Source organism: Eschrichtius robustus, chromosome 3 (genome assembly GCF_028021215.1).
Source record: "Eschrichtius robustus isolate mEscRob2 chromosome 3, mEscRob2.pri, whole genome shotgun sequence".
NCBI lineage: Eukaryota > Metazoa > Chordata > Mammalia > Artiodactyla > Eschrichtiidae > Eschrichtius > Eschrichtius robustus.
Genome location: NC_090826.1, coordinates 177,839,259 through 178,415,974, shown reverse-complemented (window position 1 = coordinate 178,415,974; position 576,716 = coordinate 177,839,259). Strand labels below are relative to the sequence as shown.

Below are 576,716 nucleotides of genomic sequence, written 5' to 3'. Positions count from 1 at the left end.
TTAGTTAAAATTTGTAAAACCAGATTTTCCTTAAATGATTCTTTATTTCTAAAATCTTGCCTCTTAAAAAGTTTGCAGAAAAGATTTGCATCTTTGCAGAAAAGATAATGTTCAGGTGAGTTGTCTAGAAGAGGGAGAAAACAGAACCCTAACTCTGAGAACACAAAATTAAATCTAGAATAAGAAGCCAGAAGAGTAAGAGATGGTGGATGAATCTCATGAAATCCAGGCCAGTCTGAAGCCTTGTCCCAGTCTGGGTACAAAAACTCATGAAACTTGATGGGTCTTTCCCTGGCCTCTTGGCTTTAGCACATGCATCTGCTTTCAGTGGTGCTTGACCAACGGGGCACAATCTCTGCTAGTGTTTAGTTCAGTAAAAGGCCCAATCCTAGGAAAGAAAAGAATTCCTTCCCTCACTCTTTTAGAGCTAATGAATTTAGACATTACCGTCAAGATGTCAACATTCATCTTATTTTTTGGTTGAAAAAAAAATCAAAGAAAACTCCATTGCTTACTCCCCCATTTTCTCTTGCCCCAGATTGGGCAGGTTATGTTTATGGAATACATTTCTCTCCTCATTGTCATGTATTAATAACATTTGTACCTGATTCCCTAGAACAAGACCTGGCTGTATTGTACCCTATCTGATCACCTATCTTGGAGAGTTACGAAGCTCTAAAGAGAGTCATGAACCTCTTCCAAAATGAGTAGAATGCACCTTCTGTTAAGAAACAAAATTCAACTGAGCAAATTTTAAGGATCTTATTGGCTTTATTCAATGATTCATGAATAGGGCATCATCCCAAATAGCAGATAGAGAGGAGCTCTGAAGAGCTATACAAAACGAAAGACTTTTATAGGCAGAAGGGGGCAGGACAAGAAGTTACTAGCAAAGAGTGGATTGCTTCAGGCAAGCTCACTTTCCTTTGGTAGATGGCAGGTGTTTATCAGGCAGATTACCTTACTAGTGCTGACCAGGTAACTTCAGATGGACAGGTTTAAGATTCTACTCCTGGAAGAGGTTGAAACTGTAATTAAGTTAGGTATTAACAGTGGTTTGGTCATTTGGGCTTAGGATAAGTGACTCCATCTGGGGCCTGTTGTCTTTTTTTTTTTTTTTTAACACTTCTTTCTGACCTAATACTTCAGTATATCTTTGTTCACTTTTTATGCTCGGCGGTCTGTAAGATTCATGTCATGCATAGATAACAGAGACTCCTATGATATGATGAAAAATTTTCTTCTGCTCTTACTAGGGAAAGTGATTCACTGCTTTATATTGACTGAAATTTCTGCATTTATTTTCAAAAAATTATATTAATTTTTAATAGTTTAAAAAACTATTTTTCTGTTCTGGCTTCTCAGAAATAAAGAGCTAGAAAGAGTATTGCTCTCCCACTTACAGTGAAAATAAGCCAGACTAAAGTTGGAAAAAATTCCATGAAATGTCTATTATGGTGCAGAACTGGAGGAAAGGAGTAGAAACCATGTGAGAGAGTCTAGAATCTCCACCTGAATCCTACTGAACAAAAACCTTAATCTGGGAGGTTGGGGAAAACAACAAACCTCCAGCCCAATGTAATTTACCGTTTTAACAAACTAAAGAAGAAAAGCAATATAATTATGCTAATAGGTATAGAATAAGCATTTGACAAAATTCAGCAAATATTCATGATAAATACTGAGAAAAATAGGAATAAAAGAGAACTTTCTTAACCTGATAAACAAAAGCTACCTAAAAACTACAGCTAATATTACAACAGGTGAAAAAACTGAGTGCTTTCCACATACAAACAAGAACGAGGCAAAGATATCCACTCTCATTACTCCTATTTAGCACAGTATTGGAAGTTCTAGCCAGTGCAACAAGGCAAAATAAGAAGAGGAATATATATTGGAAAAGAAGAAATGAAAGTGTGTCTATTCATAGATGGCATAATTGTTTACATAGAAAATTCTGAAGAGTCTACAAGAAGGTTCCTAGAACTAATAAATGGGTTTAGCAGGAATGCAGGATGCAGTCAACATACAAAATCAGTTGTATTTCCATATATTAGCAAAGAATAATTTGCATTCAAAATTTAAAAAGTAATAGCATTTATAATAACACCAAAATTGAAAATTTTAGTTGTAGATCTATGAATGTATTTTCTCTTACCTTTTTTTCCCTTTCTGTCTGGAAAGCATGAAGTCCCATGTTTGATTAACTATATTTCCATAGTTTGCTTGGTGTAGCACCTTGTTTAGTTAACCCTATATAAACATTTAGTTGTTAGTATTGAAAATACGAATGTACATGTCAGTTTGTTTTAAGAGAGCTGTACTTCATTTTATAACATATTTTATATGGTGACAACTAAAAACCACTGACTAAATAGAGAAGGCAATTTCATAGGAACTCAATAGACTGCAAGTCAGTTTTTCTTGCTCTCTTTGCAAATATAAGTTCTTATGTATTTTGTCAGACTTGTTTCTTTCCCATGGACAAAGTAAAAATAGCATGGTAATTTTTAGATGATATTTGTAAAGCACAAACGTTTAAGATCTGCTGGGGAAAGAAAAAGCCATCTAAGTAGGCAGAGTTCAGTTCTTATGAGCAACTCTTCAATTTGACCAATATCTGCTGTCAGCTTTTTATTGTCTTTCTCTTCTCACATATTTCTTCTCAATGTTTTCAAGCTGAAAACAATGCTTTTCTCTGGCATTCCAGTTAGACTTCCATTGAGAACAATGAAAAGGTTGATATCTTTAGCTAGAAGAAGAAATAGAGGAAAAATGTTAGCAACGGGCCAAAAATGTGAATTGCATTTTCTATATCTGGTAAAAAGGAAAGAAGGCAGATAAAGATAGATATAAATATCAGAGAAGAATTATCCAACAAGCTCCTGTGCATATAAATAGGCATATTGTGGTGACATTTAGCAATAAGGAATTTCAAGGTGAGAGGGCAAAATGTGTACATTACCCAAATGGAAATAGGATAATAAAAGAAGTGCATTTTGCATAAAATGCTACTTTAAACATTTGACTTAAACCAGGAGAATTCTTGACTTCACAAGAAAACACATCCAAAGAGAACAGTTAAGACAGAAAAAGCAATAGAGGCAGAATTGTATAGAAATAAATATAATAAGCAAAAAGGAAAATAAGGAATTAAATGGAGAAAATTTAAAAAAGAAAAGGAGAAATTCAAACTAAAGGGACAAGGAGCATTTCAAAATGTAGACAAAAGTAATCAATCTATATAAATAATAATTTCAGCAAATAATGTGTTAAGAAAACGATGGCATGTCTTTGGAAAAATATTCCTTTTTAATGTCACATAGCACTTTATTCATGAAAGAATTATAATTTATAATGATCTTAAATATATCTATAAATAAGAAGTATAAGAATGCTGAAAAAAAGAGCATATATGAACAACAAATCTAAACTGTAATACTACATCATTAGTATCAAGGTAAAAAAATAATTCATGACTAAATAAATGGAAATGAACTCAGAGGATCTCTTGATCATGAACACTAAGCAAATATTGCGAAAAACAGTAGATAGCATATTTTTTCTTCACTTCCATTTTTCCTCAAAATGGGGCAAAGACTCATCTGCTTAACCTGGGGTGTGTGGTGGGGTTTGAGGACAATTAGTTAAGGCTAGTTTTCTCCTGCCATGTCCCTTCTTTTCCCCCTGCCAGTTTAGAAGTGGGTGGCGTAGACATTCAAGTTTTGTGGCATCTGAAGATTATGTAATTTCGAGGATTCTTTTTAAGAAACATTACACAGGGAATTCCCTGGTGGTCCAGTGGTTACGACTCAGTGCTTTCACTGCCAATGATGCAGGTTCAATCCCTGGTCGGGGAATTAACATCCCACAAGCCTTGTGGCCAAAACAAAACAAAACAAAAAAAAGCAACCTCCCCCCCCAAATTTAGTATAAAACATTAGATATAATAGTACTTCTTAGAATCAGGAAAAGTACAACAGCAAAATCATAAAAGTTGATAAATACCACAATCACAAAACCCAGTAAAGCAACATAATTTTATTAATTAAATGTCTGACATGCCTTTATCATACATCCCCCCCACATTCATAAAGTTTGGATGTAAATCCCTTAGATACATCTCACGATAATGATTTTATAAGGAAAGAATAGAAACTTGCTCCAGTCTGTCCTGGTATTGTGAATCATAATTTGTCTTTATCTTTATAGTTCAGAAAATTTTCTTGCGGTATAACTACACTGCATTGATAACATAAATTTTAAGGCTATTGTCAATTTGGAAAAAGTTTGATAAATTTTTTTCCATGGGAGCTATCTTAGACATCCTAATATTTTATAGTACTGTTCTAGGTTTGTGCCCTGAAAATGAAATTTTTTGATAAATTATATTTCATGTGATTCCTGTATTAGCTCTGAGAAGGAGATGCCAAGATAATATAAATGTGCAAGAAATTTCTGAGGGCAATGCCTGTGAGAAGAAAGAAGGAGGCAGTCAGTATCAGACAATGATGCAAGTCTGATTCCAGGTGAGGGAGAGAAAGAGAGCAGAAAGGAAGGCAGGATAGAAGCCTCCTAGACTGCATTGTAGTTCGAAGGAAAGTTCCACGAGGCTGCTGGGGAGTCATCAAGGCAAAGTCGCTTGTCAGAGGAGTCCTGCATCTCCCAGGAATGTACTTGCCTTTGCACCCTGCCACCCTCAGTCAAGGGTTGGGAGAAGCCTGGGGAAAATGAGGCCTCAGTTCAAACCGTGGGATGGATTTAAAATGCAACTGTCAACTTCTGGACTAGAATTTCAAAGGCCTTGGAGCTACCACAATAAACCACAAATAAGCATGACTTAGCATTTTCAGTTCACAGAGCTTTGATGTAATTCAGAGAGGAGGTCTTCTTTTCTTTTCTTTTTTAAATTTTTAATTTTTTGGCCTTACCTCGCGGCATGTGGGATCTTAGTTCCCCGACCAGTGGATGGAACCCACGCACCCTGTATTGGAAGCGCAGAGTCTTAACCACTGGACCACCAGGGAAGTCCCTTCTTTTCTTATTATTTCACATTTATTCTACTTTAATAGAAATGGTAGGTTATAGCTCATTCTTAATACCTTTATTTGGTGCTACCTCTACCTGGCCCTGTGATCCTCTCTTGGTACAATTCCTAGAGTAGCGAAGATGCTTAATTAATGTTTGCAAAACATGAGTCCCCTTTTTCTACACCATGAAGGACAGTGTGGTGGTTTTAAAGATATGTTCTCAAATTCTTTGATACTCCTCCCCTAAAGAGATGACTGTTTCTCCTCCCCTTGTGTGTGGGCTGGACCATGACTCACTTCTATAAAAGAGAATTTAAAAAACTTTTTTAATAAAAAATAAAGTAAAATGAAACTGCTGAGTCCTTCAATCAATTGTGCTCCCTGCTATGGGAGATCAGAGAGGCATGTTCTCATGGACACCAAAATTCCCGTTGGAAAAAAGAAGGGAAACAGATGTATGGTTCATTTGTAATTGTTCTTTGTGCTCTATCTATCTGCCTATCCCTGAAATGAAAGAACTTCTATTTTTATTATGCATCAATAAGAACCAAATCATGGGCAACAGAAATAGTCCCAGAAGCAGATTCTATACGAAGACAAGTAGCAACTTAACTGCACGTGTAAAAGAGACTGAAAAACACAGACATGAATATATGCCACTCATCCAAATTAAATGTAGACTCAAATTTCTATTGGCAACTTCTCCCAAATTCTCAAGGCCAATCCAATGCCACCCAATAAGAAAGAAATTTTGACTGAAGGGAAATCAAAGTAGAAAGGGATAATGAATCAAGATGAAAATGTATCACTTTTGTAAAGTTTATAAAAACGTATGACCTCGACATATATACACTACTGAATGTAAAATAGCTAGCTAGTGGGAAGCAGCAGCATAGCACAGGGAGATCAGCTCAGTGCTTTGCGATGGAATAGGGAGGGTGGGAGGAAGGCTTAAGAGGGAGGGGATATGGGGACTTATGTATGCATATGGCTGATTTGCTTTGGTGTACAACAGAAACTAACACAGTATTGTGAAGCAATTATACTCCAATAAAGATCTATTAAAAAAATGAAATAAATGGTATATTGTGGTTACCTAAAAAAAAACAAAACAAAAAGTATGACCATGTGAACACATTGTTAGGGCAGGGTCATGGAAGGGAGCCTTGCAAATTAGGAGGCCTGAAGATTAAGCTTCATTAGATTCATAGTTAATTTATCCCTTGAGCATGGTAAGTGTCTAACTGAATTCTATTTTAAATTGAATTTTTAGGGGGAGTAAAATATAAGAAGTTATGGTACTCAGAAAAGTGCAGACAACCACTAGGACATTTCTATTGGAAAAACGACTTGAGAGTATGTATCTGTTGTCCAGCTCCAGATTTAAGGAAAGGAACAGAATAAGATGCAATAATGAGAGAATTGTTGGAAGATGAAAAGGTCGAGTATAACAGCTAATGTGATTAGTAAGGGGGTAAGTAAACATACAATGGGTGGTAATTGTGTGTGTGTGTGTTTATGTATAGTGGAAACTATAAGTTGTTTTAAAGCTCCTGAAATAGCAACATAAAAGTTTAATTGTATGCATTTAAATTTCTACTTTGTAACCTTAGTATTTGAATTCCTGGGTACTTTTCCAAAACTTTCCTTAGTGAGTATGTTTGTTACCTGAAATATTTTGACCTCATCTGCTACTACATTCTACCTATATGACAAAACTAAAGAAATAGGAAAGCTATGGTGAGATGACAAAGACTCAAAGAATAGAAAGCAAATATTAAAGCAAAAACAAAGTGTTTTTAATTAATAAAGTTATTTTCTGATTATATAAATATTTTAAAATAATCATTATAAAAGCAAAAGCTATGAAATAATGGATCAAGAGAAATTACAGTGAACAAAATTTGATAAATTAATAGGATTGTGTTAGAATGGAATTTAGCAATAATCTAAACCAAACTCTCACTTCATACAGCAATGTCCACTATTCTCTTTCAAACTGACACAAACTCTTCCTGAGCTCAGAATAACTTTCTGAGTACAGGGGTTACCAGTCTCGGCAGTAGTTTTCTTTAGGAGAATGTAGAATAAACTCTCAATATTAACCTTTAAGGTGATATGAAACCATCTTCCTGTGAAAGTTTAAATAAAGTCTCTCTCAGAGACAGAGAAATAAGGTGGCTGAAAGAAGGAAGGAAGGAAGGAAGGAAGAGAAAGAAAGAGAAAAAGATAAGAAAGTTAATTACTTTCTTATCTTAATATCTAAAGCAAAACATTTTCAATTCACAAATCTTTCAGCTTAAAGTAAATATTTATTTTGTAAGCATACCTGGTAGATGGTAGCTATTCTTTCTGTTTTAATATCTTCACAATATCCACTAAAATAATTAAGGAATAGAGATGGTGTAGAGATAGTGACATATCATTGGTAGAGTAACTAAATTCTCCAAGAAAGTGAAATAGGTATACACAAAGCTAGACGTGTGTATGTAGAATCTACAAATTTTAATAATAGCATAAGTCTAAAATTAGAATTTTACCTATAGATTCATATCCAAAATTAAATCTGATTGGGCATGGCCTTTAAAAGAGTAACTGGGACATAGTAAGCATTCAATAAATGTTAACAGTTTTTGATGTTGTTATGTCAATTTTGAAATCTTGGTTTTTCTAATATTCAATCTATTTTGAAAGAACACTGCTTTGTGGAATAAATAATTTCATATATCTAAACCTATTACAATTTATTCATTTAAGCCAAAACACATCATTCATGTCATTATTTATTCATTCTTCCTTTGTTAATTTCTTCTTTCTTTCAAAGTGATATTGATCTCTTACTTCATGAAAGGCAATTTTTCTTATGTTATAAGAATAAAAATATAAATATGACTTTCCAGCTTTACATCAAGCAATCTACAGTTTGAACATGGAAATATAGAAAAAGCAGCACAAAGATATTGTTATAGAATATGAGAAAATTTATTAGCAATGCCTTATTTGTTCAAATTTTCCTCACAATAATAAACAACCTTTCTTTTTATAATGGGAAGTCCTTTATCTTCAAATTCCTCATTTTTCTGTATTTTGCAAGCACACATTCATACAACTGAAACAGATATGAAAATAGTAGATTTCTCATTAGGTAGCATCATATGTTAGGTGTGCTGCATGACATGTTAATTGTTTCTAGTTTGATAAATAATCACCAGGGCTCTGTTTCTTTTTCTTCCAATGCTTTATGAAACTAATTCCAAATAAAGCATCCTTTCAAATTAATTAGCAGAAAGTAGGATCAGCTTGTCAAGAGGCAGCAGCAAAATAGAAATAAGAACATAGTTGGAAACCATCATTCATTAATTATTAACTTTCTAGTCCTGGACAGTTTCTAATAGTAGTTTGCTCTCAACTACCTGGTTATTCTCATCACTTAAACCCACATTATGTACTAGAGTAGTCTCTTTATTATGAAATACATGTATGACAGTGGTCTTTGTTTAATAACTGATAATTGAACTTCATGTATTAATCATTCCATATACAATTATACCACAGGATCAATAGAATTTAATGAACTCTATCCAGTCAGTGAAAGAGCTATAAATTATTCATGTCTGAAAATGAACTGTATTAAGTTAATCAAGCCATTAGGATCATTTTCTAAAGTAAATTATGAGACAAAGGCAATACATCTTTTAAAAAATGAGCAATCTCTGCAATAAGATCTGGCACTTATATGTAGTAAGGGCATTAGATCAAATAGAAAATTTTCAAATACGTTTTTTAAGTGCTTTAGTTCAAATCTATCACACAAATTATTTACTAAATACTTTATGAAACCTGTTGAGTATTTCTATTTCAGTTTCACAATTTTTCACAGTGAGTTTGTAGAAGACACAAATTATTTTTCAAATTTATACTCTATATGCCTTTTTAAAAGCATCTAGAAAGTGTTAATATTTGCTGAAAGAATGAAATTTACTTAAAAATTATATTAATTCAAATAATAATGTCATAATATATCCCTCAATATTCTATTTTCTATTTTTCCACTTCTCTCTGTGGCAAATCCTCTAAATCTGTCTTCAGATCTATTATTAATTACTAGTTATACTTCAACTAATTATCTTTTCAATTAGGTCTCTACTATGTAACTCTTCTGTTTAACCCGTCCCTTACATTTTTATTTTTTTAGATGACATTTTTAAATAAATCTTTTTTAGAATAGTATTCAGTTTACAGAAAAGTTGCAAAAATACTAAAGAGTTTCCATATATTATCTTATTATTAACATCATAAAATAGTATGGTGCATATTTTACAAATTAACCAATATTGATAAATTATTCCTAGCAAAAATTCATATTTTACTTAGATTTTCTTAGTTTTTACCTAATGTTACTTCTTTTGTTCTAGGATTCTATTCAGGATATCACATTACATTTAGTTGTCATGTCTCCTGAAGCATGTCTTGGGTGTAGTGATTTGTTCATTGAAGTTTAAATTTTAGTAAGTATATCTTTTATGTTTTAAAATTTTATATGATTTTTTCAAAAAAGTCTACTCTATGTGTGCTTTATTAACAGATGATCTATAAACTCCAATCTGGATTCAAAATTCAAAGTCTTCAAAAACCTAATAAGTTATTAAGTATGGAGATTGGATAATCACAGGACTATAGTTTTATTAATATGAAAAATGCTAATTTCACATCATATTACCATTTCATCAATCGCATTTTAGTTAGATTATAAAATTAGTTGTATCACATTCTGTTCATATAAGTGTGGTAATTTCATGAATAATTCTATGAAATATTCAGAACATTGGAATCTGAATATCATATCACGCATTCATTTTTATGAGTTAGATTACCAATATTCAGGAGAACACAGACTCTAAAAACTGTTTAAACACTCATATTTTATGCTGAAATTTTTTGGAATAGTAGTGATTTTAGGTACAGTTGTTTTCAAAAATTTGATCCCATTATTTGTAATAAAATAGTAGTTTTAAAAACCAATTTTGTACCAATAGAGTTTTTACTTCTGCAGAAAATCCAAAAATATATTACTAAATCAGTGTTTATTATTATTCTTTATTACAACAACAAATATATTTTCTAAGCCCCAAAACATTGTATAATATTACTTTTTATTTTAATGAATTTGACTATATAGCTAATTTATACCTCCTCATTACAAAATAAATTTGAAGACATTTTAAGATACAGTTTCTTTCCTCTGAAAAAATAACCACTACCATCATTATTAGAAAAACTAAAATGCATGGTTGTAGATAACTGGTCATAATTTAAAATGGATTTAATCAATATCATAATTACAATTTAAGAAATAATGTGCAAAAATATATGAAAAAATAGTACTATTCTTCCTCAATTCTGATCTTGTATTTCTTTATAAAATCTGTTGCTACTTCCTGAGAAAAATCACCAAAACATCCATGTGAATAGATCAAGCTAGATATTTAGACTGACTGAAAGAGAGAATATGTTTCCACAAAAGAAAAAAAAAAGCATAACCTTGAATTAATTGAAATTATTGAAGAACAATTAAAGTGTTTTGAAAAGATATAGTTGGGGTTTTTTTCCCCTTCTTTTCAGTGAGTCTCTTTTCAAATCCCTTTCCCAATGAAAATTACTTCTTTTTCTCAAAATTTCTATTGGACATGTTTTAATTTTTACTCTTGAGATTCATTTCACATTTTATATATTTAACTGTTTTCTCCAAATTTCATTTATTTTAGTCTTATTTTTCAACTTATATATTTCTTTACATCATTTTTCCATATGATTTTCATATTAGTTTTTTTATTTCTGATTACTCACGTACTTATTAAATAATCTTTATATACTCTCAAATATGTTTGTAGAACTGTAAACTCTAATTATATAATGTACATAAATGGAAAAAATCTATGTCCTCATGAATTTAAAATCAGGTTAATTACCATGTAAAATGAAGTTTATTTTTTATTACTAATTTATTGGCTGGCAAAATGCATAAATGAATTTGATATTAGAAATGTATATATTTTCTCCTTAACTGATCATTTATTTGATCACTTAGAGTCTTCTCAATGTTATCAAAGAATCTCAGAACATGACATTTTGGTACATTTGATAGACCATGAAGTGCTTTCAGCATCACATGGCCATTTTGGCAATCAATGCAGGATATGTTTCATTACTCACAGATAATAGAGCCCCACACTAAATCCAAAGCCAAGATCAGTCAGTCTAATTACTTTCAAACAGTGGCCTCTGATTGTGTTTCATCATGTTCTGTACAATTTGAGAAGGAAGCAGAGCTGGTGTGGATACTGCAGTGCCACCAACCATTCTAAATCTGCTTTTATTATTTATATTAATAGAATCAATATTCTCAAGTGTTCTAGACTTTTGGGGTGAGTCTTGTACTAAATATTCATGTAAACCAGGACCCTGTGACACATCCTTGTAGCTGTATTACCATAGGCCCTCTCTTACACTATGTTGGGTTTCACTCTTAATTCTTTTCTGCCCCAAGCTCTTGGCCTTCAACCCCAAAACTCATCTCAGTGGCATCCAGAAGCAGAATGGACTGAAGTTCCTATCATCTTATTTCTCTAATAGATTTATTTTATATCCTTTGTCTCTTACCTGTAAACTATCCCTAGACTTTTTCTTTCTTATCTAAAATGCCTAGTATACATTGTTCTAGCAAAAGCATAATTATGCCTTTAAGATAAAAATTCACCAGTCAATGACAGTACAGATATAGATGCAATAAGTAGTTTCTTTTTTTCCTGCTTAAGTTCACCTCTTTTTCCCGTCTTGCTTTCTTCTTTTCCTAGTAAAATTTTTGCAGCCTTAGCAAATGGGATGATGAATAAATTATTTCCTAAAATGGGTGTAGGGAAGTAGGTTTAAAAAACATATTTCTTTGTAAATTTGATTATATTCCCCACATTTGTCCCTCACAGATAGTGGTTTCCACACCAGCATAAACAATAACATACATGAACAATGTTCTTTCTGGCATCCCGAGAGTTAAACAGGTAGCTCTGTATATGGGGCCAATTCCCTCACCCTCCCATTCTTGGTAATAGCTCCTCTTTTGGTATCTTTCACTCCAGCTTTAAAATGTTCAGTGTCCGGAACATTGTTCTTCATGGGTCCCCTGGAGTTATGGAAAATCTTCAGAAATTCTTAAGTGACTAAAGAAAGAATTGCTTCCTTTGACTCACAGTAACTGCCTCAGAAATTAAAGTCTCGGCTAAGGGAAAGTGACCTATAGCTTTCACTTGCCACAAATCTTTTTCATTTAAGTGTCTAAGTCCAAATTCAAATCTCAAACTGGATGCAAATGTGTATGGCTCCTCCCTTCTTTGGAGAATGTTCCTTTCCATTTGCTTGATTTTGATCATTACTGTGGCGTTCAGAGTATGGGTATTGGAATTTCACCAGTTACTCAGGAAATGCAAGGTGAGTTTGGGAGCTGTGCCGTATCACTTCATATGTAGATCTTCCAGACCTCTCTAAGTGAGAAGGTATTCACGCACAATTATTCTAGTCATGGGAACAAGCAGATCATCATCCAGTCACCACCCCTTTTCTCAATCCCACCCAGGCAGGTCTTGAACTAATTAAATTGGGCTTCTTATCAGACCAAGAAAATTGACTACTTATTATCATTTTTGTTTCACTAAGTATCAGAGTTCTGCTCACAAGTACCTTCTATTTGTAGCTGAATAGTATCCCTTCTTTGGTAGTTCCTTCGAAGTTTGGAACCTTTGGAACACTGCTGCAAGTTGCTGCTGTTCAAAGCAATATATGCACATGCATACATATTCAAAGCAATATATGCACATACATACATAATATGTACATAATATATACACATATATTCAGATTTGCTTTATTTTATTTTTTATTTTAAATTGCAACTTTTGATATGACTTTTGCAATAGTATTTCTCTCAACACAAAGTGGAAAATTTTACCCTATTCACCAAACTTCAATTTAAATACCACTGTGGAATCAATCACAGACACTAATCCATTTGGAAATTTGAGGCCATGGATAATCTCTATTATGTCATGGTTTCAGATCTTATCAGGTAATAATCAAAATTTCAGATATTTTCTATCAATCTCCTTTACTTATCAGCTTCAAAAATGTGTTAGTCTTATAACATCTCAATGGCATATCCAAAGCACCATACAAAATACACCTCTCCAATTCTTGGCATTATACTTCTTTAGACTCTGCCTAGTATTTGGTAGAACATGACCTCCTTAATGGGCTCCATCACTCAACGCCTTGTTTGTTACAGTGTATGGATGCAATTTCAGGGGATTTTCAACTCACAGAAGAGGAATGTAATTTTAATAATTCAATGTTTTCTAATTTCCAGACTCTAGCTCTTTCAGAATTTCAATTTCTATGAATGCTGTGCATAAACATTAATCTTTGTAGTCTTCCTTTGCTCATTACTTTCCCCAAGATGTAGAAGTTTAACCTTTCTTGAAATACACGTTTCAAGTTTTATTTCTGGTATATTCAATCTTGAACAGCTTGTTGCTTCCTAACAGTATTGAATTAAGAGTTTGGCGTCTTAATTTGAAGTAACAGAAACCAATTCTAAATTAATCAAGAAAGAAAAGAATTTATTACAAGTATATAGATGTTTAAACATAATGTAAGTCAAGGATATGGAGAGGCTATAGTGGACACTATAATAGTGATAGAAAATTTTTTTTAAAGAATTACTTGTTCTCTATTTCTTACCTACACTTCTTTCTGTATCTGTTTTTTTTTTTTTTCTTGCTTGCTCTAAATTGATCCCTCTAATCCAAAACACATGCTGAAAAGTGATCATGAATATCTTACAAATTTATATCACTTCCATTCAAGAGACCATCTAATCTGAGGGTAAACTCTCACATTTTAGAATACAAATTCCACGCAGAGAGCCCTACTTGGCCCAGCATCTAGAGGCTGGTCCTTGCACCTGGTGGGCCTAACTCAAGGCTAACTTACATTGTGCTACCTAGGCTTCCAAGAGCTGTTACTATAGTGTGTACATCTGCAAATGTGGAGACAGCCACAGGAAAAGTGGACTTCAGAAAGATCTGCAGACACCATCCACTAGTTATATACTACAACTAAGTAACTTCAGTACCTAAGTAGCTTCAAAAACTTTATCTCTCACTTTGGGGTATTTTTCAAAAAAGATCTACCAAGCTCAGACTGCGCTTGGTAGATCTTTATTCTTGGTAGATTTTTATTCTATCTCATCTATAGCTTAGTTGCCATGATTTGTGTGAATTCTTGGTGCAATGAGAAGTCCAACAGTTAGATGGGTATTTCACCAGAAATCAGAAATTTCTCAGAGAACACTCATTATAAGTAAACAACCTGCGTCTCTTTCCTTAAAAATTCAGATAAAATGCATAAAGCCTATATTCCAAAATATTTTGTAATCCAGATATTTTTCTACCATATAACCATTAGTTTTGGAAAATATTTTTAGAAAGAAGTCAAATACTAAAAAAATTAAAAAATAATTTCTCCAGCAGTTTAGTACAGGAAAAATAGACGATGAAGAATAGAATTCTGAAAACAACTTGTTCTCCTCTATTAAAAAGAGAAAAAAGGTTACATATAGGTTTAGGTAAGATCATGGGCACTGGAGCTGGACTTTCTAAGTTCAAATCCCAGTCCAACACCTTTTAGCTGTGTGATTTTAAGGAACTGGCAAAATTTTTGTCTCAATTTTTTCAACGGGAAAATTGAGATAACAATAATATCTGTCCTATAGGATTGTGGTGAACATTAAAATAGTTAATAAAGGTAAAGAGATGTGAATGGTGTCTGGAATATGGAAGATGTTCAATAAATGTTAATAATTGCATTATGTTACTGTGATGAGTCACAAACACATACAACCACCACTGATTATTTACTTAAGGTTCATTTCCATAGGTGTCCTTTTTCTATTTCCAAATAATCCTCAAAACTGAATATAGTTTCTTTGTCTTCCTGTCTCAAGCAACCTGTTTTCCTCAACAGCACCAACATTGTTTGTCAGTACATTTCAAACATCAGAGTCATATTCTCATATCTCTCTTTTCCTTTTTCCTCGATCACCAAGTCATATGAATTCACTGATGATCACAGTGATCTTACATAGTACATGACATTTTTCAGGTAATCAGGAAATGTTTACTGAATGCATTGAGAAAAATAAAAATTATTGTCCTCATTGCATCTTAATGCCAGTTTCCTTATGTATATCTTAACACTGACCCCAAATTAATTAGTGACATAAAGAGCAAGTTGGCCCCATTTTCAATCAGTATGTAAAATACAAAGGCATTTTTCAGAAATTCAATTTTGGGAAGAGTTAATCAAGATCTAATTGTGGGAAAACAAAAGAGTGATAAATTCTCTTTCCATCCTTTGCTCCGGGAACTGCCTGGTTTTCCACACAGATGACAAAAGAGTGGTCACTGTACAGAGTTTTGTGGTGATTACTTTACAGAGTCAAATGAATAACAGACAGATGGGGCAGTGAGAGCTTTGTAATGAGGGTATTCAGGTGACCGGCAGTCAAGCAGAGCCATGAGCACTCACAGGAACTGAGTGCCACAAGGGAAGATTTGTCAGAATGGACAGGACATTTTTTTTTTCTTTACCACTTTAAGTAATTATAAACCTCTACTGTTTCTCATGACATTTTTTTAAGAATTTTTAAAAAAGAGGGTTCATCACTTTTGTTAACCGAAAGTTGAGAAACAAGACCTGATTAAAATAAAGAGGCATTTATTTGAGGTTTGTTCGGATTACAGCCCCAGGAGACAGATTCAAGAAGCAGTTGAATTGTGTTCCGCCCGACTATAAAACGGGGAGGCTTTTATAAAGGCAGAAACCACAAGGTTACAGTTAGGTCCATGAATAGTTGTATTAGGGATTATAATTGGAGCTGGCAAGAAGGGTGCTTGTTAAGTAAGGATTGATTGGGGTCTGAAATGGTTGAATAGTTACAAAGGTAACAACCTTGAGACAAGGTTGCAGCTAGCAGATGTTTTTAAAATGGCTGGTGTCCTTGGGTTATGTATAGTTCATAGAAAGTTCAAGTTCTTCTCAGTGGTGCAGGTATGTGACCAAGATCAGGTCTTCAGTGGCCACCCAACTCCATTTTTGTATGTCTGAACTCTTCATTATAAATTCATCAAAAGATATATCATGTATAATTATGTATTTAGTAAATATGTATGTACATTTAAGGAAAATATAATTAATTAGACTGGAACTTTGTGTCTATTATTCTGACATTACTCGATACTTATTTAATTATAATGAGCTTAACTATTACAAAAATTAAATCATTGACCTGCATAATTTTATAAGTGGTCCTAGGAGGATCAAAAAAAATTGTAGGGGTAAGAAAGAGAGACATTCTCAATCTTTCAGAACGTCTTTCTGTGAGCAGTTTGTGTCTGGGGGAGAAGATTACAGCTAGAGGATTTTGTTTTTATTTTAGGAAACCGAAGACTAAACATTCTGTGTTCCACACATAAAAATGGTAAGATTTTTTTTAAAGGCATGATCCAGTTGTTTCATACATTTTAATAACTCTAATCAAGTTATCAGGTCTATAAATGGCCCTAGACCGAATGTATTTGTAATTCCTAAGCTAAAAAATATTCTCATTAAGAAATTTAAGGAAGAATTGGAAATAAATTGCTTTTTTAAATTTTAAATAAATTGTAATGAAAATGTTAAGGAGGAGCATTTTCTTGTGCTGTACAACACCTTATACGTGACCTTAGGGAAAGAACTTTATGGGTGTATAAATCTAAGCTCCATGGTGGTAGCTGGTAGCAATTTACAATACCACAAAGACACATAAGTAATGTTAAACTTTTAGCTGATTCTAAAATATTGCGAGGGCCAAATGATTCGTTTGTTTTTTTCCGTAAGATGGCTCTAGTAGCACATTGTTTTCTTTAACTTCATTCGAAACAATTTTGTTAGATTGTATGTGACAGCTATCATATCAGCGTGCATTTAAAAAAAGACTTATCAAAATTGGTGAATTTTTGTGTAGCCATTTTAATATTGAAGATGGAAGAAAAAAAGCAACATTTTTGGCATATTATGCTTTATTATTTCAAGAAAGATAAAAACGCAACTGAAACGCACAAAAAGATTTGTGCCATGTATGGAGAAGGTGCTGTGATTGATTAAACGTGTCAAAAGTGGTTTGCAAAATTTCGTGCTGGAGATTTCTCGCTGGACAATGCTCCACGGTCTGGTAGACCAGCTGAAGTTGATAGCTATCAAATCGAAACAATAATTGAAAACAATCAACATTATACCACGCGGGAGATAGCTGACATACTCAAAATACCCAAAGCAAGCGTTGAAAATCATTTGCACCAGCTTGGTTATGTTCATCGCTCTGATGTTTGGGTTCCACGTAAGTTAAGCGAAATAAACCTTCTTGGCCATCATTCTGCATGTGATTCTCTACTGAAACATAATGAAAACGTTCCGTTTTTAAAACAAATTGTGACGGGTGATGAAAAGCGGATACTGTACAACAATGTGGAATGGAAGAGATCGTGGGGCAAGCGAAATGAACCACCACCAACCACACCAAAGTCCGGTCTTCATCCGAAGAAGGGGATGTTGTGTATATGGTGGGATTGGAAGAGAGTCCTCTATTATGAGCTCCTTCCAGAAAACCAAATGATTAATTCCAACAACTACTGCTCCCAGTTAGAACAACCGAAAGCGGCACCAACGAAAAGCATCCAGATTTAGCCAACAGAAAACGCATAATCTTCCATCAGGATAACGCAAGACCGCCTGTTTCTTTGATGACCAGGCAAAAACTTTCACAGCTTGGCTGGGGAGTTCTGATTCGTCCGCCGTATTCACCAGACATCACACCTTCGGATTTCCATTTATTTTGGTCATTACAAAATCCTCTTAATGGAAAAAATTTCAATTCCCTGGAAGACTGTAAAAGGCACCTGGAACAGTTCTTTGCTCAAAAAGACAAAAAGTTTGGGGAAGATGGAATTATGAAGTTGCCTGAAAAATGGCAGAAAGTAGTGAAACAAAATGGTGAATACGTTGTTCAATCAAGTTCTTGGTGAAAATGAAAAACGTGTCTTTTATTTTCACTTAAAAAACCGAAGGCACTTTTTGGCCCACCCAATATATGGTACTTAATACAGGATAATTATCTGAACTATAACTATTATACTCTAAGGACGAAAAATTATGTGAAATGGGTCCAAATAGACAAGAAATTAGACATGAGTTTAAAATATAGTTCGGTGGCAAAAATGAAATGTTTCAAGAAGCTTATCAACTACCATAGTAACTTTTTAAAGGATTTGCTACTTTAAATAAAATAGCCACACAAGGAAATAGACTTAGCACACTCCTAACTTCTTTTTATCTTTATTTCCAAAAGGTATTTCTTTCTTTAAAGGGAACAAAGAACCAAACAAACACAGTCTTCTTCAGATCCTTCAAATTTGAATCTCTTCACAACTTCGATAATACAAGTTTTGAAATGAGTCCACACATTTAAATTCCTTCTGAAATGCACTGTACAGGAGTTAATCTGCCCTAAAAAAGCAATCGTCAATTTTATTCCTCTTTCTGTTTATGTACTATAGACAACATAGAAAAAATGTAAAAATGGAGATTCATGTCTCACTCTCTAAAACTGAAATCAACATGTTAGATTCTCACTCCAATGAAGGAGTTGCCAACATTTTTACAAAGTTGAAAAGTTCAAAACATTTATATGAATGTTGGAAATAATTTAATTAAGCATATCCCATAGTGAACAGAGACAATAACTTCAATAAATAATTTCACTTGGCTTAGACATAGATTACCCGATTATCCAGCTAAATAAAAGTACAGTATATTCTCATAGCATTTATAATTTTGGATACATGCCATTGTGACAAAGGTAAACTGTGACATGGATGCCAGTAAAACAATAGGCTAATCAAAAAGTTTAACAAGTTGTAATTGATATAGCATGAGATTTCATGTCGACTTTATAATTTTCTTTTCTGAAACTAATATTTGGAAGTAAAAAACAGTTTTAATTTAATATAATATATACCTGATGCTTCTAACATCCTTTGTAATGAGAAATGGTTCAGAAAAACAATAAGCCTTACTTTCTATGAAAAGAACAGTATACTAATGAGAAATTTGTTGACCACATGAGTATCTAATTTCCTAATAGCAGAAAAGAGAAAGATGATTTGGTGATAATAATATATCATGAAATAGATACTCCATCTTAGTGTATTTTTTTCTTGATAACTTAACATTTATTTTTGCATCAGAATATAAACAATGTGACTTATAACAGTGGTTTACAAAAAAATTATTAGCTATTTTCAATACAGCTTTGTTTAAATTAAATTTAGAAGAGGAGCTATAAGCTTCAGTAGCAAGAAACTTTAGAGCATGAGAGTGTACTCCTGAATTCAAAGTTCTAAATTAAAATCAAACTTGTTTATATAGATAAGAAAAAAGATTAGCAAATATTTATACACCAGTCATCATTATATGTGAGTCTAAACTTTCTCTGTTTCTTATCATCATAAAACAGGGTTTTTGTTTTTCAGTTGCCTAAGTCTATTCTTATGATATTGGAAGATAACTTTTAATAATTCCAAAGTCTATTGTCTCACACCTTTGAGATAATAAATGTTATTTTAATAAGAATGTTCTATTGAATACATGTGGTATGAACATGTTGTAATTTAGCCATGTTTGCGATGGATAGCTGGGGATAGTTGAGCTCATTACTGACCTCAGAGTGATTAACTGTTGTGTGGTATGCAACAGTCATAGATTAGAGCACCTAGTGTGTGCCAAGTACTCTTTTAGGCTATGGTGACACAGTAGATACAAAATATATAAGCATGGAACAGACATTCTAGTAATTCAAGCAAAAGCTAAATAAGCATATAACATACCAGTGGTGAAAATGCTGTAAAGAAAAAAATAAATCAGTGCAAGGGAGAGAAAATTAGAGGGAAAGGACATTATCTTATACAGCAAGGGTTCCCAACCCCCGGACCACGGACGGGTACTGGTCCATGGCCTGTTAGGAACCGGGCCGCGCAGCAGGAGGTGAGCGGCAGGTGAGCGAGGGAAGTTTCATCTGTATTTACAGCTGCTCCCCATGGCTCGTATTACCGCCTGAGCTCTGCCTCCTGTCAGCATCATGGTGAGTTGTATAATTATTTCATTATATATTACAATGTATGATGATAGAAATAGGGGACTTCCCTGGTGGCACAGTGGTTAAGAATCTGCCTGCCAAAGCAGGGGACACAGGTTTGATCCCTGGTCCGGGAGGATCCCACATGCTGCGGAGCAACTAAGCCCATGTGCCACAACTACTGAGCCCATGTGCCACAACTACTGAAGCCCACGTGCCTGGAGTCTGTGCTCCACAACAAGAGAAGCCACCACAATGAGAAGCCTGCACACCGCAACGAAGAGTAGCCCCCGCCCACCACAACTAGAGAAAACCCACACACAGCAACGAAAACCCAAAACAGCCAAAAATAAATAAATAAAATAGAAATAAAGTGTACAATAAATGTAATGCACTTGAATCATCCTGAAACCTCCCCCCCACCCCCCATCCATGGAAAAATTGTCTTCCACAAAACCGGTTCCTGGTGCCCAAAAGGTTTGGGGACTGTTGTTATATAGGATAGTCAAAGAAGGCATCTCAGAAGGGGCAACATTTTAACAGAGACCTGTGGCAGGTAAAGGAGGGCATTGCAAGCAGAGATAGAGCAAATGCAAAGGCCCTGCCAAGAAGTGTGCTTGATATGTTTGGAGGAAAAACCAGCAGGAGAGAGAGTTTGGACCAGTGAAAGCTGTTAGCTCTTTGGACTTTGTTGGTAGCCGTGGAAGGGGAGATGATCCCTAAATTATAGAAGACCATAGCCTCACAGAGAAAAATTCAGCATGAGAAACCACACCGAATAACTCAATGCCAACTCTCCCACAAGAGTTTACAATTATGTCTTCATATAGAAACCAATTTGGGCCAAATCATAAGAAACACTTTCAAACTTACATCATTTTAAGTATTTAGAATTTTTTAAAGGAAAATGCATGTAAAGCCAAACTCTACTTCTCTGCTTTTTTAAAAACTCACACACATGACTCAGTCAGTTAATTTATCCAACTCAGGCTTCCATCCTTAAATCTGGAAGTGTATATTCAAATGTCTACTAGATATCTTATGCACTTGGCATTGATTTACTCCACAAGTCAACTTGTTCCCTGGAATTTTATATCTCTGAATCTGGTAGTATCCTTGAGCTAGCTGATCAGGCCCCAAACTTGGAAACATTGTTGACTCATGTCTTTCTCACATACTCAACAAGTCGCCTAACCCATCAGCATATAATCATAATCACCTGTCTTAATTCTAACTGGTTCTCACCACATCCACTGCCATCCTTCTGTGAATCCAGGCCACCTCCACTGCAGCAAAAGCTTCCTTACTGACTTCCCTGCTGCTGCCTCATCCCCCCAACCCCATCCCCCAACCCAACCCCACACCTACCAATCTGTTCTCCAAGTTAGAATTTTTTACCCCCTGCTTCAAATCTTTATGGCTTCTCTTCTCACTGGGAATATGGAAATTACCAGTCATGGCCTTTAAGACCCTACATGACCCTGCCTAACCCTGCTCACCTCTCTGACCTCAAACCCTACTGCTCTCACCGTATCTCAGCAACACCAGCCTCCTTTCTGTTGCTCTGACATGACCAGCATGCTCACGTATTGGTGAGGAACCCTCCTCCTGCAGATGTTACAGCACTTGGCAGCCTAACCACATTCAGGCCAATGCTCAAGTGCTGTCCCTAGGAGAGGCCCTTCCTGGTAATCCTTTCTATAACAACACTCCTGTTATCTCCTTTCCCTTCATCCAAATGAATTTTCCCCCATGGGATTGTCATTGTCTGCTGTCACATTGCTTTATTTATCTATTTGTTTATTGCTGCACCACTCTCTGCACTCTCAATTAAAACATAAACTCCCAAAGGAAAAGGACATTGTCTTGTCTCCCTATAATTACTGAGATATGGTGGCTTAGGAGGTGTTATGGGTTGAATTGTGTTCACTAAAAATTCATACATTGAAATCCTAACCCCCGCGCCTCAGAATGTGATCTCGTTTGGAAATAGGGTTGTTGCAGATGTAACTGGTTAAGATGAGGTCATACAACAGTACAGTGGACCCCAATCCAATGTGACTAGTGTCCTTATAAAAAGAGAAATTTGGACACAGACACATACACAGGGGAGAATGCTACGTTCAGATGAAGGCAGAGGTTGGAATGATGCTTCTACAAGCCAAGAAATGCCAAATAGTGTCAGCAAACCACCAGAAGCTAAGAAAGAGGCATGGAACAGTTTTTTCCTTACAGCCCTCAAAAGAAGCTAATCCTGTGGATACCCTGGACTTCTAGCCACCAGAACTGTGAGACCATAAATTTCTCCTGTTTAAGCCACTTCATTTGTGTTACTTTGTTATAGCAGCAAACTAATACTAATACTAAAACTAATATATAATAGTGACCTCAATTTTGAGTTTAAATCCATCATGACCCCTTTTCCATTGGCACTCCATGGACATATTATAAGGGAAGCTAAGTGACAAGTGGAGGAAAATGTTAAACACCTAATAAGATACAAGACATTCCAATTTGGAGTGAACTAATAGCTAATATTTTTCAGAGGAAACTCATAAATCATTTTGTTTGTGTCCTTTAAAGGAGATCGTGTTTACCCTCAGGGATGTTATGCAGGAGGAACACGGCTCTCCTCCACTTTGAATAACATAGCTTTATCAGGAAGAACAGGAAATATTTTTGCCTTTAGGCAAGAGGAAGGTTAGATTTTGGTGCTTTTTCAGAGCAGTAGGACATTCTAAAATATATGTTATATCTTCAATTCCCTACAGTCAAAATGAGAAATAAATAAGACCAATATATTGTTTAAATGCCAACATCAACGTAAGACAATTACTCTTTGGTTACGAATTTTGCATAACATAAAAAAGAAAATCAATTATCTTTTAAAGCATAAAAGAAACTCATAACCATTTTGGAAAATCTAGAAAAGAATAGTATACAAATACTGTAAAATATAATAATAAATGTAATCTCATTGCTCATAGACAATGTGATAATAATTAGATAAACATAATATTTAATGGTTTTATATCTGTCTTATGATGTCTCTTATAATGTATCTTTTAAATGTACACAATTTCTTTAAAAATATGCCTGAGTTTACATTACAATTATTTGAATTTTCCATAATGTAGATAAAGTGTAATATCAGTGCACTAAAATAATTAAAAATATATGTGAATTATTTTGCATCTGTCCTGGAACTGCATAATCATTAGATAAAAAAAATAGGCAAAAGAAAAGAAAACTGACCCAACCTTGAAGGTTAATATTTTTAAATCACTATTTTTACATAATACAGAAATAGTTCACTACAAAAGCCTTGATTAATTTCTTTGTTTCAGAGCAATAAGAAACAGGGGGAAAATCACTCTTTAAAAGACAGTACCATATCACTGTAAACAACTATTTCAGTACATCACTACAATATGAATGAAAAAAAATTAAAAAAATTTAGATAGAAAAAAACACTAACTTAGGAGCACAACACATTATAGTGTACCAAACAATTATGACTGCTCCCTTATTTGGAAATATATGAGATTACACATTTTGAATTGAGAATAATTTATATATTGGCAGGTAATAGAGGTCATCATTTAGAATCTTCCACGAACTGTCTGAAATATTACTTTCATCAGTTTTCTCATTTTTATTAGTTTGAGTTAAATGCTTATTGATGAATTTTTCAAAATTAAGTTAACTATGATTCTATTGTATGTTGTTTCTACTGGACATTAGCATAGTCAAACATATTAGATATTCCTCAAAATTTAATCTAACTCCAATTTTTATTAAAGTCAAATTAAACATCCCAATGAAACACTAAAGCAAATTCACATAGCAATGATTTACTTAGGGATGTATATTCAATATACATTTAAACAGCAGCAAGTTTTCTTAGAGATAAAACTATTTCAGTAAATGTTTAAATTTTAATTTTTTATTTTATGCCTTATTTATTTGTTCTGGTCTTAGAGAGAAGCTCTCAAAAAGAGGCACACACAAACACATACATATACACATACCTACAACCAGAACATAGCACTTTGTATAATTTGTTTGCATTTAATGTTTCTTTCAAGAATAATAATAAAAAAAATGCTTGAAGCACTGTCTTTGAAAATTTAATGACTGGTAAAGTCACAAGATTTTTTTCTCATTTATTTCAGTGCATATATATATATATTTTTAATTTTTATTTTACATTGGAGGATAGCTGATTAAAATGTTGTGTTACTTTCAAGAGTACAGCAAAGTGATTCTGTTGTACATATACATGTATCTATTCTTTTTCAAATTCTTTTCCCATTTAAGTTGTTACATAATACTGAATAGAGTTCCCTGTACTATACAGTAGGTCCTTGTTGGTTATCCAGTTTAAATACAGCAGTGTGTATATGTCAATCTCAAACTCCCTAACTATCCCTTCCCCCCATCCTTCCCCTTGGTAACCATAAGTTCATTCTCTAAGTCTGTGAGTCTGTTTTTGTTTTGTAAATAAGTTCATTTGTATCAAGTTTTTTTTTTAGATTCCTCATATAAGCAATATCACATGATACTTGTCTTTCTCTGTTTTACATTCTTCACTTAGTGTGTTAATCTCCAGGTCCATCCACGTTGCATATATTTTGACTTGTGATATTTATTGATGAGATTTACATATTGATAGAATCAAAGTAGAAGATGTGATAATTTTATATGCATATGTCAAATAATAAATGCCAACTAAAATATCGCTACATTATTTGTATTATTTAAACTATATATTTTGCGATTTTTTTCATGTGTAGTTAAAATAAAGCTGTATTATGTGATAAAAATAGATTTTTTGAATAATAAATTTATGTCTGCTTATTAATTTGATAATATTGGCTAAATGAGTTATATTTTATTAATTTGTTTTTATCTGTAAAACTAAGTTAAATTGAGGATTATAGCAAGAATAGTATAAATAGTTATTATTGGTGGTAGTTTTATTAATATTAACTTATCTAATCCATAATATTTTGGTGTAATTCAGATAAAATAATATCTAAGAATGCATTTTCTAAACTGCAAAGCATTTTAGAAATATGAAGCACAGGAATCAGTATGGATTGATTTATAGAATCAAAATGGTCTATATGACTTTGGTCATTAATCATCACACCTTAGCAGAGACTGGATGTACTGATGTTCTCCTTGGGTATGACAGCATATTTAGGATGTGGTCCTCCCAATATTTAAATGCTTCTGTAACACATATGCAAGATTATTGTTTTGTTGAGAAAATTCCTACTTTCACAGTGTTTGCATATGCCTTATATTTACAGGGTAGACTTAGATTATTAGAACTTTTTCACAAGTAATATCTTATTTCATGCTCATAGAATATTTCCAAGTTAGGTAGGAAAAAGCATGATGTGACAGTGAAAGGAAGGTTATAGCAAATTGCTCCCATATATTTCCAAAGGCTGAGCTATCTGTAGAACTAATCCATGTGAAAGAGGCCAGAGAACTTGGAAATTCTCCAGGTTGGCAAGAATTCTTCTTTTCATATTGAATATGAGGGAAAACATTTTGGTATAGTCAGTTCAGTGAATTCATACCTGTAAAACTAAGATGTTACCAGAAGCCAAAATTATGCTAGAAAAGGGAAGTGATTTTTCCATGTTTTTCCCATGATTGAAGTAAAAAAATAAAGATACTGAAGAAGTTAATCTGGATATGCTGGTTACTAAACTGTTGATTCCATATGACAGTCATCCAAAAGCATTTTCAGAGCATCGATGACATACCTTTAATTCTATCCATCTATCTGTCTGTCTCTTTATCATCTATCTATGTCTCTATCCATCCATTTGCTTCAAATATCTTATTTCTTGAACAAGTTGCTGATTAATTATTCACTTCATAGATTCCTTTAAATTATACAATCCATCATTGTAAAGGATGATTTCTTTAACTTCTTCTAGATATTTGCTAAATTTGAAATGTACTCACAAAATCAAATTTGGGGACCTGAAATCTCAGGGATATTCTCTATGTAATTTTTATACATACAGATCTCGCCAAGCTGCATATCGTACCTGCACTGCCACCCTGCAGGTCTGTGACAGATCTATTTTATTTAAAATTGCAGAGCTAGTATCTAAACCTCAGGTCCTATGCCTTTTCTTTTGCATCATATTGACTTCCATAAATTTTACTGTGTTTATCAGCTGTTTTACCCACATTGAAGTTTCTTTTAACCTGTACTTGTGGCACATGACTACATATTGGAATGCTGCTTGCTGCACCTGAAATATATGAGAGTGATACTAGAGATGCAAAGTGCCTTCAAATAAATGCATGCTTTCTGTGCATGTCTTTTTATAAATGGTGTTTCACGTTTACTATAAACCTTCTGTGTGCTCCCTACCTAACTCTTTTCTTAACTCTAGTGTAGTTTAGGTTTTTATAAGTGTTTTACCACCCCCCCTTGTATCATTCAAAATGAAAGGTCTGAATGAGGCTGCCCACTTTCCTCTTTTAAAGCTTTCTTTAAAAAAAAAAAAAAAAATTAAACCAAAGGCTTAATAGTACTATTCCTATATCTACTGTTCCTGGTGTTCCCAAAGACTTAATCTGTTAATGCTACTATGATTTATTTTGACATCTTGTAAGTAAAATAACCCTTTTACATTTTAGCAGCTATTTTGCTAAATTTGCTTATTTAAAATTTTTAAGGGGGTGGTTCCATTGTTAGGGCATTTTAACCCAAAGATCCAGATTATATCCATAGATACTAAGAGAAACAATAATCTTTACAGGAACAGATTGACTAAACATCATTAAATAATATTCTATGTAAAGAAAATTACAAGTGAGTGCAGTTTAAAGAAGCTTCCCCCAAAACAGATTTTTCCCCACTAAGAGATAATGATCAATTAATTTGCATAATGGATTGTCATATACCGTTTTAAAACTCACCCTGAATTGACCTTTAGAACTCAAATTCCTCCCTATAATGTGTGTAAGATTTTTAATCTTATATGAATTTAGGAATAAAAACTCAGGCAGACTATTCTGCTATGATGTTATCTACAGCACTAGGAAGTTCTCACTTAACTATAACTTTATCTATGAAAGTGTCTTTGCAGTCAATTTTTCTGACTTTTTTTCTTTTAAAGATCTTATATTTCTTTCACATAAAATGATTTTCTGTAAATACTTAACTGAGTATGCTTATAGTAGTTAGACCTGTTAAAAAACTGCTTTGAAATAGATGTCTTTGAATAGTGTTTTTCAATCCATATTTTATTAATATTTCAAAATTAAATGTAAATACTTTGTATTTTAAATAACACACCAAGAAGAACATTGACAAGGGAAGGAAGAGAATATTGCTAATTCAAAGGAAAATAAAATGAAAAAAATTAGGGTACTGCAATTCCAAGGAGCTAGAGCATAGAGCGTTGATTCACAGTAGGACTCAACAGGCTATCATGTTAGATTCTTAGCTACTTTCACTGCAATAGTAAGACAGTTCCCAATTCAGCATTTCTTTCTCTCTTTTTCCTCTTTTCTACACAACTAACTCATGGTTGTAATTTCACTGAAAAATGACCCAGGCAGTATTTCAATATATGGAATGAAATCTGAAGTTCACATTTACCTCTCACCGTAGACCTACTTGCTTCTCTGAGTATAATCATTTAATAATTTGGAATATGTCATTCTGCTTGTTTATTTTATAGTGGACACATACATGAAGAATAGAAATATATTTATTTATGTGTAACTATTATTTACTTTTGTCACATAGTTTTGTTTGAGTGTGCTTATTTTTTTCTTTTCATAATCCACAGTGCTTAGAATTAAATTAATAGTACCAGTACTATAGTAGGTGTTCAATAAAACTTGTTGCTTGAATTAATATTGTCTATTGAGTTAGATTTTTTTAACTTGATAATATATCTTAGATATCTTCAAATACAAGTATCTGTAAATGTACATAATGTCTTATGAACTGCTTTGGGATTTCATTTTTATAAACAATAATTTATATTATTCTTTCCACTATTATTTATTGAGCTCCATACCATAATCCCGACATCATATAGGCATTGGAGACACGGGTGCAAACACAGACATGTTCTGTTTCATCATCACATCATATTCTGGGGGGTGAAATAGATATTAAGCAATTAAACAAATAGAAAAATAAACTCACAATGGATAAGTGCTTAGAAATAAGCATATTTATCTTATACAGAGTAACAGGAGGTGAAGTAATTACTTTGGAATGAGTAGTTAGGGAAGGGCTCTTCTGGAACGTTGATGTTTTAGTTCAGACATATAAAATGAGAGAAGCCAGTCAGCAAAGGAATTAAGGAAAGGGGAAAAAAAAAAAAAAGTGCAAAGAGCTTGAATTGGGAAAAACATTTTTTCCACAGTAGAAGTGATTGGAGTGGTAAGAGAAAGTACTAGAGAGTTAGTTAAGAGCTCACACTTGCAGAGCTTCATAAACAATGTCATAAGACGATTTTATGCCAATTCAATGGAAAATTCAAAATCACTGACACGGAGATTATCTGATTTATGTGTTTTAAAAGTCATTCTGTTCCTATGTGGTATGAATTGTCGGAGGACCAGAATGAGGGGGAGAAAGTTACTAATAATAGTGGTCATTTTAAAACTACCAGATGGGGGCTTCCCTGGTGGCGCAGTGGTTAAGAATCCACCTGGCAACGCAGAGGACACAGGTTCTAAGCCCTGGTCCAGGAAGATGCCACATGCTGCAGAGCAACCAAGCCTGTGCACCACAAATACTGAGCCTGTGCTCTAGATCCCGCAAGCCACAAGCACTGAACCCCGCGTGCCTAGAGCCCGTGCTCCACAACAAGAGAAGCCACCGCAATGAGAAGCCCGCGCACCACAACAAGGAGTAGCCCCCACTCTCAGCAACTAGAGAAAGCCTGCATGAACTAGAGAAAACCAGCAACGAAGACCCAGTGCAGCCAAAAATTAAATAAATGAATAAACAAATAAATTTATTAAAAAAAAAAACTACCAGATGGCTACTTTGTTTCTAAATGTAACTAGTTAAGTGATGGTGCACTGGACATCCCGGCGCATGTACTTTTGTGAAAATAATTTGGTATTTCTTCAGGACAGATTCATAGATTCTTGGATTATGGGCCTGTGTTTTTTGAATTTAAAACACTTCTCTTAAAACCATTTCTCTTTTGTTATTATTATTATATAATACTATAAATATTACATTAATGATAATATAATAAGAAAATGATAAAAATCCTCCCTTCTAATCTTTTAAACTTATTTTTGCTGCTTTAGTTAAATGCTTGCTTTGACAAAGTGCTTATATATCCTGTAGAAAAAAACTCTGCTATAAACAGAAAACAAAATCATTTTTAAAAATAAATTTTAACGTTCAAACATATTGCAATCATTGATATTCTTTTTCATAAGTTTAAATGTAATATGTGTCCTAGCTTATCAATTTTATCATTAAGAAAAATAAAGTTAATGAACTGAATTAAATAGTAAGTCATGAACAGAGTCATAACGCAGGATATTCAGGCAACAGTTTCTCTGAAGCAAGTAATCTAATGACTTCTGATATATGCGAAGTACAATCAAAAGAACAAAACTTGCCTTTAATCTTCTTTACTGTGTAAACAACAGTATGAAATTAGCACACTGGGAACTCAGACCTCACTAATATAACCTTCAAACAACTATAAACATTTGACAGAGTTGGAATTTTATTCTAATTACTTTTTCAATGAGCAATATCATTAGAAAAACATATGCATTAATATTGCACCTTGAAGATCACAGCAGAAATTGTATTCACGTAACAGTTTCCCATAAGTGTTTGTATTTACACAACATCCGTTATTTTCTTTCTGAATAAGCAGATTTACTGCTACTAGCATGCTCTAGCCATAAATAAATTTCAATAGGGTATATAGAAACAGGAAATAAGATTCCTGGAACTTGGCCATTGTTTGATTTGGTCTCTTGTTAGAAGTAACATTAATTTGAAAGAATAGGTTCATTGCTGACCTGTGGAAAATATTGTAGAGAGAAAAGTGGGCAGTAATGCAGCATCAAACTCTGCTGAATATTCACCAAAAATGAAAATGTATATGCAAACGTGTAAAATTAATTACAGCAATTTTGATCAATTCCTATCCTGCTTTCAAATTATGTAAAGTTAATTATATATGCTGTAAAATGAACAATAGTTTAAGCAAGTAATTGAATATATGCCTAAGCTAAATTCCACCTCACATTCTCTCACTGTAACATTTTGTAGGTAATAGAGTATCTACTACATTGCATATATGCCAGTAAATAAAATGTTCTCAGAAAGGAATCTGAGACTTTTAGGGGGTTTTCTAAAAATATGAATTTCACTGTATTGTAATTGTTAAATTGGAACATTTGTAAACTAATATCTTTTAAAAAGCAATTTATTTCCATGTCCTGGCTATTGTAAATAGTGCTGCAAGGAACATTGGGGTGCATGTGTCTTTTTGAATTATGGTCTTCTCTAGATACATGCCCAGGAGTGGGATTGCTGCATCATATGGTAGCTCTATTTTTAATTTTTTGTTTTGTTTTTCTTTTTTTTTTGTTTGTTTTTTGGCCATGCCACATGGCATGTGGGATCTTAGTTCCCCTACCAGGGATCGAACTGGATCTCCCTGCAGTGGAAGTGCAGAGTGTAAACCACTGGACTGCCAGGGAAGTCCTATTTTTAGTTTTTTAAGGGACCACCATACTGTTCTCTATACAACATATTCTTTAATGCTTTTATTATTTTTCATTTAGTCTATCTGTATGCAGCTATTTTTTCTCTCTATCATCTCCCTATTCACCACTTTTAGTTATTCACTCAATAACTACTTATTCAGTGGTCACTGAGTGCCAGACATACTTCCAGCCACTGGGGCTACAGCAGTAAACAGGATGGCCAAAAAAAATCATTGCTTACCTCAAAAAGAAGTTTACATTTTACTGGAGATAAACAAGAACAAGTATGCAAACTATATGGCAAGTTAGATTGTGTTAGAAATGTAAGCAAGGTAAGAAGAATGAGTTATTGAGGTGGGTAGACAAGCCGCAACTACCCATGTTAACCAGTGAAGGCCTTGGTTAGAAAGTACAATATGAGTATTACCACCAAACTTCGTGGCTTAAAACAGCAATCATTTTATGATGTCTCATAGTTTCTGCAAGTAAGGAGTTTGGGAAGGACCCAGCAGGGCATTTCTGAGGTGAAGTCCCTCATGCAGTGGCAATCAGACTGGAGCTGGAACATGTCACTCACTTCCTGTCACCTCAGGACTATCTCTGAGGTCCCTCTGCATCAGCTATTTGGGGCTTTTTCACAACATGGTGGCCTCAGGACAGCTTACATGGTGGCTCAAGCCACCAAAGAAAGTATGCAAAATTTTTATGACCTTACCTTGGAAGTCATATAGAATCATTTCTGTCATAGCTACAAACCCACCCTGATTTAAGGGGAGTGAACACATTCCTTGGCTCTTAAGGTGAGGAGAGTGAAAGTTGCATTGTAAAAGAGCACGTGTTATGCTGTATCTGTTGTCACCATTTTAAAATACACTGTCAGCCACAGCATAGTGATGTACCTTCCCTCTTTCAAAATGCTGGGACTTGTATCCCTAGCGTCTTAAAAAGTCATTTTAAATTTGTGTTTTAGTTTCCTCATGTGGAAAATTGGAGTAACACTATTTCAACTTCATAGACTCCATGTGAGGGCTGGTACATGTATCCACTTAATCAATAATGACCATTTTATGTATGTTTACTATGCAGTGGGAGTTATAAATCAACATAACGTGATTATCTTATGTTATATATTTTATATTTACTCGTATATTTACTCTCTACACATTATATTTATTATATTTTTATCTGCTTGGTGGAATGTATACCGAGATTAACCTGTTGTATAGAGAACTCATTAAGTAACATTTGCTCATTTGTTCAAGAAATAGTTACTGAGCATATAAGTTTCATCTTGTGTAGTTTTTTTGTTTCTACAAAAGTTGTCTCAGAAAGAGAGAAACAGCTTCTACCCTATAGTATGGTGGAGTCTGCATGATAATAAGTTAGAGATATTTAATTCACTGAGATAAGTAACTACTGAAAATTTTAATAATTTTCATTCACATTTAGAAAATTTTATTTCTCTCTCAAGTTTCAGAGGTTCTGAGATGAATACTTGATTGACATATCTCTTGATCTATCTATGAAGCCACTCTACCTAAACAAACCACAATGAATTTCAGTCCAGAATGATACTGCATTGGTGAACTTCAGTTCCTGTTGATTGTAGAAGACAGTCAGTTGTCTCCTAATATCAGGGTTTTTTTTCTTCCATTAGAATAGATTTTTTAACTATAAATATGCTAGATGTATGTTTCCTGGCAAGACTAATTTTCCTAGCCATAATCACAGAGGGATGTAGCTACATTACCAGCTCTGGCCAAAGAGATTTGAGAAGAAATTTTCCTGAAAGCAATTTTTTATGCACGTCCCCACTATTTCCCTTATTTCTACTGGTGGAGAGATGACATGGAAGAAGAGCTCTCAGGACCCACAGGTGGAAGCCACTTGTTGAAGATGGAAGAGACACTTGCCAGTCACATAGTGCCTAAATCTAGATTGTTACACCCGAAGTAATCCTTTATCTTTGCCACCATATTGTAGGGTCCCTTTGTTAGAGCAATAAAGCCATTCAGTTAATACAAGGTGAACACAAGGTGGAAAGTTTCCTTTATTCCTCTCAAATCTCCCAGGTCTAAGCCTCCCAAAGTGGGATATCTGCTGGAGAATTCAGCAATATAAACAACAAAATAAATAATGATGTTATTGGGTTCTACCCCATAGAATAAAATAAGTATCCACAAGTCCATCTGATAAAGATAAACGAAGAAAGAAAAACAGAAGACATTGAGGGAAGAGGAATATTCTTTCTTACAGCATAATTTTAATTTATAAATGTTGGGAGGAAATTAAATAAAAAGTCACTATTAGCAAATGTCACAGTCATAATTGTTGCAGGCAAAAACCATCAATGGTTGCTAAAATTAGTGGGCAAAATATGATAAGAGAAAGGATATTTGCATAGTTTCAAAATATATCCTCAGAAGATACTAACTTGTTATAAAGGGAAAAATAGTAATTACAGTGAAGAAAACTGGCAGACACCACCTTAATCAAGTGATCAAGGTATCAGCACCAGTAATAAGATATATTGACATCAGGCACACCCTGATGCGCTGAGAGGGGAAAAACATAATTTCAGTGACACCCTTGGCCAAACTGTATAACCCCAATCTAATCATGTGCAAACATAAGACAAACCCAAATTGAGAGACAGTTTGCCAAAAAAGCCTGATTAGGTGACTTCAAAAGTGTCAAGGTCATCAAAGACACTCACACAAATACTGCAAGTTGTCACAGAATGAAAGAGAATAAGGAGATATGACAACTAAATGGGATCTTGGGCCAATAAAAAAGATGTTAGTGGCACAACTGGTGAAATTCAAATATGTTTTGTAACATAGTTAATAGTATTGCAGCAATGTTACTTTCCTAGTTTCTGCAATTATACTGTGATTATGTAAGAAGATAACAGTAGAATTTGGGAAAGAACTATGGGAACTGTCTGTGCTACTTACGCAATTTTTGGGGGGAGGTTGGGTTAAGCCTAAAGTTATTTCAAATTAAAAGTTAACAACAACAACAAAAGACTGCAACAGTGGATATCAAGTATTGACCAAGACAGGCTTAACATTTCCCTGAACTTGACTACATTTTAAACAGGCTTCTTCCTGACTCTATGCCCTAACCTCCCTTTTTAAAAACATTTACTTTAGAAAAATTTGATTGTAAATTCTTGCTCTGCCCCTTTGAGATGTAAACTTTCTCTCAGCCTCTTGCCAGTTTTATAACCTATTGACCTAAAGCAAATAGACTGCCAGTTATTTCTCCAGCAAAGATGGGTTTATTTGGGATCAGAAGAAAATTGCAATTCGGGGTCTGCAACCATGGTGAGCCCCTGTGCAAGTTCCCACACAGCAAAGGAAGGAGAATGCCTTTATAGGGAAAAAAAGGAAGTTGGGAAGGCTGTAGTAAACAAAGAGTCATGGCTTTTCATTGGCTGAATCCCTTTTGGAAAAGAAGAGGAGTCCTACTTTTTCCTGTTGGGCTCTGCTTTTGTAGCAGGGCATGAGAGCTCCCCAGTCTGGCCTCTCAAATCTATTTCATCGAGGTTTCTGCCTATTAATTTTTTACAAAACTAAGAATGTGTGCCTCAAAGACCTGGGAGACATCCCTTTGAAATGTAGCCATCAAAGAAGAGAGCTCCCCTATCTCCTAGCCACTGTGGGAGGTCAGTAACCTAACTTTCATAAGGAACAGTTAACAAACACAGAATGCCTCACTATACTTTCCCACCTCCTGCTAAGGTCTTCCTGTACTTTTCCACCAGCTCATTCCAATGCTTTAAAACTCTCTCGTTTTTTGTTCCATAGGAGTTGAGTTCAATCTCTCTCTCCTCTTGTACTAGTTTTGGATAAAGCCTTTCTTGCCTATTTAACTTGTCAGGTACATTTACTCTTTGACATTATTCAAGGTTGCCATTGAGTCTCATTTTATAGAACTATGATTTTATATAATTTATGATTTTAAGATACAATGTTATTTAATTGATCTGGTAAATAAATAATGTCTTATTTTACAATTAAAATCTGAGGGGATAGGACATGTGAATTTAATTTATTCTGTTTTTATTTTAGGATAACTTTAGTGGAAATGATAGAAAAACAGGCTCCTAGGTACTTCAGGATACTTCACGATTCACAACCAGCACCCTCTATGTGAGGATTTTCTCCTAACAAAAATGCCCTAAACATCACATCCCCAGTACTTGTTTATCTTATAACTGGAAGTTTTTCTCTTTTGACCACCTTCATCCAATTCCCCCACCCACGCCTCTGGTAACCACAAACCTGATCTCTTTTTCTGTAAGTCTGTTTGTTTGTTTTTGAAGTATAATTTACCCATAACACTATGCTAGTTCCTGATACACAACATAGTGATTCGATATTTCTATACATTTCAAAATGATCATCACGATGTCTAGTTATTGTCTGTCACCATATGAAGAGATTACATAATTATTGACTATCTTCTCCACACTGTACATTTTGCCTCCACCGTCATCATTATTAACTGAGGAGTGTCATTTAATATTTCCAACCCGTTTTCTTCATTTGTAAGAGGGAATCATAATGCCTATATTGCAATATCACTTGAGAATTAAATTATACAAATACAATCAACACTATACCAATTATATATTACACATTTCAATGTGATGCTACCCTTTCTTGAACTAGTAGAGAAAATTCAAGACACATAGTAAGTAGCCCTTTGAGAATTGCTATTCCTACTGAAGTAATTATTTTTTCTGTTTTTAAACCGGTGACATTAGGTTGGAGCTTAATTAAGTAGAAAATTTGGGGGAAAATCAGTAAATACACTATAGCATTGCCATGGAAAGAAATCTGGTAAAGACCATTTATTAATCAATATTAAAGAAAAATAAATTTAATAATTAAACTTTTAGGAATAATAAGACAGTAGTAAAACAAACAATAGCTGCTTAATGTACAAATATTTGTTTCCATAATTACTTATTCTTAAACAAGTGCTTCTTTAAGAACTTCCATAATTATGCTATATTCCTATAGTCCTATTAAACACTCTCCAAGGTGGTCCTAGTATTAACAACTTGTGAGATAAATATGTGATTTATTTTGAAGTACCTGGTACTTCAATAACATGACTTCAAGGGCGAAAGTACATTATTTAGAGCTTATTGGTTCCCTCAGATGCTTATGGTTGTTAGAAATAGAAACTATGCTATTAAGTCAAATTAATATGAGAAATAATAGAAATGTGCTTCTGTGTGGATTAAAGACATTGCTTTCTATTTCTAAGATACCATCATAGATATCCTCCTTCAATTTAAATTTATTTAATTATTTTCTTATAGAATTTGTGTCTAATCGGATAATAGTTGCATACAAAGAAAGTCACAGGGAAAATAAATCATCTTACTTCTCAAAATGAGTTTCCTTTATGAAATAAAGCACATAAAACCTGCAAATTTCAGTACTGGAAGAAATATTTCCCTGTGTGTGCACAGCAACACCCATGGGTGTGGGGGGCAGGGTATTTTAATTCTTGGGCTTTGGTAAACTTCAACATTGGAAGTCTCAAGTCTGAAAAATGTCCAGATTTTTATACCCTTGGTGCAGCTGTACGAGTCAGGAGTTTGAAAATTTTTTCCAACAAAACTGGAATGAAAGTTGAATACAAAGAATGTAAGTAAGAAAGTGGCTCTGATCGAGCCAGAGAATAATGGCTTCCAAAGCTTTCTGGCACATTCTACACGAGATCCCATGAAGACAAGAAATATATATATGTATATAGCTCTGTGGTGATTCTTCACTTCCCAGTTTTCATCCTAGCTCCTGGTAGTGAACACCAGTTTTATTCCAGGATATTATTTATCTCTTGATCTGTCCATTGTTTAAATGATGAAAAAATATCTTATCCCGTCAACTTATAGCTTTAATCCCCTTCCTCTCAACTCCATTTTTTGCACGTAAGCCCTCATCTATTTGTGGATAAATGGCCACAGAAATGGTAAAGCCTCACCTTTATGAGTGGCACAGTAATATGCTAAAACAACAATAAAAGCTTGCGATACTCTTATAACAAGATTTGTGTGCCTAGAACAGTATTTGGAGAAGCAGGAATTCCTGCCCATTGTTTCTACCACATAACTAGTAAAAAAACATTCTGTCCTTTTACATTTATTATTGATAATATTGCATTTATGGATTTCATAAAATATCATCTTTGTGTATTATTATCCATGAAAATAAATTTTAATAATTTCTAGCCTTTTATTGGAGGATTAACATTTGCCCAGTAAAGTGATGAACATTTAAATGCATTGTCAGCTTAGAGATCTACCAGTGGTGTCCAATAAAACTATCTGCAATGATGGAAAAGTTTTATATCTGCAGTGTCCAATCTGGAGCCACTACCCACGTGTAGCTACAAAGTACTTAAAATTTGGACAGTGTAACGGAAGACCTGAATTTTTTAAAAATTAAATTTAAACAGCCACATATGGCTAGGTATGATAATATTATACAGCATAGACAAGATCATTTTATGGGGTTCTCTTATAATTCCTAATCTTGGAAACCCTGTCATAGTTTTACATTTATTTTTTTTAATTTAGGGCAAAATAGTCTGTATCCTAACTGTGAAACAAAATAACTTGTCTTTAGAATTTTGACTTTCATATAAACAACTAAGAAAATAACTATAAGTTAACAGTCAGAGCAATTTCCCTTTTATCCCTATGAGGATACAAAATAAATTTTACATCTTAGGTTATCTGATTTATTAAAAGAAAGAGTAAGTAACCTACTTTTTTATTAGCATGTTGAGAGGAAAATCTACTGGATGATTCTACCATTACCAGCACTTTTTACCTGGTAGTTAATAACATAAATATTGAGTCTTAATTTGTTACTAATTTGAATTGCTCCAATTTTATCCCATTGAGAAGTAACTTGAAATCTCTGGCTGAACAGTTATTTTTATTATGATCAATAGCTCAATAGCTAAGCTCAATAGCTTAGACTTATAAACATCTAAGTTATAAATATATGCTCCATTATTTTACTGGTTACTGAAAAAGAAAACAAATTTTAAAGACGCAGAAATAACAAAAATCATCCTGAATAAGATAACATGTTCTATATGTTTAATATCCTGCTTGTACTCAAATACTGATAGAAGAATGTAAAAAATATAGGAATTGTTTCTAAATTTATGTTACTTAAATGAAATTTCTACTTAAGGGCACTGTTTCCAAAATCTTCACCTCAAGACCTAAACAGAAAAGTAGAATGATATCAGTCATTGTCATCCAGAAACATACTAAAAAATATAATTTTCCCCAGAAAACAAAGAAAAATGATTCATTCCTTACAACTTTCTCTGAAATGTTTATATTTCTAAGGCAGAAAACAAAAATGAAAGGTAAAAGTCCTCTCTGCCTGGCCCAAAGTACTTCCCAGTTAATAGTTTGTGTGACCTTTTTGAACTTTCTTCTTTGTTTAATTAATTATATATTTATAAATCTCAATCCAAGAAACATAACTTGTATTATTTCCACAACTGGATAATACCTGTTGCAAACCCTCCTTCTGCTGGGCTAGTGGAAGCTTAGTTTTAGTCATTTCCTTGTTCTGGTTTGAGTCTAAGCTCCTGGGTTTTACTCTGAGTCAAAGTTCTGGCAAGATTCCACCACTGAACCAGCCTGTTTTCATTTCCAGTAAGTCTGTCCTGCCATGGCTCTTCCTGCAATCTGATGACACCACTGGCTGCATGGATGCCACTCTGTCACCCCATGCCATGCTTTGCTGTGACATCTGTGCTGTCCAGTACAGGAGCCACTCATCACATGTGACTATGGAGCACTTGAAATGTGTCCAGTTGGATTTGAGCTGTGTGGTAAATATAAAATACATACCAGAATTTGAAGACAATATGGAAAAAAAGTAAAATATCTCATCAAAGATTTTTAGATTGACTCCTTGGTGCTTGGTGCAATGATTACATTTGGTTATATTAGGTTCAATAAAATATATTATTAAAATTAATTTCACTTATTTCTTTTTACCTTTTTAAGTATGGTCACCAAAAAAATTTTAAATTGCAAATATGGTACCATTAGACGTTGCTGCCTTAGATGCTGTCAGTCTAAATATACCACACAGATAGTTCCCAGGATCTTGCCACTTCCATAGAAAGCAGATCTTAAGTCTACTCTGTTCTCAGATTTCAACATCTTTCTGAGCATTCTGCTGTGTATTCCTGGAAAAATCAGAATTTGGGGACTGGATAGGGGTGGAGATTAACTATATCAACAAAAAACCAGCTTCTCTTTACAATCTGTTTATGATTTGGTGAGGTTGGATGAGAGCTGTGAGAACTTTCTGTGTTACTCTTTGTGTGTTCTCTCAGATATTTTCTTTGTATCAGATTCCTTTCCATGGCCAAAATAGCCTAGACTTTCACAAACAAACAGATAAATAAATAGCATTTTTTTCTTCTACATTTTGCTTTATGTCCCTTCTCCTGGACTGAGAATGATCATACTGAATGAATGGGAGAAGGTGTAAGGGGAGAGAGAAAAAATATACCAAGAAAATAAAATAGTTAATTTTTAAAAACTAGTAAGCACATTAACATAAACAAAATGAACATATAGTGAGGGAAGCCAACTAATATGTTTATAATCAAACATCACCTGGGTAAACCAACAATAACAAAATGAAAAACTATAAAACTCTGTAAATATTTATATACATATTTTTCTTTTTTTTCCCCAAATGCTATTATTTCATATACCTTGGTATGCAATTAATTTCCTTTCATTTAATCATATGCTGTTGACATCCTTTTGAAGTCAATATTTATAGATTAACTCACTCTTTTTAACTACTATTTTTATTCTATAATTCATAAGTAAACAACTTGTATGTTGGCATTTTGGGGGATACACATTGTTTCCATTTAATTACAATCAATGTATAAATTTATTGTACAAATAGTGTCACACACATATTTGAAGAGACAAAAAAACATTTTAACAGGTTACATTGAACAATGTGAATTTGGATATAATGGGATTGGAAAATGAATTACAACACTTTGCATTCTTGAACTGCGCTATGTTCCCAGTACTCCACTGGTCCAAATATTTTGTCTGGAATGGGTTGTTGTGTGTTGTGTGTTGCCTAGCTGTGAAATTCCTGCAATTACTGCCACTCTTTGAAAATCTTAGCCAACCACAAGTCTCAGAAATTTCTCCAACAATATTTAAGCCAGAATTGACAATTACAATCAGATGGTACATGCCAGATCACAGCTAGGACTCAGATGGATTTGGATTGGGCTGCTGGACTACAGGAGTTATTGGCCAACTAGCTGGACATGTTTATCCTGCCATTTCATAAGCCACTCCCTGTCACTGACTTTTTTGGATACCACTTTTGTGTTAGAATGGAGTTTCACTATGTTTCTAGAAGACAGTTGTAAAAATGAGACTGTAGGAGAAATGGTGCACACTATTAAATTTTGATGGATGAAAAACTATTCTCTAAATATGTCTACAAATATTATTTTGCTCACCAGACTTTCCTACTCCACCTCTTCAGGTGGTCATACACTGATTGGATTTTGTATAAATAAAAAACAAACTTTATTAAACTACAGAGATGTTGAAGTTGTTCTAGAAGTTAGCCTTCTGAAGCAACAGAATGAATTGTCCACAACATTTCATTGGCCTTCCCCATACCATGTGAAGATAATCCGCCTAGACATTTAGCTAGGATAAACAGTATCTGATCATTTTAGCCTCCTTAGGGGAGATAGTACTGCTGTGCCCCCCAACAAAACTTATAAAGAGGGTTTAGCTGTATATCTAGAAATAGAGAGAAATGGAGAAAAAAACCCTCCACTTTCTAAATGTTCTCAACATGCCTATTTTTCTGCACATACTTGACAGTATTGTATAATACCTATTAAAAAGCAGTTTTGACACACTGATCAGATTTTTTTTTAATGTTTCAATTGGAAGATGTCTTTTTACTACCAAGTCTGAGTATTCTTTCATATATTATTTAATGTTTTTCTAGCAGATTATTTTTATTAATATGTAGGATTTATTAGGTTTCATTCATTTGTTCAACTAAAATGTATGAAGCGTGCAATATGTTCCAAATACTTTGCTAGCTGCTGGAGATGGAAGATCAACAAGTATAGACATGTTTCCTATTCACATGGCGTTTACTGTCAAATGAGGAAGCAGAAAGAAGGGCTCAACAACTGCATTTCCTTAGTAAATATTTACTTTGCACTAACACATGCTAAACATTGTTCTTTGTGCTGGAGACATGTGGTAGAAAGAAGATGAACAAGTAAGCAAGTAAGTGATACGATTATTTCAGAAAGTGATAATTCTTAGGAAGAAAATAAAAGCAAATAACATAATAGAACACGATAGCTGGGGCGCATGTTACCAAAAGAGTGATCAAGGCAGACTATTTTGAGTATGTGGCATTTAATCTGAGACTTTAAGGCCAGAGGCAAAGACTTTACCAAGGTCCAAAGATAGAGTCTTTTGGAAACAATAGGCAGTAAGCACAAAAGCTTTAAGGTAATACAAACTTAGAAGTTTAGGAATTAAGAGACCACCAACTTAAATAGAAACTCATAAATAAAGGAGAGACTAGCCGGACTTGCCATCAGAAAATTAGGGAGAAGACAAATCATGTGAGGACATAAAAGCCAAGAGAAGGATACTGGACTTTATTGTCGCTTTCCTTTCCTATTTTCAATATTTTATTTGTTCATAAGTAAGTCCTACATACATTTTTTCTACTTTAGGACAGGTAAGCTTTATTAGAATATTTTATGAGGTTTATGAAATTAAATCTAATTTGGTAGTTCACATCAGGTGCTCCAAATTTCTCTAAAAAGCTAACTTCAAAAAGTTTTATATTTACTTATATTACATATAAATAAAAAGTCAAGTATATAACATATGTATATATATATAATATATAAAACCTTTGTATAACATATAAAAGACACATGTAAATAGATCATATCTGAGAAGGGCCTGGCAATATTTGACTCTAAAACATTTTAGATCCCACCACACCTTTCATTCACATACAATACACACACACACACATTATAGATGTGTATATTTATATTATATACACAAACTCATTGGAAACAAATGTAACATTCAAATAAAGATAGAAATGTCTGTGGATTTTATTACCTAGCCATCTTCTACTGAATGTACATTATTAGTTCTATTTGGGATAAAACCTGCTTGAAGAGCTGAACTATACCATTGCCATGCGAAAAACCTTAGATATCAGGCCTGTAGATAGGAATGATGAAGTGTGTTGTAAAAAGGATTTAGTAAGTTTCTGGGCGAAAGGATGACTGGCCATACAATTCACTGATATCTTCGACCAACTCCTATCCAAATGTACTGAGAGAAACTTATCACCCACAATACTGACAGGTGCTATAAAACTAAGGTGCCCTTTACCAGTGAATAAAAATAATCCAGACTGAAGAATAGAAAGTGAATTTAAAGGAGTAAAGTATTTTAGAGAAGGTCTATGAAATCTCTACCTGTTTAACAGGTAAAATTACAAAGAATGTAATCTATGTTAAATTCATAGGGAGGAAGATTTTAATAGGACAAATACTTAAAACAATTTTGTTGTTGTATTTACTGGTGATATTCTTCTATAATTCTTCTCTGAGAAACACCCAAAATACATTTATATATCACAAAAGTTTTGTATATTGGATTGATAAGTATAAGCCACTTAGCACTTAGTTTCTCTACACTAAAGCCTGTGTCTATGGGATTCCAAGCATCTATGTTTGAAATGGTTCATATTTATTGTTTTGAATAGGAGTTTGGCAATATATGTTTACAATGTTTACCTTCTCAAAGGGATTTTAATTTTAGCTTACAATTTCACAATTATATGAGCATTATATTGGGGGGTAGGTGCATGTTAAATGTTGAATTTCCTAGAAATGCTTATGGAAGAGGAGAGTGGTGAAATAATGAGGAAGAGATTAGGGTTAAGAATCTCAGTCTTCATGTGTTTCACAGTGCCTAAAGAGGGTTTGAAATACCCTTCACCTCTAAAACAGAAGCATAAAATTGTTTCTAAATAGTTTATTAAAATGAAGCCAAGTTTTCTTTCCTTCAGAGTCAGTACTCTCTAGAAAAGCAATGGATGTTGATAATTATAATATTCATGCAATAACTATGGTAAAATCACACAAAATAAGAGTAATAAAAATATAAACCTAGACAAAAAAAGTATTCAAAATAAATATAGGCCAGGGGAAGCACAATCTGTGAGAGTGTAAAGATTCATAGATAATTGGGTAGAAAGTAAGAGATATGTAAGTTTCAAGACTTGACATTTACACTGTCAGTCCCAATGCTCAGTCCAGAAGACACCATTTAGAAGGGAAGGACACCGAGACCATTGCAGTGATCACTCTTTTACAGCATTTTGAACTTGTGGAATGTCTAGAAAATTCTTAAACAGATCACTATTATCTTGTTTTAGGGAAGTATTTATAAATATATTGCTCAATTATTAAGTATGGAACATAATTCAATGCGGGAAACAAAAAAGATTAGATTAATTTCAAGCTCATTTTACTAGTAGATCATGGTTCTCAGAGATTAGGGAGTTAGGCTGATGACACCAGAAAATGCTAATGTCACTGGCAAAAAAATGGTGATATAAAAAGTGCTCTTTAATTTTAATTTTAGAATTTAACCGTTAACATGAAACTGTATCAAGAATATTGTTTTATATTCAAAAATCAGAAGAGCACAAATTAGCTATTAAACTAAAATTTTAAGGAGAATTTCTTAATTGAAAACTCATTCCTTTGACATGAAACAAGATAAAGGTGCTTTTTTACCATTATATAGTAGCTTATACTCATTTTTTAAAATGCAGTAAAGATGTTCTAATAATATGCACACTTACAGAAAGAGAACTGTAACACCTTTCCATGGGAAGCACACAGTTTCAAAGTCTTTATCCTAGAATCAGTAGTTTTGATTTGTGAGTCCCAGAGTCTAGAGGCTTAGCCAAGAGACAGTTGGATCAACCTGTCTCCCTGAACTATGTCAAAAAGAGAATGGTTAATCGTGTTTACTATAAATGGGGAAGGAAGACACCAATAGCATATCTCAAACTGATGCATATGGGCTTCCCTGGTGGCGCAGTGGTTGAGAATCTGCCTGCCAATGCAGGGGACACGGGTTCGAGCCCTGGTCTGGGAAGATCCCGCATGCTGCGGAGCGACTAGGCCCGTGAGCCACAATTGCTGAGCCTGCGCGTCTGGAGCCTGTGCTTTGCAACGAGAGGTTGCGATAGTGAGAGGCCCGCGCACCGCGATGAAGCGTGGCCCCCGCCTGCCGCAACTGGAGAAAGCCCTCGTACAGAAACGAAGACCCAACACAGCCATAAATAAATAAATTAAATAAATAAATAAATAAATAATTTAAAAAAAAACAAAACTGATGCATATGAAATCTCTACAAGAACATGGAGAGAAAGGATATCTTTTCATATATTATTTTTAATGAAAGTGCCCTAGTACAGTAGTTCAATACTCTTCAAAAACAAAGAGTAAGTATGATTTCAGTTTTATGTGTTTATTTGAATTAACCGAATATAAAATTGTTCTATGTATGCAGATACTGTGAATGTTGTCCAATTTAAGAGAAGTTCCTTTTTCTCAAAACCCTAAGAGAATGTGTTTTTCTAAAAAAATTTTTCAATTAAATCATTGAAAGGGACACCTGCAATTATAAATAAAATGTTTAATATAAAACAATGTAACATTTTCTTCTTAGTTGGCAATAAGTATCACATAATGCATAATGCTTAAATTAAGTAGTTCTTATTCAAAACCCTAGTGGCTCTCTAAGAATATCATTTTACGGAAGCAAGTGAAGCAATTAATTGCTTTTTATTTATTAATCCACTTCAGATGTAATGAAAACATAACAGCAAACAAAATGTATTTCCTCTTTAATCTGTAAGTGATGGTGATATTACTGTTGTATTCAAAGTTGTCTCATATTTCTAACAAATGTATGCAAATATGTAATAATTATTTAGATAAAAGTCCAGATTAAATCACCAGAGACTTAAATATATGTAGCAAATTACTTTTATTCATTTATTCAATCAAAATATATTTATTGACCTCATACTGTACTTCAGACCCTGGAATAAATTTGGAATAAAATGTCTGTGAAGATAGCTAATGTCCTAGCACTCTGAAAATTTTATTGTGGCAATTTTTAAATAATTTCATATCTATATGCTCAATCTATGGTCATATTATTTTCAGAATGGATTCTGAATATAATATTACAGGCTTTGTTTTGTTTCAACATTTTCAATGAATGTCAGGAAATCTTTAGTGTTGTCATTGTTCTTTTCTCTCAGCAATTTGTTTGCTTCAGAGAATATTCTTATTTATAATCAAAGGGCTATTTTTCTCTTTTTAAAATAACTTTATTGTGGCAAAATTTATTCATTTTTGCACAAATTTTATTCATTTTACTTGTTCATTTCAATGAGTTTTAATAAGTTTTTTACAAATTATTCAGCTAATCACCACAATCCAGTTTTATATCATTCCCTTCACTCCAAAATGATCCCTCACCTCCCCAGCTCCAGGGTACCACCCAGCTAATTTTTATGATTTTGCCTTCTAAAGAAATTTCATTTACTTGAAATCATTTGATATGTACTCTTATGTGTCTGCCTCTATATGTTTTTTCACGTTGTTGCATGTATAAATAGTCGTTCTTTTTTATTGAGAAGTAGGGTTCCATTTTATTTCAACAATGTTTTATAGTTTTCAGTGTATAGGAATTGTTTTTATTTTGTTAAAATTTCATTAAATGTGTTAAATTATTCGTAAGTATTTTATTCATCTTGATGTTATTATGAAAGGAATTTTTTAAATTTCACTTTTGGAAACTGTAAATAGTAGATAGAATTACAATAGATATGTGTATAATGATCATGTATCTCATGACCCTGTTAAACTTGCTTATTGGCTGTAGGAGGGTGATATATAAATATTTCCTAACCTTAGAAATCTCTACATACAAGATTATGTCATCATTGAATAAGGACAGTTTTACTTCATCCTTCCCATCTGTTGGTCTTTTATTTCTGTTCTGTGCCTTACTGCATTGGCTAGAACTTCCAGTAAAATATTGATCAGAAGTGGCAAGAGTGAACATCCTTAACCCTTTTCCCAATCTTAAGGGGAAAGCATTCAGACCTTTACCTTTAAGTATGATGTTGGCTGTATGTTTTTCATAGATGCTCTGTGTTAGGTTAATAAAACCCCTTCTACCCCTAGCTTGTCAATATTTTTTTTAAAATCATGAATGGATGATTTTTATGAAATGATTTTTCTACATCTACTGAGATGACCTTATGGGTTTTGTCTTTTATTCTTTGAATATCAAAACAACCTTGTATTTCTGGGATAAATACCATTGTTCATGATATAGGACAATTTCTATATTTTGCTGGATTGCTAATATTTAATGAAGGACTTTTGTATTCATGTTCACAACATATACTGGTATGTAGTTTCCTTCTCTTGTTTTGTCTTTATCTGGTTGGATATGAGGGTAACACAGACCTTATAAAATGAGTAGGGAAGCACTTCTGGAAATACTTTTCTGGACTAAATCAATTTCTTTCCCTGATGTAGGTTCATAAGTCTTTCTTCTACCTCATAAACCTATATTTGTGTGTTTCTAGGACATTTTCTTTTTCATTGTATTTACTGACGTAAGGTAATTTGTAAAAGTAGCACCTCATCCTTTTAATTGCTCTGGGCTCTGTATTGATGAACTGTCATTCTTGATTTTGATAATCTGTGTCTGTCTGTCTGTCTCTCTCTTTTTCGCTTCTCTCCCTATAATTCACCCTATTTTCTATTTTATCCCATCGATTTTTAATCTGATATTTCCCCCCTTCTTTTTAGTTGTGTTGAATTTGAGTTCTTTATTTTCTAGATTCATAAGGTAGAAGCTTAAATTAATAATTTTGGGTCTTCCTTTTTAATGGAGGTGTTTAAAGCTGCAAATTTTTCTCTAAGCACTACTTTCGCTGTATTCCATTATATCCATGTATTATCATCTTTCATTTTCATTCGAATCAAAATATTTTCTGAATTTTTTTGTGACTTCCCCTGGGTTAATTAGTGTTGAGTTATTTAATTTTTAGGTACTTGGAGATTTCTCAGATTATTTTCTACTACTGATTTCTGATTTAAATCAGTGTATGGGAGAATGTACTTTGCAAAATTTTTATAATTTTAAATGCAATAGATTTGTTTTGTGGTTTACCATTTGGTTTATCCTGGAGAATGTGCCATATGCACTAGATAAGAAAGGGTATCCTGCTGCAACTGGTTAGCGTTCTTGGTTGAGAAATTTTCTTTGATAGATTTTTTTTTTTCCTTTTGGCAATTTAAATGTCATTCCACTGCCTTCCTTTTTTTCCCCTGAGAATGCAGTTGTTTTCAATCACATTGTTATTCTTTGTACATTGGTAGCTATAGTCTGCTTTCAGCTCTTTAACTGTTATGTGTCAATGTCATTTTTGTGTTTGCTGAGTTTATTATGTCAGTAGATTTATGTTTTACATCAAATTCTGGAAGTTTGAAACCATTATTTTATCAAATAATTTTTCTACCATTTTTAATATCTCTTTTCCTTCTGGGACTCTCATTAAACTTATGTTGGAATGCTTGATTGTGTTTCACAGGTCAGCAAACCTCTTTTAATTTTTCTTTAAACATTTTTCCTCTCTTTGTTGAATTGGATATTTTCCACTAATCTATTTTCAAGCTTATTTTTCCTTTCTTATGCCATTTCAAATCTGCAATTAAGTATATCTAGTGAATTTTTCATTTAAATCACTATATTTTTGATCTGCAGAATTCCATTTTGTTCTTTTTTACAGTTTGTTTTTTCTGAGTCTCTCTCTATATTGTATCATAATTAACACAGTTTACTTTATGAACATATTTATTATAAGTGCTTTGAAGTCTTTGTTTGCTAAATCAAACTCCTGGAATGTTTCATGGTCAGTTTCTTTTGACTCTTTTGTATCTAAGTATTACTCTTTCCTGTGTCTTTGCATGTCCAGTAACTTATGTTGAAAACTGAATATTTTAGATAATATACTTAGCAAGTCTGGATTTTTAAAAATCTTTTTTCTGAAGGTTGCTCTTTTTTTTTTTTTAAAGTAACTTGCCCGTACTTAAACTTCAGAATCTGTCTCTCCCATTGTGTTTAGGCATTAACTTAACTACTTAGGTTTTTTAAGCTTACTGTGATTTTTTTTTTTAGCCTATCTACCTAAAGGTTGCCACTGTATCTGCACAGCTAATAGGTCAGCCAATGAGTTGGACAGGGGTTGTGTTCAAACACCTTCAGCACAGAAGTCCTCTACCCTCTCCTAATCAGACTGTGGGCAAGGCAACACAGTCAAAGTTGCTGCCAGCTCACAAGGCTTCCTTGGCTTTCACTTTTCACTGTCTTCTCTGGAGTCTCCTCTGCTCATGGATAGTTTTCTCATCAGCCAGGAGTGTACAGAGAGCTTTGCTGAGGGCTTCTATAGCTTTCTCTTTTCTAGGATCTCTCTTTAAAGGTTCTGCCTAGTCCATTGATTGCCGCAAACCCGGACTGAAAATTTTGGCTAGCAAATCTCCAGGGGTATCCCTTCTTTTTCCAACTGACTCTCCTGCTTTTAGCTGGAAAAGCCATGGGCTTCCCTCCCTCAGCCCAAATGAAGTCTGCTTGCCTCTGAAAAGAAAGCTCCTTATTTGCACGATCATCCTCATGCTGCAAAGGAAGAGTTCTTACCAAAGAGCTAGATGGAGCCAGAAGCTTCCCCAAAGCTCTAATAATTTTTCAAGAAGAAAATGTTTCTCTATTTTCCGTCTGCCTTAAAAATTTGTCCATCCATGCTCAGTACCCCCAAATAGTTATTTTTTAAAATGTTGTCCTGTTTTAGACTTAATTTTTCCAGAAGAAAGTCACTAACCTTCTCATGCCACCATTATTGGAAGTCCTTAGAGCTTTCTGCTTTGGGGCCTTTTCACTGTTAGAAGTTTTATAAGAGTAAAAAGGCCTTAAAAGCCTTTTTACTAAAGGCTAAATACATCTAGATGTGCTAAATACATCTATTTTGTTTTTTCTTAAAACTTTTGATAAAAATCCTTGTGAAGACTTTTTAAAACTATTGCATTGATTGATCAATCATCTATAGGTTCTTTCCTTCTGACTTCAAAAATCAAACAAGTAGCTATTTGTAAACATATCTAAATAGGTATCAGGTGTATGGTTTGTTATCTATGGATTGATTGTCTACATAGTGTCACATTACTAATCAAAATTAGGTTAGCCGTATATATTTGAATACAGGCGCAAGGCCATCTACAGTTAAAATGAGTCATTTTTATTGAATATCTGTAATCCCAAGAAAATTACTTCTTCTTGAAAAAGAAAAAAAAAACTGTTGAGGAGTAAACTCTGGATAGATATAAATAGATCTGTATCTTATGTGTATTTATCTGTGTTTTGGTCATGAAAAATAAATTAGAAACTTTAATAGGTTAAAAAAAAAACAGATTAGTGATCAATTTTACTCACAATGTATTACATCAAGTGGTGGATAAACAGAAACTCCAGAAAAAGGAGAGTGTATTCAAAGAGGAGAATCAAAGTAAATGTGAGCTGCCAAGTTCCCAAGTAGCCAAAAAAAGGTCACTACATCAAAGATTTTTTTAAAGTTGTCACATTTGTGAGAATTATGACAAAAAAGGATTCACATTTAATTGGAAGAAGATGCTGAGCAGAGGTGACTAGGAGGCTACAGCTTTACTCAAGTGAAGGAAGAACAGCTCCTTTTAATAGTCTTAATTAAATGAAGAACAAAACTGTGATTCTGATGAGCTAGAATTCAACCAAACTGTGATAACAACAGGGAAAGAAGAAACAGGGACATACGTGTAAGGCAGAGAAATGTTCACAAAAAGTCCTTATTGTATGTCACCAACATACCCCTAAGAGAGAGATCAATGCAGGAGGAATTCAGTCACACCTATTTTCAACAGACATCCATATGTCTTTTCTTATTTTAAAAATCACATTCTAGACTCTATATATTACTGAAGAATTAATTAGGAGTGTTTTAAAAGTTACCTTTTGCCTCTAAAATTCCAGCTTTTCTGGAATTTTATAAATAACTTTTAAAAAAGCAATTGTTTTTTAGTTTGTACTGCCATATATGTAACAGCTTCAAGTAGCAGCAACTCAAGTCAAAATTAAAGAGAGTCTAATAACTCATTAGAAAAAAAGAAAAAAGAAGCACAGTTTTAATTCAGCTTAAACAATAAAATGTCAGGTCATAACCAAGTGATAAAAAAAGATATGTCACTTGGTGCAAATATCCAACTAAATCACCCATTTTAGGCCCCTCCTGGGAGAAAATAAAAAATAATATAAAATGATAAGAATAATTCTAAAACATCAGCAATCACTTACAATTAAGAGTAAAATGTCAGAGTGTTAACAGTAGTAATTAAGATAGTGGAATTTTGAGGGGGATGTGCAGGCTTAGAAACACACAGTAGACAACACAGAAACAGAAACGTGTATGTGAAGACTTGAGAGTGATGGCTGGCAGATCCCTAAGGATGGGAAAGACTTAAAATAAATGATGCTGGTACAACTAGATAACCCTATAGAGAGAAATTACAAGAGATACCTTCCTCACAGGAATTATATATCAATCTCACATAAGGGAATACTCAAATGTGAAAAGCAACATTATAGTACTTGTTAAAATAACTATAGAAGGCAGTCTTATGACCTTGAGATAGACAAAGATTTCTCAGATACATCAGAAAACTACATACTAGAAGAAACAGACATAAATAGAACTACAGTAAAATTAAGAACTTTTCTTAATGCAAAAATATCATAAACAGAATAAAACAGTCAAGAAAATTTGCACAAGGTATCTGCAACATATATAAGAGACAAAGATTGATCTTGGGGAATATGACTCTTAACTACTAAAAATCAATGAGGAAAAGGCAAAAAACCTAGTAGAAAATTTGGCAAAGGATATGAACAGGTATTTCACAGAAGGAGAAGCAAGATGAAAACATACTTAACCACAACAGTAATCAGGGAAATATCATTCATTCACCTGCAGGTGTGTGTGTATAAAAACATATACCTACACATACATACACACACATATTGATATATATATATATATATACACACACACACATAATATGTATATATGTTTACCCCACATCCTGAAAATGCCAATGTATGCCATAGAGAAACTTTTACATATGTGCACAGAGTTGTATGTATGAGAAAGTTCACAGCAACTTGCTTTATAAGAGTATAACACTGAAATAATCCAAATGTTCAACGGTAATAGAACTGACAAATAAATGTGGTACAATTGGCCCTCACATCCATGGGTTTTGGGTCCACAGATTCAATCAATTGCGGATCAAAAATATTTTTTAAAAAAATCCAGAAAATTCCGAAAAGCAAAACTTGAATTTGCTGCTTTCAGGCAATTATTTACGTAGCACTTACATGGTAATAGGTACCATATGTAATCTAGAGGTGATTTAAAGTATACGGGAGGGCGTGCATATGCTATATGCAAATACTATGCATTTTATATAAGGGACTTGAACATCCATGGATTTTGGTATCCCCGGGGTCCTGGAACAAAAGCACTTGATTGTGTATTTCAGTCTGAAAAACTGGCCACTATGTTTCCTTTTCACCTTCAGCATCCCTCATCTCCCAGACAAGCCTGGGCTCTCATTCTCGTACCTTTAGGCTGGGGCTCTGGCTGTGCTGACTACACCTCGGGACTACCTGCACGTTTGGTACTCTTTCTCACCACACTGTCTGGCAAAGCCTCCGACTTTCATTGGATGTCTTTGTATGCCTTGATTTCTTGCTTATTTCTCAGTCTCCTATACTGATCTTTTGCTAAGTTTAGGCTTCTCCCCTTCTGGAACCCTTCTTTGGCAAGGTGCTATATATAATTTCATGAGATATTATTTCACATAGTAGCAAGGGGTGACTCTGACTTTGAATGATTCCTCTTGCATTTAATTTATGTTGAATCAAACTGTTTTCGCATTGATTAAAGTATTCGTTGCGTTTTTCAAAATGCACCATAAGTTCCTCGAGGACGGAGACATCCATTTTTTGTAATAATCCCTTACGACTACCTACCACCTCAGTACCTAACACTGAACTAGATTGTCTTGCTCAAATTAAAAAATAATTGTCTGCAGTAAATTCCTATAGCAAGAACACATGGATATGTAATAGATTCCTCACGTGTATCAAATTCCAATTTCTTTGGCTTTTACGCTTTTTCCCTCAATAAAATTTTGGACTTTGGAACCAGTTTTGTGAATTTCAGAGATCAAGACATGGTCTCCAAACATTCATTCTCTTTTTAGTGTGTTTGTGTTACACTAACTTTATATCAAGGAAACACTATGAATTAACTAGAACTTTCTAAGAAGCCAAGACTCTCAGTAAGTTGTACTTTCTCTGAAGTATGAAACCAATAAATATCTACCCATCACTGCCATCTAGTACCATTGTCCCTGCTTATTTCTCACTAAGGAAAGATTCTGTTTTTCAGGATCCTCTCGGATAAATAGCATTTTGACAGTGATGCTTTACAGCTGCTGCTTACCCATGGGTTGTCTCCACATGCAAAAGGTGAAAGGAAGTACACACTGAGGTTACACCCCCTAATTATAATTAGATACAAACATAACAGCAATAATAATTTTGCTTCCAATTCCTAATAGGCTTTAAAGTAAAGGTCATCCAAATTTTAGTAATCACTCTCTAAAAAATTTACATAGTATAGTTCAGAATGTATTCAGACAGATAATATGCCTTGTAAAGCCCAATTATTAAGGAAAGATGCTTTCCTGAATTAACCCTCTCTTGAAGATCATTATCCATATGTAACCGACAATCTGTATTTCACAATACTTTGGGGTTCTCAGGACCCCAAACCCAGAACTCAGAACGATGTGAAAATGATAATAGAATTTCCTGAAAACCATTAACCTTACAATGTGGAAAAATTGTTTCTGCATTTTTATTGTCAACAATAGAATTCAGCATAACATGGATACTGTTATTATCAGCTACATGAACAGCTAGCTATAAATGATGCAACAGACATGGTTCGTGCTTCACCTAGATCTTCTCGAACCCTCTTTACATTAGGGGCACCTCTTCCTCTGCTTGGATGTGCTTTTCCTTCCATTGGCTGATATCTGAGTACCTTCAGAGGTCTGCTCTTGGGCTCCAAAGCACCTGGGAATTTCAGTTTTCTTGGGGCAGTTTTTAACAAATGACTTTCTAACATTTCAGAAGTCCTCGGCCAGGTAAGGGGACTGGCTTGAAATCAGACACTTGCGTGGTTGTGGCTTCTTCCTCTTTCTTGCCCAGCCTTCCCTACACCTTTATCAGTTTTCCCAGGAGCACTGCTTTGTAAGTTATAGGCACAGTCTGCTTCTTCAAGTTTTCTTTTTGGGACCTTGGCAATGATATATAATCATTTATAATGTATATGCACTGTGTGCTACGTAAACTCCAATTCATCCTCGCCTAGAGTCTGTGGATCACCTGCAACTAAGCACTTCGAGGGCAAAAACTTCACCTTTTCCTGTAAACTTGACTTCGCCTGTGTTCACAAGTTGGGTGTCTGCTTCTCCCTTCAGGTACCTTTCTTACTTAATCATAAAGAGTCTTGGATCTTGGCTTATCTACTTGTTCCCAGTATTGTCTTTGAGTACGTTTCCTCCGTTGGTTTTTGGCAAGGATTTTTTCTTCCACTATGTTTCACCAAGTGTCTTCTGTCTGCTTGTGAGTTGCAGATGACTACCATATCACATTTCTTCAATTCTCTAACTAAAACATTCCAAGTCTCTACTTTTTTTGCCTACATACCTCTTCACAGCCCTTAGTTTGCCTTCTGCTTATCAGTGTAGAGGAGCCGTAAATCTCTTTTTTGAGTAAAATTATTTCTGTATTTAGGCCCAGCAGAAAAGGGATTCCCCCAATGTTTTTGAGCCATTATCACTTCTCTTTAAACATCTTCCTGGCAAGCCTCCTTTTATGAACATTCACTGCTGAAGTCCATCACATTCAATATTTGAGGTAACAATGCTTTTATACTCTCAGACCATCACAGAGTTGTTGAAAACCTTTCTTCTCATTATCACCAAAGTTAATTTTACTAGTGTGCAACCTTAAATATTTTTTGGAACAAAGTCTGTATAGTTGGTATAAGAAAGTGATTATAGTCACGTGTTTGCCTTACAAATTTGGATGCCCATTTGTTCCACCAATTTCCATTTCATATCCTTGAGATACCTGTGTGAAATTCTACTCCCTCAAATTTGGTTTTTGACTCTGAGATCTTGTTGTTGAAGTTCTGAATCAACTGTTTCCACAAGACGTTTTTCAATCTGGCTTCTCATCTACCTCTCTTCTTTGTCTTCTTATTCTGTTTGTCACTTATTGTTTCATGACTATGACCTTGTCTTCAACTAAATCCATAGTGCGTGGCAAAGATTATAAAAGAGTATCAGAAAAATGAAGATTTAGATTGGTATATCTTACCAAATCTAAGATGATCACAAATCAAAATATGTCTTCATTTTCACTACGTATAGTTCAGTCAGGAACAGACTGAGGTTGAGGTATTTGAGGCTTTATCACAGGTGTAGGATTGCCTCAAATATATAATTTAAGAGAAAAGGGATTCTGGAGATAAGATGCTGAAATAAAAAATCTAGAATAAAAATTTATAAGACAAAGTTCAGAAATTAGACATATATATTTAAAGATTTCTTTAGTTCTTTCTGCTAGAAAAGAGATGTAAATCTCACTGAGTTTTCAGTGACTTATTAACATGTATACTTATGTTTATTATACCAAGCAATTAAAAATGTACTTGAGGTGACGTACAAAATTATAAAAATATATTACCATTAAAATAATTATAAAATAACTGTTCATGAAATAATCATGGATATGAATGTATCAGAAACAAGATACATTAGCTAATGTTTCCAACATTAGAGTGATGTGATTTTTTACTTAGAAATCTATTTAGAATTCAGATATTTTTAATTAAAAATTTTAGAATTATGAAGATAATTTTTTTTCTGATTGTCTAGATAGATTACATCTGAAGATTGCTTTTATATGGCAAATAATGGGATTTTTACATAGACTTCAACAAAGTTGATTAAAGAGAGTTAAACATTAGACTGTAGGAGAAAAATGGATCACATTTTGAAATTCTCCAGTGACCCCTTCTTCTATCCACCACACACACACACACACACACACACACACACACACATCACGGTTGAAATATATTCCTTAATTTTTATGTCTAACTAGTAAGAGCTTTAAAAGTAGAGTACATTGGAAAATTATAAGAGAAATCAATTTATAGTTTGAAAAGCTTCTAAAAAGTAAATAAGAGCGAAAAATCTGACTTTCATCTTTAGCTAAGTTGCCAAACAGACTAGAAGAAAAGGAATCAATTTGAAGTAATTCTTGAACTGTACGGACTATATAGTATACTGTCAATGAGAAGTGTGGAAATTCCATTTTTGGCATTTCTTTCCTATTTCTTTCCATTCATTGTAAACAGACACATGATGTATTTTTGAATAAATGTCTTTAGTGTGAAAATGAAAATTACATATCCTGGAGACTCTTACACTGATAAAATCATTTAAATACCCTAAATGGAATTAAAACTGAAACCCACAAAAGAAGTTTCAGTTCCACAGAGCAGGCGATGTTAAAGTTTGATATTTATGGTGCTCCCACAATGGCTTAGGTGTTAAAATACTATTAATATTAATACTATTAATACTATTAATACTATTAATTATTGTGGAGAGGCTTTTCTTATTTGAGTTTCTTTTACTTATTTACTAGAAACCTGCATTAGAAGATGTCTTGTATTTTCATAGTATGAATAATTCCCTAAAATGGAACTAAAGCAGTACTTTACCAAATATTTCCTGATTATTTACTCAGTGAAAGACCCTAAGGTAGACAATATGATAAATAAAACCCCTATCCTGAAAGAGTTATAAGACAAATAGGCAGATTCACATATCAGTGAGATTTATGAAAAAGAGCTAACTTCCTAATCATGCAAAAGTATTAATGTTGTTTTTTAAGGAAGAAATTTTTTAAGTGTCATTGGTATTTTTGGTGGAAGAACTTTTAGGTTGAGGCTAAAGTAAATTTCATATATTTCTCTGACAACATTCAACATCACAGATTTGAAAGAGAAAAATTTTGTGGTAGTATAGTTAAATATTAATGAAGAAATGATTATAAAGACATATAATAGATTTGGAGAATACAGAAGGGTCAAAAAAATGATCATGCAAAAGTCTGCTGGAGGAAGTGAACGAGAGCTGTAGAAGTGAATAGATTTTGGTCAATGAGTACTAAGAGTTTGCTACACTGGGTGATAGATCAGTCAAAGATACAGTTATTCTAGTCCATGGCTGAAATAAAGTTGTCCACGAAAATTCAATTAACCATCAAGTTAAGAAGAAAAAAAGGGGATTTTATTTGAGCCAAATTGAGGATTATAACCCAGGAGACATACTCTCAGAAAGTTCTGAGAATTGTTCTGCCTGTTAGAAGTGGATGGCACAGTCATGTTTTCGAGACAAAGAATCAGACATCAAAATGATATACTGATATTTTGCATAAAGTTTACCAAGGATACATAGTCCAGGTAAGCACATACAAAGCAATCAGCCAGTCACCATGACCCCCTACAGAGCTGAGAAAGAATGCTATTCTTTTCAGAAGACAGGGAAAAAAGTAGATCTTTAGGGTCAAGCAGGCACTGCCATCTTTGAGAAGCTGTGGTTAGTATGTAATGCAGATGCACACGGCCCATTAGGAAGGGAGGAAGGAGGCCCAAATGGACACAGAGAGAGAATTTTGTTTAATTTCTTGCCCTGCCTTAAAATACAAATTTTATTTCATCAAAGTGAAGACTTAAGCAAACTTACTAGAGGAAATATAGCAATATAACACAATTTATCGCAATAAATGTGGTATTTATAAAGGATATAGAGAATAATTATGAAATTGTGTTAAAATCACTGAGGAAGTTCATACAAAGTCACAGAGCTCAGTTGATATAAACATCACTTACGGAAGAGCTCTTGAGTGAACAAAATCCTTCACGGAGCACATTTTGGAAATCTAATTTAAAAATACGTTAGATATTTTTAAATATCTAGACCGTGATTTGTATAAATTCTCTGTTCATATCCATTGTTATACTTTCACATTTGATTCAATATTATGGGACATTTTTATAGCAAAGACAGTTTTAAAAACTACTACTAGAAATAGTGATGTATCAGTGAACTGATATACCTTTTTAAACTCTGGAAAATATGTACCTATTACTTTTCTTTGAAATACTGAGATTTATTAGGCATTTTAATATATATTTATTACATTAGTTGTATCCTAACTTTCAAAGTGAACACAAATCTTTCACTGAAGTTTCTCCAATGTCTAGAAGTAAATTTAATTTGTACTGTTAATGTAATCATCTGTAGTCATTCTTCAGATGGTTATAACATTATTTTAGACTAATAACTCATAAAAGTTTTAAGCTTATTATAAAAAGAAATGTTAAGATATTATTCTATAAAGCTCATTTTCTTCAAACAAGACTATGTCTAAATTACTATAATGTTTAATTTCAATATAAGAAAACAAACTAAAAATATGTTTAGAATAAAAGTTAGCATTAATTATGTAGAAAATAAACAAAAAAAATCAAAGGTGAATAATCCAAAAGCTGATTCTTTTTGAAGAGAGCAATGAATTAGCTAAAACTCTTATAATATTAAAAACAGAGAGTGACAATCATAAAGGAAAAAAATAGGAGTGAGAAATAAGACATAAACATCTATAGAGAAGAGATTAAAATAAGAATACACTGCTTGCAAATTTATGAGAACAAATGTGTAAGTACTGAGGAAATGAATGTCTCCTTAGTAAACATATTTATTGACAAGAATAAATATAAAACTTTAAGACCAATGCAGGAGAGAGACACTTAGGATGGAAATTAAAAATCTATGTTAAAAGACCCTGAATATAGGTAGCCTTCCCACTGTGGTCCATCTATACTCTAAATAATAGAATCACTTGGGAATGGGAGGACCAGTCTCTCCTTTATCACCAGCTTATAGCTGGGCCAACCGGTTGTATGCCTGGGATTACGGTTCATCAGCTACTGAACCCCACACTGCAAGGCATAGATGGATGATCCCAAATAGCTGCTGAAAGGCTGGTTATGACAACCAGAGAAGATGGAGGAATTAATCACTTGTGGAATAAACCTTTTTTTCCCACTTTATGGATTACATTAAGAAAAAGTTTCTCTTTGAACCTCTTTGGAAGTCCTTAGCATCCAGTAAAATCTTTTGGAGGAGTCTATTTTTTTTTTTTCCTGGACTTGCTTTAAATCAGTAACTAACATGGCAATGCATCCCTTCCCATTGCCTCTCATCTTTCCTTACTCCTATTTTTTCTTTCCATTCTTATTGCCATATATTTGCACTTCCTATATAAAGTATCCATCCTTTGATTCTTTGTCGCAGGCTCAGTTATGCAGAGGACTCAGGCTAAGTCACCAGGGATTTAGGGGAAAAAAAAGTTTAAAACTTGATAAAGATAATTGAATGCATTTAAACTCATAATCCCAAACTTTTCATTTAACAATATAGACAATTTAATATCCAAGAATAGTCAATAAATCTCTGAAAAGAGACTTGCACGGCCTGATATCAAACTATAATATAAACAACTGAAATCAAATCACCATTATAATGTTTTAGTACAGATATAAGAAATATTATTAATAATGTAGGAATATATATACATATATCAGTATATTTAAATGTGTGACAAAGGTGGAATTTCATTAAGTGAAATAAAAAAGGTGTTTCAGTTAATAAATGTGATGGTATTGCTGAGTGCCAATTAAAAAGAAGATAAAAGACTCCCATGTTACAGTACAATTTGAAATAAATCCCAAAATGACCTAAGGAATTAATTTTTTAAAAAAACTTACAAGATAGGGAACTACATATACACTATGGGGGTAAGGAACACCTCTCTATCTCATAGGCAACAAAAGAAAAAATAGGTATATTTTGCCATATTAAAAATTAACTTCTATGACAAAAAATAAGAAAAATCCAACTCAGATTATAGACAAAAGTTTCATATTTAGGAAACAGAAGTCTTAAACTAAAACATTTTGAAAATTTGACAGACTATAAAAATTTGCAGAAAAAAACATCAGCAATACATGTATGAAAATAACCTCCAATTTATTAGTGGTCAATGAAATGCAAAGTTTGCAAAAATATCTACACTTATTAATTGGTTGATATTAACAGGATGATGGTTAGAGATAATAAATCAACAAATATTATCTATCAGTTTTTGGTAAGTGCAAAGAGGAGGAGTAAGTCACAGTAAGGAGTGAGAAGAGAGATTTGTTTTGTTTTGTTTTTAGATAAGGTAGTCAGAAAGAGCCTCTCCAAATAGGAAGGGAATGGGGTAGTGGCAGTGACACCCTGCAAAGTGGGGTTCTGGCCACTCATGACGACCCACTAAGAAGACAGAAATAAACCCGAGGACTCGGCCATCTTTGTTAAAAATGAGATTAGCTACTGAAAAGTTTCAGTGTGTTTAAACAGCACTCCTTCAGGAAAAGGTCAAATGAGTTACTTTTGCCAAGAAAGAGGTGTGATTACTTGTTTTTCTGGAGGCCAAATGCATCATCATTATAATTTAAGTTGTTAAACAATAATGGGGACTTCCCTGGTGGCTCAGCGGTTAAGAATCCACCTGTCAATGCACCGGACAAGGGTTCAAGCCCTGGTACAGGAAGATCCCACATGCCACGGAGCAGTTAAGCCCGTGTGCCACAACTACTGAGCCTGTGCTCTAGAGCCCGCGAGCCACAACTACTGAGCCCGCGCGCTGCAACTACTGAAGCCCTAGCACCTAGAGCCCGTGCTCTGCAACAAGAGAAGCCACCACAATGAGAAGCCCGTGCACCCCATCTAAGATTAACCCCCTCTCGCCACAACTAGAGAAAGACCACGCGCAGCAACGAAGACCCAACACAGCCAAAAATAGATAAATTAAATAAATTAATTAATTAAATAAATTAAAAATAATAATAATAAGGCAAGTAGTTACCTGAGAGAGGTGTAAATATAAAAATTGAAGGCCCTGAGGTGGCAGCAAGCTTGACGATTTCCAAGACTAGTGTGACCAGAACAGATCATGCAGCTGAGAAAGATGTGAGAACTGAGATCAGAGGAGACAGAGGCAGACTCACATTGGCCTTGGAGAACATGGAAAGGACTTAACATTGAAGCCCTTGGAGGATTTGGAGGGAAGTAATGGCAAGGTGGGCTTAGCTTTACGGTTAAGTGAAAAAAGCAAGTGACAAAGCAAAGGGTAAAATATCTTACTACTTTTTTATAAAAATGTACAAGAAAATAAATGGAATCCCTCCAAATGTTTGTGTGTGGTTGGTATGACCTTCCAGACTTTTGGTCTTGCTGCCACAGGTCTATGTCATTTGTTACAGTGAGATTGTATTCTCTGTGTAATTTTAAAATCATCCAAAAATGATGAGGATGAAGAAAGTTTAATATTATCAACCATAATTATAGTTGAACAAGAAGTATAGTAAAGCACAAAATATTAAAAGGATAATTAATTCAGAATCTTGGCCGTAATTTGAAAGGATAATATAGTGAAATGGCCTTTACAGTTAAAATAAACAATTATATTTTTATGTTAAGTATTTATATAATGCTAACTACAGTGTACCACCTTTCAGGAATCATATACTTAATCTCTAAAAATCAACTTAAATCATCTATAGAGCCTCGAATTTGCAATTAGTTTAAAAGTCCTGAGTTTCTGAGATTAGTGGTACAAAATCAACATTTTATGCTCTCTGACTTAGCATTTGCACATCGTATTCTTTGTTCTACCATCAGTAAAATGAGAATGATATTCATCTGTCTCATGGGATTGATGTATGGATTAATTAGATAATGTTTATAAAATGTTTTGAAGATTAAAAGTGCTAAGTATTATTATGCTTATTACTTCACCACTGACTCATCTGTGTTCCTAAAGGACTTAATCTATTACTTGGCTGGCAATCAACATTTCAAATCATCCAACCACTGAAAATAGCTTCATTTCTTAGCAGACTGAGCCTAATATCATTTCCTTTGAAATCGTTTCACTAAATAACAAGTCCTTTTACCCAGTTTAATACCATCGCCTTAGAATACTATTTACTCAGATTTCAAGTACCCTAAATTATTTCTCCAGTGATTAATTTATTTTGTCTAATAAATATTACTTTAGCATAATGTCTATGGAAGCATAATCAGAAAATTTCAAAGCATTTTCAAGGAAACCTGTGTATTTTAAAGCTATCTTTTAATAAAATACTGCATTTATTCATTATCTTATTATGGAGATGTTTACAAGTAATTTCTTCAAATTTTAATTTAGATAGAAATCCTGTCTTCATTCCCAAAGATAACCATGTCACCAGCAAACCTCCCCCATTTATTCCTAAACTCATTCAAATATATATATATATATATATCTTGAATTAAGATATATATCTTAATTCTATCCCAGGCATTTTTAGGTGGGCTTTAGACAATATTTTAGAGTCTACATTAATGGCAAGAAACTGCACAAAATTTGGAAAGAATATTACAAAAACTGTAAAAATAATGATATAGACAATATTCAGTAGTCTCTCATGTTATACAAGAAAATGGGGTCAAATTTATGATGCATTTATAACAGCTGAAAGTAACACTGTATGAATGTCAAAAATAAATCCAGATTGAAGATACTTTGGGATTTTTTCCCCTAAAATGAAAAAGATTTAATATAAGTCCACATTAGTTAAAATCCACAACATTTCTGCCATCCCCTTAACATAGCATCCATTTTTAGAGCATCCATATTCATTTTAATTGATATATGTATAATTTATTATTTCTGTTTGAGTTTCCAAGGTTTACAATTTGAAAGTATTATTGAAGAAGAAACATAGATACTGATTATCTCTTCAGTATTACCATCTATTAAACAACTTTTTTGTACATTTAACTTAAAGTTATACTGCAGTTGTAAGAGTAACCGGCAGCATGTTATCTGTTAAAGGAATATGTGCTCATCAGCAAACTCTGTTTCAGATGTGTTTAGCAAAGTGTATAAAACTACTATTAACACATTTGGGATACAATATACTTTACTATGACAGTGTGCAGTAAATAAATATACAGCCTGTTATTTACAAAGACAATATCTGTTAATAGACTCTAGGTCCACAATGGCACATAAAGTAAAAAACAAGAATTCACATCTATTTTTAGGTTAATTGAAAGTTTTATGGATATTGATTGTTAAATTTCTGTAATGGAAAGCAAAAGTGACTAGCATGTAAGATTAGAAGATAATCACTATTAAGACGTACATTACAAAGACTTGAAAACAAAATAGGACATGTTATTTAGGGTATTGTTGTAATAGGCTTTTATAGATTTTAATAAGCTCTCCAGTTATATTTTAAATGAGGTTACAGCATTAGAAAACCACGGGAATATTGTCAAGATGGTTGAATGTTCAGGGAATGGTAGTAGTCTATAAAGATTCAATTAAAGATTCACTTAGAATACACATATAATAAAGGACAGAGTTTGGAAAACATTAACCTTTAAGGGAAAAGAATAGTAGAGAAACTAATTAAGGAGAATGAGAAATAATGGCCACGAAAATGGTGTTGAATTAGTTACCACAAAGTTGCAAGACAGGAAGGTAATTTGAGGAAGTGGGTAGTGGTTAACAGTGTCTAATGGTCCAGAAAAAGCCAGTCATATAATCTATACACAGATTTTTAAATGAAACATAATTGGTGACTTTGCAGTAAACATTCAGTTTTGAAGTGAGGAGGGAAAGGGAAAATAGGCTGCTCACGGCATAGGAATGGGAAGAGAATAAAATGGACAAGAGAATGTATTAGAGGTGAGGAAGTAGAGGCAATAAGCATAGACCACTTTCCAAAATATGTCAGTGCACAAGAGAGTTAAGATAGTGTGGTCACGGCTATGAAGGACTGAGTGTAATGCTTAATTCTATGTGTCAACTTGACTGCTCCAGGATGCCCAGATATCTTGCTAAACATGATTTCTGGGTGTGTATGTGAGGGTGTTTGTGGAAGAAATTAGCAACTGAATTGGCAAACTGAGTAAAACAGGTGCCCTCCCCAAACTGTATCACTGTCCGTCCTGGGTTTCCAGCTTGCAGATGGTAGAACATGGGATTTAGCCTCCATAATTGGATAAGCCAATACCTTGACAGATAATAAAACTATTATAAGGTACTGGTTCTCTTCTTTGGAGAACCCTGACTAAATATAGATTTTGATATTGAGAGTAGTTCCAGAGGAACAGAATTTTAAAGATGAGTTTTCCAAATTGATTTTCTGGAATTGGCCCTCTAACCTGATGTAAAGACACAAGTGACTTTATTTATAGCAATAAAGAGAACTCTGATAGTCCATAACATTCATGGTGGGATTTGGCAGTAGAGGTATGCAAATACCTGCATTATTACTCCTAATCAGCCACTTGTAAGAAGCAAGAAGCTGGGTGAAAGTATATATGATATTTTTAAACATTTTTCGAAAACTAATAAATATAGTAAGTTTGGATGGTTCACACCAAATGTCACTGGACAAAATAATGAGAGGAAAGGATAAACTCAGGGATTAAAATTCTCAGCTCAAGTACTGTGTAAATTACCTGAGGACTTCTATGTAGCCCTGAAGTAGACTTTCTTTTAGATGCAAACCTGAAATTGCTGAAAATCACACACAGCTCAGCTCTCCAGAACTATGTCATAATTTAGTTCATAGGGACTTTGATTGTCATTCTCTTCCACAAGATACCACACTAGTCCATTACATTGATAATGTTTTGCTGATTGGAACTAGTGAGCAAGAAGTAGCAACTACTTTAGACTTATCAGTAAGACACTTGTGTGTCATGAGATGGGCAATAAATCCAACTACAATCTAAGAGCCTTTTACCTCAGTGAGATTTCTAGGGGTCCAGTGGTGTGAGGCAGGTCAAGATATCCCTTCCAAGCTGAAGAATAAGTTGGTGTACCTGCCACTCCTACAACCAAAAAGTATGCACAATACTTACAGACAAGTTTGGATTTGGAAAGCAATGTATTCCCCATTTGGATATTAACTCCAGCCCAATACTGAGTGACCTGTGAAGTTGCTAGTTTTGAGTGGGGTCCAGAAGAGAGGCAAGCTCTGCATTAGATATGTTCTACTGTGAAGGCTGCTCTGGCACTTGGGCCATAATATCGAGCAGACTTAATGGTGCTTAAAGTGTCCATGGCAGACAGGAATGCTGTTTGGAGCTTTGGTAAGCCCCTATAATAAATTTCAGTGCAGGCCCTTAGGATGTGAGGGAAAGATATGCCATCCTCTGTGGGTCACTAGTCTCCTTTTGAGAAACAGGTCTTGGCTTGCTACTGGGCTTTAGTAGACAGTGAACACTTAGCCATGGGCCATCAAGTTACCATGTGACCTGAGCTGCCCATCGTGACCTGGGTGTTATCTGAGAAATCAAGCCATACATTTTGTCATGAACTGTCATACTCAAATGGAAGCACGATTGGGTCTGAGCAGGACATTAAGGCACCAGTAAGTTCCATGAAGTAGCGCAAATGCCCATGGTCCCCATCCTTGCTACCCTGCCTTTCTCTCTCCCAATCTGTACCTATGGCCTCGTGGGATGTTCCCTACTATTAATTGACAAGAAAACAAAGACTCAGGCCTGGTTTATACATAGTTCTGTGCCATATGCAGTCACTACCTGAAAGTGACAGCTGCTGCCTTACAGCCCCTTTCTAGAACACCACAGAAAGGGAACGGTGAAGGGCAGTCCTCCTAGTGGGCAGAACTTTGAGCAGTACACATGGTGGTTCCTTTTACTTGGAAGGAGAAATGACTAGACATGCAATTGTTAGCTGATTCATGGGCTGTGGCCAACGTTTGGCTGGGTGGTCAGGGTCATGAAAGAAATATTTTTGGAAAATTAGTGCCAAGGATATTTGGAAAAGACTTTTGAGTATAGACCTCTCTGCATGGTCAAAACGCATGAAGATACTTGTATCCCATGTGAATATTTACCAAAGGGTGGCATCAACAGAGGAGGATTTTAACAATCAAGTGGATAATATGACCCATTCTATGGATACCAATTAACCTCTTTCTCAGCCACCTCTGTCATTACCTAATGGGCTCATGAACAAAATGGCCATGGTGGCAGGGATGGAGGTTATGCTTAGGCTCAGCAACATGGACTTCTACTCCCAAGGCTGATGGAGCTATGGTCACTACTGAATGCTCAATCTTCCAGCAGCTGAAACCAACACTGATTCCCTGATATGACACAAATCACTGGGGTGATCATCCAGCTGCCTAGTAGCAGGTTGATTACAATGGACCACTTCCATCATGGAAAGGGAAGCATTTTGTTCTTACTGGAATATTTTTTCTGGATTTGAATTTGCCGTTCCTGCACACAAGGCCTCTGCGAGAACTACAATCTGTGGACTTACATAGTGCCTTATCCACCATCATGGTATTACGCACAGCATTGATTCTGATCAAGGAATTCATTTCACAGCACATGAGGTGCAGAAACGGACTCATTCTCATGGAATTCATTGGTTGTACCATGTTTCCCACCAACCTGAAGCAGGTGGTTTAACAGAATGATAGAATGGCCTTTTCAAGACTCAGTTACAGTGGCAGTTAGGTGCAGTCACTTGCAGGGCTGGAGCAAGGGCCTACAGAAGGCTTTTAATGCTATAAATCAGTTTCCAATATTTGGTACTGTTTCTCCCATAGTCAGGATTCACAGGCCCAGAAATAGCAGAATGGAAATGAGAGTGCCATCACTCACTATTACTCGCGGTGACCTACTAGCAAAATGTTTATTTTATGTTTCCAGGATTGTATAATCTGCCAGCCTAGAGCACTTAGCTCCAAGAGACACAACAACGATCCCACTGAACTGGAAATTAAGACTGTCACCCAGTCATTTTGGGCTCCCCATGCCTCTGAATCAACAAGCAAAGAAGGAAGGTAAGGTGACGGCTGTGGTGAGTGATCCTGACTACCAAAGGGAAATTGGACGACTACTCCACAATGTAAGGAAGGCACAGGAGGTACCTGTGTACCTCCACAGGTAAGGAAGAGTATGTCTAGGATACAGGAGATCACTTAGGGTGTCTCTTAGTATTACCGTGCCCTGTGATTAAGGTCAGTGGGAAACTACAACAATCCAACCCAGGCAGGGCTAATAATGACCCAGACTCTTCAGGAATGAAGGTATGTGTCAGTCCACCAGGAAAGAACTGTGATTAGCTGAGGTGCTTGTTGAAGGCAAAGGGTAATTAGAGTGGGTAGTAGAAAAATGTAGCTATAAACACCAGCTATGTCCACATGGTTAGTTACAGAAACAAGGACTCTAATTGTCACAAGTATTTCCTTCTGTACCTTGTTATGGAAACATTTGGGTGTGTGTGTGTGTGTATTCAATTGTTGTACAAGTATACTATATATGTGTGTGTGTAAATGCTTTTGTTTCATTTTTGCCTCCTATTCCTTTACCATGTAACATAAGATCTTTTGACTTTATATCACAGTATTTAAGTATTGTTAACTTTACATAATAGTTTCTAGGTTATGGGATATCAAGGAAACGACACACAAGAACTTTACTTCTTTGTCTAGGGAAGTGATCAGTGTGTTTTCAGTTGTACACAGGACATTTATATCATGTTATGACCCTGATAATGTGTCTTTTTGGAGATTAAGTATGGTTTAAGGAAATACATATCAGTGGCTATTTGACAAGGGTGGGAATTGTGATGGTTAATTTTATGTTTCAACGTGACTGGACTACGGGATGCCCAGATATATCATTAAATGTTATTTCTGGGTTTGTCTGTGAGGGTGTTTCTGAAAGAGATTTACATATAAATTGGTGACCAAATTAAAGCAGATGTCTCTTCCCAATGTGGGTGGGTTAATCCAATCCATTGAGGGCCTGAACAGAACAAAAAGGTAGAGGAAGGGAGAATTCCCTCTCTCTGCTTGACTGATTGAGCTGGAACATTGATCTTCTGTGCTAGGAAGTCCTGGGTCTCAGGCCATCAAACTACACCACTGACTTTCTCGGGTCTCCAGCTTGCAGATGACACATCATATGATCTCTCAGCCCCATAATCACATGATTATAAAACAATGGCTCTATTCTCTGGCAAGAATTATTTCAGTATTGAGAGTGGTTCTAGAAAAGGAGAATTTTAAGGATGAGTTTTCCAAATTGGGTCTGGGGTTTCTGGAATTGTTTCTTTAATATGTCTCCTATTGGCTCTGTTTTTCTGTAGAACCCTGACTGTTACACTGAAAGGTAGTGGTCAGGTAAGCTACTGAATCTGGGGAGACCAGTGCTTTGCCCCACAGGAGCCAAAAGAAAGACATATATAGAGAAGGTGCAGAAGCAAAGAAGGGAAAGTATTGATTAGCTAAAGCTTAAAGCTTAGTTGATTGTGATTAGTTGTCCTTAGTGGTCTGATTTTGTAAACTTGAGGCATTTACAAGCTTAGATTTTCATTTGCTTATGTAGGCTTTCATGACATTAGAGGCACTGCGGTCTGATGGCTTCCTTGTTTAGTTAATATAACAAGGGGCAGAGCAAGTCTCCACCTACAACTCTGGGTCAAAGGAGGATACGAGACGACAGTCCACTCCACAGTGTCCAACAGATAAAGTGGCAAAGTTGGCAGAGAGGAAGCTGGTAGACCTGTGGCAATGTTTGCAGCTGGGACAGCTGTCCACACAGCAAAAGATATCACATGAACTATCCTGCTGGGTTTGAAGAAAACAAGGCTGCATTCTAGAATATTGCAGTAAAGACAGGAAAAATGCCCAAGCATCAGATAGAAATGATTATATCTGAAATGCTGTTAATATAGCATCAAGAAAAATCAATAAAGAGTCTTCTCTTTTCCCCTCCCCACAAATATGAGTGGTATTTTTGTAAGCCACTAGATGCTTAGCATGAAATTAAGAAGGGCAGAAAGTGGAAAATGGAAATATTACTGAACACAATTGGAGTGATAATCTGACATGACTGTGAAATAACTGAAAATAACACAACTTAACTGGAAATGACCAAGTTTCTGTGTCATTGTGCAGCAGAGAGAATCAGGTGTATAAGATATAAAATGAATTCAATTATGGAAAAATAACGTTACACTTTTTAAGGCATCTGAGTTTCTCATTGCAAATCCTTTATTTTACAATTCCACCAAAATTCCTTTTCAGAAAACTTCATAAAATTGGTAAAAAACTGGAAGGGTCAATTTGATCCAGAAATGGCAAAACAGCCCTATTTCAGAACTTAAAATAAAGAAAATCACCCTGGAATTTTAACCTTGGTCACAGATAATCTCAATTCATGCACAAATTTATTTACGTTTTGTCATAGCTAATCCTGGTAAAAGAAAGAATCAGATTCAGAAATGACCTGATGGAGAACAGAGGTTGTGACAGAGCAACACCAAGGCAGAGCTACACTTAGCAATTCAGTCGAAGTTCACAGTAATACATGAACAGATTCTTTTAGCTTTTCCCTTTCCTCTGAGTGTTTACTGCTTGAGCACAAAGGGTAAGCCTTCCTGTTTTACTGCAGCCAGTCATTTTACAAGTGCTGACTACATTTCCCTGGGTTCCTTGCTTTTGTGTATTTTGTTCTGCTCTATGTTATACGGTTCACAGTTGTCATCATTTCCCATCTCCCTGTTATTTAAAATATAATCTGATGGTTGCATTTTACTCTAATAAAGACCTACTTATATTAATCTAAACTCACTTATACTTTCAATTGCCTATGATATCCCTAGTTGTGTGCTATGATCAAATATGTATTACTATACAATTTAAGCCCCTACCAGGCACAGAAGTACTGCTACGACCTTTGCAATAATCCATTTGTTTACTCTCTGGTTTCTTAAGTATCAAAATAACCCTATGATTTATGAGTAAAGGAAATCAGTTTGGGTTATTTTCCCTTATTTTTCCCAGAGGAATGAAAAACTAACCACTTAGAAACAGGATGTGAGGTAGCTTATCATATAGCTCACAATTGGTGCAATTTTTTTTAAACACTGTTTCAAACCCTCATTATTTCCATAGATTTCAAACTGTAAGTGACCAAAATCACCAGGTCAGGTAGGTTTTTTTGAATGGCCCTTAACCAGACAGTCATGCAGATTATCAAAGAAGATTGGGAAGTCGGAAAAGTCACTGAATTTTGACAGACTAGTCCGTACTTTAAGAATTCATGTTTGAAACTCTAGTCTGAATCAAATCCCTGTACCTGTTTGTCTGTTCAAACATTCATCATACTTCAGAGAGCAGAGCAAAAAGGGTTGGTTTTTGTCTGTGCTTCTATCTTTTTTTTTTTTTTAAACGATGCCAGGAATCCCTACCGTTCTGTATTTAAATGACTTGAAGAAAGTGCTGAGAAGCAAGGAGCTTCTCTTGTGCTTGGGGTGAGCAAATTTCCAGAAAACCTCAACTAACGCATTAAGCACCTGGGGGTGCCAAAGTCTAAAAGCTTTGACAGTGCAAACACAGGCAATGGCCAAAAAAAAGGGGGTGTACGGGATGGAATCTATGAATTCTAACAACTCTCTGCCTCAGTCACATGTCGAAAAGCCAGCAAATGGGTGGTTAGAGACCAGCGTTTTCACAACCAGCTCTTATTGCTGCTGCCACTGGGCTGAAAACAGTGGCTGTGGTCCAAGTTTAATAGCCATTAATACATGACAGCTATATCATGGATCTGAAAGATATCATTTAAAATATATTTGTTGAAACTAAGCTACAAATGCTGTATTTTATAACAAAATGTGTGCATGTGCTTTATTTTGTAAGTATGTGTAGGTGGTATTAAGATCCTGAATTTTTCTTTTCTTTTTTTTCTGGTAGAAGGGGTCCAAACAGCAAAGACCAATGTAAGAACTTAATTTTATTCCTGTAGTGACAGGAACCTACTTGTTTTTTAAATATAATATAAAGTAAAATGTATGTCCCATCACAGTGTTATGAGGGAACCATCCCTGAAAATTACATGGGAAAAGAGGAGGCAAAATGATTTAGGAATCCACAAATTCTATTGTCAGCTCTGTTCAAAAACGAGCCCTCAGCAGTTGAAAATGGTTTGAATTTGGACTTGCAATTTGATAATTTGGATTAGGAAGCAATTAATCAAATTCAAATCTGAATGATTTGCAAACTGTGGAGAGTTCCCTATGCCCTCAAAGACACACATATATGTGGAAACTAGAAAAATGGTACAGATGAACCTATTTGCAGGGCAGGAATAGAGATGCAGGTGTAGAGAACAGATGTGTGGATGTGGCCTGGGGGGGTAGGGTGGAAGGAACTGAGAGATTGGGATTGACATATATACACTACCATGTGTAAAACAGATAGCTAGTGGGAACATGCTATATAGCACAGGGATCTCAGCTCAGTGCTCTGTGGTAACCTAGATGGGTGGGATGGTGAGGGGGGAAGGTGGGAGGGAGGTCCAAGAGGGAGGGGGATATATGTATGCATATAGCTGATTTACCTTGTTGTACAGCAGAAACTAACACAACATTGTAAAGCAACTATATCTCAATTAAAAAAAAAAAGACACGTTTTTGCTTTGAGACTTTTCCTCTTTCAATCTTCTGACCTCTCAAACCATGTGGGTATACACTGCATCCTCTTGGTGACCTACCATTTACACAATGATTTATGCAGCCCTGATTCACCTGCCAAGGCTTCACACTAAAGCTCCCCTCAACATACCCCTTACCTGCTCTCCACCCCAATGAGCTCTATCTCCGTTGATTTTTTTTTTGAATTTTATTTATTTTTATACAGCAGGTTCTTATTAGTTATCTATTTTATACATATTAGTGTATCTATGTCAATCCCAATCTCCCAGTTCATCCCACCACCACCTGCCCCCCCCCCACTTCCCCCCCTTGGTGTCCATACCTTTGTTCTCTACATCTGAGTTTCTATTTCTGCCTTGCAAACCGCTTCATCTGTACCATTTTTCTAGATTCCACATATATGCATTAATATACGATATTTGGGGACTTCCCTGGTGGCACAGTGGTTAAGAATCTGCCTGTCAATGCAGGGGACACAGGTTTGATCCCTGGTCTGGGAAGATCCCACATGCCGTGGAGCAACTAAGCCCATGCGCCACAACTGCTGAGCCTGTGTGCCACAACTACTGGAGCCCTCGAGCCTAGAGCCTGTGCTCCACAACAAGAGAAGCCACTGCAATGAGAAGTCCGCGCACTGCAACGAAGAGTAGCCCCTGCTCGCCGCAACTAGAGAAAGCCCAAGCACAGCAACACAGACCCAATGGCAGCCAAAAATAAAATAAATAAAATAAGTAAATTTAAAAAAAAGAATATACAATATTTGTTTTTCTGTTTCTGACTTACTTCACTATGTATGACTGTCTCTAGGTCCATCCACGTCTCTACAAATAACCCAATTTCATTCTTTTTTGTGGCTGAGTAATATTCCATTGTATATATGTACCACATCTTCTGTATCCATTTGTCCGTCGATGGGCATTTAGGTTGCTTCCATGACCTGGCTATTGTAAATAGTGCTGCAATGAACTTTGGGGTGCATGTGTCTTTTTGAATTATGGTTTTCTCAGGGTATATGACCAGTAGTGGGATTGCTGGGTCATAGGGTAGTTCTATTTTTAGTTTTTTAAGGAACCTCCATACTGTTCTCCATAGTGGCTGTATCAATTTGCATTCCCACCAACAGTGCAAGAGGGTTCCCTTTGCTCCACACCCTCTCCAGCATTTGTTGTTTGTAGATTTTCTGATGATGGCCATTCTGGCCAGTGAGAGGTGATACCTCATTGTGGTTTTGATTTGCATTTATCTAGTAATTAGTGATGTTGAGCAGCTTTTCATGTGCCTCTTGGCCATCTGTATGTCTTCTTTGGAGAAATGTCTATTTAGGTCTTCTGCCCATTTTTGGATTGGGTTGTTTGTTTTTTTAATATGGAGCCGCATGAGCTGTTTATATATTTTGGAGATTAATCCTTTGACTGTTGATTTGTTTGCAAATATTTTCTCCCATTCTGAGGGTTGTCTTTTCATCTTGTTTATAGTTTCCTTTGCTGTGCAAAAGCTTTTAAGTTTCATTAGGTCCCATTTGTTTATTTTTGTTTTTATTTCCATTTCTCTAGGAGGTGGATCAAAAAGGATCTTGCTGTGATTTATGTCATAGAGTGTTCTTCCTATGTTTTCCTCTAAGAGTTTTATAGTGTCTGGGCTTACATTTAGGTCTCTAATCCATTTTGAGTTTATTTTTATGTATGATGTTAGGGAGTGTTCTAATTTCATTATTTTAAATGTAGCTGTCCAGTTTTCCCAGCACCACTTATTGAAGAGACTGTCTTTTCTCCATTGTATCTCTGTTGATTCTTGATCTTGCTATAGATTTTGATAAGAAATGACAAAATTGTTCCACACAACTATATTTTTTCCAAATCGTTCTAAGTGTTCATTCTTGTAGGAAAACTTATAGTATATTAGGAAAATAAATATTTAATGTTTTTAAAAGAATTCTGCTTTCCTCTAGGTACCATTGAACACTACAGAAAAACACCAGGATCTACGTACTTTGTAAAACTTTTTTTTTTAATTAATTAATTAATGACTGTGTTGGGTCTTCGTTTCTGTGCGAGAGCTTTCTCTAGTTGCGGCAAGTGGGGGCCACTCTTCATCGCGGTGTGCGGGCCTCTCACTATCGTGGCCTCTCTTGTTGCGGAGCACAGGCTCCAGACGCACAGGCTCAGCAATTGTGGCTCACGGGCCTAGTCGCTCCACGGCATGTGGGATCTTCCCAGACCAGGGCTCGAACCCGTGTCCTCTGCATTGGCAGGCAGATTCTCAACCACTGCGCCACCAGGGAAGCCCCTGTAAAACTTTTAGAGCCTCTCATAGTACAGTACTGCCCAAATGGTTACAGAATTTCCATACCCAAAATACTATGAAAAACAAACTATTAAATAGAATTCAAAATTGTTTGCCATTACACTTTTTCTTTCCACTGAGAACAGAGAATCAAAGTGTTGGGTTCAAATTTACTTGGATTAGCCATTCATTTTTTTATATTTTTTATTTTGAAATAATTATAGATTCTCAGGAAGTTGCAAGGATAGTACACAGATTCTTGTATGCTCTTCACACAGCTTCTCCCCAAAGTCCCATCTTACATAACCAGAAAAGTCACACTGGTGCAGCACTATTAACCAGACAACAGGCTTTATTCAGATTTCATTGGTTTTTACATGCATTCATTTTACACATTTACTTTTAACACAATGGCAATCTGACATCTATCCTTACACTCAATTAATTCCTCCAGAGAAGGTCATCTCTACCTTTGCTGGGTAGGGACAGATGAAATGGACGGTTACTTTTCAATCCATGTTGAATTGATGTTTATGTGATGTTTGATACTCTTGCCATCATTTTGATCCTGTCTTTCTTTTGTTTCTGAGACACTGCCTCTCTTTTTCCGTGTCTCTTCCTCAGTCTTTTTCTAAGCTTCTCTTCCTTAACCCCTTGAATGTCAGGATTTCTTCAGTTTGCATCTTTATTCTTTTTTTTTTTCTCTCTTTACACAATTGATACAGAATAGAAACAGTACATGATTACTGAATAAATGAGTTGAAGAATTTGCTTTTAAGAAACATTATTTTGGCATATTTACAGTTATAGTTTAAGTGTTTTAATAGATGTTTCAAACACCAGCAACTAACTATCCTAATATTAAAATTCAGTTCTCAAAATTAGAGATAATGGGATGAATGTACACTGGAAGAGACTTTTTTTCATACAATACTTCCTCTAATTTTGAGCTTTGTTCATAGAAACTTGATTATACAGCCATCTGAAATGGTTTGAATTCTCTCAATGTCACTGTATTATTAAGGTTTCTGTTATTATGGTTAAATAAAGCCATTGGTTTCCAAGCATCATCTATCTGGATTCTGTCTTTTTTCACTTATAGTACAATGGAAAAGAGACTGAATGACCAATAAAAGCAAAGTGAAGAGCTAGGAATTGAAAAAAGAGAGAGACCAGAAGCCATCTCTGTGATTAGTTCAGAGTTAGAATCATTTTATAATCTGAAAATTAACAATTCTCTCTTGAAATATGTGGTAAACTATGTGATAATGCAAGTACTTAGAGCAGGTACCATGTATACTCTTATCTACTTCATCTAAAAATATCATTACATCTTAAATATTAGAATGTTATTTATATAATTTTTTAAAATATAAATTATCTATTACTGATTTGAAATAAACTATTCATGCTGATTTACTAGAATGATGGAATTAGGTCCTGTAGTGCTTATAGAATATTATATTTTTAATAAAATAGTTGATTTAGTAAAGCACATATTTCACTACACAAATATAAAAAGAAACCATTTCATATAGTCATTCAAGAGGAAATCAAATCTAATGTCAAAAATAATGTATTTATTTCTTCCACATAATGGAAAACAATGGAATATGAGTTAGAATACCCACCTATATAGCTCTGCACAAGTGAAGAAAAGGTATTAATTAATTGTAATTCCTTATTAATTATAGGGTTAAAAAAGTGAACATTGAAAGGAGGCATATGAAACAATATAAACAAACATTCATTTTGATTATCTTAAAAATGAAAATATGTTAGAAAGAGGCTTAAGTAACTTAATATGAGGGTTTATTAGCTCAAAATGTCCAAACACAAGGAGTTTGTAAAATCATACAAAAAGAGAAAACAAATTTTGATAAAGCTTTACTGTGGAAATGGAATGGTTGACAGGCATTCTGTTCTGTAACATATTTGTCTTTCAATATGAATTGGTTTATATATGTTGGATAAATGAGAAAATGATATCAGCAAGTACATGCTCATTTATATCCAATTTTTTCCAGCTAACGTTTTGAAGCAATCCTGAAAAATACTGAAAATCCCACAGAAGCCCCTTCCTTTGGTGTAAGAAGTAGATAGTTGACAGGCATTGAACTGCTGAACTCTCAAATGTATATTAGGAATGTTCATAAGTAGAAGAGAAGCTTAAGGGCATATCGCCCTTTATTTTAAAATAATGATTAATAAAAATGGCTTCTCCTGAACTTTATTTATTAACTTTGATGAAACTCTTCCCTGTATGGTGAAAAAAACAGTTTTCTGGAATTCTCATTTTCCAGGAAGCACAAGTCTCATGTTTAAAGCTACGAAAGATTATCATTCCCGGTGCAAATTCCAGTAGAGATTTAATTATACTAATATTTGTATTGGGATTGTTATTGCTTTTATTAAGGCTCTGATCACAGGGTACTGAGTTTTGAGTTATTGGCACCAACTTTATTATTCTCATAGCCCTATTATTTTTAGTGAATGATTCTTGGACAAGAAGGTTTTCAGGAATACATATATAGTAGAAAATTCTTAGCCATCTTATGATTTTCATATGTCTTAAGCTACTAATAGGTGAAGATAAGGAGTCAAAAAATATCTACAGTCGTCAAAACATAAGTATTCCAAGAAACATGTTAAACAAAATTAAAAAGTTTAATAACGAGTAGATAATAGCAGAAATTGTCATGAACTTCTTGAACTTAGACAAAATTGAAAAGTTGTTCCTTCTTTAAGCTGTAGTGTTCTAGCCTGTTAAATCAATTATAAATTCTTCAACGGCAGCAACCATAAGTTTTCTTTCTTTCCTATCCCTGGATATTTTTCTCTTATTCTATACACTAATTACTCAATCGGTGCTTGTTGATATTCAATCAAGTTTCAGTTTACTTATGAAAGAATATATTACCTCTTTTGGAAAGTTAACCATAATAAGAATCATATTTATGCTCAGTATATAACCCAATGATCCTGTTATTATGGATTTACTTATGAAAAAAAAAATCACCAGAAGAAAAAGTTTTACATAAAATATATTAATCAAAACATTATTTGTAAATATATTCAAATAAGCAATAATAATAAAAATGTTTAGCAAGTTACTAAATGTCAAATTAACAAAATGCTTGTTCAAATGATTAATATACCAAAATATTAAATATTTTCAGAAATTGTATCAAGGGGCAGTACACTGAATGGTATTATGATGATAAATAATGTTGTTATGAATTTAGAAAAAAATGCAAAGGCAGTATGTAAAAAATTAAAATGGTTTCAAAAATTAAATGAATGTTTGACCTGCAGAGACACCTGGAGTGTCTCTGACAGTCATCTTGAAATTGGTCATGTGGTGGTCTGATCAGCATCATCTTGGCTGTTTTAAATACAGTTAGTCTTCAGTTCCAGGGTCGGTTTGTTCCCATTTCTTTGAGGCCAGGTCTCAGAATTGTGACAACTTATGTCATGAGTACAGTCTGGTCATAATTAGTTAACTTCTTCCACCTGATGAGGGTTTCAGTATCTACAAAACAGCTCACAGGATATGGGTCAGAATATTATCTATAGTCTTTGAGGAAGAACTAAAAGTACGTGACTTTGCTTAATGACTAAACTATTATTGTTTTGTCCTGTTTGACTGCTTTCTTTTGCTTCCGTATTTTCTCACTTCTGTGATTAAACTTATTCTTTAGCTGAAGTTTTTCTATAGACAAAAGGCAGGTGGAGGACCATAGGGTCCTGCTCCATTTCATACACACACACACACACACACACACACACATACACATCCACAGTTCATCTCTTAACACTGAGCTCATAGTTACATGTTTGGGAATAGGTCACAGGAATATGGAAGAACTGTTTTTCAAACCTGATTCTTCTGATGCTTATATTCTTTCCTTTCTGCTTCATAAATGCTGTGCTTCCAAAAATAATTTTCACATATTAAAGTTCTTCAAATATAATCTCTAAAAATAAGCTCTACTGGAGAGGTCAATAAACTCAATGCCTTAGGATTGCTGATTGAATTGATAAGGAAAGTAACCAAACAAAAATGAAGAAATTTCAATATCACCCCATTTCATTCTTTAAAGACTTTGCAACCTTTGTAAACCTAAATATCTCAAGGAGCTTGATTGATTAAAAAATTATATCCATTGTTAACATTTGAATCACTTAATAGACTTAAATTGTCTAGGCAAACTCCAAGAAATTGGATGAACAAACTGAACGAGTCATGTTGGTGCCCATAGCATATTTCAGTTGAAAGGCCAACTTGCAAATTTATTAAAGAAGAAAATATGTAATGTCTGATAATTGACTTTTTTTCTAGTCCAGCATGCTTTGATACTCTCTGAGTGCAATTTTTTTACACCCATCCTAAGGATATGATAATGTATTGCCTTGTAATATATGAGATCAATGTACTTATTTTATTAAATTGACTAATATCTGACATGTATTTATTCTAAAATCTTTGTCAATTGAAGGAAAGTCTAGTCTTTTTCTCTTAGAATATAGAAACCACTGTCTACTTCAGGACCAAAAATCCAGAATTCTGAACATGGAATATTTATGAAGAAATACATCATGATCAAGTGACACATTCTTTCTTTATCTAATGCTCCCTGAGCACCTATCACTATTAAGTCCTGTATAGACTGTGAGTTCAGGAGACACTGCAGCGATTGAAGAGCCCCATGGTGCTTCAACCAATCCTTGCCATTAATTATACACTCTAAGTGGCATATTAGGAATCCTAGGAAGTGTCTTTACTACACAGGCAAAAAAAGGATGATTGGAAAGATAAGATGCAAGATGAGAAGTCACTGCTACCCTGTGAAGTCAGGTGACAAGAACATTGTAATTGACTGTGTGCAAGACACTGTTAAATTGAGCAGAATCAAGACTCAGAGAAAACTCTGGGGTTGGCAATCAGTAAGTCACATTTTGTTACATGCACAAGCATCAGAATTTATTTTATGAAACATATAGTAAAACAATAATGAAAAAATTGACAGACACTGTGGGAAGGAAAGAAAAATATTTTAAAAGTATTTTGAAATTAGGCTTCCTATACATTTGAGAAGATACATGGCAAATGTATTAATGCCAATAACAGAAAAGATTTTATGATTGTAACCAAAATAAGGGTCAGTATCCTCAGATAACATTCTATGAGGTACAGAAATAAATATGAATCTTCAACTCAGTTTTTGAATAATGAAATCACCAACAGATTTTTAAAATATAATTAATAATCATGATTTTTTAAAAGTGACAAAAAAGTGGAGTAAAAGCAATAAAAATTCACAAGTACATCTTTAAAAATATTGTGCCCCAAAATAGGCATATAAAAAATTTCCAGATGTGGAAGCCTATAGTTTGTAATAACAGAAAATTATTTTAGACTCCGAAATCTCTACAGAAACCTTTTTGTTTCAAGAAGCATTTCATAAATATACGGATCAAGTAAATTTAATGTATCATTTTACATTTATGTGAAGTAGAGAAATAATTTATATTAGAATCATTTAATGTCCTGAAGCCATATTAATGTGATTTCCATATTTCTCTGCCAGACAAATTATGGTATTCCTTAAAATTAAAACTCTCCTTAGTAATTTTTTGACTCACATGAACTTAAATTATCTTTCCACTCCCCAAAAACTAGCATCTTCAAGTCATTTATTTATTAATTTATTCATTTTGAACTAATACCATCTTCTTGTTCTGCTGCATATACAACAGTGCTTAGGCTCTGTTCCATTCTCTCAAGGATATCAAATTCTAGTGAATGAGAGAGGAACACAAATAGTCAACTGGACACCACTAAAGATTGATTAATGATAAGAAAAAATACATGCCTGTGGGTAACCTAGCCTATAGGGATTTAGAAGTCTCTATTTTTTTTGTATTTATATATATTATATACTTTATTATATTTATTTATTTTTAACATCTTTATTGGAATATAATTGCTTTACAATGGTGTGTTATTTTCTGCTGTATAACAAAGTGAATCAGCTATATGTATACATATATCCCCATGTCTCCTCCCTCTTGGGTCTCCCTCTCACCCTCCCTATCCCACCCCTCTAGGTGGTCACAAAGCACAGAGCTGATCTCCCTGTGCTATGTGTCTGCTTCCCACTAGCTATCTATTTTAGATTGGTAGTATATATAAGTCCATGCCACTCTCTCACTTTGTCCCAGCTTACACTTCCCAATCCCTGTGTCCTGAAGTCCATTCTCTAGGTCTGCGTCTTTATTCCTGTCCTGCCCCTAGGTTCTTCATAACTTTTTTTTTTTAGATTCCATATATATGTGTTAGCATACGGTATTTGTTTTTCTCTTTCTGACTTACTTCACTCTGTATGACAGCCTCTAAGTCTATCCACCTCACTACAAATAACTCAGTTTTGTTTCCTTTTATGGCTGAGTAATATTCCATTGTACATATGTGCGACATCTTCTATATCCATTAACCTGTCGATGGACATTTAGGTTGCTTCCATGTCCTGGCTATTGTAAATAGAGTTGCAATGAACATTGAGGTACATGACTCTTTTTGAAGTATGATTTTCTCAGGGTATATGCCCAGTAGTGGGATTGCTAGGTTATATGGTAGTTCTATTTTTAGTTTTCTAAGGAACTTCCATACTGTTCTCCATAGTGGCTGTATCAATTTACATTTCCACCAACAGTGCAAGAGGATTCCCTTTTCTCCACACCCTCTCCAGCATTTATTGTTCATAGATTTTTTTATGATGGCCATTCTGACTGGTGTGAGGTGATACCTCATTGTAGTTTTGATTTGCATTTCTCTATTGATTAGTGATGTTGAGCATTCTTTCATGTGTTTGTTGGCAATCTGTATATCTTCTTTAGAGAAATGTCTATTTAGATCTTCGGGTCATTTTTGGATTGGGTTGTTTGTTTTTTTGATATTGAGCTGCATGAGCTGCTTGTAAATTTTGGAGATTAATTCTTTGTCAGTTGCTTCATTTGCAAATATTTTCTCCCATTCTGAGAGTTGTCTTTTCGTCTTGTTTATGGTTTCCTCTGCTGTGCAAAAGCTTTTAAGTTTCATTAGGTCCCATTTGTTTAATTTTGTTTTTATTTCCATTTCTCTAGAAGATGGATCAAAAAGGATCTTGCTGTGATTTCTGCCATAGAGTGTTTTGCCTATGTTTTCCTCTAAGAGTTTTATAGTGTCTGGCCTTACATTTAGGTCTTTAATCCATTTTGAGTTTATTTTTGTGTATGGTGTTAGGGAGTATTCTAATTTCATTCTTTGACATGTAGCTGTCCATTTTTCCCAGAAGCACTTATTGAAGAGGCTCTCTGTGCTCCATTGTATATTCTTGCCTCCTTTATCAAAAATAAGATGACCATATGTATGTGGGTTTATCTCTGGCCTTTCTATCCTGTTCCGTTGATCTATATTTCTGTTTTTGTGCCACTACCATACATGTGCCACTACTGTTTTTGTGCCACTACCATACATGTATCAAGACATACATGTCTTGATTACTGTAACTTCATAGTATAGTTGGAAGTCTGGGAGCCTTATTCCTCCAGCTCCGTTTTTCTTTCTCAAGGTTGCTTTGGCTCTTCGGGGTGTTTTGTGTTTCCATACAAATTGTGAAATATTTTGTTCTAGTTCTGTGAAAAATGCCATTGGTAGTTTGATAGGGATGGCATTGAATCTGTAGATTGCTTTGGGGATATAGTCATTTTCACAATGTTGATTCTTCCAATCCAAGAACATGGTATATCTCTCCAACTGTTTGTATCATCTTTAATTTCTTTCATCAGTGTCTTATAGTTTTCTGCATACAGGTCTTTTGTCTCCTTAGGTAGTTTTATACCTAGGTATTTTATTCTTTGTGTTGCAGTGGTAAATGAGAGTGTTTCCTTAATTTCTCTTTCAGATTTTTCATCATTAGTGTATAGGAATGCAAGAGATTTCTGTTCATTAATTTTGTATCCTGCTGCTTTACAAATTCATTGACTAGCTCTAGTAGTTTTCTGGTAGAGACTTTAGGATTCTCTATGCATACTATCCTGTCATCTGCAAACAGTGACAATTTTACTTCTTCTTTTCTGATTTGGATTCCTTTTATTTCTTTTTCTTCTCTGATTGCTGTGGCTAAAACTTCCAAAACTATGTTGAATAATAGTGGTTAGAGTGGGTAAACTTGTCTTCTTCCTGATCTTAGTGGAAATTGTTTCAGTTTTTCACCATTGGGAATGATGTTGGCTGTGGGTTTGTCATACATGGCCTTTATTATGTTGAGCAAAGTTTTCCCTCTATACCTACTTTCTGCAGGGTTTTTATCATAAATTGGTGTTGAATTTTGTCAAAAGCTTTTTCTGCATCTATTGAGATGATCATTTGGTTTTCTCCTTCAATTTGTTAATATGGTGTATCACATTGATTGATTTGTGTATATTGAAGAATCCTTGCATTCCTGAGATAAACCCCACTTGATCATGGTGTATGATCCTTTTAATGTGCTGTTGGATTCTGTTTGCTAGTATTTTGTTGAGGATTTTTGCATCTATGTTCATCAGCAATATTGGCCTGTAGTTTTCTTTCTTTGTGACATCTTTGTCTGGTTTTGGTATCACGGTGATGGTGGCCTCGTAGAATGAGTTTGAGAGTGTTCTTCCCTCTGCTATATTTTGGAAGAGTTTGAGAAGGAGAGGTGTTAGCTCTTCTCTAAATGTTTGGTAGAATTCATCTGTTAAGCCACCTGGTCCTGGGCTTTTGTTTATTGGAAGATTTTTAATCACAGTCTCAATTTCAGTGCTTGTGATTGGTCTGTTTATATTGTCTATTTCTTCCTGGTTCAGTCTCGGAAGGTTGTGCTTTTGTAAGAATTTGTCCATATCTTCCAGATTGTCCATTTTATTGGCATATACTTGCTTGTAGTAATCTCTCATGATCTTTTTTATTTCTGCAGTGTCAGTTCTTACTTCTTTTTCATTTCTAAATCTATTGATTTGAGTCTTCTCCCTTTTTTTCTTGATGAGTCTGGCTAATGGTTTATCAATTTTGTTTACCTTCTCAAAGAACCAGCTTTTAGTTTTATTGATCTATGCTACTGTTTCCTTCATTTCTTTTTCATTTATTTCTGAACTGATCTTTATGATGTCTTTCCTTATGCTAACTTTGGGGTTTTCTTGTTCTTCTTTCTCGAATTGCTTTAGGTGTAAGTTTAAGTTTTTTATTTGAGATGTTTCTTGTTTCCTGAGGTAGGATTGTATTGCTATAAACATCCCTCTTAGAACTGCTTTTGCTGCATCCCATGGGTTTTGGGTCATTGTGTTTTCATCTTCATTTGTTTCTAGGTATTTTTTGATTTCTTCAGTGATGTCCTGGTTATTTAGTAGTGTATTGTTTAGTCTCCATGTGTTTGTATTTTTAACAGATTTTTTCCTCTAATTGATATGTAGTCTCATAGAGTTGTGTTCAGAAAAGATACTTGTTATGATTTCAATTTTCTTATATTTACCAAGGCTTGATATGTGACCCAAGATATGATCTATCCTGGAGAATGTTCCATGAGCACTTGAGAAGAAAGTGTATTCTGTTGTATTTGGGTGGAAGGTCCTATAAATATCAATTAAGTCGATCTTGTTTAATGTGTCATTTAAAGCTTGTGTTTTCTTATTTATTTTCATTTTGGATGAACTGTCCATTGGCGAAAGTGGAGTGTTAAAGTCCCCTACTATTATTGTGTTATTGTTGATTTCCCCTTGTATGGCTGTTAACATTGCCTTATGTATTGAGGTGCTCCTATGTTGGGTGCATAAATATTTACAATTCTTATATCTTCTTCTTGGATTGATCTCTTGATCATTATGTAGTGTCCTTCTTTGTCTCTTGTAATAGTCTTTATTTTAAAGTCTATTTTGTGGAATATGAGAATTGCTACTCCAGCTTTCTTTTGATTTTCATTTGCATGGGATATCTTTTTCCATCCCATCACTTTCAATCTGTATGTGTCCCTAGGTCTGAAGTGGGTCTCTTGTAGACAACATATATACAGGTCTTGTTTTTGTATCCATTCAGCCAGTCTATGTCTTTTGGTTGGAGCATTTAATCCATTTACATTTAAGGTAATTATCTATATGTATGTTCCTATTACCATTTTCTTAGTTGTTTTGGGTTTGTTATTGTAGCTTTTGTCCTTCTCTTGTGTCTCCTGACTAGAGAAGTTCCTTTAGCATTTGTTGTAAAGCTGGCTTGGTGATGCTGAATTCTCTTAGCTTTTGCTTGTCTGTAACGATTTTAATTTCTCCATTGAATCTGAATGAGATCCTTGCTGGGCAGAGTAATCTTGGTTATAGGTTTTTCCCTTTCGTCACTTTAAATATGTCCTGCCACTCCCTTATGGCTTGCAGAGTTTCTGCCTAAAGATCAGCTGTTAACCTTATGGGAATTGCCTGGTATGTTATTTGTCATTTTTCCCTTGCTGCTTTTAATATATTTTCTTTGTATTTAATTTTTGATAGTTTGATTAATATGTATCTGGGCGTATTTCTCGTTGGATTTATCCTGTATGGACTCTGTGCTTCCTGGATGTGATTAACTATTTCCTTTCGCATATTAGGGAAGTTATATCAACTATAATCTCTTCAAATAATTTCTCAGTCCCTTTCCTTTTCTCTTCTTCTCCTGAGACCCCTGTAATTAGAATGTTGGTCCTTCTAATGTTGTCCCAGAGGTCTCTGAGACTGTCCTCAATTCTTTTCAATCTTTTTTCTTTATTCTCCTCTGTGGTAGTTATTTCCACTATTTTATCTTCCAGGTCACTTATCCGTTCTTCTGCCTCAGTTATTCTGCTATTGATTCCTTCCAGAGAATTTATATTTTCATTTATTGTGTTGTTCATCATTGTTTTTTTGCTCTTCAGTTCTTCTAGGTCCTTGTTAAACGTTTCTTGTATTTTCTCCATTCTATTTCCAAGATTTTGGATCATCTTTACTGTCATTACTCTGAATTCTTTTTCAGGTAGACTGCCTATTTCCTCTTCATTTTTTTTGGTCTGGTAGGTTTTTACCTTGCTCCTTCATCTGCTGTGTGTTTCTGTTTTCTCATTTTGCTTAACTTACTGTGTTTGGGGTCTCCCTTTTGCAGGATGCAGGTTCGTAGATCCCGTTGTTTTTGGTTTCTGCCCCCAGTGGCTAAGGTTGGTACAGTGGGTTGGGTAGGCTTCCTGGTGGAGGGGACTAGTGCCTGTGTTCTGGTGGATGAGGCAGGTTCTTGTCTTTCTGGTGGGTAGGACTGCCTCTGTTTGTGTGTTTTGGGGTGTCTGTGACCCTATTATGATTTTAGGCAGCCTCTGTGCTAATGGGTCGTGTTGTGTTCCTGTCTTGCTAGTTGTTTGGCATAGGGTGTCCAGCACTGTAGCTTGCTGTTCTTTGAGAGGAGCTAGGTCTTAGCGTTGAGATGGAGATCTCTGGGAGAGTTTTCACCATTTGATATTACGTGGAGCTGGGCGGTCTCTGGTGGACTAATGTCCTGAACTCGGCTCTCCCACCGCAGAGGCTCAGGCTTGTCAACGGGCTGGAGCACCAAGACCCTGTCGGCCACATGGCTCAGAAGAAAAGGGGAAACAAAATAGAAAGAAAGAAAGAAAAAACTAAAATAAGGCTATTAAAATTAAAAATAATTATTAAACATAAAAAGAATGAAAAAGTGATAAAAAAAGGAAAAAAAAAAAAGTAAGAAGAGAGCAACCAAACCCAAAAACAAATCCACCAATGATAACAAGCGCTAAAAACTATCCTAAAAAAAAAAAAACCAGACAGAACCGTATGACAAATGGTAAAAGCAAAGCTATACAGACAAAATCACACAAAGAAGCATACACATACACACTCAGAAAAAGAGAAAAAGGAAAAATATATATATCTCATTGCTCCCAAAGTCTGCTGCCTCAATTTTGGGATGATTCATTGTCTATTCAGGTATGCCAGAGATGCAGGGTACATCAAGTTGATTGTGAAGATTTAATCCACTGCTCCTGAGGCTGCTTGGAGAGATTTCCCTTTCTCTTCTTTGTTCGCACAGCTCCTGGGGTTAAGATCTGGATTTGGCCCAGCTTCTGCGTTTAAATCGCCTGAGGGCATCTGTTCCCACCGAGACGGGTCGGGGTAAAGGAGCAGCTGATTCGGGGGCTCTGGCTCACTCAGGCCGGGAGGAGGGAGGGGTACAGATGCGGGGCGAGCCTGCGGCGGCAGAGGCCGGCGTGACGTTGCAACAGCCTGAGGCGCGCTGAGCGTTCTCCCGGGGAAGCTGTCCCTGGATTATGGGACCCTGGCGGTGGTGGGCTGCACAGGCTCCCGGGAGGGGCAGTGTGGATAGTGACCTGTGCTTGCTCACAGGCTTCTTGGTGGCGGCAGCAGCCTTAGCGTCTCATGCCTGTCTCTGTTGTCCGCGCTGATAGCCACAGCTCGCACCAGTCTCTGGAGCTCGTTTAGGCGGTGCTCTGAATCCCTTCTCATCGCGCACCTCAAAACCGTGGTCTCTTGCCTCTTAGGCAGGTCCACACTTTTTCCCGGACTCCCTCCCGGCTAGCCATGGCGCACTAGCCCCTTCAGGCTGTGTTCACGCAGCCAACCCCAGTCCTCTCCCTGGGATCCGACCTCTGAAGCCCGAGCCTCAGCTCCCAGCCCCCGCCCTCCCCGGCGGGTGAGCAGACAAGCCTCTCGGGCTGGTGAGTGCCGGTCGGCACCGATCCTCCGTGCGGGAATCTCTCCGCTTTGCCCTCCGCACCGCTGTGGCTGCGCTCTCCTCCGTGGCTCTGAAGCTCCCCGCCTCTGCCACCCCTGTCTCTGCCAGTGAAGGGGCTTCCTAGTGTGTAGAAACCTTTCCTCCTTCCCAGCTCCCTCCCACTGGTGCAGGTCCCATCCCTATTCTTTTGCCTCTGTTTATTCTTTTTTCTTTTGCCCTACCCAGGTACGTGGGGACTTTCTTGCCTTTTGGGAAGTCTGAGGTCTTCTGCCAGCGTTCAGTAGGTGTTCTGTAGGAGTTGTTCCACATGTAGATGTATTTCTGATGTATTTGTGGGGAGTAAGGTGATCTCCACGTCTTACTCTTCCACCATCTTGAAGGTCTCTAGAAGTCTTAAACAATGTAGAAGTCAGCCATGGGAACATAAGTGAGACTTTCAGCAAAAAGAATACCATGAGATAAGGAACAGAAATTAGAAACAGAATATAATGATCAGGGGACCACAGGAATTTCCTTTTAGTGGAATGCAAAGTACTGAAGAGTACATAGCCAAACCAGATGGCATTACCCTGACACTAAGAGAACTGCAGACTAATATCCTTTGTAAATATAGATGCAAAACCACCAACAGATTTTTAGCAATCTAAATCCAACAATACATAAAATTGATCATGAACCATCTATTAAGGCTTATGTGTGGAATGCAAGGTTAGTTTAATATTTTAAAATCAATCAATGTAAATCACCATATAAACAGAATAAAGGAGAAAACTGTATAAACATATGAATAGATGCAGCAAAACACTTGAACAAATTCAACATCCATTCATGATATAATTTCCTAGTTCTCTAGGAATAGAATAAAATATCTTCATTTTGATCTATGTCATTGTGAAAAACCTAGAGCTACATCTAATAATATTTTCTTCCCAGACTGATAACAAGCCAAGGACATCTGAACTCACCATTTTAATGTAACTTAGTACTGTAAGTCCTAACTAGTACAATATGACAAGAAAAAATATATAAAATGTATACAGATAACAAAGGAAGAAGTAAAACTCTGTTCAGAAATGACATGATTGTACATATAGAAAATCCTGATAATTCTACAAAAAAAGATATTAAAACTAATAGTTCAGTAAAATCACAGGATATAAGATCAAAGTACAAAAATCAATTGTAAATCTGTTAAAAAACAATGAACAATGGAGAAATTTTTAAAAACTTAATGCCATTTAAAGTGGCATCAAAACCATGAAATATTTGGGCATAAATTTAACAACAGACTAATATAAAGCTAGAGAATTCAAGACAAGTTTGTATAGGTATAAGGACAGGCATGTAGAGGAAGGGAATAGAATAGAGTCCAGAAATAGAACTGCACATATATGGTCAAATTGATTTTCAGTAAATATACCACCATCACTGAATCAGCATTACATTTACAGTGTAATCCTTTCAACAAATGGTACTGAAAAAATTAGATATTCATATTAAAAAAGTGAACCTTAACTCTTACCTTATAACATATACACAAATTAAATGGAAATGGATCATAGACCAAAATATAAGAGCTGAATTTATGAAACTATTAGAGACAACATAGAGGAAATTTTGGGGACTCAATTATACAAAAACTTCTTAGATAAGATACAGAAAGCACAAATTTTAAAAGAAAAAATGATAAATTTGACTTTATCATAATTAAATTTCCTCTTTGAAAACTATCATGTGTGTGTGCTTGTGTGTGTGTATGTGTGTATATGACAAAAATTTGTGTTGAGAATTCTGAAAAAAAAATTACAATTGAATAATGAAAACAACAAAGATGAATAAGAAAGAATTTAAAATGGATAAGTTATTTGAAAGTACACTCCAGAAAACAAGATAGGCAAATAGCTAATTCATGCCTGATAAGGTGTTTGTTATTATTCTTCTAGGAAATGAAAAATAATCCACAATGAAATAGCCATTAGAAGAGCTAAAATTAAAAAGACTGATAATACCATGTGTGGCTGAGGATATAGATCAATTTAGACACTCATCCTGCTGGGAATAAAAATTAATATAAACACTGTGGAAAACAACTTGACAGATTATAAAGTTAAACCTACTTCTATCCTGTGCTCTTGCAATGTAACTTTCAGAAATTCACAAAGTAGAACTAAAAACATTTGCTTACCCTAAGATGTGTACATGATTGTTTACAGCAGCTTTACTTTTAAGAGTAGAAAATTGGAAACAACCTGAATCAACAGAATGAACATAGTGTGATATAGTCATTCACTGTAATGTTACTTAAATATAAGAAGCAAAGAACTACTGATATCCACAACAACACAAATAAATATCAAAAACATGCTGAGCAAAGATGTTAGACAGTAGAATTCCATTTACAGGAAAATTTAGAAAAGACAGGTCTAACCTATAATGACCCAAAGAAGATCAGTTTTTTCCTAAAGCCCAGATAAGGTGGGGAAGTAGGAGTGTTTGTATGGGAACTTCTGAGGTGATAGAAATATTGTATAATTTGAATGCAGTGGTGGTTACACAGGTCCATTAATTTGTTAAAACTTTTTGAAATACATTTTGAGTAGATGTGTTTTAATATTTGCAAATGATATTTAAATAAAGTAGGTTTTAAAAAATAAACCAATGAAATTCTATGCTGCCATAAGAAGTTAAGTATTACAAAGACTATTTTAAAGCATGAGAGGACACTCTTACATAAAATAAGCAGGATAAAATGTTAGATCAAACACTTTAAAATCCACTTAGTATGAGAAAGAGGGAGAGAGAAGGAAACAAAATGTAAAAGAGTCAAATGCATTAATTCAACAAGTTATTTATTCTGATGTAGTCCCATTTGTTTCATTTTGCTTTTGTTTTCCTTGCCTGAGGAGACATATCCAAAAAAATATTACTAAGACCTATGTCAAAGAGCTTACTGCCTATGTTTTATTTTAGAAGGTTTAGGGTTTCAGGTCTTCCATTTAAGTCTTAATCCATTTTGAATTCATTTTTGTGTTTGGTGTGAGAGAGTAGTCCAATTTGGTTCTTTTGCATGCAGCTGTCCATTTACTGAAGACTTTCTTTCTGCATGGCATTCTTGCCCCTTTTGTCATAGATTAATTGTCCTGCAAACTTGCTAAACCAGTTTATTAGTTCCAATAGGTCTTTGGTGGATTTCTTAAGGTTTTTTTATACACATGATTCTGGCCATCTGTGAAGAGAGATAATTTGTCTCTTTCTTTCCATTCTAAATATCTTGTAACTCTCTTTCTTGTTGAATTTCCCTGGCTGGATCCTGTAGCACAATACTGAATTGAAGTGGCAAGAGCAGGCATCTTTTTTTTTTTTATTGGAGTATAATTGCTTTATAATGTTGTGATAGTTTCTGCTGTACAACGAGGTGAATCAGCTATATGTATACACTACCCCTGCCTCTTGGACCTCCCTCTCACCCCACCATCCCACCCATCTAGGTCCTCACAGAGCACCGAGCTGAGCTCCCTGTGCTATATGCAGCAGGTTCCCACCAACTGTCTATGTTACACATGGTAGTGTATATACATCAATCCTAATCTCCCAATTCGTCCTACCCTCCTCTTGCCCCTTCCCATGTCCACATGTAAGAGCAGGCATCCTTTATATGCTGCTAATCATAGTTGGAAAGTACCTAGTCTTTTACCTTTAAGTATGATGTTAGCCGTGGATTTTTCATAGCCAAACTTTACCAAGTTGAGGAAGATCCTTTTTATTCCTAGCTTATTGAGTGATTTTGTTATGATAAAGTGCTAGATTGTTTATATGCTGATTCTGCATATATTGAGATGACCAAATGGCATTTTTTCCTTAACGTAATAATATCTATTAATATGGTATGTAATATTGGTTGATTTTGCATGGTAAATCAACCTGGCTTTTCAGAAGTAAGTCCTAACCAGTCATTTTATATATCCTTTTGTTAGGTTGCTAAATTCAGCTGACTAGTATCTTCTTGAGGATTTCCACATCTATCCACATAAAGGATAGTTTTCCTGTGATGTCTATGTCTTTTTGTTATCAGTGCAATACTGGCCCCATAAGATTGAGTTGGGGAGTTTGATGGTTAATTTTGTGTATGAACTTGACTGGTCATGAAGTGCCCAGATTAAGCATTATACTCGGAGTGTCTGTGAGAGCATTTCTGCATGGGATTAGCATTTGAATCTGTGGCGTCAATAAGGGAGTTTGACCTTCCTGATCCACTGAGGGATGGAAAAGAACAAAAAATGGAGAAAGGAGGAATCCATCCCTTTTTCTGTGTATCACTGTTTGACCAGGGACAGTTGATCTCATCTTCTCTGGCCCTCAGACTGGGATTTACATCGTTGACTCCTCTGGTTTTCAGGCCCTTGGACTCAGACTGAATTATACACATTCTCCTGGGTCTCCAGCTTATAGAAGGCAGCTTGTGGGACATCCAAGCCTCCATAATTGGGTGAGTCAATTCCTTCTAATAAATTTCTCTCTCTCTTTCTCTCTCTCTCTCTGTGTGTGTGTATATATATATATATATATATATATATATATATATATATATACACATACACACACACACACACACACGTATATACACATATATAATATTGATTCTGTTCCTCTGGAGAAATATGACTAGTATAGAAAGTGTTCCTTCCTTTTCTATTTTTGAGAGTTGTGAAGAATAGGGATAAATTCTTCTTGAAATGTTGAGAATTCTCCAGTGAAGCCATCTGGGCCTGGAGTGAGGTTTTCTTCTGGGGGAGTTTTTGAATTACTAATTCTATCTGTTTACTTATTATAAGTCCATTCAAATTTTTTTTCCTTTTTCTGAGTCAGACTTGGTAATTTGTGCCTTTCCAGGAATGTTCCATTTCATCAAGATTATTTAATATATGTTAGCATAATACTATGTTAGCATACAGTTGCTCATGGTATTCCCTTATAAATATTTTTGTATCTGTAAATTCAATGGTATAATCTCCTTTTTCATTTGTGATTTTAATAATTTGATTTATTTTTTCTTTGTCAATATACCTAAAAGTTTTTCAATTTTGTCAGTACTTTCAAAGAACCAAATAGGATATTATTGATTTTCTCTATGTGTTTATCTTCTATTTCATTGATTTTCATTCTAATCCTTATTATTTTCTCCTTAATGCTTGATTTCAATCCAGATGGCTCTTTTTTTTTCTTTTTCTAGTTTCTCAAGATGTAAGTTTACATTACTGATTTGAGATCTTTTCTCTCTCTTTTTTTAAAAATAGGCACTTATAGCCATTAATTTCTTTCTAAAAACTACTTTAACTGCATTCATCTCAGAGTATTTTCTAGTTTCCCTTGTTGTTTCTTCTTTATCTTATTTATTATTTAGGAATATGTTAATTTTCATATACTTGTGACTATCCTACATTTTCTCCTGTAATTTACAAAAATTTAATTACACTGGATTGGAGAACATTCTTTGTATGCTTTTGTATGATTTCAGTTCTTTCATCAAGGCTTGTTTTGTGGCCTAATACATATGGTCTACACTGGAGAATGTTCCCTGGGTTCTCAAGAATGTGTCACTCTGCTCTTATTAGGTGCCTCTTTTGTAGAAGTCTAGTTGTTTTATAGTGTTTTTCTATTTGCTTGTTGATCTTATGCCTAATTTTTCTCTCTGGCTTTGAAAGTTTGATATTGACATCTCCAGTTACTACTGTTAAATACAATCTCCAGTGTAGACCTTATACATTAGGCCAGCAAACAAGCCTTGTCCTTGCAATTATGTAATTAAAAAAATATAACTTTGAATGTTTATTTTAGGTAGAGACATAATTGTCATGTTTTCCTGATAAATTGAGCATTTTCTTGTAACAAAATGAACTTGTTTTTCTCCATTGACAGTTTTGTCTTAAAGACTGTTTTGTCTGATCTTACTATAGCCATCCAGATCTGTTGGTTGTTTCTTTTGTGATAAATCATTGAAATCTCAGATTTTCATTCCTTCTCATTGTACTCCAAATATAGTGTCCTGATATATGGGGGAGTTTACTGTGGCCTTGTGGTAGGAAGGGAGACAGTTATAGATTTATGTAGTATCATCTGAATCCACATGAGCCTCAATGACAATAATGTCCCTGTCTGGCTGTTCAATCCATATTTTGTGGGCTTCCATTGTGCAGCTACAGAACTCAAGACGTTTTCTGTTTCAATTTGCTCTTGGGGTGGTCTCTTCTTTGCTGATGGACTCCCATCTAAGTCTCATTGTTATTTCCCTTTGAGGACTGCCTGTGACTCTTACTCAATTCTTCACCTGGTGATTCAGCCCTTTGGTCGTTTTCTACAAGTGTGCTTTTCTCCATTACAGTGAACCATCGGATGCATTCACTAACTGGTTTCTGTAGCTTTGTAACCTGTCACTTCAAATGGCACACTGGAACCATGGGACACCTCGTGTCTTGGAAACCATGCTCGAACACCAATTTTGTTCTGATGTCCTACAGTGTTAGTGATGATGCATCTTGAAAGCCAGCCTCTTCTCTGAGTCTGAAATGTGAAAAAAAGAAAAAAGAAAAAGAAAAAAAGGAAAAAAGAAGGGGATATATAAAGAGAGAAAGAGAGAGGGAGGAAGGAAAGAAAGGAAGGAAGGAAGGGAAGGAGGGAAGGAGGAGGGGAGGAAGGAGAAAGAAAAGTCAATTTATTCTCAACTTCCTCAGGTTTCCCTGCTCAGGTACTTTGCCTCAGGATCAGGAGGTCTTAAATAACCATATGTCTTACTGACTGTTTTATCTACTTTGATCATTTTCTTATTCCAAAGTTGGGGCTCTTTCCTCTTTCTTAAGTGTTCAAAAGCTTCAATATGTCATATTCTCCTTCATCTCGGGCATTATCCACCACCCCTTCCTTGGGACAATACAGGAATAGTTTTTGGAACTAATGATTGATGGAGGGTAATAATAAAACACACGGAGTTTCAGGCATTACTGACACTCTTTAATAAATTAGATCACACATTAGCCCTGCAGATTTTGACTGTATGTCTTCTACCGGTACTATTGAAATTCTTTTGGTTTTTCATTAAAATTTGTCCAAAATGTCAGGGTCACACTGAAGTATTTAAATAAATAAGCAATATAAATTTACATACCAAATAACTTGATATCCATAAAATTAATAGATAAATGACATATTCATTTGAAACAATTTTTGTATTTTTTTTAATGTTCAGGCAAACTGACAGTTATTAAGATGATGTTTATTCAGATTTTAATCATACATGTATGGTCTCTATCTTCTTTGTTTTCATATTTTTTTTTATTGTTCAACCTATGGTGAAGCACACTGTTAATTCTCTATAAAGAATTACAAAAAGTAATTTTCAATTTGGTAAAAATATTATATATAGTGTCTTATATGGTTATATATTATTATATACAATATCTTATCTCTATATATATTTATAGATAACATTTATATACAATATAGTGTTTTCAGTTTATGTAGCATTTCCAACTTTCTATTATGAAATACATTATTCTTGATTATTAAGAGATTGTGTTCACAATATGGGAAGGATTTGACATTTTCATTTTTTCTCACTTAAAATTTTTAAAGATAATCTACTCAGAATCTGTACCCAAAAATGACTTTTATTTTGTTTCCTTCTCAGTTTAAAATTATAGTTAGTTTCTAATAAAAATTTGAACAGTAATAATAATAATAATAATAATAATAATAGAAAATATGAATTCAAAGTTTAAAACCATGATGGAAATCTTTAATTAATATTGCTCCCAAATTTAATCATGTACCATTTAAAATTTTAAGTTTTTATGGTATTTTCTACTTGTGATTTAGTAAGAATATAGTATTATGCACCAAAAGGTTGAGATTTATGCATTTAAGTATTGTAACTCCAGGTATAATACTGAAAGAAAAATGTAAATAATACATTATTGAAAAAAATATACTATATATAAATATCTACAACTGGAGTAAGAATTTACTTTTTAAAGTTTAGAGCATTAATAAAAATCAAGATCTTTATATATTTCAAAAATCTTGAAGTCCAGAGGGAAATGTACATATTTCTTTAGACAAATGATAAGGAAACCGTCACATTCCCAGGGCAGATGTGAAGAAGCACCATTGATATATCCAAAATGTCTAATTCTGAAGAAAACAAATAAGGTTAAAGTCCCTTTGAAAAATAGAGAATTTAAACTGAATTCTACCTCAGATCTTTTTACAAGGATGTATAATAGGAAAGGAAATATGGGAAGATACTAGGATGGTGGAGAAGGAAATACAAGCAGCCTGAGATAAAAATCTTACTACATCAGGTCTATCAAATTATAAATAGCATTGGAAATATGAATTAGTATGGTAATTAGAATTACTTCAAACTTTATTTTAATTATTTCAGTGAAAAGTTAGTGTTTACTTGACCAAAACTGATCTCCAAGAAGCTGACCTCCCAGAAAAGGAGTTGGCTCAGGCAGAGTCCTAAAGAAAGCAGTCACAGTCTAGTGCTCAAGCAATCACTTCTGGTCCAGGGCTAGACTTGGACTGAGATTCCTGATCCTGCCAATGAGAGGTCTGTGCTTTTCCATTCAAAAATACTGGACGGGCAGGATAAGACTGGAGCCAAGATTCTGTCCTGTCATATTGCTATTGTCTTGATCCCAATCCCACAAAGAGGGGGCACTTTACTGTAATAGGAAAGAATATTTTGTATTCTATTACAAGTTAATCACTAAAGAGATGTTGCCTATAAGCTTAAATTATACATAATGACCCATCTCTGGCAACCCTGCTTCCCAGGTAATGAGCATTAAGCTAAAATACCTTTGTTTAGCTCACAGGAAACATCCTGACCAGACCCACCTGTGAATGACTGCAGGAGGAAGAAATGAACACATCCCCTCTGGAGGCTGACGGGAACCAGTAAGTGTTTGGCTTTACTCCCTCCCTTTTAGTATAAAAGAGGCCTGAATTCTAACTCAGGCAACATGGTTCTTTGGGGGCACGAGCCCACCATCGTCCCATTTTGCTGGCTTTCTCAATAAAGTCTTTCTTTCTTTCCCCGGCAACTCACCTCTCGATTATTGGCCTCTCATGCAGCGAGCAGTATGAGCTTAGACTCGGTAACATTACCACTCTTGCCACTTAAAGGATCTGTGGCCGAAGGATCAGTATCCCTCTCCTGGAGTGTGACGTCATGCCTTGCTAGCCCTCTAGATGTGTACTAGGTGATCAGGGACCTACACACCTGCTACTGCTTCTATCCCTGTGAGTTTTCCAATGAACACTCTTTCAACAGGCCTGGCATTTGAGCACTTGACCATTTGCTTTTCTTTTTCAGAAAGTCAGCTCCACAGTTAAGAATAAGCAATATCTTATTCTTTGAGAAAACAAGAGTTTTTTGTTTGTTTGTTTGTTTGTTTAGGTCATTGCTGTTCCTTTCTTCTCAATATTTATATGTATTTGAAGGGCATTTAATTCTTATTTTATAACATGCTATTTTTATTAAAAATAAGAAAAGCTGCAAAGTTTACCTGATATAATCCTTTACCATGGCAAACTGGCCTTTAATATTCTAGTATCAATGTCTAAGGGCAGCTAACTCAATTATAGGTTTACACTGAGTTGAAAAACAAATTCATTTTCTTGTATAATGATTATTGGTTGTTATATGCAGTATGACCACATACCTACAAATGTTAGGCCTATAGTAAAGATTTTATTTTGTCAGAGATGTCACAGGCCCACCAGAAAACATCATCTGACCTGTGATATGACAACAGAGTAGAAATCAAGCAAGTTTAGATGAAAAGGGATCTTATTCCAGGCAGACAAATAGCAAGTATAAAAGACGTGAAGCATGTGGGAGCATGGCAGACAGAAGAGAATGAATTAAAGCAGTGTCTTGATTAACGAAGATAAAGAAGAGTTTTGTACAACCTGAAGCTGGAGAATTTTATTGGGGTCAGGTCATGTGGCTTATAAGCCAAACTGGGAAACTGTATTGGTCCTAACAGTGGAAACCATTCTAATGGGCAAATAATTATAATTGGGGGGATGACACAGTTTATATGACATTTGAAAACATGTCACTGACTAGGTTGTAGAGAATTCGGATTAGGTGCAATTAGGAGTTGCTTTCAGTCGTCCAAACGACAAACAATAATAGCTTGGGCAAGGGTTATAACGACACAGTGAGAACTGATCAGAATAGGGTTATTTATGGTGTTGTATGCACTTCCTGATGATTCAATTTGGGGGAAGAGTAAGAAAGTAATTCAGGAATGACTTACACAGTTGGATGGATAGTGGGAGCACTCACTGAGATTAGGGATACTGGAAAAGGAGTAGGATTGAGGAAAAAGAAGATGAGTTCAGTTTTGAGTTTATTGATTTGGAGTATTTCGTGACATTCTTCTAATAGGAGATATTGCATGGTCAGTTGTACGTGTCCATCAGGAGCACAGAAGAGGAGTCTGGACTGGTAGTACACCAGTTACAGTTACTTGCAAATAGGTTTCCTGTAAATAAGCAATAGAAACAACTGTGGATCACTTAAGCAGAAGTGTGGCTTTACTGGAAGGATTTTTATTGACTCAGGTATTCTCAAATATGTCCACAGAACCAGGCTCAGAAAACAAGCAAGGGCAAAGAATGCAAGGTAGTCAACTCAAAGCCAAAATCATACCCCGGAGCCCTTCTAGTGAGAATGTTCATACCTCCCACCTCATTCACCTCCGACCCCTCTGTGCCACAGGATATTGGATGCTGCTAAAGGTGTTGCCAGCACCGCTCCTGCAGTGCTGCAAAGAGCAGTGCAGCAGTGCAGGAGCAGTGCTGTGCCCGAGCCGCAGCTGTGCCTGAGGCTACCATGAAAATGAACCGCTAACTGTGTGAGATGATTTGTTTCCTAGCTGGAGATTTAAACTCTGCTAGGCATGTGCATCTGATTATCCAACCTAGAACATATGCTTGAGCTGGAAAAGTGCATCTTTGTAACTTCTCTGGGTCCAAACTAGTCTCATGCAGTGGAGAATTCCTCACTCATAGGAATGGGTTTCAGACAATGAGCAACTCGTATTATGACAAGTGTCCAGTCCAATCCAGCCATTATACTAACCATATAATAGATTTAAAGAAATCTCTTAGGGAGAGAGTGCAGATTGAGAAAATGAAAATGCTTCTATTCAGAAGTTAATCTATTTAATTATCCCCATATGGCAGAAAAAAATGTCTCAGAAAGTTCAGTTGTGAATCTCCCTAGTTTTTGCCCCTATACATTCTTGTGGTGTTTGTTTGATTAACTTAATATCCTGGGTCTTCCCATTAATGATTGTTCTCTTGCTGGAGTTTAGTAAGAAATTATGCATAACTCACAGTTTACCTCATGAGCACTCTTTTTGGAGGATACTCTGCATAGAAGCATTACCATCTCTGGTAAAACAGAAAGTGGTGAACTACTCCTGGTCTAGACTGATGGTTAAAAAAACCATCAGGTAAATTAAAAGTAAAGGTAAATTATTTTTGAGGTGAATTATCATTTTTGGCGTAGTCTATCTGCTATGGATTGAATTGGGTCACCTCAAATTCAGATATGGAAACACTAACCCCCCACCCCATGTGACTGCATTGGACATAGGGCCTTTGAGGAGGTGATTAAAGCTAAATGAGGTCCTAAAGGCAGTGTCTGATCCAGTAGAACTGATGCCCTTATAAGAAGAGGAAGAGACACCAAAGCTTTCTCTCTACCATGTGAGAACACAGTGAGAAGGTAGCCATCTACAAGCCAGGAAGAGAGCTCTCAACAGAAACCAACCATGCGGACACCTTGATCTTTGACTTCACAGCCTCCAGAACTGTGAGAAATAAATTTCTGTTGTTTAACAGGCCCAGTCTATAGTATTTTCTTATGGCAGCTTGAGCAGACTAATACACTACCTGCCTTTTACTGATTTTGTTCAATCCACAGTTTTAGGAAGACATGAGAAGACTGGCGTATATTCCAACTCTGAGTGCAGAAAGGAGAGTTACCAAGATCATGCTACCAAGTTTTTCATTAGTGTTGTGATGATGTTTGAAGAATTTTCTGTGAATGCATAGAATAAAAATGACCTGTATTAAACAAAAGAAGGACACTTTTACTTATAATAGATATATAAATAAGTATATATTTTTTCTGAATTCTAATGCAACAATGAATTTTATACACTGTTAGGAATAAATCAACTATTTACATATTAGGCAGAATTTATTACTGAGAATATTTAGTAAGAACTTGGTTATATAAGTATATGTTAATGGCAAAATGATTAAAATGTATGTAAACCTGCTAGTATCCATGTGTGGGACATATAGCATGATGAATATACTGAGTTTACATTATTTTATATTTTATATATATTAATTTGCAAATATATATTTGCCCTTTGAAAACTTACACATTTTCTTATACTTGTTCAAGACTGGTGACTTTTAAAAATCTGCTGTTAATTACTCATGCTTAACAACAAATACTGTCTTATTTTCTATGAGCAAATAAAATTTTTTTATGGGATTCTCAAAGCAAATTAAGATCTTATCAAAGAAATGTAGCAATAATTGCTAAAAGAAATTTTATTTTACTAGAAATAGTTGGTTATATTATCTGTGACCAAAATTTCTACCCTTCCGTCCCAATGTCTTTTCTGCTTTTAATTGATAATATTGCTTTTCCCTCTATGGCATATAATTAAACATAATTAAATCTAGAAAACTTGAGTGTATGTATTATTGTATTTAACAAAGAAGTCTTTAGGGCCCCTAATGTTGTCTATATAAACAATATTTACTTTAAAATACTTTGTGTCTTGCCTCTAAGGATTATCAATTGATTCATGAGAGAATGGCAAATAAACTGAGGATTCTATAGCACATATGTACGAATTTTTAGTAAACATAGTATTTAAAATATTATTAATTACATTTATAATATTTAAGAAAATTAATCCTCTTTATAATTGTCAATAATTATTTCCTTTTACGTCCTAGATTAAAAGTGTTTTTCCAATAATTAATAATCTCAAATGTTTATATGTATTAATATGTATTAGGCAATGATATGGGTAAAAGCATGAATTGTTACATTAGTTCAATTACAACTTTTCCTAGAACTCAATTAGAATTTATTAAAAAGGAATAATTGTACTGGACAATGTTCATAGCTTTTCATATACTGGATATTTGGTTTGCAAGTTGAAGAAAAGCTGCTGGAAAGATAACATTTGCATGGAAAAAAAGTAAGATGAGTACATTTCAAATCTCTTTCAAATATATTTGCATGGTAATTTTAATCAATCAATAATATTCTATGATTCTATAAGAAATTTACAATAATCTGTCAATTAAAATTTAATTTTAGATAGTCACTATTTTGCTTTAACATCCTCATACTGACTGTGAAGGTCATTACCTTTTAACTGTAGAAGCTATATACAAATTAGTAGATATTTGCAATGTATTGTAACTTCCTTGCACGTTCTTTACACACTTTTAGACAATTTGAGTCTCAAACTTATTTTCCTCTTTTGCCTTTTTTTTGTAGCCCAAGCATATGACCTAGACCCCACAATTCAGACCTAATTTGAGATTTGATTTTTAAAATAATAAATTAAAGAAGCAGATACTTGATAGAATCAATATTCTGACAAGAATAGGAGTGATGGCATCTGGCTTTTGAGGGCAGGAATTTTTCTGAGTCAAATATTCAGCATCTACTAGGATGTATTAGATAGCACACTAGAAAGTGTCATAGAGAAGAACACAAAGGAATATTTGCCCTGAAATAAAAGCACATTCTTGCATGTAGATAGATTCAAACTCATCAATTCATGTTTCTCTTTCTTGTAAAAGTTTTACATAAGCCCATTTTTGCTCTAATGCAATGGGGTAGAATTTGAATATTTTAACTCAGCAGTTGTTTGCTCTTTCCTCCCCTAAGGGAAAAACAATGTCAATTAATGTCCTGAATGTGTTTCTTTAGTCTCAACTGGTTATATGGTATGAAACCAAAGCGCTTTTTGTTTATAAGAGCTAAACCTTGAAGAAACTAAGTTTTAAAAACTTCCCTTTGAGAGCCATATCTCAGTGGATTCACATCAGAATCTTATTATTCTGGCAGAGAATTTTTAATCTAGAGAATTTTTACTTTAATGTTTAGAACATTAGACATAAGGACAGTTTTCTTACTTATAGAAAGTGAACTAAAGTCCACTTGGCCACGGGAAAAAAGGAGAGGAAGCGAAGAGCAAGGTGAAGACTGGGTGTGAATAGAGATAATAAGATGTCATAGAGGAGAGAAATTTCTGCTCCACTTTTCTCCTGGAATTTTGGAAAGGAACAACTTTCAAGGGTGCTGTTGACAATACAGGAAAGGTTGCACTGTGGCATTTTGGAAAGAAAAGGGGCCTGAAGAAGTATCACTTTGTTTCTCATGAACTATGTATGTTATGGAGACTATCCAGCTTTTCCAGAGGGAGATCATACTGAACAGCTGCTTTGGGACCCAATGAGCCCTGGAATTAGGATCAGACAAGTATAAAATGGGACTTCTTATCAATATGATGGCCTAAGGAAGGAGCATGACTTGCAATTTCTGTAAAGAAGCCAAGGTGGCTGGAAGAGAGTGACTAAGGATACAGTACTCACAGACTAGGGGATAAAGAAAGATGAAACGTTTTAGGATCTTGGGATCCATGGTGATGATTTTGGTGTTTGTTCTAGATAAACAAGAACTCATTGTATATTTTTAGCAGAGTTACATGGTCAATTTTCATTTTAACAGGATTATAGTATTTGTTGCTACGGTTAGAAAGAAATGGTAATGGGGGAGGCAGAGCAAAGAAGATACTCTTGCAATAAATCAGGTTAGAGATAATTGGTGGCTTGGGTTAGAATGTTAGCAATGAAAGGGATCAGAAGTAGTAAAATGCTGGATGTATTTTCTAGGTAGGGTTAAGATGACTTGATTCTTTGGGTATGAGCTCTGTGAAAAAGAGAGAAGTCAAAGATCTCTCTCTCTCTCTCTCTTTTTTTTTTCTTATCTGCAAAGATGGATTGTCGCTAATTGAGTTGGCAAAGAACATATGTAGAACTGGTTTGAGGAAGGGTTGGGGTCCAACAGCTGAATTTTGGACATGTTAAAGTTAGGATGATTACTGTACTTCCAAGTGAAATTGTTCAATAGGAATTTGTATAGATTCTGGAACGTCTAGGAGAAAGGATCAGCCTGAAAATATAAACTTGGGAGTAATCAGTAGACAAATGGTGTTGGATGCCATGGAAATGAATGAGTTCTTCAAGAGATTTAGCATAGATGTAAATGTGAAAAATTTCAAGGACTGGGTCTTAGGGAATTCCAACTTTAAAAGTTCAAGATGATGAGAATATAGTAGAAAAAGTAACTCAAAGGGAGCAATCAAAGATGTAGAAAGAAGATCAATTATTGTTTTGTCCTGAAAGTATTGACCATTGGTTTGAGATAGACATCCCCTGTGTCCTATTTATTCATCCCATTCTTCCCTACCACCCTCACCAATAAAACCCAACCACTGATCAATCACTAATTGTTTTACTGTCTCTGTATTTTTTTTTTTTTCCAAAATGTCACATAGTTCAAATCACACAGTGCATAGCCTTTTCAGATTGGCTTTTTTCACTAAGCAATATGATTTTAAGGTTCCTCCATGTCTTTTTGTGGCTTAGTAGTACACTTCTTTTAATCACTGGATAATATTGTACTGTACAGATGTACCACAGTTTGTTTATCCATTTTCCTTTTGAGGGATGACTTGGTTGCTTCCAGTTTGGGGCAGTTAAGAATAAAACTGCAGGTATTTCTGTGAACATAATTTTTCAACTCATTTGGGTAAATAACAAGGAATGCTGTTGATGAATCATATAATACGACATTTAGCTTTATAAGAACCTGCCAAAACTTTCTTCCAAAATGGCTGTACCATTTTGCATTCCCACCAGCAATAAATAAGAATTCCTGTTGCTCCATATCCTCTGACCATTTGCTATTATTAGTTTTTTGGATTTTGGTCATTCTAGTAGGTGTGCAGTGCCACTTCATGGTTCTTTTTGAAGTGAAGTATGGTTGATTTACAATATTGTGTTAGTTCTTTTAATTTGCAGAGTTCTAATGACACGATGTTGGGTATCTTTTCATATGCTTATTTGCTATCTGCAAACCTTTAGTGAGATCACTGTTCAGACCTTTTGCCCGTGTTTAATTTTTGTTCTTATTTTGAGTTTTAAGGGTTCTTTGTATATTTTGCATACCAATCCTTTATCAGGTATGTGTTTTGCAAATATTTTCTCCTAGTCTGTGGCATGTCTTTTCATTCTCATAGTAGTGTTTTTGCAGAGCAAAAGTTGTTAATTTTAATGAAGTCCAACTTATCAATGTTTTTCTTTCATGAATTGTGCTTTTGGTGTTGTACCTAAAACATCATTTTCAAAGTCAAGGTCACCTAGATTTCTCTTATATTATTTTCTAGGAGTTTTCTAGTTTTGCATTTCACATTTAGGTCTGTGATCTATTTTGAGTTCATTTTTGTAAAAAGGATAATTCTGTGTTTAGATTCACTTTTGTGTGTGTGGATATACAGTTGAATGCCAAATTTGGGCACAGGGGTATTTTATGGGAACCCCCAAGGCCATAGGTATTCATTCATTAACAAACATTTATTAAGCACCAACCATGTGCAGAGCCCATTCTAGATGCCGACAAGGACTGGAATTCCCCCTGTTACCTAACAATGCACCACCCATAAAACTCTATCTAATTCCTTCCCACAGCAAAGTTGAAGTCTCTGCCCTGCACTGAACGTATGGTTTGATTCTTTAGTCACATAACAGAATGCTGTGGTTTGAGAGTATCGATGCAGCAGATTGCTATCCACGGTCTCTTCTTCTTCCTAGACACAAAGCTTGACTTCCTTTTACAGCTTCCTTTGCAGTTAGATGTGGTCATAAGAATTGTTCTGGTCAATGGAGTGTGAATGGAGGTGATATGAGCCACTTCTAGATCTGGCCCACAAAATCTCCTAAGTGATCCTCCACAATTTCTCTTTACCACATTTACCGAATGAATAGAGAATATCTAAGGACTTAGAGGAACACTGGGTCATGAGATGGAAGGCATCTGGGTCCCTGAATCACTGTGTATCAGATCACCGCACTCATCCCGCTGACTCAACTGAATGGTGCATCAGGACAAATTTCAAATTTTACTTGAACAACAGGATACTGGAATTGTTAATTGTCACTTTAAAATTATAGTGTAAAAACCATCCATCCTCCTGAACTCTTAAACTCTAAGCAAACTCTTCCTCCCAACAAGTGCAGGCAATAGGTAACAAACTTACATGCTTCCAGAAGCTATTAAATAATGTAAATAAACGAAGCATGTATTGCTCAAGGGATCTTATGCCTAGGCTAAAGATACCAGCAATTATTCAACTCTAGGTTTGTTATTTTTTTTGTTGGTGCTGCTGTGTCAATATTTGTAAGATACTTGGGGTCTATGACTTTGGTCATCTTATTCAGTACATTATCCTCAGAAGTGTTGGCCTTTAGATGACAATCAATATTTTTTTGTCTTTTAATAAAAGGATGATTGATTATGTGAATAGAGTGTAGGATGGAGTCAAAAAGAACTTTATATTTATCGGTTTACTCCCCTTATCCTCCTCCTAGGACATAAAACTGTAGCTTATTTATTTTTATATCCTTATAACATTTAGAACCTTGCTGCTTATATATAATACCATCAATAAACGATTGTTGAATACATGCTCAATAAATATTTGTTGAATTGACTTTTAGGCTTGGTTTCCTTCCATAAATACAAAATGAATTCATTTTATATGGTCTTTTAAAATTGTTTTTGTCTGTAAATTCATATTTTCTCCTCAGAGGCAAAACTCTGTGATCAATCTGAGGGATTGCTTTTCATCCCCCTACAAGGTATGTATTTTTTCAGAATAGGAAGTATGAGTGTTAGAGAGATTTACAGATACCAAGAGAATTGGCAATCATGTAGCTTAGTTTCTTTTTATTTTCGTTAAAGGGGTGATAGGCCTTAGGAGTTCATGAGACACTAAAATTAATGATGCATCCTAATTAAGTAAATGTTCAGTTTCTTTTCTTGATTGCAATACTGTACAAAATAAAAGGAGAAAACAATCAAATTGCTTCATGTCAATCTTTTCATGAAAATAAAAATCCTCCCACTCCCTGTCAGTCATTCTCTAGTGGTCTCATTTTAGATCTCAAATTTCTTTTAATATTTTGCTAATTTCCCTTGGCTTCTGCACTTAATCTTATTGTGCTTTTTCTTCATACCATATATTTTTCATATAATCTTCAAATGTAAAGATCTTTATTCACTCTCTTATACCTATATCTATATTTTTAAAAACCAAGTCAGTATGGATTGAATGATAATATGTGTAAAAGTATACTAAGTAGTACATTCTAAATGAACAAAACTATGTAATGTTATAAGCTTTAAAATTGTTAGTTTATTTATGGAAAGTAGTGCTTTGTCCAGTTCCTCACACCCTGGTTTCTATCCATTCCTTATACAACCAAGTTGGAAGAATCAACTTGGCTCTTGATGAAATATTTCAGTACCTGGAGGAATGCAATGGCCATGAAGCAAGAGTTTGCTGTTAAATCATAAAGTTACTTGAGAGGAAACAGCATACTAGCTATTTTTGAACTCTTTGCTGACTGACTCAGTTTCCTATTGCTGCTATTATAAATTACCACAAATACATAGTGTCTTAAAACAACACAAATTTATTCTTACAGTCTTGAGGTCGGAAGTCTAAAATGGGTCAGCAAGGCTTCATTCCCTCTGGAAGGTCTAGGGAAGAATCTGTGTCCTTCCCTTTCCCAGCTTCTAGAGGGTGCCCTGCCTGCATTCCTTGGCTATGGTGGTCCCTATCACTCCATCTGCTTCTGCCATCACATCTCTTTCTCTGACTCTGTCCTTCTGCCTTTCTCTTGTAAAAGTGCTTGTGATTACATTAGGCAAACACAGCTCATGTAGGCTTCTATCTGTTTCTCAAGGTCCTTAACCTTATGAAATTGGCAAAGTTCCTTTGGCCATATAAAGGAGCCTAGTCACACGTTCTGGGAATTAGAATGTGGACATTTTGGGGGCTAGTATTCTTTCTACCAAACTGATTAACTATTGAAATCCAGATACAAGGATGGATTATAAGAAAGTTGTATCTGATCATTTCTTTGAATGTTTCCAAGCCTGTCATTTTTGTAAGTTACTTCAAAAATTGTGCAAGTTTATACATGTCAATTGATATTCCATCAATCCATAGAACCACTATGCCAATGAACATACTTTGCTCACTATACTCATGAATACATTTTGATAGTACAATTTAGAAAATAATCATTTTTGTTAATGTCAAAAATTTAATTCTGAGAATTCTGAATAGCAAAATATTATATAACCTTATAGCTTTATAGGACAACTCATAATATTAAAAACATTTCACTCTTCTATAAATATAATTTACTTGCAAAAGTTGACACATAAACAATTTACACTTGCATAAATAATTTATTAATAAAATTAACAAATAACTTGATATTTTCATTACATTTCTTCTTCTGTCCAACAAATTAGGAACTGAAAGATGACTAAAAAATAGCTCAATTATTTCTTTTAGTAATGAAAAATGATGCTTCAATTTCCTCAAACCTCATTTTTCTCATTTTCAAATAAACAAAATGCTTTAATTCACAGCATGGTGAGAGGATTAAATTAGTATGGTGGCTAGTAAGGTATCTATAAAAGCATAAACTCCCATGTAACAGCCAAGGGTCATCATCGTTAACATGGTTTACTAGGCCTGATATATGTCAAATATTCTGAAAATATTTTGAAGAATGCTATCATTTAGTAACAATATTTCTAAATGTTGGATAAAAATTATATATAATAAGCCTTTATAAGAATGTTAAAGAGGGAAAGTTTGGTGAGGTACTTAATTTCATCTATTAAATAAATATGAATTCAGCTCCTTTTCTATGTAGTATCCTGTACTCATCAGTGGAGATACAAGTGAGTGAGTTAAGAATAAATATTGAAAAAATACAATAACGGTTCCTTCTTCATGGAACTGATAGTAGGCAGCTTGTGTTTGAAATATTATAGGTTAGGCTCTGAATCCCATTATGTACATGTGAAGACATTATCAATCACACAAAAACACATATAGCAATACAAATGCTGCTTAACAAATCTTCCCAGAGTGCTTCTATATCCCAGTATTTTATATGTGATAGAATGGTACAATGGAAATCCACTGAAACTATGACATCATAAAAACTGACTTCCAATTCTTTTTTTTTTTTTTTTTTTGAAGTAGAAAAGAATAGCTTTGTTGCTTTGGCAGGCAAAGGGGGCCACAGTGGGCTAATGCCCTCAAAATTGTGTGTTCCCTGACTTCCAATTCTGATTCTTCTACTTGGTTTGGCAAATTAATTAAGCTCTTTGAGACAGTTACATCATATATGAAATGTTCATAACAAAATTGCACAATTTGATATTGAGATTATTTAAAGAAACAGGTCCATAGAAGGCTTTTAAAAGAATTCTATGAACTTACTTATCTTTCCCTTTAACAATTAGATATTTTTATTTATCAACAAGTAGGTTTTGATTAGTGTGGATTTTTTTCAAGACTTGAAACATAAAATAACCAATATAAATTCTTCTTCATATGTGTTTCATCTTTTGCAATATTCTAGATTAGTGTAAAAATTTAATTTTATATTAAAGAGTACATTCTAATGTTTAAATCTGATTCTATTCTTGTCTTGTTTAATCCTGGAATGATACCCCTTCTGAGGTAATAATAACTCCCAATAGATTTTAGTGTTTATGTTTGTCTTTTAGGTTTGCTATTTCCAAAACTTATGACTTGAATGTAATACTCAAATATTGATGTATATGAAAGAATGAAGACTGATATGGCTTCAGCCACTGCAGAAAATTGAACACCCCCTAAATGGCTAAAGTCTTGCAGCTTTTCTCCTAATAAGGATAGCCCTTTTTTAATGGAACATGGATTTTTTTTTTTTTTTGCATGATGTTTTCTTAACAATGCACTGTCTTAGTCTCTGCATTTATTTCATATTGTGTGTGTGTGTGAGTTTGTCATTTCTGATGTAAGTCAGGGTCTAATTAAACAGCTTATTTTGAGATGATGGGGTTCCTCTTGATACAATCCTATTCCTATATTGGTAGGAAATTTAAAAAGTAGAACACAGAGGTGACATGATGGAGTATGGTCTTCAGGTGGTTGGAATTATCTACAGTTTAAGGTTGTATTGTGTGGTTGAAAATAGTCTAGGGAACAACCCAATGCACAAACAAAAAGAACACTGAGAATCTTTCCTGAGGAAGTAAAATTACATAATGAAATGTTCTCCAGTCATTGAGGGCAGGGGTGGAGGGAGGAGGGGAGGATAAAACACAGCAGGGGAAGAAAAGTTTTCTACAATGAAGAGTATTATCAACAAAATTAACTCAGAAAAGACTGCAATTTATTCATCTTTGCACTGCTCTCTCTCTTCTTCATTTATTACTTAGCTCAATCTCAGAAGCACTACTTGTTTTAGCAAGTAGTAATAGAATTTAATTGATTTAGAATGAATACTAGCTAAGAAGCTAGGAAAGCTACATTTAAAGTTCTTTGGGTTACTAGTTAGTGTATGATTACACTAATCACTTAATCTCTCTGGTTCTCAATCTCTCGATCATAATGAAGGAGTTAGACTAAACTATCTTTAATGTCCCTTCAAGTTCCACCACACTTTTTTGAGATTTGAATATGCTGGTCAGTTTATTTAGCAGCATATTGATCTTGTTGCTGAAATTCGGCCTCTGTACACCTGTGCTGGATTAAATCTCTGCGACAGAGTTTTGGGTGAAGTAGAAAGAAACAGCTTTCTTGCCTTGGCTAATGCCCTCAAGACTGTGTGTCCCACCCGGGAGACGGTAGTGAGGAGTCTTATAGTATTCAAGGAGCAGGGCGTGATCAGCTTGTGGACATTCTTCTGATTGGTTGGTGGTGAGGTCATCAGGAGTCAACATCATCACCCTTCTGGTTCTAAGTGGTCTGGGGTCTCCGTGCTTGTGGGCAGCAGACAGTTAACTCCTCCCACTGGCGGGGGTTTCAGTATCTGCAAAACAGCTCAAAGGATATGGCTCAGAATATTATCTACAGTCCTTGATTAAGAACTAAAAGTCCTTGACTTTGTTTAAAGGCTAAAGTATTATTATTTTATCTTGCTTGACTGTTTTCCTTTCTTTCTGCATTTTCTGACTTCTCTGATTAAATTTATTCTTTGACTAAAGTTTTTCTACAGACAAAACACAGGCGCAGGACATGGGTGTGTATCTATTCTGGGAAGGCCTTGTAGGGTCCTGTTTGGTTACAATCTCATGAAGTGAGACGTGAAGATCTTTGCACACTTAAGTATTTAAGAAGTTTTAGACACTTTCAAAGAGAAAACTCTAAAACCAAAATAATCACATAACAAAGAGACTAAAAGGAATAAATGTAAATATTCTAATGAGGGCAATTATATATGCATAAATGTGCGTGTTATGTATGACTTTTTTGTATATGAGGAACAGTTTGAATGTACTTATTATAACCCATTTTTGTTATAAATTTGATTTCAGCTTAAAATAATCTGAATCATATTGACATTTCTCTTCACAAGCAATTTGCTTCACTAATTCACTTTCTCTAATTCAACATATCTTGGATGTTGCTTTTAGATTAGAAATTTTAGTGGATTAATAGGTAAGAAATACATTAGGTGGTACTTGTATATTTCAAAAGAAGAAGGAGCCAGAATAACAGACAAAAACATTACCTGTAATACAAAACTTGCTAAAATACCAACTGCAGCTGTGCCTGGAGATTATCCAGGAAAAGACATGCTCAACATAAAATTAAAATGCATAACTTATGAGTACATAAGTTTGAAATCTAAGTCCAAACCTGATTTGTACTTAAGGTAAAAACCAGCTAGGAGATATAAAGCCTATGGCTCTATTTGGGGGTTGATCAAATATAATCATATGATTTAATATAATGTTAAAATACATTGTTTATTAAAGTGCTATAAACTATTTTAAAGTTAAGGAACAATGGGTCACAAAATTAATATTTTTTATCCTGTCCTGTTTTTCTCCAAATATTTAAAAGAACATCAACCTCACATTTATTTCACGTATATGCTAAAAATGCTAATGTTACATTTTCTAATTTAAGTTGGGTCCTCAACAAATTATTCTATTTCCTTGAATAACAAATTAGGTAAGTAGGTTTAGGCAGCATATTGAAATTTTTATATGAAAAGTATGCTCTCTTTCTACCACAAATGTTAGGTTTGTGTTTGTAATGAATGTAATTCAGGATATTCATCCTCCTTGTGTGGACCTCAGATCCCCCCTAGCAACATATGTCTAAAACACAGGGACATACACAGAAATCATCCTTTTGGTAAAATGAGATGACTGAAGAAAACCTTCTGTTCTAGGACATCATTAGGAATGGAATACAGCCTGAGGAGAGAAAGGAAAAAAAAAGTTATACAAACATATCCTTAGTGAAATTTTTTCCCTTGCCAATTTTGATAGTAATGTCGACTACAGATTTGCACACCTGCACGGTGCGCCTTACTATTGTAATATCCCACTTGGCTATCTCTCTTCTAGGATTTTATATCAGTGCTTTCTAGAAAATTGATTATCTGAAATAAAGTCTATTCTTACCATCTTATCAATGGAATTTTAAGATCAGATATTTCAGATGAGGCTGAGGGCATCCTGTTTTTATCATGAATACATTTTATGACAATTAGCTCACCGTTATCATTAAAATTTGGGGATAAGGAATTGACAGTGGAAAGAATGACAACGGAGGAAAAAAATGAATATGAATAGTTCACTAGTAAAATATATTCTATAACTCAAAATTGCAGTGGTTTCTCTTAGAGGAAGTCTCTTTTAATTGTTCACATCCAAAACGGTCGGCTTACACTTGAAAAACCAAGTTCACACAATTTGCAATCTTTGTTATTCTGTGCACCTAGTGACATAGGACGTCAGCACAATCAAGAGCCCTTTAGCTCCTTCCCACTCCTACACCTACCCATTCTCCACAGAATGAGCGTGTGCAGCCTGGGGGTGCTGTAGACTCACGGAAGCCAGAGGGCGTGATGAATTCATAGGTATCACCACGACATGCAAATACGTACTTCGGTCGCCATGAATTTGTTTCTGGTGCAAGAATTGGACAGAGGGTGTACACACTAGTAAGACGTTTCTATGACTTGAACTTTCCTGGCCAAAAATGTGAAAAACACACGTTCTCATATCTGAAACTGAAAAAAATATATATTTTAGAACATGGTGAAGGGGCACAGACACGGGGCTACAACCCCAAACTATTTTCTTTATTTTCAGAAAGGAAAGAGAGTTAAGAAATAAGGGAGATATTTAACTACCCATTTAGCAAGCAAGCAGGCATCAGCTTTATCTGTGTCTAGATTGTGAACGTAGGAAATTTAGGACCTTAAAGCCTTCACGTTGCCTGCTTAAAGCCCCTTTCTTCAAATTCACCCTTAGAAGCTACTGCTCTCCTAGGAAGGAGGAAAAGAAAATTTCTGCTGACCCAGCTCGTGATTTCCATACAGGGAGCAAATAAATGAATGGAGAGGGGGATGGGACAGTGAGAAGCAATGTGTTTCCTTTTCAACCGCAGAAAATAAGATTACTTACCAAGAACATTTTTATCCGGGGGAAATGTTTATTCCCTCTATCATTCGGCGCCTCAGTCTCTGCAAGAAATCAATTTCCACTCTACCTTTTCCTCCTATTTCTAAAAGAAAGAGAGAGAGAGCGAGAGAGGCGGATAATGCTTAAGCTTCAGGGTCCAGAGGAAGATACAGAGGGCAAAAGACTCCCACAGCACTCTTTACCCAGATCCCAGGGCTGAGAGTGAACCCCTGGGGGGAGGAAGGGAGATTCTCTAAGGAGGGTGCGGTGGGGTGGCGACGGGGGGATTCATTTCACTGTCAAAATATAAATCATCCGCAAAGAGAAGAGCCAGCCCCTCTGTCACACAAGCAATTCCCTAGGGGAAGTAGGTTTCAAAGAGAAAAGGGAAGTTCCTGAATTGAATGAGAGAGAGAGAGAAAGAGAGAGAGAGAGAGATTGGGATTTGGGTTTGGGATTTGGGCTTGGAGAAGGGACGGGGCCGTAGAGGAAAGGGGGAGAAGGAATAAATCTAGTCTTACCCGATCGATCAGGCGATCGTTTGCGGTATCGGGCTATGAAAAAGGCAAGATAATGCATTCGGCAGCAAAGCCATTTCTGGCACACTCTCCCTCCGCAATTGTTTAGGAATAAGAGGTGACGCGGGAGTCTCACAGCCTGCCACCTGCTCCCCCAGGGACGGTCCTCAGAACCTCCAAAGCTCTAGCTTCTAAAGCGAGGCGTTTAGAGCTGAGGTTTCGAAGGGAAGTCGATTGCCTGGAGTCCCGGGGAAGCAGGATTCGCCGAGGAAGCAGGACCTGGGAGGGCTCCTGCCGCCGCCGCTGCCGCTTCCACCCGCCGTTCCCTGGCCCCCTGCCTAAGCCTCCCGGCACAGCGCCCCCGAAAGCGCCAGGCGACCCGGCCTCCTCTGCGTCTTCAGCCCCCAGTGCAAATCGCTGATGATCTGGTCATCCTAAAGCGACCACAGTGGTTATTGGGGGGCTTGGTTGTGTTGGGCTTCCTCACTACGCCTCCCTCGGTTGCTGCGAGGGAGAGGGTTCAAGGGAAATCCTAGTGAAATGCACTGATGGAATACTATTAATCCTAATGATCATGTTCCCAACGCAGGTAACTCTTAAAGAACTGAGAGTGGGAAGATCAGAGCAGGATTTCCGAAGCGGTGCCCTCTTGAATTCTCATTGGATCCTTCCCAGCAGCCTAAATCACTCTTGCTGCTATATCTATCAGGATGACTACAGCCTCGCTCCCTAGTTCTCTCTTTATCCCGCTGTCTTCAACACATCCTTTTACTTCTCTTTGCAGATTTATCAGTAGTCCACCTCCTGGTCTCTGGGGTTACACAGCTTCTATTTTTCCCCACTGTATGGGGCTGTACAGTCCGTAAAATTTCACTTTGTCTGCCTAAGGCTCACCACAAATAAGCCCCCTCCCACTCCCCCTAAAATAAAAGGCACCTCTTTCACACTTTGCTTCCCTCCCTTGGGGCTTCCTGGCTCTGCGTGTAACTTGTTTTTACTTGGTATGCCACCAGGAACTGCTGATTATTTCAAAGTTCCACCACCCTGAAGCTCATCACTTTACCTTGGTTTGGAAGATCATGGAATATCTGTTGGCATCTTGGATGTATTTTTCTCATAGTCATCTTGCTTCCTGAAATTTCCTCTGGTAAGTTCTTCTCTTTATATGTTATGAGAAACTTAGTGCTAGTGTTATTTTTAATAAGCTTGTTTGTTTAAAAAATGTCTCATTTCTTATATTTTTGTCACTTTCAGAACTCAAAGATCTATGTGAATGTGTTGATTAATTAGTATGTTAGTTGCAGTTGTGCTGATGTAGCCCATGTAATGAATTACCCCATCACCTTTTACATTATTTATTTCTGCCCTCATTTATATTTCAGGTTATAGGAAACATTAACCATCCTCCCCCTCCACCCCCCAGTAATGCTTCTTGGCACACATTCTTGAGCCATTTGAAAGGTCAAATTTTATGTTTATCTAAGAGTGAGCTTAACACAGACCTTCTGACAATTGCAGGGTCTGGCAAAGTTCACTCTTTCCTGATCTTCAGAAGGTTGTTCAGGTCACTATTTGTTCATTGTAAGCAATTACATGACTAGGGAGGACTTTTGTAAAGTGTATTTTATGAGTTCAGCAGGATACTAAGCACTAAAAACCACTGTATGGTAACATGAGGAGTGTGAGTTTTGGGTGCAGCATTTTTTTTTTTTTTTTTTTTTTTACAACATCCCAAATCACACATGAACACATTATTTTGGGTGCTGTTCAGGCATCATATTTGGGAGTAGGTTTCCGATTTTGTGAATTTAGCGGGTGCTCATTTCAGAGGAAGAGAGCTATCAGAAGAAAGCACTGATTATCTTGGGACTAATCACTGAAATTCAGGGACAGACTTTATATGAAAAATTTAATTGCCTCACTCTTCACACTTGTTCAACCCCCAGACTCAGTTTTAATAAGTATGTTAATATGTCAGTGTTTTTTTTCTTTTATGAGCATTTTTATGAGATTAACTGACAGTTATGATTATCACTTCCCCTTTAAGTATAGGTGTGCTTAGAAACATTTAAATCTTAGCTTTTACTTCACACATTGACAAGGACACAGTATTTATTAAATGCCAAACCCGAATGTATCAGTCGTCTCTGATGCATGCTGAGGTTTGGGGTTTATCTCTGTGAAGCCCCCCCCCCCCAACCTCTCCCCATAAGAACAAGTTGCTGCTTTCTACATTTCTGGTTATTGGGATGGATGGAGGTGAATATCTATTGTTCAAGATTTTCTTTCCTTCTTTCTTTTCTTTCTTCCTCCCCCCCCCCCTTTTTTTAATTTCTCGGAAAGAACTATTTCTGTCGTCATTGATGGCTTACTCGACACCCTAAGTCATGCTTTTTTAAATTCAAAAGCCCTTTTAGCTTCCAGACAGAAAAGTACTCCAGCTGCGGCATCATCCATCCCCCAGTCTCGGGATTCAAGGGCTTTTCCCCCTTGGCTTCCACCGAGGGAACGGGGCTGCCTGTGGTCCGCACCACTTGGCTCCCCGCACCCGTCACTAGTTTCTACCTGGTCTCCTTCCCAGCCTGGTCGTCCTGCCTGACAAGTGCCATCAGCGCCCGAGACTTCAGCTGAAGAAACGAGGGGCTTACCATAATTCACCCATTCAAACATCCTCTTTGGAGGACTGCTGCTGTTGCGCAGGAGTGGAGGGAGGGAAGCAAAAAAAACCCCAAAAAAACCCAACTTTCCGTGTAGTCAGATCTTTGCTTCTTAACCTAGTCTACTCCAGTAAGGCACAGACGTCAGGTACTTAGGTAAGTGCGTTTTTTTTCCCTGTATCATAACCTGAAACTCAGGTTGGTGGAGGGGAGACGTGCATTGCACCGTCAAGGACGCTTTAACCGGGAGGGCGAGCAACAGGCGACTCTGCCTGGAGATTCGTCCGCAGCTCGTGGCAACGCCTAAGCCACCTGGGCGCCGGGAGCACGGAGGACAAGGTGCGCGGAGGACAAGGTGCCCTGTAGACCGGGCGGCCCGGGCTTGGCGCCGGGAATGGGGATGACCCTCACGGGTGGGGACCGTGCCCCGCGCCCCGCCCGCCCCGCCGGCGCAGGCTCGGCTCTAGGCCCCTGCGGCGAACGGGCGCCCGGCGTGGGCATTCGCAGCCCCGGAGCCGGGCGCGCGCCAGGGGGTTCATCCTTGCTTCACGCTCCATTTCCAGTCTTCCTCCCGCCGACTTTGAGCAAAACCTCTTTTCTGTGCTAGAGGCCAGATTTGGGAGCTCTAGAATCCCTCAGCAGCGCCCATCTGCGTTTGTATTTATTAGTTATTATTATTATTTTTAACGAGCTGTACCTAGGACTAAGAAATGACGGCTCTCCAGCATGCCTGCTTCATAAAAAATGAGTCTCCATCCATCCGTTTAGTTGGGCTTAGAATAGCTGACTTCTCAGGCTCTGTGTGAAAGTGTTGCTGGCCGTCACACCCTCCCTTCCTTCACCAACTCGCGGGAATCCGGAGGGTGGAGCGGTGAGGGGAAAGAAAGAGTTGGATTTGAACTTGGAGCCAGAGGTTGGAGTATAAGTGAAAAGCAAAGAGTAAGGGTTGTGAGTCTTTCAGCTTCTGTTATACCCACTTGCAAGTTAGGCTTTTCGGTTTCCGTCCCCCTTTCCTGGAGGCGGGGCGGGAGGTAGGAGGATCCAGGCTGGGAGCGCTCCCCTCCGGCGTCCACCCGAGAGGGGGTGGTGCTTCTTGGCTGCTGGTAATGCTCGTTCTGCAGCCGAGCAGTGGCAGAGAGTTTAAGACTCCGACGGCTGTTCTACTAGTCTCCAAGAGTTGAGCCACAGTCCCTTTTACTTTGCACCAGGTCAGAAACGTAATCAGCCCTTTAGAGCAGGGACCACCTTCTGATGGGAATCCGACTGGGAAACGCTGGGGAGGCTCTACCCTCGAAGATAAGATGCATGTTTCCAGCTGTGTGAGATACCAACCCGAGGCTTGAAACGAGGAAGAGGTGACTGGGTTTGCTAAATAACCCTCCTATTGCTTACAAATAGTCTAGCCGGTCAAATAGATGTAAGCAAAGAAGAAAGCACCAGGGTATAAACTGTCACAGCAGCTTCGAAGACAGATGATTCAGATTTGGGGTACTTTTTCTTTTGCGAGCTGTTTAGATTTGTCATCATGCAGTTAAGCAGGTAAGGACTGAATGTCTCTATTTTATTGACAATGATATAACCTGTGTTTGACCCCTCCCGTGATAGTTTTTCCCTGTTTGAAGCGATGGAATACATGTATTTTCAAAGGGGTCTGCTATGATGCATAACTTCTTGATATTTGCATTCAAGAACCATTTAAATCCACTTAAATGTTTAACATGCATTCACTTGTATGTTCAAGGTACATTTATTTAAATGTTTAACAATGTTACCAAAATCATAAACTGGGCCAAGGTGAGAGGAAGAAATGGGGAGGGTAGAAGTTGGAGGAAGGAATGTAGAACCCTAATGAAGGATGTAAGCTAGTAGTTGCAGAAATGCCTTAAAACTGCTTCTTGTTAAGGTCATAGACCTGAATATATAAAGGAGAATTGGAGAACTATTAAGGGCATCTTCAACTAGCAATTTAATTCTGACTCCTTGAGAGAAATGTTTTGTGGGTATTTTCATGTAATTTTCTCAATTTCAAAAAAAAAGTAGTCCTTGGGGTAAAGGTGGGTTGGGTTGTCAAATAGGATGAGAAAAGAGCTTGCCCTAAAGCAGTGTTATGTATGACCCCAGTATAGAAATCTTTGGGCTTAGGAAACCAGTTGGAAACTGAAAAATAAAATATAAACACATTTTTTAAATTATGGAAAATCTCTCATAAATAAAGCTTTTTAAAATTCCAGGTTTTGAAGATGTATAATGTTACCGGCCAATAGATTTCTTCCACTGTCAGACGTAACAACAACCCCTAAAAATCTCAATTAAAATGAAAAACACAATTTGAATAAGTTATGTTATTATTATTGATATTGTTTTGTTATGTTTTGCTTACATGTTGAAGGAGTCTGGAGTCCCCACACAGTGAAGCAAAAAAATTTGATAAGATATAATCCTAAAACGATTTCATTTATTTCTAGCAGTTTTTCTTCTCTAAGAAATTGTATTCTTTAAGATTTTTCTCTGGAAATAATTTTAGTACTTACATTTATTGACGTAGATCCCTGATCAATAATTTTTCTGCTTGTAAGGCTCACTGATAACATGTTGAAGAAATATGAAAGATAATCGTGACTTTGGGTCATAAAATTGCAAAGTTATGGTGTTTTTCTTAGTTTGATGCAAGAGGTAGTTTTTACTCCACTGGAAAAAGTAATTTGTCAATGAATTCCAATTCCTCAATTCTTTTGCATTTTACCCTCTGGAGTTCTATTGCAGTGAATATACCATTATTATACATTGTATTACATATGTATGCCCACTTTTGGGTGAGTGAAGAAGGTATTTATTTTAAATTACATTGCTTTAATAGTGTTTTTAAATGAAGTAGACATGATACCATATGATTGACTTCATTTATCATTTAATCAGATAATATGTCATTCCAGCTTCTCATGAGATATTTTCTCTTGATAAACTCAACATTGTAATGGAAATGTACATTTTTTATAAAATACAGTACATTTTGATTTTCTTCATGCAGAATGATTGATATATGATAATCAAGTAAATCAAACCTAAGTAGGAAGAAACCATTGGGACTCTAAGAGTGTGTGTGTGCATGTGTGTGTGTATCATATACATACATGCATATATGAAATTAGCCTTACTCCCAGATTTGTGTGTTTTTTAAATAAAGATGGAATTTCTTTTCAGAATAGTGCCTTTGCGTGTTTCTCTCTACAAGTGCAAAGAACTCAACTGATAGGACTTCAAAACTTTGATGCTCTGTTATCAGCCTATACTTCAGTTTCCTATATTACCTGTTATTTTGATTTTTTTCATATTATCTCCAGAAAGAGTAGTTACTGACTAGAGTGTCTAAATTTTTAATAATTTAGAAAATTAGATATTAGTATTAGAAGTTCAAAGTTCAGACGCAAAGACAAATGTAACGCCCATCCTTGGCAAGTTTAGCACAAATCTTTTATTAAAAAATATCCCAAAGTTGTTTGTATGTTATGATTATGACTTATGATTAATGAGGTCCTCTTCTAAGATTCTTAACAGTTTTCATTTTACCTCCCAGTATTGGGTTATTGTGAAAAGTAGAGAGAGATGGATCTAAGAATCCTTCCTCAATTTTATTTCTAGTTCCACCTCACTAATGCGATCCTAGTAAGGTTTTGTGACTACTCCTTCCAACTCTCATCTCTCACATGGTTGAAAACACCATCTACTTCATAGTGTTTTTGCAGAAAAAATGACAGAAGAGATGAGGATGCTTTAAAAAGACAAACGTTATGAAAACAAAATGTATTTTGAAAAAGATACCATGTATGTTTGATTTTTTTGTTTGGTTTCTGGATAAAATTCTTTTTCCATGCAAGAAGTAATGTTGACTCAGCTGAAAAAAAATTAGTACCAAATATTCTTGGTCTATGTTTTTATGGTGTCTAATGAGTTTACATAGTATCTCTTTTGTTTTGATATTGTGTAGCTAAAAAACAAAAAACAAAAAACACAAGCTTAAAGAGTACACTCCTTAAGGCACATTAGTTCTTATTTACATTGTATTTACCTTGGCTTTAATGAAGTTCTCGGAGAAGAGTCACTTTTACAAAAACAGTTGCTCTTGATTGACTTTTCAGCGTCATTTAGTGAAAGTCTGATTTCTTAGCAGATTTATATTAACTTGTTGATCTCTGTCAGTTTAATTGAAAACAAGATCGAAATATTCTCATATAACAACTTGCATAATGAAGAAACTCGAGAAAAGCCAGACTTGTAACTTCTGACGTTATCAACTCATATTCAGCTTACCAGGATTAATTAGGTGACATCTAGCATTGTTGGTGTTTTAATTTAGCAGCTACATGGATAATTTCATTTACACATTTAGTAGTGTAACTCTGACCAGTTTTTCCATGCACTGCTATTTGGTTTTATGATTTTAATGTTTACAATTCATGAGTTCTAAAGGAGAGCAAAAGAAAAAAAATTGTGTTTAATATTATTGATTGCTAATGGATGATCTTGATTCTTAAAAGAAGGAAATAGTATTAAGACGTTTATTCTATTCTATAAAAGAGTAAAAGATTCTCTGAAGATGAAATTTAATCATGAACACTAATGGCCCTTTTGCTGAAAATATATCTAGAAGTCCTGGCCTAGCTCCCCTTTTTTTTTTCTTTTTAGCGATATCAAATAGCCACTCAAACCATTTTACACTGGTCATCAAATATCCTCATCAATAACATTTTAAGGCTTTTATTGCTATCATTTCAAGGCATATTTGATGGGTTATTAAGAATATTTATATCCAATTAGTTATTTGCAGACCTATCCAGTTACAAAGTCTCCATAGATAATTATTTCATAAGCTATGAATTAGCTTTTCTATACTTAAGGTTTGAAATAAAGTATTCATGCAAACAGTTCTGGGATATTTCTCAATTTCATATTCAAAGTAACAAATCATGTATAACTAATAGATGCTCTAATTGAAGTAAACAGTTATTTTCTAACCAGTTTCTTTCCCCCCAAGATTAAAAGATATAACTAATATACTTTTAATGAGCTGATTGAATTACTACATATTTTATCATGACATAAATAGTTGTGTTAATTTTGTAACTGTTTATTTTTAACCAGGAAAGCATAAATTCAGATGTGGAAAAATGACATGCAATATAATAAATTAGGAAATCTTAAAGAGTCTTATTCTTCTATATTCATTGTTATTTCTTACAATTCATAATTTCTCAATTTTTTTATTTTTTAAGTTTAGAGTTAAAAATGGTGTTTATCCTCAGTGTAAACTATTTTTATTTATAATTTTTCTTTTAGGAGCATTTGTATTAATGCATAAACCCTAATTTACTCAAATGTGGATGCCTCTAAAAGCACCCAAGGCATAACAAATTTCTTTTAATAGCTGATAAAGGAGCTACCATGTTATAGTTTCAGCAAATTAAATCTATAAAATACACATTTATTGATGAAATTAATAAATATGTTAACATTACATGCGAACGTATTGTAGCTCTCTGCTATATGAGAATTATTGTCTCATAATGGTGTGTTTCCTTTAAATTCCATTATAGATTTATTGTGAAAGAATACTTACAGATAGACTTATTCTTCCTGATTTCTGCAGATATCAGCCAACCTCATCCGGATTGGATTGAGCTGTTTTTTATGAACTTTTCTGGAGTTCTGCATTTTGTTAATTTTAAAAGCTATCTCTAGAATATTACACTATTAAAAAGCAATCTAGCCTTGGGAAGACCAGAATTGAGTAAGCATGCATTTTAGCTTTTCAGTGTCAAACAGTGGTTGTATATAAATACACTACTACTTTACAGATTCATTTAACACTCTCACAACTGAAAACTATAATCTTTAAAACATTTCATATGATGTCCACAAATATCAGGCAGTTTGGGAAAGTGATTAAGTCAAATCAAGGAGTAAATTTAGCATGGGTTCACTCAAGTATCATAATACAAAATCACATATGTTTATGCAAGTTGCTAATCATGTGTCCTTTGTAATTTGTAATATCTTTGATATGCACGCACTTTTAAGATGCAAGTATTTGTAACAGTTTTAATACTGTGTACAGAAGCTCCTTCTGTTTAGCTAAAGTAAATATAGAACAAAAGTTAATTCAATCGTGAAATTCTTAGGGTAGACAATACAGTTGTGGCTTTCCTGTCTTTAGTGTGGCAATATTTCTGATGGTTTGAAAAATCAGCCCCATAAATGTATGTACAGAGATGGTGGAACAGTCTTTTTCAGACGTGAACACCTCAAATAGTAATGAACAAAATCTAAATATTTAGAAGAAAATCATTAAAGGTTGAATAAATCACACGATAAAGTTAACAAATGCTCCTTTAAGATAATTAATCCATACTTTTCTCAAAATGTTCTTATATAACAGCAAATATATTAATATACAGACCAAGTCTAGCTTACTCAAAACATTTCAATTGAGTGGCTTTACTTGAATTTACAATGAGAATTTCTGATTATTCATTCAGACCTGTCACCAATATACAAAGTTTCAATACATTATATACATGTGAAAAGTAATATTTTCAAGATTATACTATCAAATAATGTGGAAGAAGACTAAAGTTTCCAAAATTGAATAATCTAGAAAAAAAATGAATTACCAGTGATCAATGAACAACAGCAACAAACTAGAAATTATATTTTCTGTTCCTTATTACTAATTTCACTCCAAATGAAGTTTTTAAACAACTTGTTAATTTGAATTCAAAACCTGTCTTGAGTAAGGGACTATGATAGCATGTGAGTTTTTTGGATTTGTAAGAGATACTCTTTCCTACTTGCTGAAAGTTTCACAATCACTTAAAAATAGCACTTTCATTTTTTGAAATGTGAACTAAGAAAAATGAATCCAGTCTTCCCTGTGAATTGAAACTTAAAGTTCATAGCTAAGAAAAAGGCAATCCCAAGCAATTTCTTAAGAAGCACAAAATTATTCTTGAACCTTTTTTTTTTGACTAAAGTACTTGTTTTCAGCATCTTCTCACCTTTGAGTGGTGACAGAGATTCTAGACTTACACCCCTCCTCCCCAACACACACACATTTTTGTAACACTTCTCTCCTTATTTGAGAACTTGTAGATCAAGGACATATTATTGACATTTTAAATGTATAACTATCTTTATATCTCAGCTAAAAAGGTAACGCTAATTATGTTTGAACTGTGTGGAGAAAAATAACTTGGAGCATCCATGTTTCCTCTTAGAGTGAACTCTAGCAGGTTTTCATGTGTCTCTTCCATCCATCCATGAAATGTGGACATTTTAACACATCTCTTATTTAACCAATCTAAAAGATGAAACAACAAATTACAATCATATGAAGACAGGCCAGAATGAATATGAAAGATCACTCATGTCATTATAACTTTGTAAATCTATCCTTAACAGCTTCTCTTTAAGGAGATCAATTCGGATTTAGAGTAAGACCCAACAACTCCAATATAAACTGCTGTGATTAACTATTAAAAATATTTCTTTCTCATCAATAATATTGAATCAGTAAGGTAAACAAAAGTTTAATCTAACTTCACATGATTCTTTCATGACAAAAGTGATAACAATTTGATATGCTTTACTGTCTTTTAGATGTAGAATTGCAAAGTTCTAAGCTGAAGATAATTTATTTGCTCAGCATTTGAAATTGGACAATTATTAACCATTTATTAAAAGTTTATCTATTACCAAATTTTGGTCTCAGGTAAGTCCTGCAAATATTGATTTCTATGATTATTATTTAGAAGGTATTCCCTGACCAGTTCAGACAATATGATTTTAAAAATTACCACTAGTACACTAGTATGTAATTGATATGCTGGGTACTAGCTAATACTCAACAGTTTCTATGTGTCAGATATAGTAATGCCCCATTTATTTTTCCCTATAATATCCTTCAAAATCTGGCTGGCTCTTTTTATACAAAAACTCTCTTCAAGAATATAGATTTTTTAAAAAATAGGTTTACTTTACTTTACTTTTGAAACTTAGTATCTTAAATTCTTTATATCTCCCTGAATTTGGAGACAGTTTGAGCTATTTTAGAAGTTAAAGTAATATATTGACAAGAGTGGTCCTTGAAGATACCAAATGCTTTCAAAATTCTACGTTGGGGAATAATGGGGAAAGCAGGTGTTCATTGTTAGAAAAAAGTTTAGTTACACAAGGTAGAATATATTGCCAATACCAGGCACTGTAAGGGTAGCTACCATATGCAAATATGGGCCATCCCAGCATCTTTGGCAACTGGGTAAGCTGTGCAAAAGTCCATTGCTGAAGACTCATTCTATAGTTAGAAACACCCAGAGTTCTGACACTCTTTGTTAGCTGGTGGTTCAGAAGAAATTGGAAAACAGCAGACAGAGATTTAACTACTTGCTGCTATATTGGTTTGCTTGTTGTAGATCATGTCTTTTTGTTACTTTTGGTTCTTTTTCAAGAAATGTTTATTGGATGTCTGATCAATGGTGTGCGCTAGGGTAAAGCTTGGGAATATAACAATGAAAAGATACAATTGCACTTAAGAGGCTTATGGGTTTTTTGCTATTTGAAGTACACTTTGATTTAATTAATCCACTCAGGCAAATTTAATGCTTGGTCAGTCATTTTATTTTCACACATGTCCAATTTTGATATTGTACATATAATTCTCTTTAAGAGAAGAGGAGGGCTGTCAAATTCCTCAGTATATAGATAGGTCAGTAAAAAAATATTTTCTATCTAGAGAGTTAAAGGAAGACTATTAAGAGAAATGGAGGAACCAGGACAGTTCTGTTAATAAAGTCATAATAATTCTCAGAGTGATGATTTAGTTGACATCTGATTGTGTGGTGATTTTGTTTGTTTGTTTCAATGTTAGCTTTTTTTAATGGAAACATTTTTAATGGGTTATGCCTTTTGATTTTTAGGAATTAAAATTAATAAAAAATCATATTAACATTACAAAAATGCACTTTATAAATTTAATTTTCTTATTCCATCATGTATTTATTGAGGGCCTTCCCTGTACCAGGTACTTTTGTTGGTGGTACAGGTGCATTAGTGAATCAAACAACACAAATCCTTGCCTCATGTTGCTTATACTGGAATTCATTATTACATTATTACAGGAATTTCAGGAATTATTGCATTATTACAGGAATTATTATTCTGTAAGTTGAATGATCCCTGTAACCAGAATTAGAAGATAGGTTAGGAGTCCACTGACAATGTTTATAACCCACACTCCTAGGTTGAAAAGTTTGAATATTTTCATTTCCTTGCAAATGGATAAAAAGAAACTGAAGATTATTATTTTGAAATTTTAAAAGTTTTCCCTATGACCTAAATAATCAGGATCTTTAAAAAATACTTTTTAATAATTTTACTAAACTTTCTTTGAAACTTTCTTAAATGTACTTCTGTGTGTGTGTGTGTGTGTGTGTGTGTGTGTGTGTGACTTCAGAAGATACACTTCCATTTGTGTTTCTCTGTATAGTAATTTCTAATTAAAAAGCTCATTTCCTTCTAGGCCTGGTTAACTCCAAAACAAGTTTTAGTCCCCTTATAGATCAAGAGATTGATTTATTGTCCATTTGGACACCAAACTCCAAGATTTCTGAACTTTATCCCAGTATTATGTCTTAGTCTTAGAATATATTAGTGAGCCTTTATTTACAGTAGTTCAGATGCCTTTGCTGAGCAACAAGTTAGTATTGTACTTTCAATTTTTACTCAGGATCACTATAAATATTTTTTTAAAAAGCATTTCTAAAGCTTTGCAAAACTGTAACTGCAGACGTTGTCCATAGAGGCAGGGGCAAAAAGTTTATTATCTTTGTATTTGCATGGATTTGCACATAGTATGTTTTTTCAATTAACTTTTTCCTCAAATTCCCTTTAAATTTGCATTTATGTGACAGACTTCTTTTTACTGACAAGAGATATTTTATTCTCCTCACAAACTAGAATGCTTTTTATTATTGGATCATGCCAGAAAAAGCAGAATCATATTGCCAGTTATAGTAACCATATTAAATCCAGATGTCTGTTACCATTATTTCCACTCCACTCCTGTACATTGATTATTTTAATCTTTATTTTAGGCTGTCTTCTGTTCCTCTGTTTTGGTAGTCAAAGATACTAGTTATAGTAAGGTTTCTGAAGCATTCCTCATATTTTGCTTTAAAATTAGATTTTATAATCTAAATATACTATTCTAAACATCCTGCATCCAAACTTTGTTCTTTAGTCTGTGGTCATTTTCCTTTTGAATTAAAATTGAGTACAATCTGAATCTTACCAAGATTTTTTTAATATAATCACTTATGTTGAAACACCAAGATATTTTATATTTAAAATGTAAAGATAACCCAGGTTACTCTTGAACTTTGGGCTTTTAAGAATAATTTCTCCTATGTTCTGGACAGAATAAAAGAATGGAACTCACTTTCTCTTCATTTTTTCTAATCAGTTCTACCATTAGGTAGTAGCATTTAACTTCCTCTTTATTGGTAGGACAAGATTGTATTGACAGGATCAAGAAGGAGATTAGTTCCCTCTGCAGTATAACCTCCTCAGAGGAATACAAACCCTCATTAAGATGGAAAACACTTAAAGCTGTAATTCAGAGGCACTGTATTGCCTGATCAGCTAAATAAAATAAATAATGACAAGGACCCTCTGGAATACAGGTTTAGCAGGGTTAAATGACTAAAAAGATTCACTTCTAAGGCCAGTCTTACAATGTGATTTAAAACAAGGAAGCCCAATTTTTTTTTTTAAGAATAAGAAAAGTGAAAAAGTACAATAATAATGCATTACTAGCATACTAAATAATGAAAATCTCTTATAAGCAGACTTAATGAAGCAGCTCATAAGGTTAAAAAATAAAATAAAATAAAAAGGAATTCAAGTCAGTGCATGTTCCAAAACCTTACAATGTGCATGACAGAGTTTTAAGCATTACAGGCCAAAGGGATTACTATGCCAGCCGACCTTTCATCATCTGGTCATAAACAAAGGTGTTTAAGAGGATAATAGTAGTATATTGTAAAATTTAGAAGACTAATGAATGGAAATCCATCCAGTCTGCAGTTATTTTAATAATTTTCAAACCACCATATTGAAAAGAATTGAAGGTAGTTGTTAACCCACCCAAAAGTTTGTCTTTCAAATTCAAAAAGAATTGCTAATTCAGATGAGTGCATTCCATTCTTTCTGTAGTCTCTGAGTGGGTAACCTCAGGTTTCTGTGATGCCTGGAGTTGAAAGGGATTTTTTTTTTTTTTTTTTTTTTTTTTGCTTTAGGGATTAGCATTACTTTTAGCTTTTTATAAATTAGTTTTACTTTCTTAAGGGAAAAATGAAAGAATTACAATTCATAAGGAAAAGAAAAACTTAGTTTTTGGTTTAATTCCTAGATAGACTTAGTGATAAATTGCATAGCCAAAAGTCAGAATGATTTTATTCCCATTTCAACATATTACTGTTTATTTGAACAGATGCACAGACGAAGGTAAAGCAATCACTTCTCTATACCCCTGGTGAGATATAGAAAAGAGAGTGGCAAAATCCTACCTATTTATATGGAATATGGTACACATTATGTAAAACATGCAAAATTTTATAACGATGAACTTCTTGACATCTTTACATAATAAAATGCCAAATTCTACTCCATTAGGCTATTTAAAAATTCAATACCTTTAAATAAACAATGTCTAGATTATGGAAGAGCAATTTTAGCTCATTTGAAATCTAAAATTACAGATCATAACTAGAATTTAATTAAAGCCATAAATTAATACATCATTACTAAAGTGAGGATGTAAATCACTGAATAATGGAACTCTCATTCTTTTATTAAATTTGACTATATACTATATGTAGGTCATGAACATTCAAAGATGAAAATCCATATGCACGTGCATATAAGAAGATAATGCATTATATTATCCATATGTGTTTGAATAAGCTCTTCAAATTGAATACTTGAGTTTAACTGGTGTTCTTGAAAAGCTATACCTTTAGAATTATTTTTGCTATATCCAGGGATCTTCCTTGCCAAAAGTTACTATAAAATATAACATATATGTATATTTTTAGCAGTAGTCCTGAGTTTTCACACTATTGTTCCTTAAAATAATCTTATTAGAAATGATCCTCATATTCTTGTCATTATTTGGCATGTTTGGGAACATAAGAAAACTGACCTTATATAAAGATTTATCATTACATTTCAACAGAATATTAAAGTCATCTCATTCCACTGAAATGTTATTATTTCTCCCATTGTAAGATACCAATTCTGTTTTATGTATGATGGATAGTATTTTTTTCTTTTAGTAAAACTATAAAGCAATTTATAACAAGATTGAGTAATCAAGCCTATTGGATTAATCTTACAGTATCTCTGAACAGCAGATAGGTAAATTAAATCAGTCTGATCGTGAGTATATTTTTTAGCCCAATAAATAACACACACAAGCTGAAAACCTTAGTTTTCTGATTTTTTTAGTTTATAGTACATGTCTCAAAAGATATTAAACTGAATCACATTTAGTTGATTAAAATATAATCTTTATTGAAAACATTAAATTATATGGAGCAGATATGCTTTGAAAACCCATAATATGAAAACCTATATGATGAAAACTCATAATATGTAGTTACTCAGATCCCTTGCTTATAATAGCCTGAGATAAAATTATCCCATTTTATTATTTTATTTTATTTTTTTATAAGAGCTTTTTTTCTAATTTTTATTTTTTTTTAGTTAGTTAGTTAGTTTGTTTGTTTATTTATTTATTTATTTATTTATTTATTTATTTATTTATTTATTTATTTATGGCTGCGTCGGGTCTTCGTTTCTGTGCGAGGGCTTTCTCTAGTTGCGGCGAGCAGGGGCCACTCTTCATTGCGGTGCGCGGGCCTCTCACTGTCGCGGCCTCTCTTGTTGCCGAGCAGGGGCTCCAGACGCGCAGGCTCAGTAGTTGTGACGCACGGGCCTAGGTTGCTCCACGGCATGTGGGATCTTCTCTGACCAGGGCTCGAACCCGTGTCCCCTGCATTGGCAGGCAGATTCTCAACCACTGCGCCACCAGGGAAACCCTCCCATTTTAATTTTAATTTTATTTTCTATTTTTATTATTTATATTGTCCATTTTAAAATTTTATTTTGTTCAAAAGCATTTCAGTAAGTGGCAACAAAAATCCTAATGAATACTCTTCAATATGCAATTAGTTCTAATTAGGCTGTAGTGTGGTGTAACACAGAGAGCTTGGTTTTCAGTTTTACTTCAAGAGAAATACCATTGAAAGCTTGCTCTGCTGCATGTTTATTCACCTTGAACCTCAGTCATCTAAATAAGCAAATGGTGATAATAATATATACCACACTGTGTAGCTTGGAGGTAAAATAAGGAAATATTGGTAAAATGCTTGGCATATCAAACGAACTCAATAAATGTTTATTTTGTTGTGAAGGAAATAAGTATAGCATGTCATTTTCATCATCACTGTCTTCCCCCCACCCCTCCACCTCCACCCTATAGGGTTTGGAGGGGCTTCAGATAAAGTTATCCCTAGAATATGACCTTCCAAAGGGGGAGGGGCAAGCCATTCAACTGTTGTTTCTATATTATTATACTTTAAATTCAACAGTTGCAATAGTATGTATCACACTGTACTTGTTAATGAGAAGAGGATTTGTGTTTGAGTTTCGCCGTGAACTCTCATTCATTTTGTCTATCTTTTGAAACCATGAATAATGGAACATAAATGAAAAGATTCCTAGTTTTCCACAATTGTGTGTGAGATCATGATAATACCTTATATTTTTACCTAAAGCTAGTACAGTAATTAATAATGATGCTTTCATATCCTTGTTCTTAACAATTTTTGAAGGTTAAAAAAGCAAAGTCCTTTGCTTTGATACTACTTGAACATGTCATTTATGATTATGATTTGGACAAAGAAACCATGCCCTCAGAACTCCATTTCTCTCTTTTCTCAGCTATCAAAACCTTTGCCATCCTGAAGCATAGCTCAGATGCAAACTCCTTTGTAAAACATTCGTTTTTATTTCCACATCGAAGAAGTTTTCTTAATCTTGCCATCCATATCACATTAATTACAACTCAATTTAGTACTTAATTAATCATCATTTATTCATTCACTCAAACAATACTTATTAAGCAACTTTATTTCAGGCACTTTGCTAATTGTACTCAGCTGTCATTAAAATAGGAATGATTATTGTCCTCCTAAAACAAAGTTTATTTGGAGGCAGGGGAGATATGCAGGTAAATAGATAAAATATACAGATAAATATGCAGTGTAAATGTGCTATAATAGAAGAAGTAATGGCTTCATAAACTATGACCAGTCAACCTGGAAGGGACACAGAGGCTTTGTGGAGGAAGTCACAACCTAGGCTCAAGTTCAAAGATAGGGTAGGGTTAGGCAGGTGAAGGGATCCAAGTAGAAATCATGGTTCAGGTGCAGTAAACTGCATAAGCAAAGATGCAGAGGATAGGGAGAAAGTGAGGTAAATTTGTGGAATACAGCTATGACTGAAACAGAGTTGATGTTTAGTTGATAATGGTGCTGGCATACACACGGCGGGGGATATGGATGAAGAGTTAAGCAAGGGAAGACAATTTTATAAATTTTCTTAGAGTTTGGATGTTATCCAGAGGGCAAAAGCATAATTATATAAGTGGGGTAAAACTGCTGTACGTTCACATTTATCTTTTTTAGTAAGTTAACTTTTGCAGTTAAAAGAACAGATTGGAGGGAGTCACAGGGGTGATAGGATGACCAATTATGAAACTATTGTAGGAATTCAGTGAAGAGGCAACCGTGCGAGTGCTGGGGGTACAGAATGACCCAGTCAAGTAAAGTGGTTATGGAAGAAAGTGATAGATTTGATTCATAGTGTTACGTGAAGGGGGGGACCCCCTCCAGGGCCCAAGAGTGGGCTCTTGTCTAACACTCGGAAATGAATTCTCCGAGGAGGCACACATGCTGACAAAGCAAGAGACCTGATTGGGAAGGGGCGTCCTAGCAGACAGCAGGAGGGTGAGAGAACCCAGAAAGACTGCTCTGCCACGTGGCTCGCAGTCTCGGGTTTTATGGTGGTGGGGTTAGTTTCCGGGTTGTCTCTGGCCAATCATTCTGACTCAGGGTCCTTCTGGGTGGCGCGCGCATCTCTCAGCCTAGAGGGATTCCAGCGCAAAGGATTCTGGGAGCTTGGAAGAACACATCGTCTCCTCCCTCCTTTTAGGCCCTCCAGAGAATTCTTCCAGGTTAGTTTTATCTGACATACTATGGGCTGGCGTCTCCTCCCTCCTTTCAGTCCCTCCTGAATTCTCCCAGTTAGTTTTCAGCGGCGCATTGGGACCTCCTGTTGCAAGACAGCTCAGGCCAGCGGTTACCAGTGTGCTTGGCGGAGGCTGGCGGTTTCGGTCAGTGGTTCCCTCACAACAGGAGGAAGAACGCCTAGAACTTGGGACTTGGAAGGCAGAGGAAAGTAGGATTTGGGTTTAAAGATTTGAGTGAATGGAAGTATCATTTTTTTAAAATATAAATTTATTTATTTATGGCTGTGTTGGGTCTTCGTTTCTGCGCGAGGGCTTTCTCCAGTTGCGGCGAGCGGGGACCACTCTTCATCGCGGTGCGCGGGCCTCTCCCTGTCGCGGCCTCTCCCGTTGCGGAGCACAGGCTCCAGACGCGCAGGCGCAGTAGTTGTGGCTCGCGGGCTTAGTCGCTCCGCGGCATGTGGGATCCTCCCAGACCAGGGCTCGAACCCGTGTCCCCTGCATTGGCGGGCAGATTCCTAACCACTGCGCCACCAAGGAAGCTCGGAAGTATCATTTTTAAGATAAGGGACCAGAAAAAGAAACAAATGGAAGAATGTTGATTTTCAGTTGACAGAGGTATTGGTTTTTGACAGAGGGGACCATAGGCAGTGTGTCCCACCTTACACACGGCCTTCCTCAGTTAATTCTAAATTTCTGAGGACAGAAGTGGTATTTTTAGTGATACCTGTGGTTTACCTCCATCTCAAAACATATCAGAGTATTTTGCACATTGTAGAAATCAATAAGATTTACTCTTTTATGCTTGTTTTCTATATTAAATAGGAATATAAACAATGAATAACTGTGGAAAAGCTATTAAAAATTTACAGTTAAAATATATTTTAACTTTTCCATCATTCCTTTACTTATACAATGTTATATTTAACAATTATTTACCTCAGAGCTAGCATTTATTTCAATATATAATAAAATAATTACCATCTATTATGTAATATATGATAATATAATATGTTATATATTTGAATAGAACTTGGGACCATTTTATACAATATACTTATTTTATAATAATAAAATGATTCTAATATTTATACTTAATAGAATAATATATTACATTTAATTATTTGGAAGAATGTGGCTTTTAAATGAATACAATCACTTTGGGAATTGGAGGCTTTATTTTGATGATTCAAAGTTTTATATTTACAAATTTTAATATTAGTGATTATGAATGTTAAGGAGCTATTTTATAGAGCAGTGCAGTAGTTGCTGAAATCGAGAAATTTAGAGAATGGGTATATGACCTTGGCAAATCAGTCAGTTTTCCTTAGATTTTGTTCTAAGGAACTGAGAGATAGAGAGAGAGAGAGAAAGAGAGATACTGACTAGAATATGTGGTAACATATAAACAATTGGAGAATCTAGTTGAAGGATATATGTGTGTACTGTACTAGTCTCTTAGCTCTTCTGTGGGTTTTACATTTTTCAAAATAAAAAAAAGAAATATATTTGACACAATTACTTATGAAACTTCTTTGCATTTGCAAGGTCCCAAGTGGATTTTATTCCCTAAGAAAATACTTTAGACATGTTAGCAATAAAAATCAGTCCAAATGCAGACATAAAAGAAGAAATCATACAGCATGCAATGTTAATTATTTAACAAAAAGGAATCATTAGCATTGAAATACCAACTAGATATTGGATAATGAAATAATGTGGTCTAAATGATGAGCCTCTGTGATGTGACACACAATTCTAAAGGATAGTAAGTCTATATCAGTGATTCATAGTCTTCTTTTTACCTTTATGGTTTCAGGTATACTAGAAATTCAGTTTCAATATGATAGGACATATTTTATTTTATAAATTTCAGTAGTTTATGAATTTCAAATACACATGGTATGTCAGTATTTTAGATAAAAGTAGTGCACTACCAGCCTGGAATAGGATTACAGAGAGCTAGTGAGGAAGAAAATTATATACTAGAATATATATGTATTATAATATTATGTGTATTTATGATGTATTTTGTGTATTAGTGTATATTACTATATATGTAACATTTTCTTGGTGTGTTTTCTTCTGTACAGATTCTCAAGGCCATTGGGTATTTGCAAGTAATAATGTTGTATGAGTTGATAATGTTCTCAATAAATTTTATTTTATGAGAAAAAATTTGTTATGAGTAGGCCATATACTAAATATGTATTTTTAAACAGTAAGATAATTCACTATTTTTACTTCCTTTTAGTTTATGAAAAGAAAAACTTGATCAATACCACTTTTTAACATGAACTCAAGTTTTTTAACGTTTTGTTGTTTTTTGATCTTCAATCTCTTTTATTCTTCATAAAATACACCCTTACATGTTCTGGAAAATATTGTGCATTGACATTGTTATTTCCTTAGTTGTTCACTTAGGCACTTATCCAAGAATAGTAAATTCAAGATCATTGTGCATTATCCCTGCACTCCAGGGAGTGGAATTGATGAATTCACTTACTTAATCATTTTCACTTTCTTTCATTGTACCTCATGATTTCTTTTCCTAGCAGTACTTCTGAGTTTAGCTGTTTACTTCAGTAGTGATCTCCAAATGTCCTCAAAGGAATTCTACTCATTACTTTTGTCATTGGTAATCTATATCATAAAGTTATCATATTATAAAGGCCATTCAGTAATAATTTTAAAATTCATTCTCATATACAAAGGTGATTCAAATGTGCATTTACTTGCTTTTGTGACAAACTAGGCTAATGAAGTCCTTTTGTTCCTGAATATTGAGCCTAATGGCCACTTGTCCTAAGGATCTTTGGAAGCCTAAATACATAAATATGTTAATGTATTTTAACACTACATTTCTTCCTGTTTTGTACCTCTTCAAAGTTATTTCTCAAAGAAGGCTTCGGTAGAACTGTTGGGTATCATAGTTTGGTTTATTGTACATCCCTTTAAAAAGACCTTATAATATAATGATTTCAATAGATCCCCCAAATTAATTTAAACTTGAACAGGATTGTTATTCCCATGTGCTAATAAACTGTTCTTTCAGAAAAACTCATTTCTGAACATAAGTGGGAACATGTATCCATATCAGAAGTTGAAGAAACAGAAATAATTAAAACCTAACACTAACATTTTTAGGTAGTTCCCCTGTACACAATTTAGGAAAATCTTTCCATTTTCTTATATGTTAATATTAGGGAATATGAGGACCATGAAACATCTTCAACATATTTGGTAAAGAAAATAATAAAAGCATTTGTTCTGGGTAATTATATATTGAAAAATTACAGAATTTTAAAATAGGACCTTCAGTGTCATCTAGGTCAATCATATCCTACTTTCACAACATGCTGTGCCTTAACAAAGTCATGTACTTCACCACAAAGAGTAGGGTTTAATTTGATGGTATATAATTACATGATTTCCTATAAGTATGAAATATGCTTTGAAACACTCCTAATGTCCTTACATGCTATAGGTGCTATTCTACATGCTTTACGTAAGTATAACTTTTTGGTAACAATGATTAAATTGCTAGCTTGAATATATTTGATCAGCAGAATAAAAATGTGTGTTTCACAAAGATAAGAAATATTTATTAGCCATTGGGGGATTATACCATACCATCACACATAATAATAATTCTTAGTTTATGAATGAAAATGAAATATACTGTTTTTAAGGTAAATGGTATTGCTTCCACATAAGAAAAACAATATGTAAAAAAATCTATTTTCTTCATCGGAACTGGAAGTTATGATCTGAGTCATTTGACAGTGCTATATTTATACAAATAATTGTTGGGGATACAGGATCTTTTAACTCGTACTCCAAAGTATTTTTATTATATGATATTGTCCTTTCTTATGATAAATCATTGTTAAAACATCTTCACTTGTAAGATGTCCTATGTTGCTTACAGGCGAGGGCATATTTTAATCATCACATTTTAAAATCACCACGTAAACAACTCATATGATTGGGGCAAATCAGATCGTATGTGGGTATTGAACCTTTTAATTTTGTAGAGGGTAAGACTGAATCTAATGACCTAGGTCAGCCATATTGTATCACTGTTTTGAGATAGTTTTTAGTGGCAAAATTGCTGTATACCTCTCATATTGAAATAGTTCAGGATTAAATTGTGAATTATAGGGTTATAACTAACAGCAAATTAAAATTATCAATCGCCATAACCAAACACCAGAGACAAATGGCAACTGTCATAGTTAAAATATTTTACTTAATACTGTGCATTTTGATGGCTTCCTAAAGAGATTTTGCTGACCCAAAATGCTCACAACCAAACTTTCTTGCTAGTCAGAATTTATATAATGCATGGTTCTATGTGTTATAAATAATAATTTTGAAAAAGTTTGGTGAGATGGAAAGTAAAATTGAAATTCAAATATTTGTAGAGTATTTTGCATAGCATATAAACTGCATCAGTTGCTTTGTGTAAGGTCATTTATACTATACCACATTGGGATGACACCTCTTTGTTACTTTGGTTTTGAATGCCTATAAAATTAATGTATGTGTTTTCATAGTTTATGTATAATCTATATTGTTTTAGTTTGTGTACGTATATGAATTTTGTAGGTATGCCTATTTATCTTATGAATAAGACACAGATGTCCATTTAAATCTTTTAAATGTCCTAGAAATAATTTAATTATGGTTCTGTTTAAATAATCAAGGAAGTTTGTCCCTAATATAGGGACAAATAGAATAATGAAAAAATAGAATAGAATAATGGAAATAGAACAGAATAATGGAAAAAATAACTGAGAAAAAATGCATACCTCCACTCCCACCCACCCCCACATCCATCCATCCACCCATCTAAATATATTGCTAGAAACAGATAAATGATAGAGGCATAGGTACACACACACACACACACACACACTTATTTATTTATTTGTTTATGTATTCTTAGACCCACAGTTTCATTCCATCTTAGTTTATCTATATTATGGAAATAACTACCTGAGTAATTTTAATCCATTTTAAAGCCTTTTTCTAATAAGTAAAGTAAACAATAAAATACATGTATTAAAATTTATAACACAATTTATTAAGTAAACATATTCAATACTTCTTTTGAAAGTGTCCAGTGTTATAAAACATTTAAGCTGAAAAAATAATTATGAGTCGACACTTCTGATAGTTGTTGCTCAGTGGGCTTTAATGATCCACTGTATGATGCTGTCCTGACAAAGCTTGCTGTAACTCAGTGACTTATTTTCCAATAAATACAAAAAGAACCAAAGTATGAAAGATACACAGCTCTGACAAAAAGAAATCATTTCAGTTTACTTATTAATCATTTTGCTATTATCTGATTTAAAACACTGATATTAGATTTTTAAAAAAGGATTTGCCACTTCAGTACCTTAATTGCTAGAAAAGAATCTTCCAGGGGCTAACTAATTGCCTGTGTGTTTTGTCTAGGTGTTGAGGGAAAGCTAAGAGAATGAAGGCTCTAAGTCCCCAGTGGAAGCATGATATGGCGGAGCAGAGCTGGTGCTGAATTGTTCTCTCTGATGGCTCTATGGGAGTGGATAGCACTGAGTCTTCATTGCTGGGTTTTAGCAGTTGCTGCTGTTTCGGATCAGCATGCCACAAGCCCCTTCGACTGGCTCCTCTCTGATAAGGGACCCTTCCATCGTTCACAGGAATACACAGATTTTGTGGACAGAAGCCAGCAGGGATTTAGCACAAGATACAAGATATACAGGTATGAAGCAAAGGGAAAGCAATTACAGAGATATCTTCCTTGAAGGTGGTGGATAACTAAGTTGCTCTAAGGGAAGTTTCAGGTGGGAAAGGGTTATTATCAGAAGGGTTATTATTGACCGTTCACATGGTAATGTTTTCTGGTTATTTAAAAGTATTTCTTGTAGATGTAACTTCTTATGGAAAAACTGGATAATGGTGACCACAAGTGCAGAACTCCCAAATTCTTGACTGCTAAACTGCCGTAAAGCAAGTTTCAGTTAACTCTGAGGCTGAGTTTATCATTTTAAATACTCAAAATTTTAAAAGGAAATTTCTTGAATGGCCTTTCCTTTCTACCTTGTATCAGGGTTTGTTACCTTTTTTTAGCTTAAATGGAAATGGTGTCTTCTACTAGTCACTGAGAAGTTGAGTCACCTCATCCTTTTTTACCTACAAGGTAATTGCACATTCAGAAGCTGGAGGAAATGGCCAGGGAATACAAAGGAAATGCAGATAAATAGGGGATGCGGTAGCAAAGGCCAAGAAAAAGGAGGAGGCTGAGATATATGGCCTTTAACTTCTACGGTTATTCTGTTTGAATCTAAATAAGTTACAGAAAAGGAGTCATACTCCACCCAAGCCTAGTGAATCCATTAAATAGAGGGGTATACAAATGGTTGCCTGAATGGATTAGATTGCCTTGATCTATGCCATAAAGAATGTTTTATGAAGGTTTTCATTTTGGTTTGTTTCTTCATGATAGAAATGTACAATTCCCAGTGATTGGTTTAGATGTATGCAGAAGCAAAACTTAGTTTTGTATTTGTGCCTGTATCTATGTAGATCCTGTTATATAAATATTTTGTTTTATATGTGCACCAGAGGGCACTGTGCTTCTGGTCTGTATGCCGTCTTTTATAAAGCATTGTGAGAAATGTATAAATCCTATCAGCCATGCATATTTACGGAAGAGACTGAGGGATACTGAACACGTTCCATAAAGCGTCACACAATTACTGCTCTGTGTGTGTGTGTGTGTGTGTGTGTGTTTAAATAAGAAATCCTTTAGTCCAGGTAGTCAGAGCCTGGTCACAAGTCTACAAAAAAGACATTCTACTTTTTTAAATGAAATGACAAATACTAAAGATTTCTTTCTGACATGCAGCAGGAAACAGTCAATATATTATGATTCCAGCTGTATTCAGTTTTACATGTGTTTGTGGGTTTAGCCAGCTTTCTTTGACAAATTGAGTGAAGCTACTTGAATTTCAGACTGTGCGAATGTCTTCTATTCCAGCATTCTTCAAGAGGATTTTTAACAGTCTGTCAAACAGGCTGATGCCAGAGCATGTCTCCATGATCTATGGGCATCTCTGTTGGGAGGTCTGAGATGTTGTCTTGTGTGTGATTGTTGTGGTTCGGCTTATCGGTTGATCAGCTGTGAGTTGCAGACATGGCTTGACATGTGTTTAGAGGTTCTAAGCTGAATGAAAGAGGCATTTTTTGGATCACCACAGTGGAAGGTAATGAAAAATAATGCCTTGGGATTTGTTTGCAAGGCTCATGCATTCCCTGTAGTTTTCATGGGACTCTATTCTTAAACATCTTCTGTAACCCTCTACTCCTCATCCTTCCTATGTCTTTACCTTTGTGGCTTGAATAAACGTGGATGGAAATTGTTTATTAATAAACAATGGAGTAAGATGTCCCTGTCCTCCTGCCTGGACCAGACTACAACTTATATAACCTTTGAAACATTGGCTAATGATGCTATGATCACTGATGGTTGCTATAAAATGGGCAATATAATATACTCATGAGGACTCTTTTGCCTTGGCACTGTGAGATATTTCATCTGTCCCACTAGTATTTCTCCAAATTTCAGAGAATGCTATCCACTTATCCATTTGATATAATGGATCTGAGTTCTTCCTGGTGATGTTGACCTTATTTTTGAGATATTAGAACATCCCAAATCCAAGGATTAGAATAGCTTCCTGGTTTTTGGCTTTATTTTTTTACTTTTGTTTTTAATATTTGTCTTAAAAATAATTATTAGAAACTTTATGTTTCACAAATGTTTACTCTAGTTATATAATTGGTGAATATCTAAGACATATAGATGAAAAATTAGTATTTTTCCATATTAAGCACTAGATTTATTATTTTAAAAGACCACATAATTTTGAAAAGTGATCAGCCAAATTCTACTAGCGCTTATTATTACTGTCATAAGCTGCTTTATGCTAGGTATTGCGTTGACATAATTTCTGAAATTCTTTAGTTACGAATGTAGAACATATTAAGCCTGTTAAAATAATTAGGTCAAATTTCTTTCAGTTGTCTGTTTTCATTTTATCTTCTTCTTCAGTAACATATTTTTCTTTTCACTTCAAATACAGAACAGCAAGATCATAACAACTGAACATTACTAGAATCATAGTCAGGGCTTAAAGAAAAAAAGTACCACTTTTTCTTGATAGGCTGCATTTTTGTCAACTGTCAAAGCTTATGTTTTAAATTGAAGTGTGTTATAAAGTATTTTTAGGTTTTATTCTGAAGCTACATTATGACATAAGAGGTGATTATTTTATGAGCAGATCATTGAATTGAAGGCCTAGAATGAGCTTGCTAACACTTAAATTTTTATTTGGTTAAATACTAAAAGTTGGATTTTCTGCTATCTTTTAACTAAAGATTGATAATGGAACTTAGGGTAGGCATTTTAAGTAAGGGTTCTCACTCTTAGAAAGTGGGCTATGCCTAGCGAAATTGTGCCCCATTTGAAGCATAGAATAGGAGCACACTTGGCCCCTTAATAAGCTGGAGCCTTGTGACTACAGTTATTATGTTCTCGAAACACCCTCAGACAGTATGCCTACCAGCAAATGCATAATTTTTGCCAGGCCGCAGAAATCCTCATTCTTTTAATAAGTTCTGGAGTTCTGGATGAGGGACACCCTTTTAGTAATCCAGACACCACTATCTTGAACCACAGATATGAATTCTAAGGTCAGATGGGTGGTGATTTTTATTCCCATAAAAGAGACATTTCACATATGTAAATCTTCAGATACGTTGCTAGAAAATAAAAGTCTTTTTTTTTTTTTTGGCCTAACTTCTACCATTCTTTGCCTAACCACATGTGCAAGTGAATTATGGGGGAAATGATGATGCTTTTCTTACAACTTTTTAAAATAATATTAAGATATGTCATATTACTACCACTTAGCTTGCTTCTTCAGAGCAATTTTTCAAAGCAAAATTTGAGTGAGAATAGGAAAAAATTGAAATAAACACGATGCCTCATGGGTCTTCCTGGTAATGTTCCCTGAGAAAAATTTTATTTAAAGAAAGACTTGGAAAGGATAAGTCAACCTAGAAAAAAATAAGTGTATGGACACTTCATGACAGGGGTTTAATGAAATAGTGTGTGGGGAAGAGGCGGGAGCTTTTGAGTAAATGGTTCTGGAATTTGGGTAGCCATATGAGAAAAACAGAAGTGAGATCTCTTTCCAGTACCATATACACAAATCTGCTTTATATGGAATAAGGATCTAAATAAGAAAGGCAAAAATATTAAGTTTCTAGAAGAAAACAGAGGAAAACACTTTCAGATATGTAAGGATTTCTTAGAATACAAGGTAGTAAACAACCAAAAAAACCTGATCAGTTCAGGTATGTTAACATTAACGGGAGTGCAGCCACCAGCAGTATCCTGGATAAATCTCCCAAGCAGAATGTAAAGTGAAAGAAGCACAACAGGAAAACTTTGCACATAGTATGATTCTATTATATGAGGTTCACAAAACAGATACAACTAATTTACACTGTTTAGATATGCATAACTGAAGACGGTTGGTAAAACCTTAAAAAACAAAAAAGCAAGGAAATGACTATAATAAAAATCATGATAGCAGTTATCTCCAAGAGGAAAGGAGAAGGATGGGATTTTTAGGGGAGAACATGAGGGATTTCTAAAATAATGACAATACTCAATTTCTTAAACTGGATAGTTGTTACACGGGTATTAATTAGACCCTAAATATTTTAGACAATTGTTCGTATGGATTTTATATTTCATAAAATAAAATATTTAAAAAGTAAATGAATATTGTGTCAGCTTTGAATTGAAAAACTGGAGTCCTCAAATTAAGTATATTAATTAATCCCTTTGAATTATTCCCCAGTTCAATATTTACTATTAAAGTTTATGAAGCCCTTTTATACTCCATAGAAATGTTCAATACATGAGTAAGATATGCCCCAATACAAAATTATATTTTGGTATATATACATACATTCTTATACAAAAGTAAAATTTTTGCTTGTTGTTGTTTACAAAGACCTTCCATTTTTTCATATGTGATTTTAACTCTAGTCTTTTATTGATGGTATTATTATATCAATTTCAAAAAGTTAACATTCAGAGATTTTAAATAGCATGTCTATAAACAGCAAATGTTAAAAAATAATTAAAACCCATATTTTAAAATTTAAATTCAATAATCATCTTACCACAATTAAAAGAAACAAAAACAAAAGCCCCTTAAAAAAAACAAACAACAACAAAAAAAAAAACAAAAAAAAACAAAAGCCCCCATAGATAACTGACTACATCTTTGGAATTAAATCTTCTGATATATAAAAACAAATCTATTGGACAGCTCGTGTTTCTTTCTATGTTCACATATATTAATCAGTTTTGCTTAGTAAATATATCCTTGATCTAATCTACATCCTTTGTTGTTGACAGAGATCTAATAAAACTGTGTTAGATTGTTACAGTCAAGGCTCCTGGTGAATCAGACCTCTCTATCTCAGCAACCTTGTGTATTCCCTCCATTATTGGCTTTGGGCTTGGCCTTCCCTTGTCAATGTGACATCAGCAAATATGATGCAAGTAGAAGCTTATAAAAGTGCTTGTGCACTGGGTTTGCCCTAAATCTGATCTGAAACCACCCTGTGAAGTTCAGTCTGGACCAGTAGAGCAGGAGAGGCCACATGGAGCAGAGAGGAACTAGGCCAGTTGATGTCCTTTGCACCTGATAGCCACCAGACAGAAACAATCACCGGATGAGTAAGTGAGGCCATCTTATGATAGTCAACCCAGCTGAACTGGTAGAAAATAGAAACCACATTAGTGACCCTAGGCATACTGGAAGAACCAAACAGCTGAGCCTAGTACTGCTCATTCATTCACAGAATCATTAAACAGACACAAAATCTTGCTCTAAGCCTCTAAGTTTTGGGAAGGTTTTCTGTGTACTGCATATAATTGATACAAGTATTTTTCGTCAGGAATATAAATTGGGCAGGTATTTATTAATGATATAAATAATGTGAAATGGTAATTATATCATTTATGAAGAGCTTTATTTAAGAATGTATACAATTTTTTCTAAACTTACAGTGCTGTGTATGCATTGTATCTGAATAAAACTGGAAGAAAAAAAAAAGAACATGGAAATAAAACTACAGAGAAGATTAAAAAAAAAGAATGTATACAATTTTTTTAAATAAAAAAAGAAGGGGATTCTGGTTTAAAATGTCTTCTAAATAGCAATTCCTTACAGAATCACTTCAAATTTCCTACTAAAATAGTATGACTCCATGGCGGTAAGGGGGACTAAAAACTCACAACAACACAATCACTATGGTTGGTATTCAACTTTCTGCCAGAATATGAGAGGCATTTCAGTGGTTATAAGAATCAATGATTAGTAAACATATTTTAATGCTTAAGATAGAGCAAGCCTAATAGTCTTGACAAAGGTGACACTTACCTTAAATACAGGTGGGAACTACATCATTCCCATCAGCTACCTACTCGAAACCCAGAGTTGTCACCTAATAGAAACTATGCAGCCCTCTCTCTACTGCTTTGTGATGTAACCAGAGTATAAATAATCATCTTTCTTTCCCACTACATATGGTGATGGCAGTTCCCAAGAATAGCGTGGTAGGTAGAGATTTTGCCAGATAAATATGTCCTATGCAATATTTGGGACATACTTATACTAAAAAATAAAAATTAAATTCTAATAAATAAGAATTTTAAAAATTTAAATTCTAATTTAACTGGTTGCCATATATTTTATTTGCAAAATCTGGCCACTCTAGGAGGAAATAAGTGATTACTGACATTGATGATTATGTATCAGTGACAAGGACTCTCAGAAGTAAATTTGGAACAGGAAAGGAAAGAGCCCAGAATGCAGTAAATAGAGTTTCTCATGCACTTTTTTGTTTAGACTGTCAGAGAAATTAATGTCCCTGTAAATCCTGCCTTAGATGAAGACAGCCACACATTGACATTTAAGCCCCAACCTCTACACTTCAGTGCACTTTCCAGCAAACCAAAGAGTGAGTGAGAAAAAGTGACACACACACTCTGTCTCTTAGCAGATCTTGGTATTGATAATCTCTCTATTCCACATGATATAAATAAAATATAATACAGTAATAGCACCTTTGGGCTTGCAGTGCATAACTGTGTGTCCATCACACTGTAGGGAGGTTATCCTCACTGAAGGAAGAAAGAAACAAATAAAAAAGGGCAGAACAAAAGAAATAAAGATTTATCATAAAGATTCGGTGGAAGAGATCGCCACTTTATGCTCCTTCCCCGCCATTACACACATACACAAGCATATACACACATGCATGCTTGGTCTTATCAATAGGTTGTAAGAAACTATGACATCTACAAAACAGAAAAGATGGTAAGGAAAGAATACTTTGAAAATAAAAAGGAATTGTGTAGTGTAAGGTAATACTGCAAATAAATTAAATTTAGCAACAGGAATAAAATCCACATTAAAAACCATGACACACAGAGTTAAGTGTAAAAACTACAAATATGGTTATGAAGTTGCATGGAAATGTTAAAATACAATTCTTGGAAGAGACAGTATTTAACATGAAAGATAGTGATTAAGTTTAAATCATTTGGGTTTATAAGCTCAGACGATATAAATAAATATCTAGAAGAAGGGCCATGTTAAAGATTGAGTATAATCTTTGAAACATTTAAGTGGAGAGTTAAAATTTATATTTATTTAAATCCTGAAAATAGGAACTGGAAAAAATAAGTTTAAATGTTATTGCAAACCTTAAGGATAAAAACAGGTAGATATGAAAAGCAGCATTATATCTTAAATTTCCCTGCTACATATGAAAACAAACATACAAAAATTTAAAGATTAAATAAAGATTATTTATTAAAGATTAAATAAGATTAAATAAAAATGATAAACATAACTTAAAACAAGGTGACTGCAGAAAAGTATATGTTAATGTTAATAATATGTTAATAAGTTAATGTAATGATTGTAAATATTTCAAGCTCTGAAAATAACTATTGTAATTGGATTAAAACATTTACTTAAATATGCTACTTATAACAAAGTCACCTAAAACAAAATTACACCTAGGAGAAAAGGCCATAAAATGTAAAAAGATGATCAATTATCTTAAAATCCATATAATACTACCTAATGAATAGTATATTATACTAGATCTTCTAAAAGCAATTGAAAAAAATATAACTGTAACATGAGATTTTAATTTACCATTCTTATTCTGCATGGATAAAATAGACCACAAAAAAAGTAGTGTAGGGGTGGGGAAAGGCAGATAATTTGAGTATTGAATTTAGTACAATTGTACCAAATTTTGTACTAAACATGTATACTTCTTAAGAACATACATGGGATACTTATAAAAAAACTTTAAACACAATATATCCCTACATTTTAGGGGTGTTGAAATGTAACCACATAGCCTTAAAATGAATTATTCAGAATGTAAATTTAAACCAATTCAACTATTGGCTCATAAAATTGCAAATTCAAAAATATTTAATGTCATTAAATATGATTTATTTTCAAAGATATTGAATATTATGAAAACTTCTTTCCTATTCTTTCAATTACAAAGTTAAATAAAACATACAAAAACCCCAAAAGTTAAAAACAGAAAGTAGGGTTCATGATTTTTCCCATGATCTTATTTTTTTAGTGTATAAACATGCAGGATATAAAGATTACAAGTAAATGTTTCCAATGTATCACTGGTTGGAAAGTTTTATAGATTTTTCCTTACATTTTCTATAATGAGTATGTGGAATTCATATGATCAGGCAAAATACTAAATGTCATTAAAATATTAAGATGAGACATACGTTACTTGAAAAACCACTTCCAAATAATTAACAGTAAAATTATGAGAATTTACCAGGATTATTTAAATAAAAGTTTTTAAAGATGAAGTATATTCTCTCTTTGAGCGTTAACACCTAGTTTAAAAATAATTGTAATAAAACAGCTTTATATCACAAGTAAGAACTATAAAATGAGTCAGTAGTGTTCTATGGAACATATATATAGTGTAGACTAAGAAAAGGGTAAAGATGGAACTAAATACTGTGCTTTCATTATGTGATTGTGCTTTCACGTGTCGTTTAATTTTCCAGACAACCCTCATATAAAAATTCCCAATTTACAGATTAACAAAATAAAAACATAAACCTGTTGCCCTTTTGTTTACCCCTCCTATCCCTGAATATCTGTCCTTAAACTTATGATATTGCTCTAAAATCACCTGTTGACTCCTCTGAACTATGAATGCCTTGGAGGCAGGACCTTTCTGCTTCCTATTTTATATATAAATTTTATATACCTTATTTTATTTCTATATTTTTATTTGTCATTATATTCCTAGAGAGAGCAGTTGCTCAGTCATCAAAAGCGTCGGCTTTAGATTTGGGCTGCTTGGTTTCAAAGCCAGCGCTCATCCCATTGAAAATATCCTCTCTTGAATGTAAGCAGGGAGACACGAATTGTTTCTGTCTTTGTCACTAACCAACTCAGATTTAGAAATTAATTTCTCAGACCTCAGTATCCTCTTTTGTAAAATTAAGGGTGCTCTAGATCTCTAAAGATCTTTTGTATTATAAACTTCAAAGCTTGTAAACCCAAAAGCAAAATGGAAAATATCAGAACAAATACATGGCATGAAAACAAAAATCAACTCTTGTTAATTCTTCTATCTGCATTCTTCTGTCTTTTGTAAAAGTTACTTATAAATGCTTTTAAAAAATAATATCTAAGAATGTCTCATATTACTGTGTTCACTTGTACTTAAACATAAATTTTGTAATAATTTCCCTTTTCTTCATCACTCCAGTTCTTTTCTATTTTGTATATGTTATATTGAAGAGGCTATACAGAGAATAAAGCTATTTTTCCTAGTTGGTTGATTTTCCATAAATCCTTCCATTAGTCTGTTAGCACACTTTACAGTCAGTGATAAATTAAGGAGAGTATTCTAGGTAGTGATTTTATTAATAAATAACCTAAATTAATTGAATACATCTATTAAACAACTCTATTTACATCTCTAATTTTGAGATTAAACCATAAAATAAATTTAAATTTTTGTTACTTAATTCTAATTCATAATCAAATATGCATATGAATTCATACTTTATTCTTTAGTTGACGTTGGAAAAATTTCAGTCAGGAATAAAATAGAAATATTAATTCAAGGCTTTAGGAATTATCGAATTTCAGGAAAGCTAGTTCTTAATGAGGACTGTATTATAATCTCATGATCATAAATAAAATACATGCTTTGTAACAATTAATAGAATTTATAAATAATAATATTTAGTCTAATAGTGCATTCATGTTTGTTTCTAATAAAATGAAAAAATGAACAGAACTCCTAGTTCACACAATTATTTACAAAAGAGGAAATAACAATTATGATTTTTTGGCATTCAGACAAATAAATTATTTGATTAATTCTCTCTCTAGTTTCATCTTACCAAGCATTCTGATACTTCACAGCCTTTATCTCTGTGGTCTTCTTACAAATTTAATTGCCAAAATTATCAGTGTTGTTTTCTTTTGCTATCATTGTTCTGAAGCATTTGAATTGCTAACATGCATTTTTTTTTTTTTTTTATTGAGCACTATTCCAAAAATGCAAAATTTTAAACTAGAGAAAAAAGCTGAGTAATATTAGTTTTTTTAGGGGTTTCCTTGGCTTTTTCCTTGAGTGTGTGTGTATTGTGTGTATTTAAAAGGACTGTTATGAAAAAAAAGTCATTTGCATTATATTTCTCATTGTAAGTAAGAAAAGGTCCTAAAAAGGCATTTATTATGTCTTCTCTGCTTTAATATAAAATAAAGTAATTGCTATTTAATTGCAATATTTTAAAAAAATTTCCAACTTTTAAAATATTAGTCGTAAAATTAAGATTAGGTTATTATCTCTTTTATTTTAACAAGCATGTAATATGAATTACAGTAAAAGATTACTCACCTTCATATTATACCTTCCAAAGTTAAAGCTGAAATTTATACTGAATATTTATAGTTTTTAATAGAGTTTATTTATTCAATATCTATAATTAAATCATTCTTTTATGGAAGTAACAAGTTTTATTTTTTTGAAATTGCTTTTTCTATAAATTGCTTATTTTCCCCATTATTTTTGACTGGAATCATAATTCCATAATCTGCCTTAAGTTGTAAAAGTTATCCAGTGAAATTCATTTGGCCTAGAGAAGAGTTTTACATCAATTAATTAGTAATATTTATTAATGGAATTTGCCTCAGACTGAAGTGATATATGAAATACATAGATATTCAGCAAATGTTGGTTGAAAAAAATTACTCAGAGTGTTCATATAGTCTTAATTTCCGTTTCATCTATTTCTCTAAATATTCCAGTAAAAAAAGGCAATGTAAAAAATGTACTATTTATTATATCAAAAAAACTTAATATTTATTAATAAACCATTTTAGTTTAAGTGTAAAAGCTTGTAACCTTGATTATAGGCACAGGAGACATTTTCATGCTCTTTGCTTACTATTAAACAATTATTAAAGCTTTTCTGAATGTTTTACCCATAGTCAAGAAACAGAGATTCCACAATATTTGGAAGTAGTTCACTTATGTAAAAGTTTACTGTGAAGCATCAGTACCTCAAAACCTCACTGTGTATGTTCCACAGACATATGATTACTTTTGTGTCTGTCTCTACTTTTTTTTAGTAATCTTCCTTTTCCACAGAGGTGCAGGCTCCATGTTCTCTTCCTTTTTGACACAGTTGAAAAGAGGCAGAGAGAATGGCCTTGCCATTCATTTGCAAGTCCTTTTTCTAACAGACATTTCCTTGGCTGCTCACTTAAATAGATATTAGCAGCTCACTAATTAAACTACCTCCCTGTCAGCCTGAAATTAGCAAAGGCTTTGTTTGTCTGTGGCCTTGTGTGCTGTCCTATCTTAAAGACACTACTATTATCCCAAAGCAGAATAGAACATTAGATTTAAATAAACACACCCATTTAAAGTTATAAAGTATTTCCTCACAAAATGTAATCTTTCAAGGATTATCCATTGTATAAAAAGTGTTTTTTATAGTCATCACTAAATTCATTACACATAAGAATACTTTTTCACATTTATTATAAAAAACAAAGGGATAATAACTTTCTTTGCATTTATCTTTTCAGAAGATAGACTGATTTAAACATAAAATCAAAGATTCGAACAATTAAAAATGCTCTTAATATTCATCTATTCAAGTTAATGATATTTAGCTCATGCTGTATAATCTCCATCTATAATATTACTGTCAAGTGGTCATCAACCCTTTCTTTAAATGTTTCCAATGATTGAGAACTCACTCCATCCCAAGACAACTGAATCAGTGGATGAACACTTATGACTCTTGGGAATGCCTTCCTGGTGAAGAGCCAGAATTTGTGAGCTTGCATCTTCTAACTACTGTACCAAATCTACCTCTTCATCGTTTATTTACATCATAGTACCCAGGTGTGCTATTAATCTTTAGTTTTGCAGAAATCATACTGCTCTGTGTATGGCACAGTTTGACTCTCCTACAACTGAGAGGACTGCGTGTGTGTCCACATGTCATTGAATGTAATATAAAAACATTTTGGCCCCATTTGACAGATCTATCAAGAATGTTCTGTTCTTGAACATTGTAATCCAACATCCGCTTGTATTTCAAATCTGCACATTTGAAAAGAATGTCTCATATATATTCATTTGCATTAGTGATAAAAAATTATAGATGAATAAGAGTGAAAACAGAGCTCTCAGCCACATCATGAGAAACCCTCCAACTCGATAAATTTCGGTTTTTGTAATGCTCAAAGCCCTTTATCAACAATTTCAAAATCCCAAAGTTCTGAAGATGAGCCTTTTTTCTCTTAGCACATTTGGTTTCAAAACCTGCCCTGCCCTGGACAGACGTGAGGCTATAGTTTTTATTTTTGTACTTAATGCAAATATTCATATGTTGCATTTTAGGGACAAAATGGGTTGATGGTTTATGGGTTGATGGTTTAGACTCCACTGAGGATATAACATAAGGTATATATACCTTATGCTATATATACCTCATTTTCCCTCTAAAGTCTGAAAAACTCTGAACTCAGATGCATTTGACCTCAAGGACTTCAGATAAAGCCCTGTGGCTCTGTATTAACTTCCAGGCTTTTCTCCAGCTTCCCTATTAGGATATTACTTTTGACCCTGTTAAAACACTAACAAGGCACAGTTGGATCCCACAGGGTGTGCTTTGTGGCCTCAGATGTGCTGGGCAGGGAAGGAGTAAGTGCGAGTCTAGATGGAGGGGCTGGGAGAGGGTGATCTGGGATGTGCTGAGTGTCTGGGGAGGCTCAGAGGACGGGGAATGGAGCCTGAGGTGCTGTTGCTGGCACCTCTCTTCCCAGAGGGAGCCTGATCTTGTGGGATATCAGGAGTTATACCGGGCAGCAGAGGATTCCTGGGATGAGAACCACTTGGGTACCCCGGGTGCCAGAGGCCCCTGGTCCCAGACTCATCTGTAAGGAGCCTGGTTCACACCACTTATCAAACAAACCCCAATCCTCCTCCACACCTCCCCTATAACCCACAGATATTTTACAGAATACTGACTTATTTGTTGATCTATTAGGTTAAAAATGCCATCTATGGAGGAAATTAAACAGATTTTCCTATTCTTCATTTTCTAACTTTTCAAACATGTATGAAATGCAATCTAGGACACTCCTTTTCCATTTTAAACATTGAAATTATATTTGCAAATCCTTATTTTTAGGTTGTGACCTTGTAATCCTTATACTCTATTGAAAAGTTTTTAAATCTGTTTTTTTCATTTGACCTTTAACTTAGAGTTAAACTACTTATTTTTGGGCATTATATTGATTTAATCCTGCTCATAGAATAGAGAGATAAAAGGAACGAAGAGTAGGATAGAAAATGAATTGGCATTATAGAACTAAGGTTTCAGGCCTGTATCTGTCATTTAGTTTTTGTGTAAACATAAAATTGTATCACCCCTCCTTGTCTGTGAGTCCTCATCTAGTAAATGAGGATGACAGGAAATTCTGTAAGCTTATTTCTCACCATGAGATTCCATTGAAGCAAAGTCCTTGCTGGTGTCTTTTTGACAGAAGCTATTTCATAAATGTTAATGATCATGAAGGATTTTATCACTGCATATAGAAATTAAATGTTTGTAAATATGTCGTAGAACTGACTGCATAGTTTTTCTTTAGGATCAATATTTGAATTTGTTTTGAGCATAGTTTTGTGATTTAAAGACTTTTACTTAGTGAACATCGTGTCTGAACATAAAGATCTCAGATTTTTCTAGAATTTCTAAAGTTCATGTGTAATTTTTCAAGATAAATAATCTTAGTTGCTTCTAAAAGGAGAATGATATTGAAATAATCTAAGATACATGAATTAAAAACTTAAATCTGTTGGAAGGTAAAGAAATTTCCATTGTTGACCCTGCCATGATAATTTAGTTACTATGTAGTTTTAGCAAATCATGTGAGATATTTTTTTTTATTTTATAAAGAATCCAAATAGTTGCTTCCTGTAATCAAACTCTAAACATTCAATGAATGCATTTTACATTATATTTTAGCTTTCAAAAATGCTTTTTGGTATCTGCTTAAGGAATTGTAGTCTACTAAGATTCTTAAATGTTATGTTATATTGGCATATTTCAGATTAAAGCAGTTTGATTCAAAGTATTTTTCTGAAAAAACTAAGGCATTGTGAGTATTCCTTTCATTTCACCAATGGAAAAAAAATTCAAATGAGAGTAAAAACATTGGCTCGTGACACGGGAACTTAATACCTTGAGTCCTGTTTTTGTCCCTATTTATGGACTCAGGTGTCTTATTAGAGGAAACAGGACTTATTGTTGATATGATATGAGGTTAGTATTATATTTCATAAGACAGATTCTCTACTTCTATTTCTGGTATCTTAACCATCAAAATTGGGCTCATGCTTTAGCCCTTCCTTGGCACTCTTCACATTTTGAGTTTTACTGTTCAGGCCTTACATTCAGGTTATCTTCTTTCTGCTTCTGGCCTCAGTAATACTCATAAATTAGATCATCAAACAGTTAAACATCTTTCTACCATTAATTCATTCAGAATACACACACACTCACACATGCACATATACACACACATCTTATTATAGAAAATAGTAATGAACTGGTACTTCTGTCTTAGAAGAAACTTTTTTTTTTTTAACTGAGGCATAATCGATATATATATATACAATTGATTATATATATGCTTGATTATATTAGTTTCAGATGTACAACATTATTATTTGATATTTGTACACATTGCGAAATGGACGCTATGATAATTCTAGTCAACAGTCATCACAATACGTAGTGACAAAATTTTTTTTCTTGTGATAAGGGCTCTTAAGATCCACCTTCTCAGCAACCTCCAAACAAGAAATACAGTATTATTAACTATAGTCACCATGCTGTACATTAATCTTGATCTGGATTTTGACATATCCCTTATATTTGGTTAAATATAAAGGAGTCTTATGCCATGCTTTTGTTATTTTAAACTTCAAAATAAATTAAAACTGGAAACTAAAACCACATTAGGGTACTGGAATTATATAAAAACACTTTATATTAATATAACCAATTTCAGCTGAAATAGTCTTCATTTCTTCTTTATTGGAATATTCATATGAACATCATGCCTACTTATGAGCAAAACATTTTTCTTTCCTTGGAAGAGTAAAAGGTAAAGTGTACGGGAAGTCACTTTCACCTTTACGTCTGCTGCCCTGAATTATTTCAGACTCAAAAGGAAAGAAACATACTCACTTCCAAGCCTCTCTCATTCTGTGTCTTCACACACACACACACACACACACACACACACACACACACACACACCCTCTGAATATGGTACCATTAAACAAAGTAGATAGAAGGTATGACTTCAAATCAGAAAAGACTTGGCCACTTCCTACTTTGCCATAGGCAACCAGGGCAAAAATGAATATAGGTAAATCTCAAAAGTCTAGTGAAATTGGTCTCTGGAATCTGAGATTGGTGGATCCTGTAAAGAACAAGGAACTCCTACAACAGGGCTGGCGTTAACCTGTCTTTTACTCCTGTGTCACTTAGATTGCATTGATAGCTAAGAGTGCGTCACTGTTAACCTTTCTTGGGAGGAAACGTCTATTCTTGGTGAGTGCCCTGCTCCTCAGTGGCAGGGGTAATGACCTGTTTGTATCTGTGCTGGACCAGCACGTATCTCAGACAAAACTGCTGTTCACAATTCATTTAAGGAGTTGGATTTAGTATATACCAGCATTTTCTAAATGTGGATGGAATCTTTGTGAAAATCATCCCAGTAGTTTTAAACATGAAGGTACATAAGGGATTTCATGTAAAAAGGCCTCAATCTCAGCATAGGCTACCAGTTTAATCTAACAACGGAGTTCTACCGGTAAAATGTAAGTTTCCCCAAAGTAAGGACATATGTCTTTTTGACAAAGTAATTCTGAAAATATTGTTAATAAACACTTCTGTGGCCTTGATTTTAGTACAGTTTACGTACAGAGAGGGGTGATAAGACAGAGCAAGAGAAGAAGAGAAATAGAGACTCGTTATAGGGTCATCTAGTGTCTAAAATGAATATATGGCTTAAAATTATATTTAGGGTTCATTTCTATGTTGTTTTATAACAAAATAACAATCTTTTGGTTACTTTTGTAATTTTTGTTGAAACATCTAAAGGTTGTACTTAATATTATACAAGGATCAAAAAGTGATTCTAAAATAACTCTTGGACTTTGAAGAGATCTTAGGGATTATTAATTTGGAATCTCCTCATCTTACAGTTTTGATTTTATTATAGTATCTTGAGGAGTGAAGCATATACTTTCACAAAATACCTCTATATAAGTGTGGCCCCCTAAATTTGTTTTAGCATGACTTCTGTAGTTGCACTATATATCTTACAAGGAAAAAAATTATAATAAAATCCTGTGGAGCATTATGTTTTTAAATATTTACTTCTCCTCAATGTATTTTATTGTCCACAGTTTATTAATGGAAAATTAAATGGATTAGTTATATTTTGATATAATTTTAAATAAATCATATACTAAGAAATCATTAAACATTTTCAAATATAACCACAAAAATTACCTAAACAAATAATAAAATTGTTGAATGCTGGCTTCCAAAAGTATTATCAAAATAACCCTTTGATACAACAAAGCTGATTTTATTCCTACCATCATAAATGAGTGTTTCTATAATAGAGATTAAATAGTGTCTCAGAGAAGAGAAGGTAGAGTTGGAATATTTCCACTTTCATTTAAGTGGATCTTTCAATGTGGGTAGTGAGAGGCTTGGATTGGATAAGAACTGGATAGAATTGGATAAGGATCCTGGCTATACTAGTTTAGGACTAATGGACAGAGCAAAGGGAGGATTTTGAAAACAGGTGTTCAGAGTATTGGTAATAAACTATTGTTTGATGCTTTCAGTTGAGGAGTATATAAGTCTGTCAGGAAGATCCTGCAATGGACAGTACGGTTATTTGTAACTTACTTTCCTGGGTAAGAATTTTCTGGAATAATAAGGTTATATTGATGAAGATGTTAGTGTTTGCACAGAGGTGGTTCTGTCTCAGAACTCTGTTGTTTATTGGAGACGGACAAAAAGTATCTCAGAAAGGTAAAATAAATTACCTATTGTCTTATACTGTATCTCTTTGGTGAGCAAAAGACTAGAGCCCAAGTATTTTCATATATGATGGGCCGTCTTGGCATTTTGCTGAAGAAACCAAGTCCAAGAAACTTTCTCTAGCAGATTTCACCTGCAGTTCCTAGCCTAGCAAGTGAGGTCATCTAAATTTTTAATAAAAATTTAATAATATGAAAAACACTATAAAAGCAAGCAGCCACTTTAAACAATACTGGTTATACAGAACTCGTTGAGCAGTTCTCAGTTAGGTGAAGATTTGTCTTCATTAAAAGGATAGAATTTATATATCTTATATTACAATAAGATATATTATATCTTACATATATATGTATATATACACACATGTACACATACATACATATCTACACACATATGTACATATATACACATATGTACATACAATACATGCATACATATACGCATATAATATATATATATTATATATGTGTATTATATATTACAATATATCTTATATTGTAATTGTTTATCTTACAGAATTATCTGAGACTGTCAGCTTCCTGAGAGCAAATATAATATCCTGTTTATCGTAGTTCCAGTATGTAGCACAGTCTTGCACATAATATATGCTCAATAAATACAATAAATGCTTCCACCAGATGGCACTGAGCGCCTGTAGTTCACATCAAGTCATTTGCTTGTTTGCAGCCACAGACAACTGAGCCCACTAAGTCTCATGATTCTGTTTGCTTAATAGGATTTTCAGTCAAACATATTGCTCTATATTTATTATATTGCACAGGACAAATTATTCAGATAATTTTTTTAGGAACAGACAATTTTATTTAAGAACAGAATTTTAAAAAATGAATTATTAAGCACTATTATTTGTCTCACATATTTGCCATTTATAATTCAAAGATGTTAGATGCAAATTTGGATCTCCTTTTTGCTCTTCTTTTGGGAATGATAATTTAGTCTGGGTAAATTTATCCTGTAAGGTACTGGTACCATTTATCTAAGAAAGTCATGGAATTATTGGCCTTCTAGGAAAGATTATTGGCCATATAAATTTCAGGATCTTTAGCTCTAGAATTGTCCACCCAAAAATTGATGTAAGTACACCAGGACAAAGACAAAACGAAATTTCATGCTTCTTCTGATTCGAAAATACTTTAATTCCCATTTATCTATATCTAACTAAGGTAAATTATTTCCCCAATCCATGCATGTGTTAGAAGATTATTTTATAAACAGGGTATGACTTTCATAGACATATATGATAAACGCATGCAAAAATTTTATTTAACTCGCTAATTAATGGGGAACTAGTAAGAACTTATAACTGGTTCAAAGAAGAATTCAATCAGGAATATAGAAATGAATTTACAAATAGTAAATAGTAAGTAGTAACTAGTAACTAGTTTATTCCATGGTGGAGAGGGTAATTAATTGTCTACCTTACAAAAGCTATTTGCATGTCTATGAACAAGAGTCATTTGCATTGCTTTCAGTTATCTAAAACTTGCAGAGTTGTGAAAAGCTCAAAGGCTATGGAAAGTGCAGAGTCCTCATAGAATAAAATAACCCTAAAAGGTGTGCTTGGGCAATGCCACATTTTCCACTGAAGACACCCAGTAATATTTCTGGTGTATTTCAAAATCATTTGTATTTTGTTCCTACACTCTCCCCTTACTCCCTCTGTGATCATAAAAATCTAAATGTGAGATTCTTGATTGCAAAAAGGTCTGCATTTTTTGGTTTGGCCTGACTATTTATACAGGTGCAGCATGGATGTTAATTTTCTAAAGAGGCCTTGAATTTGCTTGCAATACTAGAGGTATACAATATTGAGCAATCATTAAGGCCACAAATTTAATTTCTGTCTGGCTTTTAAAAGCCTTTTTCTATCCCAATACTTGGACGCCAAGTCCAAGAAACTTTCTCTAGCAGATTTCACCTGCAATTCTTTGCCTGGCAAGGAGAAACCTTCCTTACCACTTACAAGCCTTGAACCTTGGAAGCCAAGTATTAGGCTAATTTTCTTGGAAAGGCTTTGTGAGACTTGGTCCCATAAGGACAGCCACCATTTGTTTCTTTTTTTTTTTTTTCTTTGTGGTTATGAAAGTGATCTATAGTGTTTAATATTGGAAATGTAACAGTGAACAATAACGGGTTAATTTAAGTAAACATTCCATGGCACCATTTGTTTCTTAAGTAAGAAACCTTGTTATTCCACTAATATGACACTTCAATAAGGCTTTGATTATAAAATTGAGTTGCTGAATTAAATCCTGGTAAGAAAGAGGGAAGATTTTTACTGACCAATGCGAATAAATATATTGTTTTGAAAAGAAGACAGCAAGAGAGATTCTGAATTCTGAAGGGTCAGTGAGAATCAGATGTCATTTAAAAAACTTTCATTTTAGTTTGCGAAAGCATAGATTATAATACTGTTGTGGGTTAGGTAGCTCAAGAAGATAGACTTCCTTCTATATCTAGAAGGCTGAGCATTAAAATAAAATAACAAATAAGCAACTATAAAACAATTTTTCTCATCTCTTCACTTATTCCTATGTAATTATTTTTTGGTCTGCTGGATCTTGGGTTAGCAGTCTCAGGAAGCTATATGCTTCTCAACTAAAGAAGTGTTCTGAAAATCCTGACACAGTCCACTGACAAGATCTGAAAGTTGTCCAAGTGATGTCTATTCAGAACCCTTACCCAATTTTTTTTTTTTTTTTTTTTTCTTCATTGCTGCACAGAGGCTCTCTCAAGTTGTGGCGAGCGGGGGCTACTCTTCATTGCGATGCACAGGCTTCTCATTGTGGTGGTTTCTCTTGTTGTGGAGCATGGGCCCTGAGCGTGTGGGCTTCAGTAGCTGTGGCACGTGGGCTCAGTAGTTGTGGCTCGTGGGCTGTAGAGTGCAGGCTCAGTAGTTGTGGCGCACAGGCTTAGTTGCTCCGCGGCATGTGGGATCTTCCCGGACCAGGGATCGAACCCATGTCCCCTGCATTGGTAGGTGAATTCTTAACCACTGTGCCACCAGGGAAGTCCTGTTTATTTTTTAAAGTGTCAAAAGTTTGAAGTGTCTGGTTCATAACTGTTCTACAAGTCTCTGAGTCTGTCGCTTTTTGTTAAAGATACAAATTCTGGCTTGTAGTTAATAGTCCTTTCTTCAGACCAGCATCAGAGTAAAACAAAATCTATCTGTAGATGATAGAGTTTTAAAACGGCTCCTGTTAGTTCACTACTAGTAACTTTGAAATGGCAAGGAAATTTATTTATGTGGCATGCAAACAGTAAAGCCACTCCAAAAAAAAAAATAAATATTGTCCTTACTATTTTCTTCATCTAAAATAATCAAGGGTGTAACAAAGTCATTATTCCATAAACTAAGAAAGGAGGCTCATTGAACTGAACAAATTCTTCAAACGTTTAACACATTTCATAGCTTTCCAGGCTTGGGTGTTATAAAACAAGACAAATAAAATTCACTTTCCAAGTTTTGTCCTTCATTATGCGTGTTCATATTCTGGATCTGACATTTTCCTTTAAGACAAATCTCAGGTCTTCTGGAGGTCAAAGCTAATTACATAAAAATGCTAAGACATTATTTACATTAATGTAAAATGCATTCATCTTTCTATATTTAGATGAATCAATCAATATATAATTAAATATTTCTCAAGTTTTAATCTCTAGTATAGGAATTACCAATCATTATAACTCACATGGACAAAAACTCTTTAGGATTCTCAATAAGTCTTATGAGTGGAAAGGAGTGCCATGCCAAAACAAACACACACACACACACACACACACGCACACAGCCAACAACCACTGCTTTAGGGCAAAACTAATTTTTCCTTGAAAAACAAAAACACATACACAATTATATTTCTCTGCCACTCTTGCTCCTAGTGTGGTCTCTACCACTTATATAAATTATAACTTTTAACCAAAGTAACTAACTTCTATTTCACTGAAATCTGGAATATGGATGATTGAGAATTTCCTGTCATATACAAACTATTTGGACAGACTAGCAAAGCACATGACTATACATAATTCTGCTTCTTATAGTACATACATCCCTTTTTCACTTTTTTTAAAGCGGCAAGAATTAACATTTCCATTAACATGACCAAAAGATATAGCCTTTATATTGTAAATATAAATAAGGAGCACAAGTACATAACGGGGCAATTACAAGAATGATGTCTAGCTACTCACTAGATAATCGGAGGTCAGAAGACAATGGAATGGGGTAGATTGACAGATAGGATAAAATGTTATCAGATTGTGACCCTTGCTGTAAGGGAAAGAAATGGGGAGAACTGAGAGGGGAAAGCTGGGGAGGGAGGTATTAACAATGATGATAGTAAGGAGTGATAGTTCTAAAATGTGATACTTGAACTGAGATCTGACAAGTGAGCATGCACCATAGAAAAGCTACAAGGAGAAAGAATATCCCAGGCAGAGGAATTGCAGTCATTCATCAGAGAAAGGGCTTGGAAGACCTTGGAAAATCAGGTTCGTGGTGTTAGATGAGGTTAGAGAGACCTAGAAGCTCGATCTTGCGGCTTTTGAATGCCAGAGTTGACTTCAGGTGTATATTCTAAACACAAGGAGAGAATGTTGATAGCTTGTAACCAGAGGATAGTGGTTAATCTGATTTACTTTTTTGTTTTGTTTTGTTTTTTTTGATTTACTTTTTAAAAGATTATTTGGCACCATGAAGATAATGGATTAGGGAGCAAATATCAGTAGAAACAAGGATAGCAGCTGTGAGACTTACAGTAGTATAATGAAGAATAGATAAAGATGTGGATCCAGGGTAGTAATAGAATACATGTAAATTTCTCCACTTCTTTAGTTCTAATTTGGAACAATATTCCTAACTTCTCAATCCATTAGGGGTGATCCTGTTAACAAAACAGCATATTCTAAAATGTTTGTTAGTCTGTATCTCTTCCTTTTAATAAATTTGATTGATTTATTCATGTTTATTCAATGGGTCATATAAAGTATGTGTTTTTCAGAAAAATTAAAAGCAAACATTGTAAACTATGTTCATAAATTAACACAAACAAGTCATCTTTTGCTGCTGTCCCAAATACCGGATGTGACCAATATCTGTGAGTTGTTGGTAAGTTTCAACATCTGGAAGGTTAATGCTGCAGGTCTATTCCTAATTCTCATAGCAAATGCAAGAATTTCCTCAGATGGATTAAAGTAGATTTCATCTGGGAAGTATGAAAACAGCTTTATGCCTCTATTTAGTCCTGTGGAGGCAAAACCTTTAACAACCACTTGCCACCTCTTGTAACAGGCAGTAGAATTGCCAGCAAAAGCAGATAGTTCTTATCTTATTTAAGAAGTGTTCTGCCCTGAAGCCCCATGCTTCTTCATTGTACTGTTGACTTTAAAATTAATGGCAGTTGTCATTAGGCAAAGGATAAGTTTATTCGAGGTAACAGAGGAATTGCAAACTATGGTGCACCACGAGCAAGTCCAAGGAGAGAAAAGGGAGGCTAGTTTTTATTACGTAGGTTCTTGGAAGAAGTTGTTTTGAACAAAAGTTCATTGGAGGAGAAGGAGAGTTCAGGGTTGTGGCAGTTTCACATTGGTTGCAAGTAATGAGCAGTTTGCTCTGAGGAGTGAGGTAGTCTTTCTTCCTTTGGCTATGTGAGTTGAGACCAGGGGTGCTGTGGGAAAACTCTCCTTCCCAGCTTCCCAGCTCCATTTTAAACCAGATTTCCATTATCCATTTTCACAATCCTAAAACACTCGTAGAGCCCTGGAAGATGGAAGTTTCAGATGGTCAAAGTATAACAAATAAAAATCATGCTTTTCACCATTCTGTGTGTGATATAGATTCTTAATATCACCAATCTTGAGTGGCCCAGAAAGGTGAGATGTTTGCTCCAAATTCATAAATTGTCAGCTGCATATTATGGTTCTTAAAGTATCTTATTTTGGAAATAGAAGAACTATATGGCAGCTGGGCATTCCATTGTTTCCATTGCAGTAGAATTCCATGACTTTAACGTTCTGTTTAAGACCTGTGATATCTGTACTTTAAGTATGAAGGCTGTGTTTAATGGAACATAATTTGACTTCTGTGTGAATGAGAGCAGTACTAGGGTGTGGATAGAAGGGTTCTGTTTTATAGAAAACTACTGGGATTTACATATTTTGATTTGCAGTTTTGATTATTTCCAGTGTATCTCTCTTCCCATTTGTGTATTTGTGTATGGGTGAGCATGCTTTGTTACTGTATTCTATTACCTTCAGTCCATCCTTTTTAATGGCATTATTTGGTTCATATTTTATACTAAAAATGAATGCCTATTAGGTCTCGTGGGTTTATGTGCAACTTAATTTTTGTTTTTGTTTTTTCAATTCTTTCAACAATACAGGTAAGTGCTTGAATGGCATTTCAGAAGAAAATACATTATATTGTAGGTTAATACTCATATAATTTGCATTAACTGACAGAAAAAGAACTATAATTATGCAGTAGGAAATTCTTGAAAGAAACCATGGTTTCCTTGCAAAGTTTATGAGTGCATTCATTATCCCGTGAGATAGTTTTTATTGAAAATGAAATACTAATCAATTTTAGTTTAATATTTTGTTAAAATAGTTATTTTTAAGTAAGGAGTAATACAATTTACAAAGTAAAATTTCTGTAAGAGATATCTTTTAAACTTGCATATAAATATTTGAGTATGACCTGTGTAACATAGAACATCAAATGCATTTAAAAGTGAATTAATTAAGCAATAGCCATGCTTATTTTATTATTTAGATAAAATATCCATTAAAATTCCAGAACTATTTTATTTAAGAATAATAATGTTATGAGAATTCAGGAATTTACCATACTTTTAGACATGGCCACTCAAAGTAACATTCTAGTGAGAGGGATAATACATAATATGTCATAAATTATGTATTTCCTGAGATCTCTCAGTAATTAATATATTATCCTGTAGTTCTATCAGACATACTACTCAAGAATAAGTTTTCTGAGAAAAAAATACTTGTAAGATTATCATTTGAACAGGATAAACAGATTTAAGTAATTTATAGCACCATTAATTTGACTTATAAATTATACAGTGGGGTTGAAGAGTTTCATTTTATAGATTGGCTTCAACAGCAAGAGCCACAACAGTTGAATTCCTTGCTTCATAAAGCTAAATTATGGGTTTTTGTCAATACTTCAGCATTCCACACCAAGAAGAAAATGTGGTATCACCACTGCTTTTGTATCTGATGATCTTTAAATGTCATTGAGAATCGGAAATTATCCCTTATAATGGATGAAGTTGCAAAGTTTAGATATGAGAAACACATATAATACTAAAATACATTTTAATTATACAATTGAGCTTAAAGGTTCTAACCTATTCCCTATGCCTGCTATTCCTTCTTTCCCCCCAAATTGGAACGCTTTGACTTTTATCCTTTGGCTAAGCATATTCAGCCCTTCTATGCATCTTAGCTCAATGGAAAGAAATGTGGATGGTGGCTATAGACCTACACTGTAGGACTGAGCCTTTCCCCCTGTATTTTTCTAGTGCAACTTGAATTACATATACTCAGTTCTGCTAACTGGGATTCCATCTTGTTTCTAGGAGTCAGTAACAACTTGTACGGTTGTAGTGGCACTTAGCTTACTGCTGTGGGTTTTTGTTTTAGTCACAGCGTTGATATTTCTCTCTGTCTCATTTTTAAAATCCTACTGCTGGCAAGTTGGCAAATGAGGACCAAAACTGACTGACTTCAGATGTTCGAAAATCTTATCTTTCTGTGATTCACCTAACCTCTGATAAAAGTCGAATTTGAAGTAAACGTCTGTATTTGGTGATCAACTGTTACAAGGAAAAGCAGGAGAGATCAGGCTAAAGTGAAGTAAAGTTTTGTTAGTAATGTCCCTAAACCTTCCAAAGTATAGGAAAGTACCTGTAGACATAAAAGATCTAGAATCTTATGTTATGCTGTAGTTGTTATGTTCATTAGGTATATCCTTAAGATTATGAAAATATACACTACTCACATAGCCCTTTCAAAAACAGGTAGACAAAATTAATTATAAGATCTTTAGATAGTTATAGTTAAAATATACATACAAGAAGAAATGAACATATTTAGTATGAATCAAATATTGCAAATGGATATATGATGAAATATAAGTCTCCATCCCACTTTTGACTCTCAGTACACTGGTTCTCAATTTTTTATTAGAGGCAACCACAGTTTCAGTGTATATAAGCCTACCATTTTTTTTTTGTAGTGGTTGCATAGTTTTCACTACATGTAAAAACACAACTTATTACACCATTCCTCTAGTGTTGACATTCAAATTCTTTGAAAGTCCATATTGAAATGAAATATATCTTTGCATATATATCTTTGTCCACATGCATCAATATAGCTGTAAAATAAATGTTTATAAGTGGCATTGTTGATGAAAAATGATATACCTTTAAAATTTTGATATGGCTTCCAATGACCTTATAGGTTAAAGTGATACCTGGGTGTTTAAATGTGTTTGTCTTTATTATGAGTGAGCTTACAAATCTTATATTTTCGTTTGCTAAAAACCATCTTTTCATGACTTTTGACTCTTTTTATTATCTTTGAGCAACTTCCATGTTTAAAAAAGTGAAGGTGATGTTATGAAACTGAAGGTAATGTTTCAAAAAAATGGATAAACGCATAGATTAATGTATAAGATGAGAATGTGAAAAGAAGTATTTTAGCGAAAATGCCAAGAGAGGAAAATAGATTTGGTGTATTATCCTGTCACTCTTGACACAATCTAGTGTCTTTAATTCAAAAGTGGTCGTCTAATTACCAAATCCAGTGACTTCTTCTCAATTTTGTGACAGTGGGGGAGTAGCTAAATAGCATAATAATTAAAAAGCATGGCCTAGGTTTGAATTATGGTCTGGCCACTTCAATATCTCGGAACCTTGAACAAGTCACTTAAACTCTCTAGTTATCTGTATTATTGTCTATAAAGTGACGATAATGATAGTATTTACCTTACATATTTTATGTGATAATTCAACTAAATGAGGTGTCAAGAAAGCACTTGGTGTAGTGGTTGACACAAAGGAAGCGAAGTTGCTATCAGTATGAATATTATTGGCATCTTGTCAACGTATCATAAGCTGCTCTTGACCACACCTTAAGGTCCACACTCATTTTTCCTTTTAGTGTATACTTATAGGTACTTGGCTCTTCTCCTACTTCTCTGATAACTCTTGCAGTTTCTTTCTTGATCCTCTTTCATCTGTTTAATGAATATTTCTATTTTTGGAGGCTATCATATTAGATATGAGATGAATGTTTCCTAGTCACAGTTCTGACCATGTTATCACTCTGATTAAAACTTCAGTAGGTCTTAATTACCAGTAAACTTATTTTTTGTTTTTGTTTTTTGTTTTTTGGCTGTGCCACGCAGCTTGTGGGATCTTAGTGCCCTGACCAGGGATCGAACCTGGGCCCTTTGCAGTGAAAGCACAGAGTCCTAATTACTGGACCGCCAGGGAATTCCCTGATTTTTTAAACTCTTCTGTGAGCTATCCCAGAGTTAAAATCCAGGGATATATTGTGCAGAAAGAACACCAAATTTAGAACTGAGAAATGTGGGTTTGAATTATGGCAATCAAAATATGTATGAATTTGTTACACACTAGTTTATCTCTGTAGAAAGCAGTTTTCTGAAGAAGCTGTAACAGATCAAGGTGTATCAACTAGAACTCTACAAATGTATTATAGGGGTCATCTAAACTTCTAGGATGTTTTGCTTTTCTATGGTCATTTTGATGATGATTTGAACAAATCCATAACACATACTTATCTAAATTATTCCTTGTAACTGTGTGCTCATATTGACAACTATTTTGACATGTAATTTGATTAACAACTTTTTGATGACTGATAAAATTAATAACAGATTTGATAATATATAGAGAAAATAAAACAAAAAGATGAAAAGAAATGAAATAGGAGATACGGTATTTTAAAATTATGAGAAAATTGATGAGTTCAGGATGCCTATTATCAACAAATCCAGTCTGTTCTACTATTTTTCACTATCTCTATCTGTGTGGTGATTAAACACCTGCATTGTCTCAATGACATCTTACTTGTTTCTGTTTCAACTCTTGCCCTTTTTCAGTGTATCTTGACTTAGCATCCAGAAAGATTCCATTAACATAGAAGGGAAATTAAGTAATTCATTGACTCCAATATCTCCCAAATTTTCCCATCTCACTCAAAATAGAAATTAAAACTGGTTCATTGATATATGAGTATTAAGTGAACTGGTCATGGATCACTTTTCCTACTGTTCCTCTCTTACTGGACTCCAGTTCTCTTTGCCTTCTTGCTTTTCCTAGGACCATACCAAGCACACTACCTCAGGGCCTTTGCATATTCTCTTCCTTTCCTGGAATACTCTTTGACCAGATACTCATATGGCTCATTTTTTTACCTTCTCCTGTGAAGTCTTTTCACTGAAGTATTTTTGCCTTTTCAGTAAAGTCTTCCTGATCAGTTTACTTAAATTTGGTACCATTTCAAACCTCTACACCATCCTTCCCTGACTCATTTTTCTCAATAGCTTATTACTTGTCTGTGTCTGCCTTTCCCATTGTAATACAAAGTCCCCCATTTGAATGAAATCTCTGTGAATGGCAAGGATTCTTTTCTAGTTTTTCACTGCTATAATATGTGAAAAACTTAGTGTACTATGTGCCATGTGCTAGGCTCTTAATGTATTCTGATCGAATGAATATATGGAAACTAGCTAAAGAAGTGTTTAACACACAGCAAGCAAGTAGTCAGTGTGTTTTCTCTTATTATTTTTAGGATAAGGTTAAAAAGTTGATTTTGAACAGATTTTGTGATCTTGAATCTAAGGTCTATGAGTTTTTATTTTAACAAATATTTATTGGGGAACCCAATGGAATGCTTTAAGCTGTGCTTCCAAAAGTTTTATTTGGAAAAGATTGATCTTTAGAAGGGAGTGCATATACTTAGGGAGAACAAAATGTTATCACAGTATATGGGAAAATATTAAGATCTGCAGCTTTAAGGTAGTGGCGAAAATAAAGGAAATATATCAGGGATGATATCTTTCAGAGGTAGAATTGATATCTTATATTTTGGGAGTAAGGAAAGGAAGCAGTAGACAACTTAGCCAAAATGATTATGATGATAATGATGTAATTAAAAGAAATAGAGAATGAAAATGGAAAGTATATTTAATACCTTGAATAATTTGATATTTGGTATAACAAATTTAATATAAAAAGACATCCGGTGGACTCCTGGCTAGTATTAAAACAACAGGTAAGTATTGGGGAGGGTGTAGAGAAATCAGAACCCTTGTACACTGTTGGTGGGAATGTAAAATGGTACAGCAGCTTTGAAAAACTGTACGGACATTCCTCAAAAAATTAAAAATAGAACTGATCCAGCAATCCCACTTGTGGGTATATATCCAGAAGAATCAAAATCACGATCTCTAAGAGATATCTACGTGCCCATGTTCATTGCAGCATTATTCCCAATAACGAAGCTAGAGAAACAACCCAAATGCCCATTGACAAATGAATGAATAAAGAAATGCACAAAATGGAATATGATTTGGCCTTAAAAAAGAAGAAAATCCTACCACTTTTGACAACATGGAAGAAATTATGCTAAGTAAAATAAGTCAGTTACGGACGGATAAATACCACATGATTTCACTTACATGAGGCATCTAAAATAGTCAAACTCATAGAAGCAGAGAATACAGTAGTGGTTGCCAAGGGCTGGGGGTAGGGAAAATGAGGACTTGTGATTCAGTGGGTATGAAGTTTTGATTATGCAAGATGATTCTAGAGATTTGCCAAACAACATTGTGTCTACAGGTAAGAATACAGTGACGGCATTTTAAACTTTATTAAGAAGGCTGATTTCATGTTAAGTGTTCTTACCACAAAAGGCAGAAACAAAAACAAGAACAGAAACCAAAACCAAAACCAAAGGACACAATGGACTCTGGGAGGTGTTGGATATGTCTGTAACCTTGATTGTGGAGATGGTATCAGGGGTGTATGTGTGATGTTCAAACTCATCAAATTGTAAAGATTAACTATGTGCAGTTCTTTGTATATCAAACATACCTCAAAAAAACCTGTTTAAAAAAAATGAATGAACAAAAGACATACTTCAGACAACATTTTCAAGAAGCACTGCAGAGTCAAGAAGAAAAGAGAAAGTGAGACAAGGTTAACAGAAACTTTTTTTAGCAGGAGGAAGCATGAGTATGGTTTTTTTTGTTATGTGGTATTAACAATGGAGAGGAAGTGATAGAGCCAGAAAGCATCCTTTTCCTGAATTAGAACCACAAAAATTCCCATTCATAATATATTTTACTATTAATAGACACATTGGCTTTCTATTGCTGCTGTGACAAATTACCACAAACTCAGTGGCTGAAAAGAACACAATTTATTTTACAGTTCCGGAGTCAGACATCTAAAATGTGTTAGAAGGCTGCATTCCTTCTTAAGGCTCTAAGGGAGAATGTATTTCCTTACGGTTTTTTTTTATAATGATATGCAGATATTTTGCACACTCAGTAATTTGAGAATGATTATTAGCTTTCACAAAGTAATTCCCCAAGTGGACTTTTTTAAAAAGCAAACTTCCCTTACATTCAAAGGTAATGAAATTATTTTATAAATGCAATTTAAATTCAACTAGTTCATGTAGTATATCATAGCGAGTGATTCTTTTTTTTTTTTATATCTTTATTGGAGTATAATTGCTTTACAATGTTGTGTTAGTGTCTGTTGTACAACAAAGTGAATCAGCTATATGCATGCATATATCACTACATCCCCTCTCTCTTGAGCCTCCCTCCCACCCCTCTAGGTGGTCGCAAAGCACCGAGCTGATCTCCCTGTGCTATGGGGCTGCTTCCCACTAGCCTTCCATTTTACATTTGGTAGTGGAGATATGTCAGTGCTGCTCTCTTACTTCGTCCCAGCTTCCCCTTTCCCCACTGTGTCCTCAAGTCCGTTCTCTACGTCTGCGTCTTTATTCCTCCCCTGCCACCTATATTCATCAGTACCGTTTTTTGAGATTCCATATATGTGTGTTAGCATCCAGTATTTGCTTCTCTCTTTCTGACTTACTTCACTCTATGACAGACTCTAGGTCCATCCACCTCATTACAAATAACTCACTTTCATTCCTTTTTACGGCTGAGTAATATTCCATTGTATATATGTGCCACATCTTCTTTATCCATTGATCTGTCAACAGACATTTAGGTTGCTTCCATGTCTTGGCTATTGTAAATAGTGCTGCAATGAACATTGTAGTACATGTATCTTTTGGAATTATGGTTTTCTCAGGGTATATGCCCAGTAGTGGGATTGCTGGGTCATATGATAGTTCTATTTCTAGTTTTTTAAGGAACTTGCATACTGTTCTCCATAGTGGCTGTATCAATTTACATCCCCACCAACAGGGCAGGAGGGTTCCCTTTTCATAGGGAGTGACTCTTGTTGAAAGGAGGCCTCCAAATTAATTTTGCTTGTATGATTTATTTCTTCACGTGTACATGTAATCCTTCAATAGTCTTATTTTTAGTATGTTGTATTAATACAAAATGGCTGCATACAAACAGACAGCATTTTAAATAGTTTGAAATTTAGGGGACTTTGTTATTTTTATAAGCAGATGTAACTACTTGTCTTTTTTTTCCATATAAAGCACACTGTCCCAATAGTAGAGAACACATTACTTGGGCTGACACTATTTAAAAGTGTGTCTTGGTCGCCACACCCATAGTTGAAAGGTACAGAAGTGTTCTCTAAGCTCATCTGAAAATGTATTCTATAATAAGCAAAGTCTTTGATTTTAAGAGTCTGACATTTTAAAGCTAGAAAAAAGAGTAAACAAATACCTAGATCAAATGTAAAGACAAGAGAACCCATTGGCAGGAAATTGGCCATTTACATAGTATTCTCTTAGGTTCCAGGAAGTATAGTGGATATTTTATATTGTCTCTTTTAATTCTCACACTAATCCCTGAAATAACATTTTTTTAGACTTCCCTCCCCAAAATGGGTATTAGACAAAGTTAAGTAACCTGTTTACAACATAACGCTCTAAATATTAATCCAAAATTCAACATTATATAGCCCTTAGGACAAGTTTCTATTTTTCGATTAGTAAATTAATTAGTATTATGTGGATAATTGCAAACTAATGAAAACTATAAAGAAAGCAGAGTGATTTGACTGTCTGAAACAAGGCTAGGTATAAGTATTTAAATTGTAATACTTCTATAAGCCTACCACTGAGAGACAAATAAATTTAACTTTTGGTGTTTTCCATCCATCTAGTATTTTTACTGGGCATATACTACACAATTGAGATTATGTGTTTTTAAAAAATCTTACTTTTTTCTAAATTTTATATTATAAACACTTCTGTTATTATTATGTTCTTTATAGTAATTGTATTTAATAAATGCATTCAGTTTAATTAGGTCACATGCCCTCTCATAAGGAATAAGAAAGTAAAATGATAGAAACTATGCTACATGAAATAAAATTATGCATAGATTATATTATACATTAATGTTGCCATACATAGCAACACTTCTATTTTATTATTATAATTTTATGATGGGCATGGTGTTAAGATGAGACAGAATATTTTAGTTCCCTCAGAAATAATCCTGAAAATTATCCTCTGGATTTAGATAAATATTTCTCTTACATAATTTCAGACAAAAGGATACAAATAGACTTTTACAATCTTCAGATTAGGTTGTAATAGTGAAGGCAAGTGTGCTTCTTCATTTCTGAAACTTCACGTTATACATATCAATATATAACTGCAGAACTTTTTTGCAGTACTGACATTGCATATGCCAATGCATTAAAATTTTTGCTGATTAAAAATAAAATGCTGGGCTTTTCATTATTTATTGGCTTTTCATGAAAGTCAGATTTATTGGCTTCCTGTTGAAATGAATACTGTTAGAGAGGAAGATTTTATTGCAATAATTTTGTTTGAGCCATTTAGCTTTCAGAAAGGCACAAATCAACATTGTTTGGGGCTAATGGTTATTGATTTGGAAATAATTCTAACAAGTATGGTTCTTTAAGGTCAAGCAAAGGTTTTGCCTACTTAGCTCTTGTACAACGTTGCACATTGCCTGAGCCTCTTTTCATAGATCAACTTTATTTGGTTTGCAGTTCATATTTCCAGTACACGTGGTGAAATGTTAGTCTTTTTCATAATATGCACTATTGCCTTGTTAAGTATGTTGTTGCCGACTCATGATAGAAGAAATTGCCATTATTTGCAAGTTAAAGATACAAACTTCTTTGAAACAAGTGATTTTTGGCCCTCACTTTCTTAGTTGTAGCACACTGTCAGATTTCTTCATTGTTTAAATAAATTGGTCACTGGAGATTGATTGAAGATGTAAAAGCATTGTTCATTTATTTTTAGGAGATATGCTATGCTTATTTTGAGATAATATCTATGTATTTGCTAGCATCTGTTAAATGTTTAAGTTATTTGTATTGCCTTGATATTGTTAAATCATTGCAGTCCACAAGCATTCATTTTTTTTAATCTCATTAAGACTTTTTGCCATCTAAGGTTTTCATTATTTTCCATGCGTGGAAATTGTTCTACAGCACATCTAATTCATAGGTTTCATATTCTTTTCCTGACCTTCAGACTATCACCTTGCTTCTCCTTATTTTAAACTTTTTTCTTTTCCTTTCCATTCTAAGATATCTTTCTCAGTATTTTCCTCCACGTCCTGCTACAGTTATTTGAACTGTCGGTTCTGTTTGTATTTGCCTTCCATTTGATTTTTATTTTATTACTGCAATTCTAGTTCCCTTGAAGTCCTCCCTTCTCTCATCCATCTTCCCTTAATCACATCTGTTTTCTCTCTCTGGCTTCTTCACCTCCCTGGTGTGCTCTTTTAAAGAGGCCGTGTCAAAATAAAAAAAAAAAAAAGAGGCCGTGTCATTTTACATATGTCTCTGCATATTACTGGCACGGTACTGAAATTTCCTTCTGTTGTTAGACAGAAGCATCCTTTCTAAAGACGACTTTCTAAAGCTAACATCCTTGATCTTCCAGATTTAATTTTCCTTGATCTGTGGTATTTTATAGAGCTCCTCTATCATTTTCACATGATCTAATCTTTAAGTTCTAAAAAGACTGAACGTTTACAGATATTTCTACTGTACATGCTGTTGCCATTCCTTTCTCATATGTATAGCAAGAAGGTAGTCTGTCGTGCAGTTTCTAGACCAAACTTTCTATCAGCCAGTTCTTAATGGTGCAGAGTTGGAATGTTATCATAAGCCATTGCATGGTTCCTTGACAATCTGAATTAAAAATATGTATGACTCTCTAAAGTCCCTATAATAATATATTTTTGCTGAGGTATAATTAACATATAACGTTATATTAACTTCAGGTATACAACAGCATGATGTGGCATCTGTATACTTTGCAAAATGATCACCATGATAAATCCGGTAAACACCCATCACCATAGATGTTACAAAAATTTTTCTCTTTTTTTCTTGTGTTGAGGACTTTTAAGGTGTACTCTCTTAGCAACTTTCAAATATGCAATACAGTAGTCTTAATTATAGTCACCATGTTGTGCATTATATCATCCTGTCTTATTTATTTTACAACTGGAAGTTTGTACCTTCTGACCTCCTCCTCTCATTTTTCCCCCACCATCCACCCCTCTAAAACTATCAATTTATTTCTTTATCTGTAAGCTTGGTTTTGTTTGTTTGTTTTGTTTTTTAGATTCCACATATAAGTGGGATCATACGATATTTGTCTTTCTCTGCCTTCAAAGTTCATCCATGTTATTGCAAATAGCAATATTTTATTATTTTTTATGGGTAAATAGAATTCCATTGCATATATATATATATCTCTCACATCTTTATCCATTCATCCATCGATGGATACTTAGAACAATGGGGAAAGGCCAGTGTCTTCAATAAATGTTGTTGGGAAAATTGGATAGCTACATACAAAAGAAAGGCACAATATACATAAAAATTAACTCAAAATGGAGTAAAGACTTGAATGTAAGTCCTATAATAACATATTTCTAACAATATCAATCTCCTCCTCTCCCTGACTGTATTGTTCTTCATACAAAGACTCTGCCTCCCATTTTAAAATGCCTGTCTGCCAACATCAGGTTGTTTTCTGAGCCTTGATGTCTCTGAATAGATATAGAAAGATGAGGAAGAAGCAGTACTTATGATTTTGAGTGACTAGAAAATAATAACCATTAATGTACTTTATGTTGGCCTCAATACTTTGGCTGTGTAATAGCACGTTCCAGAATACAGTGAAGTAATATTTACAGCACAATTTAGGGTAAAGTTTAAGACTCAAGAATTTTATGCATATGTAAGTTATCTTTCATGGAAAAAGGCAGGAGACATATTTTAAAATCTGTAATAAGTCAGATTTATTTATTTGGATTTATAATACAAAAAATAGATCTCACATATACCTACTTAAAAAAGGAAAATCCTGTGTATGGAACTCTCACCAACTAAGAAGTTAAAATAACTTAATAACCAGGATGCAAAGTCTATAAAAGAACAGGTTGTGAGCAACACGGAAACTAGGTTAACACAAACTGACTTCACATTGTTCAAAATTGGGTGGCAGTGATATAAAATTATAAAATCCCTTTGAGAGACAGGAAAAAGCTGCTATAATAATAATAAAAGAAAATAAAACTTATGTCTGACACAAGTGGCAGGAGGTGTGTGTGCATATGCTCTGTTTCTGGGTTGGAGGAGTAGAGGGTAATGTGTGAAGTCAAAAGTTTGCCAGATTCATTTGTGAATAGGAAAATATCAAAAGACAATATTTCATTATCTTGTAATTTAATCTTCAAAATGTTTTAAGTTATGCTATATTGGATGCATAAATGTAAAGTATAAGTAAACCTAAGTTAAAAGGATTGACAATATTTTTCTTGTCAAATCGCCAGATATGTAAAGGTACAATAATTTTTTGCACAGTAAAAGTAATTGATCTATCTGATGCCAGTTCTTAATATTTATGGAGGGAAAATTTTACACTATCATATGGATAGATTTAAATATTTATAATGTTTGGTCAATACCCTGTCTCTGATTTTAGGCTAAACAAATAGAGAACTCAAGTCAATGTAGAGGATTCAGCTGCCTTAGAAAGACTCTGGTCCACCCCAACCTACAGAAATGTGGGATAATTTGTTGTTGTTGTTGATGATGAATTGAAACATACAGCTGTGAAAGGGAAATGTTCAGCTTTCAGAAATGAAGTGGTCAACCCCCATACAAGTGTATGAAACAATATTTAAGCCTTCATGACTAGATTTGGTGCTCTAAGGGCACCCCATCCAGGGAAATATATCCTCAGACACTACCCTCCAGGGAGCTGGAACTGACCAAAGCATAAAGAGCTGCTCATCTAAAAAAAACAGTATGAAGAAGGGTCAGGGGTCTAGAAAAATTCCTCCCCTCTTTTCAGATGAGAAAGATCAATGGAAATTTGCTGCCTGCCTGGGCCACAGATGAAAATTGGTCACCTTTCCAAAGCCAGATTAAAAACTCTTAATATTTCAATGATTGTTTCACTATACAAAGTAATACGTTGAAACAGGGTAATACCCTAGTGTTTTAAGTTTTTCTGTAAAAGTTACTAGTTTTTACAAATGAGATATGTCGAAAAAGATTTTTTAATATGGAAAGCTGTTTCAATTGTCAAAAATTGCAAACCTAAAATACATGCTTAACTAAAAATACTCAACATGCTCTTTAGTTTTTGAAAGAGATTCAAAATTTTAAATTCACTCTTTCCCGCATCCCACTCCCCCAAAACTGGACTTCAACTCTTATTTCTGGAAACTAGGCTTAGAATATGTGATATTTATGGGAGGAATCAATCACTTACAAATTCCAGAAATCCTACAGCTGCTCTGGTTTCCACTACGTTTCTAGTTACCTATCATGGTGGGGAATGTTTATAATGAATTTGCAGCATATGTTCTGAATGTGTCATTTCTCATGTTGACTCCTCTACAGCAGGTGTCATTTTTCAGTGACAGTTTTGTGGTTTCTGAAGGTTTAAATAATTTAATAATATAGGATCTAATTTTCTGGTGTCTTTTCTGAGTTTCATAGAGAATCTGAGCAATATGATCTTCCCAGTTCTAGATTAGTTCATATATTCAAAATATATCCATCTCTATACTGACAATCACTTGTCAACTTGATTCTAAGAAGAGCAAAAGCACACATTCACTTATATCATCACACTGGTCACAGTTAAGGGTTACAGGCCTAGTTCTAAATGCTTCACACATTGTCTTAGTTAACTCTCAAATTACACCGTGAGTTAAGTACCACTATGATTTTCACTGTAAAGATTAGAAGGCTGAGATGTAAAAATGTTAAGTAACTCACCCCAGGCCACAGGACTATCAGGTGGCAGGGTTGGGACGTAAATTCAGTCATCTAATGAGATGTCAGGACTACCTTGAGAAACGTGGACAGGAAAAGGCTCTTTCTACAAATGGGTGCCAGATAGATAATTCATTGAGTAGCCAGAAAGAGATAAAGGCTAAAATGGTTTTAAAAATAGTGAAGAATAAGAAAATAATGTAGAAAACATCCATGAAAGAAACACAAATGAGTAATAAAAGTAAGGACTGGGAATTTGACATTGTGGACATTATGTCAAACACTACATACTCGTGACCATTTTTTACTCTTTCACAAACTGTACCTAATACATTTTTCAGAGGAGGAAACTGAAGCTCAGGGAAGTTGAACCATTTGTTCGAGGACACAGAACAAGTGGACAGTATTGCCTGGATTAAACCTACATACCGCGTTAGTCACAATATGACTATAAAATGTTCTCAGACAATTATAAATTTTTTAAAAAGTGTGTAACAACAGTTGTTTGCAATAGGGAGTAACATATCTTGTAGTTAACTCTTACTTTTTAAAAACTTCACTACTTTGGACTCAGAATTGGTGCTTATAATTGGAGTAGTTTTTTCTCTTGAAACTAATTCCGTGTTTGTTTGACAATTCAGTTTAATTACAGTCTTGTGGAATTTTGGATTAATCTGGGACTTTATGCACAGAAATGACACTAAATGTTAAAGTTTTAGAAACAACTTAAAAATTATTAAATCATTTGTCTTTTAAAGAACCAGTTTTTTTTCCCTAAATGACTCTGGCATTTGCCATGTGATAGAAGTCCATATTTTATTACATTTAAGCAAATTAGACACATCTATAATGTGGTTATATTATACTCATTTTAATTATTGGAAAACTGAACTTTTTCTGTTACTGTAAATCTTGTAGTATTTGACACACTAAAGCAGACATTACTTAAAAACAAACGAACAAAATATCCCCCAAAACTCCCAGTTCAGCATATTTATATTAGCACCTTAAGAGGTTTTACTCTCTTCAGTCCTTTACATGGTTCAAACCTGAAAGTCAAGATAACATTGAATAAATGAGAAAACTAAATGTTTATGTTGTCTGTCTCCAATTATGAATCTGAAATTATCTGTATTATTTTGAACATAAAAGCCAAAAGGAGACAAATTAGGCATATATTCCGAAAATTTATGTTCACCAAATTCACACACACCATACACACACACACAAACTTGTATTCTGGGTCTTCATACGTTATTTTTTTTTTTTTAACATCTTTATTGAAGTATAATTGCTTTACAATCGTGTGTTAGTTTCTGCTTTATAACAAAGTGAATCAGCTATACATATACATATATCCCCATATCCCCTCCCTCTTGCGTCTCCCTCCCATCCTCCCTATCCCACCCTTCTAGGTGGTCACAAAGCACCGAGCTGATCTCCCTGTGCTATGTGGCTGCTTCCCACTAGCTATTTATTTTACATTTGGCTTTATACGTTATTAAATCATATAGGCAAGGACAGAGAAACTTACAACATTTTAGACAAATGCTATCACAGGCAATATATATTTTCCTTAAATGCAGTAATGTGCATATTCTGTGATTTAAATGAAGAACAGGTTGTTTTTAAGGCAGTATACTAGAAGACATGATAAAGATGTGTACGTTTTGAAAAAATAAGTCTTAGAATCATTATATTATTATTCAGAAGTTTTATGTGAATATTCTAATAAGTATTACCTTTGATAGATAAGTGTGTAAAATGGTAAGCAAATTACACAGTAAGAAATTTCTTGTTGAAGCAGTTTTTTAAAATAATTTTCATGCTTAAAAAGTATTTTCATGACACTTACCATGAATTCCCATTATTCCTAATATTTTCCAAATCTAGTATTTAAATACATATTATTTAAGGTGCCAATATTCACGCAATCACATTGCCATACTTCCTTCTTAACTTTTTAATAACAAACAATAAAATAGATAAAATTTATAGACAGCTATAAATAAGTACATATGTATATTGGAAGCCTCTTTATTTACCCTTATTATGAAATCTATATTTACAGTGCCACTTACCATGGTCCCCCAGTTATGATTGCAGGGCCCTATCTCTGCCCTTTATAGAAATAACTATAGTCTGTTCTTTCATTGTTTGATGTTTGATGTCGGCCCCTTTTCTTAAGAAAACATGTTCCATGTGTGCAAGGCCCAGAGGTTTCTGTTCAGTTTTATAACCTCAGCAGAGTGTCTGACACATAGAAGGAGTTCAAAAAATATTTTCCAGAACATTGACTGAAGGAGTAACTTTAAGAAACTTTGAAAACCTTGAAAGTTACCAACAATAAAAACAAATCACATTTGATGAATAATGTAAAGAATATGATTAAATAGAAATGCTTAGTTTTTAGTCATCTTTGATATGCTAATGATAAAATATTAAAGAAAAATAACTACAATAATACTGTCAGTGCTGTTGGATTGCAACCATAGCTTCAAAGATTATTTTTAAAACCTGAATAGATAGATTCATGCACCAAAATGTTGAGTGGTTCATTTTAATCAGTGGGGAAACATGGGATTATTTTTCTGTTTATTAATACTTTTGCACTTTCCAATAGTATTAACATTATTATTACTCATCAGGAGAAAAAAGAGTGTAAATACTAAATTTTATTTTTCATTTTCAATTAATTAAAATAGAATATCTTTTTTCTCAGAGTTCAAGTTAATTCAATGTAAATAAGGAGTTTTACAATGGTACACATACATACTCAGAGAGTTAAAAATCCCTCTGATTATAAACTTTGACATTCCTGAATGTAATTATACATTACTTTAGATTCATTTGGGACACAGTTATTACAAATTCTTTTATAATATAGCGTTTGAATATTTCTATCTTAAATCAATCATTAATTCATGCATGTAGTTACTTGTCTATTATTTACTGTGTTTTACCATGAGCTAGAAGAAATTCTGGTTTCTGGTATTACCACAGTGGGAAAAAACAAAGATAAAAATGTTTTCCCTTATGGAACCTCCATTCTAATTAAGGGCATATAGTAAAAAATGGGTAAATGGGTATATTCATATTGCGTTGTATGGTGATAGGTATTACAGAGGAAAAACATGACAGGTCAAGTGGAAGGGTATGTATGTAAATGTCTACTGAAAGCAGGGCCTGAAAAGAACTCTTTGAGAAAGTCGTATAGAAACTGAAGAAGTTTTGTATCATACCTCCAATTTTTTCTTCTTAGCAATCCCACGGTGAACTTACTGAAAATCAGGTTTGTTAATCCAGCCACACATAATAGTCTATCCAAAGTAAAAAACAAAAATGCTTAAATATAAATTTATACAGTGATGCATGCCAATTATTTCTCAATAAAAATGGAGAAAAAAGTGGAGAGAGGTTTGGGATCTATATCAGTTGATTATTATTTTCCAGATATAAATCTTTGAATTCATCCACATAATTTGAAGCTAGAAGTGTTGTGTGGGATTGGGTGTTTTTGGAAAAACATGTGTTCTTCCAAATATGGCATTAGAATTCAGTGTGTCATCAAGAAAAGTAAAGATGAATTCTTACATCGAAACCCTACATAGTTTTGCCTTGTTACTCCTCCAAGTATGTTTCTGATGTAGGCCATCTTTTGGGTCCAGCCAAGCTTGACTCTCAAATGTCTTACGCTCATTCTGAATATCAAGGTTCTACTCAGAAATTTCTTTGTGACCCATTATTTTCTTTTTTTTTTTTTAATTTTTAAATTTTATTTTATTTATTTTTTTATACAGCAGGTTCTTATTAGTTATCTATTTTATACATATTAGTGTATATATGTCAATCCCAATCTCCCAATGCATCCTACCACCATCCCCACCCCCCCGCCACTTTCCCCCCTTGGTGTCCATACGTTTTTTCTCTACATCTGTGTCTCTATTTCTGCCCTGCAAACCGGTTCATCTGTGCCATTTTTCTAGGTTCCACATATATGCCTTAATATACGATATTTGTTTTTCTCTTTCTGACTTACTTCATTCTGTATGACAGTCTCTAGATCCATCCACGTCTCTACAAATGACCCAATTTCGTTCCTTTTTATGGCTGAGTGATATTCCATTGTATATATGTACCACATCTTCTTTATCCATTCATCTGTCGATGGGCATTTAGGTTGCTTCTGTGACCTGGCTATTGTAAATAGTGCAGCAGTGAACATTTGGGTGCATGTGTCTTTTTGAATTATGGTTTTCTCTGGGTATATGCCCAGTAGTGGGATTGCTGGGTAATATGGTAATTCTAGTTTTAGTTTTTTAAGGAACCTCCATACTGTTCTCCATAGTGGCTGTATCAATTTACATTCCCACCAACAGTGCAAGAGGGTTCCCTTTTCTCCACACCCTCTCCAGCATTTGTTGTTTGTAGATTTTCTGATGATGCCCATTCTAGTCGGTGTGAGGTGATATCTCATTGTAGTTTTGATTTGCATTTCTCTAATAATTAGTGATGTTGAGCAGCTTTTCATGTGCTTCTTGGCCATCTGTAAGTCTTCTTTGCAGAAATGTCCATTTAGGTCTTCTGCCCATTTTTGGTTTGGGTTGTTTGTCTTTTTAATATTGAGCTGCATGAGCTGTTTATATGTTTTGGAGATTAATCCTTTGTCCGTTGATTTGTTTGCAAATATTTTCTCCCATTCTGAGGGTTGTCTTTTTGTCTTGCTTGTAGTTTCCTTTGCTTTGCAAAAGCTTTTAAGTTTCATTAGGTCCCATTTGTTTATTTTTGTTTTTATTTCCATTACTGTAGGAGGTGGATTGACCCATTATTTTCATATGAACAGCAACATCAAGGAAACATTAAAATTCTAGTCATTTCTCATAAGAATTTTGAAATAAAATATTAGAAATTTTGGAGATAAAAATACAAAGACTACAGAATATGGGCATAGTGATTTCAGGACTCATGAAATCTTAATAATTAGAACATGCCCTTTATGTTGTGTGGTTTCTAAACAGAACAAATGATATTTATTTATGTAATCACATATGTAACCAATTTCAAGAAATAGAGGTAAAATTTATATCATAGAGAATCAATTGTTTTTCATAAAATATCTTTTGTTACTACACATTGTTATGGTCATAGAATCTCCTTTAGTCTGACATGTATATAATGATATATTTCTACACAAGGTTGAATAAAATCAAGTATAGATTCATTTTCAGTGTCATTTAAAAAAATACATCTTCAACAGTTCATCGATCATAGATGGACTAAGGAATCTGCCGAAAGCCAGGGTTTCCCTAAAAGCCCAGATGCCATTTATACCACTTCAAATAGCAGTAAGAAAAAAAATTCTTGTTCGAGTACCCTTTACTATTTTTCGTAGATAGGCTGCTCATTATTTTAACATTTCCATTGCATCCCGTCCACAAAATAAGACATTCGCGATTTAAAAATTTACAGTTGTTGGGAATACATACGAAAAAAATCTAGTGATTAACAGTTTATTGGATTACAGTATGAATAATTTAATTTCTAATTACAATTAGCATTAGGTGAAAGGTTTGTGCCATTGTCAGTAGAATAGCTAGTACCAAGATCATATTTGTGTCATTCTTTTCATATTAAGTGAGAATCATGCACCTATTATATTGCTAACGTCATAAGGGCAGGACACTAACCCCTTTTCACTAAAGAGGTTTCACCGAACAAGCTTGTTCTGACATCTTTCAGGTAACTAAAATAGAAACCTTTAGATGGTGGAAGGACTGAAATCCCTCTGGAAGCACATCTTTTGCTAACATCCTCCTTCCGGCTCGGCAGTCTATAAAATCTCAACTATCTTTGCTGGACTTTTGAATGAGGTAGCTGCTGTTAACTGAATAAGTGACAGGATTTATGATCTTTCACTTTGAAGGAATAAAAAGATTTTTTGCCAAGGATGATGGTTTGACAATATTTTCTACAATTGGGGGGCCAAAGTGGCCATTTTTCTAAACAGTAATTTGTCAAAACCTAACACTTCACTGAAATCATGTGGGTAATTCGTATGTTAATTAGAAATAATCCAGTGCTGAGACTGTGACTCTATCTATAAAATGTGAAAAATTTTTTGAGATAAAAAAATTTGGTTAATATAGGGTTACAAATGGATAAAACCGTTTGATTTTAGCCTGCTTTCACGTGGAAGGTGAGAAGTCTGATCTAACTGCATTTACTAATAAAGGTTTTCTTTTTCCCTTTGGGCAGTTACTGCATCCTTCCAAGCTCTGACAATCTCCAACCTTTTCCCATATGTCTTATACACCTGTTCAGGATGTACATTCAGGGCTGGTAACACAAAGACTGTTGAGTGAGTGTGACATGTTTAGACAATTGAAAACATAATGGTGTCCAAATGATTGCCAGAAGAGGTCAACTCCATGGACTGGAGAATTCTTAGAGCTGCTGTGTGTGTCCATCATTACTTCAAGACACTAACACATGCTTCTTCTTGAAAAGCTTTAGTTGTTAAGACATTACCACCTGCAAAGCCATCTGTGTGCTTATTGAAACTTATTTAAGATTCATATATAGATTGATTATAAAAATCAACTTTGGCCCCCAAATTTGGTTTGCTTGCAAACACATTACACCGACATGGCTGATATTTTTAAAACCTCTCAAGAGAATCAGATTATTTCAAAAGTCAGAATGCTTTCAAATGACATTTGCATATTGACCTGGAAATATTTTTTTCTAAATAAAGAATTTGTTTTCTTGTAGCTAGCATTGGCCTATACACCAGCATTTTGCATTAACTTTGTTTCTTGTGACCACTGTTCTCTTTCTAGTTTCTTAGGAACCTAAAATGTGTGTATGTGTGTGTGTGTATATATATATGTATGTATGCATATACTCTAAGACTAGGAACCATACAGAGAAAACATACAAAAAACTCGTGTGTGTGTGTGTGTGTGTGTGTGTGTGTGTAGGGTTTGCCATCTTTGTTCACTTAGCATCAGATATCAAAATTTGGTATAAGCTACTTCTGCATATAGTTGTTTTTTTTTTTTACCTTTTGGGTTTGTTTGTTTGTTTGTTTGTTTATTTATTTATTTATTTATTTATTTATTTATGGCTGTGTTGGGTCTTTGTTTCTGTGCGAGGGCTTTCTCTAGTTGCGGCAAGTGGGAGCCACTCTTCGTCGTGGTGCGCGGGCCTCTCATTATCACGGCCTCTCTTGTTGCGGAGCACAGGCTCCAGACGCGCAGGCTCAGTAACTGTGGCTCACGGGACTAGTTGCTCCGCGGCATGTGGGATCTTCCCAGACCAGGGCTCGAACCCGTGTCCCCTGCATTGGCAGGCAGATTCTCAACCACTGTGCCACCAGGGAAGCCCCTGCATATAGTTTTATTTCAAATATCCATTCATTATGATAAAATATTTTTAAAGCTAAGTTTAGATGGAACTGTCATAGGATAGGTACCTGTATTATTCATCTTTAAACTCAATTATAAATAATACTAAACAGATTTTTTATAAGTATGAAGGATGATTTAAACTTAAAATTCATATAAACTTTTATTTTGTTCCTTTGGAACAAAAGTAACCAAAAGTAACGTACTGGATTTAGTTTTCTTAACTCTATTAATTCAGTAAGAAATTGGTGAGTATGCAATGACTGAATTTTTATTTTTGAAAATTGGTTTCAGAGTTATGAGATTAATTTTAACTTTTCTAAATGTAATGCTGTCAAAACATTCAGTTTTGTTCATTTTCCCTTTTGATCATAAAGGAACTTAAGTAATTAGAGTTTTGTATTATTTGAAGTTTAAAGGATGGATATTGATTTTAAGATTTGCTTTCTTTCTTAGACAAGCTAAACAATCTATAGCTTACAAATGGGTACTTACATGGAAATTGCAGAATAATTCTAATTTTCCATGAAAATTCTGTAATAGCAGGGTCTCAGATATTTTACAAAGAATGATTCGTATTTCAAAAAATTTCATATGATTCAGTTTTTCATAGAAAAAGTAAACTCTCAGAGGTAAATTTTGAATAAAGATCCATCATGCCTTGGTTTGGGTTTGACAGGGAAATAATGAGTATATTAAAGGCACCATTTTTTTCTTTTTTAAATCATAGCTGGGTTGTGAAACCACAGGATGTGGAGGATCACAAAGAGGCTGATTTTGTATTAGGTTTGAAGCCCCAAGTTAAAGCAGCACAAGTCTTGGTTGGCAGGTAGAAGGCGGATGAGAGCCTCATAGGGGCTTACGCTAGGTTTTGATTATTCTTTCCAGTGTCTATTCAGTTAGTCTCTGAATACGGTTCATCCCACGCGTTCCACAGTCCCCCTCAAACTGATGCCAGACAAAGCATTCAGGTTGTGAAATTCTGTAACCAATAAACAAGCTAAGGGTTTTTTTGATATATATATTTTTTATTTTGCAGATTTCGGGTGAAAAAAATCAGAGATCTATTTAATTTTAGGATAAGTTGCACCTAAAAGGATTTATTTTTCAAAGTTTTAAAAGTGACTAGTTTCTTTCAAAGAGGTGTATGAAAAGATGCTCAACATCATTATCAGGGAAATGCAATTCCAAACTACAATGAGATATCACCTGACATCTGTTAGGATGACTCATCAAAAGAAAAAGATAACAAATGTTGGTGAGGATATGGAGAAATCGGAAGAATTGTATGCTGTTAGTGGACATGAAAATTAAGCAGCAGTTAGAGGAAACAGTATGAAGATTCCTCAGAAAAATTAAAAGTATAACTGCCACTGGATCCAGCAATACCACTTTAGGTATACATACCCAAAGAAAATGAAATCAGGATTTCAAGGAGGTATCCGCACTCCCATGTTCATTGTAGCATTATTCACAGTTGCCAAGATATCAAAACAATTCAAGTGTCCATCGACAGATGAATGGATAAAGAAAATGTGGTATATTCATACAATGGAATATTATTCAACCTTAAAAAACAAGAAGATCCTGCCATCTGGACAACATGGATGAAACTGGAGGACATTATGCTATGTGAAATAAACCAGTCACAGAAGGACAAATACTGCATTTCTGGGTTGTTTTTGTCATGAAGAACAGAGCAGAATATTTAAGAAGTATTTAGATAAATGTGCAAGGAGACTCCGCACTCCCACTGCAGGGGGCCTGGGTTTGATCCCTGGTCAGGGAATGAGATCCCACATGCCGCAACTAAGAGTCTGCATGCCACAACTAAAGGTCCCACGTGCTGCAACTAAGACGCGGCACAGCCAAATAAATAAATAAATATTTTAAAAAGTGTAAGGAGAAGGAAGATAAAAATTCATTTAAGAAAGAGGAGCAAATTGTAAAAATATAAGATACGGAAAAGAGAATTTTAAGTAGGGAAGTTATACTAGAAACTTCTTCTGATTTTACACTGTGTATTTTATCCAGCTATCTTTCAATGGGTCAGGACCAAGCTGAATAATAGCTATCATCTTGCATTCTAAAAGGAGACAGTTATTTTTGTGAGTTTTTATAAAGAATGATCCACCCATAGTTTTCAATATTTCTCCCACCTTGCATCATCTTCATATTATCAAATATGTCATATTTTTTTACAGTCTAGGAATGTAAGATTCCTTATCTCGTATTGAAATAACTTTTGCGTTTATAATGAGAACAAGTTCTTTTTTGAATATTCTGTATTTTTATATTGCTTGCTACTCAAATCCTTCTGCTTTAACTTTAGAAAAAGGCCAATTTACAAAGCACTAAAAAAGAAAACCAAAAGACAAACAAACAAAAAAACAGGTTACTTGAGGGGCCAAATATGCTTTTATAAAAAATAATTAAGACATCTAAAATTTTGACAGATAACTTTCTGGGAAGTACTACAATAACAACACAAATATTGTACAGGTAATAAGTAGCATTAATAGTTAAATATCTATATGTTGCTGAATAGGGTTTTCAAATAAATGTTAGTAGACAATTAGGCATATTGTGTTGATCAAGTTTACTTAGATCTCAAAGAGTTCTGCCAAAGTCCTTAATACATAGAGTAAAACAAATGCACAAAATATGGAATTCTATATGCAATTTTTTAAAGGAAATGAAATTCAAAGATGTAGTTTTGCCTTACTGCCTCATTTCATAGCAAATTATCTTCTTAAAAAGTCAATAAATAGGTATATCTAATATTAGAAAAACCACCTTTCAAGTGAGTTTTGTTTACTTTAACTTGTGATTCCATTTTAATAGATTTTTCACTGTATTTCAGAAAATCGTTTCTGTTCACTTGAATTTAGCGGCATTTTACACAACTCTGAAGTGTCAGTTTCTTAGCAACAAGAAAAAATGGGGATTATCATGAAACTAATTTTAGTTTCTGAAATAAGTATATCAATAAACCTTCTATTTAATCTCCTACATATACTTTCCTCTGGTTTAGGTACAACTATGAATCTAGAGATAAAGATAATCCAAAATGGTTTTGCTCTGGAAGAAAATCCTACAGGTGTCTCTACTCAGTAAGGTTTTTCACGTTCACAAATACAGGTCGTTAACCTGTGGCTAAAGCCTTCAGGTCTGGAGTAAGACTGTCAACAGCTGTAAAATCTCAGACAAAACAAATTGATACTCTCTAAGCTTTAGCTTCCTTATTGGTAAATGATGGATAATAATAATGTTTGGATTACATGGGATAATGAGCATAAGGTACATCACAACGACTGGAGTATATTTAGTGCTGAATTAATGTTTGCATCATTATGACCTATCTCAAATTCATATTAGAGACATCCAACAGGCCATGGTGGTCAGGAACATCCATGGACACCTGCTCCACTACAAAAGTTTTTCAAGTATTATGCTCATGTGTCTATGTTCTATTTCTGTGTTTGAAACTTAGTTCAGATGAACTCCAGGTTATTTCTTAAGCACACACAATGTGCCAGCAGCAGTTATGCTTGGAACAAATCTTACAAGGGCAGCAGTTATGCTTGGAATAAATCAAAAAGTTCCTTTTCTCGTGGTGCTCCTGGGCAAGGGGCGGCTAGGAGCATATAAGCAGGATTAGCATCCAGTGGACGTTTAATAATTAGATAACAGATTGAAAACTGGGCAACTTAAAAATAGGGAGAAAGCAATTTGTGCATTTTCACAGCAGAGCTAAGAAATATGTTTTAGCTTTATATATTTATACAAATATTTCCCTGTTGCAGATGTGGAGGAAATATAAGCAAACACCCACACGCGTATATACATGCAGAGAGCGAATAAATCTTTGAAGAGGTTCTTAGTTCTCGAGACCACCTAACAGATTTGTGTATTGAGTTGATCATTCTTTAATCAAGATTTTATTTGGTTTGCTATAAAAGTTAATTTCAAAGACATTCAACGGGGACCAAAATTGGGTTTAACTTCAGGAACATACTGAATGTGACTGAGACACAGTAGGATAAAACATGTAAAATAAACATAGAAATATACAAAAGGGAACATTGTTTGAAGATCTTTTTTTTTGATACTGAATTATATTTAGATTCTCTTTGATATTATACTGATATTAATTTGTTGAGTAATCTTTTAATTTAAAAGAGTAACAATTACATTTATATAAAAATGTTCACTAGTGTGCTTATTTGATATTCATTTATACTTTGTTTTGTTTCATTTTGCTTTATTTTCTATCAATGATTCACTAGAATTGAAGCAATTAATATTAACCATTAATTTATATAATCTAAAAATTGAAGATTTACAAGTCTTACTTATTTAGGTGAAACAAATGGAATGCTTTCTGAACCAAGCACTTAACATAGTAACTTAGTCTATTTACAGTCTATAGTGGGCAAGCAAGAGTAAGAGACATTGTCTTTAGTCTTAAGGCAGAACAGTCTTAGCATCTAGTTGTTCTTTCTAGAGTGATATGACTGGCAACAAATATCACAGCAGTGATTCTTCTTGCATCTTGATTTGAATACTTCTCAGTGACATTTTTAGTTGTTGGTTCCATGGGTATGGGAGACACTGCCAGCTGTCAAGCCAATATCCATTCTCCCTTCTGCCATAGTAATTGTGCCAGTCAATAAGACTACACTTTGCTGCCTCACTGCAAAATGGGATGGTCAATCAGATATGAGTGGATATTAGTAGGTATGGCTCCTAAAAGAGCAGAGGTTCAGCTGGAAGTGTCTTCTTCTTTGCCCCTTTCCATTCTCCTAAAATGTTGGTCCAGCACATATCTTGTGACAACCGAATGCCCTTGGGAGGGAAGACGTGCACTAAGAACGGAAGAATAAAAAGACAGAAGACACGTGTGCCCCTGGTGACTTCTAGAGCTGCTACACCAGCTCTCACTATCCTATCTTCAGATTAATTTCACATGAGAGGAAATAAACCTGTAATACACTGAAGTCAGTGAACTAATAAGGTCTCTGATATTAGCAGCAAAATGTAATTCCTAACTGATACACAGGAAAAATACAGAGATTCATTCAGCCTCAAATCATTACTGATAACATGTGTAACAAAACTTCATCGGGTAGCCATGCCACTTCACAGGGCTCCATACCCTCAGGTACGGAAAACTGCAGCTATGTCACTTTAGCCTACTTGGTTAGACATGGGGATATTTTGCAGTATGTACACATAAACACATATCATTAGTTTTTGTTTAAAAATGAAAATAACCTTTTTACCAGAAAAATAATACATGGTCATTGTAAAAATTCAAAAACTTAAAAAACTTACAAACCACCGATAATATTCATGTGTAAGTCCTGTCAGTATATTTTCTAGGCATTTTTCATGTAGTTTTGGATATGTATTATTCATGAACTGACAATCTTAATTAAAATATAACATAGACATTTTCCTTGTTGATGAATATAGGTAGCATATTTGCCTCCTATGGCTTCTGTAACATATTATCATAATCTTGATGGTTTAAAAAATAAAAATCTATTCTCTCATAGTGCTGGATGCCAGACCTCCAAAATTTAATATCACTAGACTGAAATCAAAGTATTGGCAGAGTTGTGCTACTTCTGGAGGCTTGGGGGGTATATGTTCCTGCTTCTTCTAGCATCTGGTGGCTGCCAGCATCTCTTGAATTGTAGCCACATTACTCCAATCTCTGCCTTGGTGGGAACATTGCCTTCTCTTCTTTCATCTGCCTCTCTCTTAGGATAGCCTACCGGGATAATTCAGCAAAGTCTGTTCGTGTCAAGATTCTTAATTATATGCACAAAGACATCTTTTCCTTATAAATTAACATTTACGGGTTTCAGAGATTAGCGTCCGATATCTTTGAGCAGCCTCTTGTAAGTGGCATCCTCCTTTTTAAGTATTTGCATGATATTGCATGTGTATATATTTGATGCCTAATTTTATCAATTCCCTAGGATAAGCATTTAAGTCACTTTGATTTTTGAGTTAATGTAAACAAAAACAAAAACAACACACACACAAACACACATACAAACACATATTTCCTTTTTTTTTCTAAATCAAAGGATCTGAACATACCTTATCAAAGGATTTGAACATTGAAATGCCAAAGCACATTATCAAAAAGCCCTTCAAAAAGTTATTACTACACATGCAGCAGTGGGTAGGATTAAACTTCAGTTTTAATCTGCTGAAGCAAAATACCCCATTAACGGTTTTTTTTTAATCGGCAGTAAAGGTCAGTGTAGTTCTTACTTTATTTAAATGGTTTATATACATTCTTTGCTCATTTCACTGTGGAGTTGTTCAACTTCCTTTAACTTAATTGCAAGACCACTTGTGACAGGAGGTATAACCCTCTCTTGGTTATATATATATCATAAACATCTTGTCCAAGTTTGTTGTTTAACATTATTAATTGTGTTTTTATTTACAGTAGATTATTTTTTCATCTTCTTTACCACAAGATTATATAAATAATCATCTATATTTCACATGGCAACTAATACCTATTACATAGTTAGGTGTTAATTACCAAGTAATGTGACCAACAGACCTCTTCCCACCCTTCAGTTCTTCCCCGATCCTTGTGAACTTTTTCTTTTTCTTGGTTTGTTGCTTTTTCCTTGAATTCTGCTGTTTCGGGTATCATACAGACAGGAACTTTGTGAGTGCTTTTCCCAAGAATCAATGTCAGATTTCCTGGACAGAATAGGGGCAGAAGGGGAGTATGCAGGGCATGGGGGTAGGGAGGTGGTGAGCTGGGGCTGTGTGGTAGGGTAAGAAAGCGTCTGAGGTGTAAACAGACTTGTAACTGTATACTTTCTTCCAGCTCCATTTCCCACATTCCTGGTGATTCTGTGAGCAAACTGATTTGCTTTCTCTGCATTTATCCCTTCAAGCACGTAGGTTATAGCTTCCTCTTACTTCTAAACTGCTTTCCAAATTCCAAAATGTGTTTTAATATCTGGTCTGCTCTTATTTTACTCTGTCTTTGCTTTTCCATCTTGTAAATTTATACCATTTAAACAGGCTAACTGTCATTTTAGCAATATTTCAGTAGGGAGAAAAATAGACACTCACTCAATAGACCAGATTTCCAGAAGTCTCCATTTTTGTAACCACTCCAATCAGACTTTTGCCCCAGGCACTTCACTGAAATAACTCTTGTTAAATCATCAGAAAACTGTCTCTCACTACGTCCAGTTGTCGATTCTCTGTCCTCTCCTTATTTGACCCTCAACAGCATTAGACTCTGTTATCAGACGCTCTTTCTTGAACCATTGCTTCACTTGTCTTTAAGGACAACATTTCCTATTGGTTTCCCTTCTGAAACTGGCTGATCCTCTCATTCTCCTTTTCTGAAGCCATGTTGTCTTCTTGACCTCTGAGTTTTCTAATGCTTTAGCCTCTGCTCTATTTCTTTTTCTCTTTTATAGCTTTATATTCTCTACTGGTGATTTCACTTAATTTAATTCTATCTGCATGCTCCTATGTGCTCATGCCATCAAATTTATAATCCAGATTTTAACTTTCCCATGAGTCCCGAATATTTTCTTATATCTCTATTTATATGTGTAATGGACATCCTAAACTTAACACGTTCAAAACAGAAGGCTTAGTTCTTTCCCACCAAAACAAGCAAGCAAGTAAAAACTGCTCAAACAAAACTTGCTCCTTGGTCTCCATTTCTTAATGACAACCAATACCATGTATCCAATTGTTTAAGCCAAAAAATTTGGAGGCATAACACTTCCTTGACCCTCATATCTGATTTGCTAGCAGATCTCATGTGGTTAACCTTTATACTATATCCACTTTTTTTCCCATTCCCAACACCACTAACCTAGTCCAGGTCATCACCATTTCTCATGTTTTCAGCCTATACTCTTCTAAACAGCTAGTGAAATCTAAAAGGAAAGATGAAAGAAGGAAGAAAGGAAGGAAGGAAGAGAGGGAGGGAGGGAGGAGAAAAGAAAAGAAAAGAAAAAAAGAAAAGAAAAAAGAAAAGAAGTAAAGCCAATTCTTGTCATTTTCCTTCATAAAATATTCTACTGGTTTCCATTACATGGCCCTCCATGCTTTATGTGATTTTTGCTCCTGTCTCTGCATCTCTGGATTCATTTTCTGTCATTCCCTCTCACTTATTACTCTCCATCCCTAAAAGGCTAGATTTCTTTTTCCCTTGGATAAGTCCCGTTTACTCTACCTTGGCCTTTTATAGAAACATTTCCCTTTTTGTTTCTTTAGTTCTACATGTGGTCTCCTCCTTCCCGTCATGCTGGCATGCAGCAGGTGCTCAGGAAATATGTGCTGCATGAATGATATTCAGTGTAATTCTCAGTTTCTATTTTCCAAAGTGAGATATTCACATCAATTTTTTTTTTAGAAAATGCTTAAAGAGAAATTATTTGAAACTTCTGCCAAAGAATGATCAGTTTATAAAACAGAATGGCAGTTTAACTTAAATTTTTTTTTTTTTTTACTCTAAGGCTTTTTTTTATAATGTGTAAGATATGCAAAATATCTTTACAAGATTAAGAGAAAAGATGCTGAGATATTAGACTGCAGTTTTGAAGGGTGATAAAGATCTAGAAATTAAAAGACTGAGTTTCTTGCTTTTTTCCTGAAATATGTTATGGTCATCATAAGGTTATTTAATACATAGGCATTTATATTTCTCTTATAAGAGAGTAGACTAAAGACAGGAAGGTTTTTTCCACCTAGTACAGGGCTTCTCAACCTCAGAACTGCACTGTTGACGTTTTGGGTCGGGTAATTCTTTGTCCTGGGTGGCTGTCCTGTGCATTGTCAGATGCTTAGCAGCACTGCAGGCCTCTACCTATCAGAGGCCAGTAGCAACTCCCCCACACCAAGTTGTTACAACTAAAAATGTCTTCACACACTGCCAAATCTCCCCGGAAGTGAAATCCCCCCCACTTCCCACAACCACTCGTTTAATATAAATAATTTCTTCAGGCCTCCTTCAGAAAGGATGTTTTACCCTACCTACTCATATGGCTGACCCTCAGAGCTTGATAGCTTAAAACAATGGTCCCCAACCTTTTTGGTACCAGGGACCAGTTTTGTGGAAGACAGTTTTTCCACGGACGGGGTAAGGGATGGTTTTGGGACGATTCAAGCGCATTACATTTATTGTGCATTTTATTCCTATTATTATTACACTGTAATATATAAAGAAATAATTATACAAATCACCATAATGCAGAGTCAGTGGGAGCCCCGAGTTTGTTTTCACTTGCCACTCACTGATAGGGTTTTGGTGAGCCTGCAAGCAAGTGATTTATTATGGTCGCTGTGCAGTCAAACCTCTCCGCTAATGATAACCTGTGTTTGCAGCCACTCCCCAGCACTAGCATCACCGCCTCAGCTCCACCTCAGATCATCAGGCATTAGATTCTCATAAGGAGCACGCAACCTAGATCCCTTGCATGCACAGTTCATAGTAGGGTTCGCGCTCCTATGAGAATCTAATGCCACCACTTATTTAACGCGAGGTGGAGCTCAGGCGGTAATGCAAGTGATGGGGAGCAGCTGTAAATACAGATGAAGCTTTGCTGGCTCGCCCGCCGCTCGCCTCCTGTTGTGCAGCCAGCTTCCTAACAGGCCACCGACCGGTACTGGTCTGTGGCCTGGGGGTTGGGGACCCCTGGTTTAAAAAGACTACTCAATGCTCAACAACTAAGTATCTCCAGACACTGACAGATATCCCCTGGAGGGCAAAAGCATCTCAGTTGAGAACCAATGATCTACTATATGAGATAGTAAGTTTCAGTATATTGCTCTTACAAATAAAATGAAAAGGTACTAGTAAATAAACTTCACTGAGCCATGTGCTTGGAATTAATCAGTAACATCAGTCTTTTCTACTAATAAATATTTTCAGATCTTTAAATCAGAGCTTTGTAGAGCTGAAAGGGACCCTAAGAAGTGTGTAGTTCAAACATTCATTTTATAGGTTAAGAAATTGAAACAACAATAATAAAATGTATGGACTTTATCCAAGATCACATAAAAAACTTTTTAAAAATAATTTATAACCAATATAATTGAAAGAAGAGAACTGTATCTATAAAAATAGCAAAAATGTAAAAAAAATAAACATAGAACAGACATTCTAGTGAGGAGGAATGGAAATATATCAAGGGCTAACATAATTGATTAAATTTTTAATTTGGTTTAGAAATTCCTCTCAGTTAAAGGAGTAAATTCTCATCTAATAAAAGAACGTTAGGGCTTCCGTGGTGGCACAGTGGTTAAGAATCCATCTGCCAATGCAGGGGACACGGATTTGAGCCCTGGTCCGGGAAGATCCCACATGCCGCAGAGCAACTAAGCCTGTGAGCCACAACTACTGAGCCTGCACTCTAGAGCCCATGAGCCACAACTACTGAGCCCATGTGCCACAACCACTGAAGCCCGTGTGCCTAGAGCCCGTGCTCCGCAACAAGAAAAGCCACGGCAATGAGAAGCCTGCGCACTGCAACGAAGAGTAGCCCCCGCTTGCCACCCGCGCACAGCAACAAAGACCCAATGCAGCCAAAAATAAATAAATAAATTTATAAAAGAAAAAAAATTGGCTGTTCAAGTGATACCAAATTTTTGGTTTTTATTAACCAATTTTAAGAGAAATTTGCTACATGTATAAAATATTTTTTTCGTTTTATTATGTACATTTGTTCTGAATAAAAACCAAAGGCATAATAACATTTAAAATATTACCTGTTTTGTTAAAAAGTTAAATTAACAATGAAAATAATGTTCTTATTTCCATGTACCAAACCATGTATAAATTAGAGGTTACATGCTTTGAATGAATACACTGCATGGCACATAAATCTCTTTTCTTGAATATCACTTCTTTTTGCCAGGATTTACCAAAGAACTGGATAACAGCAGTGCCTTCAGATTAAAGCTATCTGTAAAGAACTTGATGTGTCAATATCATTTATTGATTATAGAGGGATTTAAATATTTTAGATTCCAGTTATAGTGTAAGGTTATATGTAAGGTGGTAAACCAGTTATATGTAAGGTGGTAAACCAGAACTGTGTTGATCTCCAATTGGAAGGACACCTATCTTCTGTGGGCATGGCCCTCAAAGTTGCTGGCAAAATTCAAGCAATTTGTATTTTTTTCCTCAATAAATTGCTTTGCTGCTGCGACAAAACTTGTTCTATAATGATCAAAGGGATTCTGATCAAGGAAGATGGATAATATCTCAGACTAAAATATTTTAAGATCGGTTGTAATCTGGCATCTAATTTGACAAAAGAAGAGCTTCAGTGATGTCCATGTGAAACCTTTGTACTGATCTCTCCTTTCACTTTCAATGCTTTAATTAAAGTGAATTAGCTATAAAAGGTAACTAAATTAATTACTAGATGGAACTGTTTTGTAGTTTTCACTTGAACTTCAGAAAACACCTGCCAGAGTCAATTATTTTAGTTTTGGTTGAGTTTTCATGGAACAAATTTTTTTTTTTCCTAACAGAAATCAGAAATTAGATAAGAGAACCTAAACCTTTTTTTTTTTTTTTTTTTTGAGGAAACTCCTGTTTCGTGATGATAAAACTGTTTTGAGTGTACAGGATGCTTGCCTATTTTAAATTAACTGTATATCACAGCACAACAGCATTATCCCAGTTCATCTCAAAGCTGTATCAAGTTCTTGAAAAATAAGTGAGGGAAAAGCCAAACTAAAATGCATTCTTTTTATATCACTTGAGATTGAAATCTGATCTGTCCAGAAACTCATCCGGATAGTTCTGACTCATGCAGTCGTGTGAGCATACAGGCTGAGCAGAAACAGTAGCATAATGTGATTTGTGTTAAGCTTATAAAACATGGTCTATAGCATACTAAAAGATGGTGATGGATAGATGATTACTATGAAAACTTTTATATTATTCTTGTTGACTTCTTAGTAAGAGGAAATAAAGTAGCCAGTGGAGCAGTTGTGTCTAAGAACTGGTAGCACAAAGAATTAGAGGTGGAGCTGAGTTCAGTACCAATAGCCTGTAACCATTTGTACATTTTTACTTCTGCAACTGTACCTAGTATTAACAACTAACAATTTTAAAGTACTTAACAGTTTATACTTTACAAAATCCTGGTGAGATCTAATAGGGTTAGCCTGAAGAAATTGTTGCCCCTTTCTAAAGCAGACAATAACTTGAAAGTCAAATATACAATGTGCAAATCTAGAAATGGGCAAACGCAGGCTGCCTAAACACCACAAGTCATCAGGTATTGTTCAATGTTACTAGGCATCCTGTACCACCTAAATAACAAGATGAAAAGGAAACATTGATCTGGCTGACTAGTCTTTGGTCTTATTACTTGAACATATTTGGATTAATTTTGTTACTTGTCTGTCCTTGTATAGTTACTGCAACATATCCGCATGGTAAAGGATGATTGCAAAATGAAATCTTCAAATCCACCTTCAGAATTCAGAAAGCTTAAACTGAACAGTAAAACAGTATTATTGCACGTTTTTACTTTATTTCGGTATACGGCAATTCCTTTCCTTCAGTTTGAATTCATTTCTCTGATAGTGCCTTGCTTGCTAATGTGATACTGCACTAATTTATATGGTAAGCCTCCAAGCTGCATTCTCTGTGATCGTGCAGCATAATTAGAGCTCAAACCTTCTCATCATTATTCATGCTGAAAATGATGCGACATGTCACTGATTCCTTGAAAATATTTTCTATTACTACAAACTAAGAAAATGAGGTATTATTAATCCTAAAATTCAGGAACTGTTGATGCAGTGCGTGGATGTCCTTTTTAACTACTTTGATAAAGTGAAGAACAATTGCTTCCATTTTGGTTCATTTGTTTACATATTTGGTTTTCTGCATTAGAAATATACTAATTTCTGTGTACGATTTTTGAAAGCCTTTATGGGGCTTTATGGTTGTTATTTCATGGCAGTCATTCAGTTCTAATTTTTAGGTTAAAACCGTTTTGAAAACTGGGAAAACATTTGTAAAACTTTATCCCAAATAGTAAAATCATTGTTGTTGAAAGAGAGACACCAGAAAATCTAGAAAGAAACTTGACTCTAATAATATATAAATGGCACCATAAAAACTAGGTGTATTATTATGTAATCTTTCTGAGCCTTAATTATCTCACCCATAAAATTGGGTTAATAATTTATCTTTCCTTGCAGTCTCACAGGGCTTTTGAAGGGCTACATGATATAACGTGTATGAAAGAGACTTGAAAACTATAAAGTGCTTTATAAATTTAAGGTAACATTATGAACTTGTTTTTTGCTAAAGATTATGTTTTCTTCATTGGCTAACGATATTCTGTCTGTGTTGCTATGCAAATATCAAAACATTTTTAGTAATTATCATTCTTCTCTAAGCAAAAGAAGTAAGTATGTTAAGTAACAACATGCTCTATGAAGTTGTGAGCATCTGTAACTTTATTAAGAAAAAACAAACATCTTTTTAGCATGGTTCCATTTTTCCGTTTAACAAAATTCTTCTGAAAGTAAAATATATCTTTTTATTGAATTTCAGCCCTGGACTATAGTACTTCTTTAGTGGATTCGTTTTCCTTCCTTCAGTAGTAACTTTCAAAATATGTCAGATTGTTCTATTGCATGATACTGCTATTAATTTTAGTATGCTATGGACTGAAATTTTATCCATTAAAATTATTATTTGCAAATAAAAACACCATAGAGAGACTGCAGAATAACCAGTAATTTGATTTAAAGAGTGTGGATTATGAGGTGAGAGTTAAGGGTTCAATTATAATTTGTATACTCTTTTTTTCTGAGCAGATTTGGCCATTTGTAAAATTACATGGAGTAATTATCACTATCTCTTAGGGCTTTTTGGAGGATTAAATGAGATGAGGTAAGTTCACTGGCATATTGCAGATTCCAAATGAATTCAGATCCATTTCATGCATTCTCTTAAGAAGCTCTGCTTAAAATACACATTGCTCTCTGAACCAAGGACTTCTCCGCTCAATTTTCACTTTGGTGTGGACATATTTATCAAATAACCTATGGAGATGGAAACATTGATTCAAAATCAGTATATGCAGTGATAAAAGGTTTACATTAAAGAGAATTAGATTAGCTCCAAAATGTGGAGGAAGCTCAATACTTTTTAGTTTACTTACAGAATCGCCCTTTAGTTCTCAGTTTCCTTTAGAAAGTACATTTCTTATTCATATTCTGATTCATTAACACGTTGATTCGTTCGTCATGCAGTCATTAAATCATATACTCAGGTGATATTCAGTGAAAGTCCCTACAAGCCTTGTTCTATGCTAGGCAGTGAAGATAGGATGAAATCATTTGGCTCCTCCGTCTGTATTTTAACTAACATAACGTGATGTTGGCATCTCTTCTCTCCATGCACGGTTTTATCAGGGATTTTGGTTGCATTCATTCTGTTTTCACCTTGTTAGAAAAATTGGAACCAGACCTGGGATATGCAGCTGCTAAGATTTTGCCTTTTGAATTCAAGTGATTCACTCAGCAGAACTTAATGGGTTAACTGAGTATAAATCTAATAAATCTTTCCTATTTAGCCAGAGTATCACAATTTGACACATATCAAGTTAGATTATAGGCTATTCACTTCTTCATGCTCATATTTCCCTAGACCAATTCAACACTGAATAAGCTTTTAATAATTTAAATGTATAATTTGTTAGTTCAGGAAATTATGTTTTCAGAACATTATGAAAAATAATTTTAATGATAAAAAATCTAATCTTTTAAAGCAATTAAATGTAAGCACACTTTTAAAGAAGTCATGGCAGAAAAATTCAATGTATTACTTTGTGTGTATAGTACCTTTTTTCTTTTTGGTAGAGGTTTCAAATTTTATCATTCAGCTTGTTTTTTATATAGAATAGTCAAACCTGAGCATTAAATTCTAAATATGTTCTGATGAGTATAAAGCTTGATTCTAATTTTCTAACAAGTTCAGCATCAGTATGTAAACTTAGGGCTTTTTCATCTGTTCTGTGAATAGACTGGGTGATTTTAATGGCAAAGTATTCTCCTCTGGAGACACCTTCAAAGATATTTTAACATAGAGTTTAAAAGGATTTTTTTTTGAAGTAAATTGGATTTCTAAAATTGATAGTTGCTGTTAAGTATAAAGATGATGTAACTAATTTTAATTTACAGTAAGAAGGAGCTATTATAGACTGTTAACATTTGAATGCTCATGTGTCTAAAAGTCTTCCAGTTGAAGAATATATGAATATATTAGTTTCATATATTTATATAATTTTAAATGGCCTATAATTTCACAAATGAAATTATAATCAACTATGTAATTTTTTAAATACAGAAATGTATTACTTCAATTTCTTTAAGTGAAACTCCCTTTTGAGGAATAAGAATATACCATAAAAATGAAGCTTTAACTGTCATACATACAAATATACATACCTACATGACATGATGTCAGTTTCCATTTAAGAATGTTTCATGTGGATTTATTCTCAAAACTGTTATTCTTCTAAGGATGATTTTGTACTAACTACTAGATTTAAATGGTGCATATTAGACTAGTAATAAATAAACCTGCCTACTAAAAGTAGGCTATTGGTCCTCTTTGCTCACACCACAACACTTGTGACACCAAATATGTAGGTTTCTTTCCCATACCAACCAATTCTCTAACTTTCCAGACACCAACTGGGGTCCTGCAATTCAATTATGACACTGACTACCTGGGGTTAGTGCAGATCCCATAGGTTAAAGGCTCAGTCCCACAAGACTGTCCCATTTTGGATGCCAGTCACAGGTAGTGGATCCCCAGGTTACCCACACTTGGGTAGAAGTGGCTGAAAATGGGGATTCCTACAGTTGCTTCCTCAGGTTGGATACCTTGCTATAATGGTCCTCAGAACTCAGGGAAATAGTTACTTACGTTTAGCAGGTTATTATAAAGGATGTGGTAAAGAATACAGGTAAACAGCCAGAACAGGGCAAAGTCTAGAAGGGTCCCAAGCCCAGGAGTTTCTGTCCTTGTGGAGTCAGGGTGCACATCCTCCACACATATGGGTATGTTCACCAACACAGAAGCTCTCTGAACCTCCCAGTTTATGGATTTTTAGGGAGGCTTCGTCATGTAGCCTTGATTAATTATTAACTCCCCTTCCTGGAGGTTAGGGACGGGGCTAAAAGTTACAAGTTTCTAATCATGGCTTGATATTTCTGACCAGCCCCCTCCAGGAACACACCCAGTTACTTCATTAGGACAAAAGATGCTCCTATCACTCAGGAAATTCCAAGGGATTTAGGAGCTCTGTGCCAGGAATTGGAGTCAAAGACCAAATATTGGGTTGGCCAAAAAGTTCGTTCGGGTTTTTCTGTTAAGGTCGCATGGGAAAACTGAACGAACTTTTTGGCCAACCCAACATTAGAACAAAAAAATACTCTTAGCACCCCTATCACTCAGGAGATTACAAGGATTTTAGGAGCTCTGTGTTAAGTAATAGGGGCAGATACATATATATGTGTGTGTGTGTGTATATATACACATATATATAAAATAGTAGATAATATATATATATACACACATATATATATTATATTTCTTTTTGTTCAGTGAAGAAAATGAATTTCTATGAATTAAAAATAGGTATGAATAATATAACTTCAAATTGCAATTTTAAAGAGGTTTGCATTAAATTTAATGAACATTTGTAAAAGTTAAATTTTATTTTAAAAATATAGTATTATTTTGGCAACTCTGTATGTGTAAGTGGCACACTTGGTTTGATAGAAATGCTTGGTCTTTTTTATTACTCTGGGTACATTTGACTATAAGTAATAGAAATCTTGACTCAAAAGTAGTTCACATTCATGCCTCTCAAACTTTGGTGCACCTGAGAATGTCACAGAGGCCTCATTCAGCCCAGGCACATCCATAGGCAACACTCCAAGTTTCTGATTTACTTGGTCTAGGATGGAGCCTAGAATTTACACTTGTATCCATCCCCCCAGTGATGCTGATCTTCCAAACCCATGCACCACGCTCACAAAAACTGGCTTAAGCAAAAAGACACATTAAACAGTCTGAAGGTTGGACACACTCCAAGACACAGTTGAGCCCCAGGTTGGCTGGGTTGTTTCTTTCCTTGTGTTTCTCTGCTCCGTGCTCCACCAACACCTGCCGGATTTGTCCTCATGCAGGCTTCCCTCAGGGCCATGATATGAGTGAAGGCAACATCTGAGACAGAAAGCTTCCTTGTTCACATTCAGCAAAAGAGAATGAAAACTTTCCCTGAATCATGAAATCTAAGGTCTTTTGTAAGACCCAATGGGACCAACATGGATCACGCACCTAACTGTGAGCAAATAATATTTGCCAGGGGATTGCATGATCAGCTTGGCTTAAGCTGGTGTTCCTGCAGCGGTGTCACTGGCAAGGACGTTAGGATTACCTTGGCTGGTTTATACAAATCAGGAGTAATTTATAGAGCTATGGTTAGGATCTGCTTTTCAGAGTCACGTGGGCTGCACCGAATGGGATGAAAATTGAACAAGATCAATGTTCTGTTATGATGGCAGAAGGAAGTTGATGGCACTGGCAAATACTACTATTGCTTTCAAATACTGACCAAGGTGTATTTTCACACAAAGTGATCCATAAAAAATGGAGGAAAAGAGTTGTGACCTATCACATCTAAGTGCTTGGTAAAATAGCCCTTTCACTAGATGTACTGGGGAGTTTTTTAAAAATCTAGAGAGTTTCATTGGATTAAACTCTCTCTTTTGTTCACAGTTGTTGTTTAATGCACAGTACTTATTAAAATTTTAAAAAAATTTACTAATCAGAAGAATTGATTTTGCCTAACTCCCAACCATTTTTGAAAACCTAAAATATTTTGAGGTTGTCCTGTGTTCTTTCAAAATTGAATTATATGACTTATCTATATTCCTATTTTTAAGTTGAGGTATAATGGACTTATAATATTAGTTACAGGTGTACAATGTAATGAATTAATATTTGTATATATTGTAAAATGATTACTACAATAAGCCTAGTTAACATCCATCACCATACATAGTTACAAATTATTTTTCCTTATGATGAGAACTTTAAAGATCTACTCTCTTAGCAACTTTCAAATATGCAATACAGTATTATTAACTATAGTCACCATGCTGTACATTACGTCCTCAGCATTTATTTATTTTATAACTGGAAGTTTGTACCTTTTGACTCCCTTCACCCATTTCCCCCACCCTCTCTACGCCCCCCCCCCTCTGGCAACCACCAATCTGTTCTCTGTATCTATCTTGTTTTTCTATTTGTTTGTTTTTTGTTCTCAGATTCTACATGTAAGTGAAATTATACAGTATTTGTCTTTGACTTATTGTGTTTAGCATAATGCCCTCAAGTTCCATCTATGTTGTTCCAAATGGCAAGATTTTTTTAAAACATAACTTTATTTTAGTGATTTTTTTTTTTTTTTTATTTTTAAGAAAGGTTTATTGGAGTATAGTTGATTTACAATGTTGTATTAGTTTCAGGTATATAGCAAAGTGAATCAGTTATACATACACATACATCCATTCTTTTTTTTTTTTAGTTTCTTTTCCCATAAGGGCCATTACAGAGTATCGAATAGAGTTCCTTGCGCTATACAGCAGGTTCTTATTAGTTAGCTGTTTTACATACAGTAGTGTGTACATGTCAATCCCAATCTCCCAATTTATCCCTCCCTGCCTTTACCTCCTGGTAACCGTAAGTTTGTCTTCTACATCAGTGACTCTACTTCTGTTTTGTAAATAAGTTCATTTGTATATTTTTTTTTAGATTCCACATATAAGCGATATCGTATGATATTTGTCTTTCTGTGTGTGACTTACTTCACTCAGTATGAGTGTCTCTAGGTCCAGTCATGTTGCTGTGAATGGCATTATTTTGTTCTTTTTATGGCTGAGTAATAGTCCATTGTATATATGTACCACATATTCTTTATCCATTCCTCTGTTGTTGGACATTTAAGTTGCTTCCATATACAAACAGTAAATGCTGGAGAGGGTGTGGAGAAAAGGGAACCCTCCTACGTTGTTGGTGGGAATGTAAATTGATACAGCCACTATGGAGAACAGTATGGAGGTTCCTTAAAAAACTAAAAATAGAACTACCATATGACCCAGCAATCCCACTCCTGGCATATACCCGGAAAAACCATAATTTGAAAAGATACATGCACCTCAGTGTTCATTGCAGCACTATTTACAATGGCAAGATTTTTTTATCCGTTCATCCATCATGGACACTTAGGTTGTTTCCATGTCTTGGCTATTGTAAATAGTTCTGCATGAACATGGAGGTGCATATAACTTTTAAGTTAGTATTTTCATTTTCTTCCGACAAATACTCAGAAGTGAAATTGCTGGATCATTAGTTAGTTCTATTTTTATTTATTTGAGAAACCTCATACTGTTTTCCATATTGTTTGCACCAATTTATAGTCCTACCAACAGTGCACAAGGGTTCCCTTTTCTCCACATCCTCACTCATATTTGTTATTTCTTGTCTTTTTGATTAGTCATTCTAACTGGTATGAGGTGATAGATCTCGTTGTGGTTTTGATTCACATTTCCCTGATGATTAGTGATATTGAGCATCTTTTCATATACCTGTTGGCCATCTGTGTGTCTTCTTTGGAAAAACTGTCTATTCAGATCCTCTACCCATTTTTTAACTGGATTTTTTTTTTTTTTGGTTTGTTTGTTTGTTATTGGGTTGTATGAGTTCCTTATATATTTTGTATTTTAGCCTCTTATCAGATATATGATTTGCAAATATTTTCTCCTATTCCATAAGTTTCCTTTTCATTTTATTGATAGCTTCCTTTGCTGCACAGGTGTAGTTTGCTGTAGTTCCACTTGCTTATTTTTACTTTTGTTGCCTTTGCTTTTTGTGTCAAATCCAAAAACCTCTCCAAGCCCAATGTCAAGGAAATTACTGCTTATGTTTTCTTCTAGGAGTTTTATGATTTCAGGTCTTACATTTGTGTCTTTAATCTCTTTTGAGTTAATTTTTATGTATTGTGTAAGACAGTGGTCCAGTTTCATTCTTTTGCCTGTGGCTGTCCAGCTTTCCCAACACCGTTTGTTGCAGAGATTGTCCTTTCCCATTGTATATTCTTGGCTCCTTTGTCTTAAATTAATGGACTATATTTGGATAGGTTTATTTCTGAGCTCTCTCTTCTGTTCCATTGATCTGTGTGTCTATTTTTATGCCAATATCATACTGTTTTGATTAGTATAACTTTGTAATATAGTTTGAAATCAGGGTGTGTGATGTCTCCAGCTTTGTTCTTTTTTCTCAAGATGACTTCGGCTATTTGGGGTCTTTTGTGTCCCCCCAAAATTTTAAGATTATTTATTCTATTTCTGTGAAGAATTCCATTGGAATTTTGATAGTGATTGTGTTGAATCTGTAGATTGTTTTGAGTAGCATGGGATACAATACATGAGCATGGAATATCTTTCCAATTATTTTGTGTCTTCTTCAGTTTCTTTCATCAATATCTTATAGTTTTCAGTGTACAGGTCTTTCACCTCCTTGGTTAAATTTATCCCTAGGTATTTTATTCTTTGTGATGCAATTGTAAATGGGATTGTTTTCTTTTAGTTTGTTATTAATGTATAGTTTGTTATTTCTCTTCTGATAGTTTGTTATTAATATATAGAAGTGCAATAGATTTTTGTATATTGATTTTGAATCCTGCAACTTTACCAAATTTATTTATTGGGTCTAAGAGTTTTTGAAGATGGGTGGTGGTATTTTGAGGTTGTTCTGTGTTCTTTCAAAATTAAATTATGTGACTTATTTACATGTCTAACCTACGTGAGTTATAATTATTCAGTCTCTGTGATAATCTTTAAGACTCTTTTCAGATCTGAAATTCTGGAAATCTCCAATGCCTAATAAATTGGAGGTCTTTTATAAATTCAGAATGACAAAATATTCTTTTGAGTTTTCTCTTCTATGCCATACTAGATGTTTTTAGCCAAACCCTTCCATGGATTTGAGATGTCTTCACTCAGTTTTATTATACATCTCACTCTTTCAGGATTTAGATGTCAACAGAGCTGGGAAGTCAGTAAATGCTTATTATCTGAGTCAGTGACTAGAGAGTGAAGAAGGATGGAGAGAAAAAGAGTGATGTGGTATAAGGAGCAACGAATTGAAAGTGATCAGACCACTCTGATCATTAGGCCATTAGGAAGCATGTATCAATGTTCTATACTTAAAAAAATTAGAGACTCAATATATTCATCTGTAAGACAGGGAGCAGCTGAATACAGACGACCTCAGACATGCTTTACAGTGCTAAAAGTGAATGGCTTACTTGTGACTTTTGTTCTTGATTCCAGAGAATCTAATATTGTGAATTTCAGATTAGATAGATCAGGAGGGGAATTTTTTGTTTTTGTTTTGTTTTTTCTGTTTTTTGTTTTTTACAGTCGGAGGGTCTTTAATTATCTTATACCTCCGTGGAAGACAGTCTCTATGCTAGTTTCAGTACATGATATTCAACATAGGGAAATACCATGTGACATGTGCTTCTTTTTCTGTTTCACTTGTACCTATACATACCCAGAGACTGGTTATGAACAACAGAGTACTACATACCTATTTAAATTTTTCTATCTATAAAACCCCTGGGAAATTCTAAATGAAAACTGTTTATTATACTTTATAAAGATACACTTCAATTTCATACTCAAGTAGTGTTACTTTCATTTTTATCTTGAAGCCATTGTAACTTGATGAAGAGACACATAGGGTCACAAATTAGCTCCCCTGGGAAGATTTTCTATTTTTAGTCAGGGACTTTAGTAACTAAAAGAAAAAAAAAAAACTGTCATAAGTTTTTGGAACTACTTTCTATCTTTGTTTTCTAAGGGCACTACTGGTGTTTTTTGTTTATTGTTTGCTTGTTTGGAGGAATGGATATTTGTTTTTCATGTAAGTGTGTGTATTTAATTAAAAATTTTAAGTGAGCCATCTTGATTCACATATATCTAGTATGTCTTAAGAATGTTTCAGAATTTAGCTTATAGATGAAGTGTCCCCTCTGTTCGGCTCAAAAGGCACCAACAACATAAATTGAGACAAATTCCTTTCCACAAAGAATTTGTAGTTGCTGGAGGGAACAGACATAAAAGCAGACATTAACACTGCAACCTGCCCAGTGATGGCGTATGACTACTCTTTATAAGAGACATACCTGAGGAGAAGCACTGGGCACAGGTGGATCATGAAGCCTTCTTAGGAGAATTTAGTTTTGAAGCAGCTACGTTTTTAGCTAAGTGAGAACGGGGGAGGCTTTGGCAGCAAGGGCACACCAGGAAGGAGACAGCATTCTATTTATGTGATCATCTTAATTTCCTCACCTATTACAATATAAATAATACCTACCTCATAACTGTTGTGAAATTAAAATGAAATATAAACATAAAACACTGTACTTAGCCTGTAGTAGGTGCTCAATAAATGTGAACTATTTTTCTATTTGTACTTAATTATATGTCAGGAAATTAATGGAGGAAATGCTCTTTTAAATAAAACTATGCTGCTTATGTAGCCTCTCTGTTAACATAAATTGGATAGCTCTCTCTCTCCCCATACATTCATACATATATATATATATATATATGTATATGTATATATATATATATTATATATCAAAAGAGTTAAATCCTTGTAAACCAAAAGAGTTACATCCTTAACTCAAGGAATTGATGAACCAACCACTAAGTTAATTCTCTCGTGTAAAAATGTTTATATGAGATACAAATGAACTTATTTACAAAACAAAAATAGACCCACAGACATAGAAAACAAACCTATGGTTACTAAAGGGGAAAGGGATAAATTAGGACTTTGGGAGTAGCAGATAGAAACTACTATATAAAAAAGACAAACAACAAGGACCTACTGTATAGCACAGGGAACCATACCCAATAGTTTGTAATAACCTATAAGGAAAAAGAATCTGAAAAAGAATATATATATTCAGTTATATACGTATAACTGAATCACTTTGCTGTATACCTGAAACTAACACAATATTATAAATCAACTATACTACAATAGAAAGAAAGTTTATATGAGAAAGAAATTCTCAGACTCCAGTTTGCATATGACTTGCTTGTGTTTATGATAATGAAGATTCCTGGACCCTGTGGAGTCTGATTTTGCAGGCCTAGTCCACAACCTGGAAATGTGGATTTTTATTAAGTACTTCAGGGGATTCTGGTGCAGATGTTCAGTGAGCAATACTTAGAGAAATACTTACACTGAATGGATTTTGTCTCATTTTTAGCCCAAAGTACTGCATCAGTCTGAAAAGTGAAACATTATATGTCTAGCATAGAGTGTTTTATGGATGACATTAAATACAGTAAGCTAGAAACTAGACTCTCTAGGTTCATTTGATCAGATTTGCAGAATGTGCATTTATAATTTTTTCAGCATCATATTTAATATATGAGATATAGTCACCTGTAAGGAGAAAACTTCCTGTAAAATTAGGTTATCTTTTCTGCCATCCTTAACTTTGTGTTACCACTTCTATTAATTCAAATGTTCAAAGTAGAGTGTACTTAAACTATCTACCCCTTATTAATCAGATGTGGATAATCAATGAAGGTTTTAAAACTTATAGTTTATCACCTTTATAAACATACATATGAATCTTCATCCTCTTCATCTCTAAAGGAATTGCACAGCCTCTCTGTACTCAAGGACATGAGCTAATGTTAATGTTAACTTAAGTGGAATATTAATTATAAGAAATTTGTCTGTATTCTAAAATTGTATTGTGTATCACAGAGAAAAAACACATGACTTTTGAGTTGTTTTGAATTTATGTGATATTTTAAAAACTACAGTTTGATTTATTGGGATATTTCAAAATTAACTCAACTTCTATTTTTTATAGCTTAAAAAATATGTTCCAGGTAAATTTATTTCATAAAAACAAAATCCACACTGAACTGGATACTAATCTAATAGTATAGTATCATTTCAGCAAAATATGACAGATTCATCTTCTTTTCTTGGATAAAGATTGTAGAAATCATCTCATACATAAAGATACTGATTCAGAAAATATAGTCAATTATTTATGTATTATTATTTAAATATTAAGATATTATTTACCTCTTCTTTTTCATGAGATAGTTTTCTTAGTATATTATAGAGAGAATTTTAATAATTAAATTCACTTAATTAAATTATCCACAAAGATAATTAATTATAGCCTTAATTCAATCCCTATATTCAAACTCCAAAAGGGTATTCATTTCTGTTCCAAACTTGCTGACTCAGGGAATACCAAATTTAGATTATAATTAGATCAGAGAGTTTCACTGTATTCTCAGTGAAGAAAGAATTGGCATATGGCATGAGGGAAGCAAAAAGTCCAAGACTTATTTTTTCCAACCTAGGAAGTGGAGGATAATTAAGGGTGAGGTGGGTAAAATAAGTCAAATGCCTGAGTCCAAATGTATGAGAGGGTGGGGAGAGAGAGGGCTGGAAATATCGAGAGAGTTATGGAAGTTTCGAGACCAGCAACCATAGTGATGTACTTCACTGGTTATTGGCGGAGGCTGCAAGCCTGTCAAAGAACACTATACATGAACAATTTCAACATGACGTGGGTGGCCTGGTGATAGTAGAATATGCTTAGGCAGATGAAACTGGGACATGGTTCTTGGTTCTCCATGGCTTGCAAGTGGCATACAAGGAGCCATAAGTACTACTTGTTATACTAAGGGGCTGCAGAAGGATGAGAAGTATACTGGCAGAAGCTCAGAAAATGAAAAGGCAAAAATGGATCTAAGCATTGAGTCTAGAGGTAGAAGGTTAAGCGCCACATTCTCCAATGAAAAGTCACAAGACCAACTGAACTTCAGTCCATAGTGGCAAAGACAACAGCCTCAACATATTGGACCCATGTCCATCCTCTATCTCCCCGTGGTTAAGAAAGTCACACATCTCCTTTGTCTTAAAGAGGGTTTAAGAAAAGAAATGTGAAAGCTTTATGCCTGCAGAGTCAGGACATACACCTAAAGGGAAATGTTTAAATATTAAATGACTGTGTTTACCTGACTACACCATTTTAGTTGTTATCTTTCTTCCTACTCATACCCCCTCCCCATATCCAGCTTGGCAGATGGGGCATTTAAGAACACATGCTCAGTTAGAAATTAATGTAGACATTAGTCTCTCTCTCTCCTTCCACACACACACACACACACGCACGCACACACACACACAAACACACACACACATTTATACTTATATAACAAATATACAGTTAACCCTTGAACATGGAGGTTAGGGGCACTGAAACTCTCTGCACAGTTAGAAATCTGTGTAAAACTTACAGTTGGCCCTCCATATATAATACGTGGTTCCTCCATATCTGAGGTTCTGCATCCATAGTTTCAACCAACCTGGGATGGTGTAGTACTGTAATATCTACTATTAAAGAAAATTCATGTGTAAGTGGACCCACTCAGTTCAAACCCACGTTGTTCAAGGGTCAAAGGTGTATGTATGTACATGTGTATATATATATATATATATATATATATATATATATATATATATATACACACATACATATATATTTATCTACTCCTGTGTTTGCTACTCTTCTTTAAGCGTTCTAAAAGTTATATTCTAGTATTTTTGAAATTATAACCTAAAAAAGAATGGAACTCATCTAGAAAAATTCATTAGAATTAGTTCGAGGGTTTCTATAATTGACTGGTAAGGTCAGTATTTTTCAGTAAATAAATAGATACGTAGTCTTTGAAGACTTAGTAAGAAGGAGGTGTTCAAACCTAAACTGGTGTCCAGGTTTGATAAATGGAATAGGATAAGGAACTATGCCAGGAGCTACATCCTTGACCACTGTGGTTGAAGGTGACAATGTTTTGCTTTGTGCAGTATACATAATATTGTAAATTGTATAACTTTTTAGTTAAAATATTACTATTTAATTTAAAAATAGTTAAAGCTGGTAATGATTACTTGGTGGAGACATTACTTTCTTTAGATGTAAGGTTGACTGTAAGTTTCAAACCTAGCATTGCTCATTTACTAGTTTTGTGACATTGAGCAGTTCATTTAAATTTATCATCTTCTGGGTTCTTCCTCTATAAAATGGCAATATTACTTGCCTCCTAAGTTAGTTAGGAGGATGATGATATGAATATTAAGAACCCTGCATCTTACCTGGTACATTAGCAGCACTCCAAACGCCCTTTTATTTTTACCATTTCTCATGTATTGAAATGAAAGAGAATCTGTAAAGATTTTACAAGAGATATCCCGTGGCTTTGAAAAAGCATTAGGAAGGAAAACAAATGATATTCCTTTCATTATTACCAATAACCCAAAGAGAGTCAATCGACTCTTCAGTGTTTCTAGAGAGGAATTTCCCACAACTGAATAAAGTTTATGTAAGAACCATTTATGACAAACTGACTTGAAGGGTCCAGGCAGCATCTTCCTTTAGAGGCAAAGGTTGAATTTGAATGAAAGTAGGTTTTGTAACCAAATATTCAGTTATCAATAATGGTGGTGAGGTATAATTAAATATGATAATTTATATTTCTTAATATAATTATATATTATATTACATATGACTTAACTGCATAGTATAAAATAATGCATTTTTTTTTATACTTAACTTTTTCCACTTAGTAGTATATCTTCTTTTTTAAACTTTTTTTTTAATATTGGTGTATAGCCGACTAACAATGTTGTGATAGTTTCAGGTGCACAGCAAAGCGACTCAGCCATATATATATTACAGGTATCCATTCTCCCCCAAACTCTCCTCCCATCCAGGCTGCCACATAACATTGAGCAGAGTTCCCTGTTCTATATAGTAGGTCCTTGTTGGTTATCCATTTTAAATATAGCAGTGTGTACATGGATACATATTTCTTAAGTCTTAATTTAATACTTGTTAAATGCTTACTAGGTGCACAGACTAAGAACGGAGCATGAAAGCAATGGTATATTTACTTGCAATATACCACAAAAACTGGATAAGCTGTTTAATAGTTTTAATAAAAAATTGAATTGTGCCAAAAACATAGTTAAATGAAAGATATTTTTTCTTCTATTAAAATTGTGATTTCTCCTGTTAGCCATGCTTATGAACTTTGTTATGCAACTGGATTTAGAAAAAATTACACAGAGGTATGGTCACATCTCCTCTTACTCTATTCTCAGTTATTGCCTAGTAAAACCATGTATTTAGAGGAGGAATTCAAAATATAATTTTGATCCATTTTTACTCACGGTAACATGTAAGAATTTTTGGCAAAATGATAGGAAAAATAAATAAGTGCCTGAACGTAAGCCCTTGATATACAAGATAACCACAAACATCGTAATATGCTTTGATTTTACAAGATCTTGTCCATTCAAAAGAATTACATACAAGAATTCCTTAGTGGTTTTACTAAATCTCCACTTTAAAAATAACACATTCTAAACATGCTACAAAGCCATCTCTTTGAAATGGTGCAATTCTGCATATATTCAGGAGTCTTTCCCTTTCCAGAAGGCAAAAGATTTTTCAGAGCTAGGTAATGTATTACCTTGTCCACTTAATCCTATGATATAAGTGAATGTCTATAGAGTATATTTTCTGAGTGTGCAAGCCTTTGTATAAAAGAAATACTTAAATAAACATAGTTCGTATGGAAACATTAATAGTGAACACAGTATACAATACTTGAAAAAAGAACTATGGATAGCAAAATACAGTTTATTCTTACCTCTAATTAAATTGTGTTTTTTAATCTTCTATGCTATGTTTTAGTTTTAATATCTAAGACTTATGGTATTTTAGCTGCCTAACTTAAGAGAAGAATAGAGCCCCTGAAAGAGAAACCAGCATAGTTCGCAATGATATAAATGTAGAGATTTTGCTATTTTGGGCATATGCACATGCATATTCTCTATAGAAAGGAGAATTCGTCATTAGAAAAAGAGTACAAGGAACCCATTGACAGCTGAAATCAGTGTTATTGGAAATAATGACAATTTAATTGTACTACTCTGTTTAATAATTCCATTTTTATTAAAAGGGGAAATTATATTTTGTTCTGAGAACTCATTAAATACTCCATAATATTAAGACTGAATAATCATAAGTAAAGAGTGAGAGAAATGTTACAGCAGTGAAAGACTTGACACTTTTTAAAATCATGTACGTGTTCTCTGGTTTAATTTGTTTCTTTGAATTGAGCTCAAAACTAATTATGATGAGCAATTTACCTACACTACTTCACTTACCTAACTGATAAGAAATTCAAAATACAACAGAATTGCTGTTAAATATTTTGTATGGATTAAAATTGAGTTTAAAAGAATGAAAGACTTGCTGTTTAGTAATTTCTCAAGCAATATATTAGTTTTAATGCAGAGGGAAATTTTAAAATAAAATACTTAAACTATGTTTCATCTACTTATTCCCTTTTCCCTTGCCTTAGCTTTAGGGAATGCGGATACATTAAAACGTTTCTTAAAAATGAAGTTCTGCAGTGAGTGCGCAAAAGTAGCCATAACATCCATTTTAGCATAATCAAATGCAAATCTTAGCAACCATTCACAGGGTAATACATGCACTCAATGTTTTTCAACATGCTTTTAGATTTAATAGTTCTGAGATGTGAGCTATATATAAGAAAATTAATCTAAAGTATATTTTGAATTCCTCCTTTAAGTATATGATTTTACTATATAATTAGAAGGGAGTGCAGAAAGATGTGATTTTATAAGTCTAAAGTTTTCTAATGTCGATTGCCATATTAAAAAAAATATGTATATTAAGAAACTGCTGCTTTCCTTGCATTGTTGTTATTGCAGAAATGGATTCCATATATACTTTATATCATAGGTTTTATTCAGGTATATGATGAAAAGCACATTGATATATCAGCAAGGTTTTGTGTGGAAGTCTAAAAGAATACCAACGTTATGCTTATTAATATGTGCTAGTATGTTCCCTCCCCTCCCCTCACCATGGAGGACTTTCTTTACTATCAGAGATGGTCTAACCTTACTGTCCCTCTTAGAATTGCACCCAAATCAGAAAGCCATTATCAATCAATAAAATAAGTTGGCATAAGTAATACTTGATTGCTATCCTGATCTTAAGAGAATTTTGTAATCATCCTAGTCAAACTTACTGGTCCGTTGGCAAACACACACACACACTGTGTGTGTGTGTGTGTGTGTCTGTGAGTGTGTGTGTGTATACACACACACACACACAAATGCATGCACATATATGCATACATATAAATACGTTTAACATATTTAAATGATATATAATGTTTTCCAGAGTCCCACAGTTAATGTTCAAGTACATGTTAACAACAACAACAAAAAATTGGAATCATGTACTAGATATAAAATTCTCCTAATACTATAATTAAAGAGTTTTCAGGTGTTGAAAAGGCTTCTTAGGTCCTTGACAAAACACTATTCATGTGGATAGCTTTTAATTCAGACATGATTTGTTCCTATCCTTGTGATTTCAGCCTGATCATAACTATAAAGAAAATACAGTAAATTAGAATTTAGCAAGAAACTCAAAGTAATTAAATCTAACACAAGCATTTCATTGCATTAATAGCATTTCTAAGAATATACAAACAATAATTCATAAAGTTTAGGTTAAAGGAAGTCTTAAATTCTTTTTTTCCTGATCCCCAAATTACTTTCCTTTTATTTTATTTTGTTTGCATTGAGAATTGTGATTTATTTTCCTACAATGTACCCAGGTATTTATAGTATGGCACTGGAACCAGGTATGGCTCTATTGGGAATGAAGGTTTTAATTTTTCACTCTTACTCTTATTGAAAAAATATAGAAAATTTGAAAATGGAAAGGAAATGTGAACTATATGGGTTAGGGTTATCTTACTTTTCTTACTGAAAAAATATAGAAAACGTGAAAATGGAAAGGAAATGTGAACTATGTAGGTTAGGGGTATCTTACTTTTCCTTTCGAGAAACTTATATATTGGGAAGGATCAAAAGTGACCTTTTCAGAAAATCCTTTTTAACTTGTGCCACCCGTATCAACACAGGAGTACAGTGTATCATGGGCAAGAAAGGCAGATTGCTTGGGAGTTCCAATTACACCACATTTGAGCTGGATAACCTTAGTCAAGTTACATCACTTTTCTTATCCTCAGTTTTTTTTCCCGTCAATAAATCAGGAATAATAGTATCTACCTTACAGATTTGTTACAAGAATTAAATGACGTGAACTCTGTATATACCACCTAGTTTCTAGCTCATAGTAAAGGAACTGAACATTTTAGATGATATTATTATATTTATCTTTATTATTGCCATTATTAGGGCTGTAGTAGTACAGTTTCGCAAGATTTATTAAGATTTTTTTTTACTTTAATCTCATATTTATATTATGAAATAGAGTATGCAGATACAATATAATTTTAAAGCCCATTTTAAGAGGAGTATTAGTCATCTGGCACCAAAACGTTTTTGAAGTTAATCTCCAGAAGAGTCTTTTTAATTACAAAGTTTAGGGTGTTTGACCAATCTAATCCCTTGTTCCATTTTTAACTTTATACCGTATGCTGTGCTAACCAAGTAAAATTGCAATGCATCCAAGATTAACGTTATGCACACATTACCATTCCCTGTAAAATATTGCAGAACTGAAGAGAATGGCTTCTGAAAACTAATTAGTACTGTCTGTCTTCCTTCAGGTATTGACTGTAAAGCAATAAAATTAACTGTCTTCAATGCTTAAAGAAGTGGTGAAGACGGGCATGTGTGGTCTCTCTCATTGACCCTAATAATCTGGCAAAATAGATTCAATTTAACTTACAGTGTGGCTACAACTCAATCTTTTCCTACCTGTAGATCACCATGGGAAGCCTTAATTCCTGGAGAAAAAGTGACTGAAAAGAACATTTCTATACCCTACAATCCCTAAGAAACCTATAAGGTTTTAAAAATGTCAGTTTGATCTTTTCAAGTTTCTATTTAAAAAGAGCTACTTTAAAATCTGTTGTTCTCTATGAAATATAATTTTTGTTTTCTAATAGTTAATCGAAGACTAGACACCTATCATGATAACAAGTTGCTATCATAGTACTGTTGACATAATATAAATGCTCTTTATAATTCAAATTCAAATGCTAATCATGCTGAGCATAGACTAGCAATTATATATCAACAAATGGAATCCAACATATTTTTTTAGGTATCTACTATGAAGCACTACAGTGAGGCACTGGGAAGTTCTAGAGATGAGTAATCCATGTCCTCTTCCTTCCAAAAGCTGTTTCAGGAAGTTTCATTTCATCTCTACAGGAACATTTTCATCAGCATATGAACATGCTATTACTGCTTCTATCAATTAACAATAAGAACTGCAAAAGACTCTTTTGACCCACAACTGCACATTTCTCTGCACTCGGGGACAATAAAACTCATCAAAAGAAATTTATATACATTTTATTTCCATTTCTTCTCCTTCCATTTTTTCTTGTGTGAACCCCAATTAGGGTTTGGCTCAAAATACTAACACCATTGTTCATATCAAGATTGCCAAGAATTCTCATGTTCCTAAAATCAATGGTCACCTGGTTCATTTCAGTTCTGATAATATCTATTTTCATTTATTGAGGCCTTATTAATGCTTCAAAGAAAAGGATATGATCAAATGTGCCAAATGATATGACTTAAGCTAATGATTTTATTTTCCCAGAAAAGCAGAATATAGCTCTCTCAATTCATGAAATAGAGTCCTTTATGTCAGTATGATTGGGCCAAGTTAGGTCCTATGTAACTGCCTTTGATAATAGTCATTTGGACCCTTTGTCCACCAGTTAGCTGAAGCCTTGGTTCCTAAACCAGTTATTTGCAAAGGAAAATAATGGTGTCAGCTTATCAAAATCTATTTTTGGAAATAGGAAAAGAGTCTTTTTATTTTTTTAGATTCTTGAGCCATGTGTTATATGGTTATGTAGTTGATCAAAAATAGGATTCTGTTAGGAAGAAGAAATGGGGAACTAGAGGGAATGGTCACCACACAGTTTTAGATGCCTTTTCCCTTTTTTGGTGAGGGTTTTATCCCATACAAGCATGTCAAATCTTGGCCATTCATCCAAATGTATAGCTAATAAAAATAGATGAGATATTTATTACAGTGCTTGTATTTGTATTAGTTCATTTTTTTCATCTTTATTCTTTGCTAAACAAAATATTGCTGACTACATGGTGTTCCTTCTGTCTAGGATACTATTCTGGCCTCAGTTTGCCTTATTTCTACTCCAGACATTAAATCAGTAATTTATCTTTTGTTCAAGCAATCATTAAGCATCGACTTCTGTACCCAGTACACTGCTAGGCTCAATAAGGAAGCTAGAACTTGCCCAGTGCCTCACTTCAGGAGCGTTTTTCCTGCTGTCTCTGCTAAATAATCTCATAGCACCCTGTATATATTCGTAACATAGTTGCATGCTGGTGATTATTCATCTTTGATGGCTTTTCCCACTGGTAGCCAAGCATAGTGACTATGACTTTACCACTCTATAATTAGTACCTACTGGTATTAGTTTCCTAGGGCTATTGTAACAAATTATCACAAACTGGGTGACATAAAGCAATAGAAATTTGTTGACTCACATTTCTGGAGGCTAGAAGTCTAAAATCAAGGTGTCAGTAGGGCCATGCCCTCTCTGAAGGCTATAGGGGGGAACACTTAATTATCTCCTTATAGCTTCTGGTGATTACTCGCAATCCTTGGTGTTCCTTGACTTGTAGATGAATTATTCCAATCACATGGCATTTTCCTTGTATGTCTTTTTATCCAAATTTCTGTCTTCTTATAGGGAAACCAATCACTGGAATCATACTAATCCAGTATGATCTCATTTCCAAAAACTATTTTTCAAAATAAGGTCACATTCATGGGTACCAGAGGTTAAGACTTGGCCATATATTTTTAGGGGACATGATTCAACCTAGCACCCTATAGTGTCTGGAACATAGTAGGAGCTCCGAAAATCATATTGAGTGACAGACTGAGTGATTTTTCCTCCTATGGATACTGAAATATATTCCACATAACCTGAAATAATTTAATAAATGAATATAATGTGCTATACATTTTTAATAGCAACTTAGAGAAGGAATTCCTTCAGGATTTATGATGTTTATTCTGCCTCTATTTGCACATTTATAATGAAGGAGCATTTGTTGCTTTGGGAATTTTTTTTTACTAGTTGGTCAGCTCTTAATAATTATATAGGTAATTTTATATATGTGTGCATATAATTAAGGTACATGCATACATATGTAAGCAGACTTTTTTTAAAAGTACTACTCTGACCATTGTATTAAGAATTGACTAGAGTGAAGCAAAGGCCAAAGCAAGGACTCCAGTCTGTTGCTATTATCCAGGTGAGAGTTGGTGATTTGGACCAAAGTAATAGTCTTGAAGTTGGTGAGAATGGAACAGTTCATGCACACAATGGAAGATGTTGATGAATTGTAGGTAAAGTGAGAAAGAGAGAATTGTCAAGGATGACACTGGATGCTTTGTTTAAGTAACAGCAATGATGAAGTCATTTATTTAGAAGAGGAGGAATTAGAATAATTATGTTTGGGGGGAGAAAATCAAGAATTTAATTTTGGATTTATTGAGTTTAAGATTTATTAGACTTCCAAGTAGAGATATCCAGAAGATAGTTAGGTATTGCAGCATAAAGTCCAGCAAGGAAATCCAAGCTGAAGATACAAACTTGTAAGTCATCATTGTAAAGATTGCATTTTAAACCCATGAAGCTGGATGAGGTCATCAAAAAGGTTAATGTCAACAGAGCAAAAAAGAGGTCAAGACTAAGCCTTGAAGCACTCCAATGCTTAGAGACAGTGAGATGAGGATAAGCAAACAAACAACACTGAGAAAAAACAGCCAGTAAAATAAAATAACAAATAGAGTGTGGTGTCCTGCAACTCAAGTTCATTCTAAACATGCATAGTCTCTTCAAGAATTCTCATACAGTTTGCTAATATTTTTTGAGGACTTTTGCAACTCTATTCAGTCTGTAATTTTCTTTCTTTCTTTTTTTTTGAGGTGTCTTTGTCTGGTCTTGGTATCAAGTTAATGGTGGCCTTGTAGAATAATTTTGGGAGTGTTCATTCCTCTTCAACTTTTTGGAATAGTTTGAGAAGAATAGGTATTAGCTCTTCCTTATATGTTTGATAGAATTCCTCTGTGAAGCTGTCCAGCCCTGGACTTTTGTTTGCTGGAAGTATAATAAATAAAAATATCGAATCAATATGTTGTACACTTGAAACTAATATAATATTGTAGATCAACTATACTTTAATAAAAAAAAGAATTCTCATACATATCAAATTACAGACCTGTCCTCATCTTTAACAAAGAATGATAGTCTCTTGTTTTTATTGCCTTTCCTAAGTTTTAGTATCCAGAATTAAATAGTGTTCCAAATTCATTTTGACAGTGCAGAGTATAGTGGGCTTATCAATTCCCATGATAAGCACACTATAACTCTATTAATGCTGCCTAGGATTAAATTAGCTTCAGCTAGCTTGTCATATTATTTGCTTTGATTAACTGAAAATCCCCAGATCTTTAGCACATGAACTGTTTTCAAGCCAAGGTTCCTCTATTCTTTAACTTTTACTATTGATTTTTAGAAATTATATCCAGAAATTTGCATCTATCCTTATTAAATATCATTTAGCTTTAGCTGATTTTGCCTTTCAAATTATTTCTCACTCTTCTTTCAGCAATCAAATAAAATAGTTATAGTTTAACTAGATGTCATATCCAAATTTGCTAACCATATATTATTTGCCTTCTCCAACTCATTGACAACAATGATCAGAAGAGATGAGGTCTGTGGCTCTTAGAAACCTTGATACAGAATAATACTGATTCCTCACGCCATTGTTAAGAGATGATATTTCTTGATGATGGTATTGGGGTTTGCAAAACATTTACAAAATCAAAATGATAAGTCCTGATTTTATTTTTTCTTTAAAAAATACTGTTTATTATTGGATGATTAGAGCATAAAGACATTATAAAATCATTTTCTCCCTATAGTATAGTTAAGAAATGGCTAGCCAATATTGACTGATAGAAGTTGTATATTCCTTACTTGGATAGTCATTTAATCCATAGTGAAACTCTAGGCTAGATACTACTAACATCTTCATTTTACAGAAAAGGAAGCTGAGGTTTAAGGAAGTCAGCAGAGTAACCCTTCAGCTGGTAATCAACACTCAAAAGACGGAGTTGATGTATCTGCCCAGGCACTCAACTCCAGAGCTCCTGCACTAATCCAATAGGCCGTTTTGCATCCGTACAAATCAGTCTTTCTAAGGAGATCAGTGTAAAATTAAAACCATAAGGAATCTCTCCACCAGATATAATTACTGTAGATATATTCAACTGTAGATTTTTCACATTTTTGAGTATAGATCTTTACTTAGACATTAAAAAGGAAAACAATTCTTGCTGTAGAATTGATTTTAAAATCTGACTTTTTTTTCTTTACTAGAAAACATACCTTGAACACATTCCCATGTCAAAGAGTATAGAACTACAACATTTGTTGTAGTAGCCGCATAACTTATACTGAAAGGATGTCCTTATTTTATCAATGTCGTATCACCTAACTTTGTTTCTAAATATCTTTTATATTTTAAACAAAGATGATAAAAATGTCCATTACAAAATTGTAGCCATTATGATATAGCAGTTTGGAATCACATTGCTTAAATTTTAATCCAGGGTGCTCCATGAATTACTTAGATTCTATTAAGCTTCAGGTCGCTTATGATGAAAAAATATAGTAACAGTATCAGCTTCATAGAGTTGAGGTATGGATAAAGTAAGAGAGTACCAGAAAAAGCTTAGAGTAGTGCTTGGATGACTAAGAGCTATTATTTTTACATTTATATATGTGCAACCTGTCTCATTATTTTTGTAGACTAACTCCCTGAAAGTGAAATTTGGGGAACATAAAATACAATATGTATAGTTTTCTTCATTTTGGTATATACATGAAATTTCTCTCCAGAAATATTTTACTAGAACCCATTAAAACTTTACAATGGGGAAACACATTTAATTTCATTGATATAGATCAGAGGTTTCAGTTTTCATTACTTAAAATAAGAAATGGCCTTTTGTGTTCAATTTTCCTAGAACAGGTATGTAATGCATTTGTCCCTGTGTTTCCTTTTGCAAAAATGAAGTTTTCTTCTTATTATTTCATATAAAACTTAAAGCAATAGTCTTCTTTTTTTTAAAGATCCAATTGTGATGGCTACTTTTACATGACCCTATTCTGACAAAATACTCAAAAATGAAAGTTCAAGAAAAAAAAGTCATGGTAAAGCAATGTAAAAGGAATTTGAGGCCAAGACTATTCCATCAGTAAAGTAATGTGGAATGATATGATATTATATGTTTTCACAAACTAATGAGGTAACTATTTTAGAGGTAACTATTTTAGAGCTGAAGTGGCTACATGGGTTTCAAGAGAGTCTCTGACCCCTTTATTCCCATAAACTGGTTAAGGATGCTAATACTTCTGGGCCCTTCCACAAGGAAAATTCTAAGATTGAGTGTGTGAGAACCAAGAGTTTAATTTACCAGAAGGTTAGAGGCCATCAAAACAGTAATGATTCACAATGTATCAGTTTAACTGGAAGAGCAGGTATTATGTTGCCCACAAACTAATATTCCACTATTAACCTAAAGGAAATTTATGCACTTGTAAATGTATGCTTAACTCAATCATCTTTGCCCACATATGGAAGAGTAGCTATATACAAATATATTTCATTTTCTGGGGGTTATATATTTATCAAAAATGACAAAAGAGAAATATTCACATTGATGTTCCCCGATGATGTCAGTGATTTACGTTGTGTATATTTATATTGTGATGCTCCCCAGTGATGTCGATGATTTATATTGTGCTTTCTTCTCTGTCATAAACCTCCCTCTGAACATTGTTTAATGTTCAGTACACAAATATTTTAAACATTTGCTATGTGGAATGTATACTTTTTACTCCAAACATCACAACCATACTTTAAAAAAATGAATTTCTTTATCCTTATAGTAACAATGATTCTATGTTGAAACTCCAATTATAATTGCAATACTTCCTGGAGCCTTGGAGTTACTAAGTAACAGAGGGCCTCAGTCTTAGGTTTCATTTTATTTTTACCTTACAAAATATAGAAGAGAAGCAATGTAAATAAAATTTTCATTTTAGGAAATGTAATTTTGCAAATTAATGTAAAATGGAAAGGCATTAAAGGGTAATGACTAACTTAAATCAAAGTCTCTGGATGTAGGTAGCCTGAGATTTGAGACTCAGCCCCATTATTTACTAGATGTGTGATGTTACTTAACTGTTCTGTGCTGCAATTTCCTCATTTGTAAAATTGGGATAATTATAACTACCTCATGAGCTTATTGTAATGACTGAATGAGTTCATACGTGTAAAGTATTGATACTTATAACAACAAGTAGCACCTAGTAATCAATTAATAATCCATAGCATATATTATTGTAGAAGTCTATAAAATTTGGGAGAGTACAGTGATTACCTATAAGAACCGATAATAGTTAATATCTGTTTATTACTTAATAATTTAAGAAGTGCCTTTTCACAAATATTAGATGTCACATAACCCTTTGAACTCAGTGTTCTTATTTTCATTATACAGAGGTCAAGAAACATAAAGTTTGAAAGTTGTGAGTAATTTTTCCATGTTAAATAGATGGTATAATGGTAGAGCTAGGACTTACACCCAGGGCTGTATGATTTAAATTTATTTCATTATCCATGCTTTATTTTGCTCACTAACAAAAAGATGATTTACTCTCTAACGCTATAAAATATATACTAAATGTACTAACAGATATGAATCTCACATAATTGATACATAGTTCATTATTTTCTAGAAATCTTTAGGGAGTCAGGGAAAACTATTAGAACTTAGACAAGAATTTTTGCTAAGAGGAATATAGGCCACAGATTACTATGATTTTACAAAGAAAATATAATTTTGGAATTTAATCATGATGCTTTCTTCATTCTGAGTGTGCCCATAATTACAAATGCCATATTATTGCAATCCTAAGCTAGCAAATAATGCCTTCAATTAATCAGAAGTCAGGCTTTATTGTAATTTTAATACTAGAACAAGAAATTGAGGCTCTCCTGAATTTAATGGTCCACTAAAAATATTTTTAAAAAACAAGGGAATTACTTTTTGTATGACCTCATACAAAGCACCCAGTTAGATATTTTCCTGGTCAAAATGAGATGAATAGAGAGGAAAAAATGCATCCAGGAATGGATGCCTGCCAGTTTACTAATTTCAAGAGCCTCCTTTCATTTCCCTGTTCCACCTGCACCTCTGAGAAGACAGAAATCAATACTGTATCTATTCTGAGTTGTCAATTTGCCAAACCCAAGTGGTGAAAGCACTTGAGAAAATTCGGAATGAGGCTAGGACTGCATGACTGCAGTGAATTGGAATGGCTGCAGCATTCGCTCTGCCCGGATTGGGTTGGTGTGCCTCATTGACACAGCTTGAACCTCAAGGTCCATAACGAGGCACATGCTTTTGGATTTCACAACCTGGACAGACCTGTTGTAACTGTGCTGTGGGCAAGTCAGTGGCTGCTAATTTTGTCAAAGGAAATATATAATGATAGGACACTTTTAATATGTGAAAGCTGGTGAAATTCATTAGAAGGACATTTGAATTGTCAGATAAAGGGCAACTTTGAAGGGCATGTTTTGAAAGGACAAAAAGTTGAATAAGCATGTACTTGGCTTTAGCATTTGCCAGAGGTAGGCTGTCCTTTTCTCAGGAAGAAAAAAAATTAGTGCCACACTCTCCTCTTCTACTGGCTCACTGTGATCTTTTGCAGAAATTTGTAGTTTCTTTGTTTTTTTAAAACTTATTGCGCTACTAAGCTGAAGTATGAGTTTGTTAGGACTTGTTAAGCAAGTACACATTTCTAATTTTGTCAGCAGTTGAATATGCACTGGGAACCGAAAACAATATTTTCACTGGTGATGGTGTATTAGGAGGCAGCATGTAAATCCCAGTTTTGTAGACAAGGAAAGATGTGACAGGATTTCTAAGTATGGAGTAATTAGGAAAATTTGGGAGGATTGAAAAATTTAAAAACAACACCAACAACTCAAGGTTCTTTAGAAGTATGTACATGCATCTTTATTTTTTTTCTTTCTGATTTTATGTTTATGTCAATGAAAAGGGCAAATGGATCTGGAAGGTTCGTTGTAATGCAAATTTTTAGACTTCCTGAAGTAGAGAAATATTATATTTTAAAACAGAACAGTTAATATTAAAAGAGAAAATGTATTGTCACATATATTCCTTGCAAGGTATAAATGGTTTTAGGCAATTCGTGTACCTGTGTTTTGTATGTGTACATATAATTTTCTGCCACTACTGATTATTTGTGCCTTTGTACTTTCAAATTCATACATCATAAGCTTTACCCAGAGGATTTAAGCTTAATATAAAACTTTCTAACATGGAAATTGCCACATAAAATCTGAGGAAGTTAATTTCCACAAATTATCTGTATGAAAAGAAAAAGAATATTGAAATAGTCTTGGAAATAAGTACTGATCCATATGCCTAGGACCTACAAGATATCAGTGTGTGTTGAATGAAATTAGGTTGGAAGATGAATGAGAATTCGCTGATGGATTTAATGAAAAATGTGGTATTCATTGCCATTCATTTACATTATTATTATTTGATATTTAATGAATCTCTGATAGAAGGTTATGAATATTTTCGTATGATTTAGGCTAAAAGGAAAGGTGGCAGAAAAAGAAAACTCAAGGTCATTGGTATACATGCATATGAAGATCCAGTAAAGTTAGAGATATCAATGTATAAAAATAGAAATAAGACATAAATACATGCTTATGGTTTTTCACCCTTATTTCACTTTAAAATTAGTAAATGAGAGTTGTGTCCTATAATAAAAATAATATGAGTACTGCTCCTGAAGCTCAGGGCTGGCTCAGCACGAAATTGTAAGTAGCGATGCCAGTGGTTTGTGGATCTTGAAATAGTGTGCTGACACAGATGCTGAGAAGGTTGTGTGTGTCACCGATGTGTTTTTGGTGGAGGAAAAAGTCAAGGAAGCAAAGTATTGCCAAAAGGAGAAACTAGGACCAACACACAAAGTTTTTAAAATAATACAGTTAAGAAAACAGATACGTAGAGAATGGACTTGAGGATACGGGGAGGGGGAAGAGTAAGCTGGGACGAAGTGAGAGAGTGGCATTGACATATATACACTACCAAACGTAAAACAGATAGCTAGTGGGAAGCAGCTGCATAGCACAGGGAGATCAGCTCGGTGCTTTGTGACCACCTAGAAGGGTGGGATAGGGAGGGTGGAAGGGAGACACAAGAGGGAGGAGATATGGGGATATATGTGTACATATAGCTGATTCACTTTGTTATACAGCAGAAAATAACACACCATTGTAAAGCAATTATATTCCAATACAGATGTTAAAAAAAAAGTAAGAAAACAGATAATGGGAGAAATGTAAGGTTTTTTTTGTAATGGAGGCATGGCTAGACAGGCAACCTGATTTAGACAGGACTTGAGACTTGAACTCCAGCCATGACTCTACCACTTACCAGTGGGACCCTGAACAGATCATCACATATTTTTGAAGCTCATACTTCTCGTTGATTAAAAAAATGGGGATAACTGGATTTACCATCCTAATTTCATAGGTTTAGAATATCATAATGAGGAACATTAAATATATATATTGTTTATGAGAGATAGAGTGGTGTGAGAGAAATGAGTCTAAACTTTAATGCCTTGCTCCTTTATTTACTAATTACGTAAACTTGACCAAGTTTTTTTTTTTTTTCTATGATGATAAGTTTTGTTATCTGTAAAGTAGGTAAACATAAATAACAGCTCCCTCTAGGGGTTGTCAGTATCATTGAAATGGTGACCCCACAAACTCTGAAGCCCATCCTACCTCTAGATTTACTTGTATGTTACTTGATAAGTTTCCTTCCTAACTCATGTTCAGTTGGAGAAGTTTTATGGATCATAATTGATCTAATGCTCCTCATTTAGATGTTTTCTTGCCTCGAATCTCTGTCCTGGTACATCTTTTCCTCTGAAACTGAAATATCTTTCTAAGAAATCTTATCCACCCATAGTGTTAAATACAAGTATTACTCCTATAGACATCAAATGTGTTTCTTCCATTCAGATCTCTCTTCAGAAGGCCATCCTGATTCTAATAATCATCTACTTTTTTTGACATCTTCTTTTAGATATTAAATGACTGTCTCAAAATTAATATGTTGAAAATGGAGCTCTTGATATTCTTCCAAAAATTCTACCTCCTTTCATTCTTTTATCATCACTCAGCTGGTTGCTCAGTTTTAAAACCTATGGATTATTCCCAATACCCTCTTTCCCCTCATTAACCATATTCAATACATTAATAAACACTTTTAGATCTCTAATTCATCCATTTTGATCCATCCCATACCTCAGCCTTAGTCTAGATATCACATTATTTGACCTGGACTATTGTTTACAGGCATCCAAAAGGGCTGAATAAATGTACCTTGGAGAAGCCAGAGTGACTTCTCAGGAATGTGTATTAGATCACATCAATTCTTGTTGCTCTTGGAACAAATTCTAAATCCCTCTGCACAACCCACACAGTTCTTCTCTCTATCTCTCTAAGCTTTACTGTCATTCTTCCCCTCCTTGTCATCTAACTAGCTTGGTCTCCAGACACCCTTTCCCAGTCTTTTCTTTTGTGTGTCTCATCCAAAATAGGCTTCCCTGGCTTTTCTCATGGCTGTCTCATTCTCACCTTTCAAGTCAGCACCAAAACGCCACTTTCTCAGAAAAGCATTTCTTGGCTGCTCTGTCCAATTTGGATTTCTCAGTTACTTTTTATTTTTCAGTTATTTTGCTGTTTTTTTTCCCTTCATAACACTAATCTCAAGCTGTACTTATTTTCTCATTGTATTTCTCCACTTATTTATTATTTTTACCTTGCCTCTCTCACTAGGATGTAAGTTCTGCCAAGAAAATATCTCAGCCTGCCTCTCATATAGCTATATTCCCATTGCCAAGGACAGTGGCTAGCACAGAGTAGGTTCTCAACAAGTATTTGTTTAATGAAGAAATGAGTGGGACTACAAAAATATAATGCAGGAAAAATCCTAAAGCAAGACAAAATGTGATGGAGGAGAGAGGCATGTATACAAGTTACAATGTGACACAAACAGGATGAAGACATTGGTAAGTGTAAAATAGCATAGGGAAATAAGAGAAAGGGCAGATAATTCTGACTCAGAGTGATTTGAGAAAACAAAGACATTAAGTTTATTAGAGAGAACTTCTCCAGGAAAGCAAAGTGGAATAAAAACATCAGAGCAATAGAAAGCAGAGCTTTCATATTTATAAAGGTGGGCAAACATCTGGTGTGTGTGGAACCTCCATGAAGTCCTTTGTGGCTAGCATCACAGGACGTGGTGAGAAGATAAGGAGGTTGCTTCTTGAGAACCAAAAATATTCTCAGGCAAAACAACCTCTTTAGATATATCTACAACCAACGTATTTAACCAGCATTTTTAAAAAAAATAGTTTTACTGATTGCTCAGGGCTGGCATGGTACATAATTGTAAGCAGCCATGCTAACAGTGTGTGGCATTGAACCAAAATTATAATAGATTTTATAAGAGTTGAGCCTGAACTATAGCAGATTTTACAGGAGGTATGAGAAGGCTAAATAAAAAGAACATCTCTTCAAATAGGTATTCCAACCTATTCTTCTTGGTACTCAGATCAGCAAATGATGACATTGTTTTTTCATGTATATGAGTGACTATCATACATTTTCTTCATATTTTTAGATAGAATGTGTTCATCAGATGAATATATGAATAGCAGTATGTGTGTGTGTGTGTTTGTGTGTTTTAATCATGTAATGTGTCTGGAGGTAGGTATTCCAGGTTAGGTACAGTGGTTCAATAGGAAGTTCCTATCTTTTGCTCTAGTATTTTTCAGAAAGCTGGCTTTTGTACTTAAACTTGTCTTTGTGAGAAGCTGTAAACGGTCTGAGACTTTACCCTGCTTGCAAAATAAGTAGTTAACCTGCCACAGTTTCATAAACGCTGGCAGAAGACAGGAAACTTCTGGGTCACAGACAGAGGACTTTATTACTCATGGCGGAGTAAGAAGCATGAGCTTCACGTTCATATTGGTTCTCATTACCCTGGAAACCTCTCAGGGCCCCTTTGGAGCTGCACACACACTCACGCAGGAGGAACACTGAGGAACCCCAAGGTGGGAAATCCCAGATCTTTCAAGGGGACAGCTAGCAAACTTGCCCAACCTTTGCACTGGAGGGAGGAGTTATCTTTATCATCCTAGTCAGAAAACAAATATGCCCTTTTTCCCAAGGGAAATACTATTTCTAGATTTAAAGACTGTTCACCATGCAAACACCCTTAAAAAGATAATCTAAAACAAAAGCTGTCATGATAGGAATAGAAACAACATGGAGAATTACCTCCTAACAGTCTGGTGATGCAAGAGGGCTGCTGTAGCTCCAAAATCATGTCTTCACATAATTCTGTTCAAGACAAAAATAACAGAGCGATGTAAAAACAGGCACTTTTTTCCCCTGCAACATTGTTTTTTTCAATTAGTGATGAGAGTCTTTCCTGGAGAGATGCCAGGAGACTTTCTATTAGGAATTCTTGGCCAGAACTTGATCACATATTTACCTCTAGATCAAAGACAGTCAAGCAGGAAGGGGATTCCCATGTCTGATTTAGCTCAGTTGAGATCACTTCTTTAAAACTGAAGATACGGCCTTACCCCACTGAGAAGGTTGCTGCCTGCTGAGTACATCAGCTATCTTCTCGTGGTAAGGAAGGAGCAGGAAGTAGGAGGAAGAAGTAAGATAATTCTTTAATAATAATAATAGTAAATGGAACATACTCAGTAACGTTTGCCATGAGCCAGATATTAGTTTAAGGACATAACTATATTCATTAATTTACTAATGTCCTACCCATAACATGTTACACTATACCATAATAATCTTATAAGGCAATTTTTATTATTATTTTTTATTATTTTCTTTCTACATTTGAGGAAATTGAGACATAGTAACTTTCTTTTTTTTTTTTTTTTTTTGACTTGAACAACAGACTTTATTTCTCACAGTTTGGGAGACTGGAAGTCCAAGGTCAGAGTGCTGGCATAATCAGGTTTTGGTGAAGGCTCTCTTCCTGGTAAACAGACAGCCATCTTCTCAATGAGTCTTCAAACGTGGGAGAGAGTGAGACATAGTAACTTTCAAAGTCATGGGTCCAGTATGTGATGAGGCTTGGGTTTAAACCCTAATAATCTGGCTCCAGAATTGATGGTTTTACCTATGATGCCATGCAACTCCCTTCTCAACAGCAAGAAAATTGAATTTATAGAGAAAGCCAACACCTGTACATTGAATAAATATACTCTAGGCTTTGTTGACAGAAAAAATCTGATGTAAAGGTCCTAATGTGGAAAAAAGCTTAATATGTTCAAGAAACAGGTAAAAGACCATTTTGTGGCTTCACATTAGAGAAGTAGACAAGAGCCAAAATACATAGAGGCTTGAAAGCCTAGATGTGGAATTCTGATTTTATTTTTTAAACGATGATCATCTATTGGAGGACTTTTGGGTGATAGAATGATATGATTCGAGAGTTTCTTTTAAATATGCCTTGGAGTTTTATTGTTACTCTACCCCTTTTTAAATTGTGGTAAAATATATATGCATAACAAAATTTGCCATTTTAACAATGTTTAAGTATAAAATTCAGTGGTATTAATTAAATTCACAGTGCTGTGCAACCATCACCACTACTACCTGTTTTGAAAAATTTTTATCAACCCAAACAGAAACTCTGTAGCCATTAACTAATAACTCCCAATTCCACCCCCCTCCCAGGCCATGGTAACCTCTAATATACTTTCTGTCTCTATAAATTTGCCTAGTTTAGATATTTCATATAAATATTTTTATATGAATCATACAAGTATTTTTCTTTTTGTGTCTAGCTTATTTCACTCAGCATACTGTTTTTAAGGTTTATTCATGTTGTAGCATGTACCAGAACTTCATTCCTTTGTAAGGCTGAAAAATAGCCATTACATGTATATACCACATTTTGTTTATCTATTCATCTGTTGATGGATACTTGAATTATTTCTATCTTTTGGCTACTGTGAATAATGCTGCAGTAAACATTGATGAATAGTCATCTATATGAGTTCCTGTTTCCAGTATTTTAGGTACCTAGGAGTTGAATTGCTGGGTCATATGGTAAATCTATGTATACAGTTTTGAGGAACTGCAAAGCTCTTTTCTATAGCAGCTGCAACATTTTACATTCCCACCAGCAATGTACAAGGGTTCCAGTTTCTTCACATCCTGGCCAACACTTGTTATTTCCTCCCTTCCTTCCTTCCTTCCTTCCTTCCTTCCTTCCTTCCTTCCTTCCTTCCCCTCCCTTCCTCCCTCCCTCTCTCTCCATTTTGTTCTCTCTCTTTTTGCGTTATAACCATCCTGGTATTGATTTGTGCTTTGATTTGCATTTCCCAAATGAGTAATACTGTTGAGCATCTTTTAGTGTGCTTTATTGGCCATTTTGTAAATCTTCTTTGGAGAAATGTCTATTCATGTCCTTGGCCCATTTAAAAAATTGAGTTGTTTCTCTTTTTGTTGTTGAGTTGTAAACTTTAAAAATATTTTTAATATTAAACCCTCTTCAGAAATATAATTTGCAAATACATTTTCCTATTCTGTGTTTTTTCACTTTCTTGATAGCATTCTTTGATCCATACATGTCTTTAGTTCTGATGAAGTCCAATATATCTCTTTCTTGTTGTTTCTGCTGTGCTTTTGGAGTCATATTTAAGAAACCATTGCCAAGTCCAAGATGATAAAGACTTGCCCCTATGTTTTCTTCCAAGAGTTTTATAGTGTTAGCTCTACTATTTATATCTTTGATCCATTTTGAGTTAATTTATGTATCTGGTGTAAGGTAAAGTTCCAACCTCACTCTTTTGCATGTGGATATACAATTTTCTCAGCATTGTTTGTGAAGATACTGTTCTTTTCCATTGAATGGTCTCGGTATCCATGTCGAAAATTAGTTGACCGTAGTTGTGAGATTTTATCTCTAGGCTCTAAATGTTATTCCACGGGTCTCTACATCTATTCCATGTACTGTAATATTTTAATTATTGTGGATTTGTGGTATATTTTGAAATCAGGAAGTATGAGTCTTCGAACCTTGTTATTCATTTTTTATGATTGCTTTGCCTATTCAGCTCCCCTGAGATTTCACATGAATTTAAAAATGGATTTTTACATTTCTTCAAAACTGCCGTTGATATTTTTATAGGGATGCATTGAATCTCTAAATTGCTCTGTGTAATGTTGTCATCTTTACAATATTAATTCTTCCAATCCATGAATATGGGATGTCTTTCTGTTTATTAGGTCTTCTTTAATTTCTTTAGAAATGCTTTTTACTTTTCAGTATACAGGTCTTGTACCTCCTTGGCTGAATTTATTTCTAAGTAATTTTATTCTTTTTAATATTATTGTAAATAAGATTGTTCTTTTAATACAGTTTCTGGCTTATTCATTGCTAGTGTATAGATATACAACAAATTTTTCTGTGTTGATTTTGAGTCCTGTACTTTACTGAATTTGTTTACTAGCTTTAACAGTGTGTGTGTGTGTATTCATTAGGCTTTTCTCTTTAAAAGATCATTTTATCTGCAAATGGAGATAGTTTTACTTCTTCCTTTCCAGTTTGAATGCCATTTATTTCTTTTTCAACACCAAGTGCTCTGGCTAGAAATTCTAGTACTGTGTTAAATAGAAGTGGTGAATGTGGGCATCCTTGTCTTGTGCCTGATTTTAGGGGAAAAGCTCTCAATCTTTCACCGTTAAGTATTATGTTAATTTGTTTTTTTTAGAAGATTTAGTTTTATTGCTGTCTGGAGAATGGACTGCAGGGAGTAGAACAGGTGTACTAACTTGAAAGAAATTGTACCCTTTGTTGCTATCGTGGTTTGAAAGATGAAAAAAAAAGTGGGCATATTAGAGACATATTTGGATGTAGGTTGACAGGAGGTCTACCATGTACGGGGTGGTAGTTTGGCATAAACTTTAGAGGTGCACTGTCCAATACATCATCCATTGGTCGTATATGGCTATTGAAAATTAAAATTAAAAATTCAGTTCTTCACTTATATTAGTTTCTTTTAAAAAGTCAAAACAATAAAATAACATTTAACACATTCTTCCAGGTTTACTGAGATATGATTGATAAATAATATTTTATAAGCTTAATGTTTACAACTTGATGATTTAGTGAAATGACTACCAAAATAAGGTTAGTTAACACATCCATCACTTCACATAGTTAGTTAGCTTGTGTCTGTGTCTGAGTGTGTGTGTGTGTGTGTGTGTGTGTGGTGAGAACATTTAAGATCTATTCTCTTAGCAACTTTCAAGTATACAGTACCTTATAGTTAGTCACCATGCTGTACATTACTATAGCCACCATGCTGTACATTACTTCCTCAGAACTTATTTTTATAAGTGGAGGTTTACACTCTTTGACCACCTTCACCCATTCTTCCCATGTGGCTAGTGGCTATCATATCAGAGAGTGGAGATAAAGAACAATTCCGTAATTATAGAAAATTCTATTGGACAGCACTGCCCTAAATCCTGTGTACTGAGCTCTGCCTTCTTTCCTTTCTCATGGCTCAGAAAGATAAAATGAGTTTAAAAGAAAAACAAACGTAAGCATTAACCTTTAAATAGATAAAATTATTTTACTAATGTAACATACTTATATCAATTAATATCCATGCAAGGTAGTTGCATTTGCTTATATCAAAAGTTCAACAAAGTACATTCATTATAGATGAATATCCATGACAGTATTTTTAAGGAGACAATATTATCTGCTGTTTAAGAAATTATGCTATGATGTCAGACTTCTTATTTTTATTCCATATCAAAACAGATATGAATACTTACAATCCTCTGTTTTTTCATGGATATTATGGGGATGATATTTTTGACTAGTTGCATTGTTATGAGAATAAAAAAATAAAGCTTATAGCACAATTTCTAGCACATTTAAAATGCTTACTGAAACACAAAATTAAAAATATCTATAAAAACATCTATGAAAACAAGTTATAAATAGATGGGCAGATAGATAATAACGTGATTTCATTAAACAGCTCTGATTTAGTTATGCCTGCTTCAAATTCTGAGGAAAGTTCACAGATTTAATATGAGATTTAATAATGTGCATTCCTTTGAGTATACTGAACATTCTAGATTTCGTGCTACTTCTGTATATCATTTAATCAAAACAATGACCGAATGAAAAACCCCAGAACACCCAAAGGTAAACAGTTACTTAAGTTGTTTAGGTCTTTTTTCTCAGTGAACTGCTACTATATTAAAATAAAATAATGTTCATGAATTATTATGCGTATTAAACACTACAGAGATAGAATTTGCTGTCTTCTTTTTCTTCATTGATACAATGGGGATATGATATTTTTGACTACTTGGATTGTTACGAGAATGGAAAAAATAGTGTGGTTACACTTATTTGTGGCTTGGAAAATTGTGTGTCCCTTAATATTTAAAGATGTCCACAATCATCAGAAGGGTGCTTTTCTGATTAAATTACTAAGATATTTTTGTCATCAGAAAAGAATATGATAGATAGTGTGCCTGATGAAACTTTTGTTTTTATTATGATGAATAGTATATTTTATTAAAAATTAAGAATGTCATGAAAGGAGGATTAAAAATTCTCATTAATTAAAATGTAAAAACAAAATCACTAACATTGTTTATTCTATGTCCTTAAAATGGTAATGTTTTCAGAAGTCAAATAGTTCAGAGTGCCTTTTTGAAATTATTCTCCGATCATTGTGGAAATGAAAGTTGACATGCTTTTAAAGTGAACTTTCTGTACCTGTATATAAACAAATGATATTAAGTTAGCATCAAAGACTATTTCTTCAGGATCCAGCTATATGAGGTGATGAACTTATTACTCAGTGTATGCAATTGTCTATTCATATGTTTTACCAATTTTCTATTGAATTTATCTTTTTCTTTTAATATATAGAGCTTTTTATGTTAGGTATGTTAGACTTTTTATCTGTACTATGAATCTAATTTTTTCAGTTTGTTATACCTTTTGCCTTTGATTATTGTGATGGGGGTTAGCTAGGCATAGATTCTTAATTATATAAAGTAGATATAAATATTTTTTATGACTTCTAGATTTTGAAGCATAGTTAGAATAGCCTTTTCCACTCCATGATCATAAATAAATTAACCATGTCTTCTACACTGCTGCTGGAGATAAATATAAAAATTATATGCATGTATGTATGTATGTATATGTCTTTGATCAATTTTGATCCATTTTAGTGTGTGATGAGGTATTAACTCCATTATTTCACAAATAACTACCGAATTTATCACAATACCATTGATTTAAAATTCCAATCCTACCTGAAATACTTCCTTTATGATATAGTAAATTTCTATATGTATGTGAGTCCATTTCTGAAACTTTAGCTTAATTTGTTGGTCTGTTAATCTAGAAGTCAATAACTCAATTTGTAATTTTATGTTTGTTTTCTGGTAGGCTTAATCTCCCCTTGTCACTCCTTTTTTCCAAAGTTTTTCTGGATATTTATGCCAATTTATTTTTCCGTATATCCTGCACATGACAACTTCATGAGGCTGAGTCTTTCTGTGGTATATATTTCCACTTGTTTCGTTCTACTTTTGTAATTGTTAAGAGTGTTTAAAATTTTTTCTCAAGTAGACTTTTCCCATTTTTCATTGTTTTTTCCTATGCTTTTGATTTTACTTTTGTTGCTAATATAAATAAGGTCTTCTTTTACCTTATATCTTCAATTGGTCATGTGTGTATACATGAAGGCAATTGATTTCTGTATTTTAATTTCACACCCCACTACCTGAAAGAATTATTTATTGTTTGTAGAAGTTTTTCAGTTGAGTCTAGTGGAATTTCAGGTTTAAATCATATCATCTGCAAATATTAATGTTTTAGTGCTCCCTTTTGAGTGTTTATACTTCTAATTTTTCTCTTTTCACTAATTACATTGGTGAGAACATCTAATACTGTGCTAGATAGTAAAGCAGATTATAGGATTTCCATGTGCTTGACTTAGCAATAAAGCCTCCAGTATTAGCCTGTGTACACCATACTTACTTTTCAGACATATGTGATACACACATGTACATATAAGATACACATATATAGTGTACATATATACACATATATGTATGTATTATATATATTATGTATGTATTTTATATATATATGTATGTAATATATATCTACACACTCGGTTCTCATTCTTCATGGTAGTTATGTTCTATAAAATCACCACAAACTCTGAATTAGCAAGTACAGACATACCTTGGCAATGCCGCGAGTTCAGTTCCAGACCATTGCAATAAAGTGAGTTATTTGAAATTTTCAGTTTCCCAGTGCATATATAAGTTATGTTTACATCATACTGTAATCTATTAACTGTGCAATAGCATTATGTCTAAAAATATATACATACCTTAATTTAAAAAAAATACTTTATTGCTGAAAAATGCTAACCATCATCTGAGCCTTCAGTGAGTTGTAATCTTTTTGCAGTTAGTAACATCGAAGATCACTCTGTGTGTGTATGCATGTGTGTGTATATATATATCACATTTTTAAAAAAAATTTTTTGGCCTCATGGCGTGTGGGATCTTAGTTCCCTGACCAGGGATGGAACCCAAGTCCCCTGTATTGGAAGCGTGGAGTCTTAACCACTGGACCACTAGGGAAGTCCCATATATCACATTTTTTAATCCATTCTTCTGGCAGCGGACACATGTTGTTTCCATGTCTTGGCTTGTTTCTTTATATTTACATATAGTTTCTTGCTTTTATTTTTTAGTCCAGTTTGACATATTCTTGCTTTTTAATCAGGATTTCAACGATTTACATGTGACATTATTATTAAATATAGTTATTTTAATATCTGCCATCTTGTTATTTGTCTTCTGTTTTTCCCAATCTTCTTTGTTCTATTTTCCTCTTTTTTTTTTCTGTTTTCTTTTGGTTTGAGTATATTTTACTACTCAATTTTTCATCTCCTTTGCTGGTTTATTCACTATAACTGTTTGTTTTGTTACTATAGTAGTTAATTTAGGATTTGTAGCCTGTGTCTCTAATTTATCACAGTCTATAATCACATTATGTTACACCACTTTACATAAAGTGAAAGAACCATAAACCAACTTTCTTTTAAATGTATTTAAATGATAATAAAATATGTATACCGTAACTCCCTTAAAAAAAAGATTGCTGCTCACAAATCACCATGACAAATATAATAAAAATGAAAATGTTTGAACTATTGTGAGTTACCAAAATAATTCACACCAAAACAGAAAATGCACAAATGCTGTTGTAAAAATGGCACTGATAGACTTGCTTGACTCAGGGTGGCCACAAACCTTCAATCTGTAAAACAATGCAATATCTGTGAAGCACATTAAAGCAAAGTGCAACAAAACGAGGTATGCTTGTACCGAACCACTGCTCCTAGGGGTAATATGTATGTATGTGTGTATTTTATGTGGGGGTATAGACATACCTCACATAGCTTACAATCTTGTGTCCTCAAACAACTCATTCTGATATTTGCTTTCTGTACAAAAGAGGAAACAAGATTCAGCAGGGTTCAATGACTTACCTGAGACTGCCCCACTAATGGTGGTGGAGTTGGCACGCCAATCCTGAACAACTGGCTGCAGAGCCGGGTTCTTGGACCACACTGCGCTGCCCCCTGCTGTCTCCATCCCGTGACCGGCTCTGTAGTTCAGCTGAAACAAGAAGGTAGAGCAGTGCCACTGGACCTCAGCAAGGAAAGTGCAAGTTTGGACAACACCAGTTTTTCACTGCCCTGTGCATGTATGTGTCCCAGAATGGCTGCAACAAAGCCCCAGGTATTGATTTTAGGGTAACAAATAAACTTCAGCCAGTAGGCAGATCACAGATACAGAATCAGCAAATAATGAAGATGATTGGTAATTGCATTTGTAAGTCATATTAGGGAATTACCCATCAATTTCTATTTTATTCAGTGTTTTTGTTTTTGTTTGTTTTACAAATAATTACTGTTGAGTTTGACAAATCCCTTTTCAGTGTCCAAGAAGGAGATAATTTGAATTTTCTTCTCAGATATAGTAATATTGTGGGTTTTATTAATAAACTTCCTAATATTCTATGTACCTTCCTGGCTTCTTAGAATATCCCTCTTACTTATAATATTCTTTAAATGGAGTCCTAGAATTTCTTTTCTAATATTTTGTCTAGATTTTTAATTATATAACAGTAGAGCTTGGTCTGTGAAATATTTGTGCAATATTTGTTGTTTTATTTTTCTATTGATTTGCTTCATCAAAAGATTATTTGGGCGGAAATCTATGCTCTGGAGTAGTTTATAAATTTATTTATTTATTTTATTTTTGGCTGCGTTGGGCCTTTGCTGCGCGCAAGCTTCCTTTAGTTGCAGCGGAGACTACTCTTTCTTGCGGTGCGCGGGCTTCTCATTGCGGTGGCTTCTCTTGTTGTAGGACATGGGCTCTAGGCCTGCGGGCTTCAGTAGTTGTGGCACGCAGGCTCAGCAGTTGTGGCTCGCGGGCTCTAGAGCGCAGGCTCTGTAGTTGTGGTGCATGGGCTTAGTTGCTCCGCGGCATGTGGGATCTTCCTGGACCAGGGCTTGTACCCGTGTCCCCTGCCTTGGCAGGCAGATTCTTAATCACTGCGCCACTAGGGAAGCCCACTCTGGAGTAGTTAAAATGGCATGCAGAATTATCTGCTCTTTCCAACGGTCTGTTTTAGTGTAATTCATGTTTTAGAAACTAAAAGTACCTCATAAACAATGAGTAAATAAAGGGGTTATGACAGCATAATGCCGTAGTCACACTGGTTCATGCATACTCTTTTTGTGCATCTTGGGTAACAACACTAAATAACAACAGCTGAAGGATAAGTTCATTGACACAGATGCCTGCATTCACCTCTTGTTCCAGGGGCACTTTCTTGTTTGCCTTCCAGCTGGTACAGCCCTTGATCCTGTGACAGCCAGAATCCTTCCAGAACTATATGGGGCTGCGGCTTGGACATCACACAGCTGCCCTTTCTGTCTAAGCAGCCAGCAGATGTGTATTATCCCAGACCTGGAGCACCCTGGGGAAGAAACACAGGACTTTCTGACAGGGAGGTTTATTGCAGGTCCCTGACATGGAATATTGGGCATGCACAGCTCTTATTCCAAGGTGATCGTGCCTGAGCTCACATGGCTCTCTGGAAGGCTTCAGGAGCTTGTCCCCGATGCCTGATTCCCTGGGCCTGACTGTTGCTCTCAAGGTCAGTGTAGCTGTGTAGGTCAGCGGTGATCCAGCTCTGTGCCAGGGCACGAAGGCCTCACCACTTAGGGCTCTGTCCTGCCTCTGCCAGGCCAGCCTCTCCCATTGCCCCCAAGCATCCACTCCTCTAAACTATTTCCCCATAAGCCTAGTTATTTCTAAACATTATTTTGTTTTGTGAGGGCTTTCTAAAAATGCAAATATACAAAGATTTGTATCTGATAGTAATACCCTCTGAATCCACTATTGTGTGTTTTCTCAGAGTACTTTTATTTTCTTCAAAATTTTTCTGCTATCTCTATAACTTGTTTAGAATTTTGTCACCCTCTAGGTTCACTTTTGGTAAATTTCTAGAAATTTTTCTTTTATTTTTCTAGAAATGATCAATTTTTATCTAGGTTTTCAAATTTATTGGCGTAGAGTTGTGTGAAGCCGTTTCCTATAATTAATTAAATTTATATATTTAATGTCTATTGTTATTTCCTTCTTGCTTATGCTTCCTCCCTTTTTTTCTTGAGTAGATTAACTGATGTTTTATCGAATTTATTTATTTTCAAAGAATCAGCTTAGGAGAGTAAGCGTGTGTGTGCATGAATATATTCAACTCTTGTGAAAATGTTAAGGGTATGAGAATGGCTTGGAATCATTCTTGCAGTATCTTCCTTTTTCCCATCCCCCTGCCTTCTATACTTCTCTATTCTCTTCACTAAGATGGTCCAGGGGATGTTGTGCATGTTGGCAGGGTGAGGAGTGTGACACTGGAAACGCATTAAGCCGAGAAATCCTTGGCAACAGTCTCCAGGATGAGTTAAAAAGCATAATTCAGATTACTCACAAAGGTACAAATGTATGTCTACTCAGGTCCTTTTTTGTGATGATAAATGACTCAATTATTAGTTCACACATTGTCATAAAACATCACATATTTATTAATATGAAGCATTACATTGAAATTCAGACCTAAAAATTTACAAATATTCTAGTCAGTAAGCTCATAGTTCATGTAAAGCTTGTCTTGGACTCAACATTTTTCAAGCAAGCTAGTTATAGAAATTATATAAATGGCTTTTAAAACCACAGCACATACTTGGATGGACCTAGAGGTTATTATGCTAAGTGAAATAAGGCAGACAGAGAATGACAAATACTGTATGACTTCACTTATATGTGGAATCACAAATCAAATGAACAAACACAACAAAACAGAAAGAGCCATAGATACAGAGAACAAACAAGTGGTTCTGAGAGAAAAGAGGAGTGGATTGATGAGAGAAATAGGTGAGAGAGATGAAGAGGTGTAAACTTCCAGTTACCAAATAAATGTACAGTGTGGAGAATATAGTCAACTATTATGTAATATCTTTGTATGCTGACAGATCCTAACTAGACTTATCCTAGTAATCATTTGAGACTTGGGACAAAGCATCAACCAACAGAAAATTTCCAAATATTTTATCTGGTCCTTTCCCATCTGACTCACAGCTTCTCTGGACAAGCTACTTTTATGCGTAGGTGTTGAAAGATACACTGCCTATGATACTTCATGCTTCATTCATTGGAAAGCCTTTATCCCACCTTTTCTAGTTATTTTCCTTCTGTTCTTCACCATCAACCCAATTTCTTCAAAGAAGTTTTCCTTCATCTCTTAAAATTTGATAATAGTATATATATATATATATATATATATACTCTCACTTTCTCTCTCTCTCTGTCTCTCTGATAGTTCTCTTGTGTCATTTTTGATATTTTACTAGAAATATTAATCTTATAATATTTGTTTAACAGTCACCTTCCCTGAAAAAATGTTAGCTTCACGAGGGCAGGGATTCTGTCTGGCTTTTCCATCATTGCATCCTTAGCACCTGGCAAAGTAAAAGCATAGAAGGCAATCGAATTAACGTGTACATGAGTGGACATGTGAATGAATGAATGGATGGATGAGCACAAAGCCTTTTTCAGACAATCACCAACACCTCATACAGAGTAGTCACTGCTAATTTCATGGCGGGGGAGGGCAGCCTCGGCTTCTATTGTGCGGCTAACTTCATTCTCAGGAATCAGGCAGAATCTGGTTTGCTTGAGACTTTCTTAATAAATTAATATTCACTGACTTGATAACTAACACAATCAGAAATGGTTAGTTCTGATTGTGTTAGTTATCACAGTGGATTTTAAATTTAGGATCTTTTAGTGATTTAATGTCTCACGGGGCAGCTTTGATTTTTGGTGAAATAAACAACCCATTCTCCCATGTCACCTTTGACTTTCATTGAGGTGAAAGAGCTGGTGGCCAACTGACTCCAGGCCAGATTTGATTCTTATCAGTTCATGGAGTCTTCAGCCAGCTCTTTTATTTTTATTTATTTATTTTTAATTTATTTATTTTTGGCTGTGTTGGGTCTTTGTTGCTGCGTGCGGGCTTTTCTCTCTAGTTGCGGCGAGTGGGGGCTATTCTTTGTTGCGGTGCGTGGGCTCCTCACTGCGGTGGCTTCTCTTGTTGCGGAGCACGGGCTCCAGGCACGCGGGCTTCAGTAGTTTTGGCACTTGGGCTCAGTAGTTGTGGCTCATGGGCTCTAGAGCGCAGGCTCAGTAGTTGTGGTGCACGGGCTTAGTTGCTCCACGGTATGTGGGATCTTCCTGGATCAGGGCTTGAACACGTGTCCCCTGCACTGGCAGGCGGACCCCCAACCACTGCGCCACCAGGGAAGACCCCAGCCAGCTCTTTTAGGGCAGTTGTATCTGCAGGAAAATTAATGGTCTAGACAGTCTCTTTGTCACTCAGTCATTCCTTCCTCTCACTTTCCTTTAAATTTGTTTGTTTCCCTAGATTCAGTGGGTTGGTAGCCATATTTAAGTTTTTAAGCTTTACTATAAAAGATATTTGCAAAGGCAGTTTTGCAAGTATTATAACATGTTAAGTATTTAATATATGTTAGAATTTACCATTACAACAAAACATAATAGTTACATTTTGATCCATATTTTCACAGAGCAAGACTATTCTCTATTCCCCTAGTTCTTAGCTTTTTGATTGTCACACTTCTGTCTCCTTCCTGGGCTCCAGTATCTCCCTCTTGTAGCCTGATAGGTTCCATGATATAACTAACTTCTTACCAGGCAGATCCATTTGTACTTTCTAAAATTAAATGTTCAGAATATTTAGATAGGAGCTTACATTCAAGTATTATTTCAAAGTTAATACAAGGGCAGATTTCTGAAATAGGCCAGTTCAGATTTATGCTTGCTAGAGACATCTATAGGAAAAGAAGAGTCATAATACATCCTTAACAAACTTAAAACAGAAAAAAAAAAAAAAAACTTAGATCATTAGACTCTTGATTGACAGCTGAGTGGGAGGGAGATTCGTTTCCCAGAATCAGTCTGAATACCACGAAAAGTTTATCTTATAGTTGATTGAATATTTTATCGGAAGTGCTCATTTCTTCCCAGAAGGAGGTTGTGAATTACATTCACACAAAAACATACAACAGATTTGGGACATTATTTTTCCTTCACATTCTGTTCTGTAGACACCCAAATACTGTATTTCCAACGTTGAATTCATTATTTCTTCCCATCTGCCAAGCCAAATCTGCACCTTCCCTTGTGCTCCAATTAAAGATTGTAGCCCACCATTCACTTGGACATCCATGGTAGAATTCTGGGAGTCATTCCAGACAATTTTCTTCCTTCATCCACCGCATTCAAAAATCTCCATGTCTGTCCTCTTACCTCTTAATCTTGTTTAATGCATTCACTTTATTCTCACTACTACTGCTCTAGGCAAGCTCTCCTGTCTATCTGCCAGGGGATCAGAGCAGCCTCGTACATGGTCAGTAGTAATGCCCTCATATCTATCCTCTATACTGCAGCCAGGGCAACCTTGCACAGAGTAAATCTGACTTGTGCCCCTGCTTATAGTCACTCAGAGGGTCTTCATAATCCACACAGTGAAGTCCAAGCTCCTTAAAAGCCTCCAGAAGATTAACGAAAATCCTACCTGTCTCTCCTATATCTTGCCTCTGCTGGTTTCTTATTTTAAGGTATCTAATAATGTATTAGGTTTCTATTTCTGCCTAACTAGTTACCATCAAGTTACTCACTTATAACAGCACTGACTTACTATTTCTGTGGGTCAGGAATTTGGACTTCGGTGAGCTGGGTCCCTCTGCTCATTGTGAAAATGAAGGCATTGGTTGGGCTGTGCATTCCTTTCTGGAGCTCGGGGTCATCATTCAAACTCACACAGTTGCTGACAGTATTCAGGTTTTTGCCGTTGTAGGACTGAGGTCTCTATTCTTTGCTGGCTGTAGGCCCAGGGTTACTCTCAGCCACTTCAGGCCCCTCGTAGTTCACCTTCATGTGCCTTGTCCACATGCCCTCTCACACCTCAGTATCTCTTTCTTCATAAAAGCTCCAAATCCTGGTAAGGGCTTCTTTGGTTAGCTCAGGTATACCCAGATCATCGCCCTTTTGCTGAACTCAAAGCTGGCAGATTAATAACCTAATCACAGCAGTGATATCCCATCATGTTCACAGTTCTTTCTGGAATCAAGAGAAGAAAGAGCAAATCTTAGAGTCTTTCTTAGAATTCTGCTTTTCACGAGTACCAACCAGTTTGGATTTTCTGAGAATAGTCATGTTTTTGCTTATGCTATTTCTTCTAATGATAAATCCCTTGATAACTTTTTGCTCCTGGTTAATTCTTACTTGTCCTTTGAGATTTTTGCTTAAGCATAATATCTTTCAGAAAATAAGATTTCCCTGAATTCCCAGGATCAGCTAAGGCTCCCTCTGATATGCTGTTATATTATGCTATATATATGCATATCCCATAGCATGAGTCTTATTTTTTTTTTTAACATCTTTATTGGAGTATAATTGCTTTACAGTGGTGTGCTAGTTTCTGCTTTATAACAAAGTGAATCAGTTATACATATACAATATGTTCCCATATCTCTTCCCTCTTGCATCTCCCTCCCTCCCACCCTCCCTATCCCACCCCTCTAGGTGGTCACAAAGCACTGAGCTGATCTCCCTGTGCTATGCGGTTGCTTCCCACTAGCTAGCTATTTTATGTTTGGTAGTGTATATATGTCCATGCCACTCTCTCACTTTGTCACATCTTACCCTTCCCCCTCCCCATATCCTCAAGTCCATTCTCTAGTAGGTCTGTGTCTTTATTCCCGTCTTACCACTAGGTTCTTCATGACCTTTTTTTTTTTTTTCCTTTAGATTCCATATATATGTGTTAGCATACTGTATTTGTTTTCCTCTTTCTGACTTACTTCACTCTGTATGACAGACTTTAACTCCATCTACCTCACTACAAATAACTCCATTTCGTTTCTTTTTATGGCTGAGTAATATTCCATTGTATATATCTGCCACATCTTCTTTATCCATTCATCCGATGATGGACATTTAGGTTGCTTCCATGTCCTGGCTATTGTAAATAGAGCTGCAATGAACATTTTGGTACATGTCTCTTTTTGAATTATGGTTTTCTCAGGGTATATGCCCAGTTGTGGGATTGCTGGGTCATATGGTCTTATTAACTTAAGGCTGTGTTTACTACTTTATATTCCAAGGGTAGAATATTAGTCAGCTCATGCCCTCATAACAAAATACCATAGACTGTGTAGTTTATGTCCTCACAGTTCTGGAAGCTGGAAGTCTGAGATCTGGGTGCCAAAATGGACAGTTTCTGATGAGGTCTCTCTTCCTGGCTTGTAAGATACCTCTGTCTTGCTGTGTGCTCACATGACTTCTTCTTTGTGCTGGAAAGAAGAGAGAGCAAGCTCTTTGCTGCTTCTTCTTATAAGGGCACTAATCCCACTATGTGAGCCCCACCCTCAGACCTCATCTAATCCTAATTACTTCCATAAAGAACCTATCTTCAAGTCACATTAGAGGTTAGGGCTTCAACATATGAATTTGGGGGACGCAAACACTTAGTCCATAACAGGTAGGGATGGGGACTTCTTCCTTTTTGTCATGTTAATGCCTAGTAGCCTTTGACACATAGTAGCCTCTGGGCATTATATGTAACTGAACTAGCCTTGCAGGCCAAAACTCATCATAGTTGATGTCTTTCCCTTCTAGCCTCTATTATCCAATCAGTTACCACTTCTTATTGTTCTATCTTAATGTTATTTTTTTGTCGTATTCTCCAAATTTGTCACCCTTTCTCCAGTCTTTATGCTCTAATATTGCTTTATACCCTTCTAAGTAATTTAATTCATCAGCTTTAACCTTGATTATGTCACTTCATTACCTTATTATTGTATTACAAAAAAGTCTATATTCCCTAAACTGATCTAGCTCCAGAGGTCCAGAGAGATAGAGAAATGCTGAGATAAATGTCTTTCTTTAACTGAAACATTATAGAGCAACATACAAAATAGAAAGAAATAAATGTTCTGTTATAGGGGATTGGTCATACTAATTATATATTTACAATGGAAACTAATGTATCCCTTGAAATTATATTGTAGAAAATAATAACTGCATAAAAGTTATGCTGGAATAAGTTAAAAATCGATCTGAAGAAATGATATATTTTTACTGTATCATTTATTTTCCTATCTAATTTCCCACCCCCCCCCACCCCCCCCACCCCCCCGCCACACACACACACTGTGATCCTTGAGGAGAGCGCCTGTGTTTTATTCATCTTTATGTCCTTGGAACCTAACAGATTGTTGACAGACTGCAAACACTGAAAAATGTTTTGGCTGAAACTCAATGGGAGAGATATAAAACATGAAAATATTTTTAGTAACACAAAGATACACATACATATTGCCATATATTAGAGTGTAATCATAAATGTCAAATATCTTACATAAGTTTTAAAAGAAGATTAAAGCTATCAGTGGAATTATAAAAAGAAATCCACTTTCAGAAATGGAAGTAATTCAACTATTTCTTGCGCTCCTTCTAAGTACAAGCACTTTTCTCATTTCAGAATATTTTTCTACCTGTGTGGTTATGATATTATTCCAATTTTGTCAAAAGGGCCAAAATTATTGCCTTTTAAGTTTCTTTGATCATTTTTGTTACTCATGATTTATATAGATTTTATAGAACATAAATGTATTCTGATAGACTACTATACACATCTGCAGGGGAAAATCCTTTAAAAACCTGCAGCTCTAACAGTCAGAAGTAGCTAGAGAAACAGTTCAGTTAGTAAGAATGAACTATTACTGTCCTGAGATTGTTTTTTAGTTGTGGATTGTATCACCTATATGTTTTTTTTCTTTTTCCCAACTAAAGAGGCTACTTGTTTTGTTGCTGTGGGCCCCGTGGATTTATTTAAACCACTATCTTTTGACTTGTAGAGTAACCTCTTACTTAAATTATCTCAGCAGAACCTGCAACAAGAACAGAAATAATAAGTTATTATATGTGAATTCACTTATTTTTCCCAAGGTTAAATGTGTCCATGTGCAATTATATATGTGTATGTATACTTGTATTTTCTAGACAATAATAATTCTTATAAGGTGAACAAACACAGGCATAGCACTTTATTTTGAGATCAAAATAGAACAGCCATGCATAAATAGTCATTTATCCATTTAAAAAATATTTGTTGAGTGCCATGTAGATCATATTGTGCTAGACAGCGAGTTTAAAATGGTAAGCAAGAAAGACATATATTCTGTTCTCCAAGGCTTATTCGTGTGTGTGTGTGTGTGTGTGTGTTTTGGGGAGGAAGGTGGAAAGTGAAAACTCAAAGAACTCACTGAAAGCTATTATACTCACTTATATTTAATTAAAGGGAAAAAGTATAGATTAAAATCAGCCACAAGAGAACTGCATGGGGTGAAACCTGAAGACGTATCAAATGTGGAGCTTCTCTTGTCTTCTCCCTGTGGAGTTGGTTTGTGCTGCTTTCCTAACTTCAACATGTGATAATACTCATGAGGTATTGCCAAGCTCACACACGCATGGTGTTCAGAGTTTTTATTGGTGCACCATCATGTAGACGTGATTGATTGCTTGCCCACATGGTTCTCAGTCTCCATGTATACTGATACTGCATGACCAAAAGCCTCCACCCTAAATCACACTGTTAGTCTTTTAGTTTTTAAAAGTGACCTGTCTTCACGCTGAATCGCATTATGAATATATGGCTATCCCAAGGAAAACAAAGGTAACCTCCCAGGGGCTAAGGGTAAAGGCTAGACTTCTTTTGGAACAGGGTTAAATTCTTTACTAAACAGCGCTCTTGCATTTTGATGTTCTTAAAAGACGCTACACTAAATACAGATTCAGGAGTACACCAAGGCCTTAGATTCAGCATCCCAACTGTGGAAATTTTAAGCTAAAATGACCCCAAATTCTGTATTAAACATAGAGTGTTGAAGTGAAATGCTAGTGAAATAATACTACAATCAAAGTTACTGTGGAAATTACATTAAAAATCTCATTTATTTAAAAATAAAATCTTTAAAAACACAGGCATTAGTCAAATAAAAATCTAGGTTAAGTAGTTGACTCAATGAGGTCAGTTTCAAAATGTCTTAAAAAAAGATGTGCAGGACTTTTTTTTTGGCGACTAACATAGTTCTGTAAAACTTATAATTACCTTTATCTGTGTTAACCATTTGAATATAAAATAAAAATTTGATTATTAAAGTAAATTATGATTCTTGGGCGGGGAGAGTCTCTATTAACACTAATAAACACTATTAGAAGTGGTGCTGGCCATTCCCAAAGCCCCTTCCTTTCCTCCATGAAAGCATTTATCACTCTCATTCTATATGGTAACTGTTAACCTAGTTTTCTCGCCTATCATCCTTCTCCTTCCAACACCTTAAGGGAATCTTGCCTAGTGCAGTTCCTTGAGTGAACTGCATATTTGTTAAATGAGTGAATAAGTGAATGGAGTAATTACTTTCCATTCAAATAGGAGAACTGGATTATTTGATGTGGTAGTGAGGATAATGGCTCACCCCTAATCCGCTAAACTGCTACACCTGGGAATATGTTACTTAAATGGCAAGAGGGACATTGCAGATGTCATCAAGTTAAGGACCTTATAATGAAGAGATGGTCCTGGATTATCCGAAGGGACCCAATCTAATTATAAGTATCTTTATAAGAAAGGTAGGAGGGTCAGATTCAGAGAACGAAATGTTAGCATAGCATTAAAGGCAAGAGAAGAAGGGAGATTTGAAGATGCTTACCCTCCTGGCTCTGAAGACAGAGGAAGGAGCCATGAGCCAAGGGATGCAGTCAGCCTCTAGAAGCTAGAAAAGGCAAGGAATTTAAAAGATTGTTCACAGTGAGCCCCCAGAAGGAACGCGACCATGCTGATCCATTTTAGACTTTGGACCTCCAGCATACTAAGATAACACATTTGTGTTGTTTTAAGCCACTAGGTTTCTAGGAATTTGTTACAGAATTGTTACAGGCAACTAATACACTTGGGATCTGCTGCTGTCCTTTCAAATACCTTCCACTGAGCCTTAAATGGAAGAATTGTTATTTGAAGTCTGATAAACCCTGAACTCTTTATCAGGCCGTAGGCCTCGAAAGACAATATTAGACAAATATCATATGATATTGCTTATATGTGGAATCTAAAAAACTTATACAAATGAACTTTTATACAAAACAAATAGACCCACAGACATAGAAAGCAAAGTTATGGTTACCAAAGGGGAAAGAGGGGAGAGGGATAAATTAGGAGTTTGGGATTAACATACACACACCAATGTATATAAAGTAAATGACCAACAGGGACCTACTATATTGCACAGGGAACTGTACTCAATGTTTTGGCATAACCTGTAAGGGAAAAGAATCTGAAAAAGAATATATATATTCATATATATATATATATATAAATCACTTTGCTGTACACCTAAAACTAACCCAACATCGTAAAATCAACTATACTTCAATAAAAAAGACAATATTAGATTTTTCTCTCTCTTGTGATTAAAGCCAGATCACAGAAGAGGATGAATAGGCGTTCACCATTCATTCATTTAAGAAATGCTTATACGCTACCCTCCCAAATTCCAGGAATTCTGCTCAAACCTAAAGATAGAATTAAACAAAATAATCATGGTGTGTTCCCCTCATGAAGTACACATCATTTTAGTTAACATTGCGAGTGGTTCCAAAAAAAAAAAAATAGAACAGGTTTTTGTTTATGGAAATCAAAGCTTGAATGGGTGTGATTCTTTCCGGCTAATATGTTGAATGGCTGTCACCTATTAAACAGGTATTGAATGCGTAAACACCTAAGTAAATACAATATATACCTTTATAGTTTGATGAGACACATATAGATGATAGAGATAGATAAGTAGATAGATAGGTAGATAGATGATAGATAGATAAATAAGTAGATATATAGATAGATAAATCGGTAGATAGATAAATAGATAGATAGGTAGATAGAAAGAAAGAAATGATTAGGACTAGAGACTGACTTAGAAAGGCAGTCCTACATGCCCTCATTCAAGAAAGGACATTCCACCTTTGACCTGAAGAATGAATCAGATGAGCCCCATGAAGATTGAAGGGCAAGGCATTCCAGGCAGAGGGAGCAGCACATGAAAAACCCCAAACTGTGAGAACAACTTAGTGACCATGACTTGTGGAGGAATAATTGCGTAGCTTAGTTTCCAAAAATGGGAATTTCTTCCTTACATTTCTTAGCAAATTTAAATGTTTTTCTGAATCTTAGTCCTGAGAACAATCAGTTGGGAAATCAGAAAAGTAAGAAAAATTCATACAAATAAGCAGGAAATGCCAACATAGAGCGGAAGGTTAAGGCCAACATTTTGGGGAACCAGGACAGTAGCAGGTAGAAAAGATGTGGTCACAGTCTACTGTCATTCCTGGTTGGAACTATTCCCACATTATACTGTATGTTTGTGGCTTTGTCTATGGCTAAAGGTCAGTTGTTCTTACAAATAAAATACATATTAAGAAGTTAATGCACTTACTGTATACAAAGCCTATAAGTGCTCCAAGAAATGTCAAGTTTTGGAGGCAAAATAAATCCCTAATTTGGCAATTTTCCAAGTCATTCTGTGTGTTGCTCTTACCTTACTAAGTGATCTGAATGATATGTTATTCAAATGCCACCTAGTACTTTCGCTGGAGTTTTCCAGTGTTTGAATATTTACTATAGACTACAGTTCTTTGTAAATAATACTAAACTTACTGTTTCCTTTTTAGTGAGTAAACATTTTACGCTTTTGTAATAATGACTGGAGATATTAAGAATACTAGATAGTTATTTATGATTTGAGGGATGCCTGAGTATTCCAAGAAATTGCAATTTCTTGTTCACAGAATGTGAAGAATTGGAAAGACTAACATTGATGCAGCTGAATTAGATAAGGCAGAAATAAGGAGAAACAGAATATGTGCGGTCTTCACTATCTAATTAGGGTATCATTATTATTATTATTATCTTAAGTGAAATGGAAAAAAAAAACTTCCACATGCTAAGCAGAGGAGTAATATAATTAATATTATTTTTTTTTTCAGATGATCACTGGCTTCTGTATAAAATGGATGGAAGGGTTACTTAAACAGAAAAACACACTTAGAAGATTATTTAGAATAAGAAATAGCTATGACCTGAAGGACGATGGTGGCAGTGGAGGAGAGAGGAATGGGCATATTTGAAATATATTTTAGACATAGAACAAAAAATATTTGATGGGATATTAGAAATGTGTGAAGGTGGGCAGGGTATCTAAGCCAAGGAAATATCGTGTGCTTAGGAACAGACGAGGGAACAAATTATGAAAATTAATTTTTAAACCTTAACCAGTCTATATCAGTATTTAATTTTTATAGCACAAAGACCATATATCTTTATGTACATTCATTTAGTATGAATTTATGAAAGCCCCTTTAAGAGTCAGGCCCTCTGTGAGGTGCTAAGGATTTCAACATAAAGGACGTTATTTTTGCCCTGAAGCAGGCTTTCTCAACGCCTTCAGGTGACATTTTGGGCTGGATAATTCTTTGTTGTGGGGGGCTGAATGTGCACTGTAGGAGGTTTAGCAGCACCTCTGGTCTCTACCCATAGAAGCCAGTGGCACCCCATTCCAGTTATAATAATCAAATATTAGATGTTGCTAAACATCTTCTACAGAAATGAGACTGGATCAGTAGGTCAGCACCAAGCCTTTAAGTGACTTGTATGTTAAGAATTTGGATTGGCATATATACATTACTATGTATAAAACAGATAACTAATGAGAACCTACTGTGTGTATAGCACAGGGAACTCTACTCAGCGCTCTGTGGTGACCTACATGGGAAGGAAATCCAAAAAAGAGTGTATATATGTACACATATACTTTGCTGTACAGCAGAAACTAACACAACAAAGTAAAAATTAATAATAAAAAAAAAGAATTTGGATTTGGTTTGAAGGCAGTGAGGAGCCATTGAAGGAAGGACTGATATTGTTAGATTTGTGTTCTAGAAAACACAACTAAGAACAAAAAGGTAAACATAAATACACTGAAGGCTAGATTACTTAGAGGACGTTCAAGTGGAAAGATTTGAAACAGGTAGTGTCAGTAGTGATGGAGAAATGGGGACAGATTTGAGAGATAGTCATATGGGGTGGAATACAGAGAATGTGGGAACAAATTAGACACGGTGGGGAACTGAGAAAAAGTTGAGGTTTCTGAATAGAATGATAAAGTGGTTGGGGGCTTGTCATTCACTTTCTTTCTAAAGATAGGGAAATGTATTAATTATGTGCAGCTACACACATACATATAAGTACATAAGCATCAAACAAGGAGAATAAAACTTTTTTGATTTTCATTTGCATTATTTTTGTAATAGCCATGTTTCAGTTATAACTGCTTAACATCAGAGCTTAATTTTGCATAAGTCACCATGACCATTCTCTATACCAGAATCATCAAGTTTTAATCGAACCAAATTGTATCCTTCAATGTGAAGTGATGGTGCGGACACACTTCCAGGATCATCTCACTTTCAAACACCGTAGTTTTACTTAGCCACTAGTCAGGTGGCATTCCTTATGAATTTTTTGGCTTACAATACTATTATGGCCACGTGTTACATTATGCTGAAGAATACTAAAATATAGTAACCATTTGCTTCTTCACTTTGTGAATTTTGTATTACTAATTAGAGGCAATTTTGATTCTTGCATTGTTGTACTTCTTTTCTAGCCTGATAAGCAACGTACCTTATTATAAAAAGCCCAGCAATATGTAAAATATGGAATAGATTTAAAACAAAACATGTTCTCTGGTGAGAGCCTGCATATATCATTTTAGTTAAAATGTTTAGTAAATGAAGATTTTTTTTAGTGTGGTTGTTCATAGGAAGCAAAGATAATGCATCTTTCTTGAGTAACAACAACACACGTGTCTGCTCTAAGTCCTGGGTGTCCTGGAAAATGTTCTATATGTAGAGTCCTCACTTGCCTAGTTTCAAATTGCAATAGAAAGAGAAAGAGAGAGAAACAGAGAGGGGGAGCAAAGGAAAGAGATTAGAATGTCTGTTACAGTGTAATTACCCTTGAGAAAAAAATCATGATAATATTTATGCCTTAGCGTAAATGTAATGAAGGAATGGGTTTTGTTGCTGGGTGGTACAGACAGATTTTGGAATAAGGATAAAAGAATGGTGTGTTAAATGGGGCAAAGAGTACAAATTAGGTTAAGAAGCTTTGAGACGTTGCATAAAAACATATTTTGACATTTAAAAAAATGTCTGGACTACCTTTCCTTCCAGTAGTAGAAGGGCAGATTTAGTGGATTCTCTTCTGAGTAAAAGCACCTATCTATTGATATATATATCAATATATATATAAATTATAATAATATATATATAAATTATACATATAAATTTATATATATATATATATATAAATCATTGAATTTAACCATTCCCATTATGTATAACACCTAGATCAATCACTGTTTTCTCAGGAGGCACATCATTGTGGATATTTCACAAGACAACATTTCTTTTGAGATACTGTCCCTCTCATTGTAGAATATTTAGCATCCACAGACCTCTAGTATTCATTCTTCCACGTTAGACACTTTAAAAAAATGCTCCCAGAAATTCCAAACCTTCTCCCAGTGGAACAGAATCACCCAAACAGATTAAAGTTCACGGAATCCTGAGAATGGTGTTTAACTATGTTTTTGAAGGTCTAAATCAGATTTTCTTTAGCCAAAATGCTCTAGGAAACATATTATGTAAATGCACCGATCATCTAAACTTTTATGTTTTCTACAGGGGATACTTTTTTCTACATACATATTTGCTTTCAATTTTTCAGTTAGTCTGATAAACCATCCCCGAAATTTGGAGCGAGGTGCAATGATTTTTATTACTGAGCATATATTATTGGTTGATTGCAAAAAAAGTAAAGATCTGTATTTAACATGTAAAAAGAAAGGAATTTTCCTATGAAAAATGTAAATGTTCAGAAACCTTTATATCAAGCTGATTCAAAGTATATTCAAATCACTCTTTCTAGAGAACTTTCAACCGTATTAACATATTAAAGATAATTAAGTTTCATTTTTTACCAAATAATTCACTTACACTGATATGTTCATCTGAGAAATGGTGAAAGTTAGATCAGTGTAATAAGTGCACGTTTCAAAGAGTATTTTTGTTAAGTTCTTATCCATATCAGAAGAAACTACTGATCCATCTTCAAACTCTTAAAGCTATCTGAATCTATGCTATCCCACAATTAGCTAGAAATTAATAGAGGACTTATTTCTGTGATTTTTCTTTTGGAAAACATGCTTATTAACAAGTTGAAAAGCCTGAAATGACTTGGCTGTATTCAACAAGGCAAAAGGCATATTTTTCTTCAAAATTGCATGCTTTTACAGTCAGACGATACCATATCTTACTAGTGTTCAATATGTGTATATTTTGCAAATGCCACAAAGGATCTTTACATTATAAAGCTACTTCTCTTCCAAATATTGTTTTGTCAGAATTTCATTCTTAATGAATCTATGAATATTCATAAACTATTGATAATATCAATTTGTAAAATAAAGTATTGCAGAAATGATAAGTATTTACAAAATAACTATAGTAATGGTTTGTCATATATTGGCAATGTTTCCGGTGTAAATTGCTCTGCCTCGTGTGTCCAATTGCTTGGACTTAAAATCTGAAATATGTTGAGAAGTAGAAACTTTCTCTCTGTCTTTCATTCCCTCGCTCTCTCTATTTCCCAAAAGAAAAGGTTTTATTCTCTAAGTAGCATTCTTTGTGTGCTTTGGAGCTATAGTGCAAACTGAAATATCAAAAGAGGCAGGCCTAAAACTGGATAGATTTTGCCTAGCGAAGCCCTTTCAGAGGTGGTGGGGAACAGGATAAATGCTAGCTGGTGCTCACCAGGTGTCTGCCCACCATGTCATTTGGATATGGGCCCAAACATTGTCACATCTTCTAAAGTGTCAAGAGAGACCAGTAATTCATTTAGATTAGGCATAGCTGCGTTAAAAGAGAACCTAACTTCACAGTGGTTTGAAAAGCTGGAGGTTCATTTTTCTCTCTTAATAAAGCCAGCAATCCAGGGATATACATAGTCATTACTAGTTTGGTTCCTTTCATCTTTTGGCTCTACCTTTCTAGTACATGATGTCCATTTTACAAGGTCATTTTATTGTCCTTTGTGCCACTGGAGCACTGGCTGCTATAATATTATTCCAGCCATCAGGAAGAAGGAAGTGAGGAGGACAAAAGGGGCATTGCCACCACTCTGTCCATTTTAGGGGCCTTTCTGGAAATCCAACTCACTAACAGTCCATTAATGACTTAGTAAGAAACGGACATTAGTCTCTATGGGGCTAGGGTCTCTGTATCTCCTAAATGACGCCAATAGAAATTACATTCTCAGCCAGGGCAGAAATAGGTTGATATCCTTAAATCTAACCCTTTCTCTCTCTTGAGCTCTCCTTCTATCATGTGGGTTTCGAGTTCTTCACCTAAAGACATTCCAGAAAATTATCTTTCTTTTTTAAAAAACTTTTTTAATAGAGGTATAATTTATGTATAGTGAAATGCTCAAATCTTTTCTTTTTTAAATTTATTTTATTTATTTTTGGCTGCGTTGGGTCTTCATTGCTGCGCATGGGCTTTCTCTAGTTGCGGTGCGGGGGCTACTCTTCGTTGCAGTGTGCGGGCTTCTCGCTGCGGTGGCTTCTCTTGTTGCGGAGCACAGGCTCTAGGCGTGCAGACTTCAGTAGTTGTGGCACGCAGGCTCAGTAGTTATGGCTCACAGGCTCTAGAGCTCAGGCTCAGTAGTTGTGGCGCATGGGCTTAGTTGCTCCGTGGCATGTGGGACCTTCCCAGACCAGGGCTCGAACCCGTGTCCCCTGCCTTGGCAGGTGGATTCTTAATCACTGCACCACCAGGGAAGCCCAGAAAATTATCTTTCTCAATCCTCTTGTTTCCCCTTCCTCACTTGCCTGCTGACCCACACCCTACTCTTATCGCATCTACAATCTCTGCAAACTATTCTACAATTAAGCAATTACAAAATAGGTGACATGAAATGGCTCATGAGACTAATAAGGGAAAATCCTATTTGGGTTTGCTTTTTAAAAATGGAGAAATTTAAACCAGCTCGAAACCTAGACTAAGATTGCGATCATTTTCTGGAATCAATTGGCCGTCAGCTACCAAGCCTATCTCTTAATACATAGTTTGAGGTGTTAAATTTATGATTATTCTTGCACTGGAGTATCAGCATTTCACTTCATGGAAAAATTGTACCTACATAAGCCTAGCTATTACATTTTATAGACTGAATCTATAAGTTCCTCATTATTTGTTTAATGTGCCTTACCATATAATAGGAATTAACAAAAAATAATAATATTGTAATGCCATATTTCTTGAAAAACAAACCGTAATGTATTTTAAATAAATGTCTGTCTTCTTCTCAAGTGTGTGGGGATGCGGGGGCGAATGCACACTGAGCCTGGATTGAAGCATGTTTCATCCTAAGTAGCTGTTAGATAAACTGAAAATGAACTCCAGAGGGGTGTGTCTCCTATTCTTGACTATGCATAAATAGCCTAAACCTGGAGGATTTAAAGGTAGAAGCTAAACATGGACCAAAACTCTGCTAGTACACCTGTGTGTGCAGGTCAAAATGGTGGACCCTTTGGGAGATATATAACTGCTTAGTGTATTGGCAGGGTCATTTAGGTCATAAAATATGGAGCAATAAGTGAGATACTGCTCACAGAACAATGATCTGTGGACAAATTAGGAAGGTCAAATCCTAGGAAGCTCCCAGGATTCTTTATACAACCATTAAGAATGTGTCAGGAGAATTTTAGACCTACAGTCATTGACACAGATAGCCTGGAAGTAAAGACTGGTGAGATTTTATTTACTTCATGTAAAGGATTCTGACCACAGAGCTGAATTATTTGCAGATGACTGCCTTTCTCTGCAGTTTTCCTAGGTCCTAGCAGAATGTTTTGAGATGGATCAAATAGTATTTACTGAGTGAAGTCACATAGAGCACTCTTCTCAATTTACAGAGCTGGAGACATGTGACCCAAGCGTTTATAAGGTCTTGAGGTCAAAAGAACTAAGGCAATCATGTCTCAATTCAAAGTAAAAATCCTGAATTTTCTTCCATTTCCTAAATTCTAGGTCTAGCAAGAGGCCATTTCCTTCCTCTATGAGTTCAGTCTTTCTGAATGGCTATTTGTACTTTATCTGTTGTATCTATTTACAGTAAGCTTGTCTTCCCTATTTGAATTTTATTGAAAGTTGTGTAAAAAGCAGAGTGACAGCAGTAATATTCTGGATGTGCTCCCTAGGTTAAATTTCCAATTTGGTCCATTCCATTCTTTTTTTATTAAAATATTACTGTTTCAACTCATCCTCCTCCTCATGATTGCATTCCTTATTTTCTGTAAAAAGTCTTAAATTCATGACCTCATTCTTTGCTTTGTTTGTGATCTAGCTACTTGGCCACATAGTGTAAAAGGTAAAGGGAACATTTTTCCTCATAAATGTAGTTCCTGCATTGTAACTGAAAAGTTCTAAGCAGAAGAAAAGAAATGAAGCAAGCTCTACTTCAGGCATCCAGGGCTTACCTTACGGGTATTAAACACAAGCCTTCAATGATCCTAAGGTTACCAGGGAAAAACATAAGAATAACCTTTCTGTCATTGTCAAGTAGAATGAGAAATTCACCTTTCTTTGTGCCAGTTTCTGGAAATTGTTAATTTAGGGGAAAATAAGTATGTGGTCAGTTACTTTTCAGCAAATATGTATTGAGTGCCTATGGTGTGCCAAAACATGGCAACTTGAAATGAAAGTGGTGTAAGCCATGATTCTTTCTTTCCTGAAATTTGTGGGCTAGTAGGAGATACAGACATGAATATGTTTTATTCTTATCACTAATGGCAAGTTATCAACCAGTCTTTTCTTGAGGCATTTTCCGTATTCTGTCTTCTAAAAACTATTTTGTTCATTTTGATTGGTTCCCTCATTATTGGCTGGGTTGAATTTGAAGTTAGACACATAGATTCACAGACACACACACACACACACACATGCCTTAAAATTGTATAGCACAGGCTTAAATTGACTAAATGGAAAGTGGTCCTTCTTTTTGTTAATTATATTTTAACTGAAATATTTGCTAATGCAATAAAAAGGATGCTGATTTAATATAGTTCTATATGCAGATTCCCATGCTTTTCAAAATACTGAATTTAAACCTTGGCTTTCATTAGAATTTTTTCAAGGAGCTGGAAGAATTTCTAACAAATATATGAATTAAGAAAACTCAAATTGGGGGAGGGTCAGACAAATTGTTAAATTGTTCTCTATTTTTGGGAAGCTATTGCACTGTATATCATTTCTTCTTTTTTTTTAAATATAGCATTCATTCCAGCTACCTCAAAATTATGGTATAGATGCTTTCAATGTTGGCCTCCATTTCCGCTACATGCCATCTCTCCACCCTTGTTTGTATATTCGCCCTTTCCATGCTTGCATGGCATGGGAAAACATCATTTTAATACATGTTGTATACCCATAATGGGTATTCAATCTTTACTTTTAAATAAATGAACAAATGGAAGTACTGAGTACATAGGAAGCCAAAGAACTATAACATAATGACTACAGGTGGAATCAGGCAGCCAGATTCAAGATCCTGGACCAATTACTTAATCCCTTAAAGCCTCAGTCTCCTCAGATATAAAATTCTGACTTTCGTGATGGGTGTGACAATTAAAAACTATAGTGTCTATAAAGCTTTGACATAGAGCAAACTCTCAGAGATAGCTATTATGATGATAATTATTACTGCCTTTGTGTGTGTAGAGGGTTGGTGGCTTGCAGATAGTGTTTTTCTGCCTCCCATATATTTTTATTACTGGTTAATTGTAAAAATCCTTCAGTGAATCATATTTATTTATCGATAACCCTCTGTGTGCTTGTTACTGAGAATACAACAATAAAATTATAAGACAGTTTCTGTAGTTTCACAAAAACTTGTTGACTTGTTGAGATTAGACCTTAATCTATGGTTTCATCCATGGATGCTCTTTTGGAGAGCACATTTCTTTGTTGAAAGTTATCCATATATGGCATCCTATGGTGTGTCAATATATTATATTATATTGTTTCTACTAATTCTTCCTTAAAGAAAAAGGGTAGGGTAAGGAGAGTTCCACAGTTGTTTTTGCATTCTGGCCTTATCTGTAAATAGTTTCCTTTGTCTCTTGGAATCATGTGCACTTTCTAATATGTGTGCCCTTCCTCTTGTATTTCCACCCAGGACACTTTTTTTCTCTTTCCCTCACTTTTTTTTTTTTTTAAATAAATTTATTTATTTATTTATTTTATTTTTGGCTGTGTTGGGTCTTCGTTGCTCTGCACGGGCTTTCTCTCGTTGCAGCGAGCTGTGGCTTCTCTTATTGCAGAGCACGGTCTCTAGGCGTGCGGGCTTCAGTAGTTGTGGCACGTGGGCTCAGTAGTTGTGGCTTCCGGGCCCTAGAGCACAGGCTCAGTCATTGTGGCGCACGGGCTTAGTTGCTCCGCGGCATGTGGGATCTTCCCAGACCAGGGCTTGAACCCGTGTCCCCTGCAATAGCAGGTGGATTCTTAACCACTGTGCCACTGGGGAAGTCCCTCCCTCACCTTTTAATATCATCTCTTCTTTAAAACAAGCTTGAGGCTCGCTAAACCCAGGAGCTTTCCCTGATTAATCTTAGGAGGACATTATCACGCCCAGTTTAAATGCAATACCTGTAAACACGCTCACGTAAATGTTTTCTTTTAGTTTCAGGCGTGTTGGTTTTATCTTCCAGGAGAGTAGAACCAGAGCAGCGAAGCATGGAGTGAATAATGGGGATATACTTAACCAAAAGTACGCAGACATTATTCCTGACGACCAGTAGAATGTAGGCTCTATGAAGGCAGGGATCTTTGTTTTGTTCGCTGATGATCTAGAGTTCCTGGAACATAATAGGTGCTCAATAAATATTGGTTGACTAAATGAAAAAAAATATAAGACGGTTTCTATCCCAGGCTATTTATGTTCTTCTGGGGAAGATATTCAAGTCAATAATAATACTGTGTGATATAAGCTATGATAAGGGCTAAGGCAGTTTGCACAAAGTTTGAGGTTAACCATGGAGAGATAATAAACTAGTCTTTGGCATTTCAGAGATTGCTGCTAGGGACAGGCAACCCTCAACTGAGTTAACAATGACGAGGAGTTTTTCAGGCAGAACATGGGAAAAAATTTAACAGGGGCCTTCTAGGGAGAGGAAGCAGCCTATAAAAGTGTCCAGATTCAGTGAGATTGGCTAGGACTTTCAGATTCAAACCCATCAATTATTTTAGATAGAAATTGACAAGTAATGAGTCTTCTTTGGTCGCGATTAAGTATAGGAACATCACCAACCTAAGGCTTTCAAACAGTAAAAAGTTATTGGGGGATCATAGACAATAGTACAAAGATATCAAAGACGAAAAGTAATATGTTATTATCTAAAGAGAAAAAATGTTTCAGGATTTGTTGCATGTAACGAACTACACCTTAGAGCCCCTGACATCAATTAGATTAGCATTCTATAGCTATTGCTTTGAGGTGCTCCCCAATATTTTCTTATAGCAGTTATATTATACATATGGATAAATAGGCAAATTTTTCTCATTATATATTTTGGGAATATTCTCCTACGTCAGTTGAAATACCACCTTTGCAGTTTTTTCCTAGGATATTCCCTTGAGTGGCCTATACAAAAATTGTTTTATGCCTGATCGTTTCAGTACAGTTGATGGTTATCCTCACCATTGTGTGAATATCTGTTCTTGCCTTTAAAGGTTTATTAAGATGATTGAGCTGCCAGAAAGGCCACATTTTCTTAACTATTTTATTGTTCTAATGTCTGATACTCTGAAATATTATCATTTTCCATTTTATCTAATCTTTCTCTTATGTAGGTCATGGTTATTACAATGTATATAAATATGGACCTTCTTTAAAATAAACTGGATATTTCTGCTATTATTGATGTTGATCATTTCTGGAGAAGATACATATTTCCATATTTAGGATTAATTTTAGAACTGGAAGATACTTGGAAATGATTTTCAGTGAATGTTTTAAAGAAAAAAATGTTACTTCATTTAAATTAGTAGATTATCCTTTCATTTTTTTAACTGTTTTGAGGGAACAGATGATAAACTGTGCCATATATTTTAAAGGTTATTGTTTTTCTGAGGATAAATGGATATTCTGTGCTTGACTTAGTAACTTAATTCATTTCATGGCAGATTTTCCAAGTTAGGTTACCTTGTTTTATCAATAATCTTCTGAATTTGCAAAATTTGCATAATTTTTCATGTTTTCCAATTCTAAATTAACACTGTCTATTTTAATCCCTATACAGTATAATGAAAACAAGCTACATATAAGTAACTAACACAAGTAATAATATTGTATCTCAAAACAAAAATGGATTAAAAGACTGAAAACGAAGGAAGGGAGGAGGGAGGAAGAAATAATTTAAGATTTCCTAAATCGGTCTTCCTGACTCCAATTCTTGGTTTTACTCCCATTCTAGGATGTAAACTATTGCTTTGTTTCGTGGGTGAATTGGCATTTTTTGAATTTTTAAAGTTTAAATAATTTGGTCTTGGAATTCTTTTTTTTTTTAATTCTTATTGGTGTATAGTTGCCTTACAATACTGTGTTAGTTTATACAGCACAGCAAAGTGAATCAGCTATACGTATACATATATCCCCTCTTTTCTGGATTTCCTTCTCATTTAGGTCACCACAGAGCATTGGGTAGAGTTCCCTGTGCTATATAGTGGGTTCTCACTAGTCATCTGTTTTATACATAGTATCAGTAGTGTATATGTGTCAATCCCAATCTCCCAGTTCATCCCAGCACCTCCCCCTCCCCCTTGTTAGCCATACATTTGCTCTCTACGTCTGTGTCTCTATTTCTCTTCTCCAGAGAAGATCTAAGTGTCTTTTTCTGGAATGATTGAAGTACACAACTAGTCAGTGAGTGGAGGTGAGACAAGCAAACTTATCAAGGGTGCTTCCAGATCTGTGAGTCCAAATGTTTACAATTTTCAAAGTGAATACGACATTGAATATTCATAAAAAGGAACAAAGATCATGACTAAAATACTTTGTGGGTTAATGGACTTAATAAAATAATCTGAAACTCATACCATGATTTAGAGAATCAATCATTTGTGAGAATATTTATGACCGTGTGTGTAATGTATATTCAATACAGTTATATCAAAGCCGATTATATATCTCACATAGTGCTCACTGCTTCTACTTAAATGTTCTTTATCACCCTGTCATAACAGTCTCTTTTGAATTTTTACTCCCATAAGGTCACTGATGGCATACAGGTTAAAACAATGCTAAATTGTTCAAATATTTGAACTTTATCCTATGACTAGTAATAATTTAATACTATGCCTATTACTATCGTTATTGAGCTAGGTTATTTATTATGCTAAACTTTTCAACTACTTCATAGCCAAGAGGTTCATATATGATTGATCATGAGTGAACATTTGATTTTATACACATTCTTTCCTTTGCGGACTTGTTCCCATTACATTTTTCAAGATGAACGGGAGAGGAAATTGAGACTATCAGAAAAAGCATTCTCTAAGAATGTCATGATGTTGGAATTCATTTTTTAAGATTTTATTTTTTAGAAAAGTTTTAGGTTTACAACAAAATTGTGAGGGAGGTACAGAGATTTTCCATAAACCCTCTGCCCCCAGATATGCATAGCCTCCCCATTATCAACCTCACTCACCAGAATGGCGAATTTTTTTTCCAAGGATGAACCTACACTGATACATCATAATCTCCCGAAGTCCATAGTTTTCATTAGGGTTCACTATTGATGTAGTACATTCTGTTGGTTTGGAGAAATGTATAATAATATATATCCACCATTATAATACCACACAGAGTATTTTTACTGTTCTAAAATTCCCTGTGCTCTGCCTATTGGTCTCTTCCCACCCCTACTCCTGGCAACTTCTGATCTTTTTATTGTCTCCATAGTTTGCTTTTGCCATAATGTCCTATAGTTGGAATCATAGATTATGAAGTCTTTACAGACTGGCTTCTTTCACTTAGTAATATGCATTTAGGTTTCCTCCATACCTTTTTATGGCTTGATAGCTCATTTCTTTTTAGTGCTGAATAACATCCCATTGTCTGGATATACCACAGTTTATTTATCCATTTATCCACTGCAGGATACCCTGGTTGCTTTCAAGTTTTGACAATTATGAATAAAGGTGCTATAAACATCTGCGTGCAGGTTTTTGTGTGGACATATATTTTCAACTCTTTTGGGTAAATAACAAGGAGTGTGATTGCTGATTTCATTTTTTTACAAATGAGTGAAAAAAACTACTGAGTAAAACACGTGAACTGAAGATAGCAGTTTTCTTAGTCTGCTCAGGCTGCTATAATGAAATACTACAGATTGAGTGGGTTACAAACAACAGAAATTTACTTCTAGCAGTTCTAGAGGCTGGAAGTCTGAGATCAGGGTGCCAGCATGGTAGGGTGAGAGCCCTCTTCCAGGCTGCAGACTTCTCCTTGTCTGCCACATTGCAGAAGGGCCTCTTTTATAAGCACATTTATCTCATTCATGAAAGATAAGCCGTCATGACCTGATCACCTCCCAGTATAATCACACTGGGCATTAGGTTTCAACATATGAATTTTGGGAGAGACACAAATATTCATACCATAGCAGCAGTGGACAATCATATCTTTGCTGCTTATATTTGCACTCAAAACTTTTGAGATGGTACTGTTGGTGGTCAATTTAACAATAGTAGTTGAGGTATCCCCTTTTTAGTGTCACGCTGCCTGGGTAATAGTCAGGTTTAATACCTTCTAACTATGTGATATCAGAGTATTTGCCCATCTTCTCTGTACCCCAGTTTACTCAGCTAAAATTGGGAATATTAAGGTGACAAACTCATAGGAGAAATAAATTAATGCACATTAAACAATTGGTATAATGCCTATCAGAGAATTCTCGAATAAAATAGTCTCCAGTTATGTTTTCAAAAAGTGTTCTCTTTTTATTCAGTAATGGCTGAAGGTTCTTCACAATTGAGATTGAAGGACACCATATCTGACCTTGGTGAACACAGTGTGTTTTACCATGTATCTGGTACACACTTCTCCATTCATATTTATTTTCTGTATATTTGCTCATGAGCCCAAGATCTACTCGTAACATGGTATACCATGCTACAGTATACTTTGTCCTCATGCTGTGATTAAATTATTGCAGTAAAATGCTTAGGAAGATAATCTCATAGCCAATATAGATTTATGAGCAAGTCTCGGGGTGGGGGGGAAGCTTTTGCCTTTGGATATTTATAAGGAGAAATCTGCTCTCTAATATGATATCTGAATATTATTCTTCCCATTTCATTTTGAGTAGAAATAATTTCGTTATTTTATCCTTTGGCTGCATAAAGGGAATTAAAGAACACATAGAGGCAGTTTATTGATTGATAGTGAAAACTCTCTCCCTTGGCAATTTCATCCATTTCCTTAACTTTATCACCTCTAACAAACTGAGTACCAACTGTAACAAAAATAATGATAATGATAATAATAATAATGAATCTTCTTCTCCTTCTTCCCCTCCTCTTCTTCCTCCTCTTCCTATTCCTCCTCCTCCTTCTTCTCATTGTAATGATAACAAAAATCATCATTGAAAAAATATTATAGACTAGACATTTAAATAATCACTTTACTTACATTATAGGTCATACTTCACAGTACTTATGCAAAGTGCGTATTATTTTCCCACTTGGTAGTGGAATAAACTCAGACTTGGAGAGGTTAAGTGACTTCCCTAAGATGCCACAGTAAGTAGCAGAATTCATACTCAAAATCAGTTTAATCTGGTTTAGAAAAACCATTTTGTTTTGACTTTACTGTGTAGAGTTTCTGCTTTCATTCATCTCCATCCTTATCTTCTCTCAAATTTTGTCCTAAATGCTCAACTTCTTTCTATCAATATGTGCCACAGACATCGAAATATATGCCTCCCTGAATCCAAGTTGTCTTATTTTTCTGTCAACATCTTTATTCACTCTGACTCCTCTGCTCCTGAAATCTAACCCTGGTGGTTCGTTCTCATTATGCATCCACCAGTTTCTTCTCTTAGTTCAGACAATGATTGACACATCTACCTGTTTATCTTAACTTAAGCCATCCTTTGATTGATGATAGATGTTTTTCCTTAAAATATAAAGAACACAGTTCTGATCAGAGATGTACAATGGCTCTCCAATCTTTACTGAATAAAGTCCACAATCCTTATACTCATATTCAAATCTTTTCATCATTTGGTCCTAACATAATTTTGTTTTCAGCCCATATTAGAATTCTATATTCTATGCACCTGCTAAATACAAATATTTTTCATTCTGGGCATTCTTTTTTTTTTTTTTTTTTTTTTTAAATATTTTTTTATTCTACTGATTTTTTTTTTTTAATTTTATTTATTTATGGCTGTGTTGGGTCTTCGTTTCTGTGCGAGGGCTTTCTCCAGTTGTGGTGAGCGGGGGCCACTCTTCATCGCAGTGCACGGGCCTCTCACCATCGCGGTCTCTCTTGTTGTGGAGCACAGGCTCCGGACGTGCAGGCTCAGTAATTGTGGCTCACGGGCCCAGTTGCTCCGCTGCATGTGGGATCTTCCCAGACCAGGTCTCGAACCCGTGTCCCCTGCATTGGCAGGCAGACTCTCAACCACTGCGCCACCAGGGAAGCCCCTGGGCATTCTTTATAAGCTTTTCGTATCTATATTTATTTATTCTTGAATAAACATAAGTTCATTCATTGAAAACAAACTAATTTCTGGAGATCAGAGTTACTATTTCTTATAGCAATAATCACATTTATCCCTTTACCTCAACCACTGGGGTGATGCCATAAGGGAGAAGTGAGATGCACATACAGGGTTCTGTACTGCAGGACAAGGGCCTCAAAATCATGAATCTAGAAGTTTGTATAGGTTACCTGGTTTCCAGTTGCTACTTCTACCCCTCCTGAGAGAAGGAGAGAAAGCTTACTTCCCTAATATAAACAAATCCTTTGGAATGTAAAAAACACAAACAGTAAAAACAAAATAAAAATACCCCACAGACTTCTCAGGAAGAGAAAGCGGAAGGACTGCCTCCTGAAATACAAACATTTGACATCAGGGATAAAGTTTTAATACCCTTTGAGTGGGAGCAGATGGCTCCAGGTTTTATATCCTTGGAATGCAAGGAGCAAATGATAGAAACAAATGAGGGAAATCAGAGGAATGGCGGATTGGAAAGGGCTCAGCCCATCCTTGTTGACTTTGAAGGTACAGGAATGGGGCCACAAGCCAATAAATGTGGGCTGCCTCTAGAAACTGCAAAAGACACAGAAATGGACCCTCCAGTATGACTTCCAGGAAGAAAGCAGCCTTGCTAACAATTTGAGTTTATTCAGTAAGACCCATTTTAGACTTCTGACTGAGAAAACTTAAAGAAAACAAATTTATGTTGTTTTAAGCCACTAAGTTTGTGGTAATTTGTTATAGTAGAAATAGCAAATTAATACAATGCAGAAAAATGAAAATGTTAATATTACTTCCTGACCATGGCCCACATAAATGTTTGTAGATGTATATTTACATATGTATTTGTGGGTATTTTTTTTTTTCCAACTCTGTACTTCTGCTGTCTGCCTCTTTTTTCCCATCTCCATCACCATCTCAAAATAATGTTATCTTGTAAGACCAGGTCAAAAGACACTTCTTTGAAGTCCAGAGTGTTAATTCCTTTCTGTGAATATATGTGTGCTCTTTTTTCATAGATTAGTTTTTTGCTGTTGTTGCCACCAGCGGTATTATATGTGTTTATGAACTGGGCAGGATTAACTATACATTAGAGATCACATTGTGTTTTGTCATGTTTTATACCAGGGAATATGCAGAAAAAAGTATTTTAAGTATCTTGTACAAATGAAACATGATGGATATATAAAGTGTGTTAAACATCATAGACTATCATGTGTAATAAAGGTATTAGAGATTTTATAATTAAAAAGGATACATTATCTCTTCTACTAAGTTTTAGTTTGTGTGTAGGTTGTCTGCATTAGGTTATGCAGTGTCTGCCATGAGTTAACATGAAAAAGGATGGGATGTTTGCTAAATGTACCAAAGTGAAGAATAAAAATAACTAATCAGGGGTTGATTGCTTCCCCGTGGGCTGTGACGGCATTTGGTCTTCTAAGTTCCAGATGCCTGGACCACAGATTGTACTTTCCACTGCTGGAGCCCATCACTTGGCCTAAGCAAATGAAAGTGCTAACATGTCCCTCTGTCCCTAACATCATAAATGTTAATTTTTTCTCAATAGAGTGTAAACTGCATGAGAGCAGGGAGTTTTGTCTTTCCTGGTAACTAGTATATCTCCTAGAGCTAGACACATCAAAGATAATTTTTGGATTAACAAGTGAGTATCAGAAACATACATTGTCAGGATCTTCTCACTTTGAGTTTCTAAGTCAGAACACAGTCTACTCAGCCTTCTTTTAGAGAATAACTTTAGGAAATGAACTGAAGATCAAGTATCTGGCATTGAGAGGAGCGTCTGGCATTGGGAGGAGCGTCTGCCATTGTATCCCACATTAATATTTTTGAGAGGACTCAAAAGATTTGGTTATCTCATGCACAAGGAGGGTTCTATTCTAATATCCATGTGTGAAAAATGGAATAAGACCTTGCATTATGATATCCAGTATAAACACTGAATCTCAACCTTCTATTTTTGGAACATGAGTGTCAGGAAAACTTAGTCTTGACTGGCCAACTGATATGTTAGAAAGGTTGGTATAAATTGTTTATACTTCAAGGCTCTTAGGCTATTGTGCATTGAGCTCCAGGGATGACTAGTAAATCCACGGAGAGATAACCCAGTCAACATAAAAGCAGAGCACAAAGCAGTGTTTTGAGCTAAAACAGAAAACGATGTCCTCAAAGATTTTATTTAGTGGCAGAATCCTCAAATACTTGACTGTGGAATGGAGAACCTTGGCTCTTGGGTGGACAGCACAGAGAAACACTCCCTAACACCTCATGTGGTTGGGCATATGTCTCCTGAGGAATGTCCTCCACTTTCCCAATCCTTTATTAATAAGCTTTTCAAGCCAGTAAGTCCTCTCCCTGTCTGCTATCAGAATACATGCAACTTAACTCAGAGGTCAGCCGGGACTTCCATAATAAGTTGAACTGAAACCTTTTCTTATCTAAAGATTTTATTTATCTTTGATTTTCTCACAGTATACAGAATTGATGTATAAAATAATACGAGTCACTTTTAAATGTGATTATAAAGATAGCCATTTCTACTTCTCTTTTTTTGATACTCAGTAATGACTACTAAGTCCAGCCAGTCAAATTTCACTAGATTTTTGTCATTAGACACTCATCTAATAAGTTGGACCAATGGACATAGAAGTCTAGTTTGAAAGATGTACCTTTCCACAGAAGAATAACTCGATGTCTTTTGCTATCCTAAGTTATAATTCTCTCTCTCTCTCTCTCTCTCGCACACACACACACACACACACACACAAAATATCCAGGTAGTGTATTTTAAGTATTGCTCTAAAATGTACCTCAGCGAAGTAAAAAATTAGAAATGAAGAAATCAAAGTGCATCTATGAGCTGATGAACAAAGGCCTAACTGAATTATATTATTAGAGAAAGGATTTGGTTGATTTTCATATTTTTTCTAAAGTATAGGGAGGACTTTGGTAGATAGGCAGTCAGACAGGATCAACATGAATATCTCACACTGGATGAACAGCTCTGAAAGAAATCATCACACAAGAAATATTTCCATCATTTCTGCTGTCGGGGTGGAGGAAGAGGAGCCTCTCCTCACAGATTTGCATTTTATTCCTTTCACAGTATCCATTTCTTTTTCTGACTCTCTGTTACACTTTAGAGTAGATTCCCCAGCTACCTTCTTATTTTCTCCAAGGTCACGAGCACAATGAATCGAGCTGTGATTCTAGTGCAAGTTGTACAAATATTATTGAAAGTTATGTAAGAGTCCTCCATGTTACCGGGGTTCTACCAGATAGAAAAGGAAAGAATTCAATTTTGGTTTCTTTTTTTTTTCAGTCTAGGATTACAATCGTTTTCCAGAGATACTTTCCATTTTAATGACACTGTAGGGCTATCTGCAGTGCAGCTGTCCTTCACAAAGTGCTCTGTGAAGCTTTGAGAGCAACAGGGACAAAGCAGATTAACCATTTTTGTGAAGTATTTGAAAGGCCACTGTCCTAAGGAGGGTGAGACAAATTGGTTTGTTGCTGAGCATTCTTTCAAGATTATAGGCATGCTGCTTAGTTTAAATACTGAAGGCTGAAGAATAAGCTTCATTTTTCTTTTCATTCAGGATCACCTATACTCTGCCTCATAGGATGAAAATAGATGGGAAAAAATTGGCATGCCTCCTTAATGTGTGCTTGCTTTAATCAACTATCACACTTTGAAACTATACACAGGAACCATTCCCTTTTATAGGCCAGAATATATTGCCAACTATCCTTTAGCCTTTGTGAAATGGAGGTTGCTCTACAAAGCCCTTCTTAGTTAAAGCTCCTCACTAACTGTTTCTAAGTCTAAATTACATTATATTGCATTAAAAATTGAGGAACTGTTATTATTTCCACAGAGTTCTTGGATAATATCTATAAGATAGTAGAGGTAAGACACAGCTCCCCAAGAAAAGATACCACTACTGCAATGTACTGCAGACTGATAGATAAAAACAAGTAAGTGTTTACAGTTTGCTCAGCTTATTTCAATTACACATCTCTTATGTTTTGCTATGCATCTTTTGTTTTTTCCATATATTCTAGTTCTGAAAATATGTTAATAAGATACATGTGCACAGTGTCGCAACCAGTAGCAGTGCTGGTATCAGTACCTTACTCCCTCTTCTGGAATTTGAAAGCTGAAAGGACAAGTCAGCCTTAACGTTCCATGTACTTCAAGTTTGCCTCCTCAGTTGTGCAGTCAGCATACAGAAAATTTACATTTCTCTCAATATCCAAGATATAAAATCCTTAACTTCTTCTAGTAATCTTTTTTTAATTAAAAAAAAAAAGTTTTCTGGAAGTATAGTTGATTTACAATACTGTGTTAGTTTCAAGTGTACAGCAAAGTGATTCAGTTCTTTTTTTCTGATCATATTCCTTTATAGGTTATTACAAGATATTGAATATAGTTCCCTGTACTATACAGTAAATTGTCTTGCTTCTCTGTTTTATGTAGAGTAGTTCATATCTGTTAATTCCACACTGCTAATTTGTCCCTCCCTCCTTCCTTCTTCCCTTTGGTAACCATAAATTTGTTTTCTATGTCTGTGAGTCTGTTTCTGTTTTGTATAGAGATTCATTATTTTTAAATTCCACATAGAAGTGATATCATATACTATTTGTCTTTCTTTGTCTCACTTACTTCACTAAGTATAATATTCTCTAGGTCCATCCATGTTGCTGCATTCCCTCTAGTAATCTTTAACTCTTGAAAACTAAACAAAACAACACATTACCTCTAGAGCTAGCCTTAGACATTCTATTCTTTCTCGTTTTTGACTCACCTCAGATACCACAGCAGAAGCAGAGAAGTTGCTCCTACTATTTTGTAAAGTTTTTTGGCTTCTTGGATGCTGCCTCAATTGCTCAAATCACTAATATTGCAAACTTAAATTTAAAATAGTTTCCCCTAGACGTCAGACCGAGTTTCTCAGAGTTTGTTACCTTCGAATTCTTGGATTTGGAGGCTTATTATATGGACAAAACGGAGTGATTCCACTTAGAATAATCAATGCAGAACTGAAGAAATGAAGTCAAAATTAGGCAAAAAAATTTATTTTCATGTGGCAGAATCTATTTCATGTGGAATTATGACCAGAAGTAGATACTATCATAATTAAAAACACATAATAAAACAAGTTTGAGCATGGCCTTTGATAGGGTCCAAGTCTGTGTCCAAATCCAAAGTCAAAAGAAGGCTACAAAAACTAGCAAGTTGACAGGCATAGGGAATTGGAGGGTACTACTCAGTTTAGTTCAATTCTTTTTTCTAGAATAAGAGTGGGCATGGGCAACAGAGGGACTCTTAGCTTCTTTTGATTATCTAGAAATCTACCCATAGGCATAGCATCTTCAGCATTAAACATATGGCCCCCAGAGGCTGACTTCTCACTTAGATCTTTCTCTCCTTCAAAGATGCCTGCTGTTATTATTAGTATAATTTAATATTATATGTAACTCCTGCTTTTTTCTGACATTCATGAAGTTCTGTTATTTCATCAAATATTCATCATGCTCTTCATGAATATTTTTCTAGGTAAAAACATTTACAAAAAAATGAAAGATTGAGGTAAGGAGTGAGAGAGAGAAAGAAAGAAAAAGAAAGGAAGAAAGGAAAGAATGAAGGGAGGGAGGAATGGAGGGAGGGAAAGAAAGGAGAATATTTTTCAATTTAGTGGAATATTATTTATTATTCACTTTGTGAATGTGCTGTAGAAAAAGCACATTTTGTTAGAGCTTGTTACGTGATTTTGTCTACACCAGCTTTAATTTACACTCATATTTTCAGGAACCCATCTTTCTACAAAGTAAGTTCCCTTTGTAAATAACATACACAGTAATATTTATCTTAACATTCTCATTAAACACACATAGGCCTTGATAAGATTTACATTTTCTTGAGTGGAGAATAGTCACTTTCATGACAATGTAGTAGCTTTAGCTTTAGAATTTTCCTTCTGATATTTTAATTCCCTTGATGTTGATGTTGATCTATGTGGTTTTCTTCCAGTATCTATGCAAGTATCCAACCCATAACATAGTTTATAATAAATGAGTAAACAAAAACAGGGTAACTATTCTAAGTTTATTGCTTAAAGAAGGTAGATGTGTAATCCTTGCTTGAAGCCCCTTCATAGCATCAAAAGGATCTCAGTATAACATAGATGGACCTACCAAGTAACCCATGGCTATAACTGCAGATAGAGTGTTCACTAAAACTCCTACTCATTTGTGTACAACTGAAGTTGCAGAAGTTTCAATTCAAAGAACAAGGGAAAATAATCATGGAATCAGTGAATACTGTAGCTTGATAGAATCTCAATGGTCGCCATTGTGTGTTTATGTTGGGAAGCAGAAATTAAGCCACTTGCCTTAATATATATCACACAGCTGGATTATAAAATGCCAGACTTCCCACAGGGATGGGCTTACTTCGTTATTATATAGTCCTGGGTCTCCTGGGGATCACGAAGTAGTTCTGTGACTCACCAGATATCACATCTGAGAGGAAAGGAAGGTTTCCACTCCCACTATTCCTGGAGTTTGCTACTGAAATACCAAAGGGGAAAACCTTTAGTTGTCAAAGAACATGATACGGACGAACTAGACAAGTTTAGACTCTCTGGCTCCAGAAGGATTTTTAAATATTGTTTATAAAGAAGATTCCCCAGTGATATTATATTTTTTATCTGTTGAAATTATTTTCCTGAGAATACCTTGAGTTTAGTTTGAAAATACTTGGTAATTTCAATTCAGATTTATACTAAAGTGTAAATGAGTCACATATTCTTTGGAAGTTCCTAACATTTTGGGGGGGTAAGATTTTATGCAAGCTTCAGAACACACGAAGCACATTTATATTATCTCATGCTAAATATCCATCCAACCTGAAATGTCTTCTTTAGCAATCTGTGGTTCAAACCACTCAATATATAAACATTTATATATTACTTAAAAACTAACATGTTAAGTAATTTTTAATTAATTAATTACGTTTTAGTATATAATAAATGCCTTATAAGGTAAAGATACTAGCCTATATTTGTAACTTGGGGACCTAAAAGTCCTCTTTTTTCTGGAATTACTCATCCTTTGAGGGAAATAGTAAAGCACAGTAACTTTAGCCTCCATCTTTTATGTGATTGATGAAATGTCCTAAGGTGTGTGTTTAGTGGTGTTGGTTGTGGATGTTCAGCCCATTCTGTTAATTTCTCCCTTTGCTTCTCTTCTTTGCTTCTCTTCTAGAAGGTCTTATCATGACCTTCTAATCTTGATCCAGGTCTTTCTGCTCCACTTTGCCCAAATCTTTCACTCCATTGTCCCTTCTTTCCCTAATACTAAATGATACCTATAGTTAACTAAGTTTTCCTGGAGACTCTACAGAGTCAAAAGAAGAAGTCTTAGGGAGGAATTAGAATATAAAAGAGGAAACATCTTCGAACTGTTTTATCAGTAAAATCTCAAAATTCATCAAGCCCATGGGCCATACCTAACATAGGAAGTCTCTTCCAAGAGGCATTTCTCTTTTGTTTCTGATGCTTCCTTCTTTCTACAGAGACTGCTATTTCTTCTTTTTCACACATTCCTACATTAAGAAATTTCCAGTCTGAACCTACCCATATGAGATCAAGTATCACTTCATATTTAAGGGCTACTAGTGTCTGCATTTTAACATTATTATTCAAAACTCATTGCAATTTGGAGACCTTTGTTTCATACCCCCATTTTAGACTTGCTTTGGGACCCTAATTATATGTCATTTAAAGACCCAGAAAAATCACCACCTAAATGAAATACAGTTTACCTTAGAGATCAATTTTGCTCAAACATAAAATGCAGAAAGGACCATGATCAATTTTCAGAGCATTTTCCTTTCTATAATACATGTAGTGGGTAGAATCTGACCTTATTCAAGGGTAGAAGAGTCATGCATCTCCAGTAAATAAGAGGAAATACACTCTGGCTCTATTTAAAAAAAAAACCCATATATAAAATACAATAAACTAACAAACTATAATGGAATTAGAAACTTTCACAGTGGCATCTCTTTTCAAAAAGACTTGAAAAGATACAGATTTTCTCTCAACTGTGATAGAGGAAACCAAAAAAAAAATGTTTTATATATTTTTGACTATGGGTTTAAATGGAGATGCATCCAACTCTTAAAAACAACTCGGCCAGGAGACTTTGAAAACAAGAAATTTGAAGGAAAAGTGAAACCAGAGGACAGAATCAAGTTACTTAATAGCTACTCCACCCTATTTGTAGAGTGACCTTATATGGACCTAACCTGAAGTTTCTAGAATTTAAATTGTTTTAATTTCCATTTTTATTATTCGTTTAGTTAAAGACCTTAGTGTTCTTATGTGTACACATGTGGGGGGGGGGGAGGAAAGGTGTTCCCTTATAATATTGTGCTTATTATAATGCAATGTATCTAAACTAAGGAGTTACTCTGGAAGAGAGAAACTCATTGGGATCATTATGGAGATCTATAAGTATTTGAAGGCTGTCAAGTAGAATCTGTAAGTAAATTAATTATGTGTTCCTCAGAGGACAGAACTGGGATCAATGAGTTGAAGTTAGAAAGAAGTGGGATAGATTTCAGAAAGATCACACTGTATAGATCGGGTTCCGTTATGAGGAATTGATCTCCTTTTCCGAGGAAACGTTTTAAATAGACATTGATGCTCAGTTGCTATGGATGTGATTAAGGTAATTCCTACATTAGAAAATAATCTTAAAGGTATAACTTTAAATTCATTTTCAACACTACAAGCATTTCATAAACAGAGGAGTAAATATTAAAAAAAAATTTTGCCTCAAAATGCAATGCTATAATTTGATCATTAGAAATGAATATTTGGTTCAACTCTACTAAAATGTGCATATGCTACATTCATCCTATTAACTTTATCTTTATTTTGACTCTGTCACTCTTTTGATAGCTTAAAAATTGAAGATTTGACCACCTGCTGCACAGCTGTCCATTAAGCTTAGGGTCATTAACAAATTGGATCACCGTACCTGTATTGACCATGCATTTACTTTAGGAGAAAGGCTTCAGAAAATGACATGTTCTTGAATCATAGGTTCACCACATAATAGCCTGTGTATTTAGCGTTAGTTTTAACTTTTTTTGTACTTTGGTTTTCTCATCGAAATATCATAGGGAAAGAAAATCTACCTTAGCTATTGTAAGAGTTAAATGAGATCCTTTATGCAAATCAGTTAGCATGGCATCAGGCTCATAATAAGCATCCAGAAATGTTGGCAATAACATTTGGTAACAACTATTGTTTGGTAATAATTGATATTATAATTATCAATAAATATACTCAAAATATGTTAAGGATAAGAACAGATTTTTTCATCTTTGCATCCAAAATTTTTACACAGTTTTATGTGCAAAAAAGGTCTGAAGTAGATTTTGTTTAACATAGTGAATGTGTAGGTATATGGATGGATGAACAGGAAAAGTGGAGCAAATCACTGAAGAACCCCTCACAATGAAACACATACAGATTGACAAGAGCCTTAATTAAATGTCTTGATAAATTAAGAAGCATATATTCTATTGTGTTTTTCTTATGTTTTTTTCAGAGAAAGTGTATTAAAAAGGAATCATCTGGTTCATTGTTATGAACTGCCCGTGGAGAAATCATAGTAGACTAACTAAATCACTGTGAAAGCATGTCTTGTCTTTGATGCATGTAGAAATGTGACTTTATTTCCAGTCATTCAGGGATTGCCAAAAAGGAAATGTGAAAGATGTAAACAGGGCACAAAAATAGAAAGGGTCTATTGTTTCCAGAAGGTCTGTCTTTCTGGTGGCATTCTACCAGAAGACATTACTGAATTCTGATAGCTACAAGTTCAAGCTTGGCTACTCTTTCCACTGATGAGAACAAGCTGGTAAAGGAGAGCAGGTAGATTTAAATTCACATTTTGAGCACACTGGGGGAGGTGGTCAGAATGGACAGATGCAGTGATCAATATGAAATAAGAATAATTAGTAGTCGGTTAACATACAGTATGCCAGTTCAGCCAAATATGAGTTCTTTGGCGATGACCTTCAAGTTTTCTTGATGATGGACCCTTTAGTTAGGGCAATTTTCCCTTTGGCACTCATCTATCATACTTATTCCCACCTTCCTGTGGTGAAAGAACTAAGAGATAAAGAACAGATGGCACTGTGCAATTTCACACAGACACATACACATATACACATTCATATATTTCTTCTTTGAAATATATACTCATTTTATCAATATTTAATATGAAAACAGAAATGTGTATATATACTTTTAAATCTGGTTATTGGAATAGTTCAAAATAGGGTTGATGTAGGTATGTTTTATTATGAATGATCAAGTTAACCAAACAAAATATTGATAATTAGAAGAAATTTGTTATCAAAAAGAACAGACAACTAATAATCACAACCAAATCAAGAAAATACTAGTGATGCTCTGATAACAAAAGAATTTTCCTTAGAATTATGGGAATTTAAGTTATCAACATGTCTACATAATGGAAGCAACTTGGTGATATTGCTAAATTTTGTGTTGGTAAGCTCACTACTGCAACAAATAGATACAAGAGTTCATGATTCAAATATAAATGGATTTATTTCTTGTTCTTATAATAGAATTGGGTAATCTGCTCTTTAATATGTGGTTTCTGTGTTTGCCCTAGGGGTTAACCCCATTTTAATTAGCTGGAAGAGGAAAAGAGCATGTTGAAGTTCAGATGGTGGATTTTCATAGACCAGACCTGAAAGAAACCACATATCATATCTGCTTGCAATAGATGGCAGAAATCAGTCACATGGTCACCTCTGGATGTCTGTGGGTGTGTCCAGGAGTAACAGAACATTTTTGTGTGTGTGTGTGAGTGTTTAACAGACTTCACCATACACTGAATAAATATTAGACTTCTTAAAAGCATGATGAACAGTCCTCAGGAAACTATTGTCCTAACACACTCACTTTAGCTCATAAATCTAGATAAATTAAGTTTCATAGCTAAATTAAGATGGTTTCAAGTGGTTGCAATGTATAGGTAAAAAAAAAAAGTCCATGAAATTGTACATCATTCAATCAAAAACTCATTTCTTTTTTCATTTTTCATTGAGATATAATTGACATATAACTTTGTGTAAATTTAAGGTTAATTATGTGTTGGTTTGATACATTTATATTTTGCAACATGATAACTACAATAGCATTAGTTAACACTTTTTTAATGTCATATAGTTGTCATTTATTTTGTGTTGAGAACAATTAAGATTAAATCTCTTAGCAATTTTGAAGTTTATAATATAACATTGTTGACTATACTCACTATGTTGTGCATTAGATCTCCAGAACTTATTTATCTACTAGTTGTAAGTTTGTACTCTTAAACAACATCTCCCCAATTCCCCTTCAGCCTCTAGCCCCAATAACATTCTGCTCACTGTTTTTACAAGTTAAGATTTTTTAGATTCCACGTGTAAGTGACATCATGCAGTATTTGTCTTTCTCTGTCTGACTTATCTCAATTAACAAAATGATTTCAAGATTGGGTTCATGTTGTCATAATGACAGGATTTCCTTCTTTCTCGTAGCCGAATTGCATTGTATATATATATACCATTACTTCTTTATCCATTCATCTGTTGACAGATACTTAGGTTGTTTCCATGTCTTGGCTATTGTGAATAATGGCCCAACAAACATGGGAATGCAGATGTCACTTTGAGATACTGATTTCAATTCCTTCAGAGATGTAGCCAGGAGTGGGGTTGCTGAATCATGTGTATGGTAGTCCAATTTTCAATTTTTTGAGGAACCACCAAACTGTTTTCCATAGTGGCTGCACCAATTTACTTTCCCACCAACAGTGTATAAGGGGTCCTTTTTCTCTCCATCCTCACCAAAATTTGTTATCTCTTGTCTTTTTGATAAAAGCTATCCTAGCAAGTGTGAGGTGATATCTCATTGTGGTTTTGATTTGTATTTCCCTGATGGTTAGTGAAGTTGAAGAAGAGTTCATTATTTTTAATGAGTTGACCTCAGAGAACTCAAACAGGGTTGAGTTTTTATAAAATAGTTTAGTTTATATATTTTTTAAAATTTTGTAATAATAGGATCAATTTTAATAGTACAAATGAGATACAATAAAAATATTTTTGGACATGGGCAGGACAAGTAATAAACACAATAACAAAGGGACTCAGCAAAGGGACTAACATTTTTGGGTCTGTGGTTACACAGGCATGTTATGAAACTGACTTCTGAATAGATGCTTACCTAGTTACTTGAGTATTATCAGATAACTGAGGATAACTTTCTTGAGTGGCCTAGTCTATATGTCAGCACCTAAGGAATGCTCCTTTCTTACACCCAAACTATTAGTTTACAATTCTGATTAAATGTTTGCATGGACTTGATATCAAAATCTGCAGCATGAAGTTTAAATATCTACTTCATACCACTTCCCTAACCTTTAAAAGTCAGTGTAAGTTTCTTCTTAACCCTTTTTGGTACATTATTTCTCAATGTTTGCTGATTGTAGTTTTATCATTCTGTCAGCCCATTTATCAGCAGTGAGGGCAGTAATATTCCAGATCTGGAGTTTAAAGTAGCTAAATCCTTGCTCACCATAATTTTCCTTTTGTAAACTTTATTCCCTCTAAAACCAACAAATACTTCATTTCAATATTATTTTTCAAGGATGTTGGGAGCAAATGAAGAATTTTGCTGTCTAAAGCAATATCTATCTCTTTATTACTCAAAATGACTTTAAAATTTCTTTTTATTCCCTTCAGTATTTGACATAAGCTTCTCTCTGGGTATCAGTATTTCACATGAACATGCTAGTTGTTTATGACTTTCTTGTATTAGTTCTGCTGATACTCCTTTTATTTAATTTTTAATCTTCTTATTTTAAAATTCAAGCACATTGAAAAAAGAAATGTATTAATGTTATCACTTTTTGTTTTCATCTTCTAAAAACAGTTCGTTATCAGATTTTTGTTTATTAAGGTCCCCATGTTTTTGAATCTTATTCCCTCTGGCTAACCTAATGCTTGCAAGATACTGAAGTTTTTAAAAAGCCATCAATATCGCTATTTTTTTATGCTCCCTTGCATCTCTTCTAGTTCAGTTAGAGGTAATTTATCACTAAACTTACAACAACAAATATCATCAAGATAATAATTGCTTTGTGGTTACAAAGTATTTTTGTATAGCTAATTATATAAACATTGATATCTATTTTTAAAATATAAATGATATTTTAGAAATATTTGATAATTAGCAACAGTAAAAATTATTGATGAAACAATTTAAACAAGTTGTTTTTTCCCCAAAATTAATCAAAAGGAACACTTATCAAACTTTGACAAATGTTTCAAGAGCAATATTTGTCATCATATTCTGGAAACAGAATGAAATACTATAGTTTTCAGTGATTTATCAAAGCTAAGATTTTCCCCAGAACAGCTTCTTGTTTATTACTGATAACATTCAACTATTTATGAGGGAAAATGTTTATGTTCAGTGGCTTGTGGTGAAGTTATTGGCTCTGGAATATAGCTTCATTATGTATTGGAGACAGGTGTGTGTGATCTCAATCTCCAAAAATTAGAATAGAACATAATTTTGGAAACTGCCATATTACTTTTCACCCTACTCATTTTCACCCCTCTTTTTAAGTTTTCTTTCTCTTTCTACCTCCTAGTTTTGAGACATCACTCAAATTTTATAACTATAGAACATAGAAAATGATCTTTTTTCCTTGCTGCTTACCAAACCAAGTTAGTAGCTTGGATTATAATAAAAAACACGGTTTGACTACATCTAGCATTTTTTCCACATGTTCCTTCCACTTTTTGCATTGTGAAACAAGCTGAAAACAATTTCAGTTGCTCTTAACCTACGAATGGTCATGAAACAGTCATTTGTATATATTTATTTTCAAGAGTTCCTATCTTTAATGCCAGAAGCATGCTCTTCCAATGGTATATTTGCCTTCCTTTAAGCATGCTTTATTCATTTATTTATTTAGAGTTCAGGTTGTAAAACTGTCGATATTTTTTCCAAAAAGCCTAAGAATTTATCATTCACTACTTTTATGCACTCAAGCTGTGAAGCTGCAGAGGGATTTTCTCTTAAAATTTCTTACATGTAACTGAAGGCTTTCATTTGCAGTAATTATGCAGCTGTCTCATGATTCTGCCATGCTTGTCATGTTTGTCTTGCTTTTTTGTGTAATCTCAGTGACATGAGCTATAATATTCAACCACAAAGAACAGTTAAATAACTAGTTATAATGCAGATTAGAAAAAAATTCTTGTGTAAACTTTCCATATTCTTTTAAGCATTTCTCTGAAGTACATGCAATTTTGTTATCTGTTAAATATTAAATCATTTATTATTATCTTATTCGCTCAGTTGGGCAAATCTCATCAGATTAAAAGAAAATTAAACTACTACAACACGCTGCATTCCTCAAGAGAAGACTGCAAAAGTTAGAAGTGGTTTTTTTTCTCCTTTTGTAAATGTTATGGTTCTTAATGTGCATCTCCATTGCTCCCATTTGATCACTAAACATGTCAACTACATTTTAAAATCAAGTCATCATTTTGATACTCAACATTCTTTGAGACTGTGAAAACAAAGGGACTTAATATCCTTTCTATTTTCTATCCAGTTTTTTTGCTAAACAGAAAAATGATGGTAGTGACAATAATGAAAAAATCCAACTTTAGGTAAAAATTTGTGATGGAAAAAGTTTTTCTCATCATTAAATTCTCACTGACTAGGACTGATATATAAAAGAGATGTCTTTATCATATGGCAGTCTATCTATGTATCTAAGTACTTCTATAGGTAGCTGATGTAAATACCTAGAACTAATTATTACAATCCTAGTAAAGATCTTGGATCCTTAAAGTATGATTTGGCCAAGTTACTTAATTCTGATCTTCGTATACATAAAAAGATGTGAGTTACGTCACCTACTCTTTAAAGGAGTTCATCAGATTAAATGAGATGATTAATGTGAAGCAATTTATTACTGCTTGAAACAAGATGAGCACTCCGGACATGGTGATGATGATAATGATGATTATACAGCTAACAATCACACAATTGCAGAAGTAAGAGGAATGTAACTTTATTTTTATCAGAAGATTTACATTTCAATATGAGTTTTCATTTGTCGGGATAGCAGAAATTTAAACTTGATCAATCCAGGGTTCCTCTTTCCTTTCTTTGAAATTGGTTGGGAAGATTGACATAGCACCTGGTGGTAGATGATGGGGAGGACTATTTCTGGTTATTGGAATCATCATTTATTCACCCTGACATCCACTGAAATATCTTTACCACCACCCTTAGTTGATAAAATTCACTTTATGATATTCCCCTTTCTCAGCCATTAGAAAGCCACTTCTCTTTCTTCAGATCTGTCTGCTTACTTAGTCACATCCATGTTGTTCTAGCATGAATGAGAAACAGGTGCTCTCTATCTCTAATCCCTATGGATCACTCTTAGGTGTATCTACTTAAACATTGGGTACCGACTAGTATTTTGTTCCCAGGCAAAGCTGGGAGCAAAGAGGCTGGACCTTGCCATTTTTCATGGACTATATTTAGGGACAGAGGACTGATTTTCTTCTCAAGTGCCCAACCTTTCAGGACTTTCTCTCACCGCCATCATCCCCAGAACTGGGTAAGGTACAGGGCAAATTTTCAGGATCAACTACTGTATTTGCTTGAAATTTCAAATTCTTCAGTTTCTAGATGTATTATATGAAATCTATTGGTATATTTGATTTAAAGAGTATTTGATTTATATATATATATATATATATATATATATACACATACATATATATATACATACATATATATAGTTAGTTTTTAAAAACATCCTTTTACTAATTTCCGAAAATATCCACCTAATCATTGTAAGCCTTATATTTTTTCTGCATGTAACATGATAAACAACATACGTTTTAAAAACAAAATCTACTAAATGCTATGGCAAGCAACAATTTTTCCAAATGGTATGAAGTTTTCGTATCAGCATGGAAATCAACTGTGTTTAAATATTTATAGTTCTATCAACTTCAGGTGAAAATATGCGGCATAATTATTTTCAAATAAAAATGAATTAAGGACATTTTTTGACATCATAACGTTTCCGAAGATAATGAAAAAACAATTCATGAAAAATGATGATGAGCAAATGATATCCTAATTCGTTTCATCCGTTAAAATGTAAAACCAGTGGAACTGAAAACATTTTATTGTTTCTTAATTGAGACCCTTTGTCTAATTTTAACATTTAAGACACCATTCTTTACACAAACTTGATTCTACCATTTTGTAAGACTTTCAAATATACAGAAGTCTAATTTTTATTTAGATATATCAGATTCTTGAGATTTATACTTTATTTTTTTCAAATATTTCTCCCTTGGAATTTTGTTTTATATATGATTTATAAATAGTTAATTGAAGAGTGTTGAGAATATAAGCGAAAGGTATTTTAAAAGGTATTTTTTTTCAGCTTAACTCAAAACATAGTTGTTTTGTTCAAGTTGAGGGTAATAAATATAAAGGTAATCACTTCCTTCCACCTCTGATACTTGTCATTGTTTATTGAGTTTATGGTGGAGATTAGCTTTGATTTATTCTGTGTCTGCTGACCTAACCCTATTCTTCAATATTTTGACCCAAAGGATGGTAGGGTCATGTTGTCTAACTAAGAAGTCTAGCCTTGGTCCCAATTAATCATGGAAAAACTAAGATAGTTCATTATTTTTCTAAACATTTATCTTTTATCTTAAAGGATAATTTGTTATAAACTCAACTTTAATTTGGCAATAAAGACATAAATACACAGGAATAGCACAAAGAGCAAGATTTCAACAATGATCTATGGGATTTCTATTATTTATTCTATTTTCTAAACATCTTTACTTTTTCAGTTATTAATTAATTTTCAGGGCATCTTCTAAGTGGTAGGTCCAGTGCCAGGTATCAGTATACAAAGAGAAATATAATACAGTGTTTATCAAAGATGTACTTAATTCTCTGGTAGGGGAAGGAGAGAAGTTTAAAAAAAAAAAGAAAAAGCAATCTTGGGATAGGAATTGTGACAGTGGAATGTATAGGATGATGTAGTATTAAAACCCATGATGAGGACAGTGGAGGGAAAAAGATGTGCCAGAGAAAGACAGAACCATGAAGAGAGGAAAAAAAGAGTAAGGGAATCTGTGGTGCTCCTTGCTTCAGGAAGAGGGTGTGAAGCCAGATGGATGGGTGTAGGTCTTAAAGGGTGGATTTAGATGGAGGTGTCATATTTGAGCCAGCCACAGGCAAGGAATGTCCTAAAGTTCTGATTGCAATTATCCAGCCAGAAAAAGTAAGGGCAAGAAGAGAGCCATAAAAAGAAAGCACATTAATAATCATTTTATTATTATTATTATATGCTCACCAAAAGAATGTTCTATTTCTTCCTGTTATTAAGCTTTCACTCATTCAATGAGATAAATTAATGAAAACTGTTCACCTAATCAAATGAGTGAAAGATACAAGGAAACATAAGACTCTATGTCTGATGTAATCATTTTAGGGAAGAGGAACCAGTCAGAACGTGGTCCAGTTTCATAATTCAAGGGTCAATTTGGGTGAAGCATATCTGCAAAAGATTTAATCCTGATATATTCTTTATCTTTATTCTTTTACACAGGAGAATAAAGATGAAAGGAGGAGATCATAATAATTAAAATTATTTTCTCTACTCCCACATTTATCACAAGACACAAGGAGAATCTTCAGTCCATGGGTGCATTACCTTGAGAAGCAGGTTGGAAGATTGGGTTGCATGGATAGTTGGTGACAATATATAAGCACTTATTTTTTAAAAACCTTGATGGGATAAAAAAGACCTGAAATAGTAAATTGTTTTCTTTCCAGCCTCATTCCTCTAAGCAAGTGAAGGGCAGATTGGAACAAATCAAAATATTGAGCTTAAGGTGAGGTCTTTATAGAAATGAAACAATCAAACCATGGAGTTAACATTCTCATTATGTATCCAAAAGTACTGAAAACATTAGATAAAGGTAAATAGAATTAGAATGGGAATGAGAGCTCAGCTAAAAATGAAGAAAGATTCTTAGGAAGAGATGCAGAGACAGGTATTCCTATATTGATTTTATCATCCAACAAGTCTAGCTTTAAGGTCCAACTTAAGAGAGTCAGTTTGAGTAAACCTTCCCTTGTCCAGTTTTTTTCTACCAATATAAAGAAAGAAGAAAAGCATATTTTCTTTGCTTTCTTTCTTTGAATAGTGTTTTCATTCACTGTGGCAAATATATATTGAGCATTTAAATGCTGGTCTTTGTGCTCAGGACTGATTATGCTTACACATGAACTCTGCCTTCAGTCTAGGAGGGAGACCAACATGTAACAGATAAACTATTTTATAACACAAGTAACATAAATAGAGATATCAATCAATTGTACCCAGAATGTAACAGGGCTGAATGATTCTGTCCACTGAAACTGGTATGGATTTTACTGAGAAGGAGAAGTAAAGGTCAAAATATTACAGGAAGAATGTGATTTAAACAGGCAAAGGTAAGGAAGAGGGCTGTCAGGCAGGGGAATGAGATGGGGAAAGGCATATGGATATATGAAGAAATATGCACTATATTTGGAAAATGACAATAGTTCAATGTGATTTTTTTTCAAAGTGACTTTCTAAAGAACTGGGAAACTAATGAATGGCAGAGAAAGCACGATTGAAAATGCAAGATAAAGGGAGTCATTGATGGAACAAAGGACTTGAAGATGGGACAGGGAGTTAAAGTAGAAGGACATCACTACCTTCCCTGAGGTAGGGGGGCAGAAGGGGCGCATGGGAGCTTTGGCAGACAACTCAAGAAATGGAGATAAGGAATATAAAGGATTTTCTCCCTGATGACCTCAATTTCTACTATAAAGTTGGAGGCAAGACCGTTTATGGACAACATGGGAGCTCTGTGGAGGTTTGAGACAAGAGAGAAAAACTTGGAATAGCTGCCCCTGGAGATGTTTGACGCTGGGATAGGCTAATGCCAGCCTCATCCATTTTTAAGCCTAAAACTTAGCAACAATTACTATGTGTCTTGCTTTTTCTAAAGATCCTTAGATAGGCTGCTGCTGAGAACAACTGCTTTTTGAAAGGCAAGCTATTTTAGAGACATTTTAGCGTAATGAAAACCATTACAAAAATTAACAATTTTTCTATACTGACCCTTTTATTTGCTTATGTTGAATACAAAAGAATGCTAAATTAGTGAATTTAAAATGTATTTAGCACAAGCCCAGAAGTTCTTTCAGAACTTTTATTCAGGGTGAATATTATCATTGATGTTTTTGCCTAGAAATACAATTGTATTCAGATTTTAGAGGTCTCAAGGGTATCTGCAATTCTTAAGCTTTATAATGCTGAGTTTGTCAGGATCTATGAAAATGATCCATCTTAGGTGAGCGATTCAGTAAAATAGTTTATATTCACTATCTTTTATCTTCTGTACACAATCACACCTTATCCTCACGACTACTCTAAAATAATTCTTTCCAGGATCATCAGTGCTTATTCTTGTTCAATCTCAAACACTTTTTGTCATACAGTAACACCTGTAAGACATGTTAAGAGAAGGGCATCTGTAGCCAAACTTCCTGGGTTCAAATCTGACTCTGCTACATACTAATTAGTGTAAACTTGGGCAAGTCGCCTGACTTCTCAGGGTCTCCATTTTCTTATATCTAAAATGAAGTTAATGAATCTACCTAACAGAGTTGTAAGAATGTCTGGGTTGAGGTTCCATTAGCAACTGTCACAAACAAACTCCCAAGTTTCAGTGACTAAACCATTTTCGGCACTCACAGAACACTCCGATGTTCGTATTCCTGGTCTGCAGAGGTAAGAGTGCTGGGGCTTTTTTTCTTTTTTCTTTTTTTTTTCCTTTAGAGCATTTATTCTTACCTGAAATTATTTTGTTTAGGGACCTTGTCTATTTTTTTCTCACCTGTGCCCACACTGCTTAGAATATTTCCTGAAACTTAAATGTTCAAGAAAAGATTAAACTGACTGCGAATGTGAATATCCTTGGGGATTGGTCTGTTACATAATTGTTCTAGTGATTTGTATGTTTTTGTTCTTTGCCTTGAGTTCGGGAGGATGGCTCAAGTTGGCTTTTCACTAATTCCTTTTTTCATCCTGTTGGTAGAAGTCATTCAGGGCCCCCTGTTGCTGGCAGCTCTACCATCTTCCACTGCATTGGTGTGCAGTTGCTGGTTGGGATGGATCATGGAGGACCTATCATGAGATGTTTTCACGCACCAAGCTTAGAAATGAGTTTCTTCATTTCCATGTGCCTTCTTTTTGCTAGAACTCAATCATGTGGCTACTTCTACCAATATGGGAGACAATATGGGAGGCTAGAAAATGTGGTTTGGCTTTGTGTTGAGGAAGAACTGAGAGTGGCGATCAGCTAGCAATCTCTGTAAAATTCCACCCTTCTGGACATCAGATATCTATTCAACCTTCTTTTTTATATATAGAATACACTTACACCCCAAGGAAGAAAGATCAAAGTTTTATCAAGTCATTGTACCCAAGATCTCTGGGTGCAGCAGAGTTCTTTCAACTAATGAACTAAAAAGACTTATTCTATGGACTGGAGACTGGACAACCATAATACAATCTCTCCGAAGAGAGAGATTCTCTCTTCTTCTCCGAAGAAGAATAGAAGACATACAGTAATTATTGACCAATAGGTGGTATGCAACCCTGCTGGTAGACATGCTGAAGACTTCCTACCCTAGGAATACGTAGATTGATTAGACTTCGGCTCTGCTCTCTGTGAGAAAATTAGTTGTCTGTGTTCTCTGTGGTCCTGAACTCTTCCTTCTTGAAGATTCTTCCTTATCCGTTGCTCTTCATGGCCATATCTGCAATGGGCATTAGGTGGAGTTTCCTCCTTGGGGCCACCACTGCTTCTGCAGCCCACTTGCCTATTCTAGGGTGGACACATAGAGCTGTTTTAAGGCTCAAACAGTTAAAAGTTTTCAAGGTTTAAACAGATAAACGTTTTCTCATTGTTTCATTTGATCTGGGTTTTATGGTTTCTTTGTCAATATTGGGTCCATAAAACCCTAGTTAGTGTTCTTTTTGAATTTATTTGCTTCCAATGTTATGTAATCCCACTCAAAGTCTTTATGGAGTCATAGTTTTCAAGATCTCCTGTATTTATTTGGCTTCTTGCCCCATGCCTTTTTCTCTCTCAACTTAATAGAGCTTTCTTAAGGCTGCCTTTACTAAAATAAATAGGAAAAGCACATAGTGAATTGTGTTGGCGGTTTGGTTGGCCAGGAATGGATGTGGTAGACATCACTTTCGCTCCTATTCTAGTAGCTAGATCTCAATTACAGAGCCACATCCTCTGCAAAGGGGAAGGAAGCATGGTGCCCACCTGTGTGCTCAAGAAAAAAGGGAATGGTTTTGGTGATCAATTAATACTCACTGCTACACTTGGAACAACATGTGAAACAAAGTGCTTAATTAACATTTCCAATGATTTTTCGGCTACTTTGTATATATGACCACAGTTAATACTTACCTTCCAAAGTCTATATCATTTCTAGTTCTCTTCTGAACTCCCAGAACGTTTCATGGCTTTCTGTTCTGTCCTTTTACTCTGTCCATAATTTAAATGATAATTTCTCTTAGTGTTTTGTTCTTAGTCATATTTTTCTTCTTAAACTTCTTTCTCTATAGGTGATCATATATTTAACATAGCTTTAACTATAGTTGTGTGTTGATGATTTTGGAGAGTGTAGATTAATCCTACTCCCCTAATTGCTGAATTCCAGAACAAAATTTCAGATGATTTGGTAGGTACCTCCTCTGGGATGTCCCTACTACCTCAGGCTTAGTATTTGAGAAAATGAACACGCTGTATTCCAAAACTCACTCCTTATTGTGTATGTCCCTATATTAGCATCATCAGCCTTCTAATTTCTTAGAATAGCAACATCAGACTTTTCTCCTTCACCTTTCCCTTTCATACTTTTAGGTTATGGTGGCTAAGTCTTATAGATTCAAATATGGAATGATTCTCTTATTTCTTTATTTATTCCTTCTGTGACTTTATTTTACTTATTATTTTTTATTTGGTCTATTAAAATAAGCCCTAGCAAGTTTTCCATCCTATGATTTCTAGACTCTGCATTCATTCTTCATATGGTCATCATGGCCTAGTGTTGCCAGACATAAGCTGCTCATTACAGCTGTCCCTTGGTATCCACGGGGGACTGGTTCCAGGACCCCCGTGGATACCAAAATCTGTGGATGCTCAAGTTCCTTATATAAACTGGCATAGTATTTGCATATAGCCTATGCACATCCTCTTGTATACTTTATATCATCTCTAGGTTACTTATAATACCTAATACAATGTAAATGTTTCTAAATACAATATAAATGCTCTGAAAATAGTTGCTGGGTGCAGAGCAAATTCAGGGTTTGCTTTTTGGATCTTTCTGGAATTTTTTTCAAAAATTTTTAATCTGTGGTTGATTGAATCCACCAATGCAGAACCCCTGGATACAGAGTGCCGACGGTTTATGTCCTCTGCTAGTCTCTCAGATGTTAGTGTGCTACGTTTCTCCTGAAGCAACTTCCCTTTAATCTGACCCCTACCTGGCATTTTCCCCATGCTTTCTGGAACATCTGATTTCACAGTAAATAAACATCCCACGTAGTAAGCTTCTTTACCTCGTAGTGGTATAATTGACACCTAGCTCTCCACTGAAGCTATTTTCCCTGCAGCCAAATCAAGGAGGAGAAGCTTATTCTCACTCACCCTTCCTTACCTGAAATTAACTTCCTTACACCACTACCATATTATTACTCCCTGTCAGTATCTCTTCTGCCATTGAATAAAATCATCGGCTGTTTTAAAGCTTAAACTGTCAGACCATTTTCCCCCTTCCCTCTCCTCATCCTGTAAAATATTGATCGATAGGTCATTTCATGACATTTTCTGGAGACTGTATCTCCAGGCTCTATACACTCCTCTTTTTTTTTTTTTTTAACATCTTTATTGGAGTATAATTGCTTTACAATGGAGTGTTAGTTTCTGCTTAATAACAAAGTGTATACACTCCTCTTAAACCAAGTCTTGACTAATATCTGGGGCTAATTTAAACATCCATTTGGGCCACACACACATCATATGCCAGTCTTTTAGTTCCTCTACATTTTCATGTTTAGCTCCTTTCACCTTCGGTTTACTTGGACAACTATTTTCTTGGTCACATTCTTAACTTTGTCATGACCTAGAGCTGTTTTACACTGGAAATATTAACTTTAGTCACCTAAAGTTATTATTTGTCAACATATCAATCTTGTATTAAGCCACACACCCATGCTCTTCTCTACTAGAGATTATTTCTTCTTCCCTTTTACATTTCTCCTAAAGAAGCTTGACTCATCTTACTCTCTTACAGCTCAAACATCACTTTTTCTCAGGACCTTCCTTACAATCTTTCTGGCATTTTGCCTTAAGTTCAAGTCTCCCTCTGGATTTTGCATGGTGGTGCTCCTTCAAATTTTGTTATAATTATATGTGATTGTTTTAGCATGAGAATACCTATTGGTCTGGAGGCAGGGACCCTGTTTTTTATTTCATCACAATCTTTAGCACCTTTCTGTCAACTTACCATTAATACTTGTCTTCCGTCTTGATTACCCTCTCCTTTAACTCTCATCTCCTACATCTTTAACACTTGTGCTATTTTCTTAAATACAAACTTTTTGCTACTTCCCTGCTTATGAATTTTAAATGATTCATCATAGAGATGCCATGATTCTTACTAGTACATTGAAGGCCTCAGAGTAGGAATCTGTATTAATTTTCTATTGCTGCTATAACAAATTACCACAAACTTGATAGCTTACCACAACACACATTTATTATCTTTTAGTTCTGGGGGCCAGAAGTCCAACATGGGTCTCATACTAAAAAGAAAATGTCAGTAGTGCTGTACTTATTTTAAAGGCTCTAGAACCAAATGAATGCTTTTGCCTTTTTTTCTTTCTAGAGGTCACCAGCATCACTTGGTCTATGGCCATGTCAAGCCAGCATAGTCAAGCCAAGTCTTTCTTATGCTGCCATCTCTGATTCTCTCTATTGATTCTCTCATCCATTTTTTAACAATCCCTTTGTTTACATTGTGCCCACCTGGTTAATCCAGGATAATCTCCCTATTTTAAAGTTAGCTGGTTAGCAAACTTCTTTCTCCTTTGTCACATACCTAAGATATTCACAGGTTCCTTGGAGTAGAATGTGGGCATTTGGAAGTGGGGGCATTATTCTGCCTACCGCAGTATTTTTTTTTTTTTAATTAAAAATGACATTTATTTTCTTTTGGATATGTTTCATTGTTTACGGTAATCAGAGTCTCTATATATTAGGAACTTAACAAATACTTGCAGAATAACTATCTGAAAATTTAAAATGTCATTGTGTCTTTTTTTATTCCATTCCTGTGAACTCCAAACCAGTTTTAGTTTAGTTTTTTTTTTTGAATTTTATTTTATTTATTTTTTATACAGCAGGTTCTTATTAGTTATCTATTTTATACATATTAGTGTATATATGTCAATCCCAATCTCCCAATTCATCCTGCCTACCCCAGAATTTGTTTCTCCAGGAAACCTTCCCTTATTCCCCTGTCTAGATGATTATTCCTCATTTGTGTTCCTGAAGTTCTACTTCTAAAATTTAAATATCACTTATTATACTATAGGTCACAACCTAAATATTTTTGTCTCTACTGCTAGGTTGTAAACTGCATGATGGCAGGGGCTGCGTCTGTATTAATCACTATTATAATACTCATACACACAGTAGTTCCTCCAGAAATAAACCAAATGAATGAATGAATACATTGTGCAGAAAGCTTAGATTTGAAGTTAGAGGACTAGGTTAAGTCTTGGCTCTACCACTTACAAGCTAATGATATGGAAATCATTTAATGTTTCAAGTCTCCATTTCTTTATCTACAAAGTACACAAAATATTATGTGTCCTACTTTTGAAAGTTATCAAATTAATAATATGAACTAAAACACATAACGTGTGTTGTTAATTGATAAGCCTATTAATATATATATAAAGTGATATGTTATTAAAACATAAATTGAATCTTTTTACTTCCTTTCTCAAAGACCTAGCCATGAGAATTAGTCCAGAAATAAATTTTCAATTTCGATGGATTTTATTAAGATCCTCCATTATCTGGCCTAAATTTATTTTTCTAAAACTGTGTCAAATAATATCCCATAGTCATATCTCTTTTTTCCAGTCAGTTTTTATTATACTCTATTCCTAAGTCATATCATATTTGATCATTCTCTGTAAAATGACCTATTATTAATTTCATTGTAAAATGTATTTTCCAAGAATACTCGTGGCAACTGCCCACTCTATTCTCTAACTATAACAACAGCATTGGTGGTAGTGGTAACATTTACATTATTTCAAATATTACATGAGCTTTGTATCCATTAACTTTCTCGATCATCACTATACTTTTCTGAGTTTTATTCCCATTAAACAAGGGAGAAAAACTGGTGAAATGGTATTTCCAGTGTCTATACTGTTCCCTCCTTCCCAGAATAAATCTTTTCTCATTTTTTCATTTATTGAAATATTAATAATCCTTTAATACCTTCAAGTGTAACCTACTTTCTTAAGATTTAATTTCCTTGGTTACCATTAATTATACCCTTCTCTCCATTTCCACAGCATATTATTTGTGTGTGCATTTCTCAGATATTTTATTCTCCATTAAAAAGTCTATTTTTGATGCAGTTTGATCCCGGCTGGAGATCAAAGTTTTAAAATATTCTTTTTAAATATCAAAATGTCTAGCCCAATCTCTATGTATACAAGTCACCTATTATAGGTTGAAAATAAATCAGATCACTTAGCAAAAAAAAAAAAAAAAAACAAGGCCCATAAGTGCACTAGGTGGCTCTTAAAGTCTCCTCCAGCTGTATTTTATTTTATAAAATCGCATCTGACAGAAGAAAGTGCAGCCCAGACATTCAAGTACTTAGCCACTGTTTTTCTGAATTTGATAACATGACTTGAAAAGTGTTTTAATATTTAGTTCACAAAGTATCTGCATAATAGAGGCATAAAACTCAAACAGTAAGAGGCCGTCAAGGTCAGATGAATCTGAACTAGAATTCCACTTTTCTTAGTGTGTATCTGTACAATTTACTTACATCCTTAAACCTCAGTTTTCTAATTTGTTGTGTAGGGAGAGTCCAAGTAGCTACCTCAAGGGTTGTTATGAGGATTAAATAAGATACAACTTAGAAAGCACTTATCAAAATGCCTGGAGCATATTTTTAGTGATGTTATTATATGAATGAAAATGTTGCACAAGTAAAAATGGGTAGATATACTTTACATTAAATGTGTTTACTGTTCCAATATATATCACATAGTTTGTAGAGTTCTCCTTTGTAGTTCTCTCTGTTTAGATAGCCTTCCCTACTTAACAAAATGTGTTCAGTTCCCATTATTGTTTTGGTGCATATTATTTTACCCCTTTTGTCCCTTTCATTTTGCCCTCCTCACCTCTCCCCCCCCCGACTTCTGCTTTTTTTCATGCTCCTGCTTCATATATGCTACCTATTTCTTCTACTTTCATTTTACTTATTGGCTTGATATAAATGCATCAGAATAAGATACTACCAAATTTTGTTGGACTGATTTACTAAGCATAGTACCAACTTCTCTTGAGATAGTCTCAAAAAACCCTGGAAGTACTAATCCCCTGTACTTCATTAACTAGACAACCAATTTTTCCCATTATATTTAATTACACTCAAATAGGTACAGCCAATTATACTTTTAATTCTTTTCTATTTTCAATTTATTGTAAATCTTTTGTAATCTCTGGTCCCCATCTTAACATGACAATATATATGTTAAAAGTTATTTGTAAATTAAAGATCATTATGCAATGTAAAGTTTGTAATTGATCACAATATTAGTTATTGCAAGAATACATTGGTGAATTTGAAATGAATGTTTTAGACTCAAATTGAATAGAATGACAATTTTGCTTAAGCAGTAAGCCACATATTCCCAGAATAGGTTATTATATCCACAAGTTGGCAAAGATTTCCAATTAAATGTTAGAGACCATGAAAGAAATAGCCCTTCACATATGATGTGACATTTCCCCCAAATATCACCCATATCCTTAGCTATCTGTTATTATCTGATGATACAAAATGAGATTTAATTTAAGATTTGGGGTCAGTATTTTAGAGCTTTAATTTAAGAAATTTTATCTTACTCTGCTTTCAAAACCTTTGTACCTCTCACATTTGTAATCTCTCAGTAATTTTGGGAAGAATCTTTTCAGAAGAAAACCTGAGAATATTGAAAATACTCCTTAAGGTCTATTTCATTTCCTATTTAGAGACACAGAGACAACTTAGATATAACCAGATCTACAACTAAGGTATTTTGAACTTAGGAAAAGCTGCTTTATATATTTCAACACTCTAGGGTAGGGTAGATAAATTTAGACGATCACTGAGATGCATAATTTTTTTTTCAAATGCCTCTGGGGAGCATATAAATGTATTGTTAGAAATTCTCTATTTTGACTTGCCTCCATGCTTTGATACCATTCCAAGATTTATTTAGTTCTTTGAAATGCATGTATATTCCCTTTTATAATATCTCTAATTTATAGCTCATTTTCAACTATGTAGGAACTCTTTGGACTGTTATTATGTTCAGCTTTTCAAGAACACAATTTATAAATGACCATCATTTTCTATTAAGTCTTGACAGTATTTCAAATGTGGTTAGTTACTTAAACATAAAAAAGCTTCTATTATTAAGTGTTTTCATCTACAAGGTGACCTTAGAAATAGTTATCGTGACTGGAGTTTTCTGGACAGTCTTGATTTTAAATATTCTGTGCAATTAAAAGACCATATGCTTTGAATTTATATTCAGAAAATGTGATCAACATGCTTCCAGGCATGTGAGTGTTCATTCTACTGGCACCATCCTTATAAGTTTTGATGTTTCAGTCTTTATAAACTCATTTTGATCTGTGGCAATAGACTTTACATTTGTTTTATCCCTCTACTCTCTTTAGTTCCAGTTTCTCTCTCTCTCTCTCATCTATTCAGTGTCACCAGTTTTTTTGTATTTTTATTTTACCTAAAAGATCAAATAAACTTCTTTTTATACAAGGAAAGCTTTTTGATCCTTTTTTAAAAAATAAAACTATGATGATTTAAGCTTTCTCACAGAATAAAGCAATCTTTATTCTATATATACTCAAGATAACAGTAAAATTAATAGTGACATTTGGTTAATACTGTTTTCCAGATTCTGTGATTAACTCATTAACATTCCTCTTTGAATCCTCAAAACAAGCATCATTATTAGTTCTATTTTATTCCTATTCTTTTTGGTTTCAAACCTCAAACTCTTAATCATTATACTCTGTTGCCAACCACCATGTTTGTGGTTTTTTCCCAAATTTTATTATTTACCTCCTTACAGTAACCTGGGATTAATCTCTGTTCCATCAATATTCAGTGCACTTTTTATTATCTATGCCTGTGGATACAGTCTTTCCTTTAACCTTGAATGCTTTACTCACATTCTCGTATATGAACATTCTTGTCAGTTTTCAAGGCAAAGTTTAAATCCTGTGTCTTTTATGAAGCCTTCCTTGATAATCAAGATTAAAATAAATGGCCTACCTTTTCAAACCACAAAAATGGATGATACTAAATACTAACATGTGAGACTTGGGGCTTACTGTTTTAGTTCCCTGGCGCTCTTACTAGACTCCTGACTCCTAGAATCAAGGAGAAAATACAGGATAACAGAAAATGCTTGGGTTTGGAAATGAAAGATACAAGGGTTTTAGACCAGGCTCTGGATGAAGAACTGATTTACCAAGTGGCTAAGAAGATGTGAGGGAAATGGAGAGTCCTTAGTTCCTTCCTTAAACTATGGAATCCAGCCCATGGTTAAGGAATTACTTACATTAGCAGGTGTTCATTCAATGTTTATTGGCTTGAATTATGCACTTTGCGTTGAAAATTAAATAGCCATTTTGTAATGCATCATGGGCTAATCAATTAATTTAATTTATTCTCACCTTGTGTATTTTGAATGACCTGGAGAGGGAAAAGTATAGAATAAGTAATGTTGATGATGGTTGAGGATGAGCAGTAAGAAGCCTTGGGTTAGAAGGTGGAGGCTTCAGGTATTTTCGAAGAGGGCTGTTCTGGGATTATATAATTAATGAGGTAGAGAAACTGGGGGAGGGGAAGAAGGCTGAGGAAACAGTAACAAAGGGAAAAAGTTATGAGGATTCAATATGAGAAACTCATGATATAGATTTTAAATGGCCATAATGATGATGGTCTTAGCTTTTAGCAGTGCTCCTTTAGTAAATAATTAAATGCCAGGCATTGTGCTAGGCATTTTACATATCCTATCTTATTTCTTCCGAAATTTTTTTGGTTGATAAAACATGTCAGAATGGTATTGAAATTATTGTAAGCATATATAAAAATATATTAGTATTGAAAACACTACAAAAATGTATTTTCATTTCATCTTAGTGAACTGGCACTTGAATCGCTATCTGAATGACAAGTTAATGGCCTCAGAAAGCCTATATGCTTTTGTAAACGTGAGTAAGAACTGTCAAAGTTTTTCTTGGTAAACCAAAAGTCACGAGACAGTAAAAAATTTCCATACAATCAACTGTAAATTCTTCGGGTTCAATATATCATCTTCTTCCTTATTAACCCTTCCTATTGTGGGCTTTTTGCTTTGTGTTATTTTAAATAGTAGTCACTTAGAACAACAGTTTTCTTAAGAAAACAAAAAAAGTGAGCACCAATATTCTAAAAACTAAAAGTAACAAAGAGGAGAGAATATACAGACAAGTAGAGATTGGCTCTATTGCCCACTCCATGTCTTACAGCTGCAGTCCCTGAAGAGAGTTCTGTAAAACTGGGCAAAATTTCTAAACTACTACACTAGAAGATTAAAATAAAATGCATGAGATTAATTTCAGGAGTATATTTCATTTTTATTCTGAAGACTAATTTTGAGATTTAAAGTTTATTTTCATAAGGATTAAGTAACAATAATGTTTTCAGATTAGTAAATTATAAATTGGAGTAAAATATCCTATAATAGGTATAGTTATTTTTTAAGGAACATGGGGTAGCTCCCTTTATAGAAGCAATCTAGAAATTGCTAAGGGACTGGAAAATAAAAGTGATTTCCTTTCAAATAATTCTTTGGCAACAAGATCCCATTTAAAAAATTTCCTATCTCATATATACAATCCTATGGTACAATATAGAGTAAAACACAGGATAAAATTTGTAAAATAAAATTCTTAAACAATGAATTTAATGCCAGTCATACCATTCATTTGAACCTTTCTCCTCAAATTATTTTTTGTTGTAACTATACGAAATATATATTCCACATCTCTGAAAATATGTGTCTGGATCATACTTTTTAAAAAGAAATTTATTTTTTTCTAAGTAGTTGCCAAATACACATGACATAAAATTTACCATCTTGACCATTTTTAAGTGTGCAGTTCAGTGGTATTAAATATGTTCATATTGTTGTGCAACCATCACCACCATCCAGCTCTAGAAATCTTTTCACCTTGTGAAAACTGGAACTCTGTACCCATTACATAATAACTCTCCATTGCTCCTTCCCCAGCCCTGGCAAACACCTTTCTACTTTCTATGACTATTCTACCTAGCTCAAATAAGTAGAATCATACAGTATTTGTCTTTTGTGACTGGCTTATTTGATATAGCAAAATGTCATGGTTCACCCATGTTGTAGAATGTATTAAGGCTGAATAATACTCCATTGCATGTTTATACCACATTATCCACTCATCTGTCTATGGGCATTTGGGTTGCTTCTACCTTTTAGCTATTGCTGCTGTGAACATGAGTATACAAATATTTCTTTGAGATCCAGCTTTCAACTTTGGGGGTGGTGTATATCCAGAAGTAAAATAGCTGCATCACATGGTAATTCTATTTTTAATTTTTAAAGGTACCGCTTTATTGTTTTCCACAGTGGCTGCTGGCTGCACATTCCCGCCAACGGTGCACAAAGGTCAAAAGTTCTGTTTTTTCACATCCTTGCCAACACCATTACTTATTTCCTTCCTTCCTTCCTTCCTTCCTTCCTTCCTTCCTTCCTTCCTTCCTTCCTTCCTTCCTTCCTTCCTTCCTTCCTTCCTTTCCTTCCTTCCTTCCCTCCTTCCGGTCTTCTCTCTTTCATAGTAGCCATCTTAATAGGTATGAGGTGATATCTCATTGTGGTTTTGATTTTCATTTCCCTAGTGATTAGTGATGTCAAGCATCTTTTCATATGCTCCTTGGCCATGTGTATATCTTCTTAGGAGAAATGTCTATTTAAGTCCCTTGCCCATTTTATAACTCGGTTGTTGGTTCTTTTTGTTTTTGTTGAGCTAAAGGAGTTCTTTACATATGCTGGATATTAACCCCTTACAAGTTACATGATTTAAAAATATTATCTCCCATTCTGTAGGTTGCCTTTTCACTTTGTTGATTGTATCCTTTGAAGAAAAAAGTTTTAATTTTCATGTAGTCCAATTTATCTATTGGACTATCTATCAATCTGTCTATCATCTATCTATCATCTATCTATCATTGCCTATGTCAGCAATACAACTTTTGTCTTTTATTGATTCTCCATGTTGTATTTTTCTGTTAACTTTGTTCTCTGTTTTTTTCTCCTTCTTTCTTCTTCTTGCTGTGATTTTTTATTCCTGTTACAGGTGTACATCTAACTACTTTTCAGTATTTCGGGGGTTCCTAATGTAAGCATTTGAGATTATAAATGTCATGCTTAGAACTACTTTAGCTGTGTCCAATAGTTGTTGACTTATAGCATTGTTCAGTTTTAAACTGTTTCTTATTTCTGTGTTTTTGCTTTTTCAGATTTTTGCTTCTGAAGAATTCTAATTTTATTCTCAGTTCAACAATTTTAAAAGACTCAGTCTAGCATATTTAATTACTTTCATGGTAGAGGCAGTCTACCATTTTCCTGTAAATGGAAACTTTGTTCATTATTTTTAATTGTCTTTTTGTTACTATTTCAAAGCACATATGTAAGGCAAAGGAAAAAAGGAAACTGTTTCTAAATACAGAAACCTTTTTGTTTTTTTGTGTGTTTTTGGTAGACATGAGCCTTGCTTAGCATTATTGATGACTAAAATCTACCCTTGAAACTATTTTAATTACAAAGAGAGAAATTAGACTTTGAATTTCAGGAGTAAATACCATCATACTATGGTAATAACTAGTTTAAATTAATATATGATATTTCTCTTTATCCACTAACATAGTAAGTGAATCTTTGTATAATGCTATTTAAATATACAGAGGGAGATGGGAGCATAACATACTCACTTTGGGACAGCCCAGACTTCTCTGAAATTTGACTAATAATATTATTCTCATTTTTAGGAATGATTTAAAGGTGTGTTTAATATGAGGTTCAGTTCATCACAGTGCATTCAATTTATAAAAAAACTAAAAATGTTTTAGTACCAATTATGTTTTAATTTTTAATTCATGTTCTTAACTATTACTACTTGACCTTAGCAATGCCATTTAGCCAAGCCTAATTAGGACTTGGTTTCCAACTCTGTAAAGTGACAAATGCATTAAACAAGACACAGAGTATTTTGCACTCTGTGCTCCTCAGTACCATACAATTTTCATTGTTTGGGAAATTAGTACAGCCAATTGTAATTTTTACTGTTAAGCAAGGCTATAAAATTTGAACAATATAAAGATCAAGGTAATATTATCTGAGTACTTTTTATTTAGATAGCCTAATAGTATTTTATGAATTTTACACATAGAAATTATCCCATCTACCTTTGAGATACAATATTTATGTAAACCATTTTTCCTGACCTGGTCTCTTTACCTCATTCTTGTGTCTACTGTAACTATTGTACAAGGAATCTTGATATCTGTGCTAAGTGATCTCTAGCACAGAAAATAAACAACTGATTTACCCAGTTGGACTACAGAGATGAGATGTTTGTTATATTGCAAATTGATCAACTAAATCCAGGTCATAGCCATTTTCTCTAAAATAGTGCACGCTCCTCCATTGCCAGCGTTGGCTTTAATCCGAAAAGAATTCTATCATCCTGAAGAGGTAATTTATGTTTTTCGCTAGGTCATATTGCAAATAGATAATAAAAACATATCTTTCTGTTTCCTTTCAAACTCTTCCTTTTCTTTGCATTCCTGTCATTATGATTCTTGGCCTCACTTTTCTCACAACCAGAATGTTTCAGTGGCCTCCAAAATGGCTTATTTAAATTTAGATATCCCTTGGACTTGGAGGGCATTATGCTAAGTGAAGTAAGTCAGACATAGAAAGACAAAAACTGTATGATATCACTTATATGTGGAATCTAAAAAATATAACAAACTGATGAATATAACAAAAGAAGAAGCAGACTCAGAGATACAGAGAACAAACTAGTGGTTACCAGCGGGGTGGGGAGGGGCAATAAAGGGGTGGGGGAGATGAGAGGCATAAACTTATTGGGTGTAAGATAGGCTTAAGGATGCATTGTACAACACAGGGAATATAGCCAATATTTTGTAGTAACTGTAAATAGAAAGTAACCTTTAAAATTATATAAAAATTTAAAAAATTAAAAAAGAAATAAGACATAATGATAATGTAAAAACACTACTAACAACAAAAAATTCAGATACCCTTTTCTAGCCTGAGGGTCACCACAACACCCTTCTCTTCACTTGCCTTTTGATTATGTCACCCTCCTGCTCAGATGATCAATAGCATTTGTGGGTCACAAAATATTTCTATTGGGCAGTACTGACTTAAACACTGTTTCAGGTAGGTCAAGTACTTTAACTTAACTATGCCTTATTTTCATCATCTATAAATAATGAAAACAAAATAAATACATATGCCTTATAGGGTTATTGTGAGTCTTCAGTGAGAAAACACAAAGTTATCTATATCTTTGATTGTAATTATCATTGTTTTCATAGAGTATTAGTTGAATATTGCCCAAAAAACAGAAAACAAAAAAGCACAAGTGAACAAGCAACATTTTGTTGTTAAAGTATATACATATGATATGATGGTACAATATAAAATAATTTTCAGTATATAAGTCCTTATAAAATAATATGAAACACATGCTAGCTATCAACAGATGTGCTTAATCTTGAGAAGTTTAGTTGTTTAAATTTTCTTCTACAGAATTGTATAAATTTAAAGCAGGAAATCAGAAATATGAAAAAAGGACAAGGATTTTTTTAAGTGCATGTGCTTGATTTTATAGCATAGAAAATTAAGAATCTGAGTGATAACGTGATTTACTCAAGGTCATAAAACAAACAATGTAGTGCAAAAATGTATGAATATAGAATTCTTCCTCTGTGCAGGTTTCCATTTCTTAAATTTTTTTCTTCATCAATTTATTCAATACAGAGTTTACTTCTCCATTAGGTGACTACTTGTTACCTTTTATGTGAATGGTTACTTGTGTTACTAACTTGTGGGAAAAAATAAATTACCTGTGATTTTCTTTTGATCATTAATTTTTTTAAAAAATATTATAGAGTCAGTTGCTTTTAAAAATACCTAGGGGGGAAGAGAAGACACTTATTGTGACTAAGTCTGTAATTAGGAGAACTGAGTCATCTCCCACTGACGGAGCAGATCACTGGCAATTTTCCAATTTGCCAGATTTTCACATATATCACATGAATAATTGAATAATGAGAATCAGCCAAATCCAGGAGAGTTAATTTTAGTTGGGTGAATTCAATGCCATCTGGACTTCTGGCTTTACTAACTTTTAATTGACCTAGTTCTTTCAGGAGAGTCGTAATACCTAATTTATAAAATAGTTATTCAAGCTCAGCCCAGAATGAGGAAGGTCACTTGTTCAAATACTTAATCGCAATTTTATTCTAAACTTTATACATGAAATAAGTGTCTGATTTTTGGCATTAAAAATTCATTTCTTTTCATTGTCAGCTTAATAATTATATAACAATTTAGCCTGATGTCTGAATATTTAACTTGTATTTTCTTACCACCTCCCTTTTCAGCCTTTATTTACTATTATTTTTGTGTTACCTAATTGCTGTCTTTGATTAGAATATATCAGCTTTACCAAAAACATGGTCACCTTCAACCTCACAGTCACCTTAGCCACCTGAATTCTTTCCTTCCTAAGAAACATTTTCATTAAATTATCATCAGAAGAGTCATCACACAATTTAACTAAGGTTTCAATGGACCTCAAAATATTAATTTTTCTACAAAACTCAATTTTAATTATTCTCTGGGGATCCTCTTGGCATGATCTTCCTGTTAAAGTTAACAAAAACTTAATTTCCATCTGCTGCTAATGCTTAAACTTCATAAATTAAAATATGTTATCTAATATTAGCGTTATCATTAAGTCCTCGCCCAGTACAAAAAATAAAAAATGCCTTGGAATCCCCCCACCCCATTTTGATGTAATAAGACAGTTATTTTAGATGTTAAAATTAAATTTACATTTCTCTGAAGTTTGTCCACTGAAGAAAAAACACTATTAAAAGTCTACACATTTAAAAAATATTTTATGGTCATCATTAATTTTTCTTTCTAATAAGCACTTAAAATAATATTCAGCAGATAGAAGCTGAATGTTTTCTGCATTCTAAAATCATATTTGCATTATATTTGAGTATGTACAGCATTTAACTATTAAAAATATTCTTATTTAGAGGAACTCTGTAGTCCTGAGATTCTTGCCTATTTTTCACATTTATGGCCTGAGTAACCAACAAGAGGAATTCTGTCTCTGGGAGGCATGGGGAATAATTAAAGTGTGAGAAGTTAGTAACTAAGGCATATATTATATGTTATTACTAAGTCACATATTAGACAATTTTTTTTGTTGTTCTTGTTCTTGCTATTGTAACTAGTATTAGATTCTTTTTGTTATTGACTTTATTGTTTTTATTCAGTGTGAGATTTTTTTTTCTTACGGAGTGTGTTTGATAATTGTTACAACTTTCGATTATAAAAAAACAAAACTTGAGCCTATCAAATTTGGCACCAAAAACACGTTCAACATACGAATCTAGGGAAATATAAATATACAAACCATTCCTATACATACATAGAGAAATGTGGTTTTACATCAATATTATACATAATTAAATTATACATTTTATTGGAAAATGCTTGGTTTTGTGCTCCCATCTTACTTATTATTTATTTTTTATTGAAGTATAGTTGATTTACAATGTTAATTTCTGGTGTACAGCAAAGTGATTCAGATATATACACATATTCTTGTTCATATCCTTTTCCATTATGGTTTATTACAAAGCATTGAATATAGTTCCCTGTGCTATACAGTAGGTGCTTGTTCTTTATCTATTTTATATATAGTAGCTTGTATCTGCTGATCCCAAACTTCTAATTTATCCCCTCCCCACCCCCCTTTCCCCTTTGGTAACCATAACTTTGTTTTCTATGTCTATGAGTCTGTTTCTGTTTTGTAAATAAGTTCATTTGTGTCATATTTTAGATTCCACATATAAGTGATGTCGTATGGTATTTGTCTTTTTCTTTCTGACTTACTTCACTTAGTATGATAATCTCTAGGTCCATCCCTGTTGCTGCAAATGGAATTATTTCATTCTTTTTAATGGCTGAGTAATATTCCATTGTATATATGTACCACATCTTCTTTATCCATTCTTCTGTCAATGGACATTTAGATTGCTTCCATGTCTTGGCTATTGTAAATAGTGCTGCAATGAACATTGCAGTGCATGTGTCCTTTTGAACCATGTTTTTCTCCAGATATAGGCCCAGGAGTGGGATTGCTGGATCATATGGTAGCTCTATTTTTAGTTTTTTGAGGAACCTCCATACTGTTTTCCATAGTGGCTGCACCAATTTACATTCCCACCAACAGTGTAGGAGGGTTCCTTTTTCTCCACACCCTCTCCAACATTTATTATTTGTAGACTTTTTAATAATGGCCATTCTGACCAGTGTGAGGTGATGCCTCATTGTAGTTTTGATTTGCTTTTATCTAATAATTAGCGATGTTGAACATCTTTTCGTGTGCCTATTGGCCATTTGTATGTCTTCTCTGGATAAATGTCTATTTAGGTCTTCTGCCCATTTTTTGATCGAGTTGTTTGGTTTTTTGTTATTGAGTTGTATGAGCTGTTTGTATATTTTGGAATTAAGCCCTTGTCAGTTGCATCATTTGCAAATATTTTCTTTTAGTCTGTATGTTGTCTTTTGTTTTGTTTATGATTTCCTTTGCTGTGCAAAAGCTTGTAAGTTTGATTAGGTAACATTGCTCACATTTTAATCTTAACAAATAGCATTTTTTATACAGTCATGTGACTTTTCTATAGATTATTACAAAAACCCTATGATTAAATGAACACATAACTCTCCCTCAGATTACTCCAATTATACTTTTACTAAATTAAATTGTCTATTTAATTACAAATGGATGGTTTTTCCATCTGACTTTGTTTCCTAATTTACCACTTTTATATTTTTATATATTCCAAAAACTCTAAAAGATCTTTAAATATACTATACATTTTTCTCTTTGTTTTATTTCCACGAATCTTCAGAAAAGTGTGTAAACTTGGTAGAAAGGATTTTTCACTCACCATTTTTCACAGACACCTGTGTTAAAAGTTTAGTAACTCCTCCTTAGCATTTAAAAAGATTATTAGCCTCTTCGCAGTGTTTTGTATTTAATAATGGAATTACATTTTAATACCCATTATAAAATAAATGAAAAGTAATTTAAAAATATTAACATTGTTATAGAAGTCCTGCTTCAAGGAAAAATGTAGGTGTAGTTTTCTTGATTTCTCCCACTAAGCCCAGCTAAAACAACCTGGATATTGAATATAAAACAAAACTGAGGAGCCTTTAAAAGTTATAGGGATGCAGGCGGGCTGGCTAAGGATGTTGAAATCCAAGCACTGACAGTTGATGAGTTCCTAGATTTGCTTTTTGCCTCATATGTCCCAGACTTGGTGTGAAAATGCCAGTAAGCCAGAAACGCCATTGAATGTAGACCAAAAAAAAAAGCCTCAGTAAAAGCCTGCTCTCTAGCTAAACAACCAGGAAAGGAGCTAGCTAGCAAAGACAGATAAAAATTAGATGGTAATGTCTCTACCCCAGCCAAACACTTACAGAAAACCACTCTGTCTTTACTGCTCCCATGCCAGCAAAGACCAAATGGGTCCTAGACGTCTACCCTTGCCATGCTGTAATAAGGGAGCCAACCCCCAGATCGAGGGTTGTGCCAGGGAAGTCCAGGTGAGTGGAAGCCTGAATTTTTCATCCCTGCTGGGTGGTAACAAGACCCCTCCCTCACAGTGTCAGTGGAATCTACATGTGGAGCACGCATGTTAACCCCCACCAAGCATTAACCAGACTTGCCTTCCTCTCTCCACTGGTGTGGTGTCAGCGGAGGCCAAATAGATAAGAAGACTTTTACCACACTCAGCAGAAATGAAGCAAGTCCCGCCCCAACCGTGGTGTCAGTAGGAGCCAGGTGGGGAGCAGTAGCACTGCTAGTAGTACTGGTAGTATTAGTAGCTTTATGACTAATACTACTACTTCCAACAGCAAGGGTGGACTTAGCAAAAGTCTAGCTCAGAGCTGGCACTCTCATCCCCCACCCCCCCCAGGAACCATTTCTTCTACTGGGTGCCAAAGAGGCTGAGTAGGGAAATTGGATGTCTACTTGCACCTGGCAACAATGCAGCAGTGCTCCCCCTTTCCACTATATAAGGTATCAGGGGATGCCAGCTATAAGAGATGATTTAAATAAGACCCAGTGTCTTATAACACAATATATAAAATATCTAGGTTTTCAGTAAAAATTGATTGTCATACCAAAAACCAGGAAAATCTCAATTGGAATAAAAAATATGAATAGATGAAAGCATTGAGATGTCAGATGCATTAGAACTATTTGAGAACTACTTGAAAACATCCATAATAAAATTGTGTCATTGAACAATTATGAACAAGCTTAAACAGTAGGAAAAAAAAAAAAGAAACCCTCAGTAAAGCAATAGAAAGTCTCAACTTATTTCAACTATTTTTCTTTTTTTTTAAGCAGCAGCAGTGTTTATTCAAGACACAATGGTGAGGGAATCTGATCATCTTCATTTCTCCCCAGAGAGGGTACATCTTGAAGAGTGATAGAGTGGAAATCTTTGAAGCTCTAAGTTAAATTCATTAAAACCCCTCCCTTCTTCTCCTTGCCAGGTCATCACTCCCTGATGGGCTAGTTTGGGTGCCCTCTGGTGACAGTGTGGAAAACTACAGTCTGAGGCCATCCTGGATCTTGGAAACCTATGGGCTGGGGCCTCAGAACTGTCCATGCCATTTGGCCTTTTGCCTTGTGATGTTGTCTCTTAACACATGGCCCAATTACTCTTGAAAAAGTTTATATAAAAGAATAACATTATTTAAAAAGAACCAAATGGAAATTTCAGAATGGAAAAATACAAAAATTGATTTAAGAAACTCAGTGGAAGACTTTAACATCCTTCTATCAGAAATGGACAGATCCAGCAGGCAGAAAATCACACAAGAAAAAACAGACAGTCTGAGTAGGCCTATATCTATTAAATAAATTGAAACAATCCTTAATAACCTTTGAAAACAGAAAGCACAAAGTCCAGATGGATTCATTGGTGAATTATACGAAACATTTGAGAAAGAAATTGTATCAATTCTCCATGATCTCATTCAGAGAATAGAAGCAGAAGGAATACTTCCTAATTCATTCTAAGAAGCCAACATTACTCTAATACCAAAACCAGACAAAGATATTACGAGTAAAGATAATTGTAGAACAATATCTCGCATGAACATAGATGCAAAAATCCTCAACAAAATATTAACGAATTTAACCCAACAAAGTATAAAAAAGAATTACACACCATGATCAAGTGGGAATTAACCCAGGCATGCAAGCTTGGTTCAACATTTGAAAATTAATTAATGTAATCCATCACATAGCAGTCTAGAAAAGAAAAATCTTATGATCATTTCAATAGATGCAGAAAGGCATTTGACAAAATCCAACACCCATTCATAAAACTCTCAGTAAATTAGGAATAGTGGGGAACTCCTCAACTTGATAAAGAATATGTACACAAAGCCTACAGTTAACATCACATTTAATGGTGAGAAGCTAGAAGTTTTTTACCTAAGGCAAGGATGTCCCTTATCATCACTCCTTTTCAAGATTGTGTATGAAGTCCTAGTTAATGCAATAAGACAAGAAAAAGAAAAGTTACACAAATTAAGAAGGAAACGGTAAAACTGTCTTTGTTCTTGGATAACATGAAAATCTATGTCAAAAAAAAAAAAAAAATCTGAAAGAATCAACAAGAAAACTCCCTAAACTCATGTGATTACAGTGAGGTTTCAGGATACAAGGTTAATACACAGTCCATTGCTTTCCTATATACTGTCAATGAAAAAGCAGAATTTGTATTTAAAGGCACAATACAAAAAATAATTACTTATGTATAAATATAATAAAATATGTGCAAGATCTATATGAGTAAAACTACAAAACTCTGATGCATGAAACCAAAGAAGAACTAAATAAATGGAGAGATATTCCATTAATGGAGAGAAAGATACAATAATCTCAAGATGTCAGTTCTTTTCAGTTTGGTCTGTAGAGTCAATGACTTCTCAATTAAATTCCCAAGAAGTTGTTTTATGGATATTGTCAAACTGACTCTAAAGGGAGAGGCAAAAACCCCAGAATAACTAACACAATAATGAGGAAAAAAGTTGGAGGACTAACACTAACAACTTCAAGATTTACTATAAAGAAGTAGTTTCAAGAGAGTGGGGTATTGGCAAAAGAATAGATAAATAGATCAGTGGAACAGAATAGATAACCTAGAAAAAGACCCACATACATATGTTCAACTAATCTTTGACAAAGAAGCAAAGGCAATAAAATGAGGTAAAGATAGTCTTTCCAACAAATGGTGCTGGAATAACTAGATATCCACCTGCAAAATAAAAAAAAAATCTAGACAGAGACTTAACACTCTTCACAAAAGCTAATTTCAAATGGATCTCAGACTTAAATGTAAATGCAAAAGTATAAACCTTCTAGAAGATAACATAGGAGAAAAAACCTAGCTGTTCCTCGGTTTGGCAATGACTTTTAGATACAACACCAAAAGCATGATTCATGAAAGCAATAATTCATAAGGTGAACTTCCTTAAAATTAAAAACCTCTGCTATGCAAAAGACAATGTCAAGAGAATGAGGAGACAAGACCCAGAGTGGAAAAAAAAATTTGCAGAAGACACATCTGATAAAGGACTCTGATCTGAAATATGCAAAGAACTCAAAATTCAACAATAAGAAAGCAACCTAATTAATAAATGGGCCAAAGTTCTTAACAACCATCTTACCAAAGAAGATATACAGATGGCAAATAAGCATATGAAAAGATGCTCCACATCACGTGTCATCAGAGAAATGCAAATTAAAACAACAATGATACCCCTACACATCTATTAGAATAGCCAAAATCCAGAACAATGGCAACATTATATGATGGCAAGGATGTAAGACAATGGGAACTCTTATACATTGCTTGTGGGAATGCAAAATGGTTCAGGCACTCTGGAAGTCAGTTTTGCAATTCCTTTAGAAAACTAAACCTACTCTTACCATATGATCTAGCAATTGTACTAGGTATTTACCCAAAGGATTTCAAAAGTTATATCCACAGAAAAACCTGTACCCAAATGTTTATAGCAGCTTTATTCATAATTGCCAAAACTTGGAAGCAACTAAGATGCCCTTTGGTAGGTATGAACATCCAGACAATGGAATGATTTTCAGTGCTAAAAATAAATGAGCTATCAAACCATGAAAAGATATGGAGGAAACTTAAATGCGTATTACTAAGGGAAAGAAGCCGATCTATAAAGGCTGCATCCTATATGTTTTCAAAGCTACGGCACTCTGGAAAACACAAAAGATCTACGGCTGCCAGGTGTTGTTGCGAACAGGGGTGAATGTGCAAATCTCTGAGTATTTTCAAGACAGTGAAAATACTATAGTGGTGAATACATATCATTATACATTTGTCCAAACACAAAGAATGTACACCCAAAGTGAACCTTATATGAACTATGGACTTTGGGTGATTATAATGTATCAATGTAGGTTAATCAGTTGTAACAAATGTACCTCTCTGGTGAGTGATGTTGATAATGGAGGGGGGCTATGCATGTGTGGAGCTAGGGAATACATAGAAAATCTCTGTACCTTTCCCCAATTTTGCTGTGAACCTAAAACTGCCCTAAAATATGATAAATTCTTTAGCAAAATCTCAATGGATTGGGTAGCAGTAAATGATAGGGAAAGAGAAAAAAGAATTGTGAACTTAAAGACAGAACAAAAGACATTGTCTTATCTGAATAACTATATATAGTTATATATTGCTTCCCCCAAACAAAAACAAATAAATTCAACATAAATAGTAACAAAACACAATGAACAGAGCCTCAGAGATCCATGGGACTATAACAAAATATCTAACATTTATGTCACTGAAATCCCAGAAGGTAGATGGCAAGGAGGAAAAAGAACTCAAACAAAGAACACCTTTTCAAGTTTGTCAAAAAACATAATCCCTCTGATTCAAGAAACTGAAAAATCCTGAATAGGGAAATGTAGAGAAATACCTACTAAGCCACATCATGTCAAACTTCTGAAGGCAAAAGAGAAAGAAAAAATCTTCAAAGCAACAAGAGAATAATAACACCATACTAGGGGAAATTCAGTTTAAATTCAGATTTCTCATTAGAAAAAATGGAAGCTGGAAAGAAGTGGCAGAACATTTTTTTCAAGTGCTGGAAGAAAAGAACTGTCAACCCAGAATTCAATATCTACTCAAAATCTATTCAATTGTTAGGAATAAAAGGAAAATCAAGACATTCTCAGATTAAGGAAAATGAAGAGATTTTATTGCCATAAAATGTAACCTAAAAGAGAGTTCTCCAAATAGGAATAAAATGATAAAAGAAGGAACCTTGAAACATTAAGAAGGGGAAAAAATAAGAGTAAAAATGGGTAAGCACAAAACATTTTCCTTCCCATTTTTTTATATTAGTTTTGAATTGTGAAATAAAAATAACACTGTCTTATATGGTTCAAAATAAATTTGAACGAACATTTAAGACAATTTTATTATAAATGGGGAAGAGAAAAGGAAGTAGATAGATGTATGGTGTCTATGCTTGAATGAAGTGGTAAAATGTTGATTAACCCCAGTAGACCATTGTTAGTTACGTATTTAAAATGTAATATGATAAAACTCACAAACAAACAAACATGATTTAAAAATGGGCAAGGGACTTGAATAGAAATTTCTCCAAGAAGATACAGAAATGACCAATAAGCATATAAAAAGATGCTCGACATCACCAATCTTTAGCTAAATGCAAATCAAAACCACAAGATATCACCTCATTCCCGTTAATATAGCTATTATTTAAAAAAATCACAGAATAGCAAGTGTTAAGTGAGGATGTGGAAAAATTAATAAAACCCTTGTGCACCGTTGGGAGAACTGTAAACTGCTGTAGCTGCTGTGGGGAAAAAAAATGGTAGTTTCTCAAAAATTTAAATATAGAATTGCCATATGATCCAGTAATTACCCTTGTGGATACCAAATGAATTGAAAGTAGGTAGGGTCTTGAAGAGATAGTTGTACACTATGCTCATAGCAGCATTATTCACAATAGCCAACCATGGAAGCAACCTAAGTGTCCATCAGTGAATGAATGGATAAATAAAATATGCTGTATACAAACAATAAAATATGAATCAGCCTTACAGAGGGAAGACATTGACACAGGCTATAACATGAATGAGTCTTAAGGTAATTGTTCTAAGTAAAATGCTGGTCACAAAAAGACAAATACTGTATGATTCCATTTATACGAGCTATCTAGAGTATTCAAACTCATAGAAACAGAAAGTGGAATTGTGGTGCCCAGGGTATAATGTTTAGTGAGAAATGAGTTTCAGTCTTGCAACCACTTAACACTACTAAACTGTGTACTCTAAAATGGTTATGATGGTAAATTTCATTTTGCCACAACTTAAAAGAAAAAATATTTTCCAGTGTCATTTTCAGAAATATATTTTTATCCTCATGGTTCATTAAAAATGTTTGTGACTCTCTGGCAATGTGCCTTTCCTCTCATCTGGCTGCATATTGTTATAACTCTGAGTCTTTAGTGAGGCTGGTTGAATTGATGATTAATTTCTTAGGCATACCATCCCTGTAACAGATTCATATGTTAATCTTTTCTGAATATATTTTGAACTATCCTTCTATATGACTCACATAGATGTATTATCTCATCCACATAATTTATTGGATTTGTCTGTTCATATATCTGTCTCTCCTATTAAATTGCCCATCCCTCAAAGGCAGAAAAATTAATACACAAAGTAATCGATAATAAATAGTACACAAAAATGTGTACTCAAAATCACTATAGACACATCAAAATGAAATTCTAAAAACTAAGTAACCTACAAAAAGATAGGAAAGAGAAAACATAAAAATGAAAAGCAGAGAGACAAAATAAAAATAAAAAATAAAAATACCTAAGTCCAAAAATATCAGTAATTGCATTAATTACAAATGGTATAAGTATTCTAATTAAAAGGCAGAGATTGGCTGAATGGACCACAAAACACAAGCCAAATACAGATTGTCTATGATAAACCTCACTTCAAAATGATGGGTAGGTTAAATGTAAAAGATTAGAAAAATATCATGCAAACATTAATTAAAATAAAGCAGTAGTATCCATTAACATCAGATAAAGTAAGATTCAAAGCAAGGAAATCATAAAGAACTGCCTAATGTAATCAGAAACCAATCCAATATGAAGACATATTAATCTTAAATGTGTGTGCACCAAAAGACCAGGCTACAAGATTTGAGAAACAAAAACTAATAGAAATGAAGGAAGAAATAGAAAACTCCACAATTATAGTTGGAGATTTCAGTGTCTCTCATCAATTCGTAGAGCAACTAGACAAAAAATCAGCAAGAATATAGAAGAACTTAACATCACTATTAGCCAATAGAATATAATCATTTATTTAACCCTTTACTGTAAAACAGCCCAGTACAGATATTCTAGTACTCATGGAACATATAACAAGTAGATCTCCTCAATCATAAGATAAACCTCAACAAATTTGAAAGAATTATAATTGTACAGTGTGTTTTTTGGTCATGAAATCATACTAGAAATCAATGACAAAACAATATGAAAAATTCCAAACACTTGGGAACTAAATCACACACTACTAAATAAACTGTAGGTTAAATAATAAATCTCAATATAAACAGAAAATACTTTGAACTAAATGAAAAGAAAAACACAAAGTATCAAAAATTATAGTACACATTTTAAGTGATAGAGAGAAATTTATAGCACAAACTGCTCACAATAGTAAAGGGAAAAAAATCACGTATCAACAATAAAAAGACCTCAAAAAAGAAGAGCAAAATAAACCCAAACAAAATTTTAAAAAATAGAGACAATAGCACAAATCAATGATTAAAAACAGAGAAACAATAGACTGAATTTAGTAAAACATGCAGGTTCTTTGGAAAAATCAATAAAATTGGCAGAACTCTAGGAAAAAAAACAGAGAGAAGACACAAACTACCAATATCAGGATTTAACAGTGATTATCACTACAGACCCTATGGATATCAAAATGATAATAAGTGAATGCAATGAACGACTCTACACACATATAGTTGACAACTTAGATAAGATGGACCAAGTCTTCAAAAATACAAACTTTCATAGAACACCTACTATAAAATATTTAATTTTACTAGCCCTATGACTATTAAAGAAATGGAATTTTTAGTTTTAAAACTCCAGATAAATAGATCTCTAGGCTCAGATAATTTCACTGCAAAACTCTACTAAATATTTAAATAAGAATTAACATTAATTCTGTACAATCTCTCTCAGAAAATAGGAGAGGAGGAACACATACCAATTTATTTTTATCACCCAAGTGTTACCTGATATCAAAACCAAAAAAGAAAAAAGTAACAAACAAAAAACAGCTCCAAAGTAGAAAACTATAGACCAATCTCTTTCATGAATATTGATAAAAGTTTATTGATAACATCTGAGTAAACAGAATTCAACAATATGTAAAAATAATTATACATAAATGACAAAGTGGGGTTTATTCCAGTGTTGCAAGGCTAGCTCACCATTTGAAAATTAATAAATGTAATCCACCACATTAACAGGATAAATAAAAAAGATGATCACATCACTTGATGAAAATAAAGCATTTAACAAAATTAAACTAGGCCTGGACATCCATCCACTCTAAGCTCTTCTACTCAATATATTGCTGGAAATTCTATCCAGTAAAATACGGCAATAAAAGAAAGTTAAAATTCTACAGATGAGAAAAGAAGATATAAAACTGTCACTGTCTGCAGATGACATAATTGTCTACATAGGAAATTCCAAGAGACTCTACAAAACACTTCCAGAATAATGAAGGAGTTTAATAAGTTTATAGGATACAAGATAAACATTCAAGAATCAATTGCATTTCTAAGCTAGCAAAGAACATATCGACGCCAAAATTAAAAATACAATATCATCTACAGTCATTCAAAAAAAAGGAAATACATAGATGCAAATCTAAAAAATCATGTACAGGTCTGCCATGCTGACAACTACAGAACACTGATGAAATAAATGTAAAAAGAAGTCAAACATTTATGAATTTGAAGATCCAATATCATAAAGGTATCTATACTCTCCAAAGATCATACAGAGTTTTAACACAATTCCTATCAAAATTCCAGCAAGATTATTTTTCTGTAGAATAAACAATATTATTCTAAAATTTATGTAGAAAGTCAAGAAACTAGATGACCTAAACAATTTTGAAAAAGAAGGGTGGTGGGGGAGAAAAAATCAGTCTACCTAATTTTGAGACATTATATAGCTATAGTAATCAAGACTGTTGTATTTATTGAAGATAAATGCATAGATCAACTGAACCAATACAGAACCTAGAAGTAGACCCACAAAAACATGATTTTTTGATACATGTGAAAAAACAATTCAATGGAGAAAGAATACCTCTTTCTAACAAATGGTGCTGGAATAATTGGATATCTGTAGGCGAGAAAATGAACTTTAACCTAAATCTCACATTTTATACAAAAAATAACTTGAAGGAGATCACAGATTTAAATGTAAAATGCAAAACTACAAAATATTTTCTTAAAAAATAGGAAAAAAACCTTTGGGATCTAGGCTACACAAAAAGTTCTTAGATTAGATACCAAAGGCATGATCCATATAAAATAACTGATAAATTGGATTACATCAATACTAAAAATTTTTTTTGCTCTGTGACAGATCTTGTTAAGATGATGAAAATACTAGCTGCAGACATACAATATGGAGAACACATTTGCAACTCACTCTCAATAGTCTTTTTTAACACTATCTATCTATCTATCTATCTATCTATCTATCTATCTATCTATCTATCTATCATCTATATACATCAAAACTCATCATTAAAAAAATCAAATTATAAAATGTGCAAAAGATATGATCAGATATTTTACTGAAGAGAGTATATACTTGGCAAATAAGCACATGAAAAGATGTTGAATATAATTAGCCATTAGACGCAGTCATTAAATCACAATGAGATATTACTACACTCTTATCTGCATAGCTAAAATAAAAAGAAAACAGTGACAACAAATGCTAACAAGAATGTAGAGAAACTGCATCACTCAGACATCTGTCCTGGGAATATAAAATGGTACAATCATCATGACCCAGCAATTTCACTTCCAGGTATTTATGCCAGATAAACGAATGCATGATCACACAAAAACCTGTACATAAATGTTCATAACAGTTTTTTTTGTTTGTTTTGTTTTATTTATTTATTTATTTATTTATTTATTTATTTATTTATTTATTTATTTATTTGTTCATAACAGTTTTATTTGTAATAGCCAAACCTGGAAACAACCTAGATGTCCTTCAACAGGTTAATGGTGAAACAAACTGTAGTATATCCATACATGGAATACTATTCAGCATTAAAAATGAACAAATTTTGATAGCAGACACAACTTGGATGAATCTCCAGGAAATTATTCTGAGTGGAGAAAGAAACCATGACAATAGGTTACACACTGTGTGACTCTATTTATATAACATTTTTGAAATGACAAAATTATGGAAATAGAGAACAACTTAGTGATTGTCAGGAGTTGTGGCGTAGGAGAAAAGTATATGTAGCTAAAAACGGACAACATGAAAGATCCTTGTAGAGATGGAAATGTTCTGTATCTTGATGTGTCAATGAAAATATCTTGCTTGTGATGTTTTACTATAGTTTTGTTAGATGTTACCATTGGGAGAAACTGATTAAAGGGTATATGAGTTCTCTATTATTTTTTGCAAGTGAATAGGAATCTACCATTATCTCATAATAAAACTTTCTAATAAAAATATTTTATAGCATTAGACAAACATAGCAAGAATTGTGCTCGAATACTAATTGATTAATTAATCCATTCAGGGAATATTTATTGAATGCTTGCTTTACGCCAGGTGCTTACAATTATTGGGTAAAATTAAGGCACACAATTCATAATTTTTTTTTCTTTGACCATAAGTTTACCTAAAACATCCAGATCAAACAAACATTGTGACAATGTACTGATAAAAATCCTCACCTCCCTAGGTTAACTGCTCCTATTGTGTTCATGGACAGTATCCAGCAACAGTTCTGGACTATGACACTCGATAAATATTTAATTAATGAGTTAACTCATCCCAGAATAAAAAGTGCTCCAATCTGCCAGGTATCAGCTTTTCCAGAGAACCATTTATCTAAAAGACAGGAGGCGACAATTGAGAACCAAGCCCAATCTGTGGATTTAGGGAAAGAGCTCTGAGAACACAACTACCTCTGGAACTGAAGCTTCTGCCTGTTTCAAAACCACCAACCATTCAAAGTGGGATTTAGTAACTGATTTTCCTCTTACAGGAGGCTGAGTCTCTGTAAGAAAGGATTAATTTGGTGATAAACAATTCAGTTGAAAATTGGAGTTTCATGTCTATGTTAGTGTTTTTCCCTAAATCTTCTCACCCCAAATTTCCATGTGTCAATATAGCATTTGACTTTCTTGATACTTATTCCCTATGGTACTTATTTCCTAAGATTGTATATGAATATAAGAGAGATAAAGAAAAACAAATTTATTGCATAGTAATAAATGTCAGTTATTTTTCCTGTTACCTTTCATCATACACATCACTACTGAACCTAATAGTGTCCATGAATATAAAATTATTAAGTTAATGCTACATACATATTGAGATATTTTTATTATATCAATTAAATGTACTTGGTAACAAGAATCTTGCCTTTATTCATGATTTTCATTAATAATTTATCATTTTCATGTTTTCATTGTACTTGTAATTATCTTATGATTCAGAATATTGACTATTTTTTTAAACTCATCTTGACACAGTCTTCTATATTCAAAAAGAAAACTCAAACTTATGATAGTGACTGAGCAATTAAAAACAACCACTTTTATATATCCATTTTCACTTGTTTCTCTTAATCCTCTATTGCTGAGATGGAAACACTTTTTGTTTTCTCCTTTCAAAATGATATAAATCTTTTATTTTTCCTTTTGTTTCCTCTCTTTTTTCCTCTGTAGTGTCCTCAGTTTACCCCACCCACACTCTTCTCTTATTCTGGGAAATTTTCTTTAGATACTCCCTTGATTATTGTTTCACCGTTTTATTTTCTATTTTCTTTGGTCACATGGAGTGACTCTCCATGATAAGTTTTTAGGTTCATCAGTATTTTAGACCTGTTTATTCACTTCCTTTACAGAGTCAATAATGAAGTGATAATATAATCGTCCAAAGATTATATTTCAGTGGTTGTTATATTTCCCAAAGTACTGTCTTTCACTGTCATCGCTGGTATATCCTTCATTATGCCCTTTCTTTTTTAAAAAAAATGTCTTTTCTCTTTTAACAGTTTTCCCCCTGAATCCTTCTCAGTTGTTCTTCCTCTATAGGTGTGTTAGCACTTTAACTGAATACAGCTTGTTTATTTACTTTGCACTAATTAGGCTGCACACCTGATTGGTTCTTTCTGTTGTGATTAACCTTTCTTTCCAGATATTTTCAGTATTTGCATAGGTTTTTCTCAAAGTGTTCTGTACTACTCAGTAGTCCAGCAACCTGTTTTTTTAAAGCAGACTTTGAGGAGACATCATTTATTTTGTTAAGAATCAATAGATTATGAATTTATTTTTTTCTACATGCATATTTTTCATTACAAGCAGTTCCAGTAAAGGGATGAGACGTAATATCCCAATTGTGGAATAACACTCTTTTTCTTGTGATGGAGTACCTCCCTTTACGTTTTATCGTGGAATCTAAGCTTCCCTGTGGATTTACAGGACTTCGTCCTTCTCTGGAATCCTTCTTACGCATTAGAGACATTAGAGACATATTGGCAACCTTCAGCTTAGTGGTTTTTTGATGTAACAGATTTTTCCCATCATTTTCCCAATTTCATCCTTGAATTCCCTCATCACAGCTGGGTGATCCCATCGAAGAATCTCTTTTCTTTCTCACTATCTGTGTTTCTCACTCTGAGACTTTTATTCTCTGTACTCTGAGGCTGGAGTTTGGACTCTACTATATCACTTATGAAAGCAATTAATCGTAAACGTCTTTACTCATTCAGTTCCTACAATTCTACTGCCCTCTTCTGAGAAATGTGAATTAGTCCCAAGCGTTCTTTAGCTCCTTCTACCAAACAGATATTTACATTCTTTATTTCTTGGATGACTGTTTAGTCAGGGCAATAAAGGATTAATCTATAGTCAGTATTTTGTTTCTATTATAATAATTTATATTAATATTTCTCACATTCCTCCCCATTTTATTGATAAACTTCTCCCAACTTCCTTCCTTCCCACCATTCTCTCTCTCTCTCTATATATATATATATTTCTCTCTCTTTCCCTCTCTTTCACCATATGCTCCCTTTTACAATCCCTACACACAAAAGTATCGTGCATTACTATTAAAATCCACCTTTCAAAATTGCTGCTAATCTATAAAGAAGTTAAGTTCATTACTTTTGGTGTCAAATTCCCTGGATTCAAGCTATTGTTAGGTATACATCCTTAGAGAAATAATTTGCACCAAAACCCTCTCATGTGCCAAAAGGAGATAAGAAGAGCATATATACCTCACAGTGCAATAGTTTAAACCAATGAGTCACTTTAAACACAAGTCTAATTTAACTATCATTTCAAATTCCATCTTGAGGTAAATGTTACTTGACAATCAAAATTTCAAATAATATAAAAATTTTGCTTTTTGCCTGTCAAACTTTAAACTTATTGCCTGTTAAAAGTTCCATTTTAATGTTTTTAGGAAAAAAACTAGTCAAAGTATATATTATATATTTATCTATCCCCTAGCAGTATGGAATTTGAGTTTGTACAATCAGTGTCTTTCCCTTGCCTTTAGGCTGACACAGATACGAAAGATTGAAGATTCTCTTATAACTGATAGCAGGACTCCTCTCCCCAAAGTGCATTAGCTAATGGAGGCTGTGAGCCCCAACTCTGTAGACTTCACTGCACTCACAGACAATGGTAGCTTTTTTTTCAACATTCAAATATATGTTTCGACTTTTAGTAGGAGTAGGTTTTTACCTAGTCCTTAGTGGTTCTCAATTTAAAGCAAATAGTTAACTCCTAACCACCCCTAGTCACTTGAACACTCAAAGAGCCCAACTGAAAAATGCATTCTTCCACTGAGCTTGGTTTTCTGTGAACTTTAGCCAGGGCGTGTGCGCACAAGTCAGAAACTTCAGCCTTTTTCTTTCTTAGGTGGTTATTTCATTTTAGCTCACATGATAACATTCACTCCTTTGTTGTTTCACTATGTATTTATTGAGTGACTACTATGGATCATGTATCTGAGTCTTAAGAATGCATAGTTATAAAAAGAAGACGTAATCCATGTCTATGTGGAGCTTATTATATAATGGAAGAGGCAGACATTAATTGAATAACCACACAGATAAATATATTAACTACTAGGAAGGAAAAGAATACTCTGCTATGAATACATAGCAGAATTAGTTGGAGACAGTGTTGGCAGAGCAGAGAAAACAGCAATTTCCCCATGTGTTACTGATGTCTTTGAAGGGTTATATAGTGGGTGATATTCAACTAATTTCTTTTCTTTTTTAAAATTTTTATTTATACTGGAGTACAGTTGATTAACATTAACATTGTTGTGTTAGTTTCAGGTGTCTAGCAAAGTGATTCAGTTATACATATACATGTATCTATTCTTTTTCAAATTCTTTGCCCATTTAGGTTATTACAGAATATTGAGCAGAGTTCCCTGTACTACACAGTAGGTGCTTTTTGGTTATCTATTTTAAATATAACAAATTTATTTTATATGAATCCCAAGCATAGAAGACAGGAGGACTAAGTGCCTGTCAGATACTATGTTTCAATTTGTAATCCATAGATTCTGACAATAATATCCAGAGAAAGGTAACATTACCAGTTTACGTTTCACAAGCTTTTTGTGTGTAAAGTGGTATTTTGACAACTCAAGCCTGACTCAAACTGAAAGGTTATAATTTAGGGAATGAGTAATTTATACCTTGTAAAATTAAAATTATACATTTTTCTGAAAATTTATTTTGTCATAAAACACCATATCCAGCCTCCCTACGACATGTGGATTTGAAAGACATAAAGTTAATAGCAAGTTGAAATAAATTATATGTATCTTAAAACCTGTGACCTACTACAACACATTTTTATTTTCCTTAAAAATCATAACATTTAAAAAGAGTTTTCTTTAAGATATATTAAACTTATTACAGGAAAAATATTCTATTAACTTGAGTTACTATTACTTAAATATAATTTTTATTATGGAAAATTTTCATAAAAAGATTAACAATTTGGATTCACTGTCTCTAAACATTTAGTTACTCTAAAAAAAGTCCTTGATCTTGACTTTTCGGAGACAACTTGAAGGTTATTTGAAATTAAGAAGTGTATGAAGTTTTGATTTATTGCAAGCTCAGATATTTAATTGGTTAACCACATTGTCATAATTCATGATTTATAAATATTTGTTCCAATGTTTAAGGTAGAGGTTGTACCATTATAAAGAAATCTCAATGAAATTATTGCTTAAATGTTTAAAGAAATTATCAAATGCAGATTAATTTTTCATTAGCAGGTAACTATACTTTTGGCATTTATTCTTACTGATGAGCATTTAATTTATTAATCTGTGCCTGGACCAAGAAAAACAATTTGCAGATTCTTTGAGTGTGGCTCTATTTAAAAATTCTTTTGTTAATTTTACTCATTAATTTCACTAAAGCTTATTACCTTGATCTATCTAGCTAGCTAGCTAGCTAGCTATTTTTATACACATTGACATCCTGGGACAAAAATCTGTGACTTCACAAGTGTACACACACCAAAATTTACTAAGAAGTAAACTGTGCTCCTTGCACTATTTTAGTTAATTGCTACAAATTTTACTTCTTTAAAAACGCTACAGAGTCAGTATTATTGGACGTACACTTACAAATGAAATGACTTTACATCAGTGAGGTTAAGAACTTGCCAAAATGTAATCACCTTTGAATTTTGTGAACTGAATTGGTGAGGATGAGATTTGAAACTTTAGCTATCTGACTCCTAAATCCATTCTCCTTTGGAAAACTAACATTATCTAGCTCCCTAAAATATTTAAATTTATGTAAGAAGTGTAAGTTTTTCAACTTAGTAATCCAAATAAATAATTAATTTTTTAATTATAAATTTCAAAAAAGAGACATTTGTATTTGTTTATTGCTTTTTTTCGCAGGGAATCAGTAGACATTTTATTTTAGCTCAGTTGTGTCTGTCTCTTAGCTTATCTACACTGATCAGTAATTACCAAATCTGTATAATTATATGAATGTGATTGAGGAATAATTGTGATGAGTTGTAATAGATGTTAAAACTATACTTCCAAAATTTAGAAAGAAAAGCTTTTGCTTGTTAAATAATTCCCTCTCTCCTCAACTTAGAAAGTAATTCATTGACAGCATGTATGTATATTTTTTACATCAAAACTTTTGCTAACATCTCTTCAAAGGAGTGATTTAATTTAAAAATGGATAATAAATCTCTATAATATATATATATCTGCAAGGGTATAAGCATGTGGTACCGTTATAGTCCTATGAAATGAATTACCTTTGGGAATAATGACAGTAACTATGACAATTGAATTCTGTGGTATTTCCCTTAAAATTTGATTTAAACCCCTATTTATTAAACTACAGAAAATGATTTAAAGCTATGTAAGATAAAATTAAATCACTTTCAGTTATTTCATAGCCCTAAAAATTTGACATATTTTAAGAATTAAAAATATACATTAGTAGCCATAAACCAGACCATTCTTTAAAAATTCTCAGTAGCCCCACCCCAATCTTATATATTCAATAATATAGTCAAGAGGCTACAGCTGCAATGAATTCTTGCTGCTTTACTGGGTTGGACAGTGTTTTGTTGCAATAATGCTAATTTGTCTTCTCCATTCTCCTCTGAATTTGGCAGCTCATTCAAAACACAATAGTCATTAATGATGCTTCTCAAAATCCTGCATGTAAACATTTCACAAACGTCATATTTGTGATTGTGCCTTTCTTTCAGTATTTTTTAAATAGATTCATTCTTCTAAATTCCTAGCTTCACACCAAAATACCTCCCAAGCTTTAAGAACCCTGCTACTGTTAAATTAAAAAAAAAACAAAAACATATTAGTGTATTAAGGGGCAGGAGGGTGAAAGAGAGTGGATTCTCTACTCTGCCAACTGCTCAGCATTTAGCTGCTTTTAAAAAACTGCCTTCAGAGCTACAGCTATTCAGGTCATTAGGAACATTTCCCTTGTTCTGGCCAAATGGAAAACAGCATCATTTGTGAGACGTGGAAGTGCTACAGAAAGAACGTTAAAAGAGCCAACTTTATATATAACAGTTACACATAATAGAATTATGGGGGGATAGTACTGATTATTAGTGGCATTTCTTAAGATCAGTATGACTTTACAGATGTAATTAGAAAGTTATTACTACTAGAGATTGGCAATTCAATTTATAATTCTTAGGCTGGATTTGTTCACAGATTAGTGCTTGGGTAATATATTTTGTTTTAATATTCTGTTGTGTCTGCAAGTGTTAATGAATATTGACAGAATTAAAATTGCAAGCCAACAAATTTAGTATTGTGAAAAGTAATGTAATAAAAACTTTTAGAGCTTTACACAAACAACTTTATTTAGTGTTAGGTTAGCAGTTAAAGATAAGCCTTTTCAGCAAATGCGTCGCCTGATTTTATCAATATTTTTATGTTGCCTTTCCTTTGGTAGTGAGTCCAAAATATATAATATCAACAGTGGCAGATTCTGTATTTTTCAGGAACCAAATATACGTGTGTAATTTTAAAGAAATCATGGTAGTTAATATATTTCAAATATACTGAGTACATTTATGCATTCACACAGAATTTAAATACAAATAAGAAAGGTCAGTGGCAATGTGGCAATGATGTAATCATTATTTAAATGGAATTTGTTGATGTCATTCTGGTTTTCCAACCTTTTTTATGAGCTGCGTGGGGATAAAATTATATATTGTTGTAGAAAAGTAAACATTACGTGGACACGCATAAAAAATGATGCTTGCAAGTCAAAATTTTTAGCAGCAAACATATAACTAATCAACTAATGGAGGCTCCTTAGAGCCAACAAAAACATTTTCAAAGTAATGTTCCGGCTGAACTGGTTACAGGCCATTTGTGTGTTCCACAAAATAGTGGCGATTCTAGGGAGGCTGAGTTAAATTAAACAATGATGATTGTGCTGATTTCATTTAAAGACTTCCAAAGGTTATGATGAGAAGATATTTACGTTCTGTGAAGGCTTCAGGTAGAAGGCAGCATTTAGTTAGATACAACAATATTCTTATTTAATATAAACATAATGCGTCTGGATAGACTCCATAGATGCCATTCTGTAAAATGCTCTCATTATGATAATCATACCAGCCAGCATGTTTTCAATTCAGCACTCCATTGCTTTGTTTTTCCAAAATTTAACGAGTGCGTGGTCTAGTTCCAACTGAAGTGGATCTATTCTTAAGGAAGAAAACAAAAAAAACAACTGTGCCCATATGTTTCTAATTTACGTACAACCATTAGTTCCTTCTTGCCTTCTCAAGTTACCCCACAGTCAAAGTACTCTACATCAGCCATGGTATACTAGATGACATTGCTAGAAAGCAAGGAAACCAACTACTAACCCTATAACCTTGGTAGCTTTACATGACAAGATCTCTTTTTAGTTCATGCTCTTGTTCGTCCTAAGAAGCTGCAGGGGTAGTGGTTGAAGGATGGGAATTCGAATCATATTTGCTGATCAAAGTCCCAGGCTGAGGGTCCAAGCTAACCTACATGCTCACACTTTATTGGTCAAAGGAAGCTGCGTGGCCACACTGGTAAATGCAATCATACCTGTGCCCAGGTAAGAGACACAATATTTGTATTCATAGCTATGTCCACAGCTCATAGTGTGGTACTTAACTGTCCAGAGATGATTTCCTTTACTTAAAGTGCTCTTATCATCACTTCTCAGGATGATTTCTGTACTAACTAGGCTTTCACCAAAAATTTATGGAGATCATAACAGTGATCATATATCATTACAATATAAACCAAATGTGAGTGGAAATGAGAGATCTCAGTTCTCAAACCAACATTTATTTTTTCTACTCAAATTATACTTTTGGGATATACACAATAGAAAGTAAAATATTTTACTTCATTCTTTATATGAAAATATAAAAAAAACTAGGAGAAGAATTTTAGATGAAGCTCTGAAAATTAAGAAAACAATTTGCTATGGTTACTAACAATCCTGTTTTTTAAAATTCATTCATTCACTTAGTTGATTGGTTGATTAGTTTAGTTATAGTCTTAGTTTGGTGATACTCCCAAAGAGTTTGTCCTTTACTTTTGGTGTTGCATGACAGGATAAATTAATCAGATGGGGTGGCAAAGTGTTTTGTCCCACTGAAATGTCAAAAGGTGAATTGAGGCCATAAACTTAATTGAGGTTAACATACTGCGGTAATAAAAAGCATCTGATAGATGAAGAAAGCTCCCTGGAAGGCTGTCCGTAGTCTTAGGCTCTTTATAGCCTTCTGAAGTGTGTGAATATAAGGGAAGAGAAAACATATTCGAAGTGAGTTAGATTAGCAACATTTATATCAAGGAATTGGGCAGAGGGGTTGTGCTCAATAAGCTACTGGCCTACTTGAATTTTTGCACATAAAAATATTGTAAAGCCATTGAATTGCTATTTATTCATTCATATTATACTTAGTATAATTTTGGAACCCTTGAGGTCAGAGGTTTTCTTCTATTCATCTATATTACTACCAAGATATCTGGTAGTTATGACAATAAGTAGCAAACCATTAATAAATTTTCTTGTTAAATTAATGTTATAAGCTGATTTCAGAAAATGATGTAAATTTGTTATAGCTCTTTCATATCACATCTATTCTTTGTCAAATTTAAGAGCAACAAACTAAAGAAAGTTGCAAATATTTCAAGTCAGAATAGATCATGGGTTGGTACTGATCGCAGGTTGGTATTATATATTTACAAATTGTTAAAAAATAAGGGAGGCTAGAATGGCACTCTCCCAATATGTAGTTACCCACAGCCATCTAGCAAGAAATACTCAGCAGTTTAGAGAGAGTTTGTATGGGTTGTAAAATACCACCATTGACACAATCTTGGTTATTTAAGTCCAATTACTTCACTTAGCAATTCACATTTTAATTTATGAGAATATACATATGAGTTTATAAATTTGATAATTTAAACCATTGAAAAAGATATACCACAACTTTAGGTTCAAGCTATGTTACTATCCCTTGATAAAATTATAAAGTTTTTTCAGCAAATAAAAAAGTAAATGTTTGAGGGTAAAGTTTGGAAATTAATGAGTAGCTATTATCTAGATCATGGTTTAATAAACAACTTCTTAGAAGCATTGTATTACTATATACCTTATATCACAAAATACTAAAACTTAAATATTTTATTTTAAATGCTCTCCTTCACAGTTTTGAATATGTATTTACATATGTATATTCTACATATATATCGAACACACACATGCACAAATACATTCAGGTAAATTTCTTACAAGATGAAAAGACATTAAAAATTACTGATACCAATTAAGTTTGGAACGGTAACAATGACATTCTTACTCTCTTCTGAGGAAATATGAAGTAATAAATCCAGTATAGTATCTCTAAAAGCCCAAGATTTACTGAAAAGAGAGCACTTTGAGTAAATTTTAAAAACAACATACCAAATTACCTAATCAGTAGTTTTCCTCCAAGTATGATCCCCAGAATAGCAGTACTAGCATTGCTTGTTGAAAATGCAAACTCTTGACGCCATCCGAGGCCTCATGTATCAGAAACTCTGGGATGGAGTTTCCAGGTGATTCTAATAGGTGGTGACATTTGAGAACCATTGGTAGAATAATACTATTGAAAACTGTTTGGATCAGCTGATTTGCAGAGGTAATAGCGAGAGTTTCTCAATGAAGGAAACACTAAGTTGACTTATTTTCAGGCCAAGGCCTTACCTAAGATTCCTTAGTGAATCTTATAATTAACTTCCAAAAAACTGGATGGATTGTGTGGCTGCCAGACGTGTGTCACAGGAACAAATTATTCATGGCGAGCGACTCTATCAGGGACATGGTTCTTGGTCCTGGAAGTATTTACTGTTTTTCCTTATTCTGTGTAAAGCTATTCTGTGCTTCCCCACATCTAGCCTCTTTTATTTTTCCTTTAGAGACTAAGTATCAAATACCACCTCTCCAGAGTTGCCGTCTCAGGTCACTTAAAATAAAATAGGGCCATCCTGCCCGCAGCCCTATGGCCCATCACAGCAGTCTGTCTGTGGTAGCTCTCAGCCCTTGTCACAATCTGGATGTTTTTAAAATTTAACTTAACATCTTTATTTTATTTATTTTTAAAACTTTCTCTAGAATGTGAACTCCATGCAGAGTCTGGTTCACAGATGTATCTATCATGCACCTTTTTGTGGTGCATTCCAGGAATATTTTGGAGGCAAAAATATGAATAAGTATGGCAAGTATTTATACAATATTTAATCAACATTTTATTTGCTAAGTAGTAACGGAGTTAAATTACACACATAGGAGTGTTTAAATCTAGTAGAGGGAAGTCTTCTCTGTGGAAGGTATTTGAGATTTTATCAGACCACTCCTCAGAAAAAAAATCTGTATGGTTGATATCAGGCAATCCAGTTCACCATAGTTATTTTCTAAAGTATTATTAGGTTGACTTTAACTTAATATAAATGTAGACATTTTTTATATATAAATCTTTTATAATCATATTTGCTACTTCTCTAATTTGACCATATCCACCTTAAAAGTTATTTTGCATCTTGAGTAATTACTAATTAAGTTGAATTGGGGTTTCAAATTATGTTGTAAACAATAATTATTATAAAAAAACAGTTTTTCTTTGGATCATATTTTTACAAATTCTTCTACAGCGTCTTAATATTCTTGAGGTTTTACAAGTTCCCACTCTAAAGTGAATAGAAAATAATCATTAATGATGAAAATAAATTTATTCTTTTTTCAATTTCCATTGGAAAATGATAAAATATTACTTTAGTTTCCCTTTTTAAGAAATAATTCTACATTAATATTCTTTACATAATGAAATCATTTTTATGAGTACATTTTTCCTTTGGAAAAAAATCAGTGGAGTCTGTTGCTTTAAGTGGTTTATTTTTCTCTCCATGACATGGTTGCAGGATATTCACTCCAGCTACATAAATTATAAATATTGCTTCTCCTACTTACTCATAGCACATGAAGTATTATTACAAACAAGAATCATTGTAATGTAGTGACCCCAACGAAACTGTCAAGTGAACTTTTCAAATGAAAACATTCAGATAGATTATGTATTTACGAATAAAAATAAATTTGCTTTTCAGGGAGTTTGGCCGCTGGAAAGTAAATAACCTTGCAGTTGAGAGAAGAAATTTCCTTGGCTCCCCTCTGCCTCTTGCCCCTGAATTCTTCCGCAACATAAGACTTTTGGGACGTCGGCCTACCCTTCAGCAAATCACAGAAAACCTTATCAAGAAATATGGGACACATTTCTTGCTATCTGCTACTCTGGGAGGTACGACTCTTTGAAAATATTTGTGCCTGTGTGTGCTTGTGCATAAAACTGTATAAATCAAGGAAAAGTGTTGATTCATCCAAATCACTGCAGTTTGAATAATCCTAAATTTCATTCATTAACTTAATCAAAACATTTATTGAGTTATTACTAAATATCTTGTATGGTGATCACAATGATGAGGTAGAGGATTTTCACTTAGTTTCTGCCTGAAAGCAATTTACAAACTAATAGCCTCTGTTAAATATAGGCATAGTTATTACACTCTATAATGCAAGGTGATGAGCCAAATTTTGTTTAAAAATTGAATAATAAGCAATCAAGTCACAGCTGGGACTTCAGGTTACAGAGAGCAGGAAAGGTCCCAAAGTAAATGTTGAAATTCTAAAATTACATTTTTTAGAGCTACTTTAGCATTTCTGATTGTAGTTGATATATGATGTGAAGAGAGTAATAAATAAATATCAATGAAGATGCACAATATGAAAGTAGAGATTAATAATGTCACCCTCCTCAATGTGATGTAGTATCATTAAATGTGTGTTTTATCATGGTGATGTATAATTCAGTATTTTGAATACACTTCAGTGATTTGGGGGGAGATAATGTGTAATAGGAAGAAAATGACATTTTTCTAAAGCTTATAAATACCCCAGAATTCTGTATATTGAATTTTGGGTAGGACTTTAAATAATGTCCAAACATTCCGTTTTAAATAGATATTACTCTTTCCTATAATAGGAGCAGTGGACAAAATTGGATAGGAATCACCATGAAAACAGTGATTCCCTGCTCCCTTGTCAGTCTCTCAGTTAAGTTTACCGAAGCCGGGCAGGCTAGTTCACACCAATGGTGAGGCAGTGTGAAAGACCACATGCTCTTCATTTTCCCAGTCTTAGAGGATGTGTCTTTTTTTCTGTTTACCTGGCAGTCCAGTCTGTCACCAAGTCACGTCAGTTTATTCCTCTAGAATATATCCCGTATCAAACTCTTTCCTGACTTCCACCCCAATGTCCCTACACCAAGTCACCACCATGTTTCTCTAAGAATATTCCTAAGGTCCATCCTTCACACAGATCTTTTAAGCTTGAGTTGGGTTAAATCATTTTCTGTTTTAATTAAAACCTACAGTTAGCCACTTGAAATGAAATCCAGATGTCTTTCTGTGGTTTCTTAAGGCACCACATGAATGCTCTGCCATTGGCTTTCATCTCAGACCTCATCTGTTCTCTCTCCTGATCATGCTCTATGTTTCAGCCACAAGGAAACTTCATATTTTTCTGCTCAAAGGTTACTTTCTCAGAGAGGCCTTTTCTGATCATCCTACCAGCAGCAGTGCCCGTAGACAACCAATATTCTCTACTACTTCATGATCTCACTTTGCATTCTTCATAGTATTTATTATTATGTGAAAATTTTTTATTTTCTTCAAAACAAGAATATTGCCTGTATTTGTTACCAATTTACTCCCGTAGTGATTGTGGATGGAAAATGTCGCCTGCCATATCAGTAAACAAAGCATGTTGCGGCCATCAAGCCAACAGCCACTGCAGCTGCCTCTGACTGTGCACCCTGAGGGGACTCAGGATGGAGAAAAGCAGGATAGTGGCCCTAGATAGTTAAGGTGCATATCAGAGGAATGATTTCAGTGAGCCCAGACTCTTGCATCTTCCCATAAATAGAAAAGCGCTAAATTCATTAACTTGAGATGTCCGGTTTTCTTTAATTAACAGCGATCTTTTGATGTTCCACTACCTGCTTTTATTGCAAAACTCCTATATATCCTGGCTCATCCCTTACTTCTTTGGAGTCATCCCTCAGAGCTATCTGAGATGCTGTGTTCCGGGCTGAAGTCCTCCATTTTGTCCACCAAATAAAACTTAATTCTCAACTTTTAGGTTGTGCATTTTTTTCAGTCGACATTATAGTAGTGCTTGGCACACAATAGGTTCTCATTAAATACTTGTTAAATGAAAATAAGTGAAACTACACTTTGCTAGGAGGCTGAGGCTGCCCAGTCCACTAGATAAACATCAAAACTCTGAAATGGACAGAGGATAATTGAGATCTAATTCAGGAAGAAGACTGAATGAGAAAGAAAATCCATGGATCCAAAAAAGGTCAGTTAAACAAATAGATTCAGAATTGGAGAGAATCAGGATGAAAGGGAGAGCAGGAGAGCCAGGCATGGAGAGGGTGGAAAAAGAGAGATCCCTGGATGCGCCAAAGAAACAAGTCTGCCACGTACCCCTAAGGAATTAAAGGCAGAAGATGTAGGGCATTCAGGAGGACAGAAAAGGTTAGCTGTGAATAGGCACTCTCTCTCCATTGCTTTCCTCCATAAATGAATAATACTAAAATAATGAGATAAAGAGATCAGACAAGCCTGGTGTTGAATCCTGGCTCCTTTTTTTTTTTTTTCTAAACCAATTTTGAGACTTTAAAAGCTGTTAAGTAACTTCACTGATTTTTAGGGGTTTTTTTTAGTTGAAAGGGGGAGAGTAACACCTGTGTGACAAGGCCATGGGAAGATTAGTGTAAGTGTAGGAAAATGTCCTTGGCATAAACATGCCATGAATTAATGTTATTGCTGTTGTTACTACAGCAGTATGGATAGCAAAACAATGACAAAATATCCCCATAAATGTGAAAACTGATTCTTTGAAAGCTGTGTCTATTTGGCTTAGTATTGACAATGATTATTAATGTAATAAAATCTGAAGTAAAAGTGACAATTAAATTATTTCTATAACATCTCCTTTTAAAAAGTTCAGTGGTCTTGAAACACATCCTAGGTTTCGTTACCATTGTATTAACAATACAGAGTTCCCAGAAGAATTTCAGAACATGAAATGTATTCTTCAAACAAGAAAGGAAGGAAGGGACAAGGGGGAAGGTAGAAGAGATCAAAAGTACAGATGATTCTCAAGGACATTTTTGTTCCTTAGTAGAAAAATTACAGTGACATTTTGAGTTATTTCATTGTTTTCGCATTATGAATGCCACATTGTTGTCTTAAGATAGTTTTGCATGCTTTTTGTTTGTTTTTATAAAGGGGGTTTATAAAAACCTTTGTGGTAAATCACTTCTTTGGGTTGATTAGTAATGACAATACGCTTTCTCAAAATTGCTTTACTTCAATTATTTAAAAGTCTCGTTCAAGCACTTTCTTCAGTGGTGGGGAGGGGGAAAGAGGAGAATTGCCACCCTCACTTGCCTTCTAATCTCTGACCATTCTTTGGATTTAGTGTTCCTGGTATTTTCTACTGGAATTCTCTTTTTGTCTTTAAGTGTTACTTATATTTTCCTTCAGGAATCTCTCTGTTGGGTGATGTTAATAATTTAGCTAAAATGCATGAAATTAGTTAAGTAGCTTAAGGATATAAACTGTTTGCAATTAAAATATATACTAGGTTGATTTCAGGCAATTTTTAAATTATTGCTATTGTAATTACACTAAGTCTTTTTTGTTGCTGTAAGTGTATTTTAATTTCATATGTTTTACCTGACTGAACATGAAATTGTATTACTCTTTTTCTTAAAAAATTGAGGTTGGTGGTATTTAACTTGAGCAAATTCTCTTTCTCTCTCCTTAATTGACCCAGATTGAGGAACAACTCTAATATTAACACACTGAGGATGTCATGTATAGAAGCAAATATTTTTAACAAAAAGCCAGTTTTTTTTAAATTATTTTCTTATTTTTTATTTTTAATTGAAATATAGCTGATTTACAATGTTGTGTTAATTTCTGCTTTACAGTAAAGTGATTCAGTTATACATATATATATATATATATATATATATATATATATATATATATATATATATATATATATATACATTTTTATACTCTTTTCCATTACGGTTTATCACAGAATATTGAATATAGTTCCCTGTGCTACGCAGTAGGACCTTGCTGTTTATCCAGTCTATACATACTACTTTTCATCTGAAAAAGCCAGTTATTTTATAGGTAGATGCCTCCTAAGTAACTAGATCTTCAACTAAATTTAAACATTTTTCAAAACAAGTTGAGTGCAAAATACTCTCTACAAGCATTAAAGCGATGAAAAGGAAATAAATGAAAAATGTCTTTTTTTCCCCAAGAGTTATTTAGTACATCATATTATTGACTTAGACATAAAACTTGGGATAGCATATTTGAAGCCTTTAATGGGATATTTTATGATAGATAAAGCCAGTGATTGAATTATCTTCCTATAGGGAAAAATAAGTTATAAAAAACCTTCTTCAATATATATCACTTTCCCTATTTGTTTCATCTTATAGCTTCCAGACTATTTATCAATATAGTAATTTAGCTTGCTTCTATTTGGGATAATGATATCTAAACTCCATCACTGTTTAAAAATCTAAAATAAGGTACTCAATTTAAAAAATCAATCTTGAAATAGATTGCACTCCTGGGATATATTGATTTCTAGCTATGGAATATATTTCATGACTTTTTTTTAATATATTTCATTATAATACAATATATGACAAACACTGAAATAAAAGTGTATCTTTTATTTCAGTGAATATAGAAATACAAAAAAAAAAATAAGTGAATGAAAACAAAAAGACCTTAAAATTGTTGGGCTTACTGAGCAGACAGAGGGTGTTTGCTAAAAGTACCAGATCAGGATTTTAGATCCATAGTAAAGGACAAAGGACTAAGGAAGATGAAAACCAAAAATTCATTTAAAAATTTATAAAAATGTTATAACAAAATATTTATAGTATATTTAAATGTGACCTCATCTTCACCTCCAGAATTACACAGACTTGTGTAATTAGTCCATAGGCCAAACCCTGAGCCACTCACAGTCACATGAGAATGTGAACACCTCCTGGGTGAGACTTGGCTCTCTAAAGCTTAAGGCAGTGAGAAGCTGACGGAAACAGGTGCTCTGCTCTCCAGACAGCACATCCTATAGAGGAAGAAGAGCAAGAGGCTGGGTTACTCATGCCAGTCCCTTCCCTACACCCAGCCTGTCTGTCAGCTCACTACACCTCTGTGGGCGGAGTCAGGAATGTGGACACAGTGAGGACTTTGGAGGCAGAATAGCTTCCCTCCAAAGTACTCTTTTCCTGATAGAGATTTTTTTTTTTTTTATTGGACCAAAATTCATTCTAGGAGCAACTGGATAATGTATTAAGATTTGTTCATTTACAACTTTAAAGAATATTTTTCATTCTCAGCAACATAAAAACAGTTCCATTTTTACCACTGGTTTTGAATGCATAGTTTTAAAGGCCATAATTAAATTTTAGCAGAAAGAGTTACAATTTTTTTTCTCACATGCAAGTTTGTTTTTGAAATTTTTTTCTGAAAGTGCTTCTTCTGATCATGTATCTGCGGTTACCATATTGTTCAACTTAAGTATTTTATCAGGTATTTAATTTTGTTAAATATAGAAAATATTTTCTTCATTGTTGGAGTGAAAAAAATGCCTGATTGTGGTCCAGAGTAAAATTAACTTACTAGGACAATTATTTAAAATAACAAGTACTACCTCAGTGACTACATAGTATATAACTAAGTATGCCTGCAAGGTAGTTTATTTAGCTCAAAACTTTTATGATACATATTTTTTGTGTGTATATCTCTCAAAGAAAAAAAAGAGGTAAGCTGGGATATGATAGAATATTAGTTAGTTTTTTTCCCTATATTCTAGCATCCCTGTAAGTATAGGACTCCAAATATCCTTGTTTAATTTCAGAAATACTCAATTCTCACTTTTTACTATGTGAATTACATTCTGTATGAAGTATTCACAGATAGTTTTTAATTCTATGTCATGCACCATCTTCTTTCAAAATAGATTAACAGCTGTCTTTCTCATTTTCACTTTGTCTCTTCTTAGGAGGTACAAATCCTTTTATTTTAGTTTATCTGTAATGTAATTTAAAGAAGTTAATCTGCCAAGATATGTAAATATAATTTATTTCTTAATTAAATATAAATATTACTTGAAGATACATGGAATGTATGCATTCCATTAGAATGCATATTCTGTTGAAGAAAAAGAACTGAAAGGAAGAAAAGAACAATTTTCTGAAGCTTTATATCCCAGGGAATTATTAAAATAATGGTATTGCCATACTGGTATTAAACCGAATATTTACTCATACTACTTAAGGTTAATTATATCAGTTCATCTCTCTGTCTCTGTCTCTCCTTTCTCTCTTTCACTCTCTCATCTCTATCCCTGTCTCTCTTGTTTATCAGGTAAATAAATGAAAACTTTGAAATTAAAATAATATTGTTAATTCACTTTTAATGGTTTATAAGGCAGCTGTCTACTAAAGTGATTTGAGCCCATTTATAAAAATAATAATAAAGATAACAAAGAAGAAGATGAAATTAAAATTGCTATGTCAGTTGATCTTAATAGCGTCCTTGGCAACTAAGTCAAAAGATAAATGCTAAATTTTAGAATTTTGTAAATATGATTATATACTTTCTTGTTCTTTGTAGCACTTTAATAGGACAGATAAATCACCTGTCCGTTTATTTGACACATACGTACTGAGTTACCTATAAAAGTGCAAAGATTCACTACCTTCCTTAAAGGAACACACAGGTCACTGATAAAGACAGACATTTAAATAGGTAATAAATTTTACTGTGGTTTAGAGCCTCATTACTTGAGTGTGGTCCATGATCCAACAGCATCAACATCACCTTGGAGCTTGTTAGAAATGCAGAATCTCAGATTCCATTCCTGATTAATGAATCAGAAACTACATGTTAACAAGATCTCCAGGTGATTTACATGCACATTAAGTTTGAACAGCACTATTTAGAGTATCTATATAAATTTAGAGAGTACTTAACTGTCCCAGAAATCTCGCTTCTAAGAATTAATCTTACCAAAATAATAGCAAGAGTCTGTAACTTTACATAACAAAATGTTCATTATAGCATTGTTTGTAAGCAGCTCCAAAATAGAAGTACCTTAATTGTATTTCATTCAGGATGTATTCTGTTCCCTCTATCCTTGGAACTATATATTTCCAGTTACTCTTTTATCATGTCATTGTTCTATAGAGACTATTGTATCTGGTCAATTTTATTTAGAAATTTTCCAGACTTTTTAGGGGAGATAACTGTTAATAATCATAAGATCAGTTGCTTTCTTTTGGAATGTTTTGCAAAACATATTATGTTTCTTTGTCAAAGCTGTAGAAGGCTAGCTATTTCCTTCCAAAAATATCTTGCAGATGCCAATTGGTGTTAAGCCAACATGTCTGTTTTTTACTGTCTTTATATATTGGCCTCTGCTCCTTGTTAGAAGCCTATTTTTCTAGAATTTTTTCCCTTCTATATGTTTCTAAAACACTGTTTTTTTCTACAACACTTTGTTAGTGGAAAGACAAATGTCAGGATGTATACCTTTTAACACATTAAGCTAGGGAAGGATGATCATTAGTAGTGAGAGTAAAGTAAAACACTGTGAAAAGTGAAATAAAATTTCAAAAGGACAGCGATACTTAAAATATAGTAAAACTTAGGGAATTTTTTAAGGAATAAAAAGCACAATGAATAATATGATCTGTTATTGCTAACAATAGGATAACATTTTTGAACTAAAACGGTACATCAAAAGTAAAACCTACAAACAATTACATTTAAGCTATATTTGCACTGGTTATTCCTGTGCAAAGAATTTCTACTCAAATAGCAGTTTTTGATAAGTAAAACTCACACAAAAGCAAAATTAGACATTCACAATAAGATTTCCAAGTATAAGGAAGCTGAATGACCAGAAAGATATTTGCCATAAATGCACCTTTTTTTCCCTGGGTAGAACGGTACACATTACAGGTCAGGATACTAGTCCAAGGGCAGTAGCAATGATAAAATAAAATAAAATACAGCCAACATCCAAGAGTTAGCTTCATTGCAGTTAAAAAAGCAATAACCTCGAATCTCAGTGCGTTACAACTATAATGGTTGTGTCTCCCTAATATTACATGTTTTGACTGTGGATCCCCTGCGATTCTGTTCTGAGTGTTGTTGGCTCATTCTGGGAATAAAGATGAGGAAGGCCCTCTTCAGAACACGCTGTCCTCCTGGCAGAGGGCAAAAGCAAAAAAATTAGTATAACTTTCTGATGCCTCTCAAAACTTGTACTGAATCATGACATAGCTGGTTCGTATGTATTCACTGATCTAAACATTTTTATTTTCGATACCAGGTTAAAGGGCATCACTTGTTCTTTACAATGGACTATAAATACATGTATGCATGTTTGCATCCATGATAGAATTAAAATTGCAAAGAATAATCTGCGGCATCTTCTTGATTTATCCCTAGGATTCTTTTACTCATTCTCTTATCCATTGCTTGTTGTTCTAACATTTTGAAAGTATTACCTCTATCCCCAATAACTATATACATGAGAATGCCAGTTGAGAGAATCCAAGTGGAGAGATAATAGTATGAAAGTTTTTTCATTTCTGTTTGTCATGGACACAACATCAATTACCTGAAAACCAGGACAGAAAAATACATAGTTGTGAGGTCCACAACATATCAAATATATCTACTCCTACCCTATGAACTAATCATAGGATAACATTAAAGTCATGATTTTTTTGTTTTATTGTCCTCTGTTTCTCATCCTCTATGAAAGCATCCTTCAATATGTGCTTTTAATGTCCATAAACTACTGCAGCATTTTAGTTGTATAAGGCACAGCTGCATGATTTCTATGTGAAATAATCACATCTTTTTATCTCTACAATCATTAATCCTTTTCACTTTCTAACAGACTCAGAATGTTGAATCACTTCAAAATCACATTTAGTTTTTACAAAATGGGTGGATGTCCTTTGGCACTCATGTCATGCTTATGAGCTACAGCTGGTTTAAAAAATGTGAATGAAAATGACATTTGAACACAAATTTTTAGTTGAATAATATATCTCAGTTTTGAAATCTGAATGTTTTTATATTGAGAGAGATTTGCAATTAAAGTTGAGAATGCATTCTTCTTTCTTAAGACGACTATGAAAGTCTCAAAGAAGGTAAAGACCATGAATATCACACAAGCATGGTGGTAGTTGTGTATAATTTGAAAAACAGATCTCTTGGAGGAAAGAAATAGCCTTATTTTCCATCTAGACTGAATGGCCTTGTCAAAATATCTTAGATAATTAACAATCCATGATTTACAAAACTTGGAATGTGGCATAAGCTAGCTAGCTTACATCACCTAGTTGTCTGGTCTGTTGTAAGTAAGGGTTTAAAACAAAGCATTCATAAGAGAACAATTACGATAATTTAAACTGCAGATTTAAACTGCCTCACATGCTTGACTGCAGTGAAAGCTTTTGCATACATGGAATAATATTCCATTGTGGAGAAGAACCACAAGCAATTTATGAATGGTTTCTCTTTATCTGCTTATTGGAAGGATAACCAACTACTGTCTTTAGTAATCCTATACATCCTGATTAAAAGTTCCACTAGAAAACAATTTTGACTAAGATCAGGTTTCTCTGGTGAAATTTAATATCTATGAAATTCTAACTTAAGAAAATTTAAAAGCTCATCATTTCCTGTTAGGCCCTAATAAAAAAGGAAAGGAGAGGAAATCAACATTTATTGTACACAGCAAACATGTTGTGCCAGACTCTAAAGAGGAATTGTATTGTTTAATCTTCTCTAACAGTTGAGAGTGGGATATTGCCTCTGTTTTAGAGATGGGAATGCTAAGGTTATGTGTGACTTTAACAAAGTCCTACGGCCAACAGGTAGAGGGATTGTGGGCTATGAGGATAAGCCCTCATATACACCTGACTCCAAAACTCATGCTTTCCTTTACTTCAATATATCATTAAATTTTATCAAATTAAAAAATAAACAGCAAAATTAGTAATAAAAGTGTATTAAGATTTACAATGATGTTTTTCCATTTGATTTTCCCTGTTGTCTGTAACATATATTTATTCTCAGCATAGAATGCTAAAGATACATTTACCTGTACCTTACAAGCAAATGTGAGCTCTGTGAAAAACAAAAGAAATACTTCAAAAATCTCCAGTAGATAGAGAATGAAAACTTCAAATATTCATGATGATGTTCACGGGCCATCATTTTCCTACCTTCATCTTTGATTGCTTAAACATATATTAATGTTTGTCTTCTCCTTCATATTCTTATAATGAGAAACACTCTGAAATAGTTAATCTCTAGCTCTTATTTTGTGTCATTTTCCAGTTGTATCATGAGACAATCTAACATTTGTAAAATATTCTTAAATCAAATTAGTTTGAATTTGCTTTTTATTTTTTTTATCCCTTACCCTTATACCACGCCTCCCTTTTCCCCTCTCCCCTCTGGTAACCACTAGCTTGTTCTCTGTATCTGTGAGTTCACTTCTTTTTTGTATTGTTCACTAGTTTGTTGTAGTTTTTAGATTGCACATATAAGTGATATTATACAGTATTTGTCTTTCTCTGTCTGACTTATTTCACTTAGCATAATAACTTCCAAGTTATTCATCCATGTGGCTGCAAATGGCAAAGTTTCCTTCATTTTATGGCTGAGTAGAATTCCATTGTGTATATATATCACATCTTCTTTATCCATTCATCCGTTGATGGGACACTTAGGTTGCTTCCATATATTTGTAATTGTAAATAATGCTGCTATGAACATTGGGGTGCATGTATCTTTTCCAGTTAGTGTTTTTGGGTTTTTTTGGATATATACCCAGGAGTGGAATTTTGCTGGGTCATACAGTAATTCTATTTTTAGTTTTTTGAGAAGCCTGTTTTCCACAGTGGCTGCACCAGTTTACATTCCCACCGTGAGTGTATGAGAGTTCCCTTTTCTCCATATCCTCATCGATATTTGTTATTTGTGTTCTTTTTGATGATAGCCATTCTTGCAGGTGTGAGGTAATATCTCGTGGATTTGATTTGCATTTCCCTGATTACTAGTAATGTTGAGCATCTTCTCATGTGCTTGTTGGCCATCTGCACGTGCTCTTTGGAAAAATGTCTATTCAGGCCTTTTGTCCATTTTTTAATCCAGTTGTTTGTTTTTTTGATCTTGAGTTGTATGAACTGTTTATATATGTTGGATAATAGCCCCTTATTTGTCATATAATTTGCAAATATTTTCTCCCATTTAGTAGTTTGTCTTTTTGTTTTGTCAGTGCTTTCCTTTGCAGTGCAAAAGCTTTTAAATTTAAGTAGGGCTCATTTGTTTATTTTTGCTTTTATTTCCTTTGCTTTAAGAGACAGATCCATAAAAAATGTTGCTACAATTTATGTCAAAGAGTATTCTGCCTATGTTTTCCTCTAGGAATTTTATGGTTTCCAGTGTTGCATTTAGGTCTTTAATCCATTTTTAGTTTATTTTTGTATATGGGGTAAGAAAGTCTTCTAATTTCATTCTTTTACATGCAGCTGTCTAGTTTTCCCAGTACCACTTATCGAAGACACTGTCTTTTCTCCATTGTGTATTCTTGCTTCCTTTGTCATAGATTAACTGACCATAAGTGAGTGGGTTTATTTCTGGGCTCTCTATACTCTTCCATTGATCTGTGTGTCTTTTTTTATGCCAGTAACATAATGTTTTGATTACTGTACTTTTGTAGTGTAGTCTGAAGTTAGGGAGTGTGATTACTCCAGCTCTGTTCATCTTTCTCAAGATTGTTTTGCTATTTGGGTCTTTTCTGTTTCTATACAAATTTTAAAATTAGTTCTACTTCTGTGAAAAATGCCCTTGGTATTATAATAGGGATTACATTGAATCTGTAAATTGCCTTGGGTAGTATGGTCATTTTAACAATATTAATTTTTCCAATCCATGAACGTAGTATATCTTTTCATCTGTTTGTGTCATCTTCAGTTTCTTTCACCAGTGTCATAGTTTTCCAAGTAAAGGTCTTTTACCTCCTCAGGTAGGTTTATTCTTAGGTATTGTGTTCTTTTTGATGTGATGGTAAATGGGACTGTTTTCTTAATTTCCCTTTCTGATAGTTCATTGTTAGTTCATAGAAGTGCAACAGATTTCTGTATCCTGCAACTTTCCTGAATTCATTGATGAGCTCTAGTAATTTTCTGGTAGCTTCTTTAGGATTTTCTATGTATAGTGTCCTGTCATTGGCAAACAGTGACAGTTTTACTTCTTCCTTTCAAATTTGGATTCCTTTTATTCCTTTTCATTGTCTGATTGCTGTGGCTAGAACTTCCAATAGTGTGTTATATAAAAGGGTCAGGAGTGGGTATCCTTGTCTTGTTCCTGATATTAGAGGAAATGCTTTCATCTTTTCGCCATTGAATATGATGTTTGCTGTGGGTTTGTCATGTATGGCCTTCATTATGTTGAGGTATGTGTTCCCTCTATGCCCATTTTCTGGAGAGTTTTTATCATGAATGGATGTTGAATTTTGTCAAAAGCATTTTCTGCGTCTATTGAGGTGATCATATTATTTTTTATTCTTCACTTTGTTAATATTGTTAATATGTTATATCACATTGATTGATATGGGGATATTGAAAAATCCTTGCATCCCTGGGATAAATGTCACTTGATCATGGTTTATGACCCTTTTAATGTATTGTTGGATTCAGTTTGCTAGTATTTTGTTGAAGATTTTTGCACCTCTGTTCATCAGTGATATTGGCCTGTAATTTTCTTTTTTGTGTGTGTGATCTTGTTGCCCAATTTTGGTATCAGGGTGACACTGGCCTCATAGAATGAGTTCAGAAGTGTTCTTTCCTCTGCAGTTTTTTGGAGTAGTTTCAGAAGAATAGGTCTTAACTCTTCTCTAAATGTTTGGTAGAATTCACCTGTGAAGCCATCTGGCCCTGGACTTTTGTTTGTTGGGATGTTTTAATTACTGATTCAATTTCAGTACTGGTAATTGGTCTGTTCTTATTTTCTATTTCTTCCTGGTTCAGTCTTGAGAGATTGTACCTTTCTAAGAATTTGTCCATTTCTTCTGGGTTGTCCATTTAATTGGCCTAGAATTGTTCATAATAGTCTCATAATCTTTTGTATTCCTGTGGTGTTGGTTGTAATTTCTTTTTCATTTCTGATTTTATTGATTTGGGCCCTCTCCCTTTGTTTCTTTTCTTTCATTTTCTTCTTTTTTTTGGCTATGCCATGCAGCTTGTGGGATCTTAGTTCCCCAACCAGGGACTGAACTCACACCCTCTGCAGTGAAAATCCAGAGTCCTAACCACAGGACCACCAGGAAATTCCATCCCTTTTTTTCTTGATGGGTCTAGCTAAAGGTTTATCAATTTTGTTTACCTTTTCAAAGAAGCAGCTTTTAGTTTCATTGATATTTTCTATTTTTTTTTTAGTCTCTATTTCATTTATTTCTGCTCTGATCTTTTTTTATTTCTTTCCTTCTACTAACTTTGGGTTTTATTTATTCTTCTTTTTCTAATTCCTGTAGGTGTAAGATTTAATTTGCTTTTTAAAATTAGCATATGCTATTCTCCCTTTTTGGGTGAGGTAGGACTCAATAGAGGTCCTATTAAGAAGAATTAATGATATAGCATATTTTACCTGAAGAGTGAAGACATGTAGGGGGATACAGTATTTAATGGACTATTTTGGGAGATCTTTACTCTCTGTATGTGAATGCAAACTAGGATTAGAGCTAATAAATTTATAAAGAAGGAGATCATTGAAGAAGTAGGACAGTCTTCTGTTCCTCACAAATAAGACAAAATAGCTAAAATTACTAGAAATGCACAGATATGGAATGAGTTGCTTTATGCAGTTCTAAGGAATTGTGATGAATAAAAAAATGAGTACTAGCAACTTCTGAATTCTAGTCATGTGGTAAGTCCTTTACAGATATTATCTGTTTCATGCTTATAGCCATACTTTGAAGAAGAAATTACTATACTCATGTTATGTAAGAGGAAACAGAATCATAAATTATATATTCAAGATCATTCAATTACTAAGTAGAAGCCAGCATTAGAACCTGAATCTGTTTGGTACCAGTAGTTGGTACACTTACACCTAAACCATAATAATTAATTCTACATTTTTTTTTCATACAGAACCTCATAATCCAGTGAAAGAATCCATTATAGTGGTCTAATTATCTCTTCTGCTCTATGACATATAATTAATGTTGGACACCTCTAGTAATGGGAAAATCACTACAATGCAAGAGAGACATAGTGAAGATGATTCTCTTCACGTATTTACATGGCTTTCATGCCTCTCCAGAAGGCAAAAGTAATGTTCAATAATCAGTTGAACCAGTGTTTTGAACTTCATTTGTGTATTGCTGAATTGAAGTAAAGATTAGAGTAAGCGTCCTTCTAAATACAGGAATCTGTAGAAAACATTATGGATGCACTAAGGCTGAGCTTGGATTTAGATGTATTTTACAAATGGAATCATCTGAAACTGTCAAATCATTTAGAATTTTATTTTAGTCATAACATTAAAGTCATGAGTTTACTAATTACTTAAGAAAATTTTATTATAACTAAACATATTTTAATCGTGGGCCAAACGTAAACACTTATGCCATGATCTTTTTTTCCAAATGAAATTTTCAGACACACTCAAAGTAGAGAGACTTGTACAGTGAATGCCCATACACCCATATGTAACCATACATACTATATAAAACTGACTACAACTACTAATATTCCAATATTCCTACCTACAAATAGACTACAGAATGAAGTTTTCTGATCCTTTTTACATTTTTTGTCCTCAGAATATATTCCAAAAATGGATTTACATTTAAAGTACTATGTTTGTAAGTCACTTAAAATAATTACTTCTCTAAACAATAAGCATTTAGTAACATTGACTTCTGTTTTTAATTCTTAGGGATTGATACTTTTTCTATTTGATTTGATTGATTTTTACAATAAATAAAATATTTTAAAAAATCTTTCCAGTGTTTAAAAAACTTTAACAAAGTATATTCAGAGAAGTCTTTCTTCCCAAAGTGTTACCTCCACTCTGTAAATATAGATAAAAGATTTTGGTTAATCCTTCCAGTGTTTTTTTTTTTTTTTTCCCAAATAAAAAGAAATCCATCCATATATTTGTATCATACACTTTCTTATAAAAAAATCCCACTAGTGAAGCATACTTTTATCCACTTTTCTTTGATCGTATTTGTATGCAGAAATAATCCTCACTACTTTCTTGTGGCTGCACAGTATTTTACTCTCTGTATTAACATAGTTTATTCCTATTGATTAGGCATTTGTGTTGTTACACATAATATAAAAAAGCCACAGTGAGAAAACTTTTGCATATTTTTGCAATTGTTTCTTTGGGATAGATTCTTAAAAGTAGGATTGCAGAGTCAATTATTGCTAACTATTGCCAAATTTCTCTCCATAGTTATATCATTTTGCACTCCAGCAGCAATATATCATAGGGCCTGTTTCCTTCTAGTTTGCCAACAGCTTTGACAAATTTTTGAATTTTGGTGAATTCCATAATAGCTACGTGATGTATCAATATATTTTTAATTTGCATTTCTCATACTATGACAGATTGAAAGCCTTTTCAAATTTATATGGGCCATTTTGTCTCTTCTTATCTAAACACTATTTTCCTATTTGTTATGCCCAAACCTTATTTCTCTCTTTCCTTGAGTTTTTGGAGTTTTTGGAATGTTAGAGGTATTAGCCATTTGTCCCTTATGTAAGTTGCAAACATCTCTTCCCAATGCAAAATTTACTTATGGTGATTTTGTGCTAGGAAAAAATAATCTCTTTTTATATGGTCTAATTCATCTATCTTTTATTTTATTACTTTCAGACGTTTAGTGATAGTTAGGAATGCTTTTCCCACTCATGCATTTTCATTCTTTTTTTTTCTAGTTGAGTAGTTTCATCTTATTAAATATTCCTGTCTCCAGTTTGTTTGCAATATCTCCTCATATACAATCATATCCTTTACTTTGCAAATGACTATTCTGATGTCAAAGAGTCATTTATTAGAAGGTCCACCTTTCCCCAATTGAATTAATATTCCATCCTTATCGTGTACTAAATTTTCATATATACTGGGGTTTTTTAAAATTTTCCTGTTCGAGTGTTCTGTCTATTCATGCTTCTGTGCTACACTGTCTTAATTATACACATTTCACAATATATATTCATATATAGCAAGGCATCCTCACTGTTGCCTATTTTTTGGAAAGCTTCTGGTGACTTTTCTTTGATTAATTTTTACCTAAAAAATGTATAATTAACATGACTAGTTCAAGGAAACAAACAAAAAATGATGTTTGCATTAAACTTATGCATTAACTTAAGTAAAATTGATATATTTTAATTTAAATATTCCTATTTGAAACAAAGTACCATGCCATTTTCAGTTTACTTTTGTTATTTCAGGGGTGGCATATAATTTTTCATATATGTATTGCATTTTTATTGGTATTTTAAATGGTATATGCTAATCCATTATTACCTCTAACTATTATTTGTATATTTCAGTTTGTTAAGTTAGTAAAGTTTTTATTATTTTCTGCAGTTACTAAGTTCTGTTACTCTGCATAGTAGTTTGTCCATTGATTTTCTTGAGTTTTCCAGATGAATAATCATGTTATCTGCAAAAAGAGATAATTTTAAGTGTTTTTTAAAAACTATTACTCTAATTGTATTCTCTTCCATATTTACATTTTAATATATTTAATATCATGTCAAAAAGTAGTACCAGTTGTGGGTTTGTTTGTCAGGTTATGATTTTAATGGGAATGACTTCTGGGTTTTCCGATTAAGTAAGACAGTTGGTTTTAGGTTGACAATCACATGTTTTATCCTTTTAAGGAATTTCCACTGACTCCTAACTTACTGAAAATTACCCAGCAATAGGTATAAATATTCATCAAATGCATTTGAGGCATTAATGGACATCAAGGTTTTTCTTTCTAGATGTGTTAATATACTGAATTATATTAATGATTTCCTAGTATCAAATGACCCTTGCCCTCCTAGAATTATTCTTTTTGAGATATACATTTTTAAAACTTACTGTGTGTTACTGTTTACTATTGCTTTATTTATTATTTTGCATCACTAATAATAAGTTGTAATAATGTTTGTTGTTGTTGTTTTTGTTGTTGTGTGTGTGATCTTTCCCAGATATTTGTGTCAATGTTTTACTCAATTTATAACAACTAATTAAAAGTTTTCCTTCATTTCATGTTCTCTGGAAACATTTTAAGTAAATAGTATCAGATTTTTTGATCTTTGGAGTTTTGTCTGAACTCCCCTGTGAAACCATCTTGGCCTGTTGATTTTTTTTTTTTTAATTTTGTGGAGGTGTTCTATGACACCTAAACTTATTTTCAAAAGCTTTGCAAAATAATTTTATTTTTAAATAATATGTTTACTTTACTCTGTTATTTTATTATTTAATTTTCTTTCTCTATTAAAAAAGGTAGATTGATGAGTTGGTGTATTTTTCTGTTTTTTTTCTTCCCTTCAAAGGAAGCTGTTTTTCAATTTATTATTCCTACTTTTCTTCTGTTTTTTTTTAACTCATTAACACTAGTTTTCTTCCTTTTAGTTCTTTTTAATTTCTAGAAGCTTATTTTTGTCATTTTTTTTAGTTTTAGAGTTATATGGCTATCTCAAATATTTTCATAATCTACATAAAGTATATATTTAACGCTGTGAATATTTATTTGAGTACTGCTTTAGCCATGTCCCTTAGATTGTATTATATACTGTTTTCCTCAGGTTTTCTTAGAAAATTTGTCATTTTGCTTTCACGTATGCTATTATTCAAGAATTACATAATAGAAAATTTATCCTTGTGAATTTTTTTTTAATTTTTCTATCAATTTTTAATTGTACTATATTGTAGTCAGTAAATGTGTTAAAGAAACAATATTCTGACATTTGTTAAAGAACAGTAAGGCAGACTTCATTCAGGGGGTCTCCTGCATTGGAGTTTTACAGGAGGGGAGAGAGACTGAGCTCAATTTTGAACAGAACCGGGAAAAGTGGGAATTTATTGGCAATGAGCAGAGTAGGCGGCTTAGCGGATGGAAAATTACAAAGAGGGTAGGATAATTCTTGCTAAAGAGACCTAACAGGATTCTTGCTGAAAGCAGAGCAGGGTTATCAGATATCACCAGGGAGATGGTAGGGGATGAGGAATTTGGTCAGATGTTAAAGATGATCATAGGTCCAGGGTAGGGGATCCTTGCTAAAGTGACTTGACAGTATTCTTCCTAAAACTGGGCTCTTGAGAACATGCCCAAGAAACAAGCTCATAGGAGCCTGTCTAGCATTTGGTCAAGGAGAAAGTCTTTATCAAATGATTAGTTTTTTCAAATTTTTGGAATTTACTAAGGATTTTTTTTAAACAAAATATATTGCCAATTTTTCTAAATGTTCTGTGTACTCTTGAAAAGAGCTTTCATTTCCTCTTTATTAATATAAAGTTTAATATTTACCTGTAAGATCTACCATATTAAGTAGCTTGTGTAGATCTCTATCATTACATTTTTTACCCCCACTGGGTCTATCTAGGTTTAGGAATTGTGTGCTGGAGTCTTGTAATACTGGCAGTTTATATTTACTTTAACCTATATCTTCTGTATATTCTGCTTTATGAAAAGTGCTGCAATTAAAGCAGTTTTGCAAGTTTTAGACTTTAGCACTATTCAGTCTATTTCATTTTCTCATTTAGTAAGTTTGTCCTGAAGAGATCATCAACTTTGCTTCCTTTTTTATTTATATTCACCAAGATATCATTATCATTTTGTTTTTAACCTTACTTAAGAAGATAAATATCTTGATCTCATAGTCTGTTCGGGCTGCTATAGCAAAATACCACAGATAAGGTAGCTCATAAACAGCACAGTTCTGGGGGCTGGAAGTCTGAGATTAGAATGCCAGCATGGTTGGGTGAGGGCTCTCTTCCAGGTCACAGGTTTTTCCTTGCATCTTCACATGGCGGAAGGGACAAGGAATCTCTTTGGAGCCTCCTTTACAAAGGAACTAATTCCATTCTTGAGGGCTCTGCCCTCATGACCCAGACACCTCCCACAGGCCCCATCTCCTAATACCATCATCTTCAAAGGATAGAATTTCAACATATGAATTTTGGGAGACACAAACATTCAGGCCATAGCACTTGCATGTGTTGTCAAGCTGCATTATAAATTCTTAGACTATCACAACGCTGTTCTTTCTGTCTCATGTACAAGATGTTTGTTTGGGCACATGGGTGGATTTCTCAGATTCAGTGGTCTTTCTGAGAATGTATTCACTCAGATTTCCACACCAGTTCATCCTCTCCTTTAGGGGTAAATAATTGCTGTGGATTTTTTTTTTCTATAGTATTTGACATATGTATTCCCTTTTTGCTTTCAGATATTCCCACCGAAGGCTGTTTATCATGTACAGGACTTAATGCTGTTGATAACTTGACCCACTCATTCATATTTTTGAGAGTTTTTTTTTTCCTTCAGCAATTCTAGTTAGTCTGCTTCATTTCCAGCTTGCATATTGATGTCCAAATACAAACTGAGAATGCGACTTTCCGAAATAACATTGTTGACACCTTATTTCTGATACCAATTCACCTGATCTCTTGCAGAGAAGTATGAACTGTCACTTAGAATTGGATGGTCAGTTAGGCTGCGGCATTTTAAAATTGGTATTATTTTTAATTTGGAGAAGAAATGCAAGCTATTCTTCTGCTAGAAAATCTTGTTTGGTCTTTTAGAAAACTGGCTTGACAAATTGTCAGTGGGCATAATGCCACCTAAACAGATGGGTTTCTGAAAGAATGAGAACAAGCCTCTAGTTTGACAATTATATGCTAGATGAATATCTAAGAATCTGGAAGTCGGAGGATGGCAAGTTCTTAATGTTAGACTTGAATGGCATTGACACTTTTTTGTCAATATTCAAACATTGAAAATTGCAGCTTAGTTGTAATTTGCTTTAAATTTCACCTTAGAGAATCCATCGTCAAGTCCCTAAAGCTTCTCATGGAGGTTAGTGATTTCCATAGAGCTTATTAACACACAATATTTTAATATTTAATGCCATGTGTAGGAAACCTCTGAATTTAATGCATAAATATTTATATTACTATATATGCATGTATATATTTTCTCTGCGTTTTAAGGGTACAATTGAAAACAGCTAATGTTTTGTAATATGCTTGGTCATGTTTCCATTTACCATGCTGATGTGTAGTAAATGTTGAGTTCGTTTTACATATTTTCCTATCTTAATTTGCTTTGAGACCCAATGAGTGTTAGGTAAGCTAAACTGTATGAGAAAGTCAATATAATCTAGAGAACGTGTTCTGCAAAAGCTTGCTGTTTAATATTTATGAAATATGTATTCACAACCATCAACATCCCGGGTACTTTTCTAGGTATATGGGAAATCTTTGTGAACAAAAGAAAAGTAAAACTCCCTGCCTGTTTGTTGTTTATCACTCTTTTGTTTCATTATAGCTGTAAGCTAGGCTTCCTCCCCTGCAGGTAGTTGAAAAAATTGATTTGAAGTGGGAAATGGAATAATGTAAAATATTATTAATGCAGGAGAGGAGTCACTCACAATTTTTGTGGACAAGCGGAAGCTGAGCAAACGATCTGAAGGAAGTGATCCCAGCGCCAACAGCTCCTCGGTCACTCTGGAGACGCTACATCAACTAGCTGCTTCCTATTTCATTGACAGGGACAGCACCCTTCGGAGACTTCACCACATTCAAATCGCATCCACTGCCATAAAGGTATGAGTATGTTTACCCTAGAGTTACGTCACACCATTTTGTTCTCTGTCTCTAAAATCCATGTCTATATATGTTCATGTCTCACTGATTTAAACAATTGAGTCCTGAAAAATAATTTAATATGTCCTTTTGCTTTAAGTGTTGCAGTACATTTAAGATGAAATTGTATATATTTTCATGTAATTTTGTTAACTTGATGATTGGGTCAAGGTGTTTCATGTCAGAACATTAATTCAAATACACTTGAGTAGTGTCAGTTTATCCTCGGGTACACAGACTCCCTCACAAAGCGTACATAGATGAAACTTTGTTTTAATAGCACTGATTTATTTTGTAAAACTTCATATTTTATTGTGTGCATTTAAAAACATTATCCTGAGAAGGGGCTCTATTAGGTTCAAAGTGGGTCAGTGACACAAAAATCATTAAGTCTGGTTCAAGGAGTATTCCCCCCCCACCATGTTTTTAAGGCACAATTGAGAAGTACAAGTATTTGTTTATAAGTTTCTAGAAGTCAAGATATACCATAATCTAGAACTACTGGATAAACTCTGTATGTTCACTAAAATCCTTTGCCTTTGAAGCAACTAAGGTTGACTTTACAAAAACTGAGAGCATGGGAGAATAAGATACCTTTAATTTTCAGAAGAAATGAAGGGAGAGAAAGAGAGAGAGACGGAGACAGAGAGAGAAAGGCAGTGGTTTCCAAAACAGTAGATGTTTTGACATATTTCTCTGGCAGTTTAGATCAGCACGTTATTGTGTTTGGCCAGTGGCCACTGCAAAACTAACAGACCAAAGAGTTGGCACATGTGATAGTGTGATTCTGGACTAAGTTAATAAGAGCAAAATAAAATATAAAGAGCATTTCCCAGTGTTTCAAATGTAACATTTCATAATTAATGTAAAAAGCACTCATTAAATATATCATTTTATTGCTTTATGAGATTAAAATTAGTGTGTTTTTTTTTTCAGTTAATTGAAAAGTAAGTATGTTGATATGTTGAGAATGCTAAGAAAAATTAGCCCAAGGTACATCTTTTGTCCAAGACTGTCCCAGAGAGAATAAAAGATGACATGAAAATATTTTTAGCTGTATAGAGACACAGATGTAGAGAACAAACATATGGACACCAGGGGGGAAGCGGAGAGGGAGGGTGAGGTGGGATGAACTTGGAGACTGGGATTGACGTACATACACTAATATGTATAAAATAGATAACTATAATAGATAACTATAGTAGATCTATATAATAGATAATAGATAATAAGAACCTGCTGTATAGCACAGGGAACTCTACTTCACTTCGCTGTATGGTAGAAACTAACACAACATTGTAAAACAACTATACCCCAATAAAAAAAAAAAAAGAAAGAAAATATCTTTAGCTTAAGGGTTACACAAACCATAACTGCCCATCTTCAGTACTGCTAGTGGATGAGGTTAAGAAAAAGACTTCTGTAGATATAGATTATACAATTATAGTTAGTCTACTTCTGACTATAGGACTTACATTATATTGACTAATCAAGTGTATAAATAATATTTATGCTGAATAGATAAAAAGGTAGCCAGCATGAACGCAGATGTTGTAGTTAATTTAAAAATATTGTAAGGTAGGATAGTGTTGTAGGTATTTAGCTTGAGGTTGCTGAGAAGAAATAGGCTTTTTCAGAAATCAATTTCAATGATATAAACAGAAACTTAAAGTGTATTTTCTAATAGAAGACATCCTTGTAGTAAGTATGTTTATTATACAGCTATTGATTTTTTTGCTCAGTGCCAAGTAGAATTATACAGTAGACTTTTTGTATCCATACTGATTAAGAAATATTCATTCACAGTTTATGTCAAAACTTAATGGATATTTGTATGTACTCTTTTCTCCCACAAGAGAAGTATGTATCACAAAGACACGTTTTAATGGTGCAGGCTGTTGTGTACAGGCATTGTTCTTAGACCCTGATGATACAGCTGGGGATGATAAAGCTTCATGTGTGGTAGAAATGAGCCAGCCCCAAAGGAGAAGTGACTTTCATAAAAGAGTGATCTAAGAACAGCTCTGGGGAAGACAAAGGAGTAACCTGGAATGTGGGAGAGTGAACAGCCTCACCGTGAAAGGACTCCAGAAAATGCTGGAGCCCGTTAGTCTTGGAAGGGAGTTCTAGAGCACATAATGGAAGTATTTTAAAGTGTGTGTAGTGGGGCTGGGAACGGGAAGGAAAAGTGGAACTTTAGATCAAGGGGAGGAGACAGAGAACAGTATGGGAATGATACAGAGATGGGTTGTAAAGAGAAGTACACATATCTTGTGCATAACTAAGGGGAAAATAAACCGCATGAGGTATGTGTGCTGGCAGCAACATGACTAAGAAAATAATCCTGGAAGTACATAGGGCAGGCAAGGGTGAGGCAGTAGGGACTGGGAAAGAGGGGAAGGAGGTCAGACTTTTCAGGATTAAATTTAGGCCTGGATGGAGTTCTCACCTGAGGCAGTTATAGTTTTAAGTGACGAGTGATTATCTGGCCCAGGGTCAGCTGCAGTCTGGGCTACTGTGAAAGCTCCAGGAAAACTGCTCCAGCAGGTGGACATAGTCCTTGAACTTCATGCACGCTTTTATGCTCCTGTGTAATTTCCTGAGGAGAGTATCTTTTATTTTCCTTAGTTATCAAATGTATCCCAACACAGGTAAAAAATGTCTCCCCACAATTATAAGATTTTAATTGCTTAGATGTGAGTTAACAGGGTAAGAGGGACTGAGAGGTGAGGGTATTGGGTGTGTAAATGGAATCCAAGGGCATTCAACTACTGAAATCCTTTATACTTGAATAAATAACTCAATGCAAAGTGCTTCTGTAGATATTTGAAATCAAAAGCTTAACTCCTTTACTAAATCTCTAAAGGTTCAGTGCATTGATTTTATATTATAAAGATTCACACGAAGGGTAGCAAGTCTACAATTTCTTTGATTAGATAAAAACACCTTGGGTTTTTAAGTGCCGTGTAGTGGGCATTTAATTTCTTGGACAAATGTTGTATGAAGATGTCCCTTGATTCACAGAATTTAGGAGACAGAGTTTTGTTAAAAAATAAAGTCAAATAAAATCATTATCCGAAAACAGCAAAAATATAATTAAATCTGCATAAGCATGCCTGCTTTTATCATGCTAATTCTTGCAAAAACACAAAAGAGTTGGACACATAGCGTTAACTGAGCCAGTTTCTAGAAAATGGAATAGAACAAATGGTTGTGTTTAACCTCTTCTAATTATGAATGTAAATGTAGATTGAATTTCATTAACACATCTGTAAACAAAAATGAATGGCTCAAATGCCCATAGAGCGTAATTAACTGCTATACTATTTCATAATGGCATTTATATCAAATATTATTTCTCAATATAATTATTAGTGCAAAAACATGTCAAGTATAATGTCTAGAATTGTCAATTATTTTGAGAAGATTCAATTCAATTGACTCAAGTTATCTAAAAAAATCATACTAACATATTCTTTAGGTTTCTTTTGAAATAATCAAATAAACTTTAATATGTGATTGACAGTGATGAGAAAATCAAAATATACATTTCGGGAAAAATCCAATCTATTACCTGATGTGGCATATGGATTTTCAAAAATTTCCTTAATACTTTAAGTTTTAAAAATCAGATTACATGCAGTGAATAAAATTAAAATATTTGTAACTGTTAAAAAATTTAAAAGAGCCAAGTTATTATTTTTCTAAAAGAAAAAATAACATACTGTATTGCTAGCATTTTTCTAATATAGAAAAATTATTTGAAAGATTTTAAAAATTATGGTGTTTAGAATTTTTTCCAACAAATTTAGGAAAAAGCACAAACAATATGATAAAGTTAACTTACAGGTCAGTATTCCAGCTAAAAATCTATCTCCAAGTGATGTCTTAGTGCTGCATAGTTTACTTAAGGGTGTTGAAGGTGATGTTGAGAAGAGGCTCCACAACTTAGAGCTACATTTCTATTTCTGAAATTATAAAAATACATTAAATTAAAATTTCAAAATCTATTCATAAAATTAGGATATACATTAGAATATTAGAATATTCAATGGAGAAAATACAGTCTCTTTGGCAAGTGGTGCTGGGAAAGCTGGACAGCCGCACATAAATCAATGAAGTTAGAACACTCCCTCACACCATACACAAAAATAAACTCAAAAGGGCTTAAAGACTTAAATATAAGACATGACACCATAAAATTCCTGGAAGAGAACATAGGCAAAACATAGTCTGACATAAATTGCAGCAATGTTGTCTTAGGCCAGTCTCCTAAGGCAATAGAAATAAAAGCAAAAACAAACAAACAAACAAACAAAAGCAAATGGGACCTAATCAAATTTATAAGCTTTTGCACAGCAAAGGAAACCATAAACAAAATGAAGACAACAAGTGGACTGGGAGAAAATGTCTGCAAACTATGAGACGGACAAGGGCTTAATTTCCAAAATATGCAATCAACTCATACAACTCAAAACCAAAAAAAAAAAAAACCCAATCACAAAATGGGCAGAAGACCTACATATACATTTCTCCGAAGAAGACATACAGATAGTCAACAGGCACATGAAAAGATGCTCAACATTGCTAATTATTAGAGAAATGCAAATCAAAACTACATTGAGGTATCACCTCACACCAGTCAGAATGGCCGTCACCAAAAAGTACAAATAATAAATGCTGGAGAGGTTGTGGAGAAAAGGGAACCCTCTTGCACTGTTGGCGGGAATGTAAATTGGCTCAGCCACTATGGAGAACCGTATGGAGGTTCCTCAAAAAACTAAAAATAGAGTCGCCATATGATCCAGCAATCCTACTTCTGGGCATGTATCTGGAGGAAACTCTAACTCGAAAAGATACGTGTACCCCAATGTTCATTGCAGCACTATTTACAATAGCCAAGACCTGGAAGCAACCTAAATGTCTATCAACAGATGAATGGATAAAGAAGATGTGGTGTATATATACAATGGAATATTACTCAGCTATGAAAAATAATTAAATAATTCCATTTGCAGCAACATGGATGGACCTAGAGATTTTCATACTAAGTGAATTGAGCCATACAGAGGAAGACAAATATCATCTGATATCACTTATTTGTGGAATCTAAAATATGATACAAAACAGAAAGAGACTCATGGATGTAGAAAACAAATATATGGTTACCAAAGGGGAAAGGAGTGGGGAGGGATAAATAAGGAGTTTGGCATTAGCAGATACAAGCTACTACATGTAAAATAGATAAACAACAAGGACCTACTGTATAGCACAGGGAACAAAAATAAATTTCAAAAGCTATTGATAAAATTAGGCCTGACAATAATTTTCCAAGAAGCATTTTTGATATGTAAATTATTTGAATTGGGGTAATTTAAATGAGGAAAAGTTTACAACTAATTTTTAAATTTCTATATGTTCAAAAACTCTTAATTCAAGAAAACCCAGTAAGACAATTTACATGTAAATACTTCATAAAAATTAGAGGTTTGATTTCATATATTAGTTTTATTTTCAGGAAGGTCTCTCTTTTAAATAGCAAACTCTCTTCGGGTTTCAAAAGAATGTTTTAACTTACGCACACATAAAAGTATTTAATTATTTAGTACAAGCTGTACATTTAGCTTAGTACATTTACACCTTTTTTTTAAAAATTTATTTTATTTTATTTATTTATTTACTTATTTTTGGCTGTGTTGGGTCTTCGTTTCTGTGCGAGGGCTTTCTCTAGTTGTGGCAAGTGGGGGCCACTCTTCATCGCGGTGCGCGGGCCTCTCACTATCGCGGCCTCTCCTGTTGCGGAGCACAGGCTCCAGACGCGCAGGCTCAGTAGTTGTGGCTCACAGGCCCATTTGCTCCGCGGCATGTGGGATCTTCCCAGACCAGGGCTCGAACCTGTGTCCCCTGCATTGGCAGGCAGACTCTCAACCACTGTGCCACCAGGGAAGCCCAGCTTAGTACATTTAACAAGTTGGACAATTTTGATCAAGTTGACCACAAATCTATCTGAATTTTTTATTTATCTGCCCCAACTTTTTTAGTATAAAGGAATAATATATCATTCAAGAATAATTAATATGTGTAAATTTAGTGTCATGATTAAATTCATGAAAGCAAAAAGTTCCAGAATAATTAAGAATCATATATTTTTCATATTCTGAACTTTCATATGCTTTATAATATTTTTCTAGTTTGCATTACAGATATTTATTTCCCCTCTGCCATGTCTTCTCTAGTTTTGACAAACAATCCTAATTTGCTGGAGGGCAAAAGCAGAATCTGTTTTTATTTTTGTTTGGTTTTTAATCAAAATAACTTCTTATATATATAGTGGCTACCAAATGGTAAATTTGTAAAATAAAGTTAAGCTTTGTTGTTTAGATTAAATATTAATTATATAAATTAGGGAAAAAAATTAAAACTTCAATTTGTGGTATATTTTAGCATCTGTTTCATTCCATTCTTCTTTTTTCAGCTCTTTCCTAGTCAAAAATCTTATTTCCTGTGACAAAGCCTATACTGTTTGAGGCCATTATATTTTATTTGTTTTCTGCTCTCTCACATCACAATCGTCTTACTATCTTCACTCAGAATGCACCTTGTGTTTATCTTTCTTGTGACAAGTTATATATAATTATATTTTCTGTGTTATACTGAGCGCTGACTAAATTATTATCTCTTCCATATACAAAGAATATTTGACCTGAAGAAGCCTGAAAAAATAAAATCAAGCAAAGCAAATAACACTAAATAAAAATTTAAATCTCTAAATAGTTAGAACTGCTTTTAACCAAGATGGATTAACAGGGACTGAATTTACCCTCCTACCTGACAATCAAAAACAGTGATAAAAGATATAAAAATAATGGTCTATCAGGCATTGAACAATAGGTAATAAAGGGCAATGATTATGAGAAATGGACACAACTGAGGTGAGTGCTATGATTGCCCCAGTTTGCTGTCTTGAAAGCGTTTCCAGGATGTGGTTCAGGGAGAGAAAATCCAGGCAGAGACCAAAAAATTCCTTAAATTGAGGATAGAGGTCAGAGTTGAGAGACCTAGGTGTTTTTAGTTGTTGGACAGAACACCAAAGAGGAGAAAGCCATGTAGAGAGAAAACCCCAGGAACCGTAGGGGTTTGCCCTCAAATACTTAGCAGAATGCTGTTGAGTACATATATGTGTAGAAATTACCTGACATCAGGGAAGAAAACTACACCATGGATTAGGATTAGAGAACAGTATTCGGCACTCACTCAGGGCCTAGAAAAGTGTTCCCATAAGCCAGAAAGGAAATACTAATAGTTCATGGAGCACTGCATGAAATGCTTAGAAATGGCATGCCTCAGTGGTGGGGAATAATCAACCTTGATTAAGTTCTTCTCTGGACTCACCTCAAAAATTATAAAAAATAAGACCAACATGAATCAAACTCTTTCCAAGAACTGCACCCCAGAACAAAACTCAAGACTGCTTATAGGAATACAAAATAAATAAATAAATAATCTATTATCCAAAAAAGTAAGATTCACAATGATAAAAACCAGTAAAATTTCCCAGGCAGTGAAGAAGCAGGAAAACACAAACCATAATGAAGAGAGCATTTAGCCAATTAAAACTGACTCAGAATGAACACAGACATTAAACTTATCAGACAAGAACACTAAAATGGATATTATAACTGTATTCCATATTTTTTAAAGTATTAGTACAGACATGAAGACAGAGAAAAGAACCAAATTGACCTGACTGACATTGGCTGTAATGTGTGACATAAAAAATACACTGAATAAGAGTAGACACCTACAGTTGTGTCTGTCTCTCATAATCATTGTCCTTTATTGCACAGGAAAAGACAGGTGAAATTGAGACATAGATATATAAACTATTTACAATGAAACAAAAAGAGAACAAAATGCAAAAAGCAATCGACAGTGAGCTCTGGGACTTCATGCAGCCATAAATATGTGTAGTTAGAGTCCCCAAAGGAGGCTGGGGGTGGAGGGAAGTGTTAGATACCTCTTGCTGTATAGCAATGTTATCGTTACTTTAGAGACATAATAAAACACATTATCACATTATCATGCCTTCGGGTTTTTTTTTTTGAAGTTCGAGAGTCCAGGCATGGCTTACATGGCTTAGCTAATGCTCAAATCAAGGTGTCCACCAGAGCTAGATTTTCACCTGACAGTCAACTTGGGAAGCATCCTTTTCCAAGCTTACATGATTGTTGGTAGCAGTAATGTCCTTGTCAGTGTGAAGGACCCTTTTCTTGCTGGCTGTTGGTGGGAGGTGACCCTCAACTATTTGCCAAGTGACCTCCTCCATATGGCAGTTCACAACATGTTAATTTGTTTTTTCAGGTTCAGCAAGGAAGTGGGTCATTATAAGACATCACAATCTTATATAGTGAACTTATAGACAAGTAATCACATAATCACATGCATTAAATCACCTTTGCTGTATTCTATGGTTAGAAACAAGTCATAGGTCCTATCTACACTCAGTGGGAGAGGATTACAGAAGCACATGCATACCATAAGGAAAGGGTCAGGGGTGGATACCTTAGAATCTGTTGCCTCAGACAAAATAAAAAATACTCGAAGAGTTAATAGCCAATTTCCAAATTAATAAGGATATTTAAAACCCACAGATCCAAGAAACTCAAAAAATGCCAAACATGAGAAAGGTCAAGAAAATTACACCAAGGCATTTCATAAATTGCTCAAAACCTATATTAAAGAAAATATCTTAATTTTCATTAGTTATCAGAGGATTCCCAATTTGAATAAAAGGCAACTCTATTAAGATACAAGGCTGACTAAGATTGTAAATGCTTAGATGTAAGTTCATGAGGTATGGGGGGATCAGGGGAAAAAAAAGACACATCAGGTGCAGAGGAACAGAGCTAAGGATGACAGCAGATTTCTCAGAAACAATGCAAATAAGAAAACAGTGGAGATGAGAGCTTTAAAATACTAAAAAATTCTGTCAACCTAGAGCTCATTTTCTAGCAAAAATGTTTCCAAAAAATGGAAAATATATTTGCAGATGTAAAAAACCTGCAAGAATTTCAGTGGCAAACCTGAATTAAAGAAATGACAAAGGGACAGCAACAGTCAGCTCTACCCACCACCAGAGCCTCCCATCAAGCCTCTTAGATAGCCTCAACCACCAGAGGACAGACAGCAGAATCAAGAAAAACTACAATCCTGCAGCCTGTGGACCAAAACCCACAGTTACAGAAAGATAGACAGGATGAAAAGGCAGAGGGCTATATATCAGATGAAGGAACAAGAAAAAACCCCAGAAAAACAACTAAATGAAGTGGAGATAGGCAACCTTCCAGAAAAAGAATTCAGAATAATGATAGTGAAGATGATCCAGGACCTCGGAATAAGAATGGAGGCAAAGATTGAGAAGATGCAAGAAATGATTAACAAAGACCTAGAAGAACTAAAGAACAAACAAACAGAGATGACCAATACAATGACTGAAATGAAAACTACACTAGAAGGAATCAATAGCAGAATAACTGAGGCAGAAGAACGGATAAGTGACCTGGAAGACAGAATGGTGGAATTCACTGCTGCGGAACAGACTAAAGAAAAAAGAATGAAAAGAAATGAAGACAGCCTAAGAGACCTCTGGGACAACATTAAACGCAGCAACATTCGCATTATAGGGGTCCCAGAAGGAGAAGAGAGAGAAAGGGCCAGAGAAAATATTTGAAGAGATTATAGTCGAAAACTTCCCTAACATGGGAAAGGAAATAGCCACCCAAGTCCAGGAAGCGCAGAGAGTCCCATACAGGATAAACCCAAGGAGAAACACGCGGAGACACATAGTAATCAAAGTGGCAAAAATTAAAGACAAAGAAAAATTATTGAAAGCAGCAAGGGAAAAACGACAAATAACATACAAGGGAACTCCCATAAGGTTAACAGCTGATTTCTCAGCAGAAACTCTGCAAGCCAGAAGGGAGTGGCATGATATACTTAAAGTGATGAAAGGGAAGAACCTACAACCAAGATTATTCTACCCGGCAAGGATCTCATTTAGATTTGATGGAGAAATCAAAAGCTTTACAGACAAGCAAAAGCTAAGAGAATTCAGCACCACCAAACCAGCTCTACAACAAATGCTAAAGGAACTTCTCTAAGTGGGAAACACAAGAGAAGAAAAGGACCTACAAAAACAAACCCAAAACAATTAAGAAAATGGTCATAGGAACATACATATCGATAATTACCTTAAACGTGAATGGATTAAATGCCCCAACCAAAAGACATAGACTGGCTGAACGGATACAAAAACAAGACCCATATATATGCTGTCTACAAGAGACCCACTTTAGACCTAGGGACACATACAGACTGAAAGTGAGGGGATGGGAAAAGATATTCCATGCAAATGGAAATCAAAAGAAAGCTGGAGTAGCTATACTCATATCAGATAAAATAGACTGTAAAATAAAGAATGTTACAAGAGACAAGGAAGGACACTACATAATGTTCAGGGGATCAATCCAAGAAGAAGATATAACAATTATAAATATATATGCACCCAACATAGGAGCACCTCAATACATAAGGCAACTGCTAACAGCTATAAAAGAGGAAATTGACAGTAACACAATCATAGTGGGGGACTTTAACACCTCACTTACACCAATGGACAGATCATCCAAAATGAAAATAAATAAGGAAACAGAAGCTTTAAATGACACAATAGACCAGATAGATTTAATTGATATATATAGGACATTCCATCCAAAAACAGCAGATTACACGTTCTTCTCAAGTGCACACGGAACATTCTCCAGGATAGATCACATCTTGGGTCACAAATCAAGCCTCAGTAAATTTAAGAAAATTGAAATCATACCAAGCATCTTTTCTGACCACAACGCTATGAGATTAGAAATGAATTACAGGGAAAAAAACGTAAAAAAGACAAACACATGGAGGCTAAACAATACGTTACTAAATAACCAAGAGATCACTGAAGAAATCAAAGAGGAAATCAAAAAATACCTAGAGACAAATGACAATGAAAACACGACGACCAAAACCTATGGGATGCAGCAAAAGCAGTTCTAAGAGGGAAGTTTATAGCTATACAAGCCTACCTCAAGAAACAAGAAAAATCTCAAGTAAACAATCTAACCTTACACCTAAAGAAACTAGAGAAAGAAGAACAAACAAAACCCAAAGTTAGCAGAAGGAAAGAAATCATAAAGATCAGAGCAGAAATAAATGAAATAGAAACAAAGAAAACAATAGCAAAGATCAATAAAACTAAAAGTTGGTTCTTTGAGAAGATAAACAAAATTGATAAGCCATTAGCCAGACTCATCAAGAAAAAGAGGGAGAGGACTCAAATCAATAAAATCAGAAATGAAAAAGGAGAAGTTACAACAGACACCGCAGAAATACAAAGCATCCTAAGAGACTACTACAAGCAACTTTATGCCAATAAAATGGACAACCTGGAAGAAATGGACAAATTTTTAGAAAGGTGTAAACTTCCAAGACTGAACCAGGAAGAAACAGAAAATATGAACAGACCAATCACAAGTAATGAAATTGAAACTGTGATTAAAAATCTTCCAACAAACAAAAGTCCAGGACCAGATGGCTTCACAGGTGAATTCTATCAAACATTTAGAGAAGAGCTAACACCTATCCTTCTCAAACTCTTCCAAAAGATTGCAGAGGAAGGAACACTCCCAAACTCATTCTATGAGGCCACCATCACCCTGATACCCAAACCAGACAAAGACACTACAAAAAAAGAAAATTACAGACCAATATCACTGATGAATATAGATGCAAAAATCCTCAACAAAATACTAGCAAACAGAATCCAACAACACATTAAAAGGATCATACACCACGATCAAGTGGGATTTATCCCAGGGATGCAAGGATTCTTCAATATACGCAAGTCAATCAATGTGATACACCATATTAACAAATTGAAGAAGAAAAACCATATGATCATCTCAATAGATGCAGAAAAAGCTTTTGACAAAATTCAACACCCATTTATGATAAAAACTCTCCAGAAAGTGGGCATAGAGGGAACCTACCTCAACATAATAAAGACCATATACGACAAACCCACAGCAAACATCATTCTCAATGGTGAAAAACTGAAAGCATTTCCTCTAAGATCAGGAACGAGACAAGGATGTCCACTCTCACCACTATTATTCAACATAGTTCTGGAAGTCCTAGCCACGGCAATCAGAGAAGAAAAAGAAATAAAAGGAGTACAAATTGGAAAAGAAGAAGTAAAACTGTCACTGTTTGCGGATGACATGATACTATACATAGAGAATCCTAAAACTGCCACCAGAAAACTGCTAGAGCTAATTAATGAATATGGTAAAGTTGCAGGATACAAAATTAATGCACAGAAATCTCTTGCATTCCTATACACTAATGATGAAAAATCTGAAAGAGAAATTATGGAAACACTCCCATTTACCATTGCAACAAAAAGAATAAAATACCTAGGAATAAACCTACCTAGGGAGACAAAAGACCTGTATGCAGAAAACTATAAGACACTGATGAAAGAAATTAAAGATGATACCAACAGATGGAGAGATATACCATGTTCTTGGATTGGAAGAATCAACATTGTGAAAATGAGTATACTACCCAAAGCAATCTACAGATTCAATGCAATCCCTATCAAATTACCAATGGCATTTTTTTCGGAGCTAGAACAAATCATCTTAAAATTTGTATGGAGACACAAAAGACCCCGAATAGCCAAAGCAGTCTTGAGGCAAAAAAATGGAGCTGGAGGAATCAGACTCCCTGACTTCAGACTCTACTACAGAGCTACAGTAATCAAGACAATATGGTACTGGCACAAAAACAGAAACATAGATCAATGGAACAAGATAGAAAGCCCAGAGATTAACCCACGCACCTATGGTCAACTAATCTATGACAAAGGAGGCAAAGATATACAATGGAGAAAAGACAGTCTCTTCAATAAGTGGTGCTGGGAAAACTGGACAGCTACATGTAAAAGAATGAAATTAGAATACTCCCTAACACCATACACAAAAATAAACTCAAAATGGATTAGGGACCTAAATATAAGACTGGACACTATAAAACTCTTAGAGGAAAACATAGGAAGAACACTCTTTGACATAAATCACAGCAAGATCTTTTTTGATCCACCTCCTAGAGTAATGGAAATAAAAACAAAAATAAACAAATGGGACCTAATGAAACTTCAAATCTTTTGCACAGCAAAGGAAACCATAAACAAGACGAAAAGACAACCCTCAGAATGGGAGAAAATATTTGCAAATGAATCAACGGACAAAGGATTAATCTCCAAAATATATAAACAGCTCATTCAGCTCAATATCAAAGAAACAAACACCCCAATCCAAAAATGGGCAGAAGACATAAATAGACATTTCTCCAAAGAAGACATACAGACGGCCACGAAGCACATGAAAAGATGCTCAACATCACTAATTATTAGAGAAATGCAAATCAAAACTACAATGAGGTATCACCTCACTCCTGTTAGAATGGGCATCATCAGAAAATCTACAAACAACAAATGCTGGAGAGGGTGTGGAGAAAAGGGAACCCTCTTGCACTGTTGGTGGGAATGTAAATTGATACAGCCACTATGGAGAACAATATGGAGGTTCCTTAAAAAACTAAAAATACAATTACCATATGACCCAGCAATCCCACTACTGGGCATATACCCAGAGCAAACCGTAATTCAAAAAGACACATGCACCCGAATGTTCATTGCAGCACTATTTACAATAGCCAGGTTATGGAAGCAACCTAAATGCCCATCAACAGACGAATGGATAAAGAAGTTGTGGTACATATATACAATGGAATATTACTCAGCCATAAAAAGGAACGAAATTGAGTCATTTGTTGAGAAGTGGATGGATCTAGAGACTGTCATACAGAGTGAAGTAAGTCAGAAAGAGAAAAACAAATATCGTATATTAATGCATGTATGTGGAACCTAGAAAAATGGTACAGATGAGCCGGTTTGCAGGGCAGAAGTTGAGACACAGATGTAGAGAATGGACATATGGACACCAAGGGGGGAAAACTGCGGTGGGGTGGGGTGGTGGTGTGCTGAATTGGGCGATTGGGATTGACATGTATACACTGATGTGTATAAAATTGATGCCTAATAAGAACCTGCAGTATAAATAAACAAACAAACAAACAAAAAAAAAGAAATGACAAAGGAAATCTTTCAGGCAAGAATGCAGCGGATGTCAGTCAGAAATATGTATTTACACAAATGAATGAAGAAAAGTGAAAATGGTACCAACATGGGTCATTATAACTTTTATCATCAGCGTCATTATTATTATTATTATTATTGTTTAAAAGAGAATCAATTCTTTAAACAATACCACAATCAGTGTATTATAGGTATATGTAGAAATAAGCAGTATGCCAACAATAGCATAAAGATCAGAAGTGTACTGGAAGTACAGTCGACCTTTGAACAACACGGGTTTGAATTACAAGGGTCTACTTACAAGCAGATTTTTTTCAGTAGTAAATACTACAGTACTACACAATCCATGGTTGGCTGAGTTCATGGGTGCAGAACTGAGGATACAGAGGAAACTTGGAGACAGATGGCCAACTATGAGTTATACTCATATTTTCTACTGTGTGGAGGGTTGGTGCCCCTAACCCCCTGTTGTTCAAGAATCAATGGTATAAAAGTTTAAAGTTCTTGTATTATCAGTGAAATGCTATGATATAATTTAAAGTTAGACTGATAAGTGTGTACACTATGAACCTTAAAGCAACCACTAAAATAACAAAATAAGGAGTTACAGTTAACAGGACAAAAAGGTGATATAATAGAATTATCTTAAAAATTAATTCAAAGGAAGTTAAAAATAAGCAAAAGGGAAGAAAGAACAGATGGAGAAATCGAGAACAAATATCTAGTAGATAGACTTAAACCTAATAACATCAATAGTCATATTAAATACCAGTAGTCTAAACTTTCCTATTAAAAGGCACATTGTCACATTGAATTATTTTAAAAAGCAAGATTAAACTATATGTTGTGTACAAGAAAATCACTTAAAATTTGAAAGTAATTAAAAGTAAAAGGATGAGAGTAGGTATACTATGCTAGCACTGGAGTGGCTATTTTAACATAGGAAAAATACGTCTCAGCGAAGAGTCTTACCAGGAACAAAGTCATTTCAGAGTGATATACTTGGCAGTTAATCCAGAGGAAATAATAATCCTAAACATGTAGCAGAGCTTCAAAATTTTAGGAGAGAAAAAAGTAATAAAGAAATTCATAATTATAGTCAGATTTTAACAGCCTTCTCTCAATCTTTGACAGAACAAGTAGACAGAAAATCAGCAAGGGCATTGTAGATTCAAACAACACTATCATTCGAGTCATAAAAATGTATTAATAATACAAACGTATCAGGAAAATCCTCAAATATTTAAAAACTAAATGCCAAATTTCTAAATAGCCCATGGCTCAGAGAAGAAAGCAAAAAGCGTATTAGAAATTATGTTGAACTGAATGTAATAATGAAAATACAGCATATCAAGATCTGTCAAATATTGGTAAAGCAGTACTGAGGGGAAAATGTGCAGCAAACAATGTGTTTATTTGGGAAAAAATGTGATAAAACAATGACCAAGATTTCCCCTTAAGAAACTAATGATAAAGATGAGCAATTATTGTTGAATTTTTTTTTTTTAATTCAGACAGAAAGTCACAAAAATTATACTCATCCTCATCAGTTCACTCAGTCCCATGTAATTAATTTTTTTTTCATCTTGATCTTTTGTTAGCACTTTTATGAGTTCATCAGTTTTTCATTAGAGTTCTGAAAATTCAGTTCTGCTTATTCATTCAGTTCAGCAGTACAGTCAGTTACCAGAAACCTGTACTTGTCAGAGTCTTTTCCATGAATTTCTTAAAGATGAAACCCTTTTATAGGAACATATTTGCAATAGCATCAGAGTACACACAGAACTGTCTGTAAATGACAAAAGACTTAAAAATGACCACAGTTAAAAATTTGATGAAAGTTCATAATAATGCAGTTGACAAGAAAATTAGTTATTTCTGAGATATACATTTTAAGGTAGTAACTAGGATTATGACTTATAACATTGCTCAGAGGCAAAGAATATACAAATCAATTTTCACTGCAAAGTAAAGGAGCTGTTACAGTGGAGGATTACTGGACTGAATGTCAATATTATGACATAGTATGAGTGTGTTTCATGTTTGGTAATTGCAATCATTGTTGCTTTTGTTGTGGTCATCCATGTACAATGCTTGGTGTCAGTCTATTTATCTCTTGTAAAAATAAAATATAGTGTGTGTGTGTGAAAAAAAAAAAAAAAAAAAAAAGATGAGCAATTAAACCCAAAGTAAAATAAAATGGAAAGCAATAGAAATAGAATACAAAATAGAAAACAGAAAATAGAAAGCAGAAGAATAATAGAGAAAAAAATGGAACCAAAAACTTTTGTTTCTGTGGGGGTTTTTTAGTGTATGAATAAAACTGAAAAACATTTAGCCAGAATTATTATGAAATAGAATAAAGAATAGACAAATTATGAGTATCAGGAATGAGAGAAGTAACATCAGTAAAATTACACAGGTTTCTAAATGTTAGTAAGGACGTATCACGAACAACATTGCGACTATCACTTTGAAAATTAGTTAACACATTTCTTGAAAGACAATTTCCAAGGCTCATTCAAGAATAAATAACATGAATAGTCCTAAATTTATTAAGCAAATTGATGTTTAGATAAAAACATTTTCTGCAAAGAAAACTCCTGGCCAAGATGGCTTCACTATTGAATTCTAACATTTTAAGGAATATAATAACAATCTATATAAACTCTTCCAGAACATTTGAGACATTTGACAAATTATCAAATCATTGTTTAAATCCAGCATTACTCTGATATAAAAACAAAGTAAAATATTACAAGGAAATAAAACTATCAATATATTTCATGTGTATATATACAAATATTTTTAACAAAATTTAAGCAATTTGAATCCAACAATAGATCAGAAGGATTACACATCAGGAGTACTTGGGATTTATCCTAGAAGTTCACGATGAGTAGTATTAAAAAAATCAACCAACGTAAATTATTATATCAACAAAATACATATAGATATAGATAGATAGATAGATAGACAGACAGTATCTTCTCAGGGCTTGCAGAAAAATCTTTAGAAAAAATCTGACATATATTGCTTATTAAAAAAAAAAAACTAGAAAGAGAAAAGAACTTCTTCAACTTGATAAAGAGCATATTTGCAAACCTGTGGCTAGTATCATGCTCAACAGTGAAAGAGTAAATGCTTTTTCATTTATGTTCAGGAACAAGACAAAGATTTATGCTATCACTACTTTTATTGTAGTAGAATACTGCTAAACATTCTACTAATAATAGTACTAAACATTCTAGTAGTAACATTGAACTATAAGTTCTAGACAGTGCAACCAAGCAATAAAAAGAAATCAAGCATTCAGATTTGAAAGGAAGAAGTAAAACGGTTTTTATTCGCAGAAGACATGTAGCTGTAGAAAATCCAATGAAATAGTTTTAAAAGGTACAAGAAATAAAAAGGGAGTTGATCATTTGAAGGATGCAAGATTAATTTATGTGTAATTCTATATATGTATATTTCTATGTGTATTTTTGTATATAAGCAACAATCAAGTTTAAATTAAAATCGATACCATATAAATTTGACAAAAGATTTAAAAGCTCTGTATACTGAAAATCCCAAAATTACTTAAATTAAATCTAGTTGTTATTTTATTATTTCCATTCTATTTTAAATACACACACACAAAAAATACATGTGTATATCCCCATTCATATATGTAGATATCATCCATCAGTCCGTTCTTTCTGTTTCTCTCTCTCTCTCTCTCATTCTCTCTCTCTCTTTCTATTATATTATTGTCTTCTGACCACCATTTTTTTTCTGATGAGTAGTTAGTAGTTACTGTAGTTTTTCTCTTGAATGTAATATTTCACTTCCCCTAACTGATTTTCACACTTTCTCTTTGTTTTGAACTTTCAGCAGATTGACTGTAATATGCCTTGGTGTGGTTTTCTTCCCATTTATCCTTCTGGGATGTCTCCTCTGGGACTCTGATGCTAGACTGTTTGATATCGTCCTTAAAATCTTGTACTATCTATATTATGTTGCCATTCTTTTTCTCTTTGCTTTTCAGTTTTATTAATTTCTAATGACTTGTCTTTAGTTCATTCATTTTTTCCTTATTTGTCCAGTGTAATATAAAGCCAATTAAATAAATTCTTCCTTTATGATATGTTTTTCTTTTCTACCATTTATATTTGTTTATTTTTTATAGTTTCTGTCTTCTGAAATTCCCCATTTGTTTATTTATATTGTCTAACTTTTCTACTAGATATTTTAACATAGTCATTAGTATTATTTTAAAATTTCTGTCTGGTGATTCAACCGTATTCATTTCTGAGTCTGCTTCCCTTGACTATTGCCTGTCTTGCCCTTTGAGTTCACATTTTCATGCTTTTTCACATATTATTGTTATTGCCTAACATCGTGTGTAAAAAAGAGCAAAAAAAACAGACAAAAAAAGACACTGAAGTAAATAATATTTCCACTGAAAATAAGCATACCCCTTCCTCTATTAGGCTGCTATTATGTGAGGCTGAGTCAGTCTAATCTGGTATTGAGGTAGACCTGTGCTTTCTTCAAAATTTAACTTGATTTATTGACTTCTGGCTTAAAACAGTTTGAAGACAGCATCAGCACTTTCCTTTTAGAAGGGCTAAGGATCTGGCCAAGAGTGAGATTCAGGAAATTACCACATCTTCAGAACCCAGCTGCCAACTTTCTAAATCATGGGGAAACTTTGCATGAAGGCTTGGCTGCCAATCTACTGCAGAATTATCTTTGGTTTTTAGTCTTGCCCTCGCTTTCTATACACTGAGGGATCACTTTCCTCCTTGCTGCCATGTCTCTAGCATTTGGAAGGCCAGTGCCTGGTACTTGGTAGAAGCCGGAAATGCTTCAGAGGCATCTTTCCCAGCTCTTCTTCCCATTTTGTGCCCTGAACTTGGTGAAAGCCAAAAGCACGTTGGAGGGTTTCTCCCAAAGCCTTGTACTTGCGGAAAGCCCAGGTGCTTCAGAGAGTATTTCTCTCAGCTCTGCTGTTTTGCACATAACCTCCCATGTGCTGTGTTCATGTACTCTCTAAAGGCTAATGGCAGCAATTTACTGGGTGGGTGTATACTCACTTTGGTACTTCCTGGTATTTTAATCCATCATATCAGGACTGACACAGCCATCAAACATTCTTTCTAGTTTCCCTTTACCTTATCAATGGCAGATTTATCCTCCTCCCTCTCTGCCAGAGATGAGAACAGCCTTGTGTTCCTTTCCTCCCAGAAAGAGCTAGTGATTTTCTGGACTTTAGTTCATTTACAGCATCCACTGTACTCTTATAGTTAAACCAAGAAACTTTGAATTTGAGTTTATCTGACTTATTTTCATTGTTAGGGTGAGAATGATGGCCTCTTGTGATTTTCTACATCCTAGCTAGAGTTGGAAGTCCTTACTTTTAGCCTCTGCTATTTCATTCCTATTTCTCTGAATCCCATGTTAACTATATAAATTTGTTCAAAACACTATATTGGACCACATCAGTTTTTTTTCTCATGTAAGGTCATAGAAACTTCCTGGAGATTATTGAGACACTCCAGGTTTTTATTTTATACTCCATAACATTTCTAGCATTATTCCTGTTGAAGTGCATGAGCTCTAGCATCATACACTTTTTTTCCCCCTTAGAGACTTTAGAACCAATTAAGAAATACTCATAGAAATCACCAAGACTGAAGTTAAAGCATAAGCTCATTTCAAGGCATCATGGAAATGTGCAGACACAACAGGCTTCTGAACAGTTCACTCCCAATTAAACTTAAATAACTAGCACTTTCCCTCGGGGCAGAGCCTGCTCCTATAAGCTTAACCCATGAAAAAATAGACACGATTATAACTCCTCTGATGGATCTATGCAAGTGGTATTTCAGAAGGAGCAGAGTAGAGCATGCATAATCCCATCCTTCAATATCACTAATCAGGTGTTCTTTTGTCTTTGATGGAAGCTATTGAATGTAGGAGGGAGTTGGGCTAAGAGAACTCATGAAGGGTACCCTAGTAAAATTCCTGTCAGTGAAACATTAGGCAAAATAAAATACAGTTTCTCCTCTAGTAACATCCAGGGATCGATATAACCAGTGCCTCAAGATCTTCAAAGTAACACTGTATACATTGTGACCACTGTTCTTATTACTATATTGTTATCTAAATAAGTCTATTTTATTGCCTAGTATATTATCTCCTCCATGAAAAGCAAAATTATTTTTAAAAACATAATAAATGTTGATCACAATCATCCTGCCTTCAACCAGGAAAACAAGGCTCTTTTGATTTTGTTTTGTTTTGTTTCAAAATAGCTATTGATATTAGATCACTAAATTTATGCAACTGTTTGTCATGTAACCTTTACTTTGAGATTGGAGGCAGAATTCAATAGCATTGTGTCAGGGATCATGTCTATTTTCCAGAACTCTGAGTGGGATTGTTAGAAAGAATGATCTGGAACAAAGACTCTCAAGAGCAATACTTTAAATCAATAAACTCGAACTCCATTTCCTCCTACATATAAATTAATCCTGAAGTTTCCACAGGAATATAAAAGAGCAAATGTCAAGTGATATCCCCAGTAAAGGGTTCTATATTTGAGCTCCCTCCGTGCTCTGTCTCCTGCCCTAACTCTGTGTGTGTGTGTGTGTGTGTGTGTGTGTGTGTGTGTGTGTGTGTGTGTGTGTGTTTGACTGGCAGCATGTATTAGGAGAGCTCTGAAATCTTAACTGATACTCTTCCAGATTTCAGTTTCCTCATGCCAGTCAAGCCAGCCTGATCTACAAAATCCAAACTGCCCAAGAATATTGAAAGAAAAATCAGTATGCACATATGAATACTCCTGCAAAACTCAAAATACATTGTTAAAATATATATAGAAAAAAATAGGAAATGTTCATAAGGCTAGCTTGAATATTTGTCCATTTCACAAAAAGAACCTTGGTTTATTTCTTACATATTTCTGGTTTTAAAGGAAGATGTGAATGATATTACTAATGTGATCACATTTAGGAAATACAGGCTGTAAATCTTCCTTGAACTTCTTCCTAAATATAGTGTGTTAAATTGAAAAGGTACATCTACATTATAATACCATGTGGTGTGATCTGATGTAAACTGACATTTAATGTTCATTTAAAAATTACCTTTACTGAGATATAATTCATTTACCATACAATTCACACACTTAAAATGTCCAATTTAGTGTTTTTAGTATATTCACAGATACGTAAAAACATCATCACAGTAAAATTAAAACATTTCATCACCTTACAAAACAACCCAAAACCCTTTAGCTATAATCCCCCTATTCCCTACCCATCTACATCCAGCCCTAAGTAACCACTAATCTACTTTCTGTCTCTATAGATTTCCCTATTCTGGCTTTTCATATGAATAGTTTCGTATAGTATGTGGTCTTTTGTAACTGTCTTCTTTCAAGATACTCTTTTCAAGATTCATCCAAGTTGTTGCACGAATTAGTCCTTTTTCCCTTTTTATGGCTGAGTAATATTCCATTGTATGAATAAAGCACACAGTTTATCCATTCATCTACTGATGGACGTTTGGATTGATTCCACTTTTTACTATTATTAATAATGCTGCTATAAACATTTATGTATGAGTTTTTGTGTGGACGTATGTTTACATTTTTCTTAGATATATATATAGGAGTAAAATTGCTAGGTTATGTCATAACTCTAACTTAGGAACTTCCACAGTGTTTCCAAAGCTGCTGCACCATTTTACTTCCCACTATAATGTATGAGGATTCTGGTTTCTTCACTACCTTTCAAATACTTGTTATTATCTGACTGTTTGATTCTAGCCCTACTAATGGGTGTGAAGTGATATCTGTTTGTGGTTTTGATTTGCATTTCCCAGATGACATCACTGAGCATCTTTCACAGATCTTTTGGTCATTTGTATATCTTCCTTATATAAATGTCTATTTGGATCCTTTGCTCATTCTTTAATTGGGTTCTTAATCTTTTTTTTTTTATAAAAGAAAAAAGAGTTGAGTTGTAAGAGTTGGAAGAAACTCTTGTTGTAAGAAAAAAGAGTTGTAAGAAAAAAGAGTTGAGTTATAAGAGTTCTTTATATATTCTTTGTACAATTCCCATATTAACTATATAACTTGCAAATATTTTCTGTCATTCTGTGGATGGTCTTTTCACTTTCTTGATGATGTCCTTTAAAGCACAAAAGTTTCTTAATTTTTGAGTAAGTCCAGTTTACCTATTTTTTTTTCTTTTGTTGCTTGTGATTTTGGTATTATGTCTAAAAATCTTTTGCCAAACCCAAGGTCTAAAAAATTTACCTATATGTTTTCGGAGGTAAGAGTTTAACTTCATTCTTTCTATTTGGCTATCCAGTTGTCCCAGCACCGCTGCTTGAAAAATCTATTCTTTCCCCATTGAGTGGTTTTGGCATCCTTGTCAAAAATCACTTGATCATAGATATATGGGTTTATTTCAAGACTCTCAATTTGATTTCATTGATCTATACATTTATCCTTGTGCCAAAACCACACAGTGTCTTAATTACCATTGCTTTGTGGTAATTTTTGATTTAAGGGAGTATGAGTGCCCCTACTTAGTTGTCCTTTTTTAGAACTGATTTGATTATTCCAATTCCCAATTTCTTTCAACAACATTGTGTAGTTTCCAGAGTACAGTTTTTGAACTTATTTTGTTAAATTTACTCAAGATTTTCTTCCTTTTCATGCTATTGTGAATGAAATTTTTTTCAGATTTAGTTTTTAGATTGTTCATAGCAAGTATATTAGTCAGGATTTCTTAGAGAAACAACCAATAGAAGATATATATCTCTATATCTATATCTATATATCCATATCTACATCTATATCTATCTATCTAAAGAGCAATTGGCTCACATGATTATAGAGGCTAAGAAGTCTCATGACCTGGCCTCTGCTGGTATAGTTTATGTCTAAGCCTGAAAGCTTGAGAACCAGGGAAGACAATGGTGTAAGTCCAGTCTGAATTCAAAGGCCCAATCAACAGGATAACTGATGATGTAAGTTCCAGTCTGAGTTCAGGAGAAGACATACATCACAGCTCCACAGTCAAACAGAGAACAAGTTATTGCTTTGCATTTTTTTTCCTATCAGGCCCTCAGTGGTTTGGATGATGCCCACCCATACTGGGAAGGGCAGTCAGTGTTACTCAGTTTACCCTTATGCTCATCTCATCCAGAAACACCCTCACAGACACACCCAGAAATAATATTCAGGCAAATGTTTGAGCACACTGTATCCTGATCAAGGTGACACATAAAATTAATTATCACAGTAAGTGTATAAAAATACAATGAAGTTTTTAATTGATATTGTATCCTGAAATCTTGCTGAATTTGTCAGTTTATTTTTTAGTGGATTCCATGGAATTGTTTATATATAAGATCATGTCATCTTCAAATAGAGATAATTTTACTTCTTTTTCTTCCCAATGGATATGCCTTTTATTTCTTTTTCTTGCCTAATTGCCCTGGCTGGAAGGTCTCTTATAATGATGGATAGAGGTAATGAGAACAAATATCCTTATTTTTTCCCGATTAAGGAAGACAGCATCCTTTCTTTTACCATTAAGTATGATGTTAGCTGTGGGTTTTTTCATAGATGTTCTTTCACATGTGGAGGAATTTCCTTTCAATTCACAGTTTGATGAATGATTTTATGATGAAAAGTGTTGATCTTGCCAAATGCTTTTTCTGTGTCTAGTGAGGTGAGCATATGCTTTTCACTTATTAAATTCTGATATGATATGTTACATTAATTTATTTTTGGATGTTGAACCAACCTTTCATTCATGGAATAAATCCCACTTGGTCATGGTGATATTTTTTTTTATATGTTGATGGATTCCAGTCGCTACAATTTTGTTGAGGGTTTTTACACCCATATTTGTAGGAGATATTGGTCTGTTGTTATCTTGTGATTTTCTTGGTTTTAGTATCAGAGTAATACTGGCTTTATAAAAGGAGTTGGGAAATGTCTCTCTTTGATTTTCTGGAGGAGTTTGTGAAGAACTGGTTTTAAGTATTCTTTAAGTGGGTGGTAAAATTGAGTGATGAAGCCATTTGGGCCTGCACTTTCTTTTTGTGGGTTGCTTCATTACTACTCAATATCTTTACTTGTTACAGGTCTATTTACCTAGTTTATTTCTTCTTGAGTCAGTTTTGGTAGTTTGTGTCTTTCTAGGAATGTCTCCTTTTATTCTAAATTATCTAATTTATTGTTGTACAATGGTTCACAGTGTTCTTTTAAAATCCTTTTTATTTCTGTAAGGTAAATAGTAATGTCCTTTGTTAATTCTTCATTCTAGTTATTTGATTCTTCTGTTTTTTACCTTGGTCAATCTAACTAAATGTTTGTCAATTTTTTTGATTTTTTTCACAGGCCCAACTTTTGAATTCATTGATTTTCTTCACTATTTTTTTTATTCTCTAGTTTATTAATTTCTATTTCAATCTTTATTATTTCCTTCTTTTGGCTTGCTTTGGGTTTAGTTTGTTCTTTTTTCTCCAGTGCCTTCTTTCTTGTTATAGGAATTTACAACTATATATTTCTCCTTGTCTTTTACCGTCAGCATTGTTACTATGATGTGTCAGTTTGTGGATCTCTTTGTGCTTACGTTACTTAGAGTTTGTTGAGCTTCCTGGATATGTAGGTTATTGGTTTTTCAATAAACTTGAGAAGTTATTGCCATTATTTTTTCAACTATTTTTCTACTCCTCTCCTCTCTTTCTGTGTATGTAGATGCACTCAAAGTGTTCTACATTTCTCTGAGGCTCTGTGTTGTGTGTGTGTGTGTTTTATTCTTTCTTCTCTGTGTTCTCAGGCCTGCATAATATCTATTGATCTGTCTTCAATTTTACTACTTTTTAGTTTTTCCAGTTCAAACCTACTGTTGATTCCCTCCGGTGATTTTTTTTTTAACTCAGTTATTGTACTTTTCAACTCCAGAATTTCCATTTGGTTGTTTTTATAATTTACATCTCTTTATCAATATTTCCTATTGGATGTGACAGTGACTTTCCTTTGCTACTTTAGTCTTGCTTTCCTTTGGTTCTGTGAGGATACTTATAATGTCAATTTTGAAGTTTTTTTCTGTTAAATACAACATCTGGTTGCTCTCACAAGTAATTTGTATTCTTGCTTCTTTTCCAGTGTACAGATAATAATTTCATATTTCTTTGCATGCCTCATACATTTTGGTTGGTAATGTAACAGGACATTTTAGATGATACCCATAGCAACTCTGGGTACTGTTCTCTAGTAATCTGAACATCCTAAAAATAACCAATTTAATAATTAATAACAATATAAAATTATTGAATAACTCTTATAATGACTGATGAACAATTCTAATAGCTTAGGAATGAGACATATATATACATATATGTGTATATTATATAAAAAATATATTTTTATATTATATAAAAATATTTATATATTATATAAATATTTGTATGAAAATAGACTATATTATAAAAAAATAGACTATATTATATAAAAATAATATATTGCAAGACCTCCTCTTACCCTCCTATGATCACATCTCAATATTTGATACCATTCAGACTTCCAGTAGCATAAAAGTGAGAGGACTTAAGACATAGACTGGGGAAAGAACTGGATTTTCAGAAAGTTGCTAGATAATTAAAAAAATTAGTCTCCTGCAGGATGCTGCTTTCTAAATCCCATGACACCTAGATGAATTAATACACTCAACTTCTCCTTGACTTAGGTTCATTGTCTCTAGAATGAGGATCATAGATTTGTTGTGAGGGTCAAATGGGTTAATATTTGAAAGGCTCTTAGAAAAGTGCCTAGCATGTAAAAGTGCTATAAAGTGTTAGCTGTAATTACTTAACATGTAGTTATCGAGCTTGTGTAATATTCAAAGAAGTAGCTTATTTATCTTCTTATCTCTCCACCCAGAGCTCAGTACAAGATAGGAGCTCAATAAATGCTAATTGAAATTAGATGAACCTAACTCAGCATGAGCAGATTTGATGATGTAGCAATCAGAAACTGCAACAACCCCAGAGTTTCAGATTGCTAAAATTAGGTAAGTGGTTGCAACTATAGCATGGATGCTGAAACAGCTTTGACAGGTTTTACAGGAATCCCCGGTACTCTTTTATCTTTCAGCATCCTCATATATCTTCTGCCTCTGAGTAGCAGAATAACAGCTCTTCTAATAAGCAGAAAGAAAATTCAAACCCCTCTTTTGGAAATACCTTATTTTTTAACAAGAGCATAGAATTTCTCTTTGCCTTTGTTATAATTCTGTATATTCTACTTCCTGTTCTCCAAAGCATCAAGACCGCAGCACTGCTAAACTAGGAAATCCCATCACTGTAAATAACACACGAAGCTCTGTGGCAGAATCTCCTGGTCTTTGAAATGCTGGCAGCACTAAGCATGGAACACATGCAGTACTGTACTTGGTGACTGACCATTTTGTTGAATTTGTGAAAGACCAGCTGCCAGTAATAAAGGTGCTTAGAAGGTAAAAATCGGCTTCCTTAACTAAGTACATATTGACTATCTGTTGAATCCTTTTTACAGTATGTCTGACTACCCTTGTGTAGAGAGACTTGTGTTCTCTCATTCACTGAGTGAATAGGAATTTGGTTTTTTCAAAATTATCTTTTAATGAACTGTTAGTGTATGAATACAAAAAAAAAAAACTGGGTTGGTTTTCTTACATTTGATAACAGCTCTGGGAAGTAAAGTAAGAAACTGTTAGTTGGAATGGGAATGAATATGCATTGTTTCTGAGTTATCTGGGTTTTTAAAATTTGTTTATTTTTAATTAAGAATTTATTTTTAGAGAAGGTTTAGGTTTACAATACAACTAAGGGGAACAGATGTTTCTCATGTACCCCCTGCCTTCACATATGCACAGCCTCGTCCATTATCAACATCCGCCACCAGATGGTACATTTGTTACAACTGATAAACCTGTATTGACACCTCATAATGACCCAAAGCCTGCAGGTTACATTATGGCTCATTCTTGGTGTTGCACATTCTATGGGTTTGGATAAATGTGTAATGACATACATCTATTATTACAGTATCACACACACAGTATTTTCACTGCCTTCAAATTCTCTGTGCTCCACCAACTCAACCCTTCCCTCCTCCCCCTACTGGCAACCTCTGATCTTGTTACTGTCTCCATTCAAAAAGATAACCACTAAATATCATATTAAGTTAAATGACATAAAAAGAATTTTATTCCACCTCTCCCATATTGTTCTGAATTTGATGCATCTACCTGTCAACAGATGGTAACCAGCCACTGTTAGACATTACACGTTTTTCTCAATTTCTTCTATTACATTCTCGGGGATAGAGTCAAATAATTAAGAGTGATAGATACTGTTGTTTACTTTTTCTCTACATATTTTTATATATTCCCCGGTTTAGTATGGCACATCATGTCAGAAAGAGCCAAGGAAATAGAGCCGTGAGGAGGCCTGATTCTGCAGCCACAGCCCTCTGGGTTGGAGCCCCAATTCCACTATCTACTGATTGTGTGATTTGCTGAAGTTAACTGTCTTCTCTATCAGTTTAACCATCTGTAAAAGGAAGATAATAATAGCACTTAGATTATCTGGCTGTCATGGAGATTAAAAGAGTTAATATATTTAAGGTACTTACACCAGTGCCTCACACCAGTAAGTGCTATATAAATGTAAATTTTTAAAATTATGCCCATGGTTACAAGTACAAGATGAAGCAGATAAACAGAGGACTCAGGAACAAGCTCTAATACAGAAAAACAATTTGAAAGAGAGAAGAAATAAGTCAAGATTCCTTGACCCTTTTCAAAAGAAGTCAGTTATTAAAGAGGGAACCAAATCAAGGGGTAGAAAAGGGCAGATTACTAATTAGAACTAAGCTACAATGCAGCAGTCCTCTATTGGAATTTATGAAAACTCACTACACCTGAGATGGAGGCTAGGCTTTCTGATGAATTTATGTATTTCCACTCAAAGTCACAGTAAGGCTGTTGGGGAAAAGGGTTTGTAGAACATTCCAAAATTCTCCTTTCCAAGTTTCGGGGAATAAGCAGAATTTTAGAGCTCCCAAATCTAGACAACCTTCTTTTCATGAGTGGTCAAGTTCAGTTTTTGCCTAGTTTATCATTAATTATGGGTAATAAGATTATTAGGTCTAGATGTTCCTGACTTGCCTTTTATCCTATAACAAAGTGATTGTTTTTCATGACTAAAGGAGGTGATAGAAAATTTGATATGCCCCCCTCTGAAATTATAGCAATTTTTAACTGGTTGATAAAATGAGAAAATCCTAGGAAAGATCATCTTCAAAATAAACCTTTTCAAAGAGAATAAAAAACTTAAATATTTGTAGCTTTATAGAAAAGTAAAAGGTATGAAGTATAGTATCAGGGAATAAATGACCTATATACCAGTTACTGTCAGTTTAACTCAATATAAGGAGGATGTTGCTACTAAATAATTGTGAATTTGAGATACATTTTTATTAATAGAAGTATTGACATTCAATAAGTTATGTCAAAGAAGACCATCTGTTTTATGTATTTTATATTTTATCAACCATCAACACTCTGTCAGCAACCCCTAAATATGTACTGCCATTCCCATCTCCAAACCCAAGGTCCCCTCTAATTTTTTCAGTAACCTAAAATGTTTTCCTCTGTTTATCACATTTTTATCAAATTCTAAATGATTACAAATGAATTCTTTGTATGCTATTCTCTCTGTTTAGTCTCTGTATTTAATCATTCTATGAGTACTGCAACTTTCTCCGGTTTCCATCCCTTCCTTTCCATTCATGATGGGAATCTAGTTGAGGCACTTCCCATTGTAAAGCTTCCCAGCTGTTCTCCCTTACCTTGTCTTATTACCTTTCTAATGCAGCATGCATAATATCTCAAGGTAAATCCTCCACAATACTTTCTTGAACCATACTACAAAGTTGTTCAACACTTGGAGGACTTATTTCCTGTTACATCTAAGGCTCCATAGGGAGTAGTCTCTAGATTTGAATGATGCAGTGCTTTTGACCGTTTCCTATTCAGCCATTTCATCACTGACTAGAGTAACAATATAAAGGACAAGCTGAACAAATTGGTGGAAACTGGAAAGGAAATGAATAGAGATCCAAAACCATCTCAGTGAGCCGGAGTGCAAATGATTGTGGAAACATGGCATGTCATTGATAGAAATGTAAAGTTAAAGAAAGATATTGCACTTCTCTTCTGTAACATTCTAAACATTTAATATATTATTTTCCTACCTTAAAAGTTTAACACTTTTGCCCAGGGAATTGAAGACTAAGCTAGGTTTAAAAAGGAATTTTTGATGTGATATATAATACCAAATTTATTTTATGCCACTTGATAACAGATATTTTTCCTATCACACTGCTTAAGAGGATCTCAAAGTTTAAGTGATCAAAACTCACTCGAGAATGTGCTGGGCAAAGAATTTATATTTCAGATTGCTGCATTTTCCTCCAGCTGGGTTGTAAAAGGTTAAGGTTAAATTACTTTTACATTTTAAAGTGCACTTTAAAGTGCATTAACTTCCTAACATTTCTGCCCTGAAATGCTACACTAATTTGATATTTGTCCTATATCTCTTTTTCTATCTAATCTAGACAGAAATCTGAGTTGACCTTAATTGTATTTTCTTTACTTTTAATCTACAGTCCTCTTTTAGCAATCTTTGGACACATAAATGGAAAATTTTGTCATTTTAAAAATGATTAGATATTTTCTTTTAAATTTAGAGGTTTCTTTGAGAAATGTAATAATCCTGTCAAGTTTAAAATATATAGCATTAGTCATTTGTGACTTACGTAAGTAGAAAAGGTTGGAGCCTATTTTAGTTAGGTGCATGAAAAATGTACTCTCACCTTCACATAACTCAAAAATGGCTAAAGCAATTTAGTTCAAACTCTCAAACAAGTTCACCTTTGGTCCAAGATAAAGTTTGAAAAATCTCATCCAAAATGGAATCATGCCCGGAGAAAATTATGACCTAAAAAGGAGATTAAAATTTTAAATTATTTTTTATTTTTTAAGTGAATACATACAATTTTTACTTACTTTAAAACCTTTTATTTTCTTGATTCTTATTTTGATAGAAATCAGTTGCTAGTTTTTAAATTTGAGGCGTCTAATAATTAAATTTTTATTTTAATAAGATTAATTAAAACAATTTCTCTTAGTTGAATAAATAGATTTGGAAATTAAAGCAACACATATACATAATATATGATCCTGTCATTGCTAGGTATAGTGTTCAGTGCCCTATATCAGTGTAGGGTTGTCCAGAAGTTTACAAATTACCCAGTTAACTTGCTTACTTGGTGAATGTTCATTTAAGATCTGTAATGTACTCAACACTGCTAGGTATTAGGACTAAATAAATGAAAATAATATGATCTTTAGCCTTGACATATTTAGTCTGGGGAGGCATATATCTGGACACAGAAAGACAATATGGCAAAAATAAATTTACTGCAAGGACACTCATTGATTCTTGTCTGAGAGAATTGATAAGAATGCTCAGAAATATCTGATCTGGGTTTTGAAGGATAAATAATAGTAGGGCGGTATCATGGAAAGTTAAATCAGGACAGAAGACAAAAGCTTTAAAATGTGAGAGAATATGGCATGCTAAAGAATATGGAGAATTTCGGCGTGTCTGAAGAAGTCTGCAACTGATTTGTGAAGAGCAGTGTTTAGCAAGGTAATAATGACATAAATAGAGTTGTTTTTTTTTTTTCCCAGTTCTTTACCCATGCCTTTAGCTTTTCCCAATTATTTACCCATGCCTTTAGCAAACCCTTTGCCAAATGAGTTTGTAATTTTTCTGATGATGTCTAGGGAACATTTTTTCTGTCCCTTTAATATTATCCTTGGTCATGTGATTTTGGTCAATAGAAAGTTACTGGACATGACACACAGGTTCGAAATGTATTTTTGTGGTTAAGTTTCTGTTCTTGTGCTTCCATCATTGTCATGTGAGAGATTTTCTCTAGAAAATCACTGTCTGCTTAGCCTGGGACCTAGAATGAACACTTGTAGAGCAGACCTGAGCTCACTGCACAGCCAGGAGCCTGAGCTCCATGTTAGCCTGACCAAGCCATTGTAGCAGACACTCAAACCACTGAGAATAAATCAAAATAAAGCAGTTTTTAGCACCAGCTATTTAAGTGTAGAACTACTTCCAGGTAGTTACAAAAATGTGTGAAGAAAGCAAGAAGCCAGTTGGGGGTCTGTAGCAATCTTTTCACATGTCAATAATTTTGTTGTTGTTGTTATATGAAAAATTGATCAACATTATAACTCAGAAACATAATGGAGAGCTTATTAGATTAGAAAAGTCTAATGGCATATAAATAAGTTAGGATGTTATTGAAGTAAATAATGGAAGAGTGGATAAAAGGCTTAACTCATGCAGTAGCAGTAGAGAAACATGTGGGTTTGGGAAAATAGAATTTACATTATTGCATACTAACCAGTGTTAGGCATATAGGGGAAGAAGCTAGAGAAGATAAAAGTGGATTTAAGACTGAGAGATTTGGTGGATATGGTGCTTCCATTAATTTGATAGGGCATGACAGAAGACAGGTTTTATAGATAGACATAGTAAGTTCAGTTTGTGACACAAAATTTGTGAGGTATTAGTGAAAATCCAAAGGGCAGCATCTAGAAGGTAGTTGCAATTATGGGTCCTGAAGTTCGAGAGAGAATCTAATAAGGAGAAAAAATGTGAGAATCACCAATATATAGGTAACAAATGAAGAGATGAGAGTGAATTAGATCAATCACTGAGAGCTTATCAGTTTGAAAGATAAGAGGGGCATTTGGGCATGATAGCAGGTTAAAGAGAGGATTGACGTTCTTCCATCCCCCACTCCCATTGCCACCCATCCAAACCTCTTGAGCCAAATAGGCTTAGATGCCCAAAGGAAAACAGACCCTGGACAGACTAAGCATGAGAATTATGGGAAGCATTTTCTTCCATCTGAGATTACTGTAAACCTGAGAAGCAGCTTCTGAAAGTCTTAATTTTGAGGATTCGAATGTAACTGTTACCAGGGAGAATTTAGCACTCAAAGATATCTGGCACCATATGAGTTTAGCTTTGTTTCCATGACCCTTAGGAGCTGAGGAGTAGTTGAATAAATGGGCAAGTTTTCCTACCTAAGGCATGGAAAGCTCTTTGGGGTAAAGAAACTAAATCTTAATAGCAGAGCAAGAGAACTATGAATAGGCTACTGCTGTTCTACTTGAGGCCACAACTACATGGCACAGTCTTCACCACTCAGAATTACTGCCAATGGAGTATTCTAATATTCTAGCAGTTGAAGTGGAGTCCCAGTGAGTAAACAAAGAAAAAATATCAACCTATTTAAGCAGAGTCAGATCAGAAAGAGAAAGCATAGAGTACAATCACTCTAAGCCTCTAAATAAGTATAGATGATAGAGAAAATTCTTGAAAACTTGGAAAATATAGCCCCAAACACTTTGTGGTTGAGATTAAGTATACCAATTAGTGGAGAATCATTACAAATAGAAAATTAACAGAAAGTGTATCTCAAACCTAAAAAAATGAATACAAAGAAAACTACAAAAATCTGAAATTAGGATGAAATTTAGATAATATATCCTGGAGATATATCATTTGAAAATATAGAAATTTCACAAAAAAGAAAACAGCACACAATAAAAAATAACAGAGAAATAAAGTTTATAATCTATAGAAGTAAAACATCTTCAACTCAAATAATATATAACTCAAAAAATATAACTATGAAAATAGGATTCGTTTGTAATGATAAAACATTTCATGAATATGCAAAAATTGAGCAAATGTATCATTCATACACTCAATCTGAAGCTTATATTTTTAAAAAGGATTCCAACCAAATAATAAATGTTAAAACCAGAGATCACAGGATAGGAAAGATGAGAATTTGAAGTAGTGGTAAGTGATGGATTTCGAAATATACAAATGTGTGTACGCATCGGAAGCCGAAGATATTCAATAATATCCTCTGAACTGAGAAGGAACTTTGAGACTGAAAAATGAAGCAGGAAGCTTTATAATGTGCAATATGAAGTTTATTGTGAGTATCATACATACAGGCAGGATCAGGCAGATGATGATCCAGAGGCGTTCTCAGCTGCACTCCATGCTGCTGAAAGGAGTACAGGGGCGTTGAAAGGGGCCAAAGCTAAAAATAGAATCTGACTACCAAGGGAGAAGCATGTCTGCACCAACCCCCCTGGGGGTCTCATGACTATTAACCATCTGCCTCAGCAAAAGGCACTCTTCCAGTTTTTATAACAGATGCAGGCAAGGGTAAAAATTGACTGGGAACTTACCTGGTTTGGATGCATTTCTTGTGAGTTAGGCTGAAGCTCACTCGTGTAGAAAGGGAAGGGGGTGTGGAGAAAAGGGAACCCTCTTGCACTGTTGGTGGGAATGTAAACTGATACAGCCACTATGGAGAATAGTGCAGAGGTTCCTTAAAAAACTAAAAAGAGAACTACCATACAACCCAGCAATCCCACTACTGGGCATATACCCTAAGAAAACCGTAATTCAAAAAGAATCATGTACCACAATGTTCACTGCAGCTCTATTTACAATAGCCAGGACATGGAAGCAACCTAAGTGTCCATCGACAGATGAATGGATAAAGAAGATGTGGCAGGTACATACAGTGGAATATTACTCAGCCATAAAAAGAAATGAAATTGAGTTATCTGTAGTGAGGTGGATGGACCTAGAGTCTGTCATACAGAGTGAAGTAAGTCAGAAAGAGAAAAACAAATACCGTATGCTAACACATAGATATGGAATCTAAATAAAAAACCAGAAAACACAAATGGAAACAAATGGTTCTGAAGAACCTAGGGGCAGGACAGGAATAAAGACGCAGACGTAGAGAATGGACTTGAGGACACAGGGAGTGGGAAGGGGAAGCTGGCACAAAGTGAGAGAGTGACATGGACATATATACACTACCAAATGTAAAATAGATAGCTAGTGGGAAGCAGCCGCATAGCACAGGGAGATCAGCTCGGTGCTTTGTGACCACCTAGAGCGGTGGGATAGGGAGGGTGGGAGGGAGATGCAAGAGGGAGGGGATATGGGGATATATGTATACATATAGCTGATTCATTTTGTTATACAAGAGAAACTAACACAACATTGTAAAACAATTATACTCCAATAAAGATGTTAAAAAAAAAAAAAAAAGAAAGGGAAGGTGTAGGACAGAAGGCCTAAGACAGAATTGACAAAATGGAGTCCGTGTGGTTCAGCCACACTGTATGTGTGTGTCTGTGTGTGTGTGTGCATGAGCACGTGCACGTATAGTCAGTTATAGAGTTCAATCTAAATGTAAACGGATACAGTCTTTGAAAATACAAAATATAAGTTCTAAATCAAGATTTTTTAAACATAAGCCACATATTGCAAAAGTAATTCTTATGCAAGTATAGAACTATAAAAACTTAGGGGAAAAATACACAAAAATCTTGTATTTGATTGAAAAGTGGAAGAAAATAGGATTCCAAAGGTCTTTATTCATTTGGGGAAAGGTGAAGAATAATAGATGGTGAGAAAAGAAAATATTCAAAAGATATCATCTTAATAGGTAGGGGACACATTGTGGAATAGAGTTTTGTGGAATATAATTTTCGTATTATGGCAGAGAATAATTTTGATTATTAGTATTGACAAAGGGAAACTAAATATTAATGGAAGACAGAGGTGCAACAGTATATCCTATATTATAAGAGAAAAAAAGAAGTAAATAACAATGTGATTAAATCAGTGAAGTGAGGAAAAAAGAAGAAAGAATCAAATAAAGAAAATAAAAAACAATCCTAACATAAAAAAGGATACAAATCAAGAATATCAATAGAAGGCAAAATGTGAATGGATTGGATTTTGCCATTAAAACAAACAAGCAAACAGACAAACAACAGAGACTATAAAAAAGAAAGAGCAAATTAATGTAATGTGATTAAGAATGTCAAAGCTTTCTTCTCATGTAGCAAGAGGTAACGCAGATCTTCCACTGAAAATAACTAAGAAAAATGGATAAAATATTTTGTTTAAAAAACACATTTTTGTCTATGAATCCATATGTTGACATGAAATGAATTCTGAAACAGGAATGAAACAAGAAACCATTCAAAGAAGGGACACTTAAACTAGGCTTTTTGCCTTGATAGCATTTGCTGAATTGGATGGATTTGAACCTTCCAAGGTTTAGTCTCATTGGGCACAAGGTACAAATGACAATATTGACTATATGGAGTAATCTTTGAAGGATGGTTGAACTAATAGAAACAATTTTTTAATATAAAGATATTAACATATATGTGTTAATCTCTCAAAAATGTATACATATAATTATATTTCAATTAATATTGTGTAGAGGAGATCAGTGAGAGGCAAAAAAAAGCCGTAATAAAAAAAAAAAAGAAAACCAAAGGGGTATCCTTTTTCCCTCCCTCTACCACCCACTGCCATTTGAAATAAGGTTAAGTGTTAATCAAAGGGCTTTAGGGATCATCTTCTTAAATTATATCCTTTTATATGTGAGACAGCTAAGGCCAATTATTTTGGATGATTTCTTCCAGGAAAAGGAAGAACTAGATTAGGACTAGAACCCAGGTTTCTTTATTGAGAGTGCAAAATTTAGAAATATTGAGGAGGTATAACCTGATTTGATAGATTATCATGTTGTATAATACAGAGGACCAGAAACTATTCACTTCAGTTTTACACTATTAAAGACAGGTAAACAGTAGAATAACTTTAGCATCTTTTGTTGACATTAGGTCTTAAAACTGTACCATAAGAAATGACTCAGTTATTTCTATATAACTCATCTTTTTATTGTTTGATGATTTTAAATTCAAAATATATAATTTCTTTAAAAATTCTGTCAATTAATTTGATCTACATTTTCAGAGATTGCACAAATATATAGATTATATATAAATATAGATACAGATATAGATCTCTCTTGAGATATCTTTCCCTTTCTATCTCTCTATCTCTCTCTCTATCTACCTACCTATCTTTGGAATATCTTTCTTAGAAAATCTTATATATTGAGTACTCATGTATGTCAAGTGCAGTTCTTACGTGCAGTTCATCTATCAGATCCATCAACATGGACAAATACACAATTTCTGATATCTAAGAACTTTACCAGCTTGTTAACAGAAACTTGACTAATATGAGAAGTATACTGTGGAGTCTTTAGTTTTTTTTTTGATAACAAAAGCCTGGATTTGTATAGAAATTAACTAGTTCATTGTATATAATATATGTAATATGTATAATATATAATACAATATAATATATATAAAAATTTATTTTTTCCCAAGATAATTCAGGTAAAGTATTTTTCTTTATCTATGGGGAGGCTGTTGTGGAATCTCAGCAACTTCTTACTTGTAGCTACACAACTAACAGGTGACAAACCTGGAAATAGAAATTAATTCTCATCTGTACTTTTGGGTTTTTTTTCCCTTTCTGGTAACCTAATTGCTTCATCCTCTATGCTTGAAAATTTAGCATAACTATAGGATTAAGCATAATCCTGATACTTGTAATTTGAAATATATCACTTTAAAAAATTTGAGTGTTATTTTTCAATACCTAAACTATATTATGTCAGAAAACTTAAAGGCAAGTAGAGAAGTCTCCTGAGTAATCAGTCAAAAGAGATTTCCATTCCTAAAGCCCATATCTTTAGGATATGGCGTCTGCCATATTTTCACATAGAAACTATTCAGGAACAAATCTGCCCAGCTTGCCTGTCTGACTTCCTAACTGATAATAGATTAGTAATAGACTTTCAGGAGACAAAAATGGCTGCTAGTGGGAGACACAATGGTTGTATCAATAAGGGAAATTAAATTTATAGTAAAGTAGGGGGAGCAGGCAACCAACCTAAACAGCTGAAGTAACACCTCAACATAATACAACTGAAATAGCAGCTCAGATGTTTTCATCAGACCCCATATAATGCACGGGCAAATACTCATACACTCAATATGTTAACAAGTAAAGACTACTTGTTTTCCAACTGAGCCAAGGAAAGATGAAATTATAATTTGTTTTAAAAGGCAGATTATTTTCTAATTTTGAAAATCTTCCACAGAGAATAATTAAAACAAAAGCTTTTTTACAAAAAAATTAAATGAGCCAAGGTTGAGTTGCTTAGAGTAAATCGCTTCTTTAAAAAATTTTTCCTAACAATGTTAAGTGAATGAGATATGAATCAATAGGTGTTTTCTTTGTAATCGTTCATAGATACAAAATCAAAATTGTATACCCACTGAAGAATCATTTTCTCCTTTAGGATGATGAACATGGAGGGTTTTAGTGTTTAGTGTGGCTGAAAATCACCTGGTTGTATGTCTAAAGAGAACCTCCAGAGATTCAAAGTTCATGTACCTGGTGCTTTATAACCACAGGGGACTCCAGCGCACGTGGTTTCTGGGGTTCACTGAAATGCTTATTGCCGGCAAGGCTCCATGAAGTACCAGAGGTGGCATGGAGGTCCAGAAGTCCCTTTGGCACCCTGGTTTCTGAAGGAAATAGTCAGAAAGAAATAATATAACGGAGATAGGATTTGGGCAAGAGTAATAGAAAAGGAAAATAAAGATTTCAGTGAGAGTGCACATTGGATTTTTATTATTTTACTCCTAAATTTATTCCAGGAAATACACAAATACATACTTGAAAAATGAAACTTTGTCCTTGCCACTTTCGTTATGCTTCCATTAATTTTTTATGATAAAGAATTATCTTAATTATAATCCTCAGTCTATGTTTCAACTAAAAAAAAGTGGGCAGAGAACAGCACTGAAGAATATGATTTTGATATTGCTGACATACTTGGCCAATTTATTGCTTTTTTCTGGCTCTTAGAATTTTAATAACGCATATGTATTTTATGTGGGCTATAAGATTCTGCCTTCTCTTACAGTTTTTCAATTCGTTTGAAGTCATCTTAGTGCTGACTTTTAGTGATAATCAGTTGCTAAAGAATTTGAATTTGCCCTGTTTTGTGTGTGAGCAAAGCCAATTTATTTTTTGACAAAAAAGAGGAAAGAAAGGAAGGAAGGAAGGAAGGAAGAAAGAAGAAAGAAAAAGAAAGAAAGAAAGGAAAGAAGAAAGAAAAGAGTGACAACAGAACCGTTTCTGTAATGGCCAGTTGAAACAAGAAATCCAATTCTGTCCCTCTAATTATGCCTCTGTCTGTTGAGTTTTAGTGTGGTGCACTTATCAGTTCTCTGGGCGCTTGTTTAATTGGGTGACAAATGGAAGAATATGACATTCTAGTTATGAAAGTTTAGCCAGTCTGTGCACAGGTATTAGTTGTCCTATTATAATAAGATAACTGAAGTGAGAAGCTTTTGATATGCTTAAGGAATTCAGAAATATTCAATACTGCTGAAACTTCAAAAGACTATAATAAAAAGTTTTCCATTTCTAATCAGAAGCAATAAGAAATGTTTTAATAAGTAGTTCGGAACAGTCATATTAAATGTGGAATTTCAGAGGAGTCATGCGACAATTTTAGCGAAAGTATTTTTTTGAAATAAAATAGTGGAAGCTGTGGGAAATGTTACGATACACTCTACTGACTCCTAAATTAAAGGAGAAAATTAAAAATAATAATGATGAAATAGTTTTATTAAATTTGCGACACAACATGAGCCTATTCTAACCAGGTGCCCTGCTTCAGTATCTTAGTATGGCAGAGCATTTTGCAGTTGGCATTTTGACAGCGACAGATTGTCCCGGGGTATGCTTTATATGCACTACCAGCCATGATAGAGTGGCAGCACCCTTGATTCAGCTGCCATCGTCCTCTAATATGGTGATGGGTGCTTTTCCTCCAGCACTTGACATTTGCATCTGCATATTTTTAGCTACTCTCTCAAAGGGAAGCAAAGTAGATAAGTCAACTGGTTAGTGTTTATATCATCTGGAGCATCAGCTCACAGTTAACTGCTTGACTGAGACTCCAGGTGAGTACCAATTGGGCAGATTGGATAGATTCAGAAATATACTGATAAAATAATTTATATAACAGGATTAATGAAGTAAGTGGCTCTGTTTAGTGTTACCCTTTGCTCACTCGTCCTGGCAGCAGGTTTTTGTTTGTGAACTTAGTGGCATTTGCTCAGTTGTAGGTTAGAGTCTATAACATCTTTGGTATATTCAACCTAACTGCTTCTTTGCTTACTCCGTCAAAGAAGAGAGAAAACACATCAAGATAGAGGAACGGCTTGGAGTGGTTGGATCCAGAGGTACAGAAACCATTTGGGAAATGAATAAGAAAAACCAGAGAAAAGAGCCATGCATGTTCTTTTGCAATTAGAGGTTACTTTCTCCAAGGGAGTGGCAATAGGGGCTGAAGAATCTCCTAATCCCATTTCTTCAGTGATATTGTTATATTCAACGTAGCATTTCATGTAACTCCTAGTTTTGTATTTTCACTTGTATAGGATAGCTGACAACATCATTGTTGAAAATGATTACAAAACACTGTTAGTTTTATATCATGATTTACACGAACTCCAAAAAAATTGTACTTGTATTCTGAAATTGCCATTGCGTTTTAAAATTCATGATAATTTTGAGTAGCTTTAACAACTAAAAGGCAATGAGATTGCAAGTCATAGAATAAACAATAAAGAAAGTAAAATCATTCTTAATGTTTTACCTCTTCTGTTTCTTTCATTTCTAAAACAAATGTAATGAATGCTATTTGAGATTACATCTATTTTTTATGTGAAGCAACAGAAAAAAGCCTCTGGCTCCTGAGTTCTCTAAAGTGTAATTTCTCAGGTCCGGGGGAAGTGGCATTCAGGCTCACAGTAGCATTAACATGTGCAGTGGTGGCCTAATAACTCTTGCCAGAATGCACATGGCATGCCACAGCCCTGAACCGGGTTGCAATCTGTGTTTGTTGTTAGTAACTGCCCTGTGGCGGTGAAGCTTTATTTTTTTCACATTAATATTCAATACATCGAAAACTCTTAGCCAACTATAGTGTAATGACAGTATCCCTTTAGACTTCATATAATGAGGTACAAGGTTACCATTTATGTAACATCGTCAGTTATAGCTATCACAAATGCAGCTTTTTAAAAAATGTCAGTTTTATAAATATATCTATAGGTAGTTAGAAATCTAATGGCAGACTGGCAGGGCCTGAACCTGAAGTTTGTGCTGCAGGTTTATTGGGACTATTACCTGATGGGTGACCAGTGCTTCCTGAGGGACATGTAGCCTGTGTGTCTGGCTGTGATGGAGTCTGAAATGAAGTTTGACAAGGACCAAGATGGACTCATTGAGAATGGAGGCTGTGCAGACCAAACCTATGACGGATGGGTCACCACAGACCCCACTGCTTACTCTGGAGGACTGTGGCTGACAGCTGTGGCTGTGATGGTCAAGACGGCTGCTCTATGTGGGGCACAGGAGGTCCAGGATAAATTTTCTTCCATCCTTAGCTGGGGCCAAGAGGCCTATGAGAGACTGCTGTGGAGTGGCCGCTATTACAGCTATGCAGCTCTCAGCCTCAGTCCTATAGCATCATGTCTGACCAGTGTGCTGGCCAGTGGTTCCTGAGGGCCAGTGGCCTAGGAGAAGGACACAGTGAGGTATTTCCTACCCCACATGTGGTCCGTGCTCTCCAAACTATCTTTGAGTTCAATGTCCAGGCCTTTGCAGGAGGGGCCATGGGAGCTCTGAATGGAATGCAGCCCCGTGGTGTTCCTGATAGATCCAGTGTTCAGTCTGATGAAGTCTGTGTGGGTGTGGTCTACGGGCTGGCAGCCACCGTGGCAGCCAACCACGGCTGAAGGCTGCTACCGTACTGTGTGGGAACGCCGGGGCCTGGCCTTCCAGACCCCGGAGGCGTACTACCAGCAGTGGGTGTTCCGCTCGCTGGCCTACATGCGGCCACTGAGAATCTGGGCCATGCAGCTGGCCCTGCAGCAGCAGCGGCATAAAAAGGCCTCTGGGCCAATAGCCAAACAGGACACAGGACTGGGTCAGGAGGTTCAAGACCCAGTTGCAGCTCTCATTTCACTTATGTGATAGGGAGATGGTAAAAGTTCCCTAGGTTCCAGATACCTCATTTGTGTAATGAGATGGTGAGGCTAGATGATTTCTAAGACTCCCGATAGCTCTAAAATTTATATATGCTAGCACTGCTCCATTTGCTTCAGAAGGTTCTCAGAAATGTTAAATAAAGTATTTTTAAATAAAGACTTCTAACTAAAAGGTAAATATTTATCCACCAATTTGGTTCACAATTATTGAATTTCTGCCATGTGCCAGGTACTGTGTTTAACTACGAATAGGGAGTTTACAGTTAAATAAGTAAAAAAAAAAAAAAAAAAAATGGAAGCAGATGATTGTAATTTTATAATTGCCATATTGAAACAAAGAAAATTTTGTGATAAGAAAAAGGAGTAAGATATTAAAATATCTTGAGGGTTTCAGTCTCCTGATTCTTAGTACATTTACTCTCTCAAATAATGTTCTACTCTTGGGAAATAGTGCTTGTAATTTTGTTTAAAACATCGTTGCTTTCAGAAGTCTTTCCAAGTAGACCCATGGGGTCTTTTTCTGATACTGTTGTCATTATTAGGGTTTCTGTTTTGAGTATTAATTATAGAAATTCAGTAAACTCTTATCTTTTTAATATCAAACAATGATTTATTTGCAAAGGATTTCAAAACTTTTAACCAAAGTAAACCTAAAAATTAATTCCCATTAGGAAAAATGGAATATTTAATTAGCTTGCTTATATAATCATAATTTTATTGTTATACCTATAGATGAGATTGTTAGGAAAGGGCTATTTTCTTTTTGTCAGAGATAAGCATATATTTTGGAATTATGAGTAACTACGAAATAAAAATGAATGATGATAAGTTAGTACCTAGTATATAGAATTGATTTATCATGTGCATATCTGCAATTATAGAATAGGCATAATTGTGGCCTTGAAAAAAGATAAAATAAATATGATATTTTAAGATGATTAAAAGGGGATTTGATTTGATTAAGTAAACTATTATGTTAATAATCTAAAAATAAGTCATTTGTTTTTCACAATCATTCAGTGTCAGATTTTAGCACATTCTTTTTACAAAATCACATTATAATAATAATTTGAAAGGATACATGTGCAAAGATCCAAGCTAGTATTGTAGTATAAATAGATGACTGATGAATAGATAGATGACAGATATATAAATTGATAGGTAGATAGATAGATACATAGATATCCATATAGATGTAGATGACATGGTACCTGCCCTGATGTAATTCATGAGGAGAATATTAACCAACTTTTATTAGTAAATGTTTTACTGATATATACAGTAAATATATATATATATATATATATATATATATATACTGATATATACATATATACAGAAAAGTGCAAAATCATAGTATTGAGATTGGAACACATTTGAGCTTCCATCATCTATATAAAACACAGAACATTACCAGAATCCAAGAAGTCCCTCTATATCCTCTACTATAACTTCTATTCACAAAGTGTTACCACCATCCTGGCTTGTAACATCATAAATTATTTTTGTCTGACTTTGAACTTCATATTGGAGGAAGCATAATATATGTGGCTTATTTCACTTAACATTGTATTTGTGAGATTCATTCAAGTTATTCTGTGCCATTGACTTTAATTTATTCTTACTGTGGTACAATATTCAAATCCTCAATTTACTTATACATTGAATTATTGATTAACATTTTGATTTTTTTTCTGTTAGGGATTATTGAGAATGGTGTTGTTATGAACCTATTTGCATGTGTCTTTAGGTTACACGCATGTTCATATTTTTGTTGGCTGTAGGTCGGGCTCATAAGATTTGCCTCCATCTGCTTATGTAGATAGTTTCAAAGAATTTTCTAAAGTATAAGTGGTGGTACTAATTTACACTTCCAGCTGCAGTGTATGAGAATTACACTTCTTCTGCATTATTATCAGCACTTGGCATATTCTATCATTATACTATTTTAAGACATTTGGGAATGGATAATGCTACCTCATTGTTATTTTAAATTTCCTGATAAGGAAATTGCAGAGTGTCATGATCATTAGATGCTAATGTTGTCTGTTTGTCAAGTGTTTTTTTTAAGTATTGCTGTTGCCATCTTACTGTTGGTTTACAACAGTAAGTTGTAAGTAAGGTTTACTTACATTTCTGCCTGTTGGGCCTGTCCATTTCTAATAGAAGGGTGTTGAAATTTCCAACTAAGCTATTGGATTCATCCATTTCTTTTTACAGTTCTATCAATTTTTGCCTCATACATACAGCTTGATGCACTGTTGTTAGGCACATACATATTATTATTACATCTTCTTGGAGAGTTGACATTTTCCTCATTGTGTGATGCCCTTCTTTATCCCTTGTTACTTTATTAGCTTCAAAGTCTGCTCTGTCTGAAATTAAGATAGTTATGTAATTATACTCTTACTTTCTTTTGATTAGCGTTAGAATGGTATATTTTTCTCCATTTATTTACTTTTAATCGATATGTAGATTTACATTTAAAGTGGGTTCCTTGTGGACAGTCTATAGTTTGGCCTTGTTTTTTGCTCCATTCTGACAATTTCTGTCTTTTAATTGATGTATTGATGTTCCAAGTGATTATTGATATCTACCATATTATTAATGTTTTCTATTTGTTGTCCTTGTTCTTTGTTCCTTTTTTTTTTGTCCTCCACTCTTTGTCTGCCTTCTGTGGTTTTAATTGAGCATTTTATATTATTCCATTTTCTCTCCTTCTGAAGCATATTGGTTATAATTCTTTTTTTTTTTTTTTACGTCTTCTAGTCATCATCCTGGAGTGTGCAATATACATTTATAGCTAATTCAAGTCTACTTTCAAATAACACTATACCACTTCATGGGTAGTGTGAGTACCTTATAATAACAAAATAAGCTTAATTTTCCCTCCCATCCCTTGTATTACTCTATCATTTTTGTCATTCATTTCACTTATATATATACACATATGTGTATATATATATATATGCAATACACACATAAGGTATATATACTCAAAAGATATATATGTAAACATACATAATTTATACATTTTTGGTATTATTATTTTGAATGAACTATTATCAGTTAGGTCAATTAAGAATAAGAAAAATAAAAAGTTTTTATTTTGTCTTCACATATTCCTTCTTTGATGTTCTTGTTACTTTATATAGATCTGAGTTTCTGACCTATAATATTTTTTTCTTCTTTATGAAGATCTTCATTTAACATTTCTTGCAAGGCAAGTCTACTGACAACAAATTTCCTCAATTTTTGTGTATGAAAGTCTATTTCTTCTTCATTTTTGAAGGTTAACTTTATAGGGTACAAAATTCTAGGTTGGTGTTTTTTTCTTTCAACACTATAAATATTTCACTGTAAATATTTCAGTGTCTCCTTGTTTTGTTTCTGAGGAGAAGCCAGATGTAATTCGTATCTTGGTTCCTCTATAGGTAATGTATTTTATTCCTCTGGCTTCATTCAGGATTTTTTCTTTATTTTTGATTTTCTGTAATTTAAAAATGATATGCCTAGTATCGTTTTTAGGCATTTTTTTCTACTCGGTGTTTTCTGATCTTCCTGGATCTGTGGTTTGATCTTGAACATTAATTTGGGGGAAATTCTCAGTCATTCTTGCTTCAAATATTTTTTTCTGTTCCTTGTCCTTTCTTCTCCTTCTGGTATTCTCATTATGTTTGTGTCACACCCTTTGTGGTTGTCCCTCAATCCTTGGATATTCTATTCTGTTTTTTTTTTTTTAATCAGTCTTTGTTGTCTTTGCTTTTGAGTTTTGAGAATGCTATTGATATATCCTCTAGCTCAGAGATTCTTTCCTCAGACCTGTCTACTGATGAACCCATCAGAGGCATTCTTCTTTTCTGTTACAGTGCTTTTTACCTCTAGCATTTCTTTTCCATTCTTTCTTAGGATTTCCATCTCTCTGCTTATATTGTCTATGTTTTTGTATGCTGTCTACTTTATCCACTAGAGCCCTTAGCATATTAATCATAGTGGTTTTAAGTTCTTGATCTGATCATTCCAGCATCTTTGTCATGTCTTGTTCTGGTGCTTGCTCTGTCTCTTCAGATTGTGTTTCTTGCCTTTTGGTATAACTTGTACTTTTTTTCTTGACAGCTGGACATGATGTACTGGGTAAAAGGAACTACTATAAACAGGCCTTTAGTAATGTGATGATGAGGTGTGGGGAAGGGGAAGCATTCCATGGTCCTATAGTTTGGTCTGTCTTTTATGGAGCCTATGCCTTTGGACTGTAAACTTCACGGGAGTTTCTCAGTTTTTTTCTTCCTCACCCCTGGAGTGGGACAAGATGGCTAAAGTGGGCTGGAATTAGGGATTCCCCTTCCCCTAGGTCGGTTAGGCTCAGATAGTCCCACAGAGAGTTGGGCTCTGGTTAACTAGTTTCCCCTGAGGGCAGAGGAGAGCAGAGGGCTCCACAGTATTTCAAAATGGTTCCATTTCCCCTCGCACTGTGGGAAGCAAGAGGGCATTTTTCTTTAATATTTACTGTAGGAACCTGATTGAGCTCCTGGAGGTAGATCTCAAAATATGATGAGGACCCTTTTTATGACTGGGTCCCTCTGGAGTTTTTAACTCCCAGACTTTTCCACACACTTACTCGCTAGCCATTTGTCAATGGAAGTTCAGTTTTTCTTACCTTAGCACTGATTCCCATACTTGTTTCAACTCTCAAGTTTCTGCTCTGAGCTGTGACTCCCTGTATTCCCTGTCTTTCCAATCTTGGGGGTAGCAGTTTGCTTCCTTCTCTGATGAGTCCAAGAAGAGTTGTTGATTTTTCAGTCTGTTTTCCTTATTGTTAGGGTTTGACTTGTTGTTAGGAGGGAGTAGTGACTTCGAACCTCCATATATGCAGAACTGGAAACCAGAAGTCCTATAGATTTCTTCATATATTCTGGATATGAGTCATTTATTGAATTGCAATGATGCTAAGTGATGTTTTTTAATAAAGAAAGAGATAGTAAAATGAATAACTTTTGAGGAAAAATTTATACAATAATACATCTTTATTTTTATTTGAAAGAAATTACCAGTTCTTATATTAAGTGAGAAAACTTGTTAAGACGTCAGAAGTGCAATATGAGACAAATATGGTTGATGTCCTCTAATTTATTCTTAACAAAAAAAAAATTTTTAAGTGTGTTAGGTGATTAAAGATTAAAAAGATTATTTCTGGCAGAAGTGGCATTTGAAGTGTACTATATTGTATGGCATTTTTGAATGAAATATGGAAGAATGTGGTCCACACTAAAAAATGTAGGCAGTATCTGGTACTGCAGTTCATCCAGATGTAGGTACCAGTAACCAATTTCACTGCTCCTTCCACCCCAGCCCCCTGTGTAAATGCATTTCTCTTACTATAATACGGGATAGGCAAGATCCTCTCTTAAATATTAGCATTTCTTTTGTATTCTCTAGCTAAGATGTAGGTCTCTAGAAAAGATAATCAAATCCACAAGGGAGACACTAGGTTCTCTCTCTGCACATAACTCTTTGTAAATGAGCCAGATTGTACTTATCAGTATTCTATTGTTTCATATACATAATCAATGGTGATATGAAATTATTCAAAAACTGTTTCAATATACTCTAATATAATTTTGAAACAAATTAAATGCAATATTTTTTAAGGAGAAAATGGCTGTAAAAATGTAAACACATGAAAATTTGGTGCTGTGAATAAACGATGGCCGTGAATAGCAGTTGCTCCTAATTTTAACCATTTTCAAGTCTGATAAAAAGATGAGGGCAAATATATAATCGGGGGAAAGTAGTTGTTCCTCTGGGCTTTTCAGTTTATTTCATTGCTTGAATTTCCAACATGCACATTTATTAATTTTGTCATTAAAAATGACATTTTGGAACAAACAATAATCCTGCTATTCCATATTTATTATCATATGATCAGTAAATAGTTTATAGATGACAAGTCATTGTAATAGAGAATAGACACATTCCTGTCTTTTTTTGAGTTTAGGAGGTAAAAATATTTCTCCCTCTTGATTTCAGATAAATTTTCTAGGAACATTATAAACTTTTAAAAATGTGTATTTACAGATTTGCAATAAGAGATACACTGTTCATACAATCATGCATTTTATTATGTTGTTGATAAACAATAATCAGTTCAGTTAAAATGGTGAACTAAAACTGTTTCATTTTGAAAAAAGCTTAGAGCAATAGGAGGCTCACAGAGCTATTTATAATATACGTGTATGTATAATTTTACAAAGTGCGTATACATTTTCTTTCACTTTTTTCATTCAGTGTGGATAAAGATTTTCTCATACAAGCATACTTTTTTGAGAGACTCCTTGATTGTCTTTTACACTAGAGATAAGGAAACTTTTTCTATTTTCAGTGTAGTTGCTGTTGTTGTTCTTTTCCGTTCGTTCTTTTCTGTTCTATGCCGTTGAACTACCCATTGTTTTTTCTATACCAATATTTCTGATTTAGTCTTGTTGTGGATTATTCTTACTATATTGTACTTGATTTGCATATCGATGTGATGTACAAAATTTGTTCATAGCCTCATTTAAGGGTGAGTTTGATTTAGGATGTTCTAAAACACAGACGCCCTTTCTCTGTCTACAGAGAAAAATGTTAACATGCAGCACTGATGTCAGAAAAAATAATAGGATTTTACAGCCTTAATTGAGAGGTGGGCTATGAATGATTCCAGTAAGTTTACCATAGAGTTATTGTGCCTCTGCCTTTTAATAGTAAACATTTACACACATTTTACATTTACTGTGAAATCATTACTGTGGTTCAGGCCCATGATAAGCACATATCATGGATTATCTCATTTTTCTTCACAACCTCTTTATGCTGTAAGAAAATTTTACCCATTTCACCAGATAGAAACTTGAATCTTAGATCGCTTCCTCTCTAGTAAGCAGTGGAGTTATGATGGTGACCTGAGCATTCTCATTTAAGTCTATTTTCTTCAAATTATATAACATGATTATGATTTTGACTGGAAATATTTTAAATATATAATGTGTTAATTTTAAGACAATGAACTCTCTAATAGTGCTATAGTACTAATAGTACTATTTTCCTTTAGGAATGTGATGTGTTTTTGTTTACTCTTTTTTTGTCCCACTTTTTTTCATTGTTTTAACTTTTTTCTTTTTTTTTCCTTGAGATAGTTTATTTTTTTTGCTTGAGATAGTTTTTCTTCAATTAATTCTTGCTGAATTAATTTTATAATTCCAATGCATTGTTGTGGCGTGATATTATCTTAAGAATGTGTAAGACTCAGAAAATTTGATCAAAAATAACAAAGACTTTTTATTTCCAACTAAATTATCTATACCACTTTATTTTAACCTAAATAAAGTTGAATTTATATTATTGTTTACATAATTACTTCCAAGTCATCTCTTTGAATTAGGAATATTATTTATTTTCTTTTACTCTCTGTAAAATTCTCCAACTGTGAAAATAATAGACATCAGTTTAATGAAACAAAATAGAAACAATGTAGGAAAAGTTGAAATGAAAGCACGGGCATTTTTTTCCATTTACTATACTTTTAATATCCTTTCTGAATTTTAACAATATATTTAAACACAGTTCACATAAGTGGTCAATTAGAGAAGAGCACATTTGTTACATTTTGAAGACAAATTTGTGCTAAATACATTTTGAAAAGTTTTGAATTTACATTCCACAGCTGGCCTAGCCATGTTTTCCATTTCTGTACATTCCACTCCCCTTTTCAATTTCCCAGCCCCTCAAGAACATTAATTTTCCTCATAATATTCAGATAAAACCACAAATCAATGTAACACCTCAGAAAGAACATCATTTTTGTATCCTAAAAACAGTGTTCCCTGTTTCAAGATCTTCTCACCAAGAGATAAGTGAAAAAAAATTTTTTTCTCATTCTATATGTCATTTATCAAAACACTGAATGCTATCAGTACTGGGTTATTGTCAGTCTTAATCATTTTTTTTTAGAGTTCTTTTTTAAATAAATTAATCAATTAACTTATTTATTTATTACTTTTGGCTGCATTGGGTCTTGCTTGCTGCGCGCAGGCTTTCTCTAGTTGCGGCGAGCGGGGGCTACTCTTCATTGCCGTGGCGGGCTTCTCATTGCGGTGGCTTCTCTTGTTGCGGAGCACGGGTTCTAGGCACGCGGGCTTCAGTAGTTGTGGCTCATGGGCTCTAGAGCGCAGACTCAGTTGTGGCTCATGGGCTTAGCTGCTCCGTGGCATGTGGGATCTTCCCGGACCAGGGCTTGAACCTGTGTCCCCTGCATTGGCAGGCAGATTCCCAACCATTGCACCACCAGGGAAGCCCTTAATCATTTTTAAGTTTAGCTATTGAATAACTCTTCCTTTGTTACATTATATATGGAGACCCCAAAATCGGATGTTCATCTGTCAGCTGATGAACAAAAGTTCAAGCTCTTTGTGGCACAACTACATAATTCATTTTTTGGTAGAGTTAACATCTCTATAGAACTGTTTGTACAATAAGTTAGTTTTTATTACTTTCTTTTCATTTTTATTCCTTTCACTAGTATTGAACATATAAAATAAGTATTGACACATTTATTAATGCTGACATGTAAGGTTCTTAAAATATAATACAATTGGAAAAATGGATTTGCATCATTGAATGTGCTAGAGTTTGTGAATTTTTATATTAAATCAGACAATGATCAGTGAAATCAGCTGTGAGTGATAAAGAACAAAATTAAGTCATCAGTAGGATATACTATATTTTATTATTGTATGCTGTGAAAGGTAAGGGAATAAAATGATCTATAGCTATAGAGGTAGATAGAGATATTCAAGCCTCTAAATTTATAAGACTGTTATTTAAATCTTCTGCATTTATTCTCAAGAACACAGTAACTGAATATAAGGGACTGTCTGTAATGAGATAAAATAATACTATTTATCCTCTTTCAACAGTTAAGTGTTCAGGAAATTGCATACCAATTTCTAAGATCTCTTATGTCAATGAGTATGTGCTTTAAGCCACTTTTATTTAGAAAACTTCCTTAAAAATGACAAACATTGGAATTTCTTTATATTAATGTGGTGTGTATACATTTGTGTGTGTTAGGGGAAAATAGTTAAGCTACTTGATAGGACAAGATGAAGATTCAAATTATCTTAAATTATAAATATTTCCTTTGGTGCCTTAATCTTCCTTTTACTCATTTGTGATTAATAATTTATATTTAATATTAATCATACACACGTATACATGCACATGCATGTATGTGACACATATCAACATCAGAAATTATTTTCCTGAACAAAATAAGGGATCCTCTGTGTCACCACTAGAGAACAGCAGTAGAGGACTACACAGTCAGTGTGGTGTTAGAGAAAGAGTAAATCACATTCCCAATTGTTGCTGTGTGCTCATAGCCAATCTCGGTTATTCTAAAGGACTCGTTGTTTAGAAAATATGGTAGAGTTGTCATGATATAATTATGCATTCCCTCCATGCATCTGAGCTAAAGTGTCCATCGCCCTATCTTTGATTATCACCTATATAAGTTTTTGATTCCTAAAATAGTAATCTCATCTTCGACATAACTTCTAAGAAATATATCTACATTGTCACTTCTTCTACTGGATGTTTCCAACCAGGAGTGTTATTCAATTCAGAGTCAAAATAATCAAAACCAGGCTTCCTTACATTCTCTTCACAGTGGAGCTTCTTTGCCCCATATCTTAATATTATCACTTATGCTAGAAACTTCTGTTGCATTTCCCTCCTTCCATCATGTACATTTTCGATGTTTCATAATCTTGCCCATTCTAATTGTTTTTCAAAATCCATCTTCTTCAGATAAATCATATTGCCACTACTCCATTCAGGCCGTCATCATCTTGATAATGGCCTTAGTATCTTCCTTGGTTTGGTTTTCCCCTCACACTCTCTGCTTCTCTTTGTCTTAATATTAATACCTATGGGCTTATACCAGAACATAATATGTTCTGTGAATACTTCAGTAAACAAATAGGCAATATTCTCTGCACTTGTGGAGCTTGCATTCTAATAAGAGGTGTTGACCATAATCATGTTAAGTGAGTAAATTATGCAGCATGTTAGAAGTGGAAAACCACTGTGGAAAAGATAGAACAATGTAAGGAGCAAAGGAAATAATGGTTGGAAGAGGGAAATGTGGGAAGGTATATTCATTTAAAATAGGTTAGTCCAAGAAGTCCAGAGAGAGAGACATTTGAACAAAAACTTGAAGAAAGTGAACGAGTGAGCTTAGAAATATTTCGAGGAAGAGCATTCCAGGCTCGGGAACAGCAAGTCAAAAATCATGAAGCAGGAGGATAACTAGCATGTGTTTGGGGAACAGCAAAGAAGCCAGTGTGCTTGGAGTGGAGTGAATGAGGAAAAGTGGAAGAGAGATGAGTTCAGAGAGGTAACAGGGAGCTGGAAAATAGGGCATCTTTTTAGCCATGGAAAAGGGCTCTGGCTTTTATCCTGAGCGAGATGGGAAGCCATTATGTGGCTGTGAACTGCGAAATAAAATGAGCTGAATGATGTTTTGCAAACCATTCTGGTGGCTGTGAATATATTTTTAAAACACAAAAATGATTACAATGCTCCTCTGCTTTAAAATGCTTGGTTTTAAAGAAAAATATCCTCAGGACAAATTTCCAGTCAGACATAATTGATTAAATGCCTCCTCATCTCCTGATACCATCCATCCGAGACACCCATGGGAAAAAAATTACTCTGCAATATGTGATTCCATAATTAAGTGCTAAGGTTGGGCCCTGCAAACCATAACTTTATAGAAATAGTGAAGTAATACAAGTGGGAATCATTAGGGACTACTTTGTGTGGGTGTTTGAACATGAGGTTGATCATGAGGATAGAGAAAACCAATTAGTCCAAAAGGAGAAAGGTGGGATAAGGTGAAGGATGTTGTATAAGCAAAGGCATAGAATTAACAAAGTCCAACTGGACAGCAAGATCACCTGCCTGCTGGGAGAAGTGGGGCAGATGGAAGCCAAGCAGAAGAATTTAGACATTGATACCACCATAAAAGAATGGGAAATTATAGATTTTTAAGTAGAAGAATAAAATAATAATATCAGTCTTCAGACCGTAGCCTGGTAAATGGTTTTGATTTATTGAGGAAAGATAAACAAACAAAAAACAATTTTCATATGAGTCAAACTTGCTCTCTACCTAAAAGCATGCTCTGTCTTATCTTGGGTAAAATCGGTGACCTTATATGAAGGATATTGTTGACCAAAGAGGGCTTCTGTTATTTTCTCTGAAGATTGATGACTGGCCAAAGAGAAGGAAATGGAATTGAAGATAAAGGGCGTCATTTGTCTCCTCTGTGCTTAGGTGTACTGTTGGTGTGTATCAGATCCTAGACCTTTTAGTGATGTTTACCGTCAGATGTATAATATCAGTGTGTGGCAACTACATTGAATGGAAAGAACACGGTAAAGTGTGGCATATAAAATAAAGTTGATGTTTTGTTCTTTAGGTAACAGAAACACGGACGGGTCCTCTTGGCTGCAGTAACTATGACAACCTAGATTCTGTCAGTTCTGTTCTGGTTCAGAGTCCTGAGAATAAGATTCAGTTGCAAGGTATGTAAGTACAATTTCATTAATTCTCTATGAGCCTGAATGACAGTTATCCAGTTGTGATTTCTTTCTTCTCTCTTCCTTCCTTCCTTCCTCCCTCGCTCCCTCCCTCCCTCTCTCTCTCTCTCTCTCTTCCTTTCTTTCTTTCTTTCTTTCTTTCTTTCTTTCTTTCTTTCTTTCTTTCTTTCTTTTCTTTCTTTTTCTTTCTTTCTTTCTTTCTTTTCTTTCTTTCTTTCTTTCTAGCTGTATGTGCAGTACTAGGCTTTTAGAGTTCTCATAAAAGGCTAATCTCCTAATTTTTAGCTGATATGAACATTCTAGACCAGATGAAGGGAATGTCAAAATTCACTTTACTTCTTAAATTAAGTAATCGATAACAATAGAGAATGTTTTGTGATAATATTTTTCTTCCATACAGTAATCATTGTCTCAGTAAGTAGCAGTTTTTCGATAGGTCTCCCTGAGCTTTGACTTCTTCCTTATAGATTCTGATAAAAATCGCAACCATATTTATGCATACTGTGATGTGAACGTTTGACATTTTAAAGATAAACTAATATGATAATTAAGACTTCATTTCTCTTCTGACAAACAGAAATATACTTAAGAATATATTAACATAATACTTATACTTGCATTATTTCATTTATAAAGATACATTATATGATAAAGGTAATTTATCATCTTCTTTCTATTACTATATTTTGTGAGATAATTCAATAGAGGACTTTTTAAAATAATAATTTTAACAAATACATATTATCCTAACTGGTTATAAGGATGTGTATATCACTCATTCATGCAGGCAGGGAAAGGTTATGAATCCACATGTTTAAACACATACTAGTTGAATAAATTCAGAAATGTCTTTGTGATGACAGATCATCTAAACTAAGTTGACTGATCAAAGGGCTAGTTTTGAGTTGTTCTTTCTAGTCTACCTTTTTTAATTGCAGAAGTTAGATCTGTATTTACGTTATTCAGTTTTACATAAAAATGCTTAAAAGTTTCAGAAATTATGCCATTTTTCCTCAACTTTTCCATCTAAAAAATGTAATGGCATCAGGTTATTTAAATTTACCCTAAATAATAAATGAATTTCATTCATTTTAAATTGTATAAAAATCACAAAGAAAGCACTTAACATTTTTAAACTTTAAATGCTATCCAATTTATCATTGTCAATTTTAGATTTAAAGTTATTGAAATATTTTCTCTAATTTAAATAGAAACCCAATCTATCAATATTACTTGTAATTCTCTACTAGTCACTCCTTTTTAAATGTATGTATTAACTTTCCATCAGAGTACTAACTTTAATAGAAAAAGACAAAGCATGTTTATATCAAATATGTTTATTTCAATTGATTTATTATTAAATTTTATTTATTAACACTATTTATTGATTTTTACTCTTTGTGAATCACTGTGTTCAGTTTTGAAAATATTATATTATAAACACAAAACTTCAGCCTCCCATCTTCTTTGAAGAAAAATTAACACAAGGAATAAATGAATCAATACTCCTTATATAACTACTATTTTCTACTCTCCTCAATTTTTGTAAGACAGAAACCTGCATCTCTTTCACCTTTTTTATTTGCTAGGCCTATATTTTCAGTTGTCTATTGCAACTATATTTGTACCCCAATGAACAAAGATCATTCCAAACATAACATTAGGAAATCAATATCGAGACCTTCAATTTCCCTTGTACTCTTTCTTAAATTTCATCTGTACTTATAGTACAAGTATCAGGTTGATTCACCTTTCAATCTACCTTTAATAGTAGCTCTTCTCCACTTTGAAAAAGAATGCAAAGCATTCACAAATTCTGTAGTAACCTTACCATGATACATTTCTTTAAAGGGTATAAAAAACTCTGGATCACTATATGTGGCAGTTGGAAAAACTTGTGTCTCTGAAGAATCTTTCATTAAGGTACCACCAGAGGTCTTTGTGTCTTTCATAGTTAGTTAGTTATATAGTTGTATAGTAAGTTGGTTGGTTTTATGGATAGATGGATATAGACATAGATGACATATTGTGTGTGTGTGTGTGTATATATATATATACATATATATGTATATATATATACAGAGAGAGAGAAAGAGAGAGTTAGGGTCTCCTGTTTTGTTTGTAAGCACAAGGTGAAGCATTAGAATCAGTGTTAGACCCATTTGGAGATCTTCTGAATTCAGCTCTATTATTGAGAGGAATCTAGAATTATAAGAGTTTTTCAGTATTGACCTTCTTCTTCCAAACCTCTCCTCTTGTAGAAGAAGAAGAATTACTCCTGAAATAGAATTTTATCAGAGCAAAGAAAGCATCAATAAGAATTATTGAAGCTACAGCATTAGGCAACAAATTCAGAAAGAATTCCATGACTTAACTATCTATATTGGAATTGACATTCATAAATGAGATGTCAGAGAGATGCATTACACATTAACACACTGATTTTGACTGAAAACAAATGAAATGAAATGTTTTCTGGCAGTGAGTAAGCTGGATTTACCTGCTTGTCTGTCTGGCTTTGCCAATTAGGGTACAGAACAGACATTAAAAAAAAAAATAACTGAAATATCCATATCTACAACTCCAAATTATTAATAAAATGTATTTAAAACATATGACAAAAAGTAATTCATAAGAAGTGTGAGCAAATACATATTGAAATTAATGATATTCCAATTTCTTCAGCCCCATATGAATTTAACATATCAAGCAAGGTACATTTGAGTGAAAGGGTAACAGTAGTAATTAAAAGTTATAAAATCTTGGTAGTAACTTTTTAGTAAAATTCCCAGAAAGTGAGTGATCCATATGACTAGGTGACAAATACTTTTCAAGATCAGTTAGTTCCTAATGTTTTATTTCATCAAAATTGGCAAAGGACGGCATTATTATCAAATAGAAGATTTAATGTAACTTTTAAAGATGGGACACCATGCAATTATCTTTTGCTTGTAATAAAAATCTGATGATATTGCTTAAAAAATTTTTTTCTTTCCTATCGTTTATTGGTATGTTGGAACAAATTTTCTCAAGCTTTACACATATAAAAATTAAAAGAAGGCAAATAATTTATATTGAAATAATTTATATTAAGTTATATTTCTAGCAAAAAAAAACCCATAAACTAATTAACAGAGCTCTATCAATTCATTAAATCATGAGTTTTCAAGGAACAGATAATATTTGTTTTTAAAAGTTATTTATCGGGGAAACCTTCAAGATGGCGGAGGAGTATGATGTGGAGATCATCTTCCTCCCCACAAATACATCAAAAATATATCTACATGTGGAACAACTCCTACAGAACACATACTGAACGCTGGCAGAAGACCTCAGACCTCCCAAAAGGCAAGAAACTCCCCACAAACCTGGGTAGGGCAAAAGAAAAAGGAAAAAACAGAGACAAAAGAATAGGGATGGGACCTGCACATCTGGGAGGGAGCTGTGAAGGAGGAAAAGTTTCCACACACTAGGAAGCCCCTTCACTGGTGGAGACCGAGGGTGGTGGGGGGAAGCTTCGGAGCCACGGAGCAGACTGCAGCAACAGGGGTGCATAGGGCAAAGCAGAGAGATTCCCGCACAGAGGATCAGTGCCAACCAGCACTCACCAGCCTGAGACGCTTGTTTGCTCACCTGCCGGGGCAGGTGGGGGCTGAGAGCTGAGGCTCAGGCTTTGGAGGTCAGGTCCCAGGGAGAGGACTGGGGTTGGCTGCATGAACACAGCCTGAAGGGGGCTAGTGTGCCACAGCTAGCCGAGAGGGAGTCTGGGAAAGTCTGGACCTGCTGGAGAGGCAAGAGACCACTGTTTCTGGGTGCACAAGGAGAGGAGATTCAGAACAACGCCTAAACAAGCTCGAGAGACGGCAGAGCACTGCCTAAGCAAGCTCCAGAGACAAGGGCAAGCCACGGATATCACCTTGGACCCCAGAGGCGGGCACAGACTGCTAGAGCTGCTGCCGCTGCCACCAAGAATCCTTTGTGCAAGCACAGGTCACTACCCACCACCCCCTGGGAGCCTGTACAGCACACCACTGCCAAGGTCCCATGATCCAGGGCCAACTCCCTGAGAGAACACACAGCAGGCCTCAGGCTGTTGCAACATCATATTGGCCTCTGCCGCTGCAGGCACGCCCCACATTTCAATTATGACTACCGTACCCCTCCCTTTCCCCGGCCTGAGTGAGCAAGAGAGCCCCAATCAGCCCCTGCTTTAACACTCCACTGTCTGGGCAGGGAACAGATGCCTAAGTGTGGCCTACGTGCAGAGGCATGGCCAAATCCAAAGCTGAACCCCAGGAGCTGTGGGAACAAAGAAGAGAAAGGGAAATTTCCCTGTGAAGCCTCAGGAGCAGTGGATTAAATCCCCACAATTGGCTTGATAAACCCTGCATCTGTGGAATACCTGAATAGACAATGAATGTTCCGAAAATTGAGGGGGTAGACTTTGGGAGCAATTGTAGACTTGGGGTTTGCTTTCTGCATTTGATTTGTTTTTGGTTTTATATTTATCTTAGTTTCGTTTTTAGTGCTTGTTTTCATTGGTGGGTTTGTTTATCGGTTTGGTTGCTATCTTCCTTTTTTTTTTTTTTTTTTCCTCGTGAGTGTGTGTGTATGTTTCTTTGTGTAATTTTGCCCGTTTAGTTTTGCTTTTACCATTTGTCTTGGGGTCTGTCTGTTCATTTTTTGTTTTGTTTTTTCCTTTTCTCTCTTGCCGTGCAGCTGGCAGGGTCTTGGTGCTCTGGCCGAGTGTCGGGCCTGAGCCACTGAGGTGGGAGAGCCAAGTCCAGGACATTGGACCACCAGAGACCTACCGGCCCCACATAATATTAATTGGCGAGAGCTCTCCCAGAGATCTCCGTCTCAACACTAAGACCCAGCTCCACCCAACAGCCAGCAAGCTCCAGTGCTGGACACCCCATGTCAAACAATTAGCAAGACAGGAACACAACACCACGCATTAGCAGAGAGGCAGGCTAAAGCCATACTAAGTTCACAGACACCTCAAAAAATGCAAACAGACGTGGCCCTGCCCACCAGAGGGACAAGATCCAGCCCCACCTACCAGAACACAGGCACCAGGCCCCTCCACCAGGGAGCCTACACAACCCACTGAACCAACCTTACCCACTGGGGGCAGACACCAAAACTAACAGGAACTACAAACTTGCAGGCTGTGAAAAGGAGACCCCAAACACAGTAAGTTAAACAAAATGAGAAGACAGAGAAATATGCAGCAGCTGAAGGAGCAAGGAAAAAACCCACCAGACCAAACAAATGAAGAGGAAATAGGCAGTCTACCTGAAAAAGAATTCAGAGTAATGATAGTAAAGGTGATCCAAAATCTTGGAAAAAGAATGGAGAAAATACAAGAAACGTTTAACAGGGAAATAGAAGAATTAAAGAGCAAACAAACAATGATGAACACCACAATAAATGAAATTAAAAATACTCTAGAAGGAATCAATAGCAGAATACCTGAGGCAGAGGACCGGATAAGTGACCTGGAAGATAGAATAGTGGAAATAACTGCCACAGAGCAGAAAAGAAAAAAGAAGGAAAAGAATTGAGGACAGTCTCAGAGATCTGGGACAACACTAAACGCACCAACATTCGAATTATAGGGGTCCCAAAAGAAGAAGAGACAAAGAAAGGGTCTGAGAAAATATTCGAAGAGATTATAGTTGAAAATTCTCTGAATTTCTTTTTGCTTTGGGGGGTGTTTTTTTGTAAAATTAAGGTTGACATAATCAGCGGGTTCCATACATCTGGTCCATAGACTTACAGTTACCTGCGATGTTAAAACATACAATATTAAAATAAGTATATTTGGACTCCTGAGTCACATTAACAGAGACTCTGACTTTGTTTTTAACACTGAATGGCAGAATTGTCAGAAGCAGTCACTAGATATTTCTCAACTATACAGTAATTTGGTGACCCACAGGACTAATCATTTAAGAATATTTCTAGCTTTATCATTTTATTCCTTCAAGTCATTTGACATATTTCACCTGCCTTACATCAAATAAAGTAGTGTCTAGTAGATTCTCACTCCTCTTCTCCTGTCTCCTAAACTGCCTTTTGATCATCATTTCCTTAGTTTAGATATTTTTCAGTCTTCCGTCTAAACTGATCTTTTTTCTTTATATCTTCTATATCGAAATAACATACCACTCAGAGTACCTTCATTGTTAAACATCATTTAAATACAAATGAATTAATTCCATATACTTCACCCTGTTATGGGAACCCCAATAACATTACTCTAGATTTATTTTTCTAAGCAACTCACTCATTGCATTCTTATACTGCATATGTATTAAAACAATACTACTAGTTGCTATTTTAAAAAATATATTCCACAGTTCATTTGTGTGTGATGTTGTTAAGGTATTATCCTATGCCACAAAAAACCTCTCTTAATGTTGAAGCATATCCACGTGTCAAATACTGTTCCAGTCTACCTTTTTTATGGAACAATTAATCATACCTAGTGAAATATCTGTAACCCAACTCTAGTAGTTATTAAGTACTATTGCATAATATTATTACATACTTCTAAAATTACATATTATATTACTTCTTTTATTTTTCCTAAGTGTATTGCAAGTACCTTTAGGGCAGAGATATGTTTCGGTCATCTTCATATTTGTACTTTCCCTAGAAAGTCTCTTCCAAATGGAAGGCATTCCATAAATGTTATTTATTTGAGGTAAAATTAAAATGAATAATAAAGTAAATATGTAAGTGCTAAACGTACTTTTCCTGACCCACCTATGGGAGAATTAACCTGAAAGAATGAGATAGGTATAATTGTCAAGATATTTACAAAGTAGATCTTTTTCCTAAATGTTAATTCATGATTTTAATTGAATTAACCTCATAGATGATGGTTGTATCAAAAAATTGTGGTTTTTTTTGTTTTTGTTAGAAAGGAGACATGTAAAAGTTGTAAAAATCAAATTTTGTAGTAAATAGCAATTAGGTATTGACTAAGTTTTCCCTTACTTTTATGTTTATTTTATTACATTGAATATTTACCTTTTTGATTAGATTTTTCTATGTAGCAAGAAATGCTAAAATGTAAAAACTAGTAGAGATCTCCGAATGTTAATTTTATAGCCTTATTTTCATTTTTTATATTTTCTTAAAAGTTAGCAAATTTACTAAACTTGCTTGTAGAAAAGAAATAAACTGTATCACTAAGGCTGTCTTAATACATGACAAGGAAATAAACTGTGAAATAATTAAATCAGTCTAATAGTTTCCCTGTAGTCAATCTAAGTGATCATATGAAAAATAAACTCATATAAAGTTATGTGTTGTTAGTGGCATGAGATAAGCATTATAGCAACATTTCATAACTCTTTTGCTGATGCCACAAATCCTCTGTATTATGATATCTATGTAGATGTGAGCTGATAGAACATGAGCTAAAGATATATGAAAGTATTGAAAACTATATGAAATCAAGTAGTGTAAAATAAATGCATACATCTCTTTTCAAAAGTATGGGAAGATAGGTTCTATCTACATTATATAAAAATAACCAAATATTCTGATCAATTAAGTCAAATGCCCATCAAATCAGTTTAAAAAACAAAATCAGATAGTCTGAGATATTAAACACCTCTATAATTTTCAGGATTCTTTTTTTTTTAATTTATTTTATTTATTTATTTATTTTGGCTGCATCGGGTCTTAGCTGTGGCTCGGGTATTATTTGTGGCATGCGGTGTCTTCATTGAGGCATGTGGGATCTTTTCACTGTGGGCTGGCTCTTCGGTGTGGCGCTCAGGCTTCTCTCTAGTTGTGGCCTGCGGGTTTTCTCTCTCTAGTGCGGTGTGCAGGCTCCAGGGCGCATGGGCTCTGTAGTTTGCAGCACATGGGCTCTCTCGTTGAGGCCGCAAACTCAGTAGTTGTGGCACGCAGGCTTAGTTGCCCCGCGGCATGTGGGATCTTAGTTCCCCGACCAAGGATCAAACATGCGTCCCTTGCATTGGAAGGCAGATTCTTTACCACTGGACCACCAGGGAAGTCCCAGTTTCCAGGATTCTTGAACAGTTCATGGAGTCAGTATATATTAAAAAGAATTATAAATATTTGCAATTTTACAGACTTCGATAATTTTCTAATGATGGTTTTAAAATATGCATAAATACATAACAATATACACAAATTTTGACTTTTTGTGAATATGTAGACATGTATTATGCTTTTTTCTTTATCAGAGTAAACTTACTGTTTTGGTTTGTTCTTTAAGGGCTGCAAGTACTCCTTCCAGACTACCTTCAGGAGCATTTTGTACAAGCAGCTTTGAGCTACATTGCTTGCAATTCAGAGGGAGAGTTTATCTGCAAGGACAATGACTGCTGGTGTCAGTGTGGTCCCAAATTTCCAGAATGCAACTGCCCCTCCATGGACATTCAAGCCATGGAGGAGAATCTTCTTCGCATAACTGAAACCTGGAAAACCTACAACATCGACTTTGAGGAATCAGGTAAGACATATATTTTATCTAACACTTCTAAACTTTGCCAAAAAAAATTGCCATATTGAGAAGACTGTTTTACCCTTTTGTGAGAAACTCTTCCATACTTGGAGGATTTTATTCAATTTATCCTTATTATTCTTTCAAATGGACATGTGTATTGCTTTTATTGCCGGTTATTCAGTATTTTACTGAAAGCCTATATGGTACTTTGTGTATTGCTATGTACTATTGGCACTAGAACCTAGCCTGCTCTTGAGCTGATTTATTAGTCATTTAATGAAGAAAGTCCTTGCCTTTCTCAATATAAGAATTTAAATTGTTGACTGAAAAAAAATGCACAACCTAAAAGTTGAGAATTATGTATTTATGTTTTATTCGGCGGATTTTCTGAGCAATTCAAGCCCAGGAGACAGGACTCTCAGATCGCTCTGAGGGAGGGCTCCAAAGAGGTAAAGGAGGAACCGGGATATATAGGAGTTTTGCAAGACTCCTATATAGAGTCCAGGTAGTCAGAACAGTATCAAAAGATACTGTTAATTAAGGAAAACCAGGTATCTCAAGTTAAGGAATTTAGTGCTTTTCTGGGTATGGGAAGATGCAAAGTCAAAGCTCATTGAACTCTTTCCTTGATATGCACCTCAGCTATCTGGGGCCAGATAGCTGAGGTGCTATCCTGGCTTTAGGTGCCATCCTGGTGATAGAAACCTATCCTGTGCTTTCTCATCCTGAGCCTCCTCAGGGCGCACCGTAGGAGGGTGGCTGCAGAGGCTGATAGCTTGATAGCTGGTATCTTGTTTCCATCCTGAGTTCCCTCAGGGCTCACGTCAGGGTGGCTGTAGTGGCTGAGGTGGCTGATGGCTGATGGCCACAACAGCCTTTGTTTATTGTTTATTGATATGGCAGGCAGCGTTCTTAGTCCAGTACCTCTGATACCCCTCTGGACTATTCCCATGGGCCCCGAGATTCACTTGTGAGGCAAGATCCAAAGTGTGAACGTTCTATACTTTCTTTACATTAAAGTGAATCTCATGCACGTGCACTTTCACTAAACTACTTATTTTTAAACCAAATTCAGATCAATTTTGACTTAATGTTTGTGCAGTTTGTTTTTGTTATTTCTGAATTTTTATGAGTGCATAATTGTGTTTTCAATATTGTTACTTATGGACTATGTAACCTGTAATGGCCTTCATTTCATAAAACAATGAACTTTAATAAAAGGTTAAGAATGCCTCAAAATGAAATGAAAAATATTGATAACAACATATATAATCATTCATGATAATAGAATAATAAAAATCCCCAGAATGTGGGGGATTTTTATTATTGACTAAATGCTACATAAATTATGTAGCATTTAGTCAAAAGTGTTGGACATGACTAACTTTCAAAGTGACAAGAGAGGTTTCAACTGCCAAGAGATCAGATTTATATGTTTGAATGTCATAATTTTTCCAGTGATTCATTTAACCAAGCACATTTAAAAATGATAATGAAATTTAACATACATTCATAATAAAAACACTTAATTTAGGCATAGAAGGAACATATTTCAACATAATAAAAGCCATATATGACAAGCCCACAGCTAACATCAGACAAGAAAAAACACAATTGATGGTTTCAACAAACCCTCATCTTTTTGTGTAGTAGAACCACCAAATTATAAAGTAAAAGGGTAGGTAAATAGATTTAGAAAGAGTTAATAGATTTAGATTTTATTAAGATATATTTTGATCAAAATAGTGTATAATAAATAATCCTCCTCTATTAGGGTAATATTTCTTTGTATACAAATAGCAAAAACTGTCTAAGAATCAAAAAGTCATATCTCCTTGACACTGTTGAAATGCATTTATTTCTAACCTCAAATTCTTCTTTTGTTTTTCCAATAGAATACTCATAAGTAATATATTGGAAATCTAATATGTTATATTCAAGTAGAACCATCTGATATTAAAAATAATCATGAAATGCAACACTTTTAGATAATGTATAATGTGTTATACCAGGGAATCTTAGAAAGCCCGTATTTGTGGAACTCACATAGGATTGCCACCCCTATTATTTTGCCTTGAGACTATATTTTTAAAAATCACCAAATGAGCATTGGGTTTTTTGTTTCCAGGTGAAATGTAGTAGATTGAAGTAGGCCAATACTTCTATTGATAGTAACTAAAAAGTTGAATAATTTTTAAAATTATATTTTTAAAGACATAATAGATCATAAAAGTAACAACAACTAAATAGACTAAAATGGTGTGAGATGTGTGGGATCCATAGCTTGTTTCCTTCCTTTCTTCCTTTCTTTGTTTCTCTTTCTTTCTTTCATTTTATTCATTAATTTATTGAATTCTGAGAACAGAGCCTGAGGGCTTTGCATTTCCCCAGGCAGAGAGTGGCTGATGGGAGAAAGAAAAACCAACACACTTCTAGCAGTTATGGAGACTAGAATGACAAAATTCTGGACTCAATGGGCCTAAAGAAGTTCAGTTTTACCACAAGGTATTTGCTGAATTTCAGATAGTGCTGGATGCTAAAGAACTATTCAAAAGTCTTTTCAAACTTAATGAAGTTTACCGCAGACTTTAGGTGCTTAAGAGATAAAAACTCTCTAGAGGGAAGAGCTTGAAAATAAAACAGGGAAGGATGGAAAACCCCAGAGAGAATGAGGAAGTAACACTGTGTTTCTATAACTGCTTTCCCCTGGGGCACATTTATCAATTCAGGGCAGAGTTAGAAGCTGAGAATCTAGGACTAGTCCCTGAAAAATGCTGGCATTCCAGGACAGAGAAATCAGAAGAAAATTTGGCAGTCATAGTAGATTAAAGTGAGAAAATTGGAGGCTTAAGGAGTTTTAAATATATGACCAGTTTTCTCTTTAAGACATTTGCCTTAACCTATGTCAGATGTTCCTAAAGAGATAAACTGAAAACCTCTGAATGATAGCATTGAATCTTCTGCAGTGTTACAGGCCTGAAGTAGCAAACGCTCACCAGGTCCTTAACTGAAGGTTCTGCAGGGCCATACCCTAAGAACAGGGGAGAGTCAGAGCCGGACTGAGTTCTCTACAAGTCTAACCCCACACTGATATAGCTCATATCCTGATTTTTTTAGGATCAACTCCCTATAGTGTCTGTTAAATATGAAGAGAGTGACGTCTTGAGGAGGAAAACATTTTCTAAAATCTCTGCAATTTTTTTTTTTTATTTATGATGAACATAAAACTCTAATTTACAACGTATGTGAGCAGAGAAGACCTTATGGCTAATATCAAAAAGAAACAGGTAACAGATGTAAGATTATCCAGATATTGAAATTAATAGGAACAATTTTCAGATAATTATTATTAAAATGCTCAAAAAATGAAAGGAAGGATAAACTAGATGGAGATATTGAAAAGTTCACCAGAGATTTGGAATCTATACAACTGGACTAAAGGACCTTCTAAAACATAAAAATGCAGTATCTGAAATAAATAACTCAAAATTTTGTTTTCATAGGAGTCTTGGCATAGTGGGGAACAGGATTAGTGAACAGGAAGAGAGGTTAATGGAATAGATAGAAATGGAAGCAGTGAGAAAAGCAACAACGAAATATTGGATAGATGCATGGCAAGCATGTGAGATATGCATGAAATTTTTTTAAACTGAAAACTTCCAAATTCAACCTACAGATTCAAAAAGCACAGCAGGGCTTCCCTGGTGGCACAGTAGTTGAGAATCTGCCTGCTAATGCAGGGGACATGGGTACGAGCCCTGGTCTGGGAAGATCCCACATGCCACGGAGCAACTAGGCCCGTGAGCCACAATTACTGAGCCTGCGCGTCTGGAGCCTGTGCTCCGCAACAAGAGAGGCCGTGATAGTGAGAGGCCCGCGCACCACGACAAAGAGTGGCCCCCACTTGCCACAACTAGAGAAAGCCCTCACACAGAAGCGAAGACCCAACACAGCCAAAAAAATAAATAAATAAATAAATAAATAAAATTAAAAAAAAAAAAAAAAGCACAGCAAACACAAAGAATGATTAATACAAAGAAAACCACAGATAAGTGTATCATAGTAAATCTGTTGGAAAAAAGACAGCAAAAATTCTTCTAACATAACTAGAGAAAAAAGACATTACTTTCATTGGACTCACAATGAGCCTGACTTATCAAAACAAAAACAAAAACAGATTTTTGACATATTTAAAGTGCTAAAGAAAATAACAGTCAATCTAGAATTATGTAACATTTCACAAGAGTTTCAAAAATGAAGGTGAAAATAAAGATGTGTTCAGACAAGAAATTCCAAATGAAAACATAGACGTGTAAAGGGGAAGAGGAATTCTAGAGATGGCAAATATACATGAGTAAATATAAGTGAATATCAACCTTACAAAATAATAATTATGAGGTGATGTGGACATAAAATATATGTAGGATTTTAATATATGATAATAGTGTTATAATGGGTGGTGAATGGAAAGAGTTAATATTCTAAGTCTCCCAAGGTACTGGCATTGTTGAGGATGAGCTAAGAGATGTAATTTGCATTAGAGTGAAATAAATCAAGAATAATGTAATCTCTGGAATAGCTACTAAAATAAGAATGTTTAATTATAGTCAAGAAAATAAAATAAGATAAAAATTATTTGATCACTCCATAATAAGAAAATAAAGTAGAAAACAGGAGAAAAATCATCTAGGTCAAATAGATCAATGCAGCGGAAAGAGGAAGGTTTGGATTGTCTTTACAATAAATGTGTTGGGTCAGATTAATTCCACTGTAATGGTTATTATATTAAATATTCTGTTTTCTTATTACACTAAATAGTCTAAATAAAAGACTAATATTGTAGGACTGGTGATTAATAATAATAAAAATAAATAAAAGACTATTTGCTGTTTACTAGAGACCTGATAAAGACATAGATAAACTGAGGTTGAATGGTGGAGAAATATGTAATGTAAACACTAGCCAAAAAATACTAAGGTAAATTTGAAAGCAAGATACATTAATTGAGATTTAAAAATATTTCATAATAATAAAGTAGTCAATCCAACAGGAATCAATATCATAATTATTCATTTATGTGAACTGCAAAATAAAAATTACACTACACCAGTTAAACGGGCAAGTAAGACTGCTAAAGACTCTTGTAATAAAGGATAGAGACTTACAATAGGGAAGGAAGATTGAAGTCAACTCCTCTGATACAAAGGACAGGAGAATTTTTAAAACACTGGAATTAGCTCATGGAAAAGTACCAGAGGACAGTAGCAGGGAAAATGGTCGACATTTCTGCAGTATCAGTTGTAACTTCTCCTCTTTCATTTCTTATTTTGTTTATTTGGGTCTTCCCTCTTTTCTTCTAGGTGAGCCTGGCCAGAGGTTTGTCAATTTTGTTTACCCTTTCAAAGACCCAACTCCTGGTTTTATTGATTTTTTCTATTGTTTCTCTAATCTCTATTTTGTTCATTTCCTCTCTGATCTTTATTATTTCCTTCCTTCTGCTAAATTTAAGTTTTGTTTGTTCTTCTTTTTCTAATTCTTTCAGGTGGTAGGTTAGGTTCTTTATTTGAGATTTTTCTTGTTTTTTGAGGAAGGCCTGTATTGCTATGAACTTCTCTCTAAGAACTGCTTTTGCTGCATCCCATAGATTTTGTATGGTTCTATTTTCATTGTCATTTGTCTCAAGGTATTTTTTAATTTTCTCTTGGATTTCATCATTGACCCATTGGTATTTTAGTAGAGGGTGGTCCACCTGATTAGGCCGTCTGTATTTGCTAATTGTCCCTTATTGAGGTTGGTCTCCTACTTTTCCACAGAGACTGGGAGAAAAGCGTACCATCTCCTTTTCCTTTGATGATTCCAAGTCAAAGGGATGACTCCTAGATCCTTGAGAATGACATATCTCGTTTGAAGAAGATTTACTTCTTTAAGGGACAAAGAAATACTTTATAATTGCAAGTTCTCTAAAGAAAAGGGAAGTCAGGGAAGAAACCTGTTTAAACTTTAGTGAAGCTGTGGCGAATGTTCAGGCTGTCTTGGTCAATACTTAAAAGCAGAGCCCCAAAACCCATGAAGATAAATTGACAAAACTAAAAGGAACAAAAAACACATACAGAATCATAGTGTGACATTTTAACATGCTTATTTATTAATATATGAAAGAACAAATTGAATATCAGGGAAGATTTATTGAACTTGAAAAGGAAGTTATCAGACTTGACTAAAGTAAAATATATATGACTCTCAACAACAACAACAAAAATATAGAATTCACATTTTCCCAGTGCTCATGAAATATTTACCTGGTTTTTCCACATGCTGAATCATAAAGTAAGCCTGAACAAACTCCAGGAGTTTGAAATTATTTAGAATATGTTTTCTGACCAAGATGGAATCCAACTGAAATCAGTAACTAGAAGATAAATGAGCAAACTTCATCTGCCTGAAAATTAAATGCTAAGCTTCTAAATAATCTATGAAAAAGAAGTTAAGTCAAAAGTTTAAGTCAATGAAAAAATTGTAAAAAAGAGAAAATATGTTGAACTGAACAATAAAGAAAATAGGACAAATCAAAACTTGTGTAATTCAGGTAAAGGATTGTTTCAGGAGAAAGTTATAGCCTTAAGGTATAATTTAGAAAAGAAAAAAGCCTGGAAATCAAGTATTTAAGCTTTTGCCTTAACCATTTGAAATAATAAATATTTAGACTTCCCTTTAATTAAAGGGAAGGAACAAAGACAATAGGAAAAATTAATATGATTGAAAGCATTTAGGAGGTAGAGAAAATCCAGAGTCAAATGGTGGTTTTCTGAAAAGATTAATAAACTTAATAATTACCAAAAGTAATCAAGAAAAAAATTGAAAAATATACAAAATTGCTATGACAGGAAAGTGAAAGGACACATCACTAGAGAGACTACAGAAATCATAAAAATTTTGAGGACATTATAAAGAACTTTACACCAATAAATTGACCAATGTGGATGAAATAGACACATTTTTCCAAAAGTAAGTTTACCAAGCTTGACAGAAAAAGAGATGAAGATTAAGTTATTCATTGTATCAGAAAAAAATGTATCTAATTATTAAAATGTTTCCCCCAAGGAACTTCTTTCAGAAATAGAATAAGAAAATTATAAACAATCTTATGATCAGCAATGCAAAATTTCTAACAAAATATAATTAATTTTTAGAGAGCAATACATAAAAATAATACTATATTATGACTAAATGAATTTTATTCAAGATTAATTTGTTTCAAAATATCTATCAGATTTCATCACAAACGAGAAATAGAATAGGATCATGTGAACATTTCACAAAATTCAGGGAAAAAAACACTTATTCATGATTTTTAAAAAAATCTTTGAACAAACTTGGAATTCTGGAACCCTCCATATTTTAACAATTTCTACAAAAACTTCATGTATAATGGTGAAAATTTGAACAGTTTCCCCCTTAGAGCAGGAATGAGATACCGATGTCCATTCTCACCACTTTTATTGAAAAATGTACACAAAGTTCTAGTTTGTGTAGTTAGGCAAGAAAAAAAGGAATAAAGGCATAAGTATTGGAAAGGAAGAATAAAATTATCATATTCAAATATAATATGGTTTTGTACATAGAAAATTCAAAAGATAAACTATTTTGAATAAATAAGTGAATTTAGCAAGTTCACAGCATAAAAGATCATACAAAGTAATTTGTACAGCCATATACCACAAATTTAAAATGGAATTGTTAAAGGTGATACCATTTACAAGAGTAACAGAAAAATATCAGATATCTTGAAATAAATCTAACAAAACAGCCCTTTTTAGAGATGTAAAAATATCCACACTGAAAAAGAAAAAATATATCTGAGAAAAAAAATGGAAGACCTAAGTAGAGGACCATATCATGTTCTTGGATCAAAAGACTCAAAATGTAAAGATGTCAAGTCTTCCCAAAATAATCTACTCAACACATTTCTAATAAAACGTCTTATAATTCTCCCCCCATGCCAGAAATTGGCAAGCTGATTCTAGAGTTTATATAGAAATACAGTAGACTTAGTATAGCCAAGACAATCTTAAGTAGAATAAATCTGGGAGAGTATTAGATACTTAAAGCTTATAAATTGTGGGAAATTAAGAATAGACATACTGACCAATGGAAGAGAAGAGTGTCCAGAAAAAGATCTACATATATATGGCCTTCTGATTTACGTTTAAGGTGACCCTGCAGTGCAGAGGAAAAAAACAGTATTTTCCATAATACTGGGTCATTTGGACATCTATGCATAAAGAAAATGAATCTTTGCTCATCATACCAGAAAATTCAATCCCAGATTGATTGCTGATCTAAATACAAAAAGATAGAAAGAAATATAAAAGCTTGAGAGGAAAACATAGGAGAAGATCTTCCTGAATAAGCAAAAACGTTATGAACAGAATTTCAAATACTAAATGTAAAAGACAAAAAATAAATTTGAATACAACAAAATTTAAAACTTCTATAATCAAAAGACACCATTAGAATATATTTGCAATACATTTGTCAAACAAAGAACTCCTATGGAGAATATATACAGAACTCCTAATCAATAAGAAAAATACAGACAAAGCAATAAAGAAATGGTCAAACTACTTCAACACCTTGCAAAAGAGGAACTTCAAATGATAAGAATCATATGACAAAGTGTTCAATGGCATTAGTCATCAGAAAAACGTAAATAAAGCCATAAAGCTGTCATATGATATCACTACACATCTACCAGAATGGCTAAAATTACAAAAAAAAAAAAAAAACAAGAAAAGGAAAGAAGGAGCGGAGAGAAGGAGGGAAGGAAGGAGAGACAGAGAAAATAAGTGAAAACTTAAAACAGCTGGAACTCTCACATAATAACAGTGGGTGTGTGTAATTAATATTTTTTCTCTTTGGAAAAAATATTTGGCAACATCTACCAAAGGCAAATGTATCATATCCTATGACCCAGCAATTTCGTTCCTAGATAGAAACCCAAAAGAAATATTTGTATATTTGCAACAACAAATATACAAAAATGTACAAGAATGTTCACAGTAGCATTATTCTTAACACTCTTAAAGTGGAAACTACCAAATACTCGTCCACAAAGATAAAGTAAAAAATTGTGGTATATTTACACAGTGGAATTCTATAAAGCAAAGGGAATAAACTATCCATCCAGAATGATAAGAATAAATCTCTCAAACATCAAATTGAACAAAAGAAACCAGATTGAAATATATATATATATTTATATATAGTGTATATATATATATATATATATATACTATACTATATATATTTATATATAGTGTGTATACATACTATATAGTGTATATATGAATATATATATATATATAATATATAGTGTGATTCCATTTATATTAAGTATAAAAACGGGCAAAGTTGAGCTGTGCTATTCCAAATCAGGAATATGGTGCCTTTGCTGAGGCAAGGGCTGATGTGATGGATAAGGGTCTGGGTGTCTCATTTGGTGTTAAAAACTCAAGATTCCTTGCTCCATAGGCTGGCTACTGTAGTATGCTGGGTTTCTGAAAATTCTCTGGGTTTATACTTATGTGCATTTTACTGTATTTATATCATAATTTAATTAAAAATTTAAAAATAACAAGAATTTTGACATCGAAATAATCTGAAGAACATAATCTCAGAAAAACTGAATGAATCAATATTTTTAAAGTTTGCTACATATTATATGCCTAATTTTGTAGTAAATTGGTCAAAAATTAGTCGGAAATATTCAGTGTCCAGAGGTTTTGAACTACTACTTAAAAGCTAGTACTATTAATAAAATCAGACGTTTTAATCTCAACTCATATTTGGGTTGCCATCTTAGGTTTAAAACCAGACTCTTACCATACCGGTTCAGTTGTGTTAATGTTAGGACAACAATGATTTACAGGACAAATCTGTTTTTTTGCATGATATCTCTGAAACTGTCTCTAAGATTGAAAATGTTTATATTTAATTATTTGTTCCAATTGGTATCCAGTGTATTTAGCTGATTCATATTTAACTAGAGGAGTGACCCTACTTTGCTGTAAATTTTATGACCCATCCTAGATAATATTAAGGGTATTCTTTTATCAATTTCAATGTATAGATAGTTAAAGAATGAATTGAAAATTTTTTTTAGTACATTAGCTCTTTAGCAAAACTGTATTCACTTATTCACTCTTGGAACTAAACGACTGATTAACACATTCTATTTTTACTGGACTACTTTCAAAAGTAGTGAAACCTGTGCATGAGCATGCCTGATAGTTTTAAGAAGAGGTTTTGTTTTTGAGAAATAAAACTTTTTTTGCCTCATAGAGTTAAACAAAATACAAGAAGTAATGAGGCAGAGATTGCACTGGGAAAAGATTTCTAAATTGTTCTCACCACCCACAGACACCTTTAAGTTGATAGACTATATTCTTAGTACCTTGATGGTAAGGAAATGCACCAGCTTATTTCATTTTCCTGGTGACTGGAAAAGCAGTGACACTGGGTGCAAGCAAACTCTTTAGAGATTTCCTTGAATTTTAGGTAAAATATACATAGTTGTTTGTGTATTTTTATCTACAAGCCTAAAATTCAAATCCAGGTGTATTCTAGACAGACAATACAAATTGCGCTGGCAATTTAGGTTACTTTCAAACATTTAGTTCAAATTAACTTGAATTTTTTTAAATTTTAAATTTGCATTTAAAATGCAAATAATGTATCTGAAGGTTATTTTTATTGAAGCTGAGGAAGAAATAAGTTTGTATCTGTTATTTTATAAAAATAAAATAATGCGTCAACATTTAGGAAATTCTTCCTTAAACACAAATTACAACATACGTGTGGAAGTGTATAAATTAGAGTGCACAGAGTAACCATACAGAATGAGAATGCCAGTCACAACACAAAATGAAACAAAATATATTGCGAATTTTATTGGGTCAGGATAACTTGTTTGTAAATATCTTTCTGTTGTATGTGTTTTCTATTATCACCAAGAGTAAAAGTCAAACAGTAGATCGGATTAACATATAATGCTAAGCTATTTTTTTATTTGATTATATATGATTCATTTTGTTCTGTAAAAAAAGTCCTGGAAAATATACCTTTCACACCCTGCAAATAAAAATGTCAGAAAATTCCAAAATAGAATGCATTTCTCTTTTCATATCTTGCCATCTGAGAGAAGTATTGGTTGAGAGAACTATATTTTAAACAAATCTATCCATTCTCTACCTTTACATTTTCAGAAACAAATGAATGTTGTTTAATAAGAAATAATGATGGCATATACATACCATTGATTAAAGTGAAAGAGAGGATATAGGATAAAAATTCAGGGAAAGATATAGAGAAAAATAGAGACAGAAAAAAGAAAAAAAAGGAACTCACAAGCACCCTCACAGTAGCAGTGCCGAACAAAAACTGGTTTATATATTATATTTAATTAGATAAAAAGAAAAATTTTGTTACCAATTACTTAGAGACAGCTTCTATCCAGATCTGGATCAAGGATTCGAACCTAATGAAAAAACTGGAAGTCCTTACAGTTTTACTGATGCATCTAAATGATTAAAACCACAATTTATTTTAATTTGGATTATGCAACCATTTACCAAAATTGCCAGAAAAATTTTAAAAACCACTAAATAGATAACAATGTGGTATTTTTCCCATATGATATTCTGAATTATCCTCAATTCTTTTGGGGATGAATAAGAAACTTAATTATTTAAGCTGTAACTATGTAATATGATGATACAAGTAATAAATAATCTTAAGAAAAAAATAAAGAGCTTGGTTTACAGAGAACATAAATCTTTTAGAAATTTTTGACATGACTTCTTTACTCTTTAGCAAAATGGTGTTATCACTGGTGTATAGGAAATCTAAGGTGTATTGTGTGCTGTCCACATAGATCTTTATCAGCATCATGTCCTATTAAATGTAAGGATACTCATTTGATGAACCAAGAATGGCAGCTGGAGGCCACCTGGTAATGAAATTGTCTAGGTGTTACTTTTAGAGAATACTGTCCATTTGACACTTCATCTGAAAATGGATAAACTTTCTAATGCTGTAATGGCAAAATGTAGTATAAAAGTTGGGTTAACTTTTATACTTAACTTTCGTAAGTTTTAAACTTACAAACTTTAAAAAAATAATGTATTTCTTCTTGTTATTTTTATGTAGACTATTCTTAATTTTCTTTCACGAAAACAGTTTCTCCCTCAGATGATATTTAACTACCAGTTTATGGGAAAAGGACATTTTCCAGGGAAAATAAGTATATCTAAATAAAACATTTGAAGTTTAACTAACAGTCTACATATTATAACTTTAATAAAAACCTACTCTTTCCTCTCAGTGTTCTATCTCTTTCCTTGACACTATAACATCCTGATTTTTCTTTGAGGAACTCCCATTCCCATTCTTAGTATTGCACAGTGTATGAGATTGAGCTCATGCTGAGATCCAGAATTGCTCTCTGATTAATGCAAGCAAATCACAAGAATCCATTCCCCCAGCTACAAAGATCAGTTCAAGATACATGAAAAATTGGGTCAATGAGACCCAGAAATATATTTCCTAGGAGTATCTCAGAGAGACAAAAGATTCTCTCTTTTTCCACAATAGCTATAGGAAGTGCTCTACATTTTTCTTCTTAGATATGAAAAAATAACATAGTCAGAAGAGCTTTAGAGAACCATCTTGCAACCACAGGAGAAGCTTGAACAATGCAAGGTGGAAAACATTGGGAATCAAAGGTGATTTTAAATCTTAAATTTCACATGCTTTTTGGCCCGCAGTCATAGTTTCTTGGGCATTACAACTCATGTATAAGTTTACTGGTCTTTTATCCATTTGAGCTCAGTCAGTTCCATGGACCAGTTGTTACTGAGTCCAAGCTCATACTGCTCGTTGCACGACAAGCCAGTAAATCAAGAAATGAGTTGTTAGGGCAAGGAATAGTGACTTTATTTGGAAAGCCAGCAGAGCAAGAAGACGGTGGAATGGTGTCCCAAAGAACCATCTTACCAGAGTTAGAATTCAGGCTTCTTTTATACTAAAAGGGGAAGGGGTGTAGTTGGTTCCTGAAACTTCTTGGTGTCAGAATCCTTTGTTCTTGCAGCTGTCTACGTAGGTCAGGTCACAATGTTCCTGTAAACCTTGGATAAGACAAATATTATTCTCTGTTTTGCAACTTTTAATCTCTATATGAATGGAAAACTGTTATACCTTTGAAGGTCAGAGCCTTAAGAATGGCTCCTGTATATTTTAGGCTCTAGGCAACATTCTTTACTTGTAGCGAAAGTAATAGAATACAAAGGTTAAAGTGAAAGAAACAGATCCAGTATGGAGTCAGATTTATTGTTCCCTATTACACAACAGCCACACCCAGTTTTCCCTAGATCTGTTTTCCAAATTTGCTCTTTTTCTTTTCTTTTTCACCCTATTTCCCTTCCTCCCTCTCTCATTTGAATCATGGGATTGTGTTAAACTCCTTTATCTGTGCCTTGTCGAGTGAGAGTATTTACTGGGTCCTACGCATTTTGTTGGACATACTCCCTAAAACAAGTTAACCTACTCTGTGGTCTTGACAAGAAACATGGAGGCCACACACCAGATTTTATCCATGTTATGAGACTGACTTTTACTTGACCACTGTAACTAAATAAATTATCTCTTAATATTAGGGGTTGAGAAGCAGTTGCCTCAACTCTACCTGATTCATTGTTTTGCTATTTATTCCCTTTTATTTTTGCTTTCAAACTCACTAATTCTCTTCTAAGTTTCATGCAGTGTATCAGACACACAATCTAGGTAATTAGCTTAAAAATGCACAATCAAAAATTCTCTTTGGAGTATGACATTGCAGTTTATTTTTTTCTCACACCACTTGTCCATGGCGAGTCAGCTATGGAGTCCTCTCGACGTCTGCTCCCTCCGGGACTTGGGCTAACAGTGCAGCCTCCATCTGGAGCAATGTGTCACTGTGACAGAGGGTAATATCTTGCCATACCTTGCCAGGAATAGTCATTTTCATCAGAACTAACATTCTGTTTTCTGTCATCGTCCCTGGCACTGTGAGTCTATTGGGTACGTGATCGCCATCCCCAGTTACCACAGGTAGCCGTTTTACCAGCTGTTTCCCCACTGGTTAATGTGATGGTCATCATTCCAGCCTCTGATAAAGTGACCTTGACACAGCCATGATCCACTAAGTCGGTGTCACAAATTTGCGCTTTTGCTTTCTTCAGCACAGATTGTCCCCTCCATTTTGGCTTCCATTTCTGTCTAAGTCAAGATCAGCTTGGTAACACGGCAATAGTAATAAACATCCCTAAAATCTCAGCTAAAAACAAAGTTCATTTCTTACTCATCTACATGTCCACACAGGTTAGCTGGAGTCTTTGCACTGCATTGTCCTCACTGCTGGATTCAGGCTGAAGGAAGTGTCACCATCTGAAGTGGTTTGGTCATGGAGGCCACGGAAAAAGTGCTGTAAATTGTCACTGGCTCTTATAAGAACTGCAGAAAAGCAGCTCCCATTACTTATGATCACAGTTTATGGCTAAGCCCAATTTCAAAAGAAACAGAGAAATGCCATTTTACCATATGCCTAGAAGAAGATGCAGAATATTTGTGAATAGACATAATGTCAGGCACAGTTGGCTTTTCAGACACAGCAACTAAAAATATCATATTCTCACCATATAATCTTAGATGGAAATATATGTTTTGCTCTTGCTATCTGAAGTTCTACAGTCTTATATATTAGCAGGGAAAGGCGATATATATATATTGTTGAGTGAACTTTGACACAGTCAACCCACTGTCCCCATAATTGTGTCCAAACTAAATTGAGGAACATCTGATAAACAAGCTTTATCAGCTTGTAACAAGCTTTTTGATCACTTAACCTCTTAAAACTTCAGCTACCTCATTTGTCATTCAGTTACTTTATTTAGATTAGAAGAAGTAGATATAAAATTCTCATTCTAAATTAGCTATCACATATAATATTGCCTTCTCATGAGTAAAACTTTTTGGCCATCATATGCTTATACTTATTACACAGTAATTTTCTACCATTTGTTCATTGGAATATAAGAGTAAGGTCAAGAAAATAAGCTTTTTATAATATCAAGTCTCAATTGTGAGTCTCGCAATATAGAATATGTTTGAGTTTATTGTGTTAATCTGTTCATTGGCTCTACTGTGATTTATAGATCTCCTCAGCACCAGAGACAGCAGTCTGCTTCAAGACTGATATAGCAAAACCATCTTGGTTTTCACTGCTGTTTGTTCTGATTGTTCACTGTTTCCACTCTGATTCATCAGTGCCTGGCTGTGTCATATTTAATATATTATGAATATCACTTTTGCCATAACCAAATTTTATTTTGTACTTCAATTAATTTTTTAACATCATCTGAAATAAGATGGTTGTAGAATGCCAAGCAGGTGTTTTATGTAACGATTCCTGATTTAGAGCCCAAAAGGCCTTCTGCCAAATGCCTTCTACCTGTTCCAGTTTGCCTGATGTATTTCCGTACCTAGATCAGTGCCATCATCCCAACGATCTAAAAAAAGTTTGATGTTTCCTGAGGGCAGAGAACATCATATTTCTTTTTATCATTGCACAGAAACTAGTAAAGTGTGCCATATTTAGTAGACACATTATATATCACAATATATATTGATTGATTGATTGATGAATGAGATAACAAAATATATGTTTGGCCAAACATTGCGAGGTTTTGGTTCAACCTACCTCATTCACCACCTCTTGGAATGTCACAATTAAGTATGACACCATTCATCTTTTCAGTAAGCATATTCTAAAAAAAATCCTAAGAAACAAAAATACCTTACCTCTATGTTATATTGTACTGTTTTTTTACCAAAGCATTTTGAGGGCTTTTTTTTTTTTTTTTTTTGGTCTTCTTTTCTATCACTCAAATCTGAATAATAGCATGAACAATTGCCATGTATTTCTCTTCCCAATAACATGATAGATTATATAGATACATCAGAACACAAAAATATGATGCTTTTTCTATCAGTTTAAATGTATTTGTTATGAAGAATTATCTCTCCATATATGTGTGTGTTTGTTCTAAAGCTATCATAGTCTGTATATTTATTAGAACTCATAATTTGGTCACCTATCCCGTTTAGTCTGAAACTGGAAATCATTCAAGGCTTTGATTCAGCATCATAAAAATAAAATAAATGGTGACTTCATTAAGTGTTGTATTGTTTGTTTTCTCATATAAATACAGACTATGATGAAGAGAGATTAATAAATAATACTGAGTATTCAGAGAATTTTTACCTGCTACTGTATGGTCAGTTTTATAAGAATCTGTGTAATGACTTTTCTAATGACTTCTGGGCCATTTTGATAAAAATAGTTATTTATTTCAACCAAATTCTAGGAAGCTATGACAAAGGCTGTCAACACTCAGTGTGTTCATACCTTCTACAGTTACCTCACAATGGTCTCATAAATTTTGTTAAAATCTTCTAATGTAGTATACTCAGTACTTTGTGTGTTAAATATTCCATTGTTGTATACATTTAATTTTTCGACAGTATCCCCTTATGACAAACTAATAAATAGTTCTACTCATTCATTTTCAGAGAATGTCCTATTTAATATTAAATTTAATCATTTTGCTAAAGAAAATGAGTGAACTCTTTATATGGGTGCAGAGTTAGTGAATTTTGCTGTCTTTTGCATGAACTGCTTTGTTAGTTATTTCACCGATAAATGAAGACAACAATATATGAATTTTAACCTGGACTTTTGGATTCATGCAGATAATCTATTTATAGAGCATTAGAAATTAACACAAAGTCAAGGTATAACCTATGAAAATTTTACTTAGTCATAAAATCTTTAAAATTAGATATTTAAAGCATATAGCAACATTTCCAGATTGCCTAATGACATTGATATAGAATATAAAGTTGTCAGTTATGCTCTTCAGCAAATATAGTTGATTCTCATCCTTATGGGCACATGAGAAAATTGACCTTGCAGCACCCTTAGATATGCCATGTGACTTGAGATAAAGGAAATGTGAGAGGAAACAATCCTATTCATTCCTTTCTTAGAGGAAGCCTTTGAGAACCAGGCACAATTTCTTAGGTTTGCTTCTCCAGCCAGAGCAGTTGATGATGATCCAAATGGTGAAGACTCTGGCAGCTTGTGTCACTGAAATAGGACAGTGGGCAGCAGAGCCCCACCCACTCCAAGGTGGGCGTGTCATATGAGCAAGAAGTAAGCCTTTGTTGTTGAAACCTAGCGATAGCTTGGCAATGTTTGTTATGCTGCGAAAACTTAGCCTCTGCTGACTTGCATATGAGAAGACTACACTTTCTAGTTCACTGAAGATGAAAGAAATATAGAGACTGGTGTTATGGTTTATTTATCTAATTAAAATGGAGCATTATGAGACATATACTTTGACCACTTTCTCTAAGAAATCATGGTAAATATTTCCTATATTTTCCAAGTTCATTATTTAATGGGTTTAATAGAAAGTATATGGACCACTTAGACGCAGTTTAGACCTTATGCCCTTTATTATTTAAAGTAATCCTACAGAGTACTAATGTGATGACTCTATTTTGTTTTTATTTTACAGATAAGAAAGCCAGGTCTAACACATGTTAAGTTACTTGTCCAACATATCTAATTTGTGGTAAAGCAAAAATTCAAGTTCAGGGAATTCCCTGGCAGTGCAGTCGTTAGGACTCCGAGCTTCCATTGCAGGGTGCCTGGATTCGAGCCTTGGTCGGAGAACTAAGATCCCACATGCCGCGCACACACACAAAAAAAGAAATCAAGCTCAGACGAAAGTGCATGGTTCTTGCACTGCATACCAAGCTCTTTCATGAACAAGTGCTATTATTACATAAGGAAATTCCTCACCTGTATGTCATAGCTTATATTAACTTAGGGAGTGGCTTGCTATGATCTAGAGGTTGCAATAAGGCCCTTGTGATCAAAATTGAATACACATGTAGGCAATGAATAAATTTAGACACATGAAGTGACATTGTCATTGTGAGTTTTGTATATGTATATGAAATATGATATTGATAACTAATTCTGTATGTCTTAAATTCTTCTAAATGCTGACAGTGAATTATATACATCATCATTTGCTTTTTTCATTAGGGAATGATAGAACGCTCTAGAGCCCAAACAGATAATATTTTTATTTAGAGTGAGTTGAACTCCATACAGGACACCTTCACTCACTGTTAATATTTGCTAGCTACATTTCAGCAAGATTCTAATTTGAAATACAGTAATCTAGGCTGTCATACTAACAATAGTATTTCTGTATCTCTGACTTTTTATTAAAAATTTTTTTTCATTACTATTATGATAATTCAAGATTCTGTGTACATTGATAACTGCACATTTTGTGGAGCATAGCCAGATGACTCATAACAATTATTAAAGCTGTTTGTAAAAGATATATTACCTTTGATTTAACCAATGTCCCTTCAACCTCCTCCATTCTTTTATAGTGATACCTGTAGCGTGCACACAGCATCTGCTCTGCGGCTAAATGGCCTGTCACTGAGAGTCTCATTTAATTTTTGTTATCTTGCTAGTATAATCTCTTAACAGCTAGCTGTGAAGAAGAAATCACCCTTCCATTGGCAAAAGTCAGCGCTGCATTTAAGGAGTTGACAAAGTGTTAGTGGAAAGATCTTGAAGTTAATTGGCAGCAAAACAAATGTGTGGTGTTATGTCAGGTTGTCAGGTAGCTGTGTTGTGTGAACTCTGAACAAGCATCATCCCAGGAAGGCTGACCAAATGTGTCGCACTGGCTATGCAAGATAACACACGTAGAATAACAAGATAAATTTCCCCAAACACCACTGAAGCGTAGAGACGTGCCTCAACCTTTTAAAACTAATGGATTCTTTAGTGACCAGTTTGTCAAACCTCCCTGATGAAGAATCCTCGCTTCATACAGTTTAGTGTTGATTATTTAACTTCAAGTTCTAGATATGGGAAGTTTAGTATATTATGAAGCTGAAGAGTATGAGTTTGAATGGCTCTAATTATAAGATGACTCTTATTTATTTTAAAATTTTATTTATTCCTCACTTTTCTGTAAAAATAGCATGATGTTGCTGTGTGCTAAAATATCTGTAACTTTAACTTCTGTCCAGTAGCCTTAGTCTCCTTCTCTGTACTAGTGCAAACGTCTACTCCCTCTTCCACAGGGCAGCCTTCAGGTGTTTGCAAACTATCGCATCTGCCATGTATTTGTACTAGCGAATTTAGTGTTCCCACTCTCTTAGATTATCCTTTATTTATAAACCATTAACCATTCTTATAATCCTTCAGGGGTAATTGTGGTTTGTCAGTGGAATTCAGAACTGAATAGAACACAGTTCTGTAAATGTGGTTTTATTAGTGTAAAATAAAATAAAATAATTACCTCCTTTATTCCAGACATAAATGCAGACTAAGAATCCATTAATTTTTTGGCAGTTATGTCATACTGTTCATACACATTGAGTTGTGAGCAAAATTTTCTGAGTATGTTTTGCATAACCTGCTGGCCAGTCAGTTCCCCTCTCTCTCTCTCTCTCTCTCTCTCTCTCTCACTCACACACACATACACACACACACACTTTTTTGAAGTAAATGCTGGATTTAACTTTGTTTGGATATTTCTGCCATTGTTGCACTCCTTGAGCTCTTTTTGGATTCTGATGACATCGTGGACTAAAATTGTCTTTTATGATTTCTTATTAATCATTGGCAGTTTGTTTGTTTGTTTGTTTGAGCAGAATAGGGCAAATACCAGAACCCTGTCATAAACCATACTAGGGTTTCCCTGGAATTTGTGAAAAGCTCCATATTGATTTTAGTAATTGTCATCGCCCTTTTACACTTCAATCTCAGTATACATAAAATAACATTCCATGATTTCTGTGTTTCTACATGTAACTCATTGAGTAAAGCAGTGAGCCTTAATTTAGCTGTAAATCAAAAATTGCTCACTTGCAAGATTATTTTAGGCTATGGATAGTCTTGCTCTAGGCAATGGGTAAACTTACCCACCGAAGCACATTAGGATATCTTTCTAGCCTAATGTTTTTCCCTATCCTCTTGTTCCTCACTGGGTGATTATCTAATTATAGTTTGTCTTAAAGTTTTCATACAAGAAAATACCATCTTAGCATTTCATTCCTACTTTAAATCCTTAAGGTTTATGTAACTCATAATAGAAGTACATGGTGTCACTATAGTATTAACCTTTGCTCTGGGTTTGGAAGCAAAAGGTCATGAAGCTCAACGTATAGAAGTTGGAGGGAAAGGATGTATCCTTTTCTTGGCTGTAGGCCTGGCCCTAAACATATTTAGAATTATAATAAGCTTACACTTGGCTTTTTTAAATGGCTTTCCTTAGGTTCATATGTAACCATACCCCAACTTTGACCCCATCATTTTTTCTCCCCAGCCAGGTACATAGTCTGCTTCTGAAAATACATAATGCTCAGAATAGTCTTTTACCAACTCCAGTTGTTCATATCAGCCAGAACGGACAAGGTAACAAATGACCTAGAAGCTTAGAGCTCTACAACTGCATACATTGATTTAGCCTTTGCCCTGCATGTGTACTGCAAGTCAGCTGCCCTCTGCTCCTTACTCATCAGAGACCCAGGCTGACAGAATAGTTTCTCACTTGAACAGTCATAGTCATCACAGGCAGAGAAGAGACAGAGATGAACGGCACATTGGCTTCTAAAGCTTCTGCTCAGAAGTGGCATACATGATGTAGATTCACATTTTACTGGCCAAAGGAAGTTATATGACCAATCCTGAATTTAATAGAGTAGGGATGTATTATTCATCCACAGGGAAGGACGTTGCAAAAAAGTTACCAACTATGGGTAAATAGTCATAAAGTCTATCACACTTCCTATGAAAAACGTGGATTCACCAGATTGAACTATGTCAGTGTTTAAGAAGGAAAACAACTAGCTTGAACTAATCCATGCCAATGTCCAACAAGTGATAGTTATTTTTATTCTTAAGGGAGGTTACTTGTTATTCTAAATAAATCTTTAAGTATTGAGATTTTATATTGTATAAATTAATGCAAGGGAAAACCCAAGCTATGAGATAGATGGTATTTTGGGTTATTTGGCAGACAGACTCTGAAATCTCCTCATAGCATCACAATCTTTCAAAGTTGGATGAATATATTAGAAATCAAATAATATGTCCTACCCATCCAATATTTGAATTCCACTTATATAATACTCTGAACATTGATGGGTGATCTTCCTAAGGTGACCAGATCACTTTTGCTCTCCGATGGCAGCCACTTAAAATTTTAGATAGTGTTACTTTTTAAAAGTATTGAAGTGAAATAATTTATTACCGTAGAGTCTTCTTTTTACAGGCTAAACATTTCTTATTACTATTATGTGGCTTCAAATTTCTGCATTATGATACTCAATATCTATTTTCAATTTTCCTTTTAAAGTTTGCTTTACAGACACTTCAGGTATAACCTACTCTGCACAGAATGACAAAAATCAGCTGTAATCTTACTTATCTAGAAAGTTTGTCCTGACCGTTCAAGTCTTGTTGGGGTCTCTTTTATCAAGGCAAAATTGAATTAGCTTTTATTCAATATCAATTTAATTAATTCACATTTTATTGCAAATTAATGCCCAGTCTGAAATGACATCTGTATACCCAAGGATTTAACAGTTTAATTTTTTTAGAAAAGGACTACAACTATATAATGTAATTAGAAATTGTATTTAATTGCCCTCAAACCCAAGTATATATTATACATGCCAATTTTCAATATATTATGCTACTTCTTATTCTTATTCTTATTTCTGTGAAAAATATTCACTGATCTTTAAAATAAAGATTTAAAAATTTTTAAAATAAAAACTGATCTTTCAGTTTAAAGTGTATTTCAAATTGTGCAGTAAGAGAAGCCACAGATAAGTGCCAACATGTCCTTAGTTTTCATCCTCGATAATTTTTTTTCTTTCCTGATGTCTTACTTTCTGCTAAAATGAATACTTATATTTTGAAGTTTTTAGATGAAATACAAGGTATTTACCATCAAGAAAGTCTCTTAGGAGAAACTACATCTGTTCAACAATCTTTAAAACAATGCTTGAATTTCTCAGCATTTTAAAAGTCTAAGCTAGCTTTGATGATAACATCCTAGGATGTGAAAATTCTTCCCAGGAGGGTGGAGAGCTGCAGAGGAATCCAGTTAGTTGAAACTGTAAGAAATAGATTTTTTTAAAAGAGAATACATTTGTAATGCATGTCTTTTAAAAATGTTCTTTGTTCTCTCTGCATTGTAATTCCACCCATATTCTTTTGGAGAAACAAACACAGGTATTTTTTAAAAAAATAATTCTTGAATAAACATATACTTCCTTTAATGAATTGTACTTCACTTAAAAGTATTATATCCGTGTATAAAATGGGAGTTAGAACTTCATCTCACATCCACAATAAAGTCTAGGCATGTCTAATAATATTCTTAGTGAGAGAGAATGATACATAAATTTGAGTAATGGAATTTTACAGAGACGATCCTGGTACAAAATCGAAGAAGAGTGAATACAAGTCAATACAGTGACATATTTCTCAGGAATCATTAAGCCCATAGGAAGATGACTTGTAAAAATTGCAGCTGCCACATTTACCATTATAATACCTAAGTATAGTGGATCTGTTAATGCATTTTATAAGTGATGCTGTTTGCTGGGCAAACTGCCCTCACAGTAAATCACCCTTTTCTTCCATCGTCTGATGACTAAATGATGAAAATTTGTAGGTATTTAGGTTTGGGAGTTATGTCAGTGTCTCAGCTGACATATCTAATTTGCTAAGACCCATATATAGAAGTAAATGTTTCCTGAAAATCTAAATGCCTTGGGAGGTAATTCAACACTTGTCCCTGACTTGTGCATTACGCCCTCTCTGGGGTAGGGACTAAAATGTGAACCCCAGGATGCCTGAGGTCATGTTCTGCCTATTCTATTCCAGCCCAATTCTAAATTCATTCCAAGTCAAAATCTATCTCAAGATGAAAAAGTAGTGTTTGGAACCAGGCAGAAGGCACCGAAAGAATTTGCCACGATCACAAACAGTAGCTTTACTGAGGAATAGGCAGAAGAGATATAAAATGATGAAGACTGTCCTTATGGAACTCACACTCTGTCTGGGAAGAGAGATTTTAACATCTGATACCAATATAAATAGGACACAGGTATGCCCTGGGGTGGTGTCGGTGCAAAGAAGAAAAATAAAGCTTGGTGTGTTGATGAGAAGCAGTGAGGAAGAGCTTCTGGAGAAGTGAACACTTCAGCTAAACCTAGAAGGATAAGTAGGCCTTAGCCAAGGAAAAGCCTGTCATGGTCAGGGACTGCCAGGTTATAAAATAGAGGGGAAAAGGGTAGAAATGAGGTTGGCAATTTAGTTATTTGTCACATGATGAAAGTTTATTTTTAATATTAAAAATATTGCATTTATACTTAAATGAAGTCATTTTTTTTTAAAGGGAAGGACTATGGCCAGATTTTCATTTTAGGCAGAATGAGCCTAGAGCAGAAGAGCAGATTGCAGTCATCAGGAATCTGTCTCTTTAACTATTATCTCTTCTTTTCTTTGTTAGGACTTTCATCTTGGCCAGTTTTCTCCAAATTTGTGACAAAGATAACTATCAGCATCATCAGAATTTTATCCTACCAGGTTAGCCTAAGAGAGAAAGAATATTTTTTCCCAGTGTTACAAAAAAAGCAATGGATGGGGGCCTTGTAGCTCTGATTTGTACTATGTGCATGACTCTGAACTAATCACTACAGTCAAAGGGGATGAAGTTGGGGTGAAATGTTCTGGTTTACCAGGCCTGGGGCATGTCTTCCTCTTCTTCAGGCTCAGCCTTTGTGGTGAATAAGGTAACATTTCAGGATTATTCTTAATTTCATTGTACCCCCAGGGATAATGGAATAAGAGAGAAGAAGATGGATATATAACAGGGGCAACGAGATGCCTCTTTGCTAACATACAATTTATAGTTCTGTTGATTATAACAATGGGCCTATTCTAGGCCTGACACTGCTTGTGTTTGTTTGAAAGAGAAATTGTACAGTGAAGAGCGCCCTTGACACTTTCCCAGCAGTTAGATAGACTCCATTCATGGGATGGCTTCTTTCAATGAGTTAAGCATTGCCCTAGGAAGACTGATGGCTTAAATTTAATTATTGATTCTGAAATACAAAGTGTAAACATTTTCCTAAAAATTCTCCTAAGTGTTAGAAAAGAAATAAACAAATGAACAATGAACTACTATTAAATGTTGCCAACCACTGTGGGTACAGAAAACAGTAACAGCTGAAGTACCTAAGTCCCTAATTATGTTTATCCATAGCTTCCTTTTAATAGTTCAATATCAATACCTAGATGTGTGCTTCTCTGCTGAATTTGTGGTTCAGGAAACTGTTATTCTGACTGTTGACTATGGAATACAAATACATGTTTAAACATTTTTGGAAGAAAGATGTACACAAGAGTTACAAGGCCCTATCAAAGTTCATATAAAATATCCAGAAAGTTACTAAATCTCACAATAGCTGAATAGCTATCTGGTGTTAGGCAAGCAATTTGACTGTTTGATTTATAGCACATAAGGCTAAATCTATATGCCTCATTTGGCGTCATACCTGACTAATGATGGCAGGCTGACTTCAGAGGACAGGGTACTATTGGTAGGTGGGCAGAATTGTAGTGGTTTTCAAGGCACAGAACCTACTATTCAGGGAAGCATGACTGAAACTTGGAAGCCAGGGTCAGAATAATATATTAGTGACTGATGGCGATGTCTGCTTTATAGGGTTAGAAACTGTAACACTTGTAAATCTTGGTTAGAGAATAGTAACACGAAAGTTGCCAGAGGAGATTTGAGAGCCTCCATAGGATCTAGAGCAGAAAACTCATGCTGACATCTTCTTGACCACTGTCAACAATAGTTACTTGACATGAAATGTTTTGGACTGAGAACATATGCCAAATACATAGGTATTAGTGATGTGTAGCTGAACATGAGCTTAAGAATAAGTGAGTGGAAAGAAAGTAGAAACAACAAATACTTTTTTTTTCAAGAAATTCGATTATGAGAAGAGGAAGAAACTTGGAGTGGAGGACTGAGGAAAATACAGAGTCGGGTAAACGTTTGATTAGAAAAGTCACAAGACCCATATTCACACCAAAGAGAATGAAACAGTGAATAGGAAATATTAATTAACCAAATAAAGGGGATTATGAATCATGTTATAAAGGCTCGTGGCCATGGGTAAATACAGGCAAAGATATTTATCCTTCCATGAGGGAGGAAAAAAGGTATTCTTCATAAATATAACATGTAGGAAAATTTGAAGTAACAGGAAAGAAATTTGTCAATTTTTAAATCTCTTTTCAAGAAGAGAAAGAAAAATTAGAGTAATTAACAAGGGATATGTAAAACTTTTAAAAGTATCGAGTAGTATTGTAAAATTATAAGGCTAGTATTTTATTTTCTTAACTGATGGAGTGATTTCAGATTTTTATATATAAAATTAAATAAAATTAGATGAAGGATTAGAAAAAATATTTATAAACTCTAAAATGCTATGCAAAAGTTAGTTTCATTTATTCATTGTTGATTGTTATCAACATTCTTATTAGTTTTACATGTTCACTTACCTACATGTGAGGTGTAAGTGAACATCATTTTAACCTCAACAAAATTTACATTGGAGACCTAGGTATATTTAATCGTGATTGCACATATGATTGCACGTCTAATGCTCTTATATAATGCATGTCATACCTCTGCCTATATTGATTTTAGAGGACTAACATTTAAATGATTAAAACTTGTGTTTTGTTTTGAAACTTCATGTTGAAAGCAAGCTTGGAATGGAAATAGAAATTGTATGCTTGAAGTTCCAAGTAACCTTGTAAACATAGTTCAACACATTGTTTTTACCCAAAGAAGTGACTGTAGAGTGATTTTGAATTATTTATGCTAACCATCTGTTCCTTGCATATCATATCTTCTAGAACAAACAAATTTCATGGCCTTCAGACTTTAGCTACTACTACTTCTATCTAGAAGCAGCTGTTTTCTTATCAAAAATCCATACTGAAGCTGTTTATCCTAAATTGGTGAATTTCATTAGTATCTCCAGGGCTCTGGCTGAATTAATCTATTTAAACAGCATCTTCGTTAAAAACAGGTGCTTAAGTGGCTTATCCTAGTTCTATCATTTTAACAATAGTACTTAGAAAAAAAAATACTTCACATTTTCTACTAGAACAAAATAATACGATTGCTTTCATTTACTACTGCTTTTTCTTATGAAAACAGTGCACAGTTGTCAACATATGGTACTCTTATGGCATTGCTTTAATTAAAGAGTGGTCTCCATCTAAAATGTTTCGGATGGAATTAACATTTTTACAATAGTTTAATTATTATAATTTGAAGAAGATACATTTAAACACAGATGATTTCTGATCAACTCTATTAATGTCCTAGGGCTGCTATAACAAATTACCATACTTGGTGGCTTAAAACTACAGAAATTAATTCTCTCACAGTTCTGGAGGCCAGAGGGACAAAATCAAGATGTCAGTAGGACCACCCTCCCTCTGGATGCTCTGGGGGAGAATACCTCCTTGCTTCCCCTACACTCAGTTTGCTGCCAGCCCTTCTTGACTATGCCTGTGTCACTCCAATCTCTGCATCTGTGGTCCCATTCCTTCTTCTCCTGCTCTACTTTGTGTGTAATCTCCTTCTGCCTCTCCACCAATATAACACTTATGATGGCGTTTAGAACACATGCCAAGAGTCCAGGTTAATCAGCCCATGTTATCAAAGAAAACAATCACAACAGACAAATCAAAAAGGCAAAGACAGTTTTCTTGAAAACTATTACAGTAGGAGAGAAAGATGGACCTTAATTCTGCTTTGACAAAAGGTGGGAGCATTTATAAACACTGGGATGAGCTAGTGGAAAAGTACTGGAGGACAAGTCAGGGGAGAGGTTAGCAGTGTCAAGAGGCCATCTGTGTTTGCTAATTGGTTATACTTAGGCTTCTACCTTCCCACAGAGAATGAGAGAGAAGGGCTCTATCTTTCTTAATGGCTATATTTTAAAGGGACGGCTCCCAGGTCCTTGAGAAAGACATTCCTGAGTTGTAAAACTGTCCAGAGGCAGGGATAAGATTTACATCTCAAAGGGTCAGAGACAGAATTTACAATTGCAGTTTTTCTAAAGTAAATGTTCTAAGCAACATGAGGTCAGGGCTGCCTTAGTCCATTTGGGCTGCTATAACAAAAATATCATAAACTGGTGGCTTATGAACAAAAGAAGTTTATTTCTCACAGCTCTGGAGGCTGAGATTCAGTGTTTGGTGAGAGCCTGCTTGCTCATTTTTCCATCTACCAAAATAATCACCAAATAGTAATCACCAAATATAATCGCCAAAATAGTAAATAAGATTGCTAACTCTTTTTATAGTCAAGGTTCTTAAAACCTCTTGGTAATATTAAAAGATCCTTGAAAGTGTAAAGGCATTGGGTAAACTTGCCTAACACACTTCCTTATATCTTTACAAGACTAAATTGCAGAAATTTCTTCTTGGGTCTCAACACATTACCTCTTGTCTCTTTTCAAATATTCTTTCACTCTTTTTCAAGATACTTTTGTATATTCCCAAGTTTATTTTATGTTATAACCCCTTCCCTTTCCCCCCTATTGATAGTTTTCTTTAAAGGAAGCCCATTCAGTCATCTTTTGTCAGTCATAAATCAGTCCACTCAGGGTTTCCAGGAAAAGTAGAGAGACTCACAAATGCAAAACAATTTGAACACAAAGCACATTAACGATGAGAGCTTCGGAGCTGTCATGGACTCATTCATCTTTACTTTCTGTACAAATATTGTAAAACTGACTTCAGAGTAAAGCAGATATTTTTTGAGGGTCACAAAGGTTGCTTTATCATCACCCAATGAAAATAAAATTTTTAAAATGTAAGCAAAACATGAAGCAACAAACTCCATAATTATCATAGCAGAACATTGAAAATCTTGGTTTTCAGCTGTTATAATCATCTTGTTTCAGTTCTTCGTCACACAAGCCAAAACCCAGCCTGTTTTAGTCAGAGTGGCTTCTAGAAATGGACAGTTATTTATTTTTCTTAAACTACTTCATTTTTTAAACATTTTATCTTGTAGAAAATCCACTACTGATTCCATTTATCCTTCTCCTTGTGTATAGGTGCATGTTTTTGACTGTCTTACAAAACCTCCTGCAAACTTAATAGTTCTCCTTATTGAAAGTCTTTCCTTCCTTTTGGAAGATTATGCTAATGCTAATTGGAATCTTCTAGAGCAGGCTTTAACATCCCTTCCTGACAAGGGAAGCCATCCTGCAGACTGATATCAAATGGAACACCTTGGTAGATGCTGATGCAAAGAACACATACCAAATGAAATAACTGTTCACTTTTCAACTAAATCTTGTTTAGGGAATATCACTTTAATGTTTCTCCTTTAAGTAACAGCATTTTTAATGTTCTTTCATGAGTCAATACACTAATCAACACTATATAGATTCTTTTTAAAGAGCAAGATTGATTTGTTCCTAAACTATGATTTGAAATCAAACATGAAGCTCAGTAGCGTAAGGATTATTTCCATTTAAAATTTACTTTAAAATGTCTTCTAATATGCTGAAGCCTTTTTTAAGCATAAAGAAAAAATGCTTCTTTGCTATCTAAAACCAGGCTTTATAAATATTTCCTGTGAAGTTTTGAATAGTAGGTCAGCTAATAAGAGCATTCAGAGACCACGTTTCTAAAACTCAGGTTCAGCACAGCTCTGTAACAATTGGTTGTAACTTAATTAGTGAAAAATTAAGTCAATTTGAACAACAAAAACTTCTTTTTTTAAAAATCTTGAAATTTGATCAACATTGACTGGAACATTTTATTTAACTAAAATGTTACATATATTTATATCTTTAAATCTATTTTGGGAACTTCCCTGGTGGTCCAGTGGTTAAGACTCTGCGTTTCCAACGCAGAGGCATGGGTTCCCATGGTTGGGGAACTAAGATCCCACATGCTGCATAGCGTGGCCAAAAAATTAGAAAAAAGAAAAATAAAAAAAATTTTTCTTTTACTCTTAAATAGTGTATTTAACACCAATGTAAAGAAACACTGGTTCCCAAACTTTGCTTCATTTACAAGTCATGGGGATTACTAAAAATATGGATGCCTGCATCCCATCCCTAGATACATTGCTTTATATCTAGCAATATAGGATGCAACCTGGATTGGGCTTTTAAAAGATCCCAGGTGATGCTAATGTGTACCAAAGCTTGAGAAGAGAACCACTGCTGTAGGGAAATATGTTTTCTTGTTGAAATTAAATGATTGATGATTGATAAGTTCAGGGAGGTTGCATCCTAGAAATTAGCATGCCTATGTTATACATGCAGTTAAATATTTTTAGCTCTGATTTCCAATCCAGTAGAACTTAAAAATATCTCCACCATCACTAGTTCATAATGCCTAACAGATCACTAGCTCATAATGCCTAACATTTTTCCTATTTGCATTTAAAAATTATTTTCCACTAAAGATAATACTTGAAAATTTCCATCCTATTTCTTTTTAGTGAAAAGAACAGCTTTGTGGAGAGCAAAATATATTTTACTGTAATTAGATGGTGACCAAGTTCTTTTATAAATACAGAAATCATATCATATTGAACACAAAGTTGATTGTGTAGAGTGGTTTTTAAATCCCAGTGAGCACAATGTAAGAATTATTTTATTAGTGAAAAACCACTCTGTTTTTCCCCATATGTTTCCTAAATCTCCATATAATTCACTTTCTTTCATGATTAAAATGGTATTCTGAATTTTGAAAGACAAGTATTTGTATGCTCTCCAATAGAAGAAATATGTAATCATTTGGAATGGGGGAGAGGTAGTTTTTTTCCTATCAAGGCTTCACCCAGGAGTTTGAAAAGCCTGTGGTTGAAGAACACTGGAATCTGAGTCTTAACACCATCTGTGCTTTTATCAACTGTCTGAGTTGTTGAGCACACAATTTAACACTAATGGATTATCTGTAAAATGAAGAAACTTACCTAAGAGCCAAAACGGATCAGACCCTACACTAATCTGAGGAGTCCTTCAAAAATACAGAATTCTAGTTCCCTATACACATTTAAATGTAAATTAGCAGAATTTGATATTTTTTAAAACATATCTTTTTCTATTACCATACCACTTCACCAAGCACCATTTCTGAATTTAGAGAAATTACACTGCTACTATAATGTGAAATTCTCCCCAGGCATTTTTTTATAAAGTAAACAAATTGTAATTATGTATTTTATTTATGGGAATGTGAGGCCCTAAATATTAAAATATGAAATAAACATAGTTCGTGTTTTTGAAAGGCACTCAGGATAGTGCTTGTAAAGATAACAGAGTGAATGAATGCTGTGGTAGTACCAAAAAGAGCCATTTATGGTTACTGAACTTTTGGTCCACAGCCCCAGAGATTTCACCATCTACTATTGAGGAAGATGTGGCCTTCACTATAGTACTTTATACACACATTTTTTTGGCCTGGGTTTGTGAAAAGAATAGGTGCTCCACAAATGTATTTGAAATAATTTTACTTTTAAATATGTTTTAAAAGAATATTTCTTTCACTTATAGACCAGATATTTCTGTTATACTCATCGGGTAGCCCTAATAACTCCATTCCTTGCATGTTTTTTACAGCTCCATTTTTGAGTCCAAATCTTTGGATTTGAGTATTATAATCTACTAGATGGCATAATATAAATTCAAAATAGTAAGACAAGTGTAGGAGACAGTGATATGTACACTATTTATATTCATTTTGTACTTTTGTAATCTCTTCAATTAAAACCCCGTAGAATCAAGTGGATAAATTGCTGCACCAGCTCAGTCAATTTTCTACCAGTGTGTAATTTTCAAATAAGGTAATATCTCAGAGATTCAGTTTTTTTTTTTTCTGTAAGTGTGGTTGTGAGACAATAAAGAAAAATATAAAAGGGTTTAGCCATACTTTTCTCTCTTCCTCCTGCTAAAACTCAGAATTCAGCTAAAACTCTGGACATTATATATGAAACAAACATGAGCCTGTAAAAGATGTGTAAAAGATGGCAGACAGGCTGGGGAACACAGGGCATGAGCAAAACACAGCCATAAGTCCTATATTTTTGTTATTTTTATTGTTGTTTTCTATTTTCCTTTTATTTTTCCTTTTCTATGACCTTATATGTCAAAAACCTTGATGATGTAATCTCCAGAAACATGAAAACATCAATGGGTGGGGACAAAAGAAACCCCAAGGAAAGGATATTCTCTTTAGGGAAAAGGACCAGAAAAGGGGCAACCTGGAAAGATAGAAAACTTTTAGACAATAAATGCCTTACTCCTGCCAAATGCCCCAGAAAAACCTGCAGCCCTAACCTATCCCTGCCAGCAAAGGCCAAGTTGTGAACCTAGATTTCTGTGATGAAGTTACCCATGCCCCCTCATGAGCTGGTGTCATAAAAGACCAAGTGGGGAGCCTGGACTTTCAGTCCTGCTGAGTGATAGTGTTTACCCTCACCCCCATGGTGTCAGAGGATGCCTAGGGAAGAGTCAGGACTTTACCATCAAAGGAGCAAGAAGACCAAAGCCCTGCAGTGTCAGGGGAGATTATGTGTAGAGCAGTAATGAGGCCCCCATTCCCTCATATTAAGACTTCATCAGCAGAATCATCATGGGAAACCCAAGATACACCCCTCTTCTAACAGTAATGGAAAGCCCTTATTTCCAGGGGGTTCAATGTATGACAAGATTGAAACTTGGACTTTCATCCTGACCTGGCATTAATAAAGTGATGCCCTTCTTCCCTGCTTGAGCAGTGTCAGAAGTGACCTTCTAAAACACATTTAAATAAGAGCTGGTGGTCCCTAACATAATAACCAAAAGGCTCGTGTTCAATTGAAACTACTTATAGGATGTACCAGAAAATCTTAACTTGAATGAGAAAAGACCATTAATAAATACCACCAGCAGGGTGATACAAATTTATCTGACAAGGATTTTAAAGGAACCATCACAAAATGCTTCAATGAGCAGATATGAACATGCTTCAAACAAATGAAAAAAATACAAAGTCTCAGCATGAACTTAAGCCAACTGCTGAGGTAGAGGCAGCACATTTCTCACCAGACTGCCTTAATTTTTGACACCAATTACAAGTCTGAAAGTTTCCCCAAATCACCCTCACTTTTGATAAAGAAGGACTCACAGATTCACTAAAAGCTACTATACTCTTCATTATACTTCATTACAAGAAAAGGATACATTTTAGCCAACCAGGAAATAAGTGCATAGGACAGAGTCCAAGGAATTACCAGACTTGGATCTTCTTTTGCTCTCTTCCGGCAGAGTCAGGATGTTGGTTTTTGATAATATGCATGGTGTATTGCCAGCCAGGGAAACTCATCTGAGCCTCTGTGTTTAGAGTTTTTACTTGGGGCTGCATCACATAGACACAGTTGATTAATTGATTGCCTGTGTAGTTAATCTCAGTCTCCAGGTCAACTGATACTGTGTGACCCAAAGCCCCACAGTACATTACATTGTTGATCTTTCTGGTGTGTCAGCCCCCTCCCTAAATAACTGGTAGACTATGTGACACAACCCAAGTCCCCCCAGGCAAGAAAGACACTCCTAACAGGCATGACAGAGATTACCTCACGAGACCTGAGAGCAGAGACTAGACCGCTTTTATGGCAAGGATAAATTTTTTTCTGTTGTTGTTGTTGTTATACACTCTGTAAAGAAATAAAAGTTATTAAGAGAAGACTGCCTGGGAATTTTAGAAATGAAAACCATTATAACTGAAAAAAAACAATAGATAGGTTCAATAACTGAAACAAAACAATAGATAGGTTCAATAACTGAATGTAGAAGACAGAGAAAAGAGCCAATGAACTGCAAGATAGAACAATATAAATTACTGAATCTAAACAAGATAGACAAAATAGACTAAAAAAATTAAATTAAAAAAAAAAAAAACAGAGCTCTAGGGAACTGTGGTACTCTAAAAAAAGATCTAACTTTCGTGTCATTGGAGTCCTGCCAGGAAAGAGAGAGGGAGAAGGTGAAAATTATTCAAAGAAGTTATAGCTGAAAATGTCCCTAATTTGTCAAAGATATAAAGCTACAAGATCAAGAAGTTGAAAAATATCCCCAAACAGAATGGACATAAAGAAATCCACACCGAGGACATCAGAGTCAACTTCTGAAAACTAAAGGCAAATAAAATATCTTGAAAACACTAGGAGAGAAATAACACCTTACCTAAGGGGGAATAAATTGAATGACTTCTATTGAAAACCATGGAGAACAGAGGAAGTGACACATTTTTCAAGTGTTGACAGAAAAGAAATGTTAACCAGGATTCAATATCCAGGAAAAATATCCTTCAGAAACTAAGGAATTTCAAGACATTCTCAGATGAAGAAAAATTAAGATAATTTGTCACCAACATAGCTACCCCAAATGATAGCTAAAGAAATTTATCTAAACAAAAAGGAAATAATAAAAGAAGTAATTGGAACATCTAGGAAAAAGAAAGAACAACAGAATAACATTAAAAATATAAGTAAATACAATAGACTTTCCTTTTCCTCTTGAGTTTTCTAAAGTATGTTTGATAGCCAAAAAAATTATAATACTGTCTGATGTGGTTCTCCATGTATGTAGAGAAAATACATAAGAGAATTATATTGTAAAAGGAGAAGAGTAAAAGGACTTAAAGGGGAGGTAATGTTTCTACACTCCATTCAAACTGGCGAGATCTCCACGCTAATACACTGTAATAAGTTATATGTGTAAAATGTAATACCTAATACAAATATTTAAAATCAGCCTATACAAAGAGATACTTCCAATTACTATAGCTAAATCAAAATAAAATTCTAAGAAATGTCCAAGCGATGCACAGTAAGACAGAGGAAAAAAAAAAGTAAAAACAGGGAACAAAAAAGAAAATAAAAAATAAAATGGCAGGGTCAAGCCTTCACATGTCATCAATAATTTCGTGAAATGTAAATTGTTCAATTCATTTGTATTAGACAAACTCTGTAAATAACTATAATGTCCCTCATTAGGTGACTGGTTAAATAAACTGCAGTGCATTCACACCATGGAATTCTACTCACCATTAACAGGGAATGAGCGATCATATTGGTACACATGATAACTTGGCTAGATCTCAAGGGCATTATGCTGAATGAAAAAAAAAGTTTCAATAGATCACGTATCTTCTAATTCCATTTGCATAACATTTTCAAAATGACAAAATTAGAATAAAAAATTGGTTAGTGTCTGTCAGGGTTAGGGATGGTCAGAGGAAGAGAAATCAGTTGACTATAAAGGGGCAGAAGCAGGGATATCTTTGCAGTAAGAGAATAGTTCTGTATCCTGATTGTGGTGGTAATTAATATAGCTACTCTTAAAAGAAAATAGCATAGAACTCTACACCTGCATTATTCCATATCTGTGTCCTGGTTTTGATACTGTGCCATCCTGATGTAAAATGTAATCAGTAGGAGACACTGAATAAAAGGTGTCTCTCTGTACAAATATGTAGCTCCCTATGGATTTTTATTATTTTAAAATAAAAACTTAAAGAAAGGGGGTTTAGTGTTAAATGACAGTGTGTTAAAGTTTTTCTCGTGTTTAAATAATATAGGTAATATATTGACTTATAAAGTCATCGAAAAATCAGTTAGAGCTAGACTCTTTTTTGCTATTTTTGAGTAGCTAATTATAAGTGATTTATTAAGTAATTTCATCACTAACTCACTTAAACCTCACAAATCCTCTCAGGTGGCTACTTATTTCTTGTGAGACAATATACCTTCACTGGATTTCTTACCTGTCCTGCAACAATTCTTAGACTCCTAAAGACATGTTCACCTACCATAACGGTTAGATCTGTTTCCCTAATGCAGAAGCTGATTGCTCTGATTTCAAAGGATAATAAAACTTCTTTTATCATTTCAAGAGAGCCAAATAGTCACAACCCATGCTAATTTCCTTGCTTAAGCCCCAAAGGGCTAGGAAGACAGCAGCGACTGTCTCCCTGGGTCTGTACTTTTCAAGGAGGGATGAAGATCCAGAATTTGGAGACACTCTAGGCTGTGAGACAATGATGTAAAATTTGAAACACAGGAGGTTAGCTGGTTCCTGAAGCTATTTCATTCACATACCAAAGAGCTGAAGTTCAGATTCAAGCTCATTTGTTTCCAAGGAGACCTTTAGGTAGGGAAGGGGACAGCTGTCTCCTTTCTCTTTCTAAGTGGAACCAGTTCATTTTTCTTGGCCCCTGATCTATGAGGGTATTGAACTACTTGTGGGGAAAAAAACTGCATTACCTTTCATCATGTCACCCCGACGTAAAGACTGGGGCAAGAGGAGCAGACACATTATTATGTGTTGTGAAGTATTTCATCAGGTACCTATCTCTGAACGGGAACACCTAGTGTTCAGGATAAAATTAATGACAATAAATATCGCAAACCCATTACTCCACTTTATAGAACAGATGTATCACAGAGAAGGTAAATAACCTTCCCCAAGGTCATAGGATTTCTGGAAGACAGGGTGGGAACTAAAGCCTAGATAGCCTAGATTTAGAGTCTATTCATTGAGCTCCCATCCTGTAATAGAGAAGGCAGAAATTTAATTTAACGAGATTACGAACTAATATTAGATAAGGTATCCTGAGTCTTTTTCAAGCAGATCTATTTTTCTAGAGAGATGATTCACTTTATATGCAAAGTAAGTTTTATCCTGTTTTCACTGAAAAATTCCTTGGGGAATTTTTAATTAGATGGATGAAAATTTAGTATTCTTTTTAGTAATTTGAAAGGAAATATAGTATTAATAATTACCACATTTTGTCAAGGACAGGACCCAGGTTGAAGAATGTAGACGAAAAGAAATGCCAAAATCTGGGTTGCCAGAGCTATTCAGAGACCTGGGAATATCACATTTAAGATTTCAAAAAGTCTCAGGGAGTTCTCAATATAACTATGTTTTCCTTATTATTTTGCGAGGGTGTTAATTGCCTCCTAGTAATTAACTTCCCATGTGACTGTCAAGAAATGTAATCAATAGTAAGAGCAGAGGGGCCAGGCTGTCATGGTTCCTGTGACCAGTATCTTCTTCTCACCTCTGGCAAGGTGTTTCTGTTTTAATAAAATGAACAGGTGCAAATGTATAAGGTTACTTCAGAAAGCCACCAGCTAAATCAGTGCCTCTCATAGTTCTGAAATTAAAATATAGCCAATCAGAACTTTGAAATATAATTGCCTCATTTTCAAGCTTAAATACATTATGAGCCCCCTGCTAGTGCTGCACCTGTCAAATCTGCTTATTAAAGTGGCAAAGGAAAGAGTTTGCTGAGACATTTTAAATATTATGCTGACATTGTAATAAAAGAAAGGAGGAAGGTAAGTATGATCTTATTCTACTGATGTCTGCTCCATTTAGTAGGTACTGTTATCCCCGCAAAGCTGGTAACCACATTTTATTCATAGAAATACTTCACATAATTTTGTACAAAGTAAAACCTACTGAATTTAAATATATTACTTCCCTTAGAGTGCTTAAATTTCTCTTGACTTTTTTATTACTCAGATATTGTTTTATAGGTTAACTCACCCAATTTGTTTAATATTCCTTTTATAGCAAGTCTGTTTTCTTTCATCTCTACAGCGGTTGCCAATACATTTATAGATACTTATGTAAGTAATGGGTGGGAGCTGTGAGAGAGATGAAATTCAATCTCTGTCACAGTGCTGGCAAAGCAATCATGGATGTTCTGAGATGTGATTAATCTTCATCAGTAAGCAAGGAAGATACAGAACCAGTGTTCAGATTTTTGGCATCAATATTTTTACCTAGTCCCTTAGATATTTTCTCTACTCTTTCCTACATGCCATAAATTATCACAAAGTATTGGATTTTTGATTGACAAAAATGGGATATTTTTGTGGGATATTAACTTATACAAAAGGCAATTACACTGAATAAATATCTTTATAACCCAGAGGGTTATAACACTAACAATAATAACAACATACATATCAGAAAGAAAATACATACTGAATGTGGGAAAGGTCACAAATTTAAATATACTAAAAATGGGGAGACATAATATGTGTCAAAGTACTATGTACAAGCAGTCACACATGATACCCCATTATTCTACATGATTTAGGAATTACAGGTCCATAGTACCATATGCAAAACCTTTGGGGAATATGTGCTACAGAATTTATAATATTTCACCTTTTAGAATGATAATATGATACAAATACTACATATTACACAACACTCCAAATTGTCTGGGAGTATGTAGTAGCCTCCTATTGCTTCAGGAAAGATTTGTTTCCAAGAGAAAGTAGATAAGATCAGGCTTGGTTGTCAAATTAATTGTAAATTCTTCTTCGGTTTTTAGAGCTTCTTGAATTTTAGTATTGTAAATACAGGCGTATGGAATTTATTAGCAAAACATTTTTTCTGATTTTGCAATTATTAGGTAAGTAACTTTTAATTTTTGCATAAGCATTATGCATTAAAGAGTTATAGGTTTTTTTTCAAAAAAATAGTTTTACATTGAGTCCCAAAATAATGACAAAGACACACAGATTATGTTATCTCTGGATTTGTTGTCACTGTATAACCTTGTCTTCCCTGACTACCATGGTAGTTGCATGTTAGTAGGGAGATACTTCCACGAGAAACAAACAAAAACAAAGCAGATATTGGCCAACTGACCAATCAATAGGTAGCAAGAAAAGATGTCTACCCATGTTATGCTTTGGTAATGCTGTTGTCTGCAGTTACTTGCAAGGGAAGCCACTTGCCTCATTCAATTATAGCTCTAGTGAAAGAGGTTAAAGAGCAAAGCCTTCATGGTATGTGTCGATAGCTAATAGCTGTGTTTGGCTGTATGATAAAGAAGCAAATGAGCTCTCTTTGGGACATGAAAGGGACAAGCTGTCTTTGGGACATGAAAGGGAAAAAGTCCGAACATTTCAGGCATTCAGACTTAAAAGAACTAACTGCTTCTTGACTCCAAGCACTACGAAGTTAAGAAAGAGAAAGCCTTAAATTTCAATTGTCTGCATGAGTAAGCTTCATTTCCTAATAATAGCCAGAAATACTGTTTTCAATTGTAAACACTTTTCCTTTAGAAGGAAAAAAATACTATTTATGTCCTTAAGAAATATGGACACCCTTGTAAATGCCACTTCCCCCAGTGGTTACTTATATCAAGACTCTAGATTTATGAGCAGTTTGATGTTAACAGTAAATGAGTGCCTTTCTCGTCATGTGCACTGAATACATATCTGTTGAATGAATTAATAAATATGTGGGAAAATGTTTTTAAATAAAGTTTTAAATTTAAAAAAAAAAAAAAAAAAAGAAAGAGAAAGCCTAAGGGATGCATGTTCAGTAAAAGATCAGAATAAGGGTGTGGCCCCCCTTTAGAATCTTTACAGCTTCCAGGTCGTCAGTCCCCTGTAAATCTGAGAGAGACAGAAGGGCAAAAATGTAATGACATGTAGCAGATCTAAGAACTATCTCTGGAAAAGAACTGTGGATGCAGTTACTGGTAAAGGGGAATCGTGAAAGGAAGAACCTCCCAGACAGTAAAGCCAGGCCTAATCAAGAAACCCTCTCCTCCTCTAGGGTAAAGCGCCCTTACAGTGTCTGCCTTGGTGGGTTCCAGGATGGCTGCTCGCGGTAACCTCTTTGTGTCTCCTGTTCACATTTTTTACAAATAGTACTGTTTATTGTAGTTATTTTTCCCACCATTTATGTTAGGTATGGGAGGCAAATATCTCATCTCTTTAATTTGTTGTCGTGTAAACAAATGGGAGCGATATCTGAACTTGATTTACAAACTAGTCCACACCTCTCAGATAACCTGGGCTTTGCCCTTGATACAGTGATGGAATATTTGTGTTATCTTCCCTGGGGGAGAGTAGAGTATGTTCTACGTATGGGAAGAAGAACAGAGAAGGATGTTTGATGATTAGGAGGGCAGATTGCAGAGAGAGGAGTACTCACCAGATATTCTACTTGCTCCCTTTTTTTTTTCTAGTCCTCTTGCAGTTACATAGTGCCGTATGACAAATTCTGACAAATAAAGAATAAGTGCAAGTAAAAGGTGTCATTTATGGGCTAAGGCAGTAAAAAACAAAAACAAAAACAAAAACACACATCACTTTCTCTCTCCTTACTGTGAAGATCAGGAAGGCTTTATGTTCCAGGGTGTGCAATTCCAGGTGGAGCCTCTGTGAGCCTGGGACCCAGCAGAGCCCACCACTGCTCCATGGTGCATGTGATGTTAGCAAGAAATACATTGTTGTTGTTTTAAGCATCTGGGATTTGGGAGCGGTTTGTTACAGCAGCAAAATGTGGCCTTTCCTGAGAATTACAAGACATGTAAGAGATGATAGATAGATGATTGATAGATCGATAGATAGATAGATAGATGATAGATAGACAGATATTGATGATAAATAAATACAGAGATAAGTTTCTGTTTATATGTTTAGTGACCTGTAAAGGTAAAAATTTATAGCAATCTTTTTTATGTTTCCTTAATATCCAGTAGAGAAAAGAAACCCGTAATTTGTTTGTAATATGTAAAGAATTGTTCCTAAACCTTTCTTGAACAATTACACTGAGTGCATTTGTTCATACAGAGAAGCAACAACATTTCTGGCTAAGGTCTAAGGTTTCCATTATTTCCAATACAAAGAATTATTCCTTGAAATTGGGAGTCTAGTTTTTTTAGGATGAGTTAAGTAATGTGTTGTGAACAACTAAAATCCAATGCAACATAAAAATAAGTGTACTTTCATTTTAGTTCTTTGTGTTTTGCCCCAGCATTTGAAAGACTGCAAGATATTTTGAAGTCATATATCTTTGATAAATCACTACCATAATGCTTGCACAGTAGTGAAGCATCATTTTATTGAACATTTATTTGGGAGCTTGAAATATTGGTTCTATTATAGATCAATCCCTCTGATAACAAGTTCACTAGCTTTGCAATTTGCTTTTTCAATTTAATATTGCCAGTGGTGTTAGACCTGCTATTATTTTTATTGCTTAGATTACTATTGAAAATATTGTTGTGAGAAAGAAGTAATATTGCCATGATTTTATTATTAGACCACTTGTACATAATGCCAAGCGCCTACAAAAGCATCAGGCTCTCAGGCCATTTGGTATCATTTATATCTTTTATGACTGTCACTCAGAGTTCTCCACTAAGAATAGTAATGGTGGTTTTCAGAGCTCTGGTCATAGCAGCTCACCACTGCAGCAGACCAAATAAATATGATGCTTCGATTTTGAAATCTGGCAGCACATTTCAGGAAAAAATCAAATGATAACTGTTTTCATTTTGTTTCTCTGCCCCGTGAAATTCCAAGATAATCTATGATGAAAAAGGGCAAGATTATTGAAAGCATACAGCAGCTGTTAACTTTAAACTAACATATGATTTTTATCTTTGATTATTATGTTTAGATGATTTGAAAAATGAAACACTGTATGTTAAATTCTTGGGGAATAAATATCACAGATTCCCTTTTATTCAAATAAGAAACATACCATCTTCTGTTGATAAGCACATAAAAGGTGATATTGCCTCTTACTGTGAAATTTATCCTGTTTATTATTATTTCTATTATGGTATTAATGTTTGTTATTACCTATAAAACTGTATAGCTATCTTATATCTTAACTACATGATATATATATTTGCTACCTAATATATAAACTCTGAATATTGCAGTTTATATTATATTATTCTTTAGAACAGAGGTTCTCAATGTATCCTCAGGGGAAACCTGGTGTTCCCTGAGATACTTTTAGAAGGTCCATGAGATCATGCCCCTTGTTATAATATTTTGAGATGTCATTGCTTTTTTTCCAATTTCATTCTCTCTTGAGTGTACAGTGGAGGTGTCTAGAAATTACAGGGTGTGTGATATGGCAGTAAATCTAGTGCCGAAGCAGGTATAAGAATCAGGTGTTTTCTCGTAAGCTAGACATTAAAGAGGTTTGCAAAAATGTAAAACAATGCCAATCTCTCCCAAATTATTATTTTTTGTTTTAGAAAATATTGTTAGTTTTATTAAAATATGTTGTTTATATGTAAAAGGTTAATTATTGTTATTTTACATGAAAAAGTAAATAGATTTTTGGGGGGTTGCGCTCCACAACTTGTGGGATCTTTGTTCCCTGACCAGGGATTGAACCCGGGCCCTTGACAGTGAAAGCATGGAGTCCTAACCACTGGACTGCCAGGGAATTCCCTAGATATTTAATTTAACATGGTAAATACCTATAACATACACCACAGAAACAAAAGCTCTTTGGAGTCTTCAATAATTTCTAAGAATGTAAGGGGCTCTCAAGATAAGACATCAAGGAACTATTGCTTTAAAGATTTGCATTCCCCGCTCTTTCTTTTTCATCCTCAGTTAAAACAATCTGCATATTACAGAAGTGAGGTAGTAGTGCCAGGACTGCTTCAAGGGCTTAAGAAGATGAAGACCAAAGTGTCTCCCTTGCCGTTGGCTTTTCCCCCATGGTTACAATATGGCTGCTCCAGCTTCCAATCGGCAGTTCACTCAGAAGGATGCAGGAAAGGCTGAGAAAAAAGAGGGCAGTACCTAAATCTGAAAAGCAAAAACTTTATCCACACAGAAGTTCCCCCTTGCCCCGCAAAACACACAGATGCAGATTGTTGCTTTTGTCACTTTGGCCAGAACGTTGTCATATATCCACCAGAGGCTGCAAGGAGTTTTATATTTGGACCCATCACGGTCAGCACTAAAATCAATGTTCTGTAAGAGGACAATGGATGTAGTAGGAAATCAACCACAGCTGCCTCACCTGCTTTCTTCTTCTGAGCTTAGGAAAATAAAGCCACAAAAAGTATTATGGGAATAAAGGGGCTTGAAATGGGAAATAGTGTTTACATGAGGGAGGAACTTAGAAAGTGAAGGGATGAAAGTGGTAGACAGGGAGTTAGAGAAACATCCATAAACCACTTAATCTCAAAGCCATGGAATGGATGGAAAAGGCAGAGTCTGTGGACAGGTCCAAGAGGCTGCGAGCATCTGGCCACTGTGAAGTGGGAGCCCAGGGAGAGGTATTTGGAAGTTGCTACTTCTGGGCAAGTTGCCACTTCTGTGGAACCTGGTCTAGCTGTAGAAGCCACCATGTCACTGAATTTTGGAAAGAACTGTGTGTGACTGTCACATGTTCATCATCATAAACTTCTGAGAATAATGGCTTCCATTTCATGTCCACCTTCCACACCTCACAAGTTTCTCTCATTGACAGACTCTAACACAGAATTGTCCAAGTACAGGGCTTTAGGGGAAGAGTTCTCAGCCTTGGATTGGTGATGATGGTGCCAAGTTCATGATAAACAACTGAGCACGACTGCCAGCAGTGTGTAAAGTGTAAACGCCACAGTCTGAGATGTTTTCATTTGGAATAAATAGACTAAGCGTGAACAATTGGAAGCATCACATATTGTCTTTATTCAAAAAGCCAAGTTCCTGGCAGATTTGAGTAATATGAAAAATCTATTGGAGGAACACAACACACAGTGTATTTGGTTAATTGAATTCAGAGAAAAAAGCTTTCAACAAGAAATACGAGGAATCAGTTTCAATCATGGCATGGTAAAAATCGAGATTATAACATCTCTTAATTCTACATTAAAGCTAATAAGTAAATATTTGAGGATGGAATTAAGGATATATATCTATATACACACATATATAGGTTTATATAGGTTAGGCATTTATTTGCTACCACTGGTACTGATGCTGTTTTACTGAATATTTTATCATATTTTTTTCTTCTAGTATATACTTCAGTTGTATGTAGGACTTGTGAAAAAGGAAGGAAAAAAAACAGATTTCAGTTGAATATCATGGAGCCAATAACCGCCTGGTTTCCCATCCTGCCTAGCTGTGTGTAGAGACACGCCCTGTGGCTGGTGGAGAGGCCTTCTTTCTCTTGATACACTCTCGCTGTCCTTTCTGTGCAGGATCTGGGGTGCTTTTTTCTCAGAGGTTTCACTATTTGAAAGGTGTGTCTACTCTTTGTTAAAGTTCGGTTTTCCAAAGTTCTAAGATAATTTATTAAGATTCTATCAAGCGAGAAGTGACTAAGATAATTTTTTCTATAGTGTATTGAGAGTTCTAACTATACTTGGAACTATACCTGGAATAAACTATATCAGAATAACTTAAGATAAAAACCTTAATGCTTGTACTTAATTATAAATTTGCCAATTTGAACATTATAAAAAATGGAGATTTTATTTACATAGTTTTAAAAATTGTCCTGTTCGGAAATAGTTTCTAATAGTTAAATAACATGTGAATTAGTATTATTTTAATACTGATTATATATTTTCATGTATGTTTATGACATCTAAGATGGTCACATAGTATAAAAGACAGATATGGGCTAAAGGTCTTAGTTTAAGTATTAATTCAACTTTTCTGTAGACCTGTGTTCATAGGGAAATCACTAAACTTCTTTGGCCTCCATTATTCATTATTGATGAAAAATAAAAACTGCTGCAAAAATTGACAATTTGTGTATAAGGGGCAGGGGGTGGTGCCTGGCATGCTTTTTCTGTTTCAAGAGAAAGGATATATCCTTTAAGTATTACTTCCTATTTAGAGAGTATGAAGTAAATTCTCTTCTCACCAGCATCACCGTGGCTCTGGATTCTCTGATGGTGGGTACAAGGTTTCAGACGGATTTGATCTCATGGCAGATATTGCTTCTGTGTTCAGCAGTTTTTCTCTAGGCATTACTTACAAGGCTTCCCACCTAACAAAATTTACGCAGCATCTCTAAGTCACAGGTATGGTTTTAATACAGTGGACGTAACAGCAATAACTACTATGTGGAATTAAGAGAATTAAGTGCCTAGAAGAGTGCTTGATACTTAAAAGATACCAGATGTAAAAATCCTTATGCAATCATGAGTACGTACTTACAGTTTTGTTTATAACCAATGATCACATGTCATTGCAGGATATTTTGATGATTTATCAATACTCTGAAATTCACATACACTGTAACTTTACCACGTGAACCCCATTTGTCAGTTTCTCATCCATAAAACTAAGACATTTATCTATACCTTTATATCATAATGTTGCCTTCAACCTGAAATCCTTTTTCCATAGTAATATTAAGACTTAGGACTGTACTACACGTCTTATTTCAACTTTATTTTCCCACATGAGTCACTCATGGCTTCATATTTTATATGACTAAACTCAAACTCTACTTTTCCAAATGAATTATTCTATACATGTTTATAGTTAGCTGCAACTGTTTCTTTCTGGATCTTGTCAGTTGGTTAAGCCATTTAAGAAACATTCTTAATTCATACTGTGTGTAATGTGCTGTCTTAGGCTTTTGTAAAGGGAGAATACAAAGAAAAATAAAACATTGTCCTGCCCCTCAGAAAAAATATAAACTGGTCTCTCCTTTTATATTTCTTTGAGTCCATTGTTTTTCTCATTTTTCTCTCATAGTTGACTCTGTGTAATGATCTCTTAATTCAAAATTGTTTCACATCAAGTCTCAATAAAACCTGTCGATCCTATTGCAGGGTTATTATGAGATTGGATGTGATAATATTTGTGAAAAGTCTACCAAAGAAAAGCGGTCTTTAAATATAGGGAATAATAATTTTATTTTTCTGTCAACTCCCAAAAGAGTTTATGTTTATTAAGGCAGGAGCCATACTTTTCTCAGACTTCTTTTGTTCTGGGCTCTAATTAATAACTGTGTCACTTTGAACAATTGGCTGAACCTTGCTAAGGCACACGTCCTCCTTGGTGAAATGCCGAAATAATAGTACCCATCTCCTAGGACTGCTGGAAGGATTAAATGAGATAATTCGCTTAAAGTGCTCAGCTCAGCACACATAGAATCACGGAATAAATTATAAAAAGAAAAATAATAGCTAGCATTTATTTATCACTAATTGTGTAAAAGGTATTCTATTACATTTTCATAATTACCTAATTTAATCTGCTAAACCTATGAAGAAAGTACCATTATCATAGCTACAAAAATGATTATTAATGTAGTTTTAGCACTTAACTAGTATAGTGATTGGCACACATTAGACACTCAATAAATATTTGTTACACTCTTGTAGAACTCCAGATTCTAATTACATTTGAGGCCCCCATTAGCTGTATCAGTCAGCATTCTTGAGAGAATAGAATCTGACTGCAGCAGAAAAGGAATTTATGTTCAGACATCGGATTGGATTACTCACAGAATCAGCAGGAGAACTGGAGAGCCTGGCTCCGAGGCTGTGCCAGGAACGATTCCTAAATCACATAGCAAGAGTGATTGCTGGAGGATATAAGGAGCAACAGAATCTGCAACTGGCATCTCTGACATCCCAAGACAGATCACTGAAGTCACTGTTGTAAGTAATGCTACCAGATAATTCCTTTGCCGCTACTTCCAAGAGCTGTACATCTTTGTTATTAAGGGGAGCTGGAGGAGCAAGTTACTTGTTCTTTGCTTTGGACAAGATATCCAAATGTGCTCAGGACCACTGGACTCTCAGAAATTTCACTCAGGCATCAGATGCTTGAGTTTTCATAAAATGTATTTGCAGACCTTGCACACAGCTAAAGTATGGGCCAGCAGCCAGGATACCTGCCACTTGTGTGTTTCACATCTTTTCAGTATGATGTCATTAGCAATATATGTCCCGTGACAGGATGAGACGGTGTGCATTCCTGTGAAGTAAGTTGTCGCACATAGGCTGCGAAATGATTTGATCCTTGAATACAATAGGAATGTTTCACTCTCGCAGCTGGCATAGGAAAGAACATTGCTTCTAGTGTTCCCTGTTTACAATGACAGAGAAAAGAGTTTGTACCAGAGAAGAAACTTTATCCCTAGTGTGAGGAGTCCTGCCACCAGTAAGCGACCACATCTGGAATGGCAGTTTTAATTAGAGTTATTCTATGATTGAGCTATCACCAACATGTGAGTTAATTAGAGATGGAATATGATTATTATTCTCAAAATTTTCAGTGTTGAACCAACCTCTAATTCCTGCAACGGTGTCAAGCATAAAAAACAAGCAACATCTCTTTGAATTTAGTCTTTTATAGGAGAGGGAACCTTCATTTTATCTTTCCTTTATAGATTTTACTTAATAGGCTAGGGAGCCGATGCTCTATTCTAGTTCTTTATTCAGAGACTGGGAAAATAAACACGGCATGGGTTAGGGTCCCACTGGACCTGATTTGAGGAGGATTCAAGGAAAACCCAATTTGCTATCTTATTTCTATAAGGCTACTCTCTGATTCATGGAATATTGTGGCATTTAGGAGCCCAAGGAATTAATTCACAATGCAAAGGAATTATTTGCTCTACTTAAGCTGTGGTGCAGGAGTTCTGAGTCCTTGAAATTATTCAGGACCAGGGACAGCATTCTTCTCGCTTGTGAAAACGCAAGTCAGGCCTTTGTTGCAGACTTAACTTTTTTTTCTATTATACAAATTAAATAGGACCTCACAGCACTGGTTCCACATTTAAATCCCAAGGGACCATGACCTGATTAACAAACTCTAAAATTCCTACAGGTTAGACCTTTTCTGAGTAATACATGGAACCTATTATAGTACCCATGTCCACTGTGCCTCTGATTGTTAATAGCTGCTTCTAGGCTTCAGTCACAGAGGGGTAATTGTATCCTAATTAAAACCAGAGAGCCCATCTGATTTCACACAGGTTTTCACAGTAACTGGTGTTCCCATCCTACAGAATACAATGTTCATCAGAGATGCTGGCAGGTATTCTTTTTACCAATGCATTTAATGTTCTTTCTCCAATAAAAATCAGCAAGTTCTTGATAACCATTGGAAAATTAGAATATTTTCAATAAACTCCCCTGGGACATGATGGGTGATGAAAGTGGGACATGATGAACATTGGCTTCCTAATGAAGGTCATTCCTTCGATTAAGATCATTACAATGACTGAAAGCAAGACAGGGTTAGTCCATCAGGCAGGGCAGAAGGTGCTATTTCGTGGGGACAAGGAAAGTAAGCATTAATGCTTTGGATTATTCTGAGTTCATCCCAGTCCTCCCGCATATCTACCTTCCAGTTCCCAGGTTCCCATCTCTTCCCAGTGTTCTTTCTAACTTTAACAGATCTGGCAGGAATTTAAATTCAATCTTGGGATAAAAGTTTGTTTTGAAGCCCTACAGCTGCAAGAGATAAAAGATCCCTTTAGCACAGTCCTTGAAAGTCTCCAGTACTCACCAGTACTCTTTCTGTGCTTTGAGGAAAAAAAAAAAAGTATAGGATTTTGAGCTCTTTCAGCAAGCTATCTCTATTTGTAGTAACCAAGTCACCCTCAGTCTTTGAATTTTTTATGTTCCTCATTCAGTTCTATGTAGGCACATCATCCCAAATGCTATTTCTACAACAAGCTCTTCATTCTAGGTGAGCACAGGTGGTACTTCTGTTGTCAAACTTCCACGTTTAGTGCTGTATGGATTTAAAAAGCCTTTTTCCCCCAATTAATCCAGAAAACCAAGCACATGCTCTCGTTATTGTCCATGGAGACTCTTCCAAACCACTTCTTATACCAGTACCTCTATCACCCAGATTTTTTGCTGCAAGTAAGAAAAACAGGCTCTAGCTGACCCAACCTAATAAGGACTCTATTAAAGGATATTGAATAGCATATAGAATCATCAAGAAAGCTAGAGAAGCATACTCTTGTGCTACATAGTTGGGACCAAGTGAAAAATCTTGCAGAAGACTTATTTAGTGAGGTCACCATTGCTAAATGCAATGAACAGTGGATCGCTGTCGGGCTGCACCCCGCAGGCCTGAAAGGCTTGTACTTGCCTAGCTTCAAGACTGAAGAAAGAGCCCAGAGTCAGTGACAGAGACATCAATGGTTTAATGGATGGGGGAGCTTACACGTCTGAAGCAAGGTCCTGGAGCGATACCCCAACCGCACCGTGTGCGGCAGACACCAAGACAGGATAGAGTGGCTGTCTTTGCTCCCATAGACAGGGGGAGGTTACCAGTTATAGGGGAATTGACATCAAGTTGGCTTGTTGGTTGCCAAGGAAACCAGCAGAGGGGCATCCCCCCCTTGATAAGCATAGTGGAGAGTTCTGATCTAAAGCTAGAACAATCACTAGCTGAAGCCTGGGGCAAGTACTTAGGAAGGTCAGTCATGTGCGTAGGGTGTAGGTGAAGCAGGCACTGGTCAAGCAGGGGATGGACAGAGAGCAAGAGAACAGCCATCTTGAGTGGCCTGACCATTCAATAGCACTACCATTACTGCTGCAACTTCTGTCTCCTTAGAGAATTGCTCTAGGCATCCTCTTTGTTATTGCGTCAACAGCTTAAGATCCAAACTCTGTGTGGGTACACCTGATTTCTATAGCTTAGATGATGCATCCACTCTGTAGCTGCAAGGGCACTGGGAAAGTGAAGACCTGGGTCTTGCCTGTTCTCTAGTTAGAGTTAGAGAGATAAACTATAACTGTAGAAATAACATAGTTAGTAGCTATAATTATAGACATAAAGCTCTGTTTGGGTAAGTTCTCAAACATTTGAAGAGGGGTTCATAAACAGGGCAATCCAATGAAGGACAGATTCATTGTCTTGCTGTATTGAAGTATTTTAATATAAAAATATGATGTCTCTTTCAGAGAAAAAGAAAATGGTCAGGGAAAGCACAACTTATTTCTAGGCAGCTACTAAGGAATTAGGTTCGACTTCTGATTTATGCCCGCTTGAACCCCTTTGTAGCCTCAGAAAATTGGCCAGTTCACAAGCTATTGAACAGGCTTGCCGTTTACTTTATGCAGCATTATATTATTTTGTCAATTTCAATGTAAACTCTATACCTGTGGCTTATAGAATGGTTTGAATAGACTTGCATTGATATGTGACCACTCAAAGTCATCTCAGTGATTTACTGTAGAAGTTGAGAAAATTCTAAACTGGTACAAGTGATTCAAATAGTCCCTGAGAAATGTTTGGAGGAAAAAAAATACTTTGTAAAAGTTAAAAATCAACCAGTTCTAGCCAGGATTATGGAATGGGTCAAAATTTGCCTACTCATTGTACTCCGTCAAAGGTCAGATTGTCGTTTCAGCCATTGGTAACTTCTGCCATTCAGGACACCCATTGCCTAAATTTTCTCTGTCTTGACTTTTTTTTCCCCATCAGCCCTTTTTCCTACGCACTTTCACATTTGTTTCTCAATTTTGTGTCTCACCTACTTAAGGCTTGCATTTCTGGAGCGTCAAGGTTCACAATTTATTTGCTAGCCAAATCTTTGTCCTTGAAAATCAGAGGAAGATAGAAGAATCCATACTATCTCCTAGGAAACTATGATTCTCAAGAAACAAGAAACAGCTTTATTAGAAGGGGTTCTGGTTGAGCAATAACTTTGAGGTCCGGTGGTAGATAGTTTGATATTTATTTGTCAGCATTGGAGGTAGTACTCCGTATAGGTATAAACTTACTGAAAGCTAAACAAACTGATAAACAAAAATCCATCCATAGAAACAGACTATATTTGCCATGTGTTCATGTATAGATAAGGCCTCAGTACTGCATTCAGTATAAGGAGATAATGTTTGCTTTATTAACTTACTGATTACAGAAAATTTGTGTTACTAGAATATATTATTAACATGTATTATTTCAAAAAATCCTGTGTTTACAAACATAAGCAGGAGAGAGGAATTTGAAGACACTAGACCAGTAGTATCACAAAATGAGGAACGATTATCCTTCCTGCTAAAAAACAAATGTTTGCATGGATTCTTCTTATATATCTGACACATTTTTTTTTTGCCTATTATATCCTTTCATTTAAAGATTGCTCTGTGTCCATGTTCTTTACATACTTTGTTATATACTGTACAATATTTTGTTATTGTAGTAAGACTATTGCTATGCTTTCATAATACTTGAAATTATTATCCATATTGCATTGTCATTTCTACTGAAAAGATACTTTGAGTGTACCACTATGTTAATTGATACAGGGAAAAAAACATGGAATGTGAGCCAGTACGCTTTTACTTTTATATTAGCAAGTCACTAAATAATAGCATTTTATGTAAATGTATGAAACATAAGATATAAACATAGAGTACTGACAATTTAATAGCATTTTTTGGCTATGTTTTTTACTGATTCACAATATTTATTTAAATTTTAGTAAAATAACACATTCATATGAAATAATAAATACCATAAAAGCACAAGTTTCCTCCCTGAGTTCTCCCTACCCATAGTCCTACTTTCTAATGGAAACAGCTTCTGTTTTGGATATAACTCAAGAAATTGTCTCTAAGTAATACAAAAGTATCTGATTACTTTTCTACACTTTTGAGGAAGTAAGTTATGTGCTCCCAAAGCTCTAGGAAATTTAGAATGCTTTAGAACACCTTTGAAAATATATTCCAAAGCAGTTCTGATCAGAGGTTCTGAATATGTGAAAATGCATAATCAATGCATTGGTCAATGCTTTTCATACTCATCAATAAAAGCAGAAACACAAATCAGGATCTATGTATTATGGCTAGTTCTTTTACACCCTGAAAATTTTACGTTCTCCACTCTTACCTATTTAATTCAACTGTGAAGCATGAGAATAAAGTGCATAAAAATATAAATACGTAAGATCAATATACAAATGCAGTAGCATTAATAAAATATTTTTGCCGACATTGAAGTCATGAAACTAAAAATCGTCGGCATTCTACATGCATAACAGCTCCAGTAAAATTTACATGAAGGATTATTGGGGGGATTGAGTTAATATTTAAAGCACTTAAAATTGAGTTCCTACCAAAGTAAGAACTTGTGTTAATAGAGAAAGAGAGCAAATTAGTTTCAAAATTAGCTAATTAGATATCAATGTTAACTAGAGTTTGCATTAGAGGAGAGGGGAAAAAAAACAACAAACCTTGCTCAGCTATTTTAGAAAAAACCTCATTTTTAATGGAGGAGTAGTTGTAATCTAGAGAATTAAAATGGTACCTGGCTAGTCTTCTCTAATTTATTGGAAAGACATCACCTACCCTAATTCTCTTCACCTCCACAGAATTCATTAATATCATACAACTACCTTCGTATTATTTTTTGCTTCATGTGAATTAGTTTTGCGAAGACGACCGACTGTAAATTCCTTCCAGCATACAGGATGTTTATTACCACTAGTATTATTGTTGTTGTTGTTTTGTTTCTCTATAGTCCTCAAAACTATGCTGAGCAAAAGTACTCAGTTCATACATACTTAGCAAACAGGGATTTCCAGATTAATCTCTCTCTAGTAATTCAGATATTGAATGTATTTCTCCTGGGCTATTTTTATATGACATTAATTTGTTTTCTTTTATAAATTTATCCCCGCAAAAAGTATGGCTAGTCATTGTTTACTTGCCATTTGAAAAGCAACAGCACTTTATCTCCTGCGTGGGTTTGGAAATTATTATAGGGTAAAATGTTATCTGGTGTCCCCTAATCATTATCTTTTCTCTTTGTAGTTATGTAAATCTCTAGATTTATATAATAATTCTAACATATCATTCAAATTTCATTTTCATATTCTATAAATAAGAACTTTACTAATTGCCAAAAATAAAAGACATCCACAGGAATATTTCTGGAGATTCTGTTGACTTCTAAGTAGAATGAATTTTAGATAAGATGTTATTTTAACATTTAAAAATATTTAATGTTATTTGTCATTTTTTAAAAATAAGATGAAAGGTTTATTCATATTCTCACTCATAGACTGAAACATCTGTATGTTTTGTACACAACAGGTGTCCAATAAATGTTTTGGGTGACTGTCAGTGGTGACTCTTAATGACTTCATAATGAAGTAATTATTCAAATGTCATGTTAAAACTGTTTCTTAGAAATTACATAGTGCCAGTTTCAGCGGACATACACTATTACATACACTTTGGTAAAATTAAATAAATTAACATATTCTTTAACGTGAATGAAATTTACTGATTTAGAAACTTTCATAATGCTACTATAACAAACAATGAAAATAACTAAAATATGCATACCCATGAAACAATAAAGGCTTATCAAAAGTGTTCAAGTAAAAGATGACAATGAAATGAATGATTAGTTTTCACAGTAGTGACATCTGCTCTGTGAATAATCCAAGGAATGCTTTCCAGTTTCCATGCACGAACTCCTTTATTCAAAGGAGAGAGTTTCTCAAAAGAGACATATGGGACCAAACAAAATGTAGGGTACTGTGAAATTGGAATTTTAAAATGCATCTCTTATTTATACCCTGCTTACTTAAAAAAATGATTTGAAGCACATCAAATGGATATATCCTCAAAAATCTTTCGCCATAAATTTTGCAATAAAATGTCCTATTTTTTCCTTTTGTTTTATTTTTCCTTGTTCTTCTGGTAAAGTCTATACCTTTAATGTCCAAAAGATGCCAGAACTTTGTATTTATTTCCTCTAGAAAAAATATCAACCCCAAAATTCATGAATATAATTTTCTGTTAATTGTTTAAAAGTTGCATTTTCCATCACTGATGAAATAGTTTGGATTTGATTATTGAAATAGTCCTGATTATAAAAATATAAATTAGTTGCTTTAAGTATGTATATGTATCAATGTAGTTTATCTTTTCCCATGTAAATGGCATATTTTTTAAAATGTGGATGATAATTTGGAGGTTTTGAAGCACTGCAGTGGAGCCAGTCTCTACTAATAAGGAATCGGTATTAACATACCTTGTCCAAGTTCAGTTAAACACTAATGCCTGTAACTGGCTATTTGAAAACAACTGTTTTTGAATTGGATATTTAAAACTAACAGTCATTTAAAACAACTGTAACATCATAGAATTTTAAAATAAAAAGAGATTATTATCCAAAACTTTCTATCTCGTTTACAAAGGAGGAAATTAAGGCACAGAGAGACTGAGGTTTAATGCATGCCATATGACATTTTTATGGGTAGAATAGTGACTAAAATGTGGTTTGTCTCACTTACTAAATAATACATCTTCAGCCACTGAAAACATTTTCCAAATCTTGTCCTGTGCTGGAGTATATATGCAGAGGAAACCCAGCCACTCCAACATGGAACTGGGGGCAATGTGATATGCTAAACACAATAAATCCTTTAAAGAGATACTAAAATAAATAAAAAGTTTATGTTTTGAGTCCATGATCATAATATTTAAGAAGAAAAGGAGAGATGGGGAGAAGGTTCTACTCTCTTTGTTTCTGTTTTTTTAAATATTTTTGTGGTAAAATGTATATAGCATAAAATTTGCCATTTTAAATGTACAATTCAATGACATTAATTACACTCACAATGCTGTGCAACCATCACCACTATCTTTTTTCCAAAAAGTTTTTATCACCCCAAACAGAAATTCTATAGCTATTATGCAAAAACTTCCCATCTGCTGTTCCCCCATCCCCTGGTAAAGTCTAATCTATTTTCTGTCTCAATGAACTTGAACATTCTAAATATTTTATATAAGTGGAATCATACAATACTTGTCCTTTGTTCTCAGGCTTATTTCACTTTTAGCATGATATTTTGAAGGTTCATGCATGTTGTAGCATGCATCAGAACTTCATTCATTTTTATGGCTCAGTAATATTCTATTTTATGTATATACGACACTTGGTAGAGCCATACATCTATTGATGAATAGTTGGGTTGTTTCTATCTTTTGGCTCTTCTGTGTTGAGATAATTAATAGACCTTTTAGATGATTATTTTGTTGTAGTGTCAACTTTTGTTCCTACTGTTAGTTACTTAGACATTTGAAAAGAAGATAATTTAGACATGATAATTATTGACACACACAAAAAGCCAATACTGGAGCTTTAAATTCTTTTTTATTTTTTTCTCTTAAGTATACAGTTAGGTTTTAAACTGTTGTTTTAACAAATTGAAATGTGGTCAGTTACTAAGGGAACAACCAGAGTACATAGTTGAATATTATATTTTACACTATAAAAGTTTCCTCTTTTTCCTTAAACAATATAATCATTTAGTAATGATAATATATATATATATCTTTCTATACTGATTTAATGAAATTTTCTGAAAATATTTATTTAATGAACAAACTTGGAACAGATTATTAATACTATTGCCAAAAATGAAAGCTAGATTAATTACCACCACCTATGGGAAAAACTTCAATACCATCAAATTCAAACACCATCGAAAGGAGAATGTGGAAAAATTAAGTTCACCTTAAACTTTCTGCCCCCATTATTTGCTGTAGCACGATTATTTTAAGTATCTTTTTCTGTGAATGTTCTTTCTTGAGGGGAACAAAAAAAGAAAACAATCCTAAAGCATAAAAAAAATTTCCTTCTTGCCATTAATTTGCTACACAGAAAATAATAGATTGTATTCTTTTTTAACGTTAACATACTAAATGTGTTTTGGGGAAAAGGGAAAATAATTATTTTATTATTAAAGTGTTGAATTTTGACATATTTTCAGATGAATTCAAGTTCTTTATGAAAAGGCTACCCATGAATTATTTCCTCAACACGTCTACCATAATGCATTTGTGGACAATGGACTCTAATTTTCAGCGCCGCTATGAACAGCTGGAGAACAGCATGAAGCAACTTTTCCTAAAGGCACAGAAAATTGTACACAAGCTCTTTAGCCTTAGCAAGAGATGTCATAAACAACCCCTCATCAGCTTGCCAAGACAAAGGTAAGACGTGTAGCAATGTAGACAACTGAGGACAGCTCTATTGATTTTCTGAATGTAGATGTAGTAATATATATAGCACAATGTTATTTATATTATTAGAGATAATCTGAAAACAACATGTAGTCTTAAGTCTCATAATAATTAATTGTAGTTATTTTCCAAAGTAATAGTACAATGAGAGCACATACACTATTTTCTATTTTTTAAATTTTCTTTTACTATCGGAATCAATAAATTTTTCTAACTTGTTGTGCATGGTAGTCAACTGATAATTGTATCACAGTGAACATAAAAACACAAAGACTTACAGTTACATTGTAAGCCTAGGAAGTAAGCCAGAATAAAAGTAAAATTTCTTAAGATTTTCAAATAAAAGAATTTAAATTTTTAAATTCTTTAAAAAAATTTAAATTTTTTCTTTGACCTGTGTTCAGAAAACCATAAAGCTCATTCTACATGAATCTATGAAAATTGCTGGGAAAGTTTCAAACAATTTATATGAATGTTGACAGACAGACTATTAAAATATTTGTGCCTGAACTGATCTGGGGAAGCACGGGTTTTAGATTTGCTAGTTTAAGATGTGTTGACCAGTCAGTGCAATAAAAATTTGCATGTATTTAGTAGAAGTCAGGTTGAAAATAAATAAAATGAAAAGCTAAGGAAAAATTTAGGACAAAATCATAAGAAAGTATGCATTTGTACCAGTATCTCTATTATAAAATACTTGAAGTTTGACCTGATGCTTAAATCATTAAGAAATCTGTAATTACAGATTTCTTTCACAAAAAAAAAACCAAAACTGAGTCTACACATTTTTAAAATTCGATTTCAAAATAAATTATTGGAATTTTTTTACAAGTCATTGGATTTTAGCATATTCAAATTTATGCAACCATCACCACAATCTAAGTTGAGAACATTGTCACTGTCCCCAAAAAACCTCAGTCTGTCCCCATACTCCACACCCATCCCTAGGCTATTTGTCTCTGTAGATTTGTCTAATCTACTAACTGTCCTCATAGATTTGCCTATTTTGGACATTTCATACAATATGTAGTCTTTTGTTACTGGCTTCTTTCACTTAGCATAGTGCTTTCTGGTTCACCCATGTTGTAGTATGTATCAGTAGTATGTGTATATCACATTTTACTTATCAGTTAATCGTTTGATGGACACTTGGGTTGTTTCCACTTTTTGGCTAGTATAAATAATGCTGCTGTCAACATTCATGTGCTTTTTTTTAAATGTGGACGTATGTTTTCAATTTTCTTGGATATGTATCTATGAGCAGAATTGACTATTCAGAAGATAATCCTATATTTAACATTTTGAGGACCTGCCAAACTGTTTTCCAAAATGGCTGTACTATTTTATATTTCCACCAACCATGAGTGACAGCTCCCATGACTCCATATCCTCACCAGCACTTTTTATTATCTGACCTTTTGATTATAGTCATCCGAGTGGATGTGAAGTGGCATCTTCCTGTGATTTTAATTTATATCTCTCCAGCGACTGATGATGCTAACCATCTTTTTATGTATTTATTGCCCATTGTGTATATTCTTTGGAGAAATATCTATTCGGATTTTCTTCACTCATTTTTTGTTTGTTTTTTATTTGCATTATTAAGTTGTAAGAGTAAGTTATGTATTTGGATGCTAGTCCCTTATCAGTAGTATGATATATAAATATCTCCTTCCAGTCTTTTCACTTTCTTATCCATCTCTTCTCCCCACCTGTCTGTCTGTCTGGTCAGTCTAGCCCAAAAGTTTGTCAATTTTGTTTCTTTTCAAAACATTAACTTTTAGTTTTCTTTATATTCTCTATTATTTTTCTCTTTTTTATTTGATTTTTCCACTGTGATTATTATTATTTCTTTTCTTCTATTTGCTTTGTGTGTACTGTAATTTTCTTTTTCTAGTTTCATAGAGAGAAAAGGTGGGTTATGGACTTGAGAGCTTTCTTTTTTTTTTTAATATAGGCTGTCACTGCTATAAATTTCTCTCCAAACACTGGTATTAAGATTTGTTATTTTATGCATCCTGTAAGTTTTCTTATTCCTTCCACGCATAAGATATTTTTTATATATCTGCCTGCAAAGTTCAAGGAAATATTCCTTAACAGAGAATTATGGCTGGAGAAAGACACTGTTACTTTATGCTCTGTAAAAAGTTCATAATGAACTTTATGCTCTGTGTGGGTTAAATAGAGTTTGTAAACCACTGAAATAGATGGTTCTACCCTCAAACATAATAGGAAATACAATAGAATGGGATGGAAGCAAATTGATGAGTTTGCTTATAAACTTGTTGACTTTAAGTGTTCTTTTAATCACATTCAACTGGAGCTGGATATGTATGTCTGAAGCTCAGGGGAGATTTGAGAGAGTAAGATGGCAAACATCAGTGCACGTGAAACCATAAGATCTGAATGTAATACCATGGGAAATATGTAGACAGAATCTGAGGATACGTTTAAGGAATGAGTGGAGAAATGGAAACTGAAAATGAAACAAATAATGGGGTAAAATATATCAAAAGAGACATTAATTTCTATTAAAATAAAAATTAAATATTCAAATATGTCATTAGAGTGCAAAATTTTTAAGAAAAATATGAAATAATTCAAGTTGGGTATTACAGAATAAATAAATAGGCAGCATAAAATAAAGATGCATTATTTGGAACAAAATTCAGTAAATGATAGAAATAAATATTTGTTTTCCCAAACTTCTAAACTAAGTAAATCAAAGATTGCCAAAGGCTTTTCTTGACTTTCTTTTTTCAATTTAGCTTAATTCCTATGTTGGCTATTACTCATCACACACAATAAAAAAAAAAATACAGACTTCTTGCTAGATGAAAGATTTTTATTGAATTTGGATTTTTTCCCCAGCACGTTTACAGGAATGTGAGATTTTTGTTTCCTTTTTGCTTTTTATTTTTCCCATTTTAATAGAATAATATAAAATTACATTAGGACAACAAAAAAATATGTACTAGAGTTTGTTAGTAGAATACAGTGGAAAAGAGGTTGGAAATTTGTAGGGTGTGTTTTCAGAAATTTTTGAAAGAGGAAGTGGATAAGCAATATCAGTGACTCACTTCTAGCAGAAATTCTGGTTTTTTACCCTGTCTTTATGGAATTTTTTCAGCTATTCTCTTCAATTCATCTAACCCTAAGAACTGGTTTTTAATATCTGATATTTTAAAATCTGGAAAAATAAACAAAAACAAACTAAAATGAAACCTGCAAAGTACGCCTCCATTAACATTATTTCTTAACACTTCCTGTGTAATGCGGGTCAGTTGAAGTTTTTCTTTATAATGTACAGTGTAATTCTTTCTTTCTGGTAAAGCGTGTGGCCCTCTATCCAAATAGCAAGCCTGCACTGCTACCACTATCCCTCTCATGAATTCGCGTGACATCAAAATCCTTTTTCTTACCGAAGTAAATTCCAAAGCCTGTGATAATCTTGTTTCTTTGAGGTAGTCAGCTTTTGCTGCTATTCTGAAATTTTTGAGATAAGTAAAAATGACATATTCATTTCATTAAAGAAAAATAGTTGTAACAATTATTGAGAAGTAATTAGGTAGTGTTTCTATAAAGTGCCTCAACTATACTATTTTGTGCTGTCATGTCTTATTCACAGAGCAGCCAAGGGTCCATAGAAATATTACATTTAAAGGTCTGTTGGTAAAGGCTTAACAACAGACTCTTTAGGGGAGAAAAACACTTGATTTATAAAATTTACTAGTTCTTGTAGTATAAATATTTCCACCATGGTCAATTTCAAGCTAGCAATGTGCTGTCACGGCACGTGGAGTTGGGCAGGTCTGCACAGTTGGTTCTCCTGAGGCAGTGCATGCGGCTGCAGTAAACCACTAAAAATTTATTAAAATATTTTTACAAAGTTATCTCTTCTTCATTAACAATGGAAAGTGAGATAGGATGAAATCACTTCTCTAACGTCACAGAGAAGAATGAGTTTAGGTCTATGTCATTCTTAATCTGAGAACTATGTCATGTACTTCTTATATATGCTCTATGACAGGAGTTAGAAATTGGCATATAGGCCAAACCCAGCCTTCACCGGTTTTTGTATCAGCCTGTGAGGCAAGGATTTTTTTAATACTTTAAATTGTTGAAAAAAATCAAAAGGAGAATAATATTTTTGATTGATGAAGATGTATGGAATTCATATTAAAATGTGCATAAATGAAAAAGCCATGCTTATATGTTCACATATTGTCTGTGGCCACTTTCACACCCTAATGGCAGTTAGTTGCCACAGAGAGACAGCACGGCCCTGAAACCCTACAATATTTGCTACCTGGCTCCAACAGAAAAATTTTGCCAACCTGTGCTCTAATATAATATATAGTCTCTGTCTTTAAAAATGTTATCAAGTGTTTTAAAGATATTTAACTTGTATATCGTTGAAATGTTTTATATTATAAATATATTTTATGTTAAAGAAAGAATATTATTACTTTAGTCTCCATCATATGGAAACCTTATACAACCAGACTGAATCCTGAATCCCGAGTATTTGTGGAGTAATACTATCTTACTAATAATAACATATATAATTATATATATATAAATACATACACATGTGCATACATTATATTATATATGCATACATTATAAATATGTACATTATATATAGATCTATACATTATATATAAACCTTAATATATAATATGTATATATATCAATACATATATATGCATATGTATATGTACTTTAACATAACAACCATAGGAATAGTCTAAAACCTATATATCAAAATGATTTTAATTGAAGTGCCATTTCAAACTGATCTCCAAATGCAGATTTGGATAATTTCATGGAGTCAGACAAATTTCCCATCTCTCTCCTCCTTCTCCTCATGATCTCCTCCAATTCTAGTCCAATTCAAAATGATATTATGATTATAAACAAAGAGGAAGAATAAAGAAAATGAACACTGGAGGAAAAGGAAGTTGAAAGACTGGACGGTATCTGTGGGTAGGGGAGGATAAAGTCTGGGAATGCTGAAATAAACTATGGGAATATTTAACATGTTTGGGAAGGATTGCCCTGCCCACTGGAACTCTGAAAACACAAGACGCAGGCAGAATTTTAAGACATCTGAATGCTTAGTTATCTGCTAGAGCTCCTAGAGTCAGCTCTCACATTCACAGACAGCAAGTGCTCAATACATATTTGATGAGTGCTCTGTGATATTTTTCTTAATACTTTAGTTCAACCTCTGAACACACACAGCAATGAATTATTACTTTATGTAAAATGTTTTCCACTCTACATAAATTGGATCACCTGTCACAATACGCATATCATGTTCTATTTTGTTTCTCCATTAAGCAGGTGAATGCCCTCCCCCATTCCTTCAAATGGACCTGAGACAGTGTCTTTGTCTCTTCAGGCTGCTCTACACAAAAAATGCCAGAGACTAGGTGGCTCACAAACAACAGTTCACAATGCTGAAGATTCAAGTCCAAGATCTAGGTGCCATCGTGGTGGGGTTCTGGTGAAGAACACTAATCTCATTCAAGAGGGCTCCAACCTCATGACCTAAGCACCTCCCAAAGACCCCACCTCCTAATAGCATCATCTTTGGGGTTTAGGATTCCAATACATAAATTTTGGGGGGACACAGCATTCATATCGTAGCAGACAGGGTTGGTCTCTATTAGTAAGACCTTGAGATGTGAGGGTGAGAAGACTAGCCAGCCATTTTTTTTGTGCAGGAATCCTGTCCATGGTGGATGACAATGAAGCTTACATGTAGACCCAATATGAGACAGAGAATTCAGGTATCATTCAAACCTCTGCTTTCATTTGACTTCTAGATCCCGTGTACTTCTCTTTCTGAGGTTTTGTTATTCAACTTTTCCTTCTCTAACTCAGACATGACCCTTTTTGTCCCATATGCATCATCAGGCAGTTACCACTCTATTATGCATGCAAGAAAAATAGATATTTTAACATTTTCATGGGGAGAAATCTTTGCGAATGATGTTTCCCAATATCTGACATACAGGAATGATGTATAAAAATCCTTTTCAATCATATTTTTCCCTTAATTCTTTTTCATCCCTATTCAGCCTATTTTCTTTCTTCCCTTCCTACTTTGCTGAATATCCAAACATTTTCCCTCTTTACTGACCCTCATTCTCTTCAATATGTCCCCTCTTTACTGAAATCTTTCTATAAACTTTTTTTTTTAATTCGGATGATTTAGTGCTCCTGGAATCCCAGTTTACAATTTCTTACTAATCTTCTGCAAAATAGTGCCTCCTCACCTTAGTTAAACTTTCCTTTTTAATGTATTCAAACACATGAGATACTGCATCTGATTATCTTTCCAATAAATTAGTTAATTGGAGTTGGTTTCCTTCACTTGTAAAATCTAACATATAAATAGATATCAATCTAGATGATATGAAAAAGCTAATAAAAATCTGTTTCCATTTTGAATATGTCCTGGAAGCAGTAATAATGAAGTATGAACATGTGATTTTCCTGTGGTAATAAATATCCTCAACATGGCATAAAACTTACTTGAGACAGAGGAGGACTCTCAAAGTCTAATACGGTAAATACGTTTGCTTTTTTCTTTGTTTTGATAGTTAATTTTATCGAAGTCTGTGTATTATTAGTGTACATATAATCATCAAATTCACCATTGTTACACAATGTTGAGAGAGGCAATTTGGGAGACTATTGGCCTGGGAATGCGAACAATGAAAAAGCATAAGTTGTTGCCAAGTCTTAATGTACATTATATAAACTAATAAAGAACTATAAATACATAACATTAAAAGCAGCAATATAAGGTAAATATAGCTGTTAAACATTGGAAAAAAATCACATTTTATTTGGTACATGAACAAAATGGAAATCTGTGAAGATAAATTATAACTTTCTAATTTATAAACAATAGAAATACAGAAATGAGAAGAATTTTAAGTCATTATCAGGATATTTTTAAGTAGTTTTGAGTATTCAAAAAAGTGATCAGGGTTTATAATTCTTATCTTGTATTTATAAAATATGTAATCTCGGCAAACAAAAAATATTAATTTTTTTGTTTCTTTAATAATGAACAGAGATAAACTTTGGTTATATTATATGTGGTATTACAGTATTTATTCCTAGAAAGAATAGATTAAACATGCTTTAAAGAGGCATTTATACATAAGAAACATTTTTTAGGCTACTGCCAGCTTGAGCAAGAATAATTATAGGGTTATAGATACTGACCTTGACCAGAAGTTATCAACTGTTTGGTCTCAGGACCTTTTCAAATGCATAAAAATTATTGAGAAACCCAAAGAGCTTTTGTGTATGGAAGCTGTAAATCTGTATATGTATGTATGTACATGGAAGTCTATATTTACCATAGTAAAAATTAAAACTAAGAGCTTCTAAAATATGTACTTATTAATACAATTTAAAGAACAATAAGCAAGCTCATTACATGTTAACATATAGGACACTTAAACTTTAATGATTTTTGCACATTTCCTTAATATTTGGCTTAAGAGAAGGTAATTGAATTTGCATTGCTGTTTCTGCATGTAATCTGTTGCAAACTGTAGTTTTGTAGCTTCACACAGTTTTATTGGAGAAATGAGAATTGCAGTGCCCTTTTTGAATAATTGTGGATATTATTCTTAGATACTACACCAAAATTCAACAAGTGGAAGATTCTTAAAAGTCAGTTGTAATACAGAATCTAAAACCGTGCAATGAACATATTAAAATCTATTACATTAAATTATTTAGTCTGATTTGTACCTTAGATGGATCTTCTACTCATGCATACAAAATCATGTGTTAGTCATTTGAAAGATACTGATTCACTCAACTATGAAGATCTCCTAAATGTTGATGCATATCATTATATAATAAAAAAAATCTCATTCCTTAATATCATCATTGGATTCATAAGAAAAGTCTTTATATATTGGGAAGCTGTCAGTCTCTTAGTGGCAGATACAAGTTTTCCAAATTTCTAATTTTCACTTGAAAGCTAGAATTTTAACATTGCCCTTAAATATATCAGTTTGTCATGAAGTGAGAGATTTATTTTTTTTCAGTTTTGATAACAGATCTGCCAAATATCCAAGTCTGAATAACCATAGTTGGTCTGTCATCACACTTTCAAGTAAAAATATTTGCCAGAAAAAAATCGGTTACCTCAGGTTGCAACTGAGACAATTGCACGAGTGCTGCTGCTCAAGGCAACCACTGTAGTTCAGTGTGCAGCACAAGTGCACTACTCATGTGCCCATTTGGTTTTGACATGACTTGTACTGAAAATTGAGATACAATAAACTTGTTTTTACTGCCTCACCAGGAACACTTTTAAACCAAATATACTTTCTTTTTGTCCTACAAGCATGTAGCCAAAAAGAATATATATCTGCTAATACATTCTTGATTTGTGCTAAGTTTCCTGCAATAGCTTACCCGCCATTGTTTTTGACACCGTCAGTGCAAAAGTCAACAGAATGCAAAAGAAAAATAACATATTGGTATTTCTGTGCAAATACTTCTTTTCACTTTGTACACATCTTACAGGATCTTACTTTGCTTTCCCACTTCCCACTCACCCACATCAAAGGGCTAGTGGACCACTCTTTGAGAAAGCCACTCTAGGTCAATTTCAACTCCTTATAATGTTATTGAACCAAACTTGGGTCTACTCTCCAATATGCAGTAAAGCCAATCTACTGACACAGGGTAGTGGTGAAGGAAAGTGCAGCGTTTATTGCAGGGCCAGTCAAGGAGAACAGGCGCTCATGCTCAAAAGACCTGAACTTCCCAATGGCTTTCAGAGAGGAGGTTTTAAAGGCAGTGTGAGGGCGGGAGGGGGCTGCAGGGTGCGTGATCAGCTTGTGCACAATTCTATGCTTGGTTGGCATCAAAGTGAAGTTTCTAACATCATCAACCTTCTGGTTTCAACCAGCCTAGGGTCTATGTTTTGCAGTCAGCAGTTTTCATCTCGTGGGGGTCTGCTTCCTATAAAAACAACTTAGGAATGTGTGTCAGGCCTTTATCTGTATCTTTCAGGGAACTGGGAGTTCAGTGATTCTGCTCTGTGGTGGATTTATAGTCTAGATTGTTACCAGTTTCCTGGCTCAACAGCTATTCCTTGTTTCTACATCTTCACATTTCCCAATCATTAACTTTTGAGCCAGCCTTTAGAGACTCAAGGGAGGCCTGGGAGACTAAAGCAAAAGCCTTTCACTTCAAAGGGTAGGAACATGGGAGCTTGTATATGGTTTCATAAGGACCTAATAGACCTAGAAGACAAATTGTGGGGCTATCATAGAGGTTACATCCCTTCTTCCTTTACTTCTCTTTCTTTCATAATGCAACTCCTGGTTTTAGCAAAGCACATGCTGCACCACCCCTCTCAGTCTCCCTTGAACCCAGGATGGATACCGAATGGATGTAAGTGGAAGGAATGCATGAAACTTCTGAATTGGATCCTTAAAAAAAGGAGAATGCATGCCATCTACACTCTCATCTTCTCCCTGGCTAAAATGCAAATGTGATGGCTAGAACTAAAAATTATGAGGTGAAAAAACATATTAAGATATGTAAAGCCTGATCTCTTTGAAATTAGCATATCAATCCTTGATTGTTTATGTTTGCACTCTTATTTGAGAGAGGATGAAATTGCAGTTCTTCTGAGCCAATATTATTTGGCTTATGTTACTAGCCAAACTTGCATCCCAACTAATAAAAGTACCTTACTGTATGACCTCCAAAATCCTTTAATATTGCAGAATTTGTGATTTAATTAAAAATAGCACTTATATATTAATACAAGTGAATTTGCTGAGAGCAATTTTATATGAAACTGTATGGAAAAGTCAGGATATTAATTTTCCTTACATTTCTATATTACAAAGTAATTTTTTATTATTTTTTGTGTTTCAGCCACTCCGTGATGACTCACAGGCATATGCTAGGTAATAATGAATCAATAAATTTAAAAAGTTTAATATAATATTTAGATATCTTCAATGTGCTATTGAGAAATGTAAAAAATAGAGGAACTATAAAGTACCCAGCACATGGAAGGTGCTTAAATAATTATTATTTAATATTAACAAAATAAAAAACATCATATTTTTAATCTACAGGTCAATTCTAATGTAGTGAATTTTCTGCAAAATGTGTTTTCATGTGTTTCATAGTCAAAATAAAATTTATCATAAGGATAATGGCATAAATGCTGTAAGAAACACATTGTTATTTGTACAGGATAACTCATATGTGACTGGATTCTTATTCAAGGGAGCCAGAGAGATGAATTCAAGGAGAGAAAAAAAAGAAAAAAAATATAGTTGGTATGCTCCAATCTCCTGGGTACTGGGCCACTTCCAAACAAATTTCACAATAGGCAGATTTGTTCTTTCTGTCATGCTATTTCCTTTCACCTAACTCTTGGAGTGACCTGTGTTTCAGTTCTCATGGCTCTAAAATGTCCTTATCTTGTAACTATAATGTTCCTATTTGACCTTCAGCCCAGAGCTCATTTCATGATTTTTCAGTTTATTAGATCTTGTTAGATGTTAGTTGAAAATAATTCTTTTAAAGCAAATTCATACTTATGTATAAAAAGCAATTTGTGATTTTTTAAATTAATTATATACTAGTCATAGAAGTCTTCAATCTTAGGCAGAGTAAAAAAAATAATATTAAAACAAAATAAAAACCTGTGGGATTATTGTGTTGTGCTTGCCATTCTTTTTTTTTTTTTTTCCTCATGGATAAAAGATTATGTGGAGCAATCAGAGGGCTTGTCACCTTGAAATTTTGTCTAGAGAATGCTGTCTACAACCCACAATCTATACAGGAAAGTGATTCAAATTCTTTTTAGACAGTTGCTTTCAATAATATTAACAGAATCAAAAGGCTCTGCTCCTTTTGGAAATTCTGTGGACTTACGTGTATGTGTTTATTTGTATGTGTGTGAGAATAGTGCAAAATGACAGGTCATCAGTTCATTATATGTTTTAAGTAAAAATCTTATAATGTTGTCTTATCCTTCTTTTAAATTTGTTTATTCTCTGACCTGGGGAAAAGAAAGCCAAAAGACAAGGGAAATAGTCTTGAGTATACAGATATTCCAAATAAGAGAGATTTGTTCCTTTTTGTTTTCATGTGGTTAACTGTGCAGATGTCATTTCAATACCTCCTATTCCATCTTCATGGCATTAAAACAGTCTTCCAAGAAAGATTGCATGCCACTCCCAAGTACTTTTCCCCCTGTAACTCAGTGGGGTTGCTGTCTTAAATAGTCAGATTTGAGAACAGTAACAATTTGGACGGCTCCAGAGAACTACCATAACACTTCAGTTAACTTTCTAGAAAGAAAAGTCCTATTCATAGAATCTTGGAAATAAAGTCCATAGTGTGCAAGATTAGGATACCCATTTCCCAGGGCTATTTAGAGTGAGTACCACTTTGTTTAAACAATCAGAATCAGTTCCTTATTTGATATTGCCCACAGATTCATGCCACAGAGGGTACTTGGAAGCCTCTGCTCTTGGAAGCCTTGATTTTCTCCTCACTAAGCAGTTGATGATAATCCTTCATTGTGTTCCACTAAAAACTTGCATTTTGTGAGATATTAATGTTTGTTTTCTAAAATAAATACATAACACATACTTTTTTTTTAAAGAGCCATGGTCAAGCAAATTCGGAGACTATAATTACTATAAATTTTGCTGGAAATCTACAATGTATATATGCATACAAGTGTTCTACAATGTCTTACAATTAGAAAAAAAAGTAGATTTGTTTAAACAAGGATTTTTCCAGAACAAACTTTTTGCTTCCTAGAATACCTGTTACCTTCTCAAAGTATACACTTGGAAAACACTGTGCCACCATTTTTAATCCAATATTTACAGCTTCTAGAATTATTTGCAGTTATAATGCAATCACCTTGATAGCCATAAAATATTTGGCAATTACCTTGAGCTGAAAATGATTTTAGAAGATTTTTGTTTTCTCAGCTTCTTAGATGATTTCTGAGTGCTAGGTACCAATTCTTGGCAAATAATTATTTTAATTACTTTCTCAGAAAGACTTGGAGATTATACTACCTCATCTCTATAATGGAATTACTTGATATGGTACTACAAATTAAATGCTAATTTATTTACTAGAACACATTTTTGTCACATTTCTTTTTTATAACCTTGAACTCTGCGATTTTCATCCCAATATTTTGCATGAGATGGAAGGTTACATTAAATGAAAACCTTCCTATGATGATTAATTGGTACATGAAGTTACATCTCAGAGGAAAAAAAAATGTTATGGAGAACAAGGAAATAAACTGAATATATGTTGACATCATATTAACTATCAATTATTAACCATATATGGACCACAAAGTGAGAATCAATACAGATTTAAGGACACTAATGTCTCTCCAAATCTTACACTGCTATTGACAATAAAATTCTTAGAAGAGATACACATTCAATTTTTTAAAATATTTAAATCAGTGTTGAGAATCAGTCTCATTTCTACTTGAATCACTTCTAAACAATTTTACTTATTTTATGGAAGAAATGGTATATGTTTACTTGCCAAAATAAATAGGAATCTGAACATCATCCACTACTGGGATGCAGTGGTGGCTTTATTATCTCAAATACGAAGCCCATCTTTTAAATCAGAATTATTATGTTATCCATGAAACTTTCCTCCTGAATATTCCCCCATTAAAATGTTGTAGCCAGAAGTAAACATCATGATGTAGGTGTGATCTGACTAATTTAGAGTAGAATAGAATTTCCGAACGTCTTATTCTGTAAAAAATATAATTGTATATGCATAAGAGAGGAATAACACTCAAAGTTTTCTCATATTATATGAAAGTTGGTTTTTATACAAATAATATTGGAGGCTTCAATGTGTGTAGATAAAATAGGTCATGTCAAAACTGTCACTCGTAAATGTATCAATAAGATAGTATTTGTCCTAAATTCTTTCCCGTTAATTTGGTAACACCTTGTAGAGGCAGTGTGCAATCTTTAAACTTATAATCTTCATGCTGAGGACAAAAAAACAAAACAAAACAAAACAAAAATCAGATAGCTTTCCTTTCATCATTATTTTGTTCCATGTATTCCTCACATGTATATGTATATATCTGTGTTTATGTATACACACACAGGTATGCATATATATAGCAAGTAATTATAATGGTATATAACCAAAACCCAGAGTTCCTTTCCTTGAGCATTAAAGTAAGATATTATTTTCTAAAAACAAATGGCTTTATGAATCAAGGATGGGGAAACTAAATATTACAAAGCTATACACCAGCTTAAATCCCTTACACTGGAAAAGAAAACAAAAAATAAACAAAAACTTTGAAGCACTTCATTTGAGCAGCCACTACAAGTTATAAAGTGAGTGAATAAATCTCAAAAATCAATGCCAGTTAAAATCAAAATCCCCTATCTCACAATCCACATGCACTTCAGACAGCGACAAATAGAACAACACAAAAGAACATCGATGTGACAAAAGAACACAGGAGAAAATGAAGGTCAGTTTGTTGTGGTTGTTCTATTAAACCCAGCAGGAAGACTTCATGTAGGTTTCTAAAAGGAAACAAAAAAGATCAAGTCCGAGGTAGTATCTTTTATTGAGCTGAAGTAAAATTAGTTCATATAAGCTGTAAACAAATCTAAAAGCAAAATAGTAAGAATATAAAGAAAGCTTACCAATTTTAATATATACATATACACATGTATATATATATATATCCTCATATTATGCTAAACACACACACACATACAAGTTGACAGTGTATTAAAAGCATAAGGAGGAAAATACATGACTATGAGCTAAATACATGACTTTTGTTTCATAACCTCATCAAAATTCCTATTGAAATGAACAAAATATCACTACTTGAAGTTATGGAATCATTCAATTAATATGGAGAGATTTTTGAAACAAATAGGAATGAGGTTAAAGCTGATCAATTCACAATATACCACATCCAAGTGAAAGAGTGACCTAAGTAGCAAATAAAGGAGACATGGCCTTTATTGCAGGGCCACAGAAATAGCATGATAAAGGGTGATGATTCCAGGGTTGACTTGTTATTGAGAGCTGTCATAATTAGCTAACATGTATTAAGCACAGATTCCAAGTCAAACTCTTTTAAGTGCTTTACCTGTTTTTGCTCATTTAATACAATGTTACAAGGTAGTTAATGTTATTACCCTAAAATTACAATTGAGTAAAACTGAAGTTTAGATAATCTAAACAATTTGCCTAAGATTACTCAACTGGTATCAACAAGATTACTCAACCAGTGATGGCAGAGTTAGGATCCAAACTCAAGACACTTTGGCTACAGAGTTTGGGTTCTTAATCCCTACGCCATGGTGCTTCCCAAATTTGCCACGTTTGTTAAAAGAAGGCTCCCAGTTCCTGCTCATCCCTCATTGCTAAGGAATTTGAGAGGACATTAAATCCATGCAGAAGCATAAAGTCATGAAATGGAATCCTCAGAAAATAAGAAAGGTTTTGAAGGATTAAAAAATATGATCATTACATTGAAGACTAAAACAAAGGCAGCGGACTGTTAGAGAAAACTGAATTGGTTTATTAGAAGAAAATCTTAAGAAACTAATCCATAACAGCAAATAAAGAATGGAGAGATGTAATTTATGGGGGAAAAGAGAAAAGTACATGAAGAGCATGGAGAATGCATAATAGAATTTCCATAAGGAGAAAACTAATAGCTATTTGAGAAGAAAGAGAGAGAGAGAGAGCTTTTCTTGTAAGACCTGAATCTGGATGAAAAAAGGACAGAGCACCAAGCAAAATTTATAAAGAAGGATGGTGCTGTGTTGTGATTTCTGAGTTAACGTCAGTCATTTTTAGCTGGTCCATTTCAGTTCTTCCTAGTTCATCAAAGCGTTTAAAGATTTGACACATTTTAAAAGCCAGCCTATCGTGTGTATGGACTCAAAAGAAAAGACAGAGGTGTGCACTCAGTCATCTTCATCTCACATGCTGTCTTCAAGGACGACTACCACGGCATCTGTCTATCACAGATCAAGACTTCTTCATCTCTGGATGGGATACCTGAAGGCAGACACAGCTAGTGACTCTTCCTGGATCAGTTTGGCTTCTTGAATTCCTATCGTTCTTCCCCTAGAGAGAACCAGAGGAACAGAGCATCTTGACAGGATCCCATGTAGTTTATTCATATAAAGCCGAATGCAGCAAGCCAATCTGTAACCACGAGAGGGAAGCTGACTCCTAGCTTGTCTTTTTTTTCCAAGACTGTGACAGCAAAAGAGTGTTTATTTTTCTTCACTGAAAATGTAACTAAGTGTGCATGAAAAAATTTAATATACAGTGCTAAATACTAAAGTATGGAAGATCAATCAATGGTGTTTTGCGAGGAAAAATACTGACTCAAGAATTCTGGCTTTGTCAAGTGATTTCCTATATAAGAGGAAAACAAAAAGACATTGCATTATGCAGTGCCTCAGATATTATAATCTCTAAATATTTCTTCTGAAAATATTTTTAAGTCAAGATATTAATAGAATAATTTTTAAAAGTACATAAACTTTTTCCTAAAATTAAAAAAATTATCCTTATTAGATATATTACCAAGAAAAGAATGTCTGCTATTGCTTTTATTACTTACTCTTGTTTAGGAACTTCTGCTAGTAAAATAAAACTTGAATATGTAATTAACAAAAATAGAGATATTAGTATTTAAGAAGGTACGATTATTAGTTGTAGGTGGCATAATTATTTATCTGGAAAGCCTCCAGAGAATCAATTAGAACAGAAAACAAAACAAAACCTAAACAACCTTAAACAAATTAGTTACAAAATAAGTAAATAAAAAAATCAGTAGCCTACCAAATGAGCAAAACCGGTAACAAAATATAATAGAAAAGAAGACTACATTCACAAGAATGTCAAAGTATATAATATAACTAAGGAAATAAGCTAAAACAAAACTATTTAGGATATTAAGGAAAATTATGAATAAATGGAGAGCTTAGTCATGTTTCTGAATAGGAAAAAATCTTATAAAGATACTATTTTCCCTTCAAATTAATATTATGCAATTTAATGCATATTAATCAAAATTTATCTAAAAAAACAAGTAAGGGAAAGTGGTAAATTATATTTTAAAGGGGGATAATGATAGTAGACAAGCATCACTAGATATTAAGATCTATTCTAAAGAAATAGGATAGAGTTTTAGAAGTGTCCTGACTATACTGCTGAATAGCCTTAAGAAATTACTTTACCTCTCCTTGTCTCAGTTTCCTAACTATAATGTGTGGGTAATAAGAGTACCTACCTTGTAGAAGTATTATGAAAGCTCAACTGGCTTATATATGTAAAGTCTCAGCATTTATTAAACACTCAAAAAAATATCTCTTTGATAATGGCACTGATGGTGATGATGATGTAGATGATGCTACAGTAATTAAATAGCAAAGAAAATACTGTAAAGTCTAAAAATATACTCAAGTATATGTAACAACGTGGTTTATGATTGCAGCAATCCAGAGGATGTGTCCAGAAGAGAGCATACAAACCCACTTATTGTTAAATTAGTATCTTGATCTTAAAAAGTTTAAAAGGTAGAGACTTATTAGGCCATTTTTAAACCATAATCTAATAGGGTTAAATATTTTAACTGAAGTTTCTGAAGTGCAATGTTTTAAATGCAATTCTGACCTGGCTGGAAATTAAGAAATCCATCCCTAGATAACCTTTGGATCAAATAAAATCCAAAGGAGAACTTCAAATTCTAGAGAAAGCATTAAAATGAAGACTGTTTCATAGCAATACCTAGTAGAACATAACAAATTCTGGACTCAGAGTAAAATTCATTGTTTTAAATGCCTTAAATATTAAAGAAAAAAATTTTAAATTAATATTACTTAGCTCTTGTAACCATTTATTTGTCCATTCAACAAATAAATATTTAATGTCATTTATAGGCACAGAAGGTGCATCAGCCTACAAAATAAAATTTATTTACTTATTTCCAGGAAACTTGGAGTTAATGTTTTAGTGGGTGAGGAAGAAAATGAACAGGCAAATTATATATTGATTTAGAAGGTGATGAAGGCTATGGAGAAAAATAAACCAGAGAGGAAGATAGAGAGTCTCAAGGATGGTGCATGCTTGCCTGTGTGTGTGTGTGTGTGTGTGTGTGTGTGTGTGTGTGTGTGTGTGAGTGTGTACAATTTTAAATTGAATTAACAGCAAAGACTTAAAGGAGGTGAGAGAACAGTAAGCCCTATGTATAGCTGGGGGAGAAAATTATAGGCAGAGTGAACACGTACTCAGGCAAATACAGCGCCCTGAGCGGCAGTGGAGCCCAGGTTGCCTAAGGAATTTTATGAAGCCCCAGTGGCCAGAATGGAGTGAGTCAGAGATACTAATAGGAAATGTGGTCAGAGGTAATGGGGTGGGGTGGGGTGGCAGATATTAGGGAAAGGTGATAAAATAACCAGCTTGAAAAGCATCAAAATGAGTTATGTTCACAGACAAGATTTCTCCAGCCTTTAAAGGTTAGGAATATTATTTGGTTTTTCCAGGCTACAGGAAGCTCTGGAAGGCAATTTGTTTTATAAAGACAACACAACTTATTTTTCTTTATTTTTTATTGAAGTATAGTTGAATTACAATGTTATGTTAATTACTGCTGTACAGCAAAGTGACTCAGTTACACATATATACACATTCTTTTTCACGTTCTTTTCCATTATGATTTATCACAGGATATTGGATATAGTTCCTTGTGCTATACAGTAGGACCTTGTTGTTTATCCATTCTATATATACCAGTTTGCATCTGCTAATCCCAAACTCCCACTCCTCCCCTCTCCCAGGCCCCTCCCCCTTGGCAAACACCAGTCTCTTCTCTAAGTCCCTGATTCTGTTTCTGTTTCGTAAATAGGTTCATTTGTGTCATATTTTAGATTCCCTATATAAGTCATACGATATTGTCTTTGTCTGACTTACTTCACTTAGTATGATACACAACTTTAATGTGAAAAAAAAAAGCAATACAAAAGTGGAAACTATAGATGAATATGCTTAAATGTATAATTTAATTAGATAAAAGATAAAATATCCTACTGAAAATAAAATGACCACCTACAGGAAAGGCTACATAATATTGCATTGCAATTTCCTGAGGATACCAATTTCTCTGATGGTATCACAGTTGATCACATTATCCTTTCACAGTATTCCAGGCTCAGCCTGTATTTTCTTGCCCCAAACTTGAAATCAGCTACTCTCCAAGGACCTTTGCTTTGTTTTAGGACCTTTGCTTTTGTTTAACATCAAAGATGAAATGTGGGTGCTCTAGGTGCCACGTATTCTTTTATATGAGCACAGGGAGCAGACACTAGCATGAGCCACTTTAGTGACAGAGGGAGAAAAAAAAAGACCTTGTGTTTCAAAAAGGTGTTGATTCCTACTGAAATTTCCTGGAATATACTTGATGCATCTTCATGGCTTCTATGACTGTAAATTAATTGATGTTTATAGAATCCCATACAATGAATGGGATTCTAAAACCCTCCTGTTCATTTTCATGGACAGTTGATACCCAAACAGACCAACCAGACGTCATTTTTCTTGCATGAACTTATGAGGCTCTAAGGCCTTTTGATTCACTCCTAATATCCTTTGGTAAAGTTATAAATTGTTACACCTATATGATTCTCAAGAAATTAACTGTTTTCCAATAAGCTATCTGTATAGAGACTGTTAATTCTAAATTTTTGTAGCCCAGTTACCACTTGTTACAGGGATATTCCTTAGCTACCACCTTGACTTTTGACTAAAAGGACTTAAAATAGTCACAAGTATACCTCAGTACTGATATTCAGATACAGCCAGAACACTATGGCATAGTAACTGATTTCCATTATTAGCTGTTGGGGGTTTATTCTGAACGGTTAGTATCCATGCAATGCTCTTCATTAAATATTTCAAATTCAGCCCTAGTACATCTATAAAAGTATGCATTGATCAGGTAGAGAACTTTCTCAGTGTTAGGGAGGTTCCTTGTTGAAGCACCACTCAGAATATTCTACTGTCATTTCCATAACCACAAAGGGCTGCTGGTCCTACAGAGGTGAACAGTCAAGGATGCTCCCTCAAGCTACCTTGGGAAAAGAGTTATCTGGTTCCTTATTTTCAGCTGCAAGGCTTGACTAGCTTTCTTCCTTCATTCCTTCATATCTTCCTCCCTCCCCCTCTTCCTGCCTTTCTTCTTTTTTATTAAGGTATAATTGACAAATAAAATTGTAATATATTTGAAGTATACAGTGTGATCATTTGATATACATTGGGAAAAGATTCCCATGATCTTTAACATATACTTCACCTCATACATTTGCCATTTTTTCCCTTTTTTGGTGAGAACACTTAAATTCTACTCTCTCAGCAAATTTCAATTATACAACACTGTATTACCAACTATGGTCGCCATGTTACACATTAGATATTTAGACCTTCTTCATCTTATAACTGAAAGTTTGTACCCTTTTTCTAACCTCTTTTTATTTCCCCCTTGCCCTAGTCCATGGCAACCACCATTCTACTCTCTGATACTATGAGTTTTTATATATATATATATAATATATAATATATATATATACACACACACACACACACACATACTAGATTTCACATAAAAGTGATACCATACAGTATTTGTCTTTCTCTGTCTGGCTTATTTCACTCAGTATAATACTCTTCAGGTGCATCCATGTTGCAAATGACAGTATTTCCTTCTTTTTTAAGGCTGAATAATATTCTACTACATATATACATAAATTTTTCTTTATATATTCATTTGTCAACAGACACATGAGTTGTTTCCATAACTTGGCTATTGTGAATAATGTGGAAGTGAACACTGAAGTACAGATATCTTTGTAGAATGATTTCATTTCTTTTGGCAATATACTCAGAAATGGAATTGCTGGATCAAAAGGTAGTTCTCTTTTTAATTTCTTGAGGAACCACCATACTGTTTACCATAGTGGCTGTACAGTTTACATTCCCACCAACAGTGTACAAGGGTTCCCTTTTTCCATATCCTTGCCACTATTTGTTGTCTCTGGTCTTTTTGGTAATAGATATCCTGACAAGTGTGAGATGTAGCTCTTTGTGGTTTTGATATGCATTTTCCAGATGATTAGTTATGTAGAGTACCTTTTCATGTACCTGTTAGTCATTTGAATATTTTCTTTGGTTAAATGTCTATTCAGGTTCTTTGCCCATTTTCCAATTGAGTTATTTATTTTTTGGCTATTGAGGTTGAAGTGTTTCTTGTGTATTTTGAAAATTAACTCCTTATTACACATACTATTTGCAAATATTTCCTCCCATTCCATATGTTACCTTTCATTTTGTTGATGGTTTCCTTTGCTGTACAGAAGCTTTTTAGTCAATATAGTCACACTTGTTTGATTTACTTTTTTTGCCTTTATTTTTGGTGTCAAATCCAAAAATCATTGCCAAGACCAATGTCAAGGAGCCTAATCCCTATGTTATCTTCTAGGAGTTTTAGGGTTTCAGGTCTTACAATCAAGTCCTTAATCTATCTTGAGTTAATTTTTGTGAGTAGTGTAAGTTAGGGCTCCAGTTTCAGTCATCATTTTGCATGTGGATATCCAGTTTTCCCATTGCCATTAATTGAAAAGGCTTTCTTTCCCAACTGGGTGTTCCTGGTGCTCTTATCAATGCTCAGTTGAATGTAGATGAGTAGATTTATTTCTGGAGTTTCTATTCTGTTCCATTGATCTATGTGTCTGTTTGTTTTGTGCCAATACCATACTATTTTGATTACATAGCTTTGTATACATTTAACCCTTGGACAACGTAGCGGTTAGGAGGGCCAACCATCCACACAGTCGAAAATTCATGTAATACTTTACAGTCAGTTCTCTGTTCCATGGTTCCCCATCCATGGATTAAAGCAACTGTGAATCACGTAGTGCGCTTTTAGTGAAAAAGATCAGCGTGTAAATGGACTCATGCCGTTCCAACCTGTGTTGTTCAAGGATCAACTATAGTTTGAGATCAGGAAATGTGATGCCTCCAGCATTGTTCATCATTCCCAAGATTGTTTTGACTATTCAGGTCTTATATCGTTCCATAAAAATTTTAGGATTTTTTTTTTTTTCTGTAAAAAATGCCATTGGAATTTTAATAAGGACTGCATTGCATCTGTAGATCACTTTGGGTGGTATAGACATTTTAACAATATTAATTTTTCTGATCTGTGAACATGGAATATCTTTACATTTATTTGTGTCTAATTTATTTTATCAATGTTTTATAGTTTTCAGTGTACATATCTTTCACCTCCTTGGTGACATTTATTCATAAGTATTTTATTCTTTTTGATGCTTTTGTAAATAGGATTGTTCTCTTCATATCTCTCTCCAATAGTATGTTGTTAGTGTACAGAATTGAAACATATAGAATTAATTTGTTAGTTCCAACAGGGTTTTTTTTCTGTATATAATGTAATGGCATCTGCAAATAGAGAATATTTTACTTCTTCCTTTCCAATTTGGTAGCCTTCCATTTCTTTTTCTTACCTAATTGTTCTGACTAGGACTTCTGGTACTATGCTGAATAAAAGGGGCAAGAGGTGAGATTATTGTTTTGTTCCTTATCTTAGAGGAAAAGATTTCAGCTTTTCACCATTGAGTGTGATGCTATGTTTGGACTTGTCATATATGGTCTTTATTATGTTGAACTACACTCCTTTTATACTGAATTTGTTTAGTTCTACCATGAAAGGATGTTGAATTTTGTCAATTTTTTTATCCATTGGAATAATCACATGATTTTTATATATGAAAATACATACCCTCCCAAAGGGGAGGGTAGCAGTCAGCATCCAGATGCATGCAAATTAGAAGCCAGATCCTCAGGCAGTGGCTGTAAAATATACAATCAAAACCCTTCTAGGAAAGACTGGGAGATGGGTGTTTCTACCTGTTCCCTCTGCACTGAGCCCTGGGGACATAGCTGCAGTGAGTGCTTGCACACCCATTAACAACTGCTTCTTTGTTTGCTATGGTCCTGTGGAATTCATAAAGCAAGCCCTGTTGCTTTTCAGAGCTAGGTGATTTGGGAGCCCATCCCTCAGTTAGCAGCTGAAAGATTTGACTTCTGAGTAGGCCATTGGTGAGCCAGTTTCCTTTTTTTAGATGTTGGGGAGCGTCACATTTTCTTCATCTGGCTTCCTTTGTTTTATTACCTGTCATGGCTTAATTAAATAGAGGGACAGCAATCCCAGGGTGCTCGATGTAGTCTGACATGGAGCTGAGAGTCTTGCTGTGCTCCAAGAGCCAACCATCTCTATAAAGATAACCAGATGAACCTATAGACTCATAGTCTTTCATTTTCTTCCACTCCATGCTGATTATAATTCCGTGAGATTTTCAGATTTGAAAATATTTTCAATTTTTTGTTAAAAATTATTTGCAAATCACCTTTATTTTAAACAATAGAATGGATTTCTAGCCTCTTTTCCCCTCTATTCTTTGCTCAGAAACCATAGATCTCTCAAGCAAAAACTCTAAATCTCCAAAAGGAAAAATAAAATTACTTCCAGACTTTGAGGAAATCTTTTTTGATAATAGTTATTCAGGTATATTTCCAGTCTTTCCTTTTATCTCAGGTCTCTTTAGTACACCATGGTAATTCTTTTTTTTTTCCTAATAAAATTTATTCCTGAAATAAAAGTGAGCTTTTTAATAAATCGTCTCAAGAATACTTCAATTCCATATTATAAAATTTCCATTTGTAAGTTGCATTTTCCTAAGTACAAAAATATTTTTGAGAGGCTGTTAAACACTGTTAAAACAAAAACCATAACCCACTTAAATTTGCATTCAAGGTCATTGTAGTTTTTCAGATGGCATCTTCCATGAAAACAAAAAACAGTAAGATGAATTCTATCATTTCTTTCCCAAAGCCAACTATATAAAAATTAAAATATTCTTAGCTCTGTTCTTAGCTACAGCCATGTTTAAATTATCAGTTTTCTTGTTTCTGACTGGAATGCTACCAAATATTTTCTTTCCCCATAACAAATTATGTTAAATATCATTTCAGATGCTTATTGACTAGTCATATCATATTCTGTGAAATGTATGTTCAAATATTTTGTTCATTTTTATCAAGCATTTTATTTTCTTATTATTGAATTATAATAGTTCTTTGTATATTCTGATATAAAATTTTTCTCATATATAGGAATCACAAATATAGTCACCCAGTAAGTGTCTTGCCATTTCATTTTCCTAATGCTGTCCTTTGAAGAGTAGATTTTAAAAATTTTGTTGAAATCTAATTTATCAATTATTTTCTTCTATAGTTAGCACTTTCAAGTCGTAAGAAATCTTTTTTAAACAAAAGGTTGAAAAAATTTTCTCCGAAGTTTTCTTCTGGGAAAAGGGTCTTTTATATTTTACATTTGATTTTCCCTTTTTAGACTTGCTTTTTATATTTATTTCTTACATTTTTTAAACTTTATCTACATTTTTTCAAGACTGATATTATATTCAATCCTCCCATTAACTCTTTGAAATGTACAAGGCCGGATTTATTATTCTGTCTTACAAATAGTGAAAATGAAGATTAAAATATTAAGTAATATTCAAAAGATTATACAGTTAGAAAATTGTGGTGATAAGTCTAGAATAGCCTTAGTCTAGTGCCATTTCCTCCACATTTCAGACAATCATCTCCAAATTCCAGTCTCAACCAAAAAGGTGTGTATTTAAATTCCAGGCATAAACTTATCTATATTACTGGAAAATAACCAAGATGTATAGCCATTTACTATAGATAAAGAAATGGGATTTTTATGTAAGAAAAATTAAATCTATAAAATATATTAATCTCTTGCTAGCAAAATTTGCACAGGAAACACAAACCAATTGACGTTTGATATTTTCATTAGTAAAATAAATTAGATACAGTATGGAAGAGTTGATGCATTTAAATTAAGAGACCTGGGAAAAGCTGGCCTCATTTAAAGCGACATGGCATTAAAATGCTAAAGCGAAGGGATCCTTTCAAGAATATTTATAAGAGAGCCAGTGTATCATTCTGCACCTGTTGTTAAGAGGAGGTACAAGTGCTCAAGTTCCAGATTGAATTGGCTTCAAAGATTTTGAAGAATAGCCTCTCTGTTAGTAAGTTTTCCCCTCTTGTGAATAGAGATTTGTATTTTGCAAGGGGGGAGTGGCAGACTACAGGGGCATTCTCCACAGGAGGCACCTGTGAAACTTGGCAGACTTAAGGGTTTTAAGCTGCTGGTATGAATAGCTTTACAGTATGTGGGGAAAGAGGCAACCAGGACTTTCTGATGAATGAATCCATGGAATGCTAATTTTGTGATCCCTGAATTGTGTGACTAACTCAACGTTGAGTGTTGTTTTGAAATACAGTTCACTTCGTCTCACAAAGTTTGAAAACATACCCTTCGGCTTTAATATCAGCATTTTATTTTGTAAAAGGTTTGTTGTGATGTTGAGAAAATATCAAAATTAAATTAGGTCTGGCCCTAAAGTTTGTGGTTTTAGTAAATAAAATGAACTCCTTTTTTAATCTAAAATTAACTTTTATGTGTGTGATAAGGTCAATAGTTAATAATAGGATTATATGCCTAAATATATTCCTGTTCTGGCACATTCTTATACAATGTGGCTAAGTAAACATGCATCCCACAGAAATAACTTTTTCATGGCAGATGACCCCATGGCCAACAATAAACATACAATATTGATGACAGTATGATATAAAGGAGTAGATTTTGTAACTTTTAATCTATATGAGTCTTTATTTTAGACTGATATAAGTGTGTTTTAAAGTACAGATGAACTTTAACCATTAGATAAACCATTAGATAAACTAATGGTTTTGAACATTAGTGAAAATGTGTATATAGGGTTACATCAATACAAACAACATTTGAGAGAAATAAAGTTTAAGTGGAGAAATGCTTATGGCCATGTAGAACAAACTACAAAAAACTCAAGTTAGCCCACCTTGGATGTTCTTTTCTTAATATGTTTACTCTATTTCTTCTCCTTATTTGCTTGGTAAATTTCTTCATATCTTTCAAGACTCAGTTGAAATATTACCTCCTTTCCTGAAAACTTTTCTTAACCACCTTTCTTGCCAAAACGTTAAGAATTGCCTTTCTGTGTTCTCCATTGCTCAGTTAAAACTTATGGCATTTTTATTGTATTTATTTGCTTCTGTGCCTGTCTTTCCAGTAGATAGTAAGTCCCTCAGAGACAAGGATTGTGTTTTATTTATTGTGTAGCCCTTGTTTAACATAATGAACACTGAATATGCGTTACAATAGATATAATATTGGGTATAAAAGAGAGATAGATAACGTTATGTGTTCATTGTCTGGAGAAAACCTTAACTCCATGTACTTATTTCATGTACTACATGGTTGCAGGCCTGGCTTAGCTGAACTCTAGGTATCACTTAGCAATTAATTAGCATTTTCTCTCAATTTTTACAGTGATTTGAAAATGTTTACTGTTTCCTCTAGTCATCTACCCACCTTTCCTTCTAATGTTCTTTCCTGTGAGAAGATTTAGTATGATTTGCTTCATATTTAAAATATAAATAAGACACAGCATGACTTTGATAGCCACACCCTCAGATGTGAAAAAAAGGGGTATCATTTTTTCCTCTGATGCAGTCTTTTGACATTGATCCATCTCTTTTATTCAATGCAGAAATTTCATCTAAGCGTGTTAAGGTATCTTCTTCCTAAATCTAATGGCCAACTCTGGTCTATATTTTCATTGCATTCAATTATAAGATCATCTCTTTAGAATTTTTTCCCCCCTTTCACCCTTGGGTTGACTCTAAACCTAACAAGGGTTTGCTAAGTCCCACTCTGATATGAATGTCGTCTTTGTGGAACTCCAGCTTTGTCTATCCCTGTTGCTCCTTTTGAGGTGTATATGATTCAGAGGCTGTGGTTGATTTAGGCTGTGGTTGACAAATGTACACATTCCCCTCTGCATCTTCCCCTCTGCATCTTTACGTTCAGGTCATTCAGATATTTTTTCCTCCCTCTGCCCCTCTGGACCCAAGGAAGGAATTGGGTGTTCTGCCCATCTTTCTCTCTGTTGCTGCTGTTTCTGCAAGGCTGCACATAGCTGGAGTTCTGCAAATATGCAGGTGGACTACTGGCTCCCTTTGCACTGATCCCTAAGCTTAACAAATGTCCCATTACAGGCCCCCCACCAATGCTGCCCCTTCTCAGGCTCAACACAGCGGAAAGAGCACAGAAAGTGACCAACATCTAACCTCTGGGTTTCCCTCCAATTTTCTTCTCTGGGATGGGCTACCAAATCATTTTCTGACTCACACATACACCCTGATAATTCATGTTCAACGTTTGAACTGAAAATTCTAGAATTTGATGCTTTGCTTCTTAATTTCTGCAGTAACTTCTTCTTTGCCTTATTAGTATGGTTAGCTGCCTTCATTGGGAGAGGGATGTCAAAATGCCAATTGGGGAAGAGTAATACCTACTCATCTAGATATTATGAGGGTTTAGAATAGCTCAATTTTATTGAGTATTTATTGTATCTCAGTCACTTGTAAGCGTTTTTATATAAATATATATTTAATTTATTTGGAGTCAACTTAATGATTTTTAAATGAAAGTGCTTAATAAATGCCTGACGTATAGTAAGTGCTCAGTAATTGATGACCATGATTATCCCATACATACTTCTTTCACTGTTCTTCTAGTCTTAAATTCGCTTCCTACCAGTGTTTTGGACTAGTCTTTTTGAATTTATTTATCAGTAAAAATTGAGATAGGAATAATTATTCCTCTCAAATTACAGGACTCACGTAGATTATATGAAAAATGTATATGTATATAAAAATGAATTGGATGATGGAACAGAGCAAAATTAATAAATATACTGAAATTGTAAGCTCATGTTGATTAAAGTTTCAGTGATGGCAATAATGATTAAAGCATTATTTCATGGAGTTAAACATTTTGATGAATGAGATTGTTCAAAGAGGGAAGGCAGGAAGAAGTATTAGAAGCGTATCCCAATAACATGTTAGATAAAGACTGTACCTAGTGCATTGCCAATGGGAAAGAGAAAAGAAGGACTCCATCTGACATGAACTGAGCTGACAAGTTATGGTGGCTGAATATATTTTCAAAAATGGTGATTTTTGTTAAACAATGCATGTTAGACCTTTGAGTACATTGCTAACTAAGTCAACTTTTTCAAAACTCCTTTTGAGTCAGATAAATTGAATTGCAATTTTTAATTTAAACAGAAGCTAGAGGAAATGAAAAAGATGATCGTAATATAATATTCTGGAGATTTCAGATAATAATATGATTTTAATAAGATTACACTATACTAGGGTCTCTGTCTTAGAATATATATATATATTTTTTACCATTAAAAAGACAGGAACCTAAGGCACATGCCTCTTATTGTAATTGAGTGAATAGAAGATGTTCACACAGGCACACATGCACATGTGTGCATGTGTGTCTTGTCTTATTATTTCCAGACTTAATTTTTAGTACATTCCGTGGTAATTTTGTTCTGCAAGAAGTTAGCTATTATAGTAATGTAGGTATTATTTTATACATTTATAAATTGGTATAGAGATAATAGAATTAGAGAAATATACAGACATTTTAACAAAATAGGCTGCAATGACATATACTGCATTTCATCTTACGTTTTCCACTTACAATATATTGTAAAGATTCTACAATATTCAAATGAAATGAAGAATATAAACTGAGGCAGAAACAGTTATTCATTTATTCATACTTCATAACCTATTCCTTTCCAAAATCATGATTTGAGACGAATGCATTGATGCTCTTGTTTATCCTGGGGCCATAATCTAAAATCAAAACGTTAGATGCAAATATCACTGGTCATTATATTAAATGCAAACATATTTGTAATTGGCATGGCAATTGCTACCTCCATGGAATATGAAGCATACAAACTTACGATTTCTGGTTACTCCTACAATATTACCTTAATTCCCCACAGTGGGTTCTGTTGCCCATTCATGTATCAATACGTGTACACCACAATTAAGTACAAGCACTGCATTGAAAATAACATGTTTCCAAAAACTTTGAAAGTGTCATCCCCACTGTATTAAAACTAAAGAACTCCAAATTCTACCAACAAATGAAAAAAGCATCAAAGCATGATTGAAACAGGGAACATTCCCAGAAGCATTTCCATAAAAGTATTTTATGGAGAGCCTTAGACAAAATATATATCATTAATTACATTTTATTTAAATATTCTATAATGACTACATTACTGATTCTCAATTTAGATTGAGAATTTTTCATAGCAGTTCTTATGGATTAATTCCCAGATACATTTTTTTTTTTTTAATTTTTATTTATTATTTATTTATTATGTTTATTTTTGGCTGTGTTGGGTCTTCGTTTCTGTGTGAGGGCTTTCTCCAGTTGCGGCGAGTGGGGGCCACTCTTCATCGCGGTGCGCGGGCCTCTCACTATCGCGGCCTCTCTTGTTGCAGAGCAGAGGCTCCAGACGCTCAGGCTCAGTAGTTGTGGCTCACGGGCCCAGTTGCTCCGCGGCATGTGGGATCTTCCCAGACCGGGGCTCGAACCCGTGTCCCCTGCATTGGCAGGCAGATTCTCAACCACTGCGCCACCAGGGAAGCCCCCCAGATGCATTTCTAATGACAAATGCTATAATGCCTTGTGGAGATCAATTCCAGAAAGGCCATGTCAGTCTCTTAGAAAGATTTAAATTTAAACAAGGCCAGAACTTTATCAAACTAGGCCTTGGCAACCACTTTTCGTGCTAATTAAAGTATATTCATTTACTACTCTAGATGTCAAATCTTCCCTGAATTCCACGTGGATTAAAGCAGGTGATCCATGTCACTAAACTTGTAGTAGAGAGGACCTGGGACATATCCCACGTCTGGCTTTTTCATAGCTTCCTCCAGAGGATTGTTGTCCTGCCCTAAAGGCTCATGCTGCAGCTCTCCAGGACCAGTTATCCTAAAGGCTGGCACTTCATCATCTCTCATTTATGTAATTTGTGAGCATTATGCAAATTAAATACCCCTCCCAAAAAGCATGGGCTAAGTATACGTTATAATTGTATAAATCAGATCATGTAATTCCATTCCCACCCATTTGCTCTGGGATAACAGGGAGGTCTCCCATCTGGCCAGCTTGGTTTGTATAATCCCTGCCTGTGTCTGGAGCCTCCTCCTGACCACGCTGCTCCAGCCCCACAGCAGCCCCGCCTTCCTGGGAGGCTCAGGCCCCACACTGAGCCTTTGTACACGCTGTTCCTTAGGCCCATTCATGCCCCTTCCCCTCCTCTGCCCACATAACACAATCTACCTGTACTTTTTGCACCTTCCGCAAAGGCCATGTCATATTGAGTTATGTGATTATTTGATTAACATCTTTCTTTCTTGTTAGATAATAGTGTCCAAATGGTGAGAACCATTCATTATTTGACTCAATATTTGTCCTCAAAGTTTAGCATGCTTTCTGGAACAGAGAAAATGAGCATTATCCCAATTTCACCCAGGAAAATAGATCTTTCAGGAAAGGGAAAATAACCTATTTAGTTTTTATGCATTGTTTCTGAGCGGCACATTATTGAGGGATTTCTGTGTACCAAACACTGTGTAAAGTTCTTTTCATGCCTCAGCTTGTGTAATCCTCACGGGTAATGTACTATTATTATCCCCATTGACAGGTGAGGAAATAGAGTCAAAGAGAGGTAATTGTCTTATCTCATATCCAAGAACTAATAAGAGGCAGAGCTGATGATAACCCAGGATTTGTAATATTCAAGTTTATGATCTCAAATCCTACATATTGTAACTCTGGGAGGGAGTTGGAGGGATGTCTAACTATTATAAATGTACTGAGAACTCTATTCAGGTAAACAGAGGAAACTTTAAGTTATGTTCATTTTACACTTTTTCTTTTTACAGTTAATTCTCAATTATGTTCATGCTTCAGTGTGTGATTTAAGATAAGTGACTCAATAGTCAAAAGGTTAGTTTAAACCCATATTTACATAAGACATATTACCTCTGTACTGCGGTGTCCCCATCCGCTTAGTCGCTCAAATAAAAAACATAGGAGTCGTCCTTGCTTTCTCCCTCTCCTTCATACTACACACACCATCCACCAATAAGTCTTGTTAGCTTTCTTCTAAACATCTATAATCCATTTATCTAGGTCTTTCTAGCCTTACTTCTCTCACCAGTGCCTAAGCGACCATCACATCTTCCTGAATTACAGTGACAGCTGTGGTATCATATCCGGTCTGCCTCATCACACTCCTGCTTTCGTCTTTCTTTAAATTCCCTCTCCACGTAGCAGTCAGGTTGCTTTTCATTGTAAGAGATTTTTTTTTTTCCTTGCTTCCTTTCTATTCCACCCTAAAGCTGTAATCCAAATCTGCCTCCTAAGATGAACATAATCCTACTTGATCTGGGCCCTGTTTTATCACTCTCTGCTAACTCATTAGGTGGCAGCCACAATGATCTTTGTTATCCCTTTCATGCCAAGCCAAAGCATCTGCACTCTGCCTGGAATACATATCCTTTGCTCAGCTTTGCAAAGATAGCAAATTCTAAATATTCAGCTCTCCGTTCAAATATCACCTCCACAGAGAGGCTTTTGCAGGGCTCTCTTCCCGCAGTAGCCCTTGTGCCTTTAACACATGGTTAACATTTTCATAGCACTTATGCTTATTTAATATTTCCTGCTTTTGTTTATTGTTTCACTTATTTATTGAGAATTAAATCCACAATGAGATAATGTCTCTTTTTCGCTATTGTATTCTTAAGCCCAAAATACAAGGAATGGTGTAGGTGGGTTTTGTTTTATCAGTTTAGTTTGTTTTTTATGGAACTTAGGTACAGAGATTTGAGTTAATCATATATACAGGTCATAGTTATAATTTTTGTTCTCTGCTAGGACCTTGTCTCACTTTACGTATACATGGATTGTATGTTTATTCTTTAATCTCCACTTCCATCCTGATGGATGCCCATTCCATTGGGCTTGATATATGTCTTTAAATGTGGAATGTCATTGTAAAATATGTAGAGATGATATTCAAGTATGCATATTTAATTTTCATGAATTGTATTCTGCATTTTGTTTCTTACTTTTTTTCATAAAACATTTTTAAGATCCATGCATCTTCCTTTACCTATATTTTGTGCCTTCAAATTGTTGCACAGTATTTCATAATTGGCATCCACCATACTTTCCATACATTCCTGAGTGACTTGCACCCAAGCAATTCCTAACCCCTGCCACCATATACTATGCCACAGGGAACATGCAGCTTCATGTTCTGCCTCTGATCTGTGGAGAATTCCTCTGTGATATATACCCAGGAGTGGGATTGCTGAGCCTTATATTCTTTTTTTCTATAAGACACAGTAATTTTTTTTTTAGTAAAGACTTGTAGACTTACTTATTTTAGCCCTGTGTAGTAAACTGTCTTATCAATACATTATATTTTTGTCATGTGAATAAATATAAGCCCCCCACATAAAAAAACTATCACAAGTTCTTGCAGAATACGTTTATTGTCTTACTATAAAATATTAATTATCTTTGACTGCATAACAAATCACTCTAAGATTTAGCAGCTTAAATAGTAGATGCTTATATCATAGTTTCAGTGAGTCATAATTTTGGGAGTATCTTAGTTGGATGTTTTTTTCTCAGTCTGTCTTGAAATTGAAGGGGAAGCTGTAGTCATCCGAAGACTTGACTGCAGATGGAGAAGGTACATTCAAGATGGCTCACAGACATGCCTGTTGGAAAGAGTTCCTAGTTCCTTGACAGGTGGTGCTGTCAAAGTAATATATCACTGAGTGTCCTCCCAGTATTTTAGCTTGCTTCCCCCAGAGTTCATGATCCAAGAGAGCAAGAAGGAAACACAAAACTTTTTATGACTTATTCTCAGAAGCTAAAATCACTTTCTTCATTTTCTATCTGTTATATTCAAATCTAGCCCACAGTCAAGGAGAAAAGAATTCAGCTCCACTTGCTGAAAAAAGGAGTGTCAAAGAACTTGTAGATATATCTCAAAAACACCACAACACCAGTAGGTCATAATGGAGCCCTATATCTTGTAAACTCTGAGTAAATATATTTTTATTATGTTCTGGTTTTGATTCTGTAAATACCTACTTGGTGCTAAACATTTTGTTAAGAAATGGGAGGAGTAAGATGAATAGTCAGTGTTTGTGCTACAACTGGATAAAAGAAAATATGATACAAATGACTTAAAATACAATCCAATGCAGGTGGATTGAATCGAAACATATTCCACTACAACCCAATATGATATAATTCAAATATCTGAGGGCACACAGTCTTATATGACACAATATGATACAATTCTTTGTGTAACAGAAGGGTACTGTTAACATAGGTGAAATTAACCTAATAAAATTTTCACAATGAAGTTATAATTTGAGTTAAGATGTAAAGAGTGATTGATTAGGCAGCTGCCAGATAAATCACCCATCTTTAGGTGGTTCTAGTCAGAAAGAGCATCATATGCAATGTACAGAAGCATGGACACTGCAAGTGTGTTCAGAAATCTGTGAGTATTAGCCATTGGCAAATTTAATATATAGGTCCTGAGTACTTCTTGAAGTTCACATTAGAGAATGCCACCAATTAACATGGACAGTTGACAGGCATTCTTTTTAGGCAGGTAATTTGCTTTAACACATTAGTTGTGATGAGCAGTTCAGACCTTTGTTGAGCATTTTGCATACTTTTTTAGTCGTCTCAACAACTCTATGTGTAGGTACCATTACATCTATTAAAAATAACGAACATCTCCAAAGGCAATTGTAAATGACCAATACAGAATACTCAATCCAATAATGCCCAGATATACTGTAGTTTAGAGTTGCCAACTCATAAAATTCAAAGGGAAGAAAGAGGGTAAATGAAAATGAACTTGTAGATGGGGCAAGAGCATAGACAGCTTTTTAAGCCCACAACGTGGAGCCGTTGATTATTTGAGCAGGGGGATGGGACTACCAGATTTACTTGTTAAATAGTTCACTTTGGTAATAGTATGAAAGATAGATAAAAGAGGTTGATATTAGAGTCAGGGGATATCCAGACCAAAAGTGACAAAGATTTTCACAGAATAAGGGAATAAATAGGAGACACATTTAAGAAATAGAATAGACAGACCTTGGTGATAGAACGGTTGTTGTGGGGATGTGGGAATTGGAAGCAATTAGAAAGATGTGAGCTTCTAGCTTGGTATCTGGGTTAAAGATACATGATTTACTGACTTAGAATAGTTACAGTAGTTGAAATGGATGGTGTCTTCTGTTCTATTATTATTATTTCAGGGGTTTTCAATGAGAAGATTATACTCATTTTCAATCATTAGATTATTTCTAGCTAATCTCAAAATCTGATCTCATAAATCTCCAGTGTAGGTTACAGTCAACACATTTCATATCCATTTCACTGTGAGTGAAGGCATTTTGCACAGCTTTTGGTAGCAAAATTTTGGATTTAGACACCTCCCACCTGTTTACTTTGTAAACTTAGGCAAGTAATCTAATATCTTTTGGTCTCATTTTTATCACCTATAAAGGGGGACTAATAATATCCATCTTTATTAGTTAGGGCAAGCTGACTAATAGACCAAATAGACACAAATGTATAATCAAACACAATAGAGATTTGTTGTCCCTCGTTGAAAGAACCCAAGATGGTTCTAGGTTGGTAGGGGATGGAGTGCAGGGTTGTACTGGTGTCGGAAAGTGTGACTTCACTCCACAAAGTTCTTCAGGGATCCTGATTTATGGAGGCTTTGCATTTTCTATGAGTGGCTTCCAAGTTTACCCGGGACATCAACATCCAGCCGGTAAAAGGGACTGGAGTGTGTGGAGAAGCACCATTTGCTTCTTAAGGTCCTAGATCAGTACTTATCTCTTCCATTCCTACTTCATATCAAGAACCTGTCACATGGTCACAGCATAGCTGGATGCAAACCTGACTGGGAAATATAATCCCAGTCTGTGCAGCCCCTTCCTGGTGACACCTGAAAAATGCCAGGCTAACTTTAGAGTTGTTGAGAAAATTAAGGTAATACATGTGGTTCTCTTCAAACAGGATCTCGAATGTAGTAGGTGCTCAACAAATATGAGGTTGAGGGGAAGTTTGTGGGCAGCAATTCTCCTCTGCCTGCTTTGCTCAGAACCTTCACAGCACATTTTTCCTCTCTTGAGATGATTACAATAATGCTTAGGATAAATGAAAGCAGCTAACAAGGTTTGAGACCACTAGTTAATTAATTAATTACTTTACAAGAAGGAGTCAAAAATGTTTTGATGAAAGAAGTAAATTAAATAAAACAAACTAACAAACCAAAAAGAGAGCAAAGAGTCTGGCCGGTTTAGACTCCTGATTGATCAAATGGTAGCGTGAAGATGGGGTAACAAGGCTGGGAAAGATTGCAGGAGGACTTTTTTTTGTTTGTTTTTAAAGAAAAAGTCACACATATGATCAAACAGCTCAGAAATCTTAGTCAACTCTTTTATTTGCTCAGACAAACCTATAAACTAGGAAGATAAAGTACTGTGTCTAAAATCGGATAGAAAGCTTGATGGCAGCAGTCGAATTGATATCTGGACGAGCTTTCAGAATTCTTTGCTGAAGATATGCTTTGCTACTGCACTATTTTCCCTTGCTTGACAACTCCTATTTGTGAGCACAATCACATTGAGATTTTTGTTCAGAAATTCAGAAGATAAATCCATGTCTCCAAAATAGATATGTAATTCGTAAAGGATTTTTCTCTAAAAGGAATTTTGTGCACCATTTTATTTTATTTTTATTTTTTTATTTTAGAAGACTTTTATTAGATCATAAATGTACAACAGCATCTTAACTCTATACACGCACTTCAGTTTTTTAAAGGAATATGGTTATGTTTCGTTCCACCATGATCCTGGCTAATAGCTTTTCAACACTTTGAGAGAAAAATCTTGAAAAAGGTTTAACATGTCACCCAATAATTACAAATTTAACATTATCAAAGAAGGAATGCTTCTATCCTCTTACAAAGACCACTAGAAAGAAACAATTAAAAAACTAAGAGGACTGACTGATTCACATTCTGACTATCATCATTTACCTCTTATTCCATCTTGATTTGAGAAGTATAATGTGCAAACAGTGTTCTCTATGCTGTTCATTACAGTATATGGAGTTAATGTAACCACTTCGCTATAAACCCTCTGTGACTTTTGGGACAAAATGCTAGAAGAATGAGACTGCTAACTAAGCAGCTAAAAACAACCTTTTATTTGCTAATGTTATCTACAGTTTAAAAGTCTTCATCATGTCAATTGCATTCTCATTCCTCACATTAGGCATGCTGCTCTAAACACAGATTGGCTTATTGTCCTTACTGTTCAGAAACTGCACCTGTTCTTTTTTAATGGTATTTAAAAGAACATAATGCCCTAATTATCTACTGCACGAATTACAAGTATCCCCAGAACTGATAAATAATATAGTACGACAAACTATAATTATAGTTCAGTGCTTATTTGCATGTAGATGACCAAAAATATGTCGCTGAGCACACTACATCTAGGAGACAAAAAAAAAATTACTATCATTTCACTTCCAAAAGATACTTCTGTTTTTAATTATTGGCTGAGCTGGATAAATTTTAGAATTGGTTTCTATAGAGGAGACGATCAGTAAGAATAAAAAGAATGAAGGAGTAGCAGTGTTTGTTTGTTATTAACCTTCTCACAATTCTGTCCCTTATCTTGATCCTTACCTAACAGACAGTAATAGAGTGGTTTTGTGCAGAGGAGAGTATCAAATAAAATTGAATCTGATTTATTTTTGTTTTGACAGAAATTGAAATATGTATAAATGAAAGCCTAGTAAAAATTATATTTGACAGTCCTGTATAAACATGGTAGACTTACCCAATCAAATCAGAACTTTGAAGTGTTTGTTCTTATGAAATAGTAATCAGACACATTTAAAAGATTTTAAAAGTATTTTGTATTTTTATACTTTTTATTGTCTAATTGGTATTGACATAAAGGCCTTCTTTGATCTAGTGTAAGTCAAGCCTTGATAAATAAATGAATTCAGCAAGGACTTGCCAAACACAGGCTGTATGTAAATGTTTTATTCACTATCCGTCTGCCCCAAGTATATCAGAAAATTGGTTTGCATAGTTTAGTCTTTGTCCTGATTATCCACTACTTGGGGCATAGGTAAAGCCATTCCAATATTCATTTGTTAAACTGGTAAGCCATGGCAAATGTCAAATGAGAGTTAATACTGGGAACCTATCTTATTAACAAATAATGTGTGTTAAGTGTGGCATTGTATCCTGCTTTGGCAGATCTCAGGCAGAATTCTCTTTTAAGAAATTTAATTTGGGGGAATTCCCAGGTGGTCCAGTGGTTAGGATTCAGCGCTTTCACTACCGGGGCCCAGGGTCGATCCCTGGTCGGGGAACTAAGGTCCTACCACAAGCTGCATGGCAGGGCCAAAAAAAAAAAAAACAATTTAATTCTGGACCAAGTTGGTATTTAAGTTCTGTGAAATGAGTAGATAATGATAACCTTTATCCATTAACCAAGTCTTGTCCATTTGATGTAGATAAATTGATTTATCAATTAGAAGCTTCAAAAAATAATCTGTGGCAGATAGAATTGAATTGTCAGTTATGTAACACATACTAGTCCCTTGATAACTATTTGCAGAGTAAACAAATTGTTACTAAATTACAAAATAATACGGTTAAAAGCCATTTTAAAGTCTAGGAAAGTAGGTAACTACTTTCTGGGGACTACCATATGATTATCTTTTACATATATCGTCTAATCTAGGCCACTGTGATGGTTACTTTTATGTGTCAGCTTGGCTATGCTATAGTACCTAGTTATTCAATCAAACAATTTTGGGAGAAACAAAAACAAGATTGTATAGTTTTGAGAGACTCTGTGTGTTCAGAGTTTTATAAAAAAAGAAAGAAGACAGGATGAAAACCAAATGTGTGTTAGTAGAACTAACATTTGGTTACATAACTTAGAAAAAGACTGGTCTTATATTTTACAAAATGTTTTATATAACCCAATCTTTTGCATTTTGTATGAATGAAAAACTAAAGATATTTTAAAATACTTTAATACTTCAGATTAAATTATTGACCACATGTATTTTTATTGGGTATTCTTTACTTAGGCAGATAAACATAAAATGAATTAATGTTATCCAGTTTCAAAAACAAAATTTGGAATAGCTATTCAGATATATTGTTACCCCTTTAGTTGAGAAAAGAAAAATAAACTCATGTCAAAGGTAAAAAATGTATCAATTTAGATTCCAGTTTATTTGAAAAGACTCATCATACTGCAATTTACTGATTTATGCACATTTGCAGTTTTATTCTATATTGTGTACAATGCTGAGATTCAATGAGTTTTGATTCATACTTTTAAGAGTTAAATGGGTTCTGTTTCTGATTAAGTTCAATACTTTGTTTTCATATGAGCCACATCACCTTCTTCATGATCACCTTAGTCACTATTTGTTCAATGTTTGTTTTCTTGACTGTACTGTAAATCCAGTGAAGGTAGAAAATGTGTCTATGTTCGTGTTTGCTGAATCCCAGCAGTCCTCTTAAGTAAGGTGCATCTAGAAGACTGCAAGGGGGAAGACAGGTAATAAACACCTGGCAAATAAATACATAAGATAATTTCAGATAAGATTAAAATCTATGGAGGAAATAAACAGGTGGATTGATATGGTTGATTGTGAAGAAGAGAGCCATTTTGCATAGAAAAGCCTCTGAAGAAGTAAGATTTGAGCGAAGGTATGAGGATGAGAAAGAGTTTGGCCAGATAAATCTGGGAAAAGGAAATAGCAAATGCAAAGACACTGAACATTGTCTGTAAGCTGGGAGTTGAAAGATCTATAATGAGGTATCCTGCCTTCAGTGGAGAGTAAAGATAAATAAACAATTATAATACCAAATGGTAAGTCCTACGGTAGAGATATATTTATGGGATATACCTCTGGGTTATCCAGAAAAACACAGAGGAGAGGCAGTCAAATCAGACTATGGTAGAAGGGGGAATGTGGAATTGAATTCCTTTTATTACAGCAGCTATTCCTCTAAATTCAAGGTGAAGTTATGGAATGTGCAGAAATGCAATTTAATAAAATTATTCTTTTTTTTTAAAATCAGTGTTTCTGTGCAATGAATCATTAAATGGTTGATTATATTTTCAAGTTCTTCTTAGGATGAAAGAATTGCTGTCAGCGTGATATCAGGCAAAGGCCCATTTTTAAAATCTAATTTTGTCTAATATTCTGCACATAAAGTTGTCTATTAATGTAAACTTTTAAATTCCCCAGCCAAATCAATCCTGTTTGTATGAGGTCAGATGTAGGATAAGCTGCTGTGAAAGGAAGACTCGAATGATAGTTTACATGGGCTTGAAGTGTCTTTCCCTCTTAAGTAAGCAACTGCATAGGACTTTTAGGGCTGGTATCACGGCTTCACAGTGTTAGAGACCCAGGTTCCTTCCAGCTGTTGCTTTGCCATCTTCCACACTCAGCTCTGATCTTAGGGTACAGATGACTGCTTCATCTGTCACCATAGTGACTCCATTCCAATGGCTGTGAGGGAGAAATGGAAAAGAGACCACACTTCTTTCCTTTGAAGGCATGACCCAGAAGTTGAATATATCATCCCAATTGCAACCCAGAGACCAGAACTTATTCTTAGATCACTTAAGCTTCAAGAAAGGTTAGGAAAGGTGGCCTTTGGCTGAGTGATTATGTGCTCAGCTAAAAAGTTGATTGCTATGCAAAGAAAGGAAGAATGAATATTAAGAAACAAGTTGTAGTCTCTGCCATACCATCCCATTGTGATTTTAATTTTCAAGTGTTAGATTCATTTCTGGAAATGTAGCAGATTCTTAAGATATAATCAAATGAACTGTGCAGAAAAGCAATTACGTTTTCAGCATAGCTATCTCGTTCACACTGCTTACGCCTTCATCATTATCAACAAGGACCTCATGTTAATAATTGTTAAGATGAAATGTGCAACATATACTTTAAGAAGAACAAGTATATATTTAAGTTTTTTAAAAAGAGGACAGAGACATATGTGCATATCTACATATCTTTCTATAACATTTTATATTTTATATATACATATATATATATACATATATATATATATATATGTATATATATATATGTTCACTTTTACTCTTTTAGAATGTGCTTGATTGTGGAGCTCTTTATTCTATTTTTAAATGCTTTGGAACAGCATGACCTTTATTCAGTTGAAAGGACCCTAGTTAGGAGTTTGAATACTTATGTTCAAGGTCTTGTTCTGCTACTAATTATCTGTGCGACCTTGGGAAATTATCCTTACCAATCTAGTCTCAATTTCCTCATCTGCCAAATGAAGGTGTTGGACAAGGTGATCTCCAAGGTCCTATTCTGCTCTAATTTCCATGATTCTCTGACTCATGGTACACTGTGAATGCTGATCTAATTCATTTTCTTAGTCACCTTCACGACACTCAGTGGAATATATTTGCTCATGATGTTCAAGAGGTTGATTTGTATATCCGTAAAGATTTCAGTTAAATATAAACACTAATTTTGGCTTTCCTGAAAGGCACAGAGTTGAATTTATGGTAATGCACACTAATTGCATGGGACAACTCTTCTCTCCCTTCTTTGTTCTTCTTCTTACATTAATTTTGCACATCTCTGTCTCCTCTGATAAGCTATGACATGGGGTCAAGTTCATTTTTATACCAACAGTGTTACATGCAATTCTTCATGTTCAAAACTATTTCTTAAATACATAGCATAAACAAATGAGACTTCTAAACTAAGTTTTAAACTGTTTAAATTAGAATGGTTTCTTTAAATCCCACCATGTATCCTTTTCATGTATCATGTTGTTATTTTCATTATAAATAATTATTTCCTGAGAAACTTCTATAGGTTGTACATTTTGCTGGACTCCAAGAACAAAAATATAAGATACTGCGATTAGCCCCAAAAGCTGAGCACCATTTAGGGGGTCAGTTAGAGCACAGATGGTATATAAGTATAGAAATCCTTTAAATGACTTCAGAATCACCAAGGGGACAGGAACTGAAGACAGTTTAGAGAATATCTACTGGGTTTGTCCATTAATATAAGAGCAGGGCTTAAGCCAAGTTTGATGCAGTTATCTAAACAAGGGAAATAATTTAAACAAAAGTGTGGAAGTAAGCCTATTTAGCTAATAATTTGAAGGAGGGGCTTAGAGATGGATAGTAAAATACAAATTACAGGCACTGCATGTGAACAGATGCAAGAGCCCACAATGCTGCATTGGGGACTCAATTGTTTTTCTCTCCTGCTGAGTGATATGCATGTTCATTTAGAAAATAGTTTAAAAAAATGTTTTTAATAATCTAATTAATAGATTTGGTGGCATTATGAGTAGGGCTAAGAGACACTGAAAATGATGAAACAATAAAATTTAGTAAATAACTGGATAGTAAGGAAGTGTCAAGAAATGTCCAGGATTCTGAGAATTTACCCTACTTGCGAGCTAATCTGTGAGCGTGTTACCTTTCATGGATGTTGACAAAAGACACAAGACTCCTGACTTAGAGACAAAGGGCCTTATTGGTCACCACACAGCAAAGCAGTGAACAAAACTGCATATTTTGTATCAGTTCCCTTTGCCTCCAGTGCACACGGGGATGAAGTGATGGTGCCAGGTAGATGCTTTATATATGGTGGGATTTCATCACAGCTGAGAAACCCAGCACCAAGGGCCCAACACCTTTTGAGCAAAAAAACTAGTATTATAGTAATCAGTAAACAAGCTAGTCCCCCACCCCTGGGAGGTGCATAGTTACACCGAACTCACCATCAGGCTGAGGTTGCCTTGACCTACTTAGCTACCTACGTGATGAGCTATAGAAACTGCCCAGTATCGGGACAGATAAGGCTTGCCATCTGGCACACTCGGCAAGAATGTGCTGTGAAGCTCAGGGCTCATGGTGACTCTGTTCCAACAAAAGGAGAGTTCAGAATTGATTCCCATATTTTCTGCACTAGACTCTTAGCTTCTGAAGAGCATGGGATCAAATTTAACTCATCTTCAAAATCTCAGTGGCTGGCACAGTGAAGCCCTATTTACCAATATCTCTACCTATATCAGTATTAGTTCCCTAGAGCTGCTGTAACAAATGACCACAAACTGAGTGGCTTAAAAACAAACAAACAGACATTTATTCTTATAACATTCAGGAGGCTAGAAATGCAAAATGAAGGTACTGACAGAGCTGACCTCCCTCTGAAAACTCTGGGGAAGAATCCTTCCTTGCACCTCGCTAGCTTCTGGTGATTGCCAACAATTCTTGGTGTTCCTTGGCTTGTAGCTGCATCCCTCCATGATCACATGCCCTTCTTCCCTCTTTGAGTCTGTGTCTCTGTGCCACTTCCTCTTTTTATAAGGCACTGTGTCTCTGTGCCAATAGTATTTGGATACAGAACCTACCCTAATCCAACTTGGACTCATGTAAGCTTAACTAATTACGTCTACCAAGACCTAATTTCCACATAAGGTCACATTGTGAGGTTTTTAGTGGACATGAATTGGGGAGGGGGGGAAATTATGTAGGCCAGTATAATCTCTATATCTATATCTAGCCAGGGATTATATGAATGAATCAGTATGTGAATTAACAAATAAATAAATGAATGAATTCAAGACCATGTAATGTCTTGACTATATGAATGAACAATGGATCCAAAGGCAGAAAAATAATATTAAAAAATGGAAGAATTCAATATTAGACATGCTGAATTTAAGTTGATAATGAGACTAAAGGTGAAAAAAACCCAGAGGCAGTTGGAAAAAAGTTGGGTGTTGACACTCCATTGCTTACTATGCTATGTAACATATTATTCTCCACAATAGTATCGCTCTAGCGTCTCCCTCCACTTACCCATATTATATTCATTCTGTAATCCTTGGTTAACATGATACCTCCTTTTTGTCTTTTTCTGTCCACATGGTTTGTATTTTTATAACTTCTACCACACTTGTTAGCATAACCCATAATTTGCTTTCGTGTTTACACTATATATTTATTACATATGTTTATGCATTTCTAGTGTAATAGGCATTTGGAATTCACAAAGAAAATCTACTTAATTTTTAATCCTCCCCTTCCCACTTTCCTCATATATTATAATCTAAAATGATGCTAAACACATAATTAGAACTTAAGTACTTACTGGCTATACTTTCACATTTATGCTTATGCAAGTTTTCCATAAGTAAACTAATTCAGATTTTCATCTGCATTTTAACCTATTTCAAAGAAGGGTAATAAGGTAATAAAAATTTTAGCATTGGCTTATAGAAATATTATTTCCTTTTGTAAATAAATGTATACAAAGACATGTTTCAATAGCATTATCTGTACAAATTGGTTTTAAGCAGCATTGGGTATTCACCCAGCTCTGCTTTTTAACACTCCATATTCTCTTTGCTTTCAGGTTCCCTTAATGTGTGCTTTACCCTTTTAATTGTACAACTATCCTTGTTCTGTGCTTTTGGTTCTACAGTGCTGTAGTTCACTTTTGTTTTATTTCCATTTTTATCTCTAATATTAATATACCATTTTCATTCTCTTCATATCCCCAAGTAATGAAACACATTTTATCATATTATTGGAGATTATACTAGTCACAGTCTTCCTCTAACAAAGCAAACTACAGTTCCAGCCCAAGACATTGTGTGCCAGATTCAGTAGGAGGTTGTCTTTCAAGACTTTTTTTCAGATTTGCAAATTTGTCTGATCTATTCATCATTCAGTAATTTTATTTCATGGCATTTTCATCTTGGTTGACAACATGTTGTGTTATACTAAATGACCTCTTGTTTGCATTTTCCCTAGTTTAATTTCAATTCCATATGTTATCTCATAGTTTAATTTAATTTTTTTTTTTTTTTTTTGGTCTACAGACCTAGAAATGCATTATCTATGGGCGGTGTAGGTACATAATTCAAATGTTATTTTTTAAAGGTATTTTCTTTTGTGTTAAGCCAGTTTTAGGCAAATTCTGCACTTAATAAAACCTAGGTTTGTAAAATTTTATTTATATGCTTGCCATTATAAGGAAACATTAGTTATAATGACAATATTTATGTGTCCTAGTTGATAAACCTACCAAGTGTTTTCTTTTTTTATATGTTGTATTTTCTAATACACATATCCCATGTAACAAAATATTTTCTAGTCCCTTTTCATGCAGTGGTCAAATTAAATTGTATTATCAAATACTTCATCGTGTATTGACTGCAATGCAATAAGGTTACAGCAAAGGAAAGATAATCCTAAAGGGAGAAAAGGAAGAACTGGGCTTTTCAGAATCCTGTATTGTTAGAATTCAGAACCACTAGCTTCTTATCACTGGCCTTTCGGTTTTTTTAAACATGACTTTTGTAATGACCAGAGAAAGCAGTTAACCTCCTTTCCCTAAAAGATAAAATAAACTAAAAAATAAAAATATCTCTGATCTAGCAATTTGAAGGAAAGTGATAAGGAAATGCAGCAATGAGATGTTTACTTGCTAGATTTGATGGAGTAGGGAAGGAAGAAATTTTCCTCTACCCTTCTAAGTTCTTCCAGCTGGTCTGAGAATTAAATTAACAGGAGAAAAGCAAACAAAATTTAATAACATGTATACACAGGAGAGACCCAGGAAAACTGATAACTTGCAAGAATGACTGAGATCCTCACCTTAAATACCAGCTTCAGCTAAAGACAAAAGAGAATGTTGGGGAGAGTGGTTTGGGACCTCAAAGGGGAGGAGGGCAATTGACCTGAAGATAAAAAAAGCAAATGTTTGGTAAATAAATGTTTGCTGGGCCATAAAGAGACAATGGGACACAGATTGGACAGATCTCTAGATCTTGTCCAAGTTTCCCCACCACACCTAGTCAATATTCTTTGCAGATACCTCTGGTAATAGCTCTATTCTGAGAACAGGCCCACTATGTAAATTCTTTTAAGCAGTTAGGTTGAAAAGCCAACGTTTCTTTTTGCATCTTTGGGGCCTTGATTGTTTTCAGCTCAAAATAATCTGCATGCCAAAGAAACACTTTGGGTACCAAATTGTGCTCTACTACACTGGAGTCACAAATTGACTTGTTAGTTTATCGCAAAATGGGAAGGAAGACAGCGTGTTCTGAGGGTCAGTAGGCCCTGAGCATGATGACACTGGTCCTGCCCACCCCAGTACTGAGGAGTGGCCTGCAGGCAGCCCCCACTTGAGTAGTCCACAAGCAGCACAACTGTTCCCGCCTTGAATGCTACTAATTCCAGATGCTGGGGCTTCCATCTAGAAAATCTTATTACACAAAAAGTAGTATGTAAGGCGTTAATCAATCAATAAACTACAGTTAAATCTCCTCGTTGCTGCTCTCCCTGTCCCTCACATAATTTTACACAGTAACATGCCTTAATAAAGCACAAGCTAGTTATCTGAAATGTAGACATCTGCATTCAGTGTAAGTGAACTTTTTGGATAATAAATGGTTAAAGAAAATAGAGAAGATAAAAAATGTTTAGTCTGATGTAACACCTGAAAATTTAGAAACCATCAAGACGTACTGACATGTAAAAGATGTAAACGTTTATATTAATTTTCATAATGGTAGCACAGAAATGAGTCTAACTGAATTTTACGTTTTCTGTTTAGCTACAAACCAGAAAATCAGAGAAATATAAATAGCAATTATCCTTTGTTTCTCTTCTTATGTCAAACATGATTTCAACAGATTCTAAAAGTCCAGATTTTAACTGTTATTATTAATGTAGAAACACAGGTAAGCAAACCAGAAAGAACATGAGATGGGCTGTTGGAAGAAGCTTCGAATTGATGAATATGACAGAAATTTAAAAAAAAAAAAAAATCTCAGCTCAATAAGTGTTTCTTGAATGAACAAATGAGTAAATAATTTAGGTTTTCTCTGCTTCCTAAAAAATTTCCTCTCCAACAGTATGGAGGTTCCTTAAAAAACTAAAAATAGAACTACCATACAGCCCAGCAATCCCACTACTGGGCATATACCTGGAGAAAACCCTAATTCAAAAAGAGTCATGTACCACAATGTTCATTGCAGCACTATTTACAATAGCCAGGACGTGGAAGCAACCTAAGTGTCCATCGACAGATGAATGGATAAAGAAGATGTGACACATATATACAATGGAATATTACTCAGCCATAAAAAGAAATGAAATTGAGTTATTTGTAGTGAGGTGGATGGACCTAGACTCTGTCATACAGAGTGAAGTAAGTCAGAAAGAGAAAAACAAATACTGTATGCTAACACATATATATGGAATCTACAAAAAAAAAAAAAAAAGGTTCTGAAGAACCTAGGGGCAAGACAGGAATAAAGACGCAGATGTAGAGAATGGACTTGAGGACACAGGAAGGGGGAAGGGTAAGCTGGGATGAAGTGAGAGAGTGGCATGGACATATATCCACTACCAAATATAAAATAGATAGCTAGTGGGAAGCAGCTGCATAGCACAGGGAGATCAGCTCTGTGCTTTGTGACCACCTGGAGGGGTGGGATAGGGAGTGTGGGAGGGAGACGTAAGAGGGAGGGGTTATGGGGATATATGTATACGTATAGCTGATTCACTTTGTTATACAGCAGAAACTAACACACCACTGTAAAGCAATTATACTCCAATAAAGATGTTAAAAAAAAATTTCCTCTCTATTCCTTCTTCTACACTTACTTACCTCTTTCATGTATAGATAGGTCTTTTATTGTAGAATTGATTGATGTTTTAATTACCTGAAGAAAGTGCCATTCCCTTTTACTGTGCCTTTATAAAGAAGCTAGTTTTATGGAAATGTAGGATAAGTAGTGCATAAGAGTACCATATTGCCTGTTTGAATCCCAGCTCAGCCATTTCAGTGTTCATGTTCAAAATTACTTCACTCTTTACTGTAATTCACTTTCCTCATCTGCCAAATGGAGACATTAGTACCCATCTCAGGTTCACGTGAGTCTTAAATAGGTTAATAAAGATAAGGTGTTCAGAAAAGTATCTGGAACATGGAAGGCAGTCAATATTAACACTATGGCAAAATTAAGTCCTCACAAAAACACTCATCTATTACCAAATTAAAATATAAACACTAGTTCATAATAATAATCAATAACCTTGTTTATGCACAAAGTAATTATTTTAAGGCTAAAATTAAAAGGAAAACTTAGCATTAGTCTGTAGCTAAGCTGGGTCTATAACCAAGTACTTTCTATTATAATATGTAGTCTTGGTGCCATACTTTCATAATTACCTCCTTTGAAGTATAAGCTTTTTTTGTGGATGCAAGGGAATATATTTTATAATAAAAAATTATAAGCTGTGGAAGAGTCCATTTTGGACAGGGGTTTCTCCTATAATTGTAGTCATCAGTGTATACTTCTGAGGTTGTGCTAGGGAGTAGAAAGGCCTTTGCTCAATCCCTCAGTTGCCGCTTCCTCATTACCTATATGACCTTAGAAAAGTTACTCAGCCTGAGTCTCAGTAATCTGCTCTGTAAGAAAATAGTATCAATAACATTTACCTTAGAGTAGTGAGAATTATATGAATGTGTTAGGTAAAGTGCCTAAAACAGCTGCTTAATAAATGTTCCATCCCTTTATCTTCTTACTTAGAGACCTTGTGAAGGCCCTCTGTGAAGCACTGTGTCTATTGTAAACCCATTTCTTTTGTTGTTGTTGTTGTTTGGGGGGGGGTTGTTTGTTTTTTAAATGCCAAACAATGTATTTATTTAGTAAGCAGATTCTTTAAGGATTATCCAACTTAGACTTTCCAATGATTTGAGAAAAACATTAGGCTAATGAGTTTATTCAGCAGCTTTAATGGTAATAAACCCAATTTTATACCCCATATAATCCCTCAATGGAGTTTTAAAAAAATTAGATTTTGCTTTTTTAAAAATAGGAAAAAAACAAATAGATAAGTTGTAAACACATTTCTTAACCTAGTTTCTGTTGTATTTTTTACTATGCAGTGTTTCATTTTTATTTGCACAGGAGGAAATAGAAGTCTAGGGTTAGATGGAGTGACCTGGTTTTTGGCTTAATTACACTATATAGGCCATTTTTTATGAAATTTTCTTTGACAGTCACACAGCTTGAAAGCTAAGCTGTTTATACTGTGTGTGTTTGTGTATGAATGTGTGTATGTGTGTGTATGCGTGTGTGTGTGTTTATGATTGGAGGGCAGAAAATTAATTTAAATATAAAAATAGTAAAATATCAGCAACACTTATGAAATTCTTTTGTACCCTCTGCCCCAAAACACAATGCACTTGGATCTAATAACATTTTGGCTGCCAACTTTTGTCTACAGATAATTAATTAGGGATAAGGGAGCAAGTCAAATAGCCCCAGGAGGAATTCATCACTCAGATCCATAGAGTGGGATATTTTACAAAACTTAGTCTTATTTCCAAAATGCCAATGGCATGGGGAGAAACAAAGAAGAAAATATTGAAAAAGATTTAGGGGACATAACTCCCTAATGAAATAGTAGAACCCTTTTGGATCCTGATTTGTAAGAATTAAAAAGAATTATTTTTAGGCTTTCAGGCAAATTGGAATATGGCTTGGATATTAGTCACTGTCAATGAATTATGGTTAATTTTGTTATGTGATAATGGCAATTGTGATTATGTAAGTTGATATCCTTATAACAGTTTAGTTTTTGAGATCCATATATTGATAGAATCGCACACACATGAGGTGGAAGATTTGCTCTGAAACCTTCCAGACCACCCCAACCCCACCAAAAAGTGGGGAGGGAGTAGATAAAACATGTAAAACAAAATGTTGGTAGTTGTTGAGGCTGGCTAATGAGTACCTGAAACCTCAGGGAAAATTGCTACTGTTTTTGTGTGTTTGAAAATTGCATACTAAACAAGCTGTTAAAAATTAATAGATATTGAATGTAAGCTTCTTAATATTAGCTCTTACGTCTTTTAGGGTTTTAAACAATTATTTGTAGAGCAGGAACTTAAATATGTATTAAATTGCATGTATTGTTTTGTGCACATTTTAGTTTATACTAATAGAAGTTTTTTGTAGAAATTTGTTAAGCAAAAATGTTTAAAGATTGATATTACAACTATAAAACCTTTAACAAGATGTTTCTTTGTAGATTAATTTATCCTGAATGATACTGAGACAGTTACCTCTAACATGGAACAATTGGATTACAAAAGAATTTAGTCCTTTTAGTTCCCTAGTCTGCAAAGGCATTATGTTGAGAAGGTCAAGTATATTTTGTGTGGAGTAGCAGTTTAAATACCAAATAGTGGCAATTGCTCCCTTTCATCAACCATAACTTGATTTAAAGAAGTAATAATCTTTTTAAGTTGGAGAATAACTGTGAGGATTATGGTGTCCCTATACCCAAAACATTGTTTTTTACAGTCATGTAGAAAAACAGGAAGCTGTGTATAGGAATGTCAAGAAACACAAAACACTCAAATTCACTGGGCAGTAGGAGAACATGATAGAATCAAAAGTGTTTCATATGCAGATAACCAAATAATTTTATAGCTTCAACTCATCCCTTCAATTTCTCTTCAGGTAACTACTCCATAAACAAATATACATATTTATCTCACTCAATTTTTGAATCAGAAAATCTATTAAGAAAGGTAATGGAAATGTGTTCATTTGAAATTGTTTAGTCCCTTTAGAATGTTAACACCAACCAGTGACCTTGCAAGAACACTTGAGGACACTTACCCTGCGGTGGGTATCCAGTTACATGGTAGTCATGCTACTCTGAATTTAATTTGTCAAACAAATAACGGAAAGGACAGCAGGTGCTTTTGTCTAACCCCACTGGTTATGATTAGAGATATTACAAAACTATGAAAATTAATGTTGACATACCACTTTGAAAGCTAATTTTCTTGTGTGGGGGACATGCCAGAGCATATCTGAAAGGTGTGTATTCCCGCTTTACAGAGTAACACATTACTTGTTGAAGTCTTTGGTTCTAAAAGCAGTTGTTGTCTACTTCAATCAATATTCAGCTATTAATGGTAGCTTTTAACTGTATTTGTGAAAGGCAGAGACATTCAATTAGTATTTTTCAGGAGCAACATGACATTTACTCTGAGGAGAAATTTAAGGCTGCCAGGATCTATTGTAACATATCATCATGTAGATAAAAATTACCAGTAAAAGCAATTCTGTATGTAGCTTTAGAGAACAACTTCATTTTTCCTCTGATTTTACACTCTGTAGGAGACAATGAATGATGATTACCCTTTGTGGTATAGAATGAAAAGAAGAGGAATAGAGTGAATAGATTAGCAAGGTTAAGATGGACCGCAGAACTCCATAATGACCTTTCTTTCTCATAAAGTTGCTTTCTTTCTCAGAGGATTCCTCAGAGAAATATATACATTTACTTGAAATCTAATTTTCCTATTAATATGTAAGAAAACTAAACAGAAAGCTATGTAGAGCATGTTCAGAAAATCAATTTCATCCACCATGTTTTATGTGTAATCAGAGCCATTAAAATAGTCTTAAGTTAAATGTTAAAGCCACAAGAAGAACTTATCTGTCACCTTGCTCTTCCACAGTTGTCACTGACTATGACCATTCAGGGCTTCTCTCTTAGTCTCAGAGATTGTCCCCATCTCTCTGTCCAAAGAGCACTGAGCATGAGGGCTGGGGATTCCTAAGTTTTATTGTTTTAATTGTTTGACCTTGATTTCTATTGCTAAAATCATGTAAAAGCATAGAAGTTCCTTTCCCATGGTCTTGTTTTTATGAAACTGTGGAAAATAATGAACTCCAATACTGATGATAGAGCAAGAGGTCTTTCAATATTGGATGGGAGTGACATTCATTTACTTTACAGGGGAAAGGCAGCTGGACGCTATCCAGAGCATGTTATGAGAAGCTGGGATCTAGAAATATTTGTCAATGTATAAGGGACAAAGATCTTCAAGGGTTGATCCTTCTCTTTGCTCTTCACATTTGCTTTATTCTAAAAATTTCCCCTAACTAAAAATTTTTATTCCAAATATCCCAGTGCTTGATAAAAGAAAATGAAATGGAGTGGAGCTTTGATGGTTGAAATACAAACCCTAGGGTTGGGAGCTAAAGGGAGAAGTAATGGTTAATAATTTTCAAGTAAATGTATTTCTAATTTGCTGAGAAGTATACTATAGGTAAGAGAACCTTCTGTAAATTTAACATAGGCAAATTGAACAGACTTTACTTACTTGTGTCTACTAAATATGCCTCTCCCTTTATAAATTGTTGAAAATGAATTCATTCATTCTTCAACATAATTTATTGAATGCATACCACGAGCCAGATCGTGTTTCTGGGAAATACAACCATAAGGAAGTGAGATAAAAATTCCTACCTTCACTAAAGTTAACATTCTGGTGAAGAGAAACATTTAAAACAATTTGAAATATTAGAGCTATAAGAAAGTAAAGCAGAGAAGGGTCTAGGGATGACTGGGGTGGCCAGCAATTTTAAATAGGATATCTATGAAAAGACTCAATGAAGAAAATAATGAGTTTACAGATCTGAAGGAGATGAAGCAGGAAACCATACAAACGTATTATCAAGGGAGTTCTAGGAATAGGAATCAGCAAATGTAAATGCCCAGAGGCGGAAGCAAAGTGTGTGTCTGGAATGAGAGAGTGGGAAAGAAGTCCTGGGGAGGGTAGAGAGTAGTGGGGGGCATGATTAGGGTCTTAGAGGTCCCTCTAAGTATTTCCACCTTTATTTTAAATGAGATAGCTAGGAGGTTTTGATCTGAGAAGCAATACGACCCTACTTAACTGTTAATGGAATCACAATGAGTTCAGAAGAGACCAATGTGAGTATAAATACATACAAACACAATGTGACAAACTTATTTCTAAAATACTTGTAGAGAACAGAAGATGGTTGCCTTCCTTTGGATAGTACTACTCAGCTCTTATTAACAGACTTTTTATAGGTACTACAGCTTTATGTATAGGTACTACTTTTTTTAGGGTATTATATAAGTATTGTTAGTGAAAAAACAGAATTATTGAGTCTTCAGATAGAAAGTAGAACGTTCAAGCTGGAGTGAAACTTAAAAATAGTCTAGTACAACCTAGTTTGTGTTGTAAACCAAAAAAAGAGATTCACAGAGAGGTTAATGATATCCTCAAGTCACATAGCTTTTAAGTCCCCAAACCAGGGCTTGGACAGGTCCCATTCCAGATTTCAAATCCAGCCATTGTTGTTCTATTATATTAGCAATATGATAGAGAAATGCACACAATAATATATATATATATATACACTATTTATAAATGAGAAAGTGGTTCTACTTGATTCTGATTGATTCTTACCCAACTTTATTTTTCTGGAATTCCAGATGTCTGAAAATGAATTAATGTATAAAAACTTACTAAATGTGTATCCTTAAAACTAAAATATTTGGTTGACTTAATTAGCACAATTCTGTGAGACAGATTTGATTTATTTTCTTTGTTTTCCGCATATATTTTAAATGGGCTGACTTTTTGGCAATGGAATTGATCCGTTGATTTGGAAATTTATGTTCATGAGCACAGCTTGTGCCACCTCAACCTATATCCTCTCTAGATAAAAATAAGATAATCCAAGGCATTTGCATAAGTGTTTAAAGATGTTTTAAGAAAAAGAAGAAGTGAGGGGGGAATAAAAGGATGAGCAGGAATGGGAGAAGTAGAAGGATTTGACACAGTTGTTTTTAATACTTTTATGAATAAAACATACTCTGTTATTTTCATTTAACATGAAAAACTATGCTTTGAATACTGAAATGAAAGTTGTAGGTTTGATTTACTCCTAGGTTCTTTCCTGGGAAATGTAATGCTTCAGCACAATTCTCACTAAAACAATTTAAGGCGTTGATATATGGTGACATGTTTCTTTCAATTTAGAGGAATAGGAAGAGGTTGTACTTCAAATCCTTTACAGGAGTGATATATGTGGGAATAAACTGAAGTGAAAAATAAAACATTTCTTATAAGATCCCAAATACTTGTTAGGAAGACACTAAAAAGACTTTTGGTTCATTGGAGGAGGAAAAGCATACATTGGTTTAAAAAATTCAGTATGTATTTATTGGCTTACTGACTTTGTTTCACAATCTAAAACTGTGAATGGATTCTCTAAAGTTTTCAGTGCAAAACCAAAAAAGCATTGTGAAGTATTTAGATACAATATTCTACTTGGATTCTGTGGTGCCATATTCAAGTAATTCATAATATGCTAATACATAGAAATACTCAGTGATTTCAATATCAGCTAAGTTAATGATGTATTATTATTTGAAATTTGAATAAATCCTCATGAACCAAGAAAACAGCATATAATTTCAACATTAACTTGACTTTGTTTAGAAACAAATGCATTATAGGGTTACAGCTAACTGAGGCTAAAAACACTGAATTTTTAAAAAGGCTTTTATTTTAAACAAGAATTAAAAAGCTTTCAGGTCTATCCAATAATGCTTGAAGACACCACATTCTTTCCCAAGTTGTTAATACCTTTGTTGATTGTTGTGTTAGGTGTTTTCGGTCTCTGTTCAGTGACATAAAATCACCTGTAGGTGGAACCAGTAGACTCAATTTTCTGTTTCAGATTGTCAATCTTTACACATTTTAAGTCTGCAAGAGTTCCAAGGATTTGGCCTGCTTGGCTTTCTTTTTAGAGTTCCTGAAAACAAGTTTGGGCTATTTCCTTCAAAAAGCTTTCACAGCTAGTGTGCAGATTATTTCAAGTTGCTCCACCTGAGATATCTATTGCTCAGTATCCAAGCACAGCAGGTTTCTTGATGTCTCAGGAGCAAGATCATGGGACTATTTATCTATTTTCAAAGTTTGAACACTTATCAGAAACTTTAAATGGTTCCTAGTAATCAATATTCTACTACAAGTAAGTGAAAACTTGATTAATTGAAGCTTAAAAACATAAGGATTTTTCTTTTTCAAAGAAAAAAAATTCCGTGGAAAGTAACTTGGCAATGGTTCTGCAACTTGATGATTTCAGGATCTGTTATCTCTATTTTTGGTTTTTTTGTTTTTACCTTTCCCTCAACATACCTTACATGCTTTTTGGGGTTTTTTTCCCCTTGAAATCACAAGATGGCTCCTGTAGCTTCAAGACACCACAACCATTTTCAGTGTGTTACTGAATGCAAGTTCCTGTGCCCAAAGCACAGTGCGGCCAAACAAACTGCAAGTTGGAGTTTGGAGCAGAGAAAGGTTTATTGCAGGGCCAAGCAAGGAGACGGGTGGCTCATGCCCCCGAAAACCCCAAAGTCTCTGAAGGGTTTCAGCAAAGCACTTCCAAAGGCAAGGTGAGGGAGGGGGTGAGGCTGGTTGTTACAAACTTCTCAGTGTCAGAATCCTTTGTTCTTGCAGCTGTCCCTGTAGGTCAGCTCATGATGTTCCTGTAAGTCTCCAACAAAACAAATGTTTCTGCAACTTTTTATCTCTACACAAACGGACTCTTAAAGGTCAGAGCCCTGAGAATAGGCTATCCTGTATATTTCAGGCTATAAGCAACATTCTTTTACAAAAGGTGCAGAGCCAGCATGCCTAAGCCCAGGCAACAGAGCACAAAGGGTAAAGTAAAAGGAACAGATCTAATATGGAGTCAGATTTGTTCTTCTCTATTACATAAGTAGCAAGAAGAGGTGCAGCAAGCCACGGCCTCTGACTTCTTTCAGGAGAAAAAAGCTATCATAGACTCTCCCACAATAGAACTGTGCCATGTAGCCACCTGTAACTTCAAGGGAAACTGAGAAAGTAGTTTAATTTGGGCACCTTGCATTGAACAAAACCAAGGTTCTGTTAGTAGGAATAAGGGACCTGTGGATATTGGAGAGGCAATTAACAGCAAATGAGACACCCATTCTTTTTTTTTTTTTTCCTTTAACGTCTTTATTATCCTGAATATAAAAGACAGAAGTCCTTTAAGATATAACAGAGTTCTTTATGTGAAACATTGTTTTTACAAGTGAAAAAATAAATACCTCTTGGAATAAAGGCTTATATGCTAATATGTGCCATAAAAAAGTAGAGTTTTAATATATGAGAAAATGTCTGTGCAAAGAAATAAATGCATAAATACTGCTGCATTAAGGCAATATGAAAAATATACTCAGAAATCTCAGTAAAGTGACAGTGTAGGTTTCTAGCTTTAACTTAGCTAGTATTGTACCCAGTAAAGTCACCTAGGTCCAAGACATCCTAGAAAACCCACAAGCTGACCAGCATCCAAAATGCCCAAGTAGGAGTGGAAAACATGATTAAGAATATAGAAAAAAAACTGGAAACCCCTCTAAAGTATATAGAGGGGCAACAAAAATTTAATACTTAAGCATTTACTACCAAAAAGAAAAAAGAAAAAAGTTTACAATATCTAGGATATCTATAATAAGTCTGTAAAAGGCATGATGGCTCAAGCAAAAGCAACCCCACTGGGTGAAGCTGGAGCAGGGTGCATCGGAGAACTCACGAACTACCCCAGCTTTGCACACCATGAAGCCTCATCTCAGCGAGCAGTGCTCTTCCTTCCAAGGAACATGTGCTCCCTTTTCAATCTTAAAATATTGCACCAACTCAAGAGGCCCAAGGAGTGCTGACTACTCCACAGAAATCGTCTAACCAAACTGGTAGCATTTTATAATTGAAAGGCTTCGGGACGGGGTAAGGAGAGGGGGAGGGAGAAAGATTAGGAAACTATCCACGTGGAGTGATCTGTTTTCCGCTGGTCAGACTGGTTTAAATCTGACAACTTTGTGTCCACTCTAAAAAAGTCCCCGAATCGATTTTTAAATATGTTTGCCTCCCAATCTTTCTTGAACAAGTTAGAAAAACAGAAATGACATTAAAATGACGATTATGTCTTTAAGAAAAATTTTCCTATTAAAAATGTCCGGAGCTCCGTGACCCATAACAAAAAGAACCAAGTAAATCCTTAAAACGAATTCTTACAAAATCGGCTGCAAGTAGGAAACTTACCTTGGGATACATTAAGGAGACTTAAACATCAGTTTCTAAAAGGTACCCACTTTGGGGCTATGCTGCCACTTAACTGACATCAAAGATCTTCCTGATTTCTTTACTTGATCATAAAAAGAAAAGTCCAAGGAATGTGTCTGGGTCCCAGAGCTCTTCCTGGTCGCCCCCCGGGAGGTGCTGATTCTACACATGGTACGTTTTCGCGGTGAGGAGTAGTAGTATTCTTTCTATTCTTCCTTTTTTTTTTTTTTTTTTCCTTCCCTAAACGTTGCATGGCAGATGGGCATTGGAGGATTAATTCTCTCCACAATCTATCATGTTTATAGTTTACACTAGTGCAGTTCATGGAGACATGGCATGTCTGGTAAGTGCACAGTGGATCAGATCACAGTCAGGTTGAGAAGACTGGTGTGGGTCCTTGCTGGACGTGGTCCACCCGCGACCTGCAGACAGGACACGACTGGAGCTGGGCGGCGCAGCCCTCGCAGCACACAGTGTGGCCGCAGGGGCGGAAGCTTGAGTTGATCTCACCCTCGCAGCATAGAACGCACAGCATGGCCTCCTTGAGCTTGCCCAGCTTCTCCTGGAGGGCCCGGGTCTGCTGGCAGCTGCCGCAGCTCATGCTGCTCTCCGAGGACTTCAGGGGAGAGTTCGGGGGGCTGGGGTCGCTACTCAGCACAAGATCCACCACACCCGCGTTGTACAGAGCCCTCCAGGAGGGAGGTCATACTCGTGGTCATACTCGTCCTTGGAGATTCTTTTAATATCGAAGACATACTTCTTACCCAAGTTGATGTTTTCGTTCAGAAACAGAGAAGCCAAGTGGCGCTTCAGGTCTCTGCTGTACTGCATCATGAGGGCACTGGTCACCAGAGACACCCATTTTTAACTGACAAATCATATTGTTGTTTCTCATTTACCTCCTCAGCTTCCTTTGGCCCTCACACAACCAGATACTATAACACTCTGATGTATGTTAAGATGACCTCATAAGTAAAAAGAGAATGGGAAGAAGTCTTGAATAAACTACTGCATTTAGAGAAGTATGTGATTATCATAATGTCCAAGCTAATTCCCTTTCCTAGATTAAACATTTAATGAAACAGTTTATTCCAATTCACAATTATTTTCAGACAGATTTGTCCTATTCTAGAAGCATCAGGAAACATGATTAAAGTGCTTGTTGTCCAACCCAGGTTCATGTGCCTGATGCACAGTGAGGCCAAATAAAATGAAACATTAGAGTTTGGAGCAGAGAAGGGTTTATTGGGAGGGCCAAGCAAGGAGAATAGACAGCTCAGCTCAAAATACCCAAACTCCCTGATGGTTTTGGGGGAAGAGTTTTTAATAGGCAAAATCTGTGGGGAGGTCTGCTGGGTGTGTGATCTTCCTCTAACTGGTTGGTGGTGAGGTAACAGAGCGGTGTTCCAGGAATCTCAAAATTCAGCCTGCTCAGGACTTCCCTTGTGGTCCAGTTGTTAAGACTCCACACTTCCACTGGAGGGGGGCACAGGTTCGATTCCTGGTGTGGGAACTGGGATCCCACATGCCACGTTGCAAGGCAAAAAAAAAATTCAGCCTTCTGGTTCCAACCAGTCTGGGGTCCACGTGCTTGTGCTTAGCCTAAAGTTACCATGCACAACTTGGGTGAGAGCCTTAGTTCCTGCAGAAGAACTCAGAGATATGTATCAGATTGCTATGCATGTCCCCAGACGAGGAACCAGGACCTTGCCCCATCACTGCACTATTGTTTCTTGACTGCCTTTCCTTTGTTTCTGCATTCTCTCCTTTCTCTAATTAGTAACTGTTTGAATCTGCCCTTTGGAACTCAGGGAAGGTCTAGGAGGCTGAAAGCCTTTTTCCTATAAACAAGAAAGGAGGAACACAGGAAGGCTTTTGTGGAGGACTCCACAAAATCCTGCTCAGTTTCATGTTTACATAATAATAACTTAACTTCCAGAATCAAAGGCAAGTTGGTTTTAGCCCTGTAACCACTTGGTTGTTGTTGTTGTTTCTCTTACATGGAAGATCCACGTGACCTAAAAAAGTCTTCATTATAGCTCCAAACAGAAGGGGAAGTGGGTTCACTCCTTCTTTGCTTACGTGGATAAAATGGTTCTGGGACACCCTGATCCAAGTTGCTTCAGAATTTCATTTATACTGCATGACTCTCACTGTCTCCTGACTCTAACATGATGTATAAAATATGGGTTTTATTAGAGTGCCCTTGGCTAAAGAGTAGAAAGATTATTAAATACCATGATGATAGTAAGATACCAGCGTGAATCACATTCTCATCTCACTTTGTGTTGGTTAACCCAGAAACAGGATAGTACTTCACATTTTTTTCCAAAGCTAATCTGGGCTGCCAAAACATTTCAGACAACTGTCACCTTAAAAGGTAGACTGTAATTATAGTTATCTAGAAAAATGTCCTTTCTCAACATTTATTTACTTTGTATGTATTTCTTGGGCCAGTAGTACCATAGATCATAGAGAAGGGTGGTAAAGAGCATGGGCTTTGGCTCATTTTAGAGTCTGTGCTGTCACTTAAGGGGCACCCTGTGTACCTTAGTTCCTTCCTCACCTAGAAATGTGAATAATGATAGTACTCACCTCACAGAGTTGTTACAAGGACTGTTAATATATGTAAAATGTTTAAATAGTCCCTGGCACATAGTAAGTGCTCTTTATGTATTTGTGATTATTACACAATGGCACACCTGAGGACTGGAGAGAATGTGGTTTTGACCTCTAGTACCTACATCCTAATGGATCTGATGAACTATGTCTGGAATGGCCTTTGTTAATCCTTGACTTGCAAATGGCATATGATTTTAAGTCAAACCATTTTTATTAGAATAGGTACTTACTTTATGTATCATATGTAAACACATGAAAGAAATTAATCATATAATCTTTTTACACCATGGTCTCAGCAGTTTGTTTTTTTTTTTAATATAGTGTATCTTTTTCCTTTTATTCCCCCAAGGAATCATTTTATTATCAAAAGGTGATAAATGACAAAGGTAATAAATGAATAGAAAAACAAAGTTAATTTAAAATAAATTTGTAACCAAAAAGTTAATAATGTCTCACTTTTAAATGATTTGAAAGTGGATTTACTGTCCAAAATTAAATTAAGGCTAAACTGGCAACACTAAGGAATGAATTTAGGGATTTTTCCCCTGCCAACAGAACAGATTAAGTTCTTAAAGTGACACAAGTTTCTGTCTTTCTTCCACTTGATAAGAGGCTCCCATTTGTATTGTTGTGGTTCACCCTGCAAATAAAAGAGAACAGTACATTTCAAATGCCCATTTGATTTGTGTCACTGCTGATATCATCTGGAGTGACTCATATTTTTTCCCAATCAGATACATTATGGTTAATGGAACATCTTGTGCACTGAAAAAAAGGGATGTTCTACATTTCATGTCTGCCTGAGAACCCACAGATTAAAGTGCTTCCTCTACTATTTGTTTTCTGAATAGATGTGGGACTGTCATTTAAACTAATTCATCATTTTCTGTAGTCTTATCTAGAAAATAATGAGACCAAAGACTAGACATGATGGATTGCTTCCGTTTTCTAAAAAAAAAAAAAAAAAAATTAGAAGATAATACTTGTCTTAGTCAGTATGGGATGCTATACCATAAATACCATAGATTGAGTGGCTCAAATCACACACATCTATTTCTCACAGTTCTGGAGGCTGGAAGACTGAGATCAAGGCACTGGAAGACTCAGTGTCTGGTAAGAAATCTCTTTCTGGGTCATAGATAGCCATCTTTTCACTGTGTCTTTGCATGGTGGAAAGAGCGTGAGCTAGCTCTCTAGAAACTTTTGTAAGGGCACTAATCCCATTCATGAGAGCTTCACCCTCATTATCTAATTACCTCCCAAAGACCTTAACTCCCAATACTATCACATTGGAGATTAGGATTTTAACGTGAATTTTGAGTGAATACAAACATTCCATCCATTGCAATACCTATATTTTTTTTCATCCTGATGAACAATATCATGTGAAATAGGGTCAAAGGTTATTGCTTGTGTTAGCACGCTAAGCAAGCCAACTTTTAGAGATGTAAATTGTCATTCCTTAAAACTTTGTATAAATTTTGCAACATTTAACCCATACACAAACCACAGTACTTGCTTATTTCCATAAAAGGTGACATGTGTAAAGACCATGAACACCCATTCATTTTTTGGTGATACCGTGGTGTAACCATTAACCACATTTATAATTCAGGGCACAGGGCCTTGTAGCCAGCACAAGCAGTGTTCATATAGAGCCATTGCATTGAGGGTATGACTTTTGAGATATTTTGTCCACATTAGGTCCTTAAAGATGACCAATTTAAGGATCATAGCCCAGTCAGTCAAGTTCCTGAAGAATAATATATAGTTCATATTGTTATTTGGTGACATTGGTGTCACATGACTTATAATACTTATATAATTTGGTCAGTCAGATTTATTCTTATAGGAAACTCATATGGAAAACCAAATTATTATCATAAACTTTACATATAGAATAAGAGAGAATTTTAATTGGCTTTCATTTGTTAGGGAAGAAGAAATTTTTCTCTACCCTTCTAAGTTCTTCTGGCTGATATAGGAATTAAACTGACATGAGACAGATTAACAGGAGAAAATCAAACAGAAGTTGAATAATATATATATATATGGGAGAGATGAAGAAAAACTGAGTAACTGGCCAAAATGGCCAAAAACCTCACCTAAAATACCATCTTCAGCTAAAGACAAAAGAGGATGTTGGGGGTAGTGGTTTGGGGCTTCAAAGGGGAGGAAGACAGTTCTCATGGAGATAGAAAACTAAATATTTTGTAAACAGATATTTGCTGGGCCATGCAGAAACAATTTTACACAGAGTGGACTCCAATCTCTCTGGTGAAAGCTCTATTCTGGGAACAGGCACTTTATCTAAGTTCTTTAGGCAGCTAAGAACTAAAAAGAAAACCTTCCCGAGTCTTTTGGGCCTTGATTGTTTTCAGCTCAAAATAATCTACATTCCAAAGAGACGTTTCGGTGTGTCAAATTTTGCTCCCCTACACATTCCTAATAACATTACATTTGGATATCTGGATACATTCATGGACACACATATCACTTGCCAAGAGGTCTGAGCCCACTCATCATTTTGTAAGTACAACTTCATCCCTGGATGATGCTAGATAAACATTGCCAAATATCACTTCACTGAATCCCCACTTTTCTTTGTTCTCATGTTACCATTCCCTTTATTTAGATAGTTTTAAATACTTGTTAATACCATTGACTAGTCTGACGTTATATTCTTTTGTTCCAATTTCTGAATTGGCAGATACTTTATTTTGTTTTTTTTCAAAATGACATCACATGTGTCTTGTCTATAAAGATTAATGATTAAATCAGCCCTCTGAGTGCTCCTGTGTACTATCACACTCATAATTCACAAGTTCAATAAAATTATTGCAATTTTGTGGTTAGTGTAGAGCACTGGTATTCTTATTATGGAATAAACATCATTTCTATACTACCCATAGTTCAGTAATTTGAATGACAAAATATTCTACATAATACTGACGCTTTATAAATTATAATTTGCACATCTTTAGATTTCCTTGTGTGGCACATAAAAGCATGATTTTACCAGTTTTTTCTCATTTACTATCAAGATAATTTTTTGTTAATATCTAACCTGTGCCAAGTGCTGTGCTAGGCACAAATCTTATCTCGAAGAACCTCATTCTCCTAAAGGAGGGCACAAGGTAAACAGATAATTACAATAAATTATGTTATATACAGAGCTTAGAGTAAATACAGGGTACTATGTGTTGACTGAAAAAAAAAAAAGCACAATGTAAGAGCTATGAGTTGAATTTTATTTGTTGTCTTACTGAGGACTCTAGTTTGGAAGACAGTCTCGCACATAAATCTTGAGGAACTGCTCCAAAGACGTAGGAGGAATGGCCAGTCTATATGATTTTGGCTAGAGAATACGTGCAGTCAAGCATACATCTCAATAAAAGGTTACTGCTAGTTGCAAGGATCAGATAGCTCAGTTAATGATTTTAATGCTTTTCTGTGTATGGGAAGATGCAAGAATCTAAGTTTGTTGATTTTTTTTTTTCCTGAAATATCCCTAACTATCTAAGGGGCCTGTTTTTCCAAAGCACAGAGTACCTTATTCTGTTTTTGTCCTGAATTTCTTTCAGGGTGTACTGTCAGTCAGTGACTGCAGTGGCTAATGACTTGATCCTTATAGAACTAGATGGTGGGCAACAGTCTTTGTTTTACAATCCCCCCCCCACTTTTGGTCATTAATTCAACCAAGCTTTGGGAAGCGTTTCATGACCAATTTGTTCCACAGTGGTAGGAAGGCTTATTCCTAGGTCATGAAAAGTTTTCTTTGATAGGCCACTCAGTGTGCTGTTACTGGTCTGTCCTGTTATTGGTAGTCATAAAAGTCTCTGGACCACCTGTCTCACTAATCTGTTATGCTCTAGGAAATGATTCTCTCTGTGGCTTCTTCCCAAATGTAGAGTTACACTATTACAATCACTTTAATCTTGTATAAAACTGTATATTTAGTCAATGATTTTCAGTTCCTTAGTCATCATTATTTTTGTCAGAGGCTCAGTTATATACTGGGTAATAAAAGAAACAACAATCTTATAGAATAGGCAGAATTTAAGGAATATAGCTAGTGGCATTAATAAAGCCATAAGTAAGAAATTAAGCCAAGAACTTCCATTAGGTGCAGCCCAGTATATCCCCAGTCATCTGACCCAGTCTCTTCCATACCAACTGCTATCTTTAAGGGCCATGATATATTGGCATTGTTCGTAAGGCACTCAGCCCAGTTTCCTAGTGTCATTATGCTGATTACCCTTAGCATGATTCATTTGTTCCCAGTATAAGGGGAATTTTAAACTTAAATGACTGAAGCCTGCTATTACCCATATAAATCTATCCTGTAACTGAGGAAGGGTCCCTCCTAATAAATGGGGCAGTTATGGGTTTTGACTGAAATTTAGCCAATTGCTCTGATTGAGCTTAAGTAACTTTTCAAGAAAATTCATCTTTATGGCCCTAATCAGAGCAAGTATGATTATTGGCCAAGTGAGGGGACCCACCTAGTAGTATCAATAATGGCTCAGACAGAAATATAACTTCTTTTTTTTAGAATAAATTTCCTAAGGGTTGTCCAATCAGAGCCTAGGAGAGGAGAAATTCACCAAGGTAACCAGAAGTACTAGACATAGGTAATTGACCATAAACCCAAGAATTTGATTGATTTTTAAACTCTGCATAGGATTGTGCACATGATAGGAAAACATTTGATTTATGTGCAAAAGTCCAAGAAATCAAGAAAATGCTATAAATAATCATACAGGTGAGGTTCAGCATCTCGGGATAGCTGTCTACTTCTGATGTCATTTTCTTCTTGTCCTGATGTGATTTCTCCTCTGTTTGAGCAGTGTTTTTAAGTGAGTTTGAGGTTGTCCTCTCTGTAGACCAGGCTGATGCAGGGGCCTTTTTTAAGTGGGAAATATGAATCCTAAAATCAATTCCCTTCAGTTTTGCTACGTATAAGCTGGTTAAGAGTACCTGATAAGGGTCCTTCCATCTAGGTAGGAAAATGTCCTTTAAATGATGTATTTCCAGTATGCATAATCTCCTGGTTACAGGTCATGGAGTATCTGATCTTTGTCCAAAGACAGATTATTGTGATAAGCTTCAGAAACAAGCATAGAGTATCCTTTTAATGATTCAATTAAACCTTACAATAATGCAACATAGTAACAAGGAACCATCTTGGAAGTGAGTCTTATGCAGTAAATACAGAATCCCAATTAATATTAATGATACTAGAACTTAATATCCACTTAAACATATTTTTTATTTCTAAAGTTACCCTCATTTCTACAAAATATAGCCAAATTTTCTACCAAAATATAGCTTAATTTGCTTGCAAAATGAGTCTTGTTTCACTAAATATGGCCTGATTATTTACATAAGTAGTTGATCACATATGTTATTTTAAATTGCCTTTACTGGAACTTTTCATAAGGAATCTCAGATTGAACTTTTAAAAGGCTTCTCAAGGACAGAAAAGCCATGCCAAGGAATTGCCATTGAATTCTGCCTGCAGTACCTACAGATTTGGATGGATTCCTCTCTTCTGGAGGTCTGCAAAATATGTTGGGGTTCCTGCACCTGCCAGGAAGTGTCTTTCCTTATTTAGCTGATAAGGCTTCTGGGAACCCTGTGAGCAAAGTACCAGGTTGTTTTTCCAAGGGGCTTTATGGCTCCACAAAGTCCACCTTAGTTCTTTAAAGTTGTCTGGTCATATTTGATTCTATACATATTCTCAAATATGACATTGTAGTCAAACCCATGCTAATATAACCAATGTTTCCAAATTCTGGAGGGATCAGGTAGAGAGAAAAGGTAAATGTTTCAATTCTATTTACAAAGGTATAATTTATCAAGTTGCTGTAAGTCATAATTAGCTTAAAGCGAAAGATTTTCTTGTATCTGGAAAAAAAAAGACTAAAGCCAGTAATATTTCAGACAAAAAGTCATAAAAATTATTATTCAGCCATATGTAACTAATTATTGTTGACCTTTATCTTCTGTTAACAGTTTCATGAAACAATCAGATTTTCCATTAGAAGTCTTTGATTTATTATCCAGTTCATTCTTAGGATCTGAAAGTTATCAGAAACTTATACTTGTCAAAAGTGGTTTCTGTGAATCTTCTAGAAGATGAAGCATTTTTGCAAAAGCATCAGGGTAAAACAATAACTATCTGTAAGTGACAAGACTTAACATGACATGGTTGAATATCTGATTACAATGCAATTGTCAAAGAAATTTGGTTATTTCTGTGACATATAACCTCTTAAAATAATAACTAGAATTATGACTGATAACATTATACCAGGGCATATCCAAATTTTAGAAATTTCTAATAGTTTCTAGAACATTCATATTAATAATATTTGTCCATACAATATAACCTAAGAAGGTTTATTACCACTCATTTGACAATGCTTTCCATCTAATTTAACATGCCAAATGAGGCTACTTAATTTAATATCTCTCTTTGAGATGTTTCAGGGGCCCTGAAACATCCCAGAGTTAGCTAGAGGTCAGAGAACTTTATTTAGAATTTGATTTGGGAAGTGAGTCAAAGATATCAAAAGGTTTTAAAACACTTGGTCAAATAGGATTATAGATCACTGTGAAACAATACTTATTCACTTAATCAAAATGACAATAAAATATTTCAAAGGCAAATACAGGAAGTTATCACAGATTACTTAAACAGTGAAGAAATTTACAATCTGTTATCAAAAGCAGATAAATATCCCAAGAAGTCTTGTCCTCTTAACAGAGAGAAAACCAAATTCTACTTTTGCACCACCTTACCTTTAATATTAAAATTTATTTACTCAAATGTATTCTAAATTAGCCAGTCCTGACCACACATTAAACTCTTTTCCCATCGTCTCCTTTCCACAAACCTTCTATAACTTCCTTTTTTACCTTCAGATTGTCTCTTTTTGTCATTTTAGCCTCTTTTTAGGACAAAATTACTTTCTTTTCACTTCACAAAATGCGTTTCCATTCCTTATACCTACTTTGTTCCTTGCATACAAAGATGTTTTACTTTTTAATTTTTAGTGGTTTTAATTAAATGTTTTAATTAGAAATCTTAACCTTTAAAACCTTAATTCCTAGTGAAAACTAAGAAGTAAGCAATTATAAACTGTCTTTTACATTAGCATTCTGTAGAATGATAAACTTATAAATACTATTCATAATATCAAAAACATGTACTTTCTTATAGAAAATGCCTCAGTGTGGCACCAAACATATTTATTAATAGTCATAAATAACTTTAGTTTCTTTGTAAGAGCCTATGCTCAGTAATTAATGTTTCAGTATCTTATTTTATTTGGGAATCTAGATATTCAATAAACTTCCATCATTTAACTTAATTTAGCAAAACTCTAAAGTTTCAAGTTACCAAAAGTCTGGAGAAACTATTTTTAAGTAGACCTACCGTATAACATAATTATTCTTAAAGAGTTCACCTAAAAGCTCTTACTCCATTTATGTCTATTTAATTCACTTGTTCCCAACAATTATATTTAGATTACCCATGAAAACTTCATGAGACATTGGACCAAGCCATCCCCCCATCCCCCCTCTTTCTGTTATGTTTCTGAGAATTTATATAAGCACTTATTTTCTCTTAAGTTATTAAATAGAACTCATTTACAATTAATTTTGGCAATACCACCCAAAGGTAGAAACATATTTATAATGTATTGATACATACACAGAGATACATACATCCAGATAGACACAGAGATCTCATAGTTTCCATTTTTAAAACTTAGTTATGAATCAGGTATTACAATATAAAACTCACTAGTTTATGAGTAACAATTAGAATAAGTTAAATTTACTTGTTGAAGTTTGAAAGGCCTCTTTTCCCTTTTTTATTTTAACTTAATCTCAGGAATTGGAGATGGTCTAGGTCAGAGTTCAATGACCTGTACAACATTTACATCTCAAAGGCCCAGTGAGGGAAATGCAAGCCTCCTAGAAGGACTTTTGTTCCCTTAGCATCAGAATTTTGAAAAGATGTTTTATCAAGCTGGCTTTCTTTAACTGCCTGCACAAAAGCCAGTTTTGGAATGCTAAAAGAGCTCCATCTTGGCCATTTCAAGGCAAGATATTCTTAGTTCCCAATAAAGTGAGCACTTGCAAGAATAAGCTCCAGACGTATTGTGTTAGTTGGTGATTGGCTATCTGACTTCCCTCTGTCTTGTTCAGGAGTCTTTATTCCTCATTTTAAAGTTGGTTTGTCAGGATAAAATTAGTATTGAAAACTGCGTGGTAGGCAGTTGTGCTGTTTGTGAGCTTAACTCCTGTACGTATTACCCTCGAATTGAGTTATTTCAGCAATTGTATGTCTCAGTTTCTGGTTTCTCCCTCTGGCAGTCTAAAACCACCATGGGTGCTTGGAGCAATGGATGGCAAATCCCTATGTGTGCATCCCTAGACAAGCGAGTTTTTTTAAATTAATGAGTGGCTTTCCCTATGAGAGTGCTGCAGGGTATGAGGACTTGCCTCCACCGCTCCCATAAATTTCTCAGTTGCTTGAGAAAGCTGTACCAATTGGGAAGAGCTGTGGCCCTTATCTTTGGAGCTGAAAGCTCTCATATGGTATCTTCAATTTATTCCAACTAACCCTGTTTAAAATAGCCAATTCTAACAAAGGCGTCAGATCAGCCTCCTACCTAATAACCCAGTCCAAACCTCCTCAGTGTCTTTCAACTGAGCAAAATCTTGTCAGTGTCTTTCAACTGGGAAATCCAGATGCCTCTTCTTGAACTTAAGTCCAAGGGAAACCTAGTCCTCATATCAAGGCGTTTAGCAACCACTGAATAAAGCCCAGGATTGTCAGCCAAGATGGGAGATCCGAGACCAGGAGAGACTCACCCAATTCATCTGGATTCACCAAGGAGGTGGATGGGCGTAAGGGCCCCTTGTTGGTACCAAGGATCCAGATCTTTGTAGAGTTCAGGTGAAGGAGAGCAGTCAGCTCTGAGTCCTTCATGGGTGTCAAAACTGTTGACTGAAAAAAAAAAAAAACCCCACACACACAATGTAAGAGCTATGAGTTGAGTTTTATTTAGGGTCTTACTGAGGACTCTCAGATAGCCCTGAGGAACTGCTCCAAGGAGATAAGAAGAAGTGGCCGGATATATGTGATGTTGGCTAGGGAAAACATGCAGTCAAACCACATCTCAATGAAAGGTTACTGCTTGTCATGAAGATTAGATATCTCCATTAATAATTTCAGTGCTTTTCTGTGAATGGAAAGATGCAAGAATCTGGGTTCATTTTTACTTTTCTGAGAGAACTCTAATTATCTAAGGGACCTGTTTTTCCAAAGCACAGAATGCCTTATCCTGTTTTTTGTCCTGAATAATTAGAGGATTAGGTTTTATTTTAATAGGTAAAATTGCAATTTGAATAAACCCATCTTTGCTGGAGAAATATTTGGCGGTTTCTTTGTTTCAGGTCAACATTTGTCTGTAAATACCAATGATGTAGGCTGTCTCGGTATCTCTTTCCATCAATAGCTTTGTCTCTTTGCTATGAATGACATTTGCTTGCTTGTTCACAATTCTCATAACTACAGATTTTTATTGGATATTGTAGATGATAGTATATATTGACTCTGAAGTATGTTATTTTATTGGAATAATGTTGATTTTTAACTTGGCAGGCAGTTTTATTATTTGTTGACTACATTGTCTTTGCAGATATTTGGTTTAACATTTTATTACAGTGAGTCTGTCCTAGTTCAACACTTAGTTGAGGGCTAATCTTTAGCCTTGTGACAGTCTTTACTCCAAAGACATGGCTTTTCTGGTATTTGAATGTGTTTACCAAAACACTCTACTTTGGAGATATCTAAACTGCTAACACTGTCTCATCTGTGATAGGCAAGAAATACAGCCTCCATTAAGCACTGCAGATCTTTCAGCTTATGCTTTCTGATTGGCTCCTCAAAGTTTGTCTCACAATTGTAGAGTTTAGGTAGGAGTCAGTCATGGATTTGAGGGGAATTTGTTCAGGGTTTTCTCTCTTCTTTGTTTGCTTCTTTCAGAATTATTTTCCTCAATTTACATCTTCTCTGGCAACTCCCCATTTCCATTCTGCACACATCAAGCCTTTAAGAATGTCGTTTCTGACTGAGTTTCATCCTCCGCATGTTGCCCAGATTGGGGAGTGCCTTTAGGGTAAAACCAGAGGACTGCAGCTCTCAGTTTCTCCACTGGGGCTGCTCCCTTCCTTTAGGTTAAAAACTCATTTAGCTTTTGACTGTTTTGGACTTTCTGTAACTCCTTTAACTAGTGGTTCTTTCTATTTTGCTCAAACTTTATAACTTATTGTTGGGAGGGTTAATTGAAGACAAGCTACTCTAGTATTACTGATTTTCAACTAAAAAAAGAAAAACTGAAGGAATTTTTATTGGAGTTGCATTAGATATAGAAATACATTTGTGGAGAATTGATATCTTTCCTAATGAGGCTTTCTATTTGTGAATATTGTGAATGTAACTGCATTGATTTACTTATGCTTCAATGTCTTTTAAATTTTTTTAATACTTTTATGTTTTGTTACCTCTAATTTTTGTTATTTATGACAAAAGTTTTTTACATATAACAAGAACTACACGTTAAGTATGACATTAATAGGTATGTATTTCTATTTATTTAACCTTCTTGGAATTTTTTGTGCTTCATGAATCTCAAGATTTATGTATTTCATCGATTTTGAAGAATTCTCACTTACTATAATTTTATATAGAATCTCCCCTATTTTCTCTGTTTGCTGCCTCTGGAACTCTGATTAGGTATTTGTCAGTTTTTGTAACATAATCCTCTAGATATATTTTATATTTTCAATCTCTTTTCCTCTCTGTGGTGTATATTCTCAGTATTATTATCTCATTTATCTTTAATTCACCAATTTTGTGCTCAGCTTAGCTAATCTGCTGTTTTACATTTTAATAAGGTTTAAATTAAAATCATCATCATCACCATTATCATGTTAGTTCCTTTGTTTTTTCAGATTTGTTTTGATAACCCCTGGTGCCTCTCTCATATTTTACTTTACCTTGAAATTACTTAAATATGTTCCTGATAATTGACTTTAATATCAAATAATTCCAATTTCTGTAGTCTATGGTGTTAAGATTATGCCTTTTGCACATTTTTAATCTTGGGACCCTGATTCCTCTTTTTTTTTTTTTTCTACTGTGAGTTCATGGTCAAAATAATTTCATCTATATTGATTCTTCAAGTCCTTCATAAAATGTAAAGGATGTGCATTCCTTTAGAAAGTATATATTTCATTTTGCCACAATAAAACAATTTGGAGCACTTTAAAATAAGTCATGATTTTCATTGATGTTTTTGAATTTTTAGATTATGTACTTTCTGCAAAAAACTTTGAATTTGTAGATTATGTATTTTCTCTTCTACTAACAGTGAGGTCAGGGCAGGCACTCATTTTGCTCTCTTCCTTTTCTAGGCCTTTTTGTTTGTTTATTTGTTTGTTTGTTTTGTTTTTAAGCTGACTCTTTCTTTAAGTGCATAGTCTCAGTCTTCCCAGCTTCTTAGAGCAGGTCTCCAGTTCAACTTCTTGCCCTTCAGGTGTCCTGGACTTTGTTTCCTATACCCAACACAGCCACCAAAACCTCTAGATCAGGTACACCCACATCTTCCTACATATTTATTCTTTTAGTTCAATTTCAGCCTCTGAAATTTACTCCATATTTTTTTCCACATCATAAATGCATTTAAAAATTTTTTGCCAGAATTATTTGGCATTTTGTGTTGAGGAGTTTTTAAAAGTATTTCCTCTGACATTTTTCCATAAACATAAATCCATAATTCAATTTTGCTTTAGCAATTTGGTATAGCGGGGTTGCATGGGAAGAAATTTTACTAGTCTCTAGGGATTCCAATGAAATGACATTCATTTTCTTCTTTCTGAGGAGCCTATATTACAACTATGAACACTAACATGTAAAAATTATAGATATTATAATGAATGGTATACTTTAGTTGAAATAATGAAATAAGAATCTATTAAACAATAATATATGGCTGTACATGGCTTAATTACAAATATGGTAATGTAGATAAATAATATACTCATTCAAAGAATTAAGTTGTTGTAAGTAGGATTATTAAGAAAAACTATTTACAGTAAAAATGATTCAATTTGCATCTTGAACTGGCTAAGCAGAGGAGAAAGGACATTCAACTCTGTAACAAGAAAATTCATTGTGATTGAAATTGAGCTGGCATATTTAGGGAGGGGAACAGGGAGAGCCTAAATGGAAGACATACTTTATAGAGTACTGAAAGCTAAGTATTGTCTGATTGTAAAGGGTTTTAAAAGTTAGGCAAAATATATATTTTATATGAAAGATATTGGGTGCCATGCAATAAGAAATAGATCAATTTTAGGAAGATTAGCTTGGAGGTACACAAATGTAATAAAATGACAAAAAGAGCAGGTACAGGACCTCCAGAAACTAAGTTTTACTTTAGTTGAGACAGGAAGGGATGAGTCATCATTGTAGATAACAATCATGGTTGTATTAGGAGAGAAGAAAATGAGTTCAGAGACATTCAATTTGGAGAGATGCTTATCACACAAATGCAGGCATAACATAGACAGTTCATACTATAATTGTGTTCATGGTTATATGACTAGAGGGACATTGAATTTGGACAAATTATATTTTCTGTATTTAATTGAAAAATATGCTTTAGATAGAAATAGTATCACTTTTAGAAATGTATTAAAATTTGATTAAATTATTTAAATGATAGTTTAATTTGTTTTCAAGTTTTCAGTGCCCAACAAGAACATTTTATTGTATTTTTCTAAATTGATGAGAAATTGGTCATGAAATATACTTTAAAGAAAAACAGAAATTATGAAAATAAGACAATTTTTGAAAATGTTTATCACTCACTGGATATCAAGAAAATCATATGAAAAAAAAAAAAAAGAAAATCATATGAAATGCTAAAAATAATAAATACAACCAAGGACATTAACAATTTAGCCTTGAATTTGCTTCTTTAGTTTCTCTTTTTTGTTCATTAATTTATTCATTCATGTCAAATTTATATTTACCTTGAAATATTAGGGTCAGAGATGAACAGATCTGTGAAAGATAAAATGGTCTCTTCATAAATTTTATTTTAAAATATTCTATTTATGTTGTTTAGATTTTCAGATTTGGATTCATCATACACGTATTTTAAGACTAATCGGTTCAAAAGGTTGTAATAGGAAAACTTAAGCATAAACACTGTAAACTGATTTAGGTATGTTATGATAATAAAATGGTGAAGTAAACAAATATATCTTTTCCCTCACAGCATGTATAATGTAATGAGGGATACAGATGATTGGGTAATAATGACTTGGTATAATGAATATTATGGTGGGTGAAAATCAGGATGTTATAAAAGCACAAAGGAGAGACCTGATTTACTCATATTTGCAGAGTAATTGCATTTGTGTCAATATTCCTCAATTACAATACTTAATACACTGAACTTGCACATAATAAATGCTTTTCAAGTCTTTTTAACTTAACATCTAATGTGATTTAGTGGGCAAAATATTTCGATTTTTGGTCATCTTTGGAGGAAAATTAGACATGGACTCTATCTCTTTTTTTTTTTTTGATGATATATTCCCTTTACGTCCAGTAAAATAATTGTGTTCTTCATGTGCCTCACATTTCATACCCTGAATGTTGACTTTTTCTTTTCATATTTTATAAGTAGAAGGAAGACATATCTATTGATTTTTCTTGAACTGTAGCACAGTTAAATGCAGCACAGATGTGGACAAAATGTTTCAGTAGCTCTTTAAGAAGTAAGCAGATTTTTCTGTGTACACCATTCAACCAAATGAATTACAGATTAGTTGGACCGAAGCTTTTTGGTTTGATGTAGTTCCACTTATTACTTTTTTGCTCTTGTCTTTTGTGCTTTTGGTGTCATACCTCCCAAATTGTTGGGAGTAATAAAGACCAGGATGCACTTTCAGTTCTACCACTTACCAGCTATTTGACCTTCTATAAGTTCTAATTATCTAAGCTTTTTACAGCTCATGTCCTTAAATATCGATTGGGATAACAACGGTCCTTACTTCAAGGAGTAGTGAGAATTGGGAGAATTAAATGAAATAATGCCTGTAAAAAAACTGTGCACATGAGAAAACCTCAATGAATGTTACCTCGGCTAATATTATCTTTAAAATACGACCTACATCTTCAACTGCTTCACTCACTTTTTCATTGTCGTCCTGCAAGCCAAAAGTTTTAGTAGATACTTGAATTCAAGTTCATAAAAATAAAATGTGTATGTATATATGCATCTATAGGTTTATAGATGTGTATCTATATACACATGTGATACATATACATACATATGCTTCCTTGGGAGACTCATAACCAAGGGACCTTTGACAATGATATTCTTTTTCTTGGGATGTGATACAGTCTTGGTCGTGTTATCAATAACTAGGTCTATTTGATAAAAGTGAAATGCAGAGATAAAGAGTAAGATTATGCATGTAATACACAAATTGTTGAAGATAAAATGAAAATTTCCATTTCCTGGAAGAAAATAGCATTTGTAATAAAGAAAGCACATATGATGCTATTTCTTTAAAAGATAACAATAGTAATAACAGTGATCATAAGAATAAGCATTTCCATTTATTTACCATTTATTCTGTGCACAGGCACTCTTTAAGGGCTTTTCCAGCAATTGTGCTTTAATTCTTACAACAACCTATATTTTATTCCCATTTTCCATATGAGTTAAAGGAAACAATATTCAAAGTTGATAGTTTAGCTCCCAAAAGTGGATTGAAGCCAATATAGTGGGCTGTCACTCAAGTGCCTAATTTTATTTAATAATTAAAAGTTATTTTATCTTGGATGCTGTCCAGCATGAAAATAAATATTTTTTTTCCTAAAGTCATTTGTTAAGCATTTTTCCTCACTATTCAACACACGTTATAAAAAAAATAGACTTGCTTCTCTGAGTCTGTCTTCATTGTAATACTTAATAGATATATAACTGAGAAAGTCATTGAAACTCTGAGCCTCAGTATTTTTCAAATTTTAAAATGGGTTTAAGTTTTACAAGTTACTGTGAAGAATTAAAAATAACGAATACAAAGTGGCTGGCCCATGATATGAGAGAAATTCACTAAATAGTTAATTATTATTACTGTAACACAGTAGAATTTATTAAAGTAGGCTTTAGTGTTTGGTTTATTCTTCTGTGTATGTGTATGCCAAAATTTTCTATTGCAGGGTTTGCAAATTTAGCATACATGGTGGCCACAAGGCCCCAAATGCATGTTAATTCAAAGCCATCTGCTGCTGCCCTCTTCTCTACAGAAATTTTAACTTTTCCCTACCTTCTTCTGGACATATTCTTACAGCTTGATAGCTAACTGGTATTTAAAGAGCCCCTAATAGTTGTTTTGGTTGTTAATTTTCATACATAGGAAACTTACAGCTTCTGTGTACAAAACATTTCTCCAGGACTGCTTATTTTATTTTATTATTTTATTTTATTATTTTATTTTATTTTAGCCCTGAAAAAAACATTTTATTAAAAGTACATCAGCTTTACCTGATATTTAAAATACTATTGATATAATACAAGGAGAAAGATGGTTGCTAAATATACAATCGACTTCTGGCTAAATCTCTTTACCACTCTTTACTGCACATAGAATAAATTTAAAACCTAAACAATACTCTGCCTGATCTGGCCACTACTTACTGCACAGTCTAATATTGCACTGATACTCTCTTCACTCCAGCTGTAGGGGCTCTCATTTAGTTCCTTAAAACAAAACCTTTCCTACCTCAAGTCCTTTGCAAATATAGCTCTCTTAGTGCAATGCTCTTCGCTTTGCCAAGACTGGTTTTTTCTGTGGGACTGCATATTTTAAAAAGAGCTTCCTGAGCCCTACTCCTAGGGGTTCTTATAGTATGTCTGGGGTGGGGTCCAGGAATCTGTTTTGCCAATCCCATTTAACATTGTCGACTGAAAAAAATGCACAATCTGAGAGCTGTGAATTAGTTTTATTGGGGGCAAAATGAGGACTATAGCCTGGGAGACAGCATTTCAGATGGCTCTGAGAAACTGCTCTGAAGAGGTAGGGGGGAAGGTCAGTGTTATATATGATTTTAGTGAAGGGGGGTGTACACACAGTCAAGCACACATTGTGGCAGGCGCTGTCTGCTAGTCACAAGGAGCAGATGTCACCATTAATGATTTTAGTGCTTTTCTGGATATGAGGAGATACAGGAATTGGGCTCATAAAATCTTCTCCTGAAAGTATCTATCTGAACGCCTGTTCTGCCAGTTTTTCCCAGAGCACAGAGTGCCTCATTCCCAATCTCCACCTTGAACTCCTTTCAGAGGGTGTTGAAGGAAGCAGCTGCAGTGGCTAGTGACTTAATCCTTGTAGAACCAGATGGCAAGTGCCACCTGGGATGGGATTTGTTACATCACTTCATCCTGACAACAGATCAACAGGTGAACGCAGGGTTAGCCATTGAGGTTCAGAAAGCTGTACACATTCCCCAGCGTCATGCAGAATCAAGATCTGAACCAATGTTTCTTTGAATTCTAAAACTTTCACTCAAAGAGGCTAAGCGACTTGTCGCAGGTCACCAGGTGAAGTCTGACCTAGAAATCCAGTGTTCATTCTCCCAGTCTAGTGCTCTTTCGACACTCACATAACATGTGTCCTGTGGAGAAGAGCAGATTTTCAATACATAGAGAATATTACAGATTAAACAGAGACAACTGAACTTAATGTGTGTCTAATCTTCTCAACTTAGTTTGCTACCTGATTTTTCAAATAAAGACAGGCTGTAGGCTTTTTAGCTAATTATATTTTTTCCAAAAGTTTAACTTAACTCTGGAAGGTATTTTCCTTTCTGTAACACTATCATCTTAAAGCTTTTTTAGAAATTATTTTCAAGTGCACACTTACTTCCTGATGGAAAAGGAGTTCCTACACCCCTTGAATTGTTCTGTATCATTGTCATTCTCAAGTCAGTGGCTTTAATACTGTCTTCCCCTAGTTTCTTTCTTCTGTTCTTCTATAATCTGTATAGTTCCTTCACTTTAATTTCTTTCTCTCTCCTTCCCTCCTTACTCCTTCTCTCCCTCCTTTTTCCTTCCTTTCCTACTTCCTTTGTTTAGTAAATATTAATTGAAGTGTTATTAAGTAGATGTCAGGAACAAGACCACATGTTTGATAAAAAGAAACAAACCTACCTGCCTGCCAGGAGTTCATCTTTCAACATTACATCCTCTATCCTAGCCCTAGTAGATCTTAAATAGTTGATGTGAATAAAAGTTATATATGAGAATAGAAAATGTAGCATTATTTTGTTTTAATACTTAGGTATAAAAGGAAAGAGTTTAAAAAAAAATACTTGCTACCACCTAATTTTAATGTTGAAGACATTTCTCTTCAAAAAAAAAATGTTTAGATTTAAAAAGAAAAGGTTAAATTTTACTTTGTCAGGGAAAAAAGAGTGATCTTTTGGGTAAGTGAATAATCCATGTACAATCCTGAAATTTGCTCTGTTTTCTATTTTTGACCACTGCCTTCACCAAGATTTTACAAGGAGTAAAGACTAATTATCGAAACTTGTTCCTTTAAAAATCTATTCCCTACTTGTGAAATGCACTAAAACAGTCAAAAGGTAGGTACTGGGGGGAAGGACCAGAAGCAGCAAGGAAGAAGACCCGCGTGTTAGCTCTTCTGCCTCAGGGAACAGGAGCTTTGACAGCACACCAGGTTATCAACATTCACACATGGCAAGCTGAAACCCCCGAAGCTGGGACACATTCCTTCAGTAATGCATCTGCAGGCACGTGAAAAGGATTGGAAAAGACTGAAAGCTAGAAAAGCCATCGCTTTTCTAAAGTGTCCAAATGAGTCTTTCTATGGTGCCCTAGTTTTGTGAGCTCTGCCTTCAGCCTTAGGTCTATTATTTCATTTTTTTGTTTGTCCTTACGATTTGGAAACATGATGAGAGCTTACAGTGAGAGATGAGTTGACTCAGGGAATTTATGCTTTGGTTCCAAGGAAGAAAATATAATTTTCAATCCGATAGCATATATATTTTATATGCTTTATAGTAGATAGATATAAATAGAACTACAGAAAGAGAGAAAGAGGAGAGAAAGGGAGAGAGAAGAGAAAGAAAGAAAGAAAAAGCAAGCAGGCAAGCAAGAAAGAAAGAAAGGAAGGAAGGAAGAAAGAAAGAAAAATGGAAAGAAAGGAGGGAGGGAGGAAGGAGAAGGAGAAAGAAGGAGAGAAAGAAGGCAAGAGCGAGAGAGATTAATTCATTGAGAGCATATTGATGAAATAAATATATCAGTAACTGCAGAAAGAACAAGTCAGCAATAATTTCTATATTCTGAGACTGAATACAGAAATAATGAATCAGGCTCTTTCCTCAACCAGAAAAAGGAAACTTTTTGCACATTTATTCTGCAGCAAGAAAACAAGGAACCAGAGGAGAGGAGGAAAGATACTCATATAGAGATGATGGCTCACGAAGTGCCAGTCATTCCTATTTCACAACCCCTGGGCATCCTCCTGGGAGAGTTTTCCTGAGAACTTATTTTTAAAGTATCTTGAGAAAGTTAGAAATGAATTTTATAGGTGTAGTTTCCCAGTCAGTGTTTTTCAGTGTAAGAAATAATTAAGAGGAAAATGTTTCATGTTTTGGTTGGGTTTGATTTGGTTTTACCTTTTATTCTGGGTCTACAGAAAACAGTTCCATTTAGGGAATCTGGAAAAGAAAGGTTTTTTAAAATATATGTTTACTAAGATTTTTATATAGAGTTAATTGTGTGCAAATGTCAAAGTGTATGTTGTGAAACCCCACTTCCTACAACTTGGGAGTTAGGTCTTCAAAACTGTGTTAAATATGCAGTTTAGGGCTTTAAATTTCACTTAAAAATATGCTTATTGAGAAAATGTTCCTTTAATTCGTCTATGCCTTTGATCTAATATTCATTAAGTATGAGAGGCATTCTGCTACGCATGGGATATAAAGCTATAAGCAAAGCATATATGATTCTGGCAAGCTGAATATTATATTTAATGGGATAAATGGAGTATAAACAAGTAAGTACACAATATAACATTTTAAGTGGAAAAAGGCACTATGAATAAAAATAAGTAAATGTTATGAGAGGGAATTAAGGAGTTATTTAATTTATTTGGAAAAACAGGGAGGAGCTTACTTAAAAAAAAAGTGTTATATTGCAAAGGGGAATGAGCAGAGACCAAAAATGAATATACAAAAATGAATATATAGCTCATATATTGTTCTGAATGTGATAATAAATTGTTTTTATTGATTATTTACACAGATTAATACCTGTATTTTACCAGCACATACAAATTCTTTAAAATGGCAGCAGTGTAATAAGTCTAAAGGATTGAGTACAATATATACAATTTGTAGAAAACCTCATATGTACTGAATAATGAACACTGGAAAGGCATAAGAATACCAAAAAGAGATACAATTTTTAGTGTCTGCTGTGACACATGCTCTATACAATTGTCTAAACACATGCATCCAGTCTGAGCCTATTTCTCACAAGAACTCAATATGGAAGATATCACTAACTTGGGCCATTCAACTTTTCCATGATCATGCAGCTAGTATGAGAAAGCAGCAAGATAAAAACAAAGAATTATCTGATTACACGGCCACACGCTTTTCCTTCATTATTTTACTGAGATTTTAAACACACTAAAAGAGTTCGAATAATGTGGGAAAACAGGAAAAGTAAGATCTTAAATTTGCATCATGATTAGCCTGATTTCTGGATATAAATAATGTTAATGATCCAAATCAAACACATTCAACTAACACACTTAACCCTTATTAAGAGAACTTGTAGTTGGTTTTAATGAGATATTTTCAACAATTTTCTTGAGCAGACCATAAGGATAAAAATCAAACATGTTTTAATAATATTTTCCCTCTCAGTGGGTACTTGTTCGTTCAATGTTGATGAAACCCTAGGATTTAAATCCATTGATTGACAATTTAAAGTTTCTTGTTTTTCTCTCATTTTTATTTCACTTTCTATTTAGGCTTCCTGCAGCATTAGTGCTCTGTGAAACTAAGAGTGAATGAATGAACAATCGTCATTCATACACTCTAATTCTACTCTAGATATTTGATGATAAAACCATTTTTATTTTCCGTTGTTGGGTATCATTTCAATACTATAACCAGCCCAATTAGTCAGTCAGCTTCCAACTACACTAGTGAGATGACATGCAATGTCTTCAGAAGGTATTTCATGTAGTTTTCCAGTTCAAATCAAGTGTATCTATCGATAATCTTGTACAATGAACGAAAAAATATATACATAATTTATATATACATAATACTTAAAGATATGAATATTATATGTGTATATATCTTTCCAATTATGGATTTTTTTTTTTTAATATCACAGTTAAATAACTGACTGGGAAGGACCTAAGAACGTGATAGTGAAGCTTTCGAACCTAAGGTAACTTGATTGCAGGACACACAAACACAAATGCCTTTGTATTTATATAGAATCCTTTTGTTTTCTGTTCTTAGAACCTCAACCTATTGGCTCACTCGCATCCAGTCTTTTCTCTACTGCAATGAGAATGGGCTCCTGGGCAGCTTTTCAGAAGAGACACACTCGTGCACGTGTCCCAACGACCAGGTGGTCTGCACGGCCTTCCTGCCCTGCACGGTGGGCGACGCGTCCGCCTGCCTCACCTGCGCCCCTGACAACCGCACCCGCTGTGGCGCCTGCAACACGGGCTACATGCTCAGCCAGGGGCTCTGCAAGCCCGAGGTCGCCGAGTCCACCGATCATTACATCGGCTTCGAGACCGACCTGCAAGATCTCGAGATGAAGTACCTGTTGCAGAAAACGGACAGGCGACTAGAGGTCCATGCCATCTTCATCAGCAACGACATGCGCCTCAACAGCTGGTTCGACCCCTCCTGGCGGAAGCGGATGCTCCTCACCTTGAAGAGCAACAAGTACAAGTCGAGCCTGGTGCACATGATCCTGGGTCTCTCTTTACAGATTTGCTTAACTAAAAACAGCACCCTGGAGCCGGTGTTGGCCGTTTACGTCAATCCCTTCGGAGGCAGCCACTCTGAGAGCTGGTTTATGCCTGTGGATGAAAACAGCTTCCCCGACTGGGAGCGGACTAAGCTGGACCTCCCCCTGCAGTGTTACAACTGGTCGCTGACTCTGGGGAACAAGTGGAAGACATTTTTTGAGACAGTGCACATCTACCTGAGGAGTCGCATCAAGTCAAATGGCCCCAACGGCAACGAGAGCATTTACTACGAACCTCTGGAGTTTATCGACCCTTCCCGGAACCTGGGTTATATGAAAATCAATAACATTCAAGTGTTTGGCTACAGCATGCACTTCGACCCGGAAGCAATTCGGGACCTGATTCTGCAGCTGGACTACCCCTATACTCAGGGATCCCAGGACTCAGCACTTTTGCAACTTCTAGAGATAAGAGACCGTGTAAATAAACTCTCCCCACCCGGTCAGCGTCGTCTAGATCTTTTCTCTTGCTTGCTTCGTCATAGACTCAAGCTGTCTACTAGTGAGGTGGTGAGGATCCAATCTGCTCTGCAGGCGTTTAATGCCAAATTGCCAAACACAGTGGATTATGACACGACCAAATTATGTAGTTAACCATAAATGTCAAGCACAACCCAAAATCTTGAAGGAGTTTTTACAGTGCTTTTGTGGAACGGTTTATGTTTGGAAGAGTAAATTTAAATTGTCTTTTCAATATCTGTCTTATATCAGTCAATAACATTGGATGGCAATTTACACACATGAACTTGCTGACAATGAATATATTATACTGCAGTTTTGGTTTCTGAATGAAATAAATACTGACACCAGTCTAGAAGACATTCTACTTTTTACAATAAATTTCATTTGTAATTTTATATGTTCCGTGGCAATGCTTTTGTGCATTACATCCTCTAGAGGGAACATAAAAAGATACCAATAAAATTTTGTAGCTGAACAGTTATTAAAAAGAAGTGCTGTGGGATTCCTTTTTTCCATGAAATGAGTTCTATTTTGATATAGCTTGTTAGAACCTGGGGAAAATTCCCCAAGATTTTTTAATTGAAACACTTGAAGGTCCCTTTCAACAGACTGTAGGGAAAACTCAGCTAGGTAGAATGCTTAGCATTCAGTTGTATTTTTATGGTTAACAGCATAATGGCAGTGCTTTATTATCTATACTTATAAACCATTCCTAGAGACACCATCATTATTAAAATAAACAGATAAACTTATTTCACAGCTAAATATCAGAACATTTTGGCAAACATACAGAAAAGTCAGTGTGATTATAAGCACATCGTGGAGAAAGTAAACCCTTAATTTCCTTAGCAACTTGCTTTGTCATTCTCTTTCTACAGTCTAACAACCAACAATCAGCATACTCTGCACAATCATTTTCATTTCAAGTGCTGAAAACCTAGTTATTCCAACACTGTACCAATGTCAATAAGATAACATTTCTAGAATTCACAAATTGTAATGTGTTGGTGTAAAATAAATGATCAAATAACTAATTCAAGTGTAAATAGACATTTTCTTTCCCCTCAGAGAAACTAGTATTACTAAAGTATATTTTGAATAGCAAACTCTTTCAATACAAACCAGTTTTAGTCCAAATTTTTGGTTTGAAATTCCCATATTACCCATAGTGTAATATCAGATAATATAATTCATACTTTTTATCTGTGAATTTAAATTGCATTTTTGTTTAGATATATGGATGTATCTGTGAAGTGTGGTTATGATATTTATTACTCAGCTCTTGTTTAAATATTTCATAAACATTTCTTGTAATGTAAACAAATGCACTGTCCAGCCCAGCTTTCCTGTTGAGGTCATGAAGTCATTCCTCAGGGCACAGAGTAGGGAACCTATGACATGAATGAAAAGAGTAAGACTGATGATGAAAACATCACACATACATTCTGGATTCTTAAGCTGTTTGTTTTATTTTATTTTATTTTAAATTGTATTTATTTATTTTAGGCTGCGTTGGGTCTTCATTGCTGTGCGCGGACTTCCTCTAGTTGCAGGTAGTGGGAGCTACTCTTCGTTGCGGTGCGCGCGCTTCTCATTGCGGTGGCTTCTCTTGTTGCGGAGCACGGGCTCCAGGCGTGCCAGCTCAGTAGTTGTGGCTCATGGGCTCTAGAGCACAGGCTCAGTAGTTGTGGCTCACGGGCTTAGCTGCTCCGAGGCATGTGGGATCTTCCCAGATCAGGCTCGAACCCGCGTCCCCTACACTGGCAGGCAGATTCTTAACCACTGTGCCACCAGGGAAGTCCCTTAAGCTGTTTGTTTTAGATTCCAAAGCATTTTAAGAGAAGTTAGTTCAGACAACAAATACTTATTCAATCTACCATATGTACAGCATAGTTCTTCCACCCAGTATCTGGATAACTGCTTTTCTTGCTTTATTCACCTGATTTTTTTTTTTTTTCACTTTCGCTATTATAGGTAATTCAATAGAAAATATACACGATTATTTAACACCATCCTTCTGATATCATAATAAATATTCTTTTCCTTTAGTTCTGACAACACTAGGCTATAGATTATTATTCCCATGTTCTTGGTGGAAGAAAAACAAAGAAACAGAGGCTCAGAGTGGTTTGTCAAATTCCCCAAGATCACAAACCAAGTTAAAAGACCAGGATTCCAACACAAACTTTTCTGCAATGAATCTGTCTTCTTTTCACTGTGCCACTGAGTTTTAAATGAACCATCCTGTTTCTGTATTTAATCTCATTACATGCAAAGGTTTATGGCGAAACAAGAATCTCTTATGAAATTGAGGTCTAAATCATTATAAAACACATACCTTCACAGTACACCGGAGTAATTAAATAAACCAGAATGTATCATCCAAAATCAATCACCCACAAAATGACCAAGCTTATGGAATATAGACCATACATTTAAAAAGACATTTGCTATAAAAGTCAGAATTGCCACTAAAACTTTTTCCAGAAGCATCTTGGAGGCCCAGATGTCCAGAACCACTGATCCCAGAAACCACCTGAGCAACATGTGTGGTCACCAGTGGAGTCCAAACGGCAATCATTCCCTGGAACTTAAGGAAAATGTCAGCAATGCTACTTTTTTTATTGCTCAGCTTGCTCTGCCCTGACTGGCTTATGAGAGAGAAGCTCCTACAGCCACAGGTAAGGAATTACATGACTACGGGTCTATCCTGAGCCTCCTTGTGCCTTCTTGGCGTGTGTTGGCACAAAAGTCCAGCTGGATAGGATCAAATCATCTTCATTCTAACTGTCTTGGTAACAATGTCAGTCAGTGAGTCCTTTGTATCTCTGAGTCTGCTTTTCCCCTGAAAGTGGAAAGTAATAAGAATGTCTTTCTCTGAATGCCGGGTGTAAGATAACATGAATACAATATAAATAAACCTACTAACCAAATTCTAAAGTCCTGTACAGATTTAAAGGGTAAGGGATCAACATCTTTTTGTATTTTTATTTCTCATACGTTACCAGTAGTGTCCAACAAGCAATAGACAATATAATCTAGTTTAATTCAACATTCGTTTGCCAACATATGGGAAAAAATGCAGTCTGTGAACATTTCATTTTTTCCTGAATTTTGCCTATATGCAAACATTTTTGCTCATTATTGCTTTAGAATTTGAGGATTTTTAATAAAAATAACTTTACTCAAAGTGTTATTTCAAGCAAAAGTTGAAATATATATATGTAAAATCATATTTTAAAAGACAGGGTATTTGATTTCTTTTTTGATATTTCTAATGTAGGTCTCTAAATTAGGGGTTAATTGAACTTAATAAATTCAATGAAACTTGAAATTCTGAAAATTCACAATTTATTGAGTATACGATTTTCCAGGAACATCTCTTATTTCTCTAGCTATTTTGATGATTATCATAAGTTTGATTTGCCTTCCTGTCCCTGGAAACTCAAGTTGATTTTTAGCAAGTTAAATCAGTATTCAAATGATCATTGTCAGCTCAAAACAAAACAAAAAAAATGCTGAAATGGCTGATGGTCTTCTCTGATTTAAATAATGAAGAAAAGTAATTTCCCTGCCGCCTCCCTTTTTTTTTTGCGACTCTTATCACGATATGAATGTTAGGCAGGAAGTAAGCCATGAGCAACGAGAGGCTACGACACTCAAAATGCCAGCAGTAATACATTTTAAAATTAGCTATATACTACAAAAAAACTGAAATCAACTTAATCATTTTACACAGAACTATTTAAAGAGGTATCTTCCACATTGTTGATTCTGAAATGTAGTTTTTTTGCTCTTTTATAGTAACGTGGGCAGGTTCTTCAAAATATATCCATTCCAATCATTACAATGAGAGAAAAAATAAATAAAAATTTCTCTGTAGAGTGATTATACTCTACACTTATGTAGGTTATATACTTAGTATGTAAGAGATCCAGCATAATTAACATAAAAACTATTATAAAAATAACAATAATAAATGTTTTAAATGCTTCTAGATAAACCACCAATGATGAGTTTGTAATGGGAACAAAAAAATGCCTCAGTTTTTATAGCAAAGAATAAGCCATCAAACTCTTATTTCTAATGTAGTTGGATATTTCTCTCACCATAAGTTGAAAAAGTCTTTAATGAAGAAACTGTAATGTAAAAGACAGGAGCTTAACCGGAGAAATATAAGAAATAAAATTATTGCAAAGAAAAAATACCAAACTAAACTGACAGTTTGGAAAATGCATATATGCTTTCAGAAGTTAGATCAATAGTGTAAAAGATGTAAACTCTTATCTCAGTAATTTTTAAGTTTACTTCCAATTAAATAAGATCTTAACAGAATCTCATTATTATAAACATAACATAATAATTAAAAATATGTTTGGAGAAATAAATGGTTGTGAACAAACCAATCAATTTGAAAATGAGACTAGTTAGCGGGAACTTTCATCAACAGACATTAAAATGTATAAACGGTGGAAAAAATAAAATATCCAGAAACATAGTGTAGTAGTTGTGAAAATGGCATTTATAATAAAATTCTTATTTTAAATGATTAAGAGGAAGATGGTTCATACAGGCTGGAGCATTTGATTTTCTCTTTGGAAAAGGAGATTCAATAATTAAGTTTATAGCTTAAAGCAAAAGCAAAGAAGAAATTAAATTCTAGTGGCTTAGGGAGTTAACACTATCAACAAAAAATAATACAGTGACTAGCCAGAGAGATCCCTAGTGTTAAAAGATTATTCCCCAGGACAGAGCAGTCCAATAGAAAGATAATTTAAGCCACACATGCAAGCATGTATGTAATTTAAAATTTTCCTGTAGCCATATTTTTTTAAAAAGGAGAAATAAATTTTAACATATTTTAATTAAACCAGTGTATTGAAAATATTATCATTTCAAATGTAATCAGTAAGAAACATTGTTAATAAAGGAATATTTTATATTACTTTTTGGTACCAAGTTTTGGAAATCGGGTATATATTTTGCACTTACACCCATCTCAGTTTGGACCAGCCACATTTCTAGGGGTCAAAATCACACGTTGCCAATGGATACACTTCTGAGAGTGCAGCCCCAAGGTGTGACACTTTCCTACTTCTTATTTTGCCTGAGCAGCTTCACCTCTAAAGTGATGTTTTCTAGGTGAGAGACTATCCTGCCATCTTGATTCAACTTTGTTATCTGCACGTTGAAAGTTTTTCTTTATACATTTTCAAGGTCTCTCCTGATGTTCGTACACTGGGGTTAAAATCTGAACTAATTGTTTAGCAAGACTCCAATTGCTCCCCTTCCGCCATCACCAACCTCCCCACGCTACCTCCCTTATCCCAAGGTTGACAGCAGCCTCTGCTTTTCAATTTCTGCTTAACGTGGGGGCTCTGACAATTTCTCTTGCTTTCTTACTTGCTAGCTCTGCTTAAAAGGATAGTTGAATAGTTATTTAATTTGTCAGTTTTAAGTGTTTACTAGGGAGCTTTTTTTTTTCAAATTGCTGAGTGTGCTGTATTCATGGAAGTCCACAGCACATCTTCTTCACTATTTGTCTCCATACTTTTTCAGTCTTCCACCCAGTCACCAGAGTGAACTCTTAAATTATAAACCTTTTAAAATGAAAATGTTACACATCTCTCTACAGAACAGGGTTATAATTACCCTTTATTTGGCATGTAATTCCGTTCTTAATGCAGTCCTTGACTATTTCTTTGTCTTCCTCTTCAAAAGCATTTATTTCACACGGAACTATAATCTACCTGTATAAGCGTGCTTTCAGTGCAAAGCTGACGTGCTTTTTCAGGACTACAGACTTTTTCTTATGCAGCATTCTCCATTCAGCCTGCGACATTCTCCCATCCTCTGCCCTTGATTGCCTTGTAAAAATTAATAACAGTATTTCTCATTCATGGGTCAGATGAAAAATTATCATATTTGAATTTATTCTTCATCGTCCCATTAGCAAAAGGAACCATTACCTTTTACACCCCAATTGCAACAAGGTAAAAGTGCTAAAAAACATTTTTGATATTTTACTGAACCTAATTTTTTATATATCTAATGGATTATAGATTCCAGAAGGCAGAATACATACATATTCATATTCTTTTTTATAAACCTTTAATATGTGCAGTTAGTGACAAGCCTGAAATCAAATTTTCCAGTACATAGCACATTGTATAAGCCCAATAACTGACTGGTTCAGTGAATGAATAATGTGAAAGGTGGTTCTAAATTGAAAGATTCTTTAAAAAAAAAGTTCCCATTTGTAATTATTTGAACCTCATGCAGTCTTTTTTTTTTTTTTTTTGGTTAGTATTTCCTGAGGGGGGAATAACTTATAGTGCTGTTAATTTTGTACTGTTGTTGTGTTGGTGTATTTTTAAACTGTGTGCTGACTGCAATAAATTATATCAACTGAGAAAGAATATATAGTTGACATATAACATTAGGTTAGTTTCAGGTGTACTGCATAGTGATTTGACATTTGAATACATAATGAAATGATTACTTCCATAAGCTCCCATACAAAGTTTTGTTTTGTTTTTGGCTGCATCAGGTCTTTTGTTGTGGCATGCGGGATCTTCATCGTGGCATGTGGGATCTCTCTGTTGCGGCGTGTGGGCTCTTCGTTGTGGCACACGGGCTTCTCTCTAGTTGTGGCGTGAGCTCCAGGGCGCATGGGCTCTGTAGTTTGTGGCACGCAGGCTCTCTAGTTGAGGTGCACTGGCTCAGTAGTTGTGGTGCGTGGGCATAGTTGCTCCGCAGCATATGGGATCTTAGTTCCCCGACCAGGGATCGAACCTGCTTCCCATGCATTGGAAGGCAGATTCTTTACCACTGGACAACAGGGAAGTCCCCATACAATGTTATTGAAATATTATTGACCATTTTTCTTATGCTGTATATTACATCCCCATGGCTTATTTATTTTCTAACTAGACGTTTGTACCTCTTAAACCACTTTAGCTATTACACCTTCCCTACCCTCCTTCCTTCTGGCAACTGCCCCCTTCAGGCTGTGTTCACGCAGCCAACCCCAGTCCTCTCCCTGGGATCTGACCTCCGAAGCCAGAGCCTCAGCTCCCAGCCCCCTCCCGTCCTGGCAGATGAGCAGACAAGCCTCTCGGGCTGGTGAGTGCTGGTCGGCACCGATCCTCTGTGCGGGAATCTCTCCGCTTTGCCCTCTGCACCCCTGTTGCTACACTCTCCTCCGTGGCTCCAAAGCTTACCCCCTCCACCACCCGCAGTCTCCGCCCGTGAAGGGGCTCCTAGTGTGTGGAAACCTTTCCTCCTTCACAGCTCCCTCCCACTGGTGCACATCCCATCCCTATTCTTTTATCTCTGTTTTTTCTTTTTTCTTTTGCCCCACCCAGGTACTTGGGGAGTTTCTTGCCTTTTGGGAGGTCTGAGGTCTTCTGCCAGGGTTCAGTAGGTGTTCTGTAGGAGTTGTTCCACATGTAGATGTATTTCTGATGTATTTGTGGGGAGGAAGGTGATCTCCACGTCTTACTCTTCTGCCGTCTTGAAGCTCCCCCCTCTCCAGCATTTATTCATTTTAGATTTTTTGATGATGGCCATTCTGACTGGTGTGAGGTGGTACCTCATTGTAGTCTTGATTTGCGTTTCTCTAATAATTAGTGATGTTGAGCATCTTTTCATGTGCTTTTTGGCCATCTGTATGTCTTCTTTGGAGAAATGTCTATTTAGATCTTCCACCCATTTTTTGATTGGGTTATTTGTTTTTTGGGCATTGAGCTGCATGAGCTGTTTGTATATTTTGGAGATTAATCCCTTGTCGGTTGCTTCCTTTACAAATATTTTCTCCCATTCTGAGGGTTGTCTTTTTGTTTTGTATGTGGTTTCCTTTGCTGTGCAAGAGCTTTTAAGTTTCTTTAGATCCCATTTGTTTATTTTTGTTTTTATTTTAATTACTCTAGGAGGTGGATCAAAAAAGATCTTGCTGTGATTTATATCAAAGACTGTTCTGCCTATGTTTTCCTCTAAGAGCTTTATACTGTCCAGCCTTACATTTAGGTCTTTAATCCATTTTGAGTTTATTTTTGTGTATGGTGTTAGGGAGTGTTCTAATTTCATTCTTTTACATTTAGTTGTCCAGTTTTCCCAGCATCACTTATTGAAGACACTTTCTTTTCTCCACTGTATATTCTTGCCTCCTTTGTCATAGATTAGGTGGCCATAGATGTGTGGGTTTATCTCAACTCCCCCTACTTGGAAATTCAAGAGTGGGTGCCAGGGCCCACCCTGCTGTCCAGGGCGCATGCAGGTAGCTCTTAATACTAGGAAATCCACTGTGCCCATTTTTTAAATTGGGTTTTGTTTTGTTTTAATGTTGAGTTGTATGTGTCCTTTGTATACTTTTGGGGGTTCTGTTGGTTTTCTTTTTTGTTTGTTTTTCTTTAATTATTTGCATATTTTGGATATTAAACCCTTTTAGACTATAGTTAACCCTCGAATGACGCAAGGTTTAAGGACACTGACCCTCTGTGAAGTAAAATATCTGTGTATAACTTTACAGTTGGCCCTCTGTGTCCCTGGTTCCACATCCTCTGATTCAACCAATGCCTGATTGTGCAGTACTGCAGTACAAATTTAGTGAAAAAAATCCATGTGGACCCATAGAGTTTAAACTCATGTTTTACAATGGTCAACTGTATATCATTTGCAGATATCTTCTCCCATTCATTAGGTTGCCTTTCTGTCTTGTTTATAGTTTCCTTCACTCTGCAAAAGCTTTTTAGTTTGATGTAGTCCCATTTTTTTTCCCTTTCCAGAAGAGACGTATCCAAAAAAAATATTGCTAAGACTGATGTAAAAGACTGTATTGCCTATGTCTTCTTCTAGAATTTTTATGGTTTCAGGCCTTACATTTAAGTCTTTAATCCATTTTGAGTTTATTTTTGTATATGATGTGAAAAAGTAGTCCAGTGATTCTTTTGCAGGTAGTTGTCCAGTTTCCCCAACACCATCTATTGAAGGGGCTGTCTTTTCCCCATTGTATATTCTTGCCTTCTTTGTCATAGATAAATTGACCGTATAAGTGTGAGCTCATTTCTGAGCTCTCTGTTCTGTTCCATTGATCTATGTGTCTGATTTTGTGGGAGTATCATACTGTTTTGATTACTTTAGCTTTGTAGTATAGTTTAAAATCTGGGCGTGTGATACCTCCAGCTTTGTTTTTCTTTCTCAAGATTGTTTTGGTTTCTGCATTCTTTAAATTATGGTAAATTTGAAATCATCACAGCTAAAAGTTAACACTATATGAGTGATAGCCCTCATTTTTCTTCTAAATTTGAACATCATCATTCAATCCTTTCAATAGTATTCATTGGTCATTATATCAGCAACATATGGCTGTTTCCACTGCTACATCTCAGTATCATTTATCTGAGACACTTCATCTTTTAACATTTAATAAAAATTGATGATTTAAACATTCATTTTAAATATAAACTTATATGTCCTTCTCTTAAACAGCCACCCATACTACCCAACCTAAAAGGGAAGAAGATGGGAAATGAAATAATTTTCCCAAGAAATTTATTCCCCTGCGTTTCATACAAGAAAGCTAATATATTTAATTTTTTAAATAAAGTATTTTTGGTGGAAAACCACAGTTACTGGAACAGTTGTGTTATTTTTTTAAATTATTTATTTATTTATTTATTTATTTTTGGCTACATTGGGTCTTCGTTGCTGCACGCAGGCTTTCTCTAGTTGCGGTGAGTGGGGGCTACTCTTCGTTGTGGTGCACGGGCTTCTCATTACAGTGGCTTCTCTTGTTGCACAGCACAGGCTCTAGGTGCGTGTGCTTCAGTAGTTGTGGCACGCGGACTTCAGTAGTTGTGGCTCGTGGGCTTTAGAGCTCAGGCTCAGTAGTTGTGATGCACAGGTTTCATTGCTTCACAGCATGTGGGATCTTCCTAGCCCAGGGCTCAAACCCGTGTCCTCTGCATTGGCAGGCAGATTCTTAACCACTGCACCACCACCAGGGAAGCCCATGGAACCGTTGTGTTATTATTAAGCACTACTTTATAAATCTTTTAAAGTAAGTGGTCGCTATATGCTATTTCCTGTAGTGGACAGCCCTCCTCCACTTTGAGGCTACTAAGGTAAAAGACAGGCTGGCAGCATCAATATTTTAAAAAACATAATAACACTTATGTACTTTTTAAAATAAAATTTAGCCATGCCAAATAATTTTCTGGCTTTTCAGGCTCTGTAATATTTATATAATAATTATACACAGCTTCAATAAATATAAAAGCATATCTTTCTTTAAAAGAAAACTTCTAAACATTAAAACTAATGAAAAAATATTATATTAAACCTTTTAAATTCACATTATAGTTGTAAAATGCGTGAGCTAAATTAAAATACTTAAAAGGAGTTTTACTTATTAGGTATAAGGAAGTATTGAGTATGTTAAATGTCTTGTTTCAATAATACTTATGAAAATTCTGCTATGATCTTCTTGAGTTAAGGAACTATACACTCTACTGTGTTAGATTGTCTTGTTTATTTTGGCCAGAAAAATTCTAATAAGTAATAAGATAATTAATAAAATACATCATTTTTATGTTCTCTGTCTCCACAAAACAACTTTACCAGGTAGTCTCTTATCTCCTACACTAAATTCACAGTTTAATAAATGCCTCTTTCTAACAAAAGTATTCTCATCAATTTGCATTATATGTAACTGTTATATTCTTTTGAAATAGCAAAAATCTAAATCAGGTATACTAATCACAAATACATTCAGTTTCACCAGGAAATTAAAACATATGAAGCAAAATAATAGCAAGAAGTGAATTGTACAGTGATGCCCCACTAAAGGAATTCAAATATTGTTTTGTTATTTTTGTTGTTATTAATTAATATTGGACTGGTTAAAAAAAAGAGAGAAATAAGGGGAAAAAAAACACACAAGTTTCTACTATTCAGCTTACCACATTACCATCTGTGATGTTTTTTCCTAGAAAGATTTTTACAAATTTTAATAGCCTATATTTAGTTTAAAATGATAAAATACTCACTTGCTGTTAACTTAGAAATTCTAAAATGTACTTTTTATTCAAAATTTAATTGAATTACTTAAAATTAATTTAGGTAAATATAGAGTGTCAAGGCCTTGATGATCATTCACTTTCCAGTTTACTGCTTACTATTTTTTTGCATTTGATTCATTTCATTGTTATCAGTATTTATTAAATCACTTATTGATTTATCATTAAATATTTGCTAATATATGTCAGAGACTGTGTTAGGTGTTGAGCATACAAAGAATTTTTAATCTTATCACTGCTCTTAAGTGTCTCAGTATGGTAAAAAAACAGCAAAAATAAATAGAAAGGGTTGGGTAGAAGAGGCTTTTACTCTTTTACTTTTGTATCTGTAATGAGAGGGTTAGTGGAATTACACAAATAAAATTTGACCATAATTCATAAATTTTATTTTCTATGCTTTGCTTCCATCCTGTTTACTTTATATAATTTAACATTGGCTGTACTAACCATCTAATTTCATACAGAAAGCTGACGGAATCTTCTAAACTCTTAAAAATTAAATCATGCAATATCCTCTCAATCAAATATGGTCATAATTAAATTTTATATGTTAAATTCATAGGAAAATAATATGCAGTAAAATAATAATGCATTAAGTATATAAAATAAAACCTCATAATTTGACTTCCAGATTCAATGTTAACATACAAAGACCTTGGAAGTCATCACTTCTCTCCACAGAGTAAGAAAAAAATGGATCTAACTTAAAATCAGTGACTTTCATTGAATCTATTACAGAACTGTGTTTGCAGAACAAACCTCAACCCTCATATCCGGAGAAACAAGTGCATCTAGAGAATAAAAGCCAAGATACTCTTATCTGGAACAGAAGCTGCTGGAATCAAACCGGTGGGAAGATCTAAATAGTAATTTTGATGAATTACTGGAAGCTGAGTTTGGTCCAGCACAATGTTAAGAATCTCCTGGGGGCATTCTTAGCTTGTCTTCCATTTTTGTAAATTTTACCTTTCAGAACCCCAACTGGTCCTCATAGTGAAGATCAAAAAGGATAACCACCCCCGTCTGACAGAGAATGGGGAAGAGAAGTCATCGTGAAATATGCCCAGAGCTTTCTCCAGGTGAAAAGCTTTTACCAGAGCCTATCCCATCTGATGGAAGGGGATTCTGCTTATTCTAGACCCCAGTAGACTTCTTTTCTTGTGTAAGTGGTGGCAAGAAAGCTATACCACTAAAGAAAAACACTTGTTCACAACCAGAGCCAGAGATCCACTGAAAGACTAACGTTTAATCAGAAGATTATAGGAGACTTCCCTGGTTGCGCAGTGGTTAAGAATCCACCTGCCACTGCAGGGGACACGAGTTCGAGCCCTGGTCTGTGACGATCCCACATGCTACGGAGCAACAAAGGCCGAGCGCCACAGCCACTGAAGCCCACGCGCCTAGAGCCTGGGCTCTGCAACAAGAGAAGCCAGGGCAATGAGAAGCCTGCGCACCGCAACGAAGACCCAACGCAGCCAAAAAAAAAAAAAAAAAAAAGATTATAGAATACTTCCTCTCTTTCTCCCATACTTACCATCACACCGACAGGGCTCCAATATAATAACAGTGGATCAAACTGAAATAGCTGCAAGTTGCAGACTCTTTCTGAGAGGAAATACTAAGGGAGCAAAGTGAAAAGGGGAGACAAAAACAAGTGAAATAGAGGAATTTGAAGCCTCTGGCATCTACAACTCCAGCAAACATTAAACAGCCCAACCGGCAGGTCGACATTGCCAGTTTTCACTAAGGCATATTCACCTCAGTGTCTATTACCCAATACAACAGGTCTACGTTTCAACAAAAAAATTACAAGGCATGCCAAAGAGAGAAAAAAAAGAGATATTAGAATTTTCTGACTGGGAATTTAAAATAACGATAATTAATACGTTAAAGCTTCTAATGGAAAATGTAGACAGCCTGCAAAAACATATTAGTAATATAAGCAGAGAGAAAAATATTCTAATAAAGTATCAAGGGGAAATGCTTGAAAACAAAAACATACTGACATAAATGAGAAATGCCATCGATAAGTTTATTAGTAGATTGTAACCAGTTGAAAAAAAAAAATCAAAGAATCCATGTGTTTAAAGTTAGGTCAATAAAAATTTCCCAAACTAGAAATCAAAGAGGAAAAGAATGAAAACAGCAGCACAACAGAATATCCAAGAACTGTTGTTATGGGCTGAACTGTGTACCCCCAAACCACCAGTACCTCAGAAGGTGACTGTATTTAGAGACAGGAACTCTAAAGAGGTAATTAAATTACAATAAAATGAGAATCATTAGGGTGGGATCTGATACAATATGACTGGTGTCCTTATAAGGAAAGATTAGGACACAGATACAGTGAAAACCATGTGAAGACATGGAAAAAGACTGCCACCTACTAGCCAAGGAGAGAAGCCTCGGAAGAAACCAGTGCTACAGTCACCTTGATTTCAGACTTCTAGCCTCCAGAATTATAAGAAACGACATTTCTATTCTTTAAGCCACCTAGTCTGTGGTACTTTATTATGGCAGCCCTATCAAACTAATATAACTATGAAACAATTTAAAATGCTTTAACAGAGAGATAATCAGAATAACAGAAGAAAGAACAAAAAATTATTTGAAGTAGTAATAGCAAAGAACTCACCAAAATCAATGATGTACACAAAACTACAGATCCAGGAAGGTTAGAAAAAAACAAATAGGATAAACATAGAAAAATTCTACGTCTAGACATATCAGTCAAGTTGTTCTAATCAACATTGATAGAATACTCCATCCAACAACAGTTGAACACACATTCTTATTGTGATTATATTGGGGCTATGTGTTGTTGGGAAAAGACTGCAGAGTGCCATTTACCATGTCATATAAAGGGTACATTCTCTCCACATGAATTATAGCTGTTGATGTTGGCCTAAATGACCTAGCTGAAGTAGTGTTTTTCAGAATTCTGTTCTGTAACCTTATTTTTTCCCCTTTCCATATTGTATTCTTTGGAAGGAAGTCACTGTGTTTACCCCCACACTTAAGGTGTGAGTAGTTATGTTTTACCTCCTTGAGAGCATAGGGGCTACAAAAATTAATTGAAATTCTGCTTGGGAGCTATGTCTCTTCTCCTCCATTTATTTGTATCAGTATGGAATCATAGATGTTTATTTTATACTTTGGGTTACAATCTGCGACAACTTAATTTAGTTTATGCTCAAATTTTCCAGCTTTTGCTATTGAAACTCTTTAAGTTGACTCCTATGTCCCTTTGATGTATTCCCATCATAATGGTTTTGGGGCTTTTTGTTTGTTTTTGAGCACCTCCTTACTCACTGTCTCCATGAGATGATTCCAGCTCATGTATATTTCCTATCCTGGTTCTAGAATCAGCCATTTCTTCAAAGGGCTCTGGTTCCTTTTATTGGAGAATGACATTAGAAATGAAAATCTGGGCACTAGGTATTGCCATTGTCACAGAGTTGTCTGTTGCTAGGCCCTATCAACTAATAGAGCAAGGATACGAGGTAAATATTAAAAAGTCAACTATTTCTTATGAACCAGCAGTGAACAAAGGTCACTAGGTTAAAAACTAAAGAAAGCTGAGTAGAGACTTCAGTTATTAATATAATATTTTAAAATTATAATAAAGGTGCCATACTAATATAAAATGTTAATAATAGGGGAAACTGAGAGCGGAACACTGCTCTATCTTTGTAATTCCTCTGCAAGTTTAAATCTGCTCTAAATAAAAGCTGTTTCAGAAATCATAATCCTATAGGACATTCACTGTATTACTAGAAATTTCACAAGTGTAAATCATTTTCAAACAAAACTCTCAAAAATTAAATAATGTATCCTGGGAAGTATTGTTACTATATTTGTTTATTCCTTCAAATTTATCTTCTCCTTTCCCCTAGGTACAAAGCTTCCCAGCTAGATTATATTTCTTGGCCTCACTTGTAAGTAAGCACGGCTATGTGTCTAAATTCTCACCAATGAAATGTGAATGGAAATCATATCGACAACTCCCTCCCAATTGCTTAAAAGAAACTTGACCTGAGCGCATTCTTACTTTCCTCCTTGCCTGTGAGTGACCATGAATGGAGCTGCCTGGAAAATCATGTTTCAAGGATGACAAAGCCACTAACTGTTCCTGAAATGAGTTCTTTAAGCAGATCCTACACATTACATAAGAGAGAAATAAATGTATCTCTTTTTTGATTCATTCTATCTTAGGACTTAAAAAAATTTTTGTTCAGCTTTCATTCTAATATAGTAACACATCCTATGCATTACTTTTTCTCCAGTGCATCCTCTGATTGAATATTTAACTACTCTAATGTATTTTTATAGTAGTGGGCACAAAATTTACAATCTACAAAAATTTATAGAAATTCTTCATTTATTCAGTAACTTAGCAGGAACTAAATAGATTTTTTTATATGAAATTTTTTATATGATTTTTTTTATGTGAAATCCGCTTATTTCCTCACTGTTTTGCTGTAATTCTTTGATGAAGCTTTTCCTAAATTTCACATACAAGTACGCTAAGTAATCAAAATGACCGTTAGCTACCTTATGCTGTTGTAATAGCATATAAAACATAGTGATTATTTTGGCACGTAAGATTCTTTTGCTCTATACTGACTTTATATTGCTATAATTTTTGTGTTTAAGTGATTTTTATGAGCATCACACTACATTTGGGTACCTAGCATCACGTAGCAATTGTTCTAACCTTCTTATTTATTTATTTATTTATAGTTACTTTTTATTTTGTCAAGAGCAAGTTTATTTGAAATTTTTTTTAAAAAGTTAATTTAAAAAAAAATTATCTTCTTTATGTAAAACCATCTCTGTGCTTTATTAATCCTCTAATGGGGCTTCACATGTAAAATATAAAGGTATTTTTCTCCTATATCCTACTTACCAGCCAAATGCTATACTGTCCAAAACAGCAGCCACTAGCTCATGTTAACCCTCTTTTTTAAAAACATATTTCTCTTAGTTAAGGTGGTTACAAAGAGGAAGTTAGGACACCCAAATGTGTCTGAATTAAGACTTCTTTTTCCAGGAGTGATAGAGCATACTGAGAGATTAGAGAACATGAGGTTTTAAACCTCTGTAACATATGGTTTGATCAAACATGATTTATACTTATAAAACTAGAACTCCACAGGACTACTACTTATCTACTTTTGCTTATCATGAGCCAAAATTTTGGAAGTATTTTCTAATCTTTGGAAATGTTTACCTGATATATTAATATTATTAGATTGGACCAGTCTCATTTTCTTAATGGCCTTGATGGCATGCATGCATTTACCTAAAATTGAAAGGTTTACGTTTGTTTCTGTTCTGTTGATTCAGTTATTGATCCACATGTTCATTTATTCAACAACAACAACAAAATGCCAAGCAGCAACCACGTGCCTGTCCTATTGCTATGTTCTGGGAATGAAAAAGGAAAATGCAGACAGTGTGGTTGAATTCACTAGATATAAGTAATATTCATCCTTTCCTTTTTAAATTAAAGTATAGTTGATTTACAATATTGTATTAGTTTCAGGTGTACAGCAGTGATTCGGTTATACATATATATGCGTATGTTTATATTCTCTTTTGCTTCTTTTCCACTATAGTTTATTACAAGATATTGAATATAGTTCCCTGTGCTATACAGTAAATGCTGTGGTTTATCTATTTTATATATAGTAGTGTGTACCTGTTAATCCCATACTCCCAATTTCTCTCTCCCCTCCTTCCCCTTTGGTAGCCATAGTTTGTTTTCTATGTCTGTAGTCTGTTTCTGTTTGGTAAATAAGTTCATTTGTACTATTTTTTAGATTCCACATATAAGTGATATCATATAATATTTGTCTTTTCTCTGTCTGACTTACTTCACTTAGTATGATAATCTAGCCAGAAAAGACAAAAGCTCTAATTCAAAAAGACACGTGGACCCTGATGTTCATTTCAGCACTTATTTACAATAGCCAAGACATGGAAGCAACCTAAGTGTCCATCAACAGATGAATGGATAAAGATGATGTGGTAAATATATATACAATGGAATATTATGCAATCATAAAAAAGAATGAAATAATGCCATTTGCAGCAATATTCTTTTCTTCTTTTAATATTAGAACTCCTGAGTTTTAGCAGGCATTGGCTGCCAGCAAGATAGTATGTTCCTTAGTATTTCTTGGGACTAGTTGTGGTCATATGACCAAATTCTGGCAAATAAGAGATGAAAAGAAGTAATGTGTCTGGGTCAATCTAACAAGGACAGCTACAAATTTTCAGGGTTCAATGCAAAGTGAAAATGCAGGGGCCTTTTAAAAAATTATTAATAATTTCAAGATCATGACAATAGAGCATTAACCCAAGCATGAGGCTCTTCTAAGTCTGGGGTCCTTGGAATCTGCCTCGGTGGCACATCCCTGAAATGTTTTCTTAATAGAAACATGGTTGAACAGTTTTTTGTACATTTATCCCTTCCTTACTTGCTGGGATACAAAAATTATGTTAGGACCTGGAAGAGCCATGTATCCAAAGATAAAAGCCACGTAATGAGAAATGAAACAGCTACCCATTATCGCTGGGCTAATTATGTATTCCTTCAATATTATGTGAGATAGAAATAGAAATTTTATATCAGCTATTGTAAGTTTTAGTACCTTCATTATAGACTGATGACAAAGTTACATGCACACATTTTCAGAAGGCCACCTTATAAATTTGACTCTGTTATTTCAATACCCACAGAGTTAATTTTTCATTATCGTTATGTTTAATTTCTAGAGTCATAATTTAAAGCTGAATAGGTACACTAGATAGAATGTTATTTATTAAGGTGATCTTAAACTGCCTTTAATATAGTTGAGCATATGCTTATTGTACTCTGCTTTATAAGACATGTTTCTCTGATATTTGATTTCATTTAATGAATCATTAATTTCATTAATTAATGTTGATGTCAGTTATGTCAAATGTTGATACATATAAAATTTACATACTGTTTCCACTTCAGCTGATTTCATTACTCTCATTATCATCAATATCAGAAATTATACTGAATGCATAGTTTATTCTAGGCAGTTGTGAATCAACTGGGTAGATGGGAGATGATATAAGGCATTGTCATTCCCTTTGAAGACAGTAACATTAAAAGCATGTGACAGGAAATATACATTGTTTCTTATCTACTCATACAGATAGATGGATGGATGAATGGATATATAAATGATAGCTAGACAGCAACACAAAGGAAAAAGTACATGGAAAAGAGCAAAATTTCAATGTAGTAGTTTATTTTTTAACAATAAGACCATTTCTTCTAACTGAAACTCATGTAAACAATACAAATTAAAATGATCCTTGCACTCTAGTTTGAAATCAGTTTGAAGTATCATGTGAGAAACTAAGCCTTGGTCATTCAACAACACCATTGACCTCTTCGGCAGCACCTGACTGATTTTCATGGACCCCTAAAAACACAAATATACAATATAAAAACTACTATTTTAATAATAAATTACAGCCAGGAACTCTAATTTTGTGTGTGTGTATGCTAAGCATTTTGTTGCAGTGGGGAAGCCACTTAACTCCTCTGGGACCTGGATTTCTCCCATATAAAGTTATGTCTACTTGTGCTTTAATTTCTTTTTCGACTTTAAAATTTTTATGACCTCATGTGCAAAATGATTCAAATAATAGAGCTCTATTTGGGTGAAAGTGGTTGGAAAATATTGATGGTGATGATGGCTCCTAGCTGAGCCTTGACATGAGAGCAGGATCTTAATAAATTAATAGGGTTTGAGAGGACATTCCAGATAAAGCAAATGACATATAATTTAGGAATGCAAATGCATGTGCTGGTAACAAGAAATATATGTGTTTATCATTGTTTGAAAGTTTAATTTTCACCTTTGATCCAAACACTTTGATTTTAGAAGAGTAAAAAAAATTTTAAACATTGCTGAAGACAATGATATACTCATTGTTCAGAGAGATTTAAAAATTAATGCCACTTTCCCCTGGCAAAAGTTCCTATACACAATCAGATATATTTGGCACTTGCTATAACAAAGCCACAATTAAGTTTCCCAATACAGCAGTTGCTAAAATCATAATGTCTATTGTCCCATGATGACTGAAGGGTGAGATTGAATAGAAAGAAAGTACAGTGAATGATTTATTAGGTTAACTCACTTTCTACAGTAAATTAAATTCCTGAAAATTTATGTTAGTCATGTTGAATACAGGGGTTACAGAAAAGTATACCTAAAATTTAGAGACATGCTACCTTTCCAAAAGATGAATTGTTAAAATCAGCACATAAGAGATTTACCTGTCTATTCAGAAATGTTAACTAAAAAAAAAACTTTCAAAATAGATCAATGTAAAAGATGGCTCTAACATTTTCAATCGAATTGCCATTTACAAAGGAAGAATATCTCAACAAAAGTAAAGTTGCCTACGTGGATTCTAAAGAAAGGAGAGTCCAAGGTCATGATTCATCTATAGTTCTCCAATACCATCCTGAGGCATGCATGCCCTGATCAGGCTATTTCCTGTTTTAAATATTTGTTTTCTATGTTAACATTTCTGAAACAAGTTTCTCCTAATACGTAGCATTAATATGGGGGTATTATTTTATTTTTCTTTTAGTTTTCCAAAACTAGCAGCTTTTTATTGCTACTGACTGAATGCTTGTGTTCCACCAAATTCATTTGTTGAAACCCACAAAGTGATGGTATTTGGAGGTGTGCCCTTTGGGAGGTGATTAGGTCTTGAGGGTGGAGCCCTCATGAATGGGATTAGTGCCCTGATAAAAGACGCCCCAAAGGGCTCCCTCACCCCTTCTACCATGTGATGAAACAGGGAGAAGACAGTCTTCTGTGCACAAGTATGCAGACTCTCATCAGACTGAAACTGCCTGTGCTTTGATCTTGAACTTCCCAGCCTCCAGATCTGTGAGAAATAAATGTTTGTTATTTAAGCCACACAGTCTGTGATATTTTTGTTATAATAGTCAGAACAGACTAAGACTTTTGTAAAATTGGTAAAACTTCTTAAAATCACCAGTGTGTCTTAAAAATCATAAATTTAGGTTATGCCCTGAGTGGTAATGGAGTACTTTAGTTGCTCTTGTTTATTTATTAACAGGCATTTTTAAAGAACTAAATGCCTGGCATTGTTCTAAGTATTATACAAATATCAACCCACTTAATTCACAGAGAACCCAGTGAAGTCTATTTTTATCACTAGTTTGCAGATTGAATAAACCAAGGCACAGAAAGGGGAAGTAATTTACCCAAGTTCACACAGCTGGTAAAGAACAGAACTGGGATTTAGACAGAGGAATTTTAGTACCAAACTCTCTGCTCTTAAGGACTATACTTTTTATCTCTTTTAAAAATTACGATATGATATATGGTATGTGCTTATATATATATCCTTTTTAGCAACTTCATTCATGGTCTCTATTTTAAGAAAAGCTTGGAGACTGTAAGTGACTCATGCTGTTAGATTCATAGCAATAATTTTAGCAACTTTTTAAACTGTATTAATAATTATCCATTCACTTCATTTACTTCACTTTTTGCTCTTATGTTTTTTGAAATGATAATTGAGCATTTATGCATGATAGTATGAAAACCCTGGAAATTAATTTTCCTTTAGCCAAATGCAAATTACTGCATGCTTAATACTATAACCAAATTACTTTCTCAGATACTAACCATATCCCTTGGGTTCTTAGTTCTTAATTTCTTTCTTTCCTAGCCCTTTTTGACTCAGTCTGTATCATTTATTTTATGGCTTTTACTTGTTTATTTGCATTCAAAGCACAACTCATGTACCTATGAAGTTAGCAGCTGTATTATTTTCCTGTAGCTTCTGTAACAAATTACCACCGACTGGGTAAGCTTAAAACATTTTAAATTTATTTTCTCACATTTCTGGAGGCCAGAAGTAAGAAATCAGTGTTACTGGGCTAAAATCAAGATTCCAGGAGGGCCACACTCCCTACAGCAGCTCGTGGGGAGGATCCATTCCTTGTCTCTTTGAGCTTTTGGTGGCTGCTGGCATTTTTAGCTCCTGGGGACATCACTCCTTTCTGACTTCATATTGTCTTCTCTGTGCGTGCTGTCAGATCTCCTTCTGAACCTCTTCTGAGAAGGACACTCATGATTCCATTTAAGGTTCACCAGGCTAAACTAGGATAATCTCATCATCTCAAAATTCTTAATGTAATCACATCTTCGAAATCCCATTTTCAAAGTAGGGTAACATTTAAAGGAATTAGGACTTGACATTTTTGTAAGCTATTATTTAGCTTACTATAATAACGAAGGGAAAGTTGTTAGAAAATTAATCCATGGTTTTCTTATAAAGTGAAAAGGGGATTTATGAACATAGGCCTGGTGCCTAAGCATCTCTTACACTTATTCCAAATTAAAGTGTTCAAATAAGGTCAGGATTATGGCTTCTAGGCTGACTTCTATATGTCTAGACAGATAAAATATATGTGTAAATAAGAGTGTCTTCTATTTTTAAGCATTTAGTTCTAAATTATCCAGTTATTCATTTATTAATTTTTTATTGTGGTAAAATACATATAACATTAAATTTACTCTCTTAACTATTTTCAAGTGTATATTTCAATATTGTTAAGTATATCCACATTGTTGTGCAACATATCTCTGGAAGTTTTTCACCTTGCAAAACTAAAACTATACTAATTAAACATTAATTCCCCTTCTCCCCCTACCACCAGCCCTTTCTTTTCTATGATTTGACTACATTAGCTTCTTTATATGAGTGGAATTATACAGTATTTGTCCTTTTGTAACTGGCTTATCTCATTTAGCATAATGCCCATGGATATCTGATCAAAGTGGTATACATCATCAACAGGATAGGCAATATGGCAGTAAAAGCAAATTTGGCAAAAAGGATAAGGAGTTTAATTTTAGGCATATTGAAGTTAAGCTTTGAGGAAACTTTCAGGTGAAGTTATCTAAGGGGTATCTTGATGTATACATTTTTAGCTCAACCTGAGTTGGAAATAGTCACACATATATCAGTAGTACAGAGCCAGAGGCATGGACAAAATATTATAGAACAAGTATGAATCATCAGAAATGTATCACAGATGGAACTCTGACCAAATAAATATAAGAAGAGAAGCTGACAGAGGAAACAAAGAAGTGGTAACAAATAATTTTAAAAAATAGAAAAACCTGGTTTCTTCCTACAAGCTGATAGGTAAAAGGAGAGGATTCTCAGTAGAGTCACAGACTGTGGGTAGCAGCTAGGACAAAGATTGTCATTCTTAATCATCTTAGCTATAGAAAGTCAATGAAATCATCTGATGGAACTCTTCATTATTGGAGGAGAGGATGGATGATGAGAAAGTAAAGGTCAGAAAGCATAATATCTTTTTAAAAAGTTTGGTTATGTTATCTGGGCTAAGGGTCAGTCTATATTGGCCTTCTGATATCTTTACATATTTTGTCAGAGGTATTCAATAACATATGCAGATATTTTGAAATACTTTCCTGAGAAATGCAGAACTGGAGCAAGACATGGAATAAAACATATATGAGTATCTGCACATCTTCCAACATAAGTCAACTCCTATTACTGCTACCTCCACTTTGTACCAATGTTAATGCCTTTCCTGGTTTTTGGCTTCCTTGGTACATCCCCCCTGCCTCTCAGCCTTTCGGGAAAATACTGAAAGTAGAGTACAAAGAGGAAAGTTTAGCTCCTAAGAGCTCCTTAGGAAGCAGTGGAATGGATCCCATATGTAGAAGAGGAGTCGTGGCAAAATTGCTATTGTAAAGTTGTACTTTAGACTGGAAAGCACACAGTCACATGCATATACCAAGATAAGGAACTAGTGGAAAGAATGAGGGTACATGAAGGAACGGAAATCAAGAGAATTGTGGTGATGAGACGGTAAACACAAACACTGCTGCTTTAACTACATACAGTAACAAGTTTTTGAAATGAAAAATAGTAAAAATAGGAGTCTCAAGGGAATCACTACAATATGTGGACACATATGGGTATGTGAGTGACCCTGAGGAGGATGGAAGAGTTGATCCAGAATCAATGTTATTAAAAGGCAGGGATGGCCCCAATGCATTGGGAGATTGGGATTGACATATACACACTACTATATATGAAATAGATAACTAATAAAAACCTGCTGTATAGCACAGGGAGCTCTACTCAGTACTCTGTAATGACCTATATGGGAGTAGAATCTAAAAAAGAGTGGGTATATGTATATGTATAACTGATTCACTTTGCTGTACAGCAGAAACTAACACAACATTGTAAATCAACTATACTCCTATAAAAATTAATTTTAAAAAAGGCAGGGTTGGATTTGGGAGGATCGTATTATTATTAAAGTGTATTTTAGGTGATTCTTGACTTGGCTATGAATGTAAAAAGCTTCAGACCATTCTTTCTCATTGACATGAACAAACATTGTAAGAGAGAAAAGTTACAAGGAAACAAAAAGAATTTTAAAAGGGTTTGAATCATATTTCTCCCTAGTCAAAATTTTATAGGGTACACATCAATAATTTGGTGCAATATCAGTATGGGCAAGAATTTCTAAATGAATAAACTTTCATGACAGTATATTTTCAAAAGAATTGATCCAAAAAGTTTGAATTTGTTTTCAGATCATATAGATAGATAGATAGATAGATAGATAGATAGATAGATAGATAGATATAGTGCCTCTGTCTTCACAAAATCTAGTGAAAACCTGAAATTCTCAACTAGGATTGTATGTCATATTTAAATGAGATGTGGAAATAAAAAACATTTTTATGTTACTTGCTTAGGAAGTTTTCTGTGTTTCCTAAGTTCACTTTTCTAAATTCCTATTAAATAACTCGACTGTAAAAGGGAACCACAGAAAGTAGATTGCCCATTTTCATTTGATATATATTGCTTATTATTTCTTAAGCCTAGCAAAATGTTATACCATCAAGTGAATGGACATCTATTGACAATTTTGAATTGATTTTTAAATAAACCAATAAGACCAAAACATATTCATAATTCTAACTACAGATATAATAGAATTCCTCTTGTTATCTATTTATCATCTTCTAATAGTCAATAATTAATATAAAAGCTTGAAACATTGTGTGAGGAAGCTACTTTTTGAAAATATTGAGTTAAAAAAAATATTTAAAGGTTCAGTGTAGAGAGCGGTATTATTTTATTTGCAGATTTTTAGCAGCTATTGAATGTTCAAACTTGCTAGAAGGCAAGCTAATAAATCACCTTTTTCAGGCTAATGAAACTCTGTTTCACAGCCTGTTGCATTGACATCTGAAACACTACTGGCTACATAGAGGCCAAAACCCGGGGCTGCACTTCAATGGCCAGGAAACTTCAAAGGAAATTCTAATAGGAATAAGAGGAAAACAGAGTTAGGGTAAATTAAGTGGCAATTGATACTGGTTGAAATAATGAAACAATGAAGTAGAATTAAATTCCAAGTTGTGGACAGACAATTTTAATGTCTTTAAATTTTTTTTTTTTTTTTTTTTTGGTTTGGTGTCTTTAAACAAATTTCAAAATATTATGTTCTTTTAAAATAATTTATAGAGGATGTAGAGATAATTTTTGCTCATTCATATTATAACTTAATGTGGAGGTATATTTATAATTGAAAGAAATAAGTGATAAGAAAGGTATAGTTTTCACTTGAGTGAGAATAGTCACTACTAGTAAAATATTTTTGCTACCCAAAATACCCCTAAATGCATCTACCAGAACTCCGGACATAAAGAGTCAAGAAAATATGGATTCCAAAGTCAACATATTATAGTAACAGACACTATTTGATATGTCTGCAACAAGTTTGTTTATTTTTTGTTTAAACTTATGTCATTTTTTCAAAGAATGTGTCTCAATCAAAGAAATATTAAAACCTTGATAAGGAGTATATTAGTTATGCCAATACTGTTATAATATTGGCAATAATTTCAATTAAATAAATAGAAGTTCACTTTTTGCTCATGAAACAATGTCATTTGGATGTTCCTGGTCAGTGGGCAGCATTCCCACTAATTGTCCACAAGCCTGGTTCATGGACCAGACTCTTTTCATCTTAAAGATCTATCTGCCCTTAGGGTCAGAAATACTTTGGATCAAGTTTGTGAACAGGCTCTAAGCTTAGAGAAGGTACACACATTTCTTATACTCGTTAGCCAGAAATTGACAGTGAGGTTAGGGAATAGTCCACTAAAACACCCTCACTTCTGACAACACCTGAAAAGTTTTGCAGCCCTCAGATTATCCTCAGAGTCAATAATTTGCTAGAAGGATTCATAGAACTCATTGAAAGCTTTTACATTCACAGTTATGATTTACTACAGGGAAAGGATAGAGATTAAATATAGTCAAGGGAAGACACTACCGGGCAGAGTCTAGGAAAGTTCCATGTGTGGAGCTTCTGTTTGTCCTCTTCCAGTGGAGTCATGGACAATGCTAACTTCCCAGCAAGGATGTGTGACAATATGCCACCATGGTAGCTCACTCAAGCCTTAGTGTCTACAGTTTTTATTGGAGCATATCACAAGACCTGGTTGACTGCCTACATGGTTGACCTCAGTCCCAACCACCTTTCCACCTCCAGTGGTCAAGCTCATGTAATGTGAACTAAAGACCTCATGCTAACTCACATAGTTAGACTATCTGGCATGGCCTGAAGCCCTCAGGTAAACAGAGGAACATTTATAAGGTAGGGCATCCCAAGGGTTTAGCAATTATATCTTAGGAGCCAAGGGCAAAGACCTTTCTTTGAGCAAAGTTAAATTCTCTGCTACACAGTAACATCATTTCTACTAATACTTCTTTGGTGAGAAACATAATAGCATCTAATCACAAGGGCACTTGGAATACAGAGTCCTTGGCTGAATGGCCTATTCCCGGCAATAACTGTACACAATGGAAAAGGAAACACAAATCTATCTGGACAGCTATTTCCTGAACAAGGTAATTTTCTATACATCAGTGTTTCACAAATTAAAATTTATACAAATCTGTGGTGAGTTCATGTAAATATACTTGAAGATAATTTCTGTCTAAAAATAGGTTTTAATAATTATTTCTTTCTAATGATAATCTTAAAAATGAGCATAATCTCAAGGAGACCTTCAAGATGGCAGAAGAGTGAGAGGTGGAGAACACCTTCCTCCCAACAAATACATCAAAAATACATCTACATGTGGAACAACTCCTACAGAACACTTACTGAACGCTGGCAGAAGACCTCAGACTTCCCAAAAGGCAAGAAACTCCCCACATATATGGGTAGGGCAAAAGAAAAAAGAAAAAACAAAGACAAAAGAATAGGGACAGGACTTGCACCTCTGGGAGGGAGCTGTGAAGGAGGAAAAGTTTCCACACACTAGGAAGCCCCTTCACTGGTGGGAATGGGGGTTGGGCAAGGGGGAAGCTTCGGAGCCACGGAGGAGAGCGCAGCAACAGGGGTGCAGAGTGTGTTTCTAATTAGTTCCTTAGAATAAGTTTCTAGAAATAGAATAGCAAGATCAAAAGGCATGAATATATCAATGACTTTTCAGATATATGGGGAAAAAATGGTTCCCAGAAATACAATATCAATGCATTTCTCACACTCAGTGAAATATATACAAAAACTTTTAAAATAGTGGCTGTTATTTTATAAATGAAAAATTGAAATTCATTAAAAGCATAAATGTTAAAGAAACTATATCTTTATAGACCTGGGAGCTAACTTAATAATTTAATGTGATCAATGAATTTTGTTGATGTGGTGATTGGGTTCAAAACCAGTTAATTGAAATGAGTAATTATACATTACTGAGGAAACAGAAACATATCTGAAATCTAGGTTTTCTGATAAAATCTAAGTTCCAGTATTTCCTTGATACACGTATTTTATAGCATTTCAAATGCCAAGTTATATCTTGTAGATATCTCAGAATGAGAAATGAAGTAAGTGATATTCCTAGACCACTGCCAGGTGAAACTGTAATTTCACAGCTAAAATTGATTTCTTATATCTATCCTAGCTGACAACTTGAATGAACATCTTCATTAGTATGAGAAAACAATGGAATTATTTTTCCAAAGTGACTAATAGTTGGGATTAGGCTGCACTTGAAAGGCTAATAAACCCTGTGAGATAACTTTTATAGCTCTATTTAATGGACCTCTTCAGTTAACAAGATGTTTGAATATGTGCAATATGCATAAGATAAAAAGTAATATAACTTTTTTTAAGTAATAGCTTATTGTAGACACTATAATAAGATGATGAAAGTCCAAAACTAGCTTTGTATAGACCTCAAACATTTTTATCTATCTCGACTTGTAATTCTTGCCATACACATATTCAATGTGTATGCATTACTTAAAAAATAGCTTGATATTGTTTTCAGTTAAAAATTAATCCAGCTTCTCTATATAAAATCATGCCATCTGTAAATAGAGACAATTTTACTTCTTCCTTTCCAATTCTGATAACTTTCTTCTTCTTCTCCTTTGCTAATCTTCTTCTTCTCCATCTTCTATCACCTCAAAGTAGCAGTACCCTCAAGCTCATAAACATATGCACACGTGTGTGCACACACACTTACAAATGAGGGATTGTTCCCTTTTCTATTTTACAAATGTTGAATCATTCCATGCAGAGCTTAGTTTTTCTCAATAAACAATGTAACATGAAAATTCTTACCATTTACTACACAAAGATTTGTCTCATTATTTTCAATAGGTTTAATTGATCTTTTTCTAAATCTTGTATATATCATCCTTGAATTATGGTAATGGTATATTTTGCTTTCTCATATAGAGCTCCAGAACTAAAATTTCTTGGCTTTTGTATATGTGAACTTTTAATTTTAAATTATATTGAAATATCCTTACAAGTATAGATGTTGAAAGCACCTTTAAATGTGTGTGCTGCAATGCTTAGTTTGTGAGTTTTCTAGTCAAATCTCCTTGGTCCACTTTTCTTTACGTATTATCTTTCCTTAAAAATTCAGAGCGCGGCTGATTGGCCAGGCAGCCAACCCGGGAGGAGCGGCCGGCCGGCGTCTGCCGCACCCAGGAGTTGGGGATGTCCTACAGACTCATCGCCCCCGCCCCCAGCAGCACCTCCGGCTCCAGCACCCCTGGGCCCGGCACCCCGGTCCCTACAGCCGGAAGTGTCCCATCGCCGTCGGGCTCGGTGCCAGGAGCCGCTGCCCCTTTCAGACCACTGTTTAACGACTTTGGACCGCCCTCCATGGGCTATGTGCAGGCAATGAAACCACCTGGCGCCCAGGGCTCCCAGAGCACTTACACCGACCTGCTGTCGGTCATAGAGGAGATGGGCAAAGAGATCCGGCCCACCTATGCTGGCAGCAAGAGCGCCATGGAGCGCCTGAAGAGAGGCATCAACCATGCCCGGGCCCTAGTCAGAGAGTGCCTGGCAGAGACAGAGCGGAACGCCCGCACGTAACAGGATCGACTCCGTCTCAGCGTCTGGACCTTTCCTGGCCACTGCAGAGCACCTGCTTCTCCCTGGCCTTCACCCCGAGTTGCACTTCCCATCCTGGGCTTCCTGTCCTGTGTCCTTTGGTGGGTGCCCTCCAGGAACCAGTGGGCGGCTCTCACTCCAGTCAGCAGCACTAACTGGAAACCCCCAAAAGAGTTAGCAGCGAGGTCACTGTGAATCCCCCCCACGACCTGCCAACAGCGTTGATCCAACTCGCGCTCTGGTAGAAATAATTTCTATACGTTGTAGAAGAATTCTTTATCTTTAATACATGTTTTAAAAAGCTTCCCAATCATTTTGACTTGCATTTGTTTATTTTTTGAATTTCTGCATAATGTTTAAAAATACGTATAAATTCAAATATGTCTATATTTTACTTTATCTTCTGAATTTTTTATTGTTCTTAGAGAGCCATTCTAAGTTCCTGAGTATATTTCCGAGTTTGATATGTAACACAAATTTTTTTTAAAATTCAATGAGAAAACTGTTTCTTTAAAAAAAATTGTGGGTGTCATAATTAGCTATGCACCTGGATTAAAACAAAATTTGACTTTTTCCTCACATTATATAAAAATACATTATTCAGATCAATAATATATTTCATTATAAGGAAAAATAGATTTTGGAAAAAATATTAAAAGATGTGTGTAATATATACTGCATTTAATACCATAGCTTACTTTTTATATTTTTAAGTTTTTATATTTCTGTTTTTATATTTGTCAGAAGAAAAGTATAATTTGTTAATGCTAGCCAGAACTGTTAATAACTATGTAAATGTTTGTATTGTATATGTGGAGGAATAAAAGAATGATGAATAAATAGATGAATATATGAGTGACTACAAATTTAATGTTTTAAATAAAGTTAAATATTTGAAGGTTTATACAATTTTTTACCCTCTGAATTACCTACCTATCTTAAGGTTTTAAAAATATATTGTATTTTTTTATTTTAATATTTTTTCAATTCTATATTGATCATTTAATATCTGCCAATACCATTTCTGTATTTTCACTTTCTTATTTTGTGATCTATTTTTTCATCCTGATGTCATATTTTAAATATAAGCATTGTTTATGTCTTTTATTTTGCTCTATTATCTTTTTCCTTGATTGTCCATTTTTTCTTTTTGTACTTTCGCACCTCTGTGATTATATTAATTGTCCCCTGTAACTCAACTTTTTGAGGCTGGAGCTGTAATTTCTCACAGGTAACTCCATTTCTACACACAGACTAACCTCAGAAATGATGCTAAGACAATAGGCAGATATTTTTGAGTTATCTTTCCTGGGTGTGATAGATGCCTTCTGGTCCATCCCAAATATTTCACCTCAGCTCCAGTCCTGTTATCTAAACTGCAGTTTCCATGATGGTGTTTTCACTACAGTCATCCAAGAGTGTATCTGATCTTTGTCCCCATCAGATAAATCATGACAACTGATAATCACTCTGTGGTGTATAGCTATTAATTTTTGATATCCAGAAAATTTTATTGAATTAAAACTTTCAAAAGTATACTTATTGATTATATTTAGCATTTCTGTATACATATTTGGAGAGAGAGGTGGGACTTCTTACATTTGCTTAGTCATCTTGTCCACAAATTTTTTATTAATAATCTGTAGATAGATACAACATATTGCTATATATACCTAGTGCATAAGTCAAACGTCAGCTATGAAATTGTTGTTATGCTTTAATTCAATCCAAAGAATTTATTTATATGATAGATAACTAGAAAATATTTTTGGTTGTTTTAACTTACTTATTTACAAATTCAAAGTTTTCTATGTAGAATTCCTTAAAAAAATGCAAGTGACATAAAGGAAATTAATTTGTTCTTTTTTATGCATTCGATTCTTTGAAAAACATATGGATATGGAATGGAGAATAAGTTGTATCCTACTTTTTTGGAAATAGTTAATGTAAAAGTTTTGAGAACGTAAAAGTGGGACAAACTATAGTTATCTAAGTAGAAAATAGAGACATATTATATTCTAAATATATACATTCTAAAATTTATTAAGCATTTAAGGTAAGATAAACATATATTACATTGTGACAATATTTTATGGGATTTATAGCTAATGAAACAATGTCATTCTGCTTCTAACTTTTTTATCTGCTAGCTCCTGAGTGTTTTTTAATAATTCTTTTTGCAGACAAAAAGTTAAGTAAGATTCAAACTTCATTTCAGGTTTTCCTATTACAATACATATTTTCTTCCAAAGGAGTTTTCTTGCCAGTATATTGCATTTCCCAGACTCTGCTGGTATGTCCAAACAGTTTGAACTCAGAATTGGGTCATAATCCCAGAGGCACTCCAAAGTCTGACGATCCAGGACTGAACAAAAACATCTAGGGTTCTTTTGCTCAGAAGAAAATGGGTCCTCTGGGTCAACATTAGCCAGGCACACCAACCGTGTCACTTTATCACAATAAGATCATTAAAATATTTAATCTGGTCTTTTTCTGAGCTCATGTATCTCATGTATACTTTTCTTCCCCAAAATTGAAGTCGCAGAGGAATGATAACTACCACTGTTTAAAATAAAAAGATTTGAAAAAGACAAAGTTAGGTTACTTTTTATAGGGAGATGCAAATTTTAGAAATAAGCATGGAGTTAGTACTTATCATAATCCACAGGAATATGTTTTAGATTTAGCTAGCAAAACAAGGAAGCATAACATCACTGAACTCAGAGGAGATATTAGAAGAAATGGGTAGGATAAGGAGAATATGCACAGTATTTACATAGCTCCAGTGGATGAATGAGGTGAACTATGAGTTGGAATCCATCTAAATGGCACAAAGTGTCCAAATGAGACCAAACTGTGCAGGCACCACTCCTGGACGTCCAGGTCCAGGGTACCTCTCCGACATTAACAAAACATAATTTTAAAAAAGAACATACAGGGGGCTTCCCTGGTGGCACAGTGGTTGAGAATCTGCCTGCCAATGCAGGGGACACGGGTTCGAGCCCTGGTCTGGGAAGATCCTACATGCCGCGGAGCAACTAAGCCCGTGCGCCACAACTACTGAGCCTGCGCGTATGGAGCCTGTGCTTCGCAACAAGAGAGGCCGCGATAGTGAGAGGCCCACGCACCGCGATGAAGAGTGGCCCCCACTTGACGCAACTAGAGAAAGCCCTCGCACAGAAACGAAGACCCAACACAGCCAAAAATAAATAAATAAATAAATAAATAAATAAATAAATAAATTTAAAAAAAAAAAAAAAAAGAACATACAAATGAAGCAAGTAGTACCTAAAAGTGGAGGTGATCTTGCTGGGGAAATGTCTGTAGAGGAATTTAGGAGATATTTGAATAGTGCTCAAAGAATAAGATCACAAAGTGAAGATATATAATAATAGAAGGTAAAGCCTCCTGGGTTACTGTAGCTGTTCTAGCTGGTGGGATAGGAAGTAATCCAGACTGGGGAGACAGACTGTAGATCTCATTCCATTAATGTGGAGGGTTTTGGTAATAAGCCTAGTTGTTTAACAAATTTGGGGATCTTTCTGCTTTAATTTCCACCTTGCTGCTTCCAAGAAAGATTGACTCTACTCAAAGGGGCTAGGATAAATAGAAGTGGAATCAAATATATATCTATATATATACCTATATGTGGATATATGTATATATATATATATATATATATATATATATATATATATCCCCCCTTAATTTATATTTTTATATTTATATAAATAAATATATATTAAATTGTAATTATTTGAAGAATTTAGAGAAGTATCATAATGAGTACAGGAAAATGGGGGTATGACAGAAGAAAAAGTATTATTGCATGTTTCTTTTCCCCAAATATAATTTAAATTTACTAAGAATTGGAACCACCTTATCATATAAATATTTTGTGCCTTCATATTACTTACTGTAGAATTCAAGTTAAAATAAATGTTCAATGAATATTTGATTAATATTTTCTTAAAAGTTGCTAGATTTTTTTTTACAAGAGTTTCTTGTATTTCAGCAAGTAATCTTTTGACTTCAGTCACAAATAGCATAAAAGATGGATGGTTTTCATAGAAGAGTTTATCTATTTTCCCTTGCTGTCTCAATGACTGAAAATATATTTCTTATAAATTTACATGTTTTACTGCATTGAGTAAAGTCAGATAGAACAAAGACCAAGAAACATCAACACATCTGAGGTTTCTCCATATTTGTTTCATTAATTTATTAATTGCCAAATACTGGTTGAATTCTAACTCAGAATTGATCTTCTGAGTTATAGATAAAAGTGAATACCGGTCTTGATAGTTCCTGGCTTCTTGTTGTCATACCCCAGTTTATAAAATCTGTACCTTATTATCATAGGTTCTTGCTTGTAGGTTCAATATTTCCAATGCCAAATTTACTCAACTAAGTCTTCTAAATCTTTAAGAAACTTCTAGTTAAGTGATTCTGCAAGATTATGCTCTTCTGTGATTTTCTCCAGAGGACTGAACATTCTGCTTATAGGATTTTATCTTATCCACCAAGGTGTTCCTATAAAACTTGAGTTAGGCTATCTCATTAATTTAGCAGTTTACAGGCTGATTTGTAGAAAGTAAGAGGCCAACAAATTTTTTTCTCTTTTTAAAAATAATCCCAGCATGTGTTCTCCATTGTAAAATTATATTACATAATATATTACTTTAGCTCATGAAGATCGATTCAATCCTTCAAAGAGATGCATTGAACAAAGTCACACGTCAAAAAGGACCATTTGCGTAAGCTAAGATGTAAGAAAAATTTTTTTCACCTCTACTATCTCAAAGATTACAAAACTGACTGTACTTACAGTATCTAAATTTTTTTTTTGATGGTTGGGAAAACTATTATGTACAAAGACAAAAGATTGAAAATTATTTTTAAATATCTCAATGAAATGCCTTAAAATATATATATAAAAGCATGTGCAGAAAGGCTCCAACTTGTTCACCTGTGGAAATGGTCCAAATATAAACGTACTTGGCCAAATCGATCAAAAAAATTTTTGACAAATTATTTAGTAGACTCTGCATTTGTGATTTTAATTTCTGTTTCACTATCAAAAAAATCTGAAGCTATTACACAGACAGTAACGATAGTAGGCTTTTTGGTCTCGCAGTGAAGTTTCTCTGAGTCTCTTGTTCTTTGCGTGTAAAGTGGCACTTAGTCTCTCAGCTTAATGAGTTTAACAAAACTTAGTGGAAAATCTTCAAACCTAATGAAGCACTTTAAATGTAAAGCATAGAAAACTAAAGGTTGGACCACAGCTGTAGACTCCCTTGCCATACACATCAAAAAAAAAAAAAAAAAAAAAGAGGCAGGTTAAAGCATAAATTTATCACAATGAACATTTAGAAGAAAATTGAAGTTCACTTGAAGAAATGTGTAGTGTTTTCCACCTTTCATTGAGAGAAAACTATTCTGTAATATAATTTGAATTATACATACACAGATAAATGTATATGCATTTATGCTGTATTTCACAAATCCTGCATACATTTAATACCTTGCTGCACAAGGCTTCACTGAATAAATTCCTGTTTTGTGATGTGCTATGACCAAAAACAGGGCTGAAGTTCAAGATGCTCGTGCGTGGCAGGATGTTATGGGTTCCGGAAGATTGAAGGCAAGGCTAAGCTAAAAGCAACTGACGTTATCACAGAGTTTAAAATCCAATTGCAAGGACTTTTCTGAAGTTCAGATTGTTATACAATCTCTCTTCGTGAACATATCTCTGTTAGATTTAATTTACAAGGAGATTTAATGGCACATTAAAATAAATAAATAAATATAGTGAACAGTGGCAATGAAAACTAAATTAAGATAAAATGTATATGAAAGTAATTTGACTTATGTAAAACACTAATAAATCAGCTTAAGGTCAGTAAAAGATGATGATGCATTCTGAATTACAGATTTTTAAAAAGAAATACTAATTCTAAGCCCAAGGAACTGGATCAACAAAGTGTCTTGAAGTTAGATATATTGTTTTAATATAAGACAAAACTTTTAATTGGTGACATGGTGCTAAATTTTAATGTTAATTGCTCAGCATGGTTCTGAAGATAAGCAGTTGAGCCCCAGGTTTGCACAGTTTGGTCGTGGTAAACAACCTAACCTCTGAAACCTTAGTATCCTCACTGGAAAATGAGGGCTATTGTAAATTTTCCCATCTACATTGTTGCTTGGGGCATCCTGTGAAAAAATAGACATAAAAAATATTTTAAAACTGGAAAATCATGCATAATTTCATTGCTCTTCTTGTTATTATTTTTCTCCAGTTCTGTATAGTAACAAAATGTATGTGATGCTTTTCAAGATATTGTGGAGCAATTATAAACATGTTTTATGTACTGGCTTTGTGAACATATTATCTCTTTATGAACAGAGAGAGACTGAAATATTACTGCATTGTCTTTTAATATATTACTCTGAGCATGACTGGCCCTTAAATCAGGCTGTCAGCGAGTGTGATCAAACTTTGTCTGAGTATTTCTATTTTTGCCACGGATATTCAGCAAATGAAAAGTCAAATTATGGTCACTGATGTTTAGAAAACACTTTTAAAAACTTGCTTTGGATAACAGAATGAGAGAGAGCATTATGTAAGCAAAGCATCAAAGTGCACTCAAGGGATTTGGCTACTGTTTGGGTTCTGGCCATCAGTTATGAGACAAACATCCTCCTGGCGATTGCTGCTACTTCAGCCTGGGACTCAGATCCATACACAGAATTTAACAAAAACCTGGGCAAGCTCAGCTGACTCAACAACCTGAAGCAGCCTAGATCAGCCAAAGTGCAGCAGTAGACACAGGACCAAGAAATACATCCTTCTTGCTATTTTAAGACATTGATATTTTAAGACACTGAGTTTCAAATAATTGTTGCTACGTATCACTGCAGCCTTAGCTGATTGATACAAATAACTAGTCCAAATGTCCTAAACAAATAAGTGGATTAAACTCTAGCATACAGAAGACTAAGGCTGTGTGTTGGAAGGTAATTCTTCATGGGCCTAGTATTTTTGTACATCGCGTGAGCAGAGGCCTCCACAGCTTTTATTCCAAACTAGATTTCCAGGTACGTTTATATAGCAAACAGCCATGGAAGATAGCTAGACTAACTTGTTAGCTTGCAAGGAGAACAAAATCTGAGATCCTTCTTAGTCTTGACAACATGACCAAGATCCAATAGTTAGAGAAAAAGGTCTGTTCTGCACACTAGATCTTATAAGTCTTATAAAGCTACCAATTGCAAAAAAAAAAAAAAAAAAAGCATAATTGTCATAGGTCTATGCAACTAATCAAGGTATCAATAATAACTAAAAGACAAATACAAGAAATTAAATCTGAACCGTAAGTGGGGATTATATTATATATATATAATGTAATATACATATATAATGTAATATGTTATATATAATTGAATTGTAATATCTAATTATATAATAACGTAATATATAATGTAAAAGAGTGCCTTCCATGTATACACCCTTCCTATATATAATCCTATATATACTACATGATTTTATATATATATTGAAAGAGCTCCTTCCAGTAGCAGTTTGGAATTAACTCTGATCATTTTCTTTTCAAGTACTTATTGTTTAAGGAGAATCCCAAAGCACACTTGCTTAATCACCTAACATTACATATTAGTAAGTTATACAAGAGTAAGGATTTACTGCAGTTTCAAACTCAGATACAATGAATTTGCCAATCTGTATACATTTGCTGAGATTTGGGAATGAGAAAGAGAATATTGAAATCTAGAAGACCAGTTCGAATAGCAATTTACAAATTACGTAGTATAGTGTTATATATATATATAGCAGGCTCCAAGATTTCAAATAAGTAATATTCTCAAAGGAAACGAGTACAAATATTGTGTCCGTGTATATTTACTAACAGAAGTTGTGGAGTTGTAGGGTTGGCATTCCCAGCTAAAGATTCCCTCTTGTATCTAATGTAATTCTGTATTTTAAGCTTATATTCTTGGCCTGTGCTTTCTGTCGGAATTTAGCTCTTCTACACATGGACTGCCGTATTTGACAAGGAGGAGATCTGTTCAAGCAACTGCTCCATATTTTGTTTTACACACAACACCAGTGCTATTTCTCTGCGTGATAGATGACTATTACAGCTAATGCCATCAAGCAAAATACATGGATGTTGCGTATATGTTCAAAGACCCACATTTTGGAAATAATAAGTATAATGGGGTTTTTGATGTATTGCTTATAAAAATAACTAAGTGCTCTCACTGATTATGGCTATACCAAGATAGATGTATTGATCCGACTATTTCATCATCACTGTGCCTAAATCCCTGAGTCAATTCCCCAATTCATCAGTTACTAACCAGAATTTAGGCACACGTTTTGTGGAGAGAAATGCGTATATAAAATACTTCAGTACTTAAGATTAAGTATATCATTTACTGCCTTAAATTTTTAAAAGAATTCTTATCTCAAGAAGAAAGAATATTACACAGAGCCTTTTCATTTTTCTTCCTTCACGTATTCATTCACTTATATATATATATATATTAATAAATTCGTTCATAAAAATTTCCGTATTTGTTAGGTTCTATAAGTACTTTTCTTTAAACTTCCATCTAGATAGATACTGAAAACAGTTCCGATTGAGTTATATGTAATTAGTGTTTTCTATGGGGATTGGTTCTGGTAGTCTCATAAGCAGAATTTGCCCCGTTAGAAAGTGAAGAAAATGTTGGCAGTATCTTTCATATCTCACAGCCTGAAAATTTATAGACACTCAATATTTCTTTTATAATTATTGAATAAATATATTAAAGGACAAATGGAAAAAAGTATAGATTTAAAAAATTGCTAGGTTTAGAATGCTGCTTTAGAGTAAACAGAGCACCGTCTTACGTGTTTTCTACACAGACAAAAATGCTTATTCATTCATGAATATAGTAATGGATAAATGCTTAGTTATAAACGCTTGTTAACTATTCATTGTCTGTTCTTCATTTGCATATTTATCCAGAAGTCAGCAAAGGCTGGAGCAAAGAGACTCTTGGGAAAAGAGAGGTAAAATTTATACATGAAAAGATAGACACCCAGTGACCTATTTATTCTTATTCTTTACATGGCCATAAAGATGTACCTGTTCCATGTTAATAAAATAGATTACATTCTTCTATTCTCCTGTCCTACTATCCCAATTATTCAATATATTATTTTAGCATTATATGAAACATGTGAAAGCAAGGTTCAGCACATGTTTTTATTGGTAAATATAGTCATTACAAAACTGAACAGTCTTTATATTCTCTTGGACTCCTTTGGTGTCCATTATTGTCATCGTCAGCAGAACAATACTAGGCTGTGGAAAGGCCAGCAAATATCACCCCTCCCTTACACATGAAAACAACTGGAGAATTAAATGGCTTTCCCAAGTGGTCCCAGTTCATAAATGGTAGACTAAGAACTGGAAGCCTCATCTTATTATTTGAGAACCAGTATTATTTCCACTTATTCCACTGTGGGCAGTTACTTATTGCCTGGACTAAAATACCTTTAGAGTAAAAATAAATTTTTAGAGTACATTATCTTTTAAAGGGTGACATCATCAAGATGGCAACATAGGTCGATCCTGACTTCAGTCTCCCTCACAAGAAGACCAATTAGCAACTATCCATAGAGGAGACACCATGTGAAAATTCTAGAATATGGAGGTGAGGTTGAAGCAACTCCTTGACCAAAGAGACTGAGAAGGACTGTATTAGCAGGGTAAGAGGAGTGGCCACCCTCTAGCCACACTGCCTTACCCCCAGGCTGGCACAGAGCCACACCAAGAGGGCCCATCTGGGCCTATTCTTTCTCTAGTGGGAAGAAAAGAGCCCCAGGTAGACATCCAGCTCCCCCAACATTGCGGTGCACTTCCCAGGGGGCCCACTCAGGTCTTGCCTCACAGGGATTGTGGGGGGAACTTTGTGGGGCTTGAATACTGGAGACCAGATTGTGATGGAGAAAGAGGGTGGGACATACAACAACTGGCGTTCAGATCTCGTCAGGCTGAGTTTCCACCCACAGCAGCACTCAAGTAGAAATCCCAGCCAGTGACTTTGCACACCTGCAGAGCCAAGATGGTGTCCCCATCTGGCCAGGGAACTTGATGCACAGTTCTTCGGGACCCCAAACAACACGGCTTGCTGGCCTTGGAGCCTCTTCTGCCTCTTCACCCAGGAAGGGAAGTTAATTAATATGCCCACCCACTGCTGAATTCAGCCCTCAGCCCTGTGTAACCAGAAAACGTGGCCAGAGCTGTGACACCAGGGGAGCTGTGTGACCAGCCAGTGGCTCTGCCCATATGCAGAACTAAACCAGTGGCCCCACTTGGCCAGGGAAATTAGAGAACAGTTCTTCTTCATTTGGTCCTCAAAGAATGAACATTTTCAGCCTAGGGATCTGTTTTGTGCCCAAACCCAGGTAAAGAAGCCAATTTGTTCAACATATATAAATCAATAAATGTG

At 34.5% G+C, this 576,716-nt stretch overlaps 1 protein-coding gene and 1 pseudogene across 2 annotated transcripts; both read left to right on the top strand.

The window, feature by feature from the left end:
- Nucleotides 1–135,175: 135,175 nt before the first annotated feature.
- Nucleotides 135,176–537,716, top strand: BRINP3 (BMP/retinoic acid inducible neural specific 3). Of its 2 annotated transcripts, XM_068538551.1 has the most exons (7): nucleotides 135,176–135,411; nucleotides 320,270–320,460; nucleotides 341,016–341,206; nucleotides 394,227–394,332; nucleotides 402,611–402,847; nucleotides 457,679–457,901; nucleotides 536,600–537,716. In XM_068538551.1, the coding sequence occupies exons 1-7, from the start codon at nucleotides 135,176–135,178 to the stop codon at nucleotides 537,714–537,716; spliced, it is 2,301 nt and encodes a 766-aa protein (XP_068394652.1). The 2 variants fall into 2 exon arrangements, with proteins under 2 accessions (XP_068394652.1, XP_068394653.1); XM_068538552.1 differs by lacking the exon at nucleotides 320,270–320,460 and having other exon boundaries at nucleotides 135,291–135,411.
- A 28,040-nt stretch (nucleotides 537,717–565,756) lies between these two features.
- LOC137761637 (cyclin-dependent kinase 2-associated protein 2 pseudogene) lies at nucleotides 565,757–566,388 on the top strand (annotated as a pseudogene).
- The last annotated feature ends 10,328 nt before the right edge of the window (nucleotides 566,389–576,716 follow it).

Excerpts from the sequence above, each read along its gene's own strand:
- BRINP3 (XM_068538551.1), top strand. The coding sequence starts at position 135,176 with ATGATATGGCGGAGCAGAGCTGGTGCTGAATTGTTCTCTCTGATGGCT. Across the intron at positions 135,412-320,269 it reads ACAAGATACAAGATATACAG|GGAGTTTGGCCGCTGGAAAG; the intron begins GTATGAAGCAAA and ends TTTGCTTTTCAG. Across the intron at positions 320,461-341,015 it reads GCTATCTGCTACTCTGGGAG|GAGAGGAGTCACTCACAATT; the intron begins GTACGACTCTTT and ends TTATTAATGCAG.